Raw genomic sequence first — 576716 nt, forward strand, 5'->3', positions numbered from 1 at the left:
ATTAGTCTGAAAATTTTATTGTGTGAATGGGGTCAAAGTTTGACTTGCTCAGCTTGGTTTGTTTATTGATTTATTTTCCTGAAATCAGTGGCAGCCAGTTCAGTGAGTACAGCTGGCAGCAGGAGGTCCCTGCTGTCTAACAGTGGTGGTGTTACCTGGTGTACAAGCAGAGGGTTTCAATGGAGTGCAGTTGCTTTAGCCCTTCACACATGGCATCACACACTGAGAAAACCTTCATGTTTGCCTGAAAAAATTGTCATTGGGAGAATCTGTTTGGAATAATTACTCCTTGTTATTATGCAAATGTTTTTATAAAGAACAATTACTTTAAAGCTTTGTTATTTTAAATTGTCAGTTGACATTTTGAGTAAGACAAATTTTCATTCTTATCTCCAGAACTAAGTTAAATTGTGAAGCAAAAGAGTCTTATAATTGTACCAGGTAAGGCTGTTTTACTTGAAAGACAAGTTTAGAATGCATAAAATATTTTTTGCAGTGCTTTTCTAAATACTGCTAACAAAGTTTCTAGATGTAAGAGATGATGGAAAATTTAGAATGCATTTTAAATTACTCTGGTTTAGTTCTTGTGAGTAATGGAGTTTGGATACTGTTTTTTTTTTTTCTTGTAAGTCAGGCCAGCAGCCTGGAGATTAAGTTTTGAGGCACATAAATTTTATGACTGTCAGGAGGGAATACTACCCTTAAACCTGCCCCTTCATCACCAGGTCTGTTTCAGTGCTGCTGTTACTCCTGGGAAGAATCTAGTGCAGCTTATTTTGTCATGAGAGTGCTATCAAGGTCAGTCAGTTCATGTCTCAAAAAAACCCCTAAAACTCAGGTTTGGTTTTTTTTTTTTTTTTTTGCAAGTATTTCTGCATTTTTTGTGAAGCTTCTGCTTTCTTGTTTAATAGTGTGAAAGTTATGCACCCTTTCAATTAATTTCTGCTTCTTAAAACACAAGTCATGTCCAGAAAATGAGGGGAATAGTGAGAGGCCTATGAAGGCCTTGCCTTTTCTAAAAGGATTTGTTTACTAGTAATGGTGACTGGGTGTCATTAATTTCCCTTTTAAAATCTTTGTCTCGTTTACCTGAGCATGCCTTGAAAAAGTGGATTCAGGGTCTTAAAATGAAGAACAGGAAAAGAAAAATGGAAAATAATCCATTGATTAGTTCAGGAGGGTGGTTCCCTTAGAGAAACAGTAGCACATGTTCTCAGTCACTGAGAAATGGATTCCTGTGCCCTCAATTTATCATGGTCTTGTCACAGAAAAGCCTGTTCAGCCCAGCTACTAAGTTCTTTCATTTGATTGTCAGGCTTCTGAAGTTGCCAGTTTTCAAATGAAGATGCACTGTGAACAGAATACAAACACATCCACCCTGCTTTCACCCAGCATTTGTAAACTGTCCAGCTAAAGGCAGCACTGAAAACCCAGTGGAGTTTGCCCCCATGTTTGTTCTAATAACACCAGCATGGCTGAATTTTGTGAGTTTCTGACCATGCCGCATGCCTGACGTAAATAGCTGTGCAAAGGAGACCTCAGCTGAGATTACCAAACTTGGTGGTTTGGCTTTGTGATTCAGCTTCAGCCAGGATGGCAAAAGCAAGGTAATAATTATCCTTGCTGGCCTGAAGCTGCCCTGATGACTGTGGGATGAAAGGCGTCGTTTTCTTCCTCACTGCCCTGGTGTGTCCTGTGCCTACAGCTCCTGATCAGGCAAAGGGGAATGATCCCAGGCCAGGGTGGGGTCGTCTCTGCTGTTCCTTCCTACAGAAAGAGCACGAAGTATGTGGAGGGAGTGTGGAAACTCAAACTGACCCCATATTAGTTCTTAGCTCATGGTCTTTCCTGTCCCAGCTTCCTGTCAAATTGGCCTCCTCTTCTTCCTTTTCCAGTAGTCCTCCTCTATAGCTGCACGTCAGGGTTCTCTGTAGGTTCTGCCAAAATTAAGCTGTAGGAGTCTTTTTAAAAAGTTTCTTTTATGTCTGAATGAGTTACTGTTCCAGAAAGAGAGGATTTTTCACCTGGCAAACATTGGATAATATTAATAAATGGTGCTGATAGCTCTGCCTATGGGAGACTTATACTGTGTATGTCAGTCATTCCTAAAATACTTACGAGAAGGCCACACAATGGGATAAACTATTCCCTGTGTTTTAACTGCATCTTAGTTACATGGTGGTTTTCATCTAGATAAGAAAACCAAAATGTGTGTTAATTGCATCCTTTGTCAGTGTGCTGTTTTAAGCCCACAATTAATAATAAGCTGCTAGTAAAACTAAATAAAACTAATGTAATTTTCAACGGAAGTATTTTAGTGGTATGGACTACTTAGAAGTAAAGAATTTATCTGTGCCTTGCTGTTACAACAAACGCTTTTAAAATTCTTTAGGCAGCTGATTACTTAAATATTTTATGAAGCAAAATTTATCTTGACTAAAAACTCAGGTTACAAAACACTTATAATTTGATTGAAAAGGCTTTATCACTGCTTTCTAGAAATAGCTAATAAAAATGATTTATGAGACTGGAAAGTTTGCTGCACTAGCTGCAGAAATTTCTATGCATGTACTACATATGACAAAAGAAGATAGAGTAGTGTGGGATTCACAGAGGGTAACTTAATTGCAGAAGAACAGGCAGTTTTTTCAGGGAAGAACTGAAAGATTAAGTTATGGCGAATGTAAATCTCTTACAACCAAGATATTCACAATATTAGTAATTGCAGTAAATGAAAATAAGGGAAACATTTTTATGTATACATCAAAGTATAGGAAATGCAATTTGAGAATAATTTTTAAGGAGCTTTCATAAGTCTAATGCATACTTGGGATTGATGAGTTGTATTTGCACATTTAGAATGGGAGAAGGAGGAGGAAATAATAATTAGGTCGTGAACTTGTTCTGGGGTTAAGTAAGAAGCTGTTGAAAAAAAAGGATAGCCCATGTCATAACACCCTTTCCCCCATTTTGAAGTTGTTAGATTCATTACTTATATGATTGTTTCTGAAAGGATTTTCAGTGACACTGGCATTCCTTGACTCTGGAAACATATTGGGAGAAATGAAAACAAACTAGCCAGTTTTTTCCACCGTTTTCAAAAGTTAAAACTCTGCATCAGCTCTGTAGCTGCACATAGGTAGGTGTCAGTGCAATTTTGATCCAAGAATTCCTTTGGTCTAGCAGATAAAATGGCTCTGGGTGTGTAGGTGTAATGGATTTTTTTTCCTTACTCAAGGTGTTGAAAAGATAAATTCTTCCTATTGGAGTGCAACTTTTAGAGGATGTTTCGTTCTTACTTTGCTTCTTTATATGCTTGATCTGTACTTGTTTCCCCTTCTCTGGCTTCATAATACAGATGTGGAGATGTGACTGAGAGTTCCCTAATGGCCTGTGAATGCCATAAGTTTGTGTTTTTAACTAAAAATACATATTATTTTCAGGTTTTGTTGAATTTCATCAAGGTTCTTGCCAAATAGCTTCTTCCCAGGAAGTGGACAACTTTATTCCTTTTGATCCGGCCATCAGTTGGAAATCTAGGCTGAGGTTCAGAAGTGGAGAGCAAATATGAGGTCTAGAAAAGGTGTCAGTTCTCTGTGGTTGGTGGACTCCTTCTGTACCTCTGTTCCTGCTGTGACCTAGTGAGAGCAGCTGTGTTTGTCTCTCTCTGTTGATGAGGGTGGCGGTGGGACACCAAGTCAGGGAGATGAAACGCTGCCCTGTACGGCCAAAGGACTTATTTAGCAAACTGTCCTTTGCAGGTGCATCAGTACAACGTGTGCTCCTGCCTGCCTGGTCAGGGCCTATTTTCAGCTGCTGTCTCAAGCTCATCTGTACTCAGCTGCTTTTATTTCAGGAAGCTGCTACTCGTGAGATCTCCTGCTAAGCGCTCCACGAGGCCCTCTTTCCATAATCGGTCATTTGTAATGGCTGGCTTCACACTAATTATCTGCTGGTACAGTTTTGGCCTTGTTTAGTTTTTCTGTAACCAAATAGATGGCTTTCTTCAGAATACTAATGCAGAGCACATAAACACATTGTTTCTCTCAGGCCCATAAGATCAGATTTTACTATCACCACTTAACAACTTTACTCATGTGGTCAAGGATTTGCATGACTTTGTTTGTTCTTTATTTAGGAAATAAATGTAAGCACTTGGGTTTATTGCTTTTATTTCTTCCAAATATTGTTCCTCACCTCTCAGGGCAGCTAAAGGAATAGAAGTTTTGATTCAGTTGTTATAATACCAGATATACGCATGTGATAAGGACTACTAAGAAAGACATTAAAAACTTAACATGATGTAGGAGCGTACAGGGTACTTAGCAATTATCATCTTGTCTCTAAAGATAAGCATTAGCTGAAACTACTGTAAGACAGGAGTGAGCAGTCAGCTAGGGGTACATGAAGATAGACTTTGAAGTGTTGGATCAGCAGTATTTCATTAGGCATTGTATTGCATGCTTTGCCTCTTTCTGTGTCACTGTCTCCCTCAACTGGAACCCGCTACTCCGTCCAAATTTCTGGTTATTCCACAAGAAGGATTTGACATGGGTTTTGTTGAAGTTTATGTGCATTTGCAGGATTATTTGTCCAAAAGTTTAAAGTACCACACTGGAGATAAATGATTCAAGTTCTTGAACCATAAAATACTTGCTTTTCCTCAAAAAGTTCCCAGGTACTGATACATTTTTTATTTCTTAGTGAACAGAACCAAATATCTTGCATTTTCTCAAAGCTACAAGTATGCTGGAGGAGGGAGTGAATATCAGTGAGAGGACTTTTTGTGGTGCTGTTTTATTCTCAGTTCTTGATCAAGCTTTTGGGTGTCATATTCATTGCTTGAGAGCTGAAGTGAGCTAGAACACCTCTTAGCAGGTTTTCTAGTGCTGACCCAGCTGCTATTAAAGTGTCAGGAGAAATTATTACCTCTCCAAAACACCAGTTTGATCAGTCCTAGTGCAGTAATCTGGAAAGAATATTCGGTCGAAAATACCTGAGAACTAACAGGATGAGCTGTTAAACCTCCTTCAGTGCTCAGCTTCATTGAAATAGATGGCTGGGACTTTGAAAGTAATTTTTACTCTCATTCTGAAGCACTTACCTGAGACAAAGTGCTACCCTATCAAGCCAGGAATAGATGAGCTTTCCAGTCCAGTGTGATTAATGGTAGCTAGCCATCTCAGGGAAGCTTGAGGGAGATTGCCTAACAGAACCAGCAACGTGGGCATTGATTCTATTCCGTACTCTGAGTGATGGAAGGTGTTAAAGTGCCTTGGTTCAGCACATGAAGATTGGCAAACACTCCAAAAATATTTTTGTGTTTTTAAATCTTGTGATTTTTTAAAAAATATTGTTTAATGAGAGTTTGAACTCCAGAGTCTTTGATAGTTGTGAACATACATTGTGCTAACTTTCTATATACTCTTGGAGTTTCACTTGGCCATTTTTTAAACAAGAGCTGCCTTTTAGTTTAACTTCCTTCTTAAATATATGTTTCATGTTGTGTAACTCTACAAATATCAGGAAAATCACAGTACTGTCACATATTTCGTGCTGTTCGTGCACACAAAGTGCTGAGCAATGGCAAGGCAGCTGCTGCAGTATGGTTATTGCTAATCAATCTGAATAAATTTGAGAATTTTATTGCAGTTTCTCTCCAGAACTGTCAGCATGAAGTATACAAAATCTCTTGCTTTTGTAGCTCAAATGAAGCCTGTAATGAGGTGAAATTCTTAATGTTATATAAGACATCTTATCATGTGGTCTCTTGATCTGTCAGTAAAATATACCTTGATTATAAGTAAACTGAGAGAGCTTTTTCATTTCCTTATGGTACTTTTATTTGCTCTACACTTCTGTGGAACTTTTTTCTTTTTAATTCATCATATTTCTGCTGCCTCTGCTGCTTTCAGTCTTGCCACTGGAGTTTTTACTTGGCTTCTAGACCATTACAATTCTCTTTCACTCATGTGTATTTGCCAAGTGTCTTGGATGTCATACTTAGCAGTTTTCATATCTTCTGTAGGAAATGCCACCATGCATTTGCAAAGAGTCCATGCATTGCACTCAGCTTTATTGTACCTGGGAATCTTCCTAAGACAACTAACTGCTGACTGAGGAGTTGAGGGTACTAGAAAATTAGGTGGACCAAGTAAGTGTGTGAACAATGTAAATGTTTATCTCAGTGCAGTTGGGTTACAGGGATTTCTTTTTTACCAAAGGAGGCCTGATATTCCAGAGCTTGTAACAGTGTATTCACTGATTGCTTAGAAAAAGAAATGCCTGAACTGTGCTCCTATCTCTTTCCCAGGTAAGAATCACTGAATTTACTACAAAGGTGATAATGACAGGATTTGAGGTAATTAAACATGAGACTGCTGCTAAAGTTAAATGTATTTCTTTGCATTAATTTGACTGAAAAGTCCAAAATTAGCTTAAGGAGAAACGTGAGTGGTTTTGGTTTTGTGTCTAAAATAAGTTTTCCATAAGACATTTTGTGGGTGTGGCTGCATGGCTATTTCCTCGGAAGCAAAAACTGAAGCACTTCAAATATTTATGTCGCAAACATTACAAGCTTTTTAGTATCTGTGGTGGAAGATATTTTCCCTTGCTGTAAGGAGTACACCTGTTTATGGGTATTGGGTAAAAGCCATTATTTAATCATAGAATCATAGAATATATTGAGTTGGAAGGGACCCTTCAGGATCTTTGAGTCCAGCTCCTGACCCTGTGCAGGACACCCCAAGAATCACACCATATGCCTGAGAACATTGTCCAGACACTTGAACCTCTCCTAAGCTTGATGCTGTGATGGCCATGATTGAAGGACAGCAAGTACCTGCACAGATTATTGTTCAAGTCCTGAAAATCCCATGTTATCAAATGTGAGATTTGTCCAACTCTGCTATTGAACTTTTAGGCACTTTATTTAAGTATACTTGTTTTGGTCATTTGCTAGTTCTACCCAGTACAGCTGACTGGTAGTCAGTAGTAGTCAGTAGTCACACTCTGCTTTGTCAGTCTCTGAAAACAGCCATGTAAGTAGGAAAATGTTTCGGATTAAGAAACGTAATCTGTCACTGGATGATACATTTCCATCCTTCATAACCACAAGAGCCACTTTCTGGGTTTAGTTCTGCACAATATGGTGGAGAGTTCACAACACAACAAGTTCTGATATGTTTTTAATTAATTTTTGAAGACTGCAGTCATTAGGGCCTCTACTTGTACATATTTAAATGGTTGTGAGTCTTGGATTAAGAAATTCAAACAAACCAACTAAAACAAGCACAGAGAACCCAGCAGCAAAAAACTGTAAATTTAAATGCTAATCTCCAGGCTAGTCTGTGGTACTTGAGTCCAGTTAGTATTTCCATTAACTGGTACACTCTTCACATGCACTTATGTAATATACATGGAACTGTAACAGTTGTCTTTGCAAGGGAATATTTCAAACAAATCATTCCTAGATGGCTACTGGTAATGACAAGCCAGTATTAACTTATATAAAACACCAATACCTATATTGATTAACATTTTTTGGTACCACTCTAATGGCAGAGATAAGAACAGGAGTCAGCCTGGTTTTAGACCTCAGCATTTTTGCTTTCAGCCAATTAAAAAACCGCAAACAACCAAAAGAATCTATGAATGATAAGACTTTGTTTCAGCCTGTTGAGTGCAAATGGGTCAGCATTTGCCCTGCAACACTGCTGCAAGGGGTGATGGGCTGAGTGTAGACTGCAGGATGCATCAAGATTCTGGTGCACTCAGCTTCAGCATGGCCCTATGCCCAAATGTATGCAGGGAGGAGAGCCAAGTGTGCACTTGGAGAATGATGTAGACTCATCCTGTCTGATGGCTAGGGATCAGTGAAATCCAGTTCCCATATGTCACCTCTTGATTTACTGTGAAGCTACTGTAGAAAATTGTCAGCACACAAAGCAGATTGATTTCTTCTAATAGTTTGTGTGAATTTTATTCTCAATTCTTGAGATTCTTAACCAGCTGTTGCCACAGAGTAGCTGCAATAGTGCATGAAAGCATTCCCTGTAGAAGCAACTAGTGCAGCACAGTGTGGAAGATACCACTGCTTATAGGATTGGGGAATTGACTGCTGGATAACCTTGCAACAGAGCACTTGAGATATGACTTAGCAGCCTGTAATTTGTGTTCCAATTTGAGCCCCAAGATGGTTTTTTAAAACCCATGGATATGGCTCCTTAATGAAAACCCATAGATAATATAGTTCCTGTAATCTTCTGATTCTTCTGTCAAAACTCAATGATTGGCTGAAGTCCAATTTATAATATAAACCTGATCCATCTTAGAATGCAATTGGCCTGACTTTAAAATATATTCTGTTGGTAGAGACCAACCATGCTGCCTTTTCCCAGTAAAATGAAATGTTGCTGAATACAGTTACCCACTTACTCTGTAGAAGCCAAATATACTGTACTCAAGGTTGTGCTTTATTAGCCAGCAAAATTCTTACTGATCCCAAAGTCTGAAATCTTCTACATACCTTTTTGAATTCTAGAATGTGTGAGCAGTGGGTTTTAGATTATTAGACAAAAAATATTGCTGAGCTTGTTATATTTTCAGAGGCACAATAGTTTTAAGAAATAACTTTTTGCTGGAAAAAATTATGAATAAGCATAAAATATTTCATTCTTCCGGTGAGATAACTGGGCAGTATATATGTAAGCACATGAGGTAAGGACAGTGAACACTCAGGTTGGTTTTCATTCCATAAATATGTATTTAGCAGGTGTGTGCCATCCTACAAGCACAGCCTTATGCTCCATAAAGGAGAGCTGGAGGAGCACAGTGTAGTTAATCATCAATGCTTGTGTGAAGCAGCATGAATAGTCTTTAGAAAGAGTGAGAATTCTATATTCAGCTTGAGAGTTTACAGCTTTTATACAATATTCCTTTTGAGTAAAGCTAAGCACACTTCACATGCTTTGTGGGCAATTTTACTCTTTGTTGCATGTGAAATGGAGAGCACCAGCCTCTTCTGCCACAGAAATGTTAAGTGAAGTGATTAATTTTTCTTCTGGAGTGGGAACTTAGTCTCACAACTTTTGATTATGTAAAGGATCCAAGTGCCATATAGGAATGGATAATTACCAAGAGATGCTGTTCACATGGGAAAAACAATATAAACTTTTTATTAAGGTTCTTACTGAAGAATTCTTATCCTCCATCAACCAAATAGATTTGCTTTGAGCTGACAGCAACTATATATTTTTTTCTTTCATCATTCTTGATGTTGTAATAAATATTACAAATTTATAGAAAGCACTGTGATATCAGGTACACATTTGAGAAGCTGCTGGGCATCAGCACATCAGAGTGTAAGCAATAAAATAAATGCATGTACCATGCATGTGGAAGTCAGATAAACAGTTTGAACCTCCTCCTAGCTGACTAGAAATAAAGGTTTTGAGATATCCATAGACAAATTGTGAAGATAAGCACTTTTTAAACACACTTTCACAGATACCCTTTGAATGGTGTTATCTGTACGCCTTTGTATTATTTTAGTAGTTACCTCAGAGAAATGCAATATGAGTTCCTTTGTTTCCAAACCTTCTGGTTTTGAGACTGGATATGTTAATTCCCATGCATGTCATTACTATAGTAGTTTAGTAGGTTCTTTGCACACAGTTTAAAATCACTTATGTTTTCTCTTTCTTAAAACTGGGCATATACGTGTCTTTTGCAACACCATGACTTATAATGGAATTCTGTGAAAGATTGACTTGAAGTTTATTCTTGAGTAGTGGAGACAAACTGTTGGGAGTTTCAAGATTTACTTCTAATACCTAACATGGGACTGAGTTGGATCAGATTGTGTTCAGATTTATATTCCTTTTTGACTGCTTTGACTCTCCTTTTTCTGTTTTTCACTGTATTGTAGTAATCCTGTAGAAAGCAGTGGAGCTGTCAGCAAGGTCTGTCCTCTGAAATCACAACTCTTGAGGCTTCTCTGCACTGTTGCATCAAGAATTGTGCCTTTCTTTGTTGTTTCCTCCTTGAAAAGGGATGCGCTCAGTGCAGAACTAATGATGACATTAAGGAGTGAGATGCTCTCCTATGAGGTGTTGTGAGGCTTGCCAAATGCCTATTTAGACTGCACTAATGCACAGTGGGCTGTTCTAAGTGGAAGCCTGCCAGTGACCTACTGGTGCTGCTCGTGCCTGGGAGCTGCTGCTGTCATTGCCTGGCCCCGTCCCCAGCCTCCCCACTCATCCCTGCTGGCTCCAGTGCTCGTGGCTGCAGGAAGGTGCCTCAGCCACCTCAGTGCCTGCAACTCTGACCCTCTCCCCACACTGCCTGGGAAGCCAAAGCACCTAAATAACGCTGTCTTGTTTCACTATCCAGCTGCTTACTGTGAATGTTCAAGGGAGATGCAGAGACAAGGTGGGCAGGGTATGAGGACTACTTTTATTTTGTAGGAGTGAGTGTCATCTTAAATATATGTTAATGCATAGCTCAAGTAGTTTGCTAAATGGCAGCCCTGACTCCACAGCAATTAAGGTTAGGAATGTGGGAGAAAGGGCAAAAGAAACCATCATGTTTTGAGGTGGAAGGTATAATGCTACTGACAGGACACCTAGCTTACCCTGCCAGTGTTCATGCTCCTGGTTTGCTGGTGGTGTTCAAACTAATCTGAAGTGCTTTCTTGAAAAGAGTGGTAATGACATCTGGCTGAAAAGTCCACAGTTCAGACATGCACTCTTCTTTGACTAAAAGGATAATTGACTTAGATTCTTATTGCTCCAGTTTGTTTATTCATGTTGAACCACTGACATCCAAGGACCATGTTTTAAGTTATGGCATTACTATGAATTAAAAAGCATAGTAAAAATACACATGCCAGGCTATAAATTATAAAAGCAAGAAGTACTGTGCAAAGAAGTATTTTGGGCTGTCAAGACTTTCTTGCATTGCACTTATTCTAAGCACTGAAAATGAAAGCCTTCAGAAGCTCTGAAGTATTTGAAGGAGTAAATGTAGAAACAAAAGTTTTGACAGTTTTGCAAAATCTTTTCTTGTGGCAAGAAAGACTTCTTGATAAGATCTAAAATGAAGTCCTGCCCAAATATGGCCATGGAAGAGTGCAGGAGCACAGTGATTTTCACAAGAGCCAAAATGTTAGCAGCAGCCATATTTCAATGGGGACAGCTACATCCTTCCCACGTTCAGCACAAAACTCTGTAACCCTTGTCTTGAATAGCTGTATCATGTTTTTGTGACTTAGCAAACACCAGCTGGGCAGGGCTCTGCTTTGCACAACAGCATAAGAAATTTGCTCTGTATGGCACAAAGAAGCTTTGCCAAGACCAGTGCTGCTTTCCTGGTGCAGCTACGGCTGGAGTCAGCTTTGCCAAGACCAGTGCTGCTTTCCTGGTGCAGCTACGGCTGGAGTCAGGGATTTGTCTCCCAGGCTGTGTCAAAGAGGAGTCTGCTTCCTCCTCCCCATCTTGCAGAGCAAGGCTGGCAAGAGCCTGTGGATCAAACAGGAAATGAAAGACAGACCTTTATTTTTTTTATACTCCGGTAAGTGCCTGATCAACAAGTCACCAAGTCCTGATATACTAAGGATTTTCTAACACAACTAATTTACTGAAAGATATCAGACTTTTTGTCTGCAATTACTCTGCAAGAGTCACATAGTGAAATCTCTGTTGTGCTATAGAGAAATGACATAATATGGTCAAAATCTGAAACTTGTAACTGGGATGGTACATTGTGGTGGCTCTGTCAACACTTAATTTTAGGTAAAAACTTGTCCCTTTTTTCCCTTATTTTGTCTTAATTGTACTTATTTTTGGCCAGACTAAAGGACTACTACCCCAAAATATCTCTCTGCTCACTTACCAAAGGGCAATCCAAAACTCCCAGGCATGGAGACAAACCATAGGAATTTAAGATGCAGAATAACTTTCTAGAAACAACAGGAAGGCACCCTAGACTGTACTTTGGAGCATAGTAGAAACCCAGTCATTTCACACCACTTCCCTGACTCTCTTCCCAGCAGCAGCAAAGGGAGAAAGGTATAAATGGCACCCAAATAAAAGGGAAAAAGAACTAAATCTCCCATGAAAGTCCAGGTCACTGACATTTTACTTTGTTCATTAAAAAAAAAAAAGTGTCCTTTTAGCATATGGCAGAAAGAGTCCATCAAGCATACTTACAAGGAAGGAAGGAAGGAAGGAAGGAAGGAAGGAAGGAAGGAAGGAGAAGGAAGGAAGGAAGGAAGGAAGGAAGGAAGGAAGGAAGGAAGGAAGGAAGGAAGGAAGGAAGGAAGGAAGGAAGGAAGGAAGGAAGGAAGGAAGGAAGGAAGGAAGGAAGGAAGGAAGGAAGGAAGGAAGGAAGGAAGGAAGGAAGGAAGGAAGGAAGGAAGGAAGGCCTGAAAGGATGATTCTCAGTGGCTTTGTGTCCTTACTCCATGGGTCATGCAAAGAGCAGGATTCCCTCCTTGTCATATGCAGGGACACTTAGGAGGACAGGCTGAAGGCAGACTCAGGGGAAGAGAGAATTGATGGAGGGGCTGTATCCAGACTGATCCCCATGCCCTACACCCCATCATCCTGCTCTCATCCAGGGGCTGCCTGAAGCATGGATTATTTCCCTTTTAGGGATTTCCTCACCACAGAAATGAACCAAGGGAAGACTGTGGGGCTGAAATTGGAATATAGACAGAGCCTAGGGTGGAGCTCTACAACTGCTCACAGGTCTACTGCTGAAAGTGCAGCCCAGCAAAACAGATCCCTTGTAAAATATTAATCCTTGGTCCTAAATACTATTATTCCCTTTCCTGTATTTACCTTCTTCATGCTGCTGTCTGGTCTGAGCTCTTTCTCCTCCAGCCTGAAGTTTCCCCTCATACATCATCGTAGGCTGCTTGCAGAGGTGAGAGCTGGGGGAAGAGTGATTTTACAGCACAGTGACATTATCCCAGACATTCTCCATTCTCCTGGAACTGTGTCTTAGGAAAAATAGGTACAGGCACCTTGCTTTGAAGGTGTCTCTAAGCCTACTGCTGCACCTGGACCTTGTATTATCCTGAGAGATGAAGTTTCCCTGGGCTCCCAGCTGGCCATGTAGGGTAAAAGCCATAGAGCACTTTCTGGCAGATGCATGTAGTGCACACAGGTTTCTGCTGAATTAAACTCTGCCAGTGCATGAGAGAAGCCTGCTGGGAGAGTGTGCTCTGCTGTCTGCTTCAAATGGCAAAAGGCTGCCTTGGCTGTGGATGGCAGTGTGTGCTGTGCTGAGCACAGGGCAGTCACGCTGCCTATGGGCACCCAATTTAGCAATGTAGCTGTGCTCGGTTCCCTGTATGGGCTATGGAAAGAAAAATACTTATTTGGAGAGAGATTCAGAACAGCAGCTGAACTGCTCTTCCATCCAGCACAATAAAATAGAGACACTAAAATTTCCAAGCAAATAATTGTTATAAAAGGCCTACACAACATTAACTGGTCTGGTGAAAGACTACATTTGCTGTCTTGTACCCAGAGCTGTAAGGTCTGTGTTTCTTTACAGCTACTTCAGTCTGTTTTGGATCTTTTAGCAGACTGTGGCATATGGAATGGAAAATTAAAGCTTTTGATTTATATGTTGCTGCTTTCCAACTTTGGCCACAGTAGAAGACTCACAAATGTGAGATGACAACAAATATTTAGTTGTACGAGTAACTGAGATGGTTACATCTGGGAGCAGAGGGAATGGATAATTCATCACTCTAATAGTTTCTATGTGCTGGAAGGGGCTCTGTGGTTTGTAGAGGAGAATAAATAGAGAAACATTCCCAGCCCCCCCAAGCTGCAAGGCTAAAAACTGAACTGCTGCAAAACAAGTTTACATGAGCATTGCCAGCCTGATGGACACACTAAGAGCTAGCAAAACAGCAAGTGCAGTGGGAAGAGACAAATGCTGTGCATGAAAAATCTTGTTAATACATTCATCCTCTTACCTAAATTTTCTGTATGGCTAGCTTTTCAATATTTTCTTTTTCTCAAAAGTTTTAGGGAATGTTCTAAATTTTGAAAATCTGTGCAATATCTGTATTATCTTAGGACTTGTCCCAAAAATATCAGGAGGCACTGAACTCTTGATGATGAACTTCAGAAAAAAAAAGCAGGCAAGGCCTTCATGGTTTTTAAGATCAGAAGAGACCATTAAAATAATCAGTTACTCTAATTTCTTTTACAGAATAAGATGAGGGTACCTTATCAGTTAATTCAGCATAATACCTTTACCTCTGATTTAAATTGCATCTTTCTTAGAAAGCCATGTAGGCTGTGGGGTTAAAATATCTGTCTTTAGATGGTGCTTGACTTTGTTTCAGAAATACCTGTTATCTATGGATAGTATGATTCTTCTCATGTGCTTGCAGACAATGACACAGGGGGAAACCTCTGGCTATAATTTTCCTCTCCTGAATTTTGCAATTCCATTCTTTAATATATTCTTGCTGACTTGTGCCCTCTTAGAAAGACAAGATCAGGAAAAACACTACAGGCATTTCTTGCTAGCTTAGTCATCAGAATCTGTTCACTGTCACACTGAGACCTCTGAATAATATTTATAGATATAAGAGGAGAAACTCTTAGATTCATGGAGTTATAAGGAGGCTTCACTTAAGTTTTCTAGGAGGCAAAACTTAATATGTTAAAGTTAGCTTTTGAGAATTAAAGCAATGAGATTTTTCCTTAAGAATTTAGATTTGCAGAGGCTTCCCACTATGCATTTATGCATCAGTAGTTGGAAAGTCAAAGACAGGGCATAAAATCCAAACAAATCAAGTTCTGTCTTGGTGAATGCATGGCTATAATTGTGTTGTCTTTAACAAATTTTGAAGACTAGGCATCCTTACTGTTCAAGTCTGTCTCTACAGTATTATATATTTAAACTGACTAACAGTAAATCAAACACAGAACCCTCACTTTGGCCTGTTATTAACAAAAAATCTTGTAAAAGTCAAAACACGATAGGCTAAAAGTGCTGAATATTCTGCCTGGGAAGCCTGGTATTCCTCTTCTCATATAGTCCTTCAAATTTAGGAAAATTACTCTGAAGGCTAACTGGACAGGATTTAATATGAAAATTGGATATATAGCCAGCCATCTTCTCAATTTCAGACAAACATAGTTCTTGCTTCACTATGTGACAAGTTAGTATTTCTAATCAAAATGATATCTAATATAATTTTGAAACAAGTCACTAAAAATACCTGTTCAACTAGATGCAATTCTTATTATATATGGAGTATAACAACCAATTTTTTAGCATGTGGTGATACATATATGTGTACCACTGACAATTCAGAAACAAAACTAAAGGTCATAAAAACTAAAAATCAATGGCCTTTGTGGTAGAATCAAATTTTGGATAATGATATATTGAGTGGGAGAACAAAACAGGCATTCTGAAACAGCAATTGTTATAAAAATAGTAAAGATAGGTAAGCAAAAATTTTACATGGTTATATGAAGCTTCAGAGTGACAATACTAGAAAATACCTTTTGAAAATGGAAAGGAACACTTTGATAGTCCCTTTACCTAGATAGAATCACTGAGATAGGGGCTATTAATAAGTCCAAATAGAAAAGAAACAGGACAGTCAAATATCTTATTCACAACAGTCTTTTAAATAGGCTCAGACTGTAATTCTCTTTGGGCTGTTAATTGCATGTCCACCTGATATCCAGTTCTGAAATTAGGTTTTTGTGTTCTTGTTAAACTGGTTATTTAAATACTGAATAATATGACTGAAGGAAGTAAGTCTGCTTTGCATTGAAAAGCTTCTTTTAACAGGACTAATTTTTTTTTTCATTAAAGCAAAAGAAAAGAGTACATCTCCTTAGAGATAAAGATTTCCTCTGTCAGTCTTCATCCACTCTCAGGCTACAAACAAAAACTGTTGCCATTCACCTCATTGTGGGGAGCTCTTAAAAAGAAAGGATCTCTTTATCTCCTGCAGCTTGTTCTCAGGATGCTGCTTTGGCTCAGGGGACTGTGAAGGGCAGTGGAGAACTAAAGTTTGGGGTTTTTTTTCACATTGCTTAAATTTTATCAGAAATTCAAGTGTTTGTGCAGGCATCACTGGACGTACCCATCTGGGTTCCAGCATCTTTGTAAAATTTACCAGAGGTCTGGATAGCACTAGTGTATTTATTGTGATTCTTTTCTGTGTCTGTTATAGGCTTGGCATGAAATAACATATTTTCTTTTACCAAAAGTTAGCAAATTGCATGTGGATATGAGAAGAAGGCCACTGCTACTTGAGACAAACACAGAAGTAGTCATGGATAAGGAGATGATTTAGAAGATGATAATTTTCCACATCTGTGTTTCTTAAAATCTTTCAAGAAACTTGTCATCTGTCATCTTCTCTACAGTGTTTGTATATTCAAAGATGTTTACTGTGTTCCTTTCCTCTTGGTGGTTTTAGTTTGAAAACAGCTACAACATGAGACATTACCTTCAGTTTCAGTATCTCTATTGTTTAGAAAAGTAGAGTCAAGTTACACTTGTCCATGTCACTGTCTGTCCTTAGCTTAACACTGTTTCAAGATAGTGTTGAAATTTTTGTACTAAAAATATCCACTATAGCTGACAACTAAATGGAATCAAACCTATAAGGTTGTTTTATGTAATAACACTGAAAGGGAAAGCAAATACCAAACCGAGTAGGAAACATTCGGTCAGTTGCATAGCAGACTTTCAGATTTCAGCTCGTTGTGTTTATGTCTACTGCCACCCCTAAATACATGTATGAGTGTCTGGAGAAGATTATCAGTCAGGAGGCACACAAATATAAAAGCCTTCTGGTCACCTAAAGGAAATTTTATAGCTCTGTACTTAGCCAGAGCTCTCCCTGGGTGGAGGAGGGCCAGAGAACAGCTTGGAGCTACATTTCAGCCATAACTTTTGGATCTGTGGCTGGGACTATGTAAGCTCCAATGTCTTAAAATTCATGTTAAATAAAAATGGGAAATTCATGGGAGTAGGAAAGAAACAGAATGTATTTGTTGAGCAGAAGCCCAGCACATACAGTGTAATGGCCTTTATTTTGAGATGAAATATTAACCATCTGTACAATGAAACTCATCCTGCAAGCAAAATATGTGTTCAGATCTAAGTTTCTATGATTTCCTCACCCTTTGAAATTATCAAACCTTCTTTTACTCACTTTTATCTCTCCCGTTGTTTTGGTGTCTCTCTAGCCCTACTGTTCCTCCTCTGGCATGTGGCGTACAGCTCCACAGTCAAACGAGGCATGGTTTCACACTTTCCTGCTGTCAAATACCTCCTGCTTCAAAAACTGCTCTTAGCACCAGGCTCTACTGTTGCTTCCTATGATGCACACACTAAGAGCAATCATTCAAGTTTGTTGGGGCAAGGAACCTCCTCCTGGCTTTGTTGTTAAGCATTACAAAATTGCATCACCTATATAAACTGTTTTATGAGTTGATCTTTGATCAGTAATGCATTGCTGATATCCTCTTGGGTCTCTTGGTCTTCCTCTCATGACAGTGGGAGTTTTTGAAGTTCTCATCTTGTGATAAAAGTCTTGTTTGTTATAATGGGATTAAGTGTGCTTATGCAGCAATGTTCTTATGGATGCTCCTGTACCAGCTGTTTCCCTTATGGCATTGGTTGTCCTCAGTGGCGATGGCTCTGTTACAGTCATGTGTATCCATGTGCTTCCAACTTACACTGAATGTGTAGTTAAATTTCCTAAATTAACAAAATTTTGCAGTCCAAGCACTGTATGTTTGGGATGGCATGCAAAAACAAGTCCCAGGTGTACTGAGTATCCAGGGCTAGAACTGCTCTCCTTGTCACTGCAGACTTCTCTGTGGGAAGCAGCTCTGTGAAGGAACTTGCAGGAACTCTCTGCTGCCACACTGAGACACAGACCTGGCAGGTGTGGCTCCAAGCAGCCCAGAGCAGACCCTGTTGCTTCATTTCCCCACAGGGCACAACCCTTCATCCCACAGACGTAACCTGCTGCTCCATACCTGCTTGTGCCTGTCACATTGCCTTTTCTCCTCATGGAGTGACTTCTGTTTCACTTTAGAAAATGGGTAGCAAGCATATGAAGAGATCTTTTTTAGCTGCTAATGTCACCACAGATGGGAGCACAGCTTCCCTGAGAAATCTACATTGGATTTATTCCACTAAATGTAGTGCGAGAGGGCTTTTTCAGTAGTATGTAGTTTGTGTGATTCATATTCTGATCAAAAAGATGGGACTCATGTATTTATATAGTTTTTTTAAAGTCAAATGTCTTGTCTATTCTTGACACGTTCAATTGCTGGGCCATTTTTTCTGCACATGAATTGATCCTTGTATACTTTCAGTTGCATATGAGTGAAAAAGTTGTTCACATATCTTTTGATTTGTCACATTAAAAAGTCTTATTTTTGCAGTCTTATCATAACAAAGCCACCCAGAAGAACATGAGTTGTAGTAACAGGCCCTGTGTGTGCAAACAAAATTCTAATATGCATTCTGCAGAATCCTTAGTAATAATATCCTAAATTATGTATACCTAAAAGGATTGTTTTAGCATACTAAGAAGAATTAATAGCACAAAAATTTATAGATATTTCAGATGGATAACTAGTTTTTAAAATTTCCAATACAGTTTCTATTACATAAATTAATATCCTGAAGGAAGCTGATAGATACAAATAAATCTCAGCAAAATACTAAGGAAGCTGCAACTGGCAATAATACTGGGATGGCTGAAAATCTTTATTATCTCTAGATCTAATCTTTATTATGTCAAGATTCTGTGGGATCAAGAACAAATCTAAGGCAAATCCAATTGGACTTTAAAGAAGTAACTTCTGTGTGCTCAAGGGCAAACCTGATAATCTAAGAAAACTGAGAAAAACAGACTTTTGTACTTTGAAAAAGGCAGTTACTGAGTGCTGCAGGGTTTAAGGAAATGACACAGTTATCTCAGCTTGTGTTTCCTTTAGTACAATTCCAATGATCTGCTTCCTTTTGCCATGTCTGATTAAGTCTTTTTTCTTCTTTTTAATAATAGGGAGCAGAATATGTAAAATACTCCATTGTGTAAAAACAAACCAAAATACATTAGTGACAGATCTTCCTAAGATAACTAAACATCGTAAGTACATCCACCATCTTTCCCCCATCATTGGTTCTTTGGGCCAACAGATATTGAAATGAAGGGAAGGGACAGATGAGGCTGATGGACAGTTGTCATCTAATCCTGACAGATCTTCTGCCCACCTCCTCTGAGGAGAGACTGAAGGGTGCTGTCATTCCCCTGAGTTAAGCTAAATCCATGGCACCAAGCGGAATCTATGCAATACAGAACAGCTGAGTTTCACCATCACCTCCTATCTCGTTTTCTTTTCTACCCTCCTCTTAGAGGTCTTTTTCTGACCTTTGTGTGTGAGTGTTTTCCTAGGATGTGTGACTTAGCTGATTAAGGCTGTGGCATGTCTTGTTTCCCTGCTATGAACCCATGATTAAAAGGGCAGCTAAAAGCAGCATTGTAGTCATCAGATGCTGCTCAGAATTTGCCAGGTTTTGGAGTGGCTGATAAGACCATGTGCTGGGTCTGTCTTTTTCCAAGGGCAAGTGAGTTGAAATAGAAGTTATTTTTCCTTTCTAGTTCCCATGCTTTGCTCCCCTTTGCTGTGGGGGTCTGGTTTGCTACAAGGAAGTAGTACTGATTTAGTAGTCCTGATTTCAACTAACTGTAATTTTGGCGCTCTCTTTCACAAAAAGTAAAATTTTCCCTTGTAAAAACCTAAAGACTGTAGGGAAAGGCCAAGGAAAATCCTTTACTATTCTGCTTAATGTGTTTTATTGTGTTTTTTTTGCCCCCCTAGTTAAGAGTCAAAGCATTTTAATTTTTACTGTAAAACCAAGTGGATAGTTTGAAACTCTTAATCCAGATGTTATAGACTGTCATATTTAAATAAAGACTTTTTTTCCCTTCTTTTCTATCAAACTTAATATACTTCTCTCATCATTTGACAGAACGAAATGTGTTTGGGGAATGACCAAACCACTTGGACATCTGGCTGGTTCGTGTCCTACCCTGGATACTTCATAAATCTTACTTTGTACCTCTGACTAGCAAGAACAATTTTATTCAATACCAAAAAATGTTACATAACCTTAGACATAAGTCAAATGTGCTTAGAGTAATTTTTGCCCAGCCCTAATCAGAGACCAAGATGTCTTCCACATGCAGGAATCTCCTCTAACATTCATTTTTTAAATTCAGCATACAGTAAGTACGATCTAAGACTTTGCTCTCCACTATTTGGAGCATGGGGCATAAGTATACTACATAAATTTGAGGGATTTTGCTTTTAGTTTGGCAAAAATTAAAGCTGTGCATGTTGCCATATGCAATGAAAGAAATAAACTCAGCTCTGTTGATGCAGCTAGTTTTCTGTGTCAGTTCAAGTGTACTAAATAGTACTGCACTTGCACTTTGAATGGGCAGAGCTCAGAAGGGGAAGTTTTAAAAGCACCACAAGCTTTTATTTTCCACAAAGGAAAATAAATGAATGGAAATATCACTACAAATAGTTACCTCCTTGAAATCCAGTATATATTTTGTTCCTAGGTTGTTTTTTTGTTGGACCAGTAGTGAAGGATAAAACTTCAGGGACTGTGGGAACCTGCAAGTGAAACAGAACCGTGATATCTTGCAAAAATAACATTTGAAAGGACAATGGGGAATCACACTTAATGGGAGAGGAACTACCACTACCAGTGTGACTATTTGAATGCCAGAACTTTATGTCAAGACTCACTAAATGCCCTCCTTTGTCCTCAGCCAGGACTAATGTTTCATTTGAATGTTTTATCTTGTCTGTGAAAATTTGTATTTATGAACTCTGAGAGCAGATCCAAAGTGCAGGGGCTACTGCATGCAAAAGTCACAGTTCTTTCCCCTGTAGCCAACTGACATCAGAATATCTATGCAATCTGACATCAGAATACAGTTGAAGAACCCAACAACCAACTACTGATCGTACAAGCTGGGGTGAAGAGACTGAAGGCAGCAGCAATATAACTGCAGAAAATACTGATCCTAAAGCTAGTGTCACTTGATTTGGGCAAAAATTGTTAAAACAATTTCCTCCCTTATGGTCTTGCTTGGATTTAATTAAAATAAGTTCAGCTGTCAGTAGGAAAGATCTGTCTTCTTGAGCAGCAATAAAAGCACATTTCTGCAACAGGAGAAAAGCAGTCTTAGTTCTGTCACTCCTAAAGTCTAATTCAGAGTGGATGTTGCAGTTGGTGCTGCTTTATTTGTACTGAGATCTCCATCCTCACTTAATGCTGACGGGTATACCTACATTCTTATCAGTGTGTATTTGTCCTCTCATTATATCTATTCTGTGTGCTAGGATAGGTGAAGAATGTTAACATAATCCTTTAGGATCACTAGGCAGGGACTGAAATGGATTAGCAAATTATGTGTTTCTGTTAGGAGACAAGCAGTGAATCACCAGCAAATTGTTGCCTTCTGCTAAATCAGCAGAAACATGAGTGTCCCATTGTTAATTGTTTATGAGCCCCTAATAGTTTCCTGTAACAGTTAGCTCAAAATCTACCAGTATTATTCCAAAGCATAAAATCCTTATGCTCTGCTGCTTTGTAGTGATATACATCTGGATAATGTGTGTGTGTAAAATGTTATCAGTCTGTTGTGGGGGAGCTTTACACCCACTTTTTTGCTAGTGACTATATATGCTAAGAGGGAAGCATGAAACCAAGCCTTTAAAAAACATTTAATAAGCATATTAGGCAGAGTTGTCAGAGAAACCGTAGTGCTGCTGTTAATGCTGGAAATCATGATGCATTGCTAAAAAAGAAAATGTTAATTGGACAATTAAAATCTCTATTTATGATATACAGAAAAGCCTGGGGTTCTGCTTTAATGTAAAGCTGCATTTTTCAACTGGAACCATCCATGCCTGCCTTGAAATGACGTGTGGCAATTTACTTATGTATGGTTTATAAATATCTGTACGTTTATGGATTTCTCTAATTTCTAGGTGGGTGACACTGCGGTGCAGTTTCCCTTTCTTGCTGAGGAATATGCTGGCCTGTTAGAAATGTTGGAACTGGATGATGCTTCAGTCATGCCATAGTGTGAGAACACTCACTCTGCTCAGACCGAATCATCCTGCCCTGAGCTGCCCTTTTCACACTGCGATTACCAGGAGGTTAGCCCAACTGCACTGGAGTTATACAATCTCCAAAGCTATTGAAATGACCTCAGTAACCTCGAAGAGAAGATGATTTTAAGTGGATCACCTAAGTGGAGTAAGAGTGATTTTCTTGCTTTTAATGAAGTAAAATCATACTGCTCAGAGTGTCTCACTAACACCACTTTTCAATTGTTACTTCATGGATACAGATTTTAGGTGATTATTTTGCTGTATCCTAAGGCACACAATGCAGTGTCACATAAACAGACTTAATGGGCTGCACAGTGTTTATTGAAAAAGAGCTGTGCACTAAAAGGAGTGAAAAGAAAGATACTACAGTACTATGATATTATAATATGATTAATATTAAATAATATTAAAATCAAAGAGAGAAAATCAGTAATAAAGATGGAAAATACCTGATATATTACCTAATATTGTCCTTCTGTTTCAGTGACTACAAAATTAGTCTCTGCTGTCAGGAAAGCAGAAGCAGCTTAGTTAAGAATTTGAGATAATGCAAAAAGGAAACAGTTCAGCTGGTTTTCACTGGTCGCTTGGTGAGATACCCATGCAACTGGCAAGAGTTGTTCTTTTAAAATGCCATGTTCTGGGCAATGTCATGGAACTTTGCCTGTGGAATCAGTCTCAGCTACAAGAAGTACAGCAGAATCCAAGAACTGGGAGGGAGAACTGAACAGGAAGTGTAAGGTCTGGAAGAAGTTGGTATTCTTGAAAATTATGTGAGCAGTTCTACCAAATACCAAATAGTCACATCTAAGATTTTCGTGATGGTACAAAATGATCCAATCAATCAAGAGGTAGAAAATCAATCAAGAGGTAGAAAATATTTTTGAAACAGTTAATGATTTGTGTATTGTTTGACCCAACAAGAGTCATTGGGTTTTAAGTAAGATTAAGTTAGAATTTTGTACATAAAACAGGAAAACCCATTTAAAATCAACTGAACAAAATATTCAACCAAGATGAAAAATTTATGACTGGAAATGAGGGAAGAACTAGACAGTTTCCATTTGCATCAGTTCTTTGCTTGCCACAGAAGCTGACTAGAAAATAGCTCTCACAGATTTTAGGTCCAGTTCAGCATAGCAAAATATATCTGTCTTTAAAATAACAACACAAACCCCCAAATCCTTCCTTTTCAGAATTCAGCACATTCTACTCTATAAATTTTGATTTAGGTACATTTCAGCATATGTCCTTATTTAGTTCAGTGAACAGTCACAAATAGATGGTGTTTCCAGTTTCTAGAGGTGAGGAATTTCTTTAGGGCTATGGGATAAAATCCTAGGTACCTAAACTAAATATTTATGTAAGATAGTTTCCTCACAGAGCTTCAGAAAATGGTTTTCTTTTTAATTATAGAAGTAACTGAACCATAGCAAATATAAGTTTTGTGCTCTAGCAAGAATGCTGTAAGTACTGTTAATGTCTTAATTTATTCCTGGAGTGTGATACAAGACTCCTATTCAGGAATTCTGCTACTCCTTTGTAATAAATATTATTTTTCAAGAAATTAATCTATTTTTTTCTGCTTTACAATTGTGTTAATGACTATTTTCTTTCATGTTAGTGAAACAGACAAGTGAATGTCAGTTATTTACTATATATCATTTCCCAGATACCTTATCCACAACAGTTAAGTGCTTGTTGTGACTGGAATGTAATCTCAGTGGTTTTGGTTCTGTTACCTCCATGGAGCTTTCACTTCTTAATGGCTGCAGAGACTAATCTTGAGTTAAGAGCCAAACATTTTTTCCTCTGCAATAGCGTAATGATGTTTAGATTTGTGGCTTTTAACATCAAAAGGAAATTATAGCTCATGCATGCCTTTCCAAGCAGAATAGCTCATGTAGAGGACATTAGAATAACTTAAAGGAAGGCTGGAATAAACTCATAATAATCAGAAAGAAAAACAAATTATGTAACCTGTGTAATTATCCTATGTTAAAGAAATTAATAATTAACTGTATGTGAAAACTGGGAGCCTGTGTTTATGCTGGCCTGTGGAATAATGGTGGGAAAAAGTAGCCTTGCTACAGATTTCTCTGAGGAGTATGTGGGGAACATCTATTTTTTTCCTCAGTTATCTGCACTGGCATGTGCACAGTGTTATTTGTGCTTACGTACGGTATGTAATGCTTGTGCTTCTGACTCTGTCACCCAGTGAGGCAGCAGAAACGATACTCTGTCACTTACATGACACCACAGACATCACAGAAGCTGTGGGAAGTATTCTAAGGAAAAACCCAAATGTATACCTCTGAAAACTATGGCCCTATATTTTGTTAACAATGCTGAATAACCAATATATTGGTGAATGACTTGGCACAAAATTTTTGATTCAAAAAAAGCTAAATTAAGTTCTTCATGCAGAGGGTGGTTGGGCACTGGAACAGGCTTCCCAGGGAAGAGGTCATAGCACCAGCCTAACTGAGTTCAAGCACTGTTTGGACAAAACTCAGGCACTCTTGGGGTGCCCTGCACAGGTTCAGGAGTTGGACTTGGATGATCCTTCCAATTCAGCATATTCTATGATTCTGATAATTTGTTCACAGTGAATAGTTTGCCTGGTAACAGTTGTAGTTCTGCACTTGTGTTGCCATAATCACAACTCAAATAAGATGTTCGCATTATGACCAGCTTAAGTTTTAGTTTTAAATGCTAGATGGTTTTGTGTCTTGTGTGAATATTCAAATCTTGGGCTTTATGTTATGATACACTTGAAGAAGTGCACTAGAAAGGCAGACAGAAGGTGAAAATTAAGACATTACTTTAACCATGTTGTGGTACACAGGTTCAATATTTATGACTGGAAGACCTTGAAAGTTTTCCCTTTCTCTTTCTTTGTTTCCTTTCCCCCCCTTTTTATTCTGGCAGCTTCTCCAGGCTACCACATCATCACCTCACATAACATTTATGAGAAAAATACATTTCACCTGCTGGCATAAAAGATATCCAGTTGGAGAATGGTCAGTTGGAGTTTTGCATTGATTACCAAATTCTTTTACCATTAATTTATAAACATTTTAAGTAATGTAAATATTTCCCCATGGAAGAATATTCTTTTTATTGCCTCTAAAGACAAAAGAATTAGTTGTTTCTCCAGAACCTGCCAAAAACTTTGACCTTTGGTAGCTACTGTCTGATTAATAACTGTAATGAATCCTAGCAGCAGTTTCATGTTGTTCCTAGTATTTGTGCTGTCTACCTTCATCCTTCCTCCACCTACAATTGGTTGTCTCAGCAGCCAAGGAAAAAGTATTCTTTATCTCTTTAGAAAAAATAAAATGCAAGTCTGCTGTATTCCTGAAATTTCATTTTTTGGAAATGAAAGTGGGAATATAATGCCTTCTCAAACAAGTTTGTTTTTTGGTTTTTTGTTTGTTTTTTTTTTTTTTTTTTTGAGGAAGACAAATCTCTTAACAATTATTTGCATTACTGAAATTTCAGATTAGCCCTATGGCTACTCAAATCTCTCCCAGAAAACTGCCTGTTTCTTTAGAAACAGAGTTGTTAAATATCACAGAACTGTACTTTACAGCAAAGATTGTCATGGTAGGGAGAGGGGATGAAATTTTTCTGGTTCTGGTTTTATAAGTTTACTGGAAAATTGTACAGTGGATTGCTGCATATTAATAAGAAGGAAGGCTTTCCCTGCCTTTGTTGTGCCTTTATAATAATAATGGAATTATTTAAGTCCTCAGATATTAACTCAATGATAATAAATCAGGAACATGGAGTATCTAGAATCTTAATTTAAAAGATTTTGGAAAACCTAGAAGGGCTGATTTTCTCCAACTATTTGCAAAAGCATTGATTTTTGAGACTGACGTATGGTTAACATAAATTATTAACAAAATTAGAATTACCTTCCTATTGATTCCTTTTCACTGGCTAAAAACTGATGGTATTTCATTTGCAAGAATGCAAGCTGAAGAAGGCACCAGAAACATCTCCATTTATCCATAAAAGTGTGAGATAGATATATCCTTATATACATTATAGTCATATAGTACATGTGAATAGATACATAATGACATAACCTGTTACAAGAGTGAGAAAACCAGGAAACTCTATTCTAAAGATGCTATTTGATGTATTCTTTTAATTTAAACTACATTTTTTTTGAAAAATAATATGTTATTGCCCCCAAAACCCAAAATGACCAGAGGGGAAAAAAGGCCACCTTCAAAACCCCACTTCTTCTGGATTTGTGCCACACCATAGATTCCAGTGATTTTATCAGAGAGTACACAGAAAAAGATTAGAAGAGCAATAAAAACCTAAAAGGATGCAGGAACATGAAAACACAAGCAAACTGTTTTCCCCCAAAAGATAACCAACAAGATCCATAGTTCCCCCTTAATAATCCCCCTCCCTTCCCCCCACAACTCCCCATCAAATAATGAAGAGAGAAATTAAAAGCTTTTAGCTTTGCCAGGAAGGGTGCTTCAGACAGTGATGGTTTCTTGTTCTTAGGTGAGAAGTGTAATTTCCAGCCATGTTCCCGACTACACTTAGACATGAGCTCTGTAGCTGCAGAACTGAGGTTTTTATAAAAGGAAAAGCTTTGCTGTCTAAATTTTATTATAGCACTGTATCCCTGTATAAATCCTCGCATACAGGCTATATATAGAGTACAAAACATGTACCTGATGACAGACATGTAATTAACACTTATACTGTACTTTATGGGTTCAGGATAAACACTAATTGAAGATAATGCAGTATATTATTGAATTCCAGGGTGATCATGACAAGTATATAACTATGTGATCTTAGACATAATTACTCTCACTTAAACTCTGCTTATCTGCAATAAAATCTTATAAATTCTGTGCAGAATTGGGTCTACTAATTTTATTCTTTCTAAGTCACATTTGGGACCTAACTGGCATAGATTTTACATTGACTCAATTTCATTGACCACAGGGTGTTGATTTATGACATGTGATAGGACATGCCATCTTGCTAGTTTTACAGTATTTGGAATAACATGTTTGCAAGATTGATATTTGGCTGAAAAGTCTGACATACTGCAAGAAAGAGCAGCACCAAGAAGAAAGGACAGTAACTGCCCCATTTAATTCCTATTGGCATTATCTTATTCTGTGCTCCCAAGAAGAAAAAATAGTGTGGTAGTATATTCTGTTATAAAAAACAAAGAAACACCTGGGAGTTCCCCTCATGTTACTGAATACTGAATGTTCACAATACTTGTTATTATTATAAATAGAAAACATTGTTTGTTTCCTATAGATTATTACTTTGAGTGTGTGCACACAAAATTACCTATGAATCTTCTTCTAATATTTAATTTAGATGATTAAAATTTATGAAATGAAAGTGCTAAAATTCTTATAATGGTGTAAATTTATGTTCAGTTCAGAGTCCTGCTATGATACCTCAGAAGCGCTGTCATGCTGGTGCTGCTGTACTGCCTCTGCAGCACACAAAGAAACCTGGGTTTTTTGTGAAAATTGCTAAGGGCATATTATGGATCTTCACAGTGCTGCTGCCTTGATAATCTAGGCTTGCAGGAACAAGAAGCCCTTGCTGTGCAAAGGGAAAATGCACTAAGTGAAGTATCTGTTGTAGTGACAATTACAGACAGCACGGACATGGGCAGATGGGAGAACTGGACCAAAAATTTGAAAGGCTGCTTCTAGATTGGGTGAAAAAGAAGTAGACATAGTACATGCATGTCATGCAAGACAACTAGATGGCTAACAAAACACAAACTGGAGCTGGAAGCTGGAACACCAGTTTTCTTGTGAAAACTTTTTGTTAAGCTTCAGAAGTTGTGTTAGAATCTTTAAATTCATAAACCAGTACAGGATTGTTTTGGCAGAAGTAGAAAGTTTTGTTCTGCATTTGTTCTATGGAAACACAGTTATCAGAGATAAAAATCGTCAGAAAACATTGTGGAAAGTTGTGGAAAACTGTGGGTATGATGAGATGTAATATAGACTAAAAATGATCAAGTAACTGGGGAACACAAAGTGAATTGTCATGGGGCTGACTGGCATCTTGAACCTTGGGACTTCCAGTCCTGGAGCAGGGAGCCCTGTTCTTCCTCACCCACACAAAATATGCAATTCTCCTGAATTCCACCTGTAAATATCAGCCATGGAGGATGTTCATTCTTTCATTTTTCCACTAGTTCATCTAAGAAATAATTCTGTGAACTTTACATTACTTCCTGTTATGATAGAAATGATCATGTTTTTCCATTTTTAACTATTATTTTCCATTGTTTTAACAAATCAGTCACTTTTAATTATTCAGTGCAGTTAACCATAACTGCTGATTAAAACCTCACATTAGCTAAAATGCTGGAACTATATTTAATATGTATTTTGCACATGTACATATTCTATGTGTACTGCACATATGAATATTTGTCCCTGATGAGTAATTTAACAAGAAACTTCCATCCGTATTAGGCCTTTATCACCCTGTTCAGAAAGTTTCTAGAAGAATCTTTACTATTTTTAACTTTACTTCCTAAGCAAATTATCTAATGTGGCAAGATATGGTGCATGTGTCTCTGTTACTGCATAATATCTTTTGAACTAAGTGGAAAATTCCAGCAATTTCACAGAAGGTTAATAGTATCATACATGCTCCTAGCCATTTCATTAGAACAGATGCATGGGTAAAGAAGATACCAGATAACACTCTTTGGTCTGAACAACTGCAGCATGCATTTCACTCATATTTCACTCACGCACCAACAAAACTGTGTGTTAAAGAAATATTACTGCCCTAGCATGAAAAAGCTTCAGATGGAGTTTTCGTCTTCATAAACACCAAGGAGTCTAATTATGAGCTCCAAATCTATAAGAAACCAGGTAAGAACTAGTTATGAGCTCTAAATCTGCAAGAAACCAGGTATGGTCAGTTCCACAGTTCTTGGAACAACTTCCATGATGTCATAATGTGCTGAAAACTACAAAATGTTTCAGGCACTGATGTTGTAGTGAACTATTTTTTTAAAATTTCCTTTCTCTATAATGTCATTGCTTTACATGCAGCAAACAAAAAAGGTATCTAATCTGATACTCATCTTCAAAGCCTTATGGAAAGTACCCTGGATGTTCTATGATCCAGAACTTTGACCAGTTGAACTGAAATTTACAACCATATGAAATACATTCAATACAAATACTTGTACTGAAACTGACTTGTGTGCTGAGCAGGAGAAAGAGATAGGATAGTATGATAAAATACTTTTGTTCGGGGCCATTTCATGAAACCTATTTTTTTTAAACTTATCCAAATTCAGGACTTTTCTTCATAAGTGGGGTCTATTTCAATAAATTTCTCTCAGTCTCAATAATTTGGAGAAGAGATACTTAAGAGGTTTGAGTGAAATATGAATGAACAACATCAAAAAAAAGTCTTTATTTTATCATTCTTAAAAAAAAAGTTTTCAGTCAATATTAATCTTGAGAGGTAAAAGTCACTTGAAGTCAGTAGTAACTGAAGCCAGGATATTACAGAGGAAAATCTTAAGCTGTCACAACTCTGGAGTTCATCTTCAGAACCTCTATATTAAACATTTGTGCATTGCTTGCTCTAGAGGTCTTATGGGTCATGACTGCTCTTGCAGTTTCCAGTCTGTCAGACGAACAGGTTTTCCACTGCTGGAAATAATGATAAAATCTCACACTGCTGCACTTTTTCATGATGTCCTTGAACAGCATAAAGTTACAGATTATGGGTATAACTTCTCTGGAAGCACTTTCCACGTATTTTGCTATGCTAGCCACACAGTCTGTTTAGCAAAATAATTGTGATTTCATTATGTTGGCCAGTTTTGGTCCTTGAGAAGCCTTCTGCAGTTATACATCCCGCACACATTTCACTATGTCAATGATCTAGTGTTAATTTTACTCTTTTCTGAGATAGCCTGCTGTCCTCCCCTCATGACCATTGCATTGCATTAACAGAGGCTCTCTGCCATACACGTGTTTCAGAGTGCTGTTGCTGTTAGTACTCTGGTGGCTCTTTGGCTTGCCAGACTTCTTTCTGGAGGCCAAGCATCCTCCCTGATGGCCATAGGTGTCCTTGTAAACGTATGATCTGCACGAATACTCATGAAAGATGAACTATTCCCTGGCAACCCTCGACTTCACCCTATGGAAAACACATGGTAGCTATCCTTCAAGGAAATGGTATTTTAAAGCCTTACATTTACCCCGGGTTAAGCTCACTCACACGATGGTTCAAGTACAACACCCCCTGAAGCCATGTTGTACTTTCCATCTCTTCTCCCCGACAGTGCAGTCGGCTGCCAAAATAACTGGCTCAGAGCCGTTTAGTCCTCCCTTTCCCCGGGTATCTCTGACTGCAGCACATCACGCCTAACTCCTGCGGGACAGCCGTGCCCAGGCAGGCAGGCAGGCAGGCAGGCAGGCAGGCTGCCGGCCGGCCGGCCTTCCCCCGGGCTCCCGGAGGAGCGGAGGCAGCCCGAGGCTGGGGCCGTGAAGGTGACGGCGGGTCGGGCAGCGGCCCCGGGCGAGCCCCGAGCCGGGCGCAGCCGCCTCACCGCGGAGCGCCGGCAAGGGGCGCTGGGCGGCGCCTTTGGAGTGCGGAGGGAGCGGGCTGCGGATCACCTGCAGCGGCGGGGGGGGCCGGAGCTCCGCCTCCCCTCCTCCCCCGGTTAATCGCATCCCCCTCCCCGCGGCAGGCACAGGCAGCCGGGCAGCGCTGCCAACCTGCTGCAGGCGCACGGGCACCCGCACCCCGCTCGCAGCCAGGGCCGGGCTGGGGCCGCCGGCTCCGCCGCCCTCGCACTTGCCCCAGCCCGGTGCGGCGCGGCCGTGAGCCTCCTGCCGCCGCCGGCCCGCGGGGAGCGACCGCCGCCGCCCGCCCGGGCACCGGGAGCAGCGCCCGGCAGAAGGAGAGACAGGGGCAGCCATGGCCGAGGGGGGCGAGGGCGAGGACGAGATCCAGTTCCTGCGAACTGTAAGCGCCGCGCTTGCCTCCCTCACCTCCGCGCCGTGGCGGGGCGCCGGGCGGGCCGGGGCTGTGGGGGCGACGCCCGGACCGGCCGGGGTGGGAGCCGGGCGGGGGCAGCTCGGAGCGGGCTCCGGAGCCCCGGCCCCGTCCCTCTCCACCTGGCAGCGTGCGGCTCCGTGGCCGGGCGGGGAGCGATAGCCGGCTGGCCGCGCCGGGAGGAGCGGGAGGGGCGGGCGGCCGTGCTCGGCCCGGGCGGGGGCACCCCGGGCAGGGTGAGGGCCGGGCGGGCGGGGGCGAGCGGCGCCTCCCCAGCAGCAGCCCCTCTCCGCGCTGCCTTCCCAGCGCACCTCTCCGCGCTGCCTTCCCGGCCGCGATGTGTGCGCCTACTGCAGGGACTAACCGAGCAGCCGTCCCCAGCGCGAAAACTGCAATCACGCTCCCTTGGCAAAAATAGGCTTGGGGAAAAACCCCACCTCTCTCACCCTGTCCCCTCCCCACGGAGGTTCCCACTAACTTGCAGGCGTTCTCCTCACCGGGCACGGACTAATACGGCTTTTTCTGGCGTGCGCATCCTTTCGTTACTTCGGTCCAGAGCATGTTAAGGCGCTAGAGCGCTTCTTCCTTCCGTTTAATTATTGCATCGGGACTGCTGCATCTAATGCTTATCTGGATTATGTTTCTTCAAGCAATGCTTTTATTTATCTTCTCGGCCATCTCCCAAGTGCCTTTTATATGCACAATCCTAGCAAGTTTACAGATAGGCATCTGCATCTAGAATGGTGGTGTATACAAAACGTGCCACAGTTTGAGGAAAAATTGCTGAGACATTTGTTAAGTAGAGCTGGAAACACTGAGACTGTAGGATAAAGCTTAACTTCCCTTTTATTTAGTACAGTCTGATTTAGAAAACGTTCACGTTCAGTGGCTTGTAAGAAAATACATCTAAATGGGGGTGGAAAGAAAGCAACATAGTGTATGTGAAACATATTCATGTGCTGTTTGCGGCATTAAGAATCCTGGTTCTCATTTGTCTTCCATTTCTATCAGAAACCGCACAATAGTACATGTATACCTTAGTGTTAATTTTTTTTTTAATTTGTTTGAGGATTCTTAGAAAATCTGCTTTTACAGAAAATACAGCTGTTATGCAACATTGTCATGAAGATCGGCAACTTTTTTTTCCTGTCAGCATTATGTGACTTGTATTGTAGTGTTGCCTAACACCTAAAGACAAAACAGAAAAATATTTCTGTGAATGAAAATTTGTCATCTAAATTTATGGGTGTTTTTACTTTTCACTGGTAAAGATTTTTGGAAGACTTGTACCGTGGCAGCCTTACTGCAGGCGTGAATGTTAAGCTTAGTTCGTGTTATCTGAATGCTTAATAGGGAAGGAGAAGCATTGAGCATGCTAATACAGCTCAGCACATCTACAGTGATGTTAAACTCCAGCACCTGACAGCAGCAGCATGTTATGTAAAACAGCACTCCTGATAATGTGTGTCAGGCTTGATACAGATTTGGCAAACCCAGTCTTAGATAATACTTGAAAATGTTTAGCATTTTGCACCAGTGGTAAAATGACCTTGAATATGGTAAACTGAGGCTTTGGGGAGGCATGTTGTGTAGCTTAATCAAAAAGGCCTGAGAAACCCTTATAATCTGTAGGGGTGTGTAAGCAGTGATTTTTACTCTTCTTTTCCTTCCACTTTGTCCAAGTTGTGAGCATTACTTGGAAAAGTCAGTGATTTTTTTTTTATGTAGTCTTCCACTTTTATTGTTAGAAGGCTTGGATCAGTGGTCTCTAAAGCTATTAGATGTGTGCAACTTTCTGCATGCCATTGGTAGAAAGCATTGGAAGTTTGATATTACCCTGGTAATTACTGCAGCTTTCCTTTTTATTTATTATTATAATACTGATTGGGGACAGATGGATTCATAAACGTTTTGTAGATAAACGAGAACGTTTCAAATAACACTGTATGCAAGCAAAAAGCATTCTGTGCTTTCAATACTTTGAGGATGACATCTGTAGGCCTACTACCTGTAAACAGTGCTCTTCATATTTTCGTTTTTTGGTAGGACCTGATAAACTTCCTAAAATCTTAAGAGGCTACTCTGGAATGTAAACACTGATTTTTTTTTTAATGTTTAAAATTGCACATGAGATTTTACTCAATTAAAAATACCCTTTATTTGCATGAAGCTACTAGACTGAATTTGTATTTTTGCCATATGTTTATTGGAAATTCCGATTTTTCTCTCTTCTTCACACATTCTTATATAGCTAATGATTCCTCTTCTTTACTTGCTTCTTTGCTTTTGTAAAGTGGCATTAAGCATTACCTCCTGCAAATTCTGCTGCTTAGGATAGATTTCTGTTTCTTTTGGGAACAATTTGAGTTTGATATGTCACTTCTGAGACATGAACACAACCTATTAATGCCCTGTATTTCTGGAAGCATCAGAGCTTACACTCTTTGGGACAACTTTGGACAGACTGGAGCTCAGCTCTCTGCTGTTCAGTTCTCCTCAAGGAGCGCTTTTGTATTCCTGTAAATTACTTGCTTCTCTGGAAACAGGGATGTCCCTCATTAGTTTGCCAAATGCTCCAGGTGGAGGTGACCTTGTATTATGTGTGGCCTTTTTTAGGCTTGGATATACATTCTCCTGACTTCTCCCACGGAATAAACACGTACTGTGCAGGAGAAGTGAAGGGCAACAAGTATCCTGCTGTGTGTTTATTAGTTGTGTGTCCAGGCAGGACCTCTTCCCTGTAGGGGAATTTGTTTTTTATTTTATAATACTAGAAAGATCAAGGGTATATGTAACATAGATTTCACTATTTGGTCTTTACAGTGAAGAATCTAAAATATTCATAATTAATACGGAAATCACCTGGGTTTTTTTTTTTTTAATTTTTTTTTTTATTAGGATGTGTAATTTGATGAGAGTGAAAATAATTTCAAGTTCCAGGAGAAAATGGAAAATATTTTCCCCTGAATGCATAGGCTCCTTCTTTAACATACACGTGCAAGGACTGTTTTTTGTGACACAGAACCCCCATAAGGGAAGGCCTTTGCAAAAAATGGGGTAGCAAGCTGGTGAGAGGATTAAAACCAATTGCAAGATTTCAAAAAAATATTGCCTGTATTTGTCCCTTATATTTTTTAAAGGTCTCCTGACTTTGAGGAGCAAGATGTACCTAAAAGTGATGGGAAATGTGTAATTTAGCTATTTGATCTTGTGATGTTCCTGATGCCAGTTTGGTTTTCTAGAGTTGTGGAGTTTCTTAAATTAGAGGCAGGTCTGCTTTCAGCTGTTTATGGTAGGAGACACCAACAGGACATGCTGAAGTAGGGCTGACAGGGTTATGTTTTTTTTCACTGTCTTCTGAGGCAGTGATGACTACCATGCCTGTCAGGAATCAGGGGTGTAATCAGCGTGAGCAGCACATGTTCCCCAGGACCGATGGAGTCATCATCTCTTTGCATCTCTTTATTTTTTTCTTTTTAAAGACTTGAATGCTAGCATTCTATGTTGCACTCTCTTTTAATGCCTTTTTCAATTTTTTTTTAATTAGCTAGCAGTAAAGCAGAACCTCTTGCTTGTGTGAATGTATTCTGTGGTGCTTTATTTTCTACATGGATTTAATAGTTCGGAGTGTTACTGCCAGTGGAAAGTGTAAGTGTGCTTTGCAACACTGGAAGAGTAGTTTGAAACAAATTTAAACATTACTTATTATTCCTGTTTGACATGCAAAAGATTTTTATTCACTCAATGCTGGGTTTTAGAATGAAGTTTATGGCAGAGAAGTTTGAAATGAACAATGCTGTGTTCACATTTCAAGGACAGCAGTTCTGTGATTTCAGAGTCTCTTCTGTTCCAGATATTCCTCATTAGAGCAGCATTTAAACAATGTGTGCCACTTTATATCTGACTAAAAGTTGTACGCTTACATGCCATCCTACATGAAGATTCTATGGAATTAGAGGACATGAAAGGAACCAGAAGAAACAAGATCTGAAGATTATTTTAAGATATGTAACTCAACAGTAGAAGAATTATGCAGGTCTCTCAGTGAAACAGAAAAGAAAATTTTTTTTTTTTCTTTTTTTTAAATCCCTCACTGCTTTTCATGTGCTGCTTATCTTTTAAAGGGGTTTATCAAAATATGTGAGATTCTGGTAGCTGCAGTCATCAAACATACAATTGTCAGAATGCACAAAAAGAAAATGCTCAAAAGCAATCTTGGCTATTAGAAGCTATTTTAGAATTAGAATGCCAAAACCCACTTTGGAAATCCTTTGTTTATTTAAAAAAGTGTTTCTTGTACTTGTCAGTATGTGACTTTTGAAGATACACCAGCGACTGGCACATGAGCTGTTTAACAGCTCATGTGAGGATGGCGTGGCTGAGATTGCAGCATTTGTACCTTCCTCTCTAAGGCACTGCACTGCAGTACAGATACTGAATATGATCTCAAATTCTATTTTGGAATTGTGCTGGACAGCTTGTTTGTAGTGAAGGGGTTTTGGCTAGGACATGCAGTCCATTTCTTTTTTGCAGATTACATGTGAACCTCTCAGGTATAATTTTTTTTATTCCAAAATTGGTTGCCAAGCCAATTTTGGAATAAAATTTAAGATTACATTAGTGGATGAAATCACTTGTCTAGTACATGTACTGTCTTGTCCCATGTTCTGCATCTGGAAGTTGTCTGTATTTATGTGTGAGAAGGCAGCTGGGGAAACTCTGTAGCTAATAGTTGGTCCACCAGGGAAGTTTCTTGATAGCCCTGTGAGTTGGCTGACTGATATTCTGAGAGACAGAGCTACATTTCCAGTCTGAAGATGTTTTGATGCATCCTGCTTTTTGGAATTGTGAAGACCTGAGGAGAATCCATCATAGGAACTTAAAATGTGGACAGACTGTAAAGAGAGAATACCACTTATTTCTGACCCAAGATTTAGGATGGGCATGAGAGCTATGTCTGACTTGTACTTCTGTATTTATGTGCTATATTATTACAGGAATATTTTAAAGGTGGATTTTCCTCTTACATGCTGTGTGCAAAGTGCACAGGATGATTCTAATTCAAGAAAATAAGCCGATCTTTCTTTAGCAGGGATATGGATTTATTGAAGTATTTCTCTGAATCAAGGTAGAAAATTGGAAGCTGTGTGGAGAAGTACTGACAGTGGACTGACCTCAGGAAGTATGGGGATTAAACTAAAAAGACAGAAATATTTTTCTTCTGATTTTTGATTTGTGTTGAAAATCTGCATTAGTTTTGGTATTGTTTTCTGAATTACCCCTATGCTCTTGCTTAAATTTCCTGATCTGACTGAAATGAAGCTTTGTGTGGATGTCAGAAGGAAAATCAAGAAGTGCATATGTTCCTATACTTCCTAATAAAACTTCAGTGATGTAAATTTCTTTCATTTGGTAATAATACATCCATAACTGAACTGTAAAATGACCACATTTTACCAGGGTGATTGAAATAATTTGAACTTCTTACTGTGCTTGTTTGACATAGTTGTATTCTGGAATTTCTCCCAGTAGCAAAGTTAGGATAGCCTGGCATCATTTTCTGTCTTCAGTTTGTATTCTGCTAGACCTGTACTATGTTTTGCAGGTATATGGCACTTATGCCATGTGTGGCTGTGTTGTCTGGACCACTCTGGAAATGGAGTACCTCTGAGTCTGCCTGATGCATCTCAGTGACTGAGGAAAGGCATAAAGGAACTAGTTTTGATAACAGTTTAAGCCCTTTTTTTATAGGCACCAACAGCAATATGGAACTTACTGCAATATCCTGTGACCATCAGAGGCACAGCTGTGGTATTTCTTTGTTCTCCTTGTAAGACATAGAGCAGCTTAAGGGCACTGCCTGCACCATCACAAGAGGTCACCCCAGTTTCCTAACAAAGACTAGCAAGAGCTCCCATGTGGTTTTACTGCAGTGTAGTTTTATACTGTAGTCCCTTGTTATTAAGTGTGAGATTCATTAACTAATTATAATAACCATGGAGCAACTTGTGAGGTGAAGGGCTTAAACTCTTCAAATATGTTGCTGCTTCTTGAGCCCAGTGATGTTACTCAGCTACTATAGGTTGGAACAAATGTTTTTGAGGCATGTGATTTAGTAGAAGCTTTTCATAGCTTCTCAGCATTGCTAAATAAAAACAAACTGCTGTCTAAAGGCCTCCTGTTAGTAAAGGGAAAGATATGATAGGTAAGGTGTCATAACATGAACTTACATGTTAACTTACGTGACAGCTGCAATTCCTCTGTAAATGCAGTGCTGAAATGGTCAGATTTAAAGTAATATTGATGTGTTTATAAGAACATTCACACTAGCAACTACATAAAATTGTAAATAAAAAGATGATGTCATTCCTTCAGTGTTGTGGCATACTTTAATGTTTATCATAGTCAGGAATGACTTCCTTATAACTGTCATGTACTTGAAAAAAAGTATATTAGACTTCCAGAGGGACTTTGGCAAAAATCTACAAGGTACCATTCTGTAAGATGCGTGGGTCAATTAATTTTTAATGTGAATGACATTTTGGTTCAGGACAAGTTTTTTTGTCACTGAGATGGAGTGACAAGATCATTGTGTTTTGTGAGATGGCTTCCCAGAGGATTTGAGTAATAATGCTGCATCACAACAGACCTGTGTTACCTAGTTGTGTTTTACTTGACTGTGGGAAATAACATCTGAAGGATATTAGCTGGCAGAACCAAATGTCAAACACTGACATGCCTTATCTCTCTACCTCTCTGAAAACCTCTCTGGAATTCTGATGTGAAAACTGGGTGCACTGAATTTGAAGTATATCTCTGCTTAAATCCTTTTTTCAAAGGAATGATGAAAGAAAGCAACACAAAATTTGCATTGGCTGTCTGTGAGTTTTCCTGGAGCTTGCCAGAATGTGGAGTTGTATTAATGGAATCAAGCCAGAAATGGCTGTCTCTTACAGCTATATTTCTTCCTTTTAAACCAGGCAAAGCTGGAAAAAACAAGTACCTGGGATTTGTGTGGGATGCGTTCTTTGGCTTCAGAAAGAGGAATATATTTTCCTTTGCTGAATATGCCACATAATTTCCCGTGGTGTATGCACATCTTCATTCCTGTGATGGGCAAGCAGAACTCCTTGTATATAAATTTAGGTGGAGGAATGAATGGAATTGTGGAGTTTTCAGAGTAAGCCTAGGCAATTGGATAGATCTGCAGTAAGACTCAGAAAACTTCTGGATCGTAGGATCCATTCACTGGTAACTGATCCTCATTGTACATCAGGCATGTAGCCATGCTGATAAACATTTGAACATCACTTACTGTGTGTTTATTTCCTAGTTGTGAAACTAGGAAATAATTTAGTTAGAACTAACATGCTAAGCACAAGCCAGATCGTTAAAACTTTCTCTGCAGACACATGGTCTTCATCCTTAGGCTGTCTTTGTGAAAGCACTTGGTTCCAATGGGGACAGAAGCAACATAAATACCTGTACAGATAGATAAGAATCCCTAGCCCTGCAACAGTCACAAGAATTCTGTGTGTTCCTAACACTGGGGATTTGCCAAAAAATAAGTGTCAATCTTACGACTTCATATTTTTGTCTATTTTCTGCCCCTTTATGAAGTGGATTTTGCAATGCTAATGCATAGATAGTTATGTGTGTTTGTAGTCTTTATGGCAAGTACCAGGGAGATAGAATGCATATTCCCTTTTCCATGCAAGTGGAAAATAAAAAAATTCACAGTATGTGATGCAGGGAAATACTCAGTAAGTTCTCTCCATCCCCATTTCTTTCTTTCTTCTGGTGTTACGGACAATTTAATAGCTTTTTGTTGCTTAAGAGTTGGATTAATCTTCTCTTAAAAGCTTGTATTAAATAAATGTGGTTTTTTGGTTTTTTTTGCTCTACCCCAGCTAACACAGAAAACGAAGGTTTATCCCATGCCATGCCAAGTCTGCTGGGCTTTGACTTTTTGCCACACCAGCTCCACCAGGCTCTGCTGGGCTCAGCCGCCTATGTCAGCAGTGTGCCTTGTCTATTGTAGTCTTGGAATTATGTAGTCTTGGGTCCTTCAGAAAAGCTTATAAGTGAAAGAAAAACCACTATACTACTATTTAGTAATTGCAGGAGGGTGATAGCTGCACAGGTAAATCCAGAAAACTCAAATGTCATCATTGTTAACTGAATTTCAGTAGGGTAAGTTTGTAAATTGATGAGTCAATACCCCAAGATGTTTTTCAGTAGGTCTTTACATGATGGTCTGACTGCCTGATCAGATATGTCAGCCTTATTATTTAGTCTTTAATCACTTCTAATGAGTCTCATGTAATTATGTATTTTAATTATGTATTTAAAGAGTTACTACTTTTGCTAGACGTCAATGGCAGAAGAATCAGTGGAGGCCTGGTCTTCATTTTGATCTGAGCAGGGTTCTTGTAAAAATATCATATAAATTTTCTTTGATTTGAGAAGGTTCCTGAAATCCTACAGAAGAAACATTGCATTTTGGATTGTTTCAGAATATCGTAATGTTGTGCCTCCAAGTCCATTTCTGGAATCTGTTAGCAGTATCTTTTACAAGAAGGGTACTGTGTTTGTTCTCTGCCCTATCTTCTGGTTCATTTTAACTTACTTTTCTTTGGAGTTTCAAGATCTGAGTCCAAAACTTTGTTTAATCCCTGTCACTTTTCCTTGGTCTTGTCAGAGCCACTGAGATCCTTCTCTTCCGGTATTGGGTTTGATGGCTCTTCCTGATTTTAAGTGTGGCACAGCTTCACCCTAAGCCTGTGGTAGGACTTGCTATTGTCTATAGTTATGAATTTAAGAATTCATTCAAAATGATAGAAAGTTATGAGGTTTTTTGGGTTTTTTTTTAAATTTACTCTTGGTCTGACAAAGGTCAAGGTTTTGTTCTTTTGCTCTCTCAGAACAAGAAAATAAGTATTTTAAAAATGTCACACAAAGTTTACTAAGATATCGTAAGTTATCACAAGAATTTCAGTAAAATGTATTCAGAACATCATTTGTCTTGATGTATGATTAGTTTGCATTTCCTTTCTCCTTTTCCTTTGCATGCTTCACCTCTGGAACGCTTCATCTTATTGAACTGAAGGACTCTGAAATCTTCAATTTCAACTGAACAGAATTTGTCTAGAAAGGGAGAGGGATGGAGTGTAGGAGGGAGGGATGCCATAATTTGCAGGTGAGCTTTGTCATCCTTTGGAGAGGCATAGTTTGTTGCCTGGCTTTTCAGAAAAAAAAAAAAAAGAAAAAAACCAACAAACCAGCTTTTGCATAGAAAATGTTATTTAAGTTTAGATGCAAGAAGAAACACTTCAATTTTCCATGAGTGGGAGGTGAAAAATGAGCAATTAGGTAGTGAGAATTAGATTTTCATGTTCCTAAAGGTGAATAGAGGTATCTTTTTCCAGGTGAGATGTGTTGCTCAGTTCAGCAAAATACTGTATAACTGCATTTTAAAATACTGGGATATTTCCACTTGTTTATTGGCTTCAAGCAACTGAAAGCATATTTGATTTTTTTTTTCACCCATCTGACCTTGGAATTCTCATACCTTGTTTAATCTACTGAAAACTAAATGAATGTGGTTTAAAGCTATATCAAGTTGCAACATTGACTTATTCTGTTGAAAATGTTACAAGCATCACTTTATTCTGATTATGTCAGAAGTAATGTATTGCTGTTTTTTCTTTTGAAATTTCTGGTTGGATTCTATCTCATAATTTGTATGTCAGCTGCAATTGCAGCTGAATTTTCTGGATTTCTTCCTTTTTATACTAGAAATCTGTTACTGAAGCAGAATTAGATGCATTCTATTTTATGCCCATTTTTTATTCTGCTTTCTGTTCTACAGTTTATTTTTCTCTTGACAAGCTGTAAAGATAAAAGAACATCAGTGACAATATTTTTCCCTTCAAAACCAGTTTGTTTTGGGGGGCTGTCCCTCAGACTTGATAAATCAGCTCCACACATCCTGTGCCTGACTTATGGAATAGTTTACTTTGCCCCTCTGCACAAAGGTACTTTCTGCTGATGATAGGAAAACCTCGAGGTGAGAGTTACTATATCAGTTTTCTGAGGCTGTAATCCTGTAAAGTAATCCAATTAATATGGTGTATGAGAAGTGCTCAACCTTCCCAACTTGATGGGGGACATTTATTTCTTATGCATGGCATTTGCACTTCTGTTTACACAGGAAGGCCTTGCTGCACGTTTTTGATTTACTAACAAAATAAACTAACATGGGTCAGAACACATATTCAATGAAGGAATGAGGTTAATTGGTGGTGAACTGTGCGGGTTTATCGGAGCTAACAAAATTACTTCTTTATGTACCTCTATAACTTCTGTTGATGAGTGAATTTTTTTATGATGATTTATGTCTGTTACAGAATTACAGTGTGACAATTGGAACCACATCTAGAGCTTGGGAAGCGCACTTTGTTGTAGTAAGTTCTTACTCAAAAGTTACGGTTTGCTATTAGTGGTTGTACCCTAGTAATTTGTTTTATTGGGAGGGGCAGAGAAACAAGGAATTCTGTGAATAAAATGGGTATACCTTACTGTATACCTTTCAATTACAGAGTAATCAGCTGAAAAAAATAATTATATTCCTTTCAAAATTTCTAGCTGGATCTCATTTTTCTTGCCTAAGGAATAAATCTTTTCAATGAAAGAAATACATAAAACAGGCAGATTGGTATAACAGGTTGTTAAAGGTTATTCTATTAACAAAAGTCTGGAAGAAAATACTTATGGCACAAATACACTTTTTGGCTAGAAGCCTAAAAACAAATCCTCTATTACAAGACTGCTTCAAATAAAAAGCTGTCTCTCTTACCTCTTGCTTAAATGATACTGCAAATCAAATGTAAATTAATTGATTTTAGTATTTGTCTAGCAGAATAATCTACTCTTCATCTGTTAAACATTCCAGTGAATGTTTAAATGAAAATGATTTGTTGGTCTATGACTGTGATGTCTCTATATGGCCATGTATATTTTTTACAAGTCTGGTTCTGTTCTCACTGATGTTTATGTCAAACCTCCTCTAGATTTTAACCAGAGCTGAATCATACACTAATTGTGTTGTGTTGTATGTAATGGCCTAAATGTGTTGAATTCATGTCCTTGTCTGCCATTTTAACACAATTACTATTAATCTTCCTTAGGTGCCAGAAGTGTGTGACCTGGCTTTTGCAAAATTAGTTTAAAATTGTGTGCATGTTGCTAACTGTCTGTCAAAATATTTACATCTAATGGTTAATTGTTCCAATTTTGCCACTCAGATATATCATCTTGTCCAATTCAGTAAAGATAATAATCCCTCATGCACTTTTCTTTTCTGAGAAGAAAGTAAGGTTTTTCTTTTTCTACAAATCTCCCTGATGTCTTCGTTAAGAAGATAAATATTCTTGCAGAGTTGCACTTGCGTGTTTTTTTGTTAACAGTGTGCTTTTGCTGTGTCCAGCATAAGTTTTATTATGTCCACCATGGAGCCTGAAGTCAACTCTAACCTGAATTTGAGATTACAAATACTGTTTCATTTTCTCAGGAAGTTACCTATGCTGTGGGGGAATACTGCTTTTTAGGTGCTAGATACATGCAAAAATGCTGCTTCTTACTATTTATTTTTTACACTTTCCATGTCCTATTTTAATTAATACCTTTAAAAATATATCTTTTTACTGGGTCTGTATTACAAGGTTGTGAGATCTGTTTGTCTTGAAGCATTTACCGCTGCAATTACTTTTGTTTAGTTACTGAGGAAAGTATCAATTATACTTCAAAGTAAGAAATTATCTTGTCACAAAGTTTCTGAAACATCAGCAGTGCACCTGTGGTTTTTATTTGGTGTCTGCAAGCGTAAGGAAAGTCCATTTTAGGAATATCAGCCCTTTGTGGAGCTGAGCTCTTGCTGTGAAACATTGCTTTTTCAGCCTCATAACTGTGGCAGTGGCGAAATAGCTAAAATTATGTGCACTTTCAAATTCATTGTAGAGATCAGGTAAACATTAAAATGCATCTGCTAGTTTTCTGAGTTCATCTGAGTGATTTGCCTTGCACTTGGATTGGAGCAGAATATATAATGAAAAAAATATATAGGCATGGGAATATGCTTTCTGCTCACATTTGTCTAATCTGCCTAGTCCAGCACTTGAGCTTTTGTCTTCCAGTAAAACTGCAAGGTTTAAGTGGAAAGAACTTCAGCCAGTTTTCTTGATTGCACATGGTTTGCATGGCAGTATCTGGTAACAGACCATTTCCAGCTTCTATCCTGCTGAAATAGTCTGTGAGTTTCTTCATATTTACGGGTTTTTCCATTCACATAACCAAACTTTCTTTGAACCCTTGCATATGTTTTATTCTACAGTTTCCAGCTATCTTGTTCAGAAACATCTATCAGAAACTAATTACTCCAAACTGTGGCATGGTCTCATGACTGTGCTTATTTGAAATGCTGTATAGCAGTTTGTGGTGGTTTTTTTTTTTTTTCTCCTTAAATGCTGGAGTTAATTTTATCAGAGTTCAGATAACAGTGATACTTGTATAAAAATGTGCCTTGTTTTCTCTTCTGGTTTTCTTGGTTCTTTTTGATTTGTTTATGGGGTTTTTGGAATCTTTTTTTGTGTCTAAACTAACCCATATCTGGAATTAAAACTTTTCTTTCTAAAACATGTATCTCTTTCATTGTGAAGAGCTGGAGTGGTGAGCTCAAAATGGTAGCATTTTGTCTTGAAGAGGATGATTTTGAGAAAAATTGAAGCATGTATAAACAACCTCTTGGTATAAACTGACCTACATTCTTTTCTTCTTCTAACCCAACTCTTGCTGAAGTAAAAGTTAATATACTTCTTGATTTAAATTTAACATTTGTTTAAAGTGTAATATATTTTCATAATAAAGATTTTATACCCTAAAGAGATAAGGGCATTGTCTCTTAAACTCATAGTAGTTTTATAGTTTAACAAATATAGGTTTCTTTTTTTTTTTTCTCCTCAGGGTGGAAAGCAAGTTCTAGTCTGTAATTTGTGTTTCTTGGTAAGGAGCTACAGCATAGTAAAATCATAAATGACTACATTTTTTAAGGCTGGTCATGTTTTTCTGAAAGCTGTACTAAATCTTTCTATTCTCTGACATTAGTTTGCGTCAGAGAATAGAAAAGAATTTGGGTGTACTTCGATACTACGGGTCTAGATGGTAGCCCAAAATACCTACTTTTCCCACACCTTATGAGGTGAGGGAGATCTTGTTGCAGACAAGAGTTACATCACTCCTCTCAATCCTGCAGGATGGAAAACAGGTCAGAATTGGACTACACAAATTTGGTGCTAACTTCCAGGAGGAATTTATCCCCCATTTGCTTTTAATTGCAGTAACTTCAAACTTCTCATCAGGAAGAGAAAGCTCATCAGGAATGGATTGTGCTTCTCCCATGCAACCCTCTGGTCTATGGAAGGCAGTTTTGTCAGGTTCAGCTGGAAACATGAACCTTTTACTTCAGCCCTAACAGAAGCTCCTGAGTTCACAACTCCTGGTGGCCAAGGATTTTTTTCCTCTGGATGTGCAAGAGAACTCAGATGAGAAAATGAGCAGTGTTAGAATTCACTAGGTTTTCGTTGTGTGACTTTGTTTACATCAATAGTAATTCTTTTAATATCCAGTCTAGGGATGGTGACTCCTGCTCTTAGCTGTTGTTTGCCTATTTTGTTTTCAGATTCGTCAGTTGTGCCAAGAACTGGATTTTTACATGCTGTATGTTGAAATAGTTTTAACAAGTAGTAGAGGCAAGGAGCATACAAAAGCCAGAGCATTGTGATGAGCCCAATGCTGCAGAATGTTGGTAATTGTAGGGAGGCACATTCCTAGCTGAAGTTAGCACAGAGTCCATCATGAGCTTTTGACAGTCAGAGATGTGTCAATTCAAAATATTGTAATTGATGCAGCACAATGTGGTGCTCATGAGCTGATTCTGGATGTTGACAGAAGGTACTGTTAGGAGATTTGGAGATGATCCAGGGGACAAACAGTATTAGTAGAGATTAGCTGACAGAGGTATCGTTCCCACCTCTTTGGTCAACTTGACATCTATGAAACTGTGGTACAGCTTGCAATGCAGTGTGTAACTCTTCTCTCCAATATTGTTTTAAACTTAAGACTTTTCTTATGTGGAAGTACTACTTGTAGATTCTGGCTTTGTTTTTGAGGGGTTTTGAGTTCTTTTTTATTTGTTTTAACAGCATGTTATATTTTTAAGGTTGCTTCAGGGAGCTGTTAAACTGCTGAGCTTCCTGAGAACTGTGGAGTTTTTTGTGTGTGTGTTTAGCTTTTTGTTTGTTTGTTTTCTTGTTTTGTTTTGTTTTATTCTGCAGACTTTGGCCATTAGAAATCTTATTGCATTTTTCTGATACATTTCAATGCATTAGTTGCACAGCTCAACTGGCATAGTTTTGCTGGAAAACTAGGTTAAACAAAGGAGTGAATCAAGCAATTTTTTAGTTTTGGAGGTTGCAAGATGAAGAATAAAAAGGTGGTTTTTTTTTTTTTGGAAGATAACTAAATCATGAGCAATGTGATGATTTTTGACTGCTCTCTTAACTATTTTACTTAAATATGGATTGATTTTTAAACAATAAATATTGTGATATTCATTTTTCTCTCGGTTTAGCTTTTTCTTTGTATCAGGGAGGGAAATCTGATTGGAGGGCTTGAAAGATACTGGGGTCCAGGAAACTGAGAAATAAAGTGCCACTTTGTTTAGTTAGAGGCTATAAAGATCACCCGTGGTGCAAGTATTATGGATTCAGGCTACTTATTGCATAAGGAATTTGGGATCTTTGAAATATATTAAAAAATTTAGTCTACAATGAGCTCTCGCCACTATATCCTAATACTTGGCGAAGAATCTCTGTAGAAAGCACGTCTATGAGTATCGGTGTTTATGAGTGAAGATTGGGGATACAATGACAAAATATATTTTTACTGCTAGAGACAGTGTGTGGTCTAACTGACAGCACACTGGCTAAGGCAATCTGGCTTCTGTTTTTTGCAAGTTCATCCTCTGAAGAAGCAGCTTAAGTACAGTGTTGTTGAAAAGTAGAACAATCCTCACAACCCTCATTAGGTATTGAAAACCTCAGCTAAACCAAGACATGCAATCATTATTTCCTCTACCTCTGCTGCTAAAACTGGATTTGGTAAAATGCATATCACTGTGGGAATTCAAGCCCAGATTTCTATCTGTAATATGAAGTCACATTCCAATCCCTGTAAATTGTCTGGAGACTGATTGATCAAAACGATCAAGTCCAAATTGATTATAATGATCATTGTTTTCCTGCTGATTTTTGGCTGTTCCGAGGGACTGAACAGGTGTTTGAATTGAACTGGGGTTGTCCTGGTGATTATTGCAGTCTGAATAGTCAAAATTATTAGTGATGCAACATTTGACATTTTTTGGACTTTTTACTGAACCACTGGGGTTGAGAGGAACTTCTCAAGATCATCTAGTCCATTTTGCTTTTGAGCTCTCCACAAATGCAGTTCACAGTGTCTTGCAACAACTTATTCCAGGGTTTGGAATGTCCACTTAGAGAGAGATAAAAAAAGTAATTTTTGGACTTCAGCCTGTCTCATCTCAAGGCTCACCAATAGTTTTAGAACCTGTATTGGTCCGAGCAAGATGCCATGAAATGTCTATGACATCATGTACTGAGCCCTATAACATGACTATAGGACTTTTTCATAATGCATAAAAGTACCATTTTAGAAAAACTTAATTAAGAAAAGTTGTTCACATGCAGAATTGAATTGGTCAGTGATTAGAGTACTCTTACAGGGTCAGAATTCCAATTGTCAGTCCATATCTACCCTGTTCCAGCTCTGGACATTGGAGTGAATTACAAGACCTCTTGACACGTGGCTTTTCTTTATTTTCCAGAAACAACACCTAGAAAGCAACAGAAAAAATGAGTATTTCTCATTAGGAGGCTAACTACATTTTTTTAAGAGCGGTAACTAACTGCTATATATATCCTCAGAAGAGACTTTGTTAGGAGAAGAAAAAGATTACAGGAAAGAACATTTAGAAAATGTAAAATACGTATGTGAAATATTTCATCACTATCAGAGAAATGAAAAGGCACGCACAATTAATCTGATGGCCACAATGAATAAGCAGAATTATTTCTGCAAATATGTAAATAAGAAGATAGAAAATTTAAAGTGCTTAAGTCAGCTTTGATTTGAGAGAAATAAATGTTGGAGTGTCTTTTGCAGAGAGATATTCAGAGTCTTCAGATAGTTGCAGATACATTGCATCACTTTGCATTTGCATCCTCCACCGTTTGAATGGTCTAAGTCCAGTTTATGAGTTGTCACAATCTGACTTTTAACCTGAAGCAGGGAAGTTTCATGTTTTGGGTTCTAAACTGAAGCAATTTTTGTCAATTTCCTGGGTAAGGATGAGGTCCCTAAGCTGTCAGGCAAGCTGTAACAAATCTGGCTTTGTTTGGCACTGTTTCAGTGCTCAATGTGGTACTAAGACAAGTACTAAAACATTAAAACATCTTCATGAGATGTTTTACTGTTTCTTGCATGGTGCCGTCCTGGTTGACCAAGCAACCAAGTGGTAGTGATGTGATTTGCTAGTGCAGATGACCTGCTTGTGGTTTAACCCAAATTTGACTTATTTTTGCTCAAAGTGTCCTGTTGGTAGTCACTTAAAATAGTACAGGTTGCTTGTGATTTCTCTACATTCATGTCTCTGCTGCATAATGGGAGCTCTTAAATAGTCATTTTAGAGATAGTTAGGTGGAAAGAACTTGAATTTTCTGTCTAGGAACAGGTACTCAGTGTTTAAGAGACTGACACACAGAAATTGTTGATGACTGGTGCTGGCACAAAACACTAATTTTCATTTGAGGTTTGTCTTGCCAAAAGAGCTCTGGCTTTGTTGGACTCTTGACAGCTTGTGTGGGTGTGTATGTGTTTATGAGTATGGGTGAAAGTACATGAATGTTTCTTCTGTGCATTTTCCTGTGTTTAATGTCAATAGGGATCTTGAAATAACTTAAACCATTGTCAGAAGGCCCAATCTGTAGTGGAAGATCTGCCGTGGTTTCAGATTTGTACTTGTCATCTGTTAGTTTGATAAGAGATTATATATATATATTGAAAAAACAATTTTCCATGTAACATTGGTATTTTAATTATGAAACACTTCTTGTATTCGTCTCTTAGTTGTTTAAACTGTAAGTTTGAAGTAGTGCATCCTACCTTAAATTAGTAATGAAAGTTTATCTGAAGGAAATGAATCTTGGGACAGAATTTGAATAAAGAGAACCAATTGCTTTAAAAATACCAATTCGGTATAGGTAGGCCTTATGAGAGGAGAACAATAGATATCTTTCTTAATGGGACAAAACATGAGGAGCTATGATGTATATTCAGTTATCAGAGGAAAGACCAACACAGTTGGATAAAAGGGGAAACAAGGCACAAAATTAATTACTGTTATTGATTGCATTTTGTAGTGCCTGGAGGGCTCAGCTGAGGCAAGGGTGCCGCTGTGCTACTGTACAAATGTGCAGTGTGTCACAATTCCTGCCTCAAAGAGCAGAGGAACTCTGAGATGAGACCAAGGGACAGGGAAATGAAGTAGTGTGCCCAGGAACACTGAGGATATCTTGGGGTTCATTCCAATCTCCTCTGGATTCCTGGTGAATTCGAATATGGATAATTGGAGGGCTGTGCCTTTGAAGATGAGGACATACAATGCCGACATTATGTGGGAGGATACTGGAAGTCAGTGCATAGAGTCAAGGCTTCCTGGACAGAAGACTGAACCAAAAAAGGTGAATTTATTTGCAACTTATTCAATGGTTGTTATCAGAAACATGATGATGTCTTTGTACAAAATGTGTAATACTTCTAATAATAGCAGAGTTGGATAAAAGATACATCACAGTTATTGAGTTGAAAGTTCTAAATTGTGGTTGCCTGATTGGTTTGAGACAGTTCCTGATCTTTAATGGTAATATTTATTTTAAAGTAGAATGCATTGCCTGTGTTCATGGCATAGTGCCTGGTCTTTAATGGTAATATTCAATTTAAAGTAGAATGCATTGCGATTCCTGTGTTCATGGCATAATAGGCTAAAAAGGCTAGAAAGAAGTTCTTTTTGAGAAGCTATTCTTAAAGGAAAAAATGAAAGGGGGACATGGCAGTTATTCTGAAAAACTACATAGCCAAATAATAATTGTAAAACATGCATCCTAGAGACCTGGAAGTGTTGAGCCCTCCTGTACTGGGTGGTGTGGGAGCATACGCATCCTTACATAACATAATACTTGAGTAGAATGTTTTACATAAATGGGCAGGAACAGCAACCAATTTGTTCATTTAACTATCCAAAGTTTCAAGTGTTAATGGATAAGCTCTGTCTGCTCCATCCATATACTGTAAAACCTGAAAGGAACTTTGGCATCTGTATAGTCTTTATGAATTTATTTGTCAAAAGTTATTTCTTTTGATTTCATGTAACCATTAGAAGAAGGAAGCTAGGCTAACAAGGTGGAGGGTTTTTTTTTGTCTGCTGATTAAAAAAATTGGAATTTCCTGAAGTGTCTAAAAAGAAATTGTAATTAGAATTGAATAAATGTAGGAATTCTCAGATAATGTTTTCAAGGAGATGACTTTGGAGGTAATTTTTAACTCTTATGTTTGTTTTTTGTGTGCACCTACGAAATGTGTTGTGTTCCATGTACATAGAATTGCTTTTCATCCTATGTTATATATGTACCAATATTATAGGTGGTCAGTCTGGCTTTTAGTTGTACTTAAAAGTTGGCTTATTTACATGTTATTTCCTTGCTGCTGTATTATGTCAATACATGATGCCTTCTGGATGAGAAGTCAAAGCACATTGCAGGTTGCTCTTGAACGTAGGATTGACCATCCTTAGTCATGGTGACATATGCAAGGAAGAAAGGTCCCTAATGCTAGCATAAATGAAATTGTTAATTTGGACTCTAAAATCCTGAATTGTAGTTAGCTATTTGTTTCCCTTCTTGAACTTCAGTATATTATGATTATTGTAGAAAATTCTGGATTAAATATTTCAAGTGAGGGTAATGAATTCTTACAATCTGGTTATTCTGTCTGTTCTGTGAAAACTGTGATATTTCAGTTTGATTTTTTTTTTAAATTTGTTTGAGATTGTGATTTCTTGGTACAAACAAAATAATGAAAGAACAATGAATTATAAGACCTTACAGGTTTTGGGTCTTGTGTTCTGGTAGAGCAGTGAATTTGTAGTTAAAAACTTGAGTGGTTTAGCTCAGTTGATTTGTTTAATTTGTGGAAACCGCCTTTAGTAAGCTTTGAATAGCTCAAGATTTTCACATTTTGTTTCAGTACAGTTCAAGGATGCTCTTCTAGCCAGATCTTCCTCTAGCCAGACTTTATTGTCCTAGTCAAGTTACTACACAGATGTCTTCTCAAGGTATTACTAGGTTGTAAGAAGAACAAAAGATGGTTTTGTTGTTGCCATTAAGTCTGGTTGAGAACCAAGGCTGGCATTTTAACTGGACTTAATGACTCACCTGAAATTGGAATGCAAATCTGTACTAGTGAATAAGAAAGGCAAACAGAAGCAGAGATGTGCAATGTGTAATACATTGTTTCTAAAATGAGCAGAAATACCATATGAAGATGGAGTCTGAAGATTTAAGCAAAACGGGGATGTCAGCATGCAGTACCAACTGTTTTCAGCTTATTTAGTATGCAAGAGCATAGTTGCAGATGACTCACAGTTAAAATGCCTTACATAAAATTGCCAAAGTATTTAGTTCACATCAGGTGATGGAAAGACACTTTAAAAATAGTAGTAACAACTGTATTCAATTACTCTCACTGGTTTATATTTTTGTGGGGTTTTTTTTAAGTCTTTTTTAAAGATGCCTTCTGTAGTCTTAAAATATAAAAATGATGCCTTAAAAGGAATAATTAAAAGAAATTATGCAAGACTGCATTTTTTACTTGTGATTTAGTGACAGAAGTTTATCTTACTCAGGAAAAGCAAATTCCAGTCCAAAGCAGACATTGCTATCTGAAAGGAAGGACTATTCTAAAACTCTTGACTCTTGCTATCATATTGTGTTCCAAAAATCTATATATCTTCTATACACTTCATCAGTGCTCCCAGAGAAATAGGCTAGGCTGCTTTTGTCCTTAATAGCAGTGCTTTGGGGTGCTGTATTTATGTATTTACTACAGATTATATAGCAGCATAAAAATAACTGAAGGAATAATTGAAAGTCAAGGGGTTCATTTAGTTCAGTATTTTATCTCCAGTAGTGGTCAATAACAGAAAGGGAAGAGGACAAGAATATACTTTCCCTGTCTTTGTTGTGTGCTGTCAGTCCGTAGCAATTTGTGTCTCTTGGGGGAATTAGTCTCAGGCTTGGTGACACTGAATTTGGTAGCAAATTGAGTTCCTCAGGTGTAGTGGATGTTAAATAAGGAAGCATTGCTTTTTGTTTTGAAGCCTCTGTGTGTAACTCTTGATTGATAATCTCTAGTTCTGGTACTAGAAAGGGCTGTGAATCATAACTGAAAATAGTACCACATGTGTTTGCAACTTTTGTGATTTTTTTTTTTTGTAAGCTTGTACAAAAGGTTCAGTACTTTTTTAAATCTGTTGTTCACTCTTGAAACAGAATCAACTGTTGAAAAAACAGTGGGATTTATTTTACCAGTAAGTGGGGTACTTTGTGTTTTTTTTTCTGAAATCTCACATTCCCCCTCCATTTTTCCCTTTTTGTAGTTCTTAATTTGTATGTTTGTGGAAGGCTTTGCAGTTCCAGATTTTCTGACTTTTTATAGTCCTAACAATTGCATTTGTGTGTAGCCTGCCTTCTGGGGGCTTCCTGGCCCTTTGTAGCAGCAGCAGCCTCTTTGTCTCTTGTTTGTGGCTATTGGGAAAGGTGTTTGGGGAATTAGGAATATTGTCAAACATGCTTATGATTTACACCTGATTTGAGATAATTGCTACTTGCTTTTGTGCTTTCATTGCTGTACTGAAATATTTTTCCTCATGGATGCAGTGCTGCACACTTTTGTCTCTGCATCCTGAAATGGGGGTTGTGTTGAAAAGCCCACAGAAGCATTTCTGGGAGTGCACAGAGAGGGCCATGGTAGCTGATGCAGCTTGGGCACAGAAATCCAGTCTACTGTAGCAGGGTCGGGGGGTGAGGATCAGAGTGCCTCAAGTGAAATGGTATGGACTAAGCACCAGTATGTTATTTGGGGTTCTAATTGCTGACCCTCTCCTTTGCCCTTTTGAAAAGTTGCTGCTGTCATATATTTGAGAGAGATGTGGTTAAGCTGGAGCTTAAGAAACCTGAAGTTGTGGTATGCAGCTCTTTTTAGCAGGACAACATAAGAAGTCAACAGCAGCTGTGTCAGATAGTTGTGGGCAACGTTGTGGCCAGATGGAGGAACAAGGTGTGATCTTCCATGGTTGCACAGGCTGCCTGTTTTGCACAGCAGGAAAAGAGATACATCCGTTATTATCCCCCTGGCATTCCTGTGTTCTGAGGACTGGCAGGATGAGAAGGGATTCAAAGCCTGACCTTCATGCATGTGTAGGTGAGCAGAGCAAACAGGGAACAGGCGCTGGATTACGTGGTGCTGTGAAGGGACAGGCAATCTGTAATATGCTACAGCTAAATGCTCACCCTTTGGTCAGGGTGGAGGACGAACTTACAGTCTAAATGCTTTATTGTTAAGGTAAAATGGTGAAGTTAAGTCTATTCTTGCATCCTATATAGTTTTACAGTAATGGTGCTTAGCAATTATATCTTGTCTTTGAGTGCTGGAAAGTATTAGCTACTGCCAGTGCTCAAAGTAAATCTTAGAGGTGAAAAATGATAAAAAATTATCATTCCATTAGCTGCAGTTTGTTTTAAAAAAGCAACCAAGCAAAACCCAAACAGCAGTATAGATATTTTTAATTTGACTTTTACAGTTCAATACTCTTTTCAATAAAGTGGATATTTTTTTCAAAAGGAACTCTGAAAGATTATTGAATTGATTAATGTTCAAAGTGGGCTGCTGTCTTGAATGTAACAACGGTAAGAAATAAGAATTCCATTAAAACTAAACATTAATAATTACTGCTGTTCCACATGCTTAAATTTAATTGTGATGAGAACTTCCTCCCAGTCAAATATTCAAATGAAGGCTCTTGAAGCTCCCAGTGTGAGGTTAGAAACGAGATGAAGAGAATGTCCTCAGGTAGCAAATAAAATGATGTTGCTCCTTCTATTGCTCCTTTTCCATCCAGGCAGCAGACATGGTTTGCAAGTCCCACAGTAAAGATTTAGGGAAGCGAGAAAAATCCAGCTGCTTGTGGTGTTAGCTGTGCATTGCAAATAAAAGTGTCTGTAAGTACGAGGATGGTAATTGAGTGGTGAGCATTTCTGGGCTTCTGAAGTTCTAGAGTGGAGGTCACTAATTCTTACCTTTCACTGATGGCCCCTAACACTTGGAGATCCTGAGGGACGAAAACTGAAAAATATAAGGTTGGCTAAAAATAGTGCTAATTTCAGGCGGAAAAAAATGTTAACTTTTAGTTTTCCATTTAGTTATGATTTTAAGAAAGCCTCGTTTTTAAAGTTTGGTAGTAGATCTTTTTTCTTATATAAGGTTTAAAGTTAAGATTCTTCAGAGCACCTCCATTCCATTTTCAAAAGCAGTATTTACTGGAAAGGACATATTTCATTGTAGTTTAGGGGCAAAAAAAAGTGCACATTATTTTTAATTATTAAGGTATAAGAGCAGAAAAGTCTTCAGCTTTGGCCTTGAGGGTGTTATTGCCATTTCAGCTTTGGTTTTTATAACTAAACTTCTTTATCTGAAACAGAATGATGAGTGGCCCCTAACTTGTTTCCTTTTTTGTTTTTTTTACCCACTGGAATGTATTTTTGTAGATGGGAGGCATATGTCCCTGAGGGATTATAAGTACTCCCCTCCTCCTCAGTAGATGGACTTCTCACGTCCTTAGGCTAATAGGGAGAACCATGCATTTACATTATTGCTTCATTTAAACAAGAACTGTTGGTAAGAAATAAATACTTCATTTCCAAATGGCATCTGCAGTATTTAAAGGTTTGGCCAAGTTTTCAGGAGGATAGGCATGAATTCAGCGCTAAACTGCTGCTGCCTCTGTGGAAAACAATGAACTGTGTCATTTGATCAGGGACAAAGTGACTACTGAGCAGGGGTGATTTTGAGGAAGTAGCTTTTAATAATAAAGAAAGAAAACAATTCCCCATGTGAAACCATACCCATAGCTTGTTTGTAAAGTAGATAATGTAGTTCATGTGTTAGGGTGAACAAACAGAAATACGTTGTAACAAACAGTCACTATCTGTTTCCCTAGAAATCCTCTTCTGGCTTTTTGCTTCTTGCTGCTTCTGTATACTTGTCCACTGGTTTGTTTTGTGGAAACACCTCCTGTATTCCCTTGCAGTCCTCCTTGCATAAGAAAGATAAAATCTTTTTTTTTTTTCTTTTCCCTTTATTTTTCCATGGAGTATTCTGTTGCCTCTGTTGAACTCATGGGAAGAGTGTTGCATGAATGAATGGAAGTCAGTTGCTATTCTGTAAAAGCATAAACTTTATCTGTTATCTGTTATTCTGGTTTTTAACAGAAACAGTTATCTGTTTTTCTGGTCTGATTTGGCCTGTACTATTCAGTACAGTTCAGTTTTACTTTGTAGTATGTGCTGGTTCTGACCAGGACAGGGACAACTTTTGCAATAGCCAGGAGGGGACATGACTAGGACCTGGAGGTTTTTTTATACCACCTCACATCATTGCCAGGGATGGGGAAAAGGTTCTTGTCAGGTTGAATATGTATGATGGAGGGAAGCCAAAAAATCTGGTATTTGTCCATTATCAGGGGGTTTATCTGTGAATTGTTTCTTTGTTATACCCTCTGTCCTCAGCATTTTTGCTGTTACTGTTCATTTTGTTATCTCATTGCTGTTTCCAGTAAATTGTTATTTTCTTAACCTGTAATATTTGCCTTATATGCCTCCAATTCTCCTCTCCATTCCACTGCAGGGGTGAGAGGGAGGGGAAGGTGGGGGTGCACGAGAGAGGCAGTGTGGCTTGAACAGTCCTGGTGGGGGCACCGAATTGGAGAGAACCATTCTTAAACCACAACATACTAGGACAATGTAATAGCTCTGGCAGATTTTGCCATATTGCTCTGAACTGGGCTAAGAATGCCTGGATTGCTCACCAAAAGCCTGTGAGACTTGTGCTTTATACCTTGGACAGAAACAGTCTCACACTGAGGCTTTTGCTGTGTTATCTTCTCTGAGATGATGCTATCTCAGAACTGCCTGATGCTGGAGGCTCTCACTGATTTTTACTGGCAGCTGTAGCTACCATTTTTTAAAGTCAAACCCTGAATATGTATGATCTGTCTAAAAGTGGTTATGGTAGGCAGAGTTTGCCATGCCTGCACTCCCTAAACAGCCTCTACTGTCTCTTGAGCTTTTCATTCTTTCTGGGAATGCCATAGCGCCTTTGAATTGAGACACCTCATAGGTTTAGCTGGGGTTGTTGGGGCTTGCAGAGCCGAGCCCACTGTTGCTCTTTGGTCTCACTTCCCATCTTAGCACAAGGCAGTTTTGCCCAGTGATTCCACTGTTCTGTCATAGGTCATCTTATCTGTCTAAGGTTGAATATTCAGTGACTACTCTTAAGTCCACTGCAGAACAGCTAAACTAAGTCACATCTCTTTGAAAACAAAGCCCAAACCCCTAAGCAGATAATATTCTGTTATGAATTAGTAATTTCCTTTGACAATATATTCCTGTGGCTATTTACCCTCACAGTTAAAAATCATGCTTTCTTTTCCTGTGACTTTTTAGCCCTTATTTGTCCTCTGGTGATGTCTAATTACCAAAAGATAAATTTAGAAGGCATTTATAACCTACAGTGGTACAAATACTTGCAGTCTCTCTGTGAGATATGACAGCAGTCTCATTTTTACCTTCTCAGGTTTAGTTTTATTTCTGTGTGGAGTTGGTTTTTCCATACAGTGGCTTCACCATAAATTATATTTAAATAGACACAATCACTTCCCATATCCTTTATTGTATGGGATAGTGTATCTCAGCTGCTTCCAGTAAATTTTTCTACCTCAAGATTTTGTACTAGAGGTAGCTTGTCCTTTAGAACAATCTCTAGTTTTTATCCAGTTGTAAATTGTGGTTTGGGGCATTTTTTCCCCTGTAATTTCTTTATTGTTTCAGTTTTCTTATATAATTCAGTGATGGTTTATCTTAACTTTTCAGTTTCCTCACAAAATAGAATAACTTCTTTCTCATTTAATTGCTGTTATAATTTTTTTTTCTCAAATAAGGATCATTGATGTACTATTTTAAATTTTTAGAAATAAGTAAATGGGCTAATATTGGGTTTCTTTTCTTTCCTGGTTTACATCTCTCAGGTTGTTTACATTTTCTCTTTATCTGGAATAATTAAATTATCATCTATGTATTTCAGAAGAAATGCATTATGTGCTTTTTATCTTTAAAAAATCATGTCATCTGTCACGAGTAGGGTGCAACAGTATTTTTGCAGGTGTCAGAATGTGCCAACACAATTCGGGTTATGTAGCATAGTAAAAAAAAGAAAAGGTAGGATGTTTTTCAAGTTGCATGACTATATAAATTTTATTTAGTTATTTGTCCTACAGATCTCTGCAGCAATCAATCAACTGCTGTTAAAGCCTGTGGTATTGATTTTGATTTGTAATATCACAAGCAAGCCTGAAGGCAGTGGTGGTGACATGCTGCATGTGCCCCAGCAGTGCCTGTTAACAGAGGCAAGCACAGCAAGGCTGGAAACTGGTTCAATTTTCAATTTTTAGGTGCACGATAGAAAGTGAATGAGCTTATAGGAGTTGGTCTTGCACTGTATATTTGGGCTCATTAAACCGTAGGACTTTGGTTTCATGACAGATTTAATAAATCCATTCAAATTGGAGATTTGTTTTCTGCTGTTGCTTACATAATGGTGATCTCACCTAGTTCATGTCAGTGTGAAGCTCCCAGATGTGCATGAGTGCTTGTGTCAGTTGTGAAAAATGTCTATGGGGGCTGAGTACATCTGCAACTTGCCAGCATGCACTAACTTAAAATTAGGTGCATGCATATGCACACATGAAATTGTCGAGGTTCAAAATATGCACATCAATATGGTCTTCAAGTTTTTATTAGTGAATTAAGCTAGGCTAGGGCTGGAGAAGTGGGTTAAAATCAAGTAATGTAAGGACACCTTTTCAAAAATTGTACTCCTTGCCATGGTCATCTTTGTACTTGTACTGTGCTTGGTTTATCGTTAATTCTTCAATTTCTTTCATTTTCTCTTGTGATCAGGGCACACAGTATAGCTTGAGATCAAAGTGCCAACAGCATTCTGTAGTCATAGAGAGGATCAATAATATGGTGATTTAAATTTTGTGAAACCCTCCAAAAGAGATTGAAGCAGAGAAAGTTTTAGACTCTTATGTCTTAAAAGCAATAGTATATTCATAAGCTACTTCAAATTTTACAAAATGTTAACGTTATCAGAGCATTCCTTTGCTGTATCTCATGATGCTGAGTCTTCACCAAGCCTGAAGTTATTTCTCCTTTGCTGCCCAAGTTGTCAACAGCTGTTGTACAAAGTCTGCTCTCCTAGGCTAAACTCAAATGTCCTATGTCATGTGCTTCCTCTCTCTGGGGAGATGAAGACGTGTCTCTTCATTGCAAAGAGCCTTTATTTGCTTAACTGACAAGCTAGTGCTTTTTAGCATTCTTTACAGTGTGTTTCAGCAAAGGATATGCTTAGTGTGTCTTTTCACCAGGGCTGGATAAAATCAGGCTTCTGCCTTCAGGTCTGCTTTCAGTGCAGTTGCATTATGGTTTGTCCAGGTCAGGTGCTGACATAAATGAGGATGGTTTTTTTTCTCCTCCTGTCAACAAATATTAAACCAAGAACGCCAAGATTCTTTTCCAAGCCCTGGGCTTACTTTGCCTTGGTTCCAGGCATTATTGTGGGGTGTGATGTTGGAATATACTCTGTTCTGAGACTGGATTTTGCAGTGTTGAATCCCTCAATGACATGAACAGAGGAGGCAAATATACTGCAGCATGGGTTGATACTGTTCAGTTTTGATTCTGAAGTTTGATTTATTCTTAGGTCTATCAAGTCTCCTTCAAGCACTCTGCATAAATTAGCATGCTGAGGGCTTCAGTGGCACTTTCAAAGATTTGTTCTTCTTTCCATAATGAAAGCTATTATCCATTTAACTAGGTGTTAGGTGTTTATTAGGCCTTGTCTTATTGATATCTGGTTGTAAGAAATGAAGAATAATAAAATTAAAAAATTTTATTGATCAACTCTTTTATTGACCAGCTAAGGGCTTAAAGGCTGTCAGATGAGCACTTATCTTTTGATTGTATGTCCTCAATTTGACTTCAAGTCTAACCTATTAATTCCAAAGGAAGATTTTCATATGTTCAATTTCAGGCCCTTGAATCTATTTGAAAAGTTTATTGACATTCTCTGTTGTGACCTCTGTGGGAAGAATAGCAGCATTTAGACTGTGTTGTCTGAATCTGCCCTCTGTAACTCTTGAACATGCTGTGCTTGCTGAGACATCATGAAATTCAAGAGTAGCAGCATTGATTTGAGTTCTCTCTGCCTTAAAACCCACGACTTCCAAAGCTGTATATTTCTGTTTGTCAGCTCTCAGCTGTCTCAAATACACAGTGTAAACAAGAAAAATCCAGGGTTCCCATCCTGCACAAAATGGTGATTTTTCTTCAGTTTTAAAACCATCAGTGGCACGAACAGGGACACTGATAAACTTGGCTTTCTGTCTGCATGTCTGTGAAGCCTGCCTGAAAGCTCTTAAAATTTGTTTTTTAAGTTCTTCTGTCAGTGTTAGAATAGGTTGAGTTATAATCAGATTATTTTAAAAATCATGTAAGTGTGTGCAAAAATTTGTAAATTAATTTTTTTGGTATTTTTTATTTCCCCCTTTCCCAACTAGAATGAAAATACATAGTGGATTTGTAATTTAAATTTCACATCCCTGATAGCAGGAGCTACATTTATATAAGTATAGTTTGCTTTTACATAAGCAATATCCTATGGTTTGCTTTGCCATCAGACCAAGTCACAGCTTGCCTGGTAAATTAAAGTTATTGCTAGCCTTTTTTCATACATCCAAAAATTTGGATTAAGTCTCTTCAGCTAGGAAATTTAGGATTAATTATTTGCTTTTTGAATTCAGATTGTACCAGACTGTGACTTCCATCTTAAATCCTGTCTGTCTCTAGGATGTCCAAGAGCTTGACTGTTTGCTCTGAGTGCAGGCCTGGCCTGAACAGTGGGAATTTTGAAACTGTGCACCATCAGGTTTTGGTAGCTAGAGCTGCTGCTCCTCCACCCCTTCTGTGTAATGCTGAGCACTATTTGGACTAACTTTCATAGATGGTTGTGTTTTCTTGATTATCGGATATGAAATACCTGGATCTGAGTTGGAGAAGTGCTGAGTGCTCACAGAATCCTGAATGGGATGTGTTTGGAACATGTAAATTGTTATTTAATCATAAGTATTCCAAAAGCACTGCCCCCAGGCAATGCATGTTGGACGCTCAAAATTAGCAGGTCATTTTTACCTTCAGTTGGTTTTCCCTGTTTGCAAATTAAGGCAATGACATTTTACCTTGGAGGTCTTCTGCATGGGATTCTGCAGTGCTTGTGAAGCTGTGAAGTGCTGGAGTGCTGTCTGCCTGGCAGGGTAAGAATATGAAATATGAAATACACTGGTGGATGGAATAGCGTGCAGTAAAGGTGGCAAGACATCGGGGCACGTACTGAGCACCAGAGGCAAAACAATCTATTGAACATCTTTCACTCTGCACTGTTACAAGACTTCATTCGTGGGGGGGGGGGGGGGGAAGATATTTGCTCATAAAATTAATTAACAACTGCTTTGTAGTCCATATCTGTATAAGACAAAGGATGCAGTGATACTAATTGCAGAAAATCCAGAGGGAATTGTCTAATGCTATGGTAATTGTACACATATAGAATGGTCCATTGGAGCAGTTACAGCTATTACGCACAGCTTGGCCCTCTGAGAAGTCTGTGCTTCCTGAATAGGATTAGAAGCTCTTTTCCCTTTCTCTTTCCCTTCAGTTAAATCAGTGCTAGTGCATTGGTCTGGTTTTTCCTTCTTGCTACCTTATCTACAATCCTTTTCTTCATGCTTTTTTAATTTGTGTTTTCAGTTGAAGGCAGGTTCTACATAATTTTCTTGACTATGGGTGAAATATAAAAGGTACAGTAACTTGATTTAACTCTGAGAAATAAAGAAATCTACAGGAATTGCATCTCCATGTACATTGGCAATGTAAGATTGACTTGTTAAAATTTCTTTCATTCCCTTTCACCTTGCTGGAGGCATTAGCATAGCAGAAAGTAAGTGTAGAATAAGTGCAGTGTAAGCGTTTCTACTTATTTAGCATAAGTGTAAATTACAATTTACAGGGTGCAGGATAACAGAGATTCAAGATTTGTATCTCTTTTTGTGCAAGTAGCTACACTCTTACATCTGGTATATGGAAGTGTGCCTTGTATTTCCCATTCCTGGTACTAGAAAACTGTGGATTAAGTTGTCCATTATTTTCTAGTATTACGAGGCATGGATCCAGCAGTTAGGCTTATAGCCCTAACAGAAAGCGTAAGTTCCAATACCTATGCTGTGTCAGAGGAAATGAACTTGTTTGCATTTTTTAATTGTGGTGGGTTTTCTAGTAATTAAGCAAGTTAAACATTTGCTGCAAATTAATATGCGAACCCCCTGCCATTTTTAAAAACAGACTTTGCTCTAATGTTTTCTAAGAAATGGTACAATGGGTGAACAAGATGAATATTTGGAAGCATTTTATTACTCTCTAGCATCACTAACATAAATAAAATAACCAATTTTATTTCTAACACAGATTTGGATTAAAAACTAAAGGACATGTGACTCAGTACATGTACTGATTTATGGAGCAACAGACCTTTAGAGATGAAATCAAATCTGTAATATGTGCCAAGTGAGATTTTAGGTGTGGAAACATTAGGTGAATTCTTCAAGCCTTTTGGTAGGGCCTCTCTGCATTGTCTCTTCTAGCAGTCTTTGTCTTCTGGAACATGTGGACCAAGTTTGTGTAAGGGGAAGCTGAGTAAATGGGATGGAATTGAAGACTTTACCTCTTTGTTCATTGGTGCATTTTTTTTAGATGACTGCCTAAGAAATAGGTGTTTTTAAGAACAGTTTTTCTGTTTTCTATTCCACACGCTTTAGTTTAAGCAAGTATTTGTTGTGTATTGTGACAACATTTTTGCTTGATGAGAGGTTGATAGGTTAAACAGTGAGTCTTAAGGGGTTCTTTTTTATACAATTAGCTTAGGTCTTTCTCCTAGATGTTTAAGATAAAACTCTCAAATTTAAAAGCTGTTGTTCTGTCTACTCCAAAGCAGTACCAGGTGACGGAAAAAAAACTCCAAGGCAAACAAAGAGATTTATAAATTAAATTTTCATTTCTATCTTTTTTTCCCCCACAAACTCCTGGCTACTTTGACTGTCTCTTGGAAGAGATCTTTAGAAATTCTCTGCCTCCAGAGAGCTTGCTTTCATAGCATCTCTAATTTGTCCAAATTGACTCATGTAAAAAAGTTAGTCTTAAAATCTTCTGTCCCATCTGCCAACTTCTCAACATTTTACAGGAAATGCTTCCCAAGAGAATCATTACATTCACCCTAGTGTGCTGGTTAAAAGGACTCTGGCTGTCACTGGGATACTTGCCATCTGGAATGTAGAGAAAATTACTCTTTCTAATATGGTAACTACTGGGAACCTCACTGTAAGAGTGGGCCCCCTTTGTGCTAGGTGATTCACTTAAAAGCAATGGAAAAAAAAAAGCCTAGTTACTGATCTTTAGAGCATGCAATTCACATTTTAGACAGAATGAAATGGATTAAAGATATTAAAAGTAGGGAGGATAAAATAATTAAGCAGAACTAGAAAACTTAGTTTACCACAGAGTAAGCTACAGTTAAGAGTAGTCAAATGATTTGTTAGATGGACAGCTGTGGTAGGCTTCTTTATCCAATAAATAATGGGAGAAAACCTCTCTAAATTAAGTAGCTTTTGAATAAATTGCTATTTCAGTTTTTCAGATGGTGTTTTTGTGTTGTTTTTTTCTTCTGGCCAACCCTGAAGGAATTGTAAAAGCAAAGCTTCCTTTATCTGTTCTTTAGCACTGCCAGCTGCTAGACATTAACTCATCCTACTGTTAAGAGTAGCAAGTCCCTTTATTTAGCACCTGTTTCTGTCCTGGGTTTGAGTCCAGCTGGTACCCAGGCTGCAGGAGAGGACTGACGGAGAGAAGCTGTTACAGTTGTTAGCAGCAAAAAGAACTGCAGGGCTTCTCTAGAGACTGGACACTTAAGGTGGTGTTGTTTTTCTGGACTCAGTTTTCAAATGGTTTTTGCTTCACTTGATTTCTATGCTGCTGAAGTAAAAAACAAGTAGGTAATTGTGTGTTTTATTTCATTAAGCTAGAATTTGAATTCTATCTTAGATATATGATGGTTAGGACTAATATTAGCTCAGATACCATCCCTACCAGAAAGTTTTCAGGGATGTAGGAAATAGTTACTCTAGTATGTTTTTCCCTAGACAATATTGTATTTTCAGGTTTTGAATGATTGAGTAGAGAACATACCCACTAGGACAATAAGGGACACTTCTCATTATTACTGTTCTTTTGTGTTTCCTGGACACTGATTTCAACAAAATATATTAGGTTTGGACTTTTTTTTTTCCAAGAAATTTAATTCTAAATGAAGACACTTGCTTCATATTCTTTAGCGTTGCGTCCAAAAATGGTTGCAAACTTTAAAGACTAAACTGGATGTTAAGTGTCTACTGCTTTTAAAAAATGATTGAGATTTTCACATCAGGAAGAATTACTTTTTTCCTTAGGAATAAATATCTTGCCAAAATGAAAATTTTTCAAAGTTAATTGTAGAGTGAGAAAGCTGACATAAGTGGTATCTGTGGACCTTTGAAATTATTTTACTTACAATCATTTTGGGTTTGATGTAGAAACATGACTAGGTTTTCTTCCAGCCATCTTACCATGGATCCATTTTATCTCTGATACATGGTTTTGTCAGGAGTCTATTCACTGGTAATTATCATATAATACCTTTTCCTTTCCATAGTTCATTTTCTAGGCTTTGTAGCAAACTAATGGAATTGATCACTGGTGAAAATTCTGAAGGCTAATATTCCTTAAAAAATCTGATTAACTTCTTTATTTGCTTGTATTGATTTCATCTACTTTAGAAAAGGGTAGGAAGGAAGATAAATGCTTCTGCTTTCAGTACTATGGAGGAAATATATAGCATATAATAAATGTGCATTGACAGCAGAAGCACAGATGTATATTACAGTGGGTGCTGAGAGTGAAATTGAAGCACCCATTATATTCTGGTAGATTACTTGCCTGCATTCTGGTTCACCTGGAGGACATTGTTTTCATCCCAAGTTCTCCCACATAACTTCCAAATCTGTGCAGCAAGAAGGAATAAAATCAGTATTCAAATGAGGACTTTATATGGGAATCTTAGTGGTAGGAATGAGCAAAACTTCACTTGTTCATAAAATCATTTAGAAGGTGTAGCTGCGTGTAGATGCATCTTTTAAATCTGCAAAACGTCAAAATATCAGAATTTATTAGATGATACTGTTATTTTGGGGATGGGTTAAAATATTTATTATTATAGTGAAGTGAAAGTCAATCTTGAATCTAGTAATTTACTTCTTTAAAAATTTTCTCAGCCATTGCATGGTATTAGTTTTTGGAGTTTGTTAGTCAAAAATTGCATGCCACTGAAAAATAAATAGCAGGAGCATGAATAGACTTGAAAAAATGGGAATGGAAGCCTAGAATTAATATCAATCATTCTAACATCTGCCATGTCTCCACAATGAATTGAAGAGAAACATTATTTTTTGTGTTCTTGTGAAATTCTTATTTAATGAGAAAAATGTAATTATTGAAGTACAGTACATCTATATTGTTTCTTTTGACTTTAGCACTGGACATGAAGACTTTACATCATCTCTTTTTAGGGGGACTTTGGAAAAGGTTTTTCCTATTGTGTGAATGCATTTCCAATGGTGTCAATAACATTTTGAAATTTACCTCTAAAATAGCATGATAGAGTGTATGCACAAACTAATATAGGAATATCTTTGTATTGATGACCCCACCCAGTATGTATAGACATGATGTTCTCATGTGAGCATTTGTTCTTATGAGGATTTTATTGGAGGCTTGTGTCAAGATAATTGTGGACTGATGTAATTACCAGAAAGAATTCCAGTACTCAAGGTATTAAGAAGAGCTGTTCTAGCATTTTCTTATGCCATACATTCAGCCTCTTGCTTAAAATATATTTAACAATCAGATAAATAACTCTATTGTTCTTTTATTAAACCATCACTTGCCCTTTAAGTTCCAGCAGTGCTTTGACAAAACTGCGGTACAGAATGTTGTATGCAATAGGACTGCTTTATTTTCTGCAAGTTTTCAGGCATTGAGCATTAAAAGAAGTGAGACAATTTGGCCACAGGTGAATTTCTTTCCTAAATGTCCAACAAGAAAGCGTAGCAAAAAACTCTGGACTGGGAGAGCTTTGAAAGACAGATGCCCATGAGTAAAAAAAAAAAAAAAAAAAAAAAAAAGGAAGAAAGAGCTGCAGGGTTGGAAGCTTTGCTTTGCTGAATATTTGATGAACAGACTGCCGATCTCTGCAATGTGAATCTGGTGAAATCCCTGATGGCATTTAACAGTTAGTTGTCCTTTCTGGGATTTGCAGTGATTTGATCTGTCCAACATTCCTGTCTGATAGAGAGGAGGGGGCATAGCAGAGACAGCAGTGAACAAAATGAACAATTAAACAGCACTCTTTGCATGTGGATCTGTCCAAGTAAAAATAAATTACTGGAAGTTTTCTTAGTTCTTAATCAAGGATATGATTTTTGATTTGTAAATTGAGTAGGCCAGGATCTACAGAAGATGTTGTGATATTTCTGTCAATGAAATCTGTTGTTGGGAACTATGTTTTGGGAACCTTGCTTCTTGATTCAGAAAACCCACTTAGAATCTTACTCAAGGCCCAGTAGACTTAAGGGAGCACTTGCTTGAAGCCAGGGTGCACTTCTTGAATAGATGTACTAATGATAATGATTCTATGAAAAGACAACTCTGTTTTGAGAGAGAGAGAGCTGCTTGCTGAGTTTCCAAAGGTAAATTTTAATGAATTTACACCCTCAAGGACTGTTGTACAATAGGGATAAAAAAATGAGATGAGAAATGCTGAAATGATTCCAGTGTGATTACATCCAAATTATACTGCTCGTTTCTTTCAGAACAAAAAACAATGGCAGGCTAATGAGAGCTCTACTCTTTCTTAATAGAATAAAGCTATTAACTGACTGGTTCTGCAAATTTTTGTTTCTTGCAGTTTGCATCTGTTCAAATGGCATTATGGAGATAAAACCAGTTAGATTCTATTAGCTCCTGAAGTCACATAAAAGCCTAGAAAACTACTGTGGATGCAGTTATATTTTCAGTGATGCATTACTTCATCCAGCCTTAGGTCAAAAACATAATAAGTCACTATCTGGGCAGTATATCCTTTGTGTTTTTTCAAATCCCATCATAAAATTATTTATAGATTATTTGCAGAATTAATTTCCTTCTTTCTATCAGGGTTCAGTAAAGATAATAGCAGTCAGATACAAGACAACACTAAATGCCTTCATGCAACACTGCTTTGGAGAAGTAAAATAATCTTATCCCTTCAGGTAAGTGATAAGAAACAACCTTATTACCGAATAGGTTAAATTATGGGCAGGTAAGCTTGAAGTAGAATGCAGGTATTTATGTGAGTAAGCTCAGTAGTGATTAAAATATTTAAGTCAGCCAGGCTTGTAATCTGAAACTGATGTTTTCCTATTAATATTTAGGAGTGGAGGATAGGGATGGGCACTAGGAGGTGTCTTTTTCCCCTAGCTGGGAAATGTCAGCATTTCATTTTGAAATGTTCAAATTTTTGTTTCTTCTTTGGTTATAATAAACTATTTCAAGGGACTGCAGAATTAGAAGGTAGCTTTTGAGAGAGGCAAAGACTATGTCTTCAGGTGTTTTCTTTTAAACAGAGCTCTGACAGTATGCGGGGCTGCAAATCCCAGTGAAATGCTAGTTCAGTATCCCAAATCCAGTGACTCACTGCTACCTGTCTGTTCTGGTTATCATAGATGAGGAGGAGTACTGGAAATCTTCTGTCAATCTACACCTTTGTACTATCCACTCCTAGTGTGTGTATGCCTTGTGCCAGTGAGAGGTTTGGGAAGCAGATGGAATGCAGCCCTCATGACACTGTGGTGCAGCCAGATCAGTCAGTAAAACTGCTGAGTGTTGGATGAGACTGGCATGCGGATGAGAGTGACCTGAATAAAGCTGAGAAAGCTGAACTTAGAGAAGATGTTAGCTGGCAGTGTGAATTGAAGGAGGCCTGCTAGGCATAATACCAGATGCTGTGGCCAAGTACTGAGTGCCCTCTGTCAAGTGTGTTCTGAATCTGGGCCTGTGGTGACTCCTACCTGCTACTGGACTGCAGCAGCAGTGGCCACCAGTGTTCCTGTTTGGCCAAATAGCCTGTGTTACTGTTCTTGGGCAGAGCTCTGCACAAGGTCCTGCAGTTCTTTTTTTAATGTTTGTTTTTCCATGAGTTCATTAGGTTTAATCTACAGTGTAATTACTCTTCAAATCGGCAGGGTGTGCAACCCGAGTATTCATATTGTAGGAGATAATGGATTATGAATCACTCAATTATTGAAGTACCTATAAAGAAACTATAGGCAAGAATGAATGCTGTTTGTTTTTGACTCTCTTCAGGAGCTCACTCTTCAAGTTCTCATTAGTTTTTCTCCCAAGTATACACTGTATTGGATTTGTTCATTCTCCCGAGACAATCACCAAGAGCTATGTATAACCTAGAAATATATGTGCTATATTTCATGATGGCTTTGTCACAAAGAAACAATTCACATGAGTTCATGACAGTCAGAATGTGTTGGATATTGCCTTTCATTAGGGAAAAAATGACACCATTGCCAGTTTGTTCCATCTAAAGAATGTGTTTAAAAATAGTAAGTGGTTCTAGAGAATTTCCAGGCTCGCAAATAGCAGATATGCTACAGTTTATCTCAGTTTCTAGAGGAACACCATCTGAGTGCTGAACTGAACTTTGGTCAAGATAACAGGGTGTTAAGATTCAGAATAACTAATGATGAGACATGAGAAATACCAGGAAAGGTTCTAATCATTTTAAGTATCTTGCTGAATGTGTTGGTGGGATTTGTTTTGTTTGTTTTTCAAGACTGTCATTGCTGTTACAGTAGGTTCAAAAGCAGTATTCAAGTATTCACAAATTTACTCTAAGTCATAAAGTATCTCTTAGCGATAGAAGAATTTTGTCCCTAAGATACATACATTAAGATCACTAAGTTTTATACAAGGTATGTATCACTAAGATACAAACAAGAATGAGTTGTTTTGTTTTCCAGACATAGTCAGTAATTCAGACCTTTATTATAGTCCTTTTAGTAAGAAACTGGGAAGAGGTATAGAGACTGAAAAGAGTTATTTCATTTTTATTGACTAATTTTAACAGATAGGTAATATTTTGATTTTCAAATATCACTGATTATTCAATTTATATATGATAATGAGGTAATATTGTCTGAAGCACTGGGCTGCATGATTGGGCTAGGAAATGTTACATACCTTGGCTTCTGTAAATGGAAGGTGGATAGCATGCTCTCAGCTGCAGTGCTTTATAATGCTCTTGATAGATCTGTATTTCTCTTTAATTAGAAAAGTATGGATTGAACTTAATGGTAAGATTTAGTTGATGTTTATGTCAGCATGATCCCTGAGAACTGTGTTTTCTGGATAGACTGTCAGTAGAAATGGAAAGTGGAGCCTGTATGAAACTGGTGGCAGAACAGCTACAAATAGTGGTAACAGAGAGGGACCACTCTTGTGCAGCTCTGGGAAATGCTAAGGCATTGGAATGGTGGAGTTTTGTGAAGCTTTTTCACAGAATCAGTTAGGTTGGAGATTACCTCTGAGATCATCAAGGCCAACCTCTGACTGCTCTGACTGAACACCCCCATGTCAACAGGACCATGGCAGTGATGTGCCACATCCTGTCTTTCCTTGAACGTCTCCAAGGGTGGTGACTCCACCACCTCTCAGGGCAGCCCATTCAAAAACCCATTTTGTAAAAAAGCTTCTCAGTCCTAGTAGGCATTTTGAAATGGCAAAACAGTCATGACAGTGAATGTGCTCTCTCCTTCTGTGGGCATATGGAGGTTTAAATTATTTCTTCTTTAATCTGTTTCTATGAAGGCTATGCAACTTGTGTTCATATGGATTATTCGACTGTTGTTCAAAATCTTCTGGAAGTTGTTTTGTTTGTTTGTTTGGGGTGGGTTTTTAAATTATTTTCTCTCTCTTAGTCTAGTATAAAAACTTTGCCTAAAAGCCTTGCTGGTGGAAGTGCATAATTGTATATATTAATAATTGCATCTGTTACCATACTAGAGTCTTGATTAAAGCAATTTCATTTGCCAGAGGGCCTTGTCCTTCTTTATCATACTCAGACACGTTGAATTTGCATTCAGCTGACTACAATCAAAGATTTCTAGCGAAAATAAAGTCCCAAAACAGAATCTTCTCTCTTTTATTAATTAAACATGAAACTAGCTGTTTCTGTTCCCTCCATGTTGACTTAAGAGATATAAGCAAGAACACAATAACTTGAAAGCAACATTTTACTCTGACAATCATTATATGCTATGTCTCTGAAGCCTAAGAATATCCAAGAGACAGTGCTGCCTTTGAAAAAGGCAGAATCATCTACTTGAGTAAGATATGTGGTATTTCTGGAATGGGAAATCTTGACAGAGATGTTTATACTTATTAGTAAAGTTTTTGTTCAGTTAAACAGTTTGATATTCTGCACAGCATATGTTAGGTTCATGTGTATGTACCACATAAATGGGGCATATATTTACTTCTTAAATTTCCTTAGTTCAGCTGTCTTATGTATCCCAATGTGGTGGAGGAATCATCATATTCACTCCCTTCTTTTTTAACATGGCTTGTGGTTAAAACTTGCCTTCAGTCATGACTTTTATTTCTTGGTCCCGTTGTACCATAGGCACTGTTCTCTTGAGCAGGGAGAGCCCTTCTGTGACCTGAATATTCTAAAGCTGAAAAGAGAATCAAGCTCAGAGCTTGACAATAATTGTGTTCTTTGGATCACTTTAATATTTTTTTTTCTTTCAAAACTACCTGTTTTTCCATTTCAAACAGAAAGACTAGATGATGACCTAGCTCCCTTGCACCCCTCTTTGAAATAGGACTAATTAATTGATGTCTCTTCTTGCAGCTACATTGGCAAGTTCTGTCAGCATCTTTCCTCTTGCTGAGTTCCTGCTGGGAGAGGCAAGGCTCCTTGCCAGCCTAGCTCAGGATTGTCTCCCTTAAGAATACCTCCAGTAATTCTCTACCCTCGTTAGAAACCCCAGCTTCCTTTTAATTGCAGTATTCAGGAGCTCTGCTGAAATCAAGAGTGTGATGCTGGTGTGCAGATGAATGTGAAGTTCTAAGTGTGGAGTTCTTAGTCATTGCTTGGCTTTAGCCACAGTCTTGACACTCAGAAAATCAGTACAGCTAAAAGGAAAAGAACATTTGAAAATGAGAGAAGATTGATTTGTACAGAGCCTACCTCTGGAGGCTTAGTGGATTGTGTTCAAGATCCTTCGAAGAAGGGTCTTTGTATTAGAAATTCTCTGTAATATAGTCTAATTAGAATACATTCTGTCTTTACTCCCTTTGCTCTAAAGAGTGAGCAGTAGGAAATTTGGCATTTGTGGCTTCTATAGCTTTGAAAAATTCTAACACTCTTCATAACATACCTTATGTGCATGAGTTAGAAAACTTTAACAGAAATGCACTTATATAGCATTTGTGCTGTAATTTGGTGAATTAGGATTTGTAGTTTGTCACCATTATGAGAGGGATGGTTGTATTAAAAAATCAGAATAGGAAGTTTACCCCTTGGTCATTGAGCATGTGACTCGCTAGGATCTTTCTCACTCCAGACTACAACGATGCAATTGTTTCCTAGATATTTGGAAGGGTTGCCATCAGAACTGCTCTATCTTCCTGTCAGAACTTGCTTAAGTTCACCATGGAATATTAGGGGAAGACAAGCTCAGTGCAGTGTCCCATTGCACGCGTAAAAAGTGTGTCAGGCAAAGCTGTAAAGCTGTGAGGTCATTTGAGGATTATGAAATTACTCCTTGAATAAGAGAGAGCCCTGGATTAGTCCATTTGAAATATAATGGGAGAAGTATCCCCTTGGCAGCATTTGCATTCAGTAATCAAATGGAGCTTGAATTACAGCCCCTCAGCACACAACTACTGTGAATGCAGTGAATGCTATAGCAAGCAGGTCATGCCTGGGACAGTGCTTATGCTGCTTGTATGGTACCTAGTGAGGTATGTTCTAAATTCTCTAAGAAGTAGAGAGAGAGAAAGAAGCAGCCAGCCTCTTGTCTGGATATTCTTATCCTTATTTAAAGCTTGCCCTGCTGCAGGGACTGTTCTACCCAGCTCCACTTCCCCTCCCCTGCTGGATGTCTGTGACAGTGTAGTGAGAGGATCCAGAGAACAGTGTATCATCAATTTATCATTAGTAAAATATATAGTGTTTGAGAACTAAATTAATGCCTAGCATGAGAGAACTTACTGAATACCCAAGAAAAATGAGAAGACTGCGACAAAAATGCATGTACCTATACATCATTAGTTGCAGTGTTAAGAGTGGAGAAGAAGTAAATTCTGAGAATCTACATGAGTAGAAGATGAGTGGATTATGTATGAAGGCATAAATTTTAAAAATAGTGTAATTGTGATAAAAAGGTACTTATGTTGTTGAGATTTCTGTCTTTGGCATTTGCTGAATTTGCAGTAATTTCTTTTAAATTTCTAAATCCTTGTTTACTTGCAACTTTTGGCAGGGGGAATTGATCACTTTCTTTCTGGAATTCTTTTGCAATTCTTGTCCTTTAAAATCAGTGAAAAAAACCAAACAAAATACAAAACTGTGCAGATGAATTAACTTAGTGGTCCAATCTATTTAGAATCCCAGTTGGCAAACTTTTCATTCTCCTTCTCTCTGACTCTCAGTGCAGACAGGGAATAAAAGAACTAGAAAACTAGACATCCAAACATTTTCCTCTGTCTTTATGGTCCCTGAATTTTGGACACCATTGTAATGCAAGATATTGTCAGTGAATAGTAAAGTATGAGGAAAAAGAGATAAAGAAACATGATGAAGATTATCAGCAAGACAGAGATGAGGAGCAGGTAGGCTGAGAAGAACAGGAAAATGTTAAGATTGGAGAAAAATTCTTTGGATGAGGTGCAGGTGAAAAAGGGAAGCAATAGGAAGATAAAGAAAGTGAACAGAGATTGAAAAACAAAAGTTGGAGGAAGCTATTCCAGGACAATAAGTGCGGAAGGCTTTAGAGGATAAGATTCGAACATAGCAGAAAGGGGATAAGGTGGAAGGACTTTCTCTCCTGTAAAGAAATGAATGAAAAGGATAAAGAACCTCCACACTTAGAGAGTGAATGATCCTTCAGTGATTCCACAGCCAGTGTTGTGTAGGAGCCATGTGAATAGTAAAGAGAAACTAAATTAGAGAGAAACCAACACTGCAGAAACAAAAGATCCTCTGCCTTATGAAGAAAAGATCAGGAAGAGTTCAGCTTTTTGAAAACATCCCACCACAAATCCATTCATTTATGTCTGCCTACACTGTAAGGGCCCTGCAGACACTCTCAGACACTGCTGTCCCTGCACAGCCCCTCAGGGCTCCCCTCCCAGCCTGTCCATGTACTGGGACGCCGTGCCAGCCCCCCAGCAGTGCTGCAGCAGGGTGAGTCTCCAGCTGTCCCCAGCCCTGCTCTGCCCAGCCACTGGCCATGCTGAGCCAAGCTCACTGGTGGCCCACATCCCAGCCCAGCTTTGGACTGACTCTGGGGGGGTGCCCAGTGTCTGGGGCTGGGATGTGGGATGAGTCTTGGCTACCAGACCTAGAGCTACACCCCTGATGAGGATCTCCCACTGCTCCTGGGCCCTGGCAGCCATGGAACTTTGTCTTGGCATGCACGTGGTTGGCATTTGGTAGCCTATTCATTTTTTTGGCTGCTTTAAAACACTGTGAGGTAAGCAATGTTGTTGTTGGCATTCATGAATTATTGGCAAAATGCTGATGGAGTTTCATGGAACATGCAAGGTAGAGGAGCAGTTTGTAGCACCATATATTTATTAGGCTAGCGTAATGTTTGGATATAAAGTAGTTTTCCCGGGTCTGCCTTTGCCTCCCAAAGTCCTAAAGGCTGTTTGTATTCTCCCAAAACTGGAGGGGAGTTTTCCGAAAGAAGAATACTTTCCACTAGACAGCTGAGGGCTTTTCTTTCTGAGGAAAGTTACTGGAAGCAGTGTTGCTGGTGAGCTATGAGGAGAAAACAGAAGGTTTGCTGGTCATGCAGAATTAATTTATTTGTAGACAAAAAAATCTGTATTTTCTCTCCAAATGGTTTTGTTTTAAACTTTTAGCCTTTAAGTTACTTCTTGCTAGTTGATCAGGAAATTTCTTTACTGTGCTTCCAGTAATACTCAATTTATCAATGTACTTAAGATGGTAGCTGCAATTATTTTCTTTTAATTCCAGACCTGAGTGTAAATGGTGTTGCACAGTTGAAAGTTTCATAGCTGGAGAAAACAGAAATACTTATGGAAGTGGGGAAATATACTGTGCTACATATGGAGAGAAAATTGCATTTCTCTTTTTTTTTTGTAATGATAAAAATAACAAGAATAAATCTTGAACTACATTCACACACTTGCACATGCAGTGTAGACACAGAAGAAATATTTCAAATTCGATTTTTGTTTTTTGCCAAGCCAGCACAAGGCATGTAAATTGCCTAATTTATAAGGCTCAGGATGAACCAGTAATGGAATGTAGTTATGAGGAAGGGAAATGCAAATACAGGATATGTCACAAAAGATATTTCCAGTAGAAAATAATATTCATACTATTGTATTAAGTCACTGATGAGAACTGTTCTGTAATTTTAACTGTAGTTCTTTCCCCTTTTGTTTAAAAGCTGAAAAATTTGACTATGGGCTGGTTATAACAAAGGGAAATTGGCTGGGGAGAGCTTGACTTGTGTAGCCTAGGACAATGCAACTTAGATTGTGGCCTTTAAAATGTTGAGGATATAAATATCAGAGAGGAATAAAAAATAGTTAAAGACAATGTTGACACTAAAACCAAAAGGAATAAACTGACCCTGAATAAACTTAGCCTGAAATTAGAAGATGGTTTCTGATTCTCAGAGGAGTAGGACTTGATGCTGCTTCTGGATACAGAGATGAAGGGCAAAAGAAAACTATGGTAAAAGTAGACCTTAGTAGGTTGGTTGATATTCTCAGATGATGTCTGTGATGTTAGAAGCAAGGATGGAAACAAAGGCTCAGATTGTTAGGGTTATCTGGAGTACTTTGCTTATCATCCTGAAGACAGTTTTTGTGTAAGATTCCTATTTGTTTTATTTTTATTCCAAACTACTGAGGAAATAATGAGATTAGATGACTGTGATCCGTAATTGTCAGTTGGTGACAAATGCCTCATGGGCATGCCAACATTTAAAGTGAACTTTAGCAGGCTGAAATACTTAAGCTAGTGCAGGCTCTTCCAAACTTGTGAGTCGGGACTCTGCTCTGGCATTGTCTCCAACAGTGGCAAGAGTAAGGAGATATGGAAGGATGCAAGAAATGCAAACCATTCTATGATTGATGTCTTGATTGCACTCCATCATTTAGTAGGGGCACAGTTGATTTGCTTATTATGCAAACCTTCTAATGAGAAACTCTTTGCTGTAAGCTCTGTAGAGGAAGCAGGATGTTCTTTTATTACTCTTGTGTTCTTTAGGAAATCTCTATTTAATGTGTATTTTACACTTAAACTGTATCTCTGTGCTATGGTTGCAGTGCTCATGCATTTGTAGTTGGTTGAGAGGGCTGTACTGTGGGCAGTAAAAACTTCACATGGACATGTGCAGTCCCAAAATGACACAAGTTTCCTCAGTGCAGCCTGGGAAGCAGTCCATCCTCAGCTGTCTTAGCATGGATTCACAAACCTGTATAAAAATGACCATATACATCTGACTCTGGCTGTTGTAATATATTGATTACTCTGACACTTGTAATATATTGATTACTTTCAACAAGTTATTTTATCAGGGAAAAAACAAAAAGACAAACTAGACTGGCTGGTATATGTATATGTGTCTTTCCTTTTTTTTTTCCCCTCTGTTCTTGAATGCCTTGCCTTATTTTCCTTAGCATCTCTAAGAAAAACAAAAGCCAACTTTTGTGTAAGACAGTGACAGCCCCTGACCAAATATGCACCATTTAGGCCTTTCCTTTTCTTTGAGCTCCCCAGCTCTGTTTTTTCCCCTCTTAACCCAAAGTGGAGCGTCTGAAAAAAAGAAAATATAATGCAGAATTCATAGAACTCTGTTTCTTATCAGGGTATAGAGCTGGAAAAACAGTACAGTGTGTCATGGCTCCTTATGGATGCTGTAAAGTCCTTGAAGAAATCCCATAGATGATAAGGATGTATATGTACACATATCCATGTATACGGAAAATGTCAGAAAGAGACCTGTTGAAAAAGAATGCTGATTTTCAATTCTTTACTCTTAGGTGTAAGGTCTTGTGTGCCTTTAATAGAATTTGATAAATTAATTTTTGGAGGTTCCTGTGTATTATCTGTTTTGTTTTTTACTCATGAAGAGTGATCTTCCTGTAAGTAATAATAATAATAATGAAGTGACAGTTGTTGGCAAAGGATTTGCTACATTTATTAAAGTATTATGCTAGTCTTTCAGACATAGATATATAAATTAGCATGTCCTGACAATTTATTACTGACAAAATGCTGACAACTTTCAACTCATTTTAAAGGCACAAAAGTGAAGAGGAAATGAGAGAAACAGAGTGGTGGTCTCTACAAACTTCTTTTGACTATATGAGGTTAAATCAAGAGTAAACATTATATTGTGTATTCTTTTACAGATCAGCTGAGTAATGTTATGCATTATATGTGGACTACACAGATTATGTGCGTGAGCTATTTATAAGGATGTAGTTATTGAAGATTATTACCTTATTTAAAGGTATACTGTCAAGCTTGAAGATAGGAGTATTTTTTCATGGTTTTTTGTGTCACTTTCAAATCACTTTTATTAACAGCTGGTTACTTAAGCTTATGTAAGAATGTGAATGACTTATATAATCTGGTGATTTTCCAGTTTTACAACGTAGAGCTTCTTACTCTTCCTCCCAGAACTATTCTTCTGCTGTATTGCTCTTCAGGAGTTACATTAGAGTGAGCCTTTAGGACAGACTCCAGGAAACAGCAAAACAAGAAGTGACTCTCAGAATGTTGGATGCAGCTGATAGCTGAAAGAGCTCTTCTCAGCCAGTTAACAAGGATGCCATTTTGTAGTCCTTAAAAGGTGATGGAATTTTGTTTGCTGCTGCCTTAGGATGTGTAACTATTAGCTGTGACTAGAGGTTTATCTAGCCATATGAGTGCAAAACCCAAAGAAAGCAGTATAAATATCTATTGAACAGAGTACAGTTATGTAATTGGCACTTAAGGGTTATGACAGAGGACAGTGGTGATAAGCTAACGAATTCATGAAGGGAAAGTTAAGTGTTACCTGAATGTTATTTATTCTTCTTTGGTGAAGGGTAAAATACAACTGATGCTTAGCAATAGCAGATGGAACTCTCTTTTTCTTCTTAATGTTTCATTAAAAAATGACACCGCTGATAAGAGCTCAGAAAGTTTATTCTGGGGCATTATTATCTGTGTTGATTCAGGGGGAAGAGTGCCATCTGCAGAATCCTTAATCTTCCCTGCTGTAACAGCTCTGTCATGCCAGCAGTGCTCAAATGTTGGTGGACAGGATTTACTCTTAGCTTGTGAGATCTGATGTGCTCAGCCTTTTCTAAGGAAGCCGCCTAAAACCTGCTACAGAGCAGACTGCTTTTCTGTTGTACTAAGAAAACTTCATCTATAAGCTCCTTTCCCCAGTATTGTCCAAAAAAGATTAAGATTCACATCCTTGTTGCTTTTATAATCTTCTCTAGATTAACTGTGAGGAAGCAAGGGAAAAGAGATGAGTATTAGGTCAAAGTGTTTTAGAGGGTATGAAAAAAGCAGCTGCTGCAAAGCAAAAGAAGCACACACTCCCAGCCAAAATCCCACCACTCAACCACCCAGAAACCTGCACAGAAAAACCTCAGGGAAAAAGAGAGAGGTAGGCATTTTAATTTATTTTTGTGGGTGTTTGTCACCCTACACCCAACCCAGCCCCCTTTCTGGACATTAAACTCAAGTTACACTATGCTGTGGCTCTCACCACTGTTTCTTAGTTGAGGAGGGACATGTTCATTTTACTGCCATGAATATAATGGATATTGAAAGTCTCTTTTTGAAGAAGCAGTCATCTAGGGCAAGTTCTGTAGCTACATTTCTGTAGCCTTGTATTTAATATCTAGGCTTCTACTGATGATTTCTCCTTCCAGAATGTGACAAAAAAGTTAAATGAAAGAATGAAAGAGACATTAAATGAAATACATATAGAGAACTTTTTGACTTAGTAAAGCAAAATGGAAAAACTGTTTTTCACTAGAAAAACAGAATTAAGACACAGTGAAGGAGAAGAATCAGGGGAGCCAGAAAACAAGACTTTGACTGCAGTGGCCAGTGATGTAACACAAGATAGCTCCTCACCTAGCATAGGTTCATGTTGGCAAGATGCAGAGACCTGGTGCATCTTGCCAGGGCTCACATGATGCTCACAAGCACTCTGCAGACTGTCAGATAGCTGTGACTCTCAGTGGCAAATGCCTGGAAGCTGAGGATTAGAGCACTGTTTCTGTATTTATATAACTATTTCTTCAGTGTCTTTGAAGCATGTAAGAAAGGAAATGTGTCTGAATATTGTCTTTTCATCTTGACAAGAGGGTCAGGGTCATGTAAGAAGTGAGGTTTTCCTTTATGAGGAAAAGAGATATTGCTGAAAGTTTGTAGCTTTCATTGTGACTTGAAATTTAAGCTCTTTCTGGATTCAGAGGAGCTGAAGACAGAATCCTAGAGAATCTGTGTGCCTTGCTGTAAAGCCAGGCAGCTGGCAGAACAAGCCCATGTGACACTATGCTTGGTTGGTGGGTCTGGCAGCCCCATGGACAGAAAAAGGCAGAGAAATGCAAGAAAGCAGGAATGCTGCCAGCCCAGAATGTTCAGCTGCAAAGTAGTGAGCAAGGGGCTTGGAAAGTCCAGGAATTCATTAGGTTTGGTGAAGGAGTGGGGCAGTTCAGTTGGTGTGCAGTTGGGAACCAGCATCCCTGGGTGCCTCTAGGCAGAGAGGGTAGGAAGTTTCTTCAGCTGTCCTAAAGAAAATGGAAAGTTTTTCAAGTAATACCAAAGGCTTTGTGTGCGATGATTGTTTATTATTGTTGTTAAGGCAAGAAGGAAGAAATTTTTTGTGATAAGAATGAAACACTGGAACAGGTTGCCCAGAGAGGTGGTAGATGTGGCCAAGATAGTAGATGCCTCCTTCCAACTCAAACCATTCTATGGTACTGTTGCTGGTGCTGTTGTTATTATTATTTTTATTATAATACCCCATTTTCCCCAAAGAAAAGAAAATTGTGTTTTAGTGGAAAAATCCTGACCTGAAAGTTGCATGTTTTGATAGCTTGAAAAGAATTGTGTGTATTTTTCCTTAAGCTTTGGAGGGGGTGGATATGCAATGGTACTGATTTTCTTTTATGCACCCCTTTGATCTGTTCATCTTTCTGGCCCACCTCACCTCCATCTGTAGGTTTGTTCCATCTGATATGCAGATTTGAGCCTTCTGGGATTGAGTTGCTTTTCTGTTGTGCCTTGCCTGGTGCAGTGATATTTATTAGCCAGAATCTGTATCATCTTTGACAGTATTTCAGGTAACCTCTGAAAAGTAAATATGTAGGAGGCGTTTCATAGTCTTAGGAAACATATGATCACAGGATAAAATCAATTGAGGCCTTTATTTTTGCATCATAGGCAAAACTTGTCCATATTGTGATTTTAGTGGTCACTAACAGACCCCCCAAAAGCATTTTTCTGAGCTGATTTTTGCTGCTCTATCAACAGTAGTTTCAGTAGTTACAGTGCTGTGTCGATGAGATGGTGGGGAATGCAGAAGAGTGGTGATGAGGCAGGACTTTTAGAAAACCTTATTAGAATGCAATATGATTTCTGGAGTGAAATAATTTAGGAAATTGTAGCTTAAGTAAAATCTGTATGCATAAAGAGATTGTTATTAAAGCAAAGCATAGAAGATCTAGCTGGTATGCTCATTTCACTTGTATCAATTTTCAGTCTTTTAAATTCACAATTTGAATAAAGAATGTCCTATGAGTATCGTAATTTTCCAATAAGTAGCTGGAAAATCTTGAGCCTGGAGATTTATACTGCCTGAGCTCATGTGGATGAGATGCCTGTATGCTTTGGATACATTGTGTGCTGCACAGTATCTGTGAAGTGACTTTCTTCATGCTGCTTTTTTTAGCTTTGTTTTTTTTTTAAGTTGGATGTACAACACAGTGAATACATAAGTGTGAGAATTAGGCATGTATAAATAAGAATATTAATTGGCAAGACACTGGCTAATGAGTTTCAGTAGTGCAAGAGACATTTCCAGGTGGTCAAATTAGCCTCCAAGAAGTTTTGAAATAAGGATTGATGGATTCCAGAAGAGAACTCAATTGGTAGTTTATTTTTTAACACAGCTTTTCTTACAGTAATGCAGCTTAATTTAGCCAATTGAAGTTTTTTCAGTTATTTAAGTGTAATTTAAATTTATGTGAAAGTATAATTGGAAATGGGTTATTTTTGCCAAGTCATCAATGAAATGTTGCTTTAGTAAAGTATGCAGAAGATATTCCTGGTCTCTGTATAAAATTTAGCTATGCTGTAGTAAGCAACATGCTTAAACATTAACTACAACTGCAGATAGAAAAATACTATGTGATGTAAAAGAATTGTGGGCAGTGAGAAAATATTTTATATGGCACCTAAGTTCATCGGGGTGGAGAGGAGATACAAAGTCTTACACTAGCCCTATTAAACTTACTAGACAGGGAGAAAATGAGATTTTGTGTGTACAATCCCTGCTTTTTTTCACTGTTTTCTTTCATTGTATGTGTTCGCCTTACCTTATGTTCTTAGCCAGTTATAGCTACATCACAGTACTGTTGTGTAACATGTATGTATATTGGTCATTTTTTCAGGTAAATTAAAAAAAATGATCAAACTATGTTGGATAATAATTTTCAGAGTTGTGGGTGGTTTTTTTGAATTATAATTTTTTATTCTTCTTTTATGTATGTACAGGAGCTAAGCTCTTCTGGAGATGTCTTAAAATGAAAAGTTCTGAGTTCTTTTAAGGACTCTGTCCCATTTCAGTTTGAAAGGTGAGACATCCAAAAAAAAGGTGGCCTTTGCCTAAATTAACAAGGTTAAGTTATAAATGGAGTGAATAGTAAAAACCATTTTTTGTGTCTTATTTCACAACCTGTGTAATAACCCAGAAATAATCCTAAGTGCTCTGAAAATCCTCAAAGGCAGTTTACCTCAGCATTATTTTGACTCTTAGTTTTAATTGGAAAAATAGGTATAGGATTTTTAGTCCATAATTTTAGTGCTAATTTTCAAAATATTGCATTTGGTTTTTTAAGTCAGCACTTGGCAAATACTTTTCAGCTCTCATAACATAAAAAATAAACAGATAACTGAAGCACTCAGGAAATACAAATTTTGAGTTGGACATCTCATTTCATTTTTTCTGGGTTCTAAAACTTTGTGTGGTTGTGCTTACTGGGAAGAAATTTTGTTTGTCACATTTACCTGGGTTTCAGATAATAACACATGGACTTGAATAAATTTTCTTTTCCAAAGCTTTTATTTGTATTTATTGAGACTTGTGGTGATCAGCACCAACACTCTCAAATGCTTTGCTCAGTGTGCAGCAGATGGGAAGTTGACTCTATAATTTCCTTCTTGACATTAAAGCATCTCATCAATTTCAGTGTGCACTCAAGAGCAGCTGCAAGTTGAGCCCAGGATATTGATCTGGCAGACTCTGGAACCCCTCAACTCTTCTGTCATGTTATGTGACTCTCATCCATTTCAAATACAACATATTCATTGTGATGACAGCTTTTACAGTATGGTTTCCCTGAATCTAGCTCTATGGCCACTATATATGTCATATAAATATGACCATGTATAATTGACTACACTTTTTTCTTTTTTTTAGTACTTTGACTCATTACAGTGTAGGCCAGTAAGGTTTATAGTATTCAAGGGCAATCTTTTATTTTAGAGATGCCTCTTAAAATGATGTTATTAAATTTTATAATTTAGTTAGTAAAGACTTTAACCTTCATAAACCTATGAACCCACAAAAATCCACATAGGCTTCACACTGAGAAACTAGGGAGCTTTACTTCTCTTGACAACTGTTTTTGTTCATCTATCAGGAACAGATATTAAGCCTCAGTGGAACAGGCCGTTTTTAGCCTTACCTCTTAATTTGTGGTAGGGACTTTTTAGTGTTACTTGCCTAGAATGAGACTCTAAAATTGGAGCGTAATTTTAATATGCTTGGTCATAAGACTTCACCTTATAGCCTTATTTCATAAGAAAAATGATATTTTAAAGCTAAAAAATTTGAAATTGAACTTCATTCTTTTTATGTACAAACAACTAAGTCAAAACTTTAATACAGCTTCATGTACTGTTTTTCTCTTCCAATATTTTATTACATTCCATAGTTTAAGAATAAATGCCTTGAAAAACAAACCATCCTTTTTCTTGAAAGTTAAATAGTCATTAAATGTGTGCTCCTTAATTTTCCTGTGCTATGTGTTTGCCTTTCTGGGATGTACAATTATGCTGATAATAAGGTGTTTATTGCAGTATAATTTATTCATAAAATATGAGAGACTCATGGCATTTAAATTTTTTATATAATTTTCTTACTGTAGATAATGACATTAAAGGTAATGTAATTACCTTGATGATGTGAGTAGAGTTGTATTATTTCCTGTGAAAGCTGCAGCCCTTATGGCAGCTGTGTGAGTTAAGTATAGTGATGTACAGTAATGGGGATAAAAGGAGTGAGTTTATCCTGCAAAACGAACATCCATTCAGATCTCTGATCCTTAAACCTTGTGCTCCATGACCCTCTGGTTACTTCATTCCTGCATCCTTGCCTGGTACCATCTTGGTTCTGCAGAAATTTTCATTGTGCTTGACTTCATGCACAAGGGACTTCAGTGTTGCTGTTCAAGCTCCAAACATGTAAGTGCCTTTGTAGAGGTTTGCAGGAAACCTTTACTGGAATTTGCTGCAGCACTCCTTTCTTTTCTTTGAACATTCTTGTTTGAAGCTATGAATCTCCATTTACCAAAAGCTGCAAGTCTTTAGAAGTAAATTAAAAAAAATAATATTGGGTCATGTAAGTTATGCAGACCTAATAGAAGTAACCATGCAATTTTTAGTTGTGTACTTGTCCTGCATAATAGTATATCATCTCTTTATTGGTTTGTGCATGAATTGAGAATCACCTAAATTAGATGACCAGCACCTCTAAGAGGGAATCTTGTTCTTTTTGGCTGTCAGAAATGAAGCCACTGAACACTGTACATATTGCTGCTTTACTGAAGGTCTTTATATGAGTAGAAAAAGTGTTCCTAAATTAAAGATGTGTTTGTAATAAATACTTAGGCTGCCCTGAATATTAGTATTATTTGATGGTGACTTATATGAATCTGATTCTATGACAGAATTATATTGATATTACATAATTGTCTTGTTCCTCCCCTTCATAATCTGCAGCCTTAAAATTCTTGCTCTAAAAATTTGTTGTCTAAATATTCATGGGAAATCTTTCAGCTGACTTCTAAGCAAAAGGATTTCTGGGAAGCACTGTTTAACAGGATCAGATATCTGTAGTCTTTAGTAGTGTCTGCTGAAAAATTTTTAATTGTTCAGAGGAAAAATAATGTCATACAACAGTAATCTGAATGCAAATGCACTGAGAACTAGATACCTTTAATTCTTTTTACATACGCAAAGTTACTGATTGCATTATTTCTTTTAATGGCTGCTTGTGTCCAGTTTAATTCCTAGAAATTGCTTTTCTTGTCCAAATCTGCAGGTAAGCAGCAGAAATAGTGAGGACAATGCTTAAATGCTTTTCTTAACTATATCTAATTGCAATAAGGTGGCACCTACATAATTTTTCTGTCCAGCAATATTCAGTTAGAACTTTTTTCAGTAAAGTATATGAATGGTTTTTTTCACAGGAAACTCTCTACCTTTCCTTTATTCTTAAGATGAACATCTAAGAAGAGCCCATGTTTTGTCTTCTTTTCTTTTGATTTTCCCTTTTAGAGGGCATATGACCGTATCCAAAGCCTGCAGTGAGTGTTCAGCCTCTGAATGTATTTGTGTCAAGCGGCTGCAGTGATAATAGGCTGCGGGTGATGCAGTCTGCATTGTTAAGTCTTCAGGGAGCTTTGCTCTGATAAACCAAGCTTCATTCCACTGCTGCATCTCAAAGAATAAAGGGAGCAGAAATGAGCAATGTTATAAGTCCCAGATTAAGTTAGAGAGATGCACAGTGTATGAAAGAGCTTTTTGGTCTGTGGCTAAATTCACAATTTTTCATCTGTGTTGTCTGTGCAAGAAAATAAATGTTATTGTTTTGCAACTGTCTTACCTCCCCCAGCTCCTTGCAACCTTAATCTGGGTTCAGTAGCAAGCCACAGTGGCTATAGTATTGCTTTATTTTTTAATGAAACAGAAGGAAATGTATCCTGCCTTTCTTTACGTCTTGTGTATTGAATTTACTTTGAATTCCTTTGCTTTTCTTCATTTTCCACCAACAAGTTGATATAACTTATATAATAAAAAAGTGTAATGCAAATCTCTGCCTAGCTACTAAAATATGGGTAACATTTGGTGTGGAATTAGTTGTCTGTTCCTTTGCTTTTTTGCTGAGTAATTGCCTAAATTGCTGCCAGCAAGGCTTTGGATTAGCCCCTGGCTATGGCTGTGTCAGATGCTCCCATACTCTTAACAAACCACACAAGTTGGTACGTTAAGAATTAGAGATTTTGACCTTTTCTGGATATTCCCTGTTTGAACAAAATTTGGTGGTGTGATGGTAGGGAGGTATTTTAGTCTGCAGTCTTACGAAAAATGATTCTCAGTTTCTGAATAAGGGCTGGTAACACAAAGTACTGATTGGACTGCAAGCTTTGACTCAGCACTTCTGTAGTTCTCCAAAGAAGTGTTTCTACTCTCTTCTTTTAGCTCTCTCAAAAGATGCAGGTTCAAAGCGCAAGTAACAAATAGCAGGAGCTGGGTGCAAGTACTTAGAGTGCCTTTAACAAATGCTAACTTGTTTCAGCCTCAAGTCCTTGATCCTAGGGTTTGCCACAGTGTGTGTGGAGACATTGGTGGTCTTTTTCTGTAATTCCCATCAGCATGAAGAAGCTCAAAGCTGCAGAGGAACCCTTGAATATTTAGCCCTTTGTTAGCAAGGTGTCTTGTTTATCAACAGAAAATATTCATTTGAAAGGCTCAATTTCTCAACAAGTATTAAGAGAACATAATTTTTAGAAGCCTTGATGGTAGTGCCTTTGTTGGAATAAGGATAGAAGTGATATTGGAGAAACAAGCTGTGGCAGTTGTAAAAACTGTAGCACCCATAGACTTTCAGAATTGTATTTCATTTTCAATAAATAAATCTTGAAAGAGTAGTTCTGAAAGTCTATGTGGGATTTTTTTTGGGTTTTTTTATGGTTATACTTGAACATTATCTAATTGTTGTTTTCTTATGTTTGAGTTTTGTGCCTGTGTATTTCTTTATATGGAGACTATGAAAATTATGAATAGAGTTTATGTAAATTTAGAAAATTTTGGGTTTCATGTAAATAATTTTATAACACTTCAAAATTTGTTTTGGTTGATATTATTATGTCTGTCAACCTTTTTTCTTGATAATGCCCAGACTGGTATATCACTGCAGCATACTAGGAAATTTAGCAAGATTTTTTTTAGGTTGGTTTATGTTATTACAACAAAATGAAACTTACCACATTACTACTCCTTTAGTAAAAAAATTATACAAACACTTGGTGGTATTAAACTTCTAGAGGGGCAGAGTTTCATTTTCCTGTGTGGTCAGAAATGTAGCATAGATAATAAACAGAGATGGCTATTTTGATAGACTTTACACTCTTTAAAAATCTCTCTGTAGCTTTAATATTTAAAAATTGTAATTCTGTTGCCAACTTGAGTCTGTTATCTCCTAATGACAATTCCAGGTGCCCAAATAGTGAATTATATGCTTATATGATGTTCCTTCATAAGAAACAAGTGAGTTCAGCTGCTTTTGTGAAATTGAGATGGAAAGGAGCAGTGGAAACTAAACACATTTGTAGATGTATGTATTGAAAAAGGAGCAAGCTGTTTAGTCATTCAGAATCTGTGAATACATGTTGCAATATCAGCATAGCAGAGAAGCAGTGAGTGAGTTTGAGGTCCTGGATGGTATTTCTCACTACTAGCAAATTGTTGCATGTAGGTATTCTCAAATAAACAAGAATGTAGCTAGTAAATGCAAGAGGACTGTGCTAGTTACCTGTAGTTTGGACTATTTGGTGTTTTGCTTAACTTTTTATTGGTTTAATGTGCTAGTGGATGGAGTATGTAGGATTACATTCAACTAGGTGAAATTTTTTTCAATATTTATCTTTACACCCCCCCCCCCCCCCCCCAGTATTTCTTTCTGAAGGACTATTGATATTTTTATAAGGTATTTGATCAAAAGTGCAATATGTGAAAAAAGCAGAGATTGTCCAAAATTTTGCGGTAAAGTAGTCAGATTTATTTTTCAATTTTTAAAGGAAGTTAGCAATGTAACAAATATTTGGTTTTCACTGCAAGGGATGTAATTTTAGTTGTTAACTGAGGCTCTCTGTTCAGTTGCTCTTCCTTTGCTTTCTTTTTCTGATATTTGTTGCTTTCTTAGCCTGTGTCCTGTGGGCATGGCAGCATCACAGTGAACAATAACAGCATAAAAGGTAGCATAACATATTTTGGGACGTCACAGGCTACATGGCCACGAGGATTTATTGTAATTTTGTTGTCTATCCTTTGGGTTAGCAGAGAATTAAGAACATCAGTCAGTAAATTTAATCCCAAATTGTCTCTAATCTTTGAACAGAATAAAAGTTTCTAATCAAGTATTTTTCCTAGTCTTATAATAGAGCCCATATAAGGTTATATTTGCATATCAAATATGGATAAATGTTTACACTGAAATTGTCCTTACTAGCATTTAGTATATGTGCTATTTAACTTTAAAATCTCAGAACAATAAAGTTATGTGGAAGTCTTTTGCACAGTGATGAACTCTATTTTTCCATTATTTATCTGTATTTAATCTGAAGAGCTTCTGTGATTGCTTACTGCTTTTAGGGTTTATGTTTGTGGGAGTTTTTTGTTTCTTCATTTTTTGTTATTGTTTTGGGTTTTTTTTTAGGCATGGTATGCTCTTTTGAGAGTCATCTGATTGCTTAGCATCTGAGATTAGAAACTCAGGAAGGATTTTGAACTGTTGCAATACATTAATTTTTCATAATATGGAAACTGGGAGGATAAAATTGAGGCAGCTGTAATATTTTCTCACCCTTCCTTGAAAGCAATGTCTCTGTTGTGGAGAAAGTAAAATTCAGAGTAGGAGAGGTGATGGCAATATGGATTTGACTGAATCAAGCCTGGAAGGGTGGGAGTATCAGTGCAGAGAGAGAAGAGCTGAGATCTGAGTTTCTCTGCTGATTTTTGGGTCCTGCATCTTATATAGCAAGTTTTTGCTGTTTCTTTGTTCTGGCAAATGCTTTTTGCCTTCTCCTGCTAACCCAGAATTTTCTGAAGTAACACCCAGGCTTTTTGTGAGTGGTATTTATCCTGCACATCACTTAACAACACTAATGTGTTACTGGATTAAACAATGGCTAAAGTGTAAGAAGTCAGTAGGTACAATGATTTTCAGATTAAAGGTGGCAGAATCCATATTAAAAACATTTCATTAATAATGCCAATTTGTGTGAGCAAGAGTTGTTTAAAATTGACTGCAGTGGATTTGGTGTTTACTTACCATTTGATCAAGGTTAAGCCACAAAAAGGTTCTGTCTTGTGGTACAAAATCTAGTCTTTATTAAAAATAAATTAGCTGTCATACAGTATTTCCTTTGCTATTTGTATGAATCATCTGTGAAAAGTACATTATGTTCAAGTGTGAAGTTCATCTTGTTATGGTGATCTTGATTTTCTTTTTTTTTTTCTTTGCCTTGGAATGAGGTAAATGCACAAACACTGTTGGAAGGCAGACCTAATAAAATGCTCTATATTCTTTACTAAGAACCATGTATTTCAGATTTCAGTTTAATTAAGGTGAATAAAAAAAAGTGGATCTCCAGAAGGGTTAATCCAGCCCAAGAAATTTAGTAGAGTGATGGCAGATGAAAGTTAGCAAAGACACAAGTGAGAGACTGCTTATGATTCAGAGCCTGTATGTTTTTGTACTTTCCTGATCGAGGAGGTTTCATCAGGAAACATTCCTTAGATTTTTAGTATTAGAAAAGCAATGGGAAACTATAAAAACTATACAGAAAAACAGTTATTGTAGTAAGACTGATTTGCTGTTATCACCACTTCAGTATAGTATTAATGAAAGAAGTTCATGTACAGATACAAAGCAAGTACTGTAACCACAGAACTTCAAATGCAGACAGTGTCTGATATATAAAAAGCAATTTGGCAATGATTTAAGGATCCTTCTTTTGCTAACTGTACCACTGAAGTTTAAGTGCTTATCATGACCATCCATTAGCACACTTGCATTCTAAGAAATGGCTTGGATGCATGCAAAGTAATGAAACATATGGTAAAGGGTGGTCAGATAGTACCCTTGATATGGTTCTTAATGTATGGTAGAGAGGCATGCAATATTACTGCATTGTAAATCTGAAGATAGAAAACCTTGTACAGATGCCATGGGACTGGAGGTGTCTGCAATGTAAAGACTGTTTCATGAACCCCAAATCTCATTTTGTGGCTTAGTTGCTGTCCAGGACCAGCCCAGTCACTTGCTCACTCCCCACCTTAAGTGGGGTAAGGGAGAGAATTGGAAAAGCAAAAACAAGAAAAAAAACTTGAGTCAAACTAGTAGGAGTGTAAAGTAAAGAAAAGAGGTGGGATACCCTTTTCTAGCCCCAGTGATGCAAAAGCCATCTCACCACCTCTCAGATCAGACTGAGGCCTCGTGAGTCTCCAGGCAATGGCTGCTTGAGAGAGGTTATCCCTCAGATTTTATGGCTGAGTGTGCCATTGCATGAAGTGGAATATGCCTTTGGTCAGGTAAGTTCAGCTGGTATGGTTGTGCCCCCTCCAGCTGCTCAGCTGTCCCTGATGTGCCTGTTGTGGTGTCAGAATGAGGAGCAGAGACACTGTGACACTGTGCAGGCACTGTTCTGCACTGGCTAAAACACTGCTCTATTGTTCCCACACCAGTTCAGACACAAGTCCAGAACACAGCACTGCATAGGCCACTGTGGAGAGTTAATTCCATCCCAGTGAGACTCACCATAATCACTTCTCTGTCTTAGACATTCCTGAAGCGCACCTTCTGTAGTAAGAAATGCTGAAAATAATAAAGTATAGACTTGTTAACTAAGGTTTTAGTTCTGTATCTGTGTTTGTGAGGAGTAGAGGAGTAGCAAATTCATTTTACTTGTTCAAGTTCTCCATAGGCTGGGACATCTTATAGTGAAAGTCTCAAAATCAGCTTTAGACTGTAAAATTGGTCATAATCAGTACCTCTTGTTTCATCTTCTGTGGCAGTGCTGTCTGTGGCTATGAATTGCTCTGAGGCTTAGATAACAAAGTATTTTAAAACTGGATTGATTCTTGGATTAAGGAAGTTTTACAGTTAATTTAAGAAACTGTGAACTTTAAGCAAATGATGTTGTATTTCATATCTGCTCAAGTTTTGTCATATGTTTTTACAACCTACAAAAGGCTGAATTATTTGTGGAAGTAAAATTTTCAGGGAAGCTGTTGCAGTCTAACTATTGCAAATTGCTGTAAGGGGTTAAATGTCCTTGGTTCTCGAATCTGTTTCTCAAATGTTTTGACCTTGCTTAGAAAAGGCATTGTGAAATAGTGCCATTTTTCTTCGCCATCAAGGATATATAAAACTGTTATCCTAGTTCTCTTGTACAGAGAGTCTCTTGTGTCTCTGCTGGAGAAAGGAGGGCAAAACCATGGGATGGTGAAGATCAACCATGTACACAACTGCCTAATTATTTCAAGAGAGAAGAGAAAGCTTTAATAAAATGTATCTGTTAACATTATTCTAATATTTGGACCAGGTATATGCTAATTCGGTTTTAATTACAGATGATTAACTTCTTCAGTCTTGAGCACATGGGATGTCAGGAAAATTGTTTGCCTGAAGCACCTTTGTTTAAATAAGCAATGACATGATGTATCAACATTAATCATGACCTTAACTGAAGGTAATAACATTTTTTCCCTGTTTTGGGCACAATTTTTGGTAGCACTGGAGAATTCAGGCTGCAGAAGAATTAAAGATTTTACTTTCTAGATATTACTCATTTTAACAAGGAATCAAAGTTCTTCTTAGCCTGCTAATTCCTTTTAGCTATTTTTATTAAAATTTTTTCCTTTTCATGTGTGATGTTCTCTAGGTCCCAAAGAGTTTTAGAGATTTCTATTTCTAATTTAATTTGCAAATGAAAAACTGATTTTTTCAAAATTTTTACAAGTGCACCCTTCTTTAAGGAGAGTTTAGATGCTAAAATGAAAATTTGTAGTCTACCTACTAAAAGTTACTATCATTTTCCTGAAAATTTGCCGATCACCTTGGGTGGAATTTATCTTACCTTGATGTAGACATTGAAAATCAAACAAATTTCACCCTATATGAAATGTTTTCCTTGTTCCAAATGAGAATGAGCTGCATGTTAATAGGCCAGATATGATACGTAATAGCTGTCTAGAAAATATGTTTCATCCCCTTTGATTAAATTCAGGTAGGGGAGATATCTTTCAGAGTTCTTGAGCCAATGTTCATTGTTTTTTAATTTTAAACCTTCAATCATCTTTTTAGAGGAGACTGTTTATAGAGAGTTTTACTGCAACACATGTATGTACTCTTGTCCTGCCACTTCTTTTATTATCTTTTATTTTATGTTTCTATCTGTTCTTGTTAGGACCCAGGACTATAATGTTTCAGGAGTAAAAAATATAGAGAAAGTGAAGATAGTCCCTCCATCAAAGGGGTCTAAATTTAAAAATAGGAAAAGAAACAATGGACAAATATGTCAGCATGATAATGATAATCTTGTGCCAGTACTCTGAAAGTGACCTTTAGGTTTTGTGTAGAAGATGGAATTTGCTGAAAGCTTAATTGTAACACATTAGTTATTATGGGGTGACGGAAAATTATTTCATGTCAAAAAAGTGCCTCCTGTTTTGCACTGGAAAGCCTGGTGCTTGTGTGAGTAGTGGCAGTGTTGAGTCACATCTCACATGGCCACTTTTTGGTCATCTGGTGGGGAGCCCTGCTGAATCCTTACGTGAATACTGTTGTGTGCCAAGGGAAGCTGTTTGGTGCATTTTACAGTGATTGTCATTATTGGGCACAGATAGCAAAGCAAATGTGTACAGATGAGATGGCTTTATAAGGTTGTAATTTGCTTTCAGGGAAAATTCAGAGCTTTGTGAAGAGGCTGGCAAAAGTCTAATGGTGCAGAAAGCTTTATTAGAAGAGAAGATAGTTGTACCTTTTTAGCATGCTATTTCTTCTTGAGCTTTCATTAGGATTAATTTATTTGAAGCTGCCATTGCATGAGGAAGAAAATTGAACATATTTTGTGGGAGTCTCTGCATTTAGGTTTTAGACCTGCCTACAGCTTCCACTGACATTGGTTGAACCCACACGTGGTCAGTACTTCTGCAAAAGTTTTTCTTGATCTAGCTTAAAGAGTAAACATGTGCCTTGAATCTGGCTTCTACCTTGCTGGAAACAAACAAGACAGAAAAATGTTGTCTTTTGACTTGGGAGGGGGAATGGTTGGTGGGCAGTATTTTTATGCTGCCCTAACTGCTTCCTTCCAGCCTCCTTCTGGGGGTTGCTACAAGGATTCAAGTGCCCGTGTTGTTGCCGCTGATTAAAGTAGTGGTCACTGAATTCTGTCCCTTGTTTTCCTTCTGTCACTGGGCTGTTTCACCCTGGTGCTCAGTGCTCCATGGCTGTGCTGTTTGGGGGCAGTGTGGGTGGGGGTGAGCAGAGGTTGGGGAACTGGAAGAGGCCAAGGGACAGGATGAAGAGGAGCTAAAGCCCAAGGGGAGAATTGGGGCTGCTGGAGGAATTGATGCTCCTGCTTGTTTTAGTGGCCCAATTTGATGTGAAATCGTGTTTTTCATGCCTGTTCTAACAGACAGATCTGCTTCTGATATGATCTCCTGATTCTCAGTTATACTACCAATGTTTGAACAACCATATGAAAGATATTCTGATGTTATTATTATTGCAGTAAAAAGTATTTTGCCATTGAACTTAAGAATGAAAACTTGGAGCATGGCTATAGCCCTGCACAGATGGGGAGTGGTTTGATTACCCTCTGATCCCATCAGATTGTGTGTGTTTACTCCCATGGATATAGAATCACTCAGGTAATTCAAATGTTGCAGCATTTGCTTCCTGCCTGCAATTAACTAGATTGCAATATGATTATTTCATTATTTGTGAATATTGTCTAAGCTATTTGATTGTGTGGTAGCTGGTTCTCATATTAAAACCAGGAAAGTCACCCATGAATCCTCAATAATTGTGTGGTTGATATTTTATCTAGACAAAAGTAATTTCTCTAACACTTGAAAATTGCAGTTCTCTTGTGTGTAACCCAATCAAAATCAACATAGAATATACTTCAGATAAATTTATCTCAGTTTTGAAACATCTCTATTCTTGTTAGTTTGGAAAAGTATGACAAAATATTACCACAGCTCAACCTATTTGTAAGTGTATGGTGGGGGGGGACTCAAATTCCAAGCTTTTTGAAGTCTTTTACTGTTATCAATAATTAAACAAGTGTAAATTGAATCCTTGGAATGCAATAAAACTCTTGGTCACATTATTTTCACATCGCTTTTATTTTTGTGCTGAGTGTGGGAATGTATTCACAAAATTTTGCTGTGTCATCTAGCTTTGAAGATCCAGACTGGTAATATAAAAAGAGATTTTCTGTCTGCCTTTGTCTTGAAGAGGAAAGAATTCTGATTCTCTTTCTTCCTTTGCTAGTGTGATAGGCTCAAAGAACTGAAGTATGCACTTTATCTCACAAGGTGAGTTCAAAATGCACAGCAGTGCATATTAGTATCAGAATTTTATAAAATTTGTTAGTGACTGTTCAGTCATAGCCTTTAATGAAAGACACGTAGGTTTTTTAACTGCAGAGTTTGCATTTCAACAGTTTATACTGTGGAACCACTGCTCTTCCCTGTCAGTTGCATACAAGACATCTGGAAATTTTAGCAATTATGTGAGGAATATGTATTTATGTGAGGAATTTATATGCAATATATCCTTTAATGAGCTTTAGCTTCATTGGAAGAAGTTACTGCGCAGACATAAAGTGATTCCCAGAGGTACTGGCTGAAGTTCTCCAGTAGTCCTTAGAACATCTGATTAAGGCTGTAAGAGAGTAAGTAAGGAGTAAGGTATTAATAATAGAGGCTTACAGTGCTCAGCAGAAGATCATGGATTGATTACTGAGTATTTATAATTTTCTACTAAAATCAGGCCATTTCTCAGAACTTGGACATTTGACCTTTTTTCCCAGGTTTCCCCACTTTTTAGCTATAAAAAATGGTATTGCCGTTAAATGTAAGGCCACTTTTAGGGATTATATTTTCTTTTTGAAATGGACGACAAATTAGAAAATTTATGCAAGTTATTTAATATTAGACCATTACTTTTAGATTCATTTTAGTGGAGAAAACTTTGCATATAAATGGTCAATGCAACTCTCTGCTGTCTGGGGTGAATATCAAAAAGACAAATTCTTTGATGGGGATGGTGAAATTTATTTGATATGGATGGAGAAGCAATGCACTTCCATCCATCTTGGCTTGGTTTTTTTAGGATTTGAATTTGATTTGATGCTTGTTGATGATCTCTGTCTATTAGCTTCCTTTATTTCTTGACACTGCTTTTCTGCAGGTTTTCCTTCAACAGGGCTGAATAGTGGTGTCTGTCAGTTTTGTTGTTAAAAAAATATTGGACAGATATGTGTTTTCTATGCAATGCATAAATGTTGGATACTATAGAAGGGAAATGTGGTAGTTGGTAGTTAGTGTTTCTCGCTTAGTATTCTTTTTTTTTCACTACATTATAAAAGTTAGTCTGTTCTTGGTGCAGAAAGAATTTCCATGATCATTGACCTGTTTTGCATTTGAAGTCAGTTTAATGTTTATGAAAGGCTTCAGGAAGTTATTGCCATGGACAGAAATCTGTCTGAGCATCCTGCAGTGTACATGGATTTTTTTTTTTGTCTGTTTCATGGTCCACAGCTCTTTCACTGAGGAACCAAATGCATGGATGAAAACTCATAATTGTCATGGTGGTAGGTGTTCTTTTGTTTTGTTTCTTACCTTGTTACGGATTTGTGTGAGGAGATGTTTTCCCCCCTTTTTCCTTTTGTATAATTTAGTTGGTTTTTGACTGCTTGAAGACATGGATGTCTCTAATAGTGTTACTATCAGAAGTACTAATTAAATATAATGATAGTAGTTATTTTTAATTTAATTTGCTAAGCAGAACATGAACAGTGTTAGTTTTCCCTGTAACATCCAGTGAAAGGAAATCTTTGCAGCCACTCTCCAAATTCAGTAGTGAAAAGAAATACATATTTTGTGAACTGACAAACAAGCTTATAATGTGCAATAGAATTTTACTTCCTGTGCCTTAGACATTCTGTAGCTACAGAGGACAGAGAATGTACTATCTCTTGGCATTTTATGTAAATTATGCTTTTCTGTAAGGCTAATTGTAATTTTGTACTTCATTTTGATATAATATTTGGAATATTTTATGTGCATTAATTAAGTCAAGGTTACTATGTAGATCATAATATTTAGAAAGTAATGTGATATTTGGAATCTGCCTTTTTACCTGGCATGTTTTTTCTCCAGTGAATTGGTTTTGTTTCTGTAGAGCTATAACATATGTCCTGCCTGCTGCTATTATCTGCCCTTATCACCATTTAAAAAAGACCGTGGGGAATATTAAGCAAATGCTGTTTTGCAGTCACTGCTCCATTTAGATTGAATGGGCAGGATTTATACATAATGCTCCCAAGGTTTGTTTGTATATTATGCGTGACTCTTACATAGCCTTGGAATACATGTAATAATACTAAACCAAGGTGGGGAGCCAAAAATATGAACTATGGAGCCTTTCATGCCAGACAGAAGGGAATCAGGTTGTGGGTTTGGTTTTTTTTTTTTGCTAGATAAGGTGGAAAAATACTTCTATAATATAGCCAAATCTGTTTTTCTTTGAAAGTGCATACACCAGTATCATGTTCTATCAGATAACCTTTAGTATAAACTGAGATGATGTCAGGAAACCATTTTTTTGAAAAATAAACTGAACAATGTGTCAAGGAGAGTTTTTTTTTCCTCAGAGATATTGGGAGGAATTGAAGAAATGAAGTGTTCTGCAATCTAAGTGGCTGGATTTTTTAGGTGTTATGAAGGAGGGCAAATAAAATGTTCAAGCTAGTTGTGAGGCAGCTTAAAGCCTTTAAGAGGCATTAAGAAAAAAAGTTTGATGTATGGAAAAATGTTTCTTGGGATTTTGATTTTCTGAAAAAGAAAACCCCAACAAATTGTAATGTTATTGATATGTGAGGAGTGCTGAAATATCTCTTCTTTTGATTGCAGGTTGTAGCAGAGGAAAAGCAGTATTTGCAGTTACTCAGTAAATACATCCAGGGATATGAGAAGGGAAAAAGCTGTGCTAGATGCTTATATCTAAAAACAGTGGGTGTATTGTTTTGTCATTGACCTTGCCGATCTCGTACTTTGGGTTTGCAAACCTGATTACAGATTCAGCCAAGTATCCCAAAGCAGGGACGTGATAATTGTGATATTAAAGTTATTAATTCAGCTTTTTAATTGTATAATGATATTAAATATTGACATGGATTTCATTTCTCTATGCCATTAAAATTATAGAAGTAGAAAAGATAATTTGCACTTCATCCAGATTTATTTTGCACTTTTAACTTTGTAAATTCTATATTCTGTGTGTTCTGTTCAGAGTATTAATCTCCCAGTAGAGAAATATTAATGCTGTTGTGCAAATTGTTAGCAAAAATCAATCTGTTTAGTGAAACTGCAAGCAAAATGAAGCAGAGAAAGAGGAAAGTATGATGGAGAATTTATTTTATGAGGTAAATAAGAAGACTGCAGCTTCTTAGTGGAGGAAAGTTTTAAGGCCAAAAGTAAATCTAATTGTTCTGAGAGGAATAATACATCAGGGAGGGAAAAAACAGAATTATGGAACCTTGAGAATTTTTTTTATGTGACCATATATATTATATAAAATTAAATATATTTTTTAATAAATTCCCTAACCTTCATAATTACTAGCTTCTCATTTCAGATCTGTGTAAGAGAAAGTATGTGTTTAAGATGGAGAGAATTTAAGGAAGTAATAAGATATGATACAGGCAACACCAGGGGATTTATTCACTGATCCAGGAAATCCCTTATAGTGCTTTTCCTACTCTATATCCTTGTCTATTACTGGACCTATTGTTTTTTTAATGTTACATGATACAAAGTATGGATTAAGCACTAAAATTCATTTCTGAAAATATTTTATTTGATTGTTAGCTTTGTGACTGTCTTTCAGTGCTTCATGCAGATATTTCACCCATGCTGAATACTACCATGCAAAATTTTGCTACTCAGCTGTACCATTAAGGCAATGAATTCTGGCCTGACAGAAAGTGATTTCTGACTGACCCTGACCAGTGCTTCTCTGCAAATTTATAAGGAGAAAGAGTTTATGACTCTTTTGATAAAACCCAAGAGGCAGGTCTGGATGCTTCTCCTGTCGGTAGGCAATCCATGTGAGGACTTGGACAAAATAGGGCAGTACTCTCTGCAATAAATTTTCATGGAAAGCTGCATGAAAAGTCAAAAAACCTCCGATAGAAGCATAAAACAAGTCAGTTGAAAGCATAAAAAAACACCAATACAAGCAGTGGAACCTGTTAAGTGATGGCTCTCTTAGTCTAAGCCAAGCAGGGTGCTGTGGATATTCTTTGTTCATGGAATTCGCAGATAGACCCAGCACTGATTGCTGACCCAGCAGATTTACATTATTCTAAACAGACTTAGTAATAGATTTGCAATCAAGTGTCATTATTTTAATGTAATTCCCAGTACAGGATGATTGAGAGCCTTTATTAGCTTTGTGTCACAAAGTCCCAAACTAAAGATTTTCAAAATGAAAGAAAAGAATGAGTTTAATTACATCCTTTGTATACCTCACTTTTTTATATTACTTATTTGACCAAGCTGATTGAGTTGACAGATGTGAAACATAATCCTGACTTTAGAGGTTTTGGCAAGTTATGGATGGCCTTGGTGGCCCTGTTGTGTCATCTTTTGTAGCAGTGTCATCTTTTAAAATGTTTTATGTATTTGCAAAGACAACAGTGTTATGATGTATTAATGTACTGCATTCTTATCCCCATAAGATAAGGGGCCAATATTTCTACGGTTAAGGAACTGAGACAGAATATTTGCTGTCATCTGAAAGGAGAAAATAGTCCATTGCCTTAGCCAGAAAGCCATCACTTCTCTGTATGTGCGTTTTCTGTTTCAGCTACTGTAGTATTTGAAGAGTTAATTGGCATTCACTCCCTTTTCCTGTGATAGTGTTTGTGAAATAGAAAAAATTCCATTTTTTCCTGTTACTTTGTCAAAATACTGAATGAAAAGGGCATCAAGCTGATTAAGGATAGCTGCTGCTTCTGTATGTGTGGCAGCTGTGCTTCTTGTCTGCTGAATAAGTTGTTTGTTGCTTGGTCAGTGTGAAAAACACCAATCACTTGCTTTTAAAATTTCTAAAATTTTAATAGTAATAAAATGGTTAAAAAAATAGTAACACAATTAGAGTAATAACAATTTGGACATTTGGACAAATTGAATTAGGACAATATGAGACAATAAAAACAAAGAGTTATGGATGTCCAGATACCTTTTTCTGGGCATCATGAGCCTGACAAAGGACCCCCATTAACAAAGGATTAACCCTTAAAAGCAACAGCCTGTTGCATATTCACACACTTCATACATGAGGCATAAATTCCATTCAAATACAGGATTCTATCTGGTCATCGTCAGCTTCTTCCTCCAAATCCTAACAGCGCCTTCGAGGCGGGAAGAAGTTTGTTTCTTCTGAAAAGAGGGTCATAAATTCTTTTTCTCTGGAAGATTTAGGTGTCCTGTGGCTGCTATCTCGGTGCAAGTCCTTTCTTTAAAAAAAGTATCCTACATAGCATAGCTTCTATTTTAACAATTTTTATAACCTAAAACTATATCTAACACAGTACTTAAGAGAATTAATACAGCATTACTTTCTAACACAACACATATAATATTAATTTTAATATTTGCGAAAAGCCAATCATAAAATACATGCATTTTTCACAGTCAGGACTGAGACACAGCTTTTATCATGTCCTGGAAAAGGGGCAGCCAAGTTTGTTTTGCTCCGTCCTGGCTGCAGACCATGTTTATGCTGTGAGCTTACACTGTGTGTTTTGTTTTGAGGAGTAGGTTGAATAAAATTACTATTTTGATTTTCCACCAATTTTCTCACAGGGGGAAGGATAGTTAGGGTGGCAGAACAGGAAAAACTAGGTTGAACTAGTCTCTTGAAAAACTAGGTCTCTTTGTTTCTCATTTTTGTGGGATAAAGGACTGTGATAATTTAGTCCTAAAAGTCCTCTTCCCAGTATGATGAGACATTTCAAATGCTATTAATGTCATGAAAGGTCTTGGTGTATGTAGTTGTACCCTGGGAAATTATAGAGAGGTAGCCCTTGGAGACATGTATCATACTACAGATCCCCATTGTGTTACACACTGCACAGATGCACAACAAAAATCCAGCTCTTGCTATGTGTTTATGTCCCAAGCATAAGGCAAGATGGATTCCAGAGGCAGCTGGGATGGAGAGATGCACACAGGAAAAGCAGAGACATACACACAAACAGATTTATCTTTATGATCCCTTCACAGACTGCCACGGCTGTCCAGAGAAGGAGCAAACACTGTGGTGGGAGATTATTTTTTTCATCTGTCACCTTTCAAGTGCAATGTGATCAAAGCTAATGTTGGAGCAATGCAGCATGTAAAGGAGTCTGTTTTCATTTAGCTCGGCTGTCTGATTTTGCATTCATTACATAAGGTGAATGTTAATTTTATGACAATAACTCTGGTACTTCTTGCTAGAATAGTTACTTGGTTTCTGGGAAAAATCCTGTATCTCCAGGAACACTGATGCCCTTCTAAGAGAAACTGTCACTTTGAAAATTATTTATAACACAAGTGAAAAAATGTCATCACTTTTATTACTCATGATCACTTACCCTTCAAATATGTTCCTATGAAGAAGCTGCCTTGGGGACCCTTTTGTTTCCCTTACCACAACTGCATAGCAAACACTAGCAACAATTGCTTACTCATGGAAAAAATTAATGTTAAGTAACAAATATTTGAATTGTGAGTTGTGTAGCATGCTTTTCTACTGCTTTTATTTTTAATGATATTTCCCTGTTCTGATTATTTTGTTCTTTAAATTAATTTTAAATTGACAGTGATCTACCACAAATTTTTTGGCCATCTTAGGGCAGAAATATACACAAAGCTGATTTTTCTCTTCATTAAAAAAAAAAAAAGCTGAAATCAAGAAAAGAACATTGCTGGATGCGTTTCCAAAAACTAGGTAACGAAGTGAAGCTCATTACATCAGGGACTGGCTTATTATACTCTGAACATAGTAATTGTGACCTCTTAACTTTCAGTCTTCTGTTTTTATGAAGACTCTAGACTTTTCTGTTTTTATTTTAACATTTTCCTTAAGAAATGTTCTGTTAGGTCAGACCACTGTTCTGTCTACCTGAGGAGTCCTGGAGACTGTGCTCTAGATGGAGACTCCCTAGGGCTGAGTAGAGGGGCAGGATCATCTCCTTTGACCTGCTGGCCACCTTGTTCCTAACGCACCCCAGGGTACCATTGACCACCTTGGCTGCAAGGGCCATGGTTAACCTGCTCAGCAGGACTCCCAGGTCCTTTTCATGGGAGCTGGTTCCCAGCAGGTCAGCCCTGAACCTGTCCTTGTACATGAGATTTTTATTCCTTAGGTTCCTTATATGCCTATGCAGTATCCTGTGAGAAATTCCAGAAATTATAGACTCTGTTCTCAAAACCAAAAAAAAAAATCTCAGGAAAAAAAAAGAGAGAGAGAGAAAAAACCATGACTCCAACAACTGCTAAAATGGGTGGGAAGTATTTCTTTTAGTCTGTTGTAAACTTTGCAAGGATTTCTTAGAATTTTCCTCCACTTTTCCTTTATTTTCTGTATATTTGATCTCTCATGGTTCATGTGCTTTCCTCTCCCTGTTTGTGTGAGTTTTCATGTTTTTTAACTGTTGGCTTTTTCATTGAGATAATCTCTACTTTTGTGTTGAGCCAAGAAGGTCTCTATCTGTTTTGTTTTCTATTAGAAATGTTAGGCAGTTTTATCTGGTCATCTAGCGCATTGTTTTTTGAATAGCTCATGCTTGCATTCTCTCATGCTTTTTTTTTGACCACTCCTTTTGGATTTTGTTCATTTGATTTGTCTTCTTGTACCATTTCTATTTGTGTCTTTTCTTGAAATTGAATATCATTATACTGGATTTATTGGAATATTCATTTTTTTCAGTGTTATTTTTAATTTTGTTGTGATTACTTTTAAACATTGTGTTTTCCCACTCACAACTTGATACAAGTAATTAGTTTCATTTCTGAATAAAGCCTGAAGAGCTTCTCTTGGGGGATTTAAGATTAATTCTTCTAGAAACCAGTCACTGCATCAAAAAATTGTATTCAACTTGTCCTGATTTGACATTAGTCCAAACTGCATGTGGAGAGATAAAAATTGCTGCATCTGCATATTGAGTTTTTTGTGTCTCACATAAAATCTCCTGATCAAAGTCTCCTATCTAAAACATTTCTAGTCTTCTAATACGGTTGTACAAGCACTTACAAATTTTACCTGTACTTTGTTATTCACTATTGCAGGTGCTGATCAGCTGACATTGCAAGAGGTCAGACTTGCTTTCCTGGTTAATCCTGACTTCCCCAGTCCTTTGTATATCTCTTCTTATTCCCCTTTATCTCATGGTTTTATTGAGACAGCCTATTTCTTGGGCCTTGGGCAAGGATTTTTAAGCATTTTGGTGAATGCTGCCATGGAGGTCCTTAGCTTCAGTTTACAACTAAGAAACAGAATGTAGTCTTCAAATACCCTTCCTACACTCCCCTTCTTCCTAAAGTAGCAAAGAGAATGGTGACCACGATGCCAAATTATAAGTAATCTAACTTTTTGCCTAGTGCTGCGGTCTTTAGACTCAGTGAAGGAATTATTTGTCAGTCCCCTGGGACTTTGCAAACCATCTGTCAAAATCTTCCATTGCCAACACTGGCTTTTGCCTATTGTGGAAATTCCCACAACTGCAGAACACCCTCGGTACGTGGGGTTGCTGCAATACTTCCTCTCAATCCAGCTTTGGCACCACTACTGCTGCAGCATTTTGAACCATCTCATGTGTGCACCTCTCTCTTTGTGAGTGGTACTCATGTAAAATATGCAAGAGATAGGACAGGTATCACTTCTTAGGTCAAAATGTCATCTGTGTTTCTGTCAAAGAACCCATATGAACAAGTTTCTTTTTTTTTTACTTCACAGTAAATTGGAACAATGACAAATGGAAGTGATCATTGTATAGAAAATGCCTGTGCTCTGAGTGTGTTTTTCATGTAATTCTTTTTGCATAAGTATTCATACAAAGTAAGATGAAGTAGCTCTGTGATTGTGCTCAAACATTAGGTTTGGCCTAATACTGGTAGTTGATCATAAATTTGAACTCTTGAATATTTGAAACTTATTCTTTTAATCAATCTCAAAACTTTGATGAATTTGAGTAGTACCTTTTAACCTATGCCAGTCTTACTTGTTCTGACTCAATATATTTTCTTTTCATTAAACCCACATAATTGCTTCTATTTATTGCTCCCATATGCTGGTATGTTCTGATATTGAAACAGTGAATCATTATTTTCCATGTCAATAATTCAATATTTTAGCTAATACTTTATATTATTAGTGTAGTACTACTTATTTGGAGCATACATTAGGATTAAATCTAAAACCCAGAAATGGGTAGGAATACAAGTATTAGAATATTTGTACTTGTCTGACAAGGTAAGATGTGAGTTAAATATATCTTCTGTATAGTTTCATTTTAACTCATTATGATTATGAGATGGATATCACCTCTAGAGGAGACTAAAGAAAAAATAATTTGTGTTATTGTAGGAAAAAATAGATGTTTTTATTTCCTTCGTGTACTCAGAAAAACATTCTTGCACAGCTCAGAATATTTAAAGCTATTGGAATTGTTTTTGTCTGTAGTCAGTATTACAAAGAATTAAATTAATCACAGTCCTTTTTTTGAAAATGAGCTCTGTTTTTCAGCTATCTGCATTTAACAATATTTACAATACCGTTTCAAATTTTGGTTCAGTGTGTTTATTAGTTGGAAATCATACTTAATACAGAGGACTTACAACTGGATGGTCTTGAAGAGCGAAAATTTTACTTCCACTATTAGTGCCTTGGAAATTGCATTATGAATCAGAGCATTTTATTATGGTGGTTTTGCCAGCTTAAGTATGAGATTTGTTGTTGCTAAGCTATATCTGAAATCTCATGCCGAAACCACCTAAAGTGTTGATGAACTCTGTTCATAGAACAACAATCATAATAAATGTTGCTTATTTATTTCTTTTATCTCAAGTTGCTTCAGAGAAGAGAGGCAGAAGCCCTTTAATGTGAATGGGAAAAGAGACGTGCAGAGAAGCATGATCTTGTGAGGATATATGACTGTGTGCATACTTCATTGAAGTTTGTGTACTGACTTTTTTATTTATGGTTTCCCATCAGCCTTGTTCTGTTTTCACCTGTGGTTACACATAGCCCAGTCTCAGCAAAATATTTTTACTAACTTCCCATGTATTTGAAGTGATGTAAACACTGAAGAGCTAAATCCTTCTTTAAACCCAGGCCTCTGGAGTTGTCTTCTCTTCTTTATTTCAGAATCCTTCAAAGAGACTCAGTATATCACAGGCAGGTTGCTCTCTAGAATTATCTAATGAATTGCTGAAGACAAATCAGCTGTCTGGGTTGCTTGGTTGGCATATCAAAATCCTGCAGACTGTTACGCATGTATTGGAAGAAAGACATTTATTTTTGTGTCCTTATTATTGCTCATTTTGTTGCTTAACTAACACAGACATTTACCTAAACAGTTATGTTTAATAGATTTTAATTGTGTCCAGTTATCCAAGCATAGTCTACATATTTCCACAGATAGTCCACTCTCTTGTAAGGAGGAGGGACCATCTCCTAACATTTTTTAAATTAATGAATCTGCTAATTCAATCAAAAGAAGAGAGGTTCCCACATTACAGCCATCCTCCATCCAGGTGTCTCATTATGAATTTCTTATACATTGGACTGCTGGATGTCAGGGATTTTCCACCTGGAATTGTGGTTGTTGTCTTCTGAAGAACCAGGATTGTTTCCTCTCCAATTCCACCTCAGCTTTTTTCCTTCTGTACTATTTTAATAATTTATAATACGGGATATGATTTTTCACATAGTTGCAGTTTTAATCTGTACTTGTCCTCTGTCTTTAAGTAGAAGTTTTTATTTTTCTTTGACTTTTTTTAGCATATGAATACTGTTTTGATTTCTGAGAGTTGTCTGCTGTTTGGCAGTTTAATGTTAAATTTGCGTAATAGCAAAAATGACTAAAGCACTTTGATTTTGAGGAGGAGGAGGAGATCTGTTTTTTTTCTGTGAGTGAAAAGATGGAAAAAGAAATGGTCTACCATGCTTACATTGGTTCCAGCGTAATTTTCTTTGCCATTTGTAAGAGTTTGCATGTTATTGTGCATGTTCTAGAATAGAGAATACGGTTTACCATTAAACTATAACCATACTTAAAAGCCTGCAGTCATTATTTTAGTTTCCTTTTTGCTGCAAGAGGGTGGTGATTAAAAAAAAGGGAGAAAAAGCCCTTTCAAAATTAAAATTTTATCTTATTAAGTTGTGAGTTTTTTACCCTACCAAAGCAGTAAGTCTTGTCTTGAGTTTCAGCGACTTTCAAGACCTAAATTTATCAAAAGACTCTTCAGATAATTTCCTGCTTTTGTGGCTTTCTGCAAAGAATATATAAATTATTTCTCCATAATCTTTAATTATGCTGAGCCTGAGGAGCTGTTAGAAAGCATACTGGAAAGTCTTCCATAACATGCTTAATTCTGCATTGCCCCTATTTTGTGACTGGGTTGAATGACAAGAAGACAGAAAACACAAAAATATTCTCTCTTTCCTGCATTTTCTTGTTCTGCCACCCTAAATTTCACTATTCTTAGAATTTCAGAGTTTTCTTCCTTTCTTTTTTTTTTTTTTTTTGTAAAAGACTCTTTGTGTTATCTTTTAGAATCCTTGATTGTAGGTGGGTCTATAGCATCCTTCTATAGCAAGCCAGGCCTGGGATGTATGGTGTCCTCAGTTTGCTAAGCTGTGTTTGTGACACATTCCTGTAGCTGCTGGATAGTGGTCATGTGGCCACATATCTTAAAGCTTCCAGCTACTGTGCTTTGAAGAATATTTTTCTCCATTGTACTCTCCTTAATCAGTAAGTAGTGTATTAATCCCTGACCTCTATTTCCCATGTTATTACATCAACAAGGAAAGTTTGTGGATTTTTTAAAAGAATTTTTACCTCCTGTATGACTTTGGTTGAAGTAAAAAGGGACTCTTTAAACTAGGGCAGTCTGAAATGTAAGGAAGTCCAAGGAAAGTGCCACAACTCTGGTGAACTGCTTTTATTTTTGTGTTTGTTTTGGCTTCTGTGATTGTAGATGTAGGAGTTAGATGGAGGAATATGTCTGGATATTAGTTCCTTTAATTTGAAGAAGCCACCTGTTATTCTACCAGTATACAAGGAGAATTGGAAAATAACTTATTTTTAATGTGGATTATTTATTACAGTAATATAGCTCAGATTTTTTGCTATAACCAAGGTGTAAAATTCTAAAGGGAGAGACAGTTGGTTTACCCAGAGAGCCAGGTCTGGAAGGACTGGACATATTTGTACGAGATTTGCTGTGCAAAGCCTGAGCCCTGACTGATAGGGCCCATTCTGCATGTATTGGAAGAACTGAGGATCAGTGTGAATTCTTTCACTGGCATCTCTGTAGAAGCTATAAGGCCTTGCCTGGAGTTGACAGCTGTAGTGCCTTTGTTTTGAGATGTGAACATTATCTCTGTTTGTTTCTTTGGTTTTGTTTATTTTGGGCTCATAAGGCAGCTATCAGAAGACAGCTGTCATTTACTGTCCCTAGTGACTGGTTTAGGTAGGACTGAACAGCTACAGTTTTCTGTTCCCCAAACTACTGTGTATTCTTAATGCCTTCTTGTCTTGTCAGGAGGAAAGGAGGCCTGCCATTAAGGAGTTATTACCATGAAGCTGGCTGTGGGAATGACTGTCACCAGGCTGGTGTCTGATGTCATGTGTACATTAATGAGATGGAAATGAGGGTTTGCCTTTCTGTCCTTTGTAATGAGCGTCTTTGTGGTGACCTAGGCATTTCGTTAAAGAGAGAAGAAGATGTATCAATACATTAAGTGACATTTTAGGGCTTCTATCTCACCACCCTTCATTCAGCGTGGAATGGTCTCCCTGTCTTTGACTTTATCTGCTTGTTTTCCAGCAATTACAAAAAAGAAGGGTCGTATTTTCTTGCCCTTCAGTGCTTGCAGAAGTTTATAACACAGCACAAAGGAGAGGATTTGCAAAGCTGCGTTTCTAAGGTCCAGTGGTAGTCATGAGATCTGAGTTTGAAATAAACACAGTAAGGTTGAGGCAACTCCAATTTGGGGTGTTTGGTGTTGAACAGTGCAGTCATGTTGTGGTGCTTAGCCAGAAGATTCCTTCAGCCTCCAGCGATTAGCAGCCTGTAGAATCAGAGGGGACATCCTTGTGCTTAACACAGTTCATCTAACAATGTAAGCAGTGTTCAGCTGTCTGCTGGGAGTAATGTCAGGGTGTGCATGGACAAGCCCATTAGCATTTTGTGGACAGAGTCCAGTGTCTATTAACAGAACTGTCTTGCCAGTCACCTGAATCCTACATGCAGTGACAGTGAGTTTGCCTGGCTTCCTTCCCCTTCTGAAAATTCTGCATTTCAGCTTTTCAAGTGGCCATATGAGGGTGATATCCTCCCTTTAATTTACTAATTACTAATTTACTTATGGATTATTGCAGTGAAAGGTAGTTCATTGCTTTTGCTGGTATCAGTTCAAGTATTTTTCCTGGCTTTTATTTTTTCAATTTTTTTCCCTCCAGTGTATTCCTGCTTAGTTAAAGAACATTGCCAACCCTATGTGGGGCCCTTGGATGAGATTTCCTAACAGTAAAGTCACTTTTAAGAAATACCTGATCTCTGTCTAAAAAGACATTTGAAAAGAGACAACCTACATAATGCTGATTCATATGATTACCACAATTTATGTACAAGCTTAAAGTACAGACATTTGCTTTCAAACTCAACAGAATACTGAGGATCTTGTTACTGTGCAATGATTTAAGTAATTTAATTATAGTTCACCACATTCTTTATTACTGATGGAAGCCAATTTCTCAGGGGCCAAACTTTGAGAGCTGCATGGTTACAGATCAATAATATTTTTATTTTCTTGAGACTCTGTGCATCTTGTTCAGCCCATTAATTCCTCTATTCCAGCATTTTTGCTAATTGTTTATTTACTGCTTCGGATTTCAACTGTCTTACGAAAGCATCAACTTCATTAGTATGATAAAGTGCTTTCTTATCATAGCTCACCACTGATGCAGCTTTTCTTTAGATTCTCATTTTAATGATGTTGAATAAAAGCAAATAAGCTTACCCTAGTAATGTAAGAAATCTGAGACCTTAGCAGATTTTCAGTGCCAATAAGAAAGGACATCACCCTAAATTTTACACTTAAATAATTTTCATGGTATGAAATCTGGCAGTTGTTTTACTTACAGATTTAAAAGTGAATGGAAGTAGCTCTTTTATGCATATGATCACAACATAGAGGTCATATTGCTGTTAGCATCATCTGGTATGCTGCTTAAGTTCCATTTTTGTTTGGTACACAGATAAAGGTCAAGGCGATTGACTTGGTTTCACGTTTCTGTAGCTCTGAGTAGGGATGCCCATTGCAGCCCCTTGAATTCAGTGTGGATGTTTCTCCAAGATCTGTCAGAGGTGTTTAGTTGTGCACTTGCCACCAATGCTGGTCTGAATAGAAGTGTCCTCACTATGCTGGAGAAAGACCTGTGTTTGAGTAACTCTGATAATGTGAAGATACGGGGTAGCACATAGTTTGAGAGAGCTGCCTGATCCTCAGCAAGGAAGGGGTTCCCCCATCCTGGTTCACAGTGTGAATGGAGAGGAATTAGGATCTTGAATTTTGACTCTGTGAGTAGAAGCATGGAAAAGTGGAGCTAAGCAGCTTATCTGTCTTCTGTGCTCTGTGATGGCTATTTCATCCTGCCAAGGACTGGAATAGATTGTTAATAGAGCTCCTGAAAATATTTTTTAAAAAAACCCAAACAATGAAACACCATCTTAAAGGTCTCTTGGCAGGTCAGTCAGCCATTGGACCGGAGCAATAGTAAAAATTCTTTCTTGCGTTGCTTGTTGCTGTGAATTAAATGCTTCATTATATATGCCTTTGCTGAATGGCTGCGTTCTACAAGTTTAAAAACTGAAGGCATGTAAGAATTTGGCAAAACCTGAACAACTAAATGCAATCACAGTCATTTTCTCTATCTGGAGATCTGAGAGATTTGCTAAATTTAACACATATATAGGAGATTATGCCAAAAGATAGCAGCAGTGGTGAGGCAAAAATGAGTCATCTCCAGCTCTTGAGAAGCAGATGGAATTTTCTTTTTCTTTTAACTGGAGGTCAGTTTTATACCTTTAATAGTATCAGAGCTCATCAAAAATATCTCTGAAGACATTTTTACCTCAAAATGGTTAATGTTACAAGGATTTTTTTTTCTGAATGAAATGTTTCAATTTTCATTAAAATTTATAATTTTTATGCAAGACAGAAAATTACGTATGGGTTTTTAAAAGGCAGGTTTTTTTTTAAAAGTACAGTTTGCAAAACCAAGGATTTTAATGTCTGTTTCTCTTAAATAACCTTCAGGAAAAGTTACTCACAATAAATTAATTTCTATGGAGTTCTGTAAATTTGTGCTAGGCAACTCTAGGATTAAAAATAAGCTCAATATTGTAATTACTGTAAAGAAAAGAAGAACATCCTGCTTGCCCTACGAAAAAGAAATTTTTGGTTTTATGGTTTCTTTTCTGTACTCTATAGAGAAGGTCTTGTGATTAAACTTTTGGGGGCCTCTGGCTGTGGGATTTAGCAGTAGATAAGACAAAGCTGTTTTATTTTCAGAATAAACAATGTTCACGGGCTGTAGTTTAAAAGCCCCTCACAATTTTTTATAGATTTGGAATTTGCAGAACAGTGGATTAATAATCTATGGTTTATCCTGGGAACATCAACTTGTTAAAATTGGGAAAATATGATTCTAATTAAATTTTATGAAGCCAGCAGTAATATTTAGACAATCATAAAAACAAATGAACATTCATACTGAAAAAACCCCACAAAAACCCCTTCCCCTCCAAGACTATTTTAAGAAAGGGAACGTAACAAATACTGGTTAAATTCAAAATAAATCTACTCTTTATTTTTGTCAGCTTACTTCTCTCCTATTCCAGGAATACCTAGAAAAAGTGGTCACTTTATTTTTTTTGTCTGAGAAACCATTTTTAGTCATAAATTTTAGGAGGATTTCAGTATCACACTGTATTCATGACACAGGGAAAAAATGAGTGTAGTTCCATTAGCCAATCTTGCAGCTGATTTTGTCTCAGCTGTGGTGTGGAAGACAGAAGGATCTTCCCAAGCTCTGGTGTTGCTGGTGCTTTGCAGTGCAGCATGTTTTTCCTCCCTCCTCGTGTAGTTGCATATGCTCGCTGCCTTCCGGAGACGAGAGAGGCAGACTGAGGTGAAAGGGGGATTTGGAGCAAGACATGAGACAAGAGCTGCAGGCATTGCCCTGGTGTAGCTTCCTCCTGTGTCCTTTAGAAATGCCTGAGGACTTGCCTAGTCTTAACTTGTAATAACAAGTGATCTTTTATTGGCCCTACATCCTTTATGACTGTTTGGGAATCACCTGTCATTCTGGATACATGCTGCTAATTGGTATACGTGAAGGTGATGACTGTGTCTGTATGGAAAGATCTGCCAAATAGTAAGATCTGCCCAGCAAATTAGTGGTTCTGGAGGGTTTTTTCTCCATCTTTGGATGTGTTTTTTCATATTTGGTTGGAGGTTTAATAGGAATTTTGCATAAGCACAAACCACCCGCTTTTATGTAAATATTTACTTTCACATTCAAATATCTATTTAAAACTGCTATGGTTCTTAAGGATCTAAATTCCCCCAAAAGGCATCTAACTTGTGTGTAGTTACTCTTGGAGAAGTAACTTGTTTTTTGGCTTTGCCAGGGAGATTGCTTAAGCACACTTAGAAAAATTATATAAACTTTTTAAACTGTAAAAGCTTCTTAGGCAGCCACCAGCAATAACAGTAAATAAAATGCTTGGGCTTTATTTGCACATAAACTCTTATTTTTACATAGGAATTAGGAATTTATATTTGATTTTTAATACAAAATGTTTCCAATAAATGCTAAGGATTTCAGTAATGCAGAAAGCTGCTACAAGTGTTTTTTTGAGCGCTATGGAATTTTCCTAAAAGCTACATGAAGGCAGTAAAGTGTGAAATTACATGAAGTTTTCTTGAATGTAAAAGTGATTTTACATTTGTCATTTGCTATTTAGCCCTTCTTAGACCCCACTCCCCAATAATTTTCTTATTTACCAGGTACTACATTCCTTGACCATCTCTAATGAATAACAGAATTAGGCTATACATAAAAATTGCCATGAGGAAAAGCAAGAAGGTGATGAAAAAGGTGATGAAGGCTCAAAGCAAAAGTTTAAGGAAACTCTTATATTTTCATTTTACCAAGTTAGGAGCTGAAGGAGAATGTGTTTGTTGAGGCGAGAGGAGTGGTTTGGTAATTCAGATGCAAAGGAGCACAAGCTTGGAGAAACTGGTACAGAAAAAAAAATGCAGTGGCAGAGACATGTTCCTGAGAAAAGCCAGGACAGAGTACCAGTTGGGATGTCTGAGGAGCAAGTGAGGGATCCAAGCTTGACACAAGGAGTCGAGGCTCTGCCTGACTGGAGAAATCAAGAGTTTGGCACTTTATTGTACAGATTATATGCACAAGCATATACCTTATTTTGGAGAAAGGAACACATCTGATGCAGCAAGATCATTCCAGGTGTTACCTGTTCGAAAATGGTAATTGAATTGATAGTTATGGACAGTTTCTTGGCAGTTAGAAAAGTGTATCAATCAAATAAGCAGGACAAAACAAAGGCTTGTATGTTTAGAGTCATTAAGCTTTGTGGCAAGTCATGTAGAGAATCAGTGTGTTTTAGGCAAGGGTGTTCTGCACTAGTTTTTTGTGTTATTTCTTAGTATTTGCTTTATATTAATGTTTATGCTTATTGCCCTTGTACTTCTGGGTAGGTTTGTAAGATCTGTTTTCTTTTTGATCAGCATGCTACAATTAAATATTTAATTCAATGGTGTTACTTAACTCTGTTTCTGGGAAATATTGCTGGTCTGGTATTTTTCTCTGTTTTAGAAACTTTATAGACTGTTATTTCATGACTTGAGAATAGAATGGGAAGGAACATGGAAGAGGGACTTGAAAAAAGTTGATTTTGGTTTTTGGAGATAAGACTAAGAGAGTTGAATCATGTGTTTTGGAGAAGACCATTATAAAGCCTAAAAATATTTTGTTTTGGTTTGGTTTTTTTAACAAAATATTTTGCTTATGGTGAAACTACATAGGCATAAACTTCGGGATTTTTGGAAGCATTCTGAATTTGTGTAAATGTTATTAGAAGCTGCATTCTGATAAAAAAATTAGACAGCACATCTAATTGCAAGAATTAAAGGGAATTGAATGTTGAAGGACAATCCTTCCAACCAGCCCTAGCTTAACTGGAAAATGTCAAAACCCAACCAAGTCAAACCAAGAAAAAAAAAAATTATCTTTTTTTCTTCCTCCTCTTAAGCTGCAAAGTGGAACTGAACAGATGTGTAGACCTGTCTGGGTAAATTAAACAGATGTGGTCACCAGAGGATATTCTTCAAGCTGCTAAAATAAATCTAAATAAACATATTACTGTAATCTATGTATCTCTCTTTTCTTTATTATTTTTTTAATAGAATATTTCTTGTAAAGGCACACCTTGATTATTTTCAGTTTGTTATTCCATATTTTAGTAATGATTTAAGTCTGGTTTTGTTAGGCTCTACCTACCATTAGCAATGTGATATAGTGCAATGTGTTTCTGCCAAAAGCAGCACCTTCCAGAAAGCTTCTCAGTGTGTCATATAATAAATATAATCAGTCTTACAATGTTATATTATTAATGTTTGTTTTTCTTGAGAAAGCAAAAACTGAGTTGGAGCATCTGAGCAGTTTTTATTTTTGCAATTTGTGATTTTGCCTCACTATTCTTATCATTGCATCAATATAAGCTTTAATTTCCTAGTTAAGTGTGACAGATTTCAGCCTCTCAGGTCCTAAAAAGCCCTCTTAAAATCATCATTACCTTTAAGTAAAGACCAAGTCTGAGCATTTCAGAAAAAAATAATACCCCTTTTAGAACAATTCAAATGCAGACCCTGCCTGTTTGAGTCATCAGCAGCAATAAACCATGTAATGGTGATGTCAAAAGTTTGTTTCATATTTTGTGTATTTGTGTTGTCCATAGCAGAAAAGTATTTAGTCAATTAACTTGTAGTTCCTTGGGCAACCATAGCAGCTGTTCCCTTCTGGAGCACTGAGGCCAGTGGTTGTTCTGTAGGGTTGTCTATGCTGTGCTAGAGATCTACTGGTTTAAATTGATTTAGTTCCTGCATGCTGTAGTATTGTCAGGTGGTAGGGCACTAAGAGGCCTATATAATTTCATTCTATAGGCTTCACTTTCCTTTAATTTTCACCATTTTTCTAGTTCAATAGCAAATGTGGGCTTTAGGGTGAACCTAAAAGGAGGTTGGTATTGAAGTAGAGAATAAGCTGCATTTATGTAAGCAAAGTTTGTGGTTCAAATTATCTGCCCTCGTCTATATATCTTTCTTTCCAAAGAGATTTTTTTTTTCATATTTTTTTACCTCTGCAGTATTGAGATCGATGGCCTGTTCAACAAGGGTCAAGAAAATCTCTACCTAGCCATTAATATTCTTAAAATTTATGACAGCATGTGGGGAAAATACAAAATTTTTATGTCTTATCATTACTTAAGATGAATTATTAGCTGGAAGCCAAGTCAAAAAAGAAATCTTGAATTTTAAGTTTTAACTGCTAGCAATACTGATTTGCTAATGATATATGTGTATGTGTGAATGTGTGTGTATGTACATATGCATACTTTAATCTTATTCCATGGTCTGTAGACTGTAATCCTACCAGCATGCTCTGTCATGCCTCAGGCTTGCCAGCTTTCATTAAATATCCTTTTCTACTGTGGTACTCACTGTGAAAATTTGTGATTGCTGACCTGTACTTTAGTTCTATTACCTTATTCCTGCCCATAAAAATTGGACATGAGGACAGCTGGTAATGCTGACCTAACATGAGAAGTACAGCAGGACTTATGCCAGCTATTCAGTTCAGGTGGTTTTTTTTGCCTTCACATTGGTTTCTTTCCTAATGGCACTAGCTTGGACAGAGATGCCTAAAGCCTGACTGCAGCAATTCCACTCCTCACCCTGGGACAACCAGTTAGGTGGAAGCTGGACTGCCAAAGCCTCACAAAATTTATATTTTCTTCACAGAATTTTCATATGCTTTTCCTGGTTCATCTAAATGTTTTGGAGCAGCTGACAGAGCACTGGAGAGTTGGCTGGCTCACAGTTTGTACTAGCTGAGGTCTGTAAATCCTGAGTTGCCTCAGGATTTATTCAGGTTGCCATCATGTTGGTTGTGGCCACCCTTTAGCTGTTTGGAGGCTGAAGGCTGCATTGCATGTGCTTTTAAGTTAATACCAGAACTGGGGAGAAAATGACCTTGTGGCCCAGGACTCAGGGGTTGTGAGTAGAGATGGAATAAATGACAGTTTCTTTTGAATATCCAGATATGCATGTGATTCAAGTTGAACTTAATAAGCCAAGTATTCTTTGCTTGGTCTTTACTTGATTTGGTTGAGGCACTAGGAAACGAAAGAATGTGAAGATCCAGTTCACGCTGTGCTATTTGTTGTTAAGATACAGCTGTAATTTCAATAGTTATGCAAAGCTTGTCTACATTTCTTGCCATTTGATGCCTTCAGCTCTTGTGAGTTAGTTTTTATCCTCCCTCTTCACTGTAAACACAAGAGTCTTCTGCAGAAGGTGAAAGTTTCCCTGTTGCCTCTTAGTGGACTGGCTACTATAAATAAGCATGTTTAGGCTGGGATTCACCTCACTTAAACTGGGACACCTAAGTGTTGGTCATACCAGCCTAAGCTGATCATTGAGACAGTCCAAGGAGAGGAGTAGATACCTGCAGAGGGTGGTTTACCAGGGCTCTCTTTAGTCCTGGTTTCACAAGGTGTATCGCTTTCTGGAAAACGGATGTCCTGCCATCCACTGCAAAGGAAGCTGAAGCTGAGTAGCTGTGAGTGACAGATGTAGCTAAACAGACTGAGCTGAGTGAATTTTAGGTGCTTTAAGGGTGGTACATCCTAGTCTAAAGGGTTTGCAGGGGCTCAGTGAACCAGATGGACTCAGCAGAGCCAAAAGAAACACATAAGGGCTCATGGTTCTTAGTCTCTTTGGTACACAGATGATTGTCAGCATAGCTTCGCTGCCATACTTAAAAGTTGTTAAGGTAAACACTACAGTTAGTGAGTTTAGAGGACAAGCATTGAAATGTAATTGTTTCCCAAAATGAACTTACATGAATGTACTGTGTTTGATTGTGAAAACTTCCATGAAATTGTGGATTATGTCTTTGTTTTAATAATAGATGCTAAAGCATCAGTTAAAATGAAAGAACAAAAGTAGTAATGAAAAGTGAAATTCTTTGTAATAAGTATATGAGTTATTATGTTGTATTCTGTGAGTTAGACATATCTTACATTAAGAGTTAAAATTTAAAAATATTCCAGCACAGCTCTTGAGCCATGTAACAAATGAAGAAGATTAGAGAAAAACTGTCCAACATTAAAAGATCCAGCCTTGATTTTCTTTGGCTCAGATTGAAGCCATTATTCTAAATCCATTCCCTGGTTAAAATGTTCTTTTCTCTTTCTCAGATGTCTCTGATTTACAACTAATAGTGTGATTTTTAGCAAGCGTGGCACTTGATAAAGAACAGCCTGTGGAAAAAAAGCTATACATAGAGCCTTATACTAGAAATAAAAATGTTTATTTTTCTATTGTCTTTAGTAGCAATTCTGACATATTCTGGAAGGTTTTCTAGTATTTCAGATACAGCTCCTGTGATAACATGATACTTTTTACTGTCCCAGTATTCTCAAAGTACACTGGAAGCAATGACAGAATTTCTTATTCTAAAGAAAAATGGGAAAAATGGCATTCAGCATATGATCATGAAATCAGTATTTGAGAATTTTTCCTTTTAGCCATTATTAATCTACTTTTTTTTTTTTTGGTGGGGAAAATGTAGGGTTTAAAATAATGTAATACAGAAATATTATTTCCAATGTATAAACAGACATGGCAAGAATTTGTTGATGTTTGGGTTTTTTGCCCTTTCTCCTAGTTGGGAGCAGAGTGAAGCAGATAATTTATCCCATGTCATGTAAAAAAATATATATATTTTTATGTATGAAAGAACAAAACATGAATATACAAATATAAACTAATGTTTTATAGGTTTAAGTTTGTCCTTGTGCACAATTCTGTGTGTTGAAGCATTTGAAAGAGTTGAAGTAGCTGAAACATATTCCTGCTGTTTCAATATTCTTGATGATAATTTTCCATTTCACTGGCTCATGTACAATAACTGGTGAGTTTGTTCAAGGGAATAAACAGGAAATAAAATCGAGCTGTCTCTGAATGTTACATTGCAACATGTACACAAGCCTGAAAGGTATTTTTGCATCTGCTTAATAACATATTTTTGGGACTCACAGTTCACTGCAGCCTTCTGTCACTGCACCTGATTAAAATCTGTGAGGAGTTACCTGCTGGCTTGAGAACATGGTGATAGAAAGCCATTTTCCTGTGTGCCTGAAAATTCCTTAGTGTTTCTAAGTTAGCAGTATACAGTGTGTTGCTTCAATCTTCCAGCTTTTCCTTGAATTGTTCAGCTCCACAGGAGGACTGTGAAGGACTCAAGATAAATGATAAAATAACTGAGTACCCTGAAAACTGTGGTAAAGAAAAATTCTTTTAGGAAACCCTAATTTTTTACTGTTTCAAAAGGCAGGATCTGCACAGAATGCATGGGGATCTGCTTACTATTCTATTAATACCTTCACAGAGTCTTTAGTAACCAAGTCTTCTACCTCAGGGTGCTTTCATTTCTTATGCAGAAATTGTCAATCCTATGCTACTATTGCACTGAATCTTTCAGTCTTTGAATACAAAAATTACTTTTCATTCTATAAGAAAAAATGGAAATGGAATGGCAATGCAATTGCTACAAAATGAACACCGTATCCTTCTCTGGAGGAGGCATTCTCTGGTGTTCTCCAGTACTGATCGAAGAGTAGCAAGTTGCAGCACTTGGTAGAGTACAGAGCAATATCCTATGCTCACTAAAATGCATGGCTATGGGGCTGCTGGATGATCTGGACCTAAATCCTGCCACAGAAATCTGACCTTTGGCAGACCCTGCCTGTCAGCTTTGGTGTAAAATAGAAAATATATTCTGTTTGAGGAGGGAATGCTGCAGATAAGACCTGTTCAGGTGTTTGAATTTTCAAGGTGTTGATGCTGGAGATGTGTCATTTCAGGATGCCACAGATCTGCCTCCTCATCCCCTATTTCACGGCATTTCAGGAGTTGCCAAGAAGTAGCCTATTAATGTCAGAAACAGCAAGCCTAGAGGCCACCTAGAGCACTTGGCTCCTGTCAAAATATTTTGGGATTATTTTCACACCTTGCCTATTACATCTTGTTGCTTCCATGTATCATCTTCTGTACTGCTATTAGGAAAGAGTTCTGTCACTTTACAGCCCTTATACACTTTTTTTACATTATACAGAGTAAATGGGTCATAAGTGGTTGAGAAACTGCTGCTAGGGAGAGCTCTTGCCAGGTAAGATATGTGATCATGATATGTCATGATGTCTCAAATAAAACAATGAGTTTTTACTTAATTATATTTTTCCTGGGATATATCAGGGCAATTTTATGGATTATATTGCATTGGTTTGAAATATAGTTTTAAAAACAAAATACTATTTTTTCAAGCTTTCTGTTATCATAAAAGTATGGCAAAAGTAGAGCTGGCAAGTTAAATAAAATGCTCAATTACTATTGTCCAGAGCATCTTTTTTGAAGCAGAGTTCACTAAAACAGGGCTGCAGTGATGTGGCTTGTCATATAACTTGATTAAAGTTGAAATAAATACAGCCTAACTACTGTGATTCAAAACTGAGGTAAAGTTAAAAAGAACTGTCAATATGGTCTGAGGTTCCTGGCTGGAAGAATATTTTCCTGATAACACTTTCCTTGTAAAGCTGAGACCATTACTAGGACTTAAAATGCCTGACAATAAAAAAAGGGCCCTCTCAACCTTGCCTAGCAGGCTTCACATCCTTGGCTATCCCAGTGCTGCTGCCTGGGTTGGCACCTGGTATTATGGGTAGAACATCCTCCCCCCAAAACAAAAATTGTTTTATTTTTGTCACAAAATATACATCTAAACTGTAATATCCTAGGTTATATATTTGTTTCTAAATGAGATCAAGATCAAGCGTCCTCTGTTTGGCATTTTGTCTTTCTTGTAGTGACAACCCTGGGTGTATGGAAAGGCCAACACTTTTCCTTTTTTTCCAGCTGCTCAGTGTGGTCAACTGTGTGTGCATCATTAGAACTGAGGTAGAGGAAGTATCAGTGGGGCTTTTAAAACTGAAGTTTTAAAGTGGTGGGGTTAGAAAATCAGGGCATAACAGAGTACACCTGAGAAGAATAATTTTTTATGAGATATCTGGAAATCCAGAGGTAAATGCCATGGAATTTTTTTCAGGGATAGTTGGATAAGAAATTAAAAATTTAATTCATAAAAAGAGTTACATATTCAGAGGAGGATAGTGGTCTCCTGCTGTTGTGTATCTCTGACTTGAGTCACTGGGTGTAGTCAATATCACTAATCACTGCTGTTTCAATATATCAGTTCACATTTATCCTGCTACCTCTTTTTACCTTCTTTACTTGTTGAGAAGAGTAGTAAGACTTCAATAATATGATTTTGCAAAATATGAGTACTGTTCAAACCTGATGATAATTGTGCTAAACAGGAAAAATATCTCAGCTGCAGGCCACAGGCAGCCTTGGAACCAAGCCTCTGACCTATTCATTTTTGCCTGGTCCCAGGGTGCTGCAGGTAAGGCCACCAAGCAGACTTCCAGCTGCTTTATTGTGTTGTATATATCTTCCTAGCACTGTACTTATGGAGACTTTTTCTTCTGAGTCCTTTTTTAAAAGGCTAAACACAACCAATAAGTTGGGAAAAAGGTCTTAACCACAGGGGAGTAACTTGACAAATGAGAAGTTTGGTGGGAGATCTGGGAATGAAATTCATCTGCCACTTCTGTCAATTTAGTGTTCTTCCTGTCAGCTGCACTGTTCCTACAAAAGACATTTATTTCCTGGTATCTAGGTGTTATAGTTTCTTAGATATAAAGTTTATAGTGTTGTGTTTTAAGACTGATGCAGTTTTTATTTTGTACATCGATGTTTTGCGAAATAGGTACATTGGGGCAGGTTAAGAAGAGATAAACGTTGAACAGCAGCTCTCTTTAGAGACAGTGGATATTGGTCCCTTTTTTGATGGTACAACCAATATCTTTAATGAGAAAATGGAAATCTGTTTTACACTTGATTATATAGTGAGGATGTCTAGGAACTGGGTTTTCAGTGTAATGATTGCTTGGGGTTTCATAATATGGTTCAGGTCCAGCTACATGATGGCCCTTGGTGGCATTTTAAGCTGGGTAGAGATGGAATATTGGCAATAGCTCTTTCAACATGTTCATGGGAGGGTACCACATCTCATCTTAATGATTTTATTAATGGTCTACAGGAAAGAATAGGTCATAAATCAAAGATGCTCAGAGGAGAAGTTGTGAACTTCTGCAGAGTCTGAGAGAATTTTTAAAAATGGATTTGCTCTAAGAAGAATTCAGAAAGGTGATAGACTTCTCATGGAAATGAAGTATCTTTCAGCAAATGTGTGGAGTGAAAGGGTTAATCTCATAAATTACAGCAGTTTCAGAATTAAAGCAGGGAAAATATTGACGGAGGGTTACATGGCTGAAACAGATGAAGATGGGAATGAATCTTTGCCCCTGCTTCAAAAATAAACAGAATGATAGGTGAGTTTTTGGGAATTGGAGGGGAAAGTCGCATGATTGATTGGGCTGCTGAAAAATATCTGCTTGTCAGAGCACTGAATTGGAACAATTCAAGAAATACTGCCGATGAAAGATGAAGGAAAGAGAAAGTGAACTAGGATGGAATGTGCAGACTCAAGCAGATGGTCATATTACAGACTTAGCCGCCTGAGACTGCTCACAAGATCCAAGACTGAGGGCTGATAAACCTTTTCTCATATATTCTTGAATGAAAGGGATGGTGTTGAGGGGAAATTTTCACAGTCTGAATTGGAGTGAGAGGACCTGGTTCATGAAAGGTGTGTTCCTAGAGCCTTCTTGCTCTGGAACTCATTAGTTTCCATATACAGAAAAAAAAGTGTGTTTGTTCAGTTTGAGTCTCAGTATTTTATGACCTTGAACAAATTATTTACTTTAACAAGTGCCTCTGTTTTTCAGCTGAGATTAATGAGGTATTTCTCAGAAAAGTGTTGTAAAATGAAAACGCTTCAGTGATTATTTTCAGATACAGCATTTTCAGATACTGGTGAGGCTCAGGATTTATTAGCTATTGAGTGCTGTGGAGTTATTAAGTCTTTGATATTTGTTAAAGTCAGTTTTCTACCTTCCTAACTGACTCAGATAATAGAGATAATCTTGTGTTTGCCTGCAGAATATTATGGACACCTTTTCTAGCATGCTCTCACCTCTGTCTTTACTGCTACTGTTATTCACACCAGCAAAATCAAATATAGCATGGAGATCTCCCATGCTGTGATCACACTTTTGAGTGCAGAAGAGGCATAGCCTAGAACTAGTGAGTGAGGGTGGAACACAATAGATTCTTACCAAATTCCTAAAATAGGTGAATTACATCAGAGATAAATTTGAAGTACTGAGGCTGTTAGAAGCTGAAATCAGCTCACCAGATGTTTGTGTTTAATTTAGTAGCTACACTTCATTGCAGATGTTTTCCACCACTCCATCAACTTTATCAGATGCAGAGTTAGCCATTGCTAAGTATGGTAACAAACAAATATATTATTAGACATTGACAGCTGAACTTGGCATTTTTTAAAGGCTGTAGGACCACAGAAGGTGCGAAATAATAAAATGAACCATCTTATTTGGGAATATGATCATTAGCAGACACAGCAGAAGTCAATCAAGAACATGCTAGCACATGCACATGAATGCTGAAACTAAATTTGACACTATTTCATGATGACTCAGTGGAAAAAAGAACTAGAGAGGAAGCATTTGGATTATGTGTATATAGAACATCTGCTTTCAGTGTTGTGTGCACGTTGCTATCACTAGTAAGTAGTTTGCTTGAGAAGGTGTCTGGCTAGCATATGCAGCTGAAGGTTACAGTCACCTACAACACCACAGCAGTGCCCAGCCAGACCAAAGCCAGTGCTATGCTTGTTTCTCCATGGAGCACCTCTCAGAGCACACAAGGTGCCTTGTTACCTGGTTGTGCTGGAGCTGTGCATTCTGTTTGTTCATTGCCTTCTGATCATGCCTTTCATTTCCCTTGGGTGACTGTGGAATGCACAGACTAGGATGGGCACTGTGTCTGAGACACTCTGCAGTGTTGAAGCACAGCTCCCAGATAAACTCTGCTTTGCCATATAGCATCACACTGTTCATGTGGTGTGTAACAAGTTTTTTCCCTTGTATTTAGTATTTACTTTCAGACAAGCTTTTTGTGTCATTACTTCAGTGACAAGTAAAGATTAGGAATCTATGTGACTCAACATGGGCTATTTTCTTCAGGTTTGGTTTTCCTTTTTATTTTTTTTTTCTGCCATGTGTCTTTAGTCCTGCAGATTGCTATGACATTGCTGTAATGTTGCAAATTGTTTTGATGACTAAGTTAGAACTTTTTGGGGAAGGAGGAGGAGGTAACATGGTTATTGTACTAGCAGCTGGCTTCATAGTCCTGCATTGAGAAATACCAGCTAATCTGGTCCTTTGGAATTCCATCTGTTCTGCCTGGGGTTTTCTTTCTCAAAGGAGGATTCCATTGGAATAAGGTTGAATTCTTAGGAAATTACTCCTCCTACAGGATAAAACTAAAACTTGTACAATTAAATGTGTTCAGACCAGTTAGAATTGCGTGACCAGAAAAGGCATCTCCTCTTCTCATCCTAAGACAAGTTCAGCTATGCATAAATCATCCTGAAAAAAGCTTTCTTGTGCAGTTTTTGCAGTCTTATAATGATTAGGCTTCTAAACAGGTCTATAAAAATGCTTTATTTTCTGAAAACTTTTCCCCAACTGTCTAATGCTTATTTCTTTAATTCATTAAGAACCAGTTTAACCTGTCCCCTCTTCCATGTTTTAGTGACAAAAATACCAGTGTTGCCAAGTTTTCCCACCACCTAAGCAGACTTCATCCCAGCAGTATTCCTGAATCTTTCCTTTTTTTTTTCTCCTGTAAGTATCATTCGTCCTTTTGCTCTCTGTCCTTCCCTTATGCAAAATGAAGAGTCTAAATGGCTGAACTGCACTATTGCAATGGTGATCTGCAACCAAAGAGAGTGTAGTTGTGGTTCAGGCTCAGGTAGAGTAATCAGAAGTTTGTCACCTTTTCTTACTTCTGTCACAGTCTTTGTGTTCAGATGCCAGAAGCTTTAGAGTCATTGTCCTAAAGTGGTATTTAAAATTTGGTAGTTTGTTGACTGGCTGATTAGTCAAGAATAGAATTAACAGTAACGCTTCTCTCTGAGTGTTCTGTTGCTGTCCTCTGTAGAGTTGTTGAAAAGCTATTTAATCTCTGCAGATCACAGTTCTTGCATGTTATGTACATGGTGTTTTATAAATCTTGGTTTCTATTTGTTGTCTGCAGGGACTTGGAGAAGGAAAAACACCATCTTAACTTTTTACTTGACTTCTCTGTTGTAGCCTTTTACCTTCTAAATCACAGAAGGAAAAGGCTCTGGGGCAATCAGTAGGACTTCTGTCAAGACTCAAAGCATGTTATGTATGTTACTCAGATGCCTAGCATAAAAAAAAGTCACATCTGATTTTTTTTTTTTTTTTTCTGATCAGATGTCTAGGATCGTGTTAGGGGATTGATTTGTGGACCCTATTATCCTGTTAGCAGATAGCATATGGTTGTCTGCAATTGTGTCTTGTGCTTGATGGCCCATAGCTCTTTCAAACCTTTTATTCTACTCTGTAATCTAGTGTTTATCCCAACAAGACAAAGGGAAGTTGAGGTGAAGTTTGTAAGTCAAGAAGGTATTCTACAGTTTCCCTAGGCAGAAAGCAATTTGTACTAGCTAAACTTCTATTTGTAAATCTACAAAATAGATTAAAGTATGTGTGGCACCTATTCCTATTGCACCGTTCAGTTGCACAGCTGAACAGTAAATTGGACGCAGTGAAGCAGAACTCTGCCTCTGTGACCTATTAAAAATTGAGATATTAAAATAAAGTCTGTCCTGAGATCCTGATTTATAGCATATGGAAGTTGAGGGAACCTTCCACTAACTGCAGTATTTGTCATAAAAAACAACAGTATGAATTTGAATGTACAAGCATAACTTACAAAGTTTAATCTTTGAATGTTGAATTTTGTAAATGTGACACTCTCTGTTCTCTATTCAGAATTCATATATTGTCAGGACACAGAAACACAGAGTCAGCATTATATCTTTGAGAGGTAATTATGTATAATCAGATTGTGAAGAGCACAGAAATTTATTTAGATTAGTAATAACTCATGTGTTATTTGTTGCATTCTCTGCAAAGAAGTAAAATATAAAGTATAAAATCTAAAATAAAGGAAAATACTTGGAAAAGGTTGCCTGTTTTTGTCATGAAATGGAAGGGAAACACAAACATCGTAGTCATGATGTGATGAGTTAAAGCACCTCAGGCTGTAGCATACAGTTTTTCTAAATAAATGTATTACTTGTAATATATTGCTACTTTGTCTTCACCTTTTTCTGCAGAGGATTGTAGCAAGAGTAGAGGCTCCAATGCTCTGCTCTTCTTGCATGGATAAAGTAAAACACTTGGAGGTAGTAATGGGATAGTTTGTAAAACAGGAGAATGACATACTGTAGGAAAATGTATTTTGCATTCCCAGAGAATGGAGAAAAAAAAAGAAATTATTCAATCTTTTAACTCCCCACTAAACCATTAGCAGATATGAATGAATTCAGAAGTTATAGAAGTATGTGAAATGATTAAAAGCTTAAAGGACTACAATGTGCAGAATAAAAATAAAATAAAAACAAACATGATGAATGTGGTATTTTAAAAAAACCCAACCAAACAAACCGACAAGTATCAGGTTTCCAGGAAAATGCCACAGCAAGTACTCCACCCTCTAAATCCCAGATACATCCATGTTGAAGAGGTACTAACACTGTAGATGTGCCCACCTGTGGGAATTGCCAGACACTTGTTCTTTAATGGAACTACATTGAGAAGGTTAAGGATTAGTCAGAACTGACTTTACATGGGAGATGACAATTTTCAGGGTTTAATAGGACATAGTAAGACTATTAAAAGAAAATATATGCATGCATATATGTGTGAACAATATGACGAAAACATATCTACATAGAGATGTTGGAAGGTTGCCATGAGGTCTCCACACAACTTCTCTTCAGGAAGAACAGGCTCAACTTTCCAGTCCTGTCTTCATAGAGATGGTGCTTCAGTCCTCAAACCTAGGGGGGGAAATACCTTTTTGGCTCAGGTTATCAGTCAGCTGGGCAGTGTGAGTGCCAGTTCTGTCTTCCTGTGGGCATGCTCTGTTATTGTAGCTAGATAGTATCCTCTTTGCTCCTCACATCCATATCTTTGGGATGGAGATTAATTACTGCTCTTCTGAATTCCTTAGTGTCATGAAGCACCTCAGATTGTGAACTGAAGCATGAATGAGAATGGATAGAAGAATCATTCATTGAAGTATCTAAACTAAATGGACAGCTTCCCAAGTTAGATTCACACTTAGATGCAGTAAATGTAATACACCTGGGACTGTGCTCCATTGTTGTTATAGTGACTGACATTTCCTTGTACATTTGATAATTGTGTGCGCAGAATTTGTGTGGTTTTTGGGACCTACTTTCCCTTGCTCTTGAGATGCCTCTTCTTTCAGTATCCACACCCTGGAAAAATAGAAGACAAAGCAGTGTCTTTGGACTTACTAGTGAAAGATGCTATGATGACAGGGAATTGGGATGGAAATAGTAACATTTCAAATTTCTATGGAGGAAACAGACAGATGTTTACCAAAGTGATGATTAATCAGCAAAACAAGAGTAGTAAAAATACCTGTCAGTGGAAAAGACTGCAGGGATTTTGGGTTTGTGCTACTGCTCTTTCTTCCAAGCTGTACTGAAGCTTTTTCAAAACTATGAGAAACTTTGTATAATCTTGAATATGTTGTTTTGAATATGAACTTTAAAATAAATTTGAAGTTCATATAGATACTGGTTTTTATTTGCATTTTAATGAAATCAAGTATATACTAAACTCATTTATTTCAAAATTATTGAGACATGCTATTTTTGTCAAAGTGTGTTATTTTGATCTATTACAAAGACCTGTAACTGTACGATAAAAGACTAGGTTTTGTTCTTTTGGCTATGCACTTCATATCATCAGTGCAGCTATGCACAGATATGCACAGACTTCTACATGTCTTGAAACACTCTGTCCAAGAGTTTATATTCCATATGGATAAAAAGTTTGTACAAGTGATTACATTTTAGCATTAGACACCTGTGCTTGAAGGTGGTTTCTTGAACTCTCAGATCTTTGTCTGTTTAGTTTGCTGCAATATTAAATAATGTTCTCAGATGTGTTTAAAAGCCACCAGCATTATGGTCAGGAACTTTGCATTGCCTTTTACACCTTGAATTTTCAGTCATGTGTGAAGAGAGTTGATGTATTTGCTTAACTTTTGAAGGCTACAGTTACAGCCCTTTGAACTATGAATTATGTTGACCTGACAGGAAAAGCGATGATGATCTAATATCAGAAGATAATAGGAAGGAATGAGCCAGTTTGAGACATCTCATAATTCAAGATGTAAAAATATCTGAAAGATATTTTTCTTTAATAGACATTTAGTATGATGCATATTGTGGTGTTCTTTGTATAAGAACAAGGAGACCTTCAATGAAGGTCTCTTTGGTGGTGTGACTTAAGATAAGGAAATTTAGCTCTCTTCATACTGAAACTGCTTATCATTTCCTGATTTGAAAACAGTTTAGAAAAACACTGATGAGATGGTTGCCCACTTACCAGTCTGCTTTAAAGAAATGTAATGTAATGGAATTATGTATTTTAAAATAATTCTGCAGCACAGTCAAGTTGAATATCTATAGGAAATCTTCTGAACACATAGTCAGTAAGTGTTGGAAGACTGAATCTAATGTGAAGCCTATATTAGACAATTCTATAATGATTGGCACAGAAATGCAAAGTAACTTAGAGCTCTGTGTGTGTGTGACACTCATTATCTGTAATTACCTTTCATGTGATCTGACAATGGCATCACATCTTTCTTAACCTCTGTGCCAGTTGTTTCAACACTACCTGGACTAGAACAGTAAGTTCCACAACACTGTGACTCTGAGGCCTGAATTAAGAGAACATTTTTTGTGAACATCTCCATAGAAAACAAAGAAAATATAACAGAGTTGAAATTTAGTTTGTTTTAATGAACATGTCCTACCAACCCTGAAACAAACTTTGGAAAATGGTATGGGAGAGTGATTGACTTTCATTAACTTGTAAGCATTTATTAATAAAATGTCTTTTTTTTGTTTGCCAAGTATGTAACAAAATAATCTGTGTATGCCACACACTGCACAGAGAAGGAAGACAAAAACGTTTGCAAAATGTATCGAGTAAGTTTGTGTGTCAAGAAATTTAGCATTTGCTGTATTCCTGTTCTTAATCCATTGGCAGTCAGCATCTGCATTATACATGTGCGCCTGGTAATTCAGCTTAATTGGTTTACAGGGAAGTGTATAATACATTAGATCATTAACTAAAATTAAGTATGTTAGGGACTTGCTCCAAACCAACTTATATTTTGCTGCTGTCAGCATGCAATAATTTTTGTAGATGGGGTATGTCGAGCACTTTTCAGATGTTCTCTAAAAACCTGGCTTACAATGGTAGAAAATGGGGCAATACAAAACAAAATTAGTGGTTCATTTCAGTAGAAAGTTGCCTTATTATGTTGTTTGCTTCTGGCTGTGGAGGTACAATGTTCGAATCTTCTTTAGTGCTGCTTTGTGGAGACAATTCTAGGACAATGGTGACAGGGTTACTGAAATTTTGATTCTGCTGGGGTGGTTACTTCAGGAAGAAGTAGGCTAGGAAGAGAAAGAAGAAGGAGAGTGTATTTCTATAGCTTCAATCTAACATCATTATTTTTAACCTGAAAAGAAACTTTATTTTAATCAAATGTAATTAAGATTAGGAAATAGTAATTTAGTGCTTTAAAAAGTAAACATAACCAACAACTTGCTCTCCCCCCCAAATGCTCTGGGTTTTAAAAGATTTAGCTTTACAAAGAGTACACAACAAAGCTGTTAGGTCTGTATGTGTGGTCTTTTCCATCCTTGATATTGGCCTTCAGGGATTTTTCTTTGTTAGCTGTGATTTTACGTTGTGAGCTTCACCAGTAGCGTATGCATGTTTTACGTTTTTTGGATTTAATGCCTGACTGGAAGCAGTTATTACTTTTCACCTCTACAATTGACTGTGGATTGCAGCATGGGCACTTCTGCTGGTATACAAGGAAAATTGCTTTACCTACACTTACCTTTTACATATGGGAACAATTAAAAAAGGGTAGCAGAAATTAATTTTTTCGAGTGTCCGATTAAACCCTATGTAAGCTCCTGTTCTTTTCTGATTGAGATACAATTTAATTTAGTCTAGTTAAATTATTTGTGTGAAGTAAATGGAACAAATGAAAAACTAGCTTAATTCAGGATAAATGTTTATGGGTGGCTTCAAATGATTCAGTTCAATTTAAATTCAGGCATTCATTTAATTTGATGAACTTTTCTGAATGTCCCTCTGTAGCAAACTGCCTATAAGAACAACTCCTTTGGTAAACATTCCTGCTTTAATGCATGCATTTTTCAAGTCATAGCCTGCTTCCAGTTGCACACTTCATCCTGTAGTTTTATTGTTCTATTTATTGAATTTTATTTACAGTGTTCAATATGTCCTCTTCATAGTAATTAATTTGAAATTTATTATTGGAAACTCATAAATGAATTGGCAGAATGCATAGAGAGATGCTATTTTTTCTATTCTAAAACAAAAAATCTTTGCTAGAAAATAGATTCATTGCAACACAATTTTCTTTCTTTAACTGGAACCATATTTCTACAGAGATTCTTAAGCTGCTGATTGTGTTACTTAAAAGAACTGTGATTTAAATAAGGGTCTGCCTCTGTTTTTTAGGGCTTGTTGATAAGATCTTTTACTATTACTACACAGTAAATAGTCTTGTAAAATTTTAGTTAATACATATTAAGGACTAAGGAACACACTGTTTGCTTTGCTGTGTACAAGATATCATTGCTTTCTCCTAGACCTTCCTTTCTTTGAAATACTTAGCAGAGCCATGGGACAGCTCTCCCAATAACTTATTTTCCCTTTTAATTCTGAGTATTTCCTGTCTGTCTTTATATGCTTGCACATTAGGATAAGCACAGAGCACTTAATAAAAAAGTTCATTAAGTCTATTAAACTCAGTATAAGATAGTGGTAGTACTTTCTCTGATTAGCTTCAGCACTCTGCTTAGTCATCATACTTTTGTTATCTTCTATCACAGTTTTTCTTGCTTGCAAAGGTCTCAGCAAGTCACCACACCTCCTTCTGTTAAGAAACTGTGGGTAGTTCTCTCCACAGCTTTTACAAGGAGCAGCAGTGAATAGGCACTAGCTTTTTGGAAGTAAAATCTTTTATTTATACAAGATTATGCTTTTCAACTAAGTGCAAAAACCACTAATTTATGAACTATTTGTACAAAATGACTCTGAAGATAGGAAGAATATTTTTTCCTTATTTCCTTATTTCTTTACAACCTTCTAAGCAAATTGCACTAACTAGAATACATGCAGTATATACAAAACAAGTTAATTCACATGTATATGGTACCCATCAATTAACTGATTTGAAGCTTTTCTACTTCTTTGCATTGTATGGCTGACCTATGAAAGAAATACTAATTCCTGTGTACTTTGTGTGTAGTTAAAATAAAACTCCTGCTCTGACTTTTATTACCAGGATAGGTAAACAGAAAAAATTCTTTTAATTGATTTGCTCACATTTACAATTCAAAATAAAAAAAATATGCTGGGGTTTGATTCTGCTTGTGTTCAGGGAAAACAGTTTGTGCATTTAACAATTATTTTCTAAAAGCTTCCATAGGTCTTACTGGGTCAGAAACATAACCCTAGTTCTCTTTTTGCTTTTTCTTTTTGGTAGGATGATGAAGTGGTTCTGCAGTGCACTGCAACCGTTCACAAGGAGCAACAGAAATTGTGTCTTGCTGCAGAAGGATTTGGCAACAGGCTTTGCTTTTTGGAATCCACATCAAATTCTAAGGTACCACTGAGTGTTTTAATTGTCATTTCATGTCACAAAGCAACAATAGTTGTAACATTGCTTGCTTTGATGTAATATACACAAATCTGTGGAGGAGAAGGGACAAATCAAGTCTATCAAGAATAAAAGGAATATTTAATGCCCATTAAATGAATAATTTTTCCTTTGTCCTTTGGCTGGAGTCTAGTGTGGTGTTTTCAATTGATTTTAATTTACTTTAAAACTAGTTAGCTGCAGAAGACCACCCCAAATAATATGCTTGTTATTTTGCTTGTCTGAACTCAGTTGCAGTAAGCCACAGAGCAACTTGTGTATTGCAAATTGAGAGACAAGGTGATTGCTCTGATTCTAACTTCACAGAAAAGAAAGCGATTATTATATTTGTAGCAAGTTTTTATTCTGTGTCATTTATGTTGAAATGGTTATTACTTTGAGACCTGATTCCCTATCTGAGCATAGTGCTACTATCAAAATGGCCTCATCTAACACATTTTATCTAAGCCTCCTCTAACTGTGGTATATATGCAGTAGATAGTTTCAAAAATAACTATGCTGTTTATTGCAAAGAAGGGGTTGTGTTTCACAATCACATATGCTCAAATAAATATTATGAAGACAAAAATGGGCCTCCTGAGGGCAGAACTGGTTTTGTGGACAAAGAAATGGATATACTTGGACATTTATTTCATAGAAAGGAAAGAATGTTGTTTAACATACTTTTTTCTTTAGTTAAAATATAAATATTCAACAAGAAAATATAATAAAGGTAAAGCATCTGAAAAGACATCTAGAAAGATTTAGAACAAAAAATGATGGTTATCTTGCCAGCTTTCATAACATCACTTTGATTTTCTCTGATACTTCACAGAGTAATGCTTCATTTTCTGTCTCATCATTTTGAATGCATTATTCATAATAATAAATTTTTCACTAGGATATTAATGATTCATTATAATAGCAGTGATCTTGATGAAGTAATTCATGCTACTCTGTTTTAAATGAATCTTTTTAACAATAAAAATGTCCTAGGATAGAAGTGGTTGTAGTTCTATTTGCCTGTGAGGCCTGAAAGATTTATTTAATGAACTTCTTATCATCCAGTAGGTCTGGATATTAGATCTAGTCTCTCTCTTCCCATATAAAACTCCTGAATATTCCTGTCTTTGAGGAATACAGTGTAGATTTTAAATCAATTTTGTATGCTTGTTTGCTGATGCTGCTTTTTCTCCTTGTTTTATGAAACAATCTGTATTCTTCTCATTCTTCATGAGCTTGGGGCTAAAAAAAACAAACAAAAGAAAGCCCATGCAGCTCATCTGTGTTTTAATTTTTGAGGGCTGACAGTTGCTAGGATGAACTCATCTGAAGTCATTCGTAGATATAAATACTAAGGGAGCCATAAAATTATCAAATCCTTAAAGCAAAGTTGACTATAAATAACAGTAAATAAATTTATTTTTTATCCCTCATGTCTGTATCTGTAGAATGTTACTGTTGCATTATATAAGGAGGAACATAGGAAATATTCAAAGAGGTGTGATAATCTGAAAATAGTTCCAACAGAATTCTTGAGCCTGTTAAAATGCATGTCTTAGAGACTGTTTTCCAGGTAGAGTGGGATTGTGATGCCCTTTAATGCAAATAGAAGTGGAGCATCTGATTTACAGGCAAGGATCAAGGCTAATAGACTTCAGCTATCATCTTGGACTTGCATTTTTGAGAATGCTTGTTGCTGTGCTGTGCTTTTCTCCAGTGTCTTTCAGGATGTGGGTCCTCACGGTGTAGCTGACGTTTTATTAGCACAACTTCTTTGTGTGCACTTTCCTGCCCCAGGATCACGAAATAACTCACACTATTTAAGTAATGGTCAAATTGAAGATATATCTTGATAAAATAATTTGCTAACAGTGGACTATTAATACTTATCTCTGTACAGCAATAACACTGGGAGATAAGGCAGAAGATTAATAGGCAAAGTAAAACAAGTTCACTCACCTGTTCCCATGAGCAGCCAGGTGTTCATCCTGAGGAAAGCAAGGCTTTACTGTGAATCATGGTGGCTTATGAAGACAAATACTGTCATTCTGATCACTCCCTGCTTCCTTTTTCATCTTCCCTCCTGAGCATGAGGTCATATGGTCTGGAATATCCCTTGGGTTTGTTGGAGTCTGCTGTCCTGGCAATGTCCCCTCACAACTCCTTGTGACCTCAGCCTGCTTGGTTGAGGACCAGAAAGGTCTTGTCATTGAGCAATTTGCAGCCTTGCACTAATTGACCCTATATACTGAAGAGTAAGATAAGAGATAAACAAGACATCAGGTCTAAATTATGTGTAATTTTACTAAAAGGAGACAGTCCTGCATATAAAACATACAGGCTTGCCCAAGATAGACTCATGACTACCTCATCTGTAGAGGTATAGTAGCTCAAGAAAAAATATTTCTATATCAATTTCTACCAATTTCAAAGTAAATCTGTCTCAAAAGAGATCTTCTAGGAATAGGTTGGAAGTGTCAAGTGTATAACAATATTAGATTTATAAACCATCAAAAATTTTTAACATTGAAAAAGCTGTAGCAGCAAGAACAAAACCCAAGGAGGACATGCTGAAGACAAAATTTAAAATGCTTACTTTCCTCATCTCATGTGATTATTTCTTCAGCAAGTTTTGTCATATATATAGCATGAATTTTTATTTCATGAAGAAGAAAATAAGGGATGGCTGTCTTCAGGAAAAAAAAAGGCAAAAGTCTCATTGTCATGGTTTGACCCCAGCCAGCAACCAAAGCCCACAGAGAGTGCTCGCTCACTCCCCCAGTGGGGTCAGGGGTGGGACCAGGGAGAGAACCAGAAGGGTAAAATTGAGAAAGCAGAAAAGGCCTTGGCTCTGTGCAAGACCTGCTCAGCAATAACAAAAACATCTTTATATTATCAACCCCGTGTTCAGCACAAATCCAAAACACAGCCCTGTACCAGCCAGTGGGCAGAAAATTACCTCGACTCCAGCCAAAATCAGCAGACCTGTAAACTTCTGTTTAGGCAATTGTCTATAGGTAATTTTGCTTTATCATTGCTTGCTGTACTTTTAAATTCATCCCTTTTATTAAAACATGAATTAACTTATCTCAAGATCAGTGAGATCTATTTCTTTACATTTGAATGTTAGTTGTTGCTTTCTTTATATAAACATATTGGTCATAGGAGGAAGTCTCTTCATTAAAAGATGATGTTGTCTTGCTAGTGAAGTAATTTTTCTTTAGACTTAAATAGTGCATAGATTGCTGAAAAGGAAACAAGGTGGAACTGTGTTTTAACAGCTTCTGAAAACTATTCCTGTCCATAGTGCAGAATGAAAAATATGAGGCTCTGGGTCAGTCACAAAGGTGGTGTTGATCCCTTGTGAATGACTGCAGAGCAGAACACTGAAAACTAAGTTAGGCTTTTCTAAATGGCATAAGGGTTTGGGTTTTTTTCCTGTTTCTATGGCAGGTGGTAAACTCTTATTCATTTCATTATGCCCTGAGGTATGGCCCTACTTTACATCATTAAAAAGTACTGATAAAAACTATGTGTGGGGCTTTTTTCCCTCTTGAAGTCTCTCTAATTTGAACTTGAGAGAGGGGAGGATAACATAGTGAGGGTTTTTGAAGGTCTAAAAAGGCCACCCAATTTTTTTTGGTGGTTTTTTTTTCTCGCCTTCATTTAACTTTTTGAAGAAGGCAAGAAGGCAGTGCAGTGTGTGATCCTATGGTTTGATCTTTTTTACATATACTAAGTTTCAGTGCTGAGAGCAGAGTCCAGAAACTGATAATAATTCTATTTGTAAAGTTAAGGAGGTATTTCAAATGGAAGACTTTGATAACTTATTTTCCATTTTGCTTTTGAAGAATCTCTTCTGTATCAGAGCAGAATGGTTCTTCAGACTTGGCGTATGCCAGTTGGTTGTGAATTCTGACTGCATTATCCAGAGTATGTCAGTGATGCTCTGTTGTTTGTTGGCCCCTAGATGCTACTGTTGTGTAAGGAAGTAGAAAAAAAGCCTGATGGTAAGAGTGACATATTGCTTCTTGTGCTGACAAATAAAAATAATTAGATTTTTATCTTTGCCCTTTTTTTAGTCAAATGAATTGGCTGGAGCTGGACAGGTGGCCATGCTTAAAGGGAAGAGGACAATGTGGGGAGGGTGACTGGAGGCGGTTATACCTGGCACAGACCAGGCTACATGGAAGTATGATTCTTTAGGTATTTATGCAAGCTGTGTCCATGCCAGCAGTCAAATTATGTATGGATGTGTCTGGAGAAGGATGTCATCCTGAATGGTGGGACATTGGCCTGAACTCCTGTACCCTGATTGCCTCTGGGAGAAAAAAATCTTTTCTCTGTTTGTCTTCCAGAACGTAAGATCTGAAGGCAAGGGTTGCCTTCTTTTTTTGTCTTTTACAGCAAACGTATTCTCAGTGGCCAAGACAAATAATCTGTCTCCAGAGAGACTGGGTCTGAAATTCTCTCTGACAGCTGAGAAACAGTACCTGCATTGTGCACAGTTTTTGATTGTGTAAATCCAAATAGATAAAAAAGCATGTGGTGTCTATTAACATATGGATGCAAGCAGATACTTTTTGAGCAGTCAAAAGTTTGGTTTGTCCTCAGAAATTAGATCAGTGTTGTTTGCTTGTGTTTACATTGGGTCATTCTCTGAATATGTCATTTAGTAAGGTGGTTGGTGGAATTTTTTTTAATGTAATTGCTGTGGTTCATTTCTGTACATGAGTTTCCACTTCATCCTTTTCTAATAAGTAAAAAAATTTGTAGCTGCACCTCTAGGGCCATTTAAATTGCTTTTGTGTCATATTGCCAAAATGATTATTCCCTTTTAATGATAAAGATAGCATTTAATCTTCTGTTCAGAGGACTCCATTTAGCCAACTTTGACTAAAACGGGTGATTTAAATAATTTAAATTGAGAGAATTTATGAATATTTGCACATTACTTGGCCTACTTGGCATACATAAATTAGACACAGGTAGATGAAGTCTTCATAGGTGTAGATCAGACAGGATTTTGTTCAGTGAGTCATTCTTTCTCAGTAAAATGCTCTCTAGGAGTAATGTAAATAAAAACAGTGTGTTTCACAACATTTTATATAGTTTTATGCAACATAGGGTTTACAAATTTTTGAAAATTATCTTTATTATTTATGTATATCCAAATCAGTTTTTACTTCTTGTAACTATTGTATGAATTTTGAGCCTAAATGCAGATGGGTAGTTATATTCATCAGACCTGATTGTGATCCTTGCAATTAGTCCCAGAAACCAACATAAGTTTATTGAGATGGAAATTAAACAATTTGAAATGAACATGAAACATTTGGACTGTGAAAAACACTATCAGATCTCCATGGCTGTAAAGCAGCAATAGAAATATGGCTTTTATGTCAGCTGAATATTGTGGGCATTGGTCCTAGGTATAGTAATATAGAATATTTGTACTGTCACCTGTAACTCAGGTAGTTTTTAAAAAGAAAACAAAATGTGTCATATCAAGCAGGTCACCAAAGACTAAACAGTGTAATCATCATAGATCCGATCTGTGAAACCTTAGTATTTTCATTTTTCATTATATCTCCTGTTGAAGCAGATATTTGAAGTTTTAAATTCACACAGGAATCGATTATTTCTGATCTTAAAGAAATGTTTTTTATCAAATCTAGTTTTGCCTGAGATATACATTGAGTTTTAGCTTAATAAGGCATTATTTGCTACAAAATTTGAATTTAAAACTCTTCCTATCTTCAAACTACATTCATGAATGGAAAAGAGTTTCTTTTTAAATGATGCTCACTTACTTAATATTTTTAAAAGTAAGACATTATTATAGGCTAGTTTTCTGGTTTTGGGGATAACCCTGAATGCTTAATACTAATTATTTGGAACCCATGGAGTTTTATTATAAAACTTTAAATGTACTTTAATGTATTGTGTACTTGGGATTTTCTAGTCAAAATGTATTTTAGAAATATGTAACACTGTAATCGATAAAGCACCTGGGAAAACACTTCCAAAGGAAAGTTCTGAATTCCTAAATATGCTGGTAGAGTTCATGACATGTAACCTGAACATACAGTGACAAAAACTGAAAGATAGAATCAAAGTAATATTGTAGGTCAGTTTAGTTGATGATAATACTCCAAGTGATGGCACTGAATGATAGGATAGTGCATATGATATCTATGCAAGCATTATGTCTGCTATTGATGAAACAATGCAAGAAAGATTTCAAAATCTCATTTTTTAAAATATTAGTGAGTTGTTTCACACTATTAGTGACATAGGCCATCCATTCAAGAAACTTAGCCCAAAGTTATAAAATTTATGAAATTTAATGAACAAAACATGAGTTGTAATTTCTCCAATTTCTCCAGATGAAATGTGGTTTGCAACTTTCATCATTATCTAAATGTATGTTAAAAACAAACAAACCCTAAATGTTTACAAACCCACATATAATGTATAATGTTTGTAAACATTTCTTTGTTTGTGTAGGGTTTTTTTTGTTGTTTTTTTTGGTGTTTGTTTTCATTTGTGTGGTTTTTTTTTTTTTTTTTTTTGTAGAACAGATGTAGGAATTCCACTTTTGGTCTAAAATAAGTGAAGAAAACCTGAAAAATCCCATTAAATCAATTTTCCTTTATAACTATATATCCCAGTAACTGTTTAGGCATCTTATTACTTAAAGATTAAAATGTAAAAAGAAGTAGATATTATGCTGAAAAATCTTGTCTGAGATATGGCTGTAACACAAACACTGTGATCAAATGAAGTCAGATATGTGGTATACAGTCCTGTAATTGGTTTGGTAAGTTTCTACAGGCTTCTAAAAGCCTTCCAGTTTGCTGTGATTTATTTCCTGAGTCCTAACATTTTTAGCTCAGTTCCTAGTAAAAAGGAAAGTTGCTGTCATTGCATGATCGGTTTATCTATTTGCATTTTGAACAGTCTGTTCAAAGCAGTGCCTTCATCCAAGTGCACAGTTGATGGCTTCTGATGGTTGGGTTTGTCTTTTCCCCCATTTAGTATATAAACCTTGTGACTCTTTAATAATCTTGGGACTATATGTTAAGGACTACAAACAGATTACTCGTCTTCACCAAATGCAGTAACTGTAGTAAAATACAATAAGAAAGTCCTTGAAAGATAAATAAGTGATATATAGAGGAAATCAAAAATATTTTGAGGTAGGAGTTCTTATTTGGGTACATTCATGTCTGATGGGAGTTTGAGTGCTGGTTTTTCAGTGCAAGCTCCCCCCAGAAGCTTCAGGCTTGCTGCCTTACCCTGGGAAACTGAACATCACAAGGTTACACAGCTGGCATGTTCTGCCAAGTCCCCCGGAGCTCAGCATTTTAAATATTTTCTCTGAAGGGTTAGAGTGAAATGTACTTCATTAGTACATGCAGAGTAGTTACAAAGCAGTCATTTGAGTTTTAATTAGACTGATATGCAGCCACACATCTGAAAACCTGAAAAAACATTAATAAATCTGTGTTTCAAGCTAAGAACACATAAACGTATAAATGCTTATTTTAAGCTTTTCAGATGAACGTTTGTCTAAAACAGCAGTTCCAAATTAGCTTTGTACCGTCTTTGCACTTTAAGTCATGGTATTGCTACTTTGTACTCAGTATTTTTAAGAACTGTTAGTCTAAATTTGGTCCAGCAGACTCTTATGAATAATCTTAGCCCAATGGGCTCTCAGAAATTAGGGCAAAGAAATGTGGCCTATTAATGAGAAAATCTGTGTTTGAGGTATCTAATATTGATCATATCCGAAACAAAATGGAAAAAAGAGTATAAAATATTTTTTTGTTTATGTCTTAAGACTTTTTGAGACAGATCTTTTAGGTTGTGATTTTTAAGATTTTAGACTTTACCTCCTGTTTACTTCCCCATGAAAAAGGAGGAAGATTATTTGTGCTTTTGTAGCAACTGACAAATGCTGTAATTTGTTATCATAAAAAGAATATTTTCATCAATAAATTGAGAGTTTTAGTTTATAAATAGTCTGAATTGGATGAGCGAAGTTCGGCCAGTGGAAGTAGTTTGGAGTTTGAAGATGTATGCTTTGTGACCCTGTATTTGAAACCCAAATGCAAATTGTTTTAGTAACTTTCCTAGTGCTGACTGTTGGGTTACCATATACAAATACAAGATTAACTTTTTATGGTTTCACAAACAAAAGAACAGTTGCTTTATTTTGCATTAAAAAAAACTCAGGCCAGATGGTAAAATAAGTTATTATGCTCCTGAAGATTTTGTGTAAATACTCAAGGTTACAGTTCAGGCTGCTTTTCCTGAGTGTTTAATTGTTTCTGAATAACTGCTGAATGTCTGCTGTTTGTTTGAAAACCTGTACATAATAGAGATGAATGTGAATATGTGAATAATGCTAATGGATATTATGGAGCTTTAACTCCTTCCAAGTTCTCTTTTTCTTCCCTACGGGATATAAAGAATATATTTAGGAGTGGGAAGTTTATTCCATCTTCCAGGTATTTGTACTCTTGTCTTGGCATATTTACGAAGACACCTCGCACAAAAGTGTTGCCTTTTTGTGAGCACTGACTTTTTACGTGTGATTAAAAATCAGGAAACTAATGTCACTGGGCTGATTTCAAACATCTGATACAGTCTTCCCTTAATACTTCAAACTCTGCTTCTCTCCCACATCTAAATGTCTTTTAATGATAACCTGAAATTCTTACATCCCTGTTTTCTTGGTGTTTCTCCTAGTATTGACCAATTATATTTGCACAGTACAAAGTTTACAGCTGGCGATAAGGCAATAATTGACAGAACTGCAAATTAAAATAAAGAGTTGTTCAAATGGCTTTAGATAATGTAGGATGAATTAGTTTTGATAGTTTAAGATGCTTTAAACAGCCAAGGTATGTATTGATCTTTAAAGGAAACAGCAGGGACAAGCTATTTCTACATGAAGGAAAATTGCAAATCCGTGACATTTTGAGTACTGCGAGAGAAAAAGAAACAGGGCTAGCACAGGACTTGCATGAGAAGGTTGGACAGAGGTCCCAGAAAGCAAACAAATATTCTGCTCAGTGCAATATGAAATACGAACTGACTTTCTAAGAAACCATTTGAGTGCCCATTATTCAATAAATTAGAAAGCCCGTCAATACAGAATTTCTCTTTCTAGTGTATGTAAGTTGATTGAGTATTAGCAAATAAAAAGGCCAATAGAAATTAAGTCAAATTGCAATAAGGTCTTATTTTTAAATAAGAAACATGCCTAGTTTGATTAGCTGTTTTAAGAATAAAGCTTAATAAGCTTTGAGTGCCATATTTGATTTGGTTGGTCTGAAGTACACTAACAATAAATTAAGCCTCTTTAGGCTGATACATTTGAAAAATGCATCATAGATTAATGACTCTGCAAGTCTTCATTAGCTCAAATTGGCAAAATAATTCCTTTTTGTTTTGCGTGTTTCTGCCTAATTTATCATGGAGGTGATACACACAACTGTCTACATAATTCTTACTAAATTTTTTTGTCTATAGAAAGGAGAATTCCTTAGAATAATTAATGAAAAAAATTGGTTATTTTGAAGAACTTACAATTATGTGGATTTTTTTGGTCTGTTTTTTAGAAAATAAACCAATACCAGACAATTGAAATGTTATTTTAAACCCCAGCATAGACAGGGACCTGAGTAAGGGAGTGAAACCTTTCCCTGGGTAGTTGAAAGTTAAGTTATTGGCAAATTAAAATTAGAACCATCTAGAAAATGATATGTGCTTGTGTGTAATAGGTGTCTGCAAAGTTCTGTAGTTATCTTTTTATCTGATGTCAGAATGTGAAATTTTGAAGAAGATGATCTTGACTCTCTGATAAGGGAGGAAACTCCAGGTTGGTCAATGATCTAAACGAATGCCATACTCTCATGTAGGGGTGAAATCTGTGAACTTGTTATACTCCTCCTCATTATACTCCTCACTGAACATGTATTCAAGTGTAGCAGGAAAAAAAAGTCCACAGGTTGTTTAGGTCCTTGAGACTGTCCTTACCATATCTAAATTTTTAAGCCTCTTGCTTTATTGCTTCTTGCATAATTCACTTCTGAGGCAGGTGGGAAATGCGTGTGGGTATTTCTGTCTAGACAGTACTTTGTGGAAGCTGTTTGTTCTGTGTGTTACTGAATGATAAGTAAAAAATTATTTAAAGCAGCAGTTGGTTTTATCTTAACAGCTTAGTAGCAATATTTGGGCACCCCAGACCAAGAAAGAACAAAATTTGAATATTAAGGATAAATTACTCTTGCAATTGTTCTATTTGATTTTGTAGTTAATAGGGCTGTATACTAAAACAAGTGTTTGTTTTCATATCATGCAGTGGATGTTCAGATGTAGTGCCATGCCCAGGCAAGCGGGGGCTTTATATACTTAGATATTGATACATAAGCCGCAGTTTCTAAGTATGCATGGTTAGCTTTTTTTTTTCCAAAGAGATATTTATTCCTGAAAGTATTATTGCACTTTTTATCAGCAGTGGAACCTTGTCAGTATAAGCCCTTAATTCCCAGGAATTTTCCTGGCAGGCAGTCTTTGCTTTTAGGACTTTTCAAATCCTTCTGTCCCTGGCCCAAAGTATCTGCTAGAGTCTCTCTTGAACTGCAAGAACTTCATTATTAAATATAGATTTTTTTTTTTTTACTAGAAAACTTTCAATATATGATTCTAATTGATTTGCTTTACACTTCAGAGGTGGATGTATATATCTTCTAAGGTGATGTATTTTTTTAAATATAATTTTAAATTGTCTTGCCCAGGAGAGAGCTGATGATGCATCTCCTTTCCTTCATTTAAGGGCAAGTCAGAGGTGAATCAGAGCATAAACTCCCAGTGCCCCATTGAGCAATATTTGATTTTCTTAGGTACACAGGTTGACCACTGATTTCAGCAATGTACAATGGAAAATATAATAGTTAAAACTTACAACAAAATCCTAAAAAGTTAAAATTTGATGTCTTATGTTTTTTAGTTGACAATTTATGAGATAAATAAGCAGATTTTACTTTTCTTAGACATAGTTTTTCATGTTTACTGCAACATAGATGAATTGCTCATAACAGTTCGTATTCTGGGAGGACTAGTGTTTATGTTATTTGGATGTACTTTTAAATGTGAAAATTCTACTGTGAAGATTTCAGATATGGGATAAATTTAACAGTAAGAGAATCTCAGCAAATAATGGCCTATTGGTTATTATGCAGGGGCAAGAACTTCCACTGACACAGGTCAGGCTGTTTCACTTATTACAGGCACAAAACATGTGCATGTCTGCCCTCTTTGTTTGATCCTGAAAGGTTACAGGGTTGCTACTTAGAAATATGACTGCTGTAATGTGTTTGGCTTATATTAAATCTAGTCAGGGATTAGGAAGATTTTCCTTTTGGCTATCTGGTATGTTTTTCAGAGAGGGACAAAATAGTATTTTATAAAGGTCATCTTTCTGATGCTGCAAGAATTAAGGGTAGAGTGCTTCCTTCCAGGTTCTAAAGCAACAGTACCCTCCCATGATAATAATCATTCTAGATTTTTCCATTACTCATTGCAGTAGCTACAAATACAACATAATCTCTAAGAATAAAAGGGAACAATAAAGTTTTGAATTATACACATAAGATTAGCATAATAAGATAGAATTTTCAACATTAATATGAAGATAAACAAACCATGTTTTTAATTTGGATGTGTGCCTAGACCCTCTGTAGTGCTGTTGATCCTATGAGCTTTTCTTATTTTATTAATCAGCATGAAATTTTCCTAATTACCTTAAAAATTAACACATTTTCACTGCACTAGGGTGATACACTATTAATTAAGTTCATCTAAGCTTCTGGCTACAGCAGCAAATGTTGTGATGGAAGTTGAGCTGATTGACCAAGTTTATCCATCAATGCTGAGGTGTAGTTGTATGGCTCCTTACCTAATATCATTTCTATCTGTTGCAAAGACTTTTAAATTTTCAAAAAGGAGATAAAAAGGAAACAGCTCTCAGTAATGTAGATATGTGGGACTTATGTCCTTAGGTTAGAAAGGAGACTAGAGGGAAGAGATGGAGGGTAAGAGGAAAAAGCCTCTTATCCATTTAAAGATGGAATGTATGCAGCCCTTAATCTATACAGAAAGCAAATACCTTACCAGGAATTATAGCTTCCAAGTGATTAAGATAGTCTGCTCTGTTAATAAAATGGCCTCAAGACCTTTGACAGATTTCAGGATCAAAGCTATTTCCAAAGAGCAAAAACTGAAAAATTGTAAGATGAAGCTCTGTTTTCAGCATAAAGGAAAATACTCTAATTGTACTTTAGTAAGAATATCTTAAGTAGAAGTAGATTTTTTTAGGGATTTTGAAAGAAGATTGTGAGAAGGAAAAACCCCAAGTAGCAGTTTCCTTCTATGCCTTCAAGTTTGTACAGATTAAGTTTCAGGCACACACAATTTTCTTTGCCAATGAGCTCTGCTACACAGTGACCAGCAGATGACATTTCACTCTCTGAAAATGAAAGTGGGGAAGGAGTTTTGTCTTCACTTCTGTGCAAACTAATAGAGAATAAAAACTAGTAACTCCCTGTAATCATACAAAAACTCCTGTAGAAGAGTGTTTGATGTGTCAACAGAAAGTATGCTCAGTGTATCAAGGTTTCTTCCACTGCTGGTTTTATTAAATCTAATGCTTCCCTTATGGGAGACTTCTGTACTCAGGGATCTGGACAAGATGGTAAAACTTTATATATGTGACCAGAGAGAGTATTTTTAAGAAAATTAAACCAGTTGGTTGTTTAGGTCAGATTAACAAGGAGATCAGCATGTGGCATAGGAAACCAACACAATTCAAGAGAACCACTGAGGACATGGACCTGTCTTGTATTTTAAGATTTGCAAGTGGAATGATTGCAATGTATTTTTGTCTGACTTCAGTTCCACCACTAGCTGGTTTTCCCTGTGTTTGTCTCCTTCTTCCTTTTCTTTTTTTTTTTTTTTATTTTTTAATTCTAGACCCTGTTCTGATTTTATCCTCCTGTCATTTTCTAAGTTTTATCTCCTGAAACAGCTGAAACAGTTTTCCCGTGCAAAAAGGACACTTTTGAGCTTTCAGATGTTAACAAGAACTTTGCACTATGTGACAATGTTGTTTTTCAGGAAGTAGAAAATGCCCAGATTTTTGAAGTATTTCCTAGAAAAAGTGAAAAGTGTGCTTGTGACAAAAAGCCACTTCCTTGTCAAGCTGCTTTTCCAAAAACATGAGGACATTACAAGTTTTAGGTAGAGTAACATGAAAAGCTTTGAATGCTGAAAATTTCTCTGCTTTTGAGGGAGACAATTGCTTGGGATGGAATGTCCTATAAAAGCCTCATACAGAAAGTGATGGTTTCAGACTGAAGTTGTCAGAAGCAGCTGATAGCAAACTTTCTGTAGGAGGTGTCCAGGCAACCTTCACAGTCTGGTCATGTTAAACACATGGAAGCTTGACACTGCTCCTGGAGGAGTTCTAGGGAGCGGACAGTGTTATTTGGCAGTCTACAGAACTGAAACTGTAAGGCTCATGATTCATTCTCTGTCTTTTCTGCTTTGGGATTTGATGAATATGGTTCATTCTGTTTGGCTGACGGGACTTGGTTTGTCAGACCCATATATTTCTGTTCTGTGTGCATGTTGCAATGACAAGCTTGAAAACAAGGAAAGCTGGGCCTTCTATGTAGAGTCCTAGAAACAGAAGTTTTTCCTTGGTTATATATTGAGTGTATTTCATCACTGTCACCAGACAGAATCTCATTTAAATAGAAAGGGCTGCCAGAAAGATAGAGATGTATAAATTGAAATGTAACTTGAAAATAGCTAATGGGTTCAGTTTCTTTCAGACTACTCCCACAAATAGGACTACAGATGTTTTGCTTAAATTCTGTACTAAAATGAATTTTCTGAGTCCTCCTACTTGGATTCTTGAGGTTAGGCATCTAGTAAATGTACTAGCATTAAAAAGAGTTATGAACATTCACATCTCATTTTTTAACATCAGGCTGCTTAATTAGATGATTGATTAGGCACTGTTGTGTGAATTCTCAGTATACAGTTAAACACGAAATACCTCCAAGTCCATTTAATTGGTAATTCGGTTAGAAAAATAAGAAGCTTGCAAATATCTAGGAAGGCAAGTAAAGCTGAGGTGAAGCTGCCTATTCTGAGAGACAGAATTCTGTTTGCTGATGCAATTTATTATCCTTCAGTCTTGTAGTAATATTTATGAGAGGCAGAAGTTCAGTTTACATTCACAAGATTATATGCAACATATTATTTGAGCAGCTTCTACATTCCAGTGGCTTGTTAGCACTGTGTGATTGTCAGAGTAATGACAACAGCACTGAGTTTTGTGTCTCAGCCTCTTGCTTTCCTTGGAGTGTGTAAATAGAAATTCTCTAGAAAATTAAACTGAGGGTAATTAATACATCCAGTACCCATGATTCACCTGTGGGTTGGAATGCAGTTAGGGTTATTTTGAAATATATTTTAAAAGCTTTACTTGAAACACCTTTTTAATAAAGGGTATGATTATCTAATTTGCAAATCTGCCTCCCACAGAGTAAAGCGTAGTTTAATATGCAAATATTACTACAGAAAACTAGTGTCCACAATAAATGTAGTTTAAAATGACAGGAAGAATAAGGAATTCACCAGTTTTCTAAATAATCCAGTAATTACTTCAGTAATGGGTATGCCTTAAAAATTCCAGATGACCGTTACATTTATTTTAACCTCTCTAATTTTGCTGATTTTGGGCTATTACAAGCCGTGATGAAGGAACAATAGAAAAAGGTAATAATAATTTATTCCTTTTCTCCTAGAGGTACTCAGTGTCCTTTTGAAATGTAATATACAATTTCTATTTATTTATGTAATAACATTTAAAAAAAATTGAACTACTTGCATATTAGGCTGTAATTATGACTGAGTAGATTTTCTAAAAAGAAAAATTGATAAGAGGGCAAATCTAAACATAAACTGGCAGCCAAATCAGTAATGCTTTAATTAATACTGAGATAAACTGGAGTTACTACTATTTATCTTATAAGTCATTGAGTATATTTTATAGTCAAACCCATTTAAGTATGATTGATTTTGCAAATGTGTCAGAAATGGACTGAAAATAAATTATATTGAATACTGCCATTGCTTATTAGAATTTTCCACTGATCATATGAACTGAAGTGGTACAGATTCCCTAGATTGTCCAAGACCATTATATGCTCTGTCACAGAACAAACCAATCTCCACTTTGGAATATGAATTAATTTTCTATGTCTTCAATTAATAAGTTACTGCAGCAAATATAAATATGATGAAAATTGGTGGAAAAGAAGGTTGAAGATTGCCAATAAGGTTATTTATATCTGATGAGACCTCTGCTTTTGAGCTGATCAGTGTTTGGGGTTATAGTTTGTATTCTGTTATCAAAATAGAGATGTATCGTTACCATTTAACTGTTAGTAAAACCTGGTAATTTTGATGTTTATTAAAAGTGCATTTGTGGGTTGTTAGACGTGTAGCAAAATATTTTCTTTAAAATTACTAAATATTTAATAGTGTGTTTATAGTCTAGCAAAGCAGTCGCTGAAATATCTGCCAACACATTTCACCTGTCCTCAAAAAAGCCTGATGTTGAAAACAAATTCATGCAAGTTTTCCTTGCAGCCTCTAGAATATGCAGTTGCTCTCCAGGCTGGGTACTAAAATGTGCTGTGTACTGTGCATGAAAATATTTTTCAGTAGAGAATGTTAGACTGCCACAGAATACCTTTATTTTTCATATGCCGTACTCTGTCTGTGTGTGAGATAATTTGACAGAAAATAAGATAGATAATCAGAGGTCTGACTCTGGTTTCTTTCCTCATATTTATTTTATGCTTTGAAGAGATGGAAAAGACACTTGTGAATAATTTTTGTTATATTTAAATGACAGCTTTAAAATTACTTGGAATTACTGTCTTTGGAGGGGGCTATTCAAGAGAGGAAACTTCAGTCTGTGTCTGAGGCCCAAAGCCTCATTCTTTAAATCCATAGCGTTAAAAGCATCAGCATTGAAATAAATCATAGAGGGATGAGCAGAGCTGTAACTGAGCTAAATACATTGGCAGTTCTGCATCTGTCTCCTGTTTTTCCATGCTTTGATTGTTGTACGTGCTGGGATTGATGCAGTCGTGCCTGTTGGATTTTCACTAGAGCAGAGCTGGCTGAGGAAGTGCCAGAGAAGTTGGTCTAAATCACATGCTTCCTGCAAGCATCAGTGGGTGCATCTTTCCAAAGCTCTTAAGGGAAGAACATTTCTCTCTGAGGGCCACCAAGTACCCAGGCATTCATGCAATGAAGATGAGGTGGGATAATGTGCTCTCCCTTTTGCCTCATGAAAAAAAAGTCTCTAACATTTTGCTAGACTGTAAGAACACAGTACTTCTTTCACTTAATTAAAGCAAAACATCTCATACATTTCTCCTTTTTTACTCCTGAGCAGCAAAAAGTGTTCCTTACTCATCTGCAATGAGAATAACTGAGAAGTGTTCATTGGGACTTCATGCCTTAGTCTTAACGGGTAGGAAAGGAAGTGCTCATGGCTGTCTTGAACATAAAGGAGAATTAAATGGATGAAGGAAAAGTGTCCTAGATATGTTGGTTTGATGAGTGTTTGGAATGATGCAGGATTTTCGATATTATAGAGTATATAACCTGTGGGGTAGGTTCAATAGTAAAACATTTGATATGTCCAAAATTGTATGTGTGAGACATGTTCTGCCAGCAAAAATGCTACTTTAAATAACAGCAACAACAGTGGGAATATTGTTAGGGAGACTTGGTTTGGTTATAGATGCAGTGACTCATTTCTGAGCACACTTTTCTCTTTTGTTTGTACTCTTGTTTGTCAGTTTAACTGGGCAGACTGGAGGGCGAGCTGCACTCTTAGGCTGTGAGGCTTTCTAGACTGGAAAAATGTCCTTATGTTAACTGAGTAGAAGCAGCACCTTGCAGCCTGAGATCTCTGAGTGCTCTCTTTCCTGCTTCGTAACATAAGGGCTTGTGATGGTACTTACATTACAAGGATGTTTTGAAGACAATCTAATTGGTTGTTTGTTGGCCCAGTCTTACCATTAAAAGAACTGTTGTAGTGTCTGACTAGCTATATAAGAAAAATGGTAACAAGAACACTGATAAATAATGAGAGACCTAATTCTGAAGGAGTTGGCTGAAAAAATATTTCATGCCAAAGTATCATTGCATAAGTCAGTCAAAACCCATGCAACAGAAGATGCTTTTAAAACCTTTTTATCTGGCTGAAACTTAAAGTACAATTTTACATTAATTTCATTGAAATATAGGTATTGGAAAATAATGAAATATCTATTATGTATTAAACAGACCTGAATTGCTGTGTTTAGTAGGGATGAACAGAAATATAATAAGCTAGTAAGATTGTGAGGCATTCTGAGAAAACAAGCTTTTGTATGGGGGGGAAAGATTTTGCAACTAACTTTTACAATTTGGCCTTGGAAGTTGCCTGTTCACTTTGTACACAGTTTGAGTAAGTGTGCAGTTTTACAGCTTTAGCAGCAAAAGAATTCAGGGTGTAAAAAACTGAATTCCAACAGTCAATAAAAGTATTCCTAAACTAAAATATGCAACTAACATGAAAAGAAAATAGAGAAGGGATGCCAAAGAATTTCTGGAGGCAAGTAAAGGTGCGTAGGAGTTGCATGTTCTATTAACAGAAGAAAAGATCCCCACATAAAATCTAATTTTACTTTGCTACTTTGCAACTTAGACATTGCTATTAGAAACTTCTTTCAATTTTATATGAATTTTTATAATAGTCTGGAAAATTAACTTTTCAATAGTTCAATGATATTTATTTCAAGCATGTCAAGTTAACTAATAATTTTTGTAAGACTTTTTAGTTTTATCCCAGTTAGAGCAGCCTGTAGTGAAGTATAGTTCCCCGCAAGGCTTTGAAGCTGCTGACTTGGCATTGATACTTGGTGTCCACTATTTCTACTATGAAAATTCATCTTGACCTTCATGATAATCATGAGCTCTGGCTAACTACCAGTAGCCTAAAGACTGAATTTGGTTTTCCTCACAATCTGAGCATAATGTCTGGGACACATGTTCCATGTGCTAATGTCCAAGCAGAGCCATTATTGCTTTGCCTAGGAGCCTTTCCACTCCCAGTTGTTTTTTTTTCTGATTTTCTTTGTGCAATTTGTATTGCTGCTCCTATTCCTTCCAAGGACCACTCCAAGAAGAGTCTACCTCTATTCCCCTGTAATCACTATTAGATTTTTAAAGAGAATTGCAAGATCCCTCTCCTCCTCTCTGCAGACACACAGGGGGAGTGCACTAGCCCTGACATTCATGGCGATCATCTGCTGAACTTGATGAAATTCGTTGGTTTCTTCTTTTATTGAGAGTTTCTTTCTTTTTTAGAGGGGACCTAAATCTTTTTTAGATTCCCCAGGTATCAGCTTGCACATGCTGAGCAGAGCATTGCTTCCCTTTACTGGCTAAAACTTAACTGTTGCAGCCCAGTATGTGGCTGGATTTCATAGCCTCAGAGATGTATTAGATCTTTCAGATCCATGGATGGTGAGGCAAAATAGAGCCACTGGAAAGTGTGGCAAATGTGTTACTAATGTGATCTCATGGTTTTCTTTTGCCTAGAATGTTCCACCTGATTTGTCTATCTGCACCTTTGTGCTGGAGCAGTCTCTGTCAGTACGGGCCCTCCAGGAAATGCTGGCTAACACAGAAGAAAAGGCAGAAGGGGTAAGTTATTAAATATTCACTTTTCTTTATCTTGCAAAATAGTACTTTTTTCGTATGGGACCACAGGTTTCATGGCTGTCACATGCTTATAGCATGATTGTGCTGAATTTTCCTCCTTTGCTATGGGAATGTCTGTTTTTTTGGAAATTATAAGCACTTGCAGTGTCCACTGAAGCTTGCCAGAGTTGTAAATTCGCAATTTCAATGTGCTGTGAGTCAGTATAGAGTTACAAGGGTGTTTTAATTTGGCAAATCTCATAGTGTGTCATATAAAGCTTGATCACTTCTTCTGAACAAATAAACTTTCTGAGCATTCCTGCCTATATTGGGTGAGACTGTCAAAAGGTCTTAAAATGACTTGGATGTATGCTGGTTGTGTCTGGAAATAATCAAATTCATGTGTATGCTCTGATCTAAAATATGCTGTGGCAGACCTTTAAGCTGAAGATAAAATATTATTGAGCTTGGTGGACAAGAAATAGCAGTCTGGAAAATGAAGGATATAGGAATTACTTAAATCCTATAAGAATTATTATTATTATTTCTAATAGGAATTAATTTTTTGATTAACAAATAGTTATTTACAAATAAATCATAGTAGTGTAATTGCTGTTCCCTGCAGTGCAGTTAATTTGATTTGTTATGCTGTAATTGAGTGTTCCATATGCACTTTATAGTGTTCATCTGAATGCTATGCTCTAGCTCAAATCCTGTTAATTTTTGAGGAAGAGTGACTGTAAACATAGGCGTTATACAGGCAAAAGACAAGTAGGTGTTAACCATAAGTCCATCAGTCAAGAAAGCTGGCAGGAGATAAGCGTGACTCTGATATTTATGGGGATGCCTCAAGAAATCGAACTAATGTAAAGTAGTCAGTCCCATGAAATGCCAGGCACTTAGACTGAAAATGGTATTTGGGAAATTAAGTCTGGGAGCAGTCCCATGGATGATCCAGAGTGTGTTCTGCAGTGACAATTTGCTCCAAGAGAATGACAAGCATATCTGAGAGAAGAGGTGGTACCAGAGTAAGCAGATACAGACTTCTAAATCCCTCTTCCCTTTGTGAATACTGAAACCAGGAGAAGCAAATTCACAGGGAAAAAATAAAATCAAAAGAACAGACATACAAAGGCATAATGTCAAAAATCACAGTCCAATCCCCAGGATGTACAGTGATAACTGTGTATGGCAACATGTGTAAAGTAGAGCAACAGTTTTCTTTATGTTTATTCCCAACAGATGTGAGCAGGGCATGAACTAAAGGAAGTACAGGGGAATGCGTGATAAAGTAATGCTATAGGGTAGAATGCAGTGAATGAAAAAGCATTCAGTTTTTGAATATGAACTACTGAAACTTTTCTTTAAAACAAAAAATCAACTTGCAGATTTTCTCTTGCACTGTCTTTAGCAGAGTGCTGGGGCCATGTATTAGGAGAATATTTGCTTTTAATACAGAGATCACACCTGGAGAACTTTGGAGAATGAACAAACCTCTGCAGAATGATTAGACAATGTGAGCTCAGGTATTCTGCTGGGAACAGGGCAGACTTAAGAGAGCTTTGTAGGGGGTCTTAGGTGGAATATTTGCACTAGTTCTGGACTATTTTCTGCACTTGATGTGAGTAGAAAAAGATTTTTGTAGGACACGCTGACCAATGAGACATACTATGTTTGGCGGTAATCTGGTATTTTCTGGAAAAAATTGCTGATGTTTTCTGTGCATAACGATGAAAGTCAGAATTCTGGACACTTACACCCCTGCCTAAATAACACTGATGGCAGCTGCTCTGGTCTACAGTGCTCTGTACTCAAAGGTCTTCTGAGATCTGCACAGGAAAGATAAAGCAAAGTTCTGAGTGTGGTCATTACGTGGCTCTTGGCTGTTTACAAAGTAGTTTACTGTGCTCTCAGCACCTATTAAATGCCAACACTAGGAGAAGATACAGAGCTACAGCTGTACCAGCAGAGAGAGATGGTGTTCAGTAAATCATAAATATATTTCTACTGCAACAGCTTCTATAGAAAGGCATTAGGAATCTGCTTGTGTCTCTTGCATATTAATATACTAATATTAGAGGACAACAATCTTGAAAATAATGGTTTGTGGATGAACACAAGGTCATGTTTTCAATGTCTATATTTTTCTTTTTAGAAAGTCTCTGAAAGCCAAGATGGTACTAAAATGAATGACTATGTACTTGCTGATAAATTAATAGAACTGACATTTGGTATCTGTATGTGCATTCTATGAAAAATACATAAATTTTGCCTTTGCATTTATATTTGTAAGTCATAGGCCAGGTACTTATATAGACAGCTTCTTATCTGTTTGAAGCAACTGTTAAAAGAAGTTTTAAGATACGAGGTAATTTGTCTTGCCTGAAGCACTCTTACCTTCCTAGAGAAGCATCAATTCTTTTTATCAAAATAACAGTGCTTCATTTCATTTAGTAGAAGAAAGTATAGCAATTTTTTGAGAAATTGTTGCTATAAACTGGTTTCAGTGTGACCTCAGTTTTCTAGTGGAAAGAATCCTGCAAAAGGATGTCTTTTCAGTTCTCAGTTACTTTTCATTGCATTAGAAATCATTAAGGTGCTGTGCTTATAAGAGTGCTGGTTTGCCTTTTGTGTTGTGTAATCTCTTGAATGATATGTTTATATAATAGGTATTCTTGTTATATAACAGGTAAGTTAGCAGTAATGTAATGGCTGAGTACTATGAACAAAATCTCACGCTGACTTGAGTCAGAACAATAAGCAGCTTTCTTGTGCCTAAGAAAGAATAACTGTGTGCATTTACTGGATTTACTGCTATTTCTCAATTAGCGTGCATTAAAGGTGCAAGGTTTGCTCTGCAATAAACACCTACATTTTTAGTGCGAGAGTCCCAAAATGAGAATTTCCATACTTTGTGAGATCAGTGATCCATCTATCTGAGTATTCCTACTTGACTCTTCTGAACCAGCTAAATGTATCAAAGGCAACAGTGGAAAACGACTGAAATTTCCTAAGAAAGAATGTGTGAAGTGCTCTGTTTCTTCTAGGCACTGAGTAGTTATTTTGTGCTCTGAGGTTTCATCATTTCCCTGTAAAATAGTATGGTTAGCTCTGACAATTTATTAAAACACTGACATTCATAGCTTGCTTGAATGGTTTCGGTTTCAAAAATAAAATGACAACCTAGTTTATTTGCTTAGGTAGCATTATTTTCACTTTTAATTTTAAACAGGTATTTTTTTTATATTTGCTGGGGTGTGGAGTGCTACATGTATGTACCACTTTCATCAGTTCATCAGCAAGAAAGAAAGAAAAAACCAAAAACTAACAAACCAGAAATAGATGAGGAAAAAGGGAGGAATCTTGTGGAGATGGAATAGTAAATAATTGTATAATGAGGAGTATCATCACATACTTTGGGCTATGGTGTGTTAGGCAAGCAGAATTACAGGTGCACAGTCCTAAACAAGGGCGACCTACAGCCTAGGTATTATTTTGTAATATTTTTGACTCATTTTCTTAGTGTAACTTTTTATTATTAGAAAAGCAGATGTAAGATAAAAATGAAAGCCCTTATGTTTTTATAAAGCATTTAAGACCATAAAAAGCATTCAGGCCATCTATTCTTAGCCTGGTTGTTATTTGCAGTGAACCTTCTCTGGACCCAAGTGCCTTGTATTTCACTAAAGCTCATTAGTTGGAGTGATTCACCTGAGAAGGTGAATCCATTGCTTCTGGAGTAATTTAGGAATGGTCATTGCAACTTCTTGGAACTGTGTTTTGCTTCGGATTCTTTTTCCTTTATCTTTTTGGATAGTTTGATTTTTTTTTATTGTTTTTAAATAATTTAAATCACATCTTCCTTTCCTAGATTCAAGACCTCTATCATGTAGTACTTTCTTCTTAAAGTAAAAGTGATTAAATGCCATAATCAAATCAGTTCCTGGAAATTTTCCCTAATTTTCTTAAGAAATGAAGCCTGGCCATCTATCCATTAGTGCTCTTGAATCCAGCAACTTCTGCAATTTCTGGACAATATGAACAACATTAGAAACAGGATTAGATAGTTCTTTCAGATATGATGGATATTGGGCAGGAGAAAGGGATCTAACTTTATATATCCTATAAGAGGAAAGGAAGGCAGAGTTTTCTCTTTTACCATCAACTGCTCTTGTGCTATTGCACCTTCTGCACAGTTTTTTTTCACTGACAAAAGGTGTCACAAGGACATGGGAAGGAAGTTGCCAGGTTTCAGGTGTGAGGGAGGGATTTATAATTTTGTGGCTTCTTTCAGTTTTGAGATTTAAATGACTTTTTCGTGAAAGTTAAGCAACAGACCTGTACATTGTATGCTGTTACCTGTCTCACATTTTATAACAAGGAGAATTATTTCCCTTTGTGCTGCTGTATACCCAGTAGAAAAGGGTGTCCAGAAGAAAAGGTATCCAGACATATTTGACATGGAAGAATGCCAGGTATTTACTTAGTCTCAGTTGGTTCAAAAATGATTAAGATTTTGTCTGAAAGGTTTTTCTTTTTAAATAATCCTCAAACAAACATGCTGCCTGACAAAAGGTATTAAGATAAAAATTTGCCAACACAGTGTGCAAAATAAAATTAAGTGGAAAGTAATCTTCATAAAGCCCATTGCTACTAACTATTATTTGAAATGTATTTCAGAGGGTTTTTCATATGATTAAATATGAATTATTTTTTTCTAATGGGATAATCTGAGTATTCCAAACACCATTACCCTCAGTATTTATATAAAAAGGGGCTAGTTTGAACTTTCATTCTATTCTAATGCTTTTGTTTCTTCAAAGAGATAAAAACCAGTTTTGTGCACAGTGACTAGGTACAGGAAATTAAATTAGTTTGGCACTTAAAGGAAATTTTTCTGTAAGTGGACAAGCACAAAATAATCTATCATCTGTGTTGGCTGGAAAAAAGAATTCTTGTTATTATGCTGAGTTACACTTGGTTTGCCTGTGTTTTCTGAAATATATCAAACAGTTTCATTCTATAAATAATATATATATACATAATAAATAATATATATATATATTTTTTCCACCTTGTTATGTCTTTTATAGTACCTCATGATAATTGTAATCAATGATACCACTGAAATGTGAAGATTTTGGATTATATTTTACATGCCATACCTGCTGAATAGACGATATACCTATGTGTGTATTTATATGTGACATATAAATACAGGTGTACAGGACTTGCTTTCACATGTCAGTGTGTTGTACATCTGTGTGTAGATGGGAGACCTTGTATCCCAAACAGGGGTTTGCTCTTAACTGCACCATCCCAATGGAGTGATTGAGAACTCTATTAATAAATTGTCCTTTACAGAGATATAATTAGTTTTTGTCAGCAGTGGTAAAACATTCTTTTCACTCTGGTCTACCTGAAGACTGGTGAGTGCCGAACCATTCCAATTCTTCTGCTGTACCATACATCCACAGGAAAATCTCATATCATTGGGAGGGTGTAGAGTAAGAGACATCTATTTTGGTGAGAACTTCTGGAGCTGCTGTTTGTTGATCCGTGCTTTGTTCTCCCAACACAAGGTATATGCACGGGCTTTTTTTTTTGTTCAGGTATTTGTAGGAATTGAGACTCCTCCGGCTTTTTTTGTTTTGTTTGGTTTTTTGGGTTTTTTTGGGGGTTTTTCCCCCCCAGTTTTGTCAGCAAAGTATTTGGAACATTCAATTCCTTTGCTAATGGGTAGGTTTCATGCTACATGAACTGCTTGCTGGTAAAATCATCTGCTCTTGGAGTGTAATGTGTTTCCTTTGGAATTATGTTTTAATGACTCCAGCAGGACAGATACACCAAACTCACTTATCCTCAATGGAACCCAGTGGATTTCCCTCAGCTGCTTTTGTGGCCTTTCAAGTGTCAGCTTTTTGATTGTTTACTAGAATAGAGTGCAGTAGTGAAATAGGTAAGGATTTCTTTGCATGCCACCTGTAGAAGGAAGGTGAATGTATAAGTAGTTACAATTTCTGTTTTGAATGACATGATAAACTAGGTACTAGAATACATTAGGAGAGCTTAGGACTCTCTAGAATTTATATTGAAATTATTTTAAGTGCTTATTCAGAAAATCACACTGTATTTGGGTTTTTTTACTTCTGAGAAAACTTGAAGTATTTTTTTTTTGTATTTGTCTTTCTAGACTTCATTATAAAGGGGGAAAATTTACTCTCAGTTGTCTTAGTAAACTTGAAATTTATTTACTTTTAGGCAAAATGAAATGTAGGTTTAAATCCCTTTTTAGTTTCCTGCAAATTGATCTTAGTTGCTGTATTATCTACTGAACACTTCAGTGTGCAGTTTGCTGCATTTTCCCCAATATTTATTTGCCCAGCAGCTGTACTATTCTAATACTGCATGCCATGAAGATTTGCTGTGCTTAGCAGCTCTATCCTGTCCTCGTGGCTGGTAATGAAGATGTGTAACTCTGTCATGCCCATATCAACTCCTGAGGGCTGGTCTTCCAGAGAGCTGCAGGTTCAGAGCTGGAAGCAGACTTCTGTTTGATACTTTTGGGTGTTCTCCCAGCCCATCTGAAGAAGAACATTGGTTATGGAAGGAAAAATCTGATTGTGGAATGAGTACTCAGTGGAGCACTCTGGCACTGTTGCAGTCTAACTTAGGGAGAACTGTAGCAAATTCGATTCTGCCATTGAAGCGGAATGGAAAAGTGAGGTATAGACCAGAATTGGTTCAGATTCCATGTGATCCTAGGGAACAAACTGAAAATAGTTGGACTAAAAGTTGCTGACTGAATAGAAGCAATGTAGAAGTCACTGAAACTGGCATTTCTATGTATTGAGCTGCCATGAGGACAGCTGAGAAATACTGGCAGATAGATTAGAATGAGAAACTCAGGGTGTAGTGTGTATCTTTCTACCTTGGATGAATAAAGAAGGGGATTGGTTTTTTTTATGTCTTTTACCTATAGGTAAAATTTTAAAGGTATTATCCCTCTGCCATCTATAAGCTATGGCTTGTTAAAATAAAGTATGGCAACATGCTGATGCTTTTCAGTAAAGATTCCCAGTTAATTCCTGAAAGAGTTTGAGGGTTTTTTGGGATGAAATTTAAGCACAGCAAATTGAAAATGATACAGTTAAATTTATCTTCAGAATCAAATCCCCTTTTTTTTTAATCAGCAGTTGGAATTGATGTACTAAAGGCTATTTAGGCAAAATGATGAAAAGATAAACTCCACCAAATCCTCAGATTCAGATGCTGTTCTAGAATGTTGAAGAGTCTCAGTTTTGCTGCTCAGTCCTATATAAAGCTGAGATAGTCTCCTAAACCATTAATTTTGTTAATTCTACCAGATGTCTCAACATAGATAGTAACATACTGAGTTTTTAAACCAGGCTAGTGTAGATAAGCAGTTGGAATCAATAGGCTAAGCAGTGATTGATACTTGCATTTTTTTCTGATTTTGTTAGTCTTCATACCTCAGGACTGATTTATGCATGTGTTTAGGACTGTAGCTGATGAAAGCTACACATAAAATAGTGCTAGAAATTGGGTCCTAGTCATATCAGACCAACTTGCCTGCTTTGTGTGTCACATTGATTTTAGTAGATTCTTTAAATCTATTAGTATGTCATATTGTGACATATCAATATTTCACAATATTGTGAAAATATTTTATTGTGAAAATTGAATTAATATTTGTGAGGTTACCTCTGCAGTAGTGAATATCATAAAATGAATAGGATTTATTTGTTTTGTGTTTGGAAGACTTTTTTAAAATCAATATTTAGTACAATGGTTGCACAATAAGCTGGAATGAAACAATATAGTAAGTGACCACACTCTCATCTATGTTTTGCATGAGGAAGATTTGATGTTAAAAAGATTATGGACATGTGAAAGGCTGCATCATAAAACAGTGACATTTTTCTGTTTGTCTTAAATTTGTTTACTTCTTTTTTAAAAGTTAGCATAATTTTTTGAAAACATCAAAATCTTAGACTTTAGCTTAGTCAGAAGTGTTTTGAGATACTAAATTGTTCATGGTATATATGATTATTGTCTGCTACAATTCTACTACTACTGATTGTACCAAGTGCAGTTTTACATTAATCTCTCAGCTGAGGCAAGGCCTGGAAAAAGTGACACTCAGACTTGGTATTCTCTGTTGTAATGTGCACAGCTGTAAGATGAATTATTTGTAAAGCCCAAGACCTTAAATTAAAGAAAACATAACTTTTACTTTTGTCCAGTTATATTGAGATTGGAAGTAATAATTATTCAATGTTTTTAAACCAACTGCTTATACTCAATAAACACCTCATAATATATATGAAAGCTCTCCATATCTCTATTTGTCTTGTAATGGCTTCTTATAAGGGTAGCTTCTGAAATGTTTTGCTAGGTTGGTTCAAAATTTAAAAAAGGAAGGATCCTTTTTTCCAACTCATTGACTTATAATAGCAAATTAAAAGAATATTTTGGTGAGTGGTGTAAAATGTTATCAGTGTAGGAAATGCATAGCAGTGCTACAGAGGCTGGCAGTGTGGAAAACGTTAATTCTCTCTGCAGTTATGTGCACCAAGAAACTAGACTCCTATCAGACAGCTTGGTAGGATCTCAGCAGCTGGAGCTGGGAGATTACACATGGGAGTCTCCCTCTTGAAATGTGCTCAGTGTGCTCAACCATCAGGAGTTACCAATACCTTCTGTGGTAATTAAAGAAAACAACAGAGCACCCTTATCCTCAAATTCAGTCAAGATTTTTGTAATGGGAGTTTGTTCCCAGCTCTCCTTATCCTGCAGGGTTCAGCACCTTGGGGTGCTTTTGATTCTAATGGTGCTCTATATGCATCATAGACTCCCATATTGTTTAAGTTTGGATGTGAATTGTCCTCCCCAAAGGGGTAACACTTGAGCAACACCAACAAGGGTGGCCTTAAAAGAAGAGATAGAGCTGGTGTAGTGAGACTGAGCAGGACTGAACAGACTGGATTCCTGTCTTGAACAGGAAATGGGAAGGATTTGATTTTGGGCTGGGTTCATCTCTATATTGCCTCTGTGGTCTCTGTATTGCCTCTGTGGTGTGTCTGTCACTTGCTGATAAACATGCACAGTTTGTTGCTGCTGTCAGTGAACTCTGTTGCTGAGCAAGTCTGGATAGGGATGTTCTGCATGAGGATTCATCTGCATGTATGTAATTGCATCTACTCAGGGCAATAGTAATGTTGAATCCATGGTAGCTGCATCACTGAGAAAATCTATGATATCTTAGCAAAAATAATAGGTTTAGTGAGAACAGGTGTTATTTCACTTCTCCCTGGAACAACCATTAATCTGTGGAGAAATTATTTCTTTTGATGCCCACCTGTTCCTTAGGGACTCTGGTAGTGTTGATTCACACAGAAGGTTTCTGGTTTTGTAATGTTTTGTTGGAGAGTCAGCAAATGGTTTGTTTCAATGATTATAATGAGACAAGCCTTCCAAGCAGGTGAGTGTATGAGTCTTGTATCTAAATACTACTGCAGTGTGAGAGCTACACTATTTCAGGTCTAAAGTTAAAATACCTATGTTTTGTTTCTCTCTTATCATAGAGAATTACCATTTTTTAATTACTTATCAGGATGGTAAGAACTCTTGAGCTGGGGGTGGAGGGAAGGAAAGTGAAAGAAATGAAGAGGTTTAAGACCAGGGGTGTTAACTAAACAGAGAGAGGCTGGGAATGGGGAGCAGCTCTGTAGGCAGAGTTGAGATTCTGTCTCTGGCCTCCACATGCCTTTTCTGTAGCTGAATCTGGGACCTGAGCACAGCAGAGAAACCTGAGTGAGCAGTCAACCCCTGCTCTTCACAGGGGCACTGACTTACCTTTTTGAGTGGTAGGATCATCCACCTATAGACCATGAGTTTGCCTCAATGTCAGGATCACTCAGCTTTTCCTAAACCTGGATTTTAGTTTTTTAGTGTTTGAGTGGCCACTCTTGTGAACAGAGCCTTGTTCTCTCAAGGTTCAGTCAGAACTGCAGGCTCGGGGACAGGGAAGGGAGCTGCCCCTGCCTGCAGCATCCTGTGCATCCAACCTGCTGAGCTGCCTCTGACTTTTGTGGTGAGGAGTGGGTCCCACGCCAGGAGGATCCATTTTTGAGTGTTTGCAGGATCTCAGCAGCAATTAAGGCTCCTGCTGTGTTCCTGCAGGCAGTCTGGGTTGACTTCTTCCTCTTCAAAAGCATGCCTGATAAATATACATGTACACACACACACACACGCACACACACACACAGATATATATAAAAAGACAGGATGTGCTCTCTATGATGCTTCCTGACCTCTTTGTATGCACCTGTCCTTCATTTTTCCAGTGAAAATTGAAACCTATTTTTTAGAGTACATGGTAAGTGAGAAAGGGAAGTTTTATCCCCACATAGTTAGGTTTTTGATCTTGATCCATAAATATTTTTTTTTACAAACATGATAATTGCTGAACTCTGAAAATTGTCCTCCCTTTCCCCTACAGTCTCCTCTTTCTGCCTAGGCTACAGTCTTTTTAGCATTTGCTAGTTCAACAGTTAGTTGAACTAACCCTATAGTCTTTTAAATAATAGCTATTCCCTCTGTGTATAAATAGATAAGACATTGATTTCCTTTTTTATGTGATAGGGGTGAAAGCTCAAGCCTTATTTTTCTTTATGGAAGTGATGTACTTCTAAGTAAACAGAGCAAAGAAAAGAAACTTGACAAGAATAAAGGGTATTCAGGCTTCTGCTAGTAAACCTGTGTTCTAATTACATTGGCTGGTGTCATCTGCTTCAGTTTGGGGAGTCCTGTATTGTTGTATATGATTTTAGGTAATGTAGGTAATGCTTGTTTCTGCAGACACTGCTGATAGAGTGGATTGTGCTTGTAATGATGGTGGTACATGCAGCTTCCACTCCTGAGGCAGCCTTTGATAGCTGACAGTCTGTTGACAAATATGCAGAACACTCACTTTTTTTGAAAGATGTTTCTATTTTAAAAAATAGTGGGATGAGTCACAAGATAACGGTAAGCGAATAGCAGAAGCAAAGTGACAAATTTGGAAATCCTGTTTTTTCTTACTGGTGATTAGTTAATGTAGTAAATTGACATAGTCTAGTGTATATGTAGGTCATTTGGCAACAAACTATTTTAGTTATCTAGGTATTCATGCGTTTTGCTCTTCCTGTAAAATTCCATTTCCAGGTGGTGTTTGTTTGTAAGAATATAAGTGATTTACTGGGTATAGCTTGGCTTCTTTAAAAGAACTTGTGCATTTGCCCAGATTTTAATAATGTCAGTAACTGATTAAATCCTTTGGCTGTTCCAAGAAATTTCAGGTGGGGTTTCATATTCTCTCTCCTCAGCCATATGCCACTATTTTTTAGGTACATTACTTAGGGAAATACAAACCTTTTCTCCTAAAGAAACAGCTTCTTGGTGGGTTTGGAGATCTTCATAGGGACATATGAGGCAGCTGGAATTTGCCTGTGCCCAGAAGACCACAGTTCTCTTTCTGTGTGCTTTCTTGGTGTTACTGCAAGCAATATGAGACTCCAGTGCTTCTTGTGACTCTGAGTATTCCAGGATGCTGCAAAGTATAAAATAAAACATTTTTAGGGAACTGAGAGCTTTGGGTGGAAAAACACAGACTTGCTGAGTTTTGAGACTGCACAACCTTTTTGTACCTCAGATGTCTGACCCTACCCAGTTTGAGTCCTTTCTCAACTCATGTATGCCATGGTATGAGTTGAGAGAAGAAATAGCACATGCAATAAGCTTTCTACTGAGATTTCTTCTTTAATTCCAGTAACTTTTCCAACTTTTCCCAGTGATATTAGAATAATTTTCATAGATCACTTCAAGATTTTATTGTTTTGATGTAAAAAGTGTAAAGAAAAATAATGCCTTAACACAAGTAAAAGCTTAAGCAAGAGATTAATGAAATCTGATTTGTGGATCTACATGGTTAAAATTGATAATTTCTGCTTGATATAGTTTATCAGTGAAGTACAAAAGTTATTTTGTTACATGAAATCTCTCTTATTCTTATTCTCATTCTTCCGCTTTCTTTTTTCGCCCTAGCGTCTTATACACAATGTCTTTTACCACAGGTCACTCTTTGAAACCTTTTGTAGATAGGATGGGATAGTGTTTAGGGCCTTTCCATGTAACGTGACATGTAAATCTCTTGAGGATTCAAAGCTGCAAATATAGCTGTTGGTTTAAATATAGTAGAGTAGGAAGCATTTTCTATATTCTTTCTTACATGCTTATTCTGCTTGCATTTAAAACAGTTGGGAAATTTTGGTTCATAACGATCTCCTTTTTATAGTCCAACTGCATTCCACAAAGGGAAATTTCCTTTCTTTCGCTTCCTAATTCTGACTGGATTTTTCATTCCCAGCACTTTCTTTTTCTTTTGGCTTATTGGATCACTTCAAACTGAGAGCAAGACTGGGCTAATCACGAAGTCAGATTCAGAGAGCCAAAATGGGATTGTCAATGTGATTATTAAAGGGAGTGATGCAAACACATAACATTCACTCATGTCTGAGTGAAGACTTCAGTCTGTGGGAAGTGCTTAGCTAAAGGTTTCATTTGTTCTGCACCTTGGCATAACCAAATAAATGGACTACTATTGAGTTAATTGTCTTTCTAATATAAACCTGACACTGATTTTTGCACTGATTTTAGAGTACAACATTTAAAAACAGGTATCTGTTTATTTAGTGTCAATATACATTTTTTCCTTTTTTTTGTTAATTTATTTTAATAGCTTTTACTTCCTTTATTTATACTGTGATTTTTTGGCTCTGCTGCATGGTTTTCCCTATCTTGTGAGACTGATTGTTTCTATACATTTTTGTCTCATTCCTGTTACTAACAGGAGAGCTTAAATTTGGTGCAGAGCTGATTGACTTACTGACAGAGCTGTCTGCTTACTGACAATAATATCCATATTTTCTTTCCTTCCTTAGTAACATTACTTCTAGAATGTCTGTATTTTCTTCCAAATATCATAATCTTTGCCTTGCCCTCCCCTTTCCTCTCCCTACTCTCCAATCCAATTATGTTAGAGAAGCACTGAAACGGATACAAAAATAACTCATATACAACAGGAGAAAATAGACATCAAAAATATCTTTTATTTAAAAGTCTCAGTAATATTATGGTAAAGCATTTTAATTAAGGCTAGGAGTTTTTTCAGACTTGTGTACTCATAAATCTACGTCAGATTTTATTAGGAGAATGAAAGCATTTGGTTGCACACGTTGTGTATGAATTCAAAGCTGAAGTGTTTCTGTAATATGAAAAAATTTAATTTCACAACCTCTACTCCAATAGTTGACAACTTCATTTTTCAGGAAAATGCTGTCTGCAAAATACCCATTGGTAAGGCAACGTTCTAGCTAAATTGCATCATGAGCTTATTAACTCCCATCTAATCATCCAGTCATGGCTGATTAATCACTCCTCCTGGTGCCTTGTTTTATTAAAATCTGTTTTCTGTGCCACTGGCCAGCAAACTGCTGTCTAATTTCATGTGTAGGATAGTCTTTGCTGTGGATTAAAGCGAAGCCCTTATCCTCTGATCTGAAGAGCTGTGTGAAGGAATCATCACATGCAAGTGTCTTGCATGTATAGTTATCCTTCTGTGTTTAAGGGATGGGGAAAATGTGTGCGTCCTCACAGAGCTGAAAAGCTTTCCTGTGCTTCTAAGACAGAATGGAGCCATTTTGGGATAGGGATGCAACTGTAGCTGGTGGATTTTTGAATATTCAAATCACCTATCTCCAACTGTGGAACTCTGAATTCATTAATTACTTTGTATTAGTAAGCAGCAAGATAACACAGAGAGCTGGCAAATTTGTCATTTTCTCAGCATGGGAGGAGGGCAGAAGTAATTTCATCTCTCATGCCAGTGGAAAGAGGTAACACCTCCCATTTCTTTTAATAAGTGTTCTGTATGTTAATGAATAAGCCAAGTTACCAAGGTACTTCCTTAAAAAGAAGTATGAAGATTGGCAGTTAAATGCACTCTTGAAAATTTAAGCTCTCTGATTCACACTACAGTAGCCTAGTTAATAACCTATTTGAAAGCTAACAGCAGCTGTGAATATGACAGGCTGAAAATGTTTTCATTTTCAAATGTTTGCCAGAAGAACCCCCACATGTAGGAAGAAAGAAGCAGAAATGAACCAGAGGTTTCTTGATATAACAAACCAGAGCTGTTTTAGTTCCCTATTACTGACCTGAAAATTTTCTTAATCAAACTTTTGGGCAAAAGGGCCAAGTTATAGTTTTTTTATTTCTATACTTTGAGTTTTTTTCATTAGTCTAAGGGTGGGCTACAGGTACCAGTCATAACTCACTTAAAATAACAATGTTCAGTAATTTTCTTAATAAATGATTTGAGTAACTCTTTATCAGATGGTGGTGTGTTATAAAGAGGGACAGATTTGCTATGTCCAACAACTTTAGCTTGTCTTTACTGCAAGGTTGGCCATCCCAGGCTTTTGAGTTTACATGAATCAAGTGCTTCTTACTGCAATGAAATAAAGTGACAGAAGGAAGAGGAAGGAGAGGAAGAAGATCTTAGTGTTTAATGCTGTGTGGGTTTTTGTATCATGTAGATGGACATACATACTTGATACCAGTAGAAAACTTTATGAAGAGATGAGCTAGAGTCTTATTCTACTTAAAATACTGACTACACATTTTAGTGATGCCATACTGCAAACAGGAACTGGAAGTAAAACAGTGGGGAAAAAAAGCATGGAGCTTTTAAAGAGAAACACATACTGTCATCTCCTCCTCCGTGCACCTTATTTAGCAGCCGAAGTGATTGTTAGCAGGCCATTTCAAATAAGGCACAAAAAGAATATGGCTTGGCTTTGATCAACTGCACTTTGATCAACTGCAAGTACTGGAAAAGATCAAGAATGGCAGGCACAGTGTTTTTGCACTCTGCTTATCCTCAGGGTCAAGCAAGGACAGGAATAAAATCAGCATCTATTTCAAATCACAGAATTGTGACACACAAATACTTCTGGCCTGGCACATGGGCCCGTCTTTAATGTATGTACCATGTTTGGGATGAGGATGCCTGGCATGAAATAAAACATTTTTATTATCCTAGACAAGTTTCCTATTTTGGACATAGATAGCAGCAAGCCTTTTTCTGGCCTTACAATGACCCTTGGAGTGCTAATATGCTCAAAGTTTTCTTTCTAGGGTGATGGTCAGTAGAAAATGATGTTGGGGGGAGAGAAGTTATTTTGTTTCTACCCAGTAACATTTTTTGATCTAAGTTACATGCAGAGAAGGAGTTAAAGCAAATAGACATGAAAGCACAGCTCTTGCAGTGTCTTGATGACAAAAACCTACACTGAAAGACAGCCTTGGGCTGGAACAGAAGGCATATCATTAATTAGCTTGTTAGATATTAAATTCAGGAAGTCAAGGTGTCGATGAAGCTAATCAAGTGTTGTAATAGAAGTAAAGAATACAATTCAATTTGGAATGTAGTTCAATTCTACTTATTCTCACCTTGCTTATCTTTATTAAAGTTTTAGACAAAGATTTTGCTATATGTTCTCAGTTTCCACAAGAGAGAAATGGAAAAAAAAAAGCAACTTTTAAAATAAGAGTTTGGTTAAGATAAATGAGTTTAAGTGCAGGGGAAGGTATAACATCTACTAGTGAATGATACACATTTCTTCATTGAGATTTCAGTCACAATCCTGTGTGTGGATCATGGCAATATATTATAATTATCATGGCAGTCCTCATAAATTGTTGTAGAGAATGTGATTATCCAGAGTCAGCTGAGATTCTCCTATACACTGTGAAATAAAATTCCTTAGTGTTTTTGTGTGCTGCTCAAGGAGATGAAAGAAAACAGAATACAGAAGCCAGAATTAGGAATGGGAGGATGTTTTCATGGCTTAAAGTAGCTTACTTTGTAGCTTGTGCACTCATAATTAATGCCTCTATATTAGTGGATATTCAGCACATGTTCTGTGATCTTGCTTTCTGTCAAATTTAAAAAATGAAAAAAACTCCTTATAATGCCAGCAAGATCCCTCTTTATTTCTCTGCAGTTAGTTCATGGCTCCTTATGATAAAGAGAAAGTTGGGGGAGCAGAATAACATTTCTGCTCTTTTAACTGGCTTTTATGTCTGGTTAGTGTAGTTCTGGGTATCTGCAGTGCTTGGGAAAAAATGATGAAAAAAACCAGCTTTCTAGTTTGGATTAAATGCATTTAAAATGAAAGCTTGACTGAAAAGATTGGAGCTCTGATGTGCCCCTGAAGAGGAGTCAGCAAGTGCAGATCAATCTGAGTTTTCTGGATTAGCATAGCAGTAAATTATTAGCCAAATAATTGGCTGTATGTTCTTCTTACTAAAGCAACCTGAAATTTTAAGGGAAGTATTAAGACTGTAGTATAGTGCTCTCTTCTAGTTCAAGGAGGGAGATTATTTCATCATTCTAAATGCCATCTTTGATCTTTTGCTTGATTCTTAGAACAAAACTTGTAATCCTTGGGTTTATTTTTATGGCACTACTTGTATATTTTAGATGCCCAAATATATGGGTGCTGTACCATTTTATTATCCACTGCTCTCCAGTTTCAAGTGTCATAATTTTTACTCATTAACTTAGGTGGATGGCTACTTGCTAGCAGTAATTCTTTTGAGCTCAAATTAGTAGCTTTCTGTAAAATGATTATTGTAGTATAAGTAGCTCACAGTCACTAAATAAATCCCAGACATGATATATCCTTCGGTCTTTTCCTAACTCTCATGTTCTCATGGCAAGATAATAATTCCTGTACTCAGAATTGTCATATGGAAATGTACTCACTAAATTATGATATCCAGTGTTAGATAGGGTCATGTTCTTTTTTCTTTTTTCCTCCAGAAAATCTTTGAGTACTCAGGTGCATGAGGAAAAAAAATTTTCTAAGTAGCACACTGCCTTTGAGGTATATATGTTATAATATGGATCCTGCATCCTCTGCTGGAGGAAGTGTTGTAAATCCAGATACTCTTTGGGTAAAGAAAAAGAGAAAAAAATCAGTATATACATACGTAAACGTTTTATTTTTCCAAAAAATATGACTTAATGGTCAGGAGACAAAATGAGCTGGATGAAAAAATGTTACTGAATTCCAGGGATCTGGGTGTTTTTTCTGATTAGGCAAAAATTCCCGTGCTTTATTAAATAAATGATGGTACTGTTCTTTTGGACTGTGTCTAATGTAAAGTATGATTGGAATGAAGCAATTACTGTGAGATGCCACAGCGGGAGGTAACTTCAGAAGTGACTGCCAGTCCCTTCGTACTATGTCCCCAGCCCATCCTGAGTTTTAAACCATCCTAGACTAGTTGAAAGATCTACACCTCCTAACAGGTGAACAAGTCGGCAAAACCTGAATTATTTATGTAGAACAGGTAATTTCAAGTCCAAGAAAATTAAGCATTTCAAAAAAGAGAGGTAATAAAATGTGGTCTAGTAGAAGAGAATGTTAGAATTTGTTTGCTTGTTTGTTCACTCTCTGGTGTGTATGTGACTTTTCTGTTTGTTTTGTTTTGTATGTTGGTTTGTTTTTTTTTTTTCACTTCTCCCCTTGGATTAATGACCAATGCATATATAGCAACAGAAGCTTTGAATCTTAGTGTTTCCTGAATTTGGATGGGTACTGGGAAATCCAAGGGAAGAGGGTCCCTGTGGCTGCTAGTCTTGAAGGCAGACAAAAGATGGAGGTGTCAGTGTGAAACAGAATCTGTATTTAGATGTGCTGTGAAGCATTTGCTTGCTTGTTTTCTGAATCATAGCTTGGATCTTAGATACATGTGCTAGACTGAGGTATCAGCCATTTAATTTCTGTTTATGTGAGCTTTGCATTTATTTTGTGTACATTAGGACAATTGCTCTTGGATATGAGTAATCTTATTTATCTTTACCTAACCTGTGTTCCTAGAAATTTCCAGATGAGTAAATATAATATTCCAGCATGCCTTTTTCCTCCTCCAAGGGAGATACTAAATGACAAGGTCACGAGTCTTCCAGAATAGGTTCCAAAAGCAGACAAAATTTTATTTGAGTAAGTTACACAGAAAAGTCTTAGAATATGTGTCAAAGTGGCCTGTAAGAAAGAAATGTCTTTTTGTGACTTGAGTCACTCAAAGGACTCTCCCACAGATGAAACAGGAGCACAGCAAGACCTGGGAGGGCTCTGACAAAGCTCACAGCAGAAGGCCTATAAAATACAGCTGTAATTACATATGGAGGATCTTATTGTGCTATGCACTGTACCACACTTTCAGAATCAGATCTCTGGATAAATTCATAATCATTCCCATGTAGGTGTCAAACTGTACGCTTTGACAAGTGTACATGCACGATTCAAGTGGCTGTCCTGAGACCCATTCTATTTAAACATGAATTTACCAATGCAGAATTAGTGTGTGCAGTGTATAAAAACTTGGAAAATATTGCACATGACTCATGAAGCTATCTGGTGTCCATAAAAATAAAGTAAGTGGACAATTCAGCAATTATAAGGCAATTAATTGTGAAACTGATAATGGCTGTTGAGCTTTGAGTGGGTTCTCTGATAACAGTTGAGGCTGCCTTGTTCACTTACGCTTTGGGACAGCACTTTCTTCTCAAAGCAGGGCAATAAAGCATGCATCACCTCTTTCTAGCATTGTCACATAGGCAAATTGCTTGCAGTGCTGTTTTCAGAGCGTATAAAATTTTAGCAACACAAAGGATGTATCAAAGGCAGGGTAATAAAAGAAGTACTTGTACATAAATCTAACTTGGCTATTCTTTGCTCCTTTTTTTTAAGACAGTGTAGTTGCTTTTAAGAAAGTGTAGTTGCATTTAGATTTAAATCATTGCTTACTTTTATAACTTGCTGACATCTTATCAAATAATTTCTTATCTTGTATCTGTTTTAATATATTTAGCTGTCTTTGAGGAGGCATTTCTGCAGCTGTGGTTGATAACAAAAGTCACAGTAAAGATTGCTAAGAAAATAAATACGGGCAAATCAGAATTTTGTGTAGCACTGAACAAAAACATAAAGCTGCTCTTTAATTGAAATATATATTAAAAGTGAGAAAGTTCACTTTCAATTGAGCTATTTTAACAGATGAGAACTAAATACATTGCCTTTTATTACAGTAATTTCACAAGCAAGTTGACATCCAGATATTACTGGTTTTGAAAATTGCTCCTGCTTTTCTCTAAGCTATCTTAAATTATTTAACTTTTATGTGGCATCTGCTAACAAAAGGTCAATATGTGAATACTGTAAAACCACTGAAGGCATGATATCCTGCAGCATTTTCTGTGCAAAGTCCAGAGAGCAATCTGCTACAGATATACTGCTCTTGGTGCCAACAAAGTATTTAATAGGCATACTAACTGTTCTAGTAACTGAATTGTGTTCTAGTAGATATTATCAATCCTATCTGAGACTGTAAAATAGTCCAAAGACTTTTTAGAGAAAGTAATTTAAAATCTGTTTCCTTAATGAGTCCTGAAACAGTTTTGGTAATGTAAAACCTTAAGCTTTTGGAGCTATTCTCACTTTCCCTGTAGAAGAAATGGATGACATTTTTATGTGCTGTTCTCTGTTCTTATGCAAGATATTCTCATATGCTGCAGGTTGTAGGGTCAGGGTTTTACAGGTACCCCTAATTTTAACTTTAATATTATAACATTCTTTAAAATGACAAATCATGAATAGCAGCAATGAAACCTTTTCAAGTGGATGATGTTCACTAATGGCAGAGCTTTACTAAAGAGGAAATGGAGAGACGATTTGTAGGATATTCTTCTATATTTGTAGGATACTGTATTTTTGACTGGTTGGTACTGAATACAGTGTGGAAATAATTCAGCATCAGTCTTCCTTTGCTGCCTGTTATCTGATTTTAGAGGGACACTTTTGACTTCTAGAATTTGAAGTGCTTTCCACAAAATAAAGACAGAAAGTGAGGTATTGGCATTTTAAAGAGAAGATGCCAGGAGAATATCTTCATTACTAGAAGCTATAGAATAGAACACATTTTCTTTCATACTAGATACATTTCTGAAAATATGAAATGTTAACTTCAAAATAGACTTTGATATGCTGTACTTAAGGAAAGAGATTTACTGATTTCTTGCTTTTTCTTTCTACAGCTAGTTGATGTGGAAAAATGGGTATGTGATTCTGTCTTTTATTCACTTGATCCCAAATGTTTCATGTTGCCACTGAGTCTAACCTGTCTGTTTTGATACCTTGTGTGTTCATGACCCTTCAACTTGCACGGCTCAAAAAAACTAAAAAAAGAGGCAAATACATGATCATGTAAAATCTGGTCACTCCTGAATTGTCCTACCAAATTTCATGTTCCCACAGTGACTTTTATCTCTTTAAATTTGATCACAGAGTCATGTAATATAAATGTATGATTACTGCCTTTCAGTTTTGAGCCCTGCTGTCTAATGTTATAACTCCATTCTGTAACCCACCCTGTCTTTTCCAGTATAGACACTGTAATCTTAAACTGCATGACAGTAAGATAGTTAATACTGATAAATAATGTGTGATGCTGTGTGTAGCTGCAAATATACAAAATATAGTGATGCAGAACACCTGCTACAGAATAAAAGCAATGTTTCCTAGATATTAGCAAATAAAGCACAATTCTCTGCTTAATGTGTTGTTAAGGCCTTTCCTAATGTGTCTGTGTATACCATGCATATTTGTTTGGGCATCTGATATAACTCCCCTCCGTGGGACATGTTTATGTGTGTTTTTCTTCAATGTAATCTCTAACACCAGTGTTATGTAAGAGTTAGTGGATGTAAAATGTATGTAGAATTGTTTGTTCACCTTGAAAATATTTGAGGCCTCTCTGAAAGCTTGGACTATAATAGGTCTCCTTGGTTTCATATTACTTAGTTTGGGCTGCACATGACCAGAGGCACCCTCAGGTGTCCTCTGAAATATGGCCAATAACATAACTATAGCACTGGTCTCATTTTATTTCAGCCAGAAATTACAGAATTTTAATCTGTGATTATTACATCTTTGTAGTAAGTAGTGACTCAAGTTAGAGCTTGCCTGAGACTCCTGTAGGTAAGTACATTGTTTAAATAGTGCCTTAGGCTTTTCTGCACTGTTTCTACTGTACTCAAAAATATCTGTGTCATCTCACATAAACAGGTAGATGTTTATAATATTTATTAAACAATAAATGCAGTTAAGTATTAATTTTTGCTAATTGTATCAGTTATGACAGCATTATCCATATTGTGGATCTAGTATTTATGACAACCATCAATTGTTATACAATTGATTTTAAGTGTTTTTAAGACATACTGATGGTCAAGTTTTCTTTTCATTTTGTCCAATTTATAATTATGACTGAGAAAGCTTGGTTATGCATCTTTAGATTCTGTTGTTTTATTCCTATGAAGAATTTTGCTATAAAGAGAAAAAACGGCAATAAAAAGCACGCTCAGTACTATACAGGCACCTCTGCTCATACTCCACAACACATGAAATATTATTGCCAGTATTTTATTTGTGACACTGATATGGCTTTTTTTTGACTGAAGCATTCATAATCTGTTAATGGAAAATGTAGTATTACTTGCATAAATAGAAATCAGATCTGCTGTTTTCGTGGTTTGGTTTTGGGTTTTTTTTTGGTGGTTTTTTTTTTTTTTGGCTGTTTGTTTTTAAATTCAGAACTTAGTAACATCAAAATCTTGCTTCAGAAAGACTGCTTCATCAAAATGTGTCCTTAAACCATTTTTAAAAGAACTGGTTCCCATGAGAGCAAAGCTAAATGTGTCATTCCAAGTTAAATTGGGTAAAGACTTTTCCTAATAGACTGATTCTATAATCCAGACAACCTCTCTGGTGGGGGTGGAGTGCATACTGGCTTTACTGTCATACATGAAATTATTCTCTCTGATGAAGCTCCAGTCTGGCCTGTAAAGCAGCTTTTAACTCCCTCTGTAACTCCAGAGTGTTACCAGAGGTCTTATGGTGGACTGGAAGTGCAGTGAATTAATGCAGTAGAAAGCTGGCTGCTGTAAAGCTGCATGCTCACAGGGGCAGACACCTCACTCTAACACATGTATTTCTTGATAAGCCATTTCCCAGCATAGCGCACACAAGGTTAATGCAAGTGTGTTTAGTTATATCTATCTCTGGAAACCTTAAAGCCCAAGCCCAGAGAGAAGCTTTGTGTCAAATTAATGAGCAAATTGCTGTAGGCAGTTTCATGCTGTTCAAAGGATAAGCTAAAGTCGTTCACTTCTGAGCTGTTCTAGCCTATGAAGTGTACTAACAAAAGTTTTAGAAGAAATTACTCCAGTTCCTGTGTACTTCTGTCAAGTGACTATAATTTTTCTTGTGATTTTGTTCCAAAATCATTATTCTACTGAAGGGATGTGCTCTCAGTTGAAGCTGGGTACAAATTAAATGGCTTTAAGATACTTGTTGAACTCTTGGCTTCATCCTTTTGTCTCTGAGCAGGTATGAGTGAAGACTTGTAGATCTGCTTCAGTGCAGACTCAAATAGATTAAAGAATCTTGCCCAATGTAAAACCTAGTGGAAGTAAGGCATCCTGGTTCCCATTTCATATCTGAAAAAGGCTTTTCGGCTTTTTATAAAACTACCAAGGTGGGGAACCCCCAGCACCTGATCAAAGGGATTTATTAAATTTGAACCAAAATTTAGAAGACCCTGAATGTATTTTCTTTACAGAGAAAATGACAGTAATGCAGTAAGATGAAACTGAATAACACATAGTGAAAAGAGTTCATTTAATCTCCCTGACATTTTCTCTCTTTTAATGTATTTATGAAATAAGGGAAATAATTTTATAGTGTCTTTTTCTGTGAATTAGCAATGTGCTTGCAAATTTGTGATCTCAAGGGAGGTGTTGTATACTTGCATACAACAGGACTAATGCACTCATAAAAGCACCTGTGTGTCTGCCTTGCCGTTCAGGATAACTGCTTAGCTCTACAACAGGTATCAGTGTAAGGATAAGAAATTTCCTTGAGTATCTCTGGTGAAGTAATAATTTGGCCTTTTTTACACATTTAACTATATCTAGTTGGTAAATTATTTTGAAAATTTGGCATTAAGAGCCATCCAGAATTATTGTTTTCAGGAGGGATTACTCTGAAGAGCTTTTTACCTGAAAGCAAATGAAGTGTGTTGTTTCTTAAATACAAAGTGCAAGGTACAAGAATTCTCACGTTTATCCTGGCTGATGGCAAAGCTATGCTAGTTACAGCATCGTACGATTGTCTCAGTTTTTGAGACAGAGAAACATCTTTTGCTGAGGGTAATGATAAATTTTTTTCTCTTCTCCTCAAGTAGTAAGTATGTTAGCTCAGCTTTATGCCACTAGTGAAGCTGATTTTCAATTTCTTTGGAGAAAAGAAACTTGCAGAATAAGAACACCCACTTTAGACACTTTTCAAAAGAATTGTTTTCATTACAGAGACTTCTAAACTGAGAAGTAGTGAATAAATTCTCACTTTGATAGTGTGGACTGGATAAATATAACAAATGGAATTTGACTAGTGGAAACAACCTAGGGTTCTTGTGGAGGCTGAAGTGAGCCACAAAACAAGGCTTCATCAAGGCAAATTATTCAAGTAATACATCTTCAATTCTATTAAAGTAATTAAGTGCACATCAGTACTTAATAATCAGTATGATTTTCAAGCATTAAGTGAATTATATAAGGACAATTTTTTCTTATAATTTCTTGCTCACACTTTGTTAATTTGCTGAAATATAGATTGACTTTTCATATTGCTGTGGGAAAATACATTATTTGTGCACAAATATTTAATCCTCAAATATAAAGAATTTGCATTCAAATTTTAGATGTAACACAGACTGCAGAGGTGGCTCAGTGTAGGGAGTAATATGAGCAGTGTTAACTCAGTTTCATGTACTGAGAACTCAGTTCTAATACATGTCTTGAAGGAAAATGTGAGATAATACTGTATGATGTTGAAGTGAACAGGCATATCAAAATGGAGTGACTATGGAAATGCTGCTTAAAATGTCACACCTGCAGTGATAGTTTCAACCACATCTGTAATTCCATTCTTAGAGTATTGTATATTTTAGCAGATGCTAATTGCAGCCCAAGTCTAATTCACATCAGCAAAATAAACTGATACAAACATTTTCTAATGTACACTATTTAATTTCAAAAGAAATCTATGTGCATATGTATTTAAACTTATCCCAATCAAATAGTGACATTTCCAAATGCATGCTAGGGTTTCTTTGGTGTTTCTCCTTCAGTCCATATTACAGTGCTGAGAATTTCAAGCTGTGTTCTAGGTAGCAATAGTAATTTCTGTGAATTACAGCAAAGTGTCTCAGTTTACTTGTTTTCAGTATTTGTTGGATAAGTTTGTGTAAAGATCTAATATTTTTACGGAGCAAATGGAATACTATAAGAATTCCACAAAAGATATAGTCAGGAGATGATCTCTAAATTAAAGGATTTTTGGCAACTTTTCTATTAAAAAATTCTAAATAAAATAGAAATAATATTTTTTATCTTTGCATCTAGCCAGAAAGCTCAAGAATTATGGTGAAATTATGATAAATTAGAATAGTAAGTGGTAAATTACCTGAAAGCTGTCCAAGGAGCCAAGGAATATAATGGCCTCAAACAGCTGTAAATATTTATATTAAAAACACATCCTAAATGTGCTCAGATAAACCTTCAGTAGGCTTTAAATGTCAATTATCTGCTTTATTTTGAGAAGGAGGAAGTAATTAGGAGGATGAATAGAATGATGGGTGTTATATTCCTCAAATATAATGATTTGAAATTCTGCAAAGGCTTTTCTATTGCTTTTCCTTTTTCAAGTACTGTTCCAAGCCAGTAAGGTATTCCAGCTGCTGAGTGCTCAGTGCATTTTCTTCATGAGGATATTTGTTTGATGCTAAGCACTCACATTTGTCCCTGAAAGGTCAGATAGCATATGCAACTGAAGACTTAATGAGAGGAATATGATTATCCTGTTGTTGGTTACATTCAATCACCAGTCCTACCTCTCAGCACAACTTCTGAAAAAATTGAACACTGAAGAGATCCATTGCAAATTAGAGGACACTGATTTCTTTAACAAGAGAAGGACAAAGTGGTAATTTCAATGCATCTAGTCATCAAATTTGCATTGGTCTCACTTGTACAGGATTTACTGTACTCACTGCTTACTCACTCCCTTCACCCAGTCACAGTGGATTGCTCTTGCCCGTCATTCCTAGTCAGGCTCACTTCGACCTCCAATACAGTCAATTGTTGGGATCTCCCTGTCTCTCCAGAAATACAAATGGGAATTGAAGGTATTAAAACTGGTGTGTACTAATGTATACTAGAGCATTTTATCACTGTGGGTCTGATGAGACAAACCGTTGGATCCTCACAGTTCCAGTAAAATCCAGAAAAGTCCAGTTGTCCTTTTCATCCATCTTTCTGTGGGCGAGGTCCTTGTAGTCCTAGCACTAGTTTTGACTACTCACTTGTAAATATGAATCAGAAGTCCCTTCAATTAAGAGTAAGATCAGCCCTTCTGCTCTGGGGAATTTCCCACAGGAAACTGGACCAGCAATTTTCCTGGAAGAACCCCATTTGTGATTGTTTTTCCTTGCAACTCACATATTTGTGCCTCTAGGACTGAGGCAGGTTTTCCTCCTTAGTTCTCCTCTTTGTGGTCACTCAGGTCAAACTTTAGGGTGGAGTGTACTCACTGTGTCCTCTCTTTTGAGCAGAGGAAAGCTTACTCCTAATAGTTGAGTTACTGGTCCATACAGGTGGGGAGTTGGATCTCTGTGCTGCTGGACCAATTTTTCCACAGCTGACATGATAAAGGAAAAACGATTTTCTTCATTTTACTGGAGTTGGCCAGCTAGTTCATCCACCTCCAGCATGGCTAATTTCCTCAGGTACTGGATACCTTTCTCAGTGGTGGTCCACTTGCCTAGGTGGCATATAATATCTTTCTTGAAGGGATACTTTTCTTTCACATCGTATAGAAGTTGCCTTCAGAACCTAAGGACTATACCCTTTTTCCAACCACTTTGTTTATCAAAGAACGGAATCCCAGCTGTTTTGCTTCCTGACCCTCTAATTCTGGGCTGCTGCTCCCCTTTTCCCAACATAGGAGCAGGAAGGTGACAATGGGCTTACCTAGACACTAGCTGAAGGCTTTTCACACATCTCACAGCTCATTCAGGGAAAGAGATCAGTGGTCTGCACCTCATTTGTGAGTTTTTGCTCTTTCTTCTCCCTTATCAGTGTCTGCCTCTCTCCCTCCTCCTGTTCTTATGGTGGCCCTGCTTTGGGATAGTCTGCCTAGTTCATTTTTTCCTCCTGCTCCCTCTTAGAAGATGCTCTTTCATCCCTTACTAAATGACCTCACTTTTGCTTCCAATATTTCTTTTTGTCTACTGAGAAGACTGACACTGGCATCTGTTGGTTCTTTGGTTCAGCTGCAGTGCCAGTGCTGTGGTAGCTGCAGAGCCTGTCCTTTTGCCATCAGATCCAGAGACCTTCTCTGCCCCTTGAGGGTACTGAATAATGTTGAACAGAGCTCAGTAGGCCTGAGTCAGGCTAAAGTATGTGATTTGTGTCTTTCTGGAATCACCAGGATGACAGAATACCTTTTCCAAATATTTTACTAGTTTCTCAGTATACTGCACTTGTTCAGAGGTGTAATTGCAAAATGTTGGAGGTGACCATTGTCCTAGGCACTTGTGTATTCTATCCCACACACCCTGCCACTCATAACTATCCAGCCTCAGCACAGATCTCTGGGTGGTATTCTTAAATAGTTGTTTAACCTTAAGCAAGACCTGAAACACATTCAGGAGTTCTAGCAATAGGAACATGCTGGTTCGAACATCCTGAGAATATTCAAAATTCTCAAGCACTGTTGTAATTAGCCTGGAGAAGGGGAAGATGGAAGAAGGTATTTCCCCATAGATTGGCTCTCCTTGAAGTAAAGATAAACGATGTAATTATTAGTAATTTCTAATAGATGGTTCCTGTAATACAGAGGTGGTGGCAATGCTGTGTACCAACCCCAGGTTAGTCTCACAACCCTCAATTTAACCTGTCCTAATGCAGTGTTACAAAATACAACAAAATAATGGCATTAATCCAGCCCCCAGAGCTGATAAACAGCATGGCAGGGAACATATACCTCAAGTAAGATATGTTACATAGTTCAGCTTTGAGAACATGTACAGCAGCTGTAAGAAAGATGGCCTTTTTATCAAGGCTGGTTTTAATAGGATGGGTGTGATAGTTTTAATCTGAAAAAGGGTCATTCTATATTACATATAAAGAAGTTTTTTATGATGAGAGTGGTGAGACACTGGAACAGGTTGCCCAAAGAGGTGATGGATGCCCCATCCCTGGAAACATTCAAGGTGAGATTGGATGAAGCTCTGAGCAACCTGTTCTAGTTGAAGATGTCCCTGCTCATTGTGGGAGTTTGGACTAGATGATCTTTTAAGGTCCTCTACAACCCTAAACTTTCTATGATTCTACATTTCTATGTACTCTGAGAGTAAAAAAGTCAACATTGTGACCAGAGACTAATAAACTAATAAAAGGAATGCTTATAAATAATTTTTATAGCATGCTCTGGTCAGATCTATTCTTATCTCAACCCTTTGTGCCCCATTTTGGGCTCCAGAAAGACTGATGGGTTTAAATCTGCAGGCAGTTAAACACCACACTGCTAGCTCACTGCCTCCCCAACCACCAATAGGATGAGGGCAAGAACTGAGAGAAAAAAAGCAAAGTTTGTGGGTTGAGATAACGACAGCTTAATAGGACATAAAACAATAATAATCTTAATGAAAAAAGAATTAGAATATTCAAAGCAAGTGATGCACAATGCAATTGCTCAGCACTCACCAACTGATGCCCAGCCAGTTCCTGAGCAGTGGCCCCAGGCCAACTTTCTCCCCACTTTGTATATAAAGCATGACTCTATATGGTGTGGAATATCCCTTTGGCCAGTTTGGGCTGGCTGTTCTGGCTACGTCTCCTCCCAGCTTCTTGTGCTCTCCAGCCTGCTCCCTGGCAGGGTGATAAAAGAACCTGAAAAGTCCTTGACTTACTATAAACACTGCTTAGAAACAGCTAGAATATGTGTTACTGACACTGTTCTCATCCTAAATTCAAAACACAGCACTGTGCCAGCCACTAGGAAGAAAATTTACTCAGTCCCAGACAAAACCAGGACAGGAAGTTAGAATGACTTTAGAAATTTGAAATTATATGTGTGTTCTATCTGTTTAATTTTCATATATGCATTCTGAATTGCTAGCGTTAGTCCAGAAGCTTATGTGAACAATTGTTCTGAGACACACAGAACAAGTGTTAAGGAGCAGGAAGTTCTGCCCTCTGCAGAGAATGAGTTGAAAATATTTCTTGTGTAACAGCTTATTGCATACATAAAGTACATAATTTCTGCTGGTTTTTTTCTTTCTCTCTTTTTTTCTTCCTAAGCTGAGAGTTAAAGTAAGCATTCTCATTTAGCTAGCAAGAGATTTGGTCTAAAAATCTTGGAGAATGTTCTTGCAGAACGGTATGATGGGAGCATGACAGGAGTGTCCAGAAGCCTCTGTGCTGGCCATTTGTTTGCAGCTGTGGCCCTCCCAGGTCATGATATGTAACTTTTCAGGCTTGGCCTGAACTTTCACAGGGCATTTGCTTTGCATTTGTGGGCATTAGTTATGTTTAAGTATTTGCGATAACATTTCAGAGTATGGTGTTTTTTTAAAGCGATATATAGACAGACAGACAGATAGATAGATATGTGTTCAAACTGCCCTAACCCACTGTTGTCTTTCAGTTGTTTCTTGTGGGGATTATTCATAGCACATTTTAGCTCTAAGAATCATCTGTAAATTATCTTAAAAATTATTAAGGAACCAAAGTAGCTCTAAAGCACATGATATGACTGACCCAAATAGATGACAATTGCTCGCATTTGCTATAGTTCATTTAATACTTCAGCTGAAGAGAATGAATTGTTCTATCTGGTCCTTCAAAAAATTCAGCACAAGAACCTGCTGTATCATTTTAGTAATCAATAGAAGATACAAATTATTCACTTTAATTTGAAGGTAGTTAAAAGATTACAATCAAGCATTTAAGTAAATTATCAAAAAGAGAACCAGAAGATTTTACAAGACTGTTGTTTATAGTACTTGTAATGTGAGGAAAAAAAATGGGGTTATATAATTCACAGAATAAAATTTTATATATGAACGGCAGCTGGAAGAAACTGAGGTCTTTTGATAGATCTAATGTCCTTGATAAACTGACAGCATGTTGGCAAGTGAAAGTCTCTATTGACAAATACAGACTTTCACAAATAGGAAAGGATTAATTTGAATTAATCATCTACATAAATTGTTTATGTAGTAATGAATTTACACACATCCCACTGTAGTAAGCTCAGCAAAGATTCCTGGTTAGTTTCTGGAACCACCCAGTAAAAGCAGCAAAATTTCTGTGATAACTCCAAAGCTATACTGATAACAACCAAATAGCCCTAAAAGAAGAGAAGGAGAGAAGTCTTTGAACATTTTAAGATTATTAGATTATAGGGGTTTTTTTTCTTTTAGCTCGAACATCTTGTACATCTTTGAGAACAGATACTTCTTTTTAAAAAAGCACATACGAAATGAAAGCAGCCAGCCTTGCTTGGAAGCTCTCCAGCTAGATTATCTTTTCATTTGGGATAGAGACAAACTTCAGTCCTCAGTTTCAACCTTTGTGATATCAGAATATGAACTGATGAGGTCAAAAGGGGAAAGGTGGCCATAAATCTCTGACAAAGAAAAGAAAATCACTGCATGTAACACATTACTCTCCTTTTATTCTTAGGCAACCTTCATGAAAATTTACCTAAAAATTTCCATAATCTTCTAGCATCAGCCATGTGGCACTTAATTTTTTTAAACCGGTGCATGAAGTCTTACTAATGTTTAACTTTTCTTAATTTATTTTTCATTTGCATACAATATGTTACTACAATAATGGTGTTGCTCTTCAGCAGTGCACTTTGAGTGCAGGATTTAACAACTCACATTGTACTTTTTAGGAACTCATCAGAACAAGTTGTTTAAGATGATCAGACATGGCTCCTGTTTTGCTTGTACTGTGTTTAATCTTTAAGCAAAGGGAGTCTCATGAGCTATATTATTTCAAGTTAAGAAAAATCTGAAAAAACTATTGCAACAACAAAAAAAGGATAAAGTCTTGTTCAGAGTAGCTGTTTTGCTTTCTAGCATGAGCTATAATTATGTTAATTGCAATGATAAATGTTCCTTTTAAATGTGGTTTCTAGTGAGTGTATCCTACTCCCTTTTTCAGGGGAAACAAATCCCATTTTTATGCACCTGAAAGCAAATGTTCATTTCACATTTTCTCTTTTTTTTTCCCCTTCTCTTGGATCTACAGAAATTTATGATGAAGGTAAGGAAGTTAAACATTTGGTATTATACTTCCTATGTATTCCTACAATTTAATGAATTCTATTTATTAATTTTTAACAACAGCATCAAATTCACTTTCTTGAACATAAAACATACTGAATTAAAAAATTGAATTTAGAAACTACGATGACTCTGGTTTGTTTTGGGGTTATGATTGTGAAGGACCAAAGGCAGACTGTGGAGAAAGGACTTTTGTCCGCTTTCTCTAATTTTCACTTCATACTAATCCTTTCAATGGCAGTGTAGCATTACACGGTAAATACAAAGTCTTGACACAATGAATAAATAAAAGAAGTTACCGTAAAACTTTTTGGAAAGCAGGGACAGCACATTGTTTCTTCTGTCACAGTAATACTGTTTGGATGGTTTTGTGTCTCACCTGTGGAGTGGTTGGGCATTTGGGATGCCCATTTGGATGCCCGTTTTTGGGATGGGGCTGTCACTGGCATTTGCTGGTGCTCAGTTTCTTGGGGCTGTTGTTTGTCTTTTTTTTTTTGTCTCATTAAAAATATGACAAAGCACTTGAACCTCCAAGCATTTTGAATAACTGGCATTAAACAATTACCTGCAGTTTTCTCCAAAATGTGTTGCTTATCCATTTTCTACTTTAATTACCAGTCTATTCCCAATTCAACATATAAACTGATTTCTTTACTGATTTTCATCCCCTAAGAGTTTTCTTTTCTATGGTATGGTCTTGCTTCACTGTCACTCTCCAAAAGTGAGCAATTCTTAGCTAGATAAGCAGTTCTATTTTAAGGGCTGGATTTAATGATGTCAGAGGAGTTTTCTTAGCATGATTCCTCTGCTGATCCATCTTTTCTTCCCACTCGGCTCTCTTATTCTTTATCTGTGAGTTTCTTTCTTGAGTGACAAGGATGATTCACATTCCTTGTACTGTTAAACAACAGAAAAAGCTTAGTCACGATCCTTAACCTGCAAAAAATGCCTCCCTCCTCCACTTATTTAGCTCTAAAATAACCAGGAAGATTTTTATTATTTCTTCTATGTTCTATGCAGATAAGGAGGAGGAGAATAGGAGAAGAGAAATCCTCAGTAGGCTAAAGGAGAAATCGATAAATTTTATCTTCCCGGGTGATTTCTTTTCCAAAACACTGGAAGTGCTTGAAAGTAGGCATTTGTAATGGAAGTATTGCCTCACCCATAAATATAAATCTTTGTTTTACATATAAATCTAGAAGCAGACAATCAATATTATTTACTTTTGATTAATTTTTACTGCTGTGTCTGCTATTCATTGTTGTGATGTTTCCCATTGCTAGGAAAGTGAAAACATAAATGTAGTGTCAAAAATATTAATAATGAAGTATATTTGAAGTGTTTCTAATTCTGCCTTCCAACAGGTCAATATTAGCAAAATTAGGATCGTTTAGCATGGTGCTGGCACAACTATTTGTCATAATTTCTAATTATCCCAATCTTTTTAATGTATATAGTAAAATATTTCTGTGTTCTGTGAATAAGACACGCTTATAGGGTTTTTTGGCCAGCTGATTTATTCAAATTCAGATTTTTATGTGATATTTATATAGAACAAAATTACATGTTGTGATGCAGCTTTAGATTCAAGCCATTTTTAGGAAACCTATAGTTTAGCTGAAGTCTTTTTTCTAGTTCTTTTGGTTTTTTGGCCTGCCACAAAATCAGAGGTAACTGCTGATCAAGTTAATAAAAGAAGTTTGTTTTGTTGCTTTTTTCTTGCTTTTTTTCTTACTTTTTTTTCTTGTTACAGCGGCCATCATTATCTGGGAGTAGGTATCAGCAGTCATCAATCATACTAATCTCTATGGCTGAATTTTTTCAGCATTTGCTGTTTGATAGTGAATTTCACAGAAAGTCTATAGTTGTTTAAGAGTAAAGTATCAAGACATGAATATGTATTGCATATGTAATGTCTTGAGAGGTTCAACTTCCTGTTTGTTTTCATGTAACGTGGTGTGTAGGCTACAGTGGGACAAAGAAAGGGATTTTAGGCTGTTTGAATTCACCCTTTGATATTGCTCTTATGTGATAGGAGCAGAGTGAGGGAATATTTGCTCGATGCCTCCTGTCAGTGAACTGATTTACTTTGTATCTTTAAATTTTAAGCAACCAAATTCTAGTTGTTTGGTGCCAACTACTGGAAACAGCAACCCGAGAGCACAGTGATTGCAAAAGGGTTAGGATTGTTGTTTTCTTCCATAGAAGAATTCAAGGGTTCTGGGCCTGGATGCTGTAACTTTGGAAAGGAAATTCTGTCTGTTTTGTATCAAGATTTTAAAATACAAATGTATACTTCTATGAGCAAGAAGAAGATGTAAAAATTCTTGGCTTAGTCTCTGTAGCTTTTTAGTCTTTACTGCTTGCAGTATTTTCAAGTTCTCTGATGTTGCTAGAGATTTAATTTCCCAGTGTTAGTATTCCAAGCATCAGTTGTTTAGTTTTGCCTGACTAATCTTGTCTCGCAAGCCTTCTAGCTCTGTTCCAGGGTTACTTCACAAATTCTGCAGTGATTCAGCCTGTTTCCACACACTCTATTTTTCACCACTGCTTGGGTTTTCTGGACTCTGCTTGGCACTCATCTGGCAAAACTGAAATGCCAGACTTAGAGCCATGGCTATCCTCAACTCTCTGTGTAACCACAAGCAGAATGCTCAGATTTTAGGTAGGCTGAATTACTGACCAAAAGGGCCTTTTTTCTATCTGCTGGCTATTTAGTTGCCTTCAGCGACATTAATCTGAGTGTTTTGTCATCAAGTGTATTAGGTCTGGCTGAGATGGAGTTTGTTTTCCCCACAGCAGCCCTCACAGTGCTGTGCTTTGCATTGGTGTCGATAACACACCAGTGTTTTGGCTATTGCTGAGCAGCACTGGCACAGCATCAGCACTGTCTCTCCAACATTCCACCTCTCATCTGTGGGCTGATGTCAGAAAGATCTTGGAATAGGACACAGCTAGGACACTAGACCTAAATTTACCAAAGGAGTATTCCATACCATATGATGTCAACTCATATATAAAAGCTACGAAAAGGAGAAAATGGAGGCATTTGTTGTTTACAACATTTGTCTTTTGGAGCAACCATGATGCATGTTGAAGTCCTGCTTCTGGAGAAGTGACCAGACATTTCCTGATGATGGGGTGTAGCAAATAAATTTTTTTTTCCCTTGTATACATGCATGACCTTTCACTTCTGCTTTAGTAAACTGCTTTATCTCTCCTGTTTGCCATCTTACTTTTTCTCCCCTGTAAGAAGATGGGAGCTGAGATGAGGAAGTGACAAAGCAGCTTAGGGGCCACCTGGCATCTAGCCAAAGTCAACCCACCATATGAAAATTTTTTTTTAGCTTTTCATTTCCAACTTTTCATGTAATTGATCATAGTAGTATTAAGAGAACAAGCCTTCCTGTGTTTTCCAGCTGGCTGTTGCTTGGTATCAGAAAGAAGTTCTCATTAGTAATTTGAAGCTGTGTTCAGAGTGAAAGAGTTTAGACAGTATGTACTTGTGGGGAGCAAGAGGTCTCGTTGAACACTTGCCTGTTGTGGCCTCCTATTCTACGCAGCTTGTAGAACTGCATCACTGCTGATTTTAGATAAATACTGCCCTCCATCAACATTGGTCTACAACAGATTGAGAAATTGCACATTGATAATGAAATCAATAGGTGAATAGATATTACATTGCTATGGAAATATTTTGAGAATCATCTCCTCTACAAAAATTATTGTAGTGTCATTCAGATATTTATGCGTAGAATCATGGTGGGATGGTTTTAAACTGTGGGACATTGTTCCCTCCTATCCCTCCCAGGTCCCTTTATTAATTTCCTGATTCCTTTCACTTCATGACTAATTCTGCCATCTGGGGTTTTCCTTCTTCTAAGTAAGGATTCAAAATTTTCAAGATTTACATGTATTCCACATCCTTTCAATAATTTTTATTTTCTTGCAAGTTGCTTAAATAGAAAGCTTTAATTTGCTTAAATGTAGGAAGTTGCAAAGAATTTTATATAAACAAAACACATTTCTTGTGCAGTCACTGTTTCTTTCTTCAGCATCTTGAACTCCTGAACTCCATGAAACTTGAAACAACATCCTTGTGATGGTGAATATGATGCCTTTTGTATTCATATTTGCAAGTGTTTTTATGGAAGTATTGGTGTCGCATGTTTAATGTGCTGTTGTCTCCAGCATCTAAGTTCAAGATGGCCAATGTCAATATATTCCATTTTAATGAAGTGTGAGTAGTCAAACCTTTAAAGGACATTGTTTTATTCCAATGTACATATGAAACAACCATTAATAGTCATATTTGAAACTTCTAATGGTGTCTTACAGTAGTTGCCTTGAAAAACACTTGTGAAGAAAAATGGGGCGCATGTCGCTTCTTTTATTTTACCACCACTTTACCATATTCAGTGCCATGAAAGCAGTTGTGTAGTATTTTTTAGAAACCCATTAAAAGCAATATTGGTTGGTCATAAGTTCCATCTAGACTATTAGGGCTGGATCTGGGGCACAGAGGAAATACAAGGCTGTACAGCTGATTGTGGTTAAGGCATGCTATACTATAACTGTAAGTTGTATGGACTGCAGTTTTGAAGGATTTACTGATGTAGTTCATTCTTTCATTTGATTTTTAAAAAAATATTTTTGAAGTCTATCAGAGCTATTTTTCCTCACACTTTAGTCTTTGTACTGTCATTTTCCATATAGCACATCAGTAACTCCATTCTAGTAATATGGATCTCTCATGGAATGAAGCAGGAAAAGCCTTTACATTCTTCTTAAAAAACTTGCCATGTTATTTTGTATGAATGTTTCTGGAGTGTGAATCAGTTCCTGTGTGACACATTCAGTATTTTTAAATTGCTTTTGTGGGTGACTAGACTTGTTTGAATAATCATGTGTTAAATGTAATTACTGTCAGGCTTTCTTAAGCATTTTATTTCTGAATAATAGCATTACAGAAGCTTTTTCTTTACATATACAAAACATTTAAATAATTGTCTTATTTAAATACTTCTAAATGCTTTTACATGGTTCTCTCTCTGGTACCTCCCTGAAGATCAGAACTTTTTCCTCTTTTCTCACACATTTGAAGCTTGTGCAGACCTGTGAAGAAAATTCAACTAAAAAATCAGCATTTGCTTGCAGTAGAGTTCTCACTGGTCTAAAGGATGTTTTTGTCTAGTAGACATAAGGCTGTTAGTATAAAAAGAATGGAAGGGCAATGGCTGACTCAGAATCATGGATGCCACAAGATTATTCACCATCCTCTAAAAGGTCTCATTGTGAGGTTCCCAAAAGCACAAATGGTTTTAAAACATGTATTCATGTGACCATGGTTAATATCCTGCAGCTTCTCATGTATGTCCAGGAATGCAGCAGTGCAGCCATAGGCACAGTAGTGCAGGTGCTGTTGTGTGAGTCTTTTGGTCTGTGAGGGGATGGATTACATGTCTGTGCCTGTGACAGTCATGTATGTGCAAAGTTGCACTCCTACAAAGGGGTGGTTGAATCAGGTATAACATAACTTACTCCATATTGGGTTGGTATTTGTGGTAAAATTGATCTTTTTTTTCCTTCTATATTTGCACATTTTACTACATAGCTTTCGGGTTGTAGGTTTTGAGTGCTTTTTGGCATTTTAATCCTCTTTCTATTAAGAAAACATGGAAAATATATTTCCAAATTTTAGCTTATTATTTTTGATTTTGGTTTACGATAACACTCTTTTCATCAAATTAAACAGCTCAGATCTTAATAATCTGTCATCGCCTGGTCTTCCACTGTATTGAATTTGAAAGCTGTTTATATTTTTTGAATGCTAATTTATTCAGCTCTAATTCTTGTTGTTCTGTTCTAAATTGCCTTTTCTTTAGAAATGACTTTTGGGTAATGAGATGACTCCAAATTAATCTTGTATTCCAGCTGCAGAAATATTGCATTAGAGATGGGCAGTTTACATGAAGTTTTCACAAGCAGTGTGAATTTGTCAGTCCCGTATGCTTTCAATCTGAAATGATTATCTTTAGTGTTTGCCAGTTCTGAAAACTTTTTTGTATACCCCACATTCTTGGGGAATAAAATGAAGAGTTTTGTGTTAATATAATTGACACTCCTGAATACAATAGCTTGTAGTATTTCAATGGATAAGTTATTCTTTGAAAACAAATGTATTTTTATTCAGCTTGATTTTATTTGAAGAATAACTATGAATGTATTGTTCAACTTGGAAATTACTCTGAAAATTGGAAATTTTGAACATAAAGAAAATAAGACTCATGATAAATAATGTGGTTGTTAGTAACTGCCTTGCATTATAATGCCATTCATACATCTGTGCAAAAATCTGTGGGCATTATGGATTGAATTAGTCAGCATTGTGGCTTCCAAGTATTCTTACTTGCAGGGTCTTCTGAAATGTTATTCTTGCAATATTACAATAAATTTGGTAAAACTTTAGCATCAGATATCATCTTGAATGTAGCATCTTTGCCACAGAAGTCCAGTTATTAAATTTAATTTTTTTAATGTAGAAAATTTAAAAGTTTTCTGCTGGAAATGGAACAGATAATTTTAAAAATCAAAGAGTATTTCAGTAGGCAATCATGGTCCAACAGCTACTTGCTGTGCTGGTTCTGGCATGAAGATAAATGCTGAGTATGTAGTTATGAAATGAGCTGTTAAAATAGGAAATGAACTTAGAGGTATGTACAGTCCTGGAGGACAAGCTCCGAAATGGAAGGCAGTTTCATGGAGCCATCCTTGCTTACTATCCTTTTCTGTATTTTCCTGTTTCATCTTTTCCCTTTGTCTCCAAAAGAATGTTTTTTTCTCAGAAAAAGGGTTTCTCTTAGAAACCCTTAAGTGGAAAATGCTGTAAATGTTTTTTACATTTAAGAAACAAACTGCAGACTTGGTTGCATTCTTCTAATGGACAAAGTAATACTAATTAAAAAGAATTGCTTTAATCCTCTTGGAAAAAAGAGGATTGGAAAATCCTCCATTTTTCTCAAAAGTGTTTGAATTTTTTAGAACCTACCTTTCTTCTGTTCAGCTACAAGTGAGAATTTAACAAAATAGGTGCTAGACAGACAAATCAATATAGCCAAAGTAAAGGCAAGCTAATATTGCTGTGATTTTGTGGGTTATGCTGTTCTCAGCTTTTGTGCAACAGGCAATCAAATCTTTATGTTAGATATCTAATTTATGGGATAGTAAAATAGAATACTTTTGATAAAAATACTGGTGAAATTTTGATGTTTTGTTTGTATTACTGACTTTGTTACTTGGGTACCTATGTGTGCTGTTGATAAAGTTTGCAGATAAATCTGAAATGCTGGTAGGGCAGTGTGTTCACAGCAGTTTTTTCTCTCTTCCATAATGTGATGAGTAGCAGACATTCAGTGCTCATCTTTGGCACAGTGGGCCTGGTATTATCAAATGCCTTTTTCTTTCCTTGTGCCTTTGGAAAAAGTGGTGGTGCTAATGGTAGTTCAGAGCTAAGTCTTCATATCTTATTGTCAAGACTGTGCCTGTGACAAACTCCATGACTTTGACTATTTCTTAGCAAAAATTCATATCATTCAGTCTTCCAAAGAGATTTTTCAATGTGGCTCCCTGCATTTTGGCCACTATGCAGTTTGTTGACAGTCAAAATGTACCTTGTGTCCATCAAGCTGCTCTTTTCTCAATAAACGTAAAAGCCGGAAACTCTTGGCAGTTTCTTAAAAATGCTAAAATTGTTACCTTTGAAGTGCTTGGTGCTTCACCACCTACCCCTCTTGTTTTATTCCTTGACCAAGTAATTAAAAGTTCAATAAATGCTAACGCATAAAAGATAAAGAAGGACAACAAATAAACAAGGAAGGGAAATAATTGTGTGTTGCTATCATAGCCATTCAGTTAAATTGATCTTCAGCACTGAAATGTAGCTGCCAGAGATGTAAGACAGTATGATTTTTTAAAATGTATTTTGTAATGAATCTGATGTTCCAGTCAAAGAGAAGATCAGTATTCTATGGTAAAAGAAAGGATATAAATACCATAATAAGAAATTAAACTCTAAATTAAATATAGGATTCCTATACGAAAGAGTAATGCTGCTTATGGTGTTGTCACATTTATAGACTCAAAAAATATTTACTTATCACTGCTTCTTGGAGAGTGTGCTGTGCATAATGTTACATGAGTTATTCTGTCAAAGTATGAACTTATGCTCTTGACAATGTCTTGTCAGACAGTCTCTGCTCCTGTCCAGTGCTAGTCATCTGCATTTCAGCATAAGGAATACATAAATCTTCAGAAGAAATTGAAGGCTTACTCATGCCTTAACAAAATTTATTTATTCTTTCATGAGTGATTAAACTGATTATTGATAAATAGAAACTGTAGTAAAAATATTGGGGGAAATAGTTGTAGTTTCTTGGAATACAAGTGAATTTTATCAATTTAATTTTCTTTTACTCAAGATTTATGCTATTTCTCAAGAGGAAGAATTACTTGGATGTGATTCTGAATTTTCAGAACCCCCAAATACTGTTGAGTTAGCTTGGATGTCTTTGAACATTTACCTATCCTAGCAGATAAAGAATTCTCTCTGATAGTATTAAAGCAGTGTGGGACAAAGCAATTTGCAGGTTGATGGTCTTCAATGTGGTTGAAGACCACATTACTCTGGTAAAATAAGGAGAATATTAAAAAATCTCCCTCTGCATACCATCTGTCTTGGAAAGATATAATTTGTAGGAAAAATGGGTGAATATGAAGCCATTTAACAATAGGTGAGTTTGTAGAGGGTAGCATGACACACATCAAAGCTGCTCTTAGAGGCAGTTCAGCCTCTAAGCTGAACTCCTTTCAGCACAAGGAAAAAGGATTCAAGATTCTAGAACATATTTTTACCAAACAAGTGATGGCTCAAAGTACACAGTGTTCTTTCATCTTTCTTTCTTTCTTTCTTTCTTTCTTTCTTTCTTTCTTTCTTTCTTTCTTTCTTTCTTTCTTTCTTTCTTTCTTTCTTTCTTTCTTTCTTTCTTTCTTTCTTTCTTTTCTTTCTTTTCTTTCTTTTCTTTCTTTTCTTTCTTTTCTTTCTTTTCTTTCTTTTCTTTCTTTTCTTTCTTTTCTTTCTTTTCTTTCTTTTCTTTCTTTTCTTTCTTTTCTTTCTTTTCTTTCTTTTCTTTCTTTTCTTTCTTTCTTTTCTTTCTTTTCTTTCTTTTCTTTCTTTCTTTTCTTTCTTTTCTTTCTTTCTTTTCTTTCTTTTCTTTCTTTTCTTTCTTTTCTTTCTTTTCTTTCTTTTCTTTCTTTTCTTTCTTTTCTTTCTTTTCTTTCTTTTCTTTCTTTTCTTTCTTTTCTTTCTTTTCTTTCTTTTCTTTCTTTCTTTTCTTTCTTTTCTTTCTTTCTTTCTTTCTTTTCTTTCTTTTCTTTCTTTTCTTTCTTTTCTTTCTTTTCTTTCTTTTCTTTCTTTTCTTTCTTTTCTTTCTTTTCTTTCTTTTCTTTCTTTTCTTTCTTTTCTTTCTTTTCTTTCTTTTCTTTCTTTTCTTTCTTTCTTTTCTTTCTTTTCTTTCTTTTCTTTCTTTCTTTCTTTCTTTTCTTTTCTTTTCTTTTCTTTTCTTTTCTTTTCTTTCTTTTCTTTCTTTTCTTTCTTTTCTTTCTCAAAAGGCTCCATTTTATTAAAACATACCAGTATATCACTTCTGTTTGCCTTTCAGTCTGCTCAAGGTGGTGGACATCGAACACTGCTCTACGGGCATGCAATCTTGCTGCGCCATTCCTACAGCGGCATGGTATGTAACTGTGTTACATCAGTTGGGAGCAGCAGTGATTTCTTTTTTGTATGAAAGTTATGTTTGAAAGTGACCAGAATATTGCCATTTACTGATATCTGGAGAATTACTCACATCAGAGGCATTTTGCTGTGGTTCCTAGAAACCTTTATGAAGGATAGGTGCTTAGAAATACAAAACCAAGCTGGTTGTATCTGGCTAAGTGCCAAAACTAAGTCTGGCTCCCATAGTGCTGAATCCTCCATTTGTCAGTCTGAGCTGGTGACTTTTCATTTCTTTCCTCTTGGATTTTCCATATTGCATAAGCTGTGACTGAATCTACAGCTGGCACCTTGCTGTCAATCTGAGCATGTTAGGGACTGAGTGGAAAAGGAGATTTCTTCTTACATGTATTTTGGACAGAAGTCTTAGTTGGAAATTTTCTGATGAATTATACAGGTTCCAAACTCCTAACCTAAAAGTGAGGCTTCATGGAACTGAAATCTGATGCAACTACATTTTTTCCACTCTTAGTATTCCCATCTCAGTGAAACGATAACCTGGGTAGACTGAGAGGTTATTTTAGAACACATATTTTTGTCAAGACTCCTTGAGTGCACTTCAGCTTATCAGGCATACATGTTCTTGGTAATAACTAATGGGGATAATCTAAGAATATTTAATCATGTGTTAGTAGTTGATGGCGTTTTATATTATTTGAAGTGAGCAGAGAAAGTAATGTATGCTTTTTTCTTTTGGTAGTACCTTTGCTGTCTCTCTACGTCTCGATCATCAATGGATAAGCTGGCATTTGATGTAGGATTGCAAGAGGACACAACAGGTAACCACTAGTTTAAGAGACTATATAATGAGGAATGCTGTCAGTCTAAAAATAAAAGTCTTAAGAATGGCTTAGTTAGATTATTTGCTTGATTTGTAAAGCTTTGCTTTAGATAGGAGTAGTAAAATAACAGCTGCAACAATTTAACAGTTCACAGATGAGTTCTTTTCTGAACAGCATGGTTTTAGTTAAAGAAGCCCATCTGAAAACAAGATTTATCATGGGAACAGAATTTTTGACTTCAGTATTTGCACATGTTCTGGGGGATTAGAGGCACTAACAGTCAGTAAAAGTTGAAGAACATATTTGAGTTTGGATTTATGTGATCGTTCAAATATTATTTTAAGTGGTATATAAATGCTTATTTTCATTGCCCTTAGTTATGGATTGCTCTATATCTTTGTCCAAATTCTCAGTAGACTATTCTTCAATGTTTTTTCCAGAATCTGTAATGAAAGTGACAGGGAATTGTTTAGCAAAAGTGATCTGGACCAGGTTGCCTAGAGAACACAGAGAGCCATCACCTTCTTCAACTCTGGAAGAAGTAGTCACTGTTTCAGAGTGACTGTTCCAGTTACTCTTTTGCTTATGTGCATTATTTTAGAGCTGAGTTTCCAACAAGGTGATGCAGGAATGATACCAGTTATGGAAAACACATGGACACTTGGTTTAGCCCAGTGAAAACTGGATCGGAAATTTTAAGACTGAAACAAGAGTGACAGTAACATCAGTAACATTGGGCTCTTTCTTTCTTGTTTCATTCTTTGCTGGTACTCGATCCTGACACTAGGTGAGGCTTGCTGGTGGACCATACATCCTGCTTCCAAACAACGATCAGAAGGAGAAAAAGTGCGGGTTGGAGATGATCTGATTTTAGTCAGTGTCTCTTCAGAAAGATATTTGGTAAGTTGTATAAAATGATCTGTACAGTGGTTCTTCTACAGGAAAAAAAAGGCAGTTAATGAAAGTTTTACAGTAAAATCTGGCATACATTTCCACCTCCTAAATGTAAAACTTTCGGTTCTTAAACTGTTTTCTTAAATAATATTTTGCAAAACAACATACTGAAGGTCTGGAAAGTGTGATATATGGCTAATCTAATTTTTGTTCATTTCAGCAGTGGAATAGGAGTTTAAAAATTTGCTTAGATGAAAATAAGTGATTACAGAAAAACCAAATAATTTCCAAATTTCATGATTGAGATGTGTAGAATCCGTGTGAGTGTTCCTAAGTTAACAACACTACCATATACTTTAAAACTTTGTACAAAATTTTGGGATACCTAATGTAGGTACATTGGATTTGTGGGCTTAGAAGGTTCATGAAATGATGTACAATGTAATATATAGAGCTGACATGTCAAATGAAATATAATTGAAATAATAATTAAATATAATTGAAATATTTTACAAGTTATTGTACTAGCTGCTATCACTGGTTTACACAGCTTTCTTCTTCACAAAAGGATCTCCCATTTGTTCTGTAACGAAGCAGGTCAACACTTTAAGATGTATTTCCTTTTTATTCTTGGTGTAGTAAACGCCTGAACTCCTCTTTATGGCAAAAAGAAGGTGAAAATAAGAAGAAAATAATTTTGCTGAAAGCTTCTGAAAAATCAGCCCTAGTGATTTGGCCCAAAACTTAAAAAAAGATTCTTTATTGAGGACGTGTTTTGAGTTTGTCAGAAATCTGTCTCACATCTAGGAGGGCAATGAAGATGTTGAAGGGCCTTAAGGGAAGGCATTTGAGAAGCAGGTGAAGTCGCTTGGTCTGTTCAGCCTGGGGTAGTCTGAGGGGAAACCTCATTGTAATTACAGCTTCCTCAAGAGGGGAAGAGGAGGGGCAGGCACTGATCTCTTCTCTCTGGTGACAGAACCCATGGAAATGGCCTGAAGCTGAGTCAGGGGAGGTTTAGGTGGTGTCATGGTTTGACGCTGGTGCAGTGCCAGTGCTCCCATGAAAATACACTCTCCCTGGTTTCTGCTGTGAGATGTGACCAGGAATAAGCAAAGCAGGCCCCCACTTAGAAATAAAGAAAAGAAAACTTTATTAACTACACTACAACTATATGTAAAAAGGAACACACAGGAAAAATGAAAACCTTACAAATACATTTCCTTCTCCCCCCACCAAATTTCCAATACATCTATCCCCCAAATTTCAACTCTCGGTCCAGCACTACCCTTCAGACAATCAATTCTCAGTTTATCAAGAGGAGAGGAGTCTTTCTTGTGCCATGGGCTTCCCCTGGAAACACTGTTGAAACCTCATGTGTTTCCATGTCACTCGTGGCATTGCCCGGAGATCATTGCCATCGTGACTTCTTCCTTTCATGTCCAGTGCTCTCACCACTGAACATGGACCAGAGCTGCTTCTAGGGTCGTCTTTTAAGGGTGCTTTGTCCCGTTCCAAAAAGAGTGCAGTCTCACTTTTGGGACACCTGTCCCCCCCAGATTTCACCTCCTGGGGCCGAGGGGTACCAACACTGAACCCTCTTGGTCCTGAGGCATTGCCTCCCCCTGGATGCAGTCTCTGTGTCACAAGGAACATGGTTCTGTCCATGGCTATAAGAAGAAGAGTCCAGCTAAGCCACTCCATCATCTCTTCCCACCTAAGATTCTTCTCTCCTGACATCTTTCACTTGCCCAGACCTCTCTCACACTTGCCCATTTCCTTCTTCATCTTCAACTCTATCTCTCTTCTAGGAAAGGTCAATGTTCTGTAAAGTTTTCATTGTCCAAAAAGGGGTTAAAAACTCGGGCTCTGCCCGCCCGGAGACTCCCACAAGCGGCCGGACACCTTCTCGCTGTACCGTGCACCGCCCCCCCCCCACCTCCCCCCCACCTTCTCTGCAAGACGGGCTGCCAGGACATGATATCAAATTTTAAGGCGGCAGAGACTCTTTCTCTCTCTCTCTCTCTGTCTCCTAGTGGGGGCTGCCCGATGCCTCTCGGTGCTCTCTCTCTTCCACCCTTCCACCCTCGGGCCAGGCCTACGTCTCCCGGCCGCATGGCTTTTCCCCTCCTCCACCCAGCCAGCAGCTGGGCCGGGGGAGGTCTGACCTGCTTCCCTCGCGGAAACCCAAGAGAACTTCCCCTGCGAGTGCTCTGCTTTTTACCCCTGTGTTCTCAGAGGCGTATCCATTGTCCTCAGTGGCCACACCAGGTGCCAATATTAAAATCTGAACACCTATTGGTGACTAGAGCATATCCCAGAAAACCTACTTCCTGTCAAACCATGACAGGTGGAATATTAGAAAAGGGTTCTTTATCAGAGAGTGGTTGGGCACTGGAATAGGCTCCTCAGAGAAGTGGTCACAGCACCAGGCCTGACAGAGTTTGGACATCGCTTTTGGGTGCAGGTGTGATTCTTGGGGATGGTGCTGTGCAGGACAGGAAGTTTGACTTGATGATCCTTATGGGTCCCGTCTGACTCTGGGTATTCTATGATTCTATGAGATGTGCATATAACATTAAAGTCTATTCTCTATTATTCACTTTTTTTAAAATGAGTTTTTTAATTTTTTTTAAAAAAGTATTTAAATAAGAACAAAGATATTTAATAAAGAACAAAGTGAATAGTTTAATAGGATGTCAAGTATAAAATTGAAAATATTCTCCCTTCTATTGGAAACACATAGGAAAATAAGAATACAATTGTTAGAACATAATTGTAACTTCTAATTAGAAGCTCAATAGCTCATTTAATTTTTTTTTTTTGTAATTAGATATTCTGAAAACTTTCTGGTCATCTTTGCATTTAAAAATTATTTTAAATAATTACTTTTATGACAATTGTAACTACACATAGTGAAAAAACAACTTCTTGTGGACTGAATTTTTGAGAAATCCAATTAATGGAAAGATTTTATTCAAAGACATTGGATTTCTTTGAATTGCTGAATTGAGTTGCTGAAGTTGAATTTTGGTCCAGATTGTGTCTCTGTGTAGGCACGTCCTGGCCTCTAATTAGTAATATTCAGCTCAGCCTATTATTTAGGGTTTGTGCCTCAGCTGTTGATTCTGAAAGCTGTCACGTGTACTTTTATACATCAAGAAGCACAATTCTGTCTGCAGAGACTGAATTTCCTTAAGATGTGGATTTAATGCATGTACTGCGTGTTCCATGCAAAATATCAATATACTAAAAATAAATAATATTTTCAGTGCAGAGAGAAATAATACTGTATTACATTCTTAAAGTGTTTTAGAGCTAGATTTTAATGAATAGTTATTAAGCCTATTTCAGTTATATAGCTCTGGTTTGACAGTAAGATGGAGCAAGGATTCAGCAGATTAATTTTGCTCTAACATGCACTCACACATTTTTATGATCAGATTATTTCAAGACTAGATTAAGAGCTGGAAAGCTATGTAGCTCCACAATCATAAAAATATTTGTGGCTTTGCTACTTATGCAGTAATTATATTAGCACTGGCAATAAAGCAGAGAAGTTTTTATAAAAATTGAAAAAGTCAATAAAGAATAATCAGTGAGTTATCAATATTTTTCATGAAAGCTGTCTCTCTGTCTTAAACTGTTTGTCTTAATCCATTTGGCTGTTTCCAAAATAACTTCAAAGGATATAAGTTTGAAAATATTCACAATTCATTGTTTACATGTTGAGTGCAGTGTCATGTTGTAGCTGCTATTTTGTACAATTCTTAAAAGAATGTAACAACTGATATCCTTTACAAAAGTTAGGACTGTAGAGAGATGAAGTTATTTTTGTGAATCTGCTCCAATAGTGAAACCAAATAAGCTCTGTTGAATCTAGTTGAGGAGTGCTTTTTCTAAGGGAGTGGAATTCCTCATATGGATTCCTTGACAGAAAATGACATCCATCAGGATGCTGAGGGTTGGGTTTATGTATGTTGCATACTCTACAATTAAAATCTTAGGAAAATGTAAGTTCTCCATCAAATGTTTTATGTAAATATGCTGTTAGGAATAGGACTGGGATGTCACCTTTGTATATTGCAGTATTGCTCTGTTTTCAAGTAATTTGCTAATTCTTTCTGAATGAATTCAAATAGGTTAAGCATCCTGGGGCAAAGATGTGCATGTAAAAATAACAAATGAAAAGAGTTCATTCACAGGGCATGGCTTTTTCAAAATGTAGTCAGCTCTTAGTTGAATTTGTGTAATGCAAGAGGAGAGAAGAACTATGTCAGCTTCCGAAGTTCATCTTCCAGTTGTTTGGCTTTAGCTTAATTAATTTAACATTGACTTTGACACTTTATGATCTCAGTGTAATCAGTAGATTTTTGTTTAGAACTCATTTGGTTGCCAACACTCTTAAGTATTAGGAAAATATCAAGACTTTAGTACCCCTTCTCCTCTTTCCACAAAATGAAATATTTTGGGACAATTGGCTCTAATTTTTTCCCCAAAGAGTTTTCTTTCTATTTACACCAATCAAGTACTAAACTGATAGGAAGATCAGTGTTAAAATTACAAGCTGAAGGTCCAGAGAGGTGCATTTTGACTCACAGCAATGTCCCAGGGCAAGTCATTCACTTTCTATGACTCTCATTATCTACCTAGACAATGGGATTTTGGATCCTTATTATGCTATGTAGCATTTCTGAAGAGAAGCACTTACATAAGTGCTTGTGGCATTATATAATGTCTGAGCTGTGCTATTGCCAAATACTTCAGAGGGAGAACTTGGCTCTGCTGAACTCTGTTAGCATAGAGCAAAAAGATGTTCTGCTATAAATATTGCCACCATTTAAGCTCAAGCCTGGGTTGCTATGTTTCCTTTCTTGAGGCAGTACAGCCTGACAAAGAACAGATGTGATATTTCCAGCATGTTTCCCCAACTTGTACATAGTAGTATCTACCTCAGCACTGAGCTTTGCCTATGCCTCTTGTTAACTCATATCCTGATTGCTTTCAATATTTCCAATTTCCAATAACTTAGAAGTTCAATTAGCTGCAATTTCTTTCAAATTCATGAAGTCTCTAAATAGCTTTTAAGCAAAATTCAAGAAAAAGTCCTTAGACATGAAGCTGAAATACAATATGCATAAATGAAGAAAAAACTGAAAATTGTTATCCATCAGGCTGGTGTTATTCCGGCTGAGAAATCAGGTAAGAGAGAAACCCCCCAGCTTTGAATCTACAGTGCACAGATTTCAGTATAATACAACAGTTGTATATACCCTGTGGTTTATATGTAGTTACTGAGTTACTGTCTCAGTGACTGCAATGCTGAGCTGCAACTGCATTATGCAGATCTGTGAACAAGCCTTGGCATTTATTTGATTGATATGACTTTTTTTTTTTTGGATACTGACAACTAATAAGAAATTAATTGGGAACTGATGGCAGAGCTCCCTTTCAAAAATGATAGCATCCAAATTAGATTGATCTATTTTAAAGGTGGAGTTGATATATGCCATTACTTCTGGAAAGGAGGACAGGTTCCTAAATATTGCAAAGGCACCACTTCTGTATCCTTTTGCGTCAAATAAATTGTCTATTTTCAGCTCCTAGTTTTATTTCTCTTGTCATCATATGCTTGGAACAGCTTCCAAGTATCTGTATTGCTTCTTGGTGCAGTAGTATCAGGAAACAGCAGTGTGTGAGGGTTTTTTTTTTTTTGAAACATAAAAAGAAAATTATTCTTCCCTTTCACATTTTTTCTAAAAGCATGAAACTCAGTATTGGACTTTACTCTCTTCTGTGTAAGTTCACAATTCCATTGTTTCTCTTTGCTGAAAAAATATAAAAAAGGTTTTTGTGAAGCATAATTTTAATCTGCATAAGCAAACCTGAAATTAGTGGAACCAAGGTAGTGTTGAGCTGCTCTGTTACACTGATCATAATGCAGTTCCCATGGAGTTTTTATACAATGATTTGAAATGTTATTGTGGAGGCTGGTAGGACTTTCCAATAATTAAGGCTGTCAAGCTGCTCTGCCTTATGGAGTCCTGCTTCCAAGTGCTTATAATCAAGTACATGTGATGTAAAAAGTCACTTACTAGAATTAGTAGCATCTATTACTGGGTTTTTTTCCCTTTATAATCAGTCTGAGATAATTTTTTTTATTTCATCCAGAAGAGATCAAAGACAGGAATGAAAACAAAGCCACATGATTAAGAAAACTGATGTAATTTCCTTGTGTACTACTTGGTAACTTATAAAAAACCCCCCAAAACCAAAATGAACTAACAAACTAAAAACCCCCCAAACAAAAAACCCAAGAAAATGAATAAAAAGGCAACAAATCTCTCCCTGGTTCAATTTAGTAAAGAAATGTTCTCCTGAAACACTGGAGCTTGATCATGACCAGGGAAGAGTGTTTAAATTTTCTTTGAGTAGGTAGAAGTCTGATGACTTTGTCTATTTTACATAAGCTAGCACCTCCTGTGTGTTAATGAACTGTTTAAACTCCCTCTACAGTGAATAATTACGTACATGCCAACCCTGGTGGGAGCAGATATTCCTTGAAATGGATTGCTCAAGGCAGGAATGAAGCCAGGCACTGTATTGACAGCTGAGAACTCAGTGTTGTGTGTGCTGCTGGTGATCTGTCATTTAAGATATGTGGAGGAAGAAGCTGTGACAAAGTAGAAGGAACAAAAGGCAGGTGATGTATCAGTGACAGGAGTGGGACTGAATTGGGAAGGAGGGAAACTGAGTGGGACTTGATGAGTGGCTGAAAAGATTGTCAACTGAAGGTAGGCAGGTAGTTAGGGACTATCCAAATTGTCTGGGACAAGAAGCTGGAGACAAGGGAAGAGTAGGCACCCACTGGTTGAAGTTGTGCTCAAAATTAAGGATAGAAAAACTGTATTGTTTTGGCAGAGGGAATTGAGAGAAGAACCAGTGGAATGAGAATGGAAATGAAGGATGACAAGAGAGATTTGCAGAGGAATGAACTTTCTGGGGAGAACAAAACTGCTGGACAAAGATCCAGAGAGAAGCCAAGAAGTGAAAAGGGGATTGAGGGTTAGGAGAGAGATTGAGATTCTTGTGAGATTCTGGAAAAAGTCTAATGCTGGCTGATGTGGTGAAGATGAGCTTGAGCAAGAAAAAGAAGCTAAAAGACCCTGAGTAGGCTTTGTAAGTCTAAGGAGAACTTCTTGAAGTAGGTGGAGGTCCTAATTCTGGATGATAATGTGGGCTGTAATTAGGTCAGGAAGCAGGTTTGGCTAAATGGGAGACATAGAATTGTAGATTCTATGTTTGGGTTGGAAAGAGCCTAGAAGATTATCTCATTCCAACCTCCCTCCTGTGGGCAGGTTCACCTTCCACTAGAGCAGGTTGCTCACGGCCCCATTCAACCTGGCCTTGAACATTTCCAGGGATGGGGCAGCCCCAGCCTCTATGGACAACCTGTGCCCGTGCTTCACCATCCTCACACGAATTTCTAGTGAGAATGGGATAAAGATTTGGAAAGGAAAAGAGAGTGAGAGAGGCCTGGACCCATTAAACTAGATGATAACTACTACCAGCAACTATCCAGGAAACCCATTGTATTAAGGCACAGCACTTGCATGGGGTTTGCTGACAATTCCTGTCATTATTTTTATAGTAGTATAAGAACAAAATGTCTGAAAAAGGGTTTTCAAGTTACCCATGTGGACCACAGGTAGAGAACTGTAATAGTGGAATTTGTTTTTGACCTTTTTTTTTCAATTTAGGAAAATTACATATAAATGATAACATAAAAATAATTTTCTTACATTTAAAAAAGTTACAGGCATTCAAAAATGCAGAAGTTTTGGTACTGGTATATTTTTAGGACGTCTCCTAAGTATACAGTCACGCTGGCTTTTTATAGAATGCTATTTTGGTGATGATAAAAGTTCAATGGATGTGTCAGGATTGTGTAGCAGGAGAGCTGTGGTATGAAGCAACTTTGAAGATGAAATTTCAAGCTGGGAATTGCATTTGGAGTATTGGTACAATTATTTTCCTGAAGAATTAGATTCTGTACCAGGCTCTGCTGTGGAATTTGCTGAGTAGATGCTCTTGTATACTAGGCTAACTTTCAAGTGGTCACTACTCATCCCTTACTGGGAATATTCCGTACTGGAGTTGTGTCTCTTGCATCTCCTCCTTCTATTAGAGGTTGAAACCTCAGAGTTGCTCAGTATTGATACCTGCAGCTGAGGTGAGTGTTAGATGTGGCTTGACCAATAAACTACATATAATGCAGTCACCTCAGCATCCTAGATGAATGAAAATTTCTTAGTTTAATCTCTGTACCTCCCTTCCGCAATGGAAAATGGACTACAATACTGCTTCTTTGGGGTTTTGAGAAAATGAAATCATTAATATTTGTTGTGTATTGTGAAATACTATAATTGGTGCAAGAGAAAAGCCTATGTGGAAATTAATAATTCTCTTTTCAAAGCTTTTTAGAATTGACTATATTGAATAAAGCATGAGGCTGCAAATTGAAGATTGAGGGGAAAACAAAGCACTGAGCAGCTGTTGACAAAGTGAGCTCCATTATCCTGTATATACAATGAGGCAGCACATGTGCAAAAACATCATATATCATGCCATTGGAGACTGTAAAGGGGCCTGTTCACTAGAAGCCATTCTTTTTCCATAGGGTACTTTGACATTTCCTAACTTTTAATGCTTGCTTCTGTAAAATTAATGCTTTGTTAATGAAAGCTCTTGTGACTAATCATGCAAATTTTTGTTTGGAAGCACAGTAGCTGATGTGCTTCAGGCTTTTCATGATCCAGTGCAGAAGGAAAGCTATTATGAAGAGGGGAATGCAAACTGCCTCCTTCTACCCTCCATGGATCCCTTATGCTTTTCCTGCCATGCATCTGCACTTACCCATGCTCTGCTATGAGGTAGCAGAGTAGATGGTTTTCATTGTAATGGCAAATTTCCAATTATCTGTGAGTTTTAGCTTCTACTCTCCCTTTACTGATGGTAAATTTATGATGAGTGAAGGAGTTGGAATCGTTTAGGACATTGCTGTAATTTTCTGTCTTTATCAATGAAAAAAATTCCCTCTACTTTTGGGTTTGCGGGCCAGCTGTTTAAGCACTGTGGAGAAACGTAAAGAAGCCAGGATTGTTTTAGTACTTTAAGCCCTTTGAAAATTTCTTGGGCTTTGCCTACTTTGAATCAAAATTTAGATACTAATTTTTTGTTCAGCAGTGTAAGTTTACCCTTTTTTGTTCAAACTTTTTCAAAGCGTTCATAGATGTTTCAATGAATATAAATATATTGCCAATATAAAACATAAGCACAAACCCCTAATTCTATAAAAATTTCACACAGATGCACTTTTTACTTTTAGTTCTGTCCAATATATTTTTTTCTTGTGAACAAATATTTGTATTTATTTTGAATATTTCTATATAATTCTCTGTAACAGAATAATTTTTAAATTACTCAGGTAATAAATTTTAATAGAAATGACATGTCATAAGTAGGAAGTTAAAAAGTGTTTTTGTTTCTAGAGACTGTATTTAGTTAAACCTCTGAATTTTTACTGAAGTTTGCTAATTCATCAGGTTTTTGATGCAATTTTTTCCCCTTCCTAATTAAAAAAAAGAAAAAAAAATTAAAAATGTAAAGGAATATAGTTTGTTTTGTTACTTTTTTGTTTTTCTTTAGTTATAGATACAAGTAGATTCTTGTGCACCTGTTGTGGGAATGGTGTCTGTCCAAGACTTGGAACATCTCAGAGGTTCTTGGGTCAATTGAGGATAGGTGCCTAAATAGTTTGAAACTGCTTTTCTGTTGGGATCAGTGTAGTAATTTTAAGTCAGGAATCAAGGGCTGTCAGAGTGTCTGTGTACAGGAAAGGAAATAGCTTCCATCTATCTCTGCACCAGCTGGTACTAAGAAATCTGAAGGAGTGTGGTTGATGCTGTGGTTGTGCAGTACTTAAACATTCTGAGAAATGCAATGCTTTATACATAGTTTTCAAAATCTACCAGTAAATAATATTTTAGCTATTCTTGCTATTTCAAATGGCCTGAGATTGAAGGCAGAGTTATCAAACTGCAGCTAATATTGCTAGATGAACTATCAATATTGGCACACCTTAGCCAAGAGGAAGCCTGAAGCAAAAATTTTCCATTCTTTATATTTTTGTCTTTTCACATGTGCATGTTTTGGAGAAGAGAAACTTTCTTGCAGACTGTGAAATTTAAAAGCTCTAGTTATTCAGAGCTCTTGTAAGTGCAGCTATGCTGCAGCAATCATTGCTGGAGGGTTCTTGTAGAAATTACCATCTGATTCCCAAGCTCTTCAGTGAGCTTAAAAACACTGTGTTCATTTTGAAGACCCAGGGACAGAGTTATGATTATGTTCCTTTGCTGCAGAGCAGTATAGAGTTTACAATATGTCATTAAATTCAGTTGGGAAACCTGCAGTATTCTGAGAGATGGGTCTTGAACTTTATCCTTGAGTTAAACTGCGTGTGGACTGTAGTGATAACTCATATTCATAAAATACCATTATTTAAATCTGAAAACCCTATTATGGGTTAAATGCTGGTTTAGGAGATTATCAGTCTATCAGCAGGGAAGATAAATCTACCTCTTTGCTTGAATTTGGACCAGTGCAGAAAATATATTATTTGGTTGAGACAACCTGCCTGTAGCGGGGAAGACCCATATGGAGATTAGACTGGACAGCAAGATTCCTGAACCCAACATATTTCTGCTTTTCAAATGCTACTACATACCCAAATACATGCTATGCATGTGGTCTTCATCAACAGTGGCAAACTTCTACTTCTGCCAGATGCACGGATACGCCAGCAATCAAATCTCTGTGTAGCACATTTGGAGGCTGTTCAGCACCAGTCTGAGTGTTATGTCCACGACCTGGACATCATGTTACTTGTTTCATTTTGATAGCTTCATTGTGCTGAAAGTAGGAAACCAAGCAGGTAAACTCCAGTAAGTTATCGACAGAAAGCAGATTGCTTTAAAACAACATTTAGATAGTTAGAATATAGCAGTAAAAGCTTAGGCAATGCCAGGATAAATAATGGCATCTCTAATATTTCGGGATTTTTCAATGCATTTGACATAACTGAGTTATTGGAAATCCCTTAACAATGTATTTTCTCTACATGGCAAAAGCTTCCTTTTGCCGTTTTCTATGAATTTCTTTCCAGAACACCATAGTTTATCGAATTGTAAATGGTAGGACCCCTGCTCTCAATTGTAAATTTAAGGATGCTGCAAGGAATCTAGGGAAGTGAGGATAAGAAGGGAATTGCAGAACATACTCTGCTTTGGAAGTTGTATGTTGTATCATTTGAACTATATTTTTTAAAGTTATAATTCACTGGTGACTCACCTTGAGACATCTGAATTAGAGTTGGAACTGGAATCCAATAAATGGATAAAAAGTACAAATACTCTGAAGAGAGATGTCAGCAATGTATTTTTTGTTCAGTGTCCTCTCTATAAAAATGTAACACTTATTCAATTGATACTACTATGTGTGAAAATAAGTCAATTAACATGTACAGAGCACACAGTTAGAAGAAGTGCTCTGTTGATGCTGTAGATGACAGAGGAGTTCTCCTCCTTCTCTTTTGTCTATCCTGAATGAAGTGTTTTCCTTAAAAATAATTTTCCTGCTTTGGTTGAATTGCTGGTTGCCACTAACTGGATCTATGTGGTGATCTTAGAAGAACCCTAACAAAATAAAGACCCAAAGGGCAAAAATAGAACTGGAGCTGTGCTGCAGATCCTAATCTCCCATCATGGCCTGCTGCAGTTATATAACTTATAACCATGTTATAAGTTATATAACTGCAGTAAGTGAAGAATAAAAGGCAAAGAACTTGTTTGTTCACTAATGTTCTCCATGATGTGCTGAGTGGCACTGGTGCAGTGTAAACATGGCTTTTGTGAGAACTCTTACTTTGTAGGTCATTAGCTGTTATGGCACCCTTCTAAATGAGCTGATGTTCTACTTCTTGTACTTCTGTACAGCCAGGAGGTGTGCAGTCAGGAAGACAGAACTTTGCACGTGTCATGAGAATCTATGCTCTTCTGACTTCCACTGACATTTTTGTCTTTCGTATCATTAACTAGTTTACCCAGAATTTGTTAATGTTGGTCACAACATTTGGAAACAGAGACCAATACTACTCTATAAACAGAGTTACTTTCCAGTAGTATAAAATAAAATTCTGATAAAAGCATCTAAATATTACTGCACTTGAAAAATTAGTACCTGGTAATATAAGCAGTATGATTCAAAACAGCTGCTTATTCACAGAATGCTTGGTTCCATAATCTTCCATAAGGTTATGTTGTTTGGCACTGACAATAGAAGTGGCTGATAGTGTGGGAGGGACAAACGTAGGTGCAATACAAGATGCTTTGAGATAAGAATTTTTGAGACCATGTCACTGAACTAAGAGGAATTCACACACACAGAATTTCTGAAAAGACAGCACCTGTTGCACTTATGGCAAAGATCTGCAACGTTGGCAGAAGGTAGGGAGTAACGCAGCCAAAGAGCACCCATTGAATGCATAGGTAGGAGGTGAGCCTTACAAGCCTTACTTGTTTCAGTTCTGCTTGGATCTTGAGAACTTTGTTCAAGAATGTATTTTGTGAACTGTCTTAAGTGACTTACAAAATCAGTAGTTTGTTTATGTAATTTCTTTGACCTAATGGGAGCTTTAAGAAGCCAGTGGCCTGCAAGAAAAATTCAAGTGGTGAGTTACTCTTGAAATGCAGATTAGGGTGATATCCCAATATTCAAACCTCATGGAAATTCCCATTGTATGTGGAAGGAAGAATACTAGAGGAAGAACCCCACAGCATTTAACAGTTAATTCTTCAGAGTCTTCACTAAGTCTACAATGCCCAGCAGCTGACTCTGTTCTGTACTGTTCCTGTAGTTTTTTGGGGCAAATATGCTTTACTATTCTAGCTTTACTTCTAATGTCCCTTGAGGAGTACCCAGGTCGATCTTTGTATTTACTTATACAGTCAATGAGAACAATTAATGTTTGAAAGAAACAAGAGAATGTTTGGTATTATTTTTGTATACTGTAATGAGATTTTCAACTAACCTCAAATAAAAGCCTCCCTCTTTCCTGGTTCTAGCATCTCTCTTATGGCAATGGTAGCTTACATGTTGATGCAGCCTTCCAGCAGACGCTCTGGAGTGTAGCACCAATCAGTTCAGGAAGTGAAGTTGCCCAAGGTAAGATTGACTCAACTTGTATTATTGAAAGACTGATAGTAAATTAAATACTTAAAAAATAAAATTATTACACCAAGTGTTGGAGTGGTTTTGTCCTATGTAAACATTGAATACAATAGCTAAATAAATAAATAAATATTCCCTGAATATTTCTCTGAAAACAGAGGGAAGGTTATACTGAAAGTAACAATGATAGTTTTCTATGTATTTTTGCTGAATTCCAAACAGCTCATTCTAATCTCATTTTGCTAAAGATATGAAAACATTCATAATATGTTTTTTGAAATAGCTTTTGGTCCTGGTTTAATATATTATCTCAAATTATTCTGATGTATGCAGTCATGGCTACATGTTTCTGAGACTGAGTAAAAAATGGGCAAGAGGCTTGGAAGCAGGATGTGAAATCCTAAGACTGAATATGGGAAATAGTTTTATGGGTAACATATGGTTGGAAGAAAAACAAGAGGAGGGTAAAGACAGAAAGAGAACAGCTTTCCAGAACTATTTATTTTCTTTAGGAATTAGGAAGGAGTTTTAATGTAATTTCTAACATTGAAAGGACAAGGATCCCTGAATTTATGCCATACTGGTTCCACAGACAAGAACAACATTTTTCTGAAAAGTCTGTCACAATGTAAAGCTTAATGATTTCTGCTTTCCTGCAGACCAACTGTTTTGAGTGGGTGTTGTAATAGAATCTAAAGAAGGTTAAAGCTTCAGGTCATTTCATTTTGTGTGATTTTTGGATACTGTTTTTTAAAGAGGCAATAGTCTGAAATTTCACATCAATTCTTTTTATCTGGCATATTTTAAAACTCAGTTATGGAATGTTCTTGCAACTTTGCTAATTAAGATATTAGGGAGACCATTGCCATCATCTCTTTTTTATATAGCCATTTGGTTTTTACATATGAGAATCACTCTGCACATACAGATTCTCTGACATGGTTTATAGCACAAACCATTATTAAAAAATAATAGTGCATTGCTTGGCAATATCCTAAACTTTATGGAGAAAACCTTTCTGTTAATGAGAAGAGAAGACCTTTTCCTTTTGCTCCTTTCTGTTAATTCCATTCTCCTTGTCCTCCCACTGCTGGCAGCACTGGTGTGTTATTCTTGCTAATAATCCCAGCAAGGTTCATGTGCTGAGACCACGATTTCTGCTATGCCACATCTCTGCCTGGTGAACTTCACTACTGAGACCTGCCTGTCTCTTTGAGAAGCAGAAATCCACAATGACACAGTGGCATATTATGTACTCATACTCCCAGGAAATAATGAGAAAATGATGTAATACAGTTTTTGTAGCTGTGCATTTATCTGTGTATGTGCCTGCTCTTTGTTGCTATTTTTTCCATTTTCACTTTGCTCAGATACAGACATTATCTTTAAGCTAAGCATGTTTTCTAGAGAAGTTCAGCTGGCTAGTGTCAGAAAGGATTAGAGCTAAGGCCTTATTCTTGAAAAAGTGGCAACTGTTCCTGTAATCCAGTCTTGTGGTGAAGGGAGAGTGAATCTCACACTAAGGCCTTATCTCTATGTCCTCTGTAAAACAGCAGCAAAGCCTGAGAAAATTACCCCAAAAAGAAAGAAAAAGGAAATAAACCTATTTCTGTTAGTATCTGTAAAATGCTTTGTCATATTGATAACTAAAATATGAATGTATAGGAATAACTGCTCTGCAATATCCTCTCTTAATCAAAAACTCCCATTAAAATAGATTAATAAATTAAACTATTCAGTTTAATGAAATTATTTTGATGTGAAAATAATGGATAATTAGTCTGTAAGATGAACTAGGATATTGGAGGTAGTTCAAAGAAAATAATTTGTTTTTACATGCATTTCTGTAAAATTGGCTTATGCAGAAGTCAATTTATTGTTTCAATCAAAACAGAGCTTTAGAGTTAAATCAAGTCATTCTGCTAATTCTGTATGATGAAGTAGATGGGGGTCACTTTAAAGACAAAACCTAAATTATAGAATTATATTGACACAGATCCATGTAAAAAGCAATGTATGTAACAACAGTTCCCTGGGAATACCCTGCTGTGTCAAAATCATAAATTTAAAAAATCAGTGCTAAAATTTGCCACATAAATTCCAATTTTATACTGATCTCAAAGGTTTAAAAATTATATCCTCAAATATTACCTGATATACTCAGGTAAAAGATGTAATGTAGTTTCAAAATAAATTCTTGAAAGGTGTTCAGTGTGACTGAAGGGTCTTCAACACCATTTCCCCATAAAGATCTGTCTTACTTCACAGCATTACTTGTTAGTGTAGACATTGCTTCAAAATATAATTCCAGGTATGACTTTTTAAAAATCTTGTTGCTGTAACACTAAAGCCAAGGATTTATGTTATGGCATCCCCCTGAAATGTAGAATTTGATATTAATTGTTTTTAGCAAGAAGAGAAGGAAACAAAGAAATGTTTACATTTAGCTTGTCAGACTAAAAAATACCATGGAATTGTGCTTAAAACCTACGAAGTTTTAGGATTCTTCACTTGCTGATTATAATACAATAATTGTAGAATAATATTAAATTATATTTCTTTTTAATGTCACATCTCTAATGCAAAAAGACTGATGAAAAAAGATCTATTTTGTTAACGTCTTTACTGATTCAAATTATGGCCATATTTTCAGCTTCTGGCTGCTAAGTCCTGGGACTTCAAATATTGTGATGATGCTGTGTGAATGGTCTATGCCTTAATTTGTGAACACACACACCTGTAGACTGTAAAGCAAAGTGCTTGGCTGTGAACCTGCACATGCAGTGGAAGTATTTGCAATATAGGAGTTTCCCTTTGGTGTCCAAATAAATCATGATTATTGTTTTGAACTTTCTGTGAAGTAGAGTTTGGAGTGGATCTTTCCAGAAATTTTTCTCACAGAGAACTTCCAAATACTCCAAAAAAGTGCTTTAAAAATAATGAACTAACTAAATAAGTCTTTGATTTTGTATTTTAACTAGAATTCTTACCCTAAATAAAATGAAAAGTGAGTAGGTAAGATGCAAGAGTTTCCCACTTTTACTGTTGTAATCTGGGAGAGGAGTACTTGATTCCTTGTTTTGGTTGGCTCAGTCTTTTTCTGAGTTTTGGTAACTTTGTAGGATTCCCTGCTTGTGGCTTCTCTTTATCCTGATCCATCCTTCCCAAGCTGCTGACTTGGAGCTTTTTTCACTTGGCAATGTTCTGTGTTCTAATGTAACTGGCTTCACAGAGTATGAGATATCTTCCCCTTCTGGCTCTTTTTTAAAAAAATAATATAAAATTTCAAACAGAAAAAACTGAAATCAACCTGATAGTATTTATTACATATTGAACTGTAGTTGCACATGTTACTGTATTTAGAGAAATGAACTCGATTTTCTCCCTTTATTCAAGGATACCTGATAGGAGGGGATGTTCTGAGATTATTGCACGGTCACATGGATGAATGTTTGACAGTGCCTTCGGGTGAACACGGAGAAGAACAAAGAAGGTAGGTTTCCAGCTTATAACAGAATCATAGTAATGAATCTTGCTGAATTAAGTGTCAGTCATAGTAAAGATGCTTGAGAGATGTTGTGATGATATTTATTACTCATAAGAACAAGAATTGTTGAGATAAACTTTGGATATGAGCCTTTTGTATTTTCTTTTCCATATTGTTCAAGTCTGACTTCACTTACCAGATGTAAAAGGAATAGTGATTTTTTGATAAATTATTGTCCCTTTTCCTGATTTAAAAGCACTGTGAATTAAATATGTTGGGTTTTTCATTACTGTTTTTTTCTGTAATTACAAAAAGTTCCCCAGGACAGGGTATGTAAGAATACTGCCCAATCTTTCAAAGCAACTAATGCAGGATTAATCTCAGGTCTACCTGTCATGGCAGTCTAGAACTTGATTGTTATTTTCTTGACTCAAGGAATCCTGGAGTGGAAGTAGTGATGACAACCTGGTCTGTGTCTCTCTCTGTTAACTAAGAAATCAAAATAGTGAGAAGACTGACTCAATGAGTGGCATGTCTCAGTGGAGTGATTGCACCGGTCCTCTTTATTTGCTCTAATAACATATGCCCTAAACTTTCCAGTAGGGCAGTGTGGTATAATTTATTTGTACCTTCAGGCTAAATGTTGCTAAATGTTACTAAATGGTATTTTAGAATAGTTTGCTTAATGCAGCATATTAGATAGCTTCATTTCCATTACAAAGGAAGTGCTATTCATTAACTTACTCATCAAAATGAGTTTTCTTGGTTTGCAAATAGAAATGTGTTTTTTATTTTATTTATTCTCATTTTTAAAGATAGGGACAAGATTCTGGAAGCTCTCATCGCAAAATTCTTCTATGAATTTTTAAATGTTAATGAGAAATGAAGTTATCTCAGAGTTTTCTTATAGAGTTGGTGACCAACACTTCATGGATATTTCTAACTTCAGACAAGGGAACAGTTTTTGAATGCATAAAATAGTTTTTAATGCTGATACTTAAAATGTGATCTGTTCAGGTTTTAATTTTAGTTACCATGTGAGAATCATTACCCCTTGATCACTGCTATTATTATTCTCAGCCTGAAACAGGAAAACTTAAGGTGATAAATTAATAGGATGCTATAGTGTTTGCTCTTACATCAGTCTAAATCCTGCAAAATTCCTTTAAAAAATGTAGTTGCAGAGTAACTTCAGATTTATGGGGTGATCAAACACTTCAGTAATGAACTTCAGTGCTTAAGAACACACTAAAAATCTGTCTCTTTTCAACAAGCCTAACATCATATGTAAAACACAATAATGGAGTGTGAAGTTGCAAATTAAGAAAAAAATTGATTTGTTCAACTTGTGCATTCGCATGGTGCATTTTTCTGTCCTATAGTATGGGAAGAATATGGTTAAATTCTTAATCTGCAGAGCAGTGCCTGTAAACAAATTAGAAAATTGTATTTCTTTCTGTGGTGTCTGCGGTGTTCTGTATTTCTTTATGCCTTTCTCGTATCTGTCTAAAACCCCAAAAGAAGCAGAGCTACTAGGCAACAAATAGGATGTATGTCTTTGCCTTTATTTTACCTCATAGCAATACTGAGAAACATTGCTTCTATGTGCTTCTTAAAAGCAGATTTGATCTTCTGAAATGTACTGTTTTTCAGGAACTTTCTTTGATAAACAAGCAAAATAAAAAATAAGTTTGTTTGTTTTCCGTAGTCTCATTTCTGCAATTTTTCTATTTTTCTGAAGTATTTAAAAGTATTTTTAACTAATAAACCTAGAATATAATCTATGTTTAGTTTTAATTATATGGAGTTAGTTATAATCACTCTGTAACCCATGTTTTCTCCTCTTGAATTATTAGTAATTTTAGCTATTGCTTAAAACATCTCTAATTCTATCTCTAATTAATACTGTTGCCTATTCAAAATAAATTGTGGCTCCTTTCAGTTTTGAATATGTATGCATGCATCATTTTGATGGTTGTGATTCAACGTCTGACAGAATTATGTGTAAATATATGTGTAATTTCAGCAGGTAGGAAATTTTAAGACAAATTATTTTTCTTTAATTTGAGTTTCAGTTCTGTAACATTTGCACATGAGGCATAAAATGATGTGTGATATGTTTGAAGTACAATAGTTTCATATCATCCTGTCATTGCCTCTTGAAGTAGTCTGATTGAAGACAGATTGTGATTTTGTTTGGTTTGTTTTGCTCCAGCATACACCTGAAGAGCAGGTCTGCTCTGCAGATGACAGCATAAAGGAGCACTGGAAGTACCATCCCTGTTATGACTCACTAATTCCTCTATCTCATTTTTATTTTTCTGCAGAGGCTTCCTCTTTATGCCTTTTCAAATAGATAAAAGATCAGACAATTCTAAAATAACGATTTTATTCTATAATATCACCTGGTATCTATTTCAGGGAATAAATAAATAGTTTAGACATGAAGTATCCTCCTAGGCAGTGTCCAAAAATAACTAGTTTTACTCTATTCTTAGAACATTGATACAATTGCAAAAGTTTCAAGTATAAAAGTGCTTCAATGAGTACCAGGAGTTCAAATTAAAGCACGCATTTTCAAGATGTTTATGCTCTTGTACATATGAGAGTTGGTACTCTCACTTGGCACAGTGGAGGCCTATGAAGCAGTGACAGTGCAGGCACTGTCTTCATGATTACAGTGCCTAACAAAGCTTCCTCTGAGTCAAGATCATCCAAATCTACACTGGAGGAGGCCTACTACAGTGGCAGAAGGAGTCACATAAAAAGCTTATAAAATAATTTTCTGCATCTCAGTTTTTTTTTCTGAGTCTGTGCTGTGTTTCCTTGCTTAATTGTTGAGCTTGTGTGTCCCTCCATGTGGGCCTTAGATTGTGGTACAGTGATCCTTATAAGGTGGGTGGGACTCATATTGTGGAAGAGGGACTTTGCTGTTGAGTCAGAAACCTAACTTTCCCTTAGGATGCAGGTTTAAGTAGAAGCTCTGTGAAATTGCTAGATTAAGTTTGCTTTGTAATCAAAAAACATTCTAATTGGAAGCAGTACAAATGAAAAAGTTTGTCATAATATGATGGTTTACTTGATATTACAGTAGAGGAATACAGCGGTATTATTTTAAAAATGCCACAGGCAGGGTGAAATACACCCTGGTAGTCTTCACTCACTGGCCCAGCCAAAGAACAAAAAAAGGAACAGACAAAAGATCAAGTACATACATTTTCCCTGAATTAAATACAATTTGCTGCATATTCTAGTTAGGTATGTTGCTGTTTTAAGGCAGCTGGTTTAAACCTTATGCATAGAATCCTTAAACTGTGTTTTTACTCTTCAAAGTGTCTCAGTTATGTCTAGCAATCTAGACCAAGTTTTGCAGAGTAGCTCTTTAAGTGAAATTTCAGAAGCATTTCCAGGTAGAGTGAAAAATAGATACAGACAGACCAGAGAAGGCCTTATATTATCAGTTTGGTGTTGCTAAGGTGGTTACTTTGATTTCCATCTGTCTTCAAAGCCAGGGGAAACTTCTGCAGCAGCACAGTAGCTGGGAATCCATATTTATCTTGACTCCTTTTCCTTTAGTCTCTGTCTGTGTGGTTTGTGATGTAGATCCCATCATAGGAGCTGATATACCCAGTTTGTCAGTAGGAATGAGGCAAACCCACCACAGTTTCCTTGATTTATGTATGGTTTTTAAATTTAAATAAAGGATTATATAGTCTTCTTTTACCACCTCCCTCCAGTTTTATAGAGGAGAAATTGTTAATTTTTAATACTACCTTTATTTTGGTTGGAGGGTCATATATGATTATCCAGCAGAAGATTTAAATCACTTTTTGTATTACAGGTACCTTGAAATGGTCTTTGCTTTCCTTTGACATATTTTCCTGTTAAAATTCTGACTTTTTTTTTTCTTTTTTAAACCTGTTTGGTAATTATAATGTCAAGCCTTCATTTTGAATTTATAATATCAAAGGAATGAATATATTTATTTTAATTATGATGAGAGTTGTTATTTAGAGCATGTATATATTAAAGTGCTTCTGTGAAGTTGCTTTCCATTGGTTCAATCTCTGAAAAAAATATTAAAAATATTCATAATAAGTTTATCACAATTTAATCAGTCAGCAGTTCCCTCCCCCCCTTTCTTTCTGCAGTTCAATTAAGTGAAATCGTTTTACACTGTTGACATGGTTGTATTATGTGTATTATTTTTAGTTTCCTGCAGAAATGTAAGCTGGTTTTAAATACAGACATGACTGTAGAGTTTTGGATTGTTTTCTTGTGTTGGGGGGATATGTTTTGTAGTTGTGTTGGGGTTTTTTTTTGTTGTTTGTTTGTTTCTTTTGGTGGTTGGTTGGTTTTCTGTGTTTTTTTTTTTCATAGATGTCCCCAAAAAAGCTTATGGCAGGTAGTAGAACTATGTAATCAAAATTATGTGGTGGGTTTTTATTTTTTGATTGGGTTGTGGAGCTTGCTCTTGATTATACCACCATCTTTCATATTCTTTTAGAACTTAAATACTTCACAAAAGTAGGGCTCTTATAGTCATAGTTCCCAGTCTAGAAAGGAACTATGAGGGTTTCCTCTGCAATTAAATTGCATTTTGATTTGCAATATGTGCTTTAAAGTGATGATTGCAGTGCAATTTGGACCCTTCAGAAATATTTTATTATGGAAAGAAATTACCTGTGACCGAGAGAAAAGTGCTCCTGGCTTTTCAAAGTATCATTTGGGCTGGAGCAGACTCCAGTTTCTCAAACCATCCATTCAGAATAGGCCTTCATGGAGGAAGGGATAAATGTAGCCCAATTTCAGAAGCAGTTTTACCATTCCTACCTTTGAGACTTTGTTTGGGTGAAAAATATTATGTTAAGGCTTTTGTAAATTACATTGAACACTTAGTCTCAGGGATGGACAAGCTTTTAAAGTGACGGTCAAAATCAGTATGACTTAGCTAATCCCTTGGTTATTTTCCATGCCATTCTCTGACACCTTTTCTTACGGCATTATGCACTAATGAGGTCTGTTGTACCTCAGAAAATTTGGGATCCAGCATGTGTGGAGCATGATCTATCACTAAAATGTGAACTCAGAAAGTTTTCAATCAGCGTTAAGTCAATAACATTTCCCGTGCACCCCAAACACCCCTTGAGCCTTGAATAATGATGGCTGTGCTTTTAAAAATTATTTTGAAAACATACATAGAGATCTTCATGACTGATTTTTCAAACTAAAACCAGGCTTGCCTGTCATTGAGAGGACTGGAAAAAATTCTTTCACTTGAACTTTGACATTTTATTTGGATTTATTCGTTTGTGTGTGATCTAGGTACACTTTCGTTCTTTATATTGCCCTGGTTCATTCCAAGCAACTGAGATTTGTTCAATTATTTTCTTGGTGTGGAACTTAAGATTTGCAGTTTCTTCAACCAAGATTACTTCAGCAGTATCAAAAAACTGTCATTTAATCTAACTTCTTTTAACCTCATTTAATTCCCATTTGTAGTCAGTGAGTTTCGGTGAAATGATTGCCCTCTCTCTGCTGAACAATACTTTAATAAGAATATAAATTCAATAGTGGTTCTCCAGGGGGGTTGACACGTGGTAGTCTATTTTAAACCTGTGTAATTAATTCATGATTGAAATTAAAGATGATAGATTCAGATATGGAGCTTTTTTATTGATGTTGACTGTCTCTTTGCTCCTGCATCCCCTCTTGGAGAGCTGGACCAGAGCGCTGAGAGGGTGCCAGGGAGAGCAGGACCCGGTCCCGCCAAGGCCATGGCGCTGTCCGTGGTGCTGCACACACAACCCAACCCAGACTCGGGGAGAAAAATGCCATGTCCACTCCCAGCTCTGGTTTGGATAAAGGCGAATTAATGAAATGAACAACATAGTCAGGAAAAGGATGGTGTTTTAAATTCAACTTACAGTCATAGATCAGACCAGAAAATGGCTTAATCATAACAACTAATTAACTAGAATGTTAATAATACAAATTTACTGAAAAGTCTCAAAGGTTCTGAATTGCTTATAGATACTTTATTTTGAAATTAAGGTGGTTAATATCCTTAATCTATACATGTAGAATATATGGATAAAATGCATGGGAAACAATAGAAAAAAATGTCACGAATCAATATGGTGGGTATGGCTCTGAAGATACAAGGTATCCCAAGCTTTGAGGAAAACTGACTCATAGATTGTTGTCCTCTCTTATTTTTTTTCATCCTGTCAATGTAAATCTGTAGTAAATCTAGATAGTCAGAGAATTTTTGTGCATTACTTCATGTCATTAAAAGCAATGTTTCCTTTGACCTAGCAGTACCAGTACCTGATATGACCTACTAGTATCAGCTTCCAGAAAAATTGAAATGTTTTGAACCATCCTTCCTTTTCAGCACTGGACTGTCATCAGAAGTATATTAAAAAAAAAAAAAAAATTAGGTGCATCGCATCAAATAATGATATATTGAGCAAGTACTAAGGAAGTTGGTTTGAGCAATCTCAGAGTAATTTACTACATTTATTTTTATGAAAAGAACTAAAAATGAGCTTCCAATTCCTTAGCATAAAAACTTTTGAGATGGTATGGGTTATAAACCTATGCATCTACTTTGGGACGATGTTCAGCATGCATGCTGTTATGGTAAAGGCAAAGTGCCTCGCCCTTCATTGAAGAAATCTTTTATTCATCCTTTTTTAATCATATTTTCTATAGCAAAGACAGTATCTAGTTAAAAACACAAGGGCTTACACCCCATTCTAATGCTTTGTGCCTTGGTTTTTTTTTTGTGTGGCATGTATCTTCTTTCCTGTTCTTTCAATGTCTTGCCATTTCATCTTTTATTCTAGTTTTCAGGCTTCTCCTTTTGCTGCCTTCTAGTGATTCTTTATCCCTAGCCCTCCAGTCACCAGTTCTCTTTCAGTCGTCCTCCAGATTGTTGTAACTTGTTCTTTTGCTGAGGCTCAGCTTCTGCCTCTTTGGCTTTTGTCTTTAAGGTTCTATTACTGTCTTTTAGCCTTTACTCCCTCTCTTGCTGCCATACCTGGTCATTCATATGGAACTAACAGACAACCTTAGAATCATTTTTATTTCCTCTAGTAAACAGCTCATATGTTTTTATTTAGGATTTCTTCTATCTCTTTCCCATTTTCTCATCTTATTTGACCATTCTAAGACTGATAGCTCCACTTTGAAGGAAGAAAGTAAAAAAATAATTGGATAGACAGTCATGTAAAAGTAAACTACTTCATCCATGAGAAGCCATTCTTTTAAGGGTAAAATGGGAGGTTTTTTAGATCTTTAGCATTACAATGACCCAACTATATGTAATCCAAAACTAGCTTCAAAAGGATAATCAAACTGAGAAACTGGTGACAGCTTTGGGATTTCCATTGTGAGAAAGAACTTAACCTCTGAAAAGTAAAAAGGTACCAACTTAGGAATGAAACATTATTATGAAATTAGACCTTTGCTTCCACCTGATTTTTTCATATAATGAATGACTTGAAAACTGCTGAATAAAATTAAATTACATATTATGCAATATGCAAGTGCAAGGATTCCAAATGCATTTTTGTGAGTGCAGTTCATATTGAAATAAGCCAGGATGTAATCAGAATGTTTCAGCTTTAAAAAAAACCAACAACCACCACCCAAGCTACCCAAAGAAACAACCCACATCCTCCCACTCTCAATCCAAACCCACCAACCAGGGTGACATCTGAGCTATTATTCTTGAGATATTGCCACATAAATCTAGTCTTGGTCTGTTAGCTGCAGGAGAAGAATTTAAACAAATACCTGAAGTGCAAAGAGAATATCTGAACAGAGAAATAGCTAAGTTCAAGGTTCTTTAGCAATTACATTTTACTGTAATAATAAAGGTAAATTTCAATTAAAAATAAGATTGCATTTGAATTTTGTTTCCTTCAGTGAGAGGGAAATGACTGACTTGCTAGCTGCTCCTAGCATCACAAACCATTGCAGCAAATGGCTGAGATAATACTTGGAGAAAGTGGATATAAGGTCAAGGGGTGAATATTGTACATATTTATATTCAACTTCTTCTTGTAACTTCTTGCTATGTGGAACATGTACTGTAGTTTCTATTTATACCTGGGGTCATGAATGTTCAGTGTTTCTGATTCTGTAATTTTAATGAGATGTATTTATTTTGTGTTTGGACTAATTTTTGCTCTTGTATGGTTCATCTTTGTTCTTTCACAATGTCTGGGAGTGTTTATTTCCATAATAGTTCATTCAAAGATGAATTTTAGCACATATATACTTTCATGTATGCTTAACAGTTCTGAGAAACATATTTTATTTCTTTTGGTTTTGAACCATTTCTTTCAATGCTGGGTCTTCCTCTGTGTTAAATGTTCAGTCCTTCTGTATTATATCCACAGGAGGACTTTGAAAGGTAAAGCCTAGTAAGTAGTATGTACTTGATTCCAAAACTGTAGTTGTCAAAAATTGCTTTTAGCAAAGAATGGGGAATGCCTACAATTTTGTTATTAATAGTCCCTTAAGTTATGCTGCTGGCTATTTTTGGTGGTGCCTGATCTTGACTGAAGTTCACAACATTTACTCAAAACATTAGCTCTTCCAGGATCTATAAAACTAGGCCATTGTTTGGTAGTCTTCTCTGAAATGCTTGATCTGATAAGCATGGTGACATCACTTCTTTGCTTAAGTGACTCTTTTATGTATTTTCCCAAAAGGAAAGGCCTAGGCTTTTAAATTCTGTCCATGTCATAGGGCAGAAATATAGGTACAGGCAGGACACAATCAAAGAATGGCTCCCTAAATTTAGAATGGCAATGCTCACTTTCCTTAGTGTTTATTTTGAAGCAAAACAGGGTTATCTGCTCAGGGCTTTTGGTTACCATAGGTCTTAACCATGTTGTACATCTAATATAGATGACTTATCTGTGTGTAGAATAATGGAGGAAAAAAATATATCTTTTTTAGGCTTAATTGACGTTTTTCTAGAGATACTTAGATTTCTGGTTATATCCAGGAATTTGAGAGGTCATTACATATAAAAGTTTGTAAATAAGAAGCTGTTAACATCTGAGCTGTATGAAGACTGTGTCACTGTGGTTGTTATATCGTAGGTGTTTATGGTATTAAAATAAAGTGCTAAATAAGTATATCTTCAAAATTCAGTGTCATAAGTTGCAGTTATTTTAATAGTATAAGCTCTGAAAAAACACTACCTTTCCTGGGAGATACATGCAATGCTCACAAATCTTAATCATTACTTGATACTCAGTTTTTGTTAGAATCTAGAAATGTTGTAATTATCAGGTTAATGGTACTATTTTCTCCCCTGGATTATTTATCCTTAAAACACTAGGAAAAATGTCTAAGCAAATGCTGTATAAACCTTGTTAGTATGAATGTTACAATTATGGATGCTAAGGACAATTAAAACAAAATTTAAATAACCAAGTCTGCAGGTTTAATTGACAAGACTGGGTTTTGAATCTAATAACCTTTGAATCTGACAAATTCAATAATTGTTTTGACAATCTTAAAATGAGAGATGTGGTTAAAAGAACAAACACATATGATGATGAATTCTGCTGAACATTTAGTCTGTGCCATTGCTTGGTTTTCAGAACTGTCCATTATGAAGGTGGTGCTGTGTCCATTCATGCTCGTTCCCTTTGGCGACTAGAGACTCTAAGAGTTGCGTAAGTAAAATCTATCTCAGAAAAAGAAGGACATTTGGCAAGACACTTTTTGAATAGTAAGAGCAATCCTATAAAATCAAAAGCATAATTATAAATCCAGATGAATAAAACTAAAATAGTCCTTTAAAATGCTTTATATGACTTTCATTGAATATTAAACAAGTTCCTAGAGAGAGAGTGTGTGTTTTGATTATTTTTTAAAGTTGTTATAGCTGTCAGTGAATTTACAATTTACATTTTTAGCACATAAATGACAAAAACAGGACTGATTTCCTTAAAATAAAAATCACTTGTGACACTCCTCCCCCAGCTTGTTTAAGTCATTTGGAAGACTTTAAAATAAAAAATTTAAAAGAAAAAATTCAATCATGATTTATTGGAAGTGTTGGAGTAATAGTAAGGAATTGTGCCTTGTTTGTTAAGGTAATTGCAGTGTAAAACTGCATTTAAATCATATTAAGATATGTGCTCATGATAAAGTTTCTAGTGAGGAATAAATGATTGCTCTTTAGAGATTAAATCAGAGAAGCTTATGAAAAGGTTACATTCCAGTGATGTTGTTTTCTCTGTGTGCATTTTATTAATAGGATGACATTAAATGTCAGTGATAGGGCAGTGAGATTTTTCCTTTGGACTAAAGTGGACCTTGAGACAGTGATGACAACAATGAAACTGGAAGGATCTCTGGCTTTTTGCTTTCCCCATGGCATTTACTTCCCTAATAAGCAGTACAGGATTTACGTGGGGGTTCAAGTAATGACAGCTTTCTGTTATGACCATCATATATATCACTTTGACAGGCATTGTATACAAACTCCTGAAGGGTAAACATTTGAACATACATGACTGAAAGAAATTGTAAGAATTGTCCTAAGAATTATTACAAAGGGAGTGGTTGTCTTTCTTCTTAAAAACCAGGATTTTCTTACCAGGAAAAAAAAGAACCAAATAAAATCCCAAGAATAACACTCTCTCCCTACACTTCCCTCACCAAACTATTTTCCAGTATGATACTCTAATTGCCATATACATTCACTGCTGTATTGCAGTCCATTAATATTCAGGCAAATGCTTCAATTTGTAGCTTTGTGTATGCATGCCTGAAGTTCTCAATCAGTTGTAGTCCTTCCCAGAATGACTGCAGATATGCTTTGTGGGTTCTGCATATTTCTAAAGGAACAATTTTTTTTCCCTCAGCTCTGTTCATTATTAGAGATCTCTCATAAAAAATTGCCTGGGCAGTCTACATGGACAGATGCCCTTGGGATGCCCTGCCACGGGACACCAAATACTATTGCTCAGCATTACTTTCTTTCCCAAAACGTGGCAGAGTTCATGCTCACACACTGCAAAATATATTTTTAGTAGCCAGAAATGGCTTCACAAGATACTTCCTGCTCAAAAGGCTTTTTTGTAAGTGCACATGAATTGGTATTTTTCCTATCCTGCAGGCATGAACTAGAAGCATGGCTCAATTATGCTACCTTTTTTTTTTTCTTATGGTCTGTAGCTATTGGGGCCAAAAGAAAATTGAATCAGACAAAAGAAAAGGCAGCTCCCCAGCATGACCTGTAATATAAAAGGTGCAGAACCGATGTAATTTACCAGACTCGGCAACACAATAGCTGAGATTCATGACCTGACATTTTACTGACTGGAGAAACAGAAGTTATGCTAGAACACTGGACTCAGATGTCCTTTTGTGGAGTATATGGACTTTGCTGTGCAGAAGACAGAAAAAGATAAATGTGTTTCTAACATATAAAGCTTTCCTATTTCCTTCTACCTCAAAGCTCCCTCAATTTAAACAGAATAGATTCTAGATTAAAAAAAATAAATAGTTGAGGGCAAAAAAACCTTTTTATTTTTGTGTTCTCTCTAAAACCAATAACTATAAATGTTTAGAAGTTTAATCACTGAAGTGTAATAAATCCTGTTACAAAAAAGAAGCATTTTAAAAAATGCACTTTGAAAATGTTTGCCAAATTGGTTTTGCATACTTTGCATCCAGTATGGCCAACTCTAAAGACACATTTAAACAAGTGGATGTTGGTGTTAAATAGGTAAGTGCTTTAACCTGCTGCATCTGTGTGTCAGGGAAAATGAATTTAAGTTAAACCTGTGTAAGTACTAGCTAAAGGGAATTTCAGACTTCCATGTGGATACATACAAAAACATATACATAGATATACAGAATAAATACATGATTTCCTCTCCAAAATGCAGCATTCACATACATCTGAAGTGCAAACTTTTGCAGATATATAACTGAAGAAAATTCTGTCAAGACTAGAAAAAGTTGTGAAAGTTTTCCAATCTGAAAAGCCTTTGTGAAGTACGTACTCCTTAGTAGCCCCTACACAAGGAATTAAACAGGAAGAGCAGCAGGGCTGAATTTTCAGTTTACAGCAAGAAGCTGGAAAGCTCTGACCTGTAATTTAAGGTGAATAATTTTTGGGGAGCTTAGATAAGATAAGCTTTGCCTTTCTTCCTTCTATAGAATATGAAGAACCTGGGCCATATTTTGCTTAATAACTTATCGTATTTATTTTAGGAAGTTTTCTATTTTTTTTAGGCATTTTATTTTGCACAACATTTAAAGTGTGCTTAAAATCTGGTGACTGCTAAAAGGTCTCTGGGAGAGTGAAGAATGGCAGCTGCTGGTAGATGAAATGTTGGAGAGGGAACTGGCAGATCTAAACTCTTTGTGTACAGCATAAGCCTCCTTTCCTGTAGGCGGTCTGTACCTTCTCTCAAGAGGAATTCAGTCTGAACAAAGACAGCTTGTGCTAAGAAGACCTTAAGATTATTTATTAGAATGGTTTTATTTGGGATAATCATGAAGTAGCCACTTTCTTGCTGATAATGCAACATGGAAATTTTATATTTTGTAGCAACTAGTTGGCAATATATTTTACTTTAAAATATTATTGCCTGTAGTTAAAAAAAAAACCAATTGAAATAAATGTTTCTTTATGGACTCTCTTAGGTGGAGTGGAAGCCACATTAGATGGGGACAGCCATTCAGGCTAAGACATATAACAACAGGAAAATATTTAAGTCTCCTGGATGACAAGAGTCTTCTTCTTACAGACAAAGAGAAGGCAGATGTAAAATCTACAGCATTCTGTTTTCGGTCTTCCAAGGTATGGAATCAGTGCAGCATTGATGTTACTAGTAGTAATTCCAATCTCTTTAGAAAGCAAGATTAAGATACTTTCTGTTTGTTGTGATTGCATTAATTATTAAAAATTAAAAAACTGATTAGAGAATACAATGTGCAGTATAATGAATAAATAGAAAGCTTCTTTTACCTTACATTCTCTATGTATTGTTAGCTGTCTGTCTGTTTGTGAGTTTCTTTTTTTTTTCGTGTTATATTTTGATGTTTTGTTGTTTTTTCATTGGTTGGGTTGAGGTTTTTCTGTACTGCTTTCCCACTTTTGAGCAGTATACTCATTTCTCATTTGTTGTTCTAATTAACTTCTCTGCTGCTTCACTGTTTATATCTGCTGTCTGACATAGGAAAATTTATAATATTGTGAGTTACTGAAATTAAATGGGAAATTCAGGATTTCTCTCAGCAGATACTTTACTGTAGTCTAATATGAAGTTACCAGAGTTTGACTTTTCATTTTGACAGCTTCAATAAGCATTTTGAGTTTAAACCAGTACTTTTGTAGTGGGTAAATAATACTCTGATAAATTCTTAAATATCCTTTATTTCTCATACTTTTAATCTGTAGCATTTTGTCTGAAAATTTTCCAACAATAATTTTGTTATTGTAAAAACTGTCTTCTAAAATACAAAGTAACAGTAAACAGAATTATACAATAACTTCTCGTACCATTGAATTTATATATATATTTTAATTATTTGCCTGCTTGGAAAGACAAGAAAAGAAAAGATACCCAAAAGAAGGCATATAGCCTTTTGCAATTTGATTACAAAGAACCTCTAGTTTAAGGTGATGATTTTGAGATCCAGAAAATATATCTTTTTTGAAACCAATTAGAAAATCATAGAAATGCTTAAATATTTTAGGACAATGCAGTGCAACCATACTGGGAATTTCCTGTTGCAGCTATTATAGATTTCAACACTTGAAAGCAAGAGGAGTAGAATAATTCACTCACTGATTTTTAAGATGGGTTGTCAGCAGGGATTGCTCCAAAAAGAGTGGAACAATATACTATTACATTGTTTATTTAGTCCAAAAAATACTCGAAGGCCAGAATTTTTAGCAATAAAGAATGTCAGTCACCTGTTGAAATGGATAAGGTGGTTTGTCTCTATTTTTTATGTAGCACATACACATGTGCTTTGGAGACTAGGTGATGTTGTATTTGAAGTTTCTTCTTTTTATTCTTTTTTCCCAGTCTGAATTTGGAAGTCTCATTTGAAATTATTTTGAGATTTTATATTTTGAAATGGTTTTGTTCTGCCATTCTCAAAATGAAATGTTAACATTTATTTTGTTTTTAGTGGCCAATCCTATGCTGAGCAGAGCAGAGACAAAAGGCTCTGGGGCAGGTAGAAACTTGTTATGGTAATCAATTCTTTAAGTAATGAGAGAATTTTAAGAGGGGTATATAAGCTAATCAGCACATGACAAATATAATCATACTGCTGTTTAAATATGGATTTTCAAAGAAATTGGAAGTCTGGAAGATCATATTTGATGTAAATGTTGTGGATATCAATATTAATTTTAACAAATGACTTACCTGGAGGAAATTATAGATATACCACAGAGGAGGAGGAGGAGTAAATCTTTTGCTGAAGATGAATTGAGTCTGGATGCATTTCTGTGTCACGTGCTTCAGAATGACCCTGCTTAAGCAGGGAAGTTGGACCAGATGACTCAGTGTGGTTCTTTCCAACTGCCCATTCTGCGATTCAGTCTCCTGCTCGGGACTTGTTATAGGAGTGTCATGTTTCACTTTATTAGGCTATCAAAAACTTTAGGTGCCTTCCCTCTCTGGGAAAGAGTATTAAAAAAAAAAATTCAAATTATAGGAGTGCTAGAAAGGCTTCTGTAAAGAAGGTATGCAGATTTAGGATCTCTTTTCCTCTGAGTATGTTTGAACAAACCATCCAAACTTTCATTTATATTATTGTATGTGCTTAGCACTCAAAAAAATTAATCATGGATAAGAGGGAGCCCCTAATCATCTTTATTGAGTACAGACCATAAAAACCTGTGGGTGTTTCAAGTAGCTGGGTCTTTCTTATTGAAATTTCATCCCTTTTCTTGCCACAGTCATAATTCCTCCTTGCAGTAGCTGGAAAGAAGTAGGAAGAATTGTGAAGCTCTCAGTTGTTGCACAATAGCAAGTTTGCTTTAAATAGGCAAAAACAAACAAGGGAGAGGAAAGTGTTAAAGAATCAGTTCCTTCAAGCATGTGAGTAGATAACTTCAATTTCTGTATGAAAAGCAGCTTTCATGTTTGCAGAGATACTGCTGAAAATGTATCACCTGCAAACCTGAAGATTCACATGCAAGTATAGAGGCTCAACATTTATTTTTATACCCTATTTTTGCAAGGGCTCATCATCTTAAACATTGCCAGTACCTTGCCAGTGCTTCGTTTAAAAAGTAGCCCAGAAGAGAACTAGAAAGCTAAAGGGTTTTAGTTGTTTGTTTGTTTTGTTTTATTTCTTTTTTATGAAAGCTTGAAAATATCAGAAAGTGTTTCCAAAGAGCACCCAGAAGATAAGGGCTTTCTAAGGAGCTTAATTAACAGTCACTTAATTTTTCTTTCTGGTAATCAGCCTTTGTTCTCTGGTTATCATATATTACCCTAATAATTATCATTAAATGCAAAATATATTAGTGTGACTGTGGTCACAAGAGTTTTCAGGATGAAGAAGAGACGAGAATGTTGACTCCATGATCAGAAGGTTTGATTTATTATTTTATATGTTACATTAAGACTATACTAAAAAGAAATAGAAAGGAAAAAGTTTCTTGAGAAGCTAGCTAAGCTAAGAATAGACAAGAATGAATAACAAAGATGTGTGTCTCAGACAGAGAGCAAGAGCCAGCTCTGCCATGAGTAGTCAGTAAATCCAAACATCCACAGGAGACCAATCACGGGTCTACCTGTTGCATTCCACAGCAGCAAATAACCATTGTTTACTTTTGGTTGCTGAAACTGCAGCTTCTCACAAGGAAAAATCCTAAGAAAGGATTTTTCATGAAAGATGTCTGCGACATATTAGCCTTTCAAGAATCTGAAATTCAGAAAATTTTTTTTTCTTTTTTTTTTCCTCCAGTAGTTCTGCTTCATTCAGCACAGGATGTCCACAGATATCTACAATTTATTTCCCAAACATACGGCTCCTTTAATACATTTTGTTTGAAGAGATCAAGTTTTGTGGATTTTTTTTCTCTTCCATTTACTCAATATTGATTCTTTTTGATAAAGAACATTGTTTTAATATCACTACTCCACTGAAATAAGGTAATTTTACCAATTTAGTAATGTTTGTACATTCTGTACCAAGTCTGTTTTTCCTGTCTGTATTCTTTTCCAGTGGACAGGAACACATCAATTTTAATAAAATTTTATGGCTTGTATTTTTATGCCTTCAGCTTTTTCTTTCATCTTTTTTCTTCTAAAATTTAATGGAAATTATATTAAATTAAAAAGCAGCCATAAATAAGTTTCTTGCAGTTGGTGAGGTCTTAAAATACCAGTCTTGAATGTGTACCACAGAGAGTATGGGTTAGGTTGGATGACAAGAGGTAAAGTTGAAAGGACAAGCCTTAATCAAGGTAATCCATTTTGGAATGTTATAAGGAATTAAACAGAAACATTAGACTGAAATAGTGGTTAAGGTAAGACTTCATAGAATAATTTTTCAACATTAGAATGAAATAATTTTAAAAAATTGTTCATTTAGCCCCAAACAGAAGTGGGAAGATTGACTTGTGCTCTTGTATGCGTGGAATAAACACTGTTTATAAAGAGAACAGCCTTCTGTAGAAAATCTGGCCTATTGTTCAGTAAGCCTGTTAATTTCCAATGCATTCTTGGTTTGCATTACTGAGATGGTTTACAGACTGTTGCAAAACCCATTTGTTGCTGTTTGGTCCATTGTAATAAATGAAGATTTTTGATCCTTGTTTAGACAAGGCTAGCATCAGAGAATGGATCTAGATTACAAATAAAACTGAAGAGCATCAGAGAATGGATCTAGATTACAAATAAAACTGAAGGTTTTCTTTGTAAAATGTAGGAAGAGTTAGCAGATGGTTCAGTAATGACAGGTTACATATGTGGTAAGAGAGTGGCTGGAAACTTGTACCATGTAATGTCTGTGCCAATGCACCATTACTAATTAGCAACATGGTGATTTCTGATATTTTTCAGATCCTCATTTTTGCTGATGAGCTATTGTGCTGTAGCTAATGAGATTGATTCATTGTGTGTACTTTTTCAACTACCTGCTGTTTATTGATGTGAACTGAGCACTCCATTCAAATCTTCCCCTTTATAAACAATTTGTGGTTCCTGTTCGCTCCCACAAAAAGCTCAATGTGTTGAAGCTTCCAAATGACTGGTGTAATGCCTGCTGCCCCCACATCATCCTCTAGTCTTTTGTTTCTCTCCTACATGTAATTCAACTTCGACACTATATAATAGCTTTCCTGGCTACTACATTTATTTTGCAGAGCTCATTTTAATGGGATTAATATCAATCTGAGCTTTAAATATACACACAGAGATACATCAGTGAGAACAGAGATCTTCTTTGACAAATTGTTGGCACTGCAATTTTTATGCAAATTAAATTTAATTCTAATTGGAATGAATATTTCGGTATCAAACCCCTTCACTTTCTCTTACAGTAGATTTTAACAAAGAATGCAAAAATATGTTAAATGAATAGTCCCTCATCTTATTTATAGTGCTTTATGAGAAAATTTGTGATTTCTGGTATTCACAACTAAAGAAATTAATTGTGAGACCTGAAAAAAAGAAAATCTTACAATGTAGAAGTACAGTATATGTTCACAGTATCTTCTAGTTATAAAGGGAATTCAAAAAACTGGAACTTGAAATCAGGATCTAATTTATTTTTTCCCACATCATAATTTGTTTGCAATGTCATATTATAGGTAGCTTTTCAATTTCCTACTGTTAATACATTCAGGTTATTTGTGCTAGCTTTTGAAAGAATTGAATACAACATTTAGAGAAATTATATGAGAAAATAATAGGTTAATAAGGAAATAGAGGCACGCAATAACTCATATTGGCATCAGATTATTAATAAATCAATTACTACAATGTATCAATGGACAAGACTTTAATAAGAATTTCAGCACTTAAGAAGTGCTGAAAGTCATTTAGTAGGTAGTGAAATTAACATCTGTATCCAGAAACAATCAGAAAACAAACTGAATTGGTCAATATATTATATCTGAAAATTTAATATAATGAAAAGGAATAATAAGAATTTCACCTCCATACTATTCTACTTTTTTTTTCAAATGCTTCAAAATGAGTTCATGACTGTAGGCTGAAAATCTAGTTACAGGACATTTCCCTTTACTTAAAAAAGGCTTTAAAAAAACCTTTAATAAGGTAGAGATTGTTGTCTGTTTGCATACATGTAGGGAGAGAGAATATAAGAAAAATAAAGATAGTGTACAAAGTAATCTTACCCCTAAAGAGTTGCAGCCTGGCCAATTATCAGAGATTAGGAACAGGCCTGACTTCAACAGGCCACAGCTATAACCCATGAGAAGAAGAGTGCTGTAAAAGAGTGGGTTGGTTGGTTGAGAAGGGAACTGGAGTCAGTTGGTTGCTTTGTGAAGAAGAGTCAGTGCTCTTAGGAGCTGCCTGGGAGAGACACCAAGAAGGTATGAAAATTTTGCAATAGGTGACAACAGTATAGAACCCCTTCAATAAGGTGACAACATATACAAACCCCAATCTTTCTCAACTTTTATGTGAAACTGTCTTCCCGCATTGTCAGGGGTAAATGGGTATGAAGTAATCACTTTTCTGATCTATCCTGATGGTAGACAGGTAGAACAAGAAGTTGTTTTTGTCACACTATTTGTAACATTACTCTGAGTAGCTGCAGGAAGATGCTTGTCATCTCCTGCTGATCAGGAGAAGCCCAGAATGTTGAAGCTGTACCTGGTTAAGGGGTTTATGTTGCATACAGAATGTACAGCCAAGAAGGTAAATCTGCCAGTTGAACTTTGTTTTTGGAGAGATTAAATGGATCATCTGCCAGGAAGCAGGATGCGTGGGCTGTATGTCCATACAAGTCTGTTCAGAAGTAGTTTTTGCTTAGGAGAATTAAGCAAAAAGCTGTTTGGGGTACTGCATTTCCTCTCCTGAAACAATTTCTGTCTCTACAGGACACCAGCTGGAATGATGTGCTGTCATGCCATTAATAGTTTGCAGGCCAATCATGCAGAAATAGATTGCTTTTTTCAGGAAGTACTGAGCCCATTGTTGGGCAGTGACAGGTTAAAGGCCATCTCTCAGTTGGATGGAGCTCATCTTTTCCAGGCTGGGAAAAACCACAAATGCTCAAGAAAAGTTTGTGGAGATTAATACCTTCTACATCTAAGGGGAGTCAATGTGTCTGGGGTTGTTTTGCAAGCTCTTATGTTTCAATAATATCATGTACTATCAATTATGATCCTAATTCTTTCCTGTGCAGGTGAAATGAATACACACAGCCTTTCAAGTTTAACAGGCTAGGTTTTTTCATGATATTTCTCTTTGTCTTTAAAGCCTAAAAGTTACACTTTCCTATTTTTTTTTAGTAATATCTTTGAAGAATTATCTCAAATATTCTTTCAGGTCCTGTTCTGGATAATTTTCTAATATTTAATTTTTTATGCAAATATTAACACATTGGTTATTGTTCATATATACCTTTTTTTCTTCATCAGGAAAAGTTGGACATAGGGACAAGAAAGGAGGTGGATGGAATGGGAGCACCTGAAATAAAGTATGGGGATTCAATATGCTTCATACAACATGTAGATACAGGCTTGTGGCTCACATACCAGTCTGCTGATGCAAAGTCTGTAAGGATGGGTTCTCTGCAGCGAAAGGTAAGCTGTAAACAGGAATATATTTCATTTACTCATAGGATGGGTGGGGGCTGGGGGGTTGGGAAGTGAAGGAAGCTACATGAACCAGCTAATTTCTGAATTTCAAGTATTTTAAACATGCTTGCCAGATGAAAGACTGGGGTTTTCTAGTCACATATTGAAAAGTTAAGTGGTGTACTGAATTCTCAAACTCAAGACCTGAAGAAGGCTGTGTGTTAACATTATCTCAGAAATAATGATACATCTCGATATATTTGATTTCAAACTAAAGTATTAGTAACAATGTATAGAATATGCAAGATTCTCTTCAATGTAGTTTGGATTGAGGAGGCTTTTAGTTGAAAGTATTTTTTTTCACATTGTAAGTGTATTGCCTTTTGGGCTAGAATGTTCAAGTCTTGAGTCCTGAGAGTTTTCTTTATAGAATAATCACAGCCAAGCTGAATGCTAGCTCAGAATCATAAAGTAGGGAAAAGATTCTTTTGCAACTTAACACTGTAGTGTTTTCCATGTCTATTTTAGGTAGCAGAACTATACAGAACAGAAGTTTAAAATATTTATGTGGAATGGATTGAGCTATCCAGTCCATTAGAGCCATGATAACTAGACATGAAAAACCTGTAAGTTATTGGAAATGACTCAAAGCATGATCAGAAAAGACCAGTGGCACCCTTAGAAATGAGGACCAGTAAAGAATATCTGTTGTGACCTTTTCTGCTTTAGGGATTTGCTGCTCTGTAAGGGAAGTGCTTTTAGTGTTGATAAAGGCAAAGAGCAAACAAAAACCCCTCAGTTGTTTTTTTTTTAAACAAAGCATGTTGTTTGCAAAAAGCTGTAACTTTGAAATTATTATGGCACTGAACCTGCTGGCTCAGTACAGGTGTGTTCTTGGACATGAGAAACTAAACCATGGAATTATCTGTTTTTAATAAAATTGGTTTTTTTGTTTTATGTGACTTCATAATTTCCTAGCCTGCCTTCCTATATGAGTTTTCAGACTTCTTATTTAAGGTCTCATTTTGCAGTGACTGCTTCTTGCTTTTGTTTCCAGGCAATAATGCACCATGAAGGGCACATGGATGATGGTTTAACACTGTCCAGATCTCAGAATGAGGAATCCCGTACAGCACGTGTGATCCGTAGTACAGTCTTCCTTTTCAACAGGTTCATAAGGTGTGTTTTTAAAATGATCTGTTCATCACTTTTTTTTCTATTTAGTTTTATTCAAAGTTGCCATTAACACAACAGGGAACAATTTATCCTTCAGAAAAAATAGATCAATGCTTCTCAAACTGGACTTTATGTCAATTCTTTGTGTTCTCAGCAGATGAGCACTTCAGCAGATACTGGTCAATTTTTTTTCTCTATCTTCTAAAATTAATTTATTGCTCAATCTTAATTTAAATGCATAAACATACTGAAAATACAAACAAACCATAAAGAGGTTTTTCCCTGCCAAAATTTGCTTTAAGTCATGTGGTGCATAAATTAGCTTTTTCTTTTCTAAAGGTTTTTAAAGGTGATCTTCCTTGAAAAACCTGGAAGAGTGAGATAGCTGTGTAACTGCAGATCTGTAAAAACACAAATATACTGAAGAAATTCATAGTATCAAGGAGAAGTTTTATTTAAAATGATACCTTCTTTCTACCAGCAGATTACACTTTGCTTATTTGTTCCTTTTTAATGCTGCTTGTTTCCTTAATATTTTGAAACATGAAAATTTTATAGTGATTAGCCACTTAAAAATCCTGTCAGATGTATGCAATTTGCATTTATCTTCCTATTCCTAAATAATGCTGATAAAATGCTAATTCTCAAATGCTTGTGATTTCAGTAATTGATGAAAGGCCCTTTCATCAGTGTAGCTTGCATTAGAAAAAGAATGATATGCAGTAAGACTGTCTGGAATGATAAGAATTTCATAAAAACTCATTTGCCACAAGAAAAATACAATGTGGGAGATGGTGACCTGAAGCAAACATGTTCTAAATAAGGGCACAGACAAAGACGCAGACATATCAATTTGTTGAAAAGCATATTACAAGGTACTTAAAAAAACCAGGATAAAATCACCTGTCAGGAGAATTGTCTACAGTATGACATTTGAAATACAAAAGAAATGTAAGCCGTAGGTCACTTTGTAAATAATACACCTTCATAGAAGCTTCTAAGAATGCTATAAAAGATAAAGACAGAGAAAGGCAATTTAATGATAAGGTTTACAAATCAAGATATTGCTAAATTACAGTGGAGACTTTTGTGGAGTGCACAGAGAGTCCAAGGCAGTGTTTAGCAGTTTAGTTTTGGCAGGATGTTACTTCAAGAAGAAAAAGCTCAATTGAAGAGGATGAAAATTATTCTTTTATGTGTCTGTTCCAGTTCTTCCTACTGAAGTCAGTAGAAAAATTGTGCTTTGGATAACATGCTCACAATAAAAAAATTAAGTTTTAAAGGTAACTTTTGTAGCTATCCTTTTACAACTTTGCATTATTTGCAAAGGGATTCAGCTGAGCAAGGGGCAGGTGCAACCTGGATAAGAATAGTCAGCCCTTTACTTCTAAGAGAGAATGTTCATAGACTTCAGCAAGGCTAAGCTTGAATTGGATATCAGGGAAACAAAAAAACTAATGAAGTGCTGAGACAGTGTGTGTACAAGTGCTTCATCTTTCCACACTGAAAAGGCCTTAAAAACAGGTTAGTAGGTTAGAGATGTGTTTGAAAGCCTCCGTGGGCAGCCTGGACCCTCCACAGCACCGCAGGACTGGTCTTTTTAACTTGCATCCATTCCAGTTTCATGATGTTTTGTACTGGTTTACAAACTTCTCTTCCTTTTTTGCTCTGCCTCTGAAACTGCTACATCCGTAGGTAGGATATTAAAATGAGTTTTTTGGATTTGAAAAAATATTACCAGAAATAACATTTTTCGTGCTTTCACATTTTGGTTGGGAAAGAAAGACTAGGTTGTTAAATGGAGAATGGGCAGATATGAAGAATTTTTGACAAGCTGCTGAAAGAAAGTGAGCTGAGGCATCTAAGCAAACTTTGCTTTTAAATAAATAGTTTGAATGATAAAGTAAATTATTTTCAATTCTCAGGAGAGTTTGCATCTTCTTGCAGGGGCCTTGATTCTCTCAGCAAGAAAGTGAAGTCTTCCACCATTGATTTGCCAATTGAGTCAGTCAGTCTGAGCCTTCAGGACTTGATTGGCTACTTTCACCCCCCTGATGAACATTTGGAGCATGAAAACAAACAAAACAGGCTCCGAGCACTGAAGAATCGCCAGAACCTCTTCCAAGAAGAGGTACTTCTCTCAGTTTTACTCCTGATTTTCTACTACATTGTCTGCAAGTATACTTTCACAGTATCTGTAGTGTTGATGTCTAATATGGATTATGCTTGCAGTGGGGTTTTTTTATCCTATAAGAGTCAAACTATTTGCTACATTTGTAATCTCTCTAGATCTGGTGTTTTTCCTGCATGTTTGAAGAAATACATTTATGGCCTTACTTCTTTTTCCCTTTTTAATAAGATTAGATTGTGCCTTGAACTCTACCCATAATTTTCTCCTTATGTGTGAATCAATTCTTTCTGTTATAATCTCTTGATGTAGAAGGGTGCTTTGGTTTGCTAAGCATTCTTTAAGCATTTTGTTTAATATCATGTGTTATTTCTCTGGTAATAATAGTTGCCTATACTTTGTCAGATGCCTAAATGTCCTACAGAATAAAATCTTGCCTAAAATTATGTCGGTAATACTGTTTATTTTTGCTTTAATTTGACCATCCTAAATGGGAGATGTTTATTACCTCCATCAAGGAAAATTTTCTGTTGGGATTGGTTGTTTGACTTCATGCACATACTCTTGAGTTTTGCATATCTGGTCTATCATGTTTTGTTTTCTTAGATTTTTGAAATCTTTTGTGTTTGCATCTAAAATGACTTTTTTTTTCCTCTGATGATATAAGCTTTTTTATTTTTAGGGTATGATCAACCTTGTTCTTGAATGTATTGATCGCTTGAATGTATACAGCAGTGCAGCTCACTTTGCAGATGTAGCTGGGAAGGAGGCTGGAGAAGCATGGAAATCTATTCTGAATTCTTTGTATGAATTACTAGGTAAGACATATTATGGATTACTTGGATATTTTTAACTCAAAATAGTAAAGTATTTTGAGTAAAAAGTAAAATTTTTTCTGTACTACATAACTGTTGTAGTACAGAAAAATTTCCACTGTTTAGAAACTTAGAATACAAATTAGGTAAGATTTTTGAATTTGTAGTTATTTGGTGTATTGACAATCAATTAAAGAAGTTGTGTCAAGAATTATAAACATTTTAAAGTATCCAAACTAGGTCCAGAGAGTGAGCATCTCCATTAAATCAAATGATGACCTTTTGGGCTGTAGGTGGTAGATGATGGAGTCTAAAATTCTGTGGTTTGGTTATTCAAAGATGTAGGGTAGAGTTGAATTTTTTTGTTACAGTTCAGTTAATCTCTTGTTACATTAAGCACAATGCAAACTGGAGAGAGTAGTGGCTTGATTTCCAATTGGCAAGGCTAGAAAATTCCTTCCGAGGAGTCTGCCTGTTTTGTACAAACCATTGCTTCCATGGACTTGTAGTGATGAGACAACACAAGCTTTTGTTGACTTCCCAGTCTTTGTGCCCCTCCTGTCCTCTGATGTTACTTCTCTAACTGCATTATCTTCTGGCAGCTAATGCTCAGGAAGCTTGGCTTTGATCTGGCTATGATGAATTTGTACATTGCTCTGTTCTGAATAGTGCTGGATCTGTACAGTAATTACATGGATGACAAATGGATATTGCTTGCTCAGTCTTGCTTCAGCAAAACAGTACTTTGTTTTTTGAGTCTGTACATAAATAACAATAAACTGTAATGCCAGAATTCATGTCTTTTGTCATGTCATTGACGTTGTGTTGTATTTCACTGTGATGAGAATGAAGGCATTTATAGATGCTGAGACTGGATACTATCACATATAAAAATCATATAATCTTAGAATGGTTTGGGTCATAAGAGAGCTCTAAAGATCAGCTAGTCCAGCCATCCTGACTGGCAAAAAATACTTCCTTATATTCAATCGAAGTCTACTGTCTTTCAATTAGAAAAAATTGACATATGTCTACTAAAGCATCTGTCCATTCTCTATTACAAATACTTACATTCACTGTGAACTTGTACTAGATCCTTTTGCATTACAAAAGAATGTGCAAGAGTATGTGCAGTGATGTGATGTTAATGTCTGACTGACCACATCATGGTTTTTATTTCTTTCAAACTGAATGCGGGTCTTGTTTGGAGTAGTAGGCAATAAGAAAAGCAACTGTAGGATGTTATTTTTTGTTTGCAGTTTAAAGTGTCTGTGTGCCTCATTGAATGCATAGCTTTAACCAATGAATACTAACCTTTCACAAACTTGTGCTGAGCAGCATTTATGAAACTATCTGTGTCTCATTGCTATTAATGAAGTTAAATTTAGTGGTGTGTTAAGCACTGAACTGTTACTGCCTTCATTTTATGTTCCTACCTGAAGCACAGTGAGATTGTGTGGCTTGCCTATAACCAGTGAAAAAGTCACTGTCAGAAACAGGTGTTCCTTAGTTCTGGTCTGTGTGTTTTAACAAGATGTTCCCCTTCTTATGATTTCCAAGTATTTTCAAATAACTGTGGTCGTGATTACTCAAAGGTATAAGATTACAGGGTGCAAATTTTTTTCTATTATATAATACAGCAATAAAATGGATTTTGTTTGTTTTGTTATTAGGTTTTCATTTTCCTCATCAGAAAACTGGTGAGGAAACTGCCAGTTTACAGAACTGTCAGTGCTCCAACATTGCTCTTCCTCTTTGCTGATAGAGACTTACAAGATATATATGACATTAAAATAAGTTTAGCCTGTTATAAATAAAGCAGCATAAAAACATAGTAAAAATATACTACAGTGAGTTTGTGCAACAACAAAACACAGATTTTAAGAGGCTGTTGTCTCTTAGCTGGACCAGAAGTCTCTGCTCCTGGAAATAATCACAGAAACTTCAGGTTGAAATAATTTGTTGGTGGAACTGGAAAAAAAAGCTTAAGAAAACCAGTTTGTGCTGTTTCACACACTGAACAGAAATCTTTGTGCCTCAGTCCTTTCTTGGAGTAGAGCAGAGGCTTCTCTGAGAGCCTGTGTGTGCACACATATATCTTGTTTTACTCCTCATTACTCCTGCACAAATGTATTGTAACAGTTGAAAATAATTTGTATTTGTCACCCATGTTGTTGGCTTCTCATGCTCTGCTTTTGCAATGTTTTCTGTCATTACAAGGATACTGTTTTACAGAAACTTGTTTCTATAGTAGCAGCTGACTTCTGTGGTGTAAGTATGGGCTTCTTCATGTAGAGCATTTGGTATGGATTATTGAGATGATTGTAGAGCCAAAATAATTCAAATAATTCTCTAAAGGTCAACTTGATATAAAAGGTATTTTTTATGCTGAATTTTATCACTTATATTATTTAAATTTAAATCTAAACATCAGTAATTAGAGCTTAAGACTCTATCTTACTGGACCCTTTCTGACAAGAGAAGACAGGAGGAATTATTTAAATTTAAATGCACTTATAACTTTGATTTAATTTCTCTCTCTTGCTCTCTTTTCCCAATAGCGGCTCTGATTCGAGGAAATCGTAAAAACTGTGCTCAATTTTCTGGATCTCTTGACTGGTTGATCAGCAGATTAGAAAGACTGGAAGCCTCTTCTGGTATGCTTTTTAGTATTTTAACTTCCTTATTTGAGCAGTTCTAAATTCTTTAAAGTTGGCAATATACTTGTTCAGCCTAATTATAATGAAGTTCTTATGAGACCATAAATTATGTTAATAAAGTGAGATTTATATTTGTAACATTTTTTTACATACTGATTTCAATTGTACTTCTACTTTAAGTTCTGGCAGTCTTGCCATTTCCTTGACCAATTGGATATAGTGTTACCTTTTAATTCAGACAAAGCATTTGATAAAATAGCTGTTCAATAGTGTAAGTTAGTATTGAGTTTTTTTCTAATTCTGCAAGTCTGCTTGTTTTCCAAGATTTGCATCAAACTAAATATGACAGAAATCATATGGAATGGATGTAATTTTTTCTGCCTAACAGTGTTTACCTGTTTGTAATACATTTACATTTCCTTTTGAATCACCTCTTTTGCTCCTGAGGTGTAAATTTCTATTTAAAGTTAACAAGAACTATTTTTTCAGTAGCAGCTGAGTCTGTTTTGCTTTAAATATAGTACTTTTTATAATTTGTTTAGAAGGTACCTTCTTGAGACCCTTTCAAGACTTCTTTTTTGTAATAGTGCTAGAGTAAGTTGAAAGGCCACGAAGATTTGTAGTCAAACCAGTGGGAAATATAGTTACAATAACAGTGTTACATACCTCTCCAGTTACATATTTGTAACTTCTTCCCATCATCTTCTTGGTTTAGTGTCATGTGTTATTCCATGAACTGGAAGGAACATAATGATTGAATAAAGAGTTGTCCTCAGGAAGTGAAATTGCATTCCCTGTATGATTCTTTCCTGTCCTCAGTCATGTGTCTGCCACAGATGGATGGTGTGCTCAGGAGTCTTTGAAATATTAAGGCCAGGAAGGAAATATGTCCCCCATTGCAAAAGTTCTTTGTTTTACATTAGAAAATGGTAAACATAAAAAAGTCACAGGCAGAGCACAGCCTTTTACAGTGGCATTAATAAATGAAAAATACCCTGCTATTGCTTAGTATTTCACATAGTTCCAGGAGTTGTCTCAGTGCAGGTCACCATTTGGCATGCATTAATAAATTTCTTACCCTGGTTGAATTCAGTGGATCAGCAGCAGTGAGAACAGATGTGTCCTATAGTAAATGAGGTGTTTGTATTCCCCTCAGCTTTGTCATTAAACATTCATAGGCATTTTGTTTATTTGCCATGAATCTGTTCCTGAGATGAACTGACCAACAACATGGGAAAATATTGTCAAATGTCAGTGGCAGGAGTGCTCTCCCTCTCAGAGCTGAGGGTAAACTGGCACAGCATTCACTAGCTGATTGACAAGATCTGCAGTGGTTCATTGCTCTTGTAAAGAGCAGTTACACACTGATGCTTCTCCTCTTGCAGGTTTTTCCCTTTGTCAACTCTTGGGGCAAGCAGAGAGTTTAAAAGTCATTTATTCCCTGGGCTGAGAGTGGTATAGAGACTTTGAAGCATTTGCCCATGTAAGCCCCTCCAGACAGCAATGTTTTATGGAAGTACTTTTGCAGAGTTTTCTTCCATGTTTTAAATGCAGATCTATGGCCTTAGAGCAGGGGACCTGTTTTACTGCAGGATTACTTCCTACTCCTGGCATGCACCTGATCTGTTTCAGCCTGGTTTATTTATGCTCTGAATGCTTGAGCAGCTCAAAAGATGAGGCAACAGAACCACGAGAGTCTTTGCCTGTATCACTACTTTAGTTCTCAGCTAGTGACTCAGACAGATGGCTGCTTATAGCATGGGTGTCTAGTTAGAGGTTTGCAGATCGTCCTGTCATTGCAGCTGGTACACTAGGGTTGGTGATCCTAACTAAACAGATGTCATAACTGAACATAATTTGTGTTGGTTTACATTATTGTTTGGGGAACCTGCTCTGCAGATGATGCGATCTCCTTGCTCTATTGAGCATTTGAGTAACTGAATTTAAACTGAAACAGACATAGGAAAAATGTCAAATTCATAGGTTAAATTATTTTTCCACTATGCTCCACCTTTCATGTGACAGCATTAATTTAAGGAGAATGATCTCACAATTATGCATTTGCATGGGATTTGATTGCAACTTGCTTAATTTCAATGTATATCACAAGATCTTAATGGTGAAACTATTTCCTAAAAGACCAACTTTTACATCTGAAACTCTCAGGGTAAGGGCTTTCAGAAATAATGCAAAACTTTTTGCTCAGCTTTTAGAGGTTCAAGATGAAATTTTTTATGACAGCTCTAAAAGTGCTGTGTTATGTAGTTTCTGTTAAGTACATATGTATTTTTAATCTCAAACCACAAAGATTTGAGAATTAAAAACTTAATAGTTTATGATAGTATAGTAAGGTATGAGATGCATTCTGTAAACTGCAGAGTATTCTGATACTGGTTGCTCTGGGTAGTGAACCTCCTGACATGCTACAAGAACTCTGAATGTACTAATGAATGTACTAATGTACATTCAGGGTATGTACTAATGAATGAATGTACTAATGTTTGAATGTACTAATATTTGCAATACTCATTTGTTCTGAGTTTTCTTCTAGGAACTAGGCCACTTGTACTCCATCCCCATGTGTATTGGTAACATAACTTCTATGTTGCCTCCAAAACTGATTTTATAATAAAGACTTTTTTCTGGTTTTGAGGGAGTCAGTTATAAAAGATGCTAATTAGGCTGTCCTTTTGTTATCTTGAGAGGCACAGTAGGTTTAGCTTTTAATATGTAAATGTAATTTTCTGATTTTTTTTTTTTTGTGGGATGCTTGCTTGCCAGATTTTAAGCTTTATGGGCTGAGGGTATTCACTGTTGTAATTTGCAGTCATAGACCTTCAATAGGGAGAAATACTGGCTTATATTAAACCTTTAAACTAAGAATACTTGGATACATATATTCACATAAAATAATTTTTTTTTCTAAGATACAGTGTTTATGAAGAAGACCGTAACCACATTCTGTTAATCACATCAAAATGTTCACCTTCAACATTAAAGTTGTCAGCTATGTCTCCTGCATGTGTTTTCTTGAATGTATTGCAATAAAGATTTGATGCTACCAGCTATTATGTATAAAATTCCTGTTTTCACTTTTTTCTTGTCCTGGAACTAAAAGTGTTATGAAAACAGAACAAAGCCATTAAACATATAAACAGCAACAGTGAATTGATTGTACAAATTAGATCAGGAATTGATTCATTTCCCAAGCTTCACTGAAGCAAAACAAGGAAAATTACTATCTGTTCAAGTAGAAATATGTCTGAGACTAGACCGTGTTAGAAGTGAGATATCACACAGCTGCAATGCAAATGCTTCAATTTTCTCTTCAATCCATAAATTAAGATTAGATTAGTCTTTCACTTTGAAATATATTCTAGATGGGATTAACTAGCCTTACTATAATTTTTATAGGCAGTAAAACACAGGTAAAAAAATAGAATACAGCAAGTTAATAATCTAATGTTGAGGAATACATTCAGTGCAGGAGGCTCTGTTTGCAGCATGCAGTTGAGCTGCTGCTTGTGCTCTGGGTGAGGTGAGAAGCCTTGAACTGCTGACTCTTAGCACAGCAAAGTAACCTGTAGCCCAGGCAGCTGACACTCATAGGCACAGAAGGAGCCAAGGATCCCCAGATTTCTGCATGCTTAGACTGTAAGGGTATAAAAGCCTAGGAGCCCACAGACTGTTCTGAGTTGAACGGTGCCAAACAGGATCACTGTGTCCAACTCTTACATAAATGATCTGTACAGGGATTGAACCCACAGACTTGGTATTAGCACCATGCTCTAACCAGCTGCGATAATCTCAGGTTCTGGTGTTGGGGATCTGTTCTTGGTAGCACCCAGCTGGAGTTAGCTTGTTAGTCATTGTACCATAATGAAATTATTTTAAGGATTGGGGCATCTGAGATTCTGCTATGAAAAACTTGGGGTTGAGCTGGCAAGGAAACTTGGTCCGACTGTGTAAGTGTGGGGTGTGTAGCTCTAAAGGGGCTGTGGTGCAAGAGTGGCTGCCAGAGCAGCTCCTGAATGGTTGGACAGGGAAGTATCTCTGACAGAATTATCCTCTAAGTATATTAGATTCAAATGCTTACTGCTTTACTGCCTTGAGTAACTCCAATGAAATTGGAACAAGTCTGATTGTCTTTAATATAGATAATCTAAAAGTGAATCAGTCTGAACAGACACTGTACACTCACATGCAATTTTTTTGCTGAAACAGAGGGAACAAAGCATATTTGGTAATTAGCATTCAGATGCTATAGTAATTCAAGGAGGTGCTTGGGCAGCTGGACCTAATTTACAGCATACATTTATTATTGAATGTTTACATCTTCAAAGGATTTTTAATTCTGTTATTGAAAATATTAAGACTACAAAATGAATCCTGTGTACTATTTCAAGACAAAAGGTTATGACTCTACCTACAGAAAATTCCAAGGATATGGTTGCCACACTTATGGGGTGTCATTTAATGCTGAATTACTATTTATATTGATAAATATGTTTCAGTGCTAGAATGAGTGGTGGCAAATGTCCAGTTACCATGTTTTGAATGACAATTTTGAATGGTGATTTTTGTGAATTCGCAGATCACTGTGACGCACAAAATTGTTAATCTTGTTCTAGATTACCCCTCTAGATTAAGCATCCTTTTGTAACACTTTTCTCACCTCCCTAGGTTTACCCCTGATCTCATCTAGTTTGTAGGCTGGGTGGACTGTGCTACTGCTATGTTGCTACAGAGCATCTGCTCTTTTAGCTGGCTCTCATGACTTTTAGGTTTTTACCCTTTTTAACAATATTGTTACTGACAGTATTCATAGAATCATAGAATGGTGGAGTAATGGAAGTGCACATCTATTGCAACACAGATTATACCACTGCCAAAATGAAGTTTAGTATGTTATTTTATTTATCATTAAGGCTTCTTGTGCCTAAACCTTCAGGGCTATGGAATCACTTTGGGAGCTCACCCCTAGCTCATTACCCACATGTGTTTTCTCTTTGTATATGCATTATTTTGTCTACAAATATATTAATCAACACACTTTGTTTGAAACCTGTTAACTGGATGAATCAAATGATCACTTATCTGTTGTCTTTCACCTTTTCTACATTTCAGTCCTTGATTAATCCCTACTGTTTATTAGTGATGACAGCCTATGTCTCTCAGACCTCTGGAAAAACCAATAAATAGTATGGGGATAAATGGTGATGGTAGTGTAGGTTATCTGTAGCAGCTGATGTTCTCTTCCTCACAAGGATCAAGAAGAGCCAGAGCACTCTCACTGAGAACCATCAGACAAAACCACTATTTTTCCCACATGAAGGGGAGTTTGCAGCGCTACAATTTCCTTGAATGGAAAGAGGGCATGGCAAAGAGCACAAGACTCATACTATGGATTTTGTTTGCAAGGATTAAACTGAGTGTTTGGAGATGTGGCTTGAATAAAGGGCTGAAGACAGAATGAGGAGAGCTGTACATTGCTAATATGCGTTGCATATCTCTAGATTGAAGGCTGCTTCTCAGCTTTCCTTCAGCTCCTTTGTTTTCTCTCATTGTGGCCTCAAATGTAGCAACAGAGAATGATGAACTACATGTACAATATTTCCCTTCCCCAAAGGCAGAAGATCCCAAAGCAGGTGTTGATTTGGTCCAGTACACATTTTGGGAGTTTGTTTTATTTCCCCATTGCAGAGAAACGTTTTAAGGCTGATGATTCTTCATGGCAGTAACTGCTGCTTTATTGGGTTTGTTTGTCATATACGATGATTTTTGGAACTATTTCATGTTCATGAGCAACAGATTGCTAACTATTATGTATAGTTATGACATTATATGCACATCGATGAAATAATTCTTTTTTTTCCCCCCCCAGGAATTCTAGAGGTTTTACACTGTGTGTTGGTAGAAAGCCCAGAAGCTCTCAACATTATTAAGGAAGGACATATTAAATCAATCATCTGTCTTTTGGACAAGCATGGAAGAAACCATAAGGTAGGTAAAGACTAAACAAGTATATTTAGATGAACAAAGCAAGCTCATTTTTCTGTGTGGAAGTTAATTTCAAATACTTTAATGCTGTTTTGATAATGAGAAATAAAACTTATCCAAAAATGCATAGAAGCAGTTGGAAGAAGCAAAGAGAAATATTACCTTCTTTTTGGCAAAAACATTGATACATAACAATTTGTGAGGGAAGTGATTGTTTTAATGTTAGGGGAATTTCAGAATTGTTCTACAATAAAACCACTGTGTTGGATAAATTACATGTCATTAACAAGGTATAGAGTATTACATTGCCTGACGTAATTAACCATGACAATGAAAAAGTATTTAAGATTAAAAAAAAAAATCTCTTTTTCAGGTTTTGGATGTTTTGTGTTCCCTGTGTGTTTGTCATGGAGTAGCTGTGCGGTCTAATCAACATCTAATCTGTGATAATCTCCTGCCAGGAAGAGATCTGCTCTTACAGACGCGCCTTGTCAACCATGTGAGCAGGTACAAAGAAAAAGAAAAAAATCTCTATCTATGAACGAAGAAAAAAACCCCAACTTGAGCTTAAAAGAAATAGTCACTACAGAAAATATCTTTTACTTCCAAAACTTTTGTTGTGATTTGTTATTCTTTTTAAAATCCTCTTTAAAGGATTTTAAATTCCCTTTGCTGTAGTGAATAAATTTGAAACGTGGCTCAGTGAGAGCTGTCACAAACTATAGCTGCCCTAAACTACTTTAAGCCTGCAAAGCTGTAGTCTTTTCTAAAGATTATGGTCTAGATCTAGCTGTGGATTCAAAGTATTGTCAGCTAATGTCCTGTGATTGCCTTTATATTTATGATCTTGAGGTCAAAATTATGATTCTTTGGTCAAAGTTAAGAATTTAGTGCTAAACACCTTCATCACTGCGCAGAATATTTAGAGAGCGCCTTCACCCTTCCTTTCACTTTTGAAGCTACCTTCAAGCAGACATTAATAACAAGATGAAGCTAGTAACATCTTAAATTGGTAAAGTATCATTTACAAGTATTTTTAAGTAAATAATAAATACTCTTTTTCGAGAGTTTTAATTGATGCTGAGGCCAAAGAATGTGGCCTTGTGAGAAGATCTGTGGGATCTTCTATCTCAAACTTGTTTATTTTTAAAAGTCTCAATCATTGATTGAGAATGAAAATGGAAATACAGAAATAGTACTTATAATTCAGAGTGTGTAAGATTTACTAGAGGCTGAAAACCATAAAAAACCTACACTGTATATTATAAGGAGGATCTGGGGAACTGATTGTCTCTCTTTACTTGGCATTGGTGGGGCCACACCTGGAATACTGGGTTCAGTTTTGAGCCCCTCACTACAAAGAGGACTGTGAGGTGCTGGAGTGTGTCCGGTGCCCAGCAATGGAGCTGGGGAAGGATCTGGAGCACAGATCTGGATCTGAGGAGCCTGTTTTTTTTACTCTGGAAAAGAGTAGGCTCAGGACAGAGCTTATCACTTACTACAACTCCCTGAAAGGACGCTGTGGCCAGCTGGTGGTCAGCCTCTTCTCCCAAGCAACCAGTGACAGGACCAGAGGACATAGCTCCAAGCTGCACCAGGAGAGGATTGGACATCAGGGAGAAGCTTTTCATGGAAGGGGTGGTTAAGCATTGGAACAGGCTGCCCAGGAAAGTGGTGGAGTCATCATGCCTGATAGTGATCAAGAAATCACACGACTTAGAGGCACTTAGTGCTGTGGTTTAGTTGTCATGAAGATGCTAGATCAAAAGTTAGACTTGTTGATCATGGAGGTCTTTTGCAGCCTTGGTGATTCTGCAATTAGTGATTGAGCTTCTGGGATGACTTTGGATCTTTTACAAGGAACACAGACTTGTCTTTCCCAAAAAAGGTGATAGAAAAGCATATTAGTTGTTCCATATTTTTGCTTTGCATCAGAAAGGTGTGAATGAGAAGATTCTTATTCTTGCAGTTATAAAAAAAAATATTTTCTTCAAAGGTCAATAAGAACAAGGAATCATTGAAGAAATTTAGTGTTAGACAAAGACATGTATACTTTGATCCGAAAATATTTGCAAAAGAACTTTCCAGGGTATTACTGGAACTTTCTAAGATATTGCTTTTTAACATACTTTTTCATGGAAAATTCTATTCACAAGCCTCTTTTGAGCAAGAGGAATTTGGCTGATAAGGTTGATTAAGTTGTGAAGTCTGGGCAAAAGCATAAAAAGGTGCTACTCTGTTTAGGCTGAAAAGAGTAATAATTTACAAATAATATTAATTTTCTGTAAGATAGATTTCTCAAACACATTTTGGTTTTAAGTACATTAAATTTTTATCTTGGAACAATGTGAATAGTATCTATACTTAAACATTTGGAAAAAGACAACCCATGTGCTTCTAGAAGGACAGTGTATTGGTCTTACCTGATAAAACTTGTTATTTTATAAGCAACCAGATCAGTAGAGTCTGCTTTTACACTGACTTGTATTTAGCTACCCATACCAGCCTTTCTTCCCCCCCCCTGCATTCCCTCTACCAGAAAGCACACTGAGACTAGCTTAGAGCTAAAATTTTTTTGATTAATCAGCACGAATGGAGAAAGAAAATATTGATACAAGTAATAACCCAATCTAGTGGAGGAATGTGAAGACTACATACACTCAGTCTAGAAATTTAAAAGATTTTTTACAATATGGGTAACCAGCCATTGAAGAAATATAACTAGTATTGATTTTGGATGCTTCTGTGCTCTATGATTTTAATTCAAGATTGAATGTCTTAGTACAAAGCTGACACAGAAATGACTGCCTGAAGAGAGATTTTTTTGGTATGTGAGTCTATCTTCAATATTATCCCCAAAATCAGATTAGAAAAGCATAGGTTTCTTTCATTTTTTTTCCTCCCTCATGACCTTATGATATGACTCTACATATTGCTCTTCAGCTAGATATTGAATAAGTACAGTAGTAGCTTGCCTTTTTAAAGTAGCCTTGTGAAGTACTGTTAAACCAGCAGCAGTAAGAGCATAAAATTGATATTAAGGATTTCTACAACCACTGCAAATTACTGAGTTATACAGGACTTGGAACAAAGAAGGAAGGGGTACAAGAGAATTTTCAAACAGAATGACTCTTCACTTTTGTATCTTTTAAAATGTTACTCTCTTGAATGGATAAGTGTTACAGAATGCAGTTTGCTATGTAAAATTAAACCTGCAATGTGTACTTACTACACTTACGTTGGTAACTGGTGAATAGCTGTGGGGTTTTTTTTGCAGGATTTAACATCTACTAATTGTTCAAACACATAAACAAATTACTATTTGCATCTGAGTGAGAATACTGTTTCAGTTACTGAAGCACACATTTTTTTAACTTAAAATGTATAGACCGTTTTTCACCAGAAAAAATGAATGAATAAATAACTAAATATACTGCCTTCTGGGAACTAATGTCCAAGATGTTGCCTAGAGGGTGCCTCAGCTTGTTCAGCGCACAGATTGCCATCCATTGTTACTCTTCTCAAGGGGGCATAAATGGCACAGCAAGCTGAAACCTGGTAGAATCAAGAAGGACTATACAGATTTGGGAGTGCAAGTGAAAAGTATTGGAACTGAAGATACCTCTTTTTTTCCATTTTTCCAGTTAGAGGAACAGGTGCAGCCAGGAGTCACATGCAAAAGCCAAAGGGTAATGGGTACAAGTATCTCCTGGGGAAATTCTGATTGGAGAAAAGAGTAACATTTTTCAGAATGAGAAGAATCATTCATTGGAATAATCTTGCTGGGGAAATGGTGGATTACCCAACATTGGGCACGTATAAAATTTAGCAGGACAGTATGCTGGGCCATCTTGTCCTGACTGTGCTTTCATCAAGAGAGGTTGCACCAGATGCTCCTTGCAGTCTTTTCCAACCTGTGTTTCCGTGAAGTAAAATTACTTCCGTTGTTTTAATTACACAAAACTAGCTTGAAATTTCAGTCAATGAAAAGTACCAAGCAGTTCATCTTGTCCATGAGATAAGATTTTAATAACTACTTTTATTCTTTCTGTTTAAGCATGCGACCCAACATCTTCTTGGGGATTAGTGAAGGCTCAGCCCAGTACAGAAAATGGTACTATGAACTTATGGTGGACCATCTAGAGCCCTTTGTGACTGCAGAATCAACTCACCTGCGAGTGGGCTGGGCTTCAACAGAAGGCTACTCACCCTACCCAGGGGGAGGAGCGGAATGGGGAGGAAATGGTGTTGGTGATGACCTATATTCCTATGGCTTTGATGGTCTACATCTGTGGTCAGGTATTCTCTTGGGTATTTTGTGGTTATTGGTTACTTTTGTTTAAACATTATAATTGTGTTTGCAATCCCAGTGAATTTGGTTTTAACAGCAGCAAAGTGAATCATTTATTTCAGCTGACACTTGAAATATACAGAAACAGTACCCTATATCAGAATATGATTTAAACTGACAATGTCCATTGAAAAAAAATTGGTTTGTATGAAGTAATGCAGGTAGACTAATAATTTAGATTTCAGCCTGGGATTTTGGGGGGTGGGTGGATAGGGGGACTGTGTGTTCATGGTAACTATGAAAATCTTATTTAAATCTTCAAAGCTGCAAAAATTGAAGTACAACAAACAGTCATCTGGATTTGTAATTCCTCTGTGGTAGTGTAAGAACAGTCTGAGAGATTTAAGTAACAGGACTCTTCATTTTAGATTTTTGGGTTTTTTTTCATTTTTTTTCAAGCCAGATTTTTATTATGAGTCTTTAGAAGTTGAGAGATACTTTAGAGGTGAAGAAGATTTTAAAATATGTTTTTTGCCATACATTTAAAACAAGGTATTTTTTATGTAGTGATGTTTTATTTGCATACATTAGGACTGATTACTGCAAAACTTGCAGAATAACATTCCTAGCTTGCATGTGATATATTTGCTCAGGTATTCATCTTTAAAATGTTCTTGGCTTACTTTGGATCCAATTGTTAATAGTAATTTATGCATGAAGATTCTAGGTTTAGAGAAAGCCGAACTGAGTATCTAAAGCATTTTTATTTATTCTTGATTCCACAAATACCTTATTCTCTCTTCAGACAAGGTTAGCTTAGCAAAATCAGAATAATGATAGCTTGTTCTCTTTTTTCTTAATCTTTTTCCCAATTTTTGACTTTTGTGAAAAGATTCCCAGATATAATTTAGTATAGGTAGTCCTACAGTTGGACAGTCCTGAACTTTCTGAAAGGAGATTTTACTGTGATTTCACCTTGCTGAGAAGATTTTTTTTTTCTTTTGATTTTTGAGAGATTATTGGGTAGTGGTGAACTAGAGAACAGCCTGGAAACTGTGAAAGGCTTTTTAGATTGGCAGTTCTTTCCACTATAAAGTTATGAGCAAGTTTTCTTAAGCACCTTAGCAGACAAGAGAGATAATTTAGAGAGTCAGCTCCCTCATCCAAAGTTTTTGCAGTTTTGAGGCATTGAAGCTTGATACTTGGAAATTAATGTAGTTTTACATTTCAAAAGAACTTTGCAATCAAAATAGCAATGGATTTTATTAATAAATAATAGCATATCAACTGGAGTGGCATCTTAGGCAAGAAGCTGCTACTTAGCCTCGCGTGTGTAGTGAGAATTACTTTGGAACAATGATGCATAATTAATGGTCTCATTACAAGTGTCGTGACTGAGTTTGACAGAAAAAGTATTATTACAGAAGAACCTGAAAATAATGAGCTAACCAAGATAGCTTTTGTACTTAAGGTTACTTTTAGGGAGGAAACAAAGGCTAACTGAAAATCAAAATTATTTTTCTACCCACTGCAAACTTTTCAGTGAGAAATGTAACAACACAAAAAATTGTTGTTTGTGGTTCTCAAGTCCTCCTGAAAAAAAAATAGGTCAGACCACAAATGTATCTGCAATTTTTTTCATCTGTTATGGATGTGGCTGGTAGGTTTGAAAAGATTTGGGTCTCCTTTCTTTGCTGATAATATTGTGTAACACGTACATACCTCTCAAACATGGAAGAACTTTAAGTTGTTGCATATTGAAAATAATGGCCTTTTTTTGCTTCCACAATTCAGGCTGTGTCTTGATAATCTCTGCAATGGCATTTTAAGAATAACCTTCTTACCATGAAACATTTACTGTATTAATGAATAGCAACAATAATTTCTGCCCCCAAATTTCTGTTCTGGACCAAGCCTGTACAAGAATCACAAACAATTTACGTTTGGTTCTTCAGTCCTGAAATAACCTATTATGGAGAAGTGGAACTCACAGATCCTTAAAGCCTAGGGCCAGAAAAGACATTTAGATAATTTCTATACTGTATATTCATCAATGACAAATACATATTTCTGTTAGCAGTCAGCATGCATTGATTTCCATAGCCTATATTTGCCACAATTTTAGTGTCAAAATGGCATCTGGTCTCAAGTAGTATTCTTTAGGGGAATGAAATATCCACTCTTCATTGGTAGCTTTTTTTGTGTTTTGTTATCCCTACTATTGATTGTTTCTTTCTGTGATTTATTTTATAGTAACTCTCAGCTGTGATATTTTCATCTGGCAGTATCACAGTCATTTTTCATATATAGAGTTTTGAAAGTGTTGGTATTTTTTCTTTTTCCTCGGGGGTTAGGGAGATACGTGCATGAAAATTAGCTTGTAGAAAAATTACTATGATTTCATTATTTCTGCTTCTGATAAAACCCCATGCCTTCAGCTTCTTCCTAGAAATGTAGTGCTAGTTAAGTCTTTCATGTTTACAAAAGTTGGATGCCCTAGTTAAAAAGTTAGTGCTCTGTTCTTAGTATGCATCATGAAGTATCTCTTGCAGACAGTGCATAAGTTATTTTTGGAAAACATATGTAGACATGTTTTCAAACAGCTTCCATGTTTTTTCAAAAATTTTGTACTGTAGATGACAGTAAATTTCAGACAAAAACATTTTCTACTTCTGAATTCTATAGCTTGTTTCTCTTGGGAAGCAGGTGTGCTTGTGTACACTTGATGTAAGATAGAATAATCCTCTAGAATTCATAAAAACTGATTAAAACATACATATATTACTGAATATATGTGCCTTCAAAATGCAGCTGTCTTTGTATATTGCTGAAAAATGCTGGTTTGCAGTTTGATGATGAAACTGAATAGCATATATTCTCATAAAAGTTTGGAAGGGTACCATGATATGGCCATTAACAGGGAGTACCTAATTTTCCATAAATAATTCAAAGTGAAATAGTTTTCTTTGTCTAAATAATGAAGCATTCTCTAGAAAAGTATGCTAGGTTTCATATTAGGTACTAATGGTTGCAATGTGAGGAATAAAATCTAGTTTTCTTGATTTTGACTCTTTATATGGATATCAGTAATTATTCTCACATTAAATGTAATTGAGTTTTATTATTTATTTTATTATTTGTTTTGGTTTGCAAGGATTAAGCTGAGTGTTTGGAGATGTGGCTTGAATAAAGGTCTGAAGACAGAATGATGAGAGCTGTTTTGATGTGACTGTATGCTGCTATTCACGATATTGCCAGATTAAAACCAGGTCTTGGATGTCTTAGGTTAGATATTTGTGTATTAATGTGCTTACGCTCTAAAGTGATGTTTTTCTCTTTTTTAGGCTGCTGTGAAAACCAGTGTGGTTTTCATAAGTTTCACTAAATGTGTCTCTGTTACTTCCATAGGTTGTGTAGCACGATCAGTAAATTCTCCCAACCAACATCTATTAAGAACTGATGATGTTATTAGCTGCTGTTTGGACCTGAGTGCCCCCAGCATCTCTTTCCGAATAAATGGTCAGCCAGTTCAAGGAATGTTTGAAAACTTCAACATAGATGGCCTCTTCTTCCCAGTTGTCAGCTTCTCTGCAGGAATAAAGTTAGCATCCCATGGAGTTGTTTGGGGGGGGGTTTTTGTTTGTTTTTTTTTTTTTTTTGGTTTTTTGGGTTTTTTTGGGTTTTTTTTCTGTATAGATCAATATGCTGAATATTTCCCAGGATGTCTGCTCTCATTTCTCTTTCTGACAAGTTGTTTTTTTTTGGCAAATTTCCAGTTCTTGAATAGTGAGAGCTACAAAGAAGTCGTGAAGACGCAGTGCATCTGTTGCTTTTTAGCACACCAGCGTATTCTGGTGGTTTATATAATAAAAATATCTTAATAATTTCTTTGCTGATACATTGCTACACATTCACTCCAGGGCAGCATTTTGCATCAGCCTTTGATATTAAAAATATATTTTCCCTAATTCACCTGTTATGAGGTAGTAACTATTATTAAAAGAGGCATTATCTGCACTTACCTTAAGAAATAGTGGTCATTCACTTCCTCTTCTGCAGCATGAGTTAAAACTAATTCAATCTGTATTCTGGTTGCTGTATTGGTTTTTTGTAAAATTTCAAGTCACACTTGAGGTGCCAAACATCTGCTCCCATGTATTGAGCAATTTGAAACTATAGTATTAAAAAAGGTTTTGTGCTGTTCCAGTGGGGAGACCAACATTATTAGGACTGGCGATAGAAAGGTGGAGGCTGAAAGTTGATTTCTGTTGGAGGCGGAGCAATGTTCTCTGAGGGATCATTCAAAGGATACCACAGAAGCTAAAAGCTATCACACAGAGCACACACCCATCCTTTGCTCCAGATGCAGAATACACTCCTTTAGACTTTGATTTTGACAGTACAGGAGAGAAAATGTAGTAAAATCATAGATCTGCATGCTACAAAATGCAAAACTATAAACCTGCATGCTTTATTTCTGTTATCAGAGATATTATTGACAGATATTATTTTTGTGCTGCATACAGTTTTTGAGTGGGTACTGGTATAGCATTAACAAAAATCATATAAGATACTCAGTAAACAGAAAAGACACAAAATTCTTTTAGGGAAGGAAATTTAGGAGATTTTGTATTGTGTCCTGAAGATTTAGTGTTTTGTGAGAGAAAAGAAAGAACCACAGGGTTTTAGGTTCATTTCTCAAATGAGTTTGAATGGAGACCTCCTCAATGGAGAGAGTTCTGAAGTCCTTGATTGATTACTCTGGGTTTTAATTTCTGCCTTTGGAGACTTAAAAGGCTGCTGCTTACTTTATAGGTGTGCTGAATAAACTGATTATTCTGTCTCTCAAAGATTATTGGTCTTGTGATTTAAAATATCTTCAGTGAAGTAAAATTAACTAGAAAAAAGAATCATTTACTTTTTCTGTGTTTTTTCAATCTCCTACATCATAAACCACCAGCAGTTAGAGAAAATTGAACTGTAAACAATGAAAAGAAGCTGCAACATTGACATTCCCCCCCCCTTTTTTTTTCCCTTTTTAAAATAACATTTAATATTCTTTAGGCTTAGAGACTGATTAGGCTTTCCACCAGAAGTGTCTTGGTTATCTAAAGTAATTCTGATGTTTACAGGGTTCGTTTCTTGCTTGGAGGTCGCCATGGAGAGTTCAAGTTCCTTCCTCCACCTGGATATGCTCCATGCTTTGAAGCTGTCCTGCCAAAAGAGAAGCTGAAAGTGGAGAACAGCCGAGAGTACAAACAGGATCGTAGCTACACAAGAGACCTATTGGGTCCCACTGTTTCTCTCTCACAAGCAGCTTTCACTCCAGTTCCTGTAGATACTAGCCAGGTATGGCAATGAAAGATTGCATTCTCCTTTTTAAACACATACATATTACATGTCTATTTTACTTCATTTGTTTGAATTTGCACCTTGTCCCAAACTTGCTTTTTTTCCTTGGGATTTATTGAGATCCAGTTTGTATGAAGCTTGTCTGTTATGAATGTTGGGATGGCATGTCAAGCAACTTATTTGTAATAGCCTCTTCCTCTCTTATCTCTTCTCTATTTAGATTGTTTTGCCTCCTCACCTGGAAAGGATTAGAGAAAAATTAGCAGAGAACATCCATGAGCTTTGGGTTATGAATAAGATTGAACTTGGTTGGCAGTATGGACCAGTATGTACCTTCCAACTTAATTTTCTGTTAATTGCATTGTATGATTTAGTACATTGGTTTCAATGTACTAATGGAACTGCATTTTTCATCATTGCCCCCAAAATTAGTAAGGTTTTAAACACTATCCTACCAAAAGCATGTGGAAACCAATGGGACTTGGGAATTTCTGAACAAACATTCTGGTATTAAAGGTATTTAGTGTGACTGTGTTCACAGGGGTCTCAGGTTGAGAGAAGAGACGAGGATTTGACTTCAGGTTTCAGAAGGCTTGATTTATTATTTTATGATATATATTACATTAAAACTATACTAAAAGAATAGAAGAAAGGATTTTCTCAGAAGGCTAGCTAAGAATAGAATACGAAGGAATGATAACAAAGGCCCATGGCTTGGACTGTCTGTCCGAGCCAGCTGGGCTGTGATTGGCCATTAATTATAAACAACCAACTTGAGCCAATCAAAGATCCACCTGCTGCATTCCGTAGCAATAGATAACCATTGTTTGCATTTTGTTCCTGAGGCCTCTCAGCTTCTCTTCATTTTTTCTTAGGAGAAAAAATCCTAAGGAAAGGATTTTTCATAAAAGATGTCTGCGACAATTTGGTGCTGAAATTTTCAGTCTAACTGTCAGCACAGAAAGCACATAGTGAATTTTTCACCTCCTATTTGTTCTTGGAGCAAGATGTTCAACTGACTGATGGAATAAGCCAATGAAAACAGCTATTCTTGGTTCTCTTTACATGTGCTGACATGACTCTTTCAAAGTTCCAAATAAGTATTGCCATTAGAAAATTCCGTTAAATCTGATTTTTGCTTTCCTTTTCTCCACTTCTTCAGTCTCATGTCTGTATTAGGTGCTGTACATAACTATTTTCTTATCTCTTTCCTACTTTTCATGGAGTATGAAAAAAAATTTCTTTCAACATTCCATCAGTAAAAAATGATCATGTTATTATGCTCACTATTTATTTCCCAAATGCTGCTTTATGAAGAAATATTGCTGTGAAGAGTATATAGAAACATGCTGTATGTACTAAATATAAGTGTAAAAACATGCATGTATTCTATTTTTGTTACTAAAAAGCTTTTGGGCTTCTGAGGAGTTCACGTTGCAGATTTAAGATAACTGGGCATAGGTGTTTATTTGGTTTAGCATACAGCAGTACTTAAAAATATATGATTACTAGCGAAGATCTCTAGATTTTGTTGTAGTTAATTTCCCCACCAAACCAAACGCAAAACCTCAGTTAAATTAATGTATGAAAACATTTTAATTGTGGTGTAATCATACCAGCTGTGCAGCAATCTGCAGGAACTCTTAGTGTACCATTACATATTGAGAGTCTAATTGTACAGTTGAACACTATTTAAACCATATATGATAAGTACCAAGTGATAAAGTTAGTTATGTTCAAAATGAAAATAGGTGTTGAACATTTTAAATTACCTTGCTTTAATGCATTGTGGTAGGATGCACTCTCTTTGGGATCCTGATAGAGCATATGCTGATCATTTTCTGGAGGTTGATTTCTTAATCATACTGGTTCCTCACAAATGATTTTATCAGTTTCATAGAATACCCGGAGTTGGAAGGGATCCACAACGATCATCAAGTCCAACTCCTGACACTGCACAGCAAATTACCCAGAGTCCCACCCTGTGTCCAAGAGTGTTGTCCAAACACTTCGTTAGGTCTCTCAGGCTTGGCACTGTGATCACTTCCCTGGGGAGCCTGTCCCAGTGCCCAACCACCCTCTGCGTGAAGAACCTTTTTCTAATATCCCACCTAAACCTCCGCTGACACAACTTCAAGCCATTCCTATGGGTCCTGCCACTGACACTACAGAGAAGAGATCAGTGTCTGCCCCCTGCTTCCCCTCCTGAGGAAGCTGTAACTGCAATGAAATCTCCCCTCAGTCTCCTCCAGGGTGAACAGACCAAGTGACCTCAGCTGCTCCTCAAATGCCTTCCCCTCAACATCTTCATTGCCCTCCTTTGGACACTCTCTAACAGTGTCATGACTTTATGTGGGTTGTGGCACCCAGAACTGACTCTGGCGCTCGAGGTGAGATCACCTCAGTGCAGAGCAGAGGGGACAATCCCCTCCCTTGCCCAGTTGGTGATGCTGTGCCTGATGCCCCCCAGGACAGGGTTGGCCCTGCTGGCTGCCAGGGCACTGATTCATCTCCAACCGATTCATCTGCAGCTTGCCGTCAACCAGGACTCCTAGGTCCCTTTCCCTGGCACTGCTCTCCAGTGTCTCATTCCCTGGTCTGTCCATACATCCAGGGTTGCCCCACCCTAGGTGTAGAATCTGGCACTTTCCTTTGTTGAATTTCATGGGGTTGGTGATTTCCCAGGCCTGTAATTTGTCCAGGTCTCTCTGCAGGGCCTCCCTACCCTCCAAGGTGTCAACAGCTCCTCCCAGTTTTGTATTGGCTGCATTTAAGCCACTGTTGCCAATTCTAGTTATCTGAATTCATGCACTGCAGTTACTAAGTAGTGGGGGAAGGCATGGCACAGAAATTAGCTTGGTTAGATGCACACAAGCCCTCTAATATTAGATTTTGTCTTTTTACTTCAGAGCAAGGTGCATTGTATGTAGTAGCTAGTGGTGTTTTTTCATTGTCTAAAAGTTTAAAGGCTAATAGATAGACTTTTAAAATGATCCTCCAGATTATCAAAAATTTCTGCTGTAGACTTTTATATTCCTCCTACATGTCTGCATCATTAGATCTGTATGTTGTATCACCAAACTGATACCCACTATTGCATGTCCTATTACTACTGCATTCTATGCATGTAACAAAGTAAAATAGCAAGTTAATGTAGAAAAATAATTTAACTCTGAATATGTGTGCTATTGAAATAATCAGATGCATCTGCATATCTTTTTTTCTGTTCAATGTCACTGCACATTTAAAATGAGCCACAGAAATTATGAATTGATGGATGAGTTCTGCCACTAATGTAATTTGTTTGCAAGGTAGTAGATTTTTATTTTGTTCTCATAAAAAAACAGGAAACTACAAGGTAACCGACAAAATATGTTTGCTATATGATAGAATTATTATACATTGTAGTTGTAGGACAGAAATAGTGTCACTAGGGGAAATAAATTAATTTGGATTTCTGAGGAAAATACCTGACATCCAAGACTTAAATTAGCTGTACACAGATCTAAACTCAGAGACTATACTCAATTTTTTAATATACAGATTACCAAAGATTTTAGGAATCTGTAAATAAACATTTTCACTGCTAGTAAAAGACATTTCTCATTTTACCGTCTATTAAATTTTTTAAGTGTTTGACAGTTGAATTGCTTGTGTTGTCTGTCCAAGAACATTAATCCTATCAAATCAAGATAAATACCCCCTGGAGACTGTAAAGATTTTTTAGTCCAAAACATAAATAAATGACTGCTGTTCAATTTGAGAATTATGTGCTTGGATCAAAATGCAAAAACAACGTTACTCAGCAATGTTATAGAGAAATGTGTTTTTTTTCATGACATTAAATAAACTAGATTAAGTAGTAGTGTAAATATCAATTTTGAAAAATTATAACAATTAGGCTTTTTAACTTCAACTGTTAGCATTCAGTTTTCCAGCAGAATTATCTGATTGATCGAAAATCAATAATGTTATTTTTCAATAACTTCCACTTTGAACCATTAAAAGTTAGTATAAATGGTGAACTTGTGGTCCTTACAAGATTGACACTAAAATGTTACTGGGCAGATGTTAACAATTGCATTGGGGTCTTTTAGTTAATGTTTTCAAACTAATGTATTTTATCAAGCCATAGTAGATGTTGTTGGCTAAACTCTAGCTATGATGCTAAGTTGATGAGCTATAGAGTGCTTGGTTATCACAGCCTCCGAGGCTGCCTTTCTAGGTTATGCCTAGTGTTAGATTAAACCTTTGTAAAATAGAGGAGGTTAAAAATGTTTCTGATTATATTTGCATGTTTATAAAATGTAGGATTTTGTAAATTAGAGTCTGTATGTCTCTTCTATCACTACACTAAAAGTAAATTCATGTTCCACTTATATGTGACTTCCTAACAGTCATATTCCGCTTCTATGTACTAGAAATAACTGAGAAACAAACATTTTCAGAAGTAAGATATGGGGAAGATTTCTTTTACATTGTTATTTTCATTGGGTAAGGATTTCAGTGCTATCTGTATCAACATATTTATACAAACTGGATGTAGAATTTTTGAAACATGGGGTTGAAGATGAGATGCTACTTTATGGCTATATATTAAAACAATGTAGATTGCACTGTTATTGAACTTTGCATATTTCCTGTGAACATCTGTATAATAGCGTGCACAAATTTACATTTATTCCACTTCAGATAGGCAAATCTGAAGTTTATTTGCAAATGCAAATTCTGCCTTGTTGAACACTGATCATGCTCTGAGAATACAGAATACTTTCTGTTTTGAGGTGTCATCCGGTTTGAGTACTTCTAACAGGATCAGCTTTAAGTACCTTGTGGATTGGACTGGTTTTAAATTTCTTTTAGTTTTTGAGGCATGTTAAGCTTATTTTTTTACTTTTTTCTCAGGTTAGAGACGACAACAAAAGACAACACCCATGCTTAGTGGAGTTCTCCAAATTGCCGGAGCAGGAAAGAAATTATAACTTGCAAATGTCACTTGAAACACTGAAGTAAGTTGCTAGAACTTTTGAAATTTATAGTTAGAGTTTTGTAAGAAGATGCAGTTTCCAGAATTATAAATTGAGATGCGAATTAAAATTTGATGTGTAGGAGAGGGTAATAATATGCAAATGAGGGAGTGAGATACATTAATGAATTATGTATTTGGCACTGAAAATGACTTTGATAGTCTTTTTAGAATTATTGTTGTAATGCTGGTTGTGAAATGAAAATTCAGACAGTCTTTATCTAGGATGAAAGAAATAGATCCAAAGTTTGAAAAAAAAAATCTTTGCTTCTTTGATTTTATTCAATTTAGTTTAATTATTTCAATTTTATTTATTGATAAAACACACTTTGACACTCAATAGATATTTAAATTAAGAACTTTGCTTCAGGACCCCTTGCTGCTATTTCTGTGTCAGTGTGCATGTTGCCACAGAATAAACTGCAGCAGGCATTCCCTCCTTTTGTGGATGAGTGGTTAGATGTGTGAATGTCATGGAAGCTCTTCAGCTGGAATGCTAGAAAATTTCAATGGGACATTAAAGGGTTTGTTGAAGTAATCTAGTTTTGTGGTTTATAAGGATACAATTCCTCACCTCAGGTTTTTCAGTCAAGGAGGTGTGAATTTTTTGCTGTGAATTAATTGAAAAATCTATTAGTGTAAGTAATTTCTCCCATATGTAGGATTGCATGTAGCCAACATGTAGAAATATTTCTCAAACTGATCAACGCTTGATGGTAGATGTGGTTCTCCAGTCAGCCATACTTCTAGTCTATTCTTTCTTTTTTTTTCCTGTTAGAATATAGTTGCTTTTTACTATTCAGAGAGATTAAAAAGGATGAATGTCTGCATGTGATTTTACTTTTCTGTGAAAAATTGTCCTATATTAAAATCCTTGCCATGTAAACTGATGGTGCAATATACTGTCCTAAGAAAAGGCCTTTATATCCTCATAGTGGAAAGCTATGTAGAACATTCCTTCTACAACTTCTTGCAAATTTCTTTTCAGGCCAGCTTCTCTGCACTATTTACTGATCTACCATTCCCACAGTAAATAAATTACTCAGTGTGAAACTGAGTACTTAGGGTCATATCTATGACCCTAATAGCTTGCCATTATTTAGAGGTAAAGCACTCAGAGAGAAATTGAACTGGAAGCAAGAAAATAAGTTAAAATTTTCTATGGGTAGATATTAGAATTAAAGGGAAGTTTTTGAGCATTTCTCATCAGCAGAGCAATGTGCTAAGGAGTCAGAATAGATTATTCCTTTTTAATGAAACTACAAAAGATGATGTCATTAACTTCCACTATGGTTAGATATTTTCCTAGAATACTCTGTATAATATGGCTCAAACAGCAGAAAAATCATGCCCTCATAATTAAATGCACTCTGCTAATGTTCCACTAAGTATTGAACAAATTTAATAACTCCGTAGATGATTATTGGTTCAGGATCCAGTGCTTTTTTAATCTAACCCTGTAAAAAATCCCCAAGTTTTTTTTTTATAAGCATACATGTTATGGATTACTTGGATTGCTCTTTTTTAATTAATTTTATTGCTTACTCGAGAAAAAGTCTTTCCATTAAATGGATAATATCCAAAATATAAAGCATTCAGTCCTTCAGTGGGTTTTAAAATGTGTATGCTTAGTGAACTAAGTCTTCCTTGCCTCCTTGGATTAGTCCTTGTTTTCTGATAAATGAAGTTCTAATTTTGTAGTATTGCGTTGTATTTATCACGTAGACATCTGTTGTGCAGGGATTTAGGACCCTCTTGCTCATTTTGTTTCTACATGCTTGAAAATGTTGAAAAATCAGTGAACTAATCAGTTCTAGGTGATCCATAGATGATGACTTGAATTGTAACCTATTTTGACTATTTCTGTACTAGATGTGTCTCATCTACTAGCTGTCAATCTTGATGGGGGGGGAAAGGAAAGAAAAAGTTATTTTAAAACTTCTAATAATTTTCTTTACAATTTGCATTAAATTGCATACTTGAAATAGTTGCAAAACATGGAGAATAATGCTGACTGTAATCTTGTTTTCCTTTGTGGTTTGTTGTCAGTTTTGCTGCCAGATGAGAGAGTTAGAAACCAAGGAAGATCTAAGTCATATTATCTGATACAACATTTATTTTTCATATACTGGGATCTTTGTTTATTTTAAGTAAGATTGAATACTTTTATGAGCTATAAAAATTACATACTGTAGGAAATGTCAAGATGCAGGAATGAGTTGCCTCTGAAAATGTCATGGGATTAAAATATGCTTGCTCATACTGTTTCTGCACGTGCTCATATATATGTTTTATTGTTTGGTCTTGCATATTTTTCTGGTTGTTCTTGCTTATTTTTTGGGACTGACTTTCCCATTTTGGTGTGTTTACTCAGTTTTGTGTGACAATTACATCTACCATTGTGATGATGAGAGCTACATTCAGCCACTTTTCATTTTCTTACTTAGGTTTGAAGAGCTTTAATGGTCTTTCAGATTCTGCCAGTACAGTCTGTCATTTTATCCTCCTGTGGCAGTCTTATTTGAATTTGTTTTGTTTGGGTAGAGATAATTCCTGGCTTACATTACAGGAAAATTAGGGTTACCAGAGGTTACCTCCTCTGTACTGCATTTCACTATTAGATATGTTCTCCTACTTATGCTGATGATAGCTTTATAGGAATCATATACTGTTTATGCCAGTTGAAGTCTAGCTGCATGGAGTATTCATAGCAGATAGTGTGTTTTGCAGGAAGGAGCCACTGGATATTTCCTCATTTCTGACTCTACTGTCTAGTTTTAAATCAGGGTTCACAGTCCATAGGAATAGGACTTACTTCATGTAGCTAGCACTAAAAATATGCTGCAAGAATCTCCTTGAAACAGACAATTCATCTGCCAAAAGAAATACTGTTAGAAGAGTATTTATGCTCTTTCCCCCCCTGCCCCCCCCAAGTCAGTTCAAGAACAGTAAATATAGTTGAAGTATACTAGAAAATATCATTTTAGCTAGTGGCAAGAACAAATAAAAACCTTGTTTGACACCTTTCTTCCACTTCAGGAAAATTTGGAATGGAGTCTAAGGTATTTACACCTGTGATTTCTTGTGTAATCAGTTTCTTTTAAAAATATGGTTATCATCCTCAGGTTTTGAGAAAATTCTCATCTGACTCCAAAGTTAAGTCTCTGACTTTTGTCTAGGATTTCTATTAATTTTAATGTCAATATTTTATCAATGTACCTAGACTTAAGAAAGACTATAAGCCAACATTGACTATAGATACAGGAACAAATAATTAATACTTTACAGATCAAGTCCTGGAGACAAATGAGATTTTAAAATTTATGCTCCTGAACAGTGTGGCTATAAGGAAAGCAAGAAGTCTGAAGTAATCAGAAACCCAATTAATACTGTTGACCCTGTTTTAAGTTTATATAAATAGTGATTGTTTTCTGAAATGACCTGAATTTTGCAGATTCAGGCCACAATGGGCTGGTTCAGTAGCTGTGTAGTATGAGCCTCATGGTAGGTACAAGACACACTGTCTAGATCAAATAAGATGGCACTTTTGGCCTAATGTTTATCATGCATTCTGCTGTGAATTCTCTCTTCAGAAGTGTGTCCTAAAAAATTCAGATCCAACTGAAATCTCTAAATAATAGCTTCTTCAGAATGAAGATACATTCTAAGGATAAGTGATATTTTATGCCTTTTTTCTTTCTATGACTGTGACATAAGTAACAAAACATATAAATATGTGGGTATGAAGCAGTATGCGTATGTAAGCAGTATGAATAAGTATATAAGGCAGAAATAATATTTCAAGGGCAATCTTCAAACTGATACCTCAGATTAAACATACTATATGATACTACATTTTGAAGTACCTTACTCATATTTTTTGGAACATCTTGTGGCATTTTCTTAACACTATCAGAAAGCTTATTACATATACAAAAAGGCTGGTGTTGATCTTTCCATATTATACTGTAATAATTTCCATTGGTCTCATTTGTTTTATATTGCCATTTGTAGGCACTATAGTGTGACTATAAACAGTAGGAACTCTAAATATCAAAACACTATCAGTAATTAATCTCTGATTTCTGTGCCCTAGAACCCTGCTGGCATTAGGCTGCCATGTTGGAATTGCTGATGAACGTGCTGAAGAAAAAGTGAAAAAAATGAAACTTCCAAAGAAGTAAGTTCAGTGTGTCTTCTTGTTAGGCAGTGTGAATTAAGTGAATTCTATTTTAACAATTCAATATTTACACTTCTACTTTTATTAGTTCTTGGGCATGCATGTACATGCATGTATTCTCAGGAATATTCAGCAATTTTCACATACCATAATTCACAATTTTTCTTCCAGATATTTGTCACCTAATGTGTAGACAAATTTTAGGGTTTTTTGTGCTATGTTGTAATGTCTGACATTCACAGTTATTTATTTCTTTTATATATTGTGTGTATCACAGAGGCTTTGTAAAGAATTTTTACAGTAAATTTGCCAATGTATTTTACAGTGCTGCAGATATTTAAAGGTGACCCTTTTGAAAGTTCTCAAATGGCCATGACTTAAGGTGTAGAGAACCAGTAAAATCATCTGACTTTTTTCCAAGTGATCTTGGATGTTGGCATCAGCATTGGTAGGACTGGGCTTAGCCTGGTGTGGTATAGTGGCCTCTACTACCACAGCTCGGAAACCAGCTCTCATGGCCCAGCCAAGTTGCCCTGGCTTTTTAGCACCAGTATACGCACACAGAGTTTGGGAATAAAGAACTTGGGATCTTGGATACAGCTGAGATAATGGAACTTTAGTTTCCTATTCCTATCTGACAGCCTTACTGCCCAGCATACACCTGAGCCCAGGGGATGAAGGAAGATGATATAATATGTAAAAAGTCAGAAAGGTAAATGCCACTGTTTTACTAGGAGCGAACTTCTGCATGGTCTGTTATTCCTGAATTTAAGACAGTAACTTAGTTTCCTTGGTTATGACTCAGAGCAATGGTAAGTGCTGGTTGCTGTGTTCCTGCCACCAGTAGCACCTCATTGCTCTTTGCAGGGATGTGTTCTGTGCGGAAACAGCTGTTCCTCTGATATTGCATATCTCCATTATTCACTGAAATCCTTCACTGACCCATAGCTTTGTGTTACATGCAGTCCCTGAGGCCAGTGTAGCAACCTCCAGCACGTTTAACTAAAGCACATCTTCTTTCTTCCTTTTGTGAGCCAAAAGCCTGTGCCTCATTCTGGCAAGATCCCTGCAGGCTTCTAGGTAATACTTGACAGCTACGAGGTAGCTGTAAGAACCTGGACCATCAAGTCTTTGGTATCTACCATAATGCACAGATTTACATACCATTGATATTACAGTTTCAGAATCCCTGATGTGGTGGTTTTGCCAGAATGAATGGGAATAAAAGCACGGTATTATTTTAAGTTCCCCCCCAAATTGTTCTTCAGTTTCGGTATCCCAAAATAACTGTATATCTCTCAAAGAAGAAAAGATATCTAGGGCCTTCTGTATTTTTGTTCTGAATTTCCTGGGCAGAAGTATATGTACATTTGCAAGATTGTTCAAGTGAATCAAATTTCCTGCTTTTGAAAAACTGCAGCTAAATCTCAAGTCTGAAGAAATTATAATTTGTAATATAAGAAGTCCAATAATGTTGAGACTTTCTAATGTCATTAACCATCATAACTGTAGAAACCTGAAGTCATACCATACATAAAAAGTTAGAATTTTGATACCTCACATATAATGGATTGAAAAAACTAGCAAAAAGGAAAGGAAAACATTGTGGCTGTATTCTTAAAAGCTTGTGCAGGGGAGTGTGACTGGAAAGAGCACAGTAATTGCCAACCTGACAAGTGTGCTAATTCCATATGTTTCACTGTTTCCATTACTGTCTTGTTTTACTCATCTCACTGAAGTGACTTCACAGAAATTTGATGAGAGGTAACTGAGGGCAGTGAACTCCTGTGGGGGCTTGCTGTAATAGAAACCTGCAGATTGGAAACTATGTAGAGGGCTGATTTTAGAATGATGTTCTTGAATTGTTATTTTCTAGCCTAAACTTTTTCTTTTTATTGTGGTAATTTTGAAGGAAGATTCAACCTCTTATTTATCCCTCTTAAATACCTGGTTGTTTTAAATTATTATTTTCAACAAATAATTTGTCTAACTGTTTTTTAAGATGGTTGTTACAGAAAAGAATTAATTAAGATTGATAAAGTATTTGAATACTTTAGGATATAAATGGGGATAAATACTGTTTAATTTTATGGGTTCTTCTTTGTCAGTACAAATAAAGAAAATTACAGAATTGTTTAGGAAATAATTGAGCAATTATTTAAACTAGTAATTCTTTATACACCCCAGGGTGTAAAATTTCAATGAGAGAATGCTGTTGCTTGTTTTCTAGAGACTCCTTTTGTTTCAACCAAAGTAGTGCTTTGTACGCTGAAGGAGAAATAGAATCATAGAATCACAGAAGTTGGAAAAGACCTTTAATGCTTTATGTCCTCTCTTGAAGGTTTGCTCATAAGTAAAGTAGGAGATTTCTATAATTAATGGGAAGGGAATTACTTTATAAAAGTAGCATTCCTAGGAGTGTTTAAAAAAGTGAGGAAGCTGTCTTTCTCTTCTGAAGTCATGCTTAAATTTAAGCCTTTGCTCCTATGATTTGAAGGAGAGTTAAGGTATGAATTATTATGAAAACATTTTAAGGTGGATTTCAAAACTGGTCTTGAGTAAGCCATTTGACCTGCTCTGTCTCTTAGCATCCCTTTATGCAACAGGAAGAATATATTTTCTTGTTGCAGTAGGAAGTAGATAGAATTTAATAAGTATTGTCATCTGCTCAGAGGAAGAAATAATATTGTTGATATAAGCATTTAGATAAACAACATCTTAACCTACTACTTTGACTATGTGGCATTAATAAAATAGTTTAAGAACAATTTTAGTTTAGACCATTTTGTGTAGCTTTCATTACCAGTTACTTCATCCCATCACGATGCAATTAGCTTGAAACAGAATCAAATCAAAAACAAATCAGTAATCAAATTTAAATTATTATTCTTTATGTTCAAAGGCAGATATCATACTTATATAGATATGTTGCATAGATGTTATTTCTTTATTTTGTGGTTTCTCTTACTTTTCAGCAAGAAAAAAAAAAATTAACTGCAAGTTCTGTTTTTATTCAACAGCTATCAGTTGTTGAGTGGATACAAGCCAGCACCCATGGATCTGAGTTTTATCAAACTGACCCCCTCTCAAGAAGCTATGGTGGATAAACTAGCAGAGAATGCTCACAATGTCTGGGCAAGGGACCGTATAAGGCAAGGCTGGACATATGGCATCCAGCAGGTAAGTGCTAACTTCAGACACTTAAAACAGCACTTATCTATTGAGATATTTCACAGCCAAATGGAAATAATGGTGACACACAGTCAGGAAAAAACAGCTAGTGAATGCAAGTTTGTCGGTCAAACAAAACCCCAACATAATTTAAAGCAATCTTGCTAAATAGCAGTATGAGACTCTTTTACAAGCAGTATTAAAAAACTTGGTGGTGTATTCTTGTATGTTATCTAAATCTCAGGGTGAGAAAATTGCATGCAGGAAGCTAACATGCTCTCCAGTACGTTAGGATATGTAAATATTGACTTTCACTAGGGGAATCATTTAAATGTTTGCAGATCTGAGAATTGAATAATTTTGTTTATCCAGGAAAATAAGAATGTAAACTTCTAGTAATAACTTTGCTGATATGTTTTATTTTTGGCAGAAGCCTTGAACTGAGAATAGTTAAGTCAGTCTCAAAGTTCCAGTCCTACTTTAGTTGTTCTGCTCCAGTGAATATAAATACTATTTGGTAGTTATCCCAATGTGTTACAATGGAGGAGAGTAAGAATAAAAACATACTGGATTACTAAAAGCAAAACTCAGGTTCTTTGGTTTCTTTAAAAACCATAAAATCAGTCAATTGGGTATACCATGAGCCTAATTTAGTATTTTCTAAGACATCAGTTTTCCCTTAAGATTTTCTAGTCTTTTTGTGATTGGTTGTGAATTTTATATACAGAAAGGTCTCTTCATTTGTGTTAATAAATGTGTGGTGGCATTTCAGAATGAAATTTTAGGACAATTTACCCCTGGGGAAAAAGAGTTTTCATGGTTTTGTGCTGAGAATAAAAGGTCATTATTTTTGCAAAAATGAGTTGGAGCTGTTTTGTAGGTACATACAGCTGTTCCTTGTACCTTCTCTTCCTTGTTTTTGACAAAAATTTGAGTTTTACATTTCAGTGCCACATATTTCAAATTTTGTTCTTCTACAGCACCAAAATTCATTTTATTTGCAGAAATTTTGTGTAAAATAATAAAATAATCTGAGTTTTTATATATTAAGTTAAGCACTTCACCTCATCACATACAGGTATGCTTATGTGGCAAAATATGCTGCATATGTGCATTTCAGTATTGTTCATTATAGTATCTTACTTTGAAGCTGTCGTGTTACTCTGTAAGCTATTTAGGAAATCTATGTTCTCTATTTGGGTCTAGACAGAAAGTGAGTCAATTCTTCTGTTTGCAGACTGGAATATATGTATATTCTCTACTAGGAAAACACTGAAGATAATTCAGTGTTTGTGCAACTCCCCTGCTTTCCCCAGGATCAATTTTTTCCCTAATACTGCACCTTTAAGTAAGAGGTGGCCTTTTGAAGTGCTGTTAACATTTCTGATGGAGCATGAATCATGAGAAATGTTGGAAGTGATGGTTTTCTGTTGTCAGGTAGGGGGAGGGGATTAATTACTTTTGAACTCAAAATTTCAATCCTGTGTTTATGGAGTCAGTGCACAATTCATTTCTAGAATGAAAAACTGTATGTTCAAAAGAAATATTTCTGATATATAGAAGAAGGCACTCAAGAATTTATACCATGTCTCCCATATTTTTTATTCTTCTAGAAGCCAATCATTTTCAATACAGGACCTTGCCAACTGGAAGCTTTGAAACAAATGAAAGTTGGGAAATGGTTACAACTTGGATAGAACTTGATATAGCCCAAAATTAAATTTAATTTTGCAACAGAATTTATTGGTTAAGATAAAGTTAAGAAGTTTCTGGAGTCAAATGCATCTCTTAGCTAATTGTATTTCTAACTAGCTTTGGGAAAATCTAATCTTATGATTCACATCTAGCAAATAAATTTTCTTAGATCTTCAAGACAGTTTAACCTACCCTTTGTATCGGTATATCTTTGAAAAAACCCACAAATAATTTTGCCATATTTATTGAAGTGAATTTGCAGTTAAATTGCATGTTTTCTGAATTAGTGAGGTATTAGGTAGGAAAGTCACATATATAAGCCATATATAAATGGTGATGTCAAAGACCTTCCCAGTGTTACTGGTTTCAGAATAATACATAAAAGATGTGTGGGTGGAAATGAAAAAATGTCTCCTTTACATCTTCACAATATTTTTATTATAAACTGCCTTTATGTATGTTTTGGTGTGCCCTGTTGATATAGAAGGTTTTGCATTTGACAAGGTGTGATGCGATAGCCATAAATCATTAGTTTTATTGTGGTTCCCAAAAGGCAGTGAATTTTCTCAAGGCCACAACTTGGGTTTTAAAAAACACCCCAAAACCCCAAAAAACATTAATCAGACAAATCTAGTATGGGATATAACCTAAAATTAAACACTTCAGAAGAATCGTGAAGTCTGTTTTATGTTCTCAGTACTGTGCTTAGGGAAAGAGACTAAACTGACTGTTGAACCTAAAATGTTGTAGCCCTGTGAGAAGACATTTTTGAGCCCCACCAGGAAAGAGCAGAGGGGAAGAAGGAGAGGACTCTGATCTACTCGCTGAACAGCTCTCTGTATTTTATCTACTGACTCCTAAGATAGTTTCCTGGGGGAAACTCTGGGAACTCTGGCCTTCCCTAGGCTCCCTTCCTAATAAATGTCCTACTTGCTGGATGATGAAGTTTAACATGAAAATTAAATCTCTGTTCACTTATTAAAATTTATAGTCTGGTGTAAGAAAACTCATGGCAGCTAGAGGTTTTGTTTAAAACCCCTTAGCCTTGTAATTACTGAGTGGTACATTAGCCATTTTTCAAGAGTTTCAAAAGATTGACTCCATAGTCTCAAAGATGTTTGTCTAGACAAATAGGATTTACATATCTACTTCCATTCTGATGGCCAAGGACAAGTTTTTTGTATAAAAACGTTATTGGAATGGTAACCTCTAGTTAAGTTTTCAGATATTTTTTAAGCAGTCAGTGTGTATCAAGCTCTGATACACACTCTGATACACACTCTTTTGACTACCAGGTTATGCTCTGAAAGAGTCTTAGGCAAATGCTTCTGCTCTAAATCTTGACTGGGCTTGGGTATATATGATGAATATTTAACTGTTCTTCCTTATCAAGACAAAGACAGGTATGGACATGCTGAGAAGAGTCTGGAGAATTTAAAACTAAAAATCTTAAGTGCCTATGAAACTGATCACATTTGGAGTTGGAAAGACAATCAATTGGAGGGTTTTGCAGTCCTGAGTGCTTATGCTTTAAACACCCAAGAATTTTTTCACTGACTAAAGACTTTTGTGTGCTGAGTTGTGCACTGTTGTTGAGAATGCAGTGTAGTGGTGCAGTGAGCAGTGTCATAGTTATGCTTTCAGCAGAATATGATTGTAAATGTGGACAAGAGCTCAGAAATATTCATGACCTTCAGGAAGCAGATTTACAAGGTCAACAGTATACTTTACTCCCTAATTCCTGGCAGACAAGTTACCACAGTCTCATGGATAATTAAACAGGTAGATGATGACCTTTTTCAATAATAGTATGTCTTGCAGAAGGTGCTGTGCTTTGGATATTGATGTTGAATTGTTCTTAATTATGTAATCTTTCTCTTTCAAATAATTTTTTTTCTTCTGGTAAAAAGACCAATAGCTCAGTTTCAAGAGTGCTTACAATATACAGATAACAAATACCATTTATTAAAACCCATGAGAAGAGAGCAGAAGGGCAAGATGCTCCTTTCTGAGTGCAGTGCAGAGATGCCTCTCATTTAGCTGGCATATATATCACATGGCAAGCTGCTTGCTCTAGATGTTATCCACACTGCTACGTGCTTCTGCTTGACTCCAATGGGTTTATTTCATGGGCTACATTTTGTCATCCCCTCATATTACTGTGACATGCTTCGGTACTGGAGTGATACAGTGACATGGTGTTGTGCTGTATAATACTATAAACAGATCTTGCAGAGCTGTAAAATAGTTTCTTAGGGGAAAGAAGCTTACAGATGTTTTAAAGTAGATGAATTAATCACTGGGAAATATATTATGAACAGCAATCGTGCTGTGGCTGTAGGATGAATTGAATAATCTAGTAGGTCTGTTCAGTATGAGAGCCTCATCATTTTGGGATTATATAAAATGAAAAAATTAAAGGGATACTCTCAAGTAGTTAAGGTACAAACTATTTCTTTCTTTAAAAACTGTTGAGGAAAATGCCTTCCAACTTCCAGATTCTTTTCCTCTTTCTAAATCCATTACTGCTTGTCAGGCTTTTTTCTTAACAAGATATAACAAATTACATTTTTTGCATGACTATATACAGTATTTTTGTTCTGCTACTGCAGAGCCAGCCAGGAGAGGGAGCACAAGTTAGCTAACAAATCTTGTTCCCAGAACTGTCCTGACAGCTGTGATGACACTGATCCTAAACAAGTATTTTTTGGTAGCACAGACTCATAGTTTGTTGCTCCATGAAGGGAGAAAGTATGAGTGAAACAGGTAGGAAAAACATGTGTTTCTGCTTAAAAGAACACATTCAGTAGCAAGAGTAAGTGGAAAAACAGGCAGAAAAATCAGTATGAAAATACTTGACAGTGTCCCTTTAAGGGAGAACATGATTACCTGCAAGTTGGTGGTCTTGGAACTGGGGAAATGGTAAATGTACAAGGACAGATACAGGAGTTAGATCCAGGAAAAAAGCACTTGCTGTAAGTGAATTAAAATATTCGTGCTATGAGAGAAGGCTTTTTTTTTTTTTTACCTTTATGAATTTTGATATTAAGTTCTGTTGTAACTACATGAGTTTTTTCATTTGGTTACTTTTAAGGAATTTTTCATAACAAGATAATGGAAAACAATCTAATGGAAAATATTCAGAACTCATATAAATTTATCTATGAACTTAGGGTATATTTTGGCATATCCATGGACTTAGTGTATTTTTTGACATTCATAAAACTGTGATTTTATGCATACAGGAGAATCCCAACATCCATATAAGTAAGGGAAAGACAGAAAAGAAAAGAGTCAAGCTTAGAGATCAGAAAGCAAATGACAAAAATTTAAAGTACATTGCCTGCCTCGTCCCTTTTCCTGAATACACGACACCTAGATCTCCCCACTGATTGTAGAGATCACAGGCAAAGATTCTTTCATATTTTGCTTATATACATTGCCACATATCCTGATAGCTTAATCAAAGGGTATCTTGCTTTTTCTTCATATTGCATTGTGGTCTGGCTAGAAAAGCTAACAGTCAGAAACCCCATTTATACTGAAAAAAGAAAAAGTATTAAAAATCTCCCAGCTTTAACAATTGTTTATAAATATTGGCAACTTAAAATTTTCCTTCTGCTCTGTGAAAAACATCTTAAAAAAGATGTTCTGAAGTTCCTGTCCTAGAATAGTCAGTTGGTATTGCTAAGCAATTATATGAAATCTTACTTCTCTTTGGCCCAAAAGTGCAAGATATTTTGGTCTTTTAAAGTCAAGATCTTATTTTTTCAGATGTATGGAAAGTATATGGATTCATCAATTAAGACCAGGTGTTGGTCTTCTCAGGCTGCCTAAGCCTGCAATGCAGAAGAGGCATTGTTCTGGAAAGTCAGACTGGGTGAAATATGCATGCGTGGGAAAAATCAAGTTGTTGCTTATTTTTTCATTAAATATATATATAAAGCCAGCATCTTGTCCTTGTAAAAACCACTTATGCTACCTCACTTTGACATTTTACATGATTTGTACTGATATATTAGTTCCTTCCATTTATAGTCAGGGCACATTCTGCCAGGCATTCCATATGGCTATGGTTCTCAGTGAAGATGGCAGAAGCTGTACATGTATTGCTAAGGATACACATACTTCCAAGGTTAGAACTCAGCTGCTAGTTGTATTCCAGGTGAGGAATACAACCTCTTCTTTGTTTAGGTGCATTTGGATTATTAACATTGTTAAGAATACAGCTTTGTCAGGCTTTCTGGTTCTAATGCTCTGGAGTTTGAAAATTACTTCTGTAGTAAATACCAATTTACAATTGTATTTTTCCTTTTCCCCCATAAGATGTTTTTATATTTTCATGATTTCTGGTTAAACACAAGCTGCTATGATAGGTGTGGAAAAGCTAGCCCTCTGGCTAGCGAGGCATGAAAGGTATGGTGTGGGTAAATGATCCTGCTGGCAGTGCCCATGCTGCACATGCACATGGCGGCTCACTGGTTTTCTGGCAGCACTGCTGGCAAGCTTGCCCTGTACCATTTGTTGTGGCAATTGCTCAGAAATCTTTGTGATAGTGAGAGGTGTGGATTTTGGGTGTTGGTGGAGATCTAACAGCAAGCAGAATCAATTCACAGCTGTGGAATGAGGGTTTGCTAATGGTGCCAAGGGAGCTGAGAGAACAGCAGCATGTCTGTCTCACTGGACATGTGCTGAAATACATTTGTTATGTGCTTGTAGTTTAACAGCCCTGCTTATGAGAACAAAATCATTTTAGTACCACACAGAATATGTATCTGTACAGGTTTTATACTTTAAATCACAAAATGTGTGTTCCCAACTAATTATCATATTTTTGCTGCACTCTTCCTACTATGTGTTTTAACTTTTCAGTCTTTTCCTATCTTTCTTTCTATTTAGCACTTATCTACATATGTTTCTGGTGACTTTTTATTCCCTTTAGTCAAGTGGTCTGTGCTGTTCCTGGACGTCTTAGAGATTTGGGAAGGTCCAGGAGTGCACAGCTTTGCAATACAGCAATTATAACTCTGAAAACTACATTATTATTTTCAGATGTCTTTTAGAGGTTTATATGATGCTTTGTTTTTTGTTACTGAATTAATGCTAAAGCACAAAACTGTATTACAACTGCATCTCTTAATAGGTTCTTTTAGAACTGTTTGTAGAATTTGACTATGGTTTTCTCTGCTGCTGTAGACGGTATGGGCATTCCTCATTTCATTCTTACATGAGATCTGTCTGTGCAAGTTCCAAGACTTACCTGTCTGTGTAAGTCCAGTGCCTCAAGATCAGTTATCAGTTATAGACATGTCACAGGCTCATTGAACAAAAGAATGCACTTTACATCTGACATGTGTTTCCTTGGAGTTACTTTGCAGCAGTGTTCTTTACCTGTCATGGAAGTTTTAAGAGGCTTGTTTATATGTTTTGGTGTGTGTGTTTAGGTATTTTTTCTGTAGTTATTTTCCTTTTAAGAGCTACATGTAGTTTAAAAAATTTTTGCAGTTAAATTGGCCCATTGTTGACCAATTATTGCCTAATTGACATCCTTATATACCCCACAAAAAAGTGTATGAGTTCCCATTCAAATAGTTGTTTGTCATTTGCTATGTATATCAGAATCTGTCATGTACACTGTGAAAAGTAATACTGACTTTTCATGGTCAGTGCTATATCACTGACATTTAACATTATTACTTCCATCCAGAGCACAATCTGCCAGGCATCCCAACTTTTTATGGTTGCAATGTTTTCCTAAGTAAATTAAATTCTAAATTATTAATGGATATTTGTCACGTGAAATGAAGACAAAGCTGTGTAATAAAATTCATAGGCTTTTTCCCCTTTTTTTTTTCTGTGATATGATAGGTTCTGACTTCAAAACAAAAGAATTATATAAATATCATGTATGCTACCCAACTAAAACCATTAGTCTATTAACAAGTAGTTGCCAGACAAGCTTTGTACCAAATAGTCTTCTGATGAATCATTAGACTGTCAAATCTGGAAAATTCTGGCCAAAAAAAAACTTAAAAAAATTAGGTTGAATGTTCAAACTTATTTTAACAGTCTACAATAACATCTTTGTATTGAGTAGGAGGAATTCAGTCTCTGTACTGCTTGGAAATGTACTCAGTAAAAATTACCACTCTTAGCTAATCAGTTTTCTTGTTGACTTGATTGCGAATGTGCAAAGCTCAATCACTGCACAGGATCATTCTCTACACTTACACCAGAGAGGTGCAGAAGGTCATTAGCACTAAAACTTATGATGAATATAACAATAAGAGTGCTTAATCCAGAAAGTATTAACACATTCAAAATTTAAATAGATGTGTAATAAGAAAAAAAAAAAAAGAACCAAGTTGTTAAAAGAAAAATCTTTTCTCACATTCAAATTTAAAGATGTAGCCACAGTCTTGAATAGGTGAAAAAGGTCACAATGTTATTAAATTAGATCCAAGGAAAAAAATCTGTAAAATCAAGTTGGTATAATACATTAAATTTCTGTATTCCTTTTTTTTTCTCTCCTTGCTCTCATTTTGTGCTTAGCCATTTTAAAAGCACTTATACTATATTTCATTTTATACATTGGTATCAGCTGATTGCCTTTATGTTAATTTGTGTTAATGGTTGTTATGGCAACTACAAATGCATTAGTCTAACATTGTATCATTGATAAGAAGTTACATATTTATTGTTCCAAACTTTGATATTTTTAGAGACAGTATTTCACAATGGTTTTTGGATGTAGAATGCTTAATAGGAAATTATTTCTCTTTTTGTGTCCTTTCAATCACAAATAATCAAACTGATAGTGTTGCATCACCTCAGATGATCTGAGGTTAACTCAGATGTTAATTAACATTAACTCAGATGTTAATGTGAATACTCTTATATAAAATAATAATTTCTCATAACATTTACTTCAGCATTTGCTTGAAGGACACAGCCCTTTTACACATATACCAAATTAAACATTGGATAAAGTACGATGTCAGCTTAAGAATTTGGAACAAATATGAAAAGTGGATCCCTCAAATGGTATTAGTGTTGGCCCTGCCACTGTCCTTTCCACAAAATAGAATTAGAACTGATATGGTTTTGTAATTTGGGTCACCAGCAATGCGTTACCTTTATCTTTCTGTTAGCACTTTTAGCATGTAGGTAATGCCTTAATATTTCTTCTCCTAGAGTAATAACTTGTAGGACAGATTTCATCAAGCATTGGTTTATAATTAACCTTTCAATATCTGCTCACTATGACAAGGCAAGAGGCAGATAGTCCCTCATCTAAGCATTTAAAGAGTAGCAAAAGATGCCTGAAAGATTTTTTTCAGAATGGATGTTCCATTTCTTCTCTTCTTGAAAAGATTGAATTGAAACCACGTATGTTCCTAAAACGAGATCTGTAATGCTGTAAAAGAAGTAAGGTACTTTCACTGTAGACACTGTCTTTTAAAATAATAGGCATTGGTTTTGGACAACAGCAGCTATTTTTTATATGCTATGTCCATCTGTAATTTTTTTAATAAATAAAGATATTAGGAAAAACACAGAGAGTTTTTTGCATGGCTTCTCTTATTGCCAACAAATTCTGACAGGATGTGAGAAGACAATACAGACAAGAAAACAATTCTGTTAGTCACTAAAAATTAGATTAGCCACTTAAATAATCCAGTTAAACAGTGCTTTCAAATAAGATAATTTTGCAGTAGAGGAAAACCTAATCAATGTTTTCTAATAAACCTAAAATTCAAAGATTAAACATTACCAATATTTTCATTTCAGCTGGAGAGTGATTAGTTCAATTACCTATTGCAAAAACTCTACACGTGGAACACATAAATCATACTCTTGCAAACCCCTTTATTTTTGAAAAATACATGTCTTAAATAGTTGTTATAGTAAGGCATGCATTTATTATCTATTCTGTAATTTATTAATTAGTGTTGCACACCTCTATTATTTTTTATTAGTGGTATTTTGTTCTTTTGTTTTTATCACATTTACTATTTGGGCATTTTGTATATTTATGGTACAGTAATGTCAGCTTTAGTTAGAAACAAGTTTCTTCTTATGGTAGCTGCTTTATAAACAGTTTATGAAATATAATGCTTTTGACTTTTCTGTCATTCTCTTTGGCTCTGTCCTTGTTTCTGTGGTTTGTATTGTTACTGTATTAAGTAAATTTGACAGAAACTTGCAGCAGGTAAAATAATAAGAACTTTATTTATGTGTGTCACTTTTTTTAGTGAATTCAGTCTTGTAGTTTCTAGACTATTTTTCTCTGATTCCTTGCCATATTTGAAGTTACATGATTTCAATTGGTATAACGGTAATTTTTATGGTGTTATTGAAGAATAATCTTGTCTGTAAGATAAAAAGCAGAGTTCCTGAAATTGAACTGGTTTTTCATACTAATGCAGGATGTGAAAAACCGACGGAATCCTCGCCTTGTTCCATACGCTCTTTTGGATGATCGAACAAAGAAGTCCAACAAAGACAGTCTTCGGGAAGCAGTCCGCACCCTTCTAGGCTATGGTTACAATTTGGAAGCTCCTGATCAAGATCATGGTAATTAATTTTGAGTTTTTTTCTCAAAAAAAGTTTAGAATTTTCCACTGTGCTATTGAATTTTTTGGTCCAATAAAACATTTTGAATAGATGTTTCCAAATATAATAGGTGCTTTTCTCCATCTTCTCTTCTCTTAGATCTTAATTTCTTTCTTTCCTTTTTGTTTCCTTTCCTTGTCTTGTGGCCTCAAATGAATATTTACAAAATGTAACATTTTTAAATTTAAAAGCAATTATTTAAAATTTAAACCAATCAACAAATTTTTTGGGAATAGTTTTATTTAATGCTATATTTGCTATTTCAAGACAAAATAGGAAAAAAACTCTGTAAACTCAGTAGATGTGAATTTTATATTCCTAAAATTTTAACTTCAAATAATGAAGAATTCTACAGTTTTTGTAGTCTTGTATGTAAACACTTAAAGATACAAGATGAAATTTTCTAAAATGAATGATTGCAAACCAAATTTCTGTGAATGGCAACCTGCAAGTCTATAATTAGATAGTTTGTTAGAGCCTTTAAGTTTCCTGGTCTTCCTCAGGTGTCTAAACCTTATTTTTTCCTCTTCATATAGTGATAGTGGTTATGTTTTGACCCATTTAGGCCATAGACCTTTAGTAAAGCATTTCTGCAGGAGACAAAACTCATGTCCAACTTGTACACAGGGAACGTACCATTTGGAATTTCTTTTCCAAAGCACATGCATGCTCTGATCCTTAGGTTTTATGAGATACTGCCATTAAATTACACTTAAATATGAGGCATTACTAAGACCATGAATGTGTAGCAAGGCTGGATTGCTGAATAGGTAGAACAATGTTCCTCAGTGGAATGGACAGTGTTGGTGGCAAAATGCTGTGGTCACACTCTTAAACCTGCCAAGATTGGAGAGTGTGACCCTGCTGCATAACCCTAGAATTTCTTCCCCTCCCACTGTTGGAAAGGATATGCTGCAAAGAAAGACTGAGCATGTGTCATGGTTTGACACTGGCACAATGCCAGTGCCCCCATGAGTACACCCTCTCCCTGGTTTCTGCTGTGAGATGTGACCAGGAATAAGCAAAGCAGGCTCCCACTTAGGAAAAAAAAAATTATTAACTAAACTACAAGGGAAAGGAAAAAAAAAGAAACACACAAGGAAAATGAAAACTTCACAAATACATCTCCTCCTCCTCCCCACCAAATTCCCAATACAATACATCCCCCAAATCATCAACTCTCGGTCCGGCACCACCCTTCAGAATACTCAATCCTCAGTTCATCAAGAGGAGAAGGAGTCCTTCTTGTGCCAATGGTGACCTCTTCCTTTCATGTCCAGCGCTCTCACCACTGAACATGGATCAGAGCTGCTTCTAGGGTCGACTTTTAAGAATGCTTCGTCCTACTCCAAAAAGGCACAGTCTCAACTTTGGGACATCTGTCCCCCCATATTTTTCACCCCCTGGGGCCTAGGGGCACCAACACTGAACCCTCTTGGTTCTGAGGCATTGCCTCCCCCTAGAATGCAGTCCCTGTATCACAAGGAAACATGGCTCTGTCCATGGCTATACAAAAAGAGTCCAGCATAAGCTACTCCATCATCTCTTCCACCTGAGTTCCTCTCTATTTCTCTCGTGGCCCATTTCCTCTTATCTCCTCTATATCTCTCTTCTCATTCAGCTCCAGGAGGATTAGCATTTGTAAGGTTTCCATCATCCAAGAAAAGGGTTAAAAATCTAAGGCTCTGTCTGTCCAGAACTCCCACGGCTGCCCTGCCGGGCACCTTCTCGCACCCCCCCCTTCTCCTTCTCGGCCGGCCAAGCACAGGCACAGGCTCTCTCTCTGTCTCTCCTGGGGCGGGGGTGGCTGCCCGATGCCTCTCAGGGCTCCTCCTCCACCCTTCCATCCTGCAGGGGCCTTCCCCTCCCTTCTGTCCAGGCCCGGCCTACCTCACCCAGCCCCATGGCTGCCCCTGCCCCGCCCAGCCCGCAGCCGGGCAGGGGAGCTCTGAACCTTTCACTGACCGGAACCCAAGAGAGCCTCCCAGGGGAGAGCCCTGCTTTAACCCCGTGTTCTCAGAGGCGGATCCAATGTCCCAATGGCCACATCAGGTGCCAATATTAAAATCTGAGCACCCATTGGCCTGACCACAGCATCCCAGAAAACATATTTCCTGTTAAACCACCACAGCATGACTTCTGCTTGGTTCTGAGAAGGTGGGTTGGCTGGTACAGGGGACCTTTGACTCTTGTGAAAATATAGGGGCTGTCTAATGGTGTAGGGAAGAGGGGGTGAGAGCACACTCCTTTTCCACAATCTCTTCCATATCCTGCTGAACAATAGTAATCCTCATTTTCATTTACAGCTCTGAGAACCATATGCTGCTGCCTTTCCTTGGGAATGGACTGTTGAAAACCACTCTCTTTTTCCTTAGAATTTTTGAGCTGGTTCTGTGAATGGATTTAGTAATGCAATGTAAAGAACACTAGTGCAATCCCTGAATCTGAAAGATGTGATCAAGGTTGTTGCAAAATTCCCAGAGAAAAGGAACTGCAGAACAGTATCCCACGAACAGGTCTTTCTCCATGACTCAGTCTTCTACAAAGACTGGAATTGTATTCAGCAAAAGATTTTTTTAGTCATTTTGGGGATTTAGATTTTGCAGTTTATGAGCTTCTCAAGTTATGGAGATGAATAAAACATGTCAGAAGGATCGTTGTTCATCAGCCAAAATTCATGCTGTTATTAAGGGATTTAGAGCCCTCTAGTGGTGTTCTGCATCTCCAATCAATTTTTACTTAAACATTAATTTTACAAAGTTCTTAAGTATTAGTTTTTATGGGGTTTTTTATTGTCATTTTTTACTGGTTTCCCACAGCAGCTGTATTTTTGGGACTGATTAGACTCCAGGAAGCATTTTCTTACTTAGAATCCAAAAAGAAAACAATTTCTCAGGTACCATGCTTTGTAGTGCTTCATCTGTATAGGTGAGGCACTAAGGGTCTTCAAAAGTGTTTTTAAGGCATTAATTGCATAGACTATCAAAGAGAAAATTTTACTGATAAAGAATTACGTGGCAGAGAGATGTGTTGCTTAGAGGAAACTTAATGAACCTCACCTAACTGAAGTCAGGCATGGTGGCATGAGAAGTGATGGTTAATTCTGAAGGATGCAATTTTATAGACTGTCCTAGTGATATTGGAAATGTTGACCTTGATGTGTATGAGAAAATAGAAGAGAAAGGGAGAAGTTCTTAGCATGGCCTAACAAACAAGTGCAAGTACGTGCAGACAAGTTTGATCTTATAACAAACTCAGGGAGAAGTGGAATTGTGGTGATTAAACTGGAATGCTGACTTTTCAAATGTTGCACAGACTTTATTTGATACATTACAAATCTGTGGGAAAAGATCCATGCATTTGGCCTTTTTTCCCCCTAATCTGAGAAAAAGAATTGGAATGATCCTTGAGTCATCTATTTGTAGCTGCATTCAGATTTTCAACTTCTTTCTTTGTCTTATTTTGTTTCTTGTGTTTTGTTTTGGTTTTTTTTTTCCTTGATTCCCAGAATGGGCAAGGACACTTGCCCTGCATGGCTGTTTTGCAGGCACATTCTTCTTTTCATGTCTGTAATCAAAGGGATTCCTTTTGCTTTTGCTTTCAATATTTCTTGTCAGTAATTGAAAACAGTACTTTCTGCATTGGTTTTTTTGTCCCTTTGTACCTATTTTTATTTTTTAATCCTTTTAGCAACAAGACTGGATGTGTGCAGTGGAATGATGGAAAAGTTCAGGATCTTCCGTACAGAAAAGACCTATGCAGTGAAGGCTGGGAAGTGGTACTTTGAGTTTGAGGCGGTTACTGCAGGAGACATGAGAGTTGGCTGGACCAGGCCTGGTTGTCTGCCAGATCAGGAACTTGGCTCAGATGAAGAAGCTTTTGTTTTTGATGGCTTTAAGGTTTGTATGTATCTGCAATAAGATGAGTGGCTGCAAAAATTTTAGTTTTTGTGTCTCATTCCATGTATCATTGCCTCTATTGCCTTCTCTGCTTTCATTGATGTTTTATGACATTATTTCTCTGTCTTTGAGGGTCTAGGCAGAATAAATAGAATCAGTGTCACCTGAAAAATTAATTAGCAAGGTCTGGCACTTTTATAATGTTTTTTCACAAATTCACATGTTTCTTTCTACACTATATATAAAGAATTGATAACCAAAGTGGCTAAATCAAATTCAAAATACTGGCAGAGCTCTAATTAGCTATGAATAATTTCTTTTCAAGTTTTACTCTGTTGTTCTCTCTATAAGATGGGCCATTAGGGAATAAATATGGTTAAGATTATTAACACTATGTGTTTGAGGAAAGCTTTGAGCCAAAGTAGTTGTAAAAATGTAAGCTTTCCAAAGAGTATCACTAGGTTTTCCAAGAAATCCTTACAGCTTAAATGAAGTATGTTAGAACCACTAAAATTTGTTCAAATTTAACTCTGCACAAAAAAAAAAGACCGATTTAAATCTAGTAGTAAAAATATGTAGGAAAACAAACCTTTATATTACTATCATCAGAATAGATTAAATGACTCATTGACATTTTTAATTTCAGTATGAGGACAAGTGCAACTGCTGTCTGAACCTTAATTGTTCTTAAGGCTACTGATGACTCATTGTCAAATTATTTCTTGTATCTGGTATTGGAATTAATTTTCCTAATTGCTGTTAAAATATGTAAGAGAAATCAACAGATTTCTTGGATATTCCCACCAAGATAAACTTCTCCAGATGTATTTTATTTATGGTGTGGGAATTTATTTATTTCCTATTCCTGTGTTGCATGAGAAGATGCCTTGAAATGAGAACTGGAAAGTTTTTTTGTAAAGTGTTTTACATAAACCACTTGAGTCCTCTATTTTTACTGGAATAGCTGTATAGTTGCCTTCTGAATCTTAGGGTTTGATGTTTAGGTCTCAGTCCATAAAGCTATTTTTGTTGTGTTTGATTTTAATGGGTTCTTTCCTTGGCTGGGAAAAAAAAATGACCTTCAAGATACCAAGAAAGGTTCATTGGTTTTATACAGCTTCTAGGATGGATACAGAACATAAACATCTACTGGTGATGAAATACTTGAATAGGAATCCTATCTGTTATTGGTTATTAGCACTTTTTTTTCCTGTGCTTGGTTATGATAGTTCTTAACAAATGTTAATTTATTTGAACTCCAGTCCAAGACCCCATTGAAAGCCTTTGCAGTCTTTGACTTGAAAGTCAGTTAGAGGAATCATGCCCTCAGCTACTCTGGAATCTATCAGAAACCCAGTGCTTGTCTCATTCACAGACAGTTCTATTCTTTCCAAAATCTGATATGAGATAAAGATTAATTTATTTTGCACAAAATATTTTAAAAATTATACTTAAGGGAAAAATACAGATTGTTTGCAAGTAATGAATTTTTAGACTGCTAAAGTAAATAAAAGCAATTGCTTAAAAATGGTTTGTGGAGTAGCTATTAAACATTGTAATTGATAGCATATTATTGTGATTAAAAGTCTTTCATGGAGCTTCAGCAGAAAACAAAACCATACTCTTACCTTTTACTAAAATGTTGAAATAGCAATTTTCTCTATCAGCTCTCTTAACAATGCTTTATAATGCTGACATGAGGGGTGCTGTCAAGAAGTTAATTGTTGAATTTTCATATTCAGAGTCAGCTTGGAGTACTCACAGACACAGTTTTGGAATGATATTCTGTGAAAGTGTTAATTTTAATGCCATCTTAATTGAGGCAGTTAATTATTAGTTCTACCCATGAAGATGAGAAGAACACATACATTGTCACTATTTTCCTTTTAAATGCTTTTAATTATTTCAGGCACAGCGGTGGCATCAAGGTAATGAGCATTTTGGCCGCTCTTGGTTGGCAGGAGATGTTGTTGGATGTATGGTTGACATGAATGAGCACACCATGATGTTCACCTTAAATGGTGAAATCCTGCTTGATGACTCAGGCTCAGAACTTGCATTCAAGGACTTTGAGGTTGCTGATGGTAAGTACTGTAATACATCATGCTGTTAACTTGCTATTGCCTGGTTTTTGCTCTGACTTCACTTCAGTGTGTTTCTTTTGTGTTTCATCTCCCTGTTCTCATCCCTGACCCTGCCTCCCCTGACTTGTCCTTTTTTCTATGTGATTAGTATTAGCCTTTTGGAAAGGGAATTTGCTGGGTGTGACAATGAGGAAGGGGTTTTTCTCTAGTGATCTTTGTGGCTGTCTTTTGTTGTGAGACCCTTTAACTGTTTTTCAGGGATGTGTCTGATGAGACAGATTCATGACTTTTAATATTTCATCCTCACTGCAGTAGATCACCATATGCTGTAATAGAATTATAGAATGTATCATAGAATGGTTTCAGTTGGAAGGGACCTTTTAAGAACACCTAGTCCACCCACCTGCCATGGGGGGCAAGGACATCAGATTTTATCTAGATGAAGTACTGAAATAATACCAAGTGTCTGTCCAATTAGTGAGAAACTGGTAGTGAGTTAACCCATCTTTAAAGTTTTGTTTTAACACTGGGAGGAGAAATGACACCTGATCCAGTCAGCTTATACAAAACTATCCTCCAAAATATTCTGCTTAATTCTAAACCAGCAGACTGAGCTTTGTGCTTATTTTAGGGGTCTTGGTGCAGGTTTCAGCATCCACAAGCAGGTGCTAGTTTACTGTCAAGACATAACTTAAGAGATTGCTAAAGATGGCGAAGATTGTGAAGGTTTTTCAGGTGGCAGATTGATTCTGTACCAAAGATGTATCTTTGTTTATAAATTTAATTATATACCTGTGTGCAGATAGAAACAGAAAACGAGTAAGAAATTGCAAGTTAACTGCCTAAAACTTCTGAACTATGGTAATGTCAAAAAAAAATTAAGCTTTAAGCTTTCATTACTTGGAGGTACATATATTCTGCCATACATATTATACATCTATTAAACAATACAGGTGCAGCTGAGAGATAAAGTTAAATTTTTTGAAGAATCAGAGTTCCACATGCTACTGTTGGGTTACTCATCCCTACCCTACTCCCATGGGAGATATGAATTTCATACTTCTTAATTAGGCAATTCACTCTTTGAATTTTAACCACTTTATTTTCATCTGGATTTCAGAGTATTTTACTTTCAGGAGTACTCTGGGAGATTTTTTTTCCCTTCCTTTGCTATACATTGGAACCAGAAATATTTGTATTTTATTTAAAATTACATAATTGCCATTAATTTTCTGGACTGGTTCCTGTTACTTTACTGCCTTTGGATTTCCTTAGATGCTGGGGTAGCATGATGAGGGAAAGGGATATGAGAACTGGCTTGCTGTTAGTGTTGTATGCAAAAAAAAATCATCTCAGTGCAATTAAATTTTAGTGGCATTCCAGTTATTAGTTAGTATACTCCCATTGAGGAAGAGGGGATTCTGAAAGAAACTCAAATTCCATGAAATTCTGAGGCTGCATTTATTCCAAGCTGATGAAATCACAGTGGTGTACTTTGTGTGGTGCTTGTTTCTAGCTGCAGGTCCAAATTGAAACAGATCTCTCTGCTAAAGGAGTTCTTGGCTTGGCACAGAGCTTGAAGGCTTTGGTAACCATGTCAGAGACTTTATGTCAAACATCTCAGGTTTTCCACAATATCCTTGTAACTCACATTAAGTTCCTTTAGTATTGTTTTTGTAGGAAAGAGCTTTGCCTTTGTAATAAGATGTCTGAGTTAATTTTCAAGGGAATGTGCTGATTGATCTTATATTTAATAACTCCAAAGCTATATTTGAAATTATTATGGGTGTTTAATACATAAATATTGGAGGCAAAAGGAGAGGGGAAGGGAAGACAACTGAATTGTGTATTTATTGAGTGTGTATGTGCAAACACACATATGAAATACCCAAAATAAATTTATGGAGGTTTTTTTATTTTTTTCTTTTTGGAAGGCTTGCTGTAGTTTGATTTTGTTGCTGGCTCTTGCTTAACAACACTGAGACCTTTTGCAGGTCACTTCAATCAGTGAATCATGTGCATATTTTATTGCTGCAAAAAGGGACCTTTCTCTTTAGGAAAAAAGTTAGAATTTCTGATGCAGCTGTACAGTAAATCAGTCCTGTAGATTTAATTTACTTAGGAACAATGAGAAGGGGGTATGATGCTCTGCCAGCTAAGTAATACAGCTTGTGCTGTGTGTTGGGTTGTACTACCAACAAGAAGAGCTCTTTGGGATTATGGCAGATGAATTTATTTAAGAGATATCATCTCAGTAGTAAAATGGATAAACATAATGGCGTCTTATTATGCATTTGTAGCAGATAAATTTGACTGTAGATATGAACAGGTACACTTGTACAACCCAAATTTTATTTTGTCGAGTCATGATTTCTGAGAGCAGAAACTGTATTGTTTGACAGATTGAATCAGGAGGTTCATGTTGTATTCTTGAAAGCGGGGAACATTATGGAAAGTGTTGTCCTGTGCTTTTGCTATGTGTGAGAGACAGTGCTAGAGGGTTACTTTTCTTGGGATAGTGTTTAAATCTTTTTGCTGTTTCATACAGTGAAATAAAATTTGCTCCATAGCCCAGTTATGTATCTGGAGATGAGGAGCCAGGTTAGGGGTAAATTATATTTTTATGTAGCCTCCAGCTTGCAAGGGTTACATGGTATCTGTGAATAATAATATTTTAAATGGCTGGATACCCATTCAAAGTTTGCCATTGAAATTCATTTTTATTCTGTAGAAAGATATGTAGCTGTCTTAACAGCACACCCCCTATGAGATGCTCTGTCTTTACCATGTAGAGAAGAGCCCTAAAACACCTAAATAACAACTAAATAATTGGCAAATTGATGCAGAATTTCACCAGAGATGGAAGTAAGGTTTTCATGGTCAGGACTGGGACTGGTGTTTATATTCCATTTATAAAGAGCCACAGTTACATAATGTTCAAGAATCAGCTACATGTACAGTGCCTTCTGTTATCAGTGAGAACTGCATTGGTGAGAGGGACTGTCATCTTGATTTCACATTGCCTCCCTTGGCAAATTTCATGTGACACACTACATTGAGTAAAAACATCAATGACAGGTTTACATGTGTAGGAGTGTTTCTTTGTTTTCTTTCAGGGACTCTGTCAAATGCTATTTTACATTTTATTACATTTTATTTATGTGTGTCTGTTTAAGAGACTTGCTTCACACCTAATCTATCTGGGAGTTTTGGGGGTTTTATGAAACCACAGGAAGGTAGAAGAATCACTGGTTTTTGGGTGATGAAATGAGAATTTTAAGGTTATTGAAAACAATTTTAATTTTGCTCTGCTTAGGAACTTATGCAACAGCTTGTGGATTCCTTTAACTCAACAGTGAGCCTAGTAAATTGTCCCTGCTAGAGCTGCTAGGCTTTATCATGGCACATATCTCTATATGTAAAACTGATTTTCCTATTTATGTGTTGTTTAATATTTGGAAAATATTTGCATTATTGTCCATCTCTAGATTTGCAGTAGCAGAATTGACATTTATCATGTTGTCTATTATAGCTATGTTATCTGAGGAGTTGATGCCTTGTCGTTTAAGAGCCAAGCTGTGAAGATAAAAATATGGACTTCAAATTATGGCTAATAGTGTTATGTCATTAAATTTATCATGTCTAATGTAAATACACATGACAACAACAATGACAAGTCTTGTGTACGTGTAGTAAAATCTTCCAAAAGTTGTGCTGAAGGCTGATAATTTATCTGATGGACAATGATTCCTGTAGATGGTGCTCTGGAGTTTGCTTTGTCTCTGAAGAACAAACACCAAGAATAGACTTTTTTTTTTTAATCTGGGCAGCCTAAAGAAAAGTGAGGAACTACTTGGTATTTTTTCCTTATATTTTTCAATACCTGTTATGTTCATGTGACTCAGAATCACTGAACAGAACTTCATGTTTCTTGTTGATAGAAAAGAAAACATTTTGTTAATGACTAGGTCATGTGAATCTGCATAGTAGTTTATAGCTGTGAAAATAAAAAAGCAGGATGAAAACAAATAGAAGAAATAAAAGATTTTCTTAGGTTTTTAGACTGTGAAGCTGAAATCAAGACAAAGAAAAATAAGAATGTGCCTGCAGGACAGCTGTATTGGGAAAGTGCCCTTTGCCCATTCTGAGTAATCAGGGACAAAAAAAATTGTAAAAACCCATCCACTTCTCATAGTATTTATTTCCCTTCAAAATGGCAGCACATGATTGCAATGCATTAGACTGTTGACACCATGGTGTTGCAGGTTTTGCAAATCATGGATGCTTATTGTGGAAATATAAATTGAATATTTACATGGTAGAAAAAGGTAAGACAGAAAAAATAATCCCAAATCAAAATACCTAAAGTTTCATGAAGCTATGGTTTCATATTGTCAGTTCTCATTTTCCAGAACCAGAGTTGTCTGAATTTTAAAAATACATTAATTTTATTTTTTAGGGAAATCTATGACATACACTTTGTGCATATTTGTAGGTTTTTTCCACTATTATAGCTGCATGGACAAGCACTGTATTACTTTTGAAGTAAGATTCTCTCAAAGTACAATGAATAATGACATTTTAGGAGGAATACCAAAAGTAGTGAGACTTAAAGTAAAATTGGCAATACTATGCTGGCTCAGCAGAGAGATTAATGAAGAACTGGCTGTCTGACTCTGTGGAGTAGGTTGGGTGCTGCCTAAAAATATCCATGACTATTAGAGGGCTTTTATTTTCAGAATTATGTTTAAGATATGTTACTTGATGACATGCAAGATGTGACATGCTGTTGATGATTGCTTACCTTTATAATGTTTGCTCTTTGGGTTTTTGGCTTTTTTTCCCACAAATGGTTTTGTATTCAGTTACGGAAGAGAGCAGTTCACCAATATTCATTCTGTACAACCCATGTGTTCTTTCCTCTTGTTTTAAGGATTTCTACCTGTGTGCAGCCTGGGCCCATCTCAAGTGGGAAGAATGAACTTTGGAAAAGATGTCAGCACTCTAAAATATTTCACTATATGTGGCTTACAGGAAGGGTATGAACCCTTTGCTGTTAATACAAACAGAGACATCACCATATGGCTGAGTAAAAGGCTTCCTCAGTTTCTACCAGTGCCACAGAACCACGAACATATTGAGGTTTGTGATCCTAGTGAAATGTTTCTAGACACTTTAATATGTTTGAGTTATGTCTCTACTTTTGTACTTCCAAACAAGACTTAAATGTGATATGTTGACCCAATTTTGGATGAATCTTACACCTGTTACAAATTTCTTACATTCAGTAGGGTTGCAAAGAATGTAATTGTTTGATTGGTAGTTTTTCTTCCTACAAAACCTGTGACCTGGGTTAATGTGACAATCTGAGAGACAAATTATACAAGATGTCCTCATTAAGAGCTCGTTGTGCAGTGAGAGCTGTGTAAGCAACTTCCAGAAACAGGGCATTTTGAAATAGCAAATACCATGTGTTCTAGTGCACACACTTTTTAATTTTTCCATAGCTAATTGGTTTTGATTATAATAAATATTTATTAGCCAATTGTGTCAACACTTATGTCTCAATCAGTTGTGCATCTTGATGGAACTGAATTCATGCCTTGTAAGTTTGCCATGAAATTCCTCTGAAATGATACAATAAGAACTCTTTTTCAGCTGGTGTGTGGTATTTAAAAAACAGTTTATGTTCTTTCATATGTGCATGCATGATTTTTATTCCTTGGTTTGTGTTGTTCTGGGCAGAGTTGGATTTATGTTGCTAAGAGTTATGGTGAGAGGCATAATTTCTTTGTGACTTTTTAAAAATTTTAATAATGGAGCAACAAAACCCATCCACTTCTCATAGTATTTATTTCCCTTCAAAATGGCAGCACATGATTGCAATGCATTAGACTGTTGACACCATGGTGTTGCAGGTTTTGCAAGTCATGGATGCTTATTGTGGAAATATAAATTGAATATTTACATGGCAGAAAAAGCATCAGCTTTAAAAAAACTGCATCTTTATGTTTCATAGGTGATGAGAATTGATGGCACCATAGACAGCTGCCCCTGTCTGAAGGTCACACAGAAGTCCTTTGGTTCACAGAACAGTAAAACAGATGTCATGTTTTTTCGATTGAGCATGCCCATTGAATGTGCTGAGGTGTTCTCCAGATCAGCTGCAGGAGGGTTACCAGGCTCTGGTCTTTTTGGCCCAAAAAATGACTTGGAGGATTATGATGCTGATTCTGATTTTGAGGTTCTAATGAAAACGGCTCATGGTCATCTAGTTCCTGACCGGACAGAAAGAGAAAAAGATGCCACAAAACCAGAGCTGAATAACCATAAAGATTATGTTCAAGAAAAGCCCTCACGTCTTAAACAAAGGTTAGTAGCTTGCTACCTTTTCCCACTCCTCCCCCTTCTGCTTCTCAAAGTAGAGGAAAATGCCACTCATGTCTGACAAACCAGTCAAGTAACTTTTGAGTATACAGTTTAAGGTCAGAATTAAGTGCTTTTAAGAATAAGCTTGTATCTTCCTATTTTCTGAATAATTTGCCTTTGTGATTGGGCTTTTAGTAGATATTTTAATTTTAATTTTTTTATTGCAGATTTATGCTCAGGAGGACAAAGCCAGATTATAGCATGAGTCACTCTGCACGGCTTACTGAGGATGTGCTAGCAGATGATAGGGATGACTATGATTATTTGATGCAAACTTCCACGGTATTGTAATATAGGATTGATGTTTTAGCTGTTTGGGGGTTTTTAGTTGTTTAGTTTGAGTTTTTTTAATACTTACTTTTTTTTTTGGTTGTTGTAAGAATTCCAGAAACAGTCTAATTTTCAGTTTAAATGTCTGTGATAGCTCTGAACTTCTACTTAAGTTGAGAGTGTTTTGTTTATATTATTTTGATTTGATTGTCAGACTAAAGCCGTTTCCAAATGAAAACCTATAAACTGGTTTAACCTGTATTTGAAACTACTGTTGATAACACTAGACATAAAAGAGGACAATTAAACAGTTTTAGAATGATGGAATAAATTGGAAAAGGTACATTAAACTAGTAGGTCAGTGTTCTGGACCATTTGAAAACATCTCTACTAATTCTTCAGAACATTTATTTAATGGAATTCCATAAATTCCGTTTATTTAATGGAATTCCATAAGTTCCATTTATTTAATGGAATTCTATATATTCCATTTATTTAATGGAATTCCTAGTGAAAGTTTTTTGCAGGCTTTTTAGATCTTTCTCTGACAAGATCAGCTCCATAAGCACTGATTCCTCAATGTTCAAAGGAAAACAAACACTCCTTGTCTGAATGTCGTCTTCTCTTACTAAAAGATATTAGAAAATGAGTTACCTGCAGTATAAAAATTATAGTTGCTGTAGCAATACAGCTTACAATGCTATGATGCAGAAGCCTTCAATAGAAGCATATAAGCTACATATTCAATCTTGTCCATTTTTTTGTTTTAAAATGCATATTTTGTTGGCTGTGTTTTGGTTTGTGTCTACAGTCTTTGTTGCTTTGCTTGGTGAATTGCACTTGAACAAGCCTACGCTACTTTTAAATAAGATGGCATTTTCAGATTTAGGGCAGCAAATTCTGAATCAAACTGATACACTGGGGAACAAACACTAACATTTGATAATATTATTTTTTTATTAACAGTACTATTACTCTGTGAGAATATTTCCTGGTCAAGAACCTGCTAATGTCTGGGTGGGCTGGATTACATCAGACTTTCACCAGTATGACACAAGCTTTGACTTGGACAGAGTGCGTACCGTCACAGTAACACTGGGAGATGAAAAAGGGAAGGTTCATGAGAGGTTGGTTACAATTTGCTTAAAAAGACCTGTATTTTATACACATACAAGCAACTTGCAATTTATAAGGTGTAAATCCACTCCATTTAATGTAATTGGATTGATGTAGAAAGAATAATTAAAACAGCAGTAGTAGGAAAAAGTGTTAATTGTTATGTGCTCTTGCTTGTGAAGAAACAGTGAACTAATAGTCTAGTCAAATCAATAGGTACTGAAAAGTGAAATAGTGCAGCTTTCTATATAGTTTGAAATTATGATCCTGTAAATATTAACTTGTGAGGCTCAGTACATGAGCTCGTATCAGCACTTCAGATTATAATGTGTACCAGAAGCTTTTCTTATACTTAACATTAAATGATTTAAAACTTTGACTTACAAAGTCAGTTTCATCTTTGGTATTTTACAAATGATGTGGACTTTTTCATACATTGTCATTTTAAGTTTTTATTTTTCTTTCAGTTATGATGTCCATGTTTCATTGAATTTTGGCAGTGGTTAGGATGTGATCCATTGTTTTCAGCCACAAGGCCCTGTATGTTTGAAGCCATGCGAGGTTGTTCTTAGTATGTTGCAGGAATTTTGCACACCATTCATAAATAAATTTATCTTTTGACATTCAGTATAAAACGCAGCAACTGCTATATGGTGTGCGCAGGAGAGAGCCTGAGCCCTGGACAAGGACGTAATAATAATGGTCTGGAGATTGGTTGCTTGGTTGATGCTGCCAGTGGCCTGCTGACCTTCACAGCTAATGGCAAGGAGCTAGGCACGTACTATCAGGTGAGTATTTTTTAGGATGTATTGCAGCAAGAAGGGTGAAAACTGAATCCTTAGCCTGCAGCATTGGAGGCTTTAGTACAAGATTGTAGAGAAAAAGTAATCATCACTGCTACGGCAGTAATTTTTCCCTTTGTTTAATCTAGGTTGAACCAAGTACGAAGTTGTTTCCTGCTGTATTTGCTCAAGCTACAAGCCCCAATGTTTTCCAGTTTGAATTGGGAAGAATAAAGGTAAATAATGCTGGGTTTTGTGCAGGTTTAGGACTGACAAATCATACAAAATAAGTTTATTTTATTTTTGCCATTTATTTCCTGTGATTTGTTCTTTGTATTTGGGACATTTCTATGATTCCAAGTGTTTGCACTATTGCTGTTTTTATTCTTAACTCAGTTTTCAATACTTAATGAATTTAAAATACAGTACATTGAATTAAAAGGGTTGAAACTAATCAGAATTTTCTGAGTCTTGTCTTTCATGGTGAAACAAAATCACTTGGGTTGGTAAAGCAAATCTCTTAGTTTTACAAACAGAGAATGGATGACTGGTGTATCCGAAGAATTTGGTTAGAGTTTTAAAATAATTTTTAAAGTACATTCAGGCAGAGCACAAGAAAACTGAGCTGAATTTTTCTGTCTTTCTTTGGATGCTTGGATGTCTAAGAAATCAGAAGAGGTTAAAAAAAAAACCGTGGAGTCCAAGGAAGTAACCACATGTGGCAGTCAAGTTCTTAATAAACAAATATGGAAAATGCTGTCTTGCTGCTAATCTTCCAACTGTTGCTTGATTTAAAAACTAGTGAAAATGCTGATTTCCTGTTTTAAATGACTTTACTATATGTTGAGTATATTTCTGGAAAAGAAATGCAGTGTTTGGTAAGGATGAGGAAACTGATTGTCTCTTCCATTGGAATTTTCCAGAATGTAATGCCATTATCTGCTGGATTATTCAAAAGTGAACACAAGAACCCAGTCTCTCAATGTCCCCCACGTCTCCATGTCCAGTTTCTGACTCATGTGCTTTGGAGCAGAGTGCCAAACCATTTCTTGAAGGTGGACGTGTCTCGGATCAGTGAACGTCAAGGCTGGATGATACAGTGCTTGAATCCTTTGCAGTTCATGGCCCTTCATATTCCTGAGGAAAACAGGTTGATGTTTGTTTTGTACTGTACCAGAATTATGTCGGAATTACGAACTAGTCATACAATTCCATCTATGTAAGAAAGGCCCAAGGTCTTCTCTGTGTTTATAACACAAGTAAATACAGACAGTGTGTTTTAATTAATGCTAAGAATTATATAAATTTCAGTGTTTTAAAATCTCCTTTCTTTTACTCTGTTTCCAACCTCTCCCAATTTCTCTCCAAACATGTCAATAGTACATGTAGATTTGCAAAGTAAATTAAAGAAACACTGCTTATATATTATTAAAGATAATCTGTAAAATAAGCAAAAATCTGGTTATGTTGAGATTTTTCAAGATTTGTGACCGATTTAATTATTCTGTTTCCTTAATTTTTCTAAATTTAATTGAAACAATTGAAGAATTTAATTCTGTGATTTCCTTGATACCCAAATTTCTGAGCATTTTGCCAGTTCCTAAACTGAAAACAAAGTCACCAAGAACCCCAACACTGAACCTTCTTCAAATATACTAGTTAGTCTGTTGCCAGTTGCACCCCAGATTTAAAGCCAGTAAATGATATAAATATCTTAACTCCAACTGGCTTTAAAACCCTAATTTTCAATTACGTGAATTCTTGTTCATAGTATAAAAAAATATTCTGTGTTAAGTAAATAATTTGCATTTTTTTCCCACTGAAAGTAGTTAAAGTAATGATTTTAGGAGTGACTTGAATAAATTTGATACTAAATTTTTTTATTAGTCTTGATTATTACATTGACAATATTTCTCACATGAAAGCTGTAATCCCTGGAACTGATATTGTGCTGTTGTTATCCTTAGGGAGAAGTTTGAATCCCTTAAAAAGACATTTTTGCCTATGTGATTTACTGTGTTATTTTTTCCTCTCCCCAGAACAATTGATATTTTAGAGCTGACAGAACAAGAGGAATTGCTGAAATTTCACTACCACACCCTCCGATTGTATTCAGCTGTTTGTGCTTTAGGCAACAACCGAGTGGCCCATGCTCTGTGCAGCCATGTGGATGAATCTCAGCTTCTCTATGCTATTGAGAATAAATACATGCCAGGATTATTACGTGCAGGATATTATGACTTGCTCATTGACATCCATCTCAATACCTATGCAACTGCCAGGCTGATGATGAATAATGAATTTATAGTTCCAATGACAGATGAGACGAAGAGTATTACTTTGTTTCCTGATGAAAACAAAAAACACGGCCTTCCCGGTATAGGACTCAGCACTTCATTAAGGCCAAGAATGCAGTTTTCCTCTCCGAGTTTTGTAAGCATTAGCAGTGAATGCTTTCAGTTCAGTCCTGAATTCCCTCTGGAAATTTTGAAGGCCAAAACCATAGAGATGCTGACTGAAGCTGTCCAGGAGGGAAGCCTCCACGTCAGAGATCCAGTTGGAGGTTCTACAGAATTTCTGTTTGTTCCTCTCATCAAGCTCTTTTATACCCTCCTAATTATGGGAATCTTCCACAATGAGGATCTGAAACACATCTTGCAGTTGATTGAGCCCCGAGTTTTCAAAGAAGCAATGAGTCAGGAGGATGAAATTGATTTCTCAGAGAAAGAGTTCAGTTCAGATGAGCTCAAGTCAGAAGAAGGAGAAGAAGAAACCAGAGGGGAGCAAATGCCAAAGGAAGGACTCCTTCAGATGAAACTTCCAGAACCTGTTAAATTACAGGTAAAAATACTGTCTTGATAGTGATAGCTCCTGGTTTTTTCATGTGGTAATTTATTTATTTTCAAGGAATAAAGCATTTTGAAATTAAAGTTTTCAGTTAAATAGAGATGTAATTTCCTTACAGAAAATGAGAAGATTTAGTATCTTTCTGATGACATAAGCTTGCTCAGCATAGAACAAGCAACTATGGTTTCATTAAAAAGAATTACTTGCTCAATGCCATTAATAGTGAATTCCTCCTTTTTGTGGATTCAAACAGAAAAGAAATTCCCTAGAAAGGGATAAATCCATTCTCTTGTTGCTTTAGTTATGTCTGAGGCACATGAATCCCTTGCAGATGTCAGATATTCCTGGTGTAAGATTGCTTTACTTGTAGTAAATAACAGTATGAAATGATCCAGACACTTTATTTGATAGTAACTTGCTGTAGGAAATCCATCCTTACTTGCCTAATATGCAGAAGATATTTCTTGGCTTGCCAACTCATGTCTCTTACAACATTTTTTTCTCAGATGTGTCACCTACTCCAGTACCTGTGTGACTGCCAAGTGCGACACCGAATAGAGGCCATTGTTGCATTTTCTGATGATTTTGTGGCCAAGCTCCAAGAGAATCAGCGCTTTCGGTACAATGAAGTGATGCAGGCCTTGAATATGTCTGCTGCCCTGACAGCTAGGAAAACAAAAGAATTCCGATCCCCTCCTCAAGAGCAGGTACAGCTTACAGTGGACAGTTTCTTTCTTGTTGCACTTTATTTGCTTTTTATGTTGCAGAGTTCTGTTTGATTTTAAAGTTTTTCTTTTTGGAGATCAGTGTAATTTGCCTTTTCTTTGTATTCTCTAAGATTAACATGCTGCTGAACTTTAAAGATGATAAAAATGATTGTCCTTGCCCTGAAGAAATTCGGGATCAACTCTTGGATTTCCATGAAGACCTAATGACACACTGTGGTAAGTCTTGTTACTGAATATTTTTACTTTATAAATTTTACTAGCTTTAGAAGCAATTTTAATAAGAAATTTTATGTAAGAAACATCAACTGAATAGTCTGTAAATTACACTGTAAACATTTTAATTATTATGAAATAAAAATAATTAGCTTTCAGTCAAAACCAAGGAAAGATCCTTATCCTTATCTGGTTAAACTAGAAGGGAATGTTGTATGTTTTGTTTTATAAGCACCTGTTTTGCAGGCTGACAAACTCAGTTCCTTCATTCCGTCCTTATGGGGCAAGCAGTACAGACATCAATTGTTTGATGCTTTCCAGCTTTTCAATATTTTTCTTGTGTTTGGTAACAGGAAATGCAGATTAAATAAATAATTTAGATGAACATTTGAAAGGAAAACAAGGTTTATCTTTTGATTCTTTCCATTTTTCTTTAGTTGTGTTCCATCGTTCTCCTCTGTTCAAATTACTTACCATAATTCTTTTCATTACCTTTTTCTGGTAGGGGAAAATAGAAATTTGTATTATCTACAAGTAGAAAATTAATTTTGTGGGTTAGAGGGTGCATCATCATAGAGCAGAACTAATTACTCCATGTATTGCACAATAAGTAAAACAGTTACACATCCTAAGTCCAATGTTTGCTTAGTCAGCCACCACTTGGGGATTCACATTTTGTGGAATGGTTGAGAGACAATATATTGAAAGTTTGCAAATCAAAAAAGCACAACTAGAGCTCAGGGAGTAGCACAACTGTGGAAAAACAGACATTTCATTTGGGTAATTTGAGACCATCCCTGTGTTCCAATTGATATGACATTTCAGTGTCTTTACTGTTAATTAGTTTGGTAGAGAGGACTACTATCCAAATAATTTTGTAATATGATTTAGTGTCTAATATGAATTTACTGATGATCATTGAAGTGTAGTGTAGTGTCAATTGCCCTGTTACAACAAAGTGTAACAAAATAACTTTTAATATAAATGGAGTTGTATCTAATGCAAAAAAATCAGACAACTAGAACCAGATGCAATAAATTTAGAAGAATGATGTTGTGTCATGAAGAAACATCCTATAAAATTAAAGACTGCTAAAGAACTCTCCACAAAACCCTTAACTTCAGAAATTATTTTGGAAACTAAAAAATCCAGAAAATGGTTGAATGACATTTTTACTTGGACTTAGTGTGAGTAATAGGTGCGGGTCAAGATTTTGAATTCCTCTGCAATGTATGCATGAATCAATAAGTTTAAGAGAAATGAGCTGATAGGAATCCCATGAAGTTCAGCATTGAGAAGCATAAAGTTCTGCACCTGGGAAGGAATAACTCCTGCAGCAAGGACAGGATAGGAACCAAATTAGAAAGTAGCTTTGCACAAAAGGTGGGGTCTTCAGTACAAGAGAGACATGGCCGTACTGGAGTGATGTCAGGGAGGAGGCATCAAAGATAGTTAAATTCTTGGACTATCTTTTGTACAAGGAGAGAATGAGAGGACTGGAGTTTAACTTGAAGAAGAAGCTCAAAGGGGGGTGGTATCAATGTACATAAATACCTGTTGGGCAGGGGGAGTTTAGAACACTAAGACACACTTTCCTCAGAGATGTCTGGTAACACAAGTTGAAAATCAGAGAATTCTATTTGTTTGTTACTATAGGATGCTGGAACTCAAGGATAGGTTGCCCAGAAAGGTTGTGGAGTCTCTTCACCTTAGGAGATATTCAAAACCTCACTGGACATGGTTCTGGGCAGCTTGCCCTAGTTGGACTTGTTTTGAGCTGGGAGGCTGGAATCTAAAGGCTCACTGCAAACACAACTGTTCTGATTCTCTGAATCCTCACATTAATTCTTTTTACATTTTTATAGCTTGTTATAGTAATGCCATGAAAGAGCACTGTATTGTGAGGGTGGCTACTTTTTTCTGACTGATCACTGGAAAGTATATTTGTTGTAACACTTCTACTTTCACTTCTTTTATATGTTTTACCTAAAAATCTTTACTACTATCACTTCAATCACACTGTATCTCTTGGGACTTTATCTACACTTTTGGGCTACGTATGTCCAAAACACAGGCATCAGTGTTAGTGCGGAAAAGTGAATAAGGGGGACATATGTTTATTATATGTTTTATATGTAACATCACACAAGTTATACACTAAATTGCCCAGGTATCTGTACTTTCCTGCTTGGCACTTATGTCTGTTCTATACTTGTTCCAAATGCTGATTAAGCATGTCCCATATAAAACTCAGAGCAGAGCAACAGTTCAGTTTAATTATGTTTGTACACACAAGAGGTCCGTAGCTTGCTTAATTTTATTCTTTCACTACTTGGTGCATTTATTTAATTTCAGGAATTGAACTAGATGAAGATGGAACCTTGGATGGCAACAGTGATTCAACCATTAGGGGTCGCCTCCTATATCTTATGGAAAAAGTTACATATCTGAAGAAGAAACAAGATGAGAAGACAGTTGATGAGGAGGAGAAGACATCCTGTAAGTAAAATTAGATCAGTTTATTGCAACTTAATTACAAAAGGGAAAAAGAAGCAGACCAGGAAGTTCTTCACACATTTTCTGCCCAAACAACGTGTATTTTTAGTGAAATAGCTGTGCACTTTAAAGTTTGTAGCTTAACTCAAAACAAGCACAGATGGATTTATTAGGCAGATTTGTTTCCCAGTGGGATGTAGAGGAAAATTTCTTTTAGCAGCACTTTTGCCCCATATCCTTTGTCGGCTCATAAATTTCTCAGAATATATCTTGCTTTTGATAGAATGAGTATAGACTTAATAATTGTAGCAAGGTCCTCTTTTATGAGAACTTCCTCAGCTGCAGCAGCTTCAAATCAGTATTTGCATGAAGATTACCATGTGAAATAATCTGCCATTAGACTGCAATTAGCAGAAGCCTCCCCACCCAACCCAAAATTCAAGATTTGCTGACTGTAACTGCTATTCTCATTTTCTGATATTTTCTGCCTTTTTATCTTGATAAGAATCACTGCCAGTGGCATCCTAGTTCTGCAGTTGGTGCCAACTGACTATTTAAATTTTATATATCTTTTTATTTGTCAGTATTGCCTTTATTTTTATCTTTTTTCCCCTTTTTTTGTTGTATGTGGCACTTTCAAATGTCCTTATTTTTTATGTGATAATTAGAGGCTAGGTCTGTGCAGAATCTCATGATGAATCTTATCTCTTCCTTTTTTTCCTCATAGTAAGTATAAAAGCTCTATAAAACCTGATTCTCTCTTTCTCATATTAGTAGAAAGACTATTATATTAAACAAATAGACCCACAGTATAACTGAAATACAGTATTGCAGTTATCAAAACAGGAACAAAGTGATTGCCTGCTCCCAGGATTCTTCATTAAAAAACAAAACCAGAACAAACTGACCCACCCAAAAACTGGATTGTGTCCCTTCTTGCTATTTAATTATTTCAGTCCTTCTGAAGTATCAGCCCAGACACCTTATTTTAAAAGTGTTTCTATTCTTAAAAAATGCTATACTCTATATCAATGGAAATACCTATAGTGCAGTGCCTGGACAGTAGCAATGAAATACATTATTGCTATTTTTTTTTACTCCTTTCCCTCTATTAGCATGAATTCCCTTTTTTGTTGAACATTCTATTTTCTGTAAGCTCCTATTTCTTCAGTATCTTTCTTTAATTACTTTTCTTTTTGTTTGTTGGTTTGAGTTAACCTGGAATTACCTTAACTGCAATTACACAGCTTGTCTATATCAACATATCTTTCCCAAACATACATATACCCCAACTAATAGAGATTATCAGTGGCACTACCAGATACAGGTTTCTTGTTGCATTGAAGACTGAACTGGGAATATGCAAATGATGATCTCTCATTTATTTAATATTAGAGTCTTTATTTATTTTGAAAGGCCTTTGTCTTCGGCAAAGGAATAAGTTAAATTATTTTGATGTGTACATTATAAAACTTTGAGTGGATACAGAGCTTGGGCATGTAAATAAATATCATTTACATGTGCTACCAGTATAATTTTTCTTATAATTAGCCTTACTGTTATGTTAACTGTTTCTTATAATTAGCCTTACTTCATAATAGGCTAAAAAAGCACTCAGACCTGTATTCATAGAAAAATATTGAAAGCAATATACAGAAATAAATCTAGTGACTTTGTGAGCATCCTGTATACCTTCATAACTATTATGTATTTCATTTTAATTTTTAGTATAGGCTTTTGGTTTTGAGATATTTCTGCTTCTCTCGTGCGGTTTTATTTTTTTTTGATAGACTGCTGAAAAAATGCTTAGAAAGAAATGCTTCTTAGGAATTAAATTAATTCAAATTCAGGTTGCATAGTGGGTTCTGAGGGACTAGCAGTAGGGAGATGAACAATTAATGGTAATTCTGTGATTTATTTATTTTCTTCCCAGCTACTCTCCAGCAGTTGATTTCAGACACGATGGTGCGTTGGGCCCAGGAGTCAGTGATAGAAGACCCGGAGTTAGTGAGGGCCATGTTTGTGCTGCTCCATCGCCAGTATGATGGTATTGGTGGTCTGGTTCGAGCCCTACCAAAGACCTACACCATAAATAGCGTGTCTGTGGAAGACACCATCAATCTTTTGGCATCCCTTGGCCAAATCCGTTCTTTGCTTAGTGTCAGAATGGGGAAGGAAGAGGAGAAGCTTATGATTCGTGGATTAGGGTAAATAACTGGAGTGTAACTTCTCTTTATTTACAGATTTTGTTATTTGCTGTGTGGTTATGGCTAAGGTTGCACCTGAAGTTTGAATCTGAATATGGGTGTAAATGCAGGCACTGCTCTCAGTTATGCAGTATATCCTCAGTAGTAAGATAAAGCCTTTGCAGAATTATAGGCATCATATGAGGGGAAAAGTGGTTGACATCTGTAAGACTTCTGAAAAAAGTTGAAAAGATGTATGTAATATTTTATGATATCAGAACCTATCTTATTAATGCATTTTAAATAGTATGACTCTGAAGAATCCTGTCAAGAATACTACCCATTCTCTATGAATGCACTGGCTATTGGCTCTTGACACATAGGATTTCCCACAGCAGTCAGTTAATGGAGTTGTGCTTATCCATCCTTTGTTGTACATATGCTGTCCTTTTTATTGCACTAAATGTAGATAACGTGTTTGAGCTGGGAAGTAGTTCACACACTGTTATTCTTCCTAATTGTATGATTAATAATAGTGAAGTATAGGCTAATAAAGAGGTCAATTGGAGGAAATAATAAAGCAAACATGATAGTCTCTAGCACAAAAGAGGTTAGTTGGTTTTTTTCTCTCATGTTTTTCAAAGAGATGTCTTTTGATTTTAAGCATCAGCTGTGATCTATTGAAAATCTCCAGTCAGCAAGAGCAATGAAAACGAAAAACAGCATTATATAAAGAATGTCAGGAATGCAAACAGAAGCAAAGCTTTTGTTGTGCAAAATACTTTTTTTTCCTTCTTGCTTTTTGGCTTACTGAAACCTCAAATATCCAAAAAATGTCTATACATGATTTTGCATTGTCATTATAAACAATGCCTACTTCTCAGGTTACCAGCAGGTCTCATCAGTGTTTCATCGTTGCTGAAGTCTTTGGAATACTCATGGTAAGGCTTTGGCAAAAGGCAGAGTTTGGCATCTGTCAAGAGACATGAAGTACTGGCATTTCCAAATCTACCTTTTTATACAGATTGAAAATGTTTGATTTCACTCCAGTTTAGGAAGTCTAAAATGAGTGAGTGATTACTACATTTGGTTTTCATGTCATGTTCTGTGTTTAGTTCTTATACATTTTTTTCTCAACGTTTTCTACTGTGAATTAAGAACCAATATTTTCTGAATATATTGAATGTTAATGGTTTTTTTGCTGATTCGTGAAAGTCTGGTGTAACTTAAGCCACTGTTGTCACTATCTCTTCCTGTCACCTTTCTTGGTAGTCTCCATAATATCTTGTTTAACTTGTAAGTTACCCAGCTGTGGTATTTTTACCTTTTCTAGGCTAAACTGAGCTCCAATGCCTTTTCAGAAATGCCAGTTTGGTGGTTTTTTTTTTTTGTTTGTTTGTTTTTGGGTTTTTTTTTTGTTTTTGGTTTTTTTTTCGATGTGAGTGGTATTCCTTTCTTTCAGCTGAGAAATTGAAGTATCACTTAATGCTGCTTTAAAACTCAGTTTCCTCAGAAATACAGTTAAGATTTTTTTCCCTAAGCATGACATTTTATAATGCAGTTCACAGTTAAACAGAACACTGAAAGTGGATGTAATTTGCAAAGTAGGACAATGTTGCTGGCCAGCCCTTGAGGTGACATTTTGACTTCCTGTACTGCTTTCTGTAAAAGAAAGCTGCTGCAGATAACCAAGAGTTTAGAATGTCTTGGAAGATTGATACCATTGAGGTCCTTTTTCAACCCTGAAGCATTAGTGGAGAAAGGAGATGAGACAGCATTTGGAGGCATCATTACTGATGTGAAATTCAGTTTTAGGTTTTAGGGAAAAAAGTACTGGAAGTCAAAAAAATCAGTGTCAAATAGTCTTCTTCACAACTCATCTTTTAAGATGCTGAATTTTCCCTGCCTGAGAGAAGGAGTTTTAGGTCAGGAAGAAAAAAAAAATCAAAACTGTTTAAAATGTACAGTGAAATTTGAACAGTTGCCAACAGTATTTTCTCTAGTGACCTGCTAATCCTTTACTCCCATGGCCTAATTGCTTTCACAGTTATTGATGGGTTTTATTTGATTTCAAGACTAATTATATTTTTTAGAAATTTAATTACTCTTTAAACTGGACATTTTTATTGGCTATACCATGTCAAATAAAATATTGACATTATGATCTTAAAGTCTGATTTTAAATATGAAAATCTGTTCTGATTAAATATGTAGAAGAGTTCTGCTAAACAGTAAATTGTGAATAATATTTGTGCAGCTTCTGGTTTTGACACTTAGAAGATAGCTGGATACCTCTTTCCCCTAGGATTTTTTTATTGCTTTCGATGGCAGATAGCAAATGTCTTCATGTTTTAATAATCTAAAAGGCATTTTGTGTCAAAAAATATTGCATGATTGAATTTAAAATATAAAATAATATAGCAGTTTTGATGATGCTCTTGTCAGAACATAGTTTTAGATCTGAGCAGAATTTCTAATAAGAGTAGAAAACTCTTCTACTCCAGTGTAATCAAGGGGTAATTAATGCACTAACTATAATATGGGAAAATAAAGGTCACGTTCTTCCATAGTGTGCATAGAAAATAGACAGGCGAGATTGAAACTCAATGGGAAAAGTCCCTGAGGTAATTTTTTACTTCAGGAGGTGGTGAAGAATTGCACAGTAAATCAGCTTTGCAAATAACTTAATAGGTAAACTACTTGTCCATAACGTTTTTTAATTTTGTTTTCCTGTAGAGACATCATGAATAATAAAGTATTTTACCAACATCCAAATCTCATGAGAGCTTTAGGCATGCATGAAACTGTCATGGAAGTGATGGTGAATGTGCTTGGTGGAGGAGAATCCAAGGTAAAGCATTTCACTGTTAGAAGACAGAGGGTTTACAGTAGAGCTGTTCAAAGCTTTTTCCAATAATGCTCTGACCTGTCACTGGAGGTACTGGGATCATAACTTCTTACTAATTTCCATTAACATAACAGTTGACTAAGTTTTTTAGAAGAATCTGTCCTTCCATTCCAGAGGAAGGTATTATTAGCATTGTAATTTTAGATGCTTTAAAGAAAAAACTGTAGCACTTGCTATGTTTATTATGTTTTAAAGGGGAGATCTTTTTATCAACTAATTAAAAAAACAAATCAGTATTACTCTATGAAACTGAGTATACACCTTCTTTCATGTTTGAATTTAGAATCTGTGGGTGATCTCAGCTTTAGTTTTTAAAGCCACCGTGATCTTTGACACTCAAGGTATTACTATCTACCTGTGAAAGTCCTGTTGATTCCAGTGAGAAACCTAAGCAGTTAATATCCCTGGGGGGCAATGAGTACACCACCTACGTATTAGTATGTTAGAAGGCTTTATATAAAATGATCCTTTGCATGTTGTATGTCTGTATTAGAGTTTGAACTTCAGTCTGCTTTTATTTGCTTCTTAGGAAATCACTTTCCCAAAGATGGTGGCAAACTGCTGTCGTTTTCTATGTTATTTTTGCCGCATCAGCAGGCAGAATCAAAAAGCTATGTTTGATCATCTTAGCTATTTATTGGAAAACAGCAGTGTTGGCCTTGGTAAGTATTAAAATAAAATTTCAAACATCCTGCTGATTTATATACAAAACCACCTGTATCTTTCTTCATCCCTCTATTTACTCACTGTGTATTGAAATTTCTCATATTTCCAGTGCAAAATATCTTTATTAACTGTATTGATAGCTCTAAACAGCTCCCTTGACAGTAGCATTAAGTTGAGGTAATTTACTACACTTTGTTGTATATGCCTGAACATTTAGAGAGACTCAGTGGTTAGCTGCTAATGTTGAGTAACAGAATATATTCCTGTTTTCGCAAGGAGAATCATTGATATGGTTTGGCAGCATTTCTTTAAGGCTTACCTCTCACTGCACAAGCTTGCACCCCTAGGTTTTTTTTCTGTATACTGGTCAGTATACAGCTATTGCAGTAGGAGAAACACAGAGCTCATTTGCTTGATTAGATGCATGATTTGATGCCCAGAAATGAACCTTGAAACTTTCTTAACATGTTTGCTTCCTTTTGCTCACCTGAAATGTTGTAGAGAAAATTTATTTCTCCTTATGTAATTTTGTAATTGAAATTGACAATATATATGTATTTAGGAATCATCATGGTAATTTTTTAAATGATCATGAATGTTTTAATGTAAAGGCATAGAGCAGAAGTGTAAACTCAAAATCTTTTTGAAGAGGAAGAGCCCAAATCAAATGCCTTTGGAGAGTCAATATGAAAACCTTAGATTTTTCTAATGCTATATTTACTGCCATTTAAAAAAATACATAATTTATAATCTTCTATTTTAAAGTGTGAAGGTATTTTCTATTTCTGTGCATTTGGTGGCATGTCCATGTATTAGACATACAGTCATTACTGCATTTTCCTCAAAACAGAGTTATGTCAGTTAGGAAAATGAGAATGAGATCTTAAAGTATATGGTGAGAAGAGGAATGCACAAGACAAGCTGATTTTAGCTTGAACATTCATATTGTATTTTCATTTCATATCAGTGTCAAATTTCATGCAAGTGTGTGATGATGTATTATAAAGTGATATTATAAATTATATATTTATAATCATGTCCTAACTAATGACAAAATGTTGTATCTTATTTAAAAAAGTTAATGCATTTTCTGTGACTTTGTTGGGGTTTATTAAATTGGTGTTAAAACTAAATGTTATTTTAACAGCCTCTCCTTCTATGCGAGGGTCCACTCCTTTAGATGTTGCTGCAGCGTCTGTAATGGATAACAATGAGCTTGCTCTTGCTTTAAGGGAGCCTGATCTGGAGAAGGTTGGTATCCTCTTCATCAAGCAATTTTTTCCCCTATGGAGAGGAGAAGATACCCGTTTCTTGGAGTGAGCAAAATCCAAGATTATATGGGAGTTTCTGGTACTTTTCAGGGGAAGACTGAGACCCTGGTTAGTTGTTCTTTCTGCTGGTGGTCTGAAGAGTTGAGCAGAGTTTGCAGTGATTACACACACAGTTGTAGCCAGAAGGAATTGCTTCAAAGGCAGCTCTTAATTTTGCAGTAGTGGAGTCCATATCCAACAAAACTTGGTTGCTAAAATCTTTCTTTGTTGTTCTTTTGAATGGTGACATGCAGTGGTGACATGAGGCAATAAGGGTTACTAGGAGCTTTGTGACAACTTGTTACAATATATGACAAATTTTCGTAGAGATATCTGTCTATATCTGTTGTATTTTCCCCTAACATTTAAACCCGTTTCAGAAAAGTTTAAGAAATTTGGATTAATTAGACTAAAGAATGAAACACTCAAGAGAATCTGTGACAATTGTGCAGTATGTCTAAATTGCTGCTGCAAGGAGGTTTAGAATAATAGTTACTCTGTGAGTAGCGGATAAAAAAAGCAGACTAAATAATGGAAAGACAGATTCAAGGTAGACATTAAAAACTCATTCTGAAGAAAAGACAGAGGAATTGCAATATCTAATTTCTTTTTGAAGACCTCAAATTCTGGAAATTATATAATCTTCAAAGGAAAACATCTGTCAGAAGTAATAAAAGTGCAGATGTTCCTTTCTTGGAATCGGAAGATGGACCATCTGTATTTAAAAGGACATTTTTCAGTCTTACCATTCTTATAAGTGCTCAGCAAGAAGAAGCTGTCAAAACTGGCTAAAGGCTGTGCTTAGAATTCTTACAATTCAGAAAGGAAAGGGCCAACTGAAGACTACTACTGAGCCTACAGTCCTGAGTTACAAGGAGCATAATTCCTGCTGTAATTACTGCTGTGCATTTAAAAAAGAAAGGAAAAAAAAAGCAAGTGAAAATGAGTGGTCAAAATGAAAGAGTGGACCTTTTATTTTTCATGAAAGAAAAGATATGCTTTTGATTATGGATGGTGTGTAGTTGGAGGATATTGCAAAACTGACTAATTTGTAATGCTCAGAGTTGCAAGAGAAATGAGAAAACAGGTAGAGAAGCATATTCTAGAGAGACAAAGGATGAAATTGAGATAAGTAGGTCATGCAGTTCATGGCAGGAGTAAGAAAAGACTAGAAAAGTGAGCTAATAAAGAGGGTGCTCTTCAGACTTGCACAGAGCATGATACAGTTTTGTCAGAATAAGAGATTGAGGATACCATATCTTCACAATGTATGAGGAGGGTTCCCTTGAATTTGCGCTTCTCTTCTTTTTCACATTTAGTATCTTTTTCATCCACCTTTGCTTTTAGGTGGTTCGCTACTTGGCTGGATGTGGGTTGCAGAGTTGTCCTTTGTTGATTTGTAAAGGCTACCCGGACATCGGATGGAATCCAGTTGAAGGGGAAAGATATTTGGATTTTCTTCGTTTTGCTGTTTTTTGCAACGGTAGAGTAGATGCCTAAACATTTTATAACTTCTTCCAATATCCAAATACGTTTATAATTTTAAATAGTAAGACAAGCTAACTTGGTAAGTTACTGTGAATTAAAAAAACCTGCAGAAAGAGTAGAATTATTCAAGACACACATTAACTTAGATGATTTGTGAAATGGGCATTTAGGGTCCTGTGGACCTATGCCCCATTTTTTGGATCCAGCTTTGGTTTTTGAAATGCCCATGTCTCCTTTGGAAGTAGAGCAGAGCTTGCTAAATCTTTTTGTGATAAAATCATGGTAGATACAGAGCCAAAGCCCTATCTTTTCATGAAAATTTAGATAGTCCAGTTTTAGTGTCCAAGCAATTATATTGGTCCCCTCATTAACCCTTGCACGTGACTGAATCTTTACTAAAATTCAGTAGTTTCAGTGGTGCTTTAAACATCCTTTATCACATAGTTAATTCCTTGGCTTGAATATATCTTGAATAAAAACATGTTTTTGGTTTTTTTTTCATTCCATTGCAGTAATAGAGGAGTATGTGTGTTTATGTAACTCTGTTGTGATGTTTTAACTGTTTTGTAGTAAAAAGTATTTATGTGTTCTGCTCTTTTGTGTGCCTTTTTTCTGATAATATTTCAGACATCTTTTTGATATAATCTTGCATTTTGATATTTGTTCTGTGTGGTAGGAGAGAGTGTGGAGGAGAATGCTAATGTTGTAGTCAGACTGCTTATTCGCCGACCTGAGTGTTTTGGTCCTGCTCTAAGAGGAGAAGGAGGCAATGGGTTGCTTGCTGCCATGGAGGAGGCAATACAAATATCAGAAGATCGAACAAGAGATGGGCCTTCCCCAAGTAATGGATCTAGTAAAACCCTGTAGGTGCAGTAGAATTGCTTACATTGTCATAATATTTGTTTATTTGTTTTATAATATTAGATGTGAAATGACTACTTTGTTTTAACACCTGAATTATCAGTTCATTCTTCCTTGGATTCTGTGTTGGAGAGAGATTTATCTTTTGCTAAACAGTGCTTCCTCTTCACTATTAATTTAAGTAACTCTCTCTAAATGTTAAGATATCTCTAGAATTCTGTTTGTTCTTTTTCATTCCATTAAGAGTCAGTCCACTGATGCAAAATGAGACTGATAAATGGTACCAGTGGTTACAATGGAGATGTTGCTGCAATCTTTTAGGGACAAAATACATTCTGTCTTAGTCTGCTGTAAGTCCATTTGTTGACAGAAGCCACTCTCTGTAAGCCGTTACACCTATGAGAAAATTTTGTTTCTTTATTACTGTTGTTAAAAACACTTTCTTTTTTTTTTTTTTAATCTTTTGTTTATTGTAACATCTACCTAATTACAGTGAAATAGAAGAACAAGAAGATGACACTATTCACATGGGAAATGCAATAATGACCTTTTATGCTGCCTTGATTGATCTCTTAGGACGTTGTGCTCCTGAAATGCATGTAAGTTTTATGTTCTTCATACACTGGAAAGTAAAGTAAACACATACTTGTTTTACAGGTTACAGGTTTGCCATTCATTTTTTTCTCAGGTATTAGGTATAGGATAGGATACCTCATGCTATCAAGTATTAAAGCAGTGGTATGGCCACACAGTATCTTAGTGGACATAATGTCCTGTTCTATTCATTGACAACAGGAAAAAAATCCTCAGAAGCTCTTCTTTTTAAAGGAATTATTCCCTTGCCTTTTTTTTTTTTTTGTTTGACTGTCCATTGTGACAATAAACTTCCTCAAATGTCCCTATTTGCTGGAATAGTGTAGAGTGATGTATTTTTTATAAACTAAAGTTTTATTCTTCATATACTTATTTTAAATAGACTTTTTAAGTTGCATGTAAATGTAAATATTATTGGGCATTTTTTAAAATGTAGGGATAAGCATTATACTTGGACATACGCATCAGTATCTCAAAAACTATTCACACCAACAAACCTTCTCAAAGAAAAGGTGTCACTATTTCAGGCATTAGATACAAAGAATTAGAAACACTGTAAAAACTTTATCTCTTATTATGTTAGAGATTGAAACTACTTGAAAATATTTGTTGTTTATGATTGAATATGCATTATTATTCTTCAGAAATTTAGTTATACATAGTTTCTTATTTCACCCTGGAATGTGCCCTAATTAATATACATTAGTATAGATCAGTATCAGATTTGTGCAGGGATAGATAACTTGAGAGAGAAGGGATATATGTCGTTAGTAAAGTCAGTGTATGAATACCTGTTTCGTTTGAATAAAAAATTGTCTTGTTTTCTCCCTGTCTTGCTGCCTTTTTTAAAAAGCAAAACAAACAATTGAGATACTTGAAAGTGTCTTATTTGACTAAGACAAAACCCCTAATTTTTTCCATCTGAAAATCTGCTTTTGTTTTCCTTCCCACCCCTCCCACCATATGCTGCTACATTTTAAGGCTTTGTTCACCAGCTTTACCTAATTTCTGTTCTGAAAATGAACTTAGTTTTATTTAATAAGCGAACATGTAGATTTTTAGAGTTTGCACATTTGCATTCACACTACAGCAAATCAATGCAGATTGCATGAAATTTACATTGTTAATTATAATGCAATTTTGAGAGCAGTTATTCTTTCATACAGAAGATAAAATGAAGATCTTGCTACATTTTTATTTGTCTTTTTATTAGCTAATTCATGCTGGTAAAGGGGAAGCCATTAGAATCAGATCAATTCTACGGTCTTTGATTCCACTTGAAGATTTGGTGGGAGTAATCAGTATTGCTTTCCACATGCCAACCATAGCAAAAGGTAAGATTTTTCTGCAGTTTTTCTCCCATCCTAGTCTTATGATTTGTAATTTACTGACATATTGACAGCCATACTTTTTTCAGCATTTAAAAAATATGGAAATTCAGCTATTTATTATGTAAATTAAAAGACAGATCATGTGTATCTCATACATGTTTCAAAAATCTTTCTGCATGCTGTAGTCAACAATTCTGTGTACCCCTAAATCACTGATATAGATCCTGTTAAATTGAATTATGAAAATCTATTACAACTTTAAAAAGAAATTTTAAAATGCATGCTTTCTGATCTTAGAACTATTTTACAATACTGCAGTCTCGTTTCTCAGTAAAACAGTCCATAGCTCTTGCTGTTCTAACCCTATCAATTGCTTCTAGCAGATCTTACTAAGACACCAGAGTTGTTCTCCAGCAACTATGGTGAAGTGATAGGTGTGACATTCATAGGCAAATGCATTTCTTTGCTTTTCCTGCCGATATGCAATTGATTGCAATAGTGGGAGCTATGTGAGCACCTATATAAAAGGGAAAGGGATAACCTCTGCTTTTTTGTGTGTTTGGAGAGAAAACATTATAAATGCAACCCAGATTGTTTAGACACTCAGAGCACAAAACTTTCCAGTAGGTTACAGTGGAAGAGATAAAAAGATCAATCAGTCTATTTTACTATTACTTATTTATGTTCCAAATAGAGATAGACCTATAGGTGAGATCTCAGTAGCAATCTGCAGCTCATAGATACAGAAATGCTTTTTTCTTTTCCAAAATGGAAGTAACAAAGTTTTAAAATATTTCAAGGAATTCCTTTCAGATATTTTGAAAGTTTTAAGATATATAGGACTTGTTAGCACATTCCTAATTCTTTGTCATACATTAGAGATATGCTTACCAATGCTGCATTTCCAGGATCTCTGATGTAGCGTTCTTGGAATTTTTACTTTCCATCTGCTTCTGCTGAGAACTAGGTAGTTATGTGGGTTAATTATTATGTTTTAGGTACTTAGCATTTAGAATATCAACTGTTAAGAATCTCTTAATATACAAAACATAAACAGAAAAGCATGCAGGGCCTTTGAGGTCTCTGGGTAGAATTTGTCTTATGCATTCTTTTTGATTTAACTGCAAATATATTTCCTTTGTCTAACCAAAATATGGGGCCTAGGTGTTAACAGAGATTCAAAGGCTCTGTCAAGTAGCAGCATGACTGCCTAGTCTGCTGATGAAGGAGAATCCTTGTCACTGAAGTCTTATTTCTTCCTTTTAGATGGTACTGTGGTGGAACCTGACATGTCTGCGGGGTTTTGCCCAGATCACAAGGCAGCCATGGTTTTGTTCCTTGACAGGGTCTATGGAATTGAGGACCAGGATTTTCTTCTACACCTTCTTGAAGTTGGCTTTCTGCCAGACCTTCGTGCTGCTGCCTCATTAGATACGGTAAGGGTTCCAGTCTCTTTTTATGTTGCTTCTCTTACCTTATAGAACACTACAGAATTTTTCATCCCTTGGAAAAGCATTTTTGATGTCTTCACATCTTCTGTGTTTCTCAAATGCTGGCTGAACTGCATTGCATGTTGCTTCTTCTGAGCTTTGATAATTTTTCAAGATGCATCATCCAGTGTAATGCTCACTTTTTAAGAACTTGCAGTGATACCCTTATCTACAAAAGATGCAATGCTTTTCCCCCAGGAGACTTTTTGAGCTTGTGCTATGGAATCCAAATCAGATGAGCTGCCAGTGAAGTGGCAGGGAAGAAGTGACTGGGAGACTCTTTCCAGAGATAGACAGAAAGCATTCATCTCTGTGCATTTGTTAGGGACACCTACACTGTTATTTAGAAAATTGCCACATTTCTATTTTAGTTCCTCCTCACTGTTGCTGCCTTTTTGTTTTCCTCCTGTGAGTCTTATTTTCTATCTAATTTCTTTTAGCTGTCTTGGTCCAGAAAACTTAGATTTAGAGAGCTATTATGAGAGCTAAGACATTAAATTTGGTTTTCTTATTTGACCTTTTATGACAACAGTTTTTTCTGAAAATAATGATGTTGTTATTTAGGATCATAGAATCATACAATTGTTAAGGTCAGAAAAGACCTCTGAGATTAAGAAGTCCATCTGTCAACCTAGCACCACCATCATGTTCACCATTAAATCATATCCTCAAGTGCCATATCCACTTTTTGGAATATATATTTTGTTTTTCTGAACACTTCCAGAATTATGACTCCACCACTTACCAGGCAGCGTATTCCAATGCTTGACAGCCCTTTCTGTCAAGAAATTTTTGCTGATACCTCATCTAAACCTCCCCTTTGCAACTTCTGGCCATTTCCTCCTGTTCTGTCTCATTACTTGGGAGAAGAGACTGACACATCACCACCACAGACTCCTTTCAGGCAGGTCTCCTCTGAACCTCCTTTTCTCCAGGCTAAACAGCCCCAGCTCCCTCAGCTGCTCCTCATGGGACTTGTCCTCCAGACCCTTCACCAGCTCCATTGCCCTTCTCTGGACAGACTCCAGCACCTTGATATCCTTCTTGCAGTGAGGGGCCCAAAACTGGAGACTGAAGGTGCAGCCTCACCAGTGCTGAGTACAGGGGCATGATCACTGGCCTGCTGGTCACACTATTGCTGATACAAACCACAATGCCAGCAATCTTCTTGGCCCCCTGGGCACAAGTTCATGTTCAGCTGTTCACCAACACCCTCAGGTCCTTTTCTGCCAGATATTTAAGAAAGAGCAGGTGAGGATTTTTAACTCACATGGAACTTGGGCTTGTTCATAGCAAAAAGATACTGACTTATATTAACTGATTTTGGAGTGTTCTGTTTAGCAATTATGACATTTTTCAATATAATCCTGAAAATAATTTTTTGAATGGCTGCATTTACTGTTTTTGTTTTCGTTCATGAAAAACAAAACCAAACTTTTCTATGAGACTTTAAAAGCAGCAGAAGAAGGTAGGCATCTAACTCTAGTAGGTATCACATCCTCCTTTCTGTGTTTTGGAAATTTCCCCTTTTACAACTGTAGAACAAAAACAACAATTTATTTTCATTTGTAACTGCACTGATGAGACAAGTCTAATTTCTGTCCTGTTTAATTTATAGGCTGCTTTAAGTGCTACGGACATGGCTTTGGCTCTGAATCGATACCTTTGCACAGCAGTCTTGCCTCTCTTGACCAGATGTGCTCCCCTGTTTGCTGGCACGGAGCACCATGCTTCCCTCATTGATTCCTTGTTGCACACTGTGTACAGACTCTCAAAGGGATGCTCTCTTACCAAAGCTCAGCGAGATTCTATTGAAGAGTGTTTGCTGTCCATCTGTGGGTAAGAAAATACTCCTGGCTGCGCAGAAATGCTAAGTGATAAAGCAATCTTTGATATTTATAATACAGGAATGCAGAACTATGCCACCAGTAACATAATTAGGATTTTTTTCCCCCTGTAAGATGATTGTGATAGTTGTTAAGATACTGTACTCAATTTGCAGTTTTATTAATTACCAGTCATTCCTCAGTTCTCATTCATTCAGTCCTCAGTTATTCTACCATCACCAAATCTTTTAAATTAAAGCCTTGGTGATTAACTACGAGAATGCAAAAAGAAAAAGCTCTAGAGTAATACATAGACTGAATTGCCATTTAAATAATTTTAGCTGTGAAGATTTCTGGTTTATATTCAGTAACTTATCTAATTCTATGTAGAGGTTTGTTTATGGTGTGTTCCATTTGAAATCCTAATCAATGACTAGTATTGTTATGTCTCCACTAAACAGCTTTGTGACAGATTTTGTTTGTGTGTCTGCAGGTCAAAACCAGTTGGTTATTATCCAATTTTTTATAAATCCACAGGCTCAATGATGAAAAGCTGACTAGGCAAATATGAATTCAGCTTCTAATTTCAGTTAGCATTTAGGTTTTCAGTTCACCAGAGGATTTGTTTTTTGTTTTTTTTAGTATATCACTGTGACTTTTTTTTTAATAGTGTGCTTGTGTGCTCAGAAATTACAGACATTTATATTATAATACTGTAAAAATACCCTAAAAATATATTACATTAGATGGTATTTGATATGACCCTTCAATATATACATTGCATTGATAGGAACCAATAAAATTTACCAGATTTTGCTATTTATCTGGAAAGCTTTAATGTCTATGCCACTCTAAAATTCATATTATAACAATTTCTTCTCTCCAGTTAGTGCCCTCTGCCATGTCTTGTTTAAGACATCTAAAGAGATAGTGCTCTTACGTCTTCATTAGCTTCTAAGATATTTCAGGAGTCATTGAGATATATTACAAGAAATTAACATTATACCTTTTTTTCATGAGCATAGCGATCCTAATACACATTATCAAAATGCAGAGGTTTTTTTCCTGGTTTTCTCTGTCTGTAGATCAGATGTTTTCTTGGCTTCTTTGAAGCATTTGATTTTCAGCTTGTTCGGAATATTTTCTTTGGTATACACTTGTTTGCTTTCTTCTGGACCCCTAGTGCCACAAGGAAAATACTATTTTATGCATTTGAAGAATGTTAACAGCATAGAGCTGATATGTTGCTTTAATGTATTTATCAATTATTTACATGAAACTGTGCTGGTACACCCTTTTGAAATGGTTTGTCTGCTTTTAGGCAGTTGCGGCCTTCCATGATGCAGCATTTGCTGAGGAGATTAGTATTTGATGTACCTCTGTTAAATGAACATGCAAAGATGCCTCTCAAGGTAAAAGTAAATATTAGTATTCAACACCATTCTTTATGCAACAGAAAATAGTTGCATGGAGAAGATTCTCTGTAATATTTGTTATTTCCACTCTGCAGTAATCTAAGACCATTGTTTTTAAGGATAAATTGTTGGTTTGGGAGAAATTCAGTCTGATTTACATCCATCCATATGGAACTACGAAGTCTGGGTCTAATGTTTGCTTCTCCTTTAATTATTTCCTGTTTGTTTCAGCCTATGTGGAAACAGAATAGAAAAATCCTTAGGGTCAGGGTGCAGAATCCAGTGCACAAAACATAACAATTGACAGTTTTGTATGTGCTCTTACATTTCACCTCTGCATTGGTTTTCCTTGCTTTTGGAAAAAGGACTCTGTTGGTGGTGGCTGGAAATCTGTGAAGTAATAATGTTTAGTAGTAATGTTGCATTTTGTTTTCAGCTCCCAAAAGTTTAGCTGTATCTTTTTATTCTGATTCCTAATGCATAAGAAAAATGAGGGTTTTTTTCCTTTTGGAGCTGACACATTCTTTAAAGATTCCTGACATCATCATTACTTTTCATAAACATTTGCTTCCACAACTTCTCTACTGTTTTTCAGCAGTCCTTTTTAATGCTTTCCCACCACAGTTTTGCACTGGATACTTAATATTTTTTATTTAATATATTTTTATGCTTTAAGAGCACATCAGCACATCTGCAACTCTGGTGAAAGAAGAGGAATTTAAATTGTTAATCTCAAAACCAGGGCCTGCTGCTGAAGTCCTGCCAAGGAGTTCATAATTTGGTTATGCCCTCCCAGAAACCCTCAATCAAACTAAAGATTCTGGAGCAGCCATTCTTTCACGCTTGTGAGAAAAACAGTCAATAATTCAATATACTGCCCTGAAGGGGACTCTTCTAATGCATTATGGCATTTTATGTGTTGCTAAAACCAAATAGTAACTTGGCACTTCCTGTATGGCTGTAATGCTTTGGGGTTTGTTTTTTTGAGGGGGGAAGAAAAAAATCCAGCTTCTTGACATCTGTTCATCTAAAAGAATAGATTTTATGATACCAAGGGTCATGACTGCAGTGAGCTGCCCTTGTTGCTGAACTGACCAGTAAGGAAATAATAATTGGATCCTTTTGGCTAGTCAGGCTTTGTGAGAGTACAGATGTGAAGAGAACCATGGTGTTAGTTTGGGCAAAGGATTTTGTCCATTCCTACCAAAAAGGCTAATACTTCTGAAGAATTGAATCTTTATCTGAAGATAGACCTATAACTTTGAAAAGGTTTCACTGACAGTAAACTGATTTCCAGTGATTTAACAAGGGACTCCTACCCATATCTGCTGTGTTCTGATTTGAAAATATGGTAGTACTGTGGTGTGCATTCCTTACGGGCATGGGCTGGCAAGCCAGTTATAGTAATGTAAAGAGGCAGCTGTAAGTTAATCAGACATCTGAAAATCTAATTTTGAATGGGAAGAGAGGAGAAAATGATGAAGGCAAATCAGAATACAGTGCCATCTACTGTGAATACATTTGCTGGTTTCTACAGATAAAAATTGCCTCAGGTTTTAAGCAGCATGCAAATTCAAATCTGTGATGCTGTTCCTGAATTCCATATAGTTCAGACATTTTGGAATAGGACTGCCTTATTTTTATTTCCTCTTAAATAATTTCAGTGCTTCATCAGGTATTTCTCTAAGACTAAACCTACCTTACTCTCTTGACTAAGTTTAAAAGCATATTCATATATATTATTATCCACATGTAGTCAAAAAGCAAACTTGTCTGGCCATTACATGATTGAGTATAGTTTTAAAAAATATTTTAAAATACATTCAGCTCTTAGAGTCCATATTTCTGAGACTCATGTGGTTCTACATAAATAATAAAACTTCGGTCTATTTACATCTTATATGCATCTAAGTTCTTCTCTGCATTTTTTCTTTAGTCATCCAACAATTTAAATAGTAAATAAATATTAACAGAATATTTAAATATGAAGATATATAAATACACTGCATGTATTGTTTTGGGATTTTTTTCCTGATCTGTTGAAAGTGTAAAAGAACAGTGCAGTATCAAGGTTATATTTTTGGCTATCAAAATCCTCACTTCTACATATCATGTTTTTTTTTTTTTAATTCCTGTCTTTTTTTATGCACATATACACATTTATGTTATAAATGGCTGCATTTTTCCAACTTGAAGTTTGTTCAGACTTGAAAAAAGGAAATCATGTCAGCTCTCTACTGACTGTGACTTGGAATATTTTCCAAAAACAAAAAAGCTTTGCAAAATGGTATTGAAGCAAAGATGAAAAAGCTGCTCATTCTGAGTGTATATGCACCAGTGATTAAAAAAATATATAGACAACATGGCTTATTTATAAAAGTAGAAATTTTTCTGGTAGCATCTGTCTAATGTTTGAGGGCCAGAATGGAAGAACCTCAGCAGTTATATTTCTATTTGCTTTCAAAATATGTTCTGTTTTAGTTACTGACAAATCATTATGAAAGATGCTGGAAGTATTATTGTTTGCCAAGTGGATGGGGTAACTTTGGTGCTGCCTCAGAAGAAGAACTTCATTTATCCAGAAAGTTGTTCTGGGGTATTTTTGATGCTTTATCTCAAAAGGTAAGTAATTTTAGTATCCATTACTGTGAAATCCTTACTGTGTAACCTTTTTTCTTAATCTGTAGTTTTTACCCAGCTTATATCAACACTGTATCATGCACTTTGAAGGAAAAAAAAATACAGGCTTTAGTGAGTTTAAATCTTGCTCTTATAGCTTCTAATTTAATGTAGGTATAAGATATTATCTCCTAATTAAAAAAACCATGACACTAAAGCAATAATCTTGAGATGTATCTGTACAGATCTGTACACTTTTCTGCTTAGTAGTTGTACTTTCAGCACCCTTGAATCAATTCTGTGCTATACAGTAGTTTAATAATATGTATTTATTGTTCATTCTGTGACTATTTTAAACAAACCTATTTAAAATGTCATGATTTTAATTTCAAATCTAAGTGTTAAGGAATGCTGTGCATATTCCTCTGCTGTGCTGTCTTCCTGGCATCTGAAAAATGTTTAGCGTTGCTACCGGTGAAGTCAACGCTTTTCCGATTTACTTGAGCAAGATTAAGACTTGCATCTAACTTTCTGCTTTGGAAAGTCAGTTCTCTTTATTTTCAGAATAAAAACTCAGTTTCACACTGAGTAAGAGAGCCGTTCTCTGGCTGCTTGGTTTCATCTACCGCTGCATCAGTTTCACTGGTGATTTTGAGGGTTCCCTTTCACTCCTCACTTTCTGTCCCCTGTGTGTTCCACAGAAGTATGAACAAGAACTCTTCAAATTGGCTTTGCCTTGTCTGAGTGCAGTTGCAGGGGCCTTACCGCCAGATTATATGGAATCAAATTATGTCAATATGATGGAAAAACAATCTTCAATGGATTCAGATGGGAACTTTAATCCTCAACCTGTTGATACCTCAAAGTAAGGAATTTTTTGCACCTGGAGGTTTTTTTGATCATGTGTGTTGAAAAGAGGGGGGGAGTCTGTTGTTTGGCATGATGTGAATTTAAAGCTTCTGAATGCTTACTTTATAGATAAAATGGAGATCTTAATATTTTTATTTATGTATTTATTTTAAATCAAGTAAAGCAATAGCTAGCAAGTTACATCATTAATTTCTTGGTCCACTTAGAATGTTTTTAATGCATTTTTACCCAGGAGATAGAACCATCCAATTGTCTTTATATGTCTGCTGCAAACAAACCAGCATGCTCTTAGAAGCTGAAAAAGTAGACAAGTCTACATCATCCCTGTCATTATTAACATATGTCAAGACACTAATTCCAATCTGTGTGAATGACAGTGTACCTACAGAAAATTGTTTGATTGTGCCTTCATATAATCTTTTAAATATGAATAATGGGAATTGGACAGAATAATCTTCATTCCCTCTAGGCAGCCAGACGCTCGCCCTGCTTTTTAAAGTATACTAGCGTGAAAAAGCATGTATCTGAATGGAAATTTTCTGCTCTGATTTTTGACAGCAGCAAGCATGCCATTTCCCTTTGTATAGAATAGTCTTACAGAAGCATGGCTGCGGATTATATTTTAAAAAAAAACTGTTGTAAAACATTTGCTTCACTTGCCCCTGTGAGTTTTCTGCCTGTATGCTGTCAGTAGATTGGCACCTTCCTTACAGCATGTTTGTACATGTATGCACATCTAAATACTGCAGTAAAAGTCATAAACTAATCTGGAGCATAGAAAGGACATCAGTGACCATTTAAATTCATTTTTCTAAGATGCAGCTAAAATTTATGAAGGTTTTTAACAAATTTTCTTAAGAATATTATATTATCATTTAATTGAGTTTTTATCTGGTGTCATTTCAAAAAAAATGTGGATAGCTGGAATAGATTTGAAAAAATCAGAAAATGTTACTTGATATTACTGAAATTATATGTCACTTCATTGCTATAGGAGTCAGCAGTTCTGTGATGTATCAAGACAAAGAACTGCTGCTATCATTGTAACCTCCAAATTATCCCACATTCTTTTAACATGTAAATCCAGCTTTGCATTGCTTGCTAGTACTGGACCTATTTGTATGAAGGTATAGATAATAGGATGTTAGTGTGCTTGTAATTTTATTGCATTTCTGAAATTATTTGAAGTATTATAGTATTAATAGGGTTCCCCTCAAAATACAATCTTACAAACAATAAAAACCTGCTGACAGTGCTGGATGAATGTTTTCTGACCTTTGTGTGACTGTGAGGCTCTTGCAAACTGTTACTCTGACATAATTTGGTTTTACATTTCTGCTTTTTGAAAAAGACTGAAAATCCAGACTTCTATTTCACAGTAGATGGCACTCTAACACTACTTGTATTGAAATTGTTTGTTAGGAGGGCAAGGTATTACTATTTCCTCAGTGATCAAAAGTAGCTATACCCTTTCATTTGTAGCAATGCTGATGAAGTAAACAACTGATATTTGATAAATATTTTTGGAATATATAAAATAGATAATGTTTCAAGAAAGACTGTTAGCACACTTAGTTTATAATGGACATGTGCAATAAGTTCCTACCATATTTCTGAAACTATACGTTGTAGTTATGGCTTTAATACTAAGAAAATACAGGACAAATAGCACTAGTGCTTGATCTCATTACTGATTTTCCCCTGCACGCATGTTTCAAAGAAGTTAAAATTCCTACAGCATCTGTGGTTGTCATTCAGTGCCCATGAAATAATTCCAATATCTTCCTTGATTTAATTGGGCCTTGGAGCAAACTGTATGTGAAAAACAGGAAAGGGTGTATGCATTATTTATTATTTTGAAGTTTTCTTTACAACAGAAGCATTAAATTTTAGCCTGTGTGATATAATGTTGATTTTCTTTTCGCTTTCAGCATTACAATCCCTGAAAAGCTAGAATATTTCATCAACAAATATGCAGAACATGCTCATGACAAATGGTCAATGGAAAAGGTAAAATCTACCTTTCTCTTAAAATAAAATCATATTTTTATTTGAATCAATTTCATCTTTAAAATATTTTATTCTGAATGTTATTATTTTTCATGATGTTACAAGTTGGTATGTAGGTAAGATATAGATATACTATTTTCTTGAAATATATTTGCAGGAAAGTTTTTAAAATGCATATAAGTATTTAAAAATAGTGCTTATCATTTAATAATTTTTTTTTGCTGACTTTTGAGTAAATATACTTGGTTATTGTTTTACAGTTTTATGGATCTGAATTTTCTTTTTTTTTTTTAAATCAAATAAGCTCTTTATCCTTTTTATTCCTTTGTGCGTTTTGTTTGTCCAGTGTTAAAAAAAATAGTTCCTCTGCTGTAGTACAGTATTCTGCTTTATAAAAATAATTGAAAGAAAAATGTATCCATATGGTTGCTTTGGTAATCGTTATTTTGCAAAAAGATGGCATGCTGCATGATCAATATTTTAATTTGTAAATAATATAAATGTTGGTTGAGAAAATAGTAGAAAGGAAACTTTAAGAGAACAGCTCTGCAGAAGCATTATTCAGTTAATTTCTACCAATGGAGAGGATTTTTCATAATTTTCTGTGTTTCCCCATTTTATCCTTATTCAGTTTGCCAATGGATGGACCTATGGTGAAACATTTTCTGAATCTGCAAAAGTGCAACCATTAATGAAACAATATAAATTACTGTCTGAAAAGGTAAGGGACTTGTTCATGCTTGATGGATGGTTGCTGAAATATCATTGAAAATATATTGCCTTGTCTTTTCATTGTTTGAAGAAAAAAAATACTTACACTATGTCACTAATGTGTGGTTGTTGCCGTTCTCAAAATCCTGAAAAGATAGAGAAAGGTTTCATTGTATAATAAATAGGCCACTCAAACTTTTTCTCACAAAGCTGAATCTACATGGCATAACTTACAGTGAAACCAAAATGTGATATTGCCACTCTATTTTTGCAGTAAGGTCACACAGGAACGCCTTCTTGCTTAGTGGTTTAGGTTTAGCCTTTGTCTGGTCTCCAGCAGAAAACCACGACATCTGGAGAACTTGATATAAATGAAGCAATGCTGAATGAACTGGGTTTTTTCAGCTTAAAGGGGAGAAAGTTGCTGGAGAGATGGTCTTGGTTTCCTGGTTCCTAAGCATTAGTTACAGAGAAGATGGATGGATGCATTCTCTTCACAGGGTGCACAGTGACAGGAGAAGGGGCGATGGCTGTAAGCTTCTTTAGCAGAAATGCTTTCTAAAAATTCTTCTCATCTTGAGAGCTTACATATTGAAATAACCACCCAAAAAGGTGGTGAAATCAGCTGCATGTTGAAAGCATGATGCAGCAAGACCTAGATAACCTAATCTTGATAGCCCAGTTAGGTACCTTATCTGAACTCAACAGAAGGTAGAGGCAGATGTCCAGAGATCTCTTCAAACAGACTTATTTATGATTCTGTGATTATGGTTTTTGGTTCATGTAGCAGATAAAACACTGCATTACTCCTGATAATTTCTGCTTTACCCTTGATTTCATGCTATTAACACAATTTTCCCTGAGATCATCAGCTTCCGGCAGGGCCAGAATTCTTTTCCCCACCTCTGGAATGATAAATAAACTTTTTAAATCTATATGATTTATTTGCATAATTTCAATAACCCTGAGCCATAATGGTTGAATTCAGCACATTTCTTTGCATCTCAGTATAACCAGGAATAAGTTCAATAGTTACTTTTTGCTCTGTACAGCATAAACAAATTAATTACTGCATGTACTTTCTTCTAGGAGAAAGAAATTTATCGATGGCCAATCAAAGAATCACTCAAAACCATGCTGGCATGGGGATGGAGAATTGAAAGAACACGGGAAGGAGATTCCATGGCACTGTATAATCGGACACGTCGCATATCTCAAACCAGTCAAGTGAGCCATTTTCCTAAAAACTTTGTGTTATTCTCTATTATCAATAATAACTGCCTTTTGAAAGGAAGCCTTTCAACTTTTAGGGCTCTATATGCTCATATACATGCATATGAAAATAATGTCACACACATAGGAAGAAAAGCCTGGATACTGTTCTTTTTAAAGCAAGAGGTACCTGTTACTGCATAATCCACAGAGGAGAGCCTGTCAATGCCTCTTTTCTAGCCACACTTCTTGTGTCAGTGTCATCCAGGAAACCTCTGTCACTTTTTATCCTCCTTTGACCATGTGTCAGTGTAATAAGCAAACCTCTGACAAATTTAGACAGTAAAAACAAAGAATAAAGACATGGTGATATTTTCTGGACTGGGAGGAGGGACAGAAGGTAAAAGAGAACTATTTATAGGTTCTAATCTTAAATGTAGAAATAGGGTTGAAAAGTTAAATTAAAAGTTTGATTTTTGCCTGAATTCACCTTAAACTAGATTGTGTGAAATTGCTGAAAAAAAAAAGAATCTCCAGATAATGCAGAGATTTAATCATAACTTTATCCTTGTTTACAGTAAGTTCAAACTCTAAATGAGTTCAAGTGAAACTTGTATTTAAATGAGTTCAAGTGAAACTTGTATTTAAACTTGTATTTAAATTTAACTTGTATTTAATATCAGTGTCTGATAGCCATCTGTCTTTGGGAACAAACTATGTTGCCCTTTGCCTAATTCTCACTGAAGTTTACTACTCCTGATATATTTTCAGCTGGACCACAAAAATCTTCTTGCTCTCTAGAGATCTACAAGTGACTTTTTCTTTAAATTTCCTAATTACTTTCAGTGTCTTGTTAGCGTTAACTTCTTCATAATAAATGCTTGTGTAACTCCCTGGTTTTGCACATTTGTCATTCAGATCTCTGTAGATACAGCCCATGGTTACACTCCTCGAGCAATTGACATGAGCAATGTCACCCTCTCCAGAGACTTACATGTAAGTCAAAAACACCTAAAATGCTTATGGTTTGTTCTACAATTTAATTTTGCCTGTTTTGCTAGTTTATTTTAAACAATTTGGTACCAAATATTACCTATTTTGATATACTTTGAATTTGGTGGGGGCTTTTTGGTCTTTTTCATTGTTCCTCTCTGATCCTCTGTTGCTTAAAATCATGGTTTATGTTGAAAACCTTTGAAATTTTGTTTAGTTCTGGATTGATTTTCTTGTGAACATTTGCCATTTTGAAGAGAATCCTGTTCAGAAGAGGTAGCAGCATCAAATTTTTCTGTTTCCCATTCATTTCTCCACCATCTTTTCAAAGCATTTTGTCAACGCTCTTTATCTCTAAACTGAAGGAATGAGAATCAGAAACCATTAAGTATTATGAGAATAGAGAATGAAGGAATTGGAGGTAGGATTTTGACAGATGTGTCAGTAGGTTGCTGTTATTTGGACCAACATATGTTTTAGTTGATGGTCTGTTCCTGGCATTAGAATTTTTTTCATGGTGCTTGCTGGAGTATGGTGCTAGGTTTTACAGTCTGCCAATTTCCTGTGAGTACAATTGCAATGTAATGTAGGCATATTCTAAATAGCTTTAAATGAGTTGGCATGAGTGTTTGTACCAGTGTAGTGATGGCAACATGGTGTTCAAAGCTGACTACAATTGAGTCCTGAAACACAGGCTTAACTTTGCCCATACTGAGCTTTGCCATATTGCAAACAAGCAGTGGTAGTAAATTAATTGACTAGTGCAGTATATACTCTACTGTACCTCTAAACAAATTCTCACATTGGATTTCCACTCCTTGATTACTGTCTTGCAGTTTCCAGTTTCATAGTTGTAGCAGTTTTAGATTGCTGACTAACTTTAAAAGAATTTTCTACCAATTAACTGTCAGTAGATTGCTGATCATTCCAAAGAGTTCATAAAATTGATAATTGAATAACTGCCTCTACTGTTGTGTTCTTAAATTGATGAGAAAAACTTCTTACAATTATGACATTTAATGTTTCTATAAACTCAGTATAGTTGAAAGGCTTGGCAGACTTTGTTTAATACTTAGGAAACAACTCATGATGTGAACATCATCATAATATTATGATGCAGTAAACTAAGCCCAGATGAAAGTAACCATCCTGTCACAAGTCACATAGAAAGGGCATTGGAACGTCTCTTCGCCCCTTGCTTATTTTTTTTATGCTGTACCCTCTTACTCTTGTCATTACTTGTATTTCCTTTGTAGCCCTTAGCTATAAGGCAGAGCTTGCTGGCTTTATGATTCATTTGCCCTATGAAGAGAGGTCTTCTTTGAAATGAGCTTCAAAATCTGTTATTAAAAGCTAAGCAAATTTAATTCAAATGTAATTTCAGCTATTAATTGTCCTGATATAGATACTGAGGAAATTTATACACATGTTGGCTATTAATGAGATCTGAGTTTTAAAAATCAACTATGTGTAATTTTGAACATTTTAGAAAATGTTTAATACCTTTCAAGTTGGAGTTCAGGGTTAGCTAGCAAGACTCATGACCATGTCTTAAATTGTACGAGTGCAAAATACTCCTCATTTTGGTCTTAAGTCACCTGGTCACATCCTAGCTCCGTGAGCAGCTAGGTCTTGCTCTAAAAACATCTTCATAGCACTCTGCTTTGCTAGGTTCTATGAAAACACAGATTACTGTGCATCCTTTTAAGGTCCTAATTTGGATTATCAAAATACCAGGATCAGAGTGTGCATGACAGAAGGCACCTACCATACACAACAGAAATATATTGTCATTTATTCAGTGGACAAATGTTCATGAAACAAATTGTCTTGTGGACAGATAAGATATGGTTGAAAACTTGCTCAATTCATGAGTATTCTCACAAATAAAGAAATTGGTATTGAGAAAATAAAATTACTCATTACTCAAAATCCTTACTGAAGATGAGAAGGTCTCTGTAGGTTCATGAAAGAAATGTAAAGTGAAATCTGCAGTAAATTCCACCACTCTCTACATATAGAGTGTACACAGACAGGAGGACAGCAGAGGTGAGTTTAAAAAGTCGTTTCATGTTGAAACGCTTCCCACTAGGTGGACACTGGAGAGCTTGTCTGTTTTGTTTAGTTCAGGGTCTAGCTTCTAGTTCACAGGTCTGAAGAAGTTTGTTTTGTAGGAAAAATATATGGACTAATTTATGCTCTAAATGATCAGTGGCTTTAATAGTGTGGTCACACAAATGAGCACAGTATCCACAGAGAAGAAGCTATATCCATGAGTTTATAATTAATCTGCCACAGACAGCAGTAACAATGTTGATTCGGTGCTCTGGCTTGCTGTTCTCTCTTCCCCTTGACAGTGCCTTCAGAGGGTTCTTTTTGGCCTTGTTTTCAGAATGAAATCCCCCCATCTGACACCCCAGTACTATTTCCAGAACTATTCTTCTCTTTGTGGTTCCTTGTTGTCTGCAATAAGAATTCTTTCTTCAGCACCAGGTTCCTGACTCATACCCATGCTGATTCTACCCAAATTCTATACAATATTTTTTCAGTAAAAACTTGTTTCCAGTGAACCATTACAGTGTAATTGTATTACACTTCCCAGAGAACAGAACTTGTTATTTAATATCAGCCAGAAACTTGTCCTTCTTGAGAGTTATTCATTGCAGCAACCCACATCACTAAGCTCTCCGTTTTCCCAAGGCTATGGCTGAGATGATGGCTGAAAACTACCATAACATATGGGCAAAGAAAAAGAAACTGGAGCTTGAAGCAAAAGGTAATGTTAACTCTATGTATTTACAATATTTTAAGTTTTCTGTGACTACCTTAGGTCATGCATTTCATAAAAAATTAAAAAGAGGAAAAAGGAACAGCAAATTTAAATTGACAAAGAAGAAACAGTGAAGTATTTATTCTTGACTGTGATTTTTAGTGCCTAAAGTTTTTATAGTACCCATTGTAACTCTTGTTTAAGTAGTCTACCAATCCAGATATATCAAGGGGAGGAAATTCAAAGGTTGTAAATAAATTTAAGCACATTAATCCATTTTCCTGCTAGCATTAATCTTTCAGACTATTACCCAATGGGTTATGATTTCATTTGTATTGCTTCTTTTATTGCAGGTAGATCTGAAGAGTGTTTACTGAGTACTGCACTTATCATGTGTTGAACAGATAAGGGGAAAAACCTAGACCAGATGCTTGATTCCATATAAAAATTGCATGTGCTTCATGATCTCTGCTTACCTAAATGATTTTTTTAATCTGTTGTGTAATTTACTGTTTTTCCTCTGTGTTAAAAGCATTTCTTTATTTGTAGTAAAGCTGATTTTTTTTTTCAGGTAACGCTATATTAGCAAATGGAGAAAACAAGTTCTCAGTCACAAATTATTGAAGCTAGGGTTTTACCTTATTTGAAGGTGTCTAGTTGTATATTGTATGCACTAAAGTTGGCTTAAATTCACAAAATTCCAGAAAAGGTATATCAGTTACGGTTTTATAAAAAAGCCCAATTCTATCTGGAAGTACCTTTGATAATTACTTTATATTTCCATGCCTTTAATTATATTTCCCCTTTATATAATTTTTATATTATTCATTTTCTGTAAAACCTTCCTCAGGATAAGTAGCCTCAGGATTGGTCAAGTTTGGGAAGTAATAGGCTACAGAAAGATGAGATATTTCAATATTTCAACTGCATTTCACAGCTTTGAAATCAGAATTTTGCCTATGAGAAGCGTTTCAATGAGAATACTGTATAGTGTTTGTTGTGTTGTGCACTGTGGGAAGGCTGGAGGTGGCTGTAGTGATTGAAGGCTTCTGATAGACAGATTTTGTATGTGAAAAGTAGATGAATTTGTCAGCTGAGCAAAACTTGGCCTTCAAAAATTCTGAGCATTTTTCTCCAGTATATTCATACGCTAGTATTTTTATTTTTTTACCCATATGTAAAAAAAAAAAAAGCATCATGTGTACTTATGTGCATTTTGCTGTCTTCAGCTGTCCTGTGGTACAATTACATCATGTTGGTGATAAGAGAATAAAATCCAATCAATCCCAATGTTAAAGACTGTACTTCCTAAGACAAATCCAGACTAAACAAAAAAACCCAATCCACCATCAGACTTGCCCACTCGGTTTTCATTTTGCATGTACTTAAATAGATTCAGGCAGAACTAATTGAAAACTTCAGAATATGTACATTTAAAAAAAATATCCAGTGGTATGTCTCCAGTACTTTCTATAGGGAATTCTTTCCTTTTAAAAAATTATTATTATTTTTAGATACTTTCTATAGTGGCTTTTTTTCAGAGATAAATCTTATCATTACTCCTACAGTTTCCTGGGGTTTCAGAGAAGTTGCAATAGGAATTTATTGTGTTATGTTATGTGATAGTGATTTAGAAGTTGAACTTCTGAGAATGTTGCTTTTTATGCAGATATTTATATTAAGAATAGAAACTTTATTTTCCTTCCAAATTAAATATCTACATGCATTAGATATCAATACATCAGATTTTAGTAAGCAATACAGTGAAGTTTATTCTTTTTACCTGCGGTTTTGCAGCATTCTTTGGATTTTGCTGCATAGTAGTGAGAACCATGTTTGAATGATGTATTCTAATTTTCTGTCTTTAATTTATTACTATATAGTAGAACTGTATCACTTTAATATATTTTAGATATTTGTGTATCTTGCTAAACTTGATGAACCCTGTTATTAGAATGTTTAAAAGCAGAACTTCATATATGCTTATATATTTGTTTATATACAGGTTTTCTTAGGAAATTATGTATTATGAAATTAATGAAATATTTTCAGTTGCATTAAATGAAGTTGCATTTGTAATAGATGTTTGTAACCATTAAGCATTTTTTTCTTCTTTAAGTGTTTTTTGCAATAGGTTCAGCATATTTAGCTTGTACTTGCAGCAAATATGTTAGAAAGATGTAATCATATCTCAGTTTCTATCTGGATTTTTTTTAAGGTTTGTGTAAAGAAACAGACAAGTATGTTGTTATTTCAGACTAGAATGTAACATGCTGTGTATTATTGTGATAGTACTTTTACATACTGTGACTTACCATGTCAACAGATAACTCTTTAATTTTAATTCTCTTGATGCTCCATAGTAGGAGGAGGCAACCATCCCCTTCTTGTCCCTTATGATACACTCACAGCCAAAGAAAAAGCCAAGGACAGAGAAAAAGCACAGGATATTCTGAAATTTCTACAGATTAATGGATATGTTGTCTCCAGGTAATTCTCAGTTCAGTATTAATATCACAGAAGGTTTTCCTCAGTGGTCTTTTCTGTTTTGTTTTGTGGTTTGGTTGGTTGTGGTGGGTTTTTTTTGTTTCTGTTATTGCTTTTTTTGAGGTTTCTTCTATCAAACCAGAACTCTGTGATTATTTTTTATGTTTCAATACCTGGGAATAAGGATGAGCTCCTTCATATAAAACATTGTAAGGAAGAAATGAATTACAAAGTTAGTAGCAGGGGTTTTGGAAGGTATGAACAGAGTTCTCCAGAATGTCTGCATGTCTTCTACTTTCCCTCTCAATATTGCAGCTTTTTCTTTCTGGCATGTGTCCATGCATCCAACTGTTAGTAAACTTACTAGTTTTCTACAAGTGATGGAATTATTAAGTCTTAGTTACAGGTTCATACACATCTTCAAACACATGTCTCTCTCTAAAGGAATTTCTAGACAATTGGTAAGATAAGACAGTTTTATTTCTAAAACATACAACTACTTTATTTCAATTGAGTTCATTTAAAGTATTATTTTTTAAACAATCCACAGTGTAAATGTAATAATAGTTGAATAGTCTGCTGAATAACATGCATAATTCATTTTTAAATGGTGTATATACCTTCCAAATGTAGCATGAATACATTTTTAATTAATTTGTAATCTTTTCTGCCTTATCAGCATGACTTAGGAAATCAGAATCTCTAGAAAAGGCTGAAAGCATATCTGAGCCTTGCATTACTTGAACATTAGTGAGTGAACGAAACAGTCACTGAGATCAATTTAAGTAATCACTGTGAATTGGCCTTGCACATCTACCTAAAATCTGCCTACTTCCTTTCTTTTCTATCAAATATGAATTCCAGCCTGTTTCTAGAGTCCCACAGTTAATCTGATAATTTTGGTAAAATCTTACAGGTTAGCTGTAATAATTGATTTTATTTCCTCTCAGTGCAGTAGGATGTACAAAGAGGGATGTCAGACAGCAAGGGTTTCTTTCCTTATTCCCTGTCAATATGATCAACTGCATTCAGGAGTAATAACCTTTTTATTCCTGTTAAAGACAAGAGAAAAGTGGCTTTTGGGGTTTTTTTGGGAGTGGAAGGCTAAGAAGGATGGTAAAAAAACTATTAACTGGGACACACCCATAGTCTTGTTACTAGTTCTTGCTACATCTGCACCCTCCTGTGCTGGTTAAATGCAGCCTTTTCCACGATGTTTAACGCAATGTATTTGCTGCACCTTTGATGACTACCTTGTCTAAACAAACAAGGGCCTGATTCATGTTTTAATTTGGTCTGCTCACTACTGTGCTTTCCGTATATGCCTTGCTCCCATTTCTTTACAGTCTTTATTTGACAGTGACCATTCAGGTCTCTGCACCCCCATGCAAAATGGCTTCAGGGAAGATAGAAACATTTGCCCCCTACCGAGCATGTAGCACTCTGGCCCACTTCAACTGCTGGTGCAGAAGCCCTCTCTCATCTTACTGACACTGCTCTTTCACATTAGCTGGAATTTTTTTAGACCACAGCAGTCCCACCCCAGTGGCAGGAAGCTGGGACTTCCGGTTTCTGGAGTTGCAGACCCTGCTCTATGACCTTGACTGTCTGACTCCAATGGCTGCGACCAAATGCACTTATGCCAGTGCCCTGCTGAAGCTGCCACTCTGGCCTCAAGGTCTGTAGGGCTCACAGAGCTGTCCCCAAAGCTGTGGCATCTCTAACTACTAATTCTTGAGACTTTCTTTCACCCCACTTGTCACAGACCTGGGGGCACCTACACCCCAAGCCTGACTCCAGTTGCTGGCCCAGTATCCAGCTCATGCTGGTCTTGCCGGTAGCTGCCATCTACTTCTGGCAGCCGATGGAATAGTGAGTGATAATACATAGAGATACAGCTATGAAAGCATTTAATAGGAATTTAGGACAAACTCTAGTGATAAGGTACAGGGCTCAGCCAGTCAATTGATTTGACAGTTTACATGTGACCAGCTGTTTTGAAATCAGTTTTCGTCCCTTCTGTACTTTGCTTTTTATTCTTCCCCCCTGTACAGTCTATCGTTGCTTTGTGTACTGAGCTGCCTCAAATAATCCAAATTCTCATGTCCCTTTCTCTTAGGAGTTCCAAAGTTCAGGTGGCCCTCTCCAAAGTTGTGTCTGAAGTTTCTCAATGGTCCCTTAGTTAGTAAACTTGAGAATTTTGTTCTCCGGCATTGTTTCCTTTATATTTTGTCTACCAGATTTGTGTCTCTAGGCATATGCTTTAATTTAAAGCATAAATGTGCAATACACAGGCAATTCTATTCTGTATGTACGCAGTAGGTATACTTTTTCAACTTGCAACCTAGCTGAGTACCAATTTAACTTGGTGCATAAGTCAGGAAGATGAGGTGTGACTGATTCCCTTGCTTATTTAAGAATAGCTGTTTCATGTGCCATCAATTAAGTCCTGATCCTGCATAAACAAGGCTTGTGTCAATGCCAGCTTGTTGCTAGGGGTGTCAGTCATCCCATGACATGGATTCATGCTTTGGAGTTTCATTCTTGTAGAAAGATGGTTTTTTTGTCAGACTGGTAACTAACATGGATGGAACATGCTGGAAAAGTCATAGTGATGGATATTTAGATTTATTTCTAGTTTGATTGTTTAAATCAAAGTATTTTTTCAGCTTCCAAACTTCCTCACCCAAGAATCAGTCCTTGTAGGGAAATGTAAGATATTACAAGTAATGGAAAGAAATTATAATAATAGTGGATTATTTTGATTGACAAGTGTAATTTTTTTTCTAGACTTCTGGTTGGGAAATCTACTTGTGTCTTAACAAATTGCTCAAAATCTAAGTGTGAGAGTGCTGTTTGCATTAAACACAAAAAAAATCTTATATTAATAAGCACATGATCATTGCTAGAAAAAATGGTGTCAGACTACATGGAGAGGTAAGACTACTTGGAGTCCTTCTGTATGTGTAAAAATTTATTGTTTCCTTTTACAGAGGACTTAAGGACCTGGAATTAGACACGCCTTCCATTGAGAAACGCTTTGCCTATAGTTTCCTTCAGCAGCTTATAAGATATGTGGATGAAGCCCATCAGTACATTTTGGAGTTTGGTATAGTACCCCTTGCACATTTTTTAAAACAATTATAAGCTAATATTTCAGATGTTATAAAAATAACCAGAAAAATTTTTTAAAGATTGATACATTTCTGGATTAGTTTTCCCTTTAATTTCCTGTAGTTGATGAAGATCATGAATTTTGGAGTTACGAACCTGCCATTCATTGCAATTTCCCATATTCATTCATCAGATTAAAAATTTTCAGCAAAAATTTATGACTTTCATTCTTTGTAAAAGAAAACTATCTGCCCCCTTGCATTTATGCACAAAATTATAATCTCTCACATGTGCACAATAATACTATTCACATGTAATCCCTATTGTGTGCACAGTAATACTATTCACATGCAATCCCTTTTTCAGAGAGCAAATGAAACCAGTCATTTGTACCATTGTGAATTTTTCTCTCAAAAAGGGAGTAGAGAAACATCTTCAACAAACTCCCACAATAGGAATGTTCTTTCGCAAATAGCCAGCACACGTTTTGTGAACAACACTATGAAAGATTTATCTGCTTTTGGTGAAGATAAAAAAATACAAAAGTTTGGTGACCCAAGCCATCTTCTTATATGAGCAGTAAAAGCCAAAAACACCTGGCCAGATGCTGCTTCTGTTGTGAACATGGGAGTTGCAATGACATATAACATATACTGTGCCTCATAGTGATATATACTGTAAATGACAGTAACAGGAACATCAGGGCGATTGAATAAATCAATACTCACCTAAAAACCAATCTAGTTTTAATGTGGAAATTTGGCAAATTTGGGAGTTATTATATGCCATGGTTACTTACAGTAGCAAAAGTCTGGTCTTGATAACTCACCAGGCTACTTCTGCTGCTAATGCTTGATTACCATGGCTTCATCATTCCTAATTACATAAATTTGAGCTAACTGCAAGAATGATAATGATTAAATACTGAAACACTAGAAACATTGGTGGAACAAATACTGTTTGAGTCCCTCAATAGATTAATGGAAAGAAAACAGTAAATAAACTAGAAATAGTTTGGGAGCTGTAAGAGATTTTATTTTGAAAGAGATTTTGTTTTTTATGGTAGGGGAGGAGAGAAGCATTTTTAATTTTAGTTGAATAGATCTAACCATTAATTTTGTTCTTTAGTACCAAGTTCATAAATAAGAAATGAAAATTCATTAATTCCATTTCTCCTGGGAACAACTGGAGAAAGGTGTGTTATTAGAATCTGAGTTCATGTTTCCAAATTGTCACGTGTAACAGGAACAGATAAACACAACACCAGATTTTTATCTCACAAAAACATCCATATCTCTTTGTACTATGAGATGCCTACCCTTTTATGAAGATTTGGGCAGTTATTATTTATACATTTTATTTGCTGTTACTTTTCCTCTAATGAGGAAGTCATAAAATGCCACTTTAACTAGTGCCTATACTGTTTGAGGTGCCTTAAATCTACATCTAAAGATGACCAGTATTATTTGTTTATAGTGTACACTTCCTAGAGAAAAATGCAGAGTAGACTGTAATTAGGATACATAACAAGGAACTTATTTTTCTTCTCTCTGCAGATGGTGGCAGCAGAGGCAAAGGAGAGCAATTTCCATATGAACAAGAAATTAAGTTTTTTGCCAAAGTACAGTATATTTTTGCTTATTCTTTGTCAACATAGTGATTAACAGAAGTGAGAGCATATTTTTTAGTAACTGTTATTGTTATAGTGGTGTTTTTCTGTGTTAAATTCATTCTTTTATTAATTAAAAACAGCAGTAATAAAAATAGCTTGAAAACAACGTGGGATGAAATATAGATGTGGGAAGATTACAAGACTATATTTTTTATTCTCATTATTTCCTGCTCCATGATATGCAGCTACTCATATGATATTATTCAGAAGCTCCCTACATTTTCTGTTTTCTGGCTTAGTCTAATTTTGAAGATTTTTCTCTTTTACAATCTTCAGGTGGGTTAATGTGAGCAATAGTTATTGGAATTAACACGGCTGTGTATCTGTCAGTGTCATGGTAGTTATTTCTCTTGTTTTAAAACCGTGTTGTTGTCTCCATCACGGAGTCAAACAATGGCTGAGATTGGAAGGACCCTTTGCTTAGCACTTTCAGAGAGCCATGTCAGACATCTTTTGAATATGTCCAAGGTTAGAGTCTCTCTGCTCAACCTGTGCCAGTGCTCAGTCACCCTGACAGTAAAAATGTGTTTCCTGATGGTCTGAGAGAACCTACTGTGTTCTCTTGTACTAGAGAGCCCAGAACCAGATACAGCACTTCAGATGTGCTCTCACCAGAGTTGAGTAGAGTGGAAGGTCTAGCAGGTCCTCCCTGGACCTGCTGACAAGCACTCTGTCTAGTTCAATCCACACTGCTGTTGGCTACCTTTGCAATAAGATTGCTTTTTTGGCCCATGGTCTGTTTGCTGTCCACTGAGGATCCCCTGGTCCTTCTTTGAAAAACTGCTTTTCAGCTGATTAGCTCTCAGTGTGTCCTGGTAACTGGACTTCTTCCTCCCCAGATGCAGGAATTTGCACTTTTCCCTTCCTCTTCCTCCTGACGGCCATGAAATTCCTCTCAGCACAATTCTCCTTTTTCTGTCATGATTTTACACTTTATAAACCAAGAAAATCTGCTATTGCCTTTCAAACATAAAATCCTGTATGATATTTGCATATTTAAAATGCCTTTTGAATTCATTAATGAGTAAGAAGATGTGACTGCTTGCAGCATTTTCTAACTCTGGTGTCCTTTGCAGTAAGTTGTTATTTCAATGCCTTAGAGTACTTCCATGTGGTATTATTTGTCAAGCTGATTGACTCAGAAGCTAGCATCCCACTCTCTTGTGAACCATGCTCCAAAAAGGAAGCAATTCCATATTTTCTTTTCGGCCATTTGTTTTGGATCAGCTGCTGTCTGACACCTGTAGTGGGCACTGAGTAATAATCATCACAGAAAGTAAACTGAAAAACTTCTGTGGTACAAGCCCTTAGTAAGTGATGTTATTTTGAAAAATCTAGAAATAAGTGCTGTTTGCATGCTGACAGTTGTAGGTGAATTTTTTTAAACCTACATTAAAAGGACCAAAAAGCAATAGTTGTATTTGGTTATGTGGTATAGGAAAAATCTTAAATTGTGAGATAAAATTAAATGATACTTTCTGCCTTGTACTCCTCCTAAAAACCCCCACAGATAAGTCCCAGTGATAATGTAATTTCTTCTGCTGCCTTACTTGATGACATATTAAATGCCTTGAATATTAAATAAATTCAGAGAAATTTTAAAGAAAAAATCCAAATAGACAAAAGTTTTAAGACAGAAAACCTGTTTGAAATCTCTTGTCTTTAGTTGTGACCTACAAAGTATAATACAGAACATAGTAAAGAACATCCTGAGATAACCACTCTTTCTGATATAATTTCAGGTTGTGCTTCCTTTGATTGATCAGTATTTTAAAAATCATCGCCTGTATTTCTTATCTTCAGCAAGTAGGCCTCTCAGCAGTGGAGGCCATGCCTCTAATAAAGAGAAAGAAATGGTGACAAGGTAAAGCTTAAAATAATATTAATGTCTATGCATATGTGTGTTGGTCTTTAAAGAGCAGCAGTTGAATGTGGGCAAGTGAGAAGTGGGAGGCACAGAGATATTTTTATGTACACAGAAATTAAGCATTTTTCACTTTCTTTTTCCATTAGGAAAATTCATTGTATAAAATGGAGAGGAATACAGAGTTACTATATGCTGTTTAAAAGGTGATGATTTTAGCATGCAGGGAACTTCAATTTATCCTTATATTCAACAGCAAAACACTTGCACATTCTGTGGCACAGGCTATACAGTTATGTATCATTTTTCTGATATTCCTAACTGTTAGAAATAGGTATACACTGAAATCATTGTTCCTGCAAAATTTTCTGTTAGATTTATAAGCCAAACTTATTTGTAGCCGAGTTTCAATAAGTATCGTTATTAATGTCCATAATGTCCATGTCATAAAAATAAGGGAGTTGCAATCTTTCTGCTCTATAGTTTTATAAATAGTAATGAGTAGTACTATCACAGAAATACTTTATTCTTTCTCTGAAGTTACTCTTTTTTGCAGACCATCTCTCTAAGATGTTTTAATGTAATTTCACTTCTGGTTGAATTGAAACCCACATTTCCCCTTTAGTAAAGTGGATTACAAGCTTCACACAGGATCTCTTGAGTACCTGTAACGTGGGCATGTATGATGATTGCCTTCTTGGCTGTTCTTGGGCATGACCCATGCAATATTGAATTGCTGCATTTTGAGGCTGACAGCCAGTTGGTGGTCATTCAGACATGACCACCATGGCTTGCAAGATTGTGTGAATGCTGAGTGAAGTTTTTATCACAATATTAAGCTCAAGTAAGTAATGGCTGTATTGACTTTGCATCATCTCATGGACTAATCTGAACTGGCAGCTTATCTCAATGCTGTTCTTCAAGGGATTTAAAAACTGTATCAAAATGCATGCATGTAAATAATTTTCCAGTCTTATGAGCTGCTAATTTTCTGTCTGTAATGTCCTGGATAACGGTATTTTTACAGATGTTAAGTCATGCCAATAAACTCCCTCCTTCTGGAAAATGTCAGCTATATCAGCATACCTGCTGTATAGAGATTCAGGATTTATGCACATATGCTCTGTAGCTGTGTGAGATTCCAGAACTTATAGTCCTGCAAAAAGATCAGAGCTTCTGCCATACTTGATTGGGTTATGTGCCATCCAGATGTGTCAGCCAAGGAGAAGAAAACAGATGCAGGGAAATCTTGGATGAGTAATAGCTAATTCCATTGAGTGCACCTCCAACACAGAATTTGTTTTAAGCTAAGAGCAATTCCTGTCTGCTTTCCTTCTCCAGTGACAATAAACTTGCATTCATTAAGCTGTGGAAGAGTATAATTTTGGATATTGATAATGCAGTGAAAGTCTTGGCATATGCAACAACCATTCCATATTCAGAAAATACAGTAAATCCAGATCTGTTTTGCTGACAAATATGGGTCAGACTTCTTCCTGAAATGTGGTGGCATTATATGCTGTTGTATTTGTAACCAACCTCTTCATGATTGGGTTTTTCGAATTTCTCATCCAGTAGACCAAGTTACAAGTTATCTAACTACTGTAGTTGTATGAAATTGGTTCTAAATATCAATCTAGGTATTGGAAATTTGGAGTTATTTATTTATTTATTTGCCTCAACTAAAGGCACTGTAGATGATAGTTTCAGTCTCACTTTGTGAAAGCATAGCATCTGCTGAATGGTACAGTCAGTTGAGCAACATTTGTCTGTCAGAACATAAGATGGAGTGGTGAGCTATTTATGTCTTTTCCAGAATGGACACAAAATCTATATGATGCTAACATGCTTCTCTACATCTTTTCCTGTTGGATTTGGTGATTCAAGATCCTCATAAAACAATATATAGTCTGTCTGCTTCATGGAATAAAAAGTGAACTGAGATCCCTGAACATGCACCAAGCAGGCTCATTTCTAAAACAGAGCAGTTGCTGTTGCTAGAGTGGATCACTATGCATTATCTAATTAGCTGGATTCAATCCCACATTAATCTGGCTGTTGTGATTCTGGACATAAATGTTTCCATTTGACACTGTGCTCTTGTCTGTCAATGGAACAACATGTTCAGATCTCATCCATAGGCTGTGCAGACATGCTTATTGTATCTTTTGCTTTTAAATCAGAGGCTAATAAATAGCTAGTATACCTATTAATTACGTAGCTTAATAAAATGCCATGATATTGTTCATGTCATTTATAGCAGATGAAAGGGTTTGCAGCATAAAATAATACCACAAAAATGGATGTTCCTGGTGAAAATTCTCATGCCAAACCAGATCTTGAAGATTGATATAATTCCAACTTCAATCTGGAGCCCAGGTCAATTTGGATAGGGTAGTTTGCTCCTGCTTCTATGATTAACAGAAAATTTTACTCTTCTTTTTTCTCAATGGAGTGCTGTTTATCAGCACAGGAAGTAGTTCAAACATGCAAAACAAAATCATTGATCATATTGTTTAAAACCATGTAAGAGGTGATATTGAAAAAAAAAAAAACTTATTCGAAGAAAAATTCTTACTGTGTTCAAGTTTACAAAATCCTAATTGAACTAGTTAAACATTTGCCATCACACACCTCACTTAATTTGATTCCGTTGCCTTGTGTTTTCAAATTGTTAGTGGTATCCTGTGTAGCACAATGACCATGTTTTACTTTTTAAAGCTTTGATGGTTATTTCCTTGTGGGTTATTGTATAGAACGCTTTTATATTAATTAGCTTTGCTTTTAATTTTTTGTTTGTTTTTTTTAATTATAATATGTGCTTATTTAACCATGTTTGTTAAGGATATGCACTTGAAAATTCTTTCTTTAGTATTCTGTCCCACATTCTGCTCAGACAATTGATTCTTTCTGCGTGACATCATGTTGCTTTTCCTGCTCATATATCAGCTGTTATTTTTTCTTTCTTCCCCCCCCCCCCTTATTTTTTTCCTTTTCCCTTCTCTTCTCTTTTATTTTTCTTTTGTCTTCAGCCTGTTCTGCAAACTTGGAGTTCTTGTCAGGCATAGGATTTCACTGTTTGGTAAGGAGACCCTTGACAAATACTAGCATGGCCATCACTTGGTTTTCTTTGCCATTTTTGCATTGTGTTAAGTGCTGCTTTGTTGCATGCTGCATGGCTGAAATGCATGGTCTACACAGACCACCGATTGTTTAGACTGGTAGATCAAAGACTATTTTAGATTGAATAAAAAGCTTTTGTAGTTTTCAGTTTGGGGGGGCTGATTGGGGCTTTTTAGTTTTCTGTGTCTTAACTAATATTTGGGTTTCATTATCATATCGAAGAATTTTGATGAGTAAATTAAAATTACTGATTTGTTATGTTATTCTGAATAATTTAGGAAAAACATTTGACAATCAGAACTGAACATTTTTATTGGAAAGTCATTAAGGAAAATTAGAAGTGGGCTGAGGTGCTTAGTTATCGTCTGTGGAATTCTTGAATATTCTCAGATGTGCTTGACTCCACATACGCATGTGTACCCTCTTTCTGGTATTATGTGACCTTGGCAGGAGCTTGGTGTTTGTCTTATGCCATGTGAAAATCACTGAATTGAAGTCAATCTGAAGTCTGTATCAAGTGTATACATTATATGCAATGTTTGGCATATTTTCTTTGCAATTTTCTCTTATGCCGTGGTGCTAGGAGAGCTGGAATAGTACGTCCTATGCATACATGGCTTCAATGATGGATGCAGTGCAAACTTCAGCATCCATGAACATACCTAATTGGGTAATTATCTAGTGAATTAGAATTTGATTATGTTAACATGCACCTAACTCAATTCTGGCATATTTCATTCAATTTGAAGGGAAAGAACTCGCTGCAGCAGTGTGGCGTTTAAAAATTTTACAGACCATTATGAAAACCATTAAACTAAGAAGAAAGATTGGAAGTTTTTTAGCATAATTGCTTTGAAATATTTTGGAAGGAGCTGAGAGGATTTGCCTATAAAGCCAAAAGATGATAGGAGGAATGGAGTTATTTCTGCAGCTGTGTGGCATTGTTGCATCTTTTTCTGGAGGGCGGAATATGTCACAAACCTACACATAAGCTCTGATTTATGCCCTACGTTGTTTCTTCAAAGAATGAACTAGCTCAGTTATGCTATTAACATTTTGGAAATCTTTTTTGTTATTTGCGCACTTGGTTTTCAGATTTTTTTTTCCTAAAATGAGTCATGGTTGAAATTAAAAACCTAAGTCAATATAACTTTCTTCAGTACTAAAGAAAAGATCTTTTCTATTCAACTTCTCAGCTTGCTTATTTCTTGTTGTTTGGCTGGGTTCAAAGGCTAGGAGGTAAGTCAGATAGGATCAGCTGATTATTTGTGACAGCTACAGTTTGTTTTTTAACTCTTTTCCCAGACTACAGTAACAACAGATTACAAAATCTATGCCAACACAGTAGTTTTGGTATGAACTGTGACAAGGTGATTGTGAGACTATGGAGCATGAGTGGGTTGTTTACTATGGACTTAAAAACTCAAGTCAAAATCCCCTTATAGTTTGCCTTCCCCTGCAAGTGAATTGCATGATGTGAGAAAATCTGATTAAGAGAGTTGCACTTATTCCAGCAATGACAGAGACTGTGCAGAAGAGGAGAAAGTGCTCCTAACTGAGCACACCTGGGGCCTAGAAAGTTATTTGTGCATTTTGAAGACATCTTCTGTGAGCAAGTGTTGCTCAATAATAACTTTTATGTATAGTGTGGAGTTTGCTATAACAATTATCAAAATTCTATATAGTTTTGCTGTATAGGTACTTTATATTACTGTGAATATGAATGGTACTTCTGAATATAGAGCTGCATTTCTGAAAATCATTAGTGAAAGTCATGTAGCTTAAGATGTATATAGTAGTTTGTTAAAAGGGGAAATTAAGCATGTCTTACAGAGTGAACTTAGTCACATTTGATATCTGAGAGTGTCACTAAGATTATGGAATTATCATTCAACATAGAATCATTATTTGTTTACAATGTGAAAGCAAATTTTGGCTACAATAATTTACTGTTTGAGAGCTGTGGCTGTACGTGAGGAAGAATGTATTGATTTATTTTCATTAGTATTACTGGGTAGATATGGAAAGATTTTGGTGAATAATTTTGGTGAATTGAGCATATTAATTTATATTTTCTCAAATTTAAGTAGCTTGATTGTATAAATTTTGAGTAAGCCATTCTATTCTGGAGCAAGTTGCTGAGAATTTGTGGCTGCCCTGTTCCTGGAAGTGTTCAGGCTGGGTTGGATGGGGCTTTGATCAAACCTTGTCTAATAGAAGGTGTCCCTGCCCACAGCAGGAGGTTGGACCTAGATGATTTTTAAGGTCTCTTCCAACCCAGGCCATTCCATGATTCTCTGGTGGTCTAACACACAGTCTGGTGTACTTTGAGCACTTCCCTCCATACCTGCTGTCATTAGCACTGGTCTGCACTCTCTTCATCAGCACAGGCATTCCTATCACCAGAACATCAAAATAATAAGGAAAAAAAGTTTGATCTGACAAAAAATCTTAGTCTTTTGGGGTAGTGATTTTGGTAGGATTTTTTAGGTTGCCTCAGCTTTGTTATCTGCTTGCTTTACCATTGCATGATCACACATGCCAGTGAAAAAAAGGTGAGGCTGCCTGGCTGAGGCAGCTGTGGAAGTTGTGCTCCAGGTTTTTTAATCTGCTGTGGATGAACACCACAACAGTATTTCCTAATTTTGGTAGCATAGAACAACTTTTTCAGTGCTGCAATGAACCTCCCACACCTTTCTTGCACTTTATCTTTTAAAATCTCTACTTCACTGAAGCAATTACTAATTTTACTTGAATGTTTGCTTGTATTTTTAAGAAATAACCAGCAGTGAGAAAATACAGTATGCAGACAGAAGTATTTTCAGAAGTCTTTCTTAAACATTTGATTTGTTTCTACTTTTTTTTTAATAAAGAAAATTTAAAGAAAAGCAAGAAAAGGCAGTTTTATTTTTGCATAATTTTGTTTCAAAAAGTAAATTTTAAAATAGGCTGTGGTTTAAATTTGTATAGCATACATCTGTTCTGGATTTAAAAAGTGATCTTAGAGGAAAGAGGCTTCTACATGGCAGCATTTTGGGAAGTACATATGTAGATATGTATAGAAGGCTTCTTGTATGTATGTCCTCTTTTTAAATGGGAAAAATAATTATAGAATATGTGTATTATTTCAGGGACTGTTATTTATGTGGACCCAATTAAGCTATAAATATCTGTAAGCTATGGGGTACACCAGGGAATGGACTTTTTTAATGACATTTTTTATAAGTGTTCTCTTCCTGCAATAGCAGGAAGTTGCAATAGCAACTTGGAAAGTTAATAGCTTTTATGTTACTGAGAGGGGGAAGATAAATAATCAGATAAACTTGAATTAATTAAAGCAAAACTTAGAGAAATCAAATGGAAACCAGAAAATATGCTGCAGCTCTAATTAACCCCACATTTAAGTACTTCCATCTTGACTGCCTCAGCTATTTTATGAGATGCTTTCCTGCCTCTAGTTACTGCATTTGTGTAAACAAGGCTAAGACAAAAAACTGCATGTTCTTTAACATGAAATGATGCAGAAGTTCAGTTGCTCTTCTACTATGTCATTTATTCTTTCATTAAATCCAAGGGTACAGTTAGGAGTGTGTCAATAAGCTATGTGCTATGCTCAGCTTAATTGGTGGATAATTTTCCTCCCTCTCTAGGAAACGATGCAACATCAATAGTCAACTGTCTTCACATACTGGGACAGACCTTGGATGCAAGGTAACACTGATTGTATTTTCTAAAGTACAAGGAAAATCACTGAAGAAAGTAATGTGCAGTTACATTTGGTCTACCTGTGTAAGGCGACAGAATTTCAACACTTGAGAAGTTACAGTGCTGAAAAGAATTCCCATTGCAAAACAGGGCATTTACTAGGATTTGACAGGATAGTATTTGTAGGTTACACTTTAAATTTCATTATGGATCAGTGCTGTCCAGAAACTTCTGACTGTTAGTTTATGTGGTTTTAATCATGTGACTTTCTCAGAACCAAAATAAATTTAGAAATAGTTTATTATTTTCCTTACCCTGTTTAATAAAAAAATTCAGGAGTTAAATGCACAGTAAATATGTCTCAAGGAGTGGTTTTTTTTGCAAATTAATTCAGGTTCTAATTTGAAAAAAACCCAAATCCTTTGCCTGAAGTCAGTGCTACTTTTATGTTGAATTGAGCCGCTTGAGCTATTATTGTGAGGTTTGTGATGAGACAGCATTGATATATTGGAGAGTAATGTGTTGCTTTTCATTTGCTGTAAAGTCAGCCATCTCTGCTGAGAGCTGGTTTTTAGATTTTTGCATTTTTAAACAAAATATGATAGCTTAAACTGCCTCCATGGAAACTTTAAGGAAAATTTTTTCACTTTGCATAAAGTCTCAAAACAATTGTCTGTATTATGTGCATATAGTTGTCTTTCTCAATATCTTTGCAGTTGCTTTTATGGAAAAGTTTTATATTCCATTTGCTAGGGGGTAGAGTCATGATCATGGCCATTAATATGGCTCAGCTCTTGCATGGTATGCCTTTAGTTTGCAATATCTTGGGTTTTTTGTCTTAAATTATCTATGGTCCATGCAATCACACAGACAGAATACAGACACAAGTGAAGGTCACTAATTCAGCTCTTGGTAGAGATGTGAAAATAGCTCCAAATAGAGATTAAGGAATTAATGGATGTAACATGGAAGTTTAAAGATAGTGCTCTTGAAACTGTACATATCCACTCTTTAAAATAAAAAATCAGACTAAAAGAACTGGGCTGATACTGAATTTACAAAAGAGCATCACCTAAATTTATTTCACACATGCCTAAAGAGATACTTTCTTTAAACAAAGGATCTTTGTAATTGAGCTAGTTAAATCATATAATAATTCTCTTGGTTTGCATCTTCATATTGTTGATTATGGTGCTATAGTTACATAATAAATGCATTTATTGATTTATTGATTTGATTTTAACAGATGTGGTTGTTTTTACTCATTCCTTTCTCATGCCGTTGTTCTGGAGATAGAAATGTTACTGCTTTAATTAGGAAGATTTTCTAACTTCAATCTGAGACAATTCTTCTCTTTCTAGAGTCAGAAATCACAGACTTACTAATTCTTATTTTTGTTATGTAGTTTTTGGGTTTTTTCCTCTCTGAAGGCAAATGAATCACTTTATAAATTCTGAAAGACCATTTTCTTGGCAGGAAAACAGATAAAGTATCCTTGTGTTCTGCAGGATACCTGTGAATCTTGCTTTCAGTCAGTTATTCTGCTCTGAGGAGATTTTACAATGTCAAAAGATGAAATATTTTTCTTTGGATCTCAGTTATCTATTTCATATAATCCAAGGCTAAGCTTTCTTCCATGCTTGTATGACATAATATTCCTTTTCATTCTTTTTGCATGATATAAACAGGACTGTGATGAAAACTGGTCTGGAATCTGTTAGGATGGCATTGAGAGCATTTTTGGACAATGCTGCTGAGGATCTGGAGAAAACGATGGAAAATCTTAAGCAAGGCCAGTTTACACACAGCAGAAACCAGCCAAAAGGAGTTACACAAATCATTAATTATACCACAGTTGCTCTCCTGCCAGTGCTATCTTCATTATTTGAGCATATTGGACAGCACCAGTTTGGGGAAGATTTGATACGTATGTATCGTACTATCATATATATGTATGCAGAATGTCCGTGCCATTAAAATATCTATAGTGTCATGCAGTAAGCGTTACTAGCTGCTCAATTCTATTAAAGAAGGACAAATCCTATGTCATTTTGGCAAAATTTTTATTGATTTAATCAAACATTTGCAGCAATTGACCAAAAACAGTCTGCAGGTTTTAGTGGACTCTGAATAAATATTGAAGCAGATGTGTCCATGATTACAAAGTCAGAAGGATCAATTTTGTTTATAACTTTATCATAGATTTACTGTGGCTTTCTTCACATGTGAGAATTCACTTTGTGTACGTTACTTTGTCTTTACTCCATCTATAAATACTACAAGAATGGTGTTGCAACATCATACATGCACCTCAGTTCAGTTTAGAGGGAATCTGGGTGGCTTCTTAAATTCTGAAAATTCTAGGGAAAAGGGAGAAGTGGAAGGAGACCCTGAAGAATTCAGACACCAGAGAAGGGAATGTATATGAAAGTGTGGATATTGGATTTCTGTAAAGGTTCTGATTATAGTGGATTCAATGGTCCTTTATTCTCCCAAACCCAAAATTTTGCAGCCAAAATTTTGCAGACTTTGCAGCCTGCACACAAAAATTGCATTTTATATATTTCAGGAACTCACAGAAGTATTAGTGTCCAGATGGCACTAAAGGGGGAAATCCTACCCTCCATAGCTAACTCTGAGACTCAGTTATGAAAATCCATGAGAAGTACTTGGAGGAAAAGAATACTGAGCTCCATTTTTTTTTCCTTTTAAAATCTCTAAAAAGTATTATTTAAAGTAGCCCTAAAAGAACTGTTCAAAAATTTGGAGTTGAATTCTTGGATCTGAAAGTAATGAGATGTAAACTTCCACTTATTTTATTAAACTATTTCTGTAAAATTCCAGAGACTTTGATGGTATCCAGAAAAAGTAGTTGGTTCATCATAAACCACTTTTCCAATCATCAGCATGTTCATGCCTTGTATAATTTTTGGTCTCTGGTATCCCATGTTTTGGAATTTAATATTTAGCTTTGAATGCTTTATCACTTAAGTTGGTGTTCTTAATCTGCTATTCTACATACATCAGACTGGTGTAAACCACCAAATTTAGAATTCGTGAACTGGGAAAGAAGAATTATTTAAAATTGGGCCTATTTATTGTGTCTAGAGCATAGAAGAAAGACTAATTTTTCTTACACACAACTTCTCTTTACATTTTGTTAAGAGTAAGATTTATCTTATTTGTACAAGCGTCTTGACCTGGTGCTTGTACCTGAGAGTACTGGTTAGAGTATACTCCATGGGTGGGTCATGTACAAGGATGGGTCAATCTACCTGAGGTTGCTATTATGATGTAAAAAACACTGAACTCTGAGATGATCTGAACTCAAATCACAGTACAATAAAGGGCTGGACTTGTAGTTTGATACAGTATCTTGTAGGCTCTCCCAGCCCATGCCGTCTTTCCCTGTTTTACTCACAATATTTCATTAATTTCATGTTGAGGGATGAAATTAGCACTGTAGGAGAGACTACAAAAGATATCTATGGCAAGAATCTATGGGAGTGTTGTCCTTCTTGATTGTACTTACACTGTTGTTACACCGTTACTGCAGAGTGCACTACAAAAGCATTTTTTCAAATAGTTTTTAAGGTTACTCTTACAGTTTTATGACTGAATTACTTGATAATTTTAAAACATCTTTTGGTGAAGTATTCATATGGAATAAATAATTAATTATTGTTTTTAATCCTTTGTAAGTTTAAAGTGTAAATTAAGTACATGCTATTATCTGCTATGCGTGCCTAAATGAAAAAAAAATTATAAACTGTTATTAAAATAATTAAATATCTGTTTAACAGGATTGCCTTTATTTTGCACAGTGGTATTCTGTTTGTAAAGGTGTCATGTGTGAGCAGTTGGTATGCCATTAATTTAATAAAATTAATGTACTAGTGAAATAGGTTTACTATTTTATGTATTAACATGATATTTAAGTAAATGGAAATTTCGAGTAAAAAGTCTAGCACTTGGACATCCAAAGACTTTGTATTTAGTGGGTAATTGCTGTGGATTGCCTTTGTTAGCTTAATATTTTTAATTCCGTTATTGTCTGAAATAATTTATTTTAATTCTTTGGGAACGTATTGCAAAGAAAAATCTCTTTGTAAATATAGTTTTCTTCTTCTCTTTAGTGGAAGATGTTCAGGTCTCTTGTTACAGAATATTGGCCAGTTTATATGCTCTGGGAACTAGCAAGAGTATCTATGTTGAGAGGTAAGCAGGAAAATAATTCTTCTGTTTTTAATATTTGCATTTATATTTAGCATTATGAATTTTTAGTTCAGAAATTAATATAGAAGAGTATTATTGGAAAGATATCTTGAAAGAAAATATAGATGTGCTCAGATGTTAAGTGGAAAGCAGATGCATTTACTATAATATGTTTGAAATATTGCATTATTTGTTTTTCAAAATACTTTTCCTAATTAAAATAAAAATTTAAAATTATCTGACTTTATAATGAAGAGCACTTGATTTGAGGGTTAACTAAGGTATTGTAAAATTATGTCATTCAGCTCAGGAGTTGTTATATTCTTCCTTCTATAATGTTTAATTGTGATGTATATTTTTTTCTCATTACCCTAAATTTAATTTTGTCCCTTGTAAAACACTATATGTTTTCTAGCTGTTACCCAGGTAAATGAGGCATTGCAATTGCTGTTTTATATATCTCTGTATCTGCTAACCGCCTTTCAAGTTACATTTGGTCATTGTAAGCCATGTTTGATCATAAAATAGAGACACCTAGAAATATTCAATTTTTAAAACAGAAGAGTTGCACTGCAGTGACTAACACTGTTCTGAAGGCAGCTAAACAGAATGCATTCATTTCAGATATTGGCAGCAGTAGTCTAGGAAGTTCAGTGTCTAGGAAGTAACACTCTTGAGCAGATCAACCTGTACATAACTCTAGAGCAGCCCTATGACATACCCTTGCTTACTTGGTGGTGGTATCACAGGCAACAGTATGAAAAATTTTTGGGACCAAAATTTAAGTAAAGAAACCCCCCAAATATGTGGAAAATCAAGGTCTCCTTGATTTCATTAAGGACATAAAATTAATTTATTTTCCTGTTCGGCAAATAAAGGATATAGGATTTCTTTTGAAGACAAAGTATATCAGTATAACCAATAATTTTTGTGTGATTGTCTGCCACCAAAATCAAACAGCACATGCTGTTCTGAGGTGTGTGTGATGGATGTATGTTTTGCTTATGAAGACTTAATGAAAAGGGGGAAAAAAGGAAGGAGAAAACAGTATGAGTGATAATGGGAATGAAGTAAGATTTAACAAAATCAAGTTTAATGAGTTAGATCTAGAAAGAATAAAATCTTCAAGACTGAGATAAACTATAGACCAAGGATGAACCTTGTTAAATCACAAGGTCAGTTTTGAGGTATTTTTTCCTTTTAACTTGAAAGTTCATGGTTCTCCTGAATTCAAATTCTCTTGAATTTCTGTCACATCTGTGATTTGGTCTCAGCTAGGGATTTCTCACCTTTCTAAATTCTGCTGTGATCAATTAAACTGAAAATTAGAAAGACTATATAGCTGTCATGTGAAGAACCCAAGTGAAGTGATGGGGAGAGCATCACTTATTTCTTCCTAGAAGCAGGCTTTTTAAAATTTTGACACACAAAGAATTTTGATTATCAAATAAATGTCATATAGTTGAAGATATTAAAGCAATGGCTTTGTGATAAAATTTCAGAGCTCTTGATCATTAGAAACAATTTTCCACTAACAGAAGAACTTGACTTTCATACTAGACTAAGCATAAAAGTGATTATCATTATTTCTTAGAAAAGTGAAATATCACTTAGATAAAATGATAGTTGATTTTGTTCTCTTGTTCTATCCAGTGGCTTTTTCTTAATACTAGGAATTATACAGTCAGTAAAGTTGACAGGAAAGTAATAGAACAGAAGGCACTTTTATAATTACTTTGGTTTCCCCTGTATATTTTTCATTTTCTATAAGCTGTGTAGGCCACCTTTGAGATTTTATGTCTTTACATATCATTCATATATTAGCAGAGGGTTGCTAGACTTCTCTTCCAAGTACATGTCCTTGTGTTGATGATCCCAGTAATGTCATGGCTTCTCTTTGAAATGCATTGATCTCAGAACACAACCCCAAGGTGTGGTCAGTCAGTACTTAACAGCTGACTCCACTGCTGGTCCCTTCCAACCTTACCCATTCTGTGGCTCTGTGATCAAAGATGTGTGTCACTAATGGTGTTTGTCAATTCACAGGCAACGATCAGCACTAGGAGAGTGCTTGGCTGCTTTCTCAGGGGCATTTCCAGTGGCTTTTTTGGAAACTCATTTGAACAAACATAATATCTACTCAATCTACAATACCAAGAATGCAAGAGATAGAGCAGGTATTTCCAGAAACTGACATCATGATTATGAAACCATGATTTCACTATAAATGCTGCTTGCCTTAAGATGTGTGATTTTGCATACATTTTATAATGCAAGAATTTTCTTGTAATTTCATGGATTAATTTATTTTCTAAATCTTTCTTTCTAAATCAATTTTCTAATCAATTTCTTTTCTCAATCTGGTAAAACTGATCATTATATGTTCCTAATGCTACTGATATGTTAATTTTGAGATACCATTCTCAAAATACCATTTTGGAATTTAATTAATGAAGAGACTGCACATTTTTAGTACCTCAGATATTCTATATTTGATCATAAAATTAAGCATTCTTGTCAGGAGCTTTGGTTCCTCAGTTTACATAAACAGTTTTGGGTCCCTAAAACATGCTTGCAACTGAAGGAAAATAGCTTTGCTATATTAATTACATATTATGCCCTTATAAATTAAAAAAATAGCAGACTAGTATGTAGATTGGTTGTAATTTTGTTTGACATAAAGGGCAGTACAGATATTTTACAGTGACATTATGTATGTTTAATTTACATATATCTTTTTATTCCATTCTTGATGTTTCATATGCTGCAACATGATTGTTGAATAAGGTCACATGCACAAATTGTTCCTGAAATAAATAGAAGTTGCAGTAGAACTTCACCAGCTCTGCATATATGCTGAGTCTGTATCATACTACAGACACACAGAGATGACAGTGTATGTTTGTGTAAGATGTCAGTTTATAATGGCAATAATTTTATAACTTCACCTTTATTTTTAAAAAAAAGGGAGCATAACTGATTTTTTCTCCAAGGAGCTCTATTATCCAAACTTTAAAATATCAAAAATTATGCATGCTTACTATATACATATAAAGTCCACTCTACTGTCATGACTTTTAACAGAAATTTGAATGTTTTTTCCAAATTTCATAATCTTTAAGGAGGCTATGTGATGTCAGTGTAAAATATATTTGCTCTAAATAGGAGAAGATACTGCTTGGCAAAAACAACAACAAGGAGTTGTGGGATGCTGGTAGAGACACTTGTATTCACAAGTTGCAGGCTAAATTTTTGCTCTTTAGATACCTGTGTATGTCATGGTATGTGTCTGTATGTTAAACATGCAGGAGCTACAGATTGTGCTCGCAGAGATTTTTTTTGTAGATGAAAGAAACTGCCTCAAAAATCAAGGCAACTGCAGTGCCTTTTCAGAGGAAGGAACTAAAAATTCAAATGAATTCAAAAGTAAACATTTACAATCACATATTCATCTCTAGAATCAGTTTCTCAAATCTGCTCAATTTGTTAGGATAGGTAATGGTTTCTGTTTGTTCTATTAGAATTCCAGGTCTCATCTGATGTATTCTTGAGAGATATTTCATTGTATCAATTTGTTTTCTCAACAGCAAAACTTACACGGGAAGGGATTTTGAAATTTAAGGTTTATTTTTTATATAGAAAATTGCATCTGATTTCTGTGAATTCATTCCACAATATTTACATTGTTGAAGGTTTCATATAGAAATTTTAATTACAGAACTGTTAATATAAACAGTTTATTGCTCAACAGTATGAAAGAATGTGTTTTTTATTGTTGTGTTGGGTATGTTTCCTTTGTATCACAAGGATGCAAATGTAAACAGAAAAGAGAAGTTGTATTGAATAGCAGCTGACGAGAATTGTTCTCCTTTTATGACCTGGTTTATTGACATTTGATTTTTTTTTTCAACAGTTCTCAATCTGCCAACTAGTGTAGAAGAGGTTTGCCCAAACATTCCTTCCTTGATGAAGCTGATGGAAGAAATAGTGGAACTGGCAGAATCCGGTATTCGTTACACACAAATGCCACATATCATGGAAGTCATACTGCCTATGCTGTGTAGTTACATGTCACACTGGTGGGAGCATGGGCCTGAGAACAATCCTGACAAGGCTGAAATGTGTTGCACAGCCTTGACGTCAGAGCACATGAACACTCTGTTGGGTAACATATTGAAAATCATCTATAACAACCTTGGTATTGATGAAGGAGCCTGGATGAAGAGGCTAGCAGGTAAGATGTGAAAATAAATCAACTATCAAACAAATGTGTGTGTATATTCAGAATGTATATACACACAGAGAGACTCTGAATCTCTCTGTATTTACCCTTTTAAAGCTGGAATAGAAGAACACTCATATTTTTACATTTTTAAACAATACAGATCTGGATGAACCAGAAATACCAAGTATAAAGAAAAAGCAGTGTAAGCAGTGTGTTTTAATCTCTCTATAAGTAATGTAGGAAGTACCTTAGAACATTTCTTTTTCCATAGAATATACACATGTACCTTTTGCAGTAAATTAAATTCAAGGACTATAGTATTTTAGCCCCATTTTCATTACATAGCAAATTTTCATTTGCAGGCATTATACAGTTCCTTGCTGTTCTGTATGAGTGCTGGATCCTTAAAACCTGGGTTTGAAGGCATATATCTAACATATATTCATTACAAAGAAATGTTGAAATTCTCATGTCATTTTAGTAATAGTTACATTGACTATCATCTCGTGAACACTTGAAATTAATTTTAAAACACTTTAATTCTCAGTGTTACAATCTCTGAGGAAAAGTCACTTCAGTGGTGTAGATTCAATTTTTCAATTAGACTTTCTTATGACTTTCCAGTATTTACTGTACTAGTAATTTTATTCATGGCAGCATTCAGAATGCCTAGTGTTTTGAGAGTTAGCAATGTAATGCACTCTAAGAATAGATAGCAACTGCCTAAAATTCTATGTAATTTAATCAGTGTGTTACAAATGGTTTAGTACCAATGGGCCCAGTTGAAGTGCTAATTTACATAACTGCTATTATGAGTAGATTTTTAAAAAGCTTGTACTGACAAGTCTGAAATGAATCAATTGAATCACTCCCATTTGTGTCTACATACAAGACTTAGTGTGCAGAAGAAATACAGGCAAGATGTTTCCATGGGTTTTCAAATAACCAGAGCATGCTTTCCAGCTCCCCTTCGCTCAAGCAAGGTTCAAACCAGGAGCCAGCAGCTGAGAAAACTTGTGCATGCGCTATGTAGCTATATTTGTATCCATCCATACCATTAAACAACTTTGGCATTGCTCAATAAAACTATGCAGACAAATACCATGCTGACAGAATTCCAGTAAAGAGGTGTTTCAAGTTTTATGATTTTGCAGCCTTAGTCTGTGAGGTTGCAATTTCTGCCCTCAGACAAAGTGAATTGACTTTGTGAAATCCTGACCACATTTAATTCTTGGCAAAACTTCTGCTGATTTCAATGGGGGCAGGATTTGGCTCTGTAGCATAGAAGTAAGATTCAAGAAAGCAGGAAAAGGTAAAAGATTTTAGTTATATTTTGTGGCCAGGTATATATTATAATATTCATTGCCTTAAATAGTGTTTTCCCAGCCCATCATAAGTAAAGCGAAGCCACAGCTCTTAAAGACACACTTCCTTCCACTGATGGATAAACTAAAGAAAAAGGCAGCAGTGGTTGTATCGGATGAAGAACATCTAAGAGCAGAAGGCAGAGGTGACATGTCGGAGGCTGAACTGCTCATCCTAGATGAGTTCACCACTTTGGCACGGGACCTCTATGCCTTCTACCCTTTGTTGATTAGATTTGTGGACTATAACAGGTATGTGGAGAGGAATAGGTCAATGAATCTCATAAAACCTTCCTTTTTATTGATACCGCCTCTTGTCCCTTGATGTGCCTAGCACTGAATTAAAGTGGCTTTTACTCAGTCTGACAATCTTGCAGTTGCTCAAGCTAATGCTTTCTGACTTTTAGGAGGAGCTGGGGGCTTTTTGAGAAGAAAACAAAACAAAATTTCAGTCCAGATCTATTGGATTAGAATTAGGATTAATATTAAAGGTTTGTAAGGGTTTGAAATAGGACATCAAAAAGCCACAGCTACCAGAAAGGATTAAAAGCATATATTATTGGTTTTGTTGACTTGTATCCTTGTAAAATGTTGAGAAATTATTTCAAAGCATTAAGACAATGAGGATTATCCCCTTTTTCACCTTTTTACCAAATTTTAGGGCAAAATGGCTCAAAGAGCCCAATCCTGAAGCAGAAGAGTTGTTCCGCATGGTGGCTGAGGTTTTCATTTACTGGTCAAAATCTCATGTAAGTAATTCCTTTGTAAATACTTCTTTTTAATGAGGCTTCTTAATAGGTAGATCAGTTATTTAGTGGTTATATTTGTCAAACACATTTAATTACAAGTGAAACCGCAGATGGGAAGATATTAATGAGTCACATTTCTAATACTTTTGAAATGGCAGAGAAAATAAGAGAGTTGGATAGGTTTTTTGTAACATAGTAAATTGATTAAAGATATTTTTCTTACAGATTCTAGTTTGTTTGTTATGGGTTTGTTATTTGGGATTTGTTTTTAATGTGTTAAACTCATTGCATTTTGTATCCTTACCATTTTTTTCTTTTCAATTGTTTTAACCCCATAGCCTTTTTGTAGTCACACCTAGTAAGTACTGATACTTCTCAAGTAAAACCTGATTCAGTGAAAACTGGAGCACAAAGAATTAAAAACCCAAAAGAATCAAATTGCTTTAAGGCATTAGATCTTTGTATGGACTTTTGTCTATATGAAATTTCTTTATTTGCTATAGCTTCAATTGTCTCAAGTCTGGGGAACATGATACCTTATAGCTTCAGTACTTGTGCCTGAATTTGGCTGTAAGATTTATTGTAAACAACACTGTGCACAAAAAGTGATTACACTGTAGGTAGATACCAGATAATGAAATCACCTGTATATTCATAATTTCAGTATTTTATTTAAGTATTTTCTTGTGTACCTGAATATAGTGGAAGTTTATAATGGGGAAAAATGAATTATGAATTTATTAGTAAGGGAAAACCTGTACAATATTTTAATATTGAATTGGAGGAGGGGTGAGATTTTTATCATGTCTTTTTCATAGCTAGAGAAACATTACCTTCTCTCTAACATGGAGAAAATCCCCAAACATAGACTACCTGAGTTATGCAATGTAAATGAAGCTGAAATTCAAGGACATTGTTGATCACCTGTTAATTTTTACTGCCCTTGTCTTAACTTGTGGATTTTACAGATTTCTACTTAATTTGTACTTTTATTTAAGGTATGTTTAGATAGATGACTCATATAAATGCTTCTAACTGAGATTTGTATATTTTCAGAATTTCAAAAGGGAAGAGCAGAACTTTGTGGTACAAAATGAAATCAACAACATGTCTTTCCTTATCAGTGACACCAAATCTAAGATGTCTAAGGTAGCGTAATCATATTTTTCTCTTTGTGACGGGAAGGAGTCAGCAAGATTCCAGAGAAGCAGCTTTTATTGTTTAATTTTTTTGTTTGATTTTTTTTTGAGGGGAGGAGATTTGCTTTTGGTTTTGTTTTTTTTTTTTTTTTTTCTGGTGAAGAAATCTATTGAAAACACTGGGTTGAGATGCAAAAGGTAGACATTTGAGTAACACATTACAAAATATTGGCAATGTTAAAATGCCAGTTCCCCTGGATGAGGTCACACCTGTATAGGTAATAAGGAAATTGTCAAACCAGAGACAAGTGCAAAGTTGCTAGTAAAATTCTTTTATCTAATATTGGATTTGGTTTCTTTTTAATCTTTACTTTATTCTGCAGGCAGCAGTTTCTGACCAGGAAAGGAAGAAGATGAAGCGAAAAGGTGACCGCTACTCTATGCAGACCTCTCTCATTGTGGCAGCACTGAAGAGATTGCTTCCAATAGGCCTAAACATTTGTGCTCCTGGAGATCAAGAGCTAATTGCACTGGCCAAAAATCGTTTTAGCATGGTAGGTGCTCTTTTTGCACTTCTAAAAGTTAAAAATATTTACTAATCTAATTTTTTTAATGTTTCACCCTGTGCTAATTCTTACAGCTTGATGCAGAGATTCAAGATTATAATTCTGTTTTATAAGGGCACAGTGAGTGATTATGGTTTATATCTACATATTTTCCTCATGGCTTAAAACATTTCAATTTGAACATACTTATGATCAGTATGGATGTATTTCAGAATAATAGGATATGAACAGAGATAGCATTCAGTATTTGAACTAATTATTTCTTTCTCCTAATTTTTAATGCAAAATAGTGGTTTTTATATTTTTATGAAGCTTGAATTTAGTTGGAGTTGATCTCTAAAGTCTTTTCTAATCTGGTTGATTTTGTGACTCTCATAAAATTAAGAACTAGCTGTTTCCTAACTTCTGTGCCCAATATAACTAATTCTTTTTAATCACTCTCATGTGAATGAAAGAATTTCTGTAGGGATAGACTGTTTCAGAAGTGATTCTTTTGGGTATATACTCACAGTTCAATACTTTGATTTAAATTTTGAATATACTCCTTTTCTCAAGCTATAATACTTTATACACTCTAGGGGGTTATAGGATCATTGGACTGCTGAACTGAATCCTATAAAGGATGCTATGAAAGAGCTCTGCAAAAAAAAGAGAACTCAAATCATAAAAGGCTCTGTTCATGTTACTGACTTTATTTGGTCAAACTTTCTGTCTGTGTATGTTAGCAATTTGAAGTCAGGCTCGCATTTAGTGTGTTGCTGTGATCAGATATGTATGATGGCATCCAGTACTTGATCCTGCAAGCTTGGTTAAGAAAAGGTTTGTCTCTGATATATTTCTCAATCTTTCACATTGTCAGTTTCATTCATCATCTTATGAAGCCCAAGGTTGATATTTATATGAATCATAACGTTTCCTAATTACCTTCCATTCTTAATTTATATGATTTGTAATCTATTGGCAGAAAGACACTGAAGATGAAGTACGAGATGTCATCCGTAGTAATCTTCACCTTCAGGGCAAGGTAATCTATGTGCAGCTTTTAAATTTGATTTTTCTTCCTTTATATTCATTTGTCGGCGCTGTATAATGGCAACCTGCCTTGGTTTATTAGGATAACTTGTAGTCCCTTATTCTCTTCTGTCAAGTAACTTGTTAATATTAACTGTTAAATGTTAGGTTTTTAATGTGTGTTTATGTGCACTATATACAATGATATATGGCCCTTCAAATCTCTCTCCATTCACACCATTAATACAAAGTTGGAGATGGAAGGAAGTTCTATCACTGTTTAAACTGCACCTGCTGCTATTTGAGATAAAGTCTGCAAAATGCTCAAAGTTACTTAATATCAGCTTGAAGTGTGAATGAAAAGAAAGCTGCCATTTTGACATACTCTGTAAAGTGAAAAATCTCCAGTTTTCTCAGTTTGGTTCCTGCTTTTCAGCCCTGGGAAAATAAGGTATTTTGGGAAAAAGTATAGATTTCTGTTACTGAATTCCAATTAGTGCCAGGTGAATAGCTTTAGGGGAAAATCTTGAAATGGCCAGCATAATGGAACTGTTTTATTGATGCTTCAAATAAAGAAAAAGAAGCCAGAATATGGAAGTGTAAAAAAATTATGCATCTGTCTCTGCTACTGAAGAAAGATGGAATCGTACCAATGGATCTTGCTTTACTTAGGATTGTCCTCTACCTCCTCCCCCTTCCCCATCTTTTATTCACCTCAAGAGAAAACTGAACTACTGTTTTCTATGCTTATTAAAAGGTCACAAAAGAGTAAACCTGATTTGAAAATCTGGTGCTGTTTTTTCTGGACTGTTACTTAAGAATCATTCAGAAGTCTAGATTCCACTGCAATCAGTGCATGGCAGTAATAATTTTTTTTTGATGAGCTGGTAGTGGGATGGTTCTTCCTGAATAATATGTGAAGATTAATTTTCTTCCATCATATTTTCCATATGTCTCTGCCATGTTAACAACAAAAGTATTTAATCCAGTAGCTTTAAATTATAGAGTTTGCACATAGAAAAGTTTACTCAAAAGCAAAAGATTTGGTTAAATCCTAAAACCTTGAAATACTTATCCTTATATAGCAAATATTGTTATATACTGAGAAGCAGAAAACAAACAGGCAAGTACTAGGAAGAAAGCAGTGTTTCTGAAGATCTTAACGAGCAACAGTACTTAAACAATGTGAATGCCATGAACATAAAACCTTTGAACATGAGGTGATTTTGTGTATAAACTTCAATACTGTTTTCTTAGTGAAAGTGATAGATATTTCTGTTCTGGCTTTTTCAGTATGTTTACATTGTAATTTTGTGAGCCATGCAGTTACAAGTCTTGCCTGGGATGTTGGTGTTTAGCACTTACCCTCCTGTTTTAACTACTTCAGTTTCTGTTTTGTTTCTTCAGTGATATGTTCTGCTGTTAAGAAATTTCTGCCTGTTACTGCTTTGTTGCTGGAAGTCATGATACATCCTAATACCTTGGTCTGTGCTTTCTCTTCAGAAGCTTCCTATGCTTCAATTAAAAGTTTGCTCTTGTTAAGCAACTTACATCTTCTCTGTTTATACTACATGAGAATAAAATTTCTTTTAAATGTCTTAGATTGATGCAATTTCACAATGCCTTGATAATTAAGACAAAAGTAATTTTAGCTAAATCAAAATCCACACTGTTGGATTTTCCAATTGTAAACCTTTCATCAGTGACTGTAGAAGTTCCTATATTTGAATGAATTCCCAGTGGAAGATGAAAATCTGAAAGAGAACGACATAAAACATAGATAACAAAACTAAACTGCTGTTGTAGTTAGCTTTATTTTACAGCTGTTTACATATTGCTTTAATAACTTTTAAAAGCTCTGATTTAGACCTGCATGTGACAAGTAGTTAACTGCAGACAAAACTGTGATTTATCAGTGACACATTCTAGAGTTAACACTAAATGTGTGTAGCTAATTACTTGAAGTATAACGTCTAAAGTTAAATTCAGTAATTATGTACAAATTGCAATACAATTTATTCCATAATTCTCTGATGTTGTTAGGTTCAGTCACTATACAGTCAAGATGATGTTTCTTGTTACAAAAAATGATGCCATCATGCATAACTGCCCTTTTGTTGTCTAATTGAATCAGATATAATGGAATGAGGGCCAAATGGTCTTATAAATTGAAACTATTATTTTCTACTATGAATTAATATGTAACTTAGTTATAGTGGTGTTTGTGTAAAGTGGCTTTCAAAATATGGGAAAAATACTGCTTTTTGAAAGGCTGGTTTGCTTCCAACCATAGCAATATTCTTTCTTTAAATGGTGTTTTCTGTTAACCACTTCTTCTCACAGACACCTAACATTCTGTTGTTTACATTTAAGAGCTAAAATGTAATTTATCTAGATTCCTTTTTGGAGTACTACACTGTTAAAGAATCATCCTTCTGAATCTTTAGCTATTAATGTTATGGCGTCTATTTCATGCATTTGTCTACCTTTGTCTACATTTGTCTTCACCCTGTTTCTGTCTTTCCTTTCCTTGCATGCCTGCATGCTGTTACTCAGTACCAAGCCTTTTATTTCAAGAATTTGATGATGAAACTTGCATTCATTTTGACATGGATGAAGCTCAAGTCACCAAAATCTTCTTCCAGCCATTCTAATTCACACCTTGAAATGCCAACTACTCATGCCCTTAGAAAACTACCTATACAAAAAAGCTGTACCTTGATAGAATGTGAGGAGTCCTCAGATCAAAAGACATCTCCACCTGTGATTAAAAAGTCTTTTGTGGACTATCCATTCATGATGATCCAGTCAAATGCTCAAACAAAGACTGTGGATGTGCCAGTTGTTAAGAAATGGAAAAGCCGAAAGGTGGAAGAAATGCCTGCAAAATGTGGCTTTCTAGGTTGTAATAAACTATTAATGAACGACTGTGTAAGTTTTTAATCATTCCTGGAACTTGAGTAAACCTTATATCGTAATATGTTTTGAGGAGATGAATTAGCATTATTGTCTCAAGCACAAATTGAAATCTGGGTTCACAAAGAAATTTTAGACAAGTAAGTGTTGAGTTCAAGCCCTAGGGAAATCTGTAGGGTTAAGCCCCCTGAGTTCTCAAGCCATCTGGGCCAATGTGTCTGCAACAGCAGCTGCAGAATCAGGAATGATCACTTGCCACAGTTCTCAGTAAAATGGGTCATCAGTGTCATTGGCACGGTAAATGGTTGCAAAGTGTGTTGCATTAGTCTTGATTAGCAGAAGGACTGGGGAGACAAAACAAACCTAAAAGAAAACACCAGTTGTAAAACAGAGAATTACAAATTAATGAAGTAGAAAAAATTAAATGTAAAGGGAAAAACTTGGTAAAAACCGTTTTGCTTCTTAAAGTTCTTTATAATTTGTAGGCTGATAAGCAAATGCATCTGAATTTCAGTTTTCCAAAGTAACTTCTAATTTTTTAGCTAATAATCAGTAAAATGAGGATTTTCTAACAATTAAAGAAAAATTTTAAAATAGATGTAAATAATAGCAATACTACTAATTTCCATGACTGAAAACCAAGTAATCCCAACTAATAGAGCAACTCTTAGTGTTGTTTAATTTAATAATGGGAAAGGCAGTATACTACATTATGTCTGTGTACCTCATACTCGTTCCTTTTCCTCAAATACTATATTCATTGCTGGTGCCAGTGCTATTTGTTGACCAATGATTTTTTGCTATTTGTATGGTTATTAGTGTTTTAGTTCTGTGGGACAGATCACCCATAGAAACTGTGGATACATCATCTCTGGAAGTATTCAAGGCCGAGTTCGACATGACTTTGAGAAATCTGCTCTTGTGGAAGGTGTCCTTGTGTATGGCAGAGGGGTTGGAAGTAGATGGCCGTAAAGTTGCCTTCCAACCCAAAACACTTTGTTTTCCGGAAGCTCTTACAAAGCATTGCACAAATTAGTCTTGTTCTCACAGTGTAATGGATGCTGGATGGGTGATGTAAATGTGTAAATTAGCCATATAAAGTGTTTCAGTTTACCTTTGAAGCTGTTTCTCTACTAATTAAACTGTTTGGAACATCTTGCCTTGGTGACATGTGAAATCTTTCTCCTGCAGCTTGAGGATCCTGCCATTAGATGGCAGATGGCACTTTACAAAGATTTGCCAAACAGGACTGAAGATTCCTCAGATCCAGAGAAGACTGTGGAAAGGGTCCTTGATATAGCTAATGTGCTGTTTCACCTGGAACAGGTTAGACACATTTTACCAATTTCATTGCTTCTTAATCTAAATAAAATTATTCACACTTTTATTTGTACTTTCACCTGCTGTATTTAATGTTATAATCTTTTTTCTTTCTTTTGATAGCTACTGTTTACATGCTTAATCCTGTGTTTTGTAGTCCAGTATTATGGTCATATCTATCTTGCAGTGTATTTGCAGCAGCTCCAACAATTTGTTTGGCCAATATGGAAAACTCATATATTCCTTGCTGCATTCGAGAAACAGCAGAAGCAGGTTGGAGGAATTATTTTTTTCTGAAAAACTCGGTCAGAAACTTTAAGTTGCTTCAGAATCTGGCAAAAAACTCTGTTGTATTATTTAATGGTTTTTGCATTAATATATGAGCTTCTTATGTGGCCTGAACTGCAATAACTTTTACTTATATAATTTTGTTTTTTATTTTCTGTCCTTTCCATATTTTTTAAAATACGAAGTTTAAAAATCTCCTATATGAATACATCTTACAGGTCAAAGACTAGCTGATAAGTTATTTTTGTGACTTTTCTTTGAGTTATTCCCTATTATGCACTTAAGATTTATTATGTTTTTTTTCTTTTTAACATGTAGTGAAAAAACAGGACAATAACTTGAAGGTGTTCCTCATAGCAGACATGAATATATCTGGTTGCAGACCATACGTTACAAACTATCTTCATATAAATTTTACTTTTATTTTTTCCTTTTCAAAGAACATTTGAAAATTCAAGGTTCTCTTGCATTCTCATTAGATTAGTTGGTTTCGTTCAAAAAGTTTTCAGATCCAATGTCAAGAAGTTTCCTCACTGTCAGGAAGTCACTGGTTCAGTCAATAGGAACCCGAGAGATATGTGAATGTGCTCTTATACACGCTCTGCAGAAGGTGTGTTGATCTGAATATCTGTGTCCTGTCTGTTGCATCACACAACTCTTCTTCATATAGTTTGCCAGCTTTGATATGGATTTGCTGCAAGTTCAACAGCCTTACACAGTTTTGTAGAAGAGAATAAAGAGGAGTCACTAATTTTTACCTGTTGCTGAATATGCAGGGAGCAAGCAAAAAGGGATAGAAGTATGGAAGTAAATCCTTGTCAATCATGGTTTGCCTCTGAGAGAGAGCGAGAGAGGAGAATGGGTGCTGATTTGAAAGGATATAGGTTTGCTCTGAGGAAAGAAGACTAGAGAAAAGCTAGAAATATGAGGGGGAGGGAGGGAAAGGTTTTCTCTTCTACCTTGGTTTTATCAAAGTTGACTGAGATGATCCAGCAATAGTACAGAACAGGATGGATTCCCATCCAGATCAACATTAAAGATCAATACTTCTGATCAGACTTAAACAATGACTTGTTGACAAGTTTTCTGCCTTTTTTTTTTTTAATGGCTGCCTTGCACCTATTTCTCAGGAGCTTTTGTTACCTAAATGGGAAATCTCTTTAAAACTTAGTGAATATATGAGCACTGCATGTGTTTTTATGACAATCTTGAGTAATCCTTTGCTCTTTGTATACAAATACTCTGTTCTCCATCTATACTTTAATAGTTTTCTGTATTGCACTGGCAATGAATGCCCAGTCCATTCTTTGTGTTTTCTTTCCATGCAGACCTAATTTCTTTGTTTTTACTGTTTTCAGAAATCTGCTTGTGTAGGCCGAGGCTATTTCTTTTGGGAAAGTATTGAGGGTTTTATAATTGTTTGTGAAGATATTACTAATTACCTAACTTTCATATTTGGATTTGTCTGACTTTTAAATAGTAGTGCTGGCACTTGTTTTTGTGACTGTAAACATGTTTGCAGTGAATGTTTTTTGTCTTTCCTCTTAAAAAATATTTTTCTTTTCTATTTTACCTTTTATGAAGAACCTATTTAAGATTGCTCCTATTTAGTCTTACAAGTTTAATTCTATATTTCACTGAATGGCAGTGTTTTTGTCTGTTTAATTAAATGTTCATTGTTTAACTATTAATATTTTTTTGTATTTCACTAAACTTGATAACCAAATTTGGATTGAATTTTGAGTCTACATAAATATCAGAATTCTCACTGCATTTTTTCATATAATACTTGATTTTATTGCAAGGGAGAATTAGCAAGACTTTTGGGGTAGAAATGCTAACTTCCACTGGCTTCTTTTGATGCTGTTGGAACACAGAGCAGTGTAGTTGTTTGTAAAAGAAACAAACCACCCATAAAAAACCAAACAGCCCACTCCAAAGTTCAATTCCCCTTAACTCTACAATAGCTGCATAGGTTAAATCAAATTATATAATTTTTATGGAAGATGTGTGAAATAAGTCACAGAGACTAAATAGGCTGTGGGAAAGGAGTGATCTGTAGCACAGTCTGCAGTCATGGTTCCCAGTTATCCAGTCAGGTTATATACAGAAGTATGCAGGTGCTCTTCAGCACCACAGCAGTGATTTTCTTGGGATGGAAAAAAGAATTAAAGGTGGAAGAAGAAACCGTAAAGGCATAAAAGATAAAGATGGAGCACACCCTATTTCATCTCATGCTGCTGTAGAGCCAAGATGCAGAAAGAGAATATATTTTAAGACAGAGCTTTAGTTTTCTGTAATGTAGCTAAAGTATTTTGAAGTTTTGATGTACATTTGATGTACATTCTGTGTGTGCTACTTCACAGGAAAGATTTAGTCTTGAGTCTTTGTACTTGTCACTCTTTCCTGAAGTTACTTCCTTCCCATCATAACTGATTATGGTAAATATTACAAATAAAAGATTTTTTGTATCCATGAAAATTTCTTTAACAATATTGTCTGAGGCAATGTGAGAGTACAATTTACCTGTACATGTGTAAAGAGCTACACATAAAAGCTGGAATGAAAGAAGGCTCTTTGCATTGAAAGTTAAGGCTTCCTGAGAGATGGCCTTATTGATGATCGTGTGCTATATAAAAGATAGCAAAAGTAGAATGAAGTGAAAAAGAAGAATATCTACATCGTACCAAGAAAGGGAGATTTTTGCTTTAAGTTTATTTTCTAATTTCTGATTCTATGATTTGGCTGAATGCTTGAACTCTGTCTAGAACCCTTTTTCTGATCTATTCTTCTTCTGTTGCTTTTCTACTTGATTTATCTGTTAACTAACATTTTTACTAATATTACTGTTTCCTGACACTAGGGACATTGCCACATTATTTTTCCATGTGTATTTCATGTAACAGGTTGAGCATCCTCAGCGGTCCAAAAAAGCAGTGTGGCATAAGCTGCTGTCTAAACAGAGGAAAAGAGCAGTAGTGGCCTGCTTTAGAATGGCACCATTGTATAATCTGCCAAGGTAAGAGCTGTATTGTTCTTTCACAAATCCACTGCAGTTCATACAGAGCTATTTGGCAAGTTCAAAAGGAAAAAAAAAAAGAAAGCCAGTAATTGATAAACTTGATATTATAGCTTGTATATTGCTTTATTTATTAGGTTTAATTACTTTTCCCCATCTTCTGAAAAGAATAACAAAAAAATAAATTTTCAATTTCTAATTTCAAGTGTAATCCTCAGCTTTAAAAAATGCAATTATTTGAGCACAATCCAAAGTTATCCATTTCTGTTATCTTAATATTTGTATTAAAAATTATAAAAATATTTTATATATAAAGAACATGAAACTCACCAATGTGGTAATTTATTTTTATTTGTTGCATTTAAATTTCTTTACAGTTTTATTTATTATCTATTCCTAAATAATTATTACTATATTTTAGCAAGTTAGTGTGACACAGTTTTAAATAAAACATTTTAATGTAAATTTTCTTTTTAAATGGGTGCTGTGATAGGTTTTAGCATAGAACTTTTTCTTCCCTTTTAAATTATTATTGTAATGACTGGACAGTTGTTCAAGCTAAATGAAATTCATATTGGCCAAAACTTCTTTTTACAAGTTTACAGCTTTTGTTTTAAATGTTCCTTTTTAGACACCGAGCCGTCAATCTCTTTCTTCAAGGCTATGACAAATCTTGGATTGAAACAGAAGAACACTACTTTGAAGACAAACTGATAGAAGACTTAGCAGTACGTCTGGGTAAAAGGGTCATAGGAATGTATTATGGATTAACATTCTCCTTGTATAGTAATAATTATAAATCTCTGAAGTAGCTAAGAAATCACTTAAGCTCTCTCTACCCAAAGGGATGAGCTATAACCAAGTCACTTTGACAGCTTTTTAAAAATTACACATGATGGAGATTCCAAAATCCTCTCAGGCTCTTTGCTTCAGGGCTTCAATAACCTTTTATAAAGCTTTTTTTCCTAAATTACATCTCAATTGGTGTCATTCCCCTATCTCTTATCTTCTGCCCTGTGGAGAACTTGAACAACCTATTCCCTCCTGTTTTGCAGCTAACTTTTGTGTATTTGAGGACTACATAATCCACATTAAAGCCATTTAAGTCAAAAGGATAGAATATGAAACTAGAGGAATCTAGTCTTAGATCAGTCAGTTCCTTAGAACCTGTCAGAGTCTACTTCTTCACAGAAGAATCCTCTTGGCAGGGACATGAAGATTTTTCCCAGTAGTGAAGTGTTAGAGCCGTGTCTTTTGCCTTGCAAATACCTACAATGATTTCCATTTAAGTCTGGGGTCCTCATCCCTTTGCAATTGTCTCTCTGAAAGGTAGCTTTTTCACAGCTTGGGCAAGAAACTAGGAACTGATTCAGTCCCTGGGAGGTCCAACAGAACACTATCTGAAATAAGTCTTTTTATTGTAAGGGGAGCCTGCTCTCTGTAATAGAGAGAGGAAGAAAACCATAAAATTTCGATTAGCAAAAAAATTAATAGTCTGCTTTTACTGCTTAAAGCTTATGCTTAAAACCAGTCACCCAAGTTGTAAACAATTTTGAAAATTAGGATCGAAATAGTCAAAGGGAAATCAGCAGCAACGAGCTCAACACAGACAGACTTTGGAAGTTCAGTTTTGCCAGCACATGTGCAGAATTAATTCCTAGTGGCATCCTTATTTTACGAACAATATTATTCTTACTCTGAAAATACAAGAGACTTCTACAAATGTTTACTTTGTATACAGCCTTTTAAACTGATATCCTTATGTATCCCAACACAATGCAAGTGTTTTAAATAGTGCAGGTTCAGTCTCAAAAATAATTCTATTTTAGCAGTTGGGAGCATGAGTGTGCAGTGGAGCAACATAGGTCTCTGCACGTGTGCGTGTATGTGCAGGTGTGTGCATGTAAGGAAATAGCCCAGCATGGTAATTTGGCTTCACTGACATAAAGGATTATCTCCTTACCTCCATGATGAACCCATATATCTGCTAAGTTTATTAATAACTCCTTGCCAACCAGTAGCTTGAGTGAAAAACTTTCTCAGAGGACAGAAACAGACTGACCTGGCTTTTGTAATCATCCTTTATTTAAAAAAAGGAAAAAACCCTACAGTAATTCCCTTTTAACTCCTCAAACATATGGATTTGTGTGTTTCCATTGCTCTCTTCAGGAGACGTGTATTGCACCTTTCGTTAATAAGAGTGCACTAAACTCCATCTGTCTTTTAAATAAATTTGCATCACATTCTTGCTGCCTTAGAGCACTCACTCACAGAAGTGTGAGAGTTTGAGTTTCAGCTTTGTGGATCTGACACAGGATGTTTTGTAGACGTCATGAAAGATGTGTTTGTGTTGCTGGTGAAGTTTCCTCTTAGGGAAACTATACCCTGGTAGAGCAAGGAATTAAAAGTTTATTGAACTGTCAAGATGGAATCACAGCCTAGGCTAGGGTGGCAGAACTCATCTGGAAGGGGAGAAAGGGGGAGCCTTGGGCTCTCTGATGTATTCTTGAAGGGTTGTCTGAAGTTTCTGGACTGTTCACATATTAAATGGAAAATTAATTGATCCAGGACTCAGAAACCATAGGCTAGATCCCTGTCCTTTAACTCTCTCTAGTTAGTACATTACAATCTTTTATGCCATAGTGAGTTCTTTCTCAATACTGAGAACCTTGACCATTCTTTTCTGCTAAGTAAAAATTATTGGAAGGACCAAATACAGTCAAAGCTATTTTACTGCTGCCTTTGCCAGATCCTGGTGATTTATAGACTGGTGGTAAAAGCTTTTTCTGGGATTTGGGAATTAAGCATTTCCCTCACATAAAAGCAGAGAACTGAATTTACACTTGCAGTTTTTCTCCCTGAATCTTCTCTCCTTAAGTCTGTTATACAAAAGTGAATCTTCTTCTTCCACTTATGAAGTTAAGGGATAAAAGAATTCACTTGTGCTCTTTTTGAGGAGTTTAATTGTGCTGATTCTTAATTCTGATTCAACATATCAATCCTCTGAGGCAACTAGATTTTTATGTTTGATGTTAATATCATAAGGTATTCAGCACTTTTTATTAATTGTAAAAATCCTTCCGCTTAAATAAATAGGATATATGAACACTTAAGCTTATTTGACATAATTGTTGGTGGATGTTATTTGACATAATAAATTGTAAGAACAATCTGTTTAATAGAAATTTAGATTATATAAAATATTAATAATACAATTAAATTATATAAAATAATATTTTTTAAGTCTTCAAGATTTAGAAACGGCAGCCAAAACTTACCCAACCTATTTGTTTTACCCTCTTATGTTACATTCAGGTAAAGCTTTTTGTTTTACACTTAAATAATTATAGGGCAAATGTCTCAAGACGATGAATATTAAGCATACTTTTTTGCCAGAAATGCCAGAAAATCACTGATTCTAGTGTTCATGCTTAATAATGTGTTCTCCTTCACTCAGTCATTGGTGAATTTGATCCTCCATTTAATTTCCATAAATCTATGTAAACTAGTAACACATTAACACAACTTCTGCCCTTTTGTTTCATCAGTTTTTAAAGCATTAAGGAGATATCCTGGTTGATAACATTATGAAGTACAGAATACTGCCAGTTAATTAAAGAGAAGGTCAGCGTTCTAAGTGAGATTGAAATAAAGAGCAGGGGAAGACATCCATAATTGTTCTGGTCTTGTTATTGATACTGTAAATATTATCACATACTGAAAAATGTGAAATGAACCTTGTATGGCCATCATAGAATGGCATGTGGAACAACCATTTTGCATAGGCATCAGCTGAAGGGAATTCTCAGCTGCAGCCAGTCATGTTTGGTACAGCTGCATGAGAAAGGTGGACTTCACAGGCCCATAGAAATAGTAGTATTCATAGAAAGCTATAAGCATTCCCACAGGAATCTCTCTGGCATGCAAAATTTGTTTTCTTAATAGACAACAATCCATTTTCCTCGTATCTCTGAAGTGGCCAACCCATCCTTATTGCTTAACAGATAACATATGGTGATATAATAATGTATTACTCATCCTGTCTTATCAATGCATGGAATTCTTTTTATCTGTATTTTGGAGTATAGTGCTAGATGAAAACAAGGGCAAAGAGTGGGCATATTTTATTCAACCAATTTTCTTTGAGATTCTATATTCTTCATAGAAAAAAGTGTCTGGATGAAGCAATTTTTTTAATAACTTGATAGGCAAAAGTTGCTTTCTGAAAATGTCTTTTGGCAAACATTAAGAAGTCAGAGATTTGTATAGATGCTTTTCAGAACACTCCTTTTGTTGTTGTCATTCTAGTATTTAGGACCACATTTTCTTTCAAAGAAAGCCAACTGAAGCTGCCTAAAACTGAAAAAAAAAATAACCACATGAAAAAAGAACCCTCTTTATGCATTTATATTTATTATTGAATGATATCTGATATTTTTTGTACATTATTGATTGTACATGTCCTAAAATTCTACATCCTGCCAACATTAGTATTGTTGGTAGACTGGAGCTGTCTAAAACTGTCGGTAAGCTTCAGGTTTGGATTTCTTCTCCCTCAAAGTTTCTCAGAGTTTCTCAGTGAACATTATACCTAGCATAGACTTGAAACAGGATTCTCATTTTTATCTGATGAAGCTTGTTAACATAGCAACAGACAGTATAATAATAAATGATGGCATGTGGTTACCACTAGTTCTGGATAACAGTAAGACTGAAGTTGTTTTCTGAATCTAGGGAAGAGAGTTGATTTTTATGAGAAGAAATCCAAAGCTTTGCAAGGGACATCATCTTTGTAAGTCTTCATGGTCATAAACACAGTTGGGGTTCAATTTTGTCATACTTTGCTTGGAAGTTGCTTCCTCCTGGTTGTTCAAATCAAAATTACCTATGTTAATATTAAATGTTTAGAAAATTGCACAGAGTGAAACATTTTTCACTATAGAGAATTAAATATATTTTTAAATTATTTTTTTTCCCTAAAGAAACCTGGAGAGGAACCACCAGAAGAAGATGAAAGCCTTAAAAGAGTTGATCCTTTACATCAGCTAATTCTGCTATTCAGTCGAACAGCCTTGACTGAAAAATGGTAGGGATGGTGTGAGACACTTCAGAGTGTATGTAGATTTTCAGATTACTCCTGTATTTGGAGTCATATATGTCTCTTTTCAAGTGAGATTGCATAAGCTAGGCCAAACTGTGTGTATGAACATACGGTGAGTTTGAGTTACACTCAAACCTCTTTAGCTTGTGGTATGTAAAGAGATTTTAATATGACTTTTTCCACAGCTATGAATACTGTGTTCAGGGCTCACTACTCCTCTGTCTTCTATGTTCCCTATTGACAGTTACATTCTGAATATGAAATACATTCCAAGTATAATTAAAAATTAACTATATTCACTTTACTGGAAGGTGTTTATGAATTAATGAGTACTGTATTTGTAGCTGGCTATACTTTTCTATTTGTATAAATTAATAAAGTCTTCATTTTCCAAAAAAACTTTAGTAATTATTTATGAGCATAGAAGTTATTTTAAAATATTTTTAAGATGTTTAAAAATATTTTGGCACTTCAGTTCTACTGTAAATAATCTTCCTCATTTTACCTTTCCTCTGTCTGTTAACCAGCAAACTGGAAGAAGATTTCCTGTATATGGCTTATGCTGACATTATGGCAAAGGTAACTTGTTTGATACCTATTGCTTATTTTGTGTTTTAATTAAGTTAGTTTAGAAGATCAAGATAATTAATTTGTAAAGTGTTATCTGTAAATTGTGAGTTATCAGCAATGTTTTCTTTCTACATGGTATCAGAGTTGCCATGATGAAGAAGATGATGATGGTGAAGAAGAAGTGAAGAGTTTTGAAGTAAGATTATACTTGTTTTGTTTTTCTTGTCATGTTAGACATTATTTCATAGCTTCCAGCTGACATTTATGTTTTTTGGTTCATGGCTTACTGCAGCTTATTATGCCAGTGAACTGCATGTCACAAGCTGGATATGGCAGATATAAGTCCCCAGATTAATATTAGTGAAATAAAAACATGCACAGTATTACATACGATTAAATAAAGAATAATTTGTAGATCTTACGCATTTATCTCATTTAAATTTAACTTTTTAGTTAGGTATTACAGATAGTAACTTAGTCTAAAAGTCTGATAATAACAGACTGAATCTTTTAAATTATTCTGCCCTACTATTAGTTCACGTTTTTAAAATACCATAATACTACGTTTTGCCGTAGTCATTTACATTTAGTACCTATAATTCATCCAGTAGTTTTATGTTCATATATGTGTTAGTGCTTCTTAATAAAATGTGGTGAACTTCTGTTCATTGGTACTGTTAAGAATTTTTGCTTGTGTTGACAATAGGAGCTTTATATTTATTACTGTTTAATGTTGAGTTTTTAGTGATCATCACTGTTTAAGGATATAGACATGAGTTAATTACAAGTGTAAGAGATGAGTCCTTGTCCTGTGTTTGCTCTGGGATCTGTCTCTTTTTCCATTAATAAAAAGAAATTTGTCTCTATTGAGGGGCACGGAGGGAATTAGCTCTTAAATATTTTTAATATTTTAATGTGTTTTGGCATATTACAATTCTGACATTAAAAGGTGTCTCTTGTGTCTTTCAAATCAATTAGTATTTACATTTCATATCTCTACTAAAACACAGAAACATGAAATAAATACTTTTATTATTTTTTTTTAATTCTAACTATAAGGATTGATTTGCTGTAAAACTATCTGTGCTGTTCTGATTATTGAGGAGTGGTTTGGGTCATTTTTACTTTTACTCCATTGTTTTATGGACATAGAATGTTCTGTATGTTTTCTATATGATGCTACATGATATAGCACTGAATTATTTAAGTACATATTCCCTATTTGACTGTATAAAGAAATCAGAAAGAATATAAATACTAAATTCTTTTCAATCACTCAGAAGTCCAGTTGAGTTACAAGTAATATCCTCAAAATATAAAGTTTTGTTTCTGGGTAAATATCTCATTATGAACCCAAATTTCAGCGTGTTTTTCTGAATTTTTTTTCTTTTCCCCTGGGAATGCAGTATATGATATACCATTGACAGAGACTATTCATTCCTATAGGGTCTTAGCAGTTAGCCTCTACATGCCTGTTAGATATCAAAAGTCTCATGCTTATAGATATGAAAATTTTTAAATAGGAAGTCATTGAGGTGTATGAAAAATCTATCAGTAAGAATTTTTTTAGTGCTCCTTACGTAAATTGTAACGGGTTCTTTGTTTAGCGTTCAATTTTTTTGTCTTGAGAGAAGATCCTATTCATTTGTTTCTCTTTATTATTTTTCCTGTAGCTGTGAAACTTATGTTTAAATAATGTGTTTGTATGTTCAAAAGACAATTTTGTGTATGTATTTGGTCAGTCACCTGCAGAAAAAAATTTGGACTTCTTTTTCTTATTACTATTTCGCTTCTTGTCCTTGCCCTTCCTTAAGGTGACAGGATCACAACGCAGCAAGGTAAAACAAAAAAAATATGTGTGTATTTGTCTGGGTCTAATTTTGTGATTTTTTCAGGCCCACCATCTTGGATAAGTTCAACTAAGGGGTCTTGATATAATTTTTAACATTTCAGTTTCAGCATGACATCTCTACCAAACCCTTTTTGTGCGCAAGCTCTTTAAAGATTTCAGGAATTACTTATGCAGAATATGCCGTGTAAAATTGTGATACTGTTTTGGGGAAAACAGAGTGTTGTTTGGCTTGTTCATGTTGTTTTGCTGTTCATGCCTTTTGTGCATCAGTTATGTTTCTGGTTTTAACTTAATTTTAATTAGTAAAACAACTTATGTGGTTATCAAGGGAAAGTTGAACTTTTCTTCTGTATCTTAGCAGAGACGTGTTTCTGATGTAGTGGTAGAATTCTGTTTCCAATATTTGTCACAGAGAGAGCATCAATCATAGTTCATGTCTGATTTAGATCCTTTGGAACTGAGTTCTCAGCCTTCCACATTATAGTTTTTGACAGAAACTCCTTAGATACTCCTTACCTTAAATGATTCGTAGTTCTATGTTTTCTCTAAGAACATAGAAGCAATAGCTCTGAAACTTCATTGTTAATTTTTTTATTGGCTCTGTTTCTTACTCAGCCTTTTGTGTGTCATCGTGACACACCATTTGTTTCTGAAAGGTGTTCCATGGCTATGTAGCTGACTACTTGCCTGCTTCATGCAGGTCAGTTCCCACTGTTGACTCAGGCCACTTGCTGGTGGTGCTGCAAGGCTGATATTCTGGGAGAAGGTATGGTGTGTAGAGTAGCTAGTTTTTGGTTCTGAGGTGGTTAAATATAGTTATTTGTTCTGTGGTTAATGACAGCTAGAGTAAGTAAAGATGACTTGCTTGAGATTTGAAATGCACAGATTTAGCTAATGGCCAGACTTCAGTCAGTAACTTCAAATTTCATTTCCTATGGCAATTGTAACCTTCTCCATGGAAAGGAGGAAGGGGATTTTGGTATTTTGTTTGCTAGCCTTCTATTAACATTCAGACCACAAAAGAAAGAGGTTCCCCGGCATCTGTGGGGAGAGATGATGTATTTCAGGATCAGCTTTACTCTTACACCTCCAAAAATTTGCACAGGTCTGTTCCATCTTCATATGATAAAGGCGTTATTCTGGAAGATGAATGTGGTCACAAAAATTTATTTAAAAGGTATTGTAATTATTTTGAACAAAGTGCATATCAAAAACCCCAAAGGAAATATATAAGGAATCTAATAATATAATTTCTTCTTTTTTCATTCCAATAATTCAGCTATTCAAATGCTACATATCTATCACTCTAATTACCTTGTTACCACTAAATCTTATATGCTCCATAAAAAATTTTTTCTTGCTGACTGTGAAGTATTTTAAAAGGGAAAAAAAGCACAACAAGAAATAACCTTTGCTTTCTTCATACATGGCATCATACAGTTGTGCAGATGTGAAACTGTACATACCAGATGCGTGTGTATTTGTGTGTGAATTTGTGTGTTTCTTTCTGTCTAGTGATCAAACGTCAATGTTGAAGGCAGTTCTTTTATTCTATCCTGTGTATCCATGTGAAAAGTGTGACTGTTCAGTTTGTTTGGGGCTAAAAGTCTACTGCTCCTCTAGACTTTAAAAATGTGTGGTGTTGGAAGTCTTGGATCCTTTTGCACTCAGAGCAATAGAGATATTTGGGCAAGCTTAGAATGTGATGAAAATGCTGAGTGTATTTTATTGACAATTCTGTTGCTCATATCTCATGCAGGGTAGTCTTACTTTTGTACAATTAATTTGAATTGGGTTAATAGTGTGAACAATAGAAGTGACAATAATGTTCTCTGTATGTTAGTATGCTCCTGTCAATGTTTACCTGCTAGTATTTGCTTTTAGTTATTACAGATGTCTTTGCCCCTTCCCCTTTGCCTCTAAGTTAACTTTATGTCTTGTTGAACAGATGCTCAATTGAGCAACCTGTAAAGTTGGTGTCACTGTCTCCTTTGATTCCATCTGATAAGAAATTCTTTTAAATCTAACTGTTTCACTAGATAAATGCAAATAATTTTCTGCATTTGAGTCACTCCTACATATTAATGTGCACTAAATACTTGTAGGATGGTAATTCAAAGAAGGAATCAAAATTTAGCTCTTATTTTTAAACTCATTTGTATTAAATTGATTTAAATTGACTCTTCACAGGAAGAAAAGAAATTGAGGAAATAGAGCTTCCTATGTCAGTTCTTTTCATTCCTGTTACTGGTAGCAACTTTTTTAGTAGACTTCTTTATTCACAAATTTTTTGACAAAATGATACATTGTGCTGTCACTTTCCTCAGACAAAAATTTTCATGTTTCTTTACATACAAATAAGGTCCAGCCCTTTGAAGATGGTCACCTGTATCTCTTACTATCACAAATCCTGAATAAACCACTGAGTGTCCATATGCCACATTTTTACAATAAGTAGCTATTTATTCTGTTAATTAAGATCAGACTCCATATTCAATTTATCAATTCTAAGAAGGTAAACATTCAAATAACTATGTAAAAATGTGGTTTTCATCAGTTTTCCCTACATGTAATGGATTGTATGGAACCTAATATATGGTTTCACTCCTATGCTACAGAATACGTTATTTATTAATAGAATAGTTTGGGTTGGAAAGGACCTTTAAAGGTCCTTGAGTCCAAACCCTCACAACAAGCGGTGATACTTCAATGATGAACTCCAAAAGAGGGATTTAGGAAAAAAATCATATTTTTTTATAGAGCAGAAACCAGCATATATTGAACTTAAAGGATTGAAGTGTTTACAAAGATGTATATATAAAAAGGTACAGAAGTATTATGCATGAGTACTTGATATTTTAATTACATAGCTTATACTTATGCATGACTAAAATTGAAATGAACAGATGTTTTGCCAGTGTAAGTCCTGCATAATAGGATTTGTTTTCTAGACTAAGCAGAAGTCTTGAAAAAATATGAAGACAATTCAAAGGAGAAGCATTCATCTTCTAATAGCTGAGTTGAAAGCAATTCCTGTTCTTTATATAATTTTTTTTATTTTCTTAAACTTAATTTCAGGATTTCATGTTAAAAAAAAAGCTCTGTAAAAGTAGGATCTTATGCCAGCGGTCTGTATTTTGGAGCTTAGTGGTGGCAGCAAACAAACCTCTCCATATGTCCTAGCTCAAAGGGAGACTCCAATAATCAGTCTCTGTATGAATTACAAGAAAGTTTAAGAATTTCAGTTGTCAACTGAAATTCTTTTTCAGTTAAAGTTTCTTTTTAGTTTTAGCAAGTTTGTTGTCTACAAATACAAACTAAAATTTGTGGTTTTGCCTGATTTATTTTGGAGTATGATTGCTCATAATGATTTAAACCCCAAAAAACAGAATGAAGTAGAAAATATTTGGACCTCTACTTTCAAAGAATATGATTCAGATGTTTCCTTGGTTTGGTAGAATGCTGGAAAAAGTCTATAATACACATGTATGTACATTTATAAGTGATCAACTTTTTCCTATATGAGTGGAAATCATCCAAGATGAAATAGATTTGTTCCTCATTGAGGATTGGGGTTTGGGGTATGTTTCTTCTGTGTTTTTGTTGGTTGGTTGTTTTTTCTGTTTTTTGTTTTTTGTTTTTTGTTTTTTTTTTAATTCTCTTCAGTTATTTTAAGTTTATTTAGTTTTTAATTAAGTTTCATGTAGTGAAGTATTTTTGCTATTGTTGTAATGGCTTGGTGAATGACAGAAAGCTCAAATCATTGGCTAATTAGTTTGGTCGTTTCTTGACTTCAACTGGCTAGCAAGTGGATAAAGTGCAAAAAGCTGAAACTGGTAGCACAGATAACAGCGTAAACAGTAAGCACATCTTAGAGAAATGGGGATAACCTTATTAATTTAGTATGCTTTGTAGGCAATGGGTGGCCCTCTTCATGTAAGTGCTACCATCACATATATATTTATATATATGTATTGAGCTGGCAGGGAGAAAGCAACAGTGAAAATGCATTGTGAAGCCGAAGAAGGAACCATGATCTTTATGGGTTATCATCAAAGAATGGTTGCTTCTAAGAGAAATGCTTGTGGTGTTTTTGTTCGTGAATTGGTTTGGTTTTTGTTTTCTTTTTTGTTCTGTTTTGTTACTAATATCCTACACATCTTGATTTCCATGGGAAATGCCACTTTTCTCATGCTAAGCTGTTTGGCAATGCCTCTTTCTACTGTTCTTCTATACTGCCATTGCAAGAAGTTAGTCTGTAGATTATGCAGATTCATCCTCACTGTAAGCATTCTTGTAAATATTTGATATTCTTATAAAAAATGTTGCACAGTGAAAGTAGTATAGCTGGTGTTAGGCTTGCGAATAGAAAATTTTGCAATGAAAGAAGGATGAAAAGGTGTTGGGTCTAAAACTAAAAGTATCTAGAAATAGGAAATCGTTTTTAAGAAAGGAAAGGCTGATCAACTTTCAGTGGCTTCTGAAGCAATTGAAAATATTTTATTGTAGCTATACTGAACCTGTGATGTCATGGTTTTCTGGTAGTTTGTGTGTGTGTGGTGTGTGTGTGCGCGTGCGTGTATGTTTCTGTTTTGTTTTTGTTGAACTCCCAGGAAGAGGTTTAAACATGAAGGCAAAACTTTCAAACCCTAGCATGGCTAAATACAAAGCAACGCTGCCATTTTTTTTTCCTTTTTGTGCCTCCATCTAGATCTGTCACATAATTTAAAGCAAAAAGAAAGATACAATTTAACCACAGGAGAGCTAATAGTGTGAAAAAAAAAACCCTGATGAATTTTGTTTCCGCAGCACGATATTATCAAAGATTTAAGAAACAAATTTGCCAGCCTCGGCGAGAACTCTCTGGTAACAGCATAAATGTCTGTGTTGGTTTGCTTTTGAGTTAAAGGTTTCTTTTTCATTCATTTGAACATATTTCTCTTTTTTACCTCTTCTTTTTTAATTTATTACTCATATCCTCTATTTAGCAAGCCTTCATTTTTTAAACCTCTTCCATCTTCCAATGTATTTTTTCCGTAACTTGGATGGAAAGTTTATGGCAGCAAAGCTGTCATTCTGGCTACTTCTGCTGCAGCTGTTCCTGCTTCTAGGTCATACATGTTTTGGGCGTTGTGTTTTTGGACATGATACTAACTGATTGTGTCATGTTCCTTTTGAGTAAGCTTTTTACCACGCCATCTGATGGACTCACTGTCATAGGGCTCTATGCAACTTCCATTTTGCAACTTATACTGCTTAGTCATCCTCAATTCTCCAGCAAACTTCAATTAATGTGATGAAAGTTGAAACTCTTCTGGAATTAACTGTGCCTTTATGTTTGCTCTTTATGCTCGTTATGTTTTCGGTAGTAGTTTAAATTACAAAAAAGAAACTTCACCATTGCTCAAGCAACGCCATGCAGTATTGTTTGTTGCCGCTAGAGAATACAAAATATAAAAGCACAGTGTATTCTATCAAATATTCTGTAAGTAGGGGGGCAATCTATATTGTAATATAATGATATGTTTTGAAAAAAATTCTGAGATGTTTCTTTTACTCTGGTATTCAGCAACGACTTACAACTCAAGAGTCACATACTGAGCAGTATGAAGTTATGGTCACACTATGGAAGATTATTAAGAGTATGAACTGTTGCACAAAAACACAGCGCAAAAGTGCAAGTTTGATACATGCAGTATATATCATGAACATGGGCTTTGAACTAACCTAATGATTCACAATTGAGATGACTCTTTCCAGAGAAACTGCTAAAAGCATAATCAAGAAAAATACCAAGTGGAGATTATTACTTGAACCTGTTAATTATTTGTCCAATAGCCTTGTATGTATTAATGGTTCATGATGTTGCCATAGAGCCCATATACTAAGAGAAAACCAAGAACCTTTGGAGGATTGATAGTAACTCAAATCTCATGTTAAATGACCGGAATTTTTATTCAGGAAAAAGAAATGGAAAAGCAAAAACTTCTGTATCAACAAGCCAGACTGCATGATCGGGGTGCTGCTGAGATGGTTCTGCAGACAATCAGTGCAAGTAAAGGTAAGGTTTTGGTGTGTAGATTAAATTTTAAACCTTATTTCTAGTAAACTTTGAAGTGATTTTATTTCTTATTGAGCACAACATGCACATGTTTGGCGCTAAGATTCCCTTTCAAAATTAACTTGAAATTTCAAAATTTTTGACAGCTAATCCAGAAAAGTATAATGAATGATTTTCATGCGATTATTGTTTCTTTTGTAGTTTTAATTAATTATTCTAGTGCTAATTTTGAGGATGTGTGAATTACTTCATAGCTTTAGCAGCACTGAATGACAAAATGACCCTTAAATTCTGGAATGTGTACAGTTCTGAAGTAGGTGTGGACTTAAGTTCTTTTGTTATTTCCCATTTGTCAAATAACTGCTTTATTGGTGTACTTTGATAAAACATTTCAGAACTTTAAATGATGATTTTTTTACCCTTAGAAACCATCTTATTCTAAGGTTTTATGCTTTCATTTTTTTCTTTTGTGATTTGTTTCCACAATAGTGATGTTTTAAAACCTCCTGATTACAAATTTTGTTTATGTAGTTAAATGCTTGGGTCACTGTCATTTTCTGAATAAACCAGAAGGAAACATCCAGATTTTCATGCAGCGGGGACATACTGTTAATTTTGAAAGCTAGCTTATCATTGTGAGCCCACCCTTAAATCAACTGTTTGATGCTCTAGTGATTGAAACATGATTTATATTCACTGAACTTAGTTATTCCTGCCTTATATATTGCTTCTTCTGTGTACTTTGTATGCATTACACTATGTCTGTAGGCACTCATGAAGAAATTAAGGAAAAATAGGTCAGTTTTACATTTCATTGAATGGATAAAATAATTACTAAAACATTATTATTTTTTATATGATCCAAAAATATATTTTATAATATTTTAAGGTGAGATGGGGCCAATGGTTGCAGCAACCCTAAAGCTAGGAATTGCAATCCTGAATGGAGGAAATTCTACTGTTCAGCAGGTAAGGTACTAGTTTCTTCTACCCATTCTAGCCAGTATAGGTCTTTATACCATGGTCATTATTGCTGTAGTAGCAAATTATGTAGTGTGACTGTCACACACTGTTTATCCTCTTACTCCTGTTTGCAGCACAAAATCGTATACAAAAGTAGCTTGTTTGATGGGTATTTATTATTTGTTTACATGGCTAAAAGATTTGTTTTGCACTTCAGGTGAAAGGCAGAAATTTTATGTTATATCATTTACTTCTGTAGGAATTCTTAGTGAAGGAGGGCTTTCTTGGGAGATTGCCATTGTCCTATAGCCTATAGAGCAAAATTGCTGACCCCAGTCTTCACGAACTTCACAACTTCAGAAGTCCTTAGCTTGTGCAATGAGACTCTTGCTGATAAAAGCAGAGAAAATCCTGAAGAACTAATCCATTGTAAGATAATTTGGTTTCCAGTGGACGAGTCTGATATGTTAAAAGAATCCTGCATTGTTGAAGTGAAGAGGCTGATATAGGGTACGTTCAGGGTTCTGTACTAGCTGAAGATTCCTATGTTGAGAAGGGTTTATAACTGCCATTATTAAATTATTGCAGTGCAGTTTAAAGTATGCAGACAACTGGGAGCAGTTAAGGTCCCAAGTGAAGCTGGTGAATGCAACCAAAATAATGTTCTTTTCAGGGGCTATCATTGTTAGGAACTGACATGAAAGACTACAAGTAGTGTAGAAATTATTTGCTTGAGCCACTGCCAGTTCTTTGTGATGTCATAATATTAAATTGGAAAATCATGAAATTTCAAATCCTACCATCTATTTTTAAAAATCATTTGGTAAAGACTTAATGAATCAAAATGCAGGAAACAATTCATATTTTTAGATTGGTAGCAATGCTGCTAGTCAAAATTAGATTGTTAAAACATCAAAGCATCAGTAGTACAGTTAGAATTCTTGGTTTTTTTAGTTGTCTCATGTATACCTGTTTCTTCTGGTGTATGCTCAACTTTTCAATTTTCCTTTGGATCCTAAGATCAGAAATGTTGCTTTTGGTTTTGATATCTATTTTTTTTCTCTGCAAGGGTCTTTAATATTAGAGATATTTCCAAACACCAGCATCACTAATAGTATTGAATACATATAGTCTTAAGTTACCTAGGTTATTATTATAATAGGAATATTAACTCTCTGTGTAAATTATTTGTGCTTGCTGCAGAAAATGCTTGACTACCTCAAGGATAAAAAGGATGTGGGGTTCTTTCAGAGCCTTGCTGGTCTTATGCAGTCCTGTAGGTAAGAAAGTATCAACTTGAAAAATTTATTATTTTGCATGTATGTTTTATTCTATGGGATTTATAGTTCTGGAATGATCCTCTACATAGTCCTTGCAAACAGCACTAGGGGTTTATAAAGAGCTAGATTTGGGTTAAAGGACAGGATGATGCTCGTGGTGGAAAAATCTTGGTGATATGGATCTGCCTTTGTAAGAAAGCTCTTTCCAAAAATATTTACAGAATTTGAGTCTACCTGAGATGTGGCAGAAAACAACTCCAGAGTTAGGAGCATTCCTCAGAGGCAAATCCTTAACTCTGGAGGCATCCAGTAATCCTGCAGAGATCAGGTTGATGATCAATGTTAAGTAAACACAAAAGATTTTGGGAAACCCCAGGTTTTCTATAACTAATTCTAATTGTTAGAATTAGTCATAAGACTTCTTAGAAGTCAGAAAAAGTAATGAAATATCTAATTTCATATTAAATTGATGAATTTTAATAAATTGAGGTGATGAATTTTAATAAATTGAGGTGATACTATGACTTTTTTGTTCATTCAGGTTTATTTATTATTTATATTCATTCTATATATAAATGTATGTGTTTAAATGTTTTTTACATAATTTCTAAGAATAAACCATATCAGTAAATGATGTATTAGTGAACATGAAACACAGGACTAAAAGGGGCTCCCTGGATCAGGTGATTCAGTCTTGTTATGTCCAGGGTATCATGTTATGTATTCTTTTTTCTTAATTATGTATTCTTTTTTCTTAATGCTATCTGTGGCCAAGTTTCATTTTGAAATAAGTGAGGTTTCTTGCCAGCAGAGGTTCTGTCATAGTTCTGTGTTAATCTAACTTTTATAACCATTTTTGCTTGTGAACAAAAGTTATCCCTGGCCAGCTGACATGCAAAGCCCTGAAAGGCAGAATCTAACAGGTTCACAAAAGAAATATGTCAGGTATTGTCCTTCCTTGAATCTGGTTAGTTGAATACATATTCCCTTTTGGCAGCTTCAGTTTTTCAGAATGTGGAAGGAGAGAAACACTAAATGAAACTAATAATAGCAGTTTCTAATAATGACAGTAATGGACCTTGCTGCTTGGTATGAATTGGGCTATAATACAAAATTAGTCAATAACTTGGCTTCCTTACAGCACCTAAAAATGAGTATGTGTATCCTAAATGCATACATTCCCCTTTTTTTTGGTCAGTCATACAGAGCTGAATTCTCTGGTCACATTCAGGGCAAAAGCAGGTTCAGGCTGTTGAGCTGAGATTTGTAGTCTCGTAACAGACATATGTATCAAGCCACTGAGATGTATCTTTTTCATACTAGTATGCTTGTAAATTTCAGTGAAATCACACATCCTTTTTAACTTCCACAAAATTAAATATTGCATTTATTTAATTAATCACAGGACAAATGTAATTTTTCTCACCGCAGTGTTCTTGACCTAAATGCATTTGAACGTCAGAACAAAGCAGAAGGCCTTGGCATGGTGACTGAAGAGGGATCAGGTACTATTGATTCAACAGAAATTATCCATGATCTTTTTGAAGTTTTGCAGAAGCAAGCTGAATTTGAAAGAACCCAGGGGAGGTTTAAGTTAGGCATAAGGAACAGGTTCTTCACCCAGAGGGTGTTTGGGCACTGGAACAGGCTGTCTGGGGAAGTGGTCACAGCACCGGCCTGGCAGAGTTCAAGCAGTGTTTGTGTGGACGATGCTCTAAGGCATATGGTGTGACTCTTGGGGTGTCCCATGTGGGGCTAGGATTTAGAATTTGAAGATGCTTATAGGTCTCTTCCAATTCAGGATCGTCTATGATTCTATGAACCTTGTAAATATATATCTAGAGGCTGGAACTAAAACAGATTTCCTAAAAGTGATTTATATTTAATTGACACACCTAAGCCAGCCCTTGTCAACAGTAAATCATTAGTATGTGTTGAGTTTCAAAATGGTCTCAGAGGACTCTTTCTCATCATTTTGAAGAAGTGAAGACATTACATGTAAAATTGAGAACATATTCCAGTTACGAACAGCAGTGTTTATGCATGTAAAACATTTCAGAAGTCCCCATCCAGTTTCAGCATAGAATGAAATTAAAAATTCCCACCTGATTTCTTGAACTGAAAACCACACCACTTACTTAAGCCATAAATTAAATATAAGAGGTGGATGGAAATCTATCTGCTCTGTGGGAAAAAGTCTGGGAAAAGTTTTTTCTTTGAAATTTTTTTTTCTATTTGTCTTGGGGGAAATATTGCAAAATTTTCACTCTACTTTTGACTTTGAACCAATTTGGCTTTTTACTCTTGGTGTTGTTACTTCACTTGTCAATTTCTTTCTTCTACTACTCCTTTACTGTGATTGTCTGAGTACATTAAGTTCGTTCTTGCGTGCTTAATAGAGCTACCAAAGCACATTTTCTTCCCTTATATTCAGAATTTTTTACAGTGCATTTTTATGTTTAAATCCTACAGTGACCTAACCTTTTAACATGTTTTTATCTTAAAAGCAAGGTAAAAAAGCTTGACTGTATAATCCCTATTGCATTTGAGGGATCATAATTCATACCAGCAACACTGCATATCTCATTGTCCCTTGTGCCTGTAGGTCTTTTATGCGGCCTTTTTCTTTAATATTCAACTGCTTAAATAATGATTTTTCACTAACTATTACATTTGCCTGAATGATTTCAAGGCCAGTCAAAAATTCTGCATCTCTAAAAGTGCTCTCACAGTTTAAATTATAGATTAAATCTTTCTAGACTTACATGAATGATAAAAAAGCAAACCCATGTGGATAAAATTTGGTTACAAGATGGTAAATCGAGCTATCTGACATATAATTTTCGGCCATTACTCTCATGTTTTACTGAAGATTATTCTGGACAACCTTTTGTTCTTTTGGACAACATTTCTACTAGTACATAACTAAACTTATTCAAAATGTTGGATTCTGAAATGGACTCTCAAGATACTGGCTCATTATTCTTTTGACCTCTGCCTCTGTTTCTAGAAATTACTGTTTTTGCATGCAAATATAAATATATCTTTAAATGCTGCATAATTGACTCTACTGATGTTAAGAGTATTTTTGTGCTTCCTCATTTGAGGGATTTTTTTTATTTTCTGTTTATTTGATGTTTCTCTTTTAGTGCAGAACTAATTTTGGCAAAACCAATACTAACTATATTTTGTATTTCCTAAAACAAATTCTCACCTTTTTTCTTTTTTTCTTGTTTCTTTTTCTTTGAACTAATTGTCCTGTCCTCCTTTCCTCAGTCATCACCCATGAGCGTGGTAATTATTAAAAACAACTGCCTATTCCTTATTTTCCCTGCTCTTAGCTTTGTGTCAGCATTGTACAGCTCCTGAATATCACTAGATTTTCCCCTGTAATACTGCTAAACTAGTGTGATTTTTCTGTTAATATTACAATTTTTCATCCTGAAATTCTTGGTTTACACATCCAAACTTCCCATTTTGGTCTTCCTCTCTTTCTCAGGATTTGCACAGTGACTGACACAGTAGATGTAAGAGCAACAAGCTTTTTTATACTTTTCTTTCCTGTTCTTTTTTTATTTGTTTTCATTTTATTGAACCCAATATTTGCAATGGATGAATGTTAAAAGGAAAAAATAGTAATATCTACATATACTAAGCCTTGTGCTTTAGTCCTCCTGTAGCCTTTTTGTTGTGTATTGAATGTGGCTTTATTGCTGCACTGGTTTGTGCAAGCACAGGAATCAGTGGTGGATCCAGTGAGGATTTGAGGGTGGATAGTGAGGAGAGGACTTGCCACTGGCTAGGTTTATCTAATGCAGTCAGGAGTTGATGATACAAGAAGGAGGTGGCGCATTGCTCATTTAGAGGAATCAATTCTGTTTACAGGTTTACTCTTCCTTATTCTGAAAGCTACTTGGTGTGTTATGGTTGCTATACCTCAAAATTTCCTTACTTCAAGTAAAAGAAGAGCTTTGTAGGAGCAGTTGCCATGAGATGTTCACCATGTGAAAAGAGAATTTAAAATACAAAATGTGTATACCAGTCAGCAGAAACAATGAACTCCAACACAGCAGATGTCTTTTCATTAGCCAAGTGTTGGCGAGGAGGATGATCTGGCATTTTATTTGTTTTCTCAGTGGAAATTTTCTGTTTGGCAACTTAACAAAATTCTCCGCAGGGATTAAGTTTTTTTTTTGGTTTTTTTCTTTGTTAGTGAGCAGTAGCAGTGTCAAGATACAGTAATCACTGCGTCAAAGATTACTTGGCACAAAGGGATAATATTTGCAAATACCATCTTTTCCTACATATTAATATCCAGCAACTGAAAATTCAAGACAAAAGAAAACCCAATCCAACCAAAAAATACTGTATTTTTCCCTTTCAGAGTTATATGTTCGTTGATAATATGCTACCTTCAAATAGTAATTTTTTTTTTTTTATATTATGAAGCACGCATTTTTCAGTTAATTGAACAGTAGTTTACATAAGAGCTGTAGAGGTACTGGTATTAATACCTGATAGCATTAAGAAAGCCAAGCCAGTGTGTCTGTGAGGAACTCCTGTAGTGAAGTTTCAAAGTATCCTAGATTTTATAGGATATCTGAGCTCTTATGTCTGCAATCCTGTAAATTACCATCTGTAAATACTACAAAGGAAGTACCAAAGATGAGAAAGATTTTTGCACTGGTTTTTATTAGTTTTGTTTTTTTGAGAATTATGCTTAGTCTATGAATATTTAATTAATCCTCAATTAAAAATAATTTTATTGATTCCCAAGGAAATTATGGGATGTAAAATGTGCATTTTTGCCTGTTTTTCATTTCGTCAGAATCGGCTGCAGAAGCACATTCATGAATAATTGTCATTGACTTTGCAACCTACAAGCCCCAAACTATTATTCCCAAAGTCAAAGAAAAACTGTTGAAATTTATGGGAATAAAGTCAACCTTTCCTCGTGTGCAGTTCTTGTTTCTGGTCCCATACCAACACTAGCAATAGATAGAAAGCCCTTTATTGAGTCAACATGGATGTGAAATTTATTGCTCTATTCCAATTGTTTCTTTGTGCTGTCCACATCGTAAGTGCCTTGTCCTGATATTCCTCTGACTGGTACTACCTTCCCTTTCCAAACCCTGGAACCCCCACTGGTAACAACATTGATGGTTCTTTAGCAAATGTGTTTCTTACTTGTTTTTGTGGTGTACTCAATGTTGTTTCTTCTGTATGTATTTTGTTTTGATTGTTCTGTTTCCTTTTCCAAAAAGGGGGGTTCAAAATCAAAGACATGTAGAAATACTTACTATTTTGCAATGTTTTTTCATTTAACACTCATACTCCTTGCCATTTCACTGTGAGTCACAAAAATCTTGAAAGTGCAATGTTTTTCTCTTTTGGAGAGCATTGTTTTACTTCTATGAAGTACAAAACTTAAGATGTTTGTTATGTTTACACTTAGATTATTTTAAATCTTTTCCCCCTTTATCAGGAAAGCTTTTTTTTAATGTTCAATTTTTTAATACTTTGTCATGTCTTTTTTTAATTTCTCTGTAAGTTCACAGAAGTCTTATTTTTATAAAATACAGTTTTAGAATGAGATAGTAGCTCTTAAAGGACTTTTACCAATCTGAAAGGTACATGTGATATAATAACTAGCTATACTGTGGGTTTTCACATCAGGGCTATTTTCAGCCATTAATAATGTGGAACTAATAAATATGCTTTTGACCTTCACCAACCTCATTACACCTAAAGCAGTTGCTTAGATTCTGTGTAATCCACTGTAGCCTGTATTGGAGAGGTGTTTTCCACCTTCATAAAACTGTATTTGAATCAGTGTTTGCATTTAGAAGGGGACATAAATAACTTATGAGAATTTCACTCACTGAGGAAACAAGTGTATTTCTTACTTGAATTAGATTGTTGAGATGTCAAAGGCATGCAGCATTCACAAGCCAACCCAGTACTGTCTGGATCTTGTGATAAGAATAAGTTCACTTCTTTATTATGGGGCAGATTTGATCTTAACAGGCATCATAAAAAAGTCCTGTTCACATTTGAAAGCTGTAAGTATTTTTATATTTCTGTAATATGTACCATCGAACCCATGTTTCTGAGTAGCAAAAGAAGCCAGATCTTTTCCACTGGCGATTTAAAAAAATAAAATCAAGAAAGAGGTAGAGAATCATTGAACTTTGACACATGCACTTTCAATGAAAAAAAACCCATGTATTTAATTTTTCATTGACTTTTATTTTTGTTTCCTACACATGATACCTCTGTTCCTGTATATCACAAACATAAACTGCCAATTTTGCAAAAGCTGCAGGCTTAAAGCCTTTGTGTGTACAGCCATCCCATTTACCTACAGCATGAGCAATGGCAGCATTTTAACATCTGAACAAATATTTGCCAGAATATATCCAATGTCAACAAAAATTAAAGAATGTTTTTTCATAACAACCTAAATAATTCTATATGTAGTGTGTATGTTTCTAAGTAAATTCTTTGCAAATCTTTGTATGAACTGGCATGAATTTGTGTGCACAGCAGCAAAGGTTGCTCTCCTGAATTTTATAGAAAGAAATGGATCTCCATTTCAGTTCTGTAGTTGCCAGTGAGGTACCACTTGTAGTCAGTAAGTACAATCTGAAAATGAAAATTCCTGACCATACCGACATTGGTTCTTGTCTGATTTTGATCAGATGTAAAAATTGTAAAGATGAAAATGTAAATCTTAGTGTGGCCGGGTGGTTTGAGATGGGCTTTTTTTGCTTCATTTTAAAATATGTAAAAATAGTTTTAAAAGTAACAGGCCTTTCAGCTTTTGTGCAATGCTGCACTTAACACCTTCTGCTTTTTAAGAATTTTGCAATAACTTGTGTTCAAGTTGTGATTTATTTACAGTAGAGATAATTAAAAGACACTTCCAGGCCCTTCCAATAATATGAATGGACTTTATTTAATAAAAATTCCCGAAGTCCGGTAATTGTACTAAAACACAGGATCTGTATAACATTTTAACTTAAGACTTGTTTTTCTTCTTGTTCTTGAATATTTTACTCCCTAAGAGCAAGAAATACAGGGGTCAAAAATATTAAACTGTAACTTATTCTGTAGTCTTATTCCTACAAATAGCTTTGATTCAGTGGTCCTTTAATACACAAGAAATAGATGATTGGGCCTTTCATGGGCTTGATTTTTCCAAGCAAGTTTCCTGATGAGTTATTTTATAAAGTCATTGCCATCTCAGCAGTCAAGCTACAAGCATTATGTGTGTGATAGAGGCTTCACCAATTATTTGGCTTTCTGTAATTCTTATTTTTGCACCTAGTTCAACAAAGCATGTGACCCCACATGTAACTTTAGGTGTGATAGGAGTTCAGTTATATTGAAAAGAAGGAAGTAACTAACCCTGAGAAATCTTCTCTACTATGGTATTTGGCCAGCAGCATATGAAACGCTCTTGCAGAACTGAATCTGCATGTAACATTAAATAATATTCTTCTAGGAGCCCAGCCCCCTCCTGCTTTTTATCTTCTTGGGCCTATATTGCATGTATATGTTCATCATCACCGACAGAAATAGTAATTTATTTTCCATTGTTTAATTAAATTAAAGGGCTTTCATTCTCCTGTGACTGAAAAACTGTGTGCCTGGTACTTATATTTTCAGTGCAGGAAAGTGTAATGGAATGTCATTGAAAGTATTTGACTCATTCTTAGAGAAACAATTGGGTATTTTTTGTGACTGCCCTGAGTACATGTCTAGAATTAGGAGGAAAAGCATTTTATCTTTCCCTATGGTACAAGAAATTATGTTGGCATATGCCTTAGGGGTATATAGCCTAAGTACCAAACTTTGTCTTGAGAGCAACAGAAGACTGTGAAATTATGTACTATAAAATACTCACATCAGTTTTCAAAATGCTTTTGATTTCTATTCTTAGTGTACTGAAGATTCTCACTTTAAAATTCACAGTCTGTGGACTGATAAGTCCATTAGCTTGAAATTATAATTGCTCATGACTTTATGTAAAGTTAAACTTCTGATCATGTCCATTTTTACTCCAAATTGCACTAAATGCTGTTTACATTTCAGCTAGCTAGTATGAAGAAAATTAACTTGATCATAGCCAAATCTAGCCCAAACAGTGATGATCTAATTATAATAACATAGTAATCTGTAAATGTGGATATTGTAATTAGAATTATCTACCAGTAGAACAGCATGGAAGTAATTGTTAATTTAACTAAGGTTTTTTTTTGTTTCGTTGGGTTTTTTTTGTTTGTTTGTTTTGGTTTTTTTTTAATTTTAATGTCTTTACTCACTTTTCTGGTCTCCTATTTACACACTAAAGGTCTTCTCTTAGTAGAGACTAAATTATATCCCCTCAAAGAAAAATTCTTTCAAACTGTTTTGCAGTTTGCTTACATTTTTATATCCCTCCTTTTTTTTCTTGTTTAAAAATAGTACTTGTTATATATTAAAAATATGTGTATTGTTAAATAGTAGAAGTTTTCGTGACTTCCACCTTTGCATACATAGTCAAAATACTTCCCCAGTGTTCTATATGGGAATTTTCTGACTTTTGATAGGTGGCTCTTACTGCTTTAACACCTATAGTGTTGTCCTTCTGTCTCATTTGATAAGCTGTTCTATGTTTTCCTCAGTTGTGATTGTTTTCCTGGGTGAATGGTTATTTCTCCTCATGTCCCTGTACAAAGTTAACTGTATGTATTGATATACTTGAAATAATGATGTGTTAATTGAGGGCTTTTTAGTATACTGTTTCCGGGGGCGGAGGGGGGGGGGGAAGGCTTGAAGCTTTATTCATTTGGATGTTAGTTGTTTACCAAGAAATTAACTGAAGGGCCTAATTCAGCAAAGCATTTTAGCATTTTGGCACTTGGTCTTAATTCATTCTATTTATATTGCTTTATTTTGTCAAAGGAGACACTTCTACTTTGTGTCAGCGGCAGACAGATAATAAATCCTCAAATATTTCAGTGTAAATAGTTTTTGACAGTGCATATAGCTGTAAATTTCATGGGTTGTTTTAGAAAAATTTAAAATCTAGTAGTTTACTTGAGGACTTATTTCCATAACTGTTTGATTAAATCTCATTCTGTATTTTAAGTACCTTCTTTTGTGATGAATGGGAAGGAAATTGATCCAACCCTAACCTTTGTATGTGACACAGCCTCCATGCCCAGTGAAGTCAAACAAGAATGTAAATCAGGGATTATTTGTAAAATGTTGCCAAGCTCATGCTGCCATATTTATAAATCAAAAATTAAGTTTTGTAATTGAATTTTTTTTATAACCAAATAACTATCTGCCAAGCACAAGTCATAGGTGCTTCAGATAGATTGGTGGTTATAAATTTTCTCTCTCCTTCTCTCTTAATATTAATTATGGAGATTTTCTTCAGGGCTGTGAGGTGTTACTTGGCAGACTGTGATAACTGGCTTCCATCTGGCCTTTCTACAGGGGAAAAGGTGATGCAGGATGATGAGTTCACCTGTGACCTCTTCCGCTTCCTCCAGCTGCTTTGTGAAGGACACAATTCAGGTTTGTGGGCAGGAGAAATCAAGGTGACAGTAACTGATGATAAAAGCTCTTAATTGTTGGAGGATTGGCAGCCTTCATAAAATATTATGAAAGGTGGAATAGCTGCTAGACTGTACACAAAGGGAAAATCTTTAAGTGGAATTAAGTTGCCAGTGTTTTTTAACAGCCCTAATTTTTTAGATAAGATAATTGTTTCCAAAACAATGAGTTTTGGATCTTGACCTACTAGGAAAGTTAAATTTACATAGGAAAATGTATGTGGTTTGTAACTTCTAGACATGGAAGATTCAGAGGAAAATGTAAGAGGAAGTTGTATTGATTGTCCTTTGGCATGTGTCTGCTTTCTGGTGCACACTGTTTTCCACTAATGTCAGTTTGAATTGTATGTGAAGTTACAAGGCACACAATACCTTTCTTGAAGAAATGACATATCTTTTAAATATAAAAGAACACATTAAAAGTGCATAATTTAATTTTTTTTTATCATTAAGTATATTCCTATGTGTTCTCTCTGTCATTCTTCAGGAATGAAAAGAGAAAAAAAGGGATATTTTTCCTTTTTAGGCATTAGACATATTTCTGACTTAGTCATCAGGATTTGTGTAATTATTTGATTTAATTTTACTTAACAAAATATATTCTGAGTATAATTGCATTGATATTGATGTAGTTCTAGTCATAAATAGATTAAAGAAAGACCAAGTTACAGGTGAAGTATGTAGACAAGGTTCTGGCTTTAGAAGTTCACTGGTATGTGATCTCTGCAATAAGATGTCAAAACTCTTACAATGATTTATTGACAAAAACAAACAAACCCAACTAAAAATAAAAACAAGGAAAGAGAAGAACATCCAATCCATGTCTCTAAGCTAAACTTTTCTAGACCATCGTAAACCATAATTAATTTTCTGTATTGTTTCAAAACTTAAATAAATTTAAATTAAAATTCTATTTGAATTTTTAGATTTTCAGAATTACCTGAGAACTCAAACTGGTAACAACACAACTGTTAATATTATCATTTCTACTGTGGATTACTTATTGAGAGTTCAGGTAAGTAATTTATATATGAGGACATAGATGAAAATATTACTTACTTCTATACAAGTTTTATTAGAGGAACACATTTATTTGTCATCATACTTATTCTGGTCCCTGTAGACCAAGCTGACGAGAAAGGCTGAAATTCTCTAGTGGCTGTAGTTCTTTAAGAATTGCTACTTTGTTCAGGGAGAGTGAAAGGCAGCATAGGTGTGAAAGACTGGTTCCAGGCCTTATCTGCAGGAATGTGATGGAGGCTGTTAACCAAGGAGAGCACAGAAGATGGGGCCATGCTCAGTGGGTCCCTGAGCACAGGTGTTGACTGAAATTACCCTGTGAATGAGAAGCTTTTTGTATTGCTCAAGTTCAGTTTCAGCCAGCTGCTTTTTCATCCGTATTCTGATTTAGGCTGAGCACTGGCCACTCTGTAAATGAATGCCCATGTGCTGGAGTAGAGTGAAGCATAAGAATAGCACATTTTCTGAGAAGGAGAAAAAAAGGCAAAAGGAAAAAAAACTGCAGAAGGCAGTGCGTTAAAAACCCTTTCAGTAATCTATTTTTAACTATCTCTCAAATCCTTTTAATATGAAAACATTTAATTGTCACAGGAATGTAGAAATCAATGAAAAAAAATTGCTTTGTATCCAGATTACAGCATGTGAATGGTGCAAAAACATATTTTGTTATAAATGTTCATAATTTTTACCTGTAATTGTCTTCTTTCTGAAAATCACTGCACATGATAATATATTATGGTTTGTTTTTTTTTTAAGTATTTATCTAGTTAAGTTCCCTTTAGCCATTCATTTATTTGCTCTGAGAATTCCAGACTTTGAAAATTCTTTTTCTTTTTTTTTGTTTACACTGCTGCTGTTATCAACATTGCTTTCTATCTTTTTGCACTCTGTAGAAGTTGTGGAGACAATACAATGATTTTCATTCCATTGCTTACTTTGTTGAAAATTTAATAAGCTTGCCTTTGGGGAAGATGGAGAGAGGAATCATGCACACAAAGCAACATTTGCTCCCACTATTGACTAGGTGTCAAGCAGGCAGTATAAAGAGACATTGTTTAATGAACAGCATGCAGCATGGCAGTACTACTGAGCACTCCCTTTCAAAATGCAGGTTGTTATATTTCTAAGATCAGATACCAAGTCATCTAATTTTAATTTATTTTATTTTGAGGTTTGCTGTGGGGTATTTAAGTTATTTCTTTCCCTGTATTTGTTTTCCTATTGATTCCCTTGAGATGAAACTATAATTCTTGAAGTAGTATTTGAGAATCGCTGGGTGGTTAATTTAAAGCCTTTTTAAACTAAATAAATTCTAGAACTAGAGCTGTCTAACACTGTTTTTTCTTATATTCATATATTCTATATGAAGCCAGTTTGGCCACAGAATCTCTTTATGCTTCTCACAACTGTTTTTTCTTTAGGAGTCCATCAGTGATTTCTATTGGTATTATTCTGGGAAGGATGTTATTGATGAACAAGGACAAAGAAATTTTTCCAAAGCCATCCAGGTTGCAAAACAAGTTTTCAATACTCTCACAGAGTATATCCAGGTAAATTGATTTCCTCAGAATGTTATGAACTTGAAAGAAAATTCATCATACATTTAGCATGAAGATATAAAGTAGCTAGGTATAACATAGAAATATAATATAGATGCATTTATTCTTCAACATTATTTTAGTGCATTTGTTTATATATGAAGCTAAAGAATGAAATATATGTATATAACTGTCACTACTCTTTAGAATTTTCTTTAAGTATTTTTTAGCGCTGTGGTCTACAATATGCTGGGGGGAAAACCAGGAAACTGATTCTCTAATCCCTTATGTGAATTTTGCTTTAACCTTCTCTAAGGTTTTTCCTAATTTACAGAACTACATAAAGAAGAAACAGCTTGAAGATTTGTATCCTTTCAGCACTTATTGTTTGAAGTTGCAAACAGTTACACACTTTGGGGGTCTGAATTAGTATATTGAGACTTGGCTAAAACAGGCCAAGTTATTAGGAGTAATTATTAGGTTATTTTTTTACAGTCAGTGGTGTTATTAAATACATAATTCTAGATATGTTTAATATTTCATAGGAGTTTCTAAAGGACAACCCTAAACTATACACTTATGTGTATTTCTTCCTCTTTTTGTTGAATTTCTTTCAAACAAACTTTGGTTTTCTTTTTTCTTTTTTTTTTTTTTATGTTGCCTGAACAATAGGGGCCGTGTACTGGTAATCAGCAAAGTCTGGCACACAGCAGGCTGTGGGATGCTGTAGTTGGTTTCCTTCATGTATTTGCCCACATGCAGATGAAGCTCTCTCAGGTATCTTTTTAGTTTACTTTTTCCTTCATAAGTCACTAGCATTTTTGTAAAAGAGAAACAAACATTAATAAAAGCAGTTGGTAGAAAAAAATAAAAGCCAGAGATGATAGAATACAATAAAATTGAGGGAGAAAATTTTAAAACTAGAACGGGTGTGAATAGCAGACCTATAAGGGGATCACTGGCCACTGGTACAAAGCAGATTAGATCAAACTGCAAACAAAGTATATCACTGATATTCAAAAAGAACTCTCAGTTCCGGTCTTCTATACCAAAATTCTCTCACAGTGTTTTCTGCAGTTTCCTTTTATGCAGGACCCATCATGTTCATTGATAGCTCCTGCACTGAACCCTGATTCATCTTTATTAAACCCTAGTTCAACACATGTCTGTAAACCTTTTTCATATAAACCTTTTTCACTCTTAGTAGAGAGTAGTCAGACCTTATAATGAGTGAATTTCTTTTGGACGTGAGTACTCATTTCATAAGCTGTAGAAAGAGTGAAGGGGACTGGCAGAGACACTTATTTAGAGTGTGAAAATGAGGTGTGAGGAATCCTATCCTTAAGAAGTGCAATTTTCAACTTCTTAAATTTTTAAAAGAATTACACATTTTAATTCAATGCACTGATTCTGATTTTTTGCATAATGTAATATGTTTAGAGAAAAATGTCATAAGCTTGTGAAAGTGTTATTTAGAAATACAGCTCTGAAGTCTCTGAGGTTTTAAATTTCATTATTTGTCTCCAGAGGTGTCCATGTAAGTATTCTTTGCATAAATTGAAGTAGTCTTGATCGAATTATTTTTCTCCCTGCCCTTGGAACTTAATGGATGAAAGTAGGCTGCTTGCTGACACTTGTGGACTTTGAGCTACAGGTACACTTCTCATTCTTTATGGCTACATAGAAGTCTTCTTCCCACAAATGGCATCACAGTAAAACATGATTTTCAAGATAAATGCATTGAATTTCTCCTGAAGTGCATTTAAAAGTGCCTGTAGATACTGTTCTGGTTTTGAAACATCTTTGTTATTTAAAGAATTTTAAAATAGTCAGTATTTTGGTAGGCCACAGTGAAGGCTATTATGCTTCTTCCTATTCCACTAAAGCAAACTGGAAAGAGGTATTTAAGTAGTTACTGACAGTAAGGCAAGCATGTGGTAGCTATGTGCTGCTTATGAAATAAGATGTGGCTATTGGCAAGATTTGCTTTTACAGTAATGACAAGTTTATAGTCTCAGCTGTGCCCAGAATGGCTTCACAGCATCTTTGATTACTGAATCTAGAAAATAACGATACTCATCCCGCCTCTTCAAAGATAGCCCAGCAGCTGTGCACAACAGGAGTGTGCACTTACTCCTGATGTTCTCTGGGATGACAGAAACACTCCAAGTGTATAATTCCAAATGCATCACTCTAAATGATGATGGTTTCTTTCTCTTGCTTGGAGTTCAAGCTTTTGGCTTTTGAAAGCTCTTTATAGAGTCTAGCAGGAAACATCAGAATAGTTATGGGCTCTTTTTTTCATTTATATTTATTACAAGAATATTTCAATGTGTTTTTCAGATTCTGTTGAAATACCAGTTTTCAAAAGTGGTGTGGCTAAGTGGAGTTATAAGGAGTTGCTGTATGGCTTTGGTCTGTAAGAGGGACCTGCCTAGACTGAATACTTGGGGTTTTTTTTCAATCATGAGTTTCCAGAGCACTTTTGGAGAATATTTGAAGCAAGATTTTAACAGGAGAAAATTAAATCACTGTTTTGTTTGGGTTTTGCACTTTATTTTTTTTCCTTTTTTTTTTTTTTTGCATTTGAATTCTCTATCTTGTACCAGGAAGGAACAATGTGATAATAGTAATATTCTTAAGAATCTAAGGTAGAAAAAGAAAGTACAGTTTTCAATCCAAATGAACAAAGACAATCTGGGTTGTAAATAACTTTTGTAGTTAAAAGTTTTGTAATGAAAACTTAGAGGGCAAATCAATTAAAAATCTTGTTATTTCCAAATTATGCAGTTTTCAATCCAAGATCCAAATTGTCATCGTTGATGGTGGAGTGGGTGCTTTAGACAATGTTTATTATAAAATCTTTTTATTTGAGTCTGAAGAACAGAAAGAAAACCTTTTTTGTATTTTAAACTCCTTCATAGAAAGGGGTTTAAATGAAAGTAAACCCTTCCTTAGCTTCAGATATTTTTGACAGTTTAAATTTAAAGAATTACAGAGGTGTGATTAAATCAATGTCCTGCAAGTTTTAATGATGATGAATTTATAAAAGATGAGTTAGTTATTAAAAAAATTGAACAGACAGATCTTAACCAGAATTACTTACTACATAGTATAAAAACTAAAACCACTGGTCAACTATAACACTTATTGTCAAAGCACACCATATGAAAGCAATTCTGTTAAAGCAATTATATGCAAGCTAGCAGAAGAAATATTACATAGAGTTGAATGAATCTTATCACACTCCATTTTGTGGTGTACTTCTTCCTCTTTCTCTCAATCCTTGTAAAGTAACTGTGGAGAGGTGTCCCAAATCCAAGGGAGAAATGCCACATACATCAAGTTTGTGGAAGAATCTAACCATGAAAATGGCATGGATTTTTGATAGCAGAAAGAAGTTGGCTGGCAGTCATAGGCCTCTAGGTCAGTTCAGCAGCTTATCTGTCAAGTCTGACTTCAAAGGGACAGGTGTGTGTTTAAAGATGGTAAGCCAGCCTTTTAGCATATTGACCACTAAGAAGCAGCACTATGGTAGCTCATCACAGATGCTTGCACTGCTTTATCTCCTGACTGGGTTCCAGGCCAAGCAGATAAGCTTTATCAGGGCAAAGCATCCTGCCACAGCCATAGAGTACCTTGAGTTTGTTGTACCACTCACTGAAGTCCAGCAAAGCTCAAGTATTTGTTATCAATGGCATGATATAGCAGTGTATCACTGAGGAAGTAATTAAGTAGTTGAATAATTCTATCCAGACAGACTCCAGGCAAGTGATATAGTAAACTCGGTAAACCCAATGAGATAAGAAGTGGCTAAAAATCAATTTAATTGCATGTCTAAGGATATATTAATGGATCCTTATCAATAAATATTTTAACATTTTATTTCAACTTTTCTTTTTCCCTCCGAAAAGTTCAGTGACCTATAATGAAATTGCTCATTTTGAATCACGTTATACTTTGAGCTCTATGTGCTACTGCTGTTGCTGTTTTTACAATTTTCCATGGCTGTAAACGTGATGACACCAAAAGTGACAATATTTTAGTTGACACAAAACATTACAGAAGAACCATCTGTGACCTTGACATACCCAGTTATTGCTTTAAATCTTTTATCATATTCAGTTTTCTCTTTATTTAATTACTCTTTCTAAACAGATGATGGTGTAAATATACTGTGAGAATTTGAGCAATTAATTATATTTTCACTGTATTACCGTTTTTGACACTTCTAGCTTTTTAACTTCTAAGTCTGCTTTTTACAAGGTGAAATATGCATGCACATAAATAAATGTCAAAGAAAGCAATATATCATTTATATTTATATACTGTTTTGTTGTTTAGGATTCCAGTCAAATTGAACTATTGAAGGAATTAATGGATCTTCAGAAAGATATGGTTGTCATGTTGCTGTCTATGCTGGAAGGTAGTAAAAATGTGAAATCTCTTTCGTAGTTGTTCTAGCAAAGTTTTTACCTTCGTAATTTTCTTCATTTGAGAGATAGTGCTCTATATTTCTTTGCATTTTTAATTTTCATGTCTCAATTGTGAGAAGACTGAAAGTCTTCAGGTCTGAAAGTAAATGGGAGATTGAAGTGGGGTAGTTGACATAGGTTATGTTAATTCTGAATGCCATAACTTTATAAAATCTGGAGCTAACAGAAGTTCTGGGTTTTTTCTGTGAACTTGACTTATCTTTTGGGTTAGATGGTTAAATGGCTTTTACATTTAAGTTGAAATCTGGAATTCTGGGGATGAAACTGTTGGCCAGTCATTTTATTAACAACCTTAATATATTGCATTTATTTTGGTAGTGATCTTATCCATAAAGAACAGCCTTTATTCATCTAGTGACTATGTTCAAGGTCCTGAAATTTTGATTCCCCAGGCTTTGGGCTCATAGAACGTTACTGAAAAGCAAAGTAAATTCTTAGTACTGTAGGCTGTGCTCTGTATGGACCCTACTGAGCTGCTCATCTAAATATTAGTGAACTAGTGACATTAGATCTGTCTGTGCTGCACTATAGGGAAATTTATTATATGCTACCCCACTTGTAGTACTGCATTAAATGTATGATCTCTCTCTCTACAGGCCTTGTTAATTCTTCCTTTCTGTAATTGCAAATACTTAGTCACATTTTTTCCAAGTCTTAGGGTAGAGTTGATAGTAAAAGACTCCAGATTTCATAGCTAGCTTCCTCATGTAAGTGTGTTATCCAATAATTTGTCATTCTTACTCTTTGATTGTTTCACTGATCATTATAATACACTTTTCTTTGCCAAAATATTTGCTGATATTATCTCTAATATCCTGTCATTATCTCTAGGTAATGTTGTGAATGGAACTATAGGAAAGCAGATGGTCGATATGCTTGTGGAATCATCCAACAATGTGGAGATGATTCTGAAGTTTTTTGATATGTTCCTAAAATTGAAAGATTTGACTTCCTCTGATGCATTCAAAGAGTATGACCCTGATGGTAAAGGGATAATTTCGAAGAGGGATTTTCACAGGGCAATGGAAAGCCATAAGCACTACACTCAGTCTGAAACGGAGTTTCTGCTGTCATGTGCTGAAACAGATGAGAATGAGACTTTGGACTACGAGGAGTTTGTGAAACGATTTCATGAGCCTGCAAAAGACATTGGTTTCAATGTTGCTGTTCTCCTGACCAACCTGTCAGAGCACATGCCCCATGATACGCGCTTGCAGACTTTCCTGGAGCTCTCAGAGAGTGTGCTGAATTACTTTCAGCCTTTCCTCGGACGTATAGAAATCATGGGCAGCGCAAAGCGCATTGAACGAGTTTATTTTGAAATAAGTGAGTCAAGTCGGACTCAGTGGGAAAAACCTCAGGTAAAAGAGTCAAAGAGACAGTTTATATTTGATGTTGTAAATGAAGGTGGAGAGAAAGAAAAGATGGAGCTTTTTGTTAACTTCTGTGAGGATACCATCTTTGAAATGCAACTGGCTGCCCAGATCTCTGAGTCAGATCTGAATGAAAGGTCAGCTAATAAAGAGGAGAATGAAAAAGATAATTCTGAGGAAGAAGATCCTAGAATGGGTTTCTTCTCTCTCGTGACCATGAAGTCAGCTTTAGTAGCTCTCAAGTATAATTTAATGACTCTTATGAAAATGCTCAGCATGAAGAGTCTAAAGAAACAAATGAAAAAAGTGAAGAAAATGACCATGAAGGACATGGTCATGGCTTTGTTTTCTTCCTACTGGAGCATTTTGGTGGGCTTACTATATTTTGCTTGTAGTGTTGTCCGGGGCTTTTTTCGCATCATATGCAGTTTGCTGCTTGGAGGAAGCCTAGTAGAAGGAGCCAAGAAAATCAAGGTGGCTGAACTGTTGGCTAATATGCCAGATCCCACTCAGGATGAAGTGCGTGGGGAAGAAGAAGAAGGGGAGAGGAAACCATCGGAAGCTGCATTGCCTGCAGAAGACTTGACGGATCTGCAGACTCTAACAGAAGAGAGTGATCTACTCTCAGATATATTTGGTTTGGATTTGAAACGAGAAGGTGGACAGTATAAATTGATCCCTCACAATCCAAATGCTGGTTTGAGTGATTTACTGAGCACTCCCTCCTTAGCCCCAATGCCCGAGGTACAGGAAAAAATCCAGGTAATTGTATCTTCTATTTCTGATAGCTATTTCTCTCTTTCGTGTATTAAATGTAGTCTTGAAATAATACTTGCATCTTTGCTTTTCTGGGTTTTCTGACTTTTTTTTTTTTAAAGAACCATGTATAATTACTAGTGTTTACTCTTTCTGATGTCACAAACCTGAATTTCTACAGCCTTCTCTAAGGACATATTGTTTTGGATTGCTTTTAATTCAGTGCTAAATTGCCTCTCTTCATTCATGTAAATCAAATTATCATATTTTTTCAGGTTTTCCATTGTTTAACAAAAAAACTCAAAGCCCCCTAAGATTCTGCATTCAGGGTATTCTTTTAATTAACTCTGTACTGTATAATAATAATATTTACACATGGTTTTTAATCCTGGTTTTCTGTAGGAGAAGGTGAAAGAAGATGAAAAGGAAGAGAAAGAAGAAACAAAATCAGAACCTGAAAAAGCTGAGTATGTATTACTTTAACCTCTGATCCTACCAAAAAAAAAAAAGTGTTTTGTTTTACTGAAAAAAACCTCAGAAAAACCTCAGGTTTGTTTGTACTCCTTTGCCTTTAATTTTCTATCAGTTCTCATTCCAATTAGGCTGGGGTGCTTTTTTAAACAGTTCTCATCTGTGCACATTTGCAAGGAAATGCCCTATAAGCACCACTATGATTCTATAATTTCCCTTCCCAGAAGCATCCTTTGTAATCTCCATTTAATTTCTATTTAATTTCTTTTAGAATGTGCTTAGTTGTTTTTTTTTTTCCTTGGCAAATCTTAAAACTGGAAAAAAAAAATTTTGAAAACTTTCTAAGAGCACCTGAGTTGCAGAGACCTGCTATCCATCAGTGATAGAGACTGAATCTGCTTTACTCTCTCCCATTTGCTATGACATGTTTTGAGTTATTTGCATTTTGCAAAACCTTAACATTCCAGTACAATTTTAATGAATTACAGAGTACTCTGACATCTTTATGAAGATATTTGATCAATAATAATTTAAACCCTTTTAGGACATGTTAAAATCTAATGTTAATGCCATTAGCTCAGAATAAAATAGTGGAAAGCAAAATATAGTGCTTGGTTTTAACCAGTAAAAACTGTGAATCTCCATCCCTGTATTTTATGATTCCTGATACGTGTACATTTCTATGTACAGTTTCTGTATCTGATTTATCACTGTCAAAATTCTAAGAAGATCCCTTAGTCTCAAACTCTAATAATTACTGCTCTTCTGGGATGACAAGCACTTGTCCATAACAAAAACTCATCTTCTTAACCAGTGCAGCAAATTTCTAACTTGGCCACTATAACTTTGTGAGGGGAAGTCTTCCTGACTTTTGAAGGTCATTCACTGTTGATTGCTCTGCTTGACTGTGTGAGTTGCAGTAATACTTGTATTCTCTGCCAAGAGTACAGTACCTGGCACTATTAGCTGCCCTGAAGCTACTCCTGACATGACAAACTTTCAAGTGAAAGTTTATCAAATGTCTTCTAGGAAGAGGAGCCTGCTTTGGACATCAGTCATTCTGTTTGTAGATAGGAACAGAGAAATAAATAATGTAATTTAGAAGTTGCCTCTCACTCTGGTTTGGCTTCAAATAGACTTCTGTGATCTTTTCATCTATCATGCTGACAGTTCAAATTAACTTCTAAGACAATTCACAGTTCTTTAGATCATGTATTTGGAGAAGGCAGCCTGTGAACTCTGACTTTCTCTAATGAGACAGCATGGTGATACTCGCACACCAGATGCTGACAAAATCTTACTTCATCTCCTCCTGGAGTGGGTACTTATGACTTCATCAGGTGGGCAGAAATGCAGAATTTAAAACTTGAGGTTTGACTTGTAAGGGCAAGAAGAACCAAAGATTTCTGCAGCCTTTGTGGGAACTGGATTGTTTAAGTGCATGAGGTTGGAGGGCAGCATTTAAACATGTAGGCACTCATGCAGACATAGAGCTGCCAGCTTACAGACATTTTGTCACTGCAAGAATCAGCTGCATAGTTATGAAGAACCTCTGATAGCAAGGTTGGCAGATTTTTGTTTACCTGCCTCTACCAGCTAACATTTCCACTTCAGGGTGCTGAACCAGTAAGTTCATCTGTGGCCTTAACCAGACTGTCACCCTTGCCAGCACTTTGGACTGAAGAGGGATATTTGTCATGTGCATGAACTGCATGAGTCATGGCAACTTGAGCCTCATTAAAAGACAGAATTTCAGGGTGTTTTTCACAAAAAAGTCTATTTCAGGGTGTGATTTTAATTTATTAATTTGACATACTATTTTGCCTTTGTTTTTATCCTAAGAGGAGAAGATGGAGAAAAAGAAGAGAAAACCAAGGAAGACAAGGGGAAACAGAAATTAAGACAACTGCATACGCACAGATATGGAGAACCAGAAGTTCAGGAATCAGTTTTCTGGAAGAATATCATTGCATATCAGCAGAAACTTCTTGTAAGTTGTTATCTAACTTACATGTTTAGCTGTTGGCCAAGACACATACCACAATATTCTAACAATATAAAGACAAATAGCATCTGGTGGACCATATTCTTCTATCCACCATTGTCCTTAAAGAGAACAATGAAGAAAAGGTTTAATGGGAATATTAGAGAAAAGAAACACGCAAATAACTTAGTATACAAGATATTAATTCTTAGGAAGACCATTATTATTTCAAACCTAGACATTCAGAGATGCCTGTGTATCATGGAAAACATCCATGCATTCTTATGGTAGTAAAATCCTGAATTTTTAAAGCAGCCAGTGAAACAGTAGGAGTTCTCCTTCCCTGAGAGACACCTTTGGGAAATTACAAGCTTTCCTTTAAAAACAATCAACTAAGATACAATGCTTAACCTGAAGTGAATAAGAAAAGATGTTGCAGATTTTTTTTTTTTTGTGAAATAGCAGATCAGTATTTTTTAAGCTTTTCAAAACCTGTAGAAAATAAGACCATATGAAAATGTAAAACTGCATCTGAGAGTCTCTCAGTAAAATATCAGATAACATTTGCTCCATAGCTGCTTAAAATCCATTCATATTCTCTGAGACCAGAGTGAAATGCAAAGCAAAAAGAAGTACACTTTTGCTATGTATATAATATATAATTGTGTAGGGATGGCCTACTTCTAGTATGAGAACATAGCAAAGCTACAAAGCTGTAGTCAAAATCTTATTAAGAAATTAAGTGTTTAAATTTGGCTTTTGAACTGAGATTCACTTTTAGGCTGCAATTCCCATTGCAATCATGTGAATTTAGCTAAATTTTTTTCTAATAGTCTCATTTTATATTTCACTAATAGTCATCTATGATTAGGGCTGAAAAATGGCAGAATTCCTGTAGGAGTGTTAAAATATTGAAAAACGTGTACTGTAAAGGTTTGTGTGTTGTCAGGAAGGGAAAAGGTACATTTCTGCAGTCCTTTTGATAGCATCAAAATGTCAGAAAAGCTTTCTATTCATGGTACTCAGGTCACATGTGAATTTTTGCTGGCCTGGTAAAAATGCAGTTGATTTAGGAATAGAAGATGTTTAAGATAAACTTATATGCAGAGGGTTTTTTTTTTGGTAAAAGTAGCAATTTGCTTTATCTATGAATATTGAACTACAGGGAAGATAGAGACTTCTGTATTATTACATTCCTCTTATATTGTCATGTCTCTGTGTTGTTTCCAAGTGTATTGAGAGGATAATGAAAAATATGTAAGAGGCAATTAGAAATCCTTCATCTTTTATGAATGGAGTGAAATGAAAGGTCCTTTATTCATTATTGCACATGTCAAGTAGGAGAGAACTTGTACATCATTCAAAATATTTGTTAGTTGTTTTTTTTTATATTTATAATTCTATTAAAAAGTTCCATTAGGGAAAAAAAAACCCACAAAAAAACCCCTCTCAGCAGCAACTTACTAATGATGGTTGAATCTTTATTAGGCAAAGTGTATTTATGTTCTGTCCTCTTTTCAGAATTATTTTGCACGAAACTTTTACAACATGAGGATGTTGGCGTTATTTGTTGCTTTTGCCATCAACTTCATCCTTCTTTTCTATAAGGTAAATTTCTAAAAATATAACTATTTAAGTTGTACACTGGAAAACATCTGGATTTTGTAGTCAATATGTTATGGTAAAACTGCCTAACATGTTAAATACCTGCTTCATCCTACCACTTCAGAAATCTAACATGGTAACAGCTGAAATGTTTGTGTGAAGTAAAAATAGATTTCCAGTACACAGATAGCTGTTGACAGAGCATTGTGCTAGGACAAAGGCAGCAGGCTGAGAGGCACACCCTTGCCTCAGATGCTCCATTTCCCAGTACAGTGAAGCTGCCAAGCTGAGCCTTCATAAGTAACTTAAATGAATCCATGTCAGTTGAGCTGTTTTCTTGTGCCATTATGCTCTCCTGAAAGGGTTTTTACAGCCGAGAGTCACATGATCTTAAGCTACCTAGAATATCACTGATATTGTCAAGATTTTAGTAACATTAATGCAACTCTAGAGACTTTGGACTTGAATAATTTTTGGGCAGAAAGCTGTGATGATAAAGACTACTGTCAAGCATTTCTTCTAAGAGGCCTGTGCCTTTTCTTGAATTTGAAGTGATAAAATTCATCATGGACCAGATTTGGTAACATGGACAGACAGTGGAAAAAAAAGGAAAGAAAAAGCACATTTTCACAGACTGGTGTAACAAGATGAAAAGGTCTTGCTGAAGTATTCTTTCCGGACATTTTTATGCAAAAGCAAACATTCTTTAAAGTTTCTTTACAGTTATATTGTCTTTGGTATCATTTTTTCAGCTCAACAACTTAACTTGTAGTATTGTAAAGCTCCTGTCAAAAGAATATTGCAATATTGTTTTAAACAGGTCTCCACATCTGCTGTGACAGAAGAAAAGGAGCTTCCTGTGGTATCTGATGGTGAAAGTACCAAGTTGAACATCCTGGAAAGTGATGATGAGAGGGTCATTGCAGTGCATTATGTCCTGGAAGAAAGCAGTGGCTACATGGAGCCCACACTGAGGATTTTGGCCATCCTACACACAGTCATCTCATTCTTCTGCATCATAGGGTATTATTGTTTGAAAGTAAGACAAAAAATTAACTCTTTTTTCTGGGTCTAAACTTTCTAATCTGTCTAGCAGTATAACTTAAAGTCAACCTGCTTAAGCAGGTTGGGGTACTCTGTGAAAAAAATCTTGAGTTGTTAGCGTAATGTACACAGAAAGTGTGTGTTAGGTGATGTGTCTGTTCAGGAGGCTGTAGGCCAGAGTCTGATTTGCAGTCAGTCAGACAGTTACAGCAGTAACCTGCTTCAGAAACTGCTTGTGACTGCCAAAGACAAGATGTGAACACACATGACACAGATGACAGTTTTAGATACTGCATTACTAGTCTGTCAATTAGGTCATTTGAAAAGAATGAAGCATTTTGGACTACTGCTGCTGCATATTGTGGCTCTATAAGATGCCTGCTGTTCCTACACACACACTCTGCTGGTAGTGTTTTGGCAGGAGCCTAAGCATAGCCTAAAGGACTATTTTGGAGAAGATCTCTGTGAGGGATCTGAAAAGTAAAGATGCCACTTCGGCTGGCAAAATGCTGATTGTGGTTTAAGAAAACCAAATTTCATAAATCTCTGGAGCTGGGAGAAGTGTATCTGACATGTACTTCCCCCATTTTTACACACTTCCAGGGCAAAAGCTGTAAGTCAAAGTGCAGGATAGTGCTAAATTAAATGGACCCTTGATATGACCCAGCTGCTCATTTGTCCTTATATCTCTGTATATTAATATTTTTCTTTTCCTCTTTCAATGGCTAGTAATTTGTCCTGTGCTAAAAGACACAATCTGCATTTGTAGCTCAAGGAAACATTCATCATGTCACTACTTTTAGTGTTGATTTTCATCTCTACTTTAAGTATGCCTACAGGTCAATAGATACTAAACCATTCTTTTGTTGCATGAGTTGCCATGCAGCATGAAAGCTTAGGTTTCTGGGTTTTTAGATGTTTTCTTCTGCCTCATGCTTTTTTGTTTGTTTCTACTCTGACCTTTTATATTACTTTTTTTTGGAACATTTATTCTCTGACTAGAAGGGAAAAACATTGTTATCAATATTTATCTTCATTAATTGACTTCTTTCCAATTCTGAAATCAAAATATGGTCCAAATATGGTTTCAGTCTCAGTTTTGGAGATCTTTAAGTCCAAAATCTTCTGAACTGCAGGCCAGTGTATGATAGGTTTGCTTCTAAATATTGCTCAGCATGAAATCCATTACATTTTTCTCATTTAGCAGTCTGAAAATAGTGTTGGAACTCTTTTTTATTGTATCTAATGTAATTGTATTGCTGGAGTAGTCTTGATTTTCATTATTACTATTTCAGTATATTCATGTCCATGAGTATACTGAAATAGTAACAATCTTGACTACTATTGCAGTCAAGGTGGGTAATGCAAGGTGGGTGAATTTTGGGGATCTGTGAAATAGTTCCAGGAAAGAGTAGGATAAAGTAAAAAGTTTACTTTTTTTTGGTAGCACATTTCTTAGGAAAATTCACTCAACTTGGACCACTATTTACATCTGCCTTCTTGAAATGTACTTTTGAAGTCATCCAGCTGATGAAAGAGGGTTGTAGATATAGCCTGGCTAGGTGTCTCGGCTGCTGACAATTCTTTTTTGTTGCTCACAGTCTTTGGTCTCTGCAGCAAAACACTTTGTTTCCCACTGTGAAATCTCAAAAATCCTTTAACAAATAAAAGGAGCCTCTAACATCTCTGGGTATCAAAATGAAATCAAAAAATACCATCCCAAAATAATATGTGGAACTAGAATTTTGAAGGATTAAAAAAAATATTTTAGGTCTCTTTCACTTGACTACCTCTAATCCTTTTGTGGCACTGAAAAACTGTTTTTATTTGAAGGATCCCTCTTCAGGTATTTTGACCATCTTTTTACGACTGTTTAGCACACTGCAGTTTAATGAATCTGAATTACCTGCCCCTAGTGTATCAATATATTTTCTGTGTTCTAGGGAATTGTTAAGTCTTTTAATTTTTTCAAGTACTATTTTTTGCTTTGTTCAGTTTTGATACTTGTTTCTTCATAGCAACCAGCTTTTCTTAAAGTTTGCAGACATATCAGTGCATTTTATATAATTCCTGTATTTTCTTTCAACTGCAGGTTCCACTGGTTATTTTTAAGAGAGAAAAGGAAGTGGCAAGGAAATTGGAATTTGATGGGCTATATATAACTGAGCAGCCATCAGAGGATGATATTAAGGGACAGTGGGATAGACTTGTAATCAACACACAGTGAGTTTTTACTTACTCTGTCCCATTATAACCCTGCAAGTAATTACTCTTCTGTTTCCCCAGTTACATACTTATCATCCATCTTGTCTAAAATAAATAATTATTAGAGATATATTTCTAGCAAGGATATGCAAAATTTTCAGGCACCTACAAGGCTAATGTTTGCTGTCATTTTTACTCTTACTATTTAATCTTACGCATTCTCAAATTTTTGCCTTAAAATTATTTCTCTTCATAAAAGAAAAAAGGAAGAGGGATGGTTTTGTTTTGGCAAGGACAGTGATGATAGTTGTGCATTGCTGTAAGTTCAAAAGTGAGCTGTGCTTTGCATCACATACTCAAAGCTCTGTTTCTTTGCCTGGTGGGGCTGTGTGTGGGATGTAGCTGCTCTAGAATCCTGAGTGCAGGCATTGGCTCTGCTCTGCTTCTCACATTTACATGGTAGGCTGAACACCATTTGGCAACTTTCACTCCAGAATGTTCATGAGTGACTGACTGGTGGTAGCCACCACATTGCGACTCATAGAAACAGAATTGTATATATTTGTCTAAAATGTAATCTTGTTTATCTGTGGTTTTCAGGTCTTTTCCAAATAACTATTGGGACAAGTTTGTGAAAAGAAAGGTAAGGCTTCTTTTTAAAGAGATTTATGAGGTTAAAATAAAATTTTAATGCATATTTCTGTTCATGTTGGGAGAAATATGGACTACACTTCTTTGAAATATAACTGATTCACTGTAGATTTCAATATTTACAATTTTGAAATACTCAGAATTCCTTACCAGATTCTTAAAACTATTTTTTTTAATATATTTCGAACTTTTTCTACATACAGATTTTGTATTAATCAGGAATTCAAATACATTTATGAAATTACATGAAGAATTTTGTGTCTGCTTGTACATATAATGCAAATTATGTAAAATGTCCTGTCCGTATTTATGTATTCACCTCCATACACAGAAAATGGTGTTGTCTCTCACCCAATAGGTTAAAAAGTATTAATAAGAAGACAGAAAAAATTGAGATATTTAGGTACACTGCATAATCAGGCAACCATAACTCCCTGAAAGGTATATACATGCACTGGCCTTTTTTGTCCCTTACCTCTTTGTTTTCCCATGGTTTTTCTTCCCCAAGTCACCTAAATCCATCCCTTTCTCCATCTTTGCTTTCTCCCTGTAACATCCAATAAAATCCCATTTATGGGATGCATAGTGTATGCATCCCTTGGCAGTAATCCTCTTAGTCTCACAGATGATCTGGAGAGTTTTACCAGTGACTCATTTTGATGGATTTCAGATTTGGGTCTGAGGCTCTCCTGAGGCTGCCCTGGGAGGGACCAGGCAGAGCATCCATTCACTGTGAATCCATATTTTGGGTTCCTGCCTGCCCCTGTGCCACTGTAGTCCTCTAGGCTTGAGCATTCTTACAAATGGTATTTTGAATGTTTTCTCAGCTTGCTCTTAAGAAATAAATCTAATGCTTGTACAATAGCTTACAGCAAAAAGAATCTTTTTAGTGTGTTTGGTCACAATTGAAAAAGAGAGAGTGCATGTTATTAGATCAGATTTACCCCTCCTTCACACTTTAATGCCAATCTTGTATCATAATTTTGGAAACCTGCTTTTTAATACTCTTAGCTCTTCTGCTTTGTAAATCTTAGGTCAATCTGACCAAAAAATTCCTTTGAATTGTGTACTCATTTTGGTATGGAAATTTTTTTTTCATCTTTTAGGTTATTATGTAGAGATTTCTACATGTCTGTCTAAGCAAAGGGGAAGCATTAGCTCTCACAGAGTTCTTGAGAAAGAAAATACAATTCTACATTGGTTCTGTCAATGTAGATGGTCAAGAAAGGCTTAAATCAAAAGGAAAGGAGTATGGTTTTAAGTTGTGTGGAAGACTTTAGCTTTGGCTGAGGAACTGCACTGTGTGATTTAACTGTCTTCAAATATACTATTTGCAATGAATGTCTTCTTTTATATATATTTGTATTTTAATCGTCAGTCTACAAAATAGTACATATAATGAAGCAGTGTTTCCAGGCTTGCTACAAAAAAAGCTTCTCTAAAAATCTGAAAAAATATCTATGAATATTTAAAGCCTTTCCTATTAGAAAGCTGGAAAAATACCTCTTCACCTACAGGAGTCACTGAGTTATGATCTTGTTATTAAAAAATTTTGTATTTGACTATAATTTTTGAAATGAGAAGAGACAGATAATATTTAGGAAGGAGCTGTGTGTTCAGTCAGAATGAAAGCAAGTAAATATTTATTTCCAGGAAAATTACTTAGGAAACATGTTAAATTTTGTTAGAAAGAGATAGGGCCTAGTTTGAGTTCACTGAAAATTGTTTTTTGCCACAACTCTATGTTCAATCTATGTTCAAGATCTTGTGATGACAATGTCATTCATAATCATGAAGCACTGTTTTCAGGCGCCTTATGTGTTAAACCTCTTGTCTTCAGATCCAGGCCAAATAACTGCTGATCTACCCCACTGATGAATATTTTTGAATATTCCTTCTAACTTTAGGTAATGGATAAATACGGTGAGTTCTATGGCCGTGACAGGATCAGCGAATTACTAGGAATGGACAAAGCTGCTCTTGATTTTAGTGATGCTCGAGAAAAGAAGAAACCAAAGAAGGATAGCTCCTTTTCTGCTGTGTAAGCATTTGCCTACAGTTTGTAATTGGGATTTTTAGTTTGTTTCTTTTTTTTTTAAATTTTGTTGGGTTTTTTGTAAGTTAAAATCAAGCATTCAAGTTTGTCATTCAGACAAAACATCTGTTGCTCACGTACACTTGCATAAGAAATCAATTCTTATGTTGTGTGATACAGTAAATTTAATTAATTATAGACAATGTATATGCAGGATTTCTCTGGTTTTTTATGTATGAAGATTTAGTTTAGTGCACAGCAGCTTGAATACATTACATTCCCACTCTTTGGATAGTGTCATCACAGCTGGTCTGGAATCTCCTTTTCAAGTTCTCAGTTCAGCTCTGCTGGAAAGAATGGGCAAAAATGGCCCTGTCTGTTCTGATTATAAGGAGATGATGAAATAAATTTAAGTGCTAGTGACCAGTAAAATCTGGGAATTGGATGATTAATCTTCACATCCTTTTATAACTTGTTTTCCCTAAACTGTGCATTTATATATCATTTGGGAGACGGAAATGAAGAGAAGCCCCTAGAAATTCAGAGTAGTAAATTCTCCTTTGAAGAACAGGCTTTTATAAAGCACTGCAAAAAATGTTTTTTCCAGTTCTGCATTATAAAAAGGTATTCAACTAGATAGAACATATTTTAACAGATGGAATTTTAATGCTACAGAGATTCTGATTTAAGGGTTTATTTCAAGTTCTCTCTAAAAACATTTTATCAATGGGTGTGCCAGAATTATGAGAAGTAGGCAGTGAGACTACTGGTAGATTAGAAGTGCATTGAAGCAAGAGCTGATTTTGTAAGGATGGCTCTTTTATCCATCTTTATAAAAGATGGATATTAATAAATCAGGAGTCTGTCTGAACAATCAATCAGGTGCAGTGTAAAAGCTCAAGGACTCTGTGGCATTTCAGTACTAAATAAAATTTAATATTGTGGCAGTAGTACTTTCCTGATTGCTTTCTTCTATGCTGTTTTGCTCCTGCTGGATTGCAGTAGGACCCATGCTTCAGTTTAGGAAAAAACCTACTAATTTTATTATTGGTATAAAAACCAAAATAAAACTACTTTCCCTTCCCTGTGTGCTCATACTAATATGAGGGGAAAAATATTTAAATAATGTTTCTGTGAATAATCTTGAAAAAACAGAGCAGAATAAAGCAGTTGAACAAGGCTGATGAAATATTTAATTTAAGAATCATGTCTAAAGGATGCTTTTTTTTTTAACATCTCTAATATCTCCTCCATGTTATATACAGTAAAAAAATTTATGACCTCATCCATCTTTCCTGTTCTCCCTGGAGGAGTCATTTCATATTCATAACAGATTAATATGTTGCAGGAAAATAAAAAACTATTATAAAAATTTGCAGAACCAGTCGCATAAAAAATATACTCTTCAGGAAGGTATGTTCATCCACTTTTTAACAGTTTCAAAAATGAATACTAATGGAGCTACTAAAACTTACACATATTCCAGATTCCAAATTTGACATGTATTTACCTTGCAGTGAGGAAAGAGGTAGAAAAAAACATTAAAACTGATCCCTTACTGCAATAATTTGGGAAGAAAATAGAGAATGGTGCAACCTGGTGTAAGTTTCAGCTCTGATACTTCTGCCTGTGCCAGGAAGAGGTGGCAGAGCCCAGATAGCTGTGTCTCACAATACAGGAGGGAAGTGCACTGAGCAGCATTTTCATCTTCAATGCAATTGAACAAGTCTCCTTGACCCCTAGCTCCTACTTTTTCTCTCCCTTTCCTTTGGAAAAATAGCCTGGGATTTGCATCTGTCTTTTTGCAAGGGACTTAAAGCACCCTACTTGCAGGTGACCATGCTTCAAAAGCTTCTGCAGTGATAATACTGCATTAAAAACATCTGTATTTTACTGACTCTTCAAAAGCCATCCAGCTCATTGATGCAGCCTTGAATATTTTTAAGTGTATTTATTTAAATGTATATATATATTTTAATATTTATATTATTTAAATATGTTGCAGTATTATTTAACTGTAGCCAGCTTAGAAGGATGATGTGGTTGGAGCTTTCCTGTAGATTAGACAGTAAAGACAGTTAAATTTTGCACACTGAGATGGAGACAGTGCTGCTGTTTTTCCATTGAATTTGTTTCTTCTTTTGGGTGGATGGTGTTAAATTAGATGCATCATGGATGTAGAATATTTGAGAAAATAATGTGGAAGACACAAACATGAAAGTTAATTTTCAGAGGGTGCTATTGTTATTTCCCTTTCCCTTTCTAACTGCTGTTGTTTGTGGGATCATTAGTTTAGTCAGAGTCAATAGAAGAGGCAGATAAGGCTTAAGCATCTGCAGCAAGCTTTGACATAAGGCTAAATAGGAAAATAAGTAGGGCTTCTGTCAAATGCTCCCATAAGTCATCCACTTTCAAGAATAGAAAAATTGTAAATAATTTTCTCCTGGAAGATCTGAAGTTTTTATAGGTTGGTGAGAAACCATATCCTAAATATGAAGTGTACAAACAATGAATGCAGTTGGCCTCAGAATGTGGAAGAATTTGAAAGGTCTTGCTCTTCCTTTCCATGAGAAACAATGACCTAGGTTTTCAAAATATTCTGGAGTGGGTAACCCCCTTTTTAGTATTGTAGTTTCTCAGAGAGCAGAATTATTCCTGGAAAAATAGTAGACTTTTCCCTCAAGTGACAGTATATCTCTTGCCCATAATGGCTAGTGAAAAAGTAAGGACTTTTACTTGCAGTAGTTTTTTCACCTGAAGTCTCAAGATTTGTACTTGCTATGATGACACTATAGGATTTACAAAAGTGTGGATGTGTCTGTCAGTCTGAGTAGAAGTGCCTATCTGCAGGTGGATAGGGACTTCAGCTGTTGTGGTTGAGAGGCAGGCACAGTCACTGTTAACGTCCAAATTCCCAGCCTGTTCCTTTGATTCACATAAAGGAATCTCAGTTTCAAACCTTTCCCCTTATGGATGCTAATGTAAAATAACTCATGCTTTGATTATTTACTTGGGAATCCTCAGCCTAGCGGATCCTTACAGAGGCTTTGTGCAGGATACTTCAAAATAATCTGTTCTGTGTTCTGTCTTTGAGACACACAGAAAGCTGACAGACATCATATAACTCATTGGTTTGTTTTGGTTCAGTGGTTTCTTTTTTGTAATGGTCAAGGGGCAACATTCTTGATGAAGTATCACCTGCTGATGTTGTTAAGTGTCTGGCACAAAATTTTGAGACAGTGCAATAAAAAGGGTATTTCCTACCTAGTTTACAGTTAATAAAGAATGTTTTTTATCTGATGAGATGCTTTCTACTTTTAAAAAAGAAACATTAATAGAAGATTTTCCTAAGTACCTATGTCAAAACTCATTAACTGGTAAGAATTATCCTGTTTTCGTTAATTATTTTCCTTATATCCTTAGAAAAATGGGTCAATTTTCTGAACAAGCTCTGAGATTCATCTGATCTAAATTTGTCTGTCTTTAATGTCATCCAATTGTGTCACTCAAGGTATGCTATAATAACTAAGGTAAAGAATTGGCATTTTAGGGTGCAAATTCGGTTACCTTTTTTTACTAGCTACTTCAGACTTAGGTGGGTTGCACTAAAAAGAAAATAAAATATTTTTTTCTCCATGGATTTTAAAGACAGCTTATGTCACTCGTATGCATGATAACATTTTCGAAATCAATCAGCAATAGGTCTGATGAATTCAAAACAGTGCTTTTGAATTTGATTTTTGCTTTTTTGTTTCTTGCCAGATTCATTCCAGAGTAAAAGCCTGAATTAGAACAAGGTTCTATTGTATTTCAGCTTTTGAAGAAATTGATCAGCTGTTGACTCCTGCTATGTGACAATGCACTTCCTACAGATTGTGTTTAATATTTTCCAGTTGTGTTTTGCTATTAAATGCTTTTTTCCTTCATTTTTACAGGCTAAATTCCATTGATGTTAAGTATCAGATGTGGAAATTAGGAGTTGTTTTCACTGATAATGTAAGTTTATCAGTTTATACATACATGTATATATTCATGTTCTGAAATGAACTAAGCACGTGTTAATGCAAAGTGCTTCAATGAGAGGTGTGAAATACTCTGGAATGTATTTATTTTACTACAAGAAGAAAATCTTGAAAGCTTAAAGAGGCATTGTCAAAATATTTTCAGTTACATTGGTAGTAGTTAATAGAACCTCGGTCAATTCCTGCCCTATTTCTGATAGCTTTATTAGAAGCAATAAGAAAGTACTGCACTGTAGAATTAGAAAATTTACTTTATAAATGCTAAGTGCCATTTTTCCTGTTCATAAATATAATGAACACTTGAATATTCCTGGAGCACAGTCAGATCAATATAGTTACTATATCTTGAATTGCTAAATTTGTATTACTGAAACCAATAGTAAGATGTGCAACAGAATGATACAAATTATTCCAATAATTTGAAAAAGGGAGTCTTTAAAAGAAAAAAAACAAGGAGAGATAAGCAAGAATGTTAAAATGCAATTTAATTCAGTCATCATATGATTTTTCCGTCTTACAATTATTCGTTTGCCTATTTACTTATTTTACTGGTAAGGAAAACAGTTGGGGAAAATTATTTTGGAACTATGACAGATGGAAAATGAAAGGCTAATCTGAAGGTACTCAGGAAAAGTGGAAACAGTAAGCCTCCAGGTCTAGAGACAGCATGATCTGTAAACAGTGTTTGTTTGGGACTAGTATTTTTTTTAAGGGATGAAGTATAATTTCTCTGATAAGTACTTGTCTTTAAGTTCAATAAAAATTAATTGATAGAGGATCAGATGAAATTAACATTCATGGTTACTTAAATATACTTAATTATGAAATTCCTTTTGTTGCCTGCACAGTTCTGTAATTGTCATTAGCTAACATTGGGCATTAATATTTTAATGTAATTATTTAGAAATTATTTTTAAAAGTAATTTAAATCAGATTTTATTTTACAGTAGAGACATTTACAAATAAGGGTTTAAAAATTCCAAAATTAGTTTTATAGTATAAATTCTGAATTTCTTGATTTTGCCCATATCTTTTTGACTTTGTGTTTGAGGATTTAATATTGTTGCATGAATAGAAAATTCTCAATAATATCTAGAAAATGCTCTCTTTAAAAAGAACTTTTTTCTATTTAAAGAAAAGCATGTTTGAGAAATTTTTACTTTTCCTTATTGTCTTGAATTAAGATGAAAGCCATAAATTTTATTTTGAATGTACTTGTTTTTTCTGTTAGTCTTTCCTTTACCTAGCGTGGTACATGACCATGTCAGTCCTTGGCCATTACAACAATTTTTTCTTTGCTGCTCATCTCCTTGACATTGCAATGGGATTCAAGACATTACGAACTATCCTGTCATCAGTTACCCACAATGGCAAACAGGTATCAACTGTCACTTCTTTCCAGTTTTTTACTTAAGGAGTACACAGGAAAGATCACTTCATTACTTGAGTCAGGCGCTCTGCAGGTTGACAACAGAAATGTTCTTTCATCATGAGCTCTAGAACTTGAGTTGATGACGAAGCTAGACAGTAGGATTTGTAAGCAAAGGTATTCTCCCTTCTGAAAACAGTCCTGAAGTTTTAGAAAATTAACTGGGGGCATTATTTATAAGGAACTTTTTCAGTCTGGGAGCTACAGAAGTGAAATATCAATTTACAGAATACTGAAGCTCCCTCCCAGCTGCTTCCATTAAGCTCAGAGCAAAATCAGAATGATGCTACAGTTGAGCAATGGACTGCTTGTTGCTGCTTTTCTTAGATATCAAAATATTAGGAACAATGTGCTTTCTATATGTAATTTCATACATGTAAAAAAAAAAGTTGCTTTCCTATTAAATTAGTAGATAACTGTATTTCAATTAATTATGTACTAGATGATAGTAATATTATATTAGGTAGTGAATTTTCAGATCTTCCATCTGATTTTGGGGAATTCATATGATTCTAATAATTGGATTAATGATTATTTTTATTTGTCCATAAGATTTGTCTTTGTAATTATTTTTCTGTGTAATTTGTCTTTTTAATTATGTTTGATCAAAAAAAAAAAAAAGGAAATACACAATCTTTGTGTGAGAATATGAAGATATATTACTCTGTATTACAAAAATATATAAAGAGTAAAAGTTGTCCTGCTGCTACTACATACAGTTTATTGTTAGTTTCCTTTTTTTTTTTTTTTTAAAGAAAAGATAAATCACAATTCCATAGTGGTGTTACACCCATTCTGTAATTTTGTCTTCCAGCTTGTCCTAACAGTGGGATTACTGGCAGTAGTGGTATACTTGTATACAGTAGTGGCATTCAATTTTTTCCGCAAGTTCTACAACAAGAGTGAAGATGGTGACATGCCAGACATGAAATGTGATGATATGCTAACAGTAAGTCTTGTTTTGCTTTCTAGTTTTTAGTTTTTTTTGTTCGTTTGTTTGTTTTTCCCTCAAGCTGTTATGGTTTTGTCCTGACCTTCTTGTTAATTGGAATTCATACAGTGATATCATTAGCCAGCAGGCAGGAAATATTGCAGTTGAAAACAAAGGGACAAATATGATGAATATCCTCAACAAATAGATAGATCTTGTGTACACTCAAAAAACTCCTCTATAAAGGAGTAGAAGAAATGTGGTGCTGTACTTTGCTGTAGCTGTTCAAAAAATGCAAAATAACTACAAGCTGTGAAGCTGAGCTGGCTGAAGGGCAGCACTTCTGAATCTCGAAATTCAACAAGTTATTCATAGGCAAGCATTTTCATAGGTTATGAAAATACTTAAAGTCTTGTTTAAGCTTTGAAATCTGTCAGTTTGTCTTAGATGAATTGCCACAGTTATCTTTAATAGACAGTTCGGTAACTACGGTGTTCAGAACTGTCTTAAATTATTTTATACTAAGACAGTGACAGGCTTTGGGGTTATGACTGGTAGAGTTTAAACCAAAAAGAATTTCCAAGATGCATTGCACTTAATATCTCTCAAAAAAAAAAAAAAGTAAAAAAATCATGGTACATGTATTTCAGTGTGTATGCAACATGAATTGAATCTCTTCCAGAGAGTCAACAACATTTAAAAGCCAAATAAACAGATAAACTATTTATTTGATAAAATAAATAGCTATATCTAAAATAGATAAACTAAACTAAATAGACAAACTAGAGTAGTATATGTTTATTTTTGTTGTGTTTGGGACATTCAGCGCACCAAAACCAGATAAAATGGAATGTGAATCAGTGAAGGGCTGTTAAACTGTCAGGTGCTGGAGCACTTGCTGTGGGAAGAGGTGGAGGGAACTGGGCTTGTTTGGCTTAGAGAAGAGAAAGTCTCAGGGTAGAGGGTGGGTAAGAGGAGTTCCCAGTGTCTGCAGAAAGATTATTGGGAAGACCCATCCAAGCTCCTAACAGGATGTGCATGGCAGGAGACTGGACATAAAGTGGAAAAATGTGTTCTGACTTAGGGGAGCCAAAGGATCACGTTGCTCAGAGAGGTTGTTACAGTCTCAATCCTTAGGAAGTTGTATGAATTAACTGACTTGGATAAAGTCTAAAACATTTTTTCTGAGGTTGTACTGGGCCCTGCTTGGAGTCGAGATCTCATGAGATCTCATGAAGTGATCTGATCTGACCTGCTCTGTAATTCTCTGAAAATACTCTCATACCACAAGGCTATAATATTGTACAGGAATTAGTTAGAATAACATGTGATATGCTGTAAAATCAGGGTTGTGTCTTGTAAAAACACTAAGACTTGAAATGGGATTTAAAAGAAAATTAATATACATAACTTTTTAGAAATAAAAAACCAAAACCTTTTAAATAAGTAACACTACATTCACTCATTAAGTTAATAATTACCTTTTAGTCTTGGAGTATAAATTATCTTTGGAAATTGTTAGATTTTTCAGGCAAGGGTCACTCAGCATTGTATGGTATTATATCAGTTTCTTACAGAAGGGATTTTGGGGACAGTGTGTCATAGAAATAGAAGAATGGATTTTTTTGTATGGTAAGGTTTTAGGAGTTACTTATTGTCATTTCTATTTTTTGATAGAGGGTGAGAACCCTTTACCTATAGTTTGCAAAGGTGCTTAAAGAAAAAAAAAACCAATCACCTGCTCTAGACCTCTAGAGAGTGATACCATAATTTTCTATTAAATTGTAACATGGTAAAATTGGAAATTTTGTATTGTCAGCATCCCAGGCAACTGTTCTGACAGACCTATTATAGCACTTTTCGTATAATAGTTTCACAGTATTATTCTCAGATATTTTCAGTGATTAGCACAGGCTAATTCTCTGCACAAGCATTCACAAAGATGCTTTGCTTGGTTGTGGGTTTTTTTGTTGTATTTTTTCTTGAGGAAGAGGGTTGTTTATTTTTAAATTTGAATTTGATAACTAAAACCAGGGAAAATCATTCACTTTTGAGCTGGGAAATTGGAAAAGGAGATGATTATGGTGGTGGTGATATTTCCTATTTACACTGCTGAAATGATTTTGCATGAATCCTGGGGTGCTGCTGAGCTTCTGGTAGTTGAACTTTTGATCTTATTGAACTCCTACATCCTGATAGAACATTAAATACTGCAGCTTCAGAAATGCTACTGCACAGTAGCATGTCCCCTCCATCAGAAATATGCATAATCTCAAAGGAGAGAAAAAGATGGTTTGACGTGTCATAGTTCCTAGACCATAGACCAGTTCTACCAATTACTGAATTTGTAACACTGGGTATTTCTGCTTTTAGCTGCAAACAGCCTTTGTACCCCTTTGTTTTGTCTTTTCTAGTGCTACATGTTTCATATGTATGTTGGAGTACGTGCAGGAGGAGGAATTGGTGATGAAATAGAAGATCCAGCAGGAGACGAATATGAAATCTATCGGATTATCTTTGACATCACTTTCTTCTTCTTTGTGATTGTCATCCTGCTAGCAATTATCCAAGGTATGCTTTTGTAACCCACAGTGGGACTGAAAGCATTATTTAGCAGTACAAAAATCTCAATGCTGTGGTAATCACAAACCTAAGAATCAGACAGAACAGCAGGGCAGATCACAAAGGATAGGTTTATATAGAAAATCACACCCCACTGACTCTCATACACTGCTCTTCCGGGTCTCTGCAAAATCAACAGGCTCTAACTGGATCAATAGAAACAAAATAAATGTTTTGCCCTAAGAATACTGATGTAACTGCAGTTTCTGTCTTGTCATTGCTCTTTCTAAAAGCCTCCTATAGAAATCTTGTGGCACAACTTCAAATTGTCCTTCAGTGTAACCCATCCTACATGAGCTTCAATGGACAAAATCACTACTGCTGTCAGTATTCCCTCTGCCAACATCATAAGTTCTTGACCATCTGGTAGATCTTCAGATTGGTAATAGTGGTGTGAAACTTGGACCATAGCTTTAAGTGGTTAAATCTTTTCTTACATAAAATTGCTCTTTTGTACAATGCTTCCTTATCTGAACAATGTATAAGAGTAAAAAAGTGCTTGATACGAAACAGCTTTAGTATAGCCTGGTTAATGACAGTGGAAAGTTAGCTGCCATTAGTTAGCTTTGGAATTTCAGTGATACTATTTGACTGATAGTGTTTCTCACTGTTATAATCTGGATAATGGATACCTTGGCATGTCAAGGATTACATATTTTGGCATGTAAAGGATTTTTAAAATTATGTTTACATTAATTATGTTTATTGATATTACCTGAAGTACTTAAACCCCTGTTTGTTTCCCTTCTATAGCTTTAAAATATTGTCAAGAATGCCCTAAAGGTCATTTTTTATGAAAGTTCACACAAGTTAACAGAATTATATTCTCAATTTTGGAAAAATTGATGAACAGTTTTGCTGGGTTCACTTGCTGTCATAAATACTGATACCTCATTGCTTTCTGTCAGCTGACAGATAACTTAGGATAATTTTGACAGCAGTAAGGGTGATTTCACCCTCACTATGAGGAAATTCAAAAGGCAACTTTTAACTTCTGGTAAATTGGTTATTACTGTTATTCAAGTAACAGGGTTTTTTTAAAGGGCTTGGGGAGGGTGGGATTTTTTTATACCCTGAGTTGGCATATCTCACGTGGTTCATTTCTTCATTTTGTGAGTGGCTGAAGAATAGAGTCCTTAACTGTCCAGATTTGGGTACAGGAGTGTCAATAGTCATTGTGGAGTTAGTCCTTAATTGTATTGGAGTAAGTGAAGGGAAAGTTATAAGCAGTTTACAGAGTGAGCCATAGTCTGTGATTCTTTTTGTTCTTCTTTCTGGATCTCCCTCAAATGACCCCTTACTTTTGTCAGAGCTCCAATAGTGGAACCTTGTACTATATGACAACCATCTTGAGAGAGGAGGCGTGGAGCTCTGGGCCTCTCTGCATCTGCCATGTAATAAGTATCTCATCTCTGTTAAATGTACAGGATTATTTTTTCTTTTCAGCCACTGTAAACCCACGTATATCTTAATGTACTAAGTCAAGATTAGAGCACTGGGAATAAAAAGAAGTTTACTTGTCCCATTTTATAATTCAAAACGGTACTGCCAGCCATGTTAGCTTTATTAGAGATATATTATCCCTGGATTTCCAGATATTCTTTGTCACGATTGTTATTGAACATTAACCATCATTTTAACTTAAACCCTAGGTTTAATTATTGATGCTTTTGGTGAGTTAAGAGATCAGCAAGAGCAAGTTAAGGAAGACATGGAGGTAAGAACATTCAGTTGCTGAACCATACCTATTTTCAGATTTCACGAGTATATGTTTTCAGTCAAAATATGATTTAGCTAGTGGATGGTTTTTCAAACTAAGAGAAAAATACAGTCCTGTACATGGTCTGATACCATACAATGTGAATTATAATGAATTGCATGTCTGTGGCTATTTAAATCTTTTGGATCCTCAAACTAGAGGTTTCTAAAGCAGGGTGTTAACACTGTCACGTTACATTTCATCTCAGATGTAATTTTCTTTGCTTAATATATGTGTGAAAGTATCTTGTACTTTGTGGTTTTCTATTCTGTCATTGAAGTATATGTGTAAGAAGTCAGGAAAGTGTTGCAAACCAGCTTCACTTTGTATGTGAACTTGGAGCATATTCAGTTTCAGCTGGACAAGCATTGAGGTAAATATTGTCCTGTGTCACAGTAAGTGCTGCTCAAGATTAAAAAAGTCAGCTGTGATCATTGTATGCCATTCTGTCTCCTGATACCTGTTCACTTAGAGCTGGCAAAGATTTGTTTTTTTAAACAGTAAGAAGCTATTCTGATGGTAGCTAAGCTGCTAGTCATGTGTTTTTACTGAGGTATCCAGTCTGAATAATTTAAAGAAAAGCCTTTTTGTTCAGCACATAATATATATGCTGCATTGACATTTTCAAGAAAATTGTCACTTTTTTTTGCCTTTTCTGAAAGCAGAGCAGGTGTTTTATGTAGTGTTGAAGTGCTCTGTATTCTTTCTTCTAGACGAAGTGCTTTATCTGTGGAATAGGAAATGACTACTTTGATACAGTGCCTCATGGCTTTGAAACACACACACTACAGGAGCACAACTTGGCCAATTATTTGTGAGTACACTAAAATGCACTCCTCACTAACTCACAATCCTTGCAGCCTCCACAGGTACCTGGTTACTTCTTTTGCACAAGTAATAGTCAGTGCTATTTGGCTTTGGTGTGCACTTGTACTTTCTGAATATATTATTCTGGGGCAGTGACAGCAAGGAATTAATTAATTAAGTTTCATATCCTGCTTTCCAGCTTGGTTGTGGCACGAGAAGTTTGTATGAAATTGTAGGTAAAAATGAACTTGATATATGGTTGCAGAGGTCACATAAATTGTAAAATTGAATGAGGGGTGTAAGGTACAGAGGAGCGGTATGACCTGGCCTGGAGACTGATGGAAAGAGAGAACAAACACAGCAGTAAGACAAAAAAAACTTGCATTGGACAAAATATTTTGTGTGGAGTGCTGAGGCTGACTAAGAGAACCAGGGACAAAAGGAGGTAAGGGAACTGTAATGAGGAACTAGACATGAGAGGGATCAACCAAGGGCATTGGGTCCACCTTTGGAAAATCCAAGCAGAGCACCAGTGACCACTAAACTAAATAAAGCCAATTATCAGGTCTACAACCACTTTATCATACTGTTCCTCTCGTGTATTAAAATCCAGTGCCAGAGTGTATTTCATACTAGTGCTGTCAGTATGAAGCAGGGGATGGATTGTGTCTTTGTGTTTTTAAACTGGCATTGTATATGCACAAAATAAGGAGACTGCAAAGTCAAACATGGCTATAGAAACCTTCCACCTGAAAAACAGGTTGTGCAAACAAAATACATTGGAAGTACTACCATACAGGGTTTTGTTTCTATTTAATAAATACTGAATAGATAGTATACTATAGCATATTTGCTTTAAAGTGCCTCAGCCCGAGGAATTGTTTTTTTTTCTTTCTGTGCATGATCCTATTTCATGTTTTTACATATATTTGGAGAGAATGTCTCTTATGAGTGGAATTCTGAAATTTTCACCCAGTTAATGTCAGCTCAAACCCTCAAGACTAATGTTGTTTTTTTTTAAATTAGAAATTCTTTTCTGCTCATGTTGATCTTGTGTACACTACTAAAATATTCCCAACCTGTAATTCCAGCAGTAGAAATCTCTTAGATATCTTCAGCATTTTTTATTCAGTGTGGGAAGAGAAAAAGAAGAAATTTCCAATGACTGTTTTCTGTCTGCTTCCAAGTGGGTTTTCATAGGCAAGAAAATGTTGTCTGTTGTAAGTTTTGGAATAGAAAGTTTAGAAAATCTTTGTTTAAACTGAGTTGCTAACTACAGTGAATCAAACTGACTATCGTGCATTTTAATATACAACTCGTTGAACAGTGAATGTAAACAGGAAAGTGTTTAATCTTTCTCAGAATATTATCATAGATAAAAATCTGGAACTTGTAAGTCCATGAACAGCATTATCACTGTACATGCTGAAGAATTTCCCTCTCCTTGTAGTTTGCCTTATGTTTCCACTCTATTGATAGCTGTTTCTTTGCTTGTAGGTTTTTTCTGATGTATCTTATTAACAAAGATGAAACCGAGCATACAGGACAGGTAGGTTGAACAACTCTATTAATGTCAGCTGATTCTAAAATAAAAATCATTCAGGCTTGGAAAAACTAAGATTTTTCTGATGGATAGCCCCTGTATGGTATGGAACCTAATTCTCATTCTAAGCAATTCTGAAGACTTTGGTTGCTTTATGTTAGGGTTTATCAATTCTGAAGCACTTTCCATTCCTTTTTTCGTATCTGAATGTGGTATTTTTAAATTGTTATTTCCACAAAATATAAATACAAACAAAAGTAATGACGAACAGAACATTGAAGTATTCTGTGAAAGCAACACTCTTAATTTCTCTTTTTTGATCCTTTTTTTAATAGTCTTTGTCTTTTATTATTATCTGTATATAATCTTCTATGTCTACATTCCTGAATAAGTCCATATGAAAGAACTTGTGCATATATCTAAAATGAAAAATATGTGAACTTTTCTGTGGAGGTTTCTACTGTGTTCTTCTCCATTCTTTCAGATTTCTGGTGCCCCCTTCAACTTCCTTTAAATATACTAAAAGTGACCAATAAATGTATGACATTTACAGTCTTTTTCTTTCCTAGTGATAGTCTTTCAGCTGACTAAGCAAATGTTCCTGTGTTGCAGATCAAAACACAAAAGAACTGAATAGTATCACATAAATAACCCTACAGACTTGGGTCAGAAGGATGATTTGCTATAAATCTATATAGTTTACTCTTTCTGAACTCTGACACGTCTGCTGTAATCATCTTCTTTGCATAAATCTCAGCCTTGTCCAGTATGAGATTTTATGTGTCATGAGAATTTCATGCTGAGATTTTTGAAGGTCTTTTTTATATGCACTTTCTGTTTTCTTGGCAGTATGTCCTACTGTATTCACTGAAGACAGGTTTCTACTAACTATTCAGTTTTGATACTGTGATATTGATAGGTGATAATTTGAAAATTGAGCGTACTTCATACTACATAACTTCTAGGAACATGCTTTAGTGGTAGACTTGGCACTAGTTTATGGTTGGATTCAATGATCTAAAAGGTCTTTTCCAGCCTAAATAATTCTATGGTTCTCTAACTGGTGTAACCTATGTCTTTTCTACCATGAAATTTTCATAATAAAAACCACATTTAAGTGGTGTGATTAAAATAGAAATAAAATGACATATTCTTTATTATTCTTTGGAATGTCTCGAGACAGAACCCTACACAAACAAATAATCAGAAAGGAAGAACGCCACTGACTCAGAAAATACTGACAATAAAGGTCATTTTGGTTTATGTATTTTTTGTAGACGTGTTTCGAAATGACTGATGCAGAAATTCAGTCAAATTTCTATGACAGAAAATATTCTACGTACCCTATCTGTCTTGTGGCCGACTTTAACGAGCTTTACAGTGCTCCTTGATGTGCAAAAAGAAATAAACTACCTGGTTCTCTTCTGTGCATTTCTATAGTGCTTTTTGACCAGGTGACAAAAACCTAAAAGCTATTCTCAACTAATCAAAATCATTAACATGATTCTTGAAGATTGATGTTCAACAACCTTGCATGCACAGAATCAAAAAAAGTGAAGTGATATATAAATAAAAGAGAAAAAAAAGTAATGGTTGATGATTTCTCATTAAATCAAGTTAAATAATTTTAACTGTGTTTTTTTCAGGAATCATATGTTTGGAAAATGTATCAAGAACGATGCTGGGAGTTTTTCCCTGCTGGTGATTGCTTCCGAAAACAATATGAAGACCAGCTCAACTAAGCAAAAATGAGGATTTCTGGACAAAAATGTCCATTTCCCAGCTCTTTTTGGAATGTCTAAAAGATTTCTTAAATCCCCAAAGCTGTGTGCATTTTGGAGCACCAAAGCTCTGTTTTTAATGACCCAACTGCGCTTTTATTTTCTTGTGTATTTGCTTTGAGGACACTGGAGTAAAGAACAATGAAAAATTACAGCAACTTTGGAACCAAACCAACCACTTGCACAGACAAAAGATGTCCCTATACATAACATGCACACACAAGTAGAGACTTGAGACAGCTTATTTTTGAAACTGCCAGATGATACCCTTGTCTAAAAGATCACACATGGGGTGACATGGTAGCAACACTCATTTGGTCTGTTTATTTCATCATCCTGGAAGGAACTATATATAGTTCACAGAGCACCATAAAAAGATTGTTGTGGACACTAAGTTGTGGGGAAATAGTGCCTTACTATATGTGGGTTGAGCTATGCAGAAGATGAGTGCATGATGACATAATTTTTTTTTCTTTGTCTTCCCTTCCAATTTAGCATTTATTTTGTGGTTTTGGTGGGTTTAGGAGGAAGGGATTTGATTGTGCACATCTTTTTAACAAGACTTGAGTGTCTCAGGACAAGATTAGGTTATTCTCATCAAGTTCATTTCACATTTACCTTCCTCTTTAGCTTTTTGCTCTTATTTTGGTAATGCTCTGATACAACACTGCTACTTTATGAAATCTTTGTATGAATACAAGACAGCTGCAAAAAACACTTTAACAAGAAATGTTTCATTGCATGTTTATTATGCAAGTTTAAAACAATCAAAAAACAACCTTCAGAAACAAGTTGATCAACATGAAAAAACATTCACAATAATTATATCCATAGTAATAAAGTGTTGTGGGCTTTATTGTACATCTGGAACAAGTGTCATCAACCAACAATATGAATATATGTTATGAATTTGACAGTAATTTTAGTTTATTTTTTTTCTTTCTTTCATTTCTGCCACCTGTGATCGATAGTGGAGTTGAAGATTTTCTTGTTAAATTATTTTTTAAAAGCAAAGCTGAAGCAATATCCATTCAGGGACTCCATCAGTTACATCATGAAACACCAATGATGTGTACATTACTCCATTTTGAGTCCTTTTCAATTGTAATGCCAGTCTTTACAAATAAAAAGAGACATTCAGAATGGAAACAAGCTGGTTTTGGTAGCATTTGAAGTCTTTGTTATAGAGTCTTTTTATCAATTCCTAAATTAATTTCAACTACTTCAAACCAGGATTAAGCTACTCTTTCCTTAATGAAAGGTTTTGGTACTGTTTTTGGTCTTCTCTGCTGGACTTCTTGCTCTTCTGTTGCTCTCTCTCATTTCTTTACACGTCCCATTTTTGTCATAAAAAAAATTCTGTATCAATATTCAGTTATAACTAAAAAAAAGAAAAAAATTACAATTAAGGGTATAGTCACTTAAAAATGCTAAGGCTGTACTCTTAAAAGCTAGGCTTTCAGTTCTGTGAATTTTGCTGAATTTGGTATCCTATTCACAGCTCGGGTAAAATTCTCAAACTTGCAAGATTTGAAGACAGAGGCTGGGCAGGCTGGTGACAGTGCAAGGGACAGGTACAGCAACCACAAATCATATTCAGTTTTTAAACCACTTCCACCCAGACTGGACTGTTCAGTACAGCTCTGTTTCCTCCCTATTTTGAAAAACTTCATAAAGCACCTTTATTCAGCCTTTCTGGGATTTGTGTCTAAGATTTAGAAATGAGGAGTTGTAGTGATGTTTCCTTTTGGATGTACAACATGAGAATAATTGTTATTTGACACACGTAGGTACACAGGCCATTTAAGTTTTGCACGTTTTGTAGAAAAATATGTAGCTAATGATTTTGAGAGATATTTCAAGATTCCTTTATCTTCAAAACAAATTCAAATGGGCTTTGTGGGTAAATACCAGAATAAATGTTACATGTTTCTTTAACCTCAAGTTCAAGTCAAAGAACTCCTGAGGCATCCTTCCTGTTGAATCCAGTATGCTGTTTAACAAATACTTGTGAAGCCAGGCTTAAACAATAGAGGTTTCTTTTATGATGAGACCAACTGATTATATGGTGGTGCAGTAAGTTTAGGTATGAAAAATCTTCATTTATTAAATCAATTATAGCTTTAACAGAAGCAAATTCCTACATCTAGGAGCTGGTCAGGAGAGTTTACAGGATTAGTGTTCAGTGCTGAAAAAGGACTTGGACTTTCTTTGGCAGACCTTCAGACTCTGGTTTATACAGTCCCCTCTGCAGTGGCTGTAGGCTTTCTGTGAGTCCCAGAAATGTAGCATTTCCTGTTTGATGCACTAAGTTTGCCATGGAGAGCCTTTATCTTAACAGGTTATTCAACAAAAAAACCCTCTAATGTGCACTTTTAACAGGATAATATTATTCAAGCAGTCCACATACTATATAATACACACTGTGGGATACAATTTAATACAGTTAAATTTATTTTAGCCTTAGACAAAGTTGAAAAACTTTGATTTTACTGAAAATTATTGAACTTCCTGAGACTGTTCCAAATGCAACTTCTTTGAATTTTTGTGTTGTATGTAAACAGCCAACTAATACAGACAGTTCACGCCTTTAATAGTTGCATCAGAAGAAATCAACATTGACACAAGTGTGCTGTATACTAGCACAATGTACAAGAGCAGGTGATAATAACATGTCACTTGAAAACTACAGTTTTAGATCCAAGAAATTTAAAAAATTGGTGTTTATGCATGTTATATTTAAGGTAAGGTTGTACTGACACATCCATTTGTGTATGCTAATTTTTTTCAACTGTTAATTAAATTTACTGATTGTGTCAGTAAAACAGTAACTTTCAGGGGCAAATAAAGTGTCTCCCACCCTTTATTGAAAAAAGTAAAGACAGAATTTTTACTGTTTATCTCTGAATGTCAAAAAAATTGAGAAGACCTCCAAAACCGATGATCCCAGCACATCCATGTTGATTTCAGCAAAGGAATGAAGCAATGAAAGGCAATACTGACACTGAATTTATTTTCGTCACTGGTTCTTTATGCTCAGACAAGTGTAGAATTAATAATAATTTAAGTACAAAAATGTAAAGATACATCCAGAGAATGAGGAATTTGTCTCTCCCTGATTTAGCTTTCATTGTTCTTGACTGTAATGAGGCAATTTTTATTTCTATTTGTTCAGACTTCTGCCCCATATCAGTAGGTTAATACCCCATACTTTGTAGTACTTGGAAGTGATAGTATAAAAAGGCCAAAATAATCCTGGATCATTTCAGAAAAAAATACAATATAATTTTCCTAACTAGTAGTCCTTGGCAATATATTAAGTCCATTTCTTGTTCAAATTTTGCTTCTGCATATGCTTTCATAAACCCGCTTGTATGTCACAGACTGGAAATCATTCTTTTATCTTTTTCCAAATCTTTATTTGTCTTAATGATCCTTAACATCTAAAAAGCATGCAAATATAAATTAGGGACTTCCCAGTACTGAGTGTTAATAGCAATCTCCAAAGTATATAATCAATAATCTATAAACTTTTCACTTCTATATGCATTATGGAGCTCATGTATAATTACTTACTAATTAGTTATAATGTTTTTGTGAGGAATCTTTGTGCAGTCTGAATTACAGTAGCCTCTTATCTGGACTTACTTGGTTAAAAAAACAAAATAATCAAAGTAATTAATATGCATGCAAGACTAATATGCACATTTCACCTACATCATTTTATGCAGGCTATAGGTTCCTTGCTGTAGGAATACAACAGAGTTACAAAAGGCTGGTTAAAATCAGCTTCTGAGGAGCAATCTGAATAATACTGCTCTAAGTGTTCTGCCTGGGAGAATTGCTAAAAAACAAGTCACGTCAAATTCTCCTATTGGTTGCTGCTTAATTGGTCAATTGCAGCAATTTAAGTATGAGAAACTGTAACTCTGAAAGGAAATTACTGTACAAGGCTGTTTTATAGTTAACATTTTGCATATATGAGCAGCTCTTGACAAACTGTGGCCCAATTATACAGTTTGCAGTTTAACCATTATTTGTGTGTAGCAACATCTGTGCAGGTGTTGTTTTGACCAAGTTGACCTAGATGGAGTAAACAAGCTTATTTGCTCTGCTTGTGGTCTTGCCACTGTAGGCTGGTGAAGTTCAGATGTCCCAGAGCCCCACTGATGTCTTTTTTTGGCTTTGCATCCTCATTGTATCTTGCTGTGGCTTAATTTGTGTTCTCACAGTTTGGATTACTTTTATTACCTGAGATGCTCTAAAGTTTCTTCACTATATGTAAATTGTTACATGCTCCAGAAACTCGAAAGAGTATAGCCAGGGGGTCTAAGTGATGCACCAGAATTATCTGAACAGGGAGATGTTGGGATAAGATGGATTGTGGCTCAGGCAACTGGACCTAGTGTACCATATTTCTAAGTCACATGCCCTCTTCTGTGGACAAGACATGCACAGAATAATTATACAAACCTGTCCAGTTGCATGGGAGCAATGACAGTTTCAAACAATCATAAAAGCAGGAAGTGGCAATCCCTTATAAAATAAATGAACCAACTCACAAAACCTTATACAAACCAGGGTAGTAAAGGGTCAGGAGCAGGCAAAATGAATTATTTTGAGAAAACTAGCATTATTCTAGTAATATACCCAGAGACAGCTGAGGAACATAGAAGAACTAATGTGTGTGATGATATTTAGGGAAGTCTCAGACTTACTGCATATATTCTGATTATGCTATGCATGGATGGCACAGTAAGCTATATTGCAGTGAAAACACAATTACCTGTATTATAACATGTGTGGTATGACAAGCTGGAAAAGGGGAATTCTGGCATAAATACTAATTAGAGAAGAATTAACATTTTTAGTGGAAAATAAGTCTTTTGGGTGCATACAGATATTGTTAAATACTTAATCACTGTTATTACATGGTGAAATGATATAGTACCCTCAATATTCAAAATTAACTTACTCAATATGGGATCTGATAAGATTGATGTTTCTGTATATTGCTTTTGCAATATACCTGTATTCTTAATATAATTCAAATTAATTAATCTGGTCTAATTTCTAGGCATAAAATAAGCATAAGAATAATGTTGGGAAGAAATGCTTTTTTCATTTTGAGTCTTTTTACAGTTTAACTGAAAGAATGAATTTCCCAGATTTTCTCATGAGTAATGAGAACATATAATGTTGCAGCCACAAAAGGAAATCAATTTCTAAGGAAAACGCTGTCTTAATTTCTGAAAATTCATGAGGATTGTATTGATCTGATAAATTTTTCGTACTTTTCTCCAAGGAGAACAGCCTTTGAAAACTATTGTTTCTGTGTTCTTAAAGACAATTCTTTTCTGAGGGAGTAGTGGGGGGAAGTCAACAGTATAACAGTATATGAAGCCTAATTTTGTTAAATCATAATAATAATGGCATCTCATACTTAGTTTTGTTAAAGGTTTGACTAACCATCTTCTGAGCCATTTGCACTAGCTTTGCAGGAAGGGCAGTTTCATTGGACAGGATTCTTCCATTTATAGAAGAGATTATTTTGGAAAAATATCATGCCAATTAAATAAAAGAAACAGAAATCTAGAAAGTCATGAGTATCCTGCTCAGAATGTATGGGAATTGGTTGTGCTAACCCTAACCCTAACCCTACACACAATGGACAAGGGGACCAAACAGTGGATCACGGGATAAAGGCTGGAAATTAGAAAAAAATCTTTTCACTAGGAGAAGGGTGCAGCACTCTAAAAGTTGTCCAGGACTCCCATCCTTGGAGGTGTTCAAAGTTCATCTCTGAGTAGAAGCCTGGGGTTAAATGCTATTCAAAAGTGCTATCCAAGCAAGACTGCTTTGATTCTGTTGGACAGAGATATCAAAAGTGTTTTTAATGTTTCCTAAGCCTCCAGTTATAGGGTCAGTTAATTTTGGATGCAAATTACTGGGCTTCACGTCCATTTAGTCAGATATAGTAAAGCCACTGTACTTTTGTGCTTTATTATCTGTCCTAAAAGTTTGTATAGACCTTTCTTTTTCTCCAGAAGTTCTCTATGATTTAGAAAGGTCATGACAATGGGAAAGGCTTTAAAAACTAACTTTTTTTTTTTAATCTGAAATAAATCTCTAAGTTCTCAAAAAATTTCAAAGTTATCCTGTGGCTTAAATTTTATTACTTTAATCCATGATGTGGAATAGCACAACTCCTTTTGGAAGGTAATAATCTGGGTATATAACTTCTTGATGACAAAGCCATTGTTGTGGATCTGTGCCTGTTTGAAGAGATTGAAGTGTGTCTGACTGAAGAGTTAGAATGCCTAACAGAAGGCTATTAGGGAACAAATTTGACAATAACTTTCATTTCTGCTTTCTTCTGCTCCCTTTCAGCTGTCATGGTCTTTAAAATTCTGTTTCCCAAATATACTCCTGTAACCTATTACACTACTATTCACTGCATGAAACTCTTTATCCTTAAAACCAGAAAGAACAGGCAGCTAAAATGACCAACATTCTTTTAAAAAAATGCAAATTTTCGCCCTGTCAAGATTAATTGCAAATAACACTATCAGAAACTAATATTGCAAATTACGTGTAAGGGAGTCTTTTGGTCATAACAGGTTGTACAGGATAAAACATGTCTATGCATTCATGGGGTTGCAGAAATAAATAGCTGAATTCAGTAAAATAAGACTCACAAAAGATCATAATCAATAGAAGAAAAAAAGATCATTAATTATTATCAAAACCCTTTTTTGGAAAAGGAAATTAGAATAGTTATTAAATGACTTAGACAATTAGATGTTTTCTACAGAAGTGGAGAAAAGCATTCAAAACTGAAAACTCATTTATAAAGCAATAAGGTTTCTGAAATTTATTTTTTCTTTGGGGAAAATAATTTAAAATACAGGGTTTCTATTAGACTTCTTTAGAATGGTTCTTTTTTTAAGCAGAACAGGGAGCAGCCTCTAGCTAAACAGGACTTGGAAAAATAAATCTAGAATACAATGAGAAAATGTTTGTGTTGCCCTAGCTTTAGAAAGAGCAGGATTTGATAGAGGGCAGATATACCCCTGAGCACTGTTTTGTGCCAGTATTTCTAGCATGCCTTCTGCTTGTGGCTGAAGAAATTTGTGGGATGGATTGCAGCTGCCCTACATGCTGAGAAATGCTAAGCCTCTTTTATATGCTTGACTGCATGCCATCACCAGGCATGCAGCAAAGACCAACCAGTGGGGAATTAGAGACATAAAAATTATCTTCTCAGCTTCTCTGGCTTGTTACAGACACAGGTAGAACAGAATTATTACCAAGATTTACCCACTGGGAGCTCTGCAGGCTTTGTAACCAAAATGAAATAATTGAACCATGCAGCCCAACTGTTAAAAGAGTTCTGGAAAAAAAACCACTGAAAAAGTACAAGCCTTCCATACATCTTAGAGAGTTTTGAATAGGCTTCTAGGCCTTATGACAGTGAGCAGCTTGAGGAGACCTCTTCATTTTTGGAAAGGATATTGAAGAATTTATCTGTTAATGTGGTGAATGGTTAATGTGGTGAATGGTTAATGTGGTGAATGAAAACTTCCTTCTTTACACTACAATACAAGATAGAAAGATACAAAAGTAACCTGAGCTCTCTGATTCATAAGAATAATGAATAAATAATTTGTGTGTATAAAACTTGAAGCTTGATATTTGCAAGTAATTTCAGTCCTTTTAATAATGTGATAATTGCTTTAGGAAAGTGACAGAAATATATCTTATTAAAAAAAAAATCATGGCGAAATTACCAGGTTGTCATTTTCCCCCTTCATTTAAAACTCAAAGTCCATTTGAGTTGTGGAATGTCTGATTCCCAGAGTAAGGTGAGTTCCCAGCTGAACGTGAGCTGCCATTCAGGCTGAGACCCTGGTGAGCACCAGAGTGGGGTGTCTGTGGTAGAGCCTCCTGGGGACCCTGATGTGTAGGTGTTGCACACCTCAGGGAGATCAGTCTGGTAAATTAAATGAAGAATACCCTGGCACCCTGGAGCAGAATGAGGCACAGTTATACAGATTTTAGTTTTTACTCCATTGTTTAAGAAAGAAAATAATTTTAAAAGCAACTGTTGCTTCTTATATTCTTAAATATTTTTATTCTTAAGAAACCATGGCAATATATGACTGTGTTGTCTAAGTAGATACATAATACTTACTTTCTCTGTTTGTTGTGTGGAAACCAATTCCCAATTGTCAACAAGCTGTGCAAAGATATTCTGGTATTTTTTCCTGTTCACTGATTTTCAATTCGTGATAATTTCTTGACTATCAAAAGAGTAAAAAAGATTTCTATTCAGAACTACCTACCTTTTCTTGAAACTTAATAGCAAATGTATGTTAATTTGCTTCAAATGCTTTCTTTTCCCAATCCTTTTTCATTGTTTCAAACGCTAATTCTTTTTTCTGTGTCATATGTTTTTGCTTTGTTAGTGGTTAAACTTTTCCCCCCAAGGATTTTGCCAGTCACAAAGCTGTTGAACTGTCTCCTGGAAAAACAGAATTATGACTTGTTCACCTGAAAATTTGTGAGGCTTATGTTCTCATATCTGTATTTATTATTTTGTTATTTCTGTTAAATTTTTTTTATTATTATTTAGTAATCGCTAAACACTCTCTGGATACCAAAGTTTTAGAAGAGAAAATTTAGAGTAACATGCCTAACACTTAAATGAATGTATTGTGTATCAGACATTAAGAAGGAGAATGCAATTGAAAATAAGGATTCAAAGCCATTCCAATTTTTTTTATTATCTCCAACAATCACTAAATTTGGAATGTTATCACATACTTACAACTGCAATGAAAACATGTCTTAACTTAAGTAGGCTATAGTGTTCCTGTTAATGTCAACTGTGTGTAGGTATTAATACATTTTCACTTAAAGATTTAAATATAAACCAATGAAATAAAATTCCCTCTATAAGATTCTTTTCATGCCTCAAAAAAAAGCGACAGGGAAGAAACAATGAGTCAAAAACTCACTTTTTTTGCTTAGTATCTTTTCATGCTTTGCTTAACAAATATTATGTTGTATCAAAGCAATGAAGACTTGCTAATTTAATATTCTTTAAAAAATTCCAGATTTGTTGATGGGGGGTGGATTTTCTCATAGATGTGTGTGTATATATATATATATATATATATATAAAGCTGAGATCCCAGTTCTTGATATGAAAAAGACTTTAAAAATCCTAAAAGAAGTGAAAAAATCTTGAACATGAAAATAGTAGCATTCAGATGTGGGACTTTGCATTTCATATGTTGTCCTTATGAAATATATTTAGATTTCTTTACACACTATTACTGTTTTATGAATTCAGACTAGCTGGCTCCTTCAATTGCTTGTTTTGGTTCAAATAGAACCTCCTTCAGCCTTTTCCAGCCAAGGAGGTCAGTGACAGCTTTAAAGGAGGACAGGTTGTGAGAAAGAGTGGCCTCTGAATTTTGTAAGATTACCCTGATTGAAAATGTTGAACTCCCATTCTTTCAGAAATTTTTGAAAGAAAGAGCCTAAATTTAATATTTTGTTCTGGTTTCTGTATAGAATGGACTTATGTTTTATACAGTGCACATAACAAATTTTATTTGAAGAGAGCATATCTCTCAAACGTCCTACTTTTTTATATTAAGGTAACAGACTGTACAGAAACAAACTTTTCCTTATTTATTTCAATGCTTGATTAGCCTCAATTATAGAAATTAAAACCTTATTTATAAAGGTGCTTTGTCAAGTGCAACAAAAAAGAATTTTTTTATACTTTGCATATCTTCATTTTTCTAAAGCACTTTTGCATACTCTATTTTTCATGCCCACACAGATGTATTGAGTCATCTCTCAATTTTGTTTTGATAAATTAAGCATGCTGAATTCTTTACATCTTTCTCTGTAAGATGATTTCTTAAGATCTCATCAATTTTTTGAAAAGCATGAGCTGGAGAACCACATGCACTGCAGAAGCATACACAGAGAATCAAGTGAGCACTCATATGACTTCTTTATGCTGTCAGGGTTTGGTTAAATCCTTTTGAAAGCATTATGCTGAAAACATGACTCTATTTGCTCAAACACATATTTATCACATTTGCATATTTTCAAACCCCACTGCTTTCCAGGTTAAGGTGAGATTGTATTTGTTATTTGTGAACCTGTGATTTCAAACTATTCAAAATGACCAGTCAATATACAAACCCTTATGTGACTGTCTTGTCTTCCTTGCTGTGTTGTTTTCCTCTTGTAAGAGGATTTGAGCTGTTTGGCAACACTTTTTAAACTAATTTCCATTAAAACACTGCTGCTGGGTACTGAACAGTAATTCCAGCCTTAAATATTTTATGGAACTTCTCTGTCTTCTAAAATGTCGCAAGTAAATATTCTAGGTTCAATTTATAAAAGGAAAATAATTGATAGTTTATGTTCTCTCTTTATGCAAGCAGTCAGTCTTTTAAAGGTGTCTGAAAATTTGGATATCAATATTCATCACCAATCCAACAGCTCCTACCTTGCCTGGCCCAACTACCCCTAGGTTCTTTCTCTTCCTTTCCTCCTGCTTGCTTTCTGTAGGGTTCCTTTGGAGGACCTCATTTGGGTAATGACTTCTAGATATTACAGCCTTTTGAACTTCATTAGTATAAAAAGGGTGCTTTGCTTAACATTAGCTGAGTTTCCTCAAAGGGGGTGATAATGCATTTTCAAGAATTATATTATGAATAGAAGCCATACTTCACCTCTTTTGATGACACTTCTCTTCGAAGGATCTGATCTTTCCATTGACATCTGTTATTGTCCCCTCCTGAATTCCTCTAAAAATGCTTAGGGGGCCCAGAGGAAAAGACATTTTAGCTGACATTTGGAAGTCAGGTTTTTTACTAACTTAATTTCTTTTTTGGTTTGGGATGCCTGGCATTCTTGTTTCCATTCAAATTAATTCCTGTGTGTGTAGCTGCACGGATATTTTAGCTGATATTTTGTGGCACCAGATGAATTAATTCCCTGTGGAAGTGTGGCAACCACAGCAGCTTCCTCAGGAAAGGCAGCACCCTCTGTGGGACAGAGCATGTGACCAAGTGTCAGACCTGCCTCCTCCAGACTGTTTCACTGGTAGCACATGTGTGAGTTGTAACAGAGCCATTTACTGCCAAATTCCTGCCATAGTGTAGCAGAGCAGGAAGATAGAGGTCAATGTCTTCAGTAGCTCTGTTCAGGACCACAGAGGTGCCATCAAAATCCTTTACAGCAGTGTTCTATTCTCCACTTTCTTTGCAAGTACCATACAGCAATACCAATAACCCCTAAAACTGTTCTATTTAATAGTTCAGGGCTATTTTACTGGACAATTTGTACTTATCTCTTCCATAAACTTTGGCTACGGACTTTAGATGTTAGTTGTTTGATTGCTGTTATTTTTCTTTGTGTCAGAAATGTTGTATCCAACTCCTGAGCTCTTGCTGTGAATACTTCACAGTAATTCTAAAACCAGCCTGTCATGTTCATATGGTGTTTTCACTACAGATTTAGAAGCCATTAAAAAAATTACCTTTATAAAGGAAACCTGATTCCAGAGCTTAAAACAGAGCAATTTCACATGTGAAAATAATTCAGTAGCATATTGGTTCTTAAAGACAAAAACCTGCATAATAATTTAAGCATTTAAGTAGGCCTAACATCTTTTAATGGGTCTGCTAGAACTGCTTGATTAAAGATGCCCAAAGAAGATTAATGACTGCAGTAAGTATACGACCTTATGGCATCTCATAAAATTTTTCTCATTCAGTAATTAATGTAGGCTTAATAAACAGTAATTATTCCTTCCTACCATATGGCTGATACCAGATACATGAGGGTGGAACCCACTAGAAATACTATTCATAGTCTCAGGTAAGTTGAATGAAAACATTACTTGTATCATGAAACATAAGAGGTGATTGCCCCTAGAGGAAATGTCATGTTAATAAAAATACTTGCTTTCAGTGTCAGAAGAGTTGAGAAATATGAAGAATTTTTATTTCTGTACAGATTCCTTTGTGAGAACATCAAAGCATTTGAAAGATGAGTAATTATTATTTCAATTGCAAACAAATTAATATGAGAAATCACAAAAATTAGAGAGAGAATTTAAAAGTTATTTTTTGAATGTAAAGATAGATCTAACCAGGTGAAAGATGCTGATTTTATCAAAGTGTGCCTAAGAGTTTGGATGCTCATTCCTTTAAGATTCCTTTGGATGCTAATTCCTTTAAGTATCCATTGATTTCACTTGGAGGTAATCAAAACCAAATTTAGTGGCAAGCTAAAGACCAGGATATACTAACAGAACAATAACTCAGATATTTCAGATTTTTCTGGAATTGGATTACACTGCTGCACACCAAAATCAGGAATCCAAGCCCTGGTAATGAACTGAAATTTCTGAATTTCTGTATTAGTTGTGCCTGAAAGTAGCTTTACAGACTGCTTGACTTTAGTTAAGCTGAGGTGATAAGAGCCAAGTGGTCTCCATAGGCTGCATCTATGGAGCTTCCTTCAGATTATCCGGTCCATCCTCTGGAGAAGGGTGTTTTTCTCTGGTTGTGGTTTTACATTCACTTCAGACCATATAGCTCTCCGTCAATTGTTCATACTTTCACACGGGAAAATACAATATCATAATTTATTATATCTTATTTTATGTGTGAAGTAATGGTATGTTTTGAGTCAATAACACAATAACAAAATAGAAGAAAATGCTCATTCTCTTCTGGGATTTTTTGTTATGTTACTCTATCTTAAAATACTCTTGCATGGTTTGAATTCCCTGCAATAATAATAGTTACTTACTCAGTCTCAAAAAAGTGAATGTTTGTCAAATCATATTAATCAATATCTGTCAGATTTATTTATCCTCATCATCTCTCTTCAACCTAGAGCTTGTTTCCCCCATCTTGTTTCTGCTTTCTTTCTTCTATGAAAGTGTATCAGATTTCTCCTGTGAAAAAATGGGTCAACAAATAATTTAAAATGAGAGTTTGACATAGGGCCCTTTAGAGAAATGCTCTTTCGGTGACTTTATAAATATAAACACACCAGCAAAGACCTAGTTTTGTGGTCAGAGGTAATATATCAAATGCTGGCACTAACTGAAGACAAAATGAATCCCACTTTTTAATTCAGTAGAAGCTGAGTTAGTCTGCATGCATTAGAGTAAATTGTTGCCCTTAAACAGAGATGGATCTAGCTTCATTTAGTGGTTATATTGGTGTTTCAAAGTACTTTTTTCTGCATGTGAAGTATGTTGTCTTGGCTTTACAGATCAGATGTGCTCATTTTAGTGGATCACAGGGGAAACTTGTCCTTATTGCTGCTGTGTTAATGTTGGAAATTCATTTGTTGCAAAAGTTAATCTTATGGTAGCACTTTTCCACTGGGAATCAGATAGACAAAGTGAGCTGTCTTGTGAGTCCTGCTTGCTTGTGTACCAGCTGAGGTCTCACTGAGGTTGGTCTTTCTGCTCTCAATTCTGTCTGACTGGGGTAGAGGGCAGGACAGTAGTGCCAGACCTCAAGGCAGGCCAAAGCAGGAAAGGTGTGGTCCAACAAGCTGTCCAAGGACTTCTCCCTGTCAGTGGAACAGCCTTCCAGTTTACTATAGCTCAGTGAGAAGATTGTTGCTCTTAACACTAATTCCAAACCTTTTTGTCACTTTGATTTCACATAATCATCAATCTGAAAGATAGTGAGTGTTAACTAGTCTTTATTCCATTCTGCATTGCAGGGAATCACACTCCCCCCCAACAGAGTTACCAGCCCTGAAATAGACATCTGTGAAAATATTCACTGAAACTATTGCAACTTCTTGTACAGCAGAAGTTGAGTTGAAGTGTTGAAGTGAATGTTTATAACTACCGTTATTAAATCCTTGATGAATATATATTTACATATTTATATAGACACATGGATATTTTAGTGGTGGATATGCTGTGGAAACTTTGAGATGAAAGATCTGCACTAGCAATTTGAGAAACTTGAAAGCATTGCCAGTGGAATCTTTTGAAACATGCAAGAAGGAATGTTCAAATGAGAAGAGCAAGGAGCATAATGCCTGCTCTGCTCCTTCAGACACATGTATTCATTTGCTTCAACACATTTTTAGATCTACTTTTTCCAAGTGGTGTGCAATTCTGTATGTCAGTAATGCCAGAGAGATGTAGTGGAGAGTTCATTAGCCTTATTAGACAGGGCAGCTGCAGCCCAGGATAATAGTGAAAGAATGAATCACGCTGGCAAAACAGAAGACAGGCAGCATTGCTTCACTGGCTTCATGACACTCTTCTGTCACTTTTGAGGTGGTGCCAGAATTCATCTTTGGTTGGAAATCGCTCTTGTTAGCAAAAACAACTGTTTGCCTTTTCCTTCTTCACAAGTGTTCTGCTTTGTAATGGTCTAAAATCTGAGGGTGGGAGAGAGTCATGGATCATGTCCCAGGTGCCTGTTAGTGATAGCCACACAAGCCTCATTATAAAACCTCTTTTTAGAATGCAAATCAATTTATAAACTAATAACTCCTCTCTGTATATTCCCCATCGACTCTATAATTATCTTTGCTACTTAATTATTGATTATTAGTGTGCCAAATCCTGGCTTAATTTCAGTGAGGATTATAGCCACTAGCAAGATAAGGATATAATTTGGAGATATTAGTACATTGATTTTTAAATAGCAATCTTTGCTTGAATGGAACAAAAAGATATTTATGTTATCTCTCTCTGTGGTTGTGTATGCAGTAGCTGCTGACAGATCTGCATTGGCTTGCAACAATCAGATGAGAAAGGTGCAGGCTGTAGAAGTTATGTTTCAGTTTGTTTGCAGGTTTGTGTTACTTCTGTGAGATCGAGATTAGATTTTACTCAAACTTCCTGCTCATTAAAATCTTATATATGAACCTTCCAAGATTTTTCCTAAATTTAAGAAACTAACTGTCTTCAGCCTGTACCTGAGAAGCAATGGCACAGGTTGGGAGAGTGAGTTTTTCTAACTTTAGGCAATAAACAACAGAAGAGATGCAAGAATAATTCTTTTGTCTTTTATTACCAAACCTGTGGTGTGTTTGTTCCTAGAAAACACTTGCAGCATCTTTGTTCTGTTGTATGAATGTCTATTTCTACTTGCCAAAATCTGCCTACTGTATGACCAAGTATGTCAAACCCATGAGCTCTATGTACATGACCCAAATGATACAAGTCTCTATACTGAATGTTTGTCTTGGGTTTTTTTGTGGAATTGGAGATTGGTTCTTCGGAGTTTGGTCTGTCTGACAGAGGGATGTGGTCTAGACTGATGTCAGAATGAGTCATTATGGGGGTCTTTTTTCTTTTTCATCACAGTGAAGCCTAAGTACAAGATGTGATGACCAGGGGCTTGATGGTACTTGCTCTGCTAAATGTTAAAGCAGAAGATGTGATGCAGTTTTTGGAAAAGTTAGGGTGTGTTTGAAACAGCTTTTGAACACTTGGGGTTTGTCCCTGTTTTAAGGATACATGGCCTGCCATCCATTAAACTGGCTCCAGCCTGTCTTGTAGGTTTAGAAAGTCTAATTTCAGGAAGCTAGTTTGCTTTTTACTACCTGATGTCTGTTTCACTCACAGCTTTCAGTGGTTTCTTAACAACATTTAAACATGAGCAAAAAAAACCCTCAATCTGTGCTTACACAAAGACAAGGAGAAGAGCAGAATAAAAGCTTACAGAGTAAAATGAACCTAAATTTAACAATAGTAATGTTCTTCCTCTGTGAAATGCCAACAAAAGTATTGTTTTTTTAGTCTATTCTGGAAACTGGTTGTTTTGAGAAAGGATTATCTCAGTTTTCTTACCTTGAACTTTATTTTTAACAACTACAAGTAATTCAAGAATTTATTTGAAACAAATGAAATGCTCTCTGTTTAGGAGTTTAACATAATGAGGCAGGATAAGAAGGCATTGAAACAGCTGCAAATTATATTTTCAAAGGCAGGACACTGAGAAGTTGCTCTTTGCAAACAAGCATAACACATTTTGTGCCTTTCTTGCTAGAAGAAGTTTTATAATTACTAAGTGTGTGGCTCTTTTCATTCTTACTAATTAGGACCAAGAAAATGTCCTACAAAAGAGGAAGTTTTCCATCTTGTTGAAGTATTTTGGATATGAAATATAGGCAATTTTTATATTTTTAAAATTTTAATATTTTTCCTTTAACAATATAACGTCATTGTGTGTGAAATTCAAGTCATATATATTTTCTCAGAGTGGAGAATGACCACTCAGCCTTAGTACTGTTATGTGTTCTACAGGTAAATCTCATTAGTTTCACAGCAAAAAGTGTTTTTTTAAGTCTCTAAAATTTTATCTGTCTGTAACAATCATTTATAAGCAGTACTTTCCTGCAAATAAGACAATTGTCTAATAAACATAGACTTACCTGCAGGATTTTTTCAGCAGCTGTGATTCTTGGTATTGGGCTGTTATTTACTGCTTTGCTTAATTTAAAGGAAATTAGTAGTTGTAGAAAGTAGTACTGATCAAACAAAGAAGTACCTTATTCTGTTCCTTTTGATGTCAAATGGTTTTATTTGATAAGTAATAGTAATTTTGGAGTCCTGTTCTGAATAAAGCGTTATCTTCCTTACTTCTAAGTCTCAAGCAATAACGGTGTCAAAGATTGCACTCAAGGAAAAAATACACACTGCAGATTGATTCTACTCTTTTTAAACCTGACAGACAGCACTAGCCCCACTCTCCCAGGCTTGCACTTATTGCTGTAGCTCCATGGCAAGGATGCAGCCACTCCAGATGGGGTTTGTGTCAGGGGAGCTGCTGGGGTGCTCACAAGCTGACAGTGAAGCAGAAACAGCTGTGCTGCAGCTGTGCAAGTAGAGAAAGGCATGTGTGGGTGTTGATAACACAGTTTGTGTTCATGTCTGACACCAGAAAGCACACCCAGAAACTAGACTGGCTGCTTGACTGCCCTAAGGGGTTACCCCTTGTCTGTCTCCACCTCCAGTTAAGTCATCAAGTCATCAATTCCTTTGTCATCTTGTCCATTCAGGTGACTTTGTTCAGTGCTGCGTTCTGCTAAGTTGGACTGTTCCTTTCCCCCTGTTGTGTAGTGGTTCTGCCCCGGTTCTCCCTCCTCTCCTGGTTACTGTCAGTTACCCTGACCCCTCTTCTGTTGTCTTAGTAACCAATGTATCCTTTCCTCAACCCCTCCCTGGTACCCTGCCATCACTCTCCACTCCCACCTTTATTGCTAGAAGCTTCCAGCTGGAGAGCTGAATGATTGGCTCAGGGACTGGGGCCCCTCCTTCGTATTGCTCCTACTGGTGTTTTCCCCATGTCAGTCCTCCCGCTCCCCAGTGTATTCTTATTGGTCCAGGGACTGGCTCCTCCCTCATATCCTTCACCCTTTAAAAGTTGCTGTAGTCCCTCCCTCCTGGTCTTCTCCTGCTGGTTCCCCTGGCATCCATGAAAGCCTGGATTAACCGCAGTTGGAGTCCACCCTCTTTATTCCGCTGGTTGCAGCTCTGATGTGGCCATGTCCTGCACCAGGCAACGTCTACAGCTCTAACGCTGGGCGTTGGCCTTGAGCGCTGTCCTGAAGCCGAGCTGTCGGGACAAGTGCCCCCCGTGCTGCTAGCAGTGCTGGCCAGCTAGCTGGATGTCCGAAGAGGACAACTCTCTCGCAGCCACACTGCTGCAGTTCAGCTTTCTCCTCACTGGTGAATTGATGATCTGTCTCCAGTGCTACCTCATCTAGATCTCTTCAGTCCTGCAGTCCAGCCTCTTTGGTGTCTGTTCTTGAGCTTGTTTGGGGACTTCATGGTAATTCTAGCCATAAATTTAGAAGAACCCTAACTCTAGAATAGGTAAAGAAAGTACAAGCAGTTTTCCATATTCCCCTGCTTGTTGCCTTTGTACTGTTCCTCTTCTTTGTGTGTATTAGCACCTATGCATAGTGACTATAAATCCATGCTCTTCCTACATGTAACTTTTCACTTAGTTCCTTTTTTGGTCTTTAAAGTGTTGTGTGTGGATTTCACCCACAATGTTCTTCCACTAGAGAATTTATTGCATTTTATTTGCAAGATGGCTCAGTTTTCTAGACAAAATTACTTTTTCATAACTGCTTTAGTTGTGCTGCTTTAAGTGGATCTGGTTGATAAATACAAGTTGCATACTATTCTCCTCTTTCATCCTGTGTTTTTATGCTTTCTGTATTTTGTGCATCCATCAACACAAGGATAATGATTTTCTCAATGCTCAAAGTGTGCCTAGCACATAAATCTCAATTCCTGATGTCTTTGGAATGAAGGTGCTGGTTAGGTCACACAGTGATAAGTATTAGCACCTATTGGATCAGCTTTGATATATATTTAGTTGCAAATGAGGAAAAAGGGCTTATTGATCTCTTTGTTGTACAAGTGCTCTCCTAGGTCATCAGTACCTCAGATTTGTAAAGGTTATCCAAGACACACAGAGATTTTTCCTGTTTTTTTTTCTTTTTTCCTTTTTTTGACAAGCAGCCTTTTATACTGTATATATTTCATTGTGTGAACTGTTTGCCACTAATATACTGTTTTCTTACTCTCACTAGTGCATCTGATCCTGCTCATTAATCCCCTTTGTGCTGCTGGTTGGTGGTGTCATGTCCCCAGAACAGCTACACCTGGGTATTTAATTATCTTTTCAATTTCTGTCTTGAGACTCTTTAATGTTATTTTAGCATGCTCAGAAGCTTTGTTCCTGTCAGCAACAGAAGAGTTAGAGCTCAAAATTTTCTGATATGTATTAGTAAAATCACAGTGTATAGACAGAAGAAAAAAGGAGCCATATCTTGCACAGATATAGGTAGAATAGGGTTCACACATGGTAATGTGTAGTAATTTTTTATTTTAAAACAGAGGAATTCAAAATAACGTAGAATTCTATGGGATTTGGCTTCTGATATTTCTGCTCATTTTCCCATGCTGTCCTTCATTAGTGGTACATCTTATAAATGTCAAATACTTCCTTCCCACCTAATACCTGCTGGTCAAATTTTATCTAGTTTGTGCAAGGTAACTAGAAGTATTCCAAAAAATAAAGCAAGCTGAACTTATGGGAGGACATTCTCTTATAAAAGTAATACCAGACATTTTGGTAAGCATGTTTTCTTTTTTACGTATCCACAGGATTCTGCAAACTTGATTTTATTTTCAAGCTGATTCTTGAATGAGAAATGAACCTTAGTTCTCTTTATTACATGAGATTTTTCTAGATCCGATATAACTGAATCCTGAAATTAATATGAAGATATCTATGATATCCACCTGCCCAGTAGAGAACTGGAGAAAGAAAAGGTTTCTGTTGCTGCTAATTTTACAAAATAGTAGCTGTGCCATTTGAAGGAAACACTGGCTAAATGAGAAATCCTAGGATATCCTATACACTTTCTTTGTGTGATGGGCTGTAATGTTTAAGGTGGCACAAAAAATTACAAAAGGCAGAAGGATATATCATTCTTACAATGAAAGGCAATTAAACATGGAATATATTGAAATCACTCTGCTTCATTTCCCTTCTCTGCGTACAAAGTAATGTTTCTTTTATCTCAACAACGATGGCCTAATGGTGATGCTTGTTATCCTTCATCCAAGTCAGATATTTTTTACTAAAGATCTTATTTCTTAGTGGCCCTTAGCTTTCTGTCCAGTCAAGCATGCAACTGTGCAGGCAATTTCACAAAAATCAATCTGAGAGTAGAGACTGAAACTGGGAAAAAATACACGGATAGTGCAGGAAACACAACTTGTAAATGAAATAAAACAGCATTGTTTGGAGTTGGGAGCAACAGTTAAATTGTACCTCAAGCTAACAGAGCTGTGAAGACATACCATCTTGTTGGCTAATGGTCTGCAAAGGTTTTTGTTTTTCAGTCTGCTGGGGCTATTCTGAAACAATCAATGCAGTGCTGCTCTTCTCCAGATGTCCCTATTCATCTGCAAAACTTTTAGCACAGATTGTTCTCTTATTTGTAAACAAATTATTCAACAATCCCAGTGTATCACGAAAATGACAGACAAACAGATGTGATGTGCTATCAGAAGTGGCTAATTTGAGATTGGATAATTCTTCAGTGCATAGTGCCAATTAGCCTTAAAGAGTAAAAAAGCGCCTGGTGAAAAAATGCTTCATTTTACAACCATCTGGTTTGTTACTAAGCCTTGAGAATCTTGTACATATTGATGATAAAATAGAAGAAACAATTTAAATACCTTTTCTTTCTTATTCTTCCCAGTCAATGTGATTTTTAAAGAGCTTAAGTGATTTAGGTTGGGCCTTCTGATCTTACTGCAAATTTTCCTCAAAGTTACCTTGTTAAGAAAAAAAACGGAAAAGAGTAACAAAGCCTGACATCCTTCACCACTTGCTATTGCCTATAAATTGTCATTTTCATTTAGAAAAAAACAAAGCTATTGCCTATATTTGTTTCATGGCCTATTCTTGGGCATCCCTTACTGTCTGTAAAAAATGTTACAGCCAGACAAGGCTTCTCCCTAGAAGACAGCAAAAGGTTAGATTTAATGAAATATATATTTGTGCTTGTGTCTCTGAAGATTATATTTCTGCGTTTTACTTTTAAACATTCCCTTTTCTCTGATTCTGCAGACATTTAAAGATCTTAAGATCTTATTTATTCACTTTCCTCTTACCTAGGTAATAGATGCATATGTGATCTAATAGCTTAAAATATATTATCTTCCATTTTGATGAACTTTAGCCCTGCTACACATAGATATTGCTTTGAGCAGGGAAAAGCTAGGCTGCCTAGTTTAATTGTTAAAGTCCATGGATGAGAGTGGAGAAGGAGGAATCTGGAAACTCTAGTTTTCTATGCTTTAAATGTATTATGCTTTGCATTAAAAACTCATATGGAAGAAGGTTTCACATAATTTTGCTTCTTTCTGGCTATTTTCTATTGTATTCTTGGCTGCAAGTCTCAGTGGAATAAACTGGGATTTAGGAAAGGTCTTAAAGGTGGTGTGGGGAGAGTGGGATTTCATGCAAAAGTGAGCAGCATTTTCAATGAACGTGGCTAAAAAACTCTGCTTCCAGTTCCTATGAATTTTTAGTTGTAAAGTCCAGTAGCTGCTGGGTCTGTGCTGTCCAGCCCATGACTGTAACTGAGAACCAGATATTTCAGTTATCACCACCTCACTTTTCAGCTGTGTCATTTGCTTGTCTGCACAGGAGTCTCACAATTTGATTGTGCCAAATCTGTGTAATATCCTCAAGTTTTCTGGCTCCTGAAGCCTGGAATTTGAAGTCTTCCATCAAGGATATGAATTCCAGAGTCCTGCGTTAGAGCTTGTAAAGTCTCTCTAGATTAGTTTCTGTCTAAGAGGTAAATGCATTAAGGACATTTAGGCTGTGCTTTGTAATATTTGAGGTGTTCAGAGTACAGAGAAAGAGACTGAGAAAATGCCTGGTGTGACTTTTGTTGATGAGGAAGAAGTAGGCATCAAGTTCTTTATTGTCATTTATTGGCAGACACATAATTAACTCCAGGATTCAGCAGCTGTTAATTAAGAGCAGCTGGTTTGGACATCTAAACATCAGGCTTCGGCTTCATGCCCCTTGCTTCAGATACTTAAATCTCTTTGTTGGTATAGCTCTCAACTATGTTGTTCTACCAACGGTGAAAAGGAAACAATCAAAATCTTCATGTATGCTCAGTTTTGTTTCATTTCACTCACAAAGGTGTAAATGAGCAGAAGTTGATGAAGCTGCAAATCTAGTTCCCTAGTTGAAATAAACTGATATAACTTTGTTAAAGTTTTTTTTCATCACATTACATTGGATAGACTTTTATTTTATTATTACAAACCAGTGTCTCACAATTATTCCTACAGTGCTTAAGACAATAATGGGAGCAGTGCAATAATGAAGATAAAAAATGCAACCTTAGGATGCAAAATGAGCATAAAACAAGTACTTGATTCTCTTTTCAGCTAGGATTAATCTTGTCTTATTTCTGATAGATACTTTTTGCCAATTGCCAGAAATATGCCTCTGGCTGAATTTTTAACCTTTTTTGTACTTAATCAAGGAGTTGAAAGCAAAGTAAAGCTGATTCAGTCTGCAGTGAGACTAAGGTAACTCAAGCATAACATGGAGAAGGAGAGCTCTACTATTACAAACTCCTTGCCTAAGAATCAACCCAGACATCAGTTCATGGGTACACCCAGCTTTGGTTCAAGCTGTTAATTCTCTCAAAAATTCTAAACCAATCCTATGCATCTTTCTGCTTGTTAAATTCTATTTTAACAGTCCTGTAGACAATGATTGAATAATGAAGGAGAGATGTGGATCTTTTCCAAAGACTTAGGGTTTTGGGTTTTTTTTGCCTTTAGCGGACTTCTGGAGATTTTCTAAAAGTTTGTTGGAAGAAGAGTTCATCATGATCCATTCTGTGGATCAATCTAAGAGATTTCCTCACCAGAAGGGATTTTTCCTGAATAGAATTTTTGCAACCTCCAAAACCCACCAGTAATCTCTCTAGATATTAGATGCCTATGGCTTTTATTTTCTGCATAATTTTCCTTGACATTTTAGTGACTAAGAAATAAAATTTTAAAATTTTAGCTCTTTAAGCAGCAATTAAGAGAGAAAGGAAAAGTTGCAGTCTCTGGTGACCATGTTTTGCTTATTGGTCATAAAAAAAACCCAAACATCTCTCCCTCTGCTCTAGGTATCCTTTACATTATTTTCAATGCAGTAATCAAAGCATCAGTCACCATTCCCATCTAATCTCTAGAAAAATGAAGGACAGTGAAAGAAAGAAACACTTGTTACCATGTTCATCACTCACTTCTTTTGTAGCTCATCTGTCAAACTTTTGGGAAGTAGGAAAGAGGTTTCTGCACTATCTCTTGGATTATTACACAGATGATGGAAATAAACCCTTTTTAGAGGTGGACTCACAGCCATGGCATGATGTATGGTCATTTGGACTGCATGGGTGGGAGCAAATTGTGAGCAGCTGGGCAGCAGTCCCATGGGAGTGAGAATACAAGTAATGCACTTCTGAGCAGTAGAATGACCATCATTTTCCCAGGTTGCCTCCCAGGACAAAGAGAGAAAGCTGGTGAAAATTTACAATGGTCAACTGTCTGTTCAGGTTTGCCAGGTTTAATTTAGCCACCCCTAGAGGTTTATCATGTTGAAAATGTATCATCTGGTGCTATAATCCTAGGGCAGTGTTTTGCTGTCTTTCTGTTTAATAAGGATGCAGCTGCTACCTGGTGCCAGTAATGTCTGTGGTAGGGAGCCTGTGATAGGAAGCCTGCACTGATGTATAGGATTGATGATATTTCACCTTCCAGAAAGATTGTCCCCACAAGGTGCATACAGGAGTTAGAGTCTGTCTTGTGTGTCACACCATTCATGCTTCTAATTGCTGTGCACTCTAAGCACTGAATGTGCCTAGAATTCTTCCTTTGCAGAGGAAGTCAGTCCCAAGGACACATCAACATAAAAGCAATTGACTCAGGCACTTATTTTAGCCTGGAAGTGGCTTTAAACACTGGATGGAGCCACAGAGGTCCATCGTCGTTCTTATAAGTCATTATACTGTTGACATCTTCATGTAATCAACTTATGGACTATATTTGATCTCTAACTGAGCCCATGGCCTTCTGAATTAATAGGTGATATGTGGATAGATACAGTCTGGATCCAGATTTCTGTTTTACATTTAAACTCTTTCTAACCTGAATGGGAGAAAAAAGTGTTTGCTTATTTCTTGTGTTATAAGACCCTCAGCCTGTTGCTTGAAAAGTGCTCCTAAATCTAGAAATTCATTTCCTCATTAGTTAGACAGTGTATACTTTTAGTGTGCAAACAGACTTTCATCTTAAGCATCTTAGCATTAGAAACCTGTGTTATTTCTCTTTAGATGGTCGAGATAAAGCCATGATTGGAGTTAATTCTGGTAGTCTGGGATGAAGGAAAATCTCAACTGCATTGCAGGGGAAGCACTCTGTAAAGAAATTCAGCTGCTTTTTTTTTTTTTCTAATAAATAGTTGTATTGCACTAAGGGCCATTGGGTAACCCTTTTTGTTTTGCAGATACTTTGCTGTAAATTTTAGTTCGCTGTGAATTTTTTGTTTATTCCTTCTTTAAATAGCATTGGCATAATAAATAGGAAGCTCTAATTTGAAGTACTAAATATGCTATCACAAATGAGGTGATCAAAATTTGTTAATTAAACCTAAATATTTATTTTGCTATGAGTTCCTGTTTTCTAAACAAATCAGCTGAGATTGGTCCATTCTTTTGCTATGCAAACTTTTTAGAATTCTTCCAACAAGACGGTTAGAAGTGAATTTTGTATTCTGGTGAATAGAAGGCTGGGCTTCTAATTCCTCTTCTATACCTCTTCTCTTTTGCATTTTTATGTTATATGCAGACAGTAAATTTGGTAATGTGCTCTATTTGTTTCCCATGAAGAAAATCAATGTGCTGCTACTTCAGACTGTCTTCAAATTGTCATGAAAGAAATTAATCCCTAAGCCTCAATACTAACCTCTCAGTTACATTTTCTCTTCAACCTGTTCCATTTACTGCAGACCTTACTTTTACTAGCAATGTGTCACCTTTTTCCCTTTAAACTCCATCTGTGTAAGCTTGCTTTCTCCTTTACTCTCTCTGCTTTGTCTCTTCCAGGAATCTGTTCTTTACTTTCCGAGTAGATTTCAACCATTCAAATTTCTCCTTACCAATGGAATTGGTTAGAAGATTAGGTCTTATTCAAAATTTCTTACTGTTTTTCTGACAGAAGGATGTGAGGAAGCAGGTCTGAGCTGGAGACAGTGGGGTCTGGCTCAACAGAACTGGCTTTTATAAACCACTTCTTGCTCATTCCTCAAGCAGTGCTGACTGCAACCATCAACACTTGATTTCTTCTGTTCTCTCTCTGAGAGCATAGTGTAGGCATTTCCACTCTTGTATTTCAACTCTGATATTTTATATGAAGTGGGATTTGCTCAGTGCATATCTGTCAGCTTGTTTATGTGAGAACATTCAGGAAAATTAAGCCTAATTAATTTTCTACATGGATTAGTTATGCAGTGTTGAATGCCTATATAGATGCCTCAAGTCAGAACAGAAATTATTCCAATGCTGATCAATTAAATTTGCTTTGAAAATAACAATACTAAAATTTAATTAAGGCCCTTTTATCCTGAAGTAGTCTTTGGCATGGTATATAAAAAACATTAAGAAGGAGCACCTTTAGATAATTTGGATTAATTTTCCTGAGTGACTCCATGTTGCTAAGTCCCTGTTTGCAAAATTCCATCAAGAAAAGGGATCTTGATGACTAATTTTTTTAAATCGCTCTCAGGTTTTAACAACACTTTTTCTGACGTGAAATTTGTTTTCTGCATTCTCCAAACTGAAATATCTGTAACCACTGCTGGAGCAATGTTCTTCTGTGACATTATGCTGTAACACAAAAAGAAACTGCCTGCTGAAATCAAACACGTTATGATTTTAAGACTGATAAAGAATCCAAGACTAATCTATGACAATTGTACCTGGGTGGTAACCATCTGAGAGGAGTTTTGAGGAATTTTGAGAGGAATGGTAAGGGAATTTTTTTCACAAGTATGTTGTGAAAAAAATTCCCTTACCATTCAGATGTAAAATAATTAACTGTCATACAGGAACAGGATGAAAACAGGGGTTAACAAATGCTACCTGCCTTTAGCTGCTATTTTAGCATGGGCAGAAACAGGTAGAATGGCAGGAAAAAATCAAATCCATAGAGTTTTGAAGTAATTTTAAATAAAATAAAAATAAGCTTAAAGATTGAAAATTCAACTTGAACAAAAACAGCACTGAAAAGGAAACATAAACACTTACCCTGTTACTAAAAGTCTGATAAAACCTGGGAAAATTATGTGCTTCAAACATATTTTGTCAAAAAGGTTCAAGACATAAAGCAAATTTTAAAATTATGTGAAGAAAAAATAGAAAAGTAATACTTTTAGGCATTCTGAAAATCTAAGAGTCAAAGATCTGAATTCCAGCTTCTCAAGCACAAAAATATCACCGCAAGCTTGTTTTAAGTTATTCTAGGAGACTGGTCTCAGACAAGGTCGTGTGTGAATAGCCAGAATCTTCTGCCATCATGCATACGAGCCCATCATGGGCCCATGATACTTGCAACAGAAGACTCTCCAAGAAATATCTTATGGTGCTTGAAGTGCAGAACTGCTGAATTGCAGAAATTTTTTTCAAAATGAAGAGATGTCACAATTCAGTTACTGTATTGTGGAGAAGAGGAGGCAGAGAGCTATGCATCAAGGGGTCACTAAGCTGGATTTTTCATCCATTTCAGTTTTATCTTGGCACAAGAAGAAATAATGGCCCTATTTCAGTGGCTGGCAAAAATTATCTAAATGCAATATGTTTAAGTAGTGTGAAATTTAAGTGACTTGTCATTCACGTACATGAAAGATACTACAGAGCTGTCAAATCTTTGTCTTCATTATGACAAAGGATCATTGTATTGCACAGAGTATGAATGATAAATGGAAAGACAGCCTGTTGGTTTGTGGTAGAAGTGCTTCAGATAGTCCCACAGTAAATATGGCAAATACACCCACTATACTGTGGCAGGAATCTGCTTCTCTGTACTTAATGTCTTTGCTCAGTCGTTTCCCTCCAAGAAGAGACACCTGTCTATAAAGATGCTACACTTATTTTCTGTTAACCTCTGTCACTTCAAGCATTTCTTTATACATATTTACCTATAGCAGCAGGGAAATTTCTATCTCTACCCTGGAGCAGATTTTCATTATTTTTCAACAAATCATCATTTCATCTAATCTATGTGGTATAATCTTGTAGACCAGTGAAGGACCAGTGGTTCAGTATCACTTTCAGGGTGAAAGATTAACTCTTTCTGGTTCTTTTGGATGACTGCAAAGGGGAAACTTCCTACCAATAGTAACTTTTTCCACCAAAACAGCAGCCTAACAAAAGGCAGGCATAGAAATCTCTTTTGTGTTCTCTTTGGTATTTATCAAATTATTAGAGTATTTTCAATTCTTGAAAATAGTAATTCATAAGTTATCAAGGAAGGAAGCCAAAGATGCTTGCTGTTTCCTGAATCTTCTGCATGTGTCCAAGAGAACTGTTTTCTCTAAACTTGTCTTTTCTCTCTCAAAAGGACCTCAATTCTTCAGGAAAGAACCAGACATTCAGAGACTGTGCTGAAACACTGCTTTTCCAGTTCTATCACTATGTGTTTACATTTGCCTCATGAGGAAAAGTTCCCAAGTTCTCAAAAGATGTAAAAATGATTTTTTCAATAGTCACTTTTGCTGTTTCTGTGCCTGAAAAGTTCCTGGTTTAGTTGCCACCAGAAAATTATATGCTTTCCATGGAGTAGATAATGCAGCCCAAATCCAGTGTTCTCTTTGATCTTTATTTTACTTATAGCAGCTTTCAAATACTAAATACTTTGAAATTTGTGCAACTAATATATTGTTGCTCATTCACCAAAGAAATTAAGAATTTGCTTTAATTCTGTTCTTTTATAAACCAGGTTTATATAAGCTAGGCACAATCACATACACAGTCTCTGTCATCTGAACATAAGGAATGCCAAATATAAGGTCATTGATGTCACAGCACAATGTACTGCATGAAATACACAAGACAGAAAAATTAACCTGTGTAGGTGACTTCTCTGAATGTTCTTGGCTTTCATGTACTCAGAAAAAGCTTGGTTATATGCAAATAGAATCAATTATTGAGCAGCTGTAGCAAAAAAAAAAAAAAACCAACAAAAAAAAAAAACAACAACAAAAAAACCCACCCAAGAGACTTGGGTCTTACTACTTCTACATTATCCAAAAGCTTGCCAAAATCCAGTACTTTGCAGAACAAACAGTACAAGGTGCTCCATGTTTGGAACACTTAACTTCCTCTTTTGTTATTGATGTGGCTTATTTGAACTGATTTTTTTTAATATAATGCTTTTCACAGGTTGCTTTTGAAAGAATATCTTTAATAATTGGATAGAACTGGGGGGAGGAAAGGGATAAAGAAAGGAATCAAAGTAGAAATGGATTTTTCCAGAAGGAGTTAAAGGTGCTGACCTTTTCTGAATCCTAAAATCAGAGATTAGCCAAGGAAAATAAAAAACAATATTTTTCAAAATAACAAAAGATTTTGTTTTTTTTCCAATAGGAAAAGGCATCTGAGAAGCCCAGTTTTGGAAATTAGGAATTTAATATTATTTCAGAGAAAAGATATTTGGATGGACATTAGGAATACTACAGTAAATTTCCTAGGTTATAAAAGATGTACTAATCAATGCTTTTGTTTATTTGTATGCATATTACCAAAGAATTAGAATTATGAAGAATTCCTGCCATTTGGATGTGACTTCATATACTTGTCCCTGAAACACATTAGTATGTTTCCTACGAAGTAAATATCCTAATCAAGATATAATTAAAGCAGATTTTAGTAGAAGGTGTTAACATACATAGGTGAACAACCATCTGCCTTGAAAATCACTGACAAAAGAGTGACAGTTAAACAATTTTGATCCAGTGCAGCCTTACACTGCTAAACTTTGAGTCTTAGTGACAGGATGATTGTGGTCTCACAGCATGAGGCTGAATTTTACATTATCTCACACATTTAATGCTGAGAAGTGCAGTTTTGTTTTAATTCTACTCCATAACATTAATCTCTGTATTAAGATACCAATATTAATGGTGCTGTTAATGGTATGTTAATGTAATTTCAAGGGTCAGATGTTATGTAAAGGGGAACGATTAACTGAAGAAAGAGCAGACCATAAATCCTTCAAGAAGAGTCTTGTACTCAATGAGTAGGAAGCTTAAGTCCAGGTTATAAAATTATAGAATCATAGACTGTTTTGCATTGGAAGGGATCTTAAAGATCATCTAGTTCCAAACTCTGCATTTTTCTGTTAAAAGGGAGAAAGACTACAGTTCGCGCTAGCAATTAAATCAAATCTTAGAATATGTACAGTAGTCACGCACTTTTACTTTCCCAGCTTGGTTTTCACAAGTGAAACAGTTTTGTCTGTGTTCTCTATGAAGAGTTTTGTGGAAATACACAGGAACAATCTTTTATGTGTGTGCCGTGGGTAAGCTACTGCCTAGGCCCTCCTTAGTCCACAGAGCTCCACTTCTGTCTATATGTACTACATATGTGAGTTACTAACTAGAATTATGAGTTAAATATTAGAAATTAGAGATGTCTTCCTTTTCTCCTTCAGTCCAAATCTTTTTGCTTTCTTCCCCTTGTTTTCAGAGTCACCATAAGCTCTACTTATGGTGAGAGCTTTCTTTTCTTCACTTAAGAAGTGAAGAGCTTCTTGAGTGAGCTTTCTTTTCTTCGCTTAAGGGTGCATTTGAGCCCGTGTCTCCAAAGGTAATGAAATGACAATACTATTATTGACTTTCAGGAGAACAGGATTTCATCTGTGTGGTCTTCTGAGAGAAATTCAAACAGTAGTTCATTATGTTAGCAATCTTGGGTGGTTGAAACATCCTCGTTGTTACACTTTATGTTGAGGACGTAGGGTTTAAAAATAGGATGAAGAACAAAGTTTTTTGGATTTGAATTCCAGGGATTAATTACAAAAGCACAGCACCTAACTTTTAAAAGCACTTCAGTATTTAATGGTCCTGAGAGAAGCAGACTGCAGTATTTTTGCAGAGAAAGCTGTGGACCGAAAATGCTGTATTATATAAGAGAGTGATCTACCAGAGCCAGAAAGCACTGGTCAGAAGCAGTAATGTAATATGAATGCTGGTACCCACTAGGGCTTAAGCACCTACTTAAGGTCCATTTCTTGGCATCTGTGCAGCTCCATAGTCCAATTCATGATATTGATGTAAGCACTTAGCATGTAACTTAATAGGAGGATCTCAACTCCAATATTTCTGGTGGTGGATCTCACCACTAGGCTGAAATGTCACATATTCCTTCACTCTTCTTCTAATCCAGTGAGGTAAGCGAGGTAAGATGGAAATCTGCAGTAACAGGGGCAGAGCAATCGAAAATCAACATAGATAATGGCATTTATTCTGCAGGTAGTTTCAAGGCTCTCTCCAGTCTTCAGGAAAGGATACCTGCTGACCTGTAAAGGGGACAGAACCAATAGTAACTTCTCTTAAACCATGTATGGACCTAGCTGTAGGAATAAGTTATTTTAGAGAAATACTGCCATGCTCAGCAATCCCAAGACTTACACAGATCTCTGGGTATTAAATCAATCAATCAATCTAACACAATTTTTACTAAGTCCTATTTAATAAGGGCCTGCTGGCTTCAGGTAGCTCTTGAATAAGTTCTTGAGGCTAGAAAATCTCAATTTGTATGCCAAAAGGATAGTTCTGTTGTCTAACCCAAAAAATGCGAGTGATTTGGAAAATTTCATTTTACTCCTCTTTGCTGGAACATGTGTCCCATCCCGCTGTAAGGGGAGTTGGGGAGGATTCTTTTAGATACATTTCTTGGATGAAAATAAAGCCCAGAAGCAGCAAACAGTATCTGAGAACTGTTTATTGATAAAGGTTATGGGTCCAGACTGGAGGAGGATTCACTGCTTTTATGTTATAATGCTCCTCCCACAGCTCAATTCCCGGGGAATTTTTTCCCAGGCATCCAGAGGTCTTCCTGCCTCCAAGGAATAAGTCACTAGCAGCTTAGCTGTGGAAGTTTTCTCTCCCCTGAAGGGCTGCCAGGCAGAATCTCCCCAGAGACAGAGCCTCCCTTGATTTTCTCCCAAATGCTCCCTAAACATGTGGCACCTGCTGAGGGTCCCAGCACGTGTACAGCCCCTGCAGTCATTTTTCACCCCATGTCAGAAAACAGATTTGTGACATATGCTGAGGCATAAATAATAATGAAATTGGTTCTTCACAATATGTAAACTGCGAGAGAAAGTCAATACAATGAAGTGGTGTTTACAGAAAAGTAGAAAGAATCTGAAATTGGTTTAGGGCATTGAAGTGATAGAAATTACCATTTTGGTTGTACTCTCCTGCTTTTAATGAGATTGTTTTGTGAAAATAGGGAAATTAGTTTTATGAGTGTGCAGTGACTAATACACAGATGGCCCATGTTTTGGAAAAGAAACCTCTAAGAAGACACACAGACTAAAAACTGACTTTGTAAGTTTTAAACAATATTGAGACAATACAGCCTAGTCCACTTAGTTATACACTTAAAAAAAAAAAAAAAAAACAAAACCCTCACACATTTTTCACAACCCACAGAAACACCTGCTGTTACTGAAATTTTGTCCCATGTTTGCTGAAACTCTTCAACTTTCTATATCTTTTCAGCTTCCACCTGCAGGTGCAGGACTTGAAACCATTGAAATTTTGTATCTATTGGCATGGGAGCTTTAAATGCTTTCATTTATGGTCTTGGGATGTAAAAAGAAAAAGATTTCTGGAACAAAGTAATTTAAATGGAAAGGTCTGTCCCAGAGGCGTTGAAATAAAGATGTATCAGGGTATGGTTTGAGGGAACAAGCTGATGAGCAAATCCTGTGCAACAGTTCCTTAAGCACCTAGATTCCATCTTAGCTTACAAAACCCACTAAATTAAATACATTTGATAAATTACGTGCATGTAGATCATTTGCTGTATTAAATCCATTTTTATATTTAGTTCCATTTCTGTAGATTAAATGCTTCACTTTGAGGATATTGTTCTGAGTATTTGCTTAACTGCAAGTCATATATCCTGACTGAAAGGTTTTCTGGATGAACTAAATGCCATTTGGTCTGTTGCTTTATTGTGTTTTATAAGCAGAGCTGAAATAACCAAAAGTCTGACTCCTGTTTCAGCCTCTTTTAAACCAGTTCATGCTATGGGTTCATTAAGTCTAGTGACAAAAGGGAGGGAGCAGTGCAGAATTTCTTCTGGTAATAATAATTCCAGGTTTTTCTTGTCTTCAACTCCTTTTTGTGAGGACTAGCATGGATATCATCCTCCCTTCCCTTTTCTTTTACTCCTTTGGTCCAGAAATTTGGTTCCTGTGAAGGCTTCATTTAGAGAAACACAAGAGAGAGGGCTGAAACTAAGTAACAGATTAATTTTTTATATGTGGTTCTGATTTAAATATAGAAAATTAAATTATGGATAAATAGCTTGCCTGCCATTCCTTACTGATGGAGTTATCTTTGGATATACAAGCACTCACACTTCTATGAGTGTGTATGCATAAATATAAATATACATTTACATATTAAATAACCTCAGGTACATAAATTTGGCTAAGCAGTTCTGTTGTCATAATAGACTGTTTTGTCTGTTTGTTTTAGCTTCAGCAGTAGAGGAAAAATACAAATGAAAGTGAAAAAAAGCAATGTGATGGCTGCCAGTTTGTAAAATTCAGTTTCAAAAATTGCTGTAAACTGTTAGTTTATCAAAGGCTTTTAAAAATATAATATATTTGAGTTTTATGACTGATTACCAACTACCAGGTCTTACTATTATTATGCGGGTTTTTGGAAACTTGAGATATGAAGTTATTTAACTGAATAATTAAGATCATTAAGAACAAAGTTAAATGCTTACTGCTTACTATAGAAAACATAAAAGAAATTCAATTTAATTTACAATGGAATCTTTATAAACTGTCATGGCACTATGGCTGCCCATACAGTTTTGTGGAATAAGTATAACTTTGAGTGTAAAAACTACTGTTGGCATGTAAGAAATGAAAGTGAAAATATGTTTTTAGTTATACTGTGATAAATCTATATGGTAAACATACAGTACTCTCCAGGCATAACAGTAAGACTAGTTGAAATATTTTTATGGGAGAAAGACATCTGAAAATATGATTATAAAAAATTAAATTGTTTCTTCTGCGTCATGATTGTACATGTCTAAAAATGCAATATTTCAAGGTTTAAAATTCTTTCTTCCCCATCTTTTCATGTGACTTAGGTTGCAAATGCAGTTTCAGTGCAATAGGAAGAATTAAAGTATTCCCAGATGGAGCAGTGTTGTATTCTACGACAGAATTGGCTTGGAAATTTAAGCCAAGCTCTTGAGCAAACTAAATGCCTATAGTAGAGGATATGTATTGTATTTGAATATCTGTATAGAAGCTTTGCCCCAGAGGTCCTGGTTGCCCTCGATGGGCTGCAGCTGCGATGTCCTTAATTGGGCTGCAGCTGTAACTGATGAAGATGACTGGGATAAAAGGGGGCGGGATAGCCAGTCAGGGAGAGCCTTGGAGGAGCCCTGACTTGAGAGAACAGCATACAGAAGAAAGAGTCCGTGCTGTGAAGATCTGCAGCCATGAGAATACACCCAAGAGGTATGGACTTTAGAAATCTAATAACAACAATATGGGACTCTAGAAATAATAGAAGAACGACAAATGCCAAGTAGAAAAATAAGCTAAAATAAAATATACAGTACTTTTCTACCCTATTAGGGAAGGATTCATATTTCCACACAGGAATCAAGCAGACCATGCCTCAGTGCTTAAGTTGCGCTGGTCCCTCCACCCTCAGCTCTGACACCTACCACACATCTCAAAGCATGGTCAGCCACATTGGTGTACTGAAAGTATTACCTATCTCCCCTGATATGAACAGGAGAGATAGGTAATACATGCTGTTCTCCCCCTGCTTCTGAGAACTTCGTCATCCAGGTCCTGTGGCCATACATCTTCCCATGCCAACCATCTCATGTCAGCAGGGCTCAGGAAACAGCTTCACGGGGCAGAGCTGGGCATCACAGGCGAGCTTGAGCTAGTTTTACCCTTTGTGAGAGTGGATAATGGGCACTGAGATACTGACAGGTTAGCAATCAGAATTTAGATGGCATCAGCACATTGATCAGGAGAGATTAAATAGTGATAGGATTTGGGAGAAACATTAATGTGAGGGTATAGACAAAGCCAAATGGCAGTGGCTGTATCAAATTTTACTCAGTGCTGCAGCCTCCTCCATCTTGCTGTGTTTAAAGGCTGAAGCAGAAAGCAAAAATTTGCATACACTCCTTAAAATCCTGACTTAGCCCTATTTATAAAGTAAAAGTTGTTGCTTTTATATGTGATTGCTGAATATACAGTGGCAAAATATGATGACTGGCAAATCAGAGAAACAGTTCTTACTGAGAGAGCAAGGTTCAGAGCAAGGTTACTAATCCTATTATACTCCCCTCATAAACTGTCCATGAGCTCATCTCCTTTTAACAGGTGCTTGCTCTATTGCCAGAGATCAGTCCATTTCTGCTTTCATTTTCCTGACTACTGCACCAGATTCTTCTGACCTGTCTGTGATGCTCAGATTGACATGCTGCTAGTTTGCCTTCAAAGTGAAAGACTCAAGAAATGTGCTAGTGCTGCAAAGTACAGAAAGACAAGTCTCATAGTCACTTGAAAAGTTCCTGTGTAGGGTGTGAAGAAAGAGGGAGCTGGCAGCTGGTTTTTGATGGGGTGGACAAAGAAGAGCCTTCTATTGCTGATTTTAATATTACATTGTCTTTGATGTGGAGTAATTTCTGCCTCTGGTGGTTTGTGTTCAGCCTATGGCCATTTTTCCTCTTCCATTGTGCTTGCTAGCTGGGACAGAAAAAAGTGTGGCTGCAGTGATGTAGACATCAGAGTGATCCTCAATCTTTTATTCTCCATGGAGTTCTTTGGTGCTTCCCAGCAGGGTGAAAGCTGTGTGACCTCTTCACATGCTGTGTTTCTTGTCTCTAGCTACCTTGAAATTTTCTGTTCTATGCAAATTTCTTGCTTTGTTAGAGATATTTCTCAGCCTCATGGCTGTTGAACAAATATCCAGTCATAATTTTTTGTTACTATAAGTCTGAAGTTTGAAAACACTAATCCAAATCTTCCTCTTTTTTTAATGCTCATAAGCAGGTATTGCAAGCTTCTGACTGTCTAATAGTACTACAAATTGCAAGACATTAGAAGCAAACCAACTCAAAATATTGTTATTGAAGCTCTAGAGATAAAATTGCACAGATTAATTTCAGAAGCAAATATCTGTTATCAAAATACCGAATTTAAAAATATTTTAATGGAGATTATGTGGAAGTTAAGGTGTTTAAAACAACAGCAGTAAGTCAGAGTATACTGAGGTAGTTTATATTGCTCTAATATGCATGTCCTGAGGAAGAAAAACAGAGAATCTTTATGACTCAGTCACTGCATACAACCAGATAAATTATCTTGATAGGATGCTCTCAGTTTGGCTTTTCTGAGGCTCTTGACTAGGGGAATTTTTTTTCTGTAAAGGTCACAATATCAATTTCATACCCATACTCCCTAACATGTTCTCTACATCTCATCAGTGGGATTAGATCCAACAAACTCATTGTTACCAAAAAAATTTCTGAAAGTTATTTAAATAATAGCTTTCTAAGCATGAGTTCCAAGCCATTATCTTATTCCAGGCTAAGAATAAAATTCAATATGAAATTTACTCAAATGGGAGTAAATGGCAAATTTTGAGTAATGGCGAGTATTTGTTTTGAAGTTCAGATAAAAATTAATAGGACAGTGGTTGTATATATCATACCCTACTCATCTGTCAGCAATGTTGATGATGTGGTCATTGAGATGTGTTCAAAATCAAATGCTAATTAACCATGGACTGTGAAAACAGAAAGCTGCTTTTTCCTTTCTTTTTTTGGTATCTTTCATAGGCTGACACAGGTGTATATGAAATTTTACCTTTTTTTTCTCCTCAGTGTCAGAAATCTCTCTGAAATATTTGCAGAGGTCAGGAAGTCTGTTCTTTCTGTCTGAGTAATCCTTGTAATTTAAATGTTTTCATTTTACCACTAGTTTTTCTCACCCCACCTGTTTCCGACTAAATCTAGCTTCTTTTTTTTGTTTATTCTTGATAATTTATTTCATTAAGAAGGAACTAGCTGATATCAAGTTGTTAATTGTCAGGACATGAAAGGACTAATTTTCACTCTATTATGTAAATATAATAATCTTTATACATCCACTCTGGCTATTCAGAGGTTTGTAAAACACAAAGATCTTGGGTACTATTTAAAAGAACATTTTGATGATTCCGCTAGTATAAATAAGTACCTATTTCCCCCCCACACACATTCATGGTATTCATGCTTATCACAGACTGTTAAAATGCTCTCTGAGCTCAGCTAAGTGCAAAGGAACCAGAAGTTCTTGCAGAGACTCAAAAATCCCTGCACCTTTCTAACCGCCTGGTTGCACGTGGACCACTTGCAAGCAAGGGAGGGCTATGGCATGAATTGCAATAGGAAAGGATTTATAGCCTTTGCTAGAAATCAGTAAATGGCTTGACGATAATTAAGTGCAATAAAGAAATATTTAGATATAGAGACAAATTATTGTCTCCTACCTTCTCATATGTTTTTTTTTTCTTAAGAATGTATGTATTAAAGGAAGAGAATTTATCTCTGGTTTAGAAATGTTAAAAGTTTAAATAATTGTCCTATGAAAATGTCATTTTATTTAAAACACCAGATCTCAAATCTAGTTTTTAAATATATACATACATACATATCTGCTAAAGACTTCCTAGGTGTTACAGTGAATTTACTGAAAGCTGAATTCCCTCTTCAGCCACAGAAATTAGTCTTTCACCAGTCTATTTCTGACACCGTGGGTTTTTTCAGTGTTCTATTTTATATTTAGGGACACTGGACTGTGCTGAAAGAAAAAATAGTTTTCTCTTTCTGATGCCTTCCTCATGGCCACAAAAGGCATAGGTGCAAGAAAGACATCACTCAATTTATTTCAGGTGTTACATCAGGCAAGAAAAAAACCCAAAAACTTATTCACTTAACTTCAAGTGTTAAAACTTTGGAAAGAAAATAAGGTAAGGTTCTGCAAAGAGAAGTGATAACAAAAGACATAGATAAACACAGAGATGTGTGGGTGTATGTACAGATTTTCTCTGTGGTGTCATCTTTTAGATGTCACTTTCTCTGATCAAAAATCTTGGAGAGAGTTCACTCAAGTCTGTCAGGCCCTGACATTGCCAAGAGAAGAGACACTAGGACCAGGCCTGGCCTGAGCCAAACCAGAGGTGCAGACCCCATGAAATGCCAAACTCCAGCCCCACTGTGCCACTAGAATATATGTCATGATAATTCCTCTCCTGTTCCTTTCAATTCTTTAACTGATTTCTGGATTTCAATGAGTATCATTTCAGTATGTTTGGGTCCTTTTCACTGCACCTCTTGTCCTCTCATTCTGTTGAACTGTATTCAGTCAATTTACTTTTTTTATTAATAGCATTTCATTTCATCAAGAAAGACAGAGAAACAATCTTGCTAGCAAAGAAAGCCATCTTGAAGAGGGATGAGTAGATAAAGCCATCAACCTACCATAATTATTAACAGCTGAAACCACACAGTCCTTAATATTGCATTTCAATGTGGCTGTTGGAACTATCTGTGTTTCATGGGCAAAAAGCCAGAGATTCTTTCTTTTTACATTTTGCCTTCCATGGCTTGAATTGGATTAAATGGGAAGTCATAGCCAATAGTATTTACTTTAGTATTTACCAACACGAAACTGATTCTGGTAAAACACTGGGGCATATGATTAAAATCATCAGTGTTCTGAAACATATTTCAGCAATTATTAACTTATAAAGTCCTCCTGAAGCCATTGGAATTTGAGCATGTGTGTACAGTTAAAGATATTGATGTGTACAAGAGGACTTTGCAAAGGAAAGACACTTTTTGTCTGCTACAAATATGCCTTTTTCTCTTGTCGTCATTGTATCAATCCTTATGGCACCAAACTATTTTTTCCTTTGTTTTTCACAGTTTTTCAAGATTCATGATAACATTTTACAGGGACAAATTTGAATAGTAGCTGGAGGCAGATTGTTTTGGGAAAAGAGACTGAAATTGGCTGAGGTACGAGATAATAAATGGGTGTAATCTGTGTGATAGTAAAGGCTTGCCTTATTAAAATTCCCCACATTGGGGCTGATTTGATAAACACCTCTGTTAGGATATATCACAGAGTATATTAAGAAAGCTGTTAATGAAAAATGAATATTGCAGTGTCTTTTTGGCAGGTTGAATCAATATGCTCTTTTTAATAATTCAGTTTATTCCTCAAAATATCATTTTACTCCTAGAGCAGAAAAGAACATGACATAATTACCAAACCTCACCTTTTCCCTTTCCTAGCAACGCACATCTGACTGGTGCCCACCTCCCCTCAGTTTTTCTGAAGCTGTGCTACTCTATAATGACTCAAGAAGGCTCAGTTTTTGGCATGAAGAAAGGTCTGTTATTTCCTGAAGAATGGCAGGTCTGAAGGATTGATCTTCACTTTTTAGACATGATGTGTTTTATTTTCTCTGTAGTGATCAAAACTTATAAATTTATGAGGCTTCCTGTGTTTCCTGCATTTAGGGGAAAATGAACATCTGATTTGACTTGCAGCCCATTTTCCTCTTTAAGAGGCCAGATAAAGTATGAACAGCAGAGATAGTATATCACCTCCTGACCCTGACAGCACAAAGTGCATAATTCTACTTTCCTGACCATTTATTTCTTCTGTTTATCTCTGTTCTGGCAGTCATATTACGGTATGAAGTTTCCTTGCTATTTTTTATGTGGATGTCTTCCTGGGATAAGAAGCTCTCTAGAAATCAGAGAAAGGTAAACGAATTAAATTGTCTGGGATATCGCATTTGTTGATTTACATATCACATTAGATTTATCTTTAGCTTGGCTTCCTAAGAGTTGGCTTTTCTGGCTCTTGCTATCAAAGCTCTGGGGACCTGAGAGGAAACTGGAGATGTTTTTGTATGGCTCAAGGGACAGAAGAGATGATTGAGTTATGGTATAGGATGGACACCCATGGTGTTCAAGGAGAAGCTGCATTTTTGTGAGAGCAGAGATAGTTTAGATTGCATAAGGCTAGATAACAAGCATACCAGCTAATAAAATAAGGCTCCTCTCCTCCCCTCTTCCTGGTGCACCAGTTTTGCCTCTGAAATGATACTGCAATTTCCCATAAATTAGGATACAGAACTGGTGGTGCGCGCTGGTTTCAGCTGCGGTAGTTAATTTTCTTACCAGTGGCGGGCATGGGGCTGTGTTCTGGGTTTGTGCTGAGCACAGGGTTGATAATACAGAGTTGTTTTTGTTATTGCTGAGCAGGCTTACACAGAGCCAAGGCCTTTTCTGCTTTTTGTAAAGCCATGCTGGTGAGGACATTGGAGCTGCTTGGGGCACTGGGAGGAGACACAGCCAGGACAGGTGACTGAAACTGACCAGAGGGACATTCCAGACCATATAGCATTACACTCAGTATATAAAGTGGGGGGAAAAAGGAGCAAGGAGTGGATGTTTGGAGAGATGGCTGAACACCCACCTGCCTATGGGAAGCAGGGAATTAAATCCCTTGTTTGCTTAGCTTTCATGCACAGCTTTTGCTTTTCCAATTAAACCGTCTTTAGTGCAGCCCATGTGTTCTCTACCTTTCACCCTTCTGCCCTCACTCAGATCCCACTTGTGGGGAAATGAGCAAGTGGCTGCGTTGGGCTTGGCTCAGTTTAAACCATGATATGGTGTAGTGAGTTATCCCCATTATTTATGCTTTAAGCATTGAAACTTTTCTTAGTGAGTGCATATGTTATACTTCAAGACACCTCAGACCATTTCAGAAAACTACAGGGCATGAGCTTGAGATTCTCTGCTTACTCACTACCTCTGAAAGTGTGTTTAGATTGGTTACCTAATGACAACCAAAGTATCTGAAACTGAGCTGGCTGTAAGAGTTGCTGTACACTTCTGCATTCAATATGAGCCTCTTGCTAATTGTTCAGATGTCTGAGTCATATATTGTAGATGTCAAGCTGTAGTCATTCAATTCCATATCCTGTAGCCTTAGTGAATCAGCTTTAAAACTAAAACATGAGAGAAATGTTTTGCCCAGGTGACACAAAGCCCAAGTTGTCCTTAATACATATTCATGTGCAGTCAGAGGAGAACTGAGGAAGAAATAAAAAGTGTTGTTTTTTGTTAGCAGTAAAGGCCAGAAATCAGAGTTTTGAAGATTGTTTTCCTTTAAGGTAAGAGAACAATACTGGAAATAAGACATTTTCAGCAGAAAATCATCACTAAAATGTAGCAGAAGCTGTTTTTATTTTAAAATGTTCACATTAAAGCTACTTGCAGGATTCCCAGCTGTAAGAACTGATGTGCCCTTAAACACTGCCAACAAAGAATTGTTCAGGAAGCTTTCTATTTTAGCATACTATAGGAATGTTAGTTTTGTTTCGTTCCTATTTGCTCTTCTCCCCTCTGGAGAACTTGAATTAGACAAAATTGAAGAGGTAATGCTTCTTTCATTTGTTGTTTTCATTGTCAGGTTTGGCAAATCTCTGAGTCAAAGGACATTTCCAGAAACATGTTATTAGACAAACACCTTCCAGGTGAGACTCCCTTCAACACTTTTGACATGTGAGTTACTGTTTCTGAACATGCTGAGCTTCCACAGCCCATGTGATAAGCTGGACCCATGAGCCTCACTGTGCTTGTCAGGAAGAGTCACTGCCTGTCTGTGCTAGATTTGCAACTTGTGTTCAGGGTGATGAAAGGGCATTCCAAGTCCAATGCATCTGCTGTCCTGCAGGGCAAGCCAGGGAATATAACTGACTTTCTTGAATGGAGAAACATGGATTGAAACTCTTGAGAGCACCAACCATGGAAGAAGAAATGGCTCCTGTCATGAATTTTTTATGGATGTTTGTTGTAGGTACCATTCACTCAGGTGACTGAGATGACTTTCTGTTATGCTGAAGGGGAGCAGTATTACCTCTGAATGCCTGAGACAGTCAGAATTTAAGGGCTTCTTTGCTTTGGGGTAAAGGGGAAGAACATTTATACAGTGTTAAACCAATTTCATCAGATGATGAACACACTGAACAGATTGGAATAGAAGTGTTAGAGACTGCCTCAAGATATGGCTGTCTGCTTAAAAATTACATCTAGCATAAAACCATTAAAAGTTCATTTCTCCTGACTTATTAAAGCCCATAGTCATCATCCATTTTATTGAACACCCCTCTCTTGCACACAAAGACACTATTTTTGCTGCAAGTGAAATTAATGTCCTGTTTACATGGTTCAGATTTTAAAAATCCAGCCTGTATTTCCTCAGTTTTACAACTTAAAGAATGATGAATTGTATAAAAAGATGTGAAGATACAACTTGCCTCCCCTGAATGTGTAAGAAATGTTGATACTCAGTTGGAATTAATTTCTTAGTTTCTAGAAAAAAAAGTTTTATGAACAATAGAGGATGCAAGAGAGAAAAAGAGCAAGGTTTGCCCTACTGTTTGAGGGCAAAAAAGACAGAACCTGTGGGAGACTGGTTTCTCCCTGGTTACTGCAGGTGACTTCTGTCACAAGGACTCAAAAATGAAAGAGAACCTCAGCCTTTTTCAGCTAACAACTTGAAGCCTTACATATAATTTGCATAGAAATTACAGAATGTGGTAATTATCACTGTATTTTTTCTGAATGCAGTTCTGCCTGACAAAGGCAAATGGGAACCCTTTAGCAGGCTTTTACAGACTCCAGTGAAGAGTCTCTCAGTGTTATCTATGTATGACCTTGGGAAGGGAAAAGAAGTGATTATTTTCAGGACTGTCACCCTGCATTCTGTGTATACTCTTTGTATTTCATAAATGCCCTGTACTTTCACTTGTCTCAAGATATGTCAGCTGAAGTGTGTGATCTTTGGATGAAAAAAGGATGCAAAATGATATAAAGCTTGAGTATATTTTTTGTTAGCAACCACAAACTGAAGAGCAAAAGTACCCTACATTTACTGTTAGCTGTTTTATGTTAGTTTAATAACACCCAGCATTGTTAAGAGGGTGATGGCAGCACCATCACCTTTTGATCAGTGAAAAAGATACTAAGGTAGGCATGAAGCTTTATTAATTGCTGTGTTTGAACTTGGAGTGGGTGGATGCTGGCTGGATTCTAGGAACCTACAAAAGCCATTCAGTCCCTCCCCTCCACAGCTGGACAGGGGAGAGAAAATATAACCAAGGTGCCATGGATTGAGATAAAGACAGGGAGAGATTACACACCAAAGGGAAGTATTACTTTCTTTATTCCTTTCTCTTTACATTTATATAGTATTAAGCATTTTCATGGTTTGACACTGGGACAATGCCAGTGCCCCCATGAGTATACCCTCTCCCTGGTTTCTGCTGTGAGATGTGACCAGGAATAAGCAAAGCAGGCTCCCACTTAGGGAAAAAAATTTATTAACTAAACTACAAGGGAAAGGAAAAAAAAGAAACACACAAGGAAAATGAAAACTTCACAAATACCTCTCCTCCTCCTCCCCACCAAATTCCCAATACAATACATCCCCCAAATCATCGACTCTCAGTCCAGCACCACCCTTCAGAATACTCAATCCTCAGTCCATCAAGAGGAGAAGGAGTCCTTCTTGTGCCAATGGTGACCTCTTCCTTTCATGTCCAGCGCTCTCACCACTGAACACGGACCAGAGCTGCTTCTAGGGTCGACTTTTAAGGATGCTTCATCCCACTCCAAAAAGGCACAGTCTCAACTTTGGGACATCTGTCCCCCCATATTTTTCACCCCCTGGGGCCTAGGGGCACCAACACTGAACCCTCTTGGTTCTGAGGCATTGCCTCCCCCTAGAATGCAGTCCCTGTATCACAAGGAAACATGGCTCTGTCCATGGCTACACAAAAAGAGTCCAGCATAAGCTACTCCATCATCTCTTCCACCCGAGTTCTTCTCTATTTCTCTCGTGGCCCATTTCGTCTTATCTCATCCATATCTCTCTTCTCATTCAGCTCCAGGAGGATTAGCATTTGTAAGGTTTCCATCATCCAAGAAAAGGGTTAAAAATCTGAGGCTCTGCCTGTCCAGAACTCCCACGGCTGCCCTGCCGGGCACCTTCTCGCACCCCCCCCTTCTCCTTCTCGGCCGGCCAAGCACAGGCACAGGCTCTCTCTCTGTCTCTCCTGGGGCGGGGGTGGCTGCCCGATGCCTCTCAGGGCTCCTCCTCCACCCCTCCATCCTGCAGGGGCCTTCCCCTCCCTTCTGTCCAGGCCCCGGCCTACCTCACCCGGCCCCATGGCTGCCCCTGCCCCGCCCAGCCCGCAGCCGGGCAGGGGAGCTCTGAACCTTTCCCTGACCAGAACCCAAGAGAGCCTCCCAGGGGAGAGCCCTGCTTTAACCCCGTGTTCTCAGAGGCGCATCCAATGTCCCAATGGCCACATTAGGTGCCAATATTAAAATCTGAGCACCCATTGGCCTGACCACAGCATCCCAGAAAACATATTTCCTGTCAAACCACCACATGGATATACAGTGAGTAAGGGAGAAAATATATATCAGAGAGGCATTTTTTTTAAGGATGACTCTTCAAAGCTGTCCAGAATTTGAAACAAAATTGTCTTGTAAAACTTTGACTTATGACATGGGAGGTGAGAAGATAAAAGATTTAACCAAAAAAAAGTATTAAAAAAAAATTAACTATATCTGTGAAATGTATCCAAGGAGTATATTTCAAAGTTGTGAATATATGTGTAGCAATGCACCATCTCACAAAGCACAGTCTTTTTATAGCACTTATACAGTGCATAACATAGATATTTTTTACTGGAAGATGTTTCCATCATCAAAATAATATATCTATTGGATTTGTGAGAATGCCAAGTTTCTATTACCAGCAACATTATTCCAAATAAAATCAGGGAAACCAAAGTTCACACTTCAGGGCATAAACTGAGACCTCACACAAAGGCTCGATGGCAATCTATAATGCTTGGTGAATAGAATTATCTTCCTCCCCAGTAGGAAGGATGCTGGACACAGCTAGCATGCTCACCAGTCTGATTGCCATGCATTTTTATACACCTTTCAACACTGCCTCTGACTTTCACCTCTCTGCTGTGCTTTTGGATTTTGAATTATTTGCACTTGAAGCTGTACTTAGTTTATTGATCTTCATGTTTTATCTTGATGCCCTGTAAACAATATTGACCTTTTAAGGTTTCTGAAATCTGTGGAATGATTTTACACCAAGGATGTGACTAACTCCTGTGTATTTGTGTTCCTGTCATGCAGAACTGTCTCCTTTATTGTATAACTGAAAGCAAGAGAAACAACAAAGAATTAAATGGAGCAGAAAAAAAATGAAGTGGAATAAAAAGGTGAGAAAATTGTGACACAATTGTGGATTACTGAAAGTTCACAAACCCAAGAGGACATACAAAAATACAGCCTTCCTGATGAGACTGTGTCTTCTGCGTGTCTTCTGTTTTCCTTAATTTCCATAATGCTGATTAGTGACCCATTCCTAAATAAGCAAAGTCAAGCTCAATCAATGTCTGGGTAAAAGACCTCTTAGGCACTTGCATGGATTACGGTAATGGAGTAGATTTACTCTCATGAGACATTGAGGTATTATTAAAGTGAGTCCTACTGCTTATGTCAGATATTTTGATTTTAGATGCATTACTGGGAACTCATAATTGTCCAGTTAATTCTTTTTTTCACTTCAGAACATAGGTTATTTCTGCTGTTGTGACAAAGTTTTGATTTGAAATTTTACAGTTCCTGTCTTCATTTTTGAACTGATTTATTGTATTGGTATCCATTTTCAGTCCTGGGCAGTTGTAGAATCTGTATGCATTATTTAAGCACCACTCTGTTTCCCTCCATTAATGCATGAGTGTACAGCAGAGACTATTTTAGTGCAGACACCTATCAACTCATGTTACTCATATCTTTGCTACAAATTCCTGCAGAGAAGCACAGTGAATTTTAATGTAGCTTTTACCTTTCATTATGGCTGCATGATTGACAACATTCTTCATTTGCCAGAAGCTCCTCCATTGCAATGCAGATTCTTGAAACGAAGTATATTTGAGAAATGGGATATGAAAAATTAGAGAGGAAAAGTTACTTGTAATCAACTCAAAAACCAATCTTCAAAAATTTTCAGGGTCCTCATATCTAGCCTATGTAAGCACAGTTTCTAATCTGAGAGATTGTCTTTAGTGTCGTGATTTGGCCTTGGATCTAAACTTGAAAAACATGAAGGGATTGAACTTGTATTCACTTCAGTTTAAAGGCTTGATAAGGACAAATGGCATAATGGCTTAACTTAAATATTATTCCCTTGCATACCACAGCTGCAGATTAAATTTTATTAATACATTAGCCTAGTGAAAGTGATAATGAGGTGACATAAGTACAAGGAAGGACCTGTAAAATAATGAGAGTTAGAGCGGTTGCCTGTCACTATTAAAATTAGAGGTAATTCTAAATGCAAAAAGGGAAGCCTTGTATAAACATAATCCTTTATAGCTCAAATCCCTCTGAAGAAATTATTTTATTTGTGGCTATAAACACTGTGTTCATAATAAAAATAATTTAACTAAACCACAACAATTCAAGAGACATATATATTTTACATGGTCTCCCTTTTTCCCAGTGCACTTTTGCCTGTGGCTGAGCTATATATTCCAGAACCACAGATCTCTGTTTCTATTTGCATTAGGCCTGGCTTACTGGTAGAGCTACTAGTGTGTACTCTTAACAGCATGTGAAGACAAACCACTCACACTTTCAGTATCTTATAGACTAGGAGATAGATACTGCATAATTTTGTCATCTGCTGAAGAATCTGGCAAGAGTGTGTTTCCATAGTGCTATAGTTTGTCACCTCTTGCAGAAGCTATAGGGTGAGAGAGTAAGGATCCCATTAAGATTAACCATAATTATGGCTGCTGAAAATTTTTGTTGTTGCAGAGCACCAGTGTACAAAATCAGATATCCTTGGGGATGTTGCTGAGGTGAATGGTAGAGTTCCTTCTGTATTTGTAAATTTAATGACTGAGTTCTTAATTCCATTTTCTATTTGTGAGAGAAGGACAAGTGTATTAATTACTCAAGAACAGAGATACCAGTAGATGGAAACTGATGTGCCACTAAAGGTTTTGAAAAACTACTTCCTCTGTTTTCACATATTTGTAGTTTTCTTCCTTAAGACACATATCTTACACATACTCCTAGCATGTGCTTGCTTTCTCTGGGGTTATGCCTACATATGTTTACAAATGCTGCTTTTTCACTGTGAATATAACCTTCTTATTGCAGGACAGCTATGATGTTGAGACTAGAGCTCTCTGGAAAGGAGGCAAATTTGTGTGCCACTTCAGATAATTTTACTGTTTGATTTACTGTTTTGGTGTCCTCAGTGTAAAGTGTAGGTGCTTTAGATGTGCATGTCTCTTTTCAAGTTGTAGAAATTTCAAGAAAAGCAAAAATCAAACACCTTAAATATCCATCTGGGTTTTACCATATTTAAAAAAGACTGTATTCATTGTAGAGGACAACACATACCATGCAGGAGAGCTGGGACTCACTGATCTTTAAGATCCCAATCCAAACTATTCTATGATTCTATGATATGTCATGCATATCTTTACACAAAAGGTATAAATGTAATATCTTAAATTTGAAAATTCTATGCTATTATGTCTGTGAAATGAATTTTTTTTTTCTTTTGGGCATATGTTTGTTGAATTTCCTGGCAAAAAAACTTAAAGCCTTTCAGAAGTATTTGCTCCCTTTGGTATCATACAGGACCTTTTGGTAAATAATACTCCAGGCACTTCAGTTATAAGAACCTTTGGTAAATAAATTATATGATGAAGTATACATGTGTAAATCCAGCTTTGTAATTAATTTTGCTATGCCTCTTTTGATTTACACAAGTTGCTATAGAAGCACGACTGCACTTTGTACAACTGTAAATGACTGCACAGAGTCGGAATTTTGAAGAATTTAATCATGCAAAAAAGAGTAGAGGTATGTGAAACTCAAAAAACTATTTGAACTTTAAAGTTCAGAATATACTTTTCTCAGACCTGCCCTTTAGGTTTTCTGAACCTCACTAAAACGAAGAGAACAACCCTGAGGCAATAGAAACTGCAGGGAGAAATTTCATAAAAGTTACACACAAGTAACTTTTCAACTGATGCATTGAGGAAAGTTCAGATATTATGCAGAGTCCTCCAAGAGTAGTAGGATTGCATCCAGAGCAGGCCAATAACATTTAAACCTTTCCACCAATGTGAAGGCTAAGAAATCTTCACAGGCTAAAAATTTTTTTTGATGATCCTTGTGAAATGAAGGCATTCTCTAAGAAATAAAATCAAGAGCAGGAGAGAGATGAATGACAATTACTGTGCAAGAAGTGAGGCAACATATATTTAACTACAGATGATGTTTTATTTAGGTGATATCAGCACCTTCCCCCCCCCCCCCCCATGCCCCCCACTTTCCCAAAAACCAAGTCCAAAAAACCCCACAAAGAGCAAAAAAGACCTGATGAAAAAATTTTCCTCCTCTAGTTGAAATGTCTTCAAGTCCTCTCACATGCGCAAAGAGAATAAATTCTCAAATCTGGTAAGTGGCTTTGTTAAAAATGTTTTGGATTCTTAGTTGATGCTACTAGCCCAACTCAGACCTGATGATTGAACAATGCTGACTTGTTTATATTCTGTTGCTTCAGGTAAAGTGGCAGAGATCGCAGTTATAGATATGACATGTTGTGACAAATATAGCATCTGGTATAGTTATGATCTTGTTGATCAGATTATACCACTGGCTTCCTCCTTAGGTGTTCCAGCTGTCTTCTCTCTTGCCTTATTATTTTAAAGTTACAGCTGAGGAAAAATGTCATTTGGAGGCTGATACTTAAATTATGATAACATCTATCTATCTATCTGCTAGCTAGCTAGCTAGCTTGCTAGCTACTTACTGACCTCTGACAGACAAATAGCTCTTCTCACAGCCAGGCATAAATCCTTGTATTAGTTCCAGTTTCTTGTTCACACTTGGTTGTCTGAACACACCCCCTCAAATGTCAGCTGAAAGTATTTCTTTCAAAGGCAAATGCAAGTGCTCGTTACTAATATGGTTTTAAAAACTTTTAGATGTGTTAATCTATGCCCTACCAAATTAAGAAAGAATGTGATCTTCCACTGTTCATCCCCTGCCCCATCTCCTCCATCTCAGCGAACATTTTGAGCCTCATCAGAAAGCTTCATCAGAAGGGGCTCTGCCATGGTTGCTGCGGTCAGTATGGAGGAAGATGGATTATTGTAGGTTCTAGTTCTTCTAAAAGTACTTCTATCCTGAATAGTCAAAGCAAAAAAAACCCCAAACTGACTGTGCTCAGCTCCTTGAAAAGGAGGCTTTCATGGTACAATAATCTTACAATGAGAAAATATGATTACAAAAAGTAATTTCCTCAGAGTAATCATGTTTGTAATATTGCAGAGTCAGACAGTCAAGTTTCTCTTAATAAAATTATCTTTCACAGCTCAGGTGCTGCTTTTGCTTGCTCCTTCCATCATCATTCTGCATTTTTGAGAGCATCTATCCCTCTAGTTATGGATATGATGTGAAAAAGTCCATGGTTAGAACAGTGGGCTATTCAGTTTACTGATTGCTTTTTAAGGGGCAAAATGTCTTCTAGACACCTCCTATCCAACTGTTTGTATAAATAATTGTAGCTTCTCACACCAATGATTTCACAGCATTCCCTCCAAATTTCAAAGGACAATGGTAACAGAGATGTATGAAAATATTACTAATAAGAAAATATTTTTGTTTTATTAAGTTTATAGTAATTTAGTCAAAAAGCACTAAAGACAAAGTATTTGTCTGTGAGCCCTGGACCAATGCTCTACAGATAAAGAATGAGCAGCATGAAATTCATTGTGTGAGTGAACTCCCTACTTGTGAGAAGGTATTTTATTCCAGCCATGAGGCTCTGTAACTGCCAGGGAAAACGAAGCAAATCCTGAAAAACTTTATACTTTTCCAGACACGGTGCTTCCATGGCAACGTAGCAGACCAACCCTATCTGCTGAAAATATGTTAAGTGATGCCATGATATGCCTGGGCACCACAGTAACTGCTTCTTGAGCTTTGTGAGGTAAATCATGAGGCACAGTAAGCATGTAAAAGCTGATTCATTCTGTCTCAATAGTTCTAAAACTATTAGAAGTTCTACAATTGTAATGTACTAACTTACAGGTTATTTCATCAAAGAAATACTGAAATTAGTAAGAATAATATTAAAAATTCTTTTGCCATTCAGTATTTATAAGCACCACATCTTCCCTCCATAGTACCTTGATGGAGAAAAAGGTCTGTGGCTGTGGTTAACTCTCACATGACAAGCAAAAAGTTGGTTGTTCTTTTGGACTTGTTTTGTGAACTCCTAAGATTATGAAGTTCAAACTGGCTCTGAGGAAAGAGGCAATCATTGTGTTTATAGATTTTTGCTCTTGCTAATTTTCTATGAAAATTCAAACCATTTTACAAAGAATAGAATATACTGCTGTATAAAGAGAGGTATATTCTAAGAAGAATATACCTCTATATAAAAAATAAGACATTGTAGATGCTTTTAAAATGTAATTTATTTTTGAGCAGAATGTGTGGCAACATTTCTTTTGTGATTATATTGGTATAAAAGACAAATAATGATATCAGAGGTAGAGTGGTGACCCTACTGTCTGGTAAAACGCAGCACATGGAAGTGGAAACAAGAAAACTTCAGACAATATATTTAGCTGAGAAGTCAATTAACTGTTGTAACAACTCACACATGTTTTTGCTGTGTTCTGTCACTCACTGGAAATTAAAAAAAAAAAAAAATAAGGGCTCAAACAACAGCAATTAAATTTGTCGCAAGGAGAAATTTTGTTGCGAGGAGAAATTCAGGGAAAGTCCAAGTGTTAGGTGGAAGACCAGAGTGTGGTAATAAGGTTGTTCCTGTCTGGCTTTTTTGAATCTCCTAATCCTAATGAAGAGTGCAAGTGTAAGCCATTTGTACTTGTCTGGTGAGTTCTGTTTACAGCTGCCTGAAGAGGAGATTATGTGTTTCTCTTTCTATATCCTGGACCTCTGTGGGAACATGGAAGTTACACGTAACTGAGCCAGATCTCATGACTGTCCTACCAAAAAAAAATCCCCACAAAAACGCAAATGAAGCTGCCAAGTTTACATGTCATGCTAGAGTTATTCCTAAGATACCATTCTCTGGTTGAGTGCTCCAGCTCCATCTGTAGTTTCCACCTGAGTGGGAATAATTTTATTGCATAATGGGGACAGGGTCCCTGTTAGATCATCAGCAACAAGGCAAAAAAAAATTGATTTGTGAAAGACTATGAACCAGGGATCCTATCTACCACTGTAGAGAATGGTTTAGAAGTGGTAAAGGCCAGATATATGGAAGAATATATGAAATTTTGAAAGTTTACATATGCTTTCACATTGCAGCTCTTATAAAGTTTTTCTTTGGTAGTGTTTAATTTAATCTGTATATTTAATTCACTACTTTTCATTCAGCAGCTGAGAAATAACAAAGGTATTGTTCTCAATTAGCTGATCTTTATTGGTTGTTATTATTTGTTAATGCTACTTAGCAGAGTAAGACAGTATGTCCTCCACAAATCAGGCCATTTAATAATTCACCTTTATTTCTTTCCCCTTTTCTTAATTTTTTCAAATAATTTCATTTCCTATAGCAAAATTTTTTTTGAACTTTATGTATAAAACTGTGATGGGCAATGACGTATAAACATTTACAATTAAAATTTCAGCTTCTAAGCTGAAAATATTTTGCCAGCTGTACATGCACAGGTGTGTGCCTGCATACACACAGGCATACTGGTGCTGGAGAAAGCAAGAGTGGAGAAAATATAAATTCTTCTGCTAATAAAAGTAGTGAACAGTCAGTACAGCCTAGCTGTACTGCCCTAGCTCTGAATAAGCTTAGGGAATCTTTTAAAACCCCTGGATTAGAAATCCAGGAGCTGCCTTTTGTATATAGACTTTTTTTTTTTCTTTAAGGATTTGCTTTTTAAAAGTCCAGAGATTAAACTCAAAGTAAATTACAGGTGCTAGATTCAGCACAAGGTTCAGGAGAGACACATGAATCAATATAATGAGTGAATGAGACTTTGCTGATGGAAACAGATACCCTGTCAGGTCATCGGTGCAATCTCCTGAGAAAGCAGGTTTATCCTCTGATGTATATCTTCCAGTTTTTCTCCTAGTGCATGGGGCAGATAGCCCATTTTATAGTGACATGTAACTCTGAATCCTGATCCTACAGTAACTTTTCTGTAGAACATATTTGCTGAACACTGAATTCCCTCAGTGTTAGCAGTTTGGGTTTATGTGACAAAGGCGCTACAGTCTGACAGATGTCATCTATTGTTCTTATGATTTCTGTATGTATTGCAGTGAGAACTGCTATAGTACCAGAGATATGAACCAGAGCTGACAACAGAACTGAATGTGGCTAAAGGGTTTTCTGGTTTTGTTGCTCAGAAAGTTACCATAAAGATGACTTTATTAATTCAGGTAGATGATTTAAGAAAAAGTACATGTTGTGTGTGACTCTTCAGGAAGACTGTATTTTATTTCCTCATATTTTGTATACCTTCTAAGCTAGAGGGTTTAGTCAGACTGATGAAAAGATTCATGCTTTCAAGTCTGCTGGCAAAAAAAGAATGGTTGATCACCATTACCCTCAAGAAATTAATCACATATTTTCTGTAAGTATGCACATATCCCCCTCATAGATTACCCTTAGACTTAAGCGCAGCATTCTTGTGAGTGCTTAATTGGGTAGCAGCCAGACTGCTCTGCAGTATGTAGGATACATGAGAGCAAAAAAGGGTAGTAGGCATGAAATTCATTGTTTTTGGAACCTGGAGTTCTATGGACTGTACACACCTGGGCAAGCTTTACTTGTCTGCAAACAGGGTCATACCCAAACTATAAGCGCACAATTGTGGTTTTTTTCTTGGCTAACACAGAGTGAGAGGCTGAGATAAAGACACTGCTGTGCAGACTACCCCAGCACAAACTCCTGCTGGGAAGGCAGTCATCAGCCAGGTGGAGAAGTGACAGCCTTGCCTGCTCCTTAGCACAGTTTGAAGCTTGATGTGCTGTCTTCTGACTTCCCTCTGTCTTTCTAAGGACTTTTTACAGTGATGTTGGTTTACTACTTGAGTTTCTACTACCTATTCGGAATGTTTCCTATTGTGTAAGTAAGAAAATATTTAATTCTCTGAATGAATGTGAAACTCTACCATAATTACCATTCTATAGAGACCCTAAAGTCCTTCTAGAAGTCCCATAGGCATATGTTAGGGTTTCACATTATTTCTTTTCATCCTTGGTTGAATATGAGAAGAGTCATTTTAAAGCTGACTGAAAGACAAGTTAATTTCACAGCTTTGAACCAAGTTTTAGAGCCTTCTTTCACTGAGATGCTTGTTTAGATTCATTCTGCATGAGTAGTCAACAAAATTCACAGCGAGGTGATTATCCTTAGGGGACTTCCATGAAATGAGTCTGCTTTTTGTGGCTAGTCCTGTGGGTAATTATTCCTGACAAAACTCCTGCTGTGGCTGATTCGGAGCAGGAGCATGTCCAATATGGCCATGATGAACTACTCCTTTTAATGGTGCAAATCACATCTTTCCTTTATGGAATGAGTCATTGATTAACCATTTTGTAGGTACTTTCTTTGCAGAAACCCTCAGTCAAGACGTATTCGGTATAGCCTCTGTTCCTTTCCCTTGCACCTCTTAAAACAGTGTGAAAATCACAGTTAAGTATTTGCAAAAAAATCCATGAAAAATATAAAAGCTATAGATGAGTCTTATTACCATCAAATCTGTAAGGGCCAGAGCACACAGAGGCAAGTGTATGTAAATAGGAGCACAAAAAAATTGCTAATGGTAATCTATGAATAATATAGGTCAGTTTTCCACTGTAGATTATCCTGCGGGTTAAATAATATTTTACCCTTTCCCGTCCTTTTGGAATTCCTTTGATGTATGTACTTTGACATACTAGACTGCAGTCTCAAGAGAGAAAGTGTTCATATTTGACACTCCACTGTGTACATTCAAGGACCTCATTTATGATTCTGGTTGTCCATTTCACACTGTGTTTCTGACAGCTTGGCACTGGCACAGGCTATGTGTCACAAACAGCTGAGGCAGCTCTGTGAAAGTGACAACCATCTGGAGCTTTCTGCCTTTTTTCAAAGTGGCAGCCTTGTTGTCCTCCTTCTTTGAGTACTTAATTCAGTTCTCCTTCTCTATTGCCAATGGAGATGAGAAACAATAGCAACATTTTGCTCTCCACCCTCCTTGCCATAATTTCTCTGGATAATCATCTGACATTTCTGTGCTTATGTGAGCTTTTGATGCCAAGTATTCAAGAGAGCATTCAAGAGCAAAGCTGTTGTTCTTCTTCCTGCTGTTAACCAGCAGAGACAGGATAAATGATTAACTTGGCACAGTCATGTCAGAAGAGTGAAGTGGTGGCTGGCTTCTTGGGTTGGAGTTTAAATCGTCTTGTATAACTGAAAAAACGCTATGCAAGCTTTATGTCATGCTTGCCTTGTGCTGGCAATAGCAGCACTGTGGACCACAAAGCAATTGAGATACAGGCCCTTAAATCTCATCGCTGAGGCAGCTCCACTGGTGCCCCATAATTGGCTTCAGCACCAGTCCTCTGACGTAATTTAGTGAAGCATGGTTCTCTTGATGTTGTGGATTATTTTTATTGTCCCTCATTGTACCATTGGCTTCCTCTGCTAAGCATTTCATTATATGTTCACACACACATCTGTTGCTGAACAGAAATATCCACTGGGAGCTGCTCTAAGTGCCATTATTCTGCTATGGCCATATTTTGGTAACAGTAACAATCTCAAGCAAAAACCAGGCATACTTATCTGTTTTGTTAAAGCTGGGATTCAAAACTGTAGCATAATATTAAAAATAATTAGCTTTTTTATGGGTATTCAAATATCTTTTTTGTTGCTCCATTGTTCTTTAGAACCTAATGTTAGAGACATTGTTTGCCAAGGCTCACCTTTGGTTCACAAGTGTGCTGTGACATTGGATAAAAGAAGTTATGTCTGCACTGACAGCTAGTAACTGTGAGGTTTCCTGTGCTGGAACTGTTGGTGTTATCAAGGACCTTGTGCAGAACTCAAAGTGTGAAATCTACTCAGATTTCAGTGGATGTGAAATAATTTATTTTATCTTTGGCTCTGCTTGTCCTATTTCTGTTTTCAGGATGTATTTCAGAACGTATTTCAGGCAGCTGTGCTAAAATAGCTGAGGATCTTCATCTGTTGGGAGTGCTTGAAAGTGTTAGAGACATTAAAGCAGTGACAGCTCTGTGGGTTGGCTGCACAAGAACCTCACACAGTTGTGAGGCTGGCTTCCCTGGTAAGACCTGAGTTCAAAAGGAGTAAACCTCACTCATAGCATCAAAGAAATCATAGTTACATATTCATTGTTGTGCTTCTAGATAGTCTGGCAGGTTTTTGTGGGCTAATAAAGTGTTACTTTTAAGACATTTTTCAGAAAATAAAGGTTAAGCATTGCTTCTGAAGAAAGATTAGTAGTCAAATTTGAGCAGATAACCTTCTCCTGGCTTCTGGAATCCCTGTGGAGGTGTGATAGCTCAGTACACTGCTGAGGGGGAAAGCGTGCTGGTACCTAAGGCTTCTTTTCACTTCTGCTATCAAGTCTTTGCACTCTGAGGGGAAAGTTCAGTCTGAGAGGACACTGCTGTTGTGTCATTCTCTTTTATGTCACAATGTAAAGCTGCCTCATATGAATTCTTTTTAAGTCCCAACTTCCCTTTCAGATGAGGTTCCTCTCAGCTGTTATAACTGTTCTTGTTATCAAGCATCCCTCAGAGAGCTGTATTAATATGTCCTTCAAAAACCTCTACAAAAAAATTTTTTGTCAAGTTTTTGTGACATCAGATATAGATATTTTTATTTGAAAGTCAGTTTAAAAGTGTGTTTTGATGGATATATCCAAATATTTATATATATATATATATATCCTATATATATATCCAAATATATATTTTGATATATATATCCAAATCATGGAGGAAGGGCCAGTGCAAGATGGTTTGCAAATCTCCCACAGAAACTCGCATAGGCACTGATATGCTCATAATTACTTATAGGGGGTTTGCAATTACTTTAAACTTCCTGGACAGAGGGACACATATCAGGGATTTTCTGGAAGGATGATAGTACTTTGTTTGGGTGAAGAAAGGTACCCTAGCAGGGATATAGAGGGTGTGACTAGAGGCAGAGCCAGGCAGGGCAGAATTAAGCTTGGCAAAACTGGTATTTGTGCTTTGGATACTACTAATGCAGAAAGAGGTACCTACAGTTTCACCAGAAATCACTGGAAGCAAGATTCCTAACTGTCTCTTAAATATGGAACTCAGACTCCCAGGTTACTCATTCACTTTTGAAAATATTTAGCATTTGCAAATCATTTGGGCTATGGTTGGGTTTATCTGTGGCAGGAACCTACCAGATGAATCTTCCTTTATACTTGCTTATTATTTTTTATTTTCGATTGAACAGACTTAGGAAAAGAAAAAAAATTATTACCAGATGACTTAATTAAAAGTCTTAAAGAAACTCAGAGGTCTGGGGGAAGAGGCTGGTTGAAGAGAAACAAAAAAAAGCAACTGTGTTACATTTATCAGAGGCCTCTCTAGTACTTCTGTATTTCTTGGCTGTGCAGTCCCAAAGCATAAAGTCTGTGCAAATAAATTCAAGTGTGGAAACAATCACACTTTCTTTCCTGTTTTACCCTTTCATTAGAAATAGAGAATGAAGCAAACAAGAAAAAAAAAACCCAAAAACCAAAACCCTAACCCAAAACCACACTACATTTCTTTGTGAAGTCATGGAAAATGAATCCAAACATAAAATGATGTATGCAGATCTTTTGAGATAGGCTTGCAGACAGTTTTTGATGGCTAGGGTAAACAAATAAGATAAAACCTATCTAAGTCTCTGTAGCACCTAAAGAAATCTGGGCTTTGCCATTTAGGAGATTGCTATTTCTTGCTTTATCAGGAATCTCATGACACTTGTGTATTCAACACTGGAATGGTGATTTTGTGGGAATCTGAGTAATATTTTTTTTTTCAAAAGATGTTTCTCATTGTAGAAAGTAAGTGGAAATCTTGAATTCTAAGAGCTCACAAGAAAATAAAAGAGAGACCACAACTTTGTTGGTTGGAGAATGAGATTTCAGCATATAATGGACTTGATATATGAAGGAAAAAGAAGAGAGCAAAACTGGATGGTTTGGAAATGAGATTTCAACATACGTGGACTTGATATATTCTGAAGAACATCTGACTCAAATTTCTAAACCCAGTAGGCCCCCTTTCCTCTGTCAAAGTGCAACTTCAAATGTTTGAAAGAACTCTTGGAATGACAGTTCTCCATGAAGAAACAGAGAATGATACTGAAAATGCCAAACCTGTGGGTTCAATCCCCAGATGTGCCAGTCTCTTAAGAGTTGGACTTGATGATCCCTGTGGGTCCTTTCCAGCTCAGAATATCTTATGATCTGAAAATGTTTGCTGAGGTTGGCTGGAGAGGGACACAAAGTCTAGTTTGAATGGCTCCAACCATTTGGAACCACAATCCTGCAGCTTCACTGTTCTGTGACTCTTTCTATAGTACCACAGTAACACTGAGAATACTTGGAAGGGTGCTGGTTTAGGTCTGTAATGTAACTCCAGCTGTGTATTTCATCTAGGTTAAGTATTGTCGGGAAAATGGGCTGGTTCCTTCTTTTCTTCTTTTTTTTTTCAAACTGCTCTCTGAAGTTTCTGGATGTTGTTCATGTCCTTCCTGCAGTATGAGCTGGTACAGTTTCTGTTTGCAGGAATAAGAGGCTATATAGATTTATAGAGATACATATATAATCAGGGAAACAACATAATTTTTTAAGTACTTCAGAGGCAGCCAAATTGTTAATAGTGAAAAATGAAAGGATTCAGTTTTTATTTTCAGCTCTTTTGCATTTGTACCACTTCCATGTCCTACAAAATAGCATCTCCTTTCTGAGGAAAGCTTAGGAGAGGTTTGGAAGCCATTATTGCAAGTTGAAATGCTTCTGAATGAAAGCGAGCATGTTTTTATTACAAAATAATCTTCACTGGGGGAAATGATACAGCATGATCTCTTCCACCACCGTGCATTCCAGAAAATAAAAACAGAAGGATAAGGCTACATTAATTAGTAATTTTCCCTCTCAAGGGCTCCTTTCAAGTCCTCCATGATGCTGGGAAGTTGGGGATTTTCTTGTTTTTTTTTCTTTTTTTTCTTTTGTGGTTACACTGCAAGTTAACGTAACCAGTTAGCTAATTCAGGCTATATTATCGAATTTGTGCCCAATATGGTGTTTGCAAAGCACTGTTAGAATGATTGTGTTGCTGCCATTAGTTTGAATCTGTTTTGTTTGAATCTGGAAGTTTCTCCCATTACCCATGGATGACTGGTGTTATAGGCAGTACCTGCTACATTCTCTCACTTTGCAGCCTATTAAACGAATGTTTAGTCCACAGATTTTGTATACAGGATGCTGTTACAGCTCTGCTGAGGCCCTTTGGGTATATCTTGACAATGCCTGCTTAGGGAGACATTAGACTGTTAAATATTGATGTGATACACTGCAATAGTTCCTTGGGCACAGTTAGTGTGTGTTATGTGAATTTAGGATTCTTTATTGACTGATGCAGAAGAATTATTACTTAGCATGGTAGATGCAGTTGTTGATTATACACAGTGCCACCATCATTTATAGGGGGTTAAATCACTCTATTCAGCATGTTATTTTTCCAGTATTCTGAAAGAAATTAACTGATGCAAAGGCTTTTTGCTTTCTAAATGTCCCTATGCCTACTTCCACTTATCACCTGACCCACAGGATCCTGCCACCAATCTTGTGCTGACTCTGGCTCCTTTCTGACAGTGTCCTCACTGACACCTACAGCTCTGTTTGCCCAGTTCTCTTGTGATGGTGCTACTCTGCACTACCCATAGGACTCCTTGGGTCTATCACTTTTTCTGTTTTTTGACCTAATGTGTTTTTTTTTTTTCCCCATGCTAGAAACATCTCATATGCCTGGTCTTTTTGCTTTTTTCCCAGATTCTGTCTAATTCCTTTCTGTCCTTTTCTGACTTTGGTCTTCCTTAATTACTCCCTATTATCTTTCCAGTTGCTTGTCTGGGACCCCAGGGACTGACATCATCTCTCATGTGTCTCTCTACTTTCTGCTTTCTTGAAGTGTGTTGAAGTTGCTCCCCTGACAATCCAGATCCCTTAAGCATCTGATTATGATTCTGCATTTGTCCTGGCATACTCTTTGTTTCATTCATTTCCTATGATGACTCTATTTCACAGCCCTTGACAAAAGGCTGCACAGCTGTATGGGAATGGAAAAGATTTTTTCCTTTTCACACCTGTAATAATAAGGACTAAAGAATTATGTGCTGCGTCTTCACAACAAAACCTGAAAATGAAACACATTTCACATCAGTTTTATTTTTCCTACTACTCTATTCCCTTTTAAACCTCACCCTTCTTGAAAACCTTGCAGTTAAAATGCTTTAAAAAAACATTTGTTATTGCTTGTAATAACTTGGCCACTTTCCTCCTTTATTCCTCATTTCTTCATGCATCTTATCCTCTTCCTCCTCCAGATCTGGCTGCTCTGTTTGATCCTTGCCCTCATCATCTTAGGTGGTGACTGCTGGAGCTCTGAGAGACTCTTGGCAGATTGAGAGCTCTTAGAGCACTGCCTGCAGAAAGAAAAATATCTGCCCTTTTTATCCTTTAAAAGCTGAGGTTTTAATGTCTTCCCTGGCTTAGTATCTTCTTTTTAGTACCTTACCTAGCTCACATTCAGGAAAATTATTGCAGCTTTCTTCAAGTTTTTGCTACTGTTGCTGGGACATTTCATCTAAGCCCCAGTGATAAATCTTTTCACAATGTGCTCTTGATTGTCCTTATGACACTTTCTCACCCCATTCTCAAATACTCATGGTAAAAACCACTCTCTTTTGACCTTTGTCTTCCTGTCTGACTTACAATTGATGTCCCACAAAACTGAGTCTGGTCTGGGTTGAAATATTATCTCACAGTCCTCTGTTGCAATTAATTCCAGATTAGTTAGGGTTGGAAGGGACCTGTGGAGATCATTGAGTTCAACCTCACTGCCAAGGCAGGGTGACCTTGAGCAGGTGACACACATGTCCAAGTGGGTTTTGAATGTCTCCAAAGAGGGAGAAGATTCCATGACCTCCCTGGGCAGCCAGTTCCAGTGCTCTGCTGCCCTCAACCTAAAGAAGTTCTCCCCCATGTTGAGTTGGAACTTCCTGTGTTTCAGTTTATGGTCATTGAAACTTGCTGTGTTTTAGTAAATTCTGTTTTATTACCTTTCTTATTCTAAAATACAGAATTGTCAAAACTACCTATTTTTCTGTTTCCAAAAGTGGCTATAGTTTTGAATTCTTTCACAGTGTTTTAGGCAAACAAGTGTTACTGTTAGGATTGTTAATCTCTTAGGGTCACTGAGGCAGTAAATTTTTATTATGCATGAATGAAATTTAAGGGCAGTTTGTAGTGTTCTGCATGGTCAAGAAAAATGGTTTAGCCAGCATCAGATGGCATTTCAGTCTAATAAGAACTGGCTGTTAATCTCTCACCAGCTAGCTTTCCAATGAAAACCCTCCCATTCTGTACAGGATAGAAGCAGGAGTTGACATATCAGAGTTTTTCTCAGGACTGAATTTTCATTTTAAACTTTCCTATAATTCAAATTTTGTCTCCTAAGCCTGCCATAGATATTGACCCTTGAAATAATTCCCTGGAAAATGAGAGTCAAAAGACTTTCACTTCACTTCTACTTGTGATCAAATATCTTCTCCCCTCTACCTTCCTGCTCTTTTACCATCTTACTCTAGCTTCTTATTTTCATAAGAGATTCAAACTCAATTCCTAATAAATTCAGGACAAAAATCACAGGTAAGTGAAACCGTTTAGTATTATCAGAGAAAACAATCTCAGTGAGAAATCCAGCATATGTTTAAAATATTTCTTAGTTTTCATCATTGAGACTGTTCAGTATATCTTGACATTTTGTTTTATGCACTTACTAAAGAAAACCTTGCTTCACTCATTACATCAGTTTCAGAGCAATTAATTTGATTAAATTTCTGCTCTTGGTTTAGGTACCAGTTTGTGAAAATTAGTAGCTGAAAAGCTATTATAGACTAGATAGAGTTTTCAAAACAATCATCCTGCTTCCTTTTACAAGCAAAACTGAGAAATTGTCAGTAGCCCTACTGACAAAGGTTGAGATACAAGAGAAAAGAGAAAAAACAAAAGTTAGCCTTTTCCTTGAGACTAGGAAAGGAGAATTAGTTTTAGAAGAACGTCTCTAGAAGAGCATTAGTGTAGGAAACAGTTTGTGTAGGATTTGCAAGTCATGCTGCTTTCCCTCTTGCCTCTAATGTGTGTGCCCTGGGGTTATGGCCACTTGGGGGATACTTACTGCAGCACAGACTCTTCCAGAACAGCAAGCAGTCAAAAGGACTCTCACTGAAAACAACCTCCTCATCCAAAATCAAGTTCCTTTCTCTTTTTTGAAAACAAACGAGAGTTAGTATCTCAGCAATCAGCTGATGTGAGTTAGCAGCCAATTGGTGATACTGGCACCTGGAACCTGTCTGTATCTAATAGTGCAAATAAAGGGTGGGAAGGTATGTTCCTGTATGGATAGCTTGGCAGATCTGCAAACAAATCCATGCATACCTGAAGAAATGTGGATGAAAGAGCACTGAGAAGATTTGTACCAAGCAGATAATTTAAATAATTTGGAAAGGCAAGGATTTGTTGTGAGTCTGCTTATTAGAGTGCTGGCTCCTTCAAGGTCTATGGGGACACGCACACAAAAACCCCAAAGGCAAAGAGTTTTGGTACAAAAAAATGGTTTTAGTGCTTCTGAAAATATAACCTGAGTTGCTCTAAAATGCTTAAACAGCTTTTATGGCTATCTTAGAGTCATGAATTTGCCATCCACCTTAAAAGCTGTTCAAGTTGCTGAGAGAAGGTAAAATATATGTCAATGGGAAAAGTTTGTGCCTTAATCTTTTCCAAGGTTTTCAGTGCATTTTCTTTTCTTTAGTTCACTCTGCAGCAACATCTGATGTCAATTGTTGAGGGAAGCTTGGCCCAAATTTGTTAGCTTGAATTAAATTTGTAGTGAAGGAACAGAGTGCAAAAGGACTCTAAGACCAAGGCAAATGTTTTTTAAATGGTTAGGAATGGCTAGTGTACAAGGACACACTATGAATAAATTATATGGTCAAGGCAGAACACTTCACCTCTCTTTGCCTACCTTTTTTTTTTTTCAGTTTTATACACATGCACATATATTCACACTCAAAAACTTTGAGTAATTTCAATCAGAATGAAATCCATATACAATTGAAGCCTTCACATATTAAAGTGATGGTAATGCACAAGAAAATTCCAAATAATACTTCTGGGAAATATAAGCAAACCCCTGAAACAATAAAAAGATTTCCTCTTCAAAGTACTATTTAAAATTTGTTTGGAGTAACTAATTTTAAATTGACACTCTCTTCTTTACTGTGCCAAAGCAATGTGGGGTTTTTTGGCTTTGAGAATTCATGCTGTGGGGCTTAAAAGTTATCAAGCTGCCTTATTCTACAGTGAGGGTCTCTCATCAAACAGCAAAAACCTGGTGGTGCAGGTCTTCCAGAGTGCTCCTGCATTGGCAGTGTGAGGAGGGAGAACTACAGTAAAAAATACCTTCTGTGTTGATCTAGCAGAATCTGAGAGGATCTGAGATATGCTGAGATTATGTGGAGGGACAGGATGGGACAGGATGACCTGCAGCAGTCTCTATGCTATTCCCAGGAGATATGCTGGAAGCATCTTCATTGTACTTGGGCATCTAATCCAGTAATTATAACACAAGTCCCACTTCAAAATACTGTAAATTCTTCGCAGCAGAAACAGCTGGATGTGCAGGGACTGAAAAGTTAAGTGGATACCCAAACCACAGAGTTAAAATGTGGCTGAGAGTATAAGGTGGTGTTTCTTCCAGAAAGATGAGACAAATGGGCAATCTTTCCACCAGCCAGTTGTGTAGCAACCCAGAGGAACACTTCAAGCCAGAAAAACAGTGGTTTACAGAGCCTGTAAAGAAATTAAATGCTGCTTTAGGAAAAATATTTGTTTAAAAATTGAAATTTAATACTCCAAAAGCATTTTTTGCATTGACTCAGGGATTCAATCCAGATGCATAAGCATTGCTGAAAATAAAGAAAAAACATTGAATATTTTTCTGTCAGGTGTTATCTGGATTTCTGAGAACAAGATCTTAATACAGAAAACAATATGGGGATTACTGTAGAAATGAAACAAAAGCAGAGATTCCCCTCTAAGTAATGAGGCCCAGTGGTAGCTTGGATCTGCTGGGTGTTCTGCACTGTGAGGAAGCAGAATGAGCAAGCAGCTTCTTCACATAGCTGCTCCAAGGTTTAATGACAAGAAGTACACATACACACATTCTTTGGATTTACATGAATAACCTGTTGTTGCTGGATTTTTGGCTCCTCTGTTCTCCTTCCCTAAAAGAGTAAAAGTTTGATTATTTTAAAGAAAGACAAAGTTGAAGATGTCATAAATTATGTTTCAGCAGACAAGCTGGGAGTGTTGCTGCCTCTGAGCAACGAGAAAAGGAGGCCAGGAGTTCTCAGTTATTTTTGAGGAAATTACCTTCTTTCAGCATTTCTGTTTTCCCACAGCTCTAATCAGACAAAATTCAATTTGTCTGTAGGAAAGGAATGAGAACAAGCTGTAATTGCAATTGAGGTACAAATATTTATCCTTCGAGCTCTAAGCCAGTTACAGTGTTTTGACTTTTTTCCACTAGAAATTGCATCTTTCATGTAAAATTTGATTGAAGTCAGCTCCCTTAAAAGATAAGGGTGGGGAAATAAGTCACATAACAGAGAAATGAAAGCAACCTTTTTCTTTCATGTCTAAATGAAATATTTCAAGTTAACCTAAAATACAATTTTCTAGAGTTTTTTTCCCCTGTGTTTCTTCCTCCTTACAGTGTTGGTTTTACTTAAACAATTACCTTCTCATCAACCATTTAAAATTCTAATTTAACCTCAAAACCAAAACACATAATGTTATAACAGCCTTAAAATAAAAGTTCAATTTTTCTTTCTTAGTCCACTTCCCAAGTTCATTATTTCTCTTGTTGTGGTGCACTTCAAAAGCTGCAACACCAGAGTTGGATCCAGCTGCACAGGCAGTTTCATATATACATTTGAATGAAGATGAGCTCTATTTCAAATAGCATACAAAATCCTCTTTAAATTTTACTGTTAAATCTGAGGAGGACAGCTGTTAGTCACACTGAAGGATTTTAGTTTAACCTCAACTACATGTTTTGTTCTGACCCTTGCAAATCCATTGAAATGACAAGAGTGTTCCAAAAGGCTGAAATTCAGCGTGTTATTTTCTGCATGCTGAAACAAAATGTTTTGATGCTGTCAAAATGTCTTCCCCTCATTATTTTTCTTAAAAGCATAACATTTGTGGAATTTAACCTTAACTATAGCAAGTGTTAATGTTCCCACATTCATGTGTAAAGCCTTATTATTCTAGTCACTGAACTGATGCTATAGTCTAGTTCATGACATCAGCAATAGCAGAATAAGAATAGAAAGAAAGAGCATCATGTTTAAGGGAAAAAAATGAGAGAGAATATGTCAGCTGGACAGAGCAAAGGCACAAAGATGTACTTTCATGGATACCCCTAAGACTGAAGTTGTCCCCCAATTTCTTACTACATGTTGGAGAGCTGGCACATGTTACCAACAGCCTCTGCAGGATGTTTCTGAGCCTCCTGCCCCTGATACTGCTTTCTGCCAGATCTGGGCAGTTCAGATGCATCACCTTCTGGGGATCCCGGTTGTGCTGGGAAGACCAGGTACAGTGTCCCAGTTATCCGTTTGTAATTTTGCTACACTCCTTTGAGGAGTGCCTTGTTTCCATTCAGTTAGCCTACGTGTAGGTCAAGTTAAGGAAAACAGATTAAAATTTGTTCAGAATATCTAGAACAGATAATGTGTTATAGCACATGTTTTTCTTTCATGCTTTCATTCAAGTTTATTTGTGGGTTTCTGTGACTGTGCTAGAGTAGATAATATGGATAATCAAAAGTGTGAAAGATTAGCCTTTTCTCTTTCTCATTAACTGTCATGCTGTCTTGCTACTGCATGGCCATGCTGTCCAATGGGGAAAATGATTTTCTGATTTTCCTCTGTTTTCCTCTGAAGCTAGATTGGTGAGGATCTTGTGAACCATAAGAAGAGTTTGAGACAATGCTACAAGCATTTTCTCTTTCCATCTTATGGCACATGACTAGCCACTGAATGGCAGAAACATACTGCTCAGCTGCTAGAATTGGCCACCAGTTTCTTGTTTCAGGTCTCCAATGCATTTTGAACAACAGATAGTGGCCCCTAGCCAGAGGCAGGGACTCTACTCTGTAAAGCTCTCCAACCTGTTGCTTACCCAGTTATTCCCCCTTTGGTTTTTCATATCTCTTGCCAAGCACTTCTTTTTTTGTGCCAGAAGTCAGTGCAATGCTTTCCTATTTTTGAACATGGCTGTCATGAGCTTAATAGGGCAGAAAGATAAGAGTGAATGAAGAATAAATTTTCAGAGCCTACTGAATAGAGAATTTTCCTGAGAGTGATGCTACAGGGAAACACAGAAGTCAATGGTGACAGCATATACTGGAGAAGTTGGATGACAATAAAGAGAAAAGGTAGGGAAAGCTGACCATTTCTCTCTTTCCAGTAACAAATAAAGCAAGAAATAATCAAACATTCTCAATTTAAAAAAGTGCTAATAAATTTTCAAATTAAGTGGTCCATTTAGACTGAACATTGGCAAAGCTGTAGCCCACCTTTGTACCACCTGTAACCAACTTTCTTTGGATTTAATCAGGCATTGTTGTATACCAATTAAATAATCACTGAAAAGAGAGTAAACTTACTTTAACTGCATAGGATAAATCCTTTTGCCACTTCCTATGTCCTTGGATTAAAACTAAAAAAAACCATTAAATGCAAAAAAATTATATCCTTTATACCTTGCTGCAAAATTAATGAAGGATGGATAGGTTCTACTAATTAAAACTCAAGTAGTAAATTAGATGGTATCTTCTCAAATTAGAAACTAGCATCCAAAAATGTATCTTAATGTTTTTCTTTTTCTATCTGTTATTTAGGTAGCAGTTTAAATGTGTTGAAATAGTATTTTTACTCATAATAAGGGCAAAGTTACAGTATGGGAGCTGCTAAAGAGCAAATTTTATTAATAGGGAAAGCCTGATAAAGCACTGGACTACTTCTTGAGTTTTCTTCTTTGTCTGCTTTCAAATCAGAAAAAATCATCTTCAGCTAATGATTTTGTAGAAAGAAATCTCCAGGTGAAAAAATAAACTCTGGCTCATTTTCCCTGAGAGGGGTGATTAACAGGGAGGAGATTATTAGGAAACCTTCCAGAGAGATATGAAATCCTCTTTTGTTTAGTGCAAGGGTTTGTATCACGATGTCAGTTTTTGATCACTTCTGGTTTTTCTGTCCTTGTTAGGGCCATCAAGAATCTTGTAGTGCCCCTGGAGTCTGCTATCTTGTGTGTAGAAAAAGATGCAATTGAGCAGTGCTTATTCATATCAGCCATCTTTTTGCTGGCTAGGTAGTCCAGCTTATCAGCATGGGATGGTCAATAGAAAGGGTAAATCTTTACTGAAGGTCAGCCTAAGCAGAAGCTGATTTTATATCCTTGTATTTGCTCTCTGGAGATCTTCTTTTTGGCTTTTTTTTGTTTTTTCCCCCACTAAGTAAATAGAGATATGAACCAAAAAAAAATGGTGGTGTTAAATGCACAATCCTACTTTGTGTGCATGTATGTAGATAAATTCTTGTTTCCACTGAAGAGTCAGCATGGAATTCTATTCTTACTGTTTTCTCCCAAAAAAAGCTCATGCAGCCCTGCTTGTTATGTCTGCGTCGCACATGCTGACACCAAGTCCTTTGTGATCTGCTAAGTGCTCTTCCATCTAGGCAGGAGATACTACATAAGAAACAGCTTGCCAGGGATTTTCAGATTATTCTGAGCCCATCTGCAGCTGAGGAAAGGACTTTATAAAAAAAAAAAAAGGCAGTTAAAGTGCTTATAAAGCTCCCAGTGTGTGTGATGCTATACATGGTTAACTTTCACATGAACCTATTAAGCTATAGTTTTTACCCTAATTGAACATTGTAAGATGCAACCTATCCCCAGGCCATTATGCTGTGAGACAACAGATTCAGAAGGAACAGTGTTGCTAGAAGTGGTGCACTCTGTGGAGATTTGTTGGGGATTTTTTGTTTGTTTTGTGTGGTTTTTTTCTTTGTTTTCTGTAGAAGAAAGTAGCAATGCTCAAATGGAGCTTTTGTGAGGAACACTTCAAGGTGTCTTAACTGAAAACTGAAATTAAGGATAGGGCACCCTGAGTTCATGAGAAGGAGTCTGAGGCCAAGGCTTAGTAATGAAAAAAAGGCACCTCCTGGATATGTAAGGTGACAGATTTTCACTCTGGAGACCTGTGCTTTTTAACATGCAGCAGGTGAAACAGATGTTTGGTAGAACATTAAAGGAAAGAAGCAAAGATCTTTCACCTGGAAAGTTTTTTGTGGCTTTGTAATGATTTTGTAAATGTACCCATTAAGCTACTGTGCTCCATATCAACAAGCTTCTGTCAATCTGGAGCTTAATAAGACATACTATTACACAATTTATTTACTGCATTGCGGGGTAAGTGGGCTCAAGTGTAGACTAATAATGTGTTCTGATTTAGAGGGGTTAATGCTAAGAAGCACAGCCACAACTGCTAATGTAAAACACTCTATTTTTCCTATCCCCATATAGAAATGCTGATGCCTATTGCACTTTAAAGAATTTTGTTGTGTCATTTGTGTGGACACGAAAATTTTGAAGACAAATTAAAATCTTGCAGGTATTATTTTGGCCTTATATAAAATTTGTGTTGGGCTGAAAAAAAAGCAATTTGCATGGAATTAATGAACAAGAGATACTAATGAAAGGGATGTTTTCCTTATACTTTGTAAAATTGAACAAAAACCCCACTTACTAGAAAAATGGTCTGATCAAAAACTTATTTAATATTATTTACTCTTAATAACCCAGTATTGTTGTAGTGCTGTTTCATGACTTTGTGGGACATGGAATTTTGTTCTGAAAATTACTTCAGAAATATTTTCTAGCATATTAATTTTAATGTCACCCCCTTTGCACTTGAGTTTTAGTTATCTATCTAGCAATAGACAGGGAGCTCAGTTTTTGGAGCTGATTAAATCTTCACTTGCTTTCAGACCAATCATGACAGCTGTTTATTACATGGCTTACCTTAACCCCATTGTGATTAGCACTTAATTCCAAAGTTACATGGCTGTGATACAGCACACTCCTTTTGAAACACATAAGTACTGAAACCAGGACAACCTTAGAGTATCTAAATTTTTGGCTAGCCTTTTTTTTTCCCCTTTAAATATGATTTCATTCACATGATTAGAATGGCAGCATCTGGTCATGGTAAATTAAGCACGGCATATAAAATGGGAAAGAATTATGTCTTAATTTCATAGGCTTGAGGTTCTTTTATTCTTTCTTAGTCTCCTTGGAGAAATATGGACTATTTCTCTTCACAGGGAATCTTTTAGCGTGCTGATGGCTTTTTTGAAGAGATTCTACAAGATATGCTTCTGAAGAGCAGTCAAAGTGCGTCACTAGATTTTGGAAGGGTAACATGCTGACTCTGTGGAAACAAAGCTGGAGTGAAGAAAACTCCAAAGACAAATGAGTTAACAGAAAAAAAGTGATGGCAATTTTGATAGGGCTGTCTCATAAAAGGTAGACAATTCATTGAATGCTTTTCTCGTGTAAAAAAATGTGAGAGAGAGTCCATCTCATTTTTCTTAAGCATTTTTATGTTTGAATGAAAGTAATCCCTTAGTGCTACAGGAGCTGTCAGATCAACATTTTATTAGCCAGCTTTATTTCTATAAAATAAGCCTTCTTAAAGATGGTCCAAGTCTTCTGCTTCAGCTTTCTACATCTTAAATGCAAAGGAATGAATTCCCTGCAAGCTGGTGCTGATGAGCTATTGCTTACTTTTTTGACAAGCACAGTGTCATTGCTGACAAGTGACTCAATTGTGGCCAGGTAAGGGGCTGCTCTTCTGCAACCTGTGGTCTGTTACTGACCAATTACTGGAGATGTTTGAACTGCTTTCTTACACCTTAGCTTTTCCTCTTGCAGAACACTCTGCAAACCACAAAGATAAGAGTTAATCCATTCACTTTCTGTGAGAAATCCATGGGTCCATCTATTGCCACCTCTGCCAGAATCTTGCTCCTGAAGTAAAGAGAAATTTGTTTAGTCTCTACCCCTGAAACTCTCTACAGGCATTGCCTATCTCTGCTTTTGCAAGCAGTGTGGATAAGTAGACACAGATAAGAAAGGTGATAGATACCTTTGCTATTGAACTTGAAATGTCCACAATAGTTTTAAAGATTCTAGTTTTGAGCTAGAATGAAAGAAGATTAAAATTACTTTTTCTTAAAGATAAATTACTCTGTATTTCTTCAGGATAGCAGCTCCCTTATTTTCTCCTCAAAAATCTGTTTTTGCCTCAGGTGGGTGGATCACTTGGAATGCTTATGCTTAGCCAATAAATTATTCCTGCAGTCCTAAAGACACAGAAGACAAACAGTAAGCAAGGTGTTATGGTTGTCCTTGTGGCTTTCTTTGATTTGTTTTTATCAATATTCAGCCACCCAGGTGATGTTTCCTTTTCACTAATATCTCTTAAAGGCACTGTCCTTAACACATTTTCAGGCATGTGCATCAAGGGGCTTACAATTCTGCTAGGATTCTGAGCTGAGATTTTAAGCACCACAAAATAAAAATCATTTGTCCAATCAATGACTTCAAAATTAGATCAAGACATGGTTGTACAAAAATATTCCTAAGATAATGTGAGATGATTTATGAGATTCCTTGCTTAATCTATGTTTTTCAGCTTTTAAGGATAAATAATATTTGCATATATTTTGCAGAGGAAAAAGACCTGTGAAATAGTATGGCATGTATTTGTTTCTTTGCCTTGCTTTTGTAATTTTTTTTTGTGTGAAAAAAATGGTTTTTACAGTTTCTGGTAATTTATAGGTTTTTCTTTATCTCTGTTCATATGTGGAATATTTAATGAGTTTTCCTGTATAAAAAAAATTCAAATTAATATAAGGAGATAAAGTCAGACAAATCAACCTGCTGTTTTGCTTTTCTTACTACACATGTGAATGCCAGAAACAGACAAGATGAACGAGTTGCTCTTTCCAGTCTTGATTCTTGTACAGAGAGATGTGTGAAAATACCCAAATTTGGCCAATTAGTTTTGTTTATGAATGTGAGTAACTGAAAGTTTATCATCTACTCTGGTAATTGTGGGGTTTTTTTACTCTCAACACTCATCCCTGCAAACCTCTTCTCTGAAAAGCTGTTCAGATGTTACTCATCTGAAGGTATGTTGCTCCTCACAACAAAGACAACTGGCAATATCCAGCCAAATAATCTAAGAAGCAACATCAGAATTAAAAAAATAATATGGCCCAGATGACTGGCTTTTATGAGACTGACCCAGTGCCTTTTCAGGTCAATAGAAATTTGCTGTTTAATTTTCAAAAGACTTTTTATATCCTTTATTGTTTACTGGAAAACAGATAGAAGAGGTCTTTAGGCACTTTGAAACCCCTTTTCCCACTGAAGACCACTAAAATAAGAGACACGGTGGGATTCAGTTTCTTAAACACTGTGTTTGATGGCTTTAAAGCAGTGGCTTTAAAGCATCCTGCTTGTTCTCCAGCCTCCACTCTGGCAGGCCATGTGCCTCTCCCAGATCCTCGGGCAGGCCTGGTCTTCAGCCACATGGTTCCAGTTATTTCCAAACAGACCTTGTGTTTCAGGGACTGAGTTATACTCTCACTGTCTGAACTATCACCATTGCCTCTATAGAAGGATGCTGTTTTACTTTTTAAGAAAAAAACAAGAAATATTTTACTTCTTAAGAAAAAACCAAGAAAATAGGGATTTCTACCTTTGTGTATATAACTAGCTTAAATTAAAAGGGTTCTACCTTTGTGTATATAACTAGCTTAAATTCAATTTATCCTCCCATGGAAATGCTTTTTTGTAACCTGAAGACATGTTTGAAATAATTTTCAATTATAGCTGAACATATGTTCCTCCAAATATATGCTGCATGGCAGTTTACTGGACTTAGATAGCTCTTATTCCGATTTTGCTGAGACTTCATTTAAATCTAAACCCATGAATAACAATTATTTCCAAACACAATGTCAAATGTTGAATTCTAATAACTTGGCACCCTGCTTGGTTGTAATTGAGAACATTACCAAGAGCAGTAAAATTTAAATATTCCTTCTGATATAACCAGGTGGAAGTACTGCAATTTCAATGTGAAAAAAAAGTGTGATTATTTGTTTTTGTGGCTGATTCTTTCACATGCTGATGGCTACCAACTCTTGCAGTCAATGCTAGTGGAAGCCTTTGGATCCTGGCACAAAATGGTCTGTGCCTTTCAGCTCTGAACTCTGGGTTGCATGTGCATCCTGCATGCCTGTGACCTTTATGTAGGGAGGCAGACTCACAGTTGGTCCTGTCATGTCAAGAGAAATCAAATTTCCAAATCAATTTTGAACTCTCAGGTGTGAAATAAAAAACTTAAAATGACATACATATATTTTTGGTATCTCTTTATCCTAGCTCTGCTGTCAAGTGGATAGACTCCCATCAATTCAGTGCAGCAATGGAGGTTTGAGATTTTGTGTCTGTAATGAACAGAAGTAAGGAAAGGATTGAAGCCAGACAAGAGGTTGTTGTTTTTTTTTAATGATGAGTTTGGAACTAGTCTGCCTCCTTTCTAGTCTGTCTGGTCTAGTCCTGAGTTATGAGTTTATTGAAGTGCCTTTGAAAATGGAGGTCTGAGAGTACAGTTTATGAAATGTGGTGCATCAGGCAGAGTGGTGGGGACAAGCAGGCTTAACTTGTTGAGCTGCAATTCTTTCTCTTCGTCCCCAATGGTATATCTTTTTGTTTCCTCTGCACTTCATAAACAGAGATGCAGTAACAAAAGAGAAGATTTTTGGTTTGTGCCTTTGTTCTTTAATCCCTTTTGCCTCCAGGCAAGGAGAGAGCTGTCTTTATTTTCTGGAAGGAAGTAAAGCTTTCTCATGAACCCAAGAGACAAGATTCAGCTGGGTTACAGAATAAAAACTGCCCTGGTTAAAATAGCTGTCAGAGTAGTGTGGAATAGTCTTGTTTTTATTTTCCTGCCATATTTGAGCAGAAGTGTAGGGTTTGACAGTGTTGTGTTTTTGGGATTTTGTTAGCCTTTTTTTGAAGCCCAAAATTAATGAAAAAAAAATCACTTGTCCTCTTTCACAGTTCTTTCTTGGCTGTTACCTGGAAAAATTTCAACAGAAATCTGGAAGAAAGTGCATAAGAATTCTTGTAATAAGGTACTGTGAAATCTGCCTTTAGTTATACATAACTCTTGCTATTGGCTGTGACCAGTGAGAGAAACTCACATAGTTTTAGAGTGCTGACTGAATTGAACAACTATAATTGCCTGATCTCATTTAGGAGAACAGTAGAAATCTATACTTTACTTTTAGTTTACTTTACTTCTACTTTTTTTTTAGTATTATTATTATTTATAAAGATTCTTTTTTCATGGTAATGAGGCTCCACTTTCTGAGCTACCAGTTCTCCTACTCTTGTTGTCCCTTGTAAGATCCTACTCTGTTGGTGAAGCAGCTAAACTACTAGGAGCAATAGGGCACAAGGTGCTGGGAAATGGTCTTAGTCTGATCCCTGTCCTTGGTTGACTATATGATGCTTTTATCCCCAATCATCTCGTTCTGTTAATGCTGAATAATAAGTTTTGCACCTTTAAGCCTTGTTCCAGGGAGTGAAGGGGGGAGAGAAGAAGCGTGCAGTTTGTTTTCAGACACTGCACTCCTACACATTCCTGCTCCTGACTGTGTTATCTGTGGATGGACAGACAGTGGGACAGAGCTCTCCTTTGCTTTTAGTTAGCTTTAGCTAGCTGAGGCAAAGAAGTTCCCTGGACTGTGGGGTTTTTTTCCCTTTTCTTTGGACCTCTTGAAACCTGCTCTGGACTGAACACCAGAAGAGCACTGGCAGCTCACACCTGTGGCCCACGGGGCTGGGCCTGGCCTGCAACATTTCCAGGGCTGGAGGGACTGGTCAGAGACTGAGTGAGCTGAGCTGCAACCTGGGGAGGGGACTTCCTCAGTTTGTCATCTCTTTTGGAGTGGCAAGGTGTTTTATTGTTTAATATTGTTTAGGTTTTATTGTTTAATAAACAGTTTTTTTTCACCTTTCTCCAAGGAGGTAGTTTCTCCCGGAGTGGCTGGGGAGAGGGGCTGATTGAATCTTCTTACCTACTGGAGCCCCTTTGGGGATTCTCTCCCAAATTTGCTCTGAGCCAGGACAATCCCTTAGCTGTCACATATATTTTCTTGCTGGCACAGAGAAGCCAGAGAATGGTTAACTGATGTACCACAGGGGTTCCCCTCTCACTTAAGGGGGTTCTCCCAGACCTATAAATCTCTGAGTCAGCATCTTCCTGGAAGTGAAACAGGTAGGTGTGGCTTTGAGCATCACTGGAGCAGCATCACTGCTGCTCCCCTTCAAGGCAGGGGAGACCCGCAGAGGGCAGAAAGCAGAAGGCTGCTTTATCCACAGGAGCATGAACTTTGCCTTAAGGCAGATGTTCAGGCCAGTAAAGGCTTTAAGCCCTTATTGAGATGGTGGCCAGAAATCCAGGGGTGGCAGGAATATTACGCAAAGCTGATCTCTTTTCCCTTCTGACTAAAAGAAGCAGTGGTGCACAATAAAGATGTGTTGCACTTCAACAAACACACCCTGAAGCCTGGGAGAATGACTGGTGGCTTTACTATATTTTTGTAGTTGTTTTGCTCATTCTCAATTGGAAACAAGATAAATTTATGTAAAATAAAAATAAATAATTTTTCTAATATAAATATTTATATGACTGAATTGCAGTGATTGGTATTTTGGTAAAAAGTATAATTCAAAATTCTAAACACTCCTGCCCCAATGTTGACTGACACTTGAATTCCATTAGTGAAAACATATTCAATCTCTATATTTTAAATTTTCTGTATTATCCAACAGGCAGCAGAGAGTGATTGTTACTATTTAAATTTCAGTATTGACAATATTTTCAAACGATCTCTTGGCTGATATTCATGTAGACTTCGAAGCAATCAAAGGGAAATGTGAGAAGGTATGAAGCAGTCACTCAACAATTTCTTATCCTATGTGTGTAAACTCAAAGCTGTCCTGCCTTAAGGAGAAATCACTTCACAGACAATAAATATGATTAAGTACATGCCAGAGCAACTCAGCAGCTGTGGAACTGAATGCATCCAAGGAAATTTAAAATTCATTCCAAGATGTAGTGAACAAACAGAAAGGGCTTTTTCGGGGAGGGTGGGAAATGAGATTGTAGATGACTTGGCTTTGCAAACAAATTGCACACAACTCTCTCTTAACATTAGGCCTAAATTCATATGTGGTTAACAACTGTAAAATATGGCAGCCAACTGGTGGACTTTAATCACTTTCCAGGGAAAGGGCAATGCAACAGGACACAAATAATGCAGGAGGTTTCTGTGGTGCATTGTGGAAAATTTATGAACATTCATGGAGAATCTGATAAAGGAAGATGCTCTGCTGGACCTTACACTTTCAGAAGAACTGGTTGGGAATGTGAAGCTTGGCCTTTAGGATCCTGGCAGAAACATGCCTTACTCTTGGTGGAAGAGGGCCTGGTTAAGTAACATTTTTAAAAAAGTGGACACGCGCAAGTGTGTGCAACATTAAAAAAGACTTATGAAGCACGGCTAGAGAAGTGGACAGTGAGGTAGACTGCAAACTGGATGGATGGATGAATGGTGAAGCTCAAAGCTGTGTGATCCAGCAGCACAAAGATGAGTTGGAGGCCAGTCCCTAGCAGTGCTTGCCAGGTGTCAATGCTGGAACAGTACACATTAATGATATGGACAATGGGGCAAAATGTACTCTCAGTAAGTTCACAAGTGATGCAAAAGAAGGATGGGTGGCTTATACACCAGGTGGATTTGCTGCCGTTGAGAGAGATCTCAACATCCTGGAGAACAGGTTTAAGAGCAATTTCATACAACTCAACATAGTTTTGCATCTGGGGAGGCATAATCCCCTTGGAACATATGCTGTTGTAATGGAAAAATAGCTCTGTAAAGAAAATTGCAGGGGTCTGACCTGATGGTCAGCAAGGTGAACATGAGCAGCAGTGTGCCCTTGGAGCAATGGTGTCCAACTGCATCAGGGGCTGCATTAATGCATGGTGTTGCTAACAGGTGGAGGGAAGTGGTCCTTTGTCTCTGCTCAGCAGTGAGTGCTGGGTCCAGTTCTGGGCTCCTCAGCAGAAGACAAACTTTAGGGGATTGAGCCCTGTGGAAGATCATAGAGCATCTAACATAGGAAGAAAGTCTAAGAGAGCTGGGTCTAAAACTTGTGTGTCTTTGCTCTTCCACCCCTCAGGAAGCTGCAGCCTGCTGCATGCTGCACCACAGTGCTTGTTACCCCTCCATTTGTGTCAGAGAGTCCTGAATAGCACACAAGTGAAAGCTGATTCCTTGACCTTGTTTGTCCTTTCACTGTCATTTGACCTGTTCTCTTCCTTATTCCTTACCTTGCCCTAGGGCTCCCTGCAGACTTTACAGAAGTCTGGCTTTGGCACTCAGGAGAGTTAAAACTTTTTTTATGCCTCTTTGTATCTGTAGCCAAAAAAGGAGCTAGAGGTAAACACCTAAACCATCTGAGAACCGGTATGGCCCAGGGGAGGTCAGTTCACGTCTTGGAGCCTGGAAAAACTGTGCTCTGTCAATATTTCTCCCCAAACTGCATTGTAAACATCACAGGTTAAGAGGCAGAAGTTGCCTTGTCATCTTTGTAATTGTTTTTGTTAGACTTCATGTGTAGATTTTACATTAGTAACAATATTAAGTGGAGCTTAATATACTACAGCAGATATCACACTTTTGCCTCCCACAGGTATCATCCATAGAACCATTGGAAGAGAAGTAGGAAAGTCCTTTCTCCTGTTCTTCCATCAGCTCTCAGCTTCTACATTCATAGAGAATCACAATGTACAGTTAAAATTCAAATTAGATTTAATACTTCAATGAAATGTTTCGTTTTCCTTTCATTGAAGCATAATATAAGAATAATAGACACTGTTGTCTGTTTTCCCACTTACAAAGGAGATCAAGAGTTTGCATTCACAATCTTAACCAGGATTTAAATGCCTGGACCTGTTGCATGAGAACACTAGGAATGTAAGAATAGCCACAATTTGATACTTAACAGGTCAAGAGTAAGATAGGTGTATTTCTCTTGTGATAACTTGCTGAAAGCTCCTGAGATGGATGATGTTTCTATGTATTTCTGTATATCACACTCTTCCACTGATTTGTGTAGTGCCACTATCTGGCAGTATCAGGCTGTAGAATCCTTTATTATCCTTGACAGATTTGACAAGGAGATTAAGATTCGTGCCTATTTTTCCATCAGAATTAGCATAGTAGCACCAGGCAAAGGGATGCAGGATTTAAGGCAGAGAGAGCACATAAGGGACAGATCACAGTGCCTATGGCAATGTAGAGATGTAGGGATGCTGAATGAAAAACAGCTTTTTTCTCTTATCATAGATCACAACAATTTTCACTGAAGTTTATTCATAATTTATTTAATGCTACCATTTTCTGTTTTGGGAGACTGCACTTTTTTAAAAAATGTGGTTTTTAAAAAATTACTGTCTTTAATGAGATTTCTCCAGGCTGCAAATGACTGAGGCAGGTGTAGGTTCCCAGGCAGGTGAGTACAAATTGAAGTGTCATATACTTCTCTGTTGTTGTGTCAGAGTTGGACGCATTCATGGCCAGAAAATACCTAATTTGAAGTGCACTGATTCAAATCTACCTCAAGGTTGTGGGTAGGGGGAAAGTGGGGAAATCTACTGAGCAGAATATGTAGGGATTTCTCTCCTTCTAGCATGTTAGCTCAGAACAACAGTATCCTTTCAGTGTTGATTTTGGATGAGGATGCTGCTTGAAAATCATTCTTTTTTTTTTTTTTTTTAAGAATTTGAAAGTAGTTGAAAAAGTTATTCACCGGAGTGTTATAGCTTAAAGACTTGAGGAACTTGAAGCTGTCATCCTTGATTTCTGGTAAGTAAGAGTTATCAAATATGTTCATTAAGAACCTTCAAAGGGAGTATTATATCACTAGAAGGCTGAGGCAGAAGCAAGAAGAAGTTATTTATTGGGTGAGGATTAAAATCTATGTAAGAAGCATTGCAATGGGTACCCAGGTCATGGTCTATACATCACATAATACATTTGACCTCACTGCTAAGCTATTAGTCAAATTCTTTATTTCTCAATATTTATATAACTTCAAGGGTAATGTGTTTGATTTGTTATTAAGCCTTTGATTTTCTATTGATTTGAGAGTAAAATTGCATTTCATTTATCTGAATATTATATCTGTGTAAAAAGTTGAGAGTAGCTTAACTTTCATATAAAAGCAAAATAAAAAACTTGGTCAGGGAACAACTCTGGGTTTGAAAAATATCAATAGAGCAATAACAGCAAAAATAATTTTTAAGCTGGATCAGTTCCCTCATGGCTCTCAGTGTAGTGTCACAATCAGTGATTGCTGGCATTGCAAAAAAGTGATGAAGTAAATGAAGGGAGATGAAGGAAAGGGGGAAGGCTCTAAAATCTGCTTCAAATCATGGCTGAATGGACCGAAGTCTTCTTGCCCTACATAGCAGATTAGAGTGAAGGGTGTGTTTTTAACTATATAATTTCAGAAGGATGTTGAGACCCGAAGGGAGCATTGCACACTCTTTGTTGCATTTGATTCCTGCCCCACAAAAGGAGTCTAAGAACACATCTCAGGAAAATTACTTGGGATTCTCGGTGAGATGAATGATGATAGCCTGAGTCTGTGTTAGAATTACAGTGGAGATACCTTCTTAGGACTTTCCAAACTATATAGCAAAGCTGAAAGGATTTATTGCATCATTACCTTGGCTAGAGATATTCCCTGCTAAAAGCATATATTGCATGTTGAGCAATTTTTCTTTCAGTACTATCAAAGCACTACTGAAACTGTACTGGGGTGAGGATCTTGACCCCAAATTGAAATTTCTCTACTGTTATAATTTGCCATGCATTACACTGTCATCTATTTACCAAATGTATTCATGACACTTGAGAGATTTATTTAAACCATTTCTCCTAAGCCTGTTCTTTCCTATTCCATTGTATTAAAGCAAGAGCAACAGCTTGACAGCTAGTTGGCTGCCAGTCGTTACCGGAGAGTAAATCGCTCATGGTGACATCAGAGAGATTCCAAGCTATCATCTCTGAGATTTACTCATGTCATTAACAGAGGTGATACATGGCCACGTGGGAGAAGCAGTTTGAAAAGGTGTGTGCACAGGTGGGTAGGTGGAGGGATTAGAGGAGGACTAGAATTAGTTTCAAAGCTGATCTACATTTATTCTGTATGATTTTGTCCTTGATGGATTGATTCTTTGTGGGGGACTGACTGCAGCTCTGTGCTGCTTGAAATTCTTCTCTTTTTGATTTCTGTGTTTTATATCTTTAAACATCTAAAACTGTACCTGCTTGCAGTAATGATAACCATATCTTCTTAGCAACCTGTCAAAGGCCTACTAACTTTGGGGTTTGGGTATAAAGTCCACCTAAAGATAAAGTCATTCATTTAAATACCACTCCATTAGGTGAAAAGTACGGTACAGAGAGAGTTCCAGCAATTCCATGGATCCACTGTGACTTTGTTTTGAAGGGAGTCTGTATCCTGAAAATACAGTGAAAATATGGCTCTCATAGCCATACAACTGACTTCACATGATCATATGGATCACATCCACGAGTTTGTTTGAACAAACCAGAAAAAAAATCTTATTTCTTTCTTTCACACAAGTCTTTTCCTTAGAATTTTGAATAATTTGGTGATTTTTAATATGACATTCATTATAGTAGCTATAATGAATATTAATACAAATTAGCAACAAGGGTTATATGCTTGCTGTAAATGTATATATTTTTACAGTGTAAGTTAAGGCATTTAAATGGCCTTCCAAATACTAGATGTCCCTATTACTTAGTTCCTGATTTCTTACAAATACCAAGTGCACTGAAAAAAGTCCTTCATCAGCCATAAGAGTGACTTCTTTGAAATAAAAAAAAAGAACATAAAGTCTCAAATCTCAGGGTTTTTAATAAACAGATTTTTCCTTTTTAGAAATAGGCTTTTCAGCTACTGCATTTTCTCTTGTTTTGAACAGACTTCATGCTGGAAAGCCTCATCTCTTATTCCCCAAATACTTGCAACAATTCCAATGTTTATTGATCACAGCAGGGTTCCATAATTGGACTCACTTACTTGGGTTGCAGAAAAAGACCAATAACAGCATATGCAAATTGAGAAAAAACCTCCCACAGAAAAAGATTATGTCAGACTCCTGACCTTCCAAAGTCAGGATCTGCATATGCTCTGCAGCTCACACAGAGAAAACACAGGATTGCATGGAGAGGAAAGAAATAACATTGCTTGGTACTATAAAAGAGCAACTGTCATCATAAAATAATACTGTTTAACACTTTTTGTCTCCAGAGCTGAGAAAGAGTTATTTGAACAAGGTGGCAGTCATTCACTGGAAGATTAACCTTGTGCTGAGATTAGATTAAATTTCCTCCGGAGCCTCTTTGTCAGTGGCCATGTCTATCTACATAGAGACTGTCGCAGACATCTTTTCACTAAAAATCCTTTCTTTAGGATTTTTCCTTCTGAGAAGCTAAGCGGCCTCAGAGACAGAATGTAAACAATGGTTGTCTGCTGCTGTGGAATGCAACAGGTGCACCTGTGATTGGCTCATCTTGGATGTTTATAATTAATGGCTAATCAAGCACCAAGCTGTCTTGGACAGAGTCCGAGAGAGCTGCCTTTGTTATCATTCTTTTCTTTTCTATTCTTAGCTTAGTTAGCATCTGAGAAAACCTGTCCTTCTTTTTCTTTTTAGTATAGTTATAATGTAATATATATATATATATCTCATAAAATAATAAATCAAACCTTCTGATCATGGAGTCAACATTCTCATCTCTTCCCTCATCCAAGAACCCCTGTGAACATGGTCACAAGAGACTGCTTTCTGTATGCTAGGTGTGAACAGTGAGGTGCCCCTGGATAATTATGATCTGATATTAGGTTTCTAGCATATGAAAAATAACTCCACATCAGTATATTTATCTTCATTAGCATACAAATTCAAGAGTCTTTTTCTGTCTTTCTTTGTATTAATGAAGGAGCTGCATATTTTCTGTAATAATCAGTAGCATTTTAATGGATTTTCTTAGATTTGGATGTGATTTTATCTAGCATGGTAAATTGTATGCTGATTCTTTTCTTTCTCTTTACAGGTTTCCCAAATTTAACAGTCACTAATTTTTCTAAATTAGTTCTCCTAAGAGTAAACCTGATGAGCTCTTGCACATTTGCATTGATATAATTATTGATATAATTGCTATTACTATAACAAGTTTGACATGTCCAGTTTGGACAGTTTGGACATTACTGAGAGAACTGTATTCCTTTTCTGTCTCTTCCCATGGCTTGATGGGAGTGCCCTGCTACAGGGAAGACTTCAGATGTATCCTGGTGATGTTTTCCTCCTGTCCAGAGACAAAAGACTTCAGGAGGGCAGGATATTGGCAGAGGAAAGCAGCAGAAGTCATGACCAGCACAAGGGTAAGTTGTCTTACTTTCAGGGTTGCAAAGTAAAAAAGGAAATTATTTGATAGACAGCTCTGCCTTCCTTTTCCTTCCTCTCCCTCTCTGTCTTCTCCAGGGAATCTGAGAACTGACGTTCCTGCCAATACAAAAATCAGACTCCAAGTAAGCCCTGTTCCCCTTGCCTCATGCTCAAAGATACTGGAGTGGTAGTACATGAATTCCCTGCCCAGTCCTCTCCGTGTCATTTATGTCACAAAATGAATGTGATGAGGAACAATTTTTCATTTAGAGACTTGCTGTTAAGGCAGTGAAGTTAGAACGCACTCTCTGCCAATCTATTTAAAGCTTTATAAGAAAACTGCAGTCCTCATTGACCTTTTTTTCCTGTTCAGCCTGCACTTTTTCCTTACCTCAGCAAAGCTGAGAAATACTAATCTCACAAAATCCAAAGTGCTTCATGATAATTTATTGATTCTATCTAAACCTTCATATGAAATCATTTGGGAAGATGGGCCAACTGGCCCTGTCCCCTGTCTCATGTTTTTCCAGTCTTCCCTGGTTTCCAGGATGTTCTCCCTTCCCTCACCTAGCCAGGGAAATTTTGGTGCTTCCTGGCCAGGTGAGCAGGTGTGAAGGGAGGAGGCGCCAACCTGGCCCCTGCCTGAGCCCCTCTGCCCTGCTGATCCCCAGATTGTGTCCACAGAGCAGCTGCACATGTGGTCTGGATCAGCTGCCCTCTGGGCTGCTTAGCTTTCTGCTCTTTTTTCTCAGTGATCTGGATAAAAAAAAAGGAAAAATGTTGGCTCCCTATGCTGGAATCCTTCTTGCTGGCTCTGAAACAACACAATGCAGTAAAATTCTGTAATCTTTTTGGCTGTTTTTTCTTTTCAAATTCTGATGCAAGATGACATTGCTCTTTAAGATTGTGTGTTCCTTGAATAATTTTAGTTTTATTTCCAAATCAGCTGGGAATAGATCAAGAAAATAGTATTTAAATTCTTTCTAGATAAAAAAGGATGCATATTAAGCTATGTCCCCGCTGCTTCAAGAAGATCAAAAGAAGTAATGAGTTGTCTTAGCAGGAATAATTAGCTGTGGGAAAGTTAGTTGTGAAAATTGGAGATGATCTTTGTCTTTGATGTGCATCTTCTTCTCTTGAAACTGAGAAAGGATTTAGCAAATAACCTTTTTTTGGTTTTGCTTCACAAAGTTCAGAAAAGACCTTTAGATTGTGTTGAATTGAAAGAATTGCAATTTTTACTTTATTCCTCTATTTCCTTTCATTAGGTGACAGTTTTCCAACTTATTCCTTCCTTCCTGGTGAAGGATTTAGAGGATAAGCCCTATGAGGAGTGGCTGAGGGAGCTGGGGGTGTTTAGCCTGGAGAAGAGACCTTATTGTTCCCCGCAACTCCCTGAAAGGAGTGTGTAGCTAGGTGGGGGTTGGCCTCTTCTTCCAAGCAACCAATGACAGGACAAAAGGACATAGCCTCAAGCTCTGGCAGGAGAGATTCAGACTGGACGTTAAGATGGATTTTGTGATGGAAGAGGTTGTCAGACAGAATGGGCTGCCCAAGAAGGTTGTGGAGCCATTAAATAGGAGAAGGGCTTAACCCAAAATGCTAGGCAGCAATTTTCCTTCATTTTGATATTTAACTTCCACCGTGAGACTCTCCCCTGAATTCAAGGCCCCATCCAAAGAGAGTGGACAAACTCAGAAGGAATCAAGGGGAATCAGGAGGGGAACTATAAATTCCCACAAGCTGGGGGGGTGATCCTCGTCCTTACACAGAGGTGTAGCACCTGAGGAATGCCACCATCTTTGGCTTCTCTGCAGTCAAGGGACTGGTAAAGGCAATCATCTGTTTCCAAAGGGCAGGCCTGTGGGATGTACTGTAGTGGATTTTCTATACATCCCAGTTGCCATGGTCATTTCTCTTAACTCCCACTGAAAGGGCTCAGCAGGCATTTTTCTAATGTTCAACTTTTATGCTCTTCCTTATGTTCAGTTCCTACAAATGCCCAGTGTGATTAGAGAATATAACCCAACAGTGTAACAATCTGCACAATCACTGCTCTTATGCCAAATCCTGAAAAAAGGTAATTCCCAGAAGAAAAAGAAAAAGAAATGCTATACTACCTTCTCCTCTATGTTCAGTTTGCCTCGTTAACATTGCCAGAGCTCTTGGGATAATTAATATGTTGTCACTTTTGCACATCATTAATTTGGTAATTCACAGTAGGAGATGTATTCTATAATGGCTTAAAGTATAATTCATTAATTGAGGTCAATGCCTCCCTATAAGTATGGAGATGGCTCCATCACTATCTTAGCTAGCTGCCTAAATAGCAATATGTTGCTCATTTCTAAACGTGTCATAAAACATGAGTTATAGCAGGTAAGAAATGCCTTCTATTTATCTTACAGTCAATTGTAGAGTGTTTCCCAGCAGAGAAGAGAAAGGTCCCTGATTCTCACGTGCTCATGTGGAATTCAAAGCCCGGCCTGTGCCATGCTTGGTGTAATGCATCTGGAAAACCAGGCCCTTCACTAGAGAAGTGATCTAAAGTTATATGTTGAGTAAGGAGCTTGTTTAATGCTTCGAACTGCCAGGGTCATCATGCAAACTGATGTGATGAATCTGATCCCTGCTCTGAAAGTGTTTTTTGTCCCCTTAGGATGTGCATGGGGAGACCTAGGAGTCTAGTGATGATGTGAAAACTGTACGTGCTAATCAGCAAGTTTCTTGAATTTTTCAGTTGGAAATAAGTTAGCCACTGTGATGGCTGGACTGCCCTTAGCACAGGGATAGCAGTGGATCAAATACTCCAGCCCTGAGAGGCTGAAATTTCTTTGTTAGAAGTACCCCAACCTCTGGGCAATAAAGCAAGAGATGAGGCAGCAGGGTACTTTCATGCTGTTGTTATAAATGATCAAATCGGTAGCCAAGTTTATGAAAAGTTTAACAAAGATTTATTGGATCGATAACAAAAAAATAGAATTTCGAAAAAGAACCACCACAGCCAAGACAGCGTCAGCCCCGGGTGCAGGCACTGGATGAGCTAGGGTCCATTGACAAAGTGACAGTGTGTCCCCAGGAGTTCACCCCGAGTGCTTCCAGCGGCCAGCTTATAGACAGTTTATTCTGCCTGAGGCAGAGGTGACCACACGTTTCTTTGTGTCTCTTCACATGTAGAGCAGGATCCATACATGTGCAGGAACAGACAAAGACGAATCTGGAGGCTCAGACGAATGTCTGAGTATCCAGGCAGAGGCTGTATTCACATGTAGTAGAGTGATACTAGTTCCTGAGTACCGCAGATGTAATCATACCCAGGTGCAGGTCTTGTGAGTTTCTTGAGACCTTCCATTAATCATGGTCCAGGAGGTTTTAGATGCTATCTCCCAGGTGCAGATGCCAGGGGAAATCATCTATGATGATCCGGGACTGTCCCATTCATACGGTAACAGACCTGATATTATCTTAACGCTGTCCAGGAACTGGTTACAATGAGAATAGAAATCTGCTCCCAGCCAGAGTGGTCAAAGGCATAACTTTGGACTTTCACAATATTTTATACACACATATATCTATCTATATAGCATAAATTATCTCTACCATATATTACACTGTCCAGTTGAACGTAGAGCATAGTCCATCTGAAATTGCCAAATAATAAAACTACTTGCAGAATGAACAAAATGGAGTCTGATTCTGTGGGAAGTTACCAGCTTAGTTTCTGGAAACCTTGTGTTTTGGCCTCTGTTCTGAAGGGAAAAATCTATAAACTGCCTGAAATCCCAGAGTTAAAAAGAAAAATTAAATATGAATGAAAGAGGGAAAAAAACCCAGCATGACACACTGATTCTTATAATCCACTCTACATGTAGGGAAATATTTAAAGATTTTGCTCTTGCTGTTATAGAGCTCCTTGCTTTCCAAGGGTGAAATAATTATGTTTCAGCAAAAAGGCATACAGATGACTCAACCCTTTTTCTTGGAAGGATTTCATGTCTATGATATGTCTTTTCAAATACCATTGTCAGTAATACTGTATAATTTGATGGTACTCTTGATGGGGAGTAGTGTTTTGTCTGTAATGAAGTGTATTACTCATTAGTACTTTATTCCTGATAGCTTGTTTGGTTCTGAGAGCCAAGTTCCCACTGTGTATCATTTTCCTTTATTGCTGTTATTACCATGAGATAATCCAGTGTGATTCATAGATTAAATTTGACTTTATTGTTGTAGGTATTAGAGTGATAATTAACTGCAAAAGACATGGAGATCAAACAAATTTAAACTTTAATTAGTTGAACTAGTGTTACCAGTTCTACTTGGCTGTTTTCACAGCTCTAGTGACTATAACTGCAAAGAAAAACTAGCAATTAAAAATATCACAGAAGTATTGCAGTGATCAATAAATATTCCTCTTAAGTTTTGTCTTTAATAGGCTCGTGCCTTAGTGAAGCATGTGTTAGATTAATGATTAAATATTGAGTCTCCTGAGCATGAGACTCCACATCATTAATCTCTTCAATTATTTACAAGAACTTCTTATGAGGATGGGTATGAGCACAGGCTGACTGTGAGTGCACTTGCAGGACTCCTCTGCATCCCAGAGACTTATTTGACTGATCTGCAGCACAAAGGGGACAAAGGGGCAGAAAAAGGAGAGGACTTCAGGCTGATTTACAAAGATGTGGAACTGAGTCATTGCCACCCACTTTACAGGTGCTTTGGGAGGCATGGGAGGTGGGTGGGGAAATCTGTTGATGCACAACTTCGTGACTACAAACTTTAGTCATCCAGACCAAACTGCCTGAATCCAAGCTAAGAACCTTGTTTCTGTAAATTAGTCACTATCATATTAAAAAAATATTATTGAAGATTATTTTTATTTCGGCTTTGTTTTCAGAAATTTCAATTAAACACTATTCCAAAACATAAGCAATTTGGAAATACCTCTATTTTTAGTGCAATTTTAAAGCCACTATCCACCTATTCATTCTATAATACTACTTTTCTGCTTGGGGTTCTTCTTTCCTGTATATATTTGAAACAGGTTCTGGAACTGATCTTTCCAAGAATGTATCACACCAAAGAATAATGATTTTTTTGCCTGACAAATACACAGAGATACTTTTCCTCTTTCATTGCTTCCAATCTCAAAGGCTGAAGCTCACAGCAGAAGTTCTGTCTGTGTTTCTAATGCTTAGACATTTTGTTCTTACACAGTTCATGTCAGCCCTCAGGATTTGTTAGTTCTTTCTGTACGCAGCGATGCTCTTCTGAACTTTTAATACTGGTGCACTGCAATTTTGCAGCACCATTTTAAGCACTTTGGTTCTTACAAGAAGAAATTGCTGTATGCCCTTCTTTTCACCTGTCTGGGATGGACCAGAGGAGGTGAAGGGGATTTAGTTCACTGATTTTGTTCACTGTTGAGTTTACTATATCTCAAATTTACCTACTCTATTATGTTTAAGTCTGTAATTGCTGATGCCTTTCTGCCTCTTTTGACACTGTTGTGTTTGTCATAAAGCAGAATTTTACACTTTGTTGGCAGGAGCGAGTTGTTGATCCAGAAGGTTTCATTGGTGCGATGGGATTGCATTCACAGTTTCAGCTTTTAGCTGAGAATTATAAACATTCACACTAGCAAGAGGATAGTATGTATGAGAACTCACATGTTTTTTCTCCTTGCAAATTGTGCCACAGGAAAGAGCAGCTGACTTCTGCCACAGGCCAAATGCAGCCTGTACAAACAGTTCAGTGGTCTAGTAGCTGGTTCCTTCCCACCTCTTTCCTCAGTGGCCCATGGCAGCACGACTTGATGCACCAGCCCCCCCCTGATCACACTGCAAATGAACCATTTAGAGATGAACTTCCAGCTCATTAGACAACTGCACATCATGAATGGCTGTGAGGAGTGCCTTTTGGCTCTGGGACAAGCACACATCTGGTCAAAAATTGAAAATTTACAGTGCTGTGTTCTTCTTGAATGCTCCTATGAGAGGATATGAGGCATAACTTGGCCAAAAGTTTCAGCACCTCTATGCTGCTACGTAAGAAATTTAAAGAAAGGTGACTAAAAGGGAAAAATAGAGATGTCATCAGTCTTACTCTTTCAAGTTTTTTAAATTAAAAAGGGAAACATACATCCTATGTGGAATTATAACAGTCTGGCTTTTCTGTTCTATGGATTGCTCTTAGGAAAAGTAAGATTTACAGCAAATCTTTTCTAATAATGTTTCTTTAACAGCTGGATTTGTAATGGAAGAACTGCAATGGCAGCAGGCTAACAAACAAGGCAAATATTGATTGCAAATGTCAAAAGGCAGAAGAATAGAGCAGGGGTAGGTCTCAAGTTCTGTTGGGGATGCTATGACAAGTCTGAAGCCCTTGTGGTCAGATCAATGCCATTCAAATGCAAATGCAGTGCTATGGAATTGCAATACTCCTCATCCTATCACAACAGACCCTGCTGAAAATCCTGTCCCCATTTTCCATAGCTCCTTTTAAGTACTGAAAACCCTCAATATGGCTTCCCTGGAGCCTCTTCTCCTCCCAGCTGAACAACCCTAACTCTTTCAGACTTCAATGACTGGAGAGGTGCTCTGTCCAGCTGCTAATTTTTGTGCCTCTCCTCTGGGCCTGCTCCAACAGGTCCCTGCCTTCCTTCTGCTGTGGACCCACAGCTGGACACAGTTCTCCAGGCAGGGAGTATCTATGCAAACAGCAAAGGCTGCCAGAGGCATGACCATGATATGCAGGTTAGGGCTTTCAAACAGAGTGAGGGAGCAGCTCTTTCTAGCAGAGACAGACTTTTTAAGTTTGATTCTCTCTGTGCACTTGGGAAGCCATTACTCAGGACTTGGAGGGATGCCAGATTCACAGCAGTTGCACCACACAGACAGACAATGCAGACAGCACAGTTGCATTTGTGGTTTATTGTCCCTGCAGTCCTGGAGCTCTAGATCCAGATTCCCTGAGAGTGAAATATTGCACAACAAAGAAAAACTATGTTTTTAACAAAAAAAAATCATATGTAATCATCATTAGGACGTTTATGGGTCCTAATCAGCAGAGAGATATTCTCATCTCTGCTGACACAAACGGAACAATTTTCACTGGTGCAAATGAAATCAGAATCCAGTAGAACATTTTTGTGAGAGATCTTGAGAGTTCATTACTTTGGGATATGAATTATTTTTCCCTTTTATGGACCAAATTGCCAAGCCCTCTTCATGCAAGTAATTCACCTGCCTATACTGAGTGCACAGGAATTGCCTGTGGCCTTATGGGCTGTTAATGTTTGTATAGGTGCCTACATGGCCAGCAATTCTCTTCCAAAATGTACTGCCAGGGAGACAGCTCAGTCATTTTTTAGCAATATAGGTTAATTACCAAACATAACCAGTCAAAAGATGTTTCATCCTCTTTGATTACTTAATATCTTTGTTCTTTAACTTTCATTCTGTCTTGTTATTCCACCTTCTGGGTAGGGAAATGGAGGAACTCATGCACAGAAGCACAGATGGCACTTATCAAGATTGGTGCAATCTGCAAAATCTGCAGTTAAAAGCCAGTTCTTGTTATTCCTTGCAGCCACTATTAGAGATGCCTGCTGGTACACCACTTAGTTTTCTCTTGGGAAAGGTGCATCTGCATTCCCTCCCACAGGATTTAATAATGAAGATTTGAGGCCCTGAGAACTTCACATGCCTTATAGATGAGTACTGCTAGCAAAAGCACTCAGTCTGTTGTGATACTAAGGTAGTTTATTTACTGTAAAATGGCAAAAGTGCTGCCACAAATCAAAACTGCTGGAAGACCCAACAGTAATCATGTAGTTTTCTCCTTTGTATCTTTCTGTGAGCCTACTTCTGGGGCACTTGATACTTGAACATTATATTTTGCGGAGTGTAGATAGTTGCCAACAATTCTCAAACAAAACTACTGTAAACAGAGACTAGTTTTGTGCTGGCCTTTTTTAGAATGCATCATATTTTGATAGCAGCTATTACTGTTCTGCACGAGGGATGCAATAAATTGACTCCTCATAGATCTGTGAAATAATTCCCCACTGGATTCCACTCATTTGTTGTTGGACAAGCTTCTATCTGGCTTTGGTTCAATGAAGCAATATCAGTTTAGAGTTGCTATATCTCCTACCTGCTTAAGGCCTTTAAAAATTTAAGTTTTTGTAGGGAAGTGATTAAATTAGAGCTAAGAAATAGCCACCAGGTTGAAAGAGGGCTAATCAGGTACTACTATCCTGATGGCACCACTATAGGTCAGAAAGATTCTTTATCACTGAAGTAGGAAAGGGTTAAGTTTGACAATTATTTTCTGTCATAGGGCAAGATAACAGTGGTGATGTGAGAAGAAACTGAAACTGATTTGATATTAGGGAATTCACAATCATTTTTCAAAATTTAGCAACAGACCTCAGAAAATTTTCAGTCATTCTCCATAAGCATTTTAGTTTCAACCAAAAATGCATTTTGGACATAATTGTATGTTTCCCCCCATTTGGGGTATTTTGTCTCTCATCAAAGAATGGTTTCACAGTCTGAAAGTTAGATTTCTTTTAATTAAACTAAACTAGAAGTGTCCCAATAATGAGGTTCAGCCAGTAGAGACAGATTAAAACTAATCACAAGTAATTCCCTTAACTCAGAAATGTGTGAAGAATAGACAACAGGATCTTAGAGATTTGACACTGACTCCTTTCTGCCTTTAGATCTTCTCTTAGTGGGCTGTGAGACTTGTTGGTGTTAATATGATTTGTCATTTTAGTGCTTACTAAGCTTCATTTGGTTTCTCCTTTCTTTCAAATCTGCCAATACATAAAAACTTTCAGACAAGTTACACATTATTTTTTCCAGTCTTCCGCTTTCCAGACAGATGCCAGCTCTATCCATTTTTCTCACTGGAAGCAAGGACCTATGAAAAGAACAGACTTAAAAACACACGGAGTTGGGTGGTGATTTTAAAGTTAAATCAACTCATTCCACCTGTCTGTCTCCCTGTCACTGAAAAATGTCTAATTGAACACAGGCACTTAGTTGAGCAGCAATGACCTCCAAACCTCTTCAGCACTGGCTGTGCATGGTGAGGTGTACAAAATCCAGGCACTGCCACCCACCCCATTAGTGACATTCACCACAGCTGCTGCATGACAGTGCTTACTCCTCTGCGGAGCTCTTGCTTCAGAATTATTATTTCCTAGTTTTCACAGCTGGTCACCTCCTTGGAACATTAAAATCTGGTGGGAATATTTTACCCTTTCTTTGACTTATAGAAATCCCTTAGAACTGGGAAGCAAATATCAGGGGTGGATTTTGGTATGAAAATGCTGAACTTATATCCAGCTGTCATTTGAGTGCTTAATAAAGGTGTTAGTAGAATAGCTGTCAAAAAAGCAGCCAATTAGTTAACAATGGAATAATAAGCATAAAAACCTTTCTCCAAAAGGCTAAATGCTGTTTTGAATAACTATTGACAAAAAGAAACTTTACTAATTTTGTTGAGTTTTGTTCTTCCTCTCAGGTAAGTGGTCTCCATATTTGTCAATGAGTGATGTAGGATTGCCAGCAAAGGTATTAGCAAAAGTAATTTTAACATGAATTTATAAAAGTGAGACTTGACAAAACTCCATGGCAAGGTCCTGTAATTTACTGCATGGGTGAAACACACAAAGGACAATATGGTACCAACTGATTCAGAGTGAATTACACAGACTGAAGATGCAAAAGGGTAAGGCCCACCCTCCTGTTGAGTCATGAGGCAGAGAGCAGACCCCCTTACTTTCTAAACTCCTGATAGAGTTTAAGTCAAGCTAGGTCTAATCTTAGTCTCAGACTTGGAAAACGGTTTATATCTAGTGGAAGAAATGTATGAATTTCATTAGTGTTGATTTAGCATGTTATCAGCAACCTATCAAGGATCTGTTGTGAATAATGGGTCTCTGTCTTGGGGAAAGAAGGATCTCAGCCTCAGATAAGGAATCTCAAAACTGAAGAATTGTCCCAGCAGTGAGGGAGACAACAGCCATGCATCCACACTACTGTTCAGAGAGATCAAAGAAGGCTCAATTATTGACAGCTGTTCATATTTTTGGGATAAAGTGCTTGGCTAGTAAAGAGCATGGGAAGGGTATACATTAGACTCTGTTTACTGACATTTTTTGTTTGTGAGTCTTAGAAAAAGAATCTGCTATTCATGTACTGTTCACACAGTGTTCCAAGCTCATACATGCTGCTGCTCACTGGGTTAATTTGTGGGATTTCTGGAGGAGTTGTCGGCCTGACTATGCCTCAGGCCTTCGCTTCCTTTGGAGTCTGTACCAAACTATGGCTATTTTGATTAAGGGGATTGAGCACATCCACTACACTAACTTAGCTGTTTGAATCATATTAGTTCACATATTCTCTCAGAATCTGTCCTAATATTTTTAGCAATAAATGTAAAATTGAGTCAACTATTCCCCCCCCCCACTCTTAAGCTCCTCCAAACATGATGGATTTGAATATTCAAATCAGCCCAGCAGTTCTCAATAGTGCCTCCTTTTTTCTTGAATGAGGAAAAAAACCCATGTACAGAAACTTGGCTGGCAGGTAATGCTGAAGCTGATCTAAAAGTTCTACTAATAAGGCTCAAGAGAGGGAGAGGCAGGGAACCAGGAGGTTTGGATTAAAGCATGCATATGATACACAGACACCTCTGTGTATGTGGGAGAAGAGTCTCAGCTGCTCAGCCCACACCGTGGAGCTCAGCACTCAGCAACTCCTTATACAATGTTTAAAACTAGATTTTCAAGGAATTGGCAGTGGCACTGAGTGAAGGTGTCACTTTCCTAATAAAGAAACACAAACTTGCGTTTGGTGAGCTGGGGTTCATTTCACCAAGTTTTTAGGGTAGGCAAAGGGGAAGAAAACTAGCTGTAATTTTTCAAATTTGAAGTTAATAAGGTTTCAAATGTTTGATTTGAAATGAAGATTGTACCTTTGAGAATTAATTTAATTATTTTTAAGGTCAAAACAAACCCAAAAGGCTTGGGTTTTTTTACAGGTAGCTGAAAAATGTTAAATTTCTCATTGATTAAAAACATATTTAGGTTCAAAATGCTCTTTGATATCCAGCACTGTGCTCTTTGGAAAGCCTGATAAGAGAAAGGCAACTTGTCTTTGACTGCCTATTTCAGAATATTCTTCTGTCTTTACTCATAGAGTGTAGAGTAACCTTTTTATAAACTAAAAACAACAACAACAAAAACCCAAACAAAAAAAACAAACAAAAAAACCAACCAAAAAAAAAAAAAACCCAAACCCCCCCCCCCCCAAAAATCCACCAAAAACTTGCAAAGAAAGCCTGGAATGCAGAGTGACTTTATGCAGAATGCTCCTGTCCAGCGGGACTTGTGCAGATTGAGAGATAAGGATATAGCAGTGATGGATACTGAATGTGGGTCTGTATTCCAAAAGGAGAGTGAATTTTCTGGTAAATCCTACTCTACTTGGACTTGAAACCATTTCCTTCCCTGTACATCGTGGAGCTAGGAAGTCTTGCCTGGGTCTCTGCTGATTCCTGACAGAGGCATAGGTTATTTAAAACCTGTGTGTTTGGAACAGTCTTGTGCCAGACTGTGATCTCTGAAATAACCACCAGTACGTTTCTATGTTGGTCTGCATTATGTTCACATTATATAATACCCAAGGTTTACTTGTGTTAAGGAAACCAGAAGCAGTTAATTAAGTTGCCTGTTTTGTTTATATAACACAAATACTGAATGAATGCCAGAATTTCAAGGTATGATCATAACTGACATTTTTGGATGTAGCATTTGTATTTCTGTATTTTTAAAACTTTGTATGTTGGAGAAACTCTCTTTTATTTAAACTTGTGATCTTATTTATAGATAATCTGTCATTAACAAGCCTCTGCTCAGAAAATTAATTCTAGCTAGACCAGAGATGGCAATCTGGAAACCCTTACAGTGTTTGGGTTAATTAATGCATCACTTAATTTGTTCACATGTTAATAAGCTCTTGAGGATCAATAAATTCTCATTCAGTATAAATAAATTGGATTGGGGAAGCAGTTAATGCTGTAAAAACCATGGTGCCCATTTGGGCTGGTTTGTGTACATATTTCACTAGTTAATCACCAGTCAATTTGAAATGAAATGTGCTGCAGTGTCTGAATTAGTTTATTTTCTTTCCACTGGCTGAGAAACAGAATGGTCTGGTGTGAAAGACTTGGGACACTGCCTGGCAAAAAACTCAGTCTGACTTAACCACATAACCTTTTGGTTTGAGCTTAAAATGCATACTACTGATCAGGTAATTTTCACCTTTCAATCCTCACATCATGTAAATGTCTTTCATTTAAGCTTCTGAAATTTATTCCAATGGTTTGGGTTGAGAATATTTAATCCTCATCATGGATGCCCTGTGCACATTTTCTTTCTCGTCTAGATTTTTAAGACTCTTAAAAAAGACTCATGCACGTTGGTAATGAAGATTGGTGGAACACAGAAGACATTTTCATAAGGTGTTACAAATTCTTGAGGACAAATGTCCCCTGTGAATTTTATTTTTCTCTTAAAAAGTATTCACTTATTATTTGAGTGTGCTTGAAAGCTGCTGTTATGATAATTTTTTAGAGCAAGGGATCTTTGTCCCGTGTTTGTGACACCTCTCACATAAACAGAATCCCCACCTATAAGAAATGTCTAAGAAATCTTATCACAGGATAAATATAACATAAGATTGTTTATATTGCAATTATCCTAGAAATAGGAAGGAAAATGAATCCTAAAATTAAAAAAAGAATGACAAAAACCTAGATTCAATCATCCCACTTGCCCAGAATTTTCTAAATGTTTTAAAATGTGGATTATGAAATTAATGTTATGGAGATAATTAAAAGGTACTGAAAATCATATCAAGTCACACACCTGAGTCAGCTGATGCTTATCTGTCTTTGTAAATCTTAACAGTATCCAGTGAGCACTTATCTTCCTCTTTATAACTTTATTTGCATTCCTTTCTTTCTATGTACTTCACACAGCTCACTCATTCTACAGTCTTTTTGCTCTAAAAATGCTGCTGCTTCTATGGCATTTCTCTTCAAAAGCCTATGTACAATGACATTGACACCAAATCACCAGTGTACCTATAATTAGTATTTTTTTTATCTTGTACTATTTGACTGCTAACATCTCTGGTGGTAGGATTGGTAGATTTTAGGTGGATGCATTGCACAGTGATCTTTGATTCATTAAGTCTTGGAAACAGATCTAAGATCAGATGCCACAGTGAGTACCTTGGCTTCTGCAGTTCTTTGTACTTGCAAATAGCATGAAAATCAATCACCCTTCAGGACATTAAGAGGTGCTAATGATATTGACAGCTTATGAAGCTGATGTAAATGGCTGCAGCTAAACAGAAGAGATTACAGAGATCCATGCAACTACGCTCTTTTGCTAGTGAAGAATCTGAGGCACTGGGTTTTTTCCCCCTGCATTGCATTAGCATGTGTTCCCTCTCTTACAGGGGTGTCTTTGCTCTTCACAATGTAATTGTTCTTTTTCAAGATTTGCACTCTTGAAAATTCAAGCAGATGAACCTCAAGCTCATAACTGGAGGTCACAGCTAAACTGGTGTCACAGACTGAACATTTTGCCCTTATGTTTAAATAAAAGTGCCTTCAGTCAATTTTATACCATAACACTTAATTATTAACTTTGTGCCAGTCTAATTGTTATCTTAAAACATTAAACATAGCTGCAAATCATGGCATTAGTATAAAAACCCCAATATGCTGCTAAATGATTATTTTATTCACTGTAGCATGACAAGGACAGAGGAATTGTCCTCCACTGATTTCACCGCCAGGCAGACAGGATCATTTTTTCACCTTCTATTCACCTTTGCTGCTTGCCACCCCCACAATTTCCACATCTATGCTTGTTTCCCCGTTTTGGAACTGGAAGGTGATCAGGGATGTCAGTGGGAGCTGTGCAGTCCCCCTCTAGGGTGCAGGATCTGTTGCAGCTGCTGCAAAGGCTGAGAAGGGTCCCTCGTTGTGAGGGAGCAGAGGTGCAGGTAGGGGTGTCAGACACCTGCAAGGTCTCTGGGGGTGCGTGGGCATGTAGCCCTTAGCCAAGCCTGCTGAGCTGCTGGCGGGGAAAATCATCAGGTGTGATGTGCTACACAGCTGGCAGGTGCCATGATTCCTGTTTGTGGTCACACATTTTGGAAACTGGAGAGTGCAACAAAGCCGAATATTAAGGGAATCTAGGAGGGAATTTCTGAGCTTTGATTTTGAGTCAGTCTTTTTTTGTGTTTTGGTTTTTTTTAATGCCACAGTGTCTGATTTAAGCTCAAGCCAATAGGACAAATCCTGGCTGTCACAGTTTGAATGATGGGTGATTGTGACCTTTGCTGGAAGAGGAGACCTTGAGGTTTTCCTTTGCCATAAGTGGGTTTGTATTTAAGGCTTCCCTGTTGAAAGGGTTTTTTTTTAATAAAGATTATTGTTAAGGAAGAATGCAACTGCATTCTGCCTGCTGTTTTACTAACCAATTTCTATGGGAATCTTTCCTTGCTAATCTCTCTTGCAAATTACAGAGAGAGGAAGAAGAAAGCTTATATTGATCTCAAGTGTTGGTCAATGAGTTTGTGTAAGGAGTCACGTCATGTAGCGGATAAACTAACACTGATCTTTGTAATCAATTGCTCCTTGATTGCTCCCAGGAGAGATATGTTTTGATATGAAAAAGGGACTTGTCTTCAATTCAATTATGGTATGCAAACAAAGTTCAGGATTTATCTGAAGGAGATTGTAAAGGTGATGGGAAAAGTTCATGGTTTATGTTCACTTCAGAGAAAGCTGATTTTATTTGAAATTACCTACTGCCTATCAAGGCAAACACTTTCCAATCTACTGTAATGTAAAGAGCACTGTGCTTTTTCATGCCAGCACACTGCCTATCAATAAAAAAAATAATTTTAACAATTAACTAAGTGATTCAACCTAACCATACTTGCTGTGCTTGGTGTGGATAACCAGAAGCTCAAAAATTATGACTTTAAGTACCTGGAGTGAAGGCATAAGCTGGGAAGTTTGGGGCTGGCTGAGTCACACTATTCAACTGCATTTCTTTGAACTGCTTGATTTGTAAATTATTTTAGTTTGAGATTTCTGTAATACCATATTTGAATTAGCTGGAAATAAGTTTCTGGTTCCAGCTGATCACTGTGTTGAAAATGGTTATTTAATGCAATCCTACTTTACAGATCCCAACAGGTTACCCAAGCCAACAGATGCAAAAAGGTGAATTTCAGTTAACATCTATTCAAGTTGGATAACTTCTTGTGCCTGCTTTTACATTCAAAGAAGAAAAGGAATTCTTACATATAAGGCTAAGAATTTATATAACTGGAACCTAAACATTCTAATGAGATAACTTGTTAATGCAGATCTAAGCAGAACAAAATGAAAGAATGTTACTACACAGAAAAGGTCTCAACAATAAAAAGTAAGTAAGTGAATATAGATATGCATATTTTGTCATATTCAGCCCTTTCCCAGATGTTATGTTCCTCATGGCACTGTCCTTTGTGTTCTAAGGTTGATGGTGGGGTCTCTTTGAAAGAGTACAGTGGGAAATCAGCATCTTGAGTCCTTTGCCAAGAGGAAGATAGTGTTAAAGTAAGTGCTTTCCTCATCTTCATTCTAGGATCTGCTTGGTGTAATTTTTACATTTTTTTCTTACAGGTTTTTACATCCCATTATTTCTTCATTGGTCTGAAAGTCCAGGTCACTCAGTACTCTAGATGGTGAGTTTGGTAGGTGCTATTCTCATACAAAGAATGACTTTTACAGCTAAGCCAAGCAGCAGTGAAGCCACAGAACTTGGCAGGTGCAGAGTGGGACAAGCAGCAAACCTCAGGGATGACACCAGGCAAACCCTGGGCACAGCCTGAGGCATGAGCTGCATTATATGCCTTGGTGACATAGTGACATTTAGTGACAATAAGGACATGGCTTAGTATTTGACTTGACAGTGCTGGGTTAATGGTTGGACTTGACAATCTTGGAGGTCTTTTAACCTTTACAATTCTATGATTCTATGATTACTGAGCGGAAGGGCTGCTGTGCCTCCTGTGGGGGATGGATCAGCTAGAAAAAACAATAGCATCTACATTTATGAGGGCAGTCAATGACTGATCCTGGATGAATATCCCAGATTGGACTATATCTTAATGTTTTCAATGTGAAATAGAAGTTTTTTTCTTGAATAATTGCGGCTTTGATGGTGTCAATGTTTTGTATAAATAATTGTGTATTTTGTCCTCAAAGAATGTGACACACTGGCATCAACAGAATGATAAGTCTTCCCTTTGTAAGTTGTTGCAAATATAGGGAATTCCATAGGGACATCTTGTACAATATTTCTGCTCTAGTACACAAATTTAGCTATTAGCCATAAAATTTTCAAATTGGTAAATCCACTTATTATCAAGAAATAATTTACCGAATATTAAAAATTAAGTCAAAGTACTGTACAGATGAAGAAATTTAAGAGTTTAGGTGTCTGTGAGAATAATCCAGGTAATTTAAACACTTGGAATGGTAGAACATTCTATTTTAAACTCTGATTTTCAAAGGATTTGGTGGGATCAGAAAGAAATGCACTTGTCCTGATATACCCAAGATAACAGTGACAGGAAAGTAACCCCTGAATTATTTCACATGGTACTGTACCATAATTCCCACTGAAGCATTTAGGAGCAGCCCTTGGACTAGAGCAGCTGCCCTCTGGAGCAGGTCATCTGAACTGGAAGCTATGGAAAATTGGTGAAGGGTAGGCTGATATATTGCTTAGGTTTACTGATACTTTGCAAGCTCTAGCAATATTCTGTTTAGCTCCTTTGTTTTTCTTTTGTGCTGTACTTTTGTCCATTCCCCTTGAAGAAGCTGGCATGTGTCCTGTTCTCTCTATTGATAAATGTATGCATGGATCACAAAATTCCTTATCATTCTTGTTTAATGAAGTTTGGTCATTTTATAGATTCCTTACACATTGCATCACAGATGGCTGGTTTTCAAGGGATATCAGAAAGAGGCATTTTTGACATGGGCCAGATGTGCCAAGTAGCAGTGACATTGCAAATATAAAACATATGCTAGCAGGAATTTTTTTTCTTATTTGTGCACCTGGCAACTGTTAAATTCCAGACAATCCTTGGGGCAAATGGCAAGTGTCCCTTATTTCCTAAAAGACCTCAAATAAAAAAAGACATGTAAACACTGTTTTTTGGCATTGTTGCAAAGGTAAGTGTTCCTATTTTGGAACCAAACCCTGTTTGGTTTCTGTCACCCAAATAGCCTTCTTTATTTAAAAAACAATTAGAATTCCCTGCGTGAACATCTGGACATACAATTTCTATTACTGTATGCTTCTCTAAACAAACAAAGTATTGTTTGGTAAAGGATGCTGGTAATTGGGCTTCTTTTAAAATTTCTGATAGATAGAATGTCTTTTTTTTTTTTTCCTGCTGGAAGCTCTCATGTCCAATTTCTTCTTTGACCCTTTTCTTTTTCCTTAGTTTTTTGATGATGTGTCTTTTTTTTTTTTTTCCTTTTCTTCATGTTCCACATGATCCCTGAAGGAAAAGGAAGAGGGTGCTAGGGACATAGAATAATTCGGCATTCTAATAAAAAGCACGAGCAGGAACTGAGGTCAAATGCCACAGATTTGGAAAGGCAATAGAGAGTTTTCCCGAGGAATGAGACTTTTTAAATACAAGATAAGGATTTCTTTGTTTAGGAAAGAACTGCTCATGCAAGACTGCCTCTGTTGCTTACAGCATCACTTGTGGAGTTGTACAGTACCAGATGCTTAGAGCATAGATGTTCTTAACTACATGGGTTAATTGTTCCTATAGTGGTTGGGATTTCCAATAAAAAAAGACCAGGTGGTAATACTTCTCAAAACTTTCATCAGCATGAAAGAGGACTGAATGAGAAGAAAGAATAGTTTATCTGGGAAACACATGCTTGACCAGATACATCATGCAACTTTTTTTTTTTTTTTGACTGAAATCCGGGAAGAATTCCTTCTGTATGCAAGCCTGAATTCCTCCTTTACCCACTAGTGTGCGCCGTGTTTGATGGGAAACAGTCAAGCAACTTATCTGAAAGTATAAATCTAACAAGTATACATTCTTGTTCGACAAAAGATTTCCCTTTATGTACTGCACAGTCCAAACCTGTTAATTTTCTATCTTCACTTATAATAATACACCTTGTATTGCATTAAACTCTCTCCTATAAAGATATTATCTTGTAATTAGGTTTTTCTACAAAAATCTCACTATGGTTAACTAGATATGGGCCAGCTGTATCATATTTAAGCTTTCTAGGTATTTCAAGTAAATATGAATCTATCAACTTGAACAAAATATGTGAATATTTTATTTGTCTGCTTTCTTTTAAATTAGCTAACTTAGTTTAGAATTGACTGCACTAGGCAAAATATTAGTTAGTTCAAGGGCAAGATTAACTTAAGCAAAAATGCTACCACTGAATATATTTATGATCAGTGAAATAAGTCTTTGTCAAAAAAGCTGGTTCGGTTCAATTTAGAGGTTTACTACATGTGGAAATAAAAATTTCAAATAAAACCAAAAGATCTCTGGACTTCAGAAAATCTTCAGAGGACATGAAGAAAAGAGTGCATGATAGATGAGACAGAAAGTATGGCACTGTGAAAAGTAAGATCAAAGTTAAAATTCTTCCTCCCTCTCTTTTTGAACCTTGTTCCTAAGCCAGGAAAAATAAAATGTAATTTCCAAAATGCCAAAAATTGAACATAATAAAAGAGATTACTTGTAACCAATGTGAGATTTGAGTGCAGTGGTCAAGAATATAAAGAAAACAAAATATTTATGTTCTTTTCAGGGTTTTCTTCCTAGATTTATTAGTATTAGAACCTAATGCATTTTTATCCTGCTGCCAGGTTTTGACTGTACTGAAATAAGTAAAGCTACACTGATCTCAGTACTGGAAGATTCTGAGCAGTGCTCTCTTTGACTTGGAAAGTGAAAGGTACAGCCATATTTTTCATAAAGTGTATGCTCCTTTCTGAGCATTTTTTACAATGTAAGATAAATTAACTTTCAAATTATGAGTTTCTCACCAAAATGTGTACACTATTGGTTTAAAAATACTGAAGATAATTTAAACCCTTAAACAACAAGCTATAAATAGATTTTGCAGATGTCATTATTTTTCAATGCTGGCAGTGACACTGTTTCTCTTTTCTTTTTGCATGTCTTTCCTTTCTCTCTTCTTTCTGTTTTCTTTTTAGAGGTAGTATTTCTTCTGTCATTTTTTATCTTCAGTATGCACCATGCAAAATAGGAGAAAATCTAATTAACTAAATATTGAAAAAGATTGCTCAAGGGAGAAAAAAAATAACTCATTATCCCTACAAAGAAATCATAAAGTCCCAAAGATTTTGTTAAGTAAAAGCAAATATTGCAAAGAAGGCATCCAAAACAATGCAACACTGTTCCTCAGTATTCACCTAATGCCAGTCACCTGCATTGCCAATCACATTTATCTTTATAGTAGTATTTCTTTTTTATTTTTCATAAATAGTAATTTTTTTGATAAATACTATTTGCTTTAGATCATATTATATATTCTATAAAAGTTACATATATATATATATATTTGAATTTATAGTCTCATTTTTACAGTTTTGAAGAACAGAGAAAGCAGGTCTGATGTCTGGCTTAGCAGATTAGATAACTTGGGACTTGAACCATGTCTTGATTTCTTAGTTCTTCTGATATATGTATCGAAGACTCAGTTGGTGAAAGCTTAGTGAAACATTTTGCCATAGCAATGAAAGATAGGTTGTTGGTTTTGACCTTCAGATCTATAGCACCAGCAAATATGGCAGAACTGTCACATTTCTTTCTAATTTCTTGTAAACAAAGTTTCATAAGTTAGATCTGTGAAAGTTGTTTTTCTTTTTTTTTTTTTTTAATTTTAGGTCTTATTTCAGATCTTTCTTAAAAAAAAGCCCAGCAGCGAGAATAGGCTTTTTGAAAAAAAAAAAAAAAACAAAACAAAACCAAAAGAGCTCTGTAATTTTCCAGCTTACTTTCTGTTTTGTTTGTTGTCATACAGGTTTTTTATAACAAGTTAGAAGCAACATTATTTGTATAAAACCAAACATTTGTAATGAAAGTCACGGGTAAGGGTGAGAGATCTGTACAGTTTTGCAGCCTCTTACCCATCATTGACACAAGCAGATGTCACAGAGACCAGTGCTGGAGTTTCTCCCCGTCCAAAATGGGAGTAAGAATCTAGAACAAACATTCTAAGACAGGTCCAAAGTCTAAGTACAGACTTATTTCTTTCATAATTCTTCCCCTGTCAAGAGTTCATTGTGTAACACGATGTTCAAGTTTTTGGACATTCAAGGTCACAGAAAAGCCTGCAAAAAAGTCCAAGGCTTTATCCTGCTTCTGGTATTATGGTATGTTTTGGCAACCTTTGCAAAGGCTGGGTGGATCAAATAAGTCTAAACATGAGTAAAATAGGTCAAGAAGTAGAAAAAAAGCCTTAAATAATTTTTACAGAATTTATATGTGTGTCTTTTCTAGGTGTGTATGTTTAAGAATAAACTGAATTAGTGGCAAAAGTCCTTGGGAAGTGTATCATAAAATCCATGGTTGAAAGATTTCTACCAAGTGTTAGAGGCTTTAGATGCATATATTTTGAAAGCTGGGAATGAAAATGGTGATTAAGCTTTACTTAGCCTCAGTGCCTTCCAGGCTTATCCCAGTTTCAGGTGGATTGCTGCCCAGGAGGAAGAAGGGGAAGTTGGTTATTTTGGAGTGATTCAGCTAAAAGCTGAATTCAGGTAAAAGCCTGTTTGGTTATCGGCTGGTGGCAGAGGTACTGTTAGATGCCTACTGAAGGCACTGAATTGTCAGTGCAGACACAGGCTTAGCTGGGCTGGGGTGGGCAGAGCAAGTCCAGTGCTCTCTGGAAATCTGGCATTTACCACCAGTTCTTTTCCATGGTGTAGCTGCTCACATTTCTGCTCAGGAGATCACGCTAAAATGGGAGCCTGCATACAGTTTATCACTTAGTCCAAATAAATGAGTCATATCCCTAGGTTCTGTGTGCTCTCTGCTTTACCTTGCTTTGGATCCGTCCTTGAAGCATTCCCAATTTCCCAAAAAGCCCTTAGGAAAGCCTGGTGAAGACAGATCCCCTTGGCTTTGCCTCAAGACAGAAACAGTGTGCTGCAGTCTTAGCTGGTGAAAACAACCTATTTTTTTTTTTTTTAACCCAGGGTTTACTTTTAGAAAGTGATTTTGCTGTCTCTTCTCCATCCTCTGAGTCTGCTAAGGGTCTCTTTAATTTTTTTCCTCTTTTCCAAACTGGGCATTTTTCTGTTCAAGCAAATCATAACCCAGCTGAGTTGAAAGAAAAAGCAATTTATAGGCTTGAAAGTGTAATTCTCTCCAGTCTCTCAGGTGCTCGCAAAACAGCCAGGAGGTACAGTGGGACATGTGGTGGAATAGAAAATGGTCTAATAAATTTAGTTGTGATTACTAAAAAGAAATCCTGTGCTTATGCCTGCAGAGGCATTTTGTTTTCAGAGATAGTTCTTTATTTAAAAAAAAGGAGACATTTTCTTTGTCTGAAAGAATAGGATTTACCCAAGTAAGAGGATTTGCTAAAGACTATGTTAATTTATTTGTTTTCACTCAGTGGTGTCATTGTATTGCCTGCCATATTTGCATATTTCTGTTGCATACCTTTCAGGGGATTTTGCACAAATTAAGGGGGAGCTATGTGCATGTTTTTATTTTGGAAGTTCTGGGAATGAGAACACTGTATAAATGGGAATTCATTAGAATACAAGTGGATATTGTTATTATATTCTGCAGTAAGAACTCATCAAACTGGTGCTGCCCACCTGTAATTCTTCTCAGTTAAGGCTGAGACTGCAGAATGAACAAGAACTGGATTTAGCATATCATTAAAAATGAGCTGGGGTAGGGATTTGTGGCCCTGCTTCATTCCACTCATTCAAAACCAAACAACTTCCTCCCTCAAATCTTTATGCAGAAACCCACAAAATATAGAAATAAAAGCAAGGTTCTAACTTTTAATCTTTTGTGTAGCATATGCTGTAAATGTAGCTCTAACTCTGCAGGACTCTGCCCCTGGAGTAATTTTTGAGTTCAGGGAACGATGAGTTTCCCAGCAGTAAGGTGAGGCACTCCAGCCATATGGGGCTGGGGTATACTCAGAGATCTTCAGTCTTGAGTGTTTTACTTCTGATTTTTTTTTATTCAGGAGAAAATGTGCTCTCTCTTGCATGATTGTTTTCCCCAAGTACCCAGGTTATTGAGGAGAAATTCACGGTAGGAGCTCTGAATACTTTCAATGTACCCCTGGAGTTACCTGAAGCTCTCCAGCAACTGTAGGAAAAACCAGGAGACACCAGAGAGGTAGTGAGAAATTCTTGGCTTTTCTTTGTTCTCCCATCTTGTACTGCATGCCCAGGGGATCACCTCCATGTCTGAATATCATTAAATTTCTGTTTACCTGTTGTAATAAATTATAGGTTCCAACCTCTTCCAAGTCAAGAAAGATATTTGGCTTCTGATCATTACCTCAGATTTCTGCAAAACAAGGTGCCATATAAATTACAGCATAAAAAGAAAGGAGAAAATGAGTCCCACAGCACTGAGAAATACCTGTTAAATATGTGTAATTTTTCAGGGTTTGTTATTTTGGTTTTTTTTTGGGGGGGGGGGGAGGGATGTTGTATTTTTTGGGGGGTTTTTTGGGTTGGTTTGGGAGTTTTTTTGTTTGTGTTTTTGGTGGTGGATTTTTGTCATTGTTTTGGGATTTTTTTTAAACTTTGCCTCTGTAACTTGCTGTGTGGTAATGACTATAGTTCATATGATGCCTTTAATTCATGCAAAATCCATCCCAATGAGCAGTGCTGAAATGCTTATTCCAATTTAAGACCACTATTGGTTGCTACTTTCTACCAGTGGTAAAAGTAATTTTCTGTGCACAGGAACACATAAAATTTCTTCTATCAAGTTTCTTTATTTCTTCTCCCCATCTGAAAGAATCATGATGCTAGGGAGGAGGTGATGCCTCATCTCACTTTGCAGCCTCAAGAACTGTCCACTTGTGGAACCACAGCCAGCAGCAGCCCCTACCTCAGCCTCTGAATCTCTGCTTCCATAAGGCATTGCAGTCACTGAGGGCTTGACTCACATGCTGTGGATATGAATACCATCTTCCTTGAGTGTATGGGAGGGGAATGGCTATCTATGACAAAATAACTTTTGAATATGGAAGACAAAGCATGGTGCCTCACCTGGTCCTGTTCTGTTTTCAGTTAATTGTCATGATTTTTTAATTTCTGGTCATAAATGCTAAATTCTATCATAGATAACATGAAAACAAGGTATCAGTGAGTCAGAGAGGAGATAAAATAGTTTCTGAATTTACAAGGGTTTATTCTCTCCCTGCTATTAGTCACTATGGTTTTTTGGTGTCTTAGTATGGAGTCATTGGTCTGTTCTGACACTGCTATTTTGATTTGATTCCCATTTTGAGCAGAAGATTAATTTAATATATAGAAAGCTCTGTCTATTATGTTGTGGCTAATAGCAGAGCTTCCTTTGTTTTGTGAGTGGCCATACAATTGGTAGACAGAAGTATCCTTAACTGAGCTTATATTTTGAATACAAATAGGGAGAAAAAAAAATCTGCCATCTGGTGAGCAGACATTTACCCTATCTGTAATTGACAGTTAGGTAATGGATTTGGATCAGAATATTTTAATTCTGTACATTCCAATCAGTCTTCAGGCTGGTCATATGATGTGTAGCACAGGAGAGAAAGCTGGACCATCTTCCCACACCAGACAAAGAAATACCATTGAAGCAGAAAATTATGTCTCTAGAAACATAATTTTCTAGGTAAGAATTTAACTAGTTGTTAAACAATGAAGTGGCAGTAAATACGACATTAGTTTATTCTTTTAAATACAAAGAGGCTTAACTACCCTTCTCTATATAAATCAGGGACAATCTTTTGGTATGTAACTGCTTGGGATGGAGGAGGTTGAAATCCACCCAAACTTGAAATCTGACTAAAGTACTTTCTCACGACTGTTTTATTTCATGTGTAGGTGCTTATTGTATCCAGGTCAAAACACTGCAGCCATTTTCTGACTTGCCTCCCTCCTCTCCCTAATACACTCCTATATTTCTGTGCTATCAAAGCACTCTGCAGTGAGGAAACTCTTCCACAGATAAGGTCCTGTGCATATACAAGGAGGCAACTAGGGCTGGGAAGGAATGGGGTCAGAGAGTGTAAGGATGCTGAGATAGTATCTGCATCCTCAGAGGAGCTTTATTCCAAATGTACATTAAAGGGCAGAAAATATTTATGGTTTTGTTGATCCTTGAGAAAAATCTGGCATGGTAATGCTGTAAAAGCTTTTTAAAGTGGCAATAAATAATAATTATTTTAAATAAGCCTTGGAGTCATAAAAATCCCTCATTGGCCACCTGAAATCTTCTCTATTACCATTATTTCAGTATAAATAGTAGTGCTTTTCTTAGACCAAAATATATCATACAAATGAGTGCTTTGATCCAAGTCCCCTTATTTTCCAAAAGGGTAATGAGTGATACATTATTTATTGTAAGACTCCGGTTAATCCCAGTTTTTCCCGGTTTCTGAAGAGAAGTTAGGGGCAATCTCCAATTTTTTAGCTGCAGATGTTTATAAGTACAAGGAAATACTGGTGCAATCAATGACAGAATGTGTATCGGGTTTTTTAAATCAGACCTTTTTTTTAGAAGTAGAGACTGTGTAACAGTTCAAAGCAGAACAGAGTTGTCCATGAAAGGACAGGGTGTCTGTTCCTCTGTAGCAGCATGATTGATACTGAATAGTGTGGAAAACAGTTACCAGAGAGCAAAGCCCTTCAAGGCTTAAAGCTTTGATAACCAGGAGCAAAACTGTAACTCTTATATGTACATATACACTGCAGCACACTCCAGCCTCAGAAGCACTATCACTGTCAAGATTTTTATCAATATTTATTAAAATACCTCTATATTTATATATTTAGATGTGGTAGCATCAGGTCACAGCTACTCCTATCATTAGTGGTGGCTGTAGTTGGTCAACAACTGTATAAAAGGGTGCATGTATTAGAGCAAGTATTACAGTGACCTGGTGGGCATTTCTAGTTGGGTAGAGCATAAGGGCTTGTTGTGATCTGACTGGTGCAAGGTGCCTCTACATCCTTTTTCCCCATCTTTGTTAACCTCCTCCTAGGTCTGAGATAACTTCTGGACAAAAGTACCACCTTTACCTTTATCACAAGTTGCCATTGTGGTGGCTTAACTTACAGTTCAAATTTCAAGCCATATTTGGGGGGGTGAGCTTCAGTGGTGGACACAGCTGCACTCTGTCCCATAATTTGGGGTGATCTTTGTTTCACTGGTGCTATGCACACAAGCAGTTGCTTCTTTACACAGTTTGCCATGGGGGAATTTTTGTAAGGATGCATTACACAGTTTGTACTAACCAGATCTCTGCCAGGCCAACAGTTAGTGCCATCCTGTTGCTCCATTCTGTGCTTGTCCTATTGCAAAGTTCTTCTGGCCTTAAGAGAATTTGAGATGGGCAGCTGCGCTCTTTAAATCCTTGCAGGACTGTGTCTCCATGTAGAAAGAAAAGATAACAGCAAACTTTGAGTCATATGCTGGCTGCCAGCACAAACACTTTCAGCATTCAGTTTTCAGATCTCCTGTTTTCTTTTGGCACCTCAGTGCATGAAAAGCTTCCAGGAGCTTCTCAGTCCTTAAGATCGATTTCCCTAGGAACATTCTTGACAAATGAAATCCCTAGCATGCTGCCTATCCATGTGACTGTCAGTCAGTATGGGGAAACAGAGTGAAACACATGCTAAATTGCACCATAATTTTCCAGGCAAAGCTAAATGTTATAATGTATTTTTTCCCAAAATATTTATGTATGCATTACAGCATTCACAGAACTGCAAAGCATCAGTGGTTGGCCAACTGAATGTATCATATTACTACCCACATCACACTTCAAAATGACAACTTTAGCCACCAGTATGAAGTTTGCCTACTTTAGACTTTTGTTAAGAAACAGCAAATTTGTTATTAGAAAAACTGTTATTCATCCCAGAATGGACATACCTGGAATAGAGCACAGAACCCATTCTTTGCCCTTGAAACCAACCAAAATGTTTTGACTGTACCTATATCTTTGAAGCATTCAAAACAGAAGGGCTGTATCCAGATAACCTAGTGGAAATGGTGCCTGACTCATCAGAAACCCCAGATTGTCTTCCAGTGGTTATGCAGTGATTATGTACCAAGATGCCGACAGTAATGAACTTGCCCATTTAGATGTAAGAGCTGTATTCAGTTTTCTAGATTAATACAGCCTGAGAATCATATCTGAGTATAAAAGCACTTGTGTGCTGTCATGTGAAAGAGTGACTGCTGTGGTCTATACATTTTTTTCTAGTTGAACTGTTCCCACAAAGGACAGAATAGTTTCCCAGGCTCATTTCTGGTTGCCAGATCCTGCTGGCTAGACTACTACAACAGGCATTATTGTCTTTCTCTACAGTCCTTTAGACAATGATTGGGTAGAGGGACTCTCAACCCATTTCTCTGAGAGTTTTTGGGGTTCTTGGTAGCTTCTGTGATCTTGGTCTTGCAGGACTGCAGCACCTCAAATCACAAAAGCTTGGCCAACAGGGCATCTTGAATGAATTTAACACCCACTATTGGCTCCTGAGCTCTGATTCATTGAAGCTGTGACTCACCAGCACATCAGTAGGACAGGGATGATCAGTTTATTGTGTGTTACTGAGGTGCTTGTTCTTCCAGACACCTTTAGACAGCTTCTCTTTCAACTTCTGTGGCTCTTTTCTGACTGTTGGTCATCCTGGATGATCTGGAAGATAAACTGCAGGCTTCCTTCCCAGCTGGCAACATCTGGGAGATACTCTATCCTGAATATCCAGGTATTCAGCTATCTAAGTCTAGACAGATGAATTTCAGGATGTGTGCTTACTTCTGCTTTCTGGGGATCCAGCTTAGTGATGTATAACCACAATGAAGAGTACCTGGTCTCCTTATCCCTCCCTGCTACTTCCTTTCTGATCACCAAGAAAGGCACCACATTTCTTGTATCTCAGAATTGTCTTCAACCAAGCCCCTGCCCAGGGCTGACCTGAACTTCAGTTTCCTCTTGCCTAGTGGCTTTAAAACACAGAGGCTGCTCCATACCTTCCAGTAGCTACACCTTCAGCCTTTTCTGACTTGACTCCTCTCTTCTTGCAGCCTCCTCTCTTCTTGCGTTCCACATTGCTCACATTTATCTACAACATTGTTAGCTCCCTGCTTTCCCAGTTAAGAACTTTGGCCCGATCTTCCCTCTCCATGTGCCATTCTTCTTTGTTCATCTTTTGTCCATTCTTTTTTTGCCCATCACACCTCACAAGCATCTTGTTTTTGCTAGGAGATCATTATTGGCTCTGTTTTATCTGCTAAATGAACAGTGCCAGGGTAAAGGCAGAGGGACAGAATTAGGCTGCCTGCACTGTTAAACTGTTCAAAAGTCCCATGCACAGCCATGGTGCATAAGCAGTCTTCCAGGTAACTCCTGGAATAGTTTGAGAATTAATATAGGAAAAACTATTAATTCTGGGCAGTTTGGATATGGCGATCTTATTTCCAGGACAAATTTACCATTCCAGGGTGGATATGGTCATACTGTGCCACCTGGTCTCAGGACCAGAGAAAGGGCTCAGGACGTCTGTGGAGTGCTTCAGGGTTCTGAAGGTCTTAAAGAGTGGTAGATTTCTGCTGCAGAAAGCTAAAGTGCATAGTAAGAAGTAATTGAGATGTGTAATAAAAATTGTCATTGTAACATATTTTCTCTTGGGACTCCAACTCCCACTGTGTTACTTAATTACTTCTGCTTAACATCCCTGCTCTAAACAAGCTCTTGGTTCCCCCGAGATTATTTCAGTCACCTTTGCCAAAGTTTAATGGTCCAGGCAGTGATTATACTTTTGTTATTTAGTAATTATTCTGTAAAGAAAATGAGTCTCCAGACTTTAAAAATGCATACACATCTGCCTACAAGTTACCTTTTCATGAATAAAGGAAGGATACTTTTCCAAAAGATTCACCGGTGCCATACTTGAAATACTGCTGTTATAATCTCTTCTCAGACAGCCTCAGATTTGCCTTTTCCATGTGCAATTTAATTTATATATTTCACACAGATGCTTTATTTGTCAAATCTGTTTTTGCACATAAGGTATTATTGAATTAAAATTTTGCCTATGAAAGAATGGCTAGATAACTAAGCCTCATGAGAATAAGCCTTCAGAATGAAAACTTCAACACCATATTAATATATAGGAAAGCATCTGAGTGGCAAATTTTGTTACAACCTATTATGGAATTCAGCCATTTCTCTTTTGGTCATCACTGATTTGCATTAAAAATGTCCTTACAAACACTTGAGTGTCAGACACTGCAGAGACCACAGGACTGTAAATACCTAGTGTTTTCCAGAGGGCCTTTGGTTTCAGAGAAATGTGAATGATTGGGTAGAGTTGTCCTTTGGTGGCTAAGCTGTCGAGTCATTTACTGCTAAGGACAGAACACTGGGCTGGGATTCAGGAAACTTGGATTTATTTCCAAATCTGTGTCAGCCTGATGGATCACTCTGGGCAGTCACTCCACCTTCTGTGCTTTATTTTCTCCTCTGGAAAAGCAAGGCTGACCCCGAAACCTATCGATGAGAAGTGGAATATAATAAATGGCCACTTTTATTACTACTCAGAATATGTTACATAATCCTTTTTATTTTTAATTTTTTGGGATAGATGAGGAATTTCGCATCTCTTTAACAAAGTAAATGTGATGCCATAATGAGAACAGCCAGTTTTCTTCTGTTCCTTTTTCTGCTTTAAACAAAGCCTGTGCCTTTGAAACAAGCCTATGGAATCAATCCTTCATTAGCACGGGTTATTTTATGTATGAAAATTTGTAACAATTACTATTTTATTACAGATTTCACTTACTTGTTGGTACTTTTCCACTCTCTTCAGTCATCTACCTTAGAAGTAGTACTTATACCTAAAGACTGCTTACTGTATTCAAAAAGAAAGTACTTTACTTCTGTAGCTTAATTAGTGCTATAGATAGTATAAGTTGAAAGGTTATTGATCACTGAAAATGATTTACACTTCTATGGAGAGGAAGGGTGAGATGAATCTGGGAAGTCTGTTGCAGTCTGGGCTCTCTGTATGGTTCATCTTCCTCTTCCTTCTGAGGCTGCAGAAGTGGAAGACAAACTGAACTCTGGATTGTTACTGCTGATCTGAGTTGTGTAAACAATCTGGCAGATATTGCCACTTTCTCATCTCCTCACAGCATCATAGGGCTGTTTCCCTTGGAAAAGACCCTTAAAGTCATCAGTTACAACTACTGACCCAGAATTGACAAGTCTAGCACTGAGCCATGTCCCCAAGTTCCACACCTATACATCTTTTAAATACCTCCAGAGATGATGATTCAGCCACTTCCCTGAGCAGCCTGTTTCAAAGCCTGACAACTCTTTTGGTGAAGAAAATTTTCCTAATATCCAATCTAAACCTCCTCCAGTGCAACTTGGGGGCAAGGGACTCTGTCAACCAGTTTCCTACACAGGCCAAAGTGTGCCCTACAGAAGTGAACAGTTCAGCTAACTCTTCTTACTTTTCCAAGAATCTCTTACCATTTCATAGTAGCTGTGCCCAAGACAGCCTCCAATTGTCCCATCACCTGCCAGTCCTTCTCTGTCACAAGCAACAGATCCGGTGGGACACCTTCCCTAGTTGTCTCCCTCACTAGCTGTCTCAGGATATTGTCTTTCACACATTCCAGGAATGCCCTAGACTGTTTCCTCTCTGTTTTGTGCTATTTCCAGCACACATCTGGTAAGTTTCCCAATGAGAAAAAGGAGTGGCAATTGTGGGACTTATTGCAGCTTTTTAGAGAGCATTTCATCTGCCTGTTCACCTGGTTGGGAGGTCTATAACAGACTCTTAACGTGACATCTGCCTTATTGGCCTACCTTTCTGAACGTCATCATCCTCATCATAAACCTCTAGCTTTCTAACATACAAGGCTAACCGACCACTTCTTCCTTGCATGTTGCTTCTGGAGTGTTTATAGTCATTCATTGCAGAACCCTTAGGGTCTGGATCCTTCAGAGGATCTGTCCCAAAACCTGAAGGGCATCTTTTTACGTGGAATGGATGTGCAGATCTTTTGTGATTACTCACAGATGGGAACTGGAAGAGAGGAGAGAATATATTTTTCATGCCCTGGTTCTAACCCATAAAAACTTTTAGGCTCAGGAGAGGAATGTCTCTCATCCAAAAGGCAAAAGTTGAAAGTTGTTTGTAGTTTCGAAATGCATTTTTTTTCTCTCCCACTTAGGATCTTTTTACTTTATCATCATCACCTTACCCTAGAATGTTTTCTTTCTTAGCCAGCAGCAAATCCTTATGGCTTAGGCCACGTAATGATTGATGGAATTTTTCAGAGAAATGTGAGAAGTGCAGGCATTTGTGTGTTTCCTGTGTTTTTCTGTTTTCCAGATCAGTGTAGGTTCTGCACTGCTCTGAGAGATACAGCTGAGTTTGCCATGGGAAAATCCAAAGCCACATTTTGGCTTTGTGTGCTGAGATACAAGTTGCTGGAGTGCAGATTTTGGTGTGTGTTAGAGTGGTGTCTAGGGGCCCTTGTTACTGACCCAGGTGCTGTTGTAGTAGGTGTTGCAGAGACTCAGCTCTTTTTGTCACCTGTCTCCTCTCTGGCAGCTGTGTAGCATCATACAAAACCTTTCCTTCCCTGTGCCAGGCTGAGTGTGTAGGTGGGTGAAGCTTGTTTGGTACCATGCAGGGCTACAGAGGGATCAGCAGAGCCTTGGAACTTCATGGTTGTTTCCCATGCATGTGATGTCTGGTTCTGAGTCAGGACCCTTCTGAGAGAGTAGGATAGGAGTTCAAATATGTGTCCTTCTACCTCCTGTTTCCTCCTGGCTGTGTCTAAGTAGCTGTGGATTCATCCTTGCCAGCTGAGAAGGCAATGTCTATGTTCTTCCAGGCATGAACTCACAATTCCTGAATCCTCAGGGCACTCACAGAAGTATTTATATCTTCCAGTAGTTCCTTTACACCCAGGGAATGGCTTAAAGGTATGCTTGTGCTTAAATGATCTGCTATCCATTTAAAGTTCCATAACAGTAGTAAGTTGCAATTACTCAGGAACAAGACAAACAAACAAACAAACAAACAAAAAGGACTTTGGAACTCCTTAATAATTTGTGAAAGTCATGTGGTTAGTTGGAAATGTTGGTTATGTTGTGGGTTTTGAAAGAACAAATAATATGGTAGATAAGGAATAAAGTCTCTTCCCATGGAGGAAATCTGAGGAAAGAAATCTTGGAAACTACTGATCCAAGACTGGCTGCCTGGGCCTTGTCTCATTGTGAAGACACGGATACGAGCTACAGCAGTGACAGAAGAGAGTGCATTTGCCTCAGGTGCTGGCTTCAGGACATTGGCTATTTCCCGTAACAGATTGATCCAGATTTTTCTCAAGATCTGCACATTAGTTATTCATGGGAGATAGCTCCATTCCAGTTGGAATAAGCACCACAGGAAATCTTGTAACCTTCCAACAACATACTGCAAGTGACTAGTTGAGAAAAACAAACCAAACCAAAGCCACATGAAAAACCAAACTTATATGAAAAGATGTATTTGAAAATTCTGTATTTAACTATATTTTTGTGATATCTAGCAACTTGCTCTCTCCCTCTCTTTAACCTTGTTAACATATCTATCAAAAGACACTGAAGACCCTATTGATTGCTCCTTCTAGCACAGTTGTCCACGAAAACAAGACAATCAAGCAGCCTTTAACTCAAACCACTCAAGTTCAAATGAGATGTCTATTGCAGCATATGAGAAAAAAATAAAAAAAGGAAGACTTTAGTCTTCCTTGACTAATATTTTTACTCTAATAGCTCTGGAAAATTCTACAGGGAGGTATATGTTTCCATAGCATAGCAAAGACATCAGGCAGTACATATTAGAGCAGATGAAGCATGTTTCGGTGAGTCAGAAGCCAGCTGACATGAAATAAATTCAGTCTGAGGCTAAAGAAAAGGTTTGGCCCTGTTATTGGAGAGTGAAGGTTATTATTATTATTATCATTTTATCTAAGGCCTTTTAAGAACTCAATATATTGTGAGTCACTTTCCCTATTTTGAGTTATTTTCCATTTTCATAGTACCTCCCTTCCTGATATTAGCAAAGCGAGTTCCTAAGTACTGTGAGAAAGGCTGTGCTCCTAATGATAACACTCGTGATGTTTTCAGAGTTGGAAACTTAATGAGGAAACTTGTTATGCAGATTCAGAAGGATCAGATAAGCTTCCACTTCAATGGGATCAAAAGTGGAGTCACATTTTAAGAAAGCATTCAATATGTGTTTTCAGATTTTTGAGTCTATTTTAGGCACACATTTAGAAGTTCAGCTGAGATGAATCATGCTGGGGTGCTCTGCCAGTCTACATCTGCTTAATACCTGCTGCTGCAAAGTTCTCCCAGTGCTCTTTAGATAATAATTCAGCTCACAAAAAACACTTGGGACTAACTCAGTAGAATGGCTTAAATGATAATATATATAAAGGTGACTTGTAATGTCTGCAGACAAAGAAATCTGTTTCTTACATGGTGTGAAGTAGTTAGAGGGTATATAGGCAAACAAGAGAGATAAAAGGGATGCATTGCCTAGAAACATATTTGAGAAATAAAATTAATGGAATTTTGTAGAATTCACAATTCAGGACTTATTTAATCAAGAATGATGTTTAATCAAGTAGTGATGGGTACACCTAATGAAGAGGGACTTCAAAACTATCTAACAATTTTGGTATAGCTTTTACTTTATGATAGTCCACATGACATGAACAATGTACCGCATTCTACTTCCTTTATTTTTCTGCTTTGGTTGTTGGTTTTTTTTCTTTTTTTTTTCTTTTTTTTTCTTTTCCCATTACATATAAGTGACTGTTTCAGCAGTTTTAGAATCAGAACAGGTAGCATTTGCCTGCAACAGAGTACAGATTTTCCCCTTTAGTGCTTTAGACTGAATACTTTCAATTCTTCTAGCCATTAATTTCCTCTGTTAATGGGCTTTGCAGCAGGTGGACAAGTCTATTATTTAGTGAATATGTTTGATTAGCAGCTAAAAAATTTCTGTCATTTTCTTAATACTCATGATGTCTGCTTTCAATACAATATATATATCCTTAAGTCATCTTTCACTATATATGCCAGACTTCCAGCTTTTTGTGGCAGCCTATTTGTTTGCCCAGTAATCTAATTTATGATGGATACAAAGGAATCCAGGGTTGATAGCAAGATGGGTGCCCTGATTTATTGGAGTGTTCTGACTACTTGCATCTGTGTAGGCCTTCCATGGGCAGCAAATCCAAAACTCCACATGGTTCACGAAGTTTGGCTGCATACCCCTGAAGGTACTCTTTAGTTCTGGTAGTTTGTGATAACTGTGTAATTGTATGTATTAATAATAACATTTGTTATATAATAAGCTTTGCTTCATGAGCTGTTATTTATGACTGCGTAGAGTTGTGATAATTCTATGGGGCTTTCATTGTAATTTTTATCAATTGTAGCTTCCTGAGGCTAGCAGATGTTTTGATGCCATATCTTACTTGTGAACACACTTTATATTAGTTCCTGCTTTCATTCAGGGCTTCACATTCCAGTGCTTTTACTGAAGCAAAGTTCATGTATGCTATTGTGTTGCAGTTGTACCGGGTAAATTTTCACCTGACTGACACACCAGAAGAAAACACACAGAAAAGAAATTGAAACTGTTCGCCTTTTAATAGCGACTATGGAATTCTTCCTCCTTTCTGAAAGTACTTTGTGGCCACCTCATGAAAGGTACTATCTGTGTGACAGCAATAGGCAGTAAGTTATATAAGGAGCAGTTGATACGTGCTTTGAAATTCTTGAGACATTTTTACAATCAGTTGTGCACCCAGTTCTTCAAAAGTGTTAAAGACAGAGGGAAGCATAATAATCCTTTGTAATTCTCATGTAACAAATGCAATGTTCTGTACATTATCAAATATATGCTGAAGACTAAGAACAGAATAAACCTAAAGGGAGGGATCAGAGAGGGGGCATGGGCATGTGCCTCAAGTGGCTTTTGAAGCTCTTTGTTTGGAGCTCTTGGAGAGGAAGGGGTGTTTGAGGCAGGGCTGGGGATAGGGTTGTAGGTGCTTGGAAAAGTGGGGAGCCCTTGGCTCTGGCTGTCCCTTCATCGTAAGAAGGCAGAAATTGTGGTGATTATTCACAAAAAGGAGGAACCTGCACTTTGCATCCCCTTCACATGCTGCTTTCTGGTACACCCATGACCTTTCCAGCCATAACAAATCCAACCTGTGACCATCCCAGCACCTCCTACTGTGTTTTGCCCCAATATATTTTATAGTGTTGTAATTTTTCCTCTCCACCAATGGACCCTGATCTGCTGGTTTAATATTGGACAGAACCTAAAGTGAGATGCAGGGTTATTTAAATCAAAGCAAGCTTCCCTGATGCTCAGGAAGGTGTGTTGGAGCCCAGAGCCAGTTGAGCTGGTTTTACTTATCTTTTTGAAATAATTGAGAAGCTAATCACACCGAAAAGCACATGTGCGGCTGCCTTACTGCTAAAAATATTCAGGAGGTTGGGAAGACATTCAATATAGGAATGTATCTTCTCTTGTGGAACTTACAGAGTTATTTCCATAAATATATAATAATTTACCGTAATGGTAACACAACACCTTGGGGAAATGACAGTACACATACATTAGTCCTGCTACCTTGACTGGGCATGTCTAAGGGGAGTAGCTGAGGAATACAACCCAGTCAGTGGAAGATCAGAGGTATTGGTATGAATCAATAGTTTTTTATAATGTAAAGTCATCAGATTGCATTTTACTGTTAATGAAACATGTACAGATATGTTTGATAGAGTAATAGAAACCAAAATTTCAATTCAGGTCCATTTTAAAAATTGCCATATACTTCTTGTGTTGTTCTAATTTTATTGCTGTGCCGTACTTTTGTCTTTTTATCACATAGATTATTTATTATTCTACACCCACTGTAGTCTAAAAAGAGACAAAGAATACTGAATCTATGCAAAAATTCTCTCCTTTTTTATTTTTCTACCAGAAAAGCTGGCAATAACTTCAAGAATATTCATCATTTTGTAACTTCTTTTGTAATCTAAAATGTCATCCAAAATTGTTTATTTTCAGAAGCATGAGGGATTTGGAGAAAAATTCTGTTATTTTCTTCTCTCAAGTGTAAGAAATTGCAAAGTGAAACATAAAAAAGAGTTGTTTTTGTTCAGTATAAAAGTTAACTGCTGCAAGTGTCTTAACTACCTGGCAACGCATGTTTCTATAATCTAGAAATTAAAATGTAGAAGTAGTTTTAGAAATTTCATTAAAAATAACATTTTTTAAACAAACAATTTTTTTAAAGTAACACATATGTATTACTGTAGGCAGGAAATGACAGGGAGAAAGAATTTGTACCAGAGGAAGTTAAAAGACCTGGGCCATATATGTAGTTCTGTTATTAACAAGTGACGATTAAGTTTTATTGCAATGTCTCCAGCTGAAAAAACAGGAATATCAAATACACGCATAATTTGAAGAGCTTCAAGAGTACAAATAGCAGTGCCTAAATGATTAAATGATGTTGATATTACAATGCATCTTACAATGTGTGTTCTAGGGTGGGAACAAACAGTGAAATTCTCCTTCCATATTTCATTTGTTAAAGCCAGATCTAACAGTGGACCAATATTGTGAAAAGACAGGTCTGATCTAGAAACCCAAGTTTTTAGTTAATGTGTTATTAGTTCCCCAAGGTGTTTTGAGACATCTACTTTCCTTCTGACCCAGTGTGAAAACTGGCACATAGACCTAATTTTTCATTCCCACAGAAAGCTAAATTTGTAAGGTGAATCACCTGATTGAGGAGCAAGTAATTGTTTATTAGAAGCTCTGAATGTTTCTTGAGATAGAGCTCGGTGCTTCATATTAATTTAAATGCATTTACCCATGAAAGTATCTACAGTCCTTCTGCCTGTCAGAATGGACTGGAAAATACCTTTTCCCTTTTCAAGCTCAATAATGTTCCATGGGAAGTGTTAGAAACTTCCTGTGATTTCAGTTTTCTCCAGTGGGAAGGATTTGCTGAACCTGGTGAAAGGAGAAACTCAGAAACCGCCACAGCAGCACATTATGATGATGAACAAACATGACACCAAGTTGTCTGTGTCTATAGAGAGGTGAGGTAGTACAGAAATATGCACCAAAGATGGTAGTGGACAGTACAGGAGAAATTAAAATAGAACAAAAAAAGAAAAAAAAATCCAGCTACTTTTTATTAAGTCAAAAAACCCCTACCTAGAGTAGTTGAAGCTTTCAAGTGCAGCTTGGAGTTTGGGGACTGACTGGTGGTTTTGAAGATTTCTTTCTGACTGTAGTAGGTGCCTTCAGATTTAAGTCTTCCCTTTGTTTTTGCTCACAACACAGGAAATGACTGGTATGTTCAGAGGCAAAATAACAATAGTCATTAAAATGGTGAAAAAATAGAACTGTGCTCTAAAAATATGGTTAATGGAAGTGAATGAGCTCTTTATCACAGAGGCCAGATTTTTCTAGCACATTGCTTGTACAAACACTTCTGTACGAAGTTGAATGCCTGACTCGCATTGCTTTTTCATTGCACTTTTTAAGATGTCAAATGGGAAAAATAAAGGGAAATTTTGAAATACGTTATTCTTTAAATGTATAGCAGGGTTCTACTGCCCATAATGAAATTGAATGTCCAAATAAAGGTAGGAAGAAATTAAAGATTGTTACTCTATCTCCTAAAGACATAAAATTAAACTGCTGTTTTACTAAAGTTTAGGCCTTTACACTGAGAAAATAAAAAGGCCTGTTTTGTTCCAAAAATTTTGAATTGGTTAGCTAATTGAAAATGCTTAAATTAAATGGTATTTGCTAGCAATTCCCAGGGTGTAGTTTGGGAGTGCATTCTTCCCTGTGAGCTGAACTGCTCAGGGGACTATACAGCCAAGAACATAATGAAGAATTCCCTCCTGAATAATGTTGTGCTGTATGCTCTAAGATGAGCATAAAAATGGAGAGAATTTGATGAGGTGGGTTGCACTTCAAGTCCTGAAAACCATTGCAATTTAACAGACTCAAAATAAAATCCTGTGCATCTGCCCTAGACTGAATTGGAAGTTTTCTTTTGCTCAGCATTTTTGAAATGAAAATTTTCAGCATATTTGAAACAAAAGTATTGGAATTTTTTATTGTATGCAAACATTTGATATTCTAGATCCTGTCTATGCAAACAGCAAGTGCTGAAATACAGATCTCCTGGACTGGACATTTGAAATTTGGTTGATGTTAGGTTGGCAAGTAGTCTGAGATTCAGTGATCCTAAAGGGGGAGTAAAATGTCTGCTGAAATATGTGTTTATTTATACTTTTCACTGTTGTACAGGGCAAAGGAGTCTGTATTCCTCTGTAAAAGGCTTTGCTAGCTAAATGATGGGGCTAAATGAGCATTTCTTTAGGCCCTTCCACAGAAGGGCAAAAAAGCCAAGTTTTCAATATCAACAATTAGACTGGCACTGAATATTCCCTGTGATATGAAGGACTTCCCTCAGATTTCTCCTTTGGGTCAACTCTGAGTGGACAAAGTAATTTCAAAAATGAAGAATTGAAGCCAGCATCTGAATTAAGTGACTCAGTAACTCCTGTTGGCTACAGTCACTGTGCACTTGCCTTGTTAGAATACCATGGGATGTGCATTTCAATATGTTCTGTGTAACCACATAGTGCAATAGAGATGAACTCTAGTGAACACTCACTAAATGCTGAAACAAGCAGAGCCAACGAATGCTGAGTATTGACAGAGTCACAGGCACTACAGGAACCAAGATTATGGCAAACATTTTCTTGCTTCTATAAACTGGAACAATTAAACTGTCAAGAAAACTATCCTTGTTTAAATTGTTCTCAGTAGCACCACTGTATGTTTCAGTAACTTGATTTGTGTTCCATATAACCAAGAAGGAGAGTTCTGATTTATGTGTTGAAAACATATTAATCAAATGATGCTTTTTCTGCAAACTTAGCTGCTTCCAATGCATTCTCAGCTTCTTCAGTCTCAAGTTATGCACTGAGCATAAGACCATAATTTCAATTTCAAAGTTATGATAATTTGTATCAGTTTAGTACTTTGATCCCCTATATTCCATAATCAGAGAAAAAACCCACAGATTTATGGAATTATTTTCTTTCACATCTCCTCAATTTCTCATTGCTGAATTTGTAATTGACTCATAAGCCAGTCTGAATTAAATTAAGTGTAATTACTGAGTCCTACCTCTACATCTGCAGCTCAGAGATTGCTTTAAGGGAACATTCTGCTGGTTTTTTTCAGTGTAAATCTACCAGATGCATCATCATCTCTAAATCCCCCTGTTTCTTCAGACACATGAGCAAAAGGAATTGGGAGTACTTTGATATGCGATATGTGGCCCTTAAGCCCCCCGGTTCTCCACTATAAGACATGTGCAGCCATCTACAGTGTTCACCAGGAAAATTATTGGAACTTTCTATAACTGACTTAGAAAGAACTGTCCAAAATAAGCAGAAGGAATCATCCTGTTTTGGTAAATACAAACTTCCAATGCAATAACTTATTCATTGGGGATAATTACTTTCTTTTTTTCTTCTATGAGTATAAAAAATGCTGTAACCAGAAGCTGAATCTTGGATACAGGCTGAAGTAATTTTTTTTTATTTTTTTATGATATGTTCACCATAAAAAAAATAAAAAAAAGACTATAAAAAAGATTAGACACCATAAATCTCTGCCAAGCACTTTTGTCATGAGATATATATTCAGTCATTCACTATTTGGAAAGTTTCAGAACAGACTTGATGCTATCTTATTTAGTTAAAATATGGCATAAGGCAGACCTGGATTCATTTTACATTGGAAAAATATTCCACAGACTCAGAGAATTTCCACAGATTCAGAGACCTTACCATGAGGTAGACTTAGCCAAATATTCAACCTATATGGACCTTCTCCAAGCTTCATCCTAATTATTTGGTTTATAATTATCAATATTGAAAGTTTAAATATTTGACTCCAACTCAAATTTTAAAACTAAAATGAAAATAAGAATAATAACTGAATTTAAAAATATGAGGTACTGAAAATGCACTTACCTTTTTTTTGTTATTGGATCTTAGATATTCAAGGACTCAAATCAGTTTTTTACAGGTTTTTGCCCTGTGTTACCATGGTAGGTTGTCATACTCTATGCTGTAGAGTTTTACCTACGCCTCTTTGTGAGCTGGGCTGCACTTGCAAGCATTTACAGAATTTGTATCCTAGTATAAAAACTAGGCTACATTTAAATTACAGTATCATTTGGACTGGCCAAGAGTACCCTATCAAATGATTGCCTTTAAGCCAACAAGATTTGTACAATGAGACTGTTAAAATCTACAGCAAACAAAAGGCTTCATGGCCTTTCTTTAATGGATGAGCTATTCAGCAGAACCATTTATTTGGGTAAAGAGTCTGGCCCTGGTGAGCTTCCAAGCTTCATAATTGCAATATTTACTATGATACACCAGTAGGCAAAGCTAGTGAAAAACAAAATTACATCAAAGGAGAACATTTAAACTAGAAGGCGGGCTTTGTATTAGAAGTTACTTTCATTTCCTTTTGCGTAATAATTCTTTTGTGATAGTTTTGTACTGAGACAGCCCAATGCACTAAACTCTATGAACTGTAGAAGCTGCACAAATGTTATCACTTGACAAAAAGTAATTCCCAGAGAAAGTCCCATGACAAGATAATTCACATTTCTACTGTTTTGAGCCATTTTACTAAAAGGGCATTTCATATTAAAGATTCACTTTAGTCTTAATCATGTTCAAAAAGCATTTTTTCAAAGCTAAACAGATAAATGTTTAATGAACACAAAATAAGAAAAATAAATTTGCTACTTTATAACACAATGAAGACAGATTATGTTTAGATTTTTGTTGATTCTTCTATTTTTTCTGCTAATCTCAGAACTGCTTTCTCTCTGATGAAAAGGCTATCACAAAGTGTTAAAACAGCATGCCAGAAACAAGCAGCAGGAAGTGAAGCTACCCTAATTCTACTATCCCTAACCTGCCAAAAACATCAAAAGATACTGCAAAAAAAAAAAGGAGGAATGTTTGTTTTTTTTTTTATTTTTTTAAAACTGTCACAATTGTGTTTTTTGTCAGAAATGCAAGCCAGATTTTGGAAAGCTTAGAAGGTATGTGATAGAATATAGTTTGGAATAAATACAGCACATTCAGGAACTGTGTTCACACAGACAGGGATGATAAGAAAATGTTTCCTCATTTTCAGAAAGGTTAAACAACTAAATTTTACTGAATGCCAATGGCTAATCATATAAAAGAGAAAGCCCAGATTTATTTCACTCTTAAGGCAATATGGCAAAATTTCTTTTGGACACATGGCTATGAAAACACATCATGGGCAAAATAACTTCAGATTAAATAGATGCCAGTGCATTTCTTGAAGATTTTATTGTGTCCGGATTTTCTTTTTTTTCTAACAGATGCATGTTGAAAATTTGCACTGTTGTCAGTAGCTCATGGAAGCAGCTATCTCTGGAGGCAGTCATATATCAGCTCATACTTGGGCTGTTCCTATTAAAGGCTGGGTTTTTGCAGTGTTTAATGACAAAAGAAAGGTCACACAAACATAAATATGAATAAAAATAATAAGAATAGGTTTTGTAGGCATAGGATTTTTTTGTATTTAATAACATTTACACAAAGGCTGCACTACCTCATTTAGTACCTCTGGTGAAAGGTTGTGAAGAACTGTTTCCTCTTTTCTGGGTTGCATTTTCTTCACAGATATTTGAAATTTTGGATTTATCAGTAACATTTTAGAAGAAGTAAACTTATCTGAACAGCTTGTTTTCTGGGAATACTGTACTACAGATCTAGATACCACCATAACAATCTCTTCTTTCAAATGCAAGATCACACAGGAGCTGTGTTGAAAGGCTCAATAAGAAGTTTATTAATTTGTCTTTATCAAAATAATGACTGAGATATAATTCATCACTAAATCTCTCTATTGAATACTAGATGTAAAAGGGTTTTAACTGGAAAGCAGTCTAAAGCACCCACAAGTAAGGACTGTCTGGTCTGGTCTTAACCTGGTGAAGTGTGTCCAATAATTTATCTGGCTTGGGATTCAATCTCTGTGAGCAGGATCAGTATTGCAACACTCAGTGATTATTTGCAAATAGTTGGGGTAATCATAATATTTACATAAAGTTTTTTGGTTGCTCTCTGAACACTGAAATTCTTGCACAGGCTTTATTTTATCCTCTTCATGAGAATCCCACCTCGCCTGACACTTCTAGCCTGTCTCAGGAAAGCAAATACTTAAAGATTTTTGAAGATGCGCTGTGCTCTGGATTGCCTTTCTTGTGCATCCACAAACAGTGTTTTACATGATGATCAAGAGGAAAAGTGATCAAAGACATCTTTACACATACCAAATCTGAGCACATTTGAGCAAACTGAGATTCCCAGCATGCTCCTTCTGATAGGAGAGACAGCATGAAAGACCAAGCGTGATGTATATCTTTCTAAGATGCATAAACACTGGGATGTGAAACTTGCTAAGTTATTGAAACTTGATTAGGTGATTGGGATAGGTGTTGGGTACATATAACTAAAGGGAAGAAACTTAAAAGAATTTTGTGATATTTTGTTGTAATAAATACATTCTGTATCACTTAATATATTTCATGAAATGTCTGTGATTCTGAGTATAGACCACTGGATTAAGGTTGACAGCAATAAGAAATATTCATTGTTTTGTTGAAAAATGTGTCTGATATAGGGGAAAAGGTGCACCAGGCAGCTTTAAAGTAAAGAAATGGGATTCTTCATAGAAAGCAGTCTCATTTTCTTAGGGGTTTTTTATTGGCAATTTATGTAATTTAAATTTTCATTTTCTTTTATTTATGTTTGATTTTCACAGTAATATTAATTGTGAAAACAATTCCTCCCTCTGTAGATTTGCAGAAAATATAACAGAGGTAGGATCTAAAAAGACTCTTGGAATGCAGGAAGTGCCACTCGCCTCCTCTATGAGTATGTTGATGGTGCCCAGAAAGGATAAATGAGAAAAAAAGGAGCTAATTGCACTTGCTGGTCATAGCAGCCAGATGGCCAGATGTCTGAGGCACTGTTTGCTGTGGACAGTTAATTTGAGTCGGTGATGTGCTGTGCTAGATCTGGGTAGGATTCAAGAGTCTTATTCCCCTAGGGAAAAAGGATCTCTGATCCTATCTCTTCTGTGTGTGCCAGGGTCCAGTAGAGGAAGAGCTGTGCCTGAGCATTGATGTGGTCTGGTACCCTAAGCAAAAATGGTAAAGAAATAATGATTTTGAGCAGTAGTTTATCAGAAACTTGATGGAGGCATGCCCACAATATCATGAGACCCCTGAGCTAAGAAAGACATCTTCCCTGTGAGAAAGCGTGTTTGTTCTGCTTCCCATCTGGTAGTGTTTGAATGGTAAGTGTCCCCAAACTTAGCTCCTGGGTTTAAAAGCACAGTTTATTTAATGTGGAAACAGTGCAAGCAAATCTTACCGTTTTCAGTTATGCTTGGGCTCCTTCACAATTTGTGTCTTTTCTGTGCAGAGCCAGGGCTGGATCCAGCTGCTCCATGGACAAGCCATTGTATGGCTGGCAGCAAAGCCACACTGGAGCATCCTGGTTCTCCCAGCAGGCTGTGTGTTTCTCTGTTTCAGTAAGTTTAAGATCTTTAAATATTTACTTGGCTTTTGTTTTGCTAATAGAAAATGGTGAAGCAGTTTGTTTCAAAGAGGCAAAGAATGCATACAGATGTTTGCCAGATCTTTATGCTTCAGAAATACAGTCAGGCTATAGAGACCTTGATATTCTTGACCCCAGTAACTGAAAAATGCTTCAGCTTTTTAGTCTTTGTTCATTATATTAATGTCAAATGTGTCTTCAGTAATCACACTACTATGTGGCAGATGGGGGAATTCAGACATATGGAGTTCAACGATTTCTTCAGTGAAGAAAAGAGTTTTCCTGGTGCAGATGCCATAAAAGACTAAAAAGTACCACAGCACATGCAGAATTATTATGTTCTGTATTTATGACTGAGTTAGTCTTGGCAAATAGAAAATAATACCTTACTGGGAGCAGACCAAGTCCTGGGATCAGATTCATTGGTATGCTCTGGCTGCTCAGGGCTCCATCAGAGAGCCCAGCTGGTTTGTCAGAGCAACAAGACAGTCAGGAGTTACAAGAGAAACTGGGCCAGCTTGGGGGCTTCTATGATTATTATTTTTTAAAATAAAATTAAAAAAAACAAACATTGTCAAGCATCACAAAGGCGATATTAGCTCTGTAGTTAATTTGATATGATAGACTGACTGTTCAGAGGCTGCTACCGTTACTTAAAAGCAAACTACTCTTGAATATAATTGCTGCAGCAAGTGTCCTGCCACTAGCCATGTGCAGGAATGTCCTTCACCATTTCTCTGCAAGCAACCAGGAACCTGATGTAGAGCCAGGATTTTCATCCTGGATTTGGTTAGGTATTTTCAGGCCACAATTCCTGCCCTTTCCGTGCTGTGTGAGCAAGTTCCCCTGGCATAGGGCAATTCAGATACCAAAGTGCTGTGCCAGTCCCTGAAATTCTGATTTAATGGGTACTGAAAATGAGGCTGTAAGGCTGGGAAAGGGTTAGCTGCTTTGAAAGTACTGATCTCTGTGACACATTGAGGCAAATGTGTCACCTCAATCACAGCTTCAGTCTCCTGCACCCTTTCCACTTTAAAGGTAATTTGTGATTATTTGTGGTTATTTACAACTGATTATATAAATGAAAACTTCTGGCAATATTATTGTTTTTGTTCTTGCCTTAAGTTTTCTCTTCAGAAATCTCTATTGCCTTACCTACCAGTAGAAATTCTTGTGTGCTTGCTTCAGTTTGCTCCAATTCAAATGACTTCACTTGCAGACATGCTGTGTTTGACTGCTTAAAGCAACCTAAGTAATTTTGACAAAAATAAATTATGGACTGATTGCCTCGGAGAGGTTGGCCAGCAGATGTGACTGAGAAGTGTCTTCCAAATGAGGTCAGTCAAAACCTTTAGCATCTTTATCCAGCATATGGGCCAGAGGACTGTGTGTGTGTGCTCATCAAGCCTTCTGGTCATCTGCCCTGTGCCAGCTGCTGGCCTCTGCTAGGGATTTAAAGCCCTGCTGAAACAGAAATAAAGGCAAACAATCTGGTTTCATTCATCATGCAAAAATCTTCCTGCAATTATTTTGCAAATTATCATCTCTTTGAATATTAACCTATCTCCACGCAGGGAAGACCAACAAAGACAATATTGCCAAATTTTGCAGAAAAAATACCATGGATGGTAACTGCATTAGGTCTAGGTGAGCAGAAGAGCCAAGAACTACTGTAAAGCAAATCCCCTGAACAGAAACTTTAGATGACAGTATTACTCAGAGAAGTATTGTCTCTTCTGTGTCAGATACCTGAGTAACAGAAAAGATTTTATGATTTTTTTCCAGTTAGTTGGATTCTTTTGTTTAGTTCTTAGATTTACAGGAAGTACATGCTTAAAAGCCCCACTTTTTCTATGCCTGAAAGATTCATAGCCCCAATTCTATGATGTACTCAGTACCATCCTGGTTAGCTGAGTCCTACCAGGGACATTGAGGAAGTAGTCACACTCTTAAAACTGGCCCTGTAAAGCTGGAAAATAGAGAAAATCTGGTTATGTCATAGTTGACACTAGGATAATATGTCTAGTTGACACTAGATAAGATACTGCTATGGGTTGCTATTTTTATAGGCATGCAGACAAGAGTATGAAAACCCTTGTTTTATTTTTTGTTTTGTTCTTGCTGATTAGTGAAAGCAGAGGGTGAGATGACCTAGTGATGCTTGAGATCGGATCAGTAATTGAGACAAATTCCAGACATGAAAGGACTGCCTGATGCTTAGAAATCATTAAAGGCTGAAAATTACTCTCTGTGAGAGAGGGCTGCAATGAAACAGTTCTTTGGAAAATAAACAAAAACTTTAGAAATTGCTTTCAGAAATTCTGATGTAAGGTTGATTGTGCAGCTGCTGGGTTTGTAAACACTTAAGTTGCATGCCAACAGGCAGCAAAGGGCAACTGATCTTGCTTCTAATTCTGTGATGATCAGCGACTCATTAATTGGCTTTGTAAAATTAAAATGTGGTGCTTATTTTTACTAAGCAGAATGGAGTTACTGCTGATATTACTGTGTAATGTATGCAAATAAACAAACGTTACCTTTTGTGGAATACAATTTGTGAATGATTTTTTGGCATTTTTTGACTCATTATCCTAATACCAGTGTATGCAAAAAGTCATGCCTAAGAGGGGTCCATTTGTTTTGCGTTTTGCTTTCTGTTTTCTTTTGTTTTTTCCATAGTTTCCATAGAGTGAGGGCTTTACACTAAATCCTGATAAAAATGAGTTTTGTAGTGTGTTTGTTCTTTGATGCATTTCAAAGAAATATCACCAGGAACATTTTACTTGGTGAGCAGCTTATGAGATCTCCTGCAAAAGTGTTGCAGTTCTCAAGAGAGCTGATTAAAAGGGAGGCATCACTCTCTTTTAGAAATAGAAGAGAGCAGTTGATATACTGCAGGACCTAATGTTATAGGGCATTACTTCCTCTTTCCTGCTGCAGGTTTTTACTTAGTTCCCTTAATAGCTCATGTAGCAAAAACACTTGCCAACTTATGGTAGGTTTTACTGAACCGGGAGACCTTGGAATTAGTCTGTGTTGGCTGAAAACAGGGCTGGTAAGCTGTGATGGCCAAGCTGACCATCTGGTTGGTGGCCACCTGGCTTTCACACTGTCAGGAATAGTGTTGTGCCTGTCTGTGGAGCCTGGGATGCTGCAGCAAGCTAAACTCTTGTGCTTTGTCTCCTGATGGATGTTACCTGGGGATGGGCTGGGGCAGCAGCTTCAGTCAGTGCATGCACTGGCTGCCTCTCTGTTGCCACATAACAGGTGAACCTCACTGCTCACCTTATAGTGTGTTCATTTTTATTTCTCTGGAAGTAACTTTCTTCTGGAATCAGGAGAGACAGCACTAATAAAAAAACATTTTTCCTTTATCCTTCCCCCTTCTCATTCACTTGTCCTAGCTTTTTCTTTGAAGTGTTACAGTTTGTCCAGGGCCTCTTTGTAACTTAGGGACAGCATTATGTAGAGATCTGCTTATCTCTTACTTCCCTAACAATCAGAAATCTTCAAGACTTCCTGACACTCACTCCAAATCTCCATCATAACCACAGTGACTTCCAAAACTATTAGCTCTCCTGCTGTATTATGTCAGGTTATAATGATATAAGGAGTGTAGACGTCTTTTTGCACAGGAGTTTTATGACCTGTAGAAGGTACAGGAACTAAACTAAGATCTTCATTATCTGCCTCCTTTCTAGCAGAACCCTAAGAGATATTGTCATGGGGGGATTCTCTGGGAGATGTGCCGTGGTAAATTTTGCCACAGTGGAAATTCAGTTCATTTCTCAGCATGTTAGTGCTTAGGACTGGGGCAAAGATCCATCTTGTGTTCCAGAACAGAGGGAAGGGCAGATAAAAACCCTAAGCCATTTGGCTGAAGGGTCAACCAGATCAGTTTTCTTGGCTGACACTTGTCATCAGTTTATCATTCTATTTCAATGAATAGCACTAATAACTCCCTAAAATAATTAATAATTAACCTAAAAACTTCATCCAAGAGCTGAAAGCAATGTAAATAGGTATTTGAGATTCTTTTCTGCTGTGAAACTGCAGTGTTATAGAAACAAGCAAACTGTGCAGCACAGCCAGCTGCTGGTAACCATGTGCAGCTTGTGCTATTAACACCTGGAAATTGTCTAAACCAACAGCTGCCTAGCAGAGCAAAATGGTCATACATGTGGATTCAAATACCCCAAATTGATCCTACTTAATTCATATCCATAAACATCCTTAGCTTCTGAAGTATATAATTATCATACCATAAATGGAAATATCATATAATATTGTAATATTGCATCTGAAGCTAGTGTAGACTGTTTAATGTGTTTTCCTTCTTTGGAGGTTATATAATTGGCTTGTTTTTATTCAGATGGCATGATGATTGACAGATAGAGTGAATGTAGCCAAAATACTTGCACAGTTACTAGATTATAATGAATTTTGTTCACCCACCTTTGCTTTAATTTTGGGTTTGTTTCTCACAAATGTTTAGCTTCTGCAGTTTCTAGAGAAAACGTTTCCAGACAATGGATTTCAAAACAATTTTTCTGAAATTGCCCAGCACTTTCCTCCCTGGATATCCCGACAGCACCTGCACACCTTGCTCAGGGCCAATCTGTCAGGGAGGAAGAGGAGGCCCCATGTGTGAAAAAGAGACCCAGGAGCCAGAATGGATAATCAGCCTGGCATTGTAATATAATGTCCATTTATTGTGGGAAAGAAATGCAATAGGTCTCTCCAGTCTGTAAAGCAAAGAGAGAGAGGGTGCAATTGTACAACAGTGACTTTACTGTCTCTAAACCTGTGCAGCTGGGTGAAGTTCAAGATGTTATGAACAATCCATTCTGCAAAGATCTAAAAGATAACCAAATGAAAATATTTTTGATTCTGTCACATTGTGAGTGGAGGAAAGAGCCAAATCAAGGAGTACCTTCATGCATTCGTGGTGCATTATTACTCACCTCTTGTCTTGCTTGCAGGAATTCAGTCAGTTATCTCTGCTTGTAAACATATTTCCACAGTTTTTAAGTTAAGCCTAAGGAAATCCAAAATGTTTTTAAGGATAAATTAATTTTAAAAATAATTAAATGATAAAAAAGTGTGATAAATAGAAATAGAGGTATTACTACATATTTTCTGGTTTTCATCTGTTCTTTGACAAGCAGAGCTGAAATTTAAAAGCAGCAATGGCCAATCTCATTTCCTTGAAAATCAATCCAAGTCCTCCAAGTCCTGTTGCAATAACATGAATTCAGGAGAGGATTTTAATTTCTGTAAACCCCAGAAGGGCTTCTATGTTTAATTTAAATGGATAGATGGCAGGATTTAAAGTTTTTATTGCTTTTAGTACACCAAGTTCTAATTAGACATTATAAATTGTCTGTAAAACCATGGTTAGATATTTGCACATAAATTTAAGTATGCTTCTATTTTTTCCTCAGAGGTGTTTGTCACTTTCCTCTCAAATTCCCTGCTGAATTAAATTTTTACTTCATACAGAGAGAATGATTGAAAGCATATATTACACATTTTATTTTATATATTTTATAAAATAAGAGGAAGAAGGCCTAGTCATTCTTTTAATAGCTCAAATGGTGGTATTTTTTCTTTCAAAAGTAGCTGGCAGCCATCCAGGCACTAAATGGCTGAGTCCTTTGGTGACAGTCTAGGGATGTCGTGGTCCATGAGTGCTTTAGGGAGAATCTGACTAAATGAATTCTTTTGCCAAAAGTGAAACAGGTGGTTCCCATTGCAAAAGTTTGTCAGATCTATAGCAGACTTAATATACAGCCCAAGTGGCAGTGGATTGAAAAAAAATGAGGTTTAGACTGAACCAGAAGAACACACCAGGCTAATGGTTGCAGTGATGGTAGGAAAAGAAAGTTCTTTGACTTCAGGTCATCCTTAAACCTCCCAGGTACTCCCTGGGCCATCTCTGTGAATCATGCAATCATACCTTCTGAGATATTCTAGATGTACACCTGTAAGCAATCAGTAATTTTAGAATGTGGTGGAAATAATGAATTTAGAATGCCAAACAGCAAAGACTTGCATAATTTAAAAGTAAAAGAACTGCAAAATTCATATTTTTTCTCTTCCACTACTGCATCTATTTCACCTGGTTTCATAAATTCTGCTGCTTGTCCAGAGGCCAAAAAACATTAAAATTCCAGGTTCACTGCACATAGGACAATGTATATTCACACAGTCACAGTGATGTATGAGGATGTAAGCCCATTCTTATACTGTCTGATATCCATAAAAGTTAGATTAATTAACTTTTTCTTACATCTTTTTATTTTGAGACTCTTTTAAACCAATTTATGTAAACCACCTAGAAATTAAGTATGCTCAGTTATTTGCTCCATGCTTTAAATCTGTTCTAGTCTGGATGCATTTTTTAATCACTCCTAATCCCTATGAAATGCTTGACAGTCTCAGCAAATAATGGTATATTGTGGATATAATTGAAGCTGAAGTAAAAATATTGTTTTCTTTTGTAACAATTATACCATGGGATGACTAAATGTTGACCTCATAACTAAGGGAAGATTGCTATTGTTTTATATCAAAATAGTGCTGTAATTGTTTTGCTATAGCTGTGCTCTTCATTGCCAAAGTCATATTTATCTTCTTCTCTGTCTTACCATCCAGTTACTAGGTAGTGGTTTTAATAACCAGAGAAATAGAATATCTTCATGCCACACCACTCTTTAGCTCTTACTGAGGAAACAATGAAATGCATAGCAGTATTTGTATTCTACCAGTAGTTCAGTGGAACTGTTCTTACTTTCTTGGCTCCTGAAAGGCCAAGAAAGCTGTTGTGTTTTTATTTCTAATTGCAAGTGTTTCCTCTACCTACCTTCCTCCCTGTGATGTCCATGGAATTTTACAAGTGCTCCCAAACAAGGGCAATATTTAGAGAGTTTATTTATTTTAAAAAATTCCTTCTCTCCTTTTCAACCCTACCACCACTCTTGATGCAGCTGATCTGTGCTGGGGCTCTTACCAGGATACCAGGTTTAGCTACAGAACTGAGACACAAGTTAAAGGAGAGGTACTGCACATGTGGAATTACTTTTACTATCTTGGTACTCTTGCTGCAATGACTTTATATAATTTTCCTCAGGCAGAGCAAGAGATATCTGTGGAAGCTGTTGTTTTTGTGAGGCAATTTACAATTTTTTGGGAGGGAGGAAATTCTTTAAGTTTATACTTTCTAGCCTTGGATTTCAGTAACATATGGTGAGGAAAAAAATATTGCAATTCTTATTATGCTGAGCTAGGGTTAATCTTGGCTCTGCTCAGCTTGCTTTATTTCAAAATCAACTGAAAAGTGGTATTAAGGAAAAGAAATTGAAATATAATGAATATGTACATATAAAAATATCGCAACCTGAGACATGCAGTCAGAAAAGATTGCTGGTATACAAAATACTCACTTATATACAGACACTGATACCAAAACACATAAATCATGGGCTGCAACATGAAACTTTTCAACTGAGCCTTTCTTCGATGTCCCAGCTCCTTCCAAAGAGCACCTTTGCTTTTTTACAGTAGGAAAGAAATCCTGTTAAAACAAAGCTTCTTTCAGCCATGGAGTCTGTAAAACCTCTTGATTTTCTGTCTCACTGACACCTGCTTCACTTCTTTAAGTTGCATGGCTTTACCTGCAGGCGAAGGGTGAGAAGGAAGGGCTACACTGCCCCAGAGGAAGGGTGGAGAGATGGTCTCTGGGTAGCTCTTAAGAGTGGTCACTCCTCTCTTGCAACAAAGGAAGACCATGAAAGGGAATCAGCATAAATCAATAAAGCAGGGAAGAAAACTGAAGAGGACTTCTGTTTCTCTGGTGAATTCTCTTACAGAATGAGAAACTAAAAAAAGTCAAGCTCTTGGTAATGCTCTCTGGCATGCATTACAGAAACCTGTCTTATTTTTGAGGTATGATATATATTCAGGAAGCACATGAAAAGTCTTTTCCTATTACTATGCAACTTTTTTTTCCCCCAGCTTCCCTACTGTATCTCACAAGTAGATTCTTAAAATTAATTCACTCAGCTTTCCCTAAAATCAAGAGAACAGCACGGTATTGATTTCATGCTAATAATTTCTCTGACTTGCACAAGGAGATAGCTAATTTATTTGCAGAGAGAGACATATCCTTAACCAGTTTTGATTACAGACAATGTGGATAAAATATTATGTTTGTGGCAAGAAAAATTTCTATAAATATTTTGATGAAAGTACATGGCAAGGAAAGTATTTCTTATGATGTTTAAAATAATTGTAAACTTACAAGGAAGTATAATAATCTCTTGAATGAGACCATTTGCATGCATTGTTAAAATACAGTGTACAGTATCAGCAAATTTGATGACACAGGACAAAATTTGCTCTAGGATGTATTGTTATCTACTATAAGTTGCTATCAGGATGGACTGGTCCTTTTTTTATTGGCATAATTATGCTTTAGTCAAAGCTGCATTTTCTCCCTCTTAATATGGGCCTGATACCTATTGAAATCAAAGTGTGGTGTGCTCCCTTATGCTTGGGACTTTGTGCTGTGTTTAGCTGTAGTTTCCTGGAGTAAAATGAGCTTTTCCCAGCTAGGCAAAGGCACTGCTACTGGGATTGATTGTAATCTGAATTTTGCACACAGAAGTAACTCACCAAGATCAGACAAACTAGTTTAGTGTCTGTGCCTTTAGCCCCATGTTAAGGCTGAAGGGTCTGTCTCAGCCATAGCTTGCTTACCCATGCAGTTCACACTTCCCTGTGTCTCTTGGTGAGAGGGAAAATGGTACAGCTATGCAGTGTGGTTTTTTTGTCCTTGATTGTATTAGTTTTTCCACTTGTGGAGTATTTTGAGCCATATCTGTCAAGAGAATGTGGCCATGGATGCTATTGACTCTCTCTCTGCACACCAAGGCATTGGGCGCCAGGCTCTGAGCCTCCGCCTCAGGCAGTACCCTCTGCCTTGTTCCTCCAAAGGGCTCCTCACACAGCAGTCCAAAATGTGCAAGCATAAATAACAGTTTTAGATGAAAATGTTTGCATCTGCATTAAAAATAGCATCTATTTGGCTCAAATCAGAAAGGTCTTTCCTAACTCAGAGAGGATCGTGGTATGGTTAATTCCATGTAACAGTCAACAGTACAGCAGAGGTACAATGAGAGTTGCTGGATCTGCACTTGGAAAAATGGTGAGTCCAAAATGTTTTCTCATTCTCCTAAAAAGAGGAAAAATGTCATGAATTTTCTGTTGCCTGTTGATATACTAATTTTCACAACCTGCTGACTGTTTTCCTTCTGGATTTTTTGTCTCACTATTATGTCTGCCTCCATCTTGAAGTTGCTATGTTTGGGGGTGGGGCTGTGCCTTGAATGCAGCCACCTGTACTGGAGTTTTCTTAACTCCCAGTGCAAGGCAGAATAAATAATTGGCAGAACTAACTTTATGATACACACCAAGAAACACAGATGCTCTGTGTTGATTTCTGAGGAATCACTAAAAGATCCAACCAGGCTTTCCAAATTCTACCTTAAGCCTCAGATTGCAAGCCAAACTCAGCTTTGGAAGAAGTGTGTTTATTTGTACACTTTCCAAGTCAAACATCCCACCCCAACTTTCATGGCTGATAGCAGATGTTATACCTTTCTAACATGTGCTCCAATATTTTAGAAGAAATAGAATTTGTGAAATTCTGCCATGTGAGGTCAGGCATTAGGAAATCCAACGGGGATGGAAGTGAAAGGAATTATACAACTTTAATTATGGAGCCTGCTGTCTGTGGTGTGAGGCAGCATCAGGGCAGCATAATCCTTTGAGAGAAAAAATTCTGTTTAGGCTGGTATCAGAAATCGGGTGAAGATGGATGCTGCTTCCACCTGCTTCAAATTTTTCAGATTGGACAGACATAATTCATAATTTTAAATAGTCTTTTGACAGCTAGAACATGTGCTGTCATTTGAAATTATACCACATAACATCTGTATCATTTCATGTTAGTTTATCCTGGTTATCTTTAAATGAGCCATCACTAACCATGCAGACATGTGCTTCTATATTAGAGGACTTGTTCCATGAAACAGAGAGAAATGCTCCATTACAACATCATTGGTATATAATTTCTCTTTCTAATGCCTTTTGTGAAAACTCCTATTCTGATTTTTCTAGTCCACCTAAGTCAGATTTGGCTTTCTGGGGTGTGAAGTAAGCTGTTGTTCACATGCTGGTTTTATGCCTTAAAATTTAATTTTCTGAGCTTTCACAGATTTATTTTGTGGTGTTACTATATTGTTGTCAGAAATACATAGGTATTAAATTGAGGTTTCACAAAATCTCCAGGAATGCATGCTAGATGGATTTCAAATCATTCTGTTTCCTCCTTTATCCTCTTCATTTGTTTTTGATATCCTTCATTTTGGCTTCAATTCAGGGAAGCACTCAAGCAAGTACTTAACTTTAGGAATGTGCTTAAATTCAGCTATTTTTTTGCTTTTTTTTTCTTTTATTCAGTGGAAATGCAGGCTAACACTAAGTGCTTTTCAAAGCAAGAAATGTTGCCATTTTTCCATAGGGTGTCCCCCATGTGTAATTCATGTGCTTGCTTGCCACTTATTTTCTGTATTTCATGTAGAAGTACAGAAACCTTAATTTAAAGGGGATTGGATGAATTCAAACCTGTTTTCCTATATTTATTTTAAATAAATTTTTTCCCTTTACAGGATTAAGAGACAGTTAAAAATTATGAGTAGAGCCCAACGGAGCTCTACCTTTAAAATGGTATTCCTATGCAGTTCTAACAGTGACACTTTCACAAGGGATACTATTTTCCTGGGAGTAACTGATCATCCCTGAATCTCACAAAATTGGACAATTTTTGTAATATTCAAATTTGTTCACATAAAATTTGCATGAGAAATTTGAATGTAGGCTGCATATTTTCTTCATCGCAGCTAACAGGTAAGATGGGAAAAAAAAAGCCACAAAACCAGATGTGGAATATTTAATAATCTGAATTCTTGCTATCTCTGGAACCCTATCTTAAACATGGTTTTAAGCCTTCAGTTAGGGGAATTATCTATACAAAGTATCTTCAAAGGGTTCATAATTGAGAAATCTTGCTACAGTAAATAAGATTTTTTTTCCTTTTTTAACAGCCTAACTACTGAAAACAGGGAAAGACAGCAGTCATTTAATTCTTTTCACTCAACAATTTATGGTGGTAAACAGAGCATTTATATTTTCTAGATTAAAAAATATTATTCAGAACTTTAGATATTTTTAATTTCTTTAATCAGTTGTGATAGGACTTATTTGAAATTATTTTGCTGCTATATTTGATATCTTCAGTCTTGGCCTGTCTGTTCTTAAAATGCTAAAGTTTTGTAGATGATTATTTCATTAAACAAAAATTCTGTCAGTATTTGGAGGTGGTTCTAGAGGTGAGACACAAATGTTGAGAAGAAACCATACTGACAAAATAAAATTACCGCATTGAAATATGTGTCACTTATTATACTATTATCAGTAATATCGTAAGCACCAACATTAGCACCTCGAAAATGAGTTGTAAGTATAAAGCAAGCAGTATCATTTTATAAGTGTATGAAGGGCTACACATGCATGGATAGTTTTCATTTAAGGACTGGTTGGTTTGTTACATGACCTTTTGAGATTTTCTTTAGTGGGGCATCAGAAATGGGAGTTTGGGGTGTGGAATCACTCATAGTTCTTGAAGATGATGGAAAAGCATATGCAAAGACTGAAAAATAGACTGCACAATACATTTTTGTAGGTGATAAACAAGCAGAAAAAATCCTTTTCCACATCTTCCTGAATAAATCATGATTATTTAAAAAATTTAAAAATACAAAATATTACAGACTTGAAAAAAAAAAAGCAGAAATGTAATTTACAGATGTAAAGTACAATATCTGACTAGATTTCCAAACAGGGACAGTTTCTTTCTTCTTTTTTTTTGCCTTTTTTTAAATTCATGAGAGCTATAATTCTATATATATATGTAGTCCCACATTTGATTGATTATTGGAAGATTTTTAATAGCAATTAAGAATATTCTGTGGATATCTGCACACATGCTTTTTTCTGTGCAGTTTCGAGTGGGTGAGAGCTAAGTTGGTTGTATTCTTACAGATGATTTTTGAAAGCAATTCTGCAGTTTGATTGCATGTCCCTGTGGGCAGGGATAGGCTCACTGCTCTCCTTTTGTACAGTCAAAGCATCTCTGGATACACAGAAATTAACAAAGACATTGTCATCCAGCCTCATTCGGCTCTTATTTAGACTCCAATTAACCTGCATGTAGCCATAGGAGAGGGATAATTGTTTCTACATGGCAATTCCTGTAGCCTGCTCTGGGGGCTATCTTGAGACAGATTACTGTGTCTCTCTCATAGCTGAAGATGCTCCTGATGATTTCAGCAGATGTTGAACTAGATGACATTTAAAGGTCCTTTCCAACTCGAATTATTCTATGCTTTTATAATTAGTAAAGGTAAACATCCAGTTTTAAAGCATCTATATTTATGGAAGAAAAATTGTACTGTTTAGGTACATCTACTCACAGAAGAGAGTAATTACTTCCCTGTTTTGGGGAATAACTTGCATTCTGAGTAATTGCTGTAATTAACGAGAAACACAATCCCCAATGAATGATTTACTTCATCACACCACTGAGGGCTGTCTTTAACAGTTTTGCATTCTCTTCTGCTCCTGATTAGAGGATGCAGTGGTACAGTAAACAGGACTTGTTTGTTTTATTTTTAAGCCCTGGGTAGTTTATTTGAAGATCGCTCTAGTGTAAACATTTTCAAGCAATCAGTTGTGTATTGATCTCTTACCCTTCAGGCAGAACTTGTGAAGATAATAGTATGTATGTATATATATTGTAAGTATATTTCCATTGCAAACATGGATGATAACTTTAAAAGGACCATCCTTGTTCCAAATACTCGTGGATATAGAACTGAAGTGCTGTGCAAGAAAAAGCAATGTCAGACTCAAAAAAAGGTGTTGAAGTAAAAAAGTTGTAGCTGCATAGGAAAACTGGCAGAAAATCGAGTTAATAGAACAATACCTGAAGACAGCTTTATCCACTTTTTCAGTTGATGAAGGATAGTATTATTCCCTGTAAATATTGTCTCAGACACCCTCCCACCATTGTGGAGGCAAAAGAATTGGTACTAATGAGCCTCAGAGATTGCTGTGAGAAATACTCCTTCAAGACTTAAAGGATGCATGGTGCTTGACTGAAATTATTCATGTTTACTTCAGCCAGGTTGTATCATAAACAAATGCAACTTATTGCAGCATCTGCCAGCAAATACAGTGTTTGATTACTCTACAGAAGGATATTTGGAGACATACTGGCATTCATATATCCCTAAAGGCAGTTCCTGAAACATGTTTGTTTCTAGTTTCCAGAATGCAGAATGATCAATAGTCTGGTCCAAGGAGCCAGAAGGAGGAAGTTAGATCTTAAAGACAGAAAGCAATGTGAAAGCAAATTGCATTACATGTCTTTCTTCCAAACAAACTTGATGTCCCACTGGCATGGAAAGATATGCTTGCTCAGTGCTACAGAAAATGATAATGTGCTTTCTGAAATGTGTTCTCTGTTACATCATATTCCAGAGAACCCAATGGTAAATTAGCCATCAGAAACTGGAGAAAGAAATTGGGTCTCCTGACACTTACAGCTATTATTCCATTCTTTCTGAATTAAGAGTTTTCTCTAATCACTAGTTTTTAAAATTATTACTATAATATGAAAAAGCATTATAGATTTCTGGATTAATGTTTTAGGTTGTGCAAACTAAGACAAGTGTGGCTGAATAGGTCCTGTGGGGGTGGTCAGGAATACAAGGGACTTGTGCAAAATGATTAATCGCTGGGGCCACAGTCTGCAGTGACAACTCTGCTCCTACAGGTAAGAAAATGCCCCAAATAAAACAGGCCGGGATTTTCCAATTAAAAGAAATAGGCATGAGAGATTTTGCTGGAAAAGTGCCATACACTTGATCAAATTCATCAGGCTAAATACTCTTTTTTATTTCCCCTGAAACATAGCAGGAAGCCTTTCTGCATAGGGCATTAGTTGGTACACAACAAACCTATTAAAGAGACAAAATTCACGACTGTAGGCAATGTGATAACATGGACTCCCTCACTGAAGGACAGACCTCTGCTGGAAGGTTAGGTACCCATAGCTTCCATTTCACCCAGAAGCCAATTCATATTGATAGATTGTGTACATTTTCCAAAAACACTGAAAGTGGGTTTCATCTCAATTAGCTTTAGACACTTAAAACATGTATGGGATATATCAGAGCTGTTCTGTTAGATTCCCTTTATTGTCAGCAGGGAGAAGTAGGTACCAAGAAAAATGATTCATCTGACCTGCCTTAGAAATCTGCTGAAATACAAGATGACTCATACTTGAGCAAATTGTATTCCTTTCCACTGATAGGGAAAGAAGTTCAGACAAGTAGCCTGACTGCAAGTAAATCTGACACAGGAAAACGACACTGATTCATAAATCTGGAACCAACAGAAGTTTTGTAATAAAAGGGAGAAACAGCCTCATTCCTACAGAAGAGCCTCATTCCTACAGAAGGCACACATTTTCAGTGTGCCTGCTTCAGACATTATTAAAACAAACTCACATAAAGAAGTAAATCAAAACTACAAGTCATAAAAGTTTGAAAATCAACCTTTTTCATATATTGAAGGTTTTTTTACCCTCAATAAAGCCATGGGAGATGAGAATGATAGTTTCTTTTTCAGAATCTTTATATATCTGAACCATATTACATTAGCTTTATGTATCTGAACCATTATTTGGCCACCAACAAGTTCCTTCTGAGTATCATCAAGTATAACTTGCAGCAAGTAGCAAAAATTAAAAGCTTCTTTGGAGCTCCCCTTGTTTCTCTCTGGAAGAGTGAGGTTCCTCCCAATCTGAAATCTATAGGGTACCACTCTAACCAACAAAGAGTTCACAATCAGCTCACCACAAGTCTTTCTGTTCCGATTTTTCATCATTATAGATAACAATTTCCTAGAGCCTTCTTTGAGGAACTATGTAATTGGGTGAAAATATGCCTAAATCTACTGCCTTTTGTCTTTTTTTTCTTTTTCCAAATGAAAAAACAACTCTCAGTTTTTTTCTCTGATGACTGCAGAAAGCCATCAGAGATTACTTGACTGGGAGAAAGTGCTCAGCCAGAATCAAAAGAAACACAGACAGAAGTCCCAGAGCTGCCCTGGTGGCCTGTAAGGCTGCCAGGCAGTCTCCCAACTCCAGAGCTCAGCATCATGCCTTGCCTAAGCCCTCTGTCCTCCCCCCTGTAGTGCTCAGCTCTGCTGCAATTCCAGCTGCCCAGAGTGACTTTCTGAGTCATTGCAGTTTCAGCACCACATAATCCTGAAAGGGATGTGAATGGAATAAGTTGAGGCTGTGGGGGGAAACGCACACATGCCAAAAGAAAAGGGAAGCCAAAATGGTAGGGACATGGTAAGTGTTGTCACTGAACAAAAACATGATACACCCAGAAAGCTGAGGAAAGGAAAAATTGTCCTGGATGCCTCCACAGTAACAATGCAGGGCCTTGAGTGTGACAGAGGGAGCACAACATTCACATGGATAGGTCATCACCTTCCCCACCATGGAGAAGAGTAACCAGAGAGGACAAACTTTCAACGAAAGGGAGGTGAAAGCTTCTAGCAAGTGATGATGATGATGGACATTCAGCAAACTTCAGGCTTATTTAGAAAAACTGCAGGAAGTTTTCAATAATTTATGCTGGATCTTCTTAATAAAGAGAAATGAAGCTTATTGTTGAACATAGTAATCACAGAAAAATGATGAAGAGTCCCCTTCTTTCTCAAGAATCTAGTAAAGGAGAAAAATCTGCCGTGCTGCTTTCTCACAGCTTAGCACATGGGACCAAAATAACAAAGCATCGGAGATGGTAATTTTGACCAGAGTGGCTGACCACAATATTGAGGCTGTGGTCACACATCCTGACCTAACTGCAGCAGAGCCAAGTGAAGACACTGCCAGCCCTGCCTTGTTCCCATCTGTTTATCTGCACTATTTGCTGGGGCTACTGACTTGTGGACCTGCTGGCATAACTACTCAGTCAAGTGCTCTCTGCTTCAATTAAAGCAAGTCAGATGAGCTGATATGTCATAAATATAAGGTCTTCTCTAGGCTGAGCTGTTGCAATTCACTGGGTCCTGAGGTGATCAATCACCAGCATTTCCAGGGATCTTGAACCTTACCAGCACTGCCAGGGATCTCAAACTTCAGCTACCTCTGGCCAAGTACTGTTTCTTAATGGAGAAAGGAGACTAACCCTTTGCCCCTCATGCTGCTGAATTCTAACATCTCCATTCTTTTCCCCTGACAACTCTCTCCCTACAAACTCTGCCTTTTAAGTCATGCTTAAAATTTTTCTCTGATTTTTCTGCTGCCTTGGCCATCAGCTTCTTTAGCTGTCCTCAGCCTGCCTCCTTCCCTGGTACTTTGTCCCACAATGTCCAATCTCCCTCCAGCAGAGGCCTACTCCCACTGTGTTCAGATCCTTGCAGCTGCTGTGCATTTTGACTCATAGTTCCCAGTGCTTTGGTTGCCTGCTCAGTAAAGAAGCTTAAATCCTTTTTGGCAGGGTAGCAAAGTGCATGGGTTCTTCAGGAAAACAGGAAATCAGCTGGTCCTTGCTGTACATTGAAACTAGACACAGAGAATTGCAATAAGATAGAAATTTCAGTAACTCTCCAGTCCAGGAGGTGTGGTGGGCTGGCTTTCAGAAAGGGACACTGAAAAATGTGCATAGGGAGTCCCTGTCTTTAAAGAGTCTTACCCATTCTTCTCTATGGACTCATCCCCCAGTGATTGATGGGTAATTCAGAGGAAAACAGACTACGTTTTCTCTCTGGTCTGAGCTGCCTTTCCTTATGTCTGAAGTAAAGCTTTGTGGCTGACGGGCCAAGCCTTGTTGACACCCTTCAGCCTGAACCTGCTGATGTGGGACCAGCTGAACAGGGTACACTCAGCTCCCAGCACTACACAGTAAAATTTGAAGTGGCAGAGAGATATATATCCTCACAGAGGTGCATACTGTTAAATATTACAGCTGGTTTCTCCCCAGAATATTCCTACACTGCTGTGTTGGTACATCTTAGTTGTATCTTAGTTGGTATGGTTTAACTAAGAAAAAACACTTGTAAATGCAACAGAAATCATCATAAAGGTACCACAAGTAATTTGTAAAACTAATTTTTTATCACAACGTATAATTAATGAGACTCAGTCTGCAAATACTTGTGTTCAGCAGATAAAACTATAGACTTTCTATTCCAGAAATGAGATTTGTGATACACACAAAGGTCTGAAAAACGGACCAGAAGTGAGGAAAATGTGCATTTGTCACTCATACCTCAAAAATGTTAGAAAAGTACGGACAATGATTTTTGAAACGGGCTTAGTCTTTTAACAAAAATATTGAAAAGGCTTAGAAATAGATGAATGCTTTAAGGGTTTATTAAGTTCATTTTCCCAGAAGTTCTGAACTAAATTCTTCTGCAATTCCAGTATTACAGTAAACCATTTATTCTAAATACAGCAGGAAAGGAATATTTATCACCTGGATATTTTTAAACAGTCTCCCATAATACATTCCTGATAAATGAAGCATTGTGAGGCCAAGCTATAATGGGAGAAGAGCACCACCAATGAAAGCACTATTGTCCTTGTGCTACCTTTCATCTCAAACTGCAGATGTACAGATAGCCTTTTTTTTCCTTGGGAAGAAAATTTTCTTTTTTCACTCCGTTCAATTCATTTGCTTTGAAAGCACAAATACATCCACAATATTTTTGTCTGACTTTTTCATCAAAGCACTTATCAAAGTGAAGAGACATTGACCTTGTGTTCCTTTAATATTTCACTCATATTGAGTTACCACCTAAGCAATGCTGAGTATTGTCTTAATTCTCAGTTATAGCCATATTTGGCAAAGAACCACACTATCAAAATACAAATTTTAGAATCACTTTCCTATTACTAGAGAAAAGCAAATAACTGGTAAAGTCAATAAATGGCATATTAAAAATAAAAATTTAAAAGATGTGCACACAATTAGGGTTCATGGAAAGTGTAACTTTGTCATTGATTTGGGATCTATTATAAATTTTAGCAGTTGTGTTTGAAGCTTGAGTGATCAAAGCACAAACAGAAAATATGCCCCATGAGCCCTGCTCAACAACTAAAGGTACTTCAGCCAGTAAAACAAAAAACAGTTCAGCATGAAGAACTCTCATATTTTATTTTTAACGAATATGGGATCAGAGCAGAAATCATTGCTTCATTAAAGTAAGCTTTCAGTTCATTAGATACACAAATTTGAAAAACTCCAAAAATGTTGTACTTAACAATATACCCAAACCTATTCTCCCAAAACAGTAAGTTTCAAAGTTGCAATAATTCATTGAGAAATGCATAAGAATTCCATAGAACTTTAGAAAATAAAAGACATTCCTTGGTTAGATTGAGAAACTCACAAATGTTGTCCAAGTTACATCTCAATATACTTTTCTATTAACATAATTGTTAGTCATGAGATGGAAGACAGTTGTGCACATCTTGAAGCTAAAGCATTCCTGGAATTCAGATTAGTCTTTGAACATGTGAGTAGAGTGCTTTTTGAAACAGAAATAAAAGATATGTCACTCAAAGCGATGAAGTTTTTCCTCATCATCCCACACACATGCAAAAAATCTGTTATAAAATGAAATATTATGAAATTTTTAATTACCCTGACTTCAGAGTAAAATGAAGTAAAAGAAGATGGATAAAAAAAAGAAAGGTCATACTGTATGTGTATGAACCAATGACATAGCATAGATTTCTAGTATAACTGAAGTGTCTCTGATAACATTTTAAAATGAAATAATAAGTGTAAATATTTGAGGCAACTAATTTCAATGGTATAAATGCCCAAAAATGTACAGTGCTGCAAATATAATTGCTGCAATATTCAGGTATACAGTTTTCTAATTACATATGCAAACTTTTGCTTAAGAAGTACTTCAGTCAATATGGAAAAGATTGAAAATTATTCCAAACATTTAAAAATTACACATTATTTCCTGAAAGCTACAGTGAGATGTTTAAATACAAATATTGACAAAATTCTCCATTAAAAATGTAATTTTGAATTATAATATATTTAAAAGTAATGTTAAATTTTTCAGTTTTATTACACTTGGGATGAACTAGATTTTCTTCATAATCTCAAAATCTGATTGTTTTCTTGCCTCAAATACAAATTTTAAGTCTTCATCATGTTCCAGTTACTCAGGTTTTTTGTCTACGCCCTCTTCAGACCAAATGGCAACTGACCTTTTCCTGAGCTGGAACCCATAGAACTGTTGCACACTAAATATTCTGTTCTGCCTTTGGAAGTCTGGGTGTCATCTTGGTTTGGTTTGTTTATCTGAACCAGCCCCTCTCATAATCAGAAAACAGACAACCGTGATCCTCATCCAAGCTGCAATTTTCCTCCTCTCCTTCTCCAGTATGGAAAAGAGGTTCCACATCTTCAAAACCAGCTGCTATGCTGTCACTTACAGTGTACTTTTATGGGATGGCCAGCAGTTAGTTGAGGCCTCTACACATGGCAGGCCATTCTCAATGTCCTTTTCAAAAACTTGATCCTGTCATTTAAATGCCAGAGCATTAAATTAATTAATTAAAGTTAACACATCCGGCAAACTGCCTACTGAATAGTGACACAACTTTCTCCTGTACTAGAATGAAAATCCCTACAAAGGCGAACTTCCCTTCCTGGAGCTTCCCTTCTCTTTCCAGAGCTTTCCTTCCTTTCCCGAAACTTCCCTTCCCAGGACTTCCCTTCTCTTTTCTCTCTCCCTCTCTCTCTCTTTCTTCTAACGTTTTCTCAAAATCAGTGTAACTTAAAGTTGGATGAATTAGAGTTTGCTAAGTCGGTGCCTTGTGGAGTTTTTAACTGGATGTTGATTTAAAATTTGCTAAGACCTTTGCTCTCTGAAGCTTGCAAGTAAAAGTTTGCAATTCAGCCTCCTGAGAAGTTTGTTGTCTTCTCCTGCACTCCACCCAGCAGTGTCAAAGCATTTAAGCCCCTTTAAAACACTCTGGGTGAACTTAGGGTGTAACAAGGCAGGAGAAAAGTGTTTTGAGAACATTTGGAGTCTTGTACATTCCAGATTCTTTCTGTGGGCCAATTAACCTCCTTTAGGTCCTGCCAGAATGGAAGCTGTGTGTCTGGGAAAGTCTCCATCATGGCAGAGGAAGTGATACAAAAATTTAGTCAGGTATTATTCCTTTCTATTGACTCAAGGACAGCATCTGATCATCTAAATGATGTTTTGCTCATCTGTTCTGCGCTTCTGTGGCATACATTCATTGGCAGAATCATTCATTGGCAGAAAATGGTTAGGAGCATGTTTAATTTACTAGACATGGCTAGGAAAAGCATAGAGAAACTATGTTAGGTGGGGACATGAGGCTCATCTCCTGACTGTACAGTAACCCACGTCCTCAGGGACTTTTCCTTAATTTGAAAAGGCGACTGGAACAGGAGGAAAAACAGCACACATACCTGCAATGTCAAATAGCTCTTCTGACAAGTTTAAACAGGCTGCTTTAAATTGTAAATGAAGCAAATATCAGAACTGTTATGTTTCAGTTTTTAAGATAACACAAAACACAACATTTGCCATAGTGTTATTTTCTGTGTGGGGTTTTTCATGCTGAAAGTTTTCAGACAAATTCAGACTACATCACATGAAAGTCAAACCTATAACTAAATTATGGAGACATTATAAGCAAATTAAAACCAGACTTCCTAATATAAACTGTTGCACCTATTTAACAAGATACAGTTCTCCAATGAAAATCTGTCTTAATCATTGATGTCTTTCAGATCCACTTTTAGAAATAAACTACTCAGGCCTTTGTATTTTCTGTTCTAATGCTCACCTATTCAAATAACTAATTTGTAATACAATTATTTGGGTTCCAGCAGGATGGCATAGGGCTTTCTGAGGTGTTATAATATATATAAAAACCAAGAATATTAAGATTTTTCTTTAAAATCTTAGGAGTTATTTTTCTACTAACATCAAGACTTTGTTGTATTGCGATTTTATTAATTATCTAAATTATTATTTTATGGTCTGAAATGGATGTATCTGAGACTACTTGAGTGAATTAATGTAGAAGTCAAAACATGGCCAATATACTCTGAGCAAGCTTGCCAGACAGTAATTAATTCATTATATGTTTTAGGTTAAAGTGAAATTTTGCAATGTTTAGGATGAAAAATGAAAACTTACCAATGGCATGATTTGTTACCATTTCCTGTAGACCCTTTTCGGAAGAAATCAGTGCTGCCGGCAAATCTGACTGGACTAGCTGACCTACTGAAAATTCAAAAGGCTTAAGGACTTCAAGGATTACTGCAAAGTTCCTATGAATATTTAACCAACCAACCTCTCTGACTGATAGATGCCACTGACACTTTTAGAAATTCATTTATTCAAAGAAATGCTGTGTTGTTGTCAGAAGCTGATCTAATAGACATGTCCTTCTTTCAAGGTGGAACTTTGATCTGTGGTTTTTAACTAAGTGGAAACACTTTTCTGGTTGGAAGATGCCGTGTTGTTTACTGGATTTCTCAGCATGAAACTGCAACCAAAAGGTAAGTCATATTCTTGCAAATAGTTACAACAAATTTGAATATGTTTTTTTTTTGACTAGACAATGGCTTCACTGAATTTGTGGACTGTTACAGTTGCTTTAGAACATGGTATATGAAATATTTGGAATTTGTTATCCAGCAGTAAGCTGTCTTTGCAAATATTCCTCTGAACAGGTTCACTCTTCAGCTGTTATGCAGTAAGCTGAATGAGCCTAAATAATTTTTTTACGAGTCAGAGGAAAAAAATAGGAGATATCTAAAAGCCAAAGTGGGAAAAACAAGAAAAGTTCTCTAGGGCTGATGTAGTTTCCATCTATGACTCTGCTGAGTGTCTATTTTTTGAATCACAGAAGCAGGTTTAACCTGCCTCTTAACCTTTGTAAAACTTTTCATGTTTTGTCTTCCCCAACTCTCTCAAGATTAAGCTGGGGAGGTAGGGCCAAAGTGGAAAGGTGATTGGGTAGGTGCAGATCTTATCAAGTAACTGCACCACTGACATTGGAAAGTGGGACAAAGCAGTTCTATTTTTATTTAATCATACACTCCTTTTTCTTTTGTTCCTCTACATTTTTTTATCATATTTGCTAAAGAAAAGTTAGACTTTCCACTTGGATTTTGGAAAGTCTTTAAAAAGAAGAGAAGAGATACTTTCTCACTGTCTTGTATCTTAAGTATGGTTTATTTGAAACACATTCAGTTTCAAAGTCTGCTATTTTTAAAGATAAGTGTTCTCATTGTGACTTGCAATAAAAGGTTTAAATCTAGATCAGACCTCACCTGGAACATTGTCTTGTCTCCTGAAGGCCTAAATTTGATTCTGTGTTTCAAACCCAGCTACAACAGTTCTGTGTCTACAATATCTACAGTATCCCTGAAGAGGGTAGATATGGAGAGATTTATTAATAAATAAAGAAGTAAAGGAAGACATTATAGGCAAAAATCAAACCTTAATGAAGTTATGACCCTTCAGTTTGCAGTTATTGTATGGCATAGTAGTCAGGTGGAAAAAACCCAAACATTTAAAATATAATAAAGCTGTATTAATGTGGAGGGATAGAATGTAAGAAAATAAAGATAGTGCAGAAGGTAGTCTCACACCTGAGGAGTTGCAGCTGTACCAATCACCAAAGATTAGGAACAGGCCTGCCCTTAATAGGCCACAGCTGTGTCCAATAAGGAGTGCTACAAAAGAGTGGGTTAGCTGGGTGAGGGGAGAGTTGGAGTTTGTTGGCTGTGCTGTGAAGGAGCTGCCCTATGCGAGGTCACCAAGATGGTATGGGACTTTTGCAATAAGATGACAACATGTTAATATTCCCCATTGTGCTATTCCAAATAATTTTTTAATATATTTCTGCTTGTGACAAGCATCTGGGACTATCCTAGATTCTTTATTGATAAAATCAATCCAAAGAATAAAATCATGATAAAAGCAAATTTAGAACTTCTATGATGTTAAAGCTTTTGAGGGTATCTAACTTTTTTATACTGATTGAAAAAGTGAAAATGCATAAATGGTTCTACCAGAACAGAGTTGTTTAAAGAATGCACTTGTCTCATGGAGGGGGTTTATGTAGAAAGGCAAGGGAAGGAAAAAAATCTTTCAGACATTGAATTAACTGTTACTCTTATAAATGTGTGCTTTTGCAGTAAAACATTCTTTCATGTAGCTAGAAGGTACTTTAAATTCATGTTCTAGTCAGCTGGAAGGGAACAAAAATTAGTCCCACAGTATTACAATGTTCTGTCAAGATCCTGAAGGATAATATGAAACTAAAAGTAATTAATGTGTTCCATGAAAAAAGTTGCTTTACAGTCAAAGCAATATTTGGTATCAATTTAAGGGACTAGCAGAAATACCTCTCACAGAACAAATGACATTTCTGATGGGGCATATCTGATGCTTAAAAGTAGTACTAGACTTATCATGACAGGCAGCCTGAAGGTCAGAAATACTTAATTGTCACTCTGTCAGCAACATTTTCAAGTCTGTTTTTGGCTGTAGCCTTGTAAGAGACTCATTCTTTGCAGATGATGATTTTTTTTTCAGTAAGAGGAACGTGTGAGGGTTCCAATAGCTTGTGAATGCATCAGCTGGGGAGGGAAAATCTCACCTGTTTTCCTCAACTCAAAATTAAAAGAAAATAAGCTGATTATTTGGTTGCTTAGATTAAACAGACTTAAGCCACAAGAAAAGTGGGACAAAACCAGGCAAGAATATTCAAAGAACTATTGACCTTTCTTAATGTCTCCTAGGTTTTTACTGTGAATTTTCTCTTTGTTAGAAATTTGTTTATCTTATGCCAAATAAGGCAATTTTTCTTCATTTGACAGGAAGTTTCTGTAAAGTTTTATGGCTTCAATCCATGTGGATACTTTTTTTTGTCCTTGCCCTCTTAAAATGAGTATGAAAGCAATCCATCTTTATTTTTTTGTTTGAAATTCAAAGAGAATTTCTCTATTTCACAAGGATTGTAGGAAAGAAAAATAAAACGCACTAGCTTGCTTTATTTTTCTGTTCCTCATGCAAAACTGTTTTGTCAGCAGTCAGAGCTACCTTAGAGTTCAGCAGAAATATAGATGCTATTTAATTTTCTTGTCTTGGACTCCTTGCGGCTTGCTCTCTGTAAAGCAGTGAGCCAGGACAGCTGAGAGAAATAGGTGGGAGCAAAAAGGGTAGCTAACAAGGTTGTAAGGGAGAGGTGACATGAGTCAATGGTTCACTGGCCACACTGCTTTTTGTGCTTCCTATCAAATTTTAGAAAGAGACTGGCAAGACTTAAAAGCTTTAGGGGAGAAATGTTCCTATTTCACTTTAAATTTGTTCCTCCTGTTACACATTTCTCAAGTATGAGACTTCCTTTGCTCCACCTTTCACTATTCCTTATCTTTTTTTCATTGAGTAGAGGAAACCCTCCAACTCTTCATAAATCAGTTACTCAGACTTGTGTGCCTCAGTAACTCTCAGAGGTGGGAACAATTCTGGGAACTTGTTGGACTGGATCAGCTCTAGGTGCTCTAACCTCTGCTGGTTTAGGGAACCATCTAACATATCCTTTTTTTAATGCATTCTACAGTCAGAACTCTGACATTTGAAGGATGAAGTAAACTCTTGTTCAAGATCTATGTACAAAGATGGAAGTTTAAGTTTTGCAGCTGAAATCTCATGGCACTACTGCACTGAGATCTGAAACTGCAGACAAGAACACTACTGAGAGTTTCTGCCAAATATGGAAATAAGTTATTACATGTAAAGACAGCATTTAGATATATTGCTGGGACTGCATCAGGGCATGGCATCTTAATCTGAGTTATTGATGCAAATATAAAAGGAAAGAAGAAAGTTTCATAACTCTTTCATATACTCTTCAACATTGGTAATGATGCATTTCCTTTGGGAGTTTGTTTCATTCTTTTCCAACCTAATGCATGACTGTACAATACTTATCAAAGTTTTAATGGCAGTCTTTCACCTCGTGTCCAGCTGTCCGTATGAGGGATCATAAAGCTGCTTTTTCATTAATTTATGGGCTTTTGCATTAATTTATTTGATTTTTTAAATGCTGAGTCATACAGAAGGTTTGACTGTTAGTGTCAATGGAAAGAGGAATGACATGATGCACGTAATTCCTCAAAATTCAGCTGCTGAACTATTTTAGTATATTTGGACCTAAATTCCTCTCCTTATCTTCATTAGTCTTCATTTCATTTGAAAAGAGCTGAGGAAGGTATTTCCAAAAGGAAGGATTAAAAGCTAATTTAAAAACACAGCCTCTAGAAAATTCATCTTGACATAAAATATGTAACTTTTAGCACAGATTGACCAAGAAGTTGCAGTATTCTTGTCTCAACAAAATCTCAGCTAACAATATTAGTTTTATTTCTTTAAGTAACACATCAATGCTTGTTATGTAGAAAAACTTCGGATTCATATGTTTCTTCCTAAATCTAAAAAGGGCATAAAAATCCCATTCATATGTGTGAGTAAATTACTCTACTTGCTGTTTTTATTTTTTTTCTTTAGGATTATTAATTTTTTTTAATAATTCTCATTTAGTTTAAATTTTGTAGACTTCCATCCATAATTCAAAATCTTTATCATGAACTAAGAAAATCTCTTAATAGTCTTGTCCCACAGAAATAGCATGATATTATTCACCAGTTTCTAGGCAAAAATGACAGGATCATTCTCAGGATGCTTTGTGGGAAAAAAATGAGTTGTAATGTGTCAGAACTTTTGTACTTGGATAATAGAGAAGCTTAACGAATATTTGTTATAAAGAGAATATTTGATACCTGAAAGAAGTCAAAACTCACATGCCATGTGTCTCCCAACAAGAAATGCAGTCATAGCATGGCCACTTGAGTGTTGGGTTGTTTGATTCCTCAGTGTCTTTTAACAGTAATTGTCTATTTTTTATTTCTGTCTTTTACTGGGTAATTGTATAAGAAGCTCCTTTCAACATTTTAAAGGCATCATGCGTTAGATTATTTGCAAGTAAAATGGCTGCCAAGCATTTGTTATGCAAATACAATTGATCAGGTTTCTTGTAATGTTGTTTTTTAGGCATGTTCGATTTTTCTCACTGAGAATCAAACAGTGGGTTCTATGCATTCCTAGTGACAATTATCTCTTTATACAAACAGCACTGGACTGCAGGGGAAATGCAATAATAGCTTTAAGTAATTTATTTCTTCTGTCATTTGTCAAAAAGCCCTTGAACTTCAAAATGCTTTCCTTTGTGTTGGCACTTAAATGCTTCATTTTCCTCGCTAGAAAAAAAATTGAAATACTAAAACAATTCTGTAAAGTTCTTTAAGTTCCAGCAAGTGCAGCAAACAGATTTCAGTGTCAGCTTTCTGCTTTCAAATTCATAATTTGAACTATGTGATCTCTTTGAGGAGCTCTGCAATATGGAATTGTCACCATGTGATGCAATGAAAATGAACCAAAGGGGAATGCTGAGTATAAACAGCGCACTTCAATTTCTCAAGATGACACATGTTTGGAGAAAGCAAATGCAAATATTGCTCAAAACCAGCATCAGCTTTAAGCTCTCCTTTTCAGCCACGTTGCTGGCCTTGTTCTCCACAGGAGCGGCTTCCTTCTTCTGAAACATCATTTATCAGTTGCCTTTGTTTACTGTTCTTGACACTTCACTTTGCCCATGCTCAGTGATTGGTTTATCCACTGGCTTAAATGAAGGACAAGCCAGGTTAGCAAATACCTAAACATGGTCATGCTTCATTCAGAGATTTTTTTTTCTCTGCATTTGTGATCAGTCTTCACACTCCCTTGGAAGTCCCAGCCCAAAGGCTTCCCAAGGGATCAACCACTGTGTCTTGTAGGAGATGAAGGATCTGAAGCAAGGCCATCCTATTTTCCTTCTACTGGCTCACTGGTCAGTCTGAGGCTCTTCTATCCTTCTCTGGGAAATCTGTGTCCTCCATCAGCACTCAAGAAGTGCAAGATATTTCTACAAAGCTGAACTACTGTGTCAGCAGGGCAGAGAAGAGCTTGCTGCACAACAAAATGCTTAACTTAAGAGTCCAGGGACTTTTTGATGGTTGTGCTTCTGTGCTTCTTTCTGGGCTTGCAGATGAGCTTTTATCACATAACTTATCAGGAATGACTCCAACCATGAATTTCATTCCATAAGATGATGAATTCTTATTTGTCAAAAGAGTAAAGGACATTGCTATGCAGGTGCATTTCCTATTGTTTTGCTGCCTTGCTGAAATTAAGTTTCATGCTTATGCTGCCCTCACCAAACTTTAAATGTGCAAAAATTAACATTTCATCCAGTGCTACTCTGTGCCAAGAACAGGACTGTTTTAGTAGATAAATAATGAATTCCTCAGCAATGAGCACTAATGCCTGCAAACACAAGAAGAAATTAGGTTTAATTAGCACTGTGTACAATTCATTGCCATTTTTAAGCTGTGTAAAAGATACATCTTTAATAATTAGTTTATGTACTAATAGTCTAGTGGTGTCTGTGGGTATTGGGAGGGCTGGCAGCAGAGCATCCTGCTCCTGGTACATCAGCCAGGGTGCAGATTTGCCTGGGCTGTCTTGGGTCAGAGAATACAGAACAGACTCCAAGTGCTGTGTATCACTAAGCAAGGTATTTGAGTACAGATTCTTTCCTCCCCTTGATAGACACCAGGCAGTGAAAAATTCTGTAAAACTATATGTGTGGGCTCCCCTTTTGATGTGCTTGTCCGGGCACTGACCCAGGTTGCCACACTGATGCCTTGAGGGTAGCAGGGAAGGTGTGAAAGGAAGAAATGGTGATATTCTGACTCAAGTTCAGGAGGGCAAAAAGATACTGTAACTTAAAACAATATTTTCCCCCTAGTAGCTCACTTTCCTCCTCACCGGCTGTTAGGGATATTTTGAATAGTAAGGCAGAAGCAGATGTGTTAGTGTGCCTTGCTCACTGCAGTTCAACCTGTTGTACTGGTATGATTCCAGCCTTCCTTGTGGTTAAAATCACATGGCAACTGCTTACAAATTTTCTTTTTTTTTTCTGCCACTGTTATGGCAGGGGTGCTTGGCAGGAACATGGTGTGGACAGATGGGACAGCAACCTCCTGAACTGCCCTTTCTAAATTCACAGCACCCCATGACTGTGATTACTAATGGAATACATGGCTTGAGATCACTCAGAAGTTCAAAATAGTCTGCACAGGATGCAGCTGATTATTTTTCCATCTTCTCCTCCTACTGGCAGTCATCAATATGTCTTGCAACCAGATATAAATTACTTGCTTTTCTAAACTGTTTGATTTAAGCTACTCTGCAAAAGGGAAGCCTAGCTGGCCTGTTTCTCATAGACACATGACCTAATTTTTCTGTCATTTTATTTTGATGATTGTCAAATTGAAGGACTTCCTTCAGTACACAATTTGATGGGGCCAACACAGAGGTCTGCTTTTGCAATGGGAAGTTTAAAATAAGTGATAAAATCCAAGATCATATGTCAAAGATGGATTTAGAGTGGGATTCTAAAGTCTTTTTTTGTTGTTGTTGTTTGTGGTTTGTTCTTTGGTCTTTATTTTGTTTTTTGGTTTTTTTGTAATTGAACATTACAAAACTAAATTATAAAAAGAAGAGATGAAAAAACAGAAACTGTCAATGAAAATGATGGCAAGACAGAGGAGGATTTCTAAAGGCTGTGCCAAAGAAACAGTTGGAGAGAGAAAAAGGGAATGAAAATTAGAAGATGGTGTCATGGGCACCAACAGAGTGTAATATTTTGGGAAATGGTGTTTCTGGGTAGTACTAAGACAGCTGAAGGTCCAGATGGATGAAACTGATCAGGTTTTGCGGTTTGGTGAAGAGAAATCCATGCAGATTTGAGAAAAAAGCAAAAAAAGGAAGGCTTTTGATGATTATGAATTGTAATTGCAAAGTGCCTAAAATGAAACTGGAAAATAAAGTCTCCAGGGAGAGCAAATTTACAGGTATGAGAAAGAAGGTGGAATGACAGGTATAGATGAACTGCGTCTGTGCTAATGTGGCTTACTAAAAAGGGTGAAAAATAGCCTGTGATGAGGTGAAAACTAGAAGGTATTCAGTGCAGGGATGCAGGAATGGGTTAACCTGTGGTAAGGCAAACTGTTCTTGTCATAAAATCTATGACCACTGTGAAACAGACCTTGGAGCAAGACACTCAGAGTGGAAAATTGACACATAAATTAATGAGGGGAATAAGTACCAGATTTCTAAATATGTGTCAGTTGGAAGTGAAGGAAGACAAGCTGAGGATACATAAAAAACCCCAGGTAATGTTGGGGATGTGCTGTACAAAAGCAGCAGTGAGGACAGGGAAGGTGGGCCAGTGCAAGGCAGCAGAAGTGCAGGAACTGCTCTGTGCTTCCCTGCCAAGCTGAAAGAGCTGTGCAACCCAGGGATCAGCAGGACTGAGTGTGAAGAGGTGTGTCGGAGGCAGACTAATGCAGGATTTCAAACTCTCATACTCTATGAAAGTGTTAGGATTTTATATAGATATATAAGTATATGCCTACATTATTATTATTGTTAATAATAATAGTAACAGACACTGCATTTAGAGACTATACATTTCAGTGAATCTCAAATCAAACTTTAGAAAATTAAAAGTAAAACACAGTCATGTTGAAAATGTAGTAAAGAATTGGCAATACACCTTCCTTGACCTTCTGACTACATGTCACAGGTGGTGTTTAAAATACAAAACCATCTGCAGAGGGTAAACTTCCTCTGTGTCTGCAGGGTCAAGATGGAACAAGCACATGTATTTAAGGGGAAATACTTTTCACTGTATTAATTAAAACAGTTGATGATACTGCATCTCAAATCCCATGTCCAGTGTTTTTGGTCCCTCACTACAAGAAGGACATTGAGGTGCTGGAGTGAGTCCAGAGAAGGGCAGCAGAGCTGGGGAAGGGTCTGGAGCACAGGTCTGGTGAGGAGTCACTGAGGAATCTGGGGTTGTTTAGCCATAAGAAAAAGAGGCTTGGGGGTGGCCTTATGGCTCCCTACAACTCCCTGGAAGTAGACTCTTGCCAGGTGGGTGTCAGTCTCTTTTCTCAACTATCAAGTGACAGGATGAGAAAAAGTGGCCTCAAGTTGTACCAGGAAAGGTCCAGACTGAACAGTAGGAATTTTTTTTTTTTTCCACAGAAAAGGTTGTAAAGCAATGGAACAGACTGTCCAGGGAAGTGATGGAGTCACCATCCCTGGAAGTATTCAAAACATGTGTGGCTGTGTCACTTGAGGATATGGTTTGATGGTGAACATGGTAGTTATATTGTTGGCTGGACCTGATGGTCAGGTCAAACCTCAAAGGTTCTATGACTTTTAAAAGTCCAAGAAATCTTGATTCACAAACATCAGCTGAAATTGAAAATACCCTAGAATCATAGAATAAGCATAAAATGTTTAGGGTTGGAAGGACCTTAAAGATCATCTAGTTCCAACCCCTCTGCCATGGAAAGGGGTGCCAGTCACTAGATGAGGTTGCTCAGGGCCCATCCAGGTCTTGAACACTTTCATGGGTAGAGCACCTACAGCTTCTCTGGGCAAACTCTTCCAGCAATTCACCACTCTCTGAGTAAAGAATTTCTTCCTGACATCTAAACTAAACCTGTCCTCTTTCAATTTAAAACCATTGCCCCTTTTCCTGTCACTATTTGCTTGTATAAAAGTCCTTTGACCTCCTTTTTATGAGCCCCCTTAAAGTACTGGAAGGACATAATGAGGTCTCCCCAAAGAATTCTCTTTCCCCACGTTGAACAGAAGTTGACAAACCATACCATCTCAATATATATGTAATAAATCAAGGTCTGGGGAGGACAAAACATGTGGGTGTAGACAGTTTTAAGTACCAGATGATTCAAGTATGGTTACTGTGATGTAAATAATGACTCTTTTGAAGGCACATTTTTCCTATGGTCCTGGATGTTTCCAAATGCATGGGTAATGTAATATTTGTTTGCTTAATATGTTACATCAAAAAAGCTTCTGAAGCAAAGCATTCCCTATTCTTCAATGTTTTCAGTAACATCTCTCATTTTTTTCTTTATTATCATCACTAAAATTAATTCAGTCCACATTCTGAAATTATTCCAGAATGCTCAATCATTTGGTTTTGCAACTGATTATAAGGTGTCTCAGAAAACATGAATGTGTGAGAAAAGAGGATTTTTCAGAGCACTTCAATTTGTCTAAAATATTTGCTCAAAGTTTACCAGAAATTAAAATTATATGTCCAGAACCTTCTGCATTTAGAAGTCTTCTGTAAAATTTGTCAAGCACTTTGATTTGATGAAAGCGACAGCAGTTTAATAAAGCCAGACCAACAGACAGAAACATGCAAAACCAGGCCTAATAGCTTCAATTTACCATTTTTTGCATGCTCATTAATGTGCTCGACTTTCTTCTTAGAACAAGCCCAATGTCAGTGCAAAAAAGACCAACACTGTGATTTTCATTCAAGGAAAAGCTAACACAACCCATGCCTAACAGGTATCAAAGAGAGAGTTCCAGGAGTTTTGGCTCATATTTCTGTGCTTGACTCCATTTAGATAAAATTTTGGTTTAAATTAATTACTTGATTTATACCTTGCCAAATACTTGCTTTAGAGACTCAGCATGACATGACCTCAACATAGCAGAAATATCCTTTTATAATTTTTTCATGTCTATAATAGCAAAAAAACCCAGCCATCAGCATTCTACTTCAATTCAGACAACAGGTGAGAAAACAGTGAATTTTTATTTTGTGATTTTTTTCGGCCCACTTACATCTTATACCATCCTGATTACTTCACATTTCTGAAAAGCATAAGGGCTGGGCCCATTTATTGTAGCCTGCACTGCATGTCCAGATGGTAAATCTTGCATTTATAGAGATCAGAGAATGACAGGCCATTTTGATAGCTGACACCAATGAAATAAAAAAGTATCCAGCTGTCCCTCCTTTCTCCCTTCGGTCTTCCAATTCCACCTCCTACATATATGAAGAAAGAAAAGTGATGCAGGAGCTCATGATTTCAAATGCTCTATTTGACTGTCTTTGTGTCTGTACTTCCAATGACTTGATAAGCTTGAGAAATGCTAAATTTTGGGAGAAAAATTCATATTTTGTCATGACTTACAAATAACATATGCCCTTTGTATATTAAAATCAGAATATTTCAGTGATGAGTTGGATTACTAAATTTAGTTTCTGGTTAAATTAACTCACAAATTTATCCTGAACTTTCATTAACTCTATAAATTAATGATATTGCACTTGTCCTCTTATGCATGGCAGTGCAAAGCAAGACTTGGGCATTATGTGATACTGTAATTAATCAGTGTAATTAATCTGTGCTGCAAGAAAAAAAGAATTCATTTGGTATGAAATATGCATCCTTAATCTTGATTTTTCTCAACTTTTGACTGCTTACTTTTTATACGTCAGTAATATTCCTCTATTAGATAATACAATGCTCATGCATAGAGGAGATATTTGTATTACATTGGTTTCCTTGCAGAATATAATCTTTCAATGCAGTTTATAGGAGGAAACACTGGAGATCCAATCACAGCAAAAGAAGAAAGCAGTTTTGTTTTTTTGAATGACATCCACAATGAGCTTGCTGTTGAAAAGACAGTGAATAATCCCATACTTTTGACACAAAAACATTCAGAAAAAAGCATCATAAAAATAATTTTTCCAGCATTTATATATGCAAAATATCATAACTTCAGCCCAAGTTCCTGCCAGTGAATCCAGAGAATGAAAAATACATTAAAGAAATGCCATATGTAAACAAGGCAGATTGTCAGTGCTTCTTAATAGTGTGTTGAGAATAACAGGAGCATTTGCTCCTGTACTGCACACTGTATCTGATGTCATTTAAACGTGACTGAAATTTCTTTCAGGTATACATCTCTTCCTGGTGTGTACTTCAAAGTGAGCATTAGACTACACATATTGCAAAAATTAGGGCAGATTTTCCTGAGTCAAAATCTGTGACAGTGTTCACAGGGGTTCTTGGATGAGGCAAGAGACAAGAATGTTGACTCCACGTTCAGAAGGCTTGATTTATTATTTTATGATATACATATATTACATTATAACTATACTAAGAAGAAATAGAAGACGAGGTTTCCTCAGCAGGCTAGCTAAGAATAGAATAGAAAAGAATGATAACAAAAGGCAGCTCTCGGACTCTGTCCGAGATAGCTTGGTCTTGATTGGCCATTAATTATAAGCATTCAAGATGGCCCAATCAAAAATCTACCTGTTGCATTCCACAGCAGCAGACAACCATTGTTTACATTCTTTTTCTGAGGCCTCAGCTTCTCAGAAGGGAAAATCCTAAAAAAAGGATGTTTAGTGAAAAAGATGTCTGCGACAAAAATCTGCAAATTCTGAAAAATTGATAATCAGTTAAACTGAGAAACCTTATAATTACAGTTGTTGTTAAGAATAGGCTCAAATTTTCTTGAAAGAAAATTTGAGTGGCTGATTGGATAGTCAAGGTCAGGCGCCATTTGGTTTTCCAAAATTCTAGCTATAGTTACTGTGTCCCTCACCCTGGACTACTGTCTCTGATAAGGATGCAGATATATTAGCTTATCATTTATAGCAGCCACACAATATATTAATTTGAGCAGTTTAAAATATGCCATTACATGTACTGGATTTTGTACTGGATTTGCCATTACTGGATGTTGCTATGATGAAAATCCCTTTTTGAACCCAGTATTGTACCAAGCCAAGAGCTGTAGCTTCAAGAGAATCATATACATATATATGTATCAAATATTAGAATCAGTTTTAAGGCTTATGAAACAATGAAATATACATCAGTAAAAAGGATCTTTGAACTTAGATGGTTATAGATGGTGTATAGGCTGTAGCTATATATAATTTGAGGAATTTGAGTATTACTTTATATTAATAACTTTACTAATTGTGGTCAGCCCTGTATGTTTGGCATTAGAGGCTTCAGGGAACTGGTTGCTCCACCTATGTCAATTCTAAGCTAATGACTGTGCTGATTCTACCTATTTATTCATACTTCTAATTGGCAAATAGGCTCATTTCCATTCTTTCCTCTTTCCTGGAAGGAAGGAAAAGTTTTTACTTTTTTTCTGAAGAATATCAACAACAGCAGAAGCTGAGTAGCAGGGCAGAATTTACTTTTTTAATTGATTTTACTTTTTATCTTTTTCTTGATTTTTAGCCTGATTATATAGCTTTTAATCACTGATTGTAAGATGATATTAAGATGACTTCAAATGGTATCCATTGAGTACTTTATACTGCATTCTTCCTTTAACCTTTCAAATGAAATTGAATTTAGAAACATCACTCATTTGGCAGCAATTCTTTGTTGAAGTCTCTTTTCCTTTTTCTGCCATCAAGCTGTGTTTTGCTAAGGCTGCTACCTTGTTAACTGTCTCATATTCAGTAATAATGCTAATAACTACTACATACCTTGTGCCAACAAGCAGTTCAGAAAATGAAATATTCATTTGAAATGCACATAACTTAGCAGTGGTAGCTGAAAGGCAGCGGCAGCAGCAAGTACAGACAGAGCGATTTAATTAATTAGAATTATGCCCTTTGGGTTTTGTATGTGCTGTTGCAATTATAGGAATGTCTTTACTATTGCATCCTAAATATCAAAGGAAAATGTGAAATCTTACTGCATTTTCTATTAAAAGAGGTACATTTTTAAGACCTTTGTTACATATTTTGCTGTTCCTTTTCAAGTATTCTGGTTTACCATGGGCTGATTTCAGGGTAACAGTCAGCTGATAACTCACACACTTCTTTTACCTGTATGACCAACTTAGATCAAAATTTGGTATTCCCCTATTATCTTAGATGGCTCTAGTCAACACATTGAACATTGATCTTTAAGAAAGGAATCCTTAAAGTTTAGATCATATCAGTGTAACCACCTTCCTTTCTGATTTTAAAAGTTACCATGCGAAGCAATAACCAGTGTTCTTTCACTCCTACCAGGTCCACAAATATCTCCAAGAACCTACACTGAGCCCTTGTCTCTGTGGTTTGTCCAGCCTGGGTTTTTATGCACATATGGTGACCGTAATATTATGAAGTACGGAATTCTTTGAGACAGAAAGAACTCATTGCTGTCCTGGGGATAATAAAACACCAAATGTGAGTATCTGTTTTATTTGGTGTGGTGATTTGGATCTCTCTGTTGAGAAGTGGAAGGACTGTTTCATGGAAAGGTGACACTGGCAGCTTCTGAGGAGTCTGATTACTCTGCCTGACAAGGAATCCTTTAAATGTCTGACTGGGCATGACCAAAAAATATACCAATGTTACTTGTACTTGCTATTTGGCTGAGCATCCAGGTCAAATTGTGGGGAAAAAAAAATGTGTAATTTGGCATGCTAAACTAAAAGGGTTGAAGTTATATAGACTGCATCTCTAAAGCTTATAAATCAAAGTTTACTCCAATTGGCAAGGTTTTCTGTGCTCAACACACCATATGATATCACCATTGGAATCATTTTTATCTCAGGAGTCATAAAAGGAGATGCAGAGATTTTGTCAAAACAGAATTTCACATTTAGGCATTGTGTTAGAAATAATGGCAATGATAATGACAGACTAATGGCTCCAAACTAGACATACAACAATGACTGGACTCAAAAGTTGTAAGCAAGAGTGAAATTCCAAATGTTTTTCTCTGCTATAACTGCTTCATTTATATAGACACCAGGAAGCATTATGAACCTAGGGAAAGACTGTTCTGATGCAGGCAGGATCCAATTAAAAAAGGGAAAAAATAATTCTACGGAAATCTGTTGCAAATCCAAAAACTGCCAGTATATCAGACTGGAACTGCATACTATGAGAATGGTGCTCTGAAATTTGAAAGGTCTGGGTTCAGTTTCTGGCTTGGCTACAGATTTCCTCTAGGCAAATCACTCACATCTTGATGTGGCTCAGTTCTCCTGTAAAGGGAAATCTGTGAAAGGGAGATAATGTTTCCCTGCCTTTCAAAAGGTTTGTGAACATGAGTTCATTAATGTTTGATAGATGCAGTGCTGGAGACCATATCACTGTCAAGCAAGTGTGGAATACAGCCTCAGCAGTACCTCCTGAAGCTTGTGAAGTGCAGTCTTTTGGGGAAATATACTTTGTTTTCCCCAGTCTGGTGAATGGCTGCAGCTTTCCCACTTCATACAATGAGGCACAGGCTGTGGAGAACTGAAGTGAACTGACTGAACATCCACATGAAGACTCCAGATGTTTGAGGAGTCACCTTTCTGGTTTTCTTAGTCTTGTCTTTATCCAGGTTATACTCTGATTTTGCTATTTAGACTTGTTGATATATGCAATTGTCTGACACAGTGAGAGGTTTATCTGCTTCTTGGTGACTTCTCTCTACCCACTGCAGAATGCAGGAACTGTTGCTTACTCCATGAACAAAAAATAGATGGAATTTATTCCCTTTCCCCTTGCATTGCTGGTATTCAAACAATGTTTAAATGACACCCTTTTTAAAAATCTGTAAAACTGGAGAACTACAAGACTTAATATGATTGCTACATTATTTAGGTCTGACAGCTCTCTTGTTTTATATTCTAAAGGAGCTGACCCAGGACGATATTACATGTGCTGTCCATCAGAGCTGAATTTTCAAACCCTCCCTCTGTAAGTTTTAGTCTTCTGACCTGAAACACAGCTAAGAGGAGTTGGTGGATTCTCTTAAGAAAATCCATCCAGAGTCAGGGGGAGGAGGGCATTAGGCCTTGGACTCTTGCAATGCTTTACCCCAGAGATATTATACTAACTAGTAGTCATAAATCCTGTATGAATAGTATTTGTCAGAAAAGGACCAATGTTAGAATGAGCAGCCTTCAGTAACTATTATATTTATACAGAAATACACTTTACACTCCCTCTGATGAAACAATAGTAGCTGCAACATTTTAGGCATGAACAGTTTCATCTGAAAATGTTGTGAGAAGGCAGCACTGAACTAGAGAAACTAAACAAGATTCAGAGTCATGTGGCTGTCATTGTTTCCTCAGTAAATTCAGCTGTGGGAAAAAATAATGCCTTTTTTTGGAAAGAATGGTCCTGTTCCACGTAGTGATCATCCTGCACATATAATTTTTCACTGCAGAATTTCTTCAAACTTCTGACCTAAATCATAAAAAAAAGTCAGGTAAGTCAAGAGACAGAAGCGAATACATCTTGACCAAGGTGTTAATTAGTTTGAAGAAAAAATTGCTAGCAGCATGTTGACAGATTGTGGGTGGCTTCAATGATAGCTGGCAGCTTCTCTGTGAATATTACCCATTTTCCCCTCTAAAGGATGCCCCCAATGTCCATTTTTGGAAGGGCATGAGTTTGCGAATATTGCATCTGTGGTTCTTTTGTGCCTTAATTCCTTGCTTTCTGTAAAAAACCCTCCATAATTGGTACTATTACATAACCAGGCTTTTAAGATTATTTGAGGACATCTTCTGTTTATATCCTCAATCACCTGCCAGAGGAACAAAATCTTGCAAATCATCATTCTCCCAACCTTGAAAAACTATTCTCTTGCATATGATTCTTGTACCTCACTGATTATTAATAAAATATCAGTGCCTTCTATATTAACATCTATCAGCTGTAGTTCTTTTTCTTTTTTCCCTTCCTTTAATATTTCTCTAAAATATTTATATTAATGGGAATAGTTGCAGAATGAATCATGATATCTCTCAGAATGGGTCACATTGGAAGGGACCACAGTGGGTCATCTGGCCCAACCTCCCTCAATCAGGGTCATCCTACAGCACCTGGCACAGGATTGTATCAAGACAGCTCTTGAACTTCTCCAGGAGGGAGACTTCACAACCTCCCTTGAAAGTTTGTTCAGTGTGCAGTTGCTCATGCAATAAAGAAGTTTTTCCTCATATTCAGGTAGAACTTCCTGTGCATCGGTTTCTGCCCATTGCCTCTTGTCCTATTGGTTGGTATCACCAAAAAGAACCTGGATTCATCTTCTTGGCACCCTCCCTTTAGATACTATTAGACATTGATCAGGTCCCCTCTCAGTCATCTCTTCTCAAGACTGATTTGGTTCAGCTCCCTTGGCCTCTCTTCATAAGACAGAAGATCCAGTCCCTTGAACTCTGCAGCTCTCTGCTGGATCTGCTCCAGAAGCTCCATGTCTCTTCTGAACTGAGGAGTCCAAAACTGGACAAAGCAATCCAAATATGACTTCACCAGGGCTGAGGAGAGGGGCAGGATCACCTTCCTTGACCTGCTGGCAGTACTTTTCCTGATGTACCCCAGGATACCATT

At 36.4% G+C, this 576716-nt stretch overlaps 1 protein-coding gene across 1 annotated transcript; it reads left to right on the plus strand.

Moving 5' to 3' along the window:
- The first annotated feature begins 31171 nt into the window (after positions 1 to 31171).
- Positions 31172 to 415867, plus strand: RYR2 (ryanodine receptor 2). The gene is made up of 105 exons (XM_066546800.1): positions 31172 to 31244; positions 127504 to 127623; positions 146410 to 146514; positions 166742 to 166762; positions 186843 to 186917; positions 187659 to 187737; positions 188528 to 188640; positions 201813 to 201912; positions 205315 to 205411; positions 215035 to 215109; positions 218099 to 218255; positions 225039 to 225203; positions 226255 to 226376; positions 228321 to 228504; positions 229184 to 229319; positions 231878 to 231973; positions 237861 to 237979; positions 238350 to 238483; positions 242034 to 242275; positions 245676 to 245868; positions 247400 to 247616; positions 247840 to 247944; positions 252525 to 252628; positions 256742 to 256825; positions 259846 to 260005; positions 270121 to 270268; positions 273998 to 274206; positions 276116 to 276290; positions 281224 to 281432; positions 282310 to 282662; positions 282887 to 283001; positions 283956 to 284116; positions 284734 to 284893; positions 285037 to 285123; positions 285811 to 286037; positions 286927 to 287728; positions 288241 to 288441; positions 288573 to 288678; positions 291031 to 291174; positions 293105 to 293378; positions 296094 to 296208; positions 296795 to 296927; positions 298079 to 298182; positions 299589 to 299724; positions 300406 to 300592; positions 301084 to 301189; positions 302398 to 302518; positions 303782 to 303951; positions 305624 to 305844; positions 307153 to 307243; positions 309728 to 309868; positions 310567 to 310730; positions 312667 to 312745; positions 313377 to 313466; positions 314546 to 314683; positions 315587 to 315664; positions 318362 to 318437; positions 320795 to 320921; positions 323912 to 324027; positions 325589 to 325653; positions 327447 to 327568; positions 330601 to 330650; positions 334342 to 334402; positions 336085 to 336323; positions 338533 to 338614; positions 340658 to 340788; positions 342525 to 342845; positions 344212 to 344452; positions 344862 to 344949; positions 346006 to 346098; positions 346472 to 346642; positions 347619 to 347678; positions 351773 to 351907; positions 355096 to 355208; positions 355840 to 355936; positions 360191 to 360294; positions 360837 to 360888; positions 361022 to 361075; positions 362694 to 362717; positions 368693 to 368792; positions 369682 to 369761; positions 370959 to 371035; positions 372467 to 372540; positions 374312 to 374329; positions 380525 to 380605; positions 381570 to 381658; positions 383085 to 383213; positions 383874 to 383978; positions 387546 to 387627; positions 388529 to 389832; positions 390229 to 390293; positions 392140 to 392287; positions 393803 to 393889; positions 394707 to 394925; positions 397023 to 397153; positions 397736 to 397778; positions 399694 to 399827; positions 403757 to 403817; positions 405075 to 405221; positions 406087 to 406221; positions 408618 to 408774; positions 410478 to 410542; positions 411298 to 411398; positions 412889 to 412940; positions 414581 to 415867. The coding sequence occupies exons 1-105, from the start codon at positions 31197 to 31199 to the stop codon at positions 414674 to 414676; spliced, it is 14898 nt and encodes a 4965-aa protein (XP_066402897.1). The 5' UTR covers positions 31172 to 31196; the 3' UTR covers positions 414677 to 415867.
- Positions 415868 to 576716: the final 160849 nt, after the last annotated feature.

This window comes from Molothrus aeneus, chromosome 3 (assembly GCF_037042795.1).
Source record: "Molothrus aeneus isolate 106 chromosome 3, BPBGC_Maene_1.0, whole genome shotgun sequence".
Classification (NCBI taxonomy): Eukaryota; Metazoa; Chordata; class Aves; order Passeriformes; family Icteridae; genus Molothrus; species Molothrus aeneus.

Excerpts from the sequence above, each read along its gene's own strand:
- RYR2 (XM_066546800.1), top strand. The coding sequence starts at position 31,197 with ATGGCCGAGGGGGGCGAGGGCGAGGACGAGATCCAGTTCCTGCGAACT. Across the intron at positions 201,913-205,314 it reads AGGAAGTGAAGTTGCCCAAG|GATACCTGATAGGAGGGGAT; the intron begins GTAAGATTGACT and ends CCTTTATTCAAG. Across the intron at positions 340,789-342,524 it reads GAATGCAAGAGATAGAGCAG|TTCTCAATCTGCCAACTAGT; the intron begins GTATTTCCAGAA and ends TTTTTTCAACAG.